Source organism: Lampetra fluviatilis, chromosome 39 (genome assembly GCF_964198595.1).
Source record: "Lampetra fluviatilis chromosome 39, kcLamFluv1.1, whole genome shotgun sequence".
NCBI classification, from domain to species: domain Eukaryota; kingdom Metazoa; phylum Chordata; class Hyperoartia; order Petromyzontiformes; family Petromyzontidae; genus Lampetra; species Lampetra fluviatilis.
Window position 1 is genome coordinate 2377919 of NC_136313.1, and position 518102 is coordinate 2896020.

The 518102-nt window shown below is 49.6% G+C and overlaps 4 protein-coding genes and 1 long non-coding RNA gene across 17 annotated transcripts; 2 read left to right on the forward strand and 3 right to left on the reverse strand.

The window, feature by feature from the left end:
• The first annotated feature begins 18362 nt into the window (after positions 1-18362).
• On the forward strand, positions 18363-62873 carry LOC144946021 (uncharacterized). Of its 2 annotated transcripts, none has more exons than XR_013639739.1 (3): positions 18363-18825; positions 29901-30027; positions 62729-62873. It is a non-coding gene; the product is annotated as an uncharacterized LOC144946021 (long non-coding RNA). The 2 variants fall into 2 exon arrangements; XR_013639740.1 differs by lacking the exon at positions 62729-62873 and adding an exon at positions 31376-31451.
• A 153738-nt stretch (positions 62874-216611) lies between these two features.
• KIAA0825 (KIAA0825 ortholog) lies at positions 216612-285976 on the reverse strand. Of its 4 annotated transcripts, none has more exons than XM_078874434.1 (19): positions 285938-285976; positions 283869-284036; positions 278399-278570; positions 275224-275899; positions 274891-275022; positions 273889-273962; positions 272147-272332; positions 270408-270673; positions 268315-268465; positions 265862-266247; positions 264872-265000; positions 263519-263634; positions 261718-261903; positions 260047-260253; positions 257616-258069; positions 249837-249972; positions 249124-249270; positions 246641-246735; positions 216612-219874 (listed from the first exon to the last, which is right to left on the reverse strand). In XM_078874434.1, exons 2-19 carry the CDS (start codon positions 283994-283996, stop codon positions 219766-219768), a joined length of 3750 nt encoding a protein of 1249 aa, XP_078730560.1. In that variant the 5' UTR covers positions 283997-284036; positions 285938-285976; the 3' UTR covers positions 216612-219765. The 4 variants fall into 4 exon arrangements, with proteins under 4 accessions (XP_078730560.1, XP_078730561.1, XP_078730562.1 ...); XM_078874435.1 differs by lacking the exon at positions 285938-285976 and adding an exon at positions 284514-284571; XM_078874436.1 differs by lacking the exon at positions 249124-249270.
• Positions 285977-288033: 2057 nt separating this feature from the next.
• SLF1 (SMC5/6 complex localization factor 1) lies at positions 288034-307239 on the forward strand. Of its 2 annotated transcripts, none has more exons than XM_078874439.1 (18): positions 288034-288112; positions 291310-291426; positions 292078-292156; positions 293609-293837; positions 294555-294723; positions 295694-295882; positions 296503-296562; positions 296654-296821; positions 297703-297875; positions 298122-298232; positions 299120-299294; positions 300253-300403; positions 301006-301151; positions 302326-302426; positions 303483-303598; positions 304795-304887; positions 305276-305461; positions 306664-307239. In XM_078874439.1, exons 2-18 carry the CDS (start codon positions 291310-291312, stop codon positions 307071-307073), a joined length of 2673 nt encoding a protein of 890 aa, XP_078730565.1. In that variant the 5' UTR covers positions 288034-288112; the 3' UTR covers positions 307074-307239. The 2 variants fall into 2 exon arrangements, with proteins under 2 accessions (XP_078730565.1, XP_078730566.1); XM_078874440.1 differs by having other exon boundaries at positions 299123-299294.
• A 1258-nt stretch (positions 307240-308497) lies between these two features.
• Positions 308498-464153, reverse strand: MCTP1 (multiple C2 and transmembrane domain containing 1). 8 transcript variants are annotated; one of them, XM_078874442.1, is made up of 24 exons: positions 464025-464153; positions 463532-463694; positions 448422-449017; positions 426365-426415; positions 385235-385394; positions 358573-358715; positions 355771-355850; positions 354120-354246; positions 348829-348888; positions 344446-344616; positions 343190-343326; positions 338513-338699; positions 334256-334349; positions 330725-330827; positions 329007-329109; positions 327881-327982; positions 326858-326932; positions 326461-326580; positions 322103-322213; positions 320906-320962; positions 315915-316024; positions 313339-313448; positions 311131-311228; positions 308498-309690 (listed from the first exon to the last, which is right to left on the reverse strand). In XM_078874442.1, exons 2-24 carry the CDS (start codon positions 463557-463559, stop codon positions 309619-309621), a joined length of 2895 nt encoding a protein of 964 aa, XP_078730568.1. In that variant the 5' UTR covers positions 463560-463694; positions 464025-464153; the 3' UTR covers positions 308498-309618. The 8 variants fall into 8 exon arrangements, with proteins under 8 accessions (XP_078730568.1, XP_078730567.1, XP_078730570.1 ...); XM_078874441.1 differs by lacking the exon at positions 464025-464153 and adding an exon at positions 463930-463987; XM_078874444.1 differs by lacking the exons at positions 348829-348888; positions 464025-464153 and having other exon boundaries at positions 344446-344604; positions 463532-463826.
• Positions 464154-480065: 15912 nt separating this feature from the next.
• On the reverse strand, positions 480066-481567 carry LOC144946022 (uncharacterized). Its single transcript, XM_078874760.1, has one exon. It carries the CDS (start codon positions 481520-481522, stop codon positions 480557-480559), a length of 966 nt encoding a protein of 321 aa, XP_078730886.1. The 5' UTR covers positions 481523-481567; the 3' UTR covers positions 480066-480556.
• Positions 481568-518102: the final 36535 nt, after the last annotated feature.

Here is a 518102-nt window from a genome sequence, read left to right on the forward strand (position 1 = left end):
GCATTGTGTCCGCGTTTACGGGCATGCCTTTTTTTGTAATTATAATTTAATGTTTTTTTTTTTATTTCCCTATCCTCTCTCCCGTTTTTTTTTTGCTTGGGGAATTGACAATTATTTCTGTCGCATCCTTTTTATATGTGTGTGTGTGTTTGTTTGTTTCGTCTTAAGATATCAGCAGCATCAGCATCAGGATGTTCTCCACGTGCATGTGCGTTGTACCTCTCTTGAACGGATTGAGTCGTTTCGCGCGTTGTGCCTCCCCCCCCCCTTCGCCCCTCCACCCCCGCCCCCCCGTACCGTATATCGAACAATACCTCACCCTGGCACATCCCCCTTTGTCTCCCTCCTTGCTGCATCACTAATTTGCTGAATTACAAAAAAAATGCAATAAAAGCAAAATTGTTCAACATATTCCTGTATCTCACAATTTGCACTCTGTCTAAATTAAGCGCAGCCTGGTGCCGTGTCCGACAAAACCCGCACAGAATCGTGGGCTCATGCGGTTCCCATGAATTGCAATAGTGCGGCAGGGTCATTGTGTTGAGTTGCGCAAGAAGCGAATGGGTAACATCCATCACAGACGCCCATGATTTATACACATATATGTATTTTTTTTAATTATATATAGAGAGAGAGAGAAAAAAAAACACCACGCATGACATAAAATATTGAATGCTCGCGAATATTCCCACCGAGGTACCAATACGAATAGGCGAGCATGTGTGCACGTGTGCGTACATTTTTCAAACGTGCGCGCCTGTGCAATGCGCACCTGCATGGCGCTTACACGCGGCTAAACAAGCAAGCAAACGCACGATCCTTTTAAACACGTGGAGGCGTAGCAGCGAAAACATAACAACACAATCTGAGCGAGGTTGGGTCCAGACAAGCACCTGTTGTCCGGTGAGGCCACCCAGCCCCTGCGTTGTGACCACTCTCCGTGCCCTATCGTGGCAGGGTTCATTCGACACAGCGGCGGGATTCGATGCACTGTTGTCACCGGGGTGGGGGATTTGTCGACGTTTCGACTGACAGGCCTTGTTCACGAACGAGTGGTGGTCGTTCAGGAAAAGCCCTATCGGCCGGAACGTCGCGATCTGTCTCTCGTCTCGGCGATGGTTATTGTTTAACTTCAATTGCGTGGCTATTTAAAATTACCCTTATTAATTGACTGCATCTAATCTGATATATTATTCGACAGAAACGGTAACTGGAGATTATAAAAAATAGATGTTAATATGCCCTTAGCAGGCACAATAGCCGTCTGTCTGTTCACACACTTCGCTGCGATTACTGCTTGAAAAACAACAAAACACCACACATGTTTTCGATAGTGCACTAAAGATAATACTAAATGATTTTGACACGAACGTTTAGACGCAGAAACCCACATTATTAGCGTCGTGCGTCTTTGTGTCTGGCGCTGACGAAGAGTCGGGGTCCTGTTTTTAGTAACCGCCTCGCGATGTAATCAAGCATACAAACAGATAAGGGTAGTTAGAAGAACCGACCTAACTTGGCAGCGCGTTAATGATTGGATATTTCACTTTGATAGCCACGCGAATCTCGTATCGGTACGTATGAGTGTAGTAATTGTGTACATTGCTTAACAATACGTGCGTGCGTGTATACATGTATATATACACGTACACAGACATGTACGTGTATATATGTTTATACAAATTTCATGTGTGAGCGCGTTTGCAATATGTATTACACTTAGATTTTTGTTTAACGGGGGGGGAGCGGTGGCGCAATGGTTAGCGCACTGCGTCATGAAACCCAGCCGCTTTTGAATTCGATTCCCCGGCCACGGCCAACCCGCACTGACCAGCGTGGTGAAGTATGGTCAAACAACCACGTGGACCAATGCGGCGTGGGAGAGGCCTTCATCCAGCAGTGGATTGGCAATGGCATGCAAGTTGTTATAATTATGTGTATCCATGACGACATAAGAGATTGGTGCCATATAGTGGTAACAAATGACGACATGTGCAGTAGACGGCTACAAACTATCTGCTCATGGATCTTGATGATGATGATCATCATTATATATATACTGTAATTTAAATTAACGATGAGCATTGCATGCTAACACAGAGCCTCACTCTACCATAGAACGCGCGTACACGCCGCACACGGACCTTCGCGCCTCCAGGGCACTTGAACGCATAAGCCCGCAATATACACAGCACTTGAGCATGGACTCCACTCACAAAGTTCCCCTTCTCCTAGCCGACGCAGCGTCGCGAACACTTAAGCGAGCCATCGGCCCAGCCACGCGTTAAACGCAAAAAACGACCCCCCTCTGCCGCCTATTGTAGATTTAATTTCAGGAGAGCGTTTTGGACGAATGTGTTGAGTTTTCTTCTTGTTGCTGTTGCTCCGTTGCCAACGGAGTTGCACACGGAGCACGTGGAGATTGCGCGTGGCCGCGCGTCTCCACCACACGCGGCGAGCAGTCAACGCTAAAAAACCGCGCACCGCAACGCATCCCCGGGACGTTCTCCATCCGCCAATGGATGAACGCCTCCACACGCCACGTCAGTCATAATGAACACTTACACACACACACAAAGATCCCCGTATAGCCTCAACAGACTGTTGGGGTAAGTGCTGCTAGCGAGCGGCTATGAAGGCCTGAACACACACGCGCGCGCGCGCGCACACACACACAATACTCAACACATTCGTCAAGAGTACTGTGGCCTTAAAAGAGAACATATATAATATACCGACGTTTCGAGCATTGGCCCTTCCTCATAGCATATTCTTAATTTCACAAAATGCATGGGCTACGAAGAAGAGGTGTTGCCCGAAACGTCGCCTATTATATATATTTTGTTTATAACGCCACACTGTGTCATTAACGAATGCGCGCGCGCGCGCGCGTTAACGGTGCACATCTGCCAAAGCAGCATCACCACCAGATAACGAGCCAGCCGTGCGTGGTCAACGTATGTTGACCATACTTTACCATGCTGGTCAGTGCGAGTTAGGGAAGGGAGGGGGGGAGCGGCACATCGTTCTCATATCACTGGTCATTCATGTCAGCCGTGGTAGGTAATCGAACTCGGGTCGCAGGACTTATTATAGACATTCGCGATTCGCCGCTGTATCACCGCTCTGCCCGGCGTCTATATTAAGAACATTTCAAGGTTTCACCAACTAAGTAACTGAACGCCTTTTTTTAAAACTCCTTATCTAATCATCTATAGTTATAGTGCAATAAACGCACACACGCATTTTCATACGAATACACACACACTTACATACGAATACACACACACTTACATACGAATACACACACACACTTACATACGAATACACACACACACTTACATACGAATACACACACACACACTTACATACGAATACACACACACGCTTACATACGAATACACACACACACTTACATACGAATACACACACACGCACACTTACATACGAATACACACACACACTTACATACGAATACACACCACGCACTTACAAACACACACACTCACGTATGCACACGACGCGCATACGAACACACACATATACACTCGCATACGCATACATACACAAAGTAAACACTCATGTACGAAAAATACACGAAGACATATCCAAAACTCACGTACAAATACACGCAAAATTATACACACTCATACGAATACACACCACAACACACTCACGTACGAATACACACCACAACACACTCACGTACGAATACTCACACAAAGTATACACAGGGTTTAATTCCTCACCCGATACAGTGTTTTGCTCCTTGACTGAGCTTGGAGTAGGTATTATCGGCGTAAGGCACTACAACTAGAGTACAAAATCCGCCCATCCATAATAAATTATAATCATGTTATATTATTGTCCCATACATTCCTATTATCCGACTAGGAGAAATGAAGGACTATTGCCGCATTGCCACCGTTATAATCAATAGATTGAAAACGAATTAATCGATAACCGCGTCTTCTTTTGTTTCTTGTTTTCCCCCCCGCGCACCTCCGATGAGCGCGATCGGCTACGTACGTTGCGAAATAAGTTCAACGTACAGACATTACAAAAATAAAAACACGGAGCGTTCCGGACGACTTTTGAGGTTTCAACGCAAGAACCACGACGCGTCCAAAACCCACCGGCATCAGCAACCCTTGACTTTTACTCCACATATCACTCGGGCTACGAGATGCCAGCCCAAGGCGCGCTTGGCCCTCCGTGAGAGTGGTACCTCCCCCCCATCGCCACCCCACCCACACCTCAACCGCATCACCTTTGTTTCACCCGAAACTCCATCGTGACCGTTCATCCCGTATCCCTCCCTCCCACACCGGTAGCGTCTCCCGCAGACAGACAGCGAGGCCGGCTCGCATGTTAGCTCCGTCGCTCACTCATCGCTCGCTCGCCGCCTCCTCCCTCCTCCTGCACTCTCTCTGTGCCTCGTGTGAGATCTGCCACCGTCTGTGTGCTTACCCCGGGATGACTGCTCGCTGTCGCTTCTTGCCGGCGCTCCACGAGAAGCCGCGGACCGCGTGCACGCGTCGTGCGTAACGTGTCGAGTGCGACGCCTCCTCTGTGTTAACGCGTTCGACTGATGGTGGGTGTGTGTGGCTCTGTGTGTGTGTGGCTCTGTGTGTGTGCGGCTCTCTGTGTGTGTGTGGCTCTGTGTGTGTGTGGCTCTCTGTGTGTGTGGCTCTGTGTGTGTGTGGCTCTGTGTGTGTGTGGCTATGTGTGTGTGTGGCTCTGTCTGTGTGTGTGGCTCTGTGTGTGTGCGGCTCTGTGTGTGGCTCTGTGTGTGTGTGGCTCTGTGTGTGTGGGGGGGGAGCGGTAGTGTAGCGGTTAGCGCGCTACGCCACGAACCTAGCGACCAGAGTTCGATTCCCGCTCACGGCCAACACCAGTTACGATTATCTGAACCGGTCCTGGGCCTCCCCTAGGTCGAACCAGCCTCAAACGAGTACTTGGTGTGGAGTGTAAACATCGCCACTAGGAGACAAAGGCGGCCGGGTGTGGTGCTGGCTACTCACCCTTTCGTGTACCATTCTGGCCTTCATAGGTGCTCGCTAACAGCACTTGCTCCTACAGTCTGTTAAGGCTATACGGGGGATCTTTGTCTTTGTGTGTGCGGTGGAGAGCGGTGGCGCAGTGATTAGCGCACTGCGCGACAAACCCTACGAGCCGATATTCGATTCAGTGGCGAATATTTGAACCGGCATCGGGCCTCCTCTATATTGACTCGGCCTCAAACGAGTACCTGGTGCGATGTGTATCAAACATCGCCACTGGGGAGACAAAGGCGGCCGGGCGTGGTGTTGCCCACCTACTCATTCGTTTGCCACCATGGGCTAGAAGCGATACGGTGTGTATGACTGCGTATGTTCACGCTGTGTGTTACGTAGTTATTGTTAATGTGTGAGGCTGTGCGTGAGTGCCTGCGTGTCTTTATTGAATGTGTGCGGCTGTGTGTGTGTGTGTGCTGGAAAATTTACGTGTGTGTGTGTGGATTGTGTGTGTGTGTAAACCTACGCGGTTTGTGTGTAGCTATATGCGTGACTGTGATTATGTGCGGTTCTGTTCGTGTTGTGTGCACACGTATGTGCGCACGTGTGTGCGTGGCGTGTTTGCAGCTGTGTGTGTGAGTGTGTGGTTAGCGCGCTGCTCTATGAACCATGCAACACGGTTACGATTGTCGCTCACTGCCAACACCGGTTACGATTATCTGAACCGGTCCTGGGCCTCCCCTGGGTCGACTCAGCCTCAAATGAGTTCCTGGTGCGGTGTATAAACATCGCCACTGAGGAGACAAAGGCGGTCGGGCGTGTCGCTGGTAACAGCACTTGCCCCAACAGTCTGTTAAGGCTATACGGGGGATCTTTTTCTTTGTTTTGTGTGTGTGGGCACTCTGTGTGCGTGATGTGCGTCGTGTGTGTGTGGGCTATGCGTGTGTGTATTCCCCTCTGTGTGTTTGTGCAAGCCGTGTCTGTGTGCGTGAGAGTCTCCGTACGCAGAGACACACAAATATACACATAGGGACAATACACAAACAGATTTACACAGACGCACACGTATATACACCGATACACACAGACACACAGGGATACACAGCGACACACAGAGACACACAGGGACACACAGAGACACACAGAGACACACAGGGACACACGGAGACAGAGGGACACATAGAGAGACAGGGACACACAGAGACACACAGCGACACACAGACAGAGAGACGCGGGGAGACACACGCACAGGGACATACACATATACACAGCGACACACGGAGACACACAGGGACACACGGAGACACACATATACAGAGAAACACATATACAGCGACACACAAAGACACACAGGGACACACAGAGACACACATATACAGAGACACACATTAACAGTGACACACATATACACACAGACAGAGAGACACGGGAAGACACACGTACAGGGACATACACATATACACAGAAACACACATATACAGCGACACACAGAGACACACAAGGACACACAGCGACACACAGACAGAGAGACACGGGAGACACACGCACAGGGACATACACATATACACAGAGACACACATATACAGCGACACACAGAGACACACAAGGACACACAGAGACACACAGAGATACAGAGACACACAGGCACACACAGGGGCACACAGAGACACACATATACAGCGACACACAGAGACACACAGCGACACACAGACAGAGAGACACGGGGAGACACACGCACAGGGACATACACATATACACAGAGACACACATATACAGCGACACAGAGACACACAAGGACACACAGAGACACACAGAGACACAGAGACACACAGGGACACACAGGGGCACACAGAGACACACATATACAGCGATACACAGAGACACACAGGGACACACAGAGACACACATAAACAGCGACACACAGAGACACACAGGGACACACAGAGACACACATATACAACGACACACAGGGACACACAGGCACACACAGAGACACACATAAACAGCGACACACAGAGACACACAGGGACACACAGAGACACACATATACAACAACACACAGGGACACACAGGCACACACAGAGACACACATAAACAGCGACACACAGAGACACAGAGGGACACACAGAGACACACATATACAACGACACACAGGGACACACAGAGACACACATAAACAGCGACACACAGAGACACACAGGGACACACAGAGACACACATATACAACGACACACAGGGACACACAGGGACACACAGAGACACACATATACAGCGACACACAGAGACACAGAGGGACACACAGAGACACACATATACAACGACACACAGAGACACACAGCGACACACAGACAGAGAGACACGTGGACATGGCCACCGGCCATTGTAAAAACATGGCGTCCGCGTGTAGACATTGAAGATTCATTCAACGCTCCTTCCACGTGACAACATCGGCCACGCACGTGTCTCTTTGTCTTTGTGTGCACGTGTGTACACGCGTGTGCGTGTGTGTATACATGTGCGTGTGTGTACACGTGTGTGTGTGTGTGTGTACGTGCGGCGGTAGTGTACTCGTTAGCGCGCTGCGAACGCGGCGACCCGAGTTCGGTTTCCCGCTCACCGGTCAACACCGGAAGACCGGTTATGGTTCTCCCCTAGGTCGACTCAGCTTCAAATGAGTACCTGGTGCGACGTGTGAACATCGCCACTGGGGAGACGAAGGCGGCCGGGCGTGGTGTTGGCCACCCACCACCCCGTGTACCGTTCCGGCCTTCATAGTCGCTCGCTAACATCACTTGCCCCAAAAGTCTGTTGAGGCTATACGGGGGATTTTTGTCTTTGGTGTGTGCACGTGTGTGCGTGTGTGTGGCGGTAGCGTAGTAGTTAGCGCACTGCGCCACGAAACCGCCGACCCCGAGTTCGATTCCCGCTCACCGGCCAATACCAGTGACGATTATTTGAACAGGTCCTGCCCCTCCTCCCCTAGGTCGACTCAGCCTAAAATGAGTTACTCGGTGCGGTGATTAAACATCAACACTCGGGAGACAAAGGCGGCCGGGCGTGGTGCTGGCCACCTACCCCCTCGTGTGCCGTGACGGCCTTCATAGGTGCTCGCGAACAGCACTTGCCCCAACAGTCTGTTAGGCTAACACGGTAGGGGTTTGGGAGATCTTTGTCTTTGTGCACGTGTGTACGTGTGCACGTGTGCACGTGTGTGCGCACACCACCCCTCTCACCATTCACTCACTCGCTCACCCCTGTTCTCATCTCACTCCCTCGCTCACGACGCACCCGAGCGAATCATTCACACACGCGTGAGAATATCTCACGCGCAGCTCTGAGGCATCTCTCCGTTACGAGAACGGATAACCAGTCACACAGCCGCTCTCTCTCTCTCTGTCTCTGATTTCTCTCCCTCCCTCTCCCTCCTTCTCGGTATTGCTAGTTGCCCGTTTTCTGCCACCTCCTATCGTATTTTATCCCGAGCATCAACCACGCGATCAATCAATTACAGCGCCGCTTATCAACCTGACATGTACGGACAGACAGCCGAGGGGAGGCACAATGAAGCCAGTCGTATCCGTGCAGTGCTCTTATTCTTCATTCGGGCTCTAGGAGGAGGAGTAGGAAGGAGGTGGGTGGGGGAGTGATGGGGATGATGGGGATGGTGGGTGGGTGGGTGGTGGTGGGGGGGGCAGATTGGGATTGAGGTGGGGGGTATTTTCCCCCTTTCTCTCTCTCTCTGGGTTACTAAACCACGCGTGTGTTGTCTGCGCCCGTGAGAGGAGACGCGCATTCACGGCCGCGGTGCGGCTGCCGCAGCCGCTGGAGGATATGTGTTGGCTAATAGCATTCAATTGTGTAATTGTGTAAACACCGCGAAGCAATTTACTAAGTTGCGTGCAACTTTGGTGAAGCGAAGCGGAGCGGGCGGTGGATGCGTGGGGGGGAGGGGTGTGGTTTTATTTAATTGTTTCACAGACGGGTCTGGCATTGATTTGGGCTGGAGATCCCAGCCTCGGGAGTGTTAAACCCCTTTGGACAAAGCAGGGAAAGGTAGTTCGTTGGTGGAGGTGGGGAGAGGGAGCAGAGAGATGGTGGTGGTGTGCTTGGTGGCAGATGACGGGGAGCTCTGCATGCTGATATGAGCTACCCGTCGGAGGCCGTCGGACTGCGAGAAGGGCTGCGTGCAGAACGAGAGAAAGCGAGAGAGTGAGCGAGAAAGTGAGCGAGAGAGTAAGCGAGAGAGAGAGCGAGAGAGTGAGCGAGAGAGAGAGTAAGCGAGAGAGTGAGAGAGTGAGCGAGAGAGAGAGAGTGGTGGGGGTTTACATTAAGCAAAGTAAAAAAACATAAAAAATTACGAAATGATGAACGAAGAAAAGTGCCGACTACACCGAGCATCTTCTTGTTTCCACTGATCGTAAAAAAGAAAGAGAGGGGGGTGGTGGTGGCGGTGGGGGAAAAGAGAGAGAGAGGGTGGTGGTGGTGTATAAACACCACCTTGGTCTCTACCCGGCCACTCGAGCGTGCTCAGCAAAGCCCCCCCACCCCCGCTCGCCTCTTTAGTTTTCTCGCCATTTGGAGCTCTCCTTGCGAGTGACTCCGATGGCCCTCCTCCTCCTCCTCCTCCGCCACCCCGCTGCGCCGATACTTAATTACCGTGCCCGTGTAGCCTATTAAACCTAATGGATCTCCAACTCGCCTACCTCCTCCTACCTCGTCTTCCTACCTCCCACCTCCTCCTTGCAAAGGCGATATCAGTCTCCCATCCAATGCCGGTTGTCAAGAACAGTCTTCTCTTTTTATATTCGCCGCCCCCCGCCCCGTCTTCCATCCGAAGAAGGCATTACCGCATAATTATGGAAGTAATTTATTTCTTGATTGCTCGGAGGGCTTGCATTACAATCCGTGCGAGCTCTAACACCGCCACTTAAGCCCGAACGCACACGGCCGCCGCTGTTGATTCACGAATGCAAACACGCGTGCGTTTTCCGCCGCCCTCATTGTGTGTGTGTGGTGTGTTGGTTGCGAGATGATGACATTTCCAACGTTGGAACAGAGTCAGTCCCCCCCCTCCTGCTTCGTGGCAGGAGAAGAGACAGCAGCAGCAGCGTGTTGTTGCATAATGTGCGTGGATTATGAGTGGATCCGAAATGTGGCTGTTTATTTAAAGTGAAATACTAAAACCGCGCATGCAAAATGCTCGCGAGTGAAAACCACACGAGGTTAGTTTGCACAGCGAACGCCAATTCCGGCTATGTTTGTTTTCAAGAGATTACAATGTATGCGGCTGCATGCGATGCATGCATGCATACCTGTGCTGCTTGGAGCCAGTCGCACACACACACGCACAGCCGGCCACACACACACAGTCAGTCATACACACACACAGTCACACACACAGCCAGTCACACAAACACACAGCCAGTCACACACACACACAGCCACACACACAGCCAGTCACACACACACACTCAGTCAGTCACACACACACAGCCAGTCACACACACACAGTCAGTCTCACACACACAGTCAGTCACACACACACAGTCAGTCACACACACACAGCCAGTCACACACACACAGTCAGCCGCACACACACACAGTCAGTCACACACACACTGTCAGTCACACACACAGTCAGCCGCACACACACAAAGCCAGCCACACACACACAGCCAGCCACACACACACAGCCAGTCACACACACACAGCCAGTCACACACGCACAGTCAGTCACACACGCACAGCCAGTCACACACATACAGCCAGCCACACACACACACAGTCAGTCACACACACACAGTCAGTCACACACACACAGCCAGTCACACACACACAGCCAGTCACACACACACAGTCAGTGACACACGCACAGCCAGTCACACACATACAGCCAGCCACACACACACACAGTCAGTCACACACACACAGCCAGCCACACACACACACAGTCAGTCACACACACACAGTCTCACACACACAGCCAGTCACACACACACAGCCAGCCACACACACACACAGTCAGTCACACACACACAGCCAGTCACACACAGCCAGTCACACACACACAGCCAGTCACACACACACAGCCAGTCACACACACACACAGTCAGTCACACACACACACCTAGCCAGACCCCCAGGTGCTTCTCGAGCTCTGTAACGAGAATGTGAGCCCCGTGCGTCACGAACATCCCCGCCACCTGAGTTTGATTCTCGGCTCACGGACAATTGCCATCGGTGGCGGCACGAGATCGGGACCGGTTCTGCCCCCTCCTCCACTACCGCCTGCACGTGCACTGGCCAGCATGAACACCGCAGTCCCGCGCCGCATTCATTCATGAAGCCGATGTAATGCGTGGACAAAGGATCGCATGCGTAGTTCTGTGATGTCTGCTTCCGCGGACGGCTGTCTCTGACAACGGGGCATTGCGTGGGCCCTGCGAGAATTGGATGGAATTGTCGCATCGCAAAATAAAAAGTGCTTCATGGAACGCATTATGATTGCACTGACTCCGATGCAGTGCGTGATCGTTGCACGCGCTCCGTGACTTTTCCACTGAGCGATCCGGGGAACTCGCTCCACTCTCTCGTCTCGCACTCGTCATCCTCATCGCAATTACGCCGGGAGAAGCCCCCTCGTGCATAGATGGAGGGGCGTCCCGAGTCATCCGCGGTGCGTATACTGCACTAGGCCGACCCCTAAGCCTAGGGCAGATGGGTTTGATTCCTAGCGCCATGTCGGTTGCAATCTCTGCGAGAATCGCCTTTCGCAGTGATAATTGGCCCTGAACCGCGCTGAGAGCGATTGGAAAGCAGCGTGTTCTAACTCGGTTGTTCAAGGGACGGACAATACTCTTGTAGAATGAGGAAATGAGTGGCTGATGTTATTTGTAATGCGCCCGAAGATGATGCTTTGTTTGTTGATCATTTGTGTCTGTGTGCGTGTGTCTGGTTGTGTGTCCGACTGTGTACGTGTGCGAGTGTATCTCTCTGTTTCTTCATGGTGTGTGTGTGTGTGTTGATTTGGTTTATTGCGTGTGCGTAATATTGTATACATCTTATCTATTATGTATTTTGAGAATGTGTGTTGTTGTTCGTGTCTTCGTGTGTGTGGGGAGCGGTAGTGTAGCGGTTAGTGTGCTGCGCTACGATCCTGGTGACCCGGGTTCGATTCCTGCTCACGGCAAATACCAGTGACGAACCGGTCCTGGGCCTCCCCTAGGTCGACTCAGCCTCAAATGAGTACCTGGTGCGATGTATAAACATCGCCACTGGGGAGACAAAGGTGGCCGGGCGTGGTGATGGCAACCCACCCCCTCGTGCACCGTGCCAGCCTTCATAGGTGATCGCGAATAGCACTTGCCCCAAAAGTCCGTTAAGGCTATACGGGGGATCTTTTGATTGTGTGTGTGAGTGAGCATGTAAGTGACTGCATATGCACGTGTCAATGTGTGTAATTGTGATCATGACTGTGACGTCAAGTGCATGTGTGGTAGTGTATATTTACGAATGCGTATCTGTGTATATATGTGGATGTGTGGGCATATATGTACCCGCAATTGTGTGCGCGTGAATGTGTGTGCATGTATGCATTGCACTGGACATGATGTGCGTACGTGTATATAATGCACGCGTTGTGTATGTGATTGTGTATTTGCGGTTATGTGTGTTCATTCGTAAAGTGTGATTGAATGTGTGTGTGTTTCTGTGCGTTCACTTTCTGTATGTATGTAAATAACTGGATTTCAGTGGATGCGTGTTTGTGTTAACATACAACATGCGATTACTTTGCTTTCGTGTCTAACCATGCGCATGTATGATTGTGTGTGATTGCAAGTTGCACCTATATATGAGTAATGTCTGCATGTATTATCGTGCGTATGATTAAGCACGTGCATGTATTTGCTTGTATGTGTGTGTGTGTGGAATATTTAGCGCACTGCGCTATGAACCTCGCGAGTTTGGTTCCCGCCCACCGTCAACATCGGTGACAAATAGCTGAACCGGTCCTGGACCTCTCCAAGGTCGACTCAGCCTTAAATGAGTGTAAAAAAATCGGCGCTGGGTAAGTACTGTCACCAAAGGAGGCCGTGCGTGACGCTCACCGTACCGCGCTTCATAGGTGCTCGCAAACAGGCACTTGCCCCTCCAGTCTGTCGAAGGCTATACGGGGGACATTTGTCTTTGTGTGTCCCCAACAAAACACGCAGCACCCACCCGCCCCCACCCCCCGTGTTTTGTTGGAGCCAATAGGAGAGACACGTGCTCTGTGCACGCCGCAACGCGCTTCGTGGGCAAGCGTAAGGAGACGTGGGATGCGGGAAGGCAGTCGCATGCAATGCGCGGTCACTTGCCGCGTGCTCATCATGCTCCCTGTTTGTGTCTCGTGTAATCGCGCGCCCCCGGATGGCATTGGTATCGAACTCCGTCTGTCTCGTAGGCTTTGCCCACGATGGCCTCCTACCACCCGCCCCCCCCCCTCCTCCTCCTCCCCAACAGAAGACTCGAGACGTGAGTCAGAGAACGCGGTCGACGCAGTCGGCTCTATGCGAATATTTTTTGTTAGTTTGTTTTGTAATCCCTAGGCTATTCAAATAGTATCCAGGTTGTCTGTGTGCTCGCCTCATTAACGACGTCATACCACGTACAGCCATTGCCTACGTCAACACGCCGCGTGTTTGTCAATCCACTGCTGGATGAAGACCTCCCCACGCCGTTGACCGCATTGGAATTCTCCACGTCGTTCAGTGCGGGTTGAAGGCTGGGGGGCGGGGGGGGGGCATAGACGTACAGCACAACAATGTGATTTTATGTTTTCTCCGACTGCCATCTGTCACAGAAGGCCTAGACGCCACGGTATACAAGACAAGCTGCTCTGTACGCACCGGGCAACTGCTGGGGACTGTCCCAGGCACTATCCAGGCTCAATCCTGCTCATCTTTTGGAGAAATCACGAGCCACACACGCCCCTGCACAAACTGTTCAGCGTATCACCATCGACGGCTTAACTCTGCTCTAAACACAAGAATGCAACCATCGCACGCGTCCGTACACCATCATGCGTACGTACATACACACACAATTAATGTGTACGTACACGCACAATCATACGTACATGCACCAAACCAATAATTACGACTGCTTTACTACTGCACGGATACACGCGAACATATACAACGTTACACGTGCAATGTATTGAACATGCACAGACATCGTGCTGGATGAGTGTGCCTGTCGACCTCGTTCAGGCCATGGGGAGGGTCAGAGGTTATCCGACCATACTTCACCACGCTGACGAGTGCGCGTCGTGGTAGGAGACAGATGTAACAAACCGACAAATAAAACACGCAATAGGCATTCTAGATTTGAAGCTTTCGTGACTGCAAGGATTCATACTCTTAGGTTTTTTTTTTAGCATGTGCACCTTTAGCATGTGCACCTTTAGCATGTGCATTTATTCTCTTTTAGCCCCGCCCCCCCCCCAATACGTTCCATTCATTGGCTACCACATTCAGATAAGCCCCTCCCCCCCTCCTCTCCCCTTAACTTGTATTTAAGAACTTGTATCTTGGAATCTTTGCCTCACTTGATACAGTAAATTTGGCTGTGACGGTCCCACCTGATGACGGAGACTTGTGTTGCCTCCGAAACGTCGTGATTTATTATTTTATTTGTATTATTCCTTTTATTAATTTAAATTTTATAATTTTTTTACCTACGTGACTTTACCGAAAAAAAAAAACCTAAGAGTACACAATAGGAAGAAGTTTGAAACAAGTCCTTCGAAAGAGAGCGCGAGCCGAACTCGAACTAGAATCAACTGGGAGCGAGGGCCCGTGGCCTCTTAGCCAAACAAAGTGTAAACTTCCACAAATCTAGGGCAGACTGGGGGTGTTTTTGGGGGGGGGGGGTGGGCCGACATCTGCGGAGAGGAGTGTTTTCTCTACGAATAGCTCCCATTAGCAACAGCAAGCAACAGCAGCGGCAGCAGCATCGGCAATCCGACGCTATCGACTGGCTGTTGGCGTGCGTTTAAGGAAGAAACGCGCGTTTTGAGGTCGCGGAGCGAAGCGTTTCGACGCGATCCGAAACAACGAAAACAACAAAATCAAAACACTCGTCCATCGCCGCCAGTTCAGCCACCCCCGCGACCTCGCCTCCTCTCCGCCCCCACATTTACACACAAAGACAACGGTGCCCCGTGTAGCCTCGAGGAGGCTTTTGGGGGGCCAAGTTATTGCCAGCAGAGTTCACTACCCCTGTGAAGGATGGACCGGGAGTCACGCCCGGGTCGCATTTGTCTCCCTCGTGGCGATGTTTACACAACGCACCAAAGTACAGTAACCCGTTTGAGGCTGCGTCGACCTAGGGGAGGCCCAGGATCGTTTCGAATGTTTGACGCCCACTGTTATTGTTCGTGAATCGCACTGGGGTGGACCGGGTTCGTAGCGCAGCGCGCTCAGCCACTACGCCAGAGTTCTCCACTATGCATACACACACACACTTTACAAACAAAGTCTACCACCGCACGCATGCATGCACACTCTCTCTCTCTCCCTCCACACTCCCTGCTATTTACGACCTGATTAAAGACACTTCAACATCAATACATGCAAAAGACAAAGATTCCCCCGGTTTAGCCTTTAACAGACTGGTAGGGCAAGTGCTGTGAACGAGCAGCTATTAAAGCTGTGATGGCACACGAGGGGTGGGTGGCCAACACCACGCCCGGCCGATGTGTGCACACCGCACCAGGTTACTAATTTGAGGTTGAGTCGACCTAGGAGGAGGAGGCCCAGGACCGGTTCAGATACTCGTCACCGGTGTTGGCCGGTGAGCGGGAATCGAACTTGGGTCGCCTGGTTCGTAGCGCAGCTTCGCTATAACCGCTCCCCACGACATCAATACTTGAACATCAACACACACACACAAGCACGCACGCGACATATAAGCAGAAAAAACATCAACGACAGCGGCCGCCACCAACATCTCCTCCTCCTCAATAACGCCGCGGTCTAATAAACCAGACGTGGTATTTTTTTTTTATATATTGCGAGTGCGATGCGCATGGCCGGGTACCCCCCCCACCTCCTCCTCTTCCCTCCCCAATCTACTCGAGGTTGTTCCGCCGTCGACGCGGGGAGAAGATCCAGGGGGAGTGCAAATGCGTCGCTCGCTGTTTACGGGGGTCCGGAGCGAGAGGGACGTCCAGGCGGCTACCGCTCGCAGATCAAACGGTAATTGCCTTTTCCGCGAGAATTACTCGCCCTATGCAAAGCAACCATGTGCGTGACGGCTGCGGCGGCGGCGGCGGCGGTGGTGGAGTGAGCACGTTGCACGACGGAGAGCCGAGACATCACGCAGAGAGAGAGAGAGACAGAGAAACCACGAGACCGGATTCCGCGAGATTCACCGAGTGAGTCGTGGCACGGGTATCGGCGTTACTGTGTGCACGTACGGCATACGTCGTGTGTTCACTGTGTTCACTGTGTGTGTGTATCAGTGTCGTGCACACACGTTGTTCTATTAATTGTGTTCACTGTGTGTGTGTGTGTTGTGTGTGTTGTGTGTATCAGTGTCATGCACACACGTTGTTCTATTAATTGTGTTCACTGTGTGTGTGTGTTGTGTTTGTGTGGTGCTGACCACTGACCCCCTCGTGTGCCCTGCCGGCCTTCATATGCGCTCGCAAACAGCACTTGCCCCTTATAGTCCGTTACGGCTATACGGGGGGTATTTGTCAATGTCTTTATGCGTGTGTTCACATATGTGTGTGTCTGTGGGTCTTCGTGTGTTCACGCGCGCGCGTGTGCGCGTGTGTGTGTGTGAATGTGTCTGTGTGTGTTTATGGGCGTGTGTGTGTGTGAGTGCGTGTATGGCGTGTGATCACGTCTTTGTGTGCGTGTCTTCGGCTATGTCTGTGTGTGAATGCGTGTGTTCACGTGTGTGCGTATTACGTCTGCGTGTGTGCGCGTGTTCACGTCTATTCACGCGTGCTCACGTGTGGCACATGCGTGTGTGTGTGTGTGTAACTGAGCAGATCGTTGCTACGCTTATCTCGCTAATATATTAGTTCGATTATCAGCATTATAATTATAATAATAATTTACTATTATAACAATTAAGTGGCCCTTCCCGGGACCGCGAGACCCCACGCGTCGGGAAGAGAGCTCACAATGTGACCACAGACATTCTGAGTCGGGAGGGGTGCGAGTGAGGGGTGCGAGTAAGAGAGAAGAAGAGGGGGGGGGGCTTATTCGTGTGCTCATCCCTGTCGGAGCAGCGTGGGTGGGAGCTGGGGTGGATGGGCGAGATGGGCGGGTGGTGGTTGGTTGGTGGTGGTGGTGGTGGTGGAGGCGGTAGTGGTGGTGGTGGTTGGGGGAGCCGAGGGTTAATGCATCGCAAGAGAGGCGGCGGCGGCGGGGGGGGGGTAAGGAGACTGTTCGCGCAGAAAGCGCTGATGATATCATCAGTGACGGCGAAACGTAGCGAGCGGCCGGCGAAATCTGTGGGGCAGCCATCGATCCGCTCCGCTCGCTGCCCCCGCATGATATCCCGTCGCTCCTTCGCTTTATTGGGCTCATTAGCATTGGCCGAGGCCGCATGCAAATTGACAGCTAACAGAGATGCCTCTGTGTTGCCGCTGTCCTTTTATGCGTCTCCCTCCCTCCCTCTCTCTCCAACCGCGACCCCGCGATCCGTGTCCCCTCGGCTATCAGCCCAGTGCAACTTGTTTCACCCACTCTCTCTCTCGCTCTCTTCTCCCCACCGCCCCCCAACCTCCCAACTCCTCACTCACACCCCTCCTCCTCTGCCCACCCCCCTCCTCCTCCAAACATCAACACGGGACGCGAGTTTGTGCTGCTGTTGCTGCCTTGGCTTAAACTGTGCACCGTACAACACACACGCACACGCACTGATACACACACACGCACACGCGAGCGTGCATGGAGGACTCGCCTTGGACCCGGCCATGAAGCGGGCGAATGGCTGAAAGAGTCTTGGGCGGGAATGCCTTGGGGAATGATCGTGGCTGCAAGAAGAATGAAAAAAAACGTCTCCTTTTGTGCCATGTGGATAGAACTCAGCCATCACTTGAAGGGCTTTGTCTCCATCAAAAGCAGGAGGGGTGGGGGGGGAGTGAGGGGGGGGTCCTAGCCGTCCGCCTCACTTGCTATGGCATGCTGATCACGGTTCCCAGCGCCTTGTCAGCCTTTCGGATCAAATGAACCTTTTATTACTCGAGCGAATACGTCTCAATCTGTCGCCACGGCCCGGCATGCGACGGAACGGGCGCAGAGAGAGAGAGAGGGCCCCAGTTCGGCCGCTCTATCACGAACTAGGAACTCACTCACTCACACTCACTCACACTCACAATTCATATTCACACTCGCGATCACTTACACGCGCACACACTAACAGTCATTCATACTCGCTCACATCCTCACTCACACTCACGTCAACTCCGGCGAACCAACAAACGCAGAGCAACACGTCGCGGTCCCACGCAACGAACACTTGCAAGTTGCGAGGAAATCGGCACAGACGGTGGGATAGTGGTTTGCGTGGTGGTGGTGGTTCGAAGCGGTGGTTGTCAGTGTTGGTTGTTGGCGACGGTTGTGTTTGGCGGTGCTGTTGGTGGTCCCCGTATCTACGACGTCGATGGAACGAGTCCGATTCGAGGCAAGTCTGGCTCAGAAAGAAAGAAAGAAACGAGGCGCCAGCCAGTGCCTCGTCCCCCGTCCACGGCGGGGCGAAAGTTCGAGTCCGGATCCACGGGGTCGGCCCTGCTCGCTGCGGAGAAGGGGGGACGGCTGCTCGCTCAGTAAGTTTTCCCGACACGGCCATTCGTCATGTTGGGGAGGTGAAAGCGCCGTCGAGAACGAGTGGCGCTGGGGGGGTTTGCGTGGGGGTGGTGTTAGAGTGGTCACCCGCCCTCGCTGACACCAGCTACCCGCTCCGTCTCCCCCAGAGACGTTCTCGGAGAGACGGGCGTGCGGCTAAACTCATCACTAGGGGTTAATACGTGAGATGTACGTACATACGTGCACACATACGCACGTGTGTATTGTGTTTTTTTAATTTACTTTTTCATTCGGACGAAGGGGGTATTAGCCGAAACGTCGCTGCTGGACAGACTTTGCAGAAGTTTAACTGAGGAGTGGTGGGTGTGTACGCGTGTGTATGTTTGTGTGACCCAAATCACGCGTGGCATGAGTCTGTGATGTGTACGTGTGCGGGGAGCGGTGGCGCAGTGGTTAGTTAGCAAACTGCGCCACGAACCCAGCGATATGAGTTTAATTCCCGGCTGCGGCTAACATCAGCACCACTGGTCTTGAGCCGGAAATGAGGTACCCACCTGGTTTTGTGCGGGAAAACCAGTACCGGGGAGACAAAGGCGGCCGGGCATGGTGCTTGGTTACACCACCCCCCCCCCTCGTCGTGAACCGTTATACATTTAATAGTATTCGCTAACAGCACTTGTCGTTGTGTACACATATTGTGTGTTTATGGGGTTGTAAACTTGTGGGGAGCGGTGGTGTAGCGGTTAGCGAGCCGCACTACAAACCTGGAGAACGGAGTTCGATTCCCACCCACGGCCAACAACCAGTGACGAATATCTGAACCGGTCCTGGGCCTCCCCTAGGTCGACTCAGCCTCATTTGAGTACCGGTTGCGACGTGTAAACATCGTCACTGGGGATACAAAGGCGGTCGACGTGGTTGTTGGCTACCCACCCCCTCGTGCGCCGTTCCGGCCTTCGTAGGTGCTCGCTGACAGCACTTGCCCCAACAGTATGTGAAGGCTATACGGGGGATCTTTATCTTCTTCTTTTTCCTAAACTAACTGACAACATCCTGGTACGTGTGTACTTGCGTGAATAACCGTGTGTGTCATTGTACAGAATCACTGAGCGTGCGTGCGTGTGTGTGTCAATCAGTGTACACGTGTAAGAACGATTTCCTGAATTGAGAGCACACACACACGTAAACCTATCTTCCCTCGACAGCTGACGTTCTCCCATTAACATTGTATACATCCACGATCTTAGCAAAGGCGCCTATCTCCACACGCGAATACAATGCAATAAGGATGCACGGCCCTTCATCAATCCACTGTTGGATGAAACCCTGCCCCCAGAGGAGTCATACTTCACCACTCCGTACAGTGCTGGCTTGTGAAGGATGGGGGGGGCAGTATTAATGGAGGAGTTAAGGTGCGAAGACATCACTCGCCACTCATACTAGCCGTGGTCGGGAATTGAACTCGGTTCGCGGAGTTCATCGTTTCGTGTTCCGCACCAATGCTCGACCAGCGCGCGAGCATTTACACACAAATACAAAGCTCCCCCGTGTAGTCTTTAACAGTCTGTAAGGTCAAGTGCTGTTCCCTTATATTAAGTCTCACACAGCACACGAGGTGGGGGGGGGGGGGGTGTGTGTGTGTGGCGGCCGGACCCACTCCCGACCGCCTTTGTCTCCCCAGCGCCGGTATTTACACAGCGCACCGTCGAGTCGACACCGCGCACCCGTCCGTACTCATCCCGCGCGCCGCTCGCTGCCTCGGCTCCGTTCGCTGAACGAGGCCCCCCGCGTTTTTGTGCCGCGCCCCGTGCCCTCGTCCATGCACCACGGCGAACTCAACCGCGAGCTTGAGAGACGGCGCGGGGTTGTGCGTCGCCACGGGCGCGCCGTGTCCCGAGCTACGGCTGTGGCACTCCCCGAGTCGCTACCGTTGCTTGCTGCTCGCTTGCTTGCTGCTGCATCAAGCAACCAACACGTGTCGCTTTTTTTTTAACACGCGACCTCCGTGAGAGACGCGAGAGAGCGAGAGAGAGAGAGAGGAGAGATACGTGAAGACTCGCATTAAATAGAGCCTAGGGGATTCACCGCAGCGGCTCTTTCTGTCCACGCCACCTCAACCCCATCATTCGCACTCCGAGACCCCTAGCGGAGGAGGAGGAGACGGGGGGCGTGGAGGGGGGTGGTGGGGGAAGCAGGTCGCTCTGGGGTTGTGGCCGATATCTTGAAACGAGGGCTGCGGTGGGTGGGTGGGGAGGAGGAGGATCGGGTCGGGTACCTCGTAGCCAGGTCAGCGGCGCCGGGTTAAAGCGGCGCTGCGCGTCTTGATGGACAATCGATACTGGGAGGGACGCGGCGACGAGAGAGGGAGGGAGATGGGGCGAGGGAGTAGGAGCGGCTTAGGGACGAGAGACTTCGAGGGGGCCGCGTAACTGAGAGGTGGCATCGCGTGTCAGCGCGGAGTGGCCCGAGGCGATGCGGGAAGAGCGGTGATGTCAGCGGCTGGCGAAGCTGCGCTCCGAACGCGGCGACCCGAGTTCGATTCCCGCTCACGGCCAAGGACCTGTCCGCTGGGCCTCCTCCCCATAGGTCGACTCAGCCTCAAATGAGCACCTGGTGCGGTGTGTAAACATCGCCGCTAGGGAGACAAAGGCGGCCGGGTGTGTTGCTGGTCACAGGCGCCCCTCGTGTGCCGTGCAGGCCTCCGTAGGTGCTCGCTAACAGCACTTGGCCCAATAGTCTGTTAGAGGCTACACGGGGGATCTGTATCGTTGTCTGTGTGGCCCGAGGCGATGGCTTAGATGCGTTCGGGTCGCACCACCACCGCTGAGTACCCCGCCTGCAGTTTCATTAAAATAGCCTCTCCCTCCCCCCCCCTCCGTTCGTATACGCGGTAGCGGTGGTAGCGTTGGTGGCAATAGTGAGGCAGTCTCAATCTACTGCTGGATGAATTCCTCCCGGCCGCACCCGCCCACCACCACCATCGCGCACAGCCGAGCGTCTGGTGCGTCTCGTCTTTCTCTCGTTCTCTCTCGCTCCCTCTCTCTCTGTCGCCTCTCTCTCTCTCTCTCTCGCGCCCCAGAGGGAGAGAGAAAGGAGAGAGCGATTTTATTTCAGCGCTCCGTCTCCGCGCGGGTCGTTCCCTCCGCGCACGTCCCCCTCTATTGGTCGCCAGCACTCAGTGGGTAAATTACAATCCCACCCCCTCCAATCATCCTCCCCCACCACCACCACCACCCCCAGCTTCTCCGCCCCTTTCATTGTACGTCCAGGTCCACGTGTGAGCTATCTTATCTTGGTGCTGAATGCGGAGCGGCTCGTATCTCTGCGCGTGTCTTCCCTCTTCCACGTGTTGCTCCTTTGTCCTTGACGCATCCTAAGCCTCCACATGCCCGTAGCGTAGGGACGTCTTCTGTTGCACGTGCGTCTGTCTGTCTGTCTGTGTGTTTGTTTGTTTGTTTGAGTGGGGAGCGGTGGTGTAGCGGTTAGCGCTACGCTGCGCTACGACCCTGGCGACCCGAGTTCGATTCCCGCTCACGGCCAACACCGGTGACGATTATCTGAACCGGTCCTGGGCCTACCTTAGGTCTACTCAGCCTCAAATGAGTACCTGGTGCGATGTGTAAACATCTACACTGGGGATACAAAGGCGGCCGGGCGTGGTGTTCGCCACACACCCCCTCGTGTACCGTGCCGACTTTTATAGGTGCTCGCTAACAGCACTTGCCCCTACAGTATGTCAAGCCTATACGGTGGATCTTTGTCTTTGTGTGTTTGTGTGCCGTTCCGGCATTCATAGGTTCTCGCTAACAACCCTTGCCCCAAACAGCCTGTCACGGTTCACGGGGGGAGCTTTGTCTTTGTGTTTGTAGGGAGCGGTGGCGCAGTGGCTGACGCACTGCGGCTAAGCAACCCGGCCACCCGGGTTCGGTTCCCGTTCGTGGCCAACACCAATGACAATAATCTGAACGGGCGATTGGCCTTCCCGCAGGTCGACTCAGCCTCAAATTGAGTACATTGTGGGGCATTTAAAATCAGCAATGGGGACACAAAGGCGGTCGGGCGTGTTGCTTATCCCTTGTGAGCCTTGCCAGAGTTCATTCATAGGTGCTCGCTAACTGCATGTTCCCCAACAGCTGATCAATACTATGTAGGCCATCTGCCTTGGACTGTGCGTGCAACATAATACAACCATAATACATAACCTCAGCTATACCATACCTACTTCATACACATATACATACAAATACATAAGGATATAAACATATGTATACAAGGATATCTCACCATCGAAGAATAATAAAATGAATTACCGTACAATACAATCAGGATATAGCCCATTCGGGACAATATTTCCAATCAGAATTTTTAGTTTTTTGTAGCCTGCTAAAACTAAATACATGGTGGTTTGTTTATGGCATAGGCAGGAGCTGCTTAGCAGCGTGGACCCGTTTAGCGCAGTGTATGTACATGTACACACCGGCGCATGTACACACGGACACACGTACACACGGACACGTGTACACACGGACACGTGTACACGTGAGGGACGTGTACACATGGACACACATATACATAGGCACGTGTGCACGTACACCACTCGTGTAAATCCACTGCTGGATGGACAAAGGCCTCCCCCCACACCGGGCGGCTGTTGGAGTAACTTGGCCATACTTCACCTCGCTGGTGAGGGCGGGGTGCTGACTACATTATACGAATGCATAGCTACGCACGTCTACCATTGTAGTGGTCACGTAAGCGTGTACGTATTCGTAAACGAGTCCGTAGCAGCCCAGTGTGGGATGTGGCTGTAGTCACGAATGTGTAACGCAAACGCGGTCTTTGTAGCGAATTAATGATGAATACAATCTAAAGGGAATGTCTATTGTTGTTATTGTTTTAGCACCCACTAAACTGGAAATTATAATTTACAATCAATTTCTGGAAAGCGTGCGTCTCCACGCCGCTGTTGGTCACGAGTGGCTATTTTTGCCACACTTTCCCCAGACTGGTCTTGGGGCGAGTTATCGTAATCATAGGACCAGCATTGTTGATCACCGGTCATTAGTTTCGTTCGTTAATTAGTCGCCATATGTGTGGGAGAAATCAAGTGCCAGTTCTCGTACTGAAATCCGTACACGTCCGTGGCTGTGTAACGTGTTGGCAGTTCACCGCATGTGCTACACGCAGACTGCACACACACGCACAGACAAAGACCGCCCGTATAGCCTTCAACAGACGGTAGGGGCAAGTGCTGCCAGCGAGTAGCACCGATTAAGGCCGGGCACTGCACACGAGGGGGTGGGTGGCCAACACCACGCCCGGACGTCTTTGTCTCCCCCCTCCTCCATCAGTCCCCCCCTCCCTCCCTGCTGATGTGTTACACACTGCACCAGTTACGCAGTTATGGCTGAGTCGACCGAAGGGAGGTTCTGGACCGGTTCAGATATTCTCCGTCACTCTTATCCGTCGTGAGCGGAAATCGACCTCGGGTCGCCGGGTTCGTAGCGCGGCGCACTGACCACCACCACCCCGTCTCTCCACACTCGTGCACACAAACAGGCACACGTCTTTTAAATTGCGTTAAACACAGGAGCCAACATAATGAAAAGCCGATTAACGTTCAACACGGCTGCGTTTTTAATCATCGCGTCTGTTACAGCGCAATATATATATTTTTTGTCGGCGCACGCTCTGACAATTCGCGGCGTTTGTTTCAAATTGTGCTCAAATAAATTGTAACGAACGTGACGCACTCGTGTGCTACGCCTACGAGAGTCTGTTACGCAAAGCCACAATAGGCGCGATCATGGCGTGGAGCGGTGGCGCGGTGGTTAGCGCACTACGCCATAAATCCGACCCCTTCCAGGGTTCGATTTCCCCACCACGGCGAATATCGGCGGCGAATGATATCAGCACCAGTTCTGTATGGCCTTGCCACCAACTTCCATGAACCCGCACTGACCGGCGTGGTGAAGTATGGCCAAACCACCCTCGGTGTACGGATGCCTCCATCCAGGGGCTGCTCAGATTAATGTCGGTTATGGATAAATAAGTATGTTTTTTATGCAACGGGTCAATCAATGTAACTTACAATCAATGCATCTTATAATCAATGCATCTTATAATCAATGTATCTTATAGGTAAAAAACAATACGCATCAATGAGCCGAGATATCGGCTGACACACATGAATGGGACTTGTTCTCTTGCCGAACTGGTAAAGGTCCCTCGGTCGAAACGTCGCGTCGTCGTCCCCTTCTGTTATTTCTCTGTGACCGCTTGCATGACGTGTCGGTACGTGTGTCACGTTGAGTGGTAGTGTAACGGCGCTGCGCTACGAACCTCGGGACCCGAGTTCGATTCCCGCTCACGGCCAACACCAGTTACGATTATCTGAACCGGTCGTGGGCCTTCCGTAGGTCGACTCAACCTCAAATGAATACGTGGTGCGGCGAATTAAACGTCGCCACTAGGGAAACAAAGGCGGTCCGGCGTGGTTCTGGCCATCCACACGCTCGTGTTCCGTGACGGCCTTCATAAGTTCTCGCTGACGGCACTCGCCCCAACAGTCTGTTACATAATTTACAGGGAGATCTTTCGCATGTGTCTGTGGCCTGTGTTCAAGAGGTTATCCTGAGATTCATAGGACAAGCGTTTGCCGGCCGGATGCCTGCCAGCGCAGTCGCAATAAATGGGTTCGTACATTGCACCTGCAAATTCAAAGGTTCGCCGGTTCGATTCCACGCGCAGCAGTTGAGGGAAAAAAACGGTGCCGATGTATCCGCTTATCTTAGCATCGATGCTAAAATAAACAAACAAAGATGCGTACAACGTCAGGAATTAATTCGCAGGGCATTTGAACAAATGTTGCGCCAATCGGCATGCACATCCATTCAACTAACACGCGGTGATTTACGGCACGCTAATCAATCCACTGCTGATCGAGGGTCTCGCCCCACGCTGCGTCAGTTACACAGGTTGCTTGACCACACTCCACCACGTGTGAAGGAGGAGCGGCCATCCCAGGGGAAAGCCGCGCCAGGGCACAGCGGTAGCCGCGCGCGCCGCTCTTTGCAGAAGTTCGCGGTTTGGAACGTCCAGCGGCCGACCCCGGTTAATACTTCGGCAGTGTGTGATCGCCACGACGGACACCTAGCGTCTGCCTTGTTACAGCGAGCGTTAGAGATTCCCGTGATGCAGTTCGAAAGGGTAAACCGGCCGTTGTGTGCTGACGTCATGGTACAAAATTGCTCAATTTTGGCCAAATTTTCGGTACAAATTTTTCCAAATTTTCGGTTATTATTCTTCAAATTGGCCAAATTTGAAGAATTGTAACCAAAAATGCATTAATTGTGAATACACGCAACAGCAAATCACCGCCCCCTACTGTGAAAACTTGGCAGGACCCTCCTGACAAAAAAAAGGAGTCACGAGACTCAGTGAGGACTTCTTGGGCAAAACGAGCGGAATAATAGAATCGATTAAACATTTCCAACGCTGTTGACGGTGAGCGGCGATCGATCGAACTCAGGTCGCCAGGTTCGTTGCCCAGTGCACTAACCACTGCGACGATGCTTTCATAGTCCACATGGCGTGTACGCATGCGTGCATACACACACACGCGCGCGTCTTCACGCACATGCGCGGTGGTATACGCACGGACGCGCGTGTACACATGCATGTACACACACGTGTACACCACGTGTGCGTACACGGCGTATGCACGTGGTATACGAATATCCCCCCGTGTGGCCTTTACAAACTGTTAGGGACAAGTGCTGTTAGCGAGCACCTATGAATGCCAGCACGGCACACGAGAGAGTGAGTGGACAGCACCACGCTCGGTCGCCTTTCTCTCACCAGTGGCGATGGTTACACACCGCTTCAGGTGCTCATTTGAGGCTGAGTCGACCTAGGGAAGGCCCAGGACCGGTTCAGATAATCGTCACCGGTGTTGGCCGTGAGCGGGAATCGAACTCGGGTCGCGGGTCTCGTAGCGCAGCGTAGCGCTAACCGCTACATTGCGTCTCCACGTACGCGTGATAATACGCATGGACGCACGTATACACGTGCGTGTACGTACACGTGGACACCGCATATGCATGCATGGGTTATGCCCGTGGTATATGTACGGCCACGTTCGCGTACATGCCCCGCGCACAGGGGCGAGCGGGGAGGCAGGAGCTTGGCCGTGTCCCTCTCTCTCTTTTTTTTACGATCAGTGGAAACAAGAAGATGCTCGGTGTAGTCGGCACTTTGCTTCGTTCATCATTTCGTATTTTTTTTTTAAATAACTTTGCTTTATGTAAACCCCCACCTCTCGCTCACTCTCTCGCTCACTCTCTCGGTCACTCTCTCACTCTCTCGCTCACTCTCTCGCTCACTCTCTCTCTCGTCCACCCATGAAACGCGAGTGCAGAACAGAGAGAAGGGGAGAGATGGTAGCTGAGAGGGCGGTGAGAGAGGGAGGGTGCAGCGGTTAGGGTGACGTGGGGGGGGGGTGGATTTCGGGAGAGAGAGGGGGTGGAGGAGGTAGGTGCGGTTTTACAGACGAGGAAAAGTGAAAGCGAACGGGAGAGGAGGGAGCGTTCAAGAGAGAGAGAGTGGGGAGGGAGGGAGGGAGGGAGGGGTGGGGGTAGAGTGTCGGGGGGGAGGAGGTGTGGTGTGGGGGACGTGGTTAAGGGGGGGGGGGAGGGTGGGAGGCTAAGGTCGCCTGAGAGCGTTGAGATGTCAATCAGAGCCCATTTGCGGGGCGGGGAGCTGGACACGTCTCCTGCGACTCATCCTCGCCGAGCCCCAGATGCAGCACCTACCTACACGTGTGTGTGTGTGTTCACTACATACACGTGTGTGTGTGTGTGTGTCGTCTACAGCACGTACACGTGTGTGTGTGTGTTCACTACATACACGTGTGTGTGTGTGTTCTCCAGCAAGTACACGTGTGTGTGTGTTCACTACATACACGTGTGTGTGTGTGTGTTCACTACATACACGTGCGTGTGTGTGTGTAGTCTCCAGCACATACACGTGTGTGTGTGTTCTCCAGCAAGTACACGTGTGTGTGTGTGTTCACTACATACACGTGTGTGTGTGTGTGTTCACTACATACACGTGTGTGTGTGTTCACTACATACACGTGTGTGTGTGTTCTCCAGCACGTACACGTGTGTGTGTGTTCACTACATACACGTGTGTGTGTGTTCTCCAGCACATACACGTGTGTGTGTGTGTTCACTACATACACGTGTGTGTGTGTGTGTTCACTACATACACGTGTGTGTGTGTTCTCCAGCACATACACGTGTGTGTGTGTGTTCACTACATACACGTGTGTGTGTGTGTGTTCACTACATACACGTGTGTGTGTGTTCACTACATACACGTGTGTGTGTGTTCTCCAGCACATACACGTGTGTGTGTGTTCACTACATACACGTGTGTGTGTGTTCACTACATACACGTGTGTGTGTGTTCTCCAGCACGTACACGTGTGTGTGTGTGTGTTCACTACATACACGTGTGTGTGTGTTCTCCAGCACGTACACGTGTGTGTGTGTGTGTTCACTACATACACGTGTGTGTGTGTGTGTGTCGTCTCCAGCACGTACACGTGTGTGTGTGTTCACTACATACACGTGTGTGTGTGTGTTCACTACATACACGTGTGTGTGTGTCTTCTCCAGCACATACACGTGTGTGCTTTCTAGCACATAGACGTGTGTGTATGTGTGGGTTGACTCAGGTCCTGGGTTTCCACTAGGTCTACTCAGCCTCAAATGAGTAACTGTTGGTGTGTAGTCAACATCGCCATTAGGGAGACAAAGGCGGCCGAGCGTGGTGCTGGCTACCCATCCCCTCGTGTACCGTGCCGGCCTCTATAGGTGCTAATCGCGGGCAGCACTTGCCCCAACAGTCTAAGGATATACGGGGGATCTTTGTCTTCGTGTTGGAAAATGACCACAGACCCGACTCGAGAGAGAGGTAAGACCAGCATACGCATAACGGCCACGGAAGGAAAATGCAATAAACCACGATTTATTTAATTAATAAACATATACTTCTCAACACAGAGATGTAAAAATATAACATGGCTGCGATATCGTTATTTTTTTTTTACAAATAAATCATTTTTTTCAAATGTATGAATATCTACATTTGTAAACAATCAGTGCATCAAATTAAAGTAAACAGCACTCCCCACCCCACCCTTTATTCAATCCATGGCTGGATGAACGCCCCCGTACGCCTTGAATCCAATGCACGCGACTACTAAATCGTCAAGCGATGTGACTTATCGTCCGACCAACGTTGTTGTAATTACTCTAAATCTAAAGGAATCTACAAACACTCTCTTCCGATCCGACTTCATCCATTGCCCGCTCCAGTTGAGTCAGAGCCAGTCTCAATAAAGGTCAGAGAATGAAGCGATGACGTCACTCGCGTGTCGAACACCACAGGCACAAGTCCCCCGTATAGCCGACGCGGGCTGTGGGGGAAAGTGCCGTCAGCGAGCACCCAAGAAGGGGTGGTCATAACCACCGCCTGATCGCCTTTGTTTTCTCAGTGCTGATTGTTTTTGTTTACGCCGCAACAACAACAAAAAAGTGCTCGTTTCAGGCTGAGTCGACCTAGGGGGGGACGCCCAGGACCGGTTCAAATAATTACAATCGACGTTGGGCAGTGAGCGGGAATCGAACTCGGCTGGTATGGATTTGTAGCTCGGTCCGTCGACCACTACACGACTGCTCCTCTGCAAAAAAACAATCAACGGGGTGATCCCTCATATAGCTCGAACAGACTCTTCTGACGCCTGCTGTCATCAAGCACCTATGAAGGCATTTTATATATATGGACACGCACAAAGACAAAAGTCCCCCCCCCCATGTTATGGTTATTTCGGTAAAGTCACGTAGATATAAAAAAATAACAATAAAATAATAAAAATTAAGTGAATAAAAATAAGAAAAATATCACGACGTTTCGATCGTTGTTATTTTTTCTAGCTACGTGACTTTACCGAAAGAACCATATAAAATGAATTCTTGCAGTCACGAAAGTTTTAAGTAAAAAAATTTCCCCCTATTTCCTTTAACAGACTGTTGGGGCACGTGCTGTTTGAGAGCAGCTATGAAGGCAGGCACGGCGCACGAGGGGGTAGGTGGCCAAGATCACGCCCGGCTACCTTCGACTTCCCAGTGGCGACGTTTAACACACCGCACCAGGTACTAATTTGAGGCTGAGTCGACCTAGGGGAGGCCCGGGACCGGTTCAGATAATCGTCAACGGTGTTGACCGTGAGTGGGAATCGATGCCGGGACGCCGAGTTCGTATCGTAGCGCGGCCGCGCTAACTGCTGCACCACCCACCGCACACACACACACACGCACACAAATACACTTACACACACACATGCGGCGTTAATGAATGCCTGCGCTATCAAGACACGGGGCAGAGTGGCGACGGGAAACGAAATGCGGCGTTGTGTTTGGTAGAACAGCATACAAAGGAATCGGCAGCAACTGTGCGTATGAGCGCTGTAATTAACTCGAGCACATGGCAATACGATGGCTGTTTTGGCAGACGATTGAATGCACATTTTACGTGTGCACGCAGTCGCACGTTCATCGAACAACATCGCCAGATGAACCCACGCGCGCGCGCGTGCGTGTGAGTATGGGTGATAGTGGGGAGCGGTAGTGCAGCGGTTAGCGCGCTGCGCTATGAACCTGGCGACCCGGGATCGATTCTCGCTCACGACCGACACCAGTGACGATTATCTGAACCGGTCCTGGGCCTCGCCTAGGTCGACTCAGCCTCCAATTAGTAGCTGGTGCGGTGCGTAAAAGCATCGCCACTAGGGAGACAAAGGCGGTCGGGCGTGGTGCTGGCCACCCACCCCCTCGTGTGCCGTACCGGCCTTCATAGGTGCTCGCTAACAGCACTTGCTCCAACAGTCTGTTAAGGCTATACGGGAGGTCTTTGTCTTTGTATGGATGATAGGGGGGGCGGTAGTGGAGCGATTAGCGCGCTGCACTACGAACCCGCCGGGCTAGCTGTGATCGATTCCCACTCACGACGACCAACGTCGGCGACGATTATATGAACTTGTACCGGGCCTCCCCTAGGTCGACTCAAATCAGTACCCGGTGCGGTGTGCGGCAAACGTCGACACCTGGGGAGACAAAAGCGGCCGGGCGGTGCTGTTGGCCAACGCGCCCCCATTGTGTGCCGTGCCGGCCTTCAGAGATGCTACTCGCTAACAGCACTTGCCCCTACAGTTTTGTTGAGGCTTTACGGGGGGCGGGGAGGGGGGGTGTCTTAGTGTTTGTCTTTGTTGTCAATAATCGGCGGCTATTTTGGCGGATTAATGAAAACGCACCAACTCGTTAACTGCTACTTTACAAATGTAACTATCGCTGGTGTGGATATATCGACGTGAATTATTGTTCCACCGCACCCACCGGTCGTCGGGGTTGCTTGACCATACTTCACCACACTGGGACACTGCGGGCTGGTGAAGGTGCAGACATCACTCGCCACTGATGTTATCCGTCACCTCTGTGTCGCCAGGTTCACAGCGCAGTGCGCTAACCACTGCGCCACCGCTCCACCCCAGCGTGTGACATCACCCCGTTATTTGTACGTTTTTTTTGTTATTTATTTTAACCATTTGCTGCCACGCAATAATATACTCAGCGAAGAATCGGGCAAATATCAGAAGCAGCACCCCTCTTTAATAGATAATTCAGACTGAACGACACTTTGCTGATCGATAAAGTTAACCTCGCTTGCCTCTCGATGCGCTGCAAATCAGGGCCGTTGCCTGAAACGTCAGTTAATATGTATTTCTTTTTTAAGGCCACATTGTTTCGCCGAATGTTTAGAGGTTTGTTTGTTTGTTAATTGTGATCAAGCGCATCACTGTCAACGCAGCAGCAGCAGCAGCATCATCGCCGATATAACTGGGTTGATACAGGATTGAGACACGCCGATGTTACAATGATTAGTATCGCAGAAGTGCACTCAAGCTGAGCGTAACGTTATCATGTGCGTATAAATCACGGAGAGTGAGTGATGTGCATTGTGACATCGTTCTAGAAGGGCCAGACAACAATTACATTCGGAATAGATTTAGTCAAGTATTTGATTCCATGCCCATCATCATCAGTGAACCGAGTAATTCGCCTCCCGTCGAGTATACAACTGAAGCAAATAGAAAACAAACTAATACCGTCAACATTTATGAATATATGTATACACAGATTGAAGTTTGATTGTGAAACAAACGATTATGTGTGTGTTTTTTTAATGAGCATTACTTAAATAAACACACGTTTAAAACGACAATGCAGTCGGTGCGTCCCTGTCTTGTGGAGCAGCAGCAAAGTGGGGAGCGTTCGCTGGGGAGACGGCGAGAGAGAAAGAGAGAAGCAAGAGGGAGAGAGAGAGAAAGAGGCAGAGACCAGGTGATGGGTAGGACCAGGACCGGTTCACATATCACTCGCCACTGACGTTAGCTGTGCCCAGTGATCGAACGCAGGTCACCGGGTTCGTAGCGCAGCGTGCTAACCACCGCTCCTACCCCTCTACAAACAAACACACACCAACACATACATACACGTGTGTGCAGAGAGAGAGAGAGAGAGGACAGAGAGAGATACAAACATGAGATGGGCGACGTGATAGTGCAAAGGCACAGGACCGGTTCAGATATCATCGCGGCTGACGTTAGAAGCGGCCGGGAATCGAACCCATCTCGCTCATTTGTGTTCACCCACATCCGTGGCTCAAGCGCGCTAACCGCTGCGCCACGACTCAGGCACGACCGACACAGCCACGCGGGTGCTCGGAGAGAGAGGAGAGAGAGAGGAGAGAGACGGGGAACATGAGACGTGCAGACGGACACAACACGGGCGCGCGCGCGTGCGTAGGGTGATGGACAGTGACGGCGACGCGGTGAGTGAGCGAACGCGCGCTCTGTCAGGGGCCCCCCTATTCACGCCTTCTCTCAACCCCCCCCCCCCCCCTATTCTCTCTCTCACTGTTGTCGCGCTCCGTAACGTTGCTATGCCAACCGCGGCACGGGCTGCGTCCTCGGCGGTGGACAATAATCCCGAGTGTTGCATCGCAGAGCCGACCGCGCGAGACGTGCAACGCTGAGCCTGCTGATGCTGCTGCCCGCCACTCGACTCTCCGCTCCCATCGCTTGGCCTCATCTGCACGTGTGTGTGTGTACGTGTGTGTGTGTGTACGTGCGTGTGTATGTGTGAGTGTGCGTGTGTGTGTGTACGTGTGTGTGCGGGCGTGCGTGTGTGTGCGTGTATGTGTACGTGCGTGTGTACGTGCGTGTGTGTACGTGTACGTGTATGTGCGTGTGTACGTGTGTGCTTGCGTTTACGTGCGTGTGTGTGTGCGTGTACCTGCGTGTGTGTGTGTAAGTGTGTGTGCGTGTGTGTACGTGTGCGTGTACGTGCGTGTGTGTGTGCGTGTGTGTGTGTGCTCGCTCGTGTGGGGAGCGGTGACGTGATGTTTGTTCGCGCTTCGCTGCGCTACAAACCCGGCGACCCGAGTTCGATTCCCGCTCACCGCCACCAACACCAGTGACGATTATCTGAACCGGCCGTGGGCCTCCCCTAGGTCGACTCAGCCTCAAATGAGCACCTGCTGTGGTGTGTAAACATCGGGCGTGGTGTTGGCCACCCACTCCCTCGCTGACTCACTTGCCGCAGCAGTCTGATCAGGCTTTCCGGGGAGGTCTTTGTGTCCTTGCGAACAGCACTTGCCCACAATCTTCCGTCAAGGCTATATGGGGGGTGTTTGTCTTTGTGTGTGTGTGTGTGTGCACGCGTGTGCATATTACCACGGTTTTTAAAATAAATATCACTTGCATGTTAATTGAAATATTACACGGTTTAAAATTATCACGCGTAAAAATAGAAAATAATCAAAATAATGACACGGGAATTTGTTTAAACGGCGTTTCACAAATATAATGCGTAAAAGAGAACATATGCATATGTATAGGTATATATTAAAACAATGAATACCAATAAATAAAGTATTATCGACGGCTCGGAGAGGACTTTATTTAGCAGTGGATTGATCATGGCTATGATGATGATGATTAAACTACGAGTTGAATTAAAATGGGTAAATGTTTTACCACGTCATCGTGAATTTAATCACGGATCCTAGATCGTTTCATTGTGAAATCTCTGATGGCAATCATCATCATCGTCGTCTTGCGACTGATACATCAGCCACAGGCGCGATTATAACGCCTCAATGCACGCACGGGGCAGGAAGAGAGAGAGAGAGAGGGGTTATTTCCAATTCGTGTTATTATTCCATATTCAGTTGTGCTCATTCCACATTCGAATTCACAGTCTACATATTTGCGTTGAACAATTTGTATTACGTATCCATGAGTTGATTGTGTATAACCCCTATTAGACATATCAAAAACCACTGGGTATATGTGCTTATATGTATGTGTGTATTGTGAGGACAAATGGTGAGCGGTAATATAGTGGTTAGCGCTGCGCTACGAACCTGGCGACCCGAGTTCGATTCCCGCTCACGGCCAACATCAGTGACGATTATCTGAACCGGTCCTGGACCTCCCCTAGGTCGACTAACCCTCAAATGATTACCTGGTGCGGTGTAAAAACATCGCCACTGGGGATACAAAGGCGGTCCGGGCGTGGTGCTGAACACCTACCCTCTGGTGTATCGTTCCAGCCTTCATTTGCGCTACACGCTAGCAACACTTTCCCCAACAGTCTGTTCAGGCTATACGGACGATCGTTGCCTTTAACATACATTCGCATATACATGCATGCATCGAGTTTCACACGATCAAGTATGCCAACAACAATGGCATGTGTGTGTGTGTGTACGTGAGCAATTAGCCAAGCGGTCTGCTCGAAGCACGTACGGAACATTTTTTTTTATCTTGGAATACGCGAGGAGAGAGGGGAGAGAGAGGAGAGATAGGATGAGGATGATGATGATGGCGTGAAATCGCAGAGCCGCAGATAACTTTTGGGCTGTCGAGTAATCTCCCCTTCGCTCACGCGAACGCTCCTCTTGGTGATGCCGGCTCTGGAAAAAAGCGGAGCCGGCATTTGGGGGGCAGCGTGAGCACGAAGTAAAACGATGCTCATCAGCAAGGCGCGTCGGGAGCCTCCGCTTGCAGTCTTACGCGGGACACGTGGGGGGGGGGGGGGGGTGGAGGGCCGCATGCGGACCCCCCGGCCGAGCGAGGGACAATTAGGTCCGCCAAACATCCATTAAGGCAGAGTGCCCGATTCAATCTTGGCTCGCCCGTACATTACGGTTTACCTTCTTAATTATTAATGAAACGAAATCGTGAAAGGGTCGCGAGACCGCGTGCGCAAGTGGCGGCGCGCGCACGCACACCGCGCGCGTGCGTGCGCGTGCGTGCGCGTGGTCGATGGGGGAGCGGTGGTGCAGTGGTCAGCGGACTGCGCTACGAACCCCGGCGACCCGAGTTTGATTCCCGCTCACGACCAATAACAATGGCCGAATGTTCGGACCTGTTCGCAGTCACTCACAGGTCGACTCAGCCTTAAAAAAATGTCTACCTGTTGTGGTTTGTAAAACAAAAAATCAGCACGGGGAAGACAAAGGCGGCCGAGCGTGGTGTAGCGGCCACACCACTTCACTCGTGTTCCGCACCGGCCTTCGCTAACAACAGCACTTGTCCCAGCAGTGTGTTCGATGCTATACGGGGGATCTTTGTATGTGTTTATGACTACGTGATTGTGGAGCGGTAGTGTAGCGGTTAGCGCGCTGCGCTACGAACCTGGCGACTCGGGTTCGATTCGCGCTCACGGCCATCACCGGTGACAATTATCTGAATCGGTCCTGGGCCTCCCCTAGGTGGACTCGGCCTTAAATGAGTACCTGGTGCGATGTGCTAACATCGCCACTAGGGAGACAAAGGCGGCCGGGCGTGGTGTTGACCACCCACCCCTTTTGTGCCGTGCCGGCCTTTATAGGTGCTGGCCAACAGCACTTGCCCCTCCAGTCTGTTAAGGCTATACGGGGGATCTTGTTTTTTTTGTGCCACAAGTCGACTGGAACTGTAGATTCCGAACGATCGAACGGGGGGTGGTGGAGGGGAGAGTGGTGGTAGTGATGTGCATTCAGCTGCCGTTGTTAGCGAAGTCGCAATTCCGACTGAACACACTCGGCAGTCAGCGCGCGACCCATTGACACCGTTTCCACAATCACGGCGACGTCGTGTATCACGTACTTCAGAACAACATACATGATCAGTCCACATGTCGCCTCCACATATCCGTCACTCTTCTTCACAACATAATTGTTGTTGTTGTTGTTTATATTTCTATAAACGAACGGCAGACTTTGTGAGTGAGTTGCGCGCTCTCCGTCTCTCTGTCCCGTGCAACGTGGCCAGCTGTATCCAGGCTGCGTTGTCGGGTGTCCGCTGTGCCTCGTGCTGTTCGCGGTGTCCGAGCGCTTTCGCTCCACGTGCCCATATGGGCGGGGGGGGTGGGTGAGTAGCTTCGGCAGTCAGTTCCCGAAGAAGCTCCCCACAGCGCGTGGGTGCGAAACGTCGAACGTCAACGATGAACAAAACGCTCGCTGCAACCCTGCAAACGCATCGGGAGAGTTGTACAGCAGCCCACAGATGTATCTCCACCCCCCCCCCCCCACACACACTTTGTATGTGTGGTGAACTTCTCTCGTACATTTCGCCCGTAAACTCACCGAACTGAACTCACCACGCCAGCCCACCTCTGCATCATCATCACAGCAGGCGGGGAGAGGGGGTGGTGTGCTCACCACCACCACGATGACTGATACCAGCACCCAATGCTCGTGACCGAATTCGCTCTCCCACCCCAACACATTGCTCGCCGCTGGCTCGTCTTTCTTTCCCTTGGGGGTGGCGATTCGTGGGCTGGTTGGTGCTGGGCTTGGGGAGCGTCTCGTTTGCTCGAGCGAACGAGCGCATCGCCGGTTTTATCACGGCAGAGGGCGCCACTCGCTCTAGGAATTCGCAGCGAGGCACCCTCCGAGTGTCTCCACAACCCTCGCTCTCTCTCTCTCTGTCTCTCTCCCCTGTTGTTCCATCGCATTGAGGTTGTTTAGATGAGTTTTGTTCGCCGCTATGAATCGTCGCATGATAAGCCACTTTGTTGAGCCATAGTTCGTGGCCAGGTCGCTTCCGAAAAATAAGTTAATACTACAGTGGGCTTTACTTTGTACAGTAAGATTTAAACTTTGATATTTTATTTTAAGTGATTTGGTTACCTGTGCACTCATGTCGTGTTTTTATTTTGTTCGTTGTTGTAACGTTCTGAACCGCCCCTAATTGACATCTGTGAAAAAGAGCTTTACAGCTCATCGGATTTCTCCGGTAGAAATACTGATTCTGATTCTGTACAAGCTCTGCCACGCTCAGCTTGACTCGGAGCCCACCACCACCACCACGCTGCACGCGTCAGATGATTGTGAAACACGTCCCAGCGATTAACGGCTGCCTTCGTAAATAATCGATTAAAATCTAGATCAGTGTTCGCGCGTGTACACATGTTCAGTGTGTGTGCGTGTACACGGATTCCACGTGTGTGTGTGTGAACACGTGTTCATGTGTGTGTGCGTGTACACGGATTCCACGTGTGTGTGTACACGTGTTCCGTGTATGTGTGCGTGTACACGGATTCCACGTGTGTGTGTACACATGTTCAGTGTGAGTCCGTGTACACGGATTCCACGTGTGTGTGTGTGTGAACACGTGTTCATGTGTGTGTGCGTGTACACGGATTCCACGTGTGTGTGTACACGTGTTCCGTGTATGTGTGCGTGTACACGGATTCCACGTGTGTGTGTACACATGTTCAGTGTGTGTCCGTGTACACAGATTCCACGTGTGTGTGTGTGTGTGTACACACACATATACAGTGTTAATTGCTTCGCGCGTCACGTGGGACATGTTTAACAATCATCAGGTGCGTGCAGCGTGGAACGAGTTAATTTATTCTTGAATGGGGGGGGGGGGGGAGTAAGTTGTTAACGCGGAAAGACGGAGGGGTGGTGGTAGACCGCGAGAACCGGGGTGTGGGTACCTGTCCGGGAGATAGGTCACTTTGATGTGAGGGTTGGTGGGTCGCGTAGAGATGGGTGAAACTCCCGAATCCGCGCAGGAAAGGTTGCGACGTGGTACGTGGCATGGCATTGTTATGGCAAGTGTATCCTTGGATCAATCTGTGCGGATCTTTGGATCAATCTGTGCGGATCCTTTGAGTGCTACTCTCTCGTAGGCGTGGTGGTTTTAGTTTAGATCTCGCAGTCACAGGAGAGCCTTCGCCTAATATTGGGTGGGATGAAAATTGTCTCGGAATTATGATTGAATCTTCTTGGTTCTTCCGGTAAAGTCACGTAGAGGGGAAATAATAAAAAGAAAGAAAGAACCAAGAATATGAATCCCTGCAGTCACGAAAGCTTTAAATCGAAAATATGATTACATCATTATAGCAGTATTATAATTGATTATAGTAGTATTATAATTGAGTATAGTAGTATTATAAGTGACAAATCCATTACTAATTGACTGTGTCGGGTGGTAGAGGGTTATGACACATCTGCACTTACGCGTTCTCACCCAAACACCTTTATTAAGAATAATATTGGTCGCGAAAACCTGCGTGTCAAACTGATTATAGTGATTATTGTAGTATTATAAGTGATTATAGTAGTATTATAGTAGTATTGCTGCCGCAGTAATACGATAGAAACAATACAATGCCAAGATAAAATATTGTGAGATTTGTGTTATATATCGAAAGGATTTAAATAATGTTCTGGCGAAAGAATAGCATTAATAAAAGCAAATTTGTCAAAGTTAGAGCAATTTTAATTGATCTGTGGTCAGTCTCCTGTATTCGTTACTAACAACATCTTTGCTGTCGCAATTGATGGTCTTCAGAAATACTTTCGCCACTTCAATTCAATAATTACGTGCGTATTTGTTGCGCGCAAAATCTCGTCTAGCCAGTTACCCAGCTAGTTTCGGTGTTAATAGCCCGCAGCCACTGACGACAGAGTGGAGAGGTACCCAGCCAGTAGCCAGCCAAGAAACTCGAGGCATCTCGATTATTTTTAACAGGAGCATGTCTACCGCCGCTCTCGCGGTCCCACTTGCAATCATTGATCGGTATGATGGGCATAATTGGCTCAACTGTCACGAAGACAAAGATAGCCTTCACAGACTGTTGGGGCAAGTGCTGTTAGCGGGCCGCACCTATGATGGCACACGAGGGGTGGTTGGCCAGTTCCACGCCCGACCGTCTCCCTGGTGCCGATGTTTGCCCACCGCATTAGGTACTAATTTGAGGCCGAGTCGACCTAGGGGAGGCCCAGGACCCTCTTAAAATAATCGTCACGTGCGTGGGCCGTGAGGGCGGATCGAACTCTGGTCGCCGGGTTCGTAGGGCAGCGCGCTAACAGTTACACCATAGCTCCCCACATGTATCCACGCGCGCGCACACACACACACCCACGCGCGCGCACACACACACCCACGCGCGCGCACACACACACCCACGCGCGCGCACACACACACACACGCGCGCGCACACACACATCCACGCGCGCGCACACACACACACCCACGCGCGCGCACACACACACCCACGCGCGCGCACACACACACCCACGCGCGCGCACACACACACACACGCGCGCGCACACACACCCACGCGCGCGCACACACACACCCACGCGCGCGCACACACACACCCACGCGCGCGCACACACACACCCACGCGCGCGCACACACACACACACGCGCGCACACACACACGCGCGCGCACACACACACCCACGCGCGCGCACACACACACCCACGCGCGCGCACACACACACCCACGCGCGCGCACACACACACACACACGCGCGTGCGTAGCCCTCACGAACTGAACGCAATGCCCACCTGGGAGATGGAGCGACGAAGAATGATCAAACAACACCGCCCCCCCTCCCTTCCTCGTGACCGACGCGACGTGGTGGGAAGACCTTCGTCCGGCAAGCGACGGATTGACAAAGGGAGCTGTGGTCTTAGACGTGAGATCATTGGGGGTTAAAATAGGAAGGTGCCGTCCCTGGAGTGTTCGACGGGAGGAAACGGTCCAATGCGGTCGAGGGTCAGTGACACGGACAGGCGCCGTGAAGGCGCGCGACCCTCGCGATAACAATGCCCGTGGAAGTAGCGGTAAAGGAACGACCGGCGAGTGAATGATGGACGGTGACGGACAGGGGGTGACTGGAGCGAATTGGGGAGCGCAAACGCCATCGGTCAACCGATCTGCTTTACGTTTGGAGTATTTCTTTGAGGGCGGGAGTGTGTGTGTGTAAGGAGGCGGGCGGGCGGGCGGGGTGGTGGGTGGAGATGGATGTTGGTAAGAGACTGACTGCTCCGGCAGGGTTGTACGCGGGCGAGGGAGGGCGGAGGTTAGTCGCTCACTCAGTCAAGCGGTCCGCCTTTACCAGTCGCATTAATAACGCCGAACGCTTCCCCATTGAATCCATCGCTGTTTCTTGTCGCGTTGAACATTATTGATGAGCGCGTGCGCGGGGGTGGGGGGGGGGGGAAGACGACGTGCGCGGAGTTTTGAATCATTGCCGACGCAACGCCACGTGTCGGTCCCAACGTGGCGTCGGCGAGTTTGGACTGTCGACTTGCCGAGGTGGTGGGCGACACGGTGTGGCAGGAGCGGGGTCGAGCTGGCCCCGAGTTGAGTCTCGGTGGGACTTTGTGTGCGTCCGGGATGATGGCGGCAGCGGCAGAAACGGCTCACGGGGTCGTGGAGAGTACGCGTGTGAGTGCACGTGGTGAGTGAGTGAGTACACGTGGTGTAGGCGGATGAGTACACCGAGTGATCATTCGTGGTGTATGAGGATGAGTGCACGTGGTGAGTGAGTGAGTACACGTGGCGTAGGCGGATGAGTACACCGAGTGATCATTCGTGGTGTATGAGGATGAGTGGACGTGGTGAGTGAGTGGGTACACGTGGCGTAGCAAGACGAGTACACGTGGTGAGTATACGTGGTGAATGAGGATGAGTGCACGTGGTGAGTGAGTGGGTGAGTACACGTAGAGTAGGATGATGCATGCTCCGTGAATTATTACATCGTGGGATTGTGAGAGATTGTGACGGCTTTGGAATACGATCCAGCAGTGGATTGACCATGGCTAGTAATGATGTGGGAGAGGATAATAATGCCGCCTGGTGAGTTTGGTGTGATAAATTCACGAGGTGATGAGTTGGATGTGATGAGTGCTGTCAGTGAGCGTCGTAATTAGCAATCATGCCAATTACTGCCAATCAATCAATCAGCCACTCAATGAGCCGCATGTATAACAAGCTGGAAGTCCATTGAGACGAAGTATCTTTAACGAGGGAGACCTGGGACACGGGCTAGCCCACAGCGTGCACCCTGACCGTGTTCTAATAACTCTGAGATTACAGAAGCTCCCCTTCTCAGAAGGACCATCGCCCGAAACGTCAGTCGCATATATGTAAACATTTTTTAAAATGAGTGGTAATTACGAATGCCGTGAGCGATGTTTAAGTTCCCCCGCCCCAGCACTGCATAGGAGGCAGCATTCATCATCAGCCATGTTCAATCCACTGCTGAATGAAAACCAGACCCCCCCACCCCCCCACGCACGCTATTGCACTCTCTCGCGATCCTGCGATGTACCAATCCACCTCGCGCCTGCGCACGAGCTGACTACGTCGCTCAATCTCCCTGGTGGACGTTTCCTCTGCTGGACTCGCTGCCCCAGGTTGGTCGAGATTCATCATTCATAGTTGTCGCTCCGCACTTGCGCACAGCAACTATTGTTGTCGACGCGCGTACGCTGTGATTCATTTCGCGAGTGGAGCAACTGTATTGCTGATCTTAATTTAGATCAAATTATAAGGGTTCACTGAGCTGTGTAAGCGCTTTTGCAGAAGCTACCTGGCCGCAAATGATAGCTCAACGAAGTGGCTTATCATTTGGAAATTCCTCGCGACCAAATCAATCTAAATAACCCAACCGCACCTTGATCCCAAATTTTAGAGGGGGGGGGGGTGGGGGGGGATAAACCGGAGGACCCGGAGAAAAATCGAAGCGAACAAATATTCAGACATCGGCGTCGGGATCGAATCCTCGACGACGAATCAAGACGTGAACTTCTGGACGAGGTCGTTAACATCTCTGCCACCGCGGCGCCCTTTAAACAACACGCGCACGCGCACGTGCAGCATTGGGTGTCACTCTTCGCATCCTGACCCGCATTAAGTACCGCTATTCGATTCAAGAGTCGTTCCGTTTTTTATTTTTCCACGTTTCGCATATGAACAAACGTGCGTCTTCTATCCACTGGTGGATGACGGCCTGTTGTTTGACCATAATCTTTGCCACGCTGATCAGCGCGGGTTAGTGGCCGGTAATCGAACTGAATTGAACCCTGTTCAGACTTCAGAACTGAGTGTGCTAACCACTACGCCACCGCTCCATCCCGGTCCCCCCCCCCCCTCCATAAAAAGGAAGGATGTTCTCGTATGTAGAACTTATTTCGCACCGTACGTAGCCAACTGCGCTAATCGCCGCTTTATCCTAAACAGAACCGTAGCGGACCGAGAAACGCCTTAAGTCGATGAACATTGGTTCCTAAAACGCACGATCCATGGATGCAATATGCATCGTTACACCGCCAGTGTGTGCGCGTGTGTGTTTACAAGATAGTGAGGAGCGGTGGAGCAGTGATTTAGCGCCCTGCGCTACAAACCAGGCAGACCGAGTTAGATTCCCGCTCAACGCCAACACCAGTGATGAATTATCTTGATCGGTCCTGGGCATCGCCTAGGACCGATCCAGCACCAATAAAGTGCGTACCTTATGGCGGTGAAAAAAACATCGCCACTGGGGAGACAAAGGCGGCCGGGCGTGGTTGCTGACCACCCCACCCCCTGGTGTACCGTGCCGGCCTTCATAGGGGCTACTCGCTAACAGCACTTGCCACAAAACTCTGCGAACGTTCATCCCAACATATGTACACATTAAAAAATATATATTTTAATAACACTCACGCGTTGAGTATAGATGAATATATATAAGCGACACGTTTAGTGAGATATATAACGTGGATGTATCGCGAACGGGGAGAGTGGAGCGGTGGCGCAGCGATTAGCGCACCGCTCCTTGAACTGTGCCCCGCCAGGATCTCCCTTCTCGCTCGCTCGCGATGTCGCAGGCAGGAACCCGTCATAGCACTTCACCCAACCCGCACTGACCGTCGCGGTGAAGTATGGTCAAACAATCTCCATCGGCGAGTACGGCGTGGGGGGATGCCTTCATCCAGCAGATAAAATGTTCTGCATTATTATTATTATTATTTGAGTAGTCGTTGTGTATATATATGTGTGTATTCATGCGGGTGCGCATGATTATGTATATGTGTATGTTCGTTGTATTCCATTGTGTGTATTTTATGAACGTGTGTGTGTGTGTGTGTATAAGATATTGTATATTCGTATCATATTAATTATTCATCGATCGGATTCGTGTCTTTCTCGTCGTCCGTTATGGACGTACACGCGCAGCGGCGAAACATCTGAACGTTCAGACATCCACGTGCACAGTAGGCGCGCGTGTGTGTGTGTGTGTCGTGTGTTTGCTGCGTGTGTGTGTTTGGTGTGGCTCGCTCGTGATTACTGATGTTGGCCCTGGGAAGACAAAGACGGCTTGGGGCGTGGTGTTGGTCACCCCACCCCCTCGTATGCAGTTGCGGTGTCCACAGGTGCTCGCTAACAGCACTGGCCCCAACAGTCTGTTAAAAGGCTAAACGGGTGGATCTTTATTTTATATGTATGTATATGTGTGTGTATATAGGGAGCGGCAGTGCCAACGGTTAGCGCGCTGCCCTACGAACCCGGCCACCTGAGTTCGATTCCTGCTCACTGCCAACACCAGTGACGATTGTCTGAAGCAGTCCTTGGCAAACCCTAGGTCGACTCGGCCTCAAATAAGTACCTGGTACGAGGAGTAAATATCGCCACCGAGAAGACAAAGGCGGCCGGGCGTGGTGCTGGTCACCCACCACCTCGTGTTCCGTGACGGCCTTCATAGGTGCTCGCTCACAGCACTTGCCCCAACAGTCGGTTAAGACTATACGGGGGGGGGGGGGGTCTTTGTCTTTGTTTGTGTGTGTGTATATATATATGCCTGCGTGATTTTAAACATCGCCTCCTGCACTCAAGTGGAAGCGATGTGTGTCTCTACTGCCTACAGTCGGTGCACAGTGCACGCTCGTTGTCGCCAAAACTCTGGGAACGCCTCTGCTGTTCGCGTTCTTTACTTGTGGTGGTGGTGGTGGTGCAGCGTGCCAGCGTGGGCATGCACGCCGCGCGGTCACCTATCTTCCCCACCCCGTATCCGTCTCATAAACAACATCGCAATGCACACCGCGCCCGCTCAGATGCGCCCACGTTTTAACTCATCGCGATACCCGGATGGAGCGGTGGGACGGTGCTTAGCGCGCCGCGACCCGAGTTCGACTCCCCCGGGGAGCATGGAACTTCGAACGTCAGTAGCGAGTGATGTCGTGACGAGTCCCTGCCTCTCCCGCTACCTTCAGCGCCATCCCGGGCACGCGCCAGCGTGGCGAAGTCTGGTTTCTACGTGAAGAAAAAAAATAAATGGTCACGTGTGTCCGCCACATTTCTGTATCCATCGGTGTATGGAGAATATCTGAAATGTGTTTGTGGATTTAATGTTATTTTCATGTTAATTTCACCGTACATATTTGCGTGTGTATAAGTATGTATATGTGTGTGTGTGTGTGTAGATATGCACGTGAAATATCCCGCCTCCTCCCTTCTACATCCATCCATCCACCCGTGGACACGAAGCGGAGCGTAATACACACAACGATATTAGTTTTGGAAGGAAACGTGGGAGCCGCCGATAAGATAGACGCCTCGCCTTCTCGTTATTGGCATGTCATTCTCACGATGACCCCAATACGGCGTGTATAATAAACTTGTGATTCCCTCATTTCGTCCCAAGACATTGGGTCACGCTTCCGCACACGCTCTCGTATATATATATTTTTATAGAAGCGAGAACTTTTGAGGCGAGTTTGCAAAAGCTGTTGGTTAAGGGGCGGTCGTTTCGGTCGGGCGGGCGGGCGAGCGGCTTGGAACGGGTGGAGGAAGGTTTAGTCAAAGCGGGGGGGGTGGGGGTTGGGGGTTTGGGGGGGGGTTGAGTGGGGGAGGTTTGCAGGAGTTATGGAGAGAAAAATGAGGTGGGGGTGGGGGGGGCTCCCCATACATTCCTGAACCCCCTCGCCTCTTCCCTTTAAGCTCCGCTCCAGGATACCCCCAAAGGTCTCCTCCCATTCTGCTGAAAGCAGCGCTATTTCATTTTTTCATTTTAAAGTGGGATTTTCTGCATCGTTATGCCCGCTTGAATTTGTGGGCGGGGGGGGGAGATTGGGTGGGGGGGGGTGAGAAATGAATTTGAGAATGAAAAGCAAGCATAGCCGAAAATCCCAATGCGCGGTTATAATAATAATAACGTGTCCATTCGTCGCATTGAGTCGGATACGGACGTGCGGATCAGAAACGCGGCCTCGACTGATAAGGGGGGAGGGAGAGGGAGAGAGAGAAAAGACGGAACAAAAGCTGGAAAGTGTCCAAAGAAGGACGCGTGGAATTGCACTCGGGGTCACGGGGAACGGATGGAGCGTTGCGAGTCGCGGGGGGAATCAGATGCGAATCTGGGAGATCATAGCGACCTGGGTAAGGACGCGTGACCGAATCGGAGAGATGGTGTCCGATGGAAGAGAGAGAGACCGGTGGTGGCGGTGGTAGTGGTGGTGGTAGTGGTGACGGGAACGAGGGCCCAAATGAGAGAGGACGGAGCGTTGGCTGACGAGGGAAGCACGTGATTGCGGGACTCGTGAGAATGATTGCGGAATCGTAGGATCGGAGTCGGGGGGCAGGGAGCTGGCGTGGGATGGCGTCGGAGTAAGGAGGCCTTTATCCAGCAGTGGATATGCAGTGGCTGCTGATGATTATGCTGATGATGATATCCGCTTTAAATATAGTATCTACGATTCGCGCAAACTCCGCAGGCATGCGGATAAACAACCAACCCCCAGTTTACGACCGAACCTTGCGCTGAACAACACGAAACAAAGTGATGAATCGTTTTCACTTATTCCATTAAAATGTGTAACATCGTCACAACAACAACAACAAACAACAAACAAACCAAGACTGCTTGCACTGGGTAGGGGGGGGGGGCGGCTTCAGGGTGCTGACCCCACGAGAAGATGAAACGGAATGAGGCCGACTCCCTGTGTGAGATCTTTATATATATATAAAACAAGCGCCCCAATTGCTCCTCCATCCCGGAGATATTTTCCATTGTCTCTCCCAGCCCCCCCCCCACCGGCAAATTACGGGGCGGCCAGCCCCTCGCTTGGCTTCCGATGCGAGCAGCCGCGGCGGCGGTGGCCAGCCCCGCAGCGATCACGCCGCGCCTCTTTCATCACGACGGGCCCACGAAATGCGACTTGACAGCCCTCTGATAATCTCTTATCATCGATGGATTTAAATACGCGAGAGAGAGAGAGGGAGAAGGGGAGGGATGGAGATAAGAGGCTGCCACGCTCTTCGTGCGTAACTCGTTGCGCAATAGAGCGCGGTTTATTTATTTTTGCCGCTCGTGTTCTCGACGCGAATTCGGAACCAAGCGTTTGTGGTAACTTATCCAGGGGTGAGCTTCCCTGGTTCCAATGATTGCACCCTCCGGGCCACGTTGATGCCTCGGTCGTCCACATTAATTGGCTGTTTCGTCTCATCCCTCGGCACTTCCACCATCACACTGGGGACACACAACTCAATCATTCACTCACTCACTCACTCGTACACTCGCCCAATCAATCACTCACTCATCCACTCAATGATTCATCCACTCTCTCACTCGCTCAACACACTCACTCGCGCGCTTACTTTACCACTCACTCTCCCCTCACTCACCATACTGCAGTTAACAACACTTCACTTCGTACTTGCTCGTACTGCTTCACTTTAGACTTCTCTCCCATAATCATCATCATCATCAACCACCATCGCCTATTTTGTCCAATTGCGTATAACAACCCTGCACAATTCAATACACTTTTCACTTCAATAGTGCTATTTGTTGCTGACCGCTCGGCTTTTTTGTCGGGAGAGGGGCTGTGCTCCGAGCATCTCGGGAATGAACAAACGTTTGCGTTTCTAGAAATCGGACCGGGCAGGAACACGTTATCGAGTCGAAGGTGTATAATCTGACGAATAAGTTTAACGATGTCCTTGTACGGCCTGACTCTCCAATATAGCTCTGCGTCAGTTCGATCAGGCGCGCCCTTGTTCGCTTGAACCCTGCGCTTCCAGTCGGCATGCTGCTGTTGTTGTTCCTGATGCACCACGGATCTCAAATGCAAACTAGCTGGGTAACTGGCTGCACGAGATGGTGGGTTTCTTTGTCCGTGTAACAAATACGCATTTGTTGATGTATCGATTGAATGCGTGCTGCGTTAGTATTGTGTCGTGATCATCGTCAGCAGCATCATCGTCAGCCATGGTCAATCCACTGCTGGATGAATGCCTCCCCAATCCGTAGAAATATCCCACCATCCCTCGATGTGATGTAACGTTCGTGCCGCATTCTCCGCAGTTAGTGTGAGACGCTCCTGAACAATAAGACGCACTGTGTACCCAACCAGTAGTTCATAAAGTTAAACAAATACGGTCACAAACACAACGCTCCCCCGCGTATAGCCTTACCAGATTGTGAGCGAGCAGCACGTATGAAGGCCGGCACGGCACACGAGGGGGTGGGTGGTCAGCACCACGCACGGCCGCCTTTGTCTCCCCAGTGGCGATGTTTACTACACACCGCACCGGGTACTCATTTGAGGCCGAGTCGACCTAGGGGAGGCCCATGACCGGTTCAGATAATCGTCACCGGTGTTGGCCGTGAGCGGGAATCGAACTCGGGACCCGGGGGTTCGTAGCGCGGCGCGCTAACAGCGGCGCTACCACGCACGCGCACAAGACGGATTGATTATAAGACGCGCCGCCAACTTTTACTTTAAATTGGAGTCGTACTAACAGTGCGTCTTATAATCGGCATAATACAGTAATTGTGGCTGTGTACTTCAATGTATTTAACCTCGGCTGAGACCCGTTCGCTAAGACCGATCGCCAGAGGGGGGTGGATCGCGGGGACGTCACTGGCGTTGGTCACCAATAACTCTTTTGATATTCGCCGATCGTGAGTTTTACGATTGGACCTGAGCTTAAGATAAGTAATATATATTTTAATTAAAAAAAAATCATGTAAAATGTGTGCAGGCACGTATTTTCAGACGTCGTAACAATTTATCGTAAAGTAGCACGTAGATTTTTTCGCAAGTTAATATATTCGGTCGTAACTATGTCATGCGCGCTAATGATGGGTCGATTAGAGAGAGGGGGACCGCAGTTGGTAACGAAAACAACTGTGCCTTGTTTTTTTGGGGGGGCCGGGGGTGGTAGGAGAGTTTGACCATATTTCACCGCGAAATATGTGTTCTACACACGTGCCGTGGTTGTAGGTGTGATGATGATGATGACGGTGGTGGTGCAGCGGTTAGCGCCCCGCGCAACGAACCTAGCGACCAGAGTTCGATTCCCGCTCACGGCTACCCACAAAATATGACGATTATCTGGGCCTCCCGTAGGTTGACTCGGCCTCAAATGAGTACCTGGTACTCTGTAAATATCATCACGGGAGAGAGACAAAGAGGGCCGGCCGTGGTGCTGGCAACCCTCCCCCTCTCGTGCGCCGTGCTGGCCTTAATAGGTGTTAGCTTAAAGCACTTGACTCAAAAGTCGATTACGGATATACGGGGGATATTTGATAGTATTTAAACACACGCGCGCATATCTTGCATATACTTGTTGAAAATATACAGCAATAACCACATTTAAATATATATTATGTTATCAGCATTAAACAACGAGGCCCTTTTTCAAGATAAGTGCATGATATAAATGGCTCCTGCATTTGATATTTAAACCGGTTTAATAAAATACATAACGATTAGCAACAGCATATTCATTCAAAGTCTTGTGTGTATACTGTATGTTGCATGCGCATTGCCTGAATGATACGCGCGTAACGCACGATACGCGCGTGTCGTGTCGGTGTCGCCGGTGCGATCGTGTGAACATCAGCACAGGGGAGACAAAGGCGGCCGAGCGTGGCGTTTCGCCCCCTTTCGTGGTGCTGTTCCTGGCCTTGACCAGGTGTCTTACTCGAGAGCACCACGCTAACCCCAACAGTCTGCTCATGCTACACACGTGCAGTGGCGTGCAGCAGCGTGGTGCCTGCGTTCGTTTGCCCGGATCGCTCAGTCCCGTCTGTCGGTCCCTCTTGCACATGATATCACGTATCAACAGCCATCACCGGCGCTAATAATAAGAATAAAAATAAATAATAATTGCAAAACTGCAGATGGTGAAAACAAATTCTCGCAGGCATTGTGGGGGGTGGGGGTGAGGGGGGGGCTGGGGCGGCGGGGGGGGGGGATAGGTAGCGAGTAGGTCTGAGAGCTTGATTCTGTAACAAATGATGTTTTCATCGCTGATACGGCAAGAGGGAGGAGGAGGAGAGAGAGAGAGGGAGGATAGAGGAAGCGAGATGGAGAGAGAGGGAGGGAGAGAGATTCGCTCTCGTATCGACAGGGAGACGCGGCGTCTTTGTGTTCGCCGGAGCAAAAAAAAAATCATCCCAAATGCTGCATAAGAGCCGCGCGCAGGGCAGGCTCGTTTCGGTAAACACACAATCATCCATTGCTAAGGCTCTCACTGATCGTTGTCAAATCCACTGCTGGATTGAAGTCTCCATATACCCCCCCCCACCACCACCTCCTACACCCCACCTAAGCCGTGTCGCTTTATTGGAGGTTGCTTCGCCATATTTCACCACGCTGGTTCAATGCGCGGGACATTCAGCCGATGGGAGGGGTGGTTCAAATTTCACTCGCCACTGATTTTAGCCGCGATATTCGAGAATCGAACTAGCGTGGTTATTTGTGTGTGTGTGGGGGGGGGGAGTGTTGTTGTAAGTCTGTGTTAGAACCTATTTAATGCACACACTGTGTTGATATTATCAAGGTCGTTTATCCGGGAAGGATACAAACGTATGTTACGTTACCAATCGAGTACTGTTAAATCTATCGAATAAACGTCCAAGTGCTTAGCTAAGCATCAAGGTGTGGGGCCAGTGCTGTTAGCGAGCACCTATTAAGACACGGGGGGGGGGGGGGTGTTTACAGAGTCACGCCCGACCGCCTTTGCCTTCCCGACAATGATATTTACACACCGCGTTATGCGTTCATTTAAGGGTTGAGTCGACCTAGGGAAGTCCCAGGACTGGTTCGGATACTTTAATAGTTCCAAGTGTTTGTCAGCCGTCGTCGGGAATCGAACCAATGTGGCAAGGGCTTGTGTGTTAGCGCAGTGCGCTAACGACACGCACACACACACACGTACAAAGACAAAGATTCCCCGTGTGGCCTTGGCAGACTGTTGGGGCAAGTGTTGTTAGCGAGCACCTATGAAGGCCGGCACGGCACACGAGGGGGGTGGGTGGCCAACACCACGCCCGGCCGCCTTTGTCTCCCCAGTGGCGATGCGGTTGCCGGGTGATTCTATAAAGACAAATGCAACATAAAGACACACACACATATACACATGAACGTACCTACATACACACACGTACAAATGCACACAGGCACTCTCAATGCTTTCTTTTGTGTGTTTGCACGTTGACGTGTGCCCTTTGTGTATGTTTATGAATATATATATAGACGCATATACGGAACACTTAAACACACTGTTAATTTTGTATCGTCGCATGCATGTGTGTATTTATGTCCACATCGACAGACGCATACTCTCCTCGTTATATATTCATCTGCGTGTGGAATAATAAAGATTCGGCCTTAAATGGGTAACCCGGTGCGGTGTGTAAACATCGCTACGAGGGAGACAAAGGCTGCCGGGCGTGGTGTTGGCCACCCACCCCCTCGTGTGTCGTGCCGGCCTTCATAGGTGCTCGCTAACAGCACTTGCCCCTACAGTCTGTCAAAGCTATATGTCTATATATATAAACACACACACACATCCATATATAGTCAACGCACACACGTAAAGAAAGACATACACGCATCAATATGTACAGACATAAAATCACACGTTTATGCACATTTATATACATATACGCACACGAGCACACCAAGAATATTTATACATTTGCATAATACACAAAACATACAGACACGTACATGCACACGCACAAAATGCATGTCTTTGTGTGTGTTTATTAATACACGTACACGTTTTTAACAGGCATGTTATCCAACATACATGCTTATGTGTTAATGAAATATACATGTCTGTGTGTACATCCATTGTGTGTGTGTACTTTTTGCGTGTGTGTTAATAAAAACACATAGAAATATATCCACAATCGATATCGGAGTGTGTAAGTATATGCATCAGTCTATTAAAGGCTATTCGGGGGATCTTTGTCTTCGCTTGCACGTGTATGTTGATGCACGTGTATGTTGATGCACGTGTATGTTGATGCACGTGTATGTTGATGCACGTGTATGTTGATGCACGTGTATTTCTCATGTCCGTGTTCGGTAGTGCAGCGGTTAGCGTGCTGCGCTACAAACCTTGAGCCTCCCCTAGGTCGACTCAGCCATAAATGACGACCTGGCGAGATGTGTAAGAAGGCGATGACTTTCCGTGCTTAAGATGTGCTCGCTAACAGCACTTGCCCCAAAGTCTATTAAATGTTTTAATACGGGGAGCATTTGTATTTGTTTTACTTCGTTACGTGTGTATGAGGTTTTTTTGTACTTGTTTTAATACACCTACAGATACACACATTATTATTAACACACACACAGACAAAGACGCACACACACAAACTAATATACAAACAAACACACACGCGCGCACAGCCATCTCTATTCATCGCGTGTGGATTACCATTGATTTTTATTCCGTCTATTATTATTATTGCAGAACAGTTCATTGCGTGTTGGGAGAGCGGCGGTGTTAAGGGATAAGAGAGCCTGGGTAACCCCCTTCGTCTTCACTGCTGCCTGTCGATTCTATCGATTCCGACAACAACAACCTCCCTCCCTCCCCCCCCCCCCCCCAAAAAAAATCAAGATTTTTGGGAATAAAGGAGGAGGAGTAGGTGGAGGCGGTGGTGGAGGATGGGAGGAACTTTAATGCTCGAGGTTTAGCATTGATTCCACGTGGGTTAAGGGAGCACGCGTCCCCTTGCCGGATGAGGTGTGCGTTGCCACGATGGTGGGGAGAGAGGGAGCCGCTACCTGGCGAATGGAGCAGGTGCACAGCACGTTGAGGAAGGGCCGTAGCGGTGGCTGCGATGGATGGACCCGCGCCTGGGTTCGACTCCATCTCACCGGCGCGCCGAGGCAGTTGACACAATGGGGAGAGATTCTCACACTCCCGCGGCCCTTACGCCTCGATCTCTGTTCACTCAGCAGCGCACGTGGGTGTACACCCGCTCGTGTCGCCTGGGTACGGCCGCGCTGCTCCTAACTAGTTCAGTGAACGCGGAGGAGGAGGCCAAACAGCCTCGTGGCGCCCCTTCAAACGGCAACGAAACTGTCAACCCTCTGAAACACAGACTGCACATACATGCAGTCTATAAGAGACATCGCATTGCTGTGAATGCACCGTGGCATCGCGTCGATCAGAGGGCATGGCCTTGTCATCGCTTCGCCATGTTCAATCCGCTGCTGGATAGATAGAGGCCTCCACGAGCAGCCGTCACCTCTCGAGCGCCGATCCCGCGATGTTCGTAATCCATCCAGCGGCGCCTTGGCTCCAACCCACGAGGTGCTACACGACTCCGTTAGACGTGCCCCGTGGACGCGCGTGCGTTCGACAGGGGCCGTAAGAATTATCGCGCGCAGCCCCTACGCGTCGGCTCCACGAGGTGTCCATAAATATTTCGGGATGAATACACTTTGACGATTCTTCTGAGGGTTGGTGCGCCAACATAATTCAACCGCGCGCAGCGCGTCGCGCTAACCAGCGCGTCGCCGCTCATCCGATCTGTCCCTGGCGCGGTGTTCGTCGACACAAAACGTGTCCTGTTGCACGGCCATCACCGCGACCGTGATGGATAAGCGTGATGCAAAGAGCCAAAGTAGCTGCCCCTGTATACGCTAGGCTATAGTTTAGCATATACAGCACGTATATGGTAGCATATACACAAACTAAGTTCGACATACACACGTCTGAGTGACGGTCGCGGTAGTCTTGGAGATTCCAGTTGCAATCTGAGTGGCCCCAGTAGGCAACACCAATGGTCTGGCGATATGAACGGGGGTCCCTGCAGCTACTGTGGTCCCAGTGGAATTCCATACGGACCGAGTCCGAGTTGAATCTGCGTGGGAGGAGGGGGGGCGCAATTGGTTAGCGCGTCCACTGGCGCTTACGATCCGGGTGGCGACCCGAGTTCGATTTCCGCCGACGGCTACCAATGCCAAGCGGCGATTATCTGAACGGGTTTCGGACCTCCTCGAGGTCGACTCAACCATACACGACAGCGCCGGGGGAGAGACAAATACGTCCGAACGAGGTGGTGTGATCCTTCCCACACCAAAGACAAAGATCCTCCGTATAGCCTGTAACAGACTTGGGGCAAGTGCTGTTAGCGAGCACCTATGGAGGCCGGCACGGCACATATGGGGGTGGGTGGCAAACACCACGCCCGGCCGCCTTTGTCTCTCTTAGTAGCGATGTTGAGGCTGAGTCGACCTAGGGGAGGTCCAGGACCGGTTCAGATAATCGTCACTGATGTTGGCCGTGACCGGGAATCGAACCCGGGTCGCCGGGTGGGTTCGTAGTGCAGCGTAGCGCTAACCGCTACACCACCGCTCCTCACACCACACATCCACACGCCTTGTTGGTGCCGTGTTGTTATTCGTTAGGTTCTCGCTAACATAACTTTCCCAGCAGCGGGCCCGTTGGTTAGGGGTTTGCACACTGGGGGGAGGTATCTTTATCTCGGTGGGGAGAAATTTTTGTATTTGTTCTCAAAACTTTTTGACCGTCATATCCAATTTTTCGATTTAAAGCTTCCGTGACTGCAGGCATTCGTCTTCTTGGTTCTTTCGGTAAAGTCACGTAGAATGGAAATAATAAAATAATAAAAATAAAACATTATAAAATTACGTTTTATTTCTACGTGACTTTACCGAAAGAACCAAGAAGACGTCATATCCAAGTTACGAGTGTGGCATGCGCGCTAACGAGCGCCCCCCGTCGCAGCATCCCCCGCCCGTATAAGTGGTGACGAGCGGGGGAGGGGGGCCGGTTTGATGAAGTTTCTGGGAGTTACGAAATTCGCGTGTCCCTGTGTCCGTGTGTGGAGCCGCCCTGGGTAGCAGCAGCGGCAGTCGCTTCGTTACCATTTCCCCGGATGCGCCAATTTCAATTATTCATGACCCGCCATTGCGGTGACATTTCCAAGTTTATTGGAAACTGTCAGCGAACATCATCGCGATACACAAACATTTGACAGCGAAAGTTCTGTGATGTATAATTAAAGAGCACATATCTCTCTCCCCCCTGTTCTCTGGCATCCGTTAAGGCTACACGTATGAATATATGCATGTATGCATATCGAATTATATACATAACGCTGAATTTGAATACACGGTCAGAAATTAGTGTCATTCATTCTCCTGAATATATATGTATTTGTGAAAGCGACAGAATTGGCGGACACAATCGAGACAGCCACTCGATCATGAAGAAGGGCCCGTTACCAGGTACCTCGCCCATTTTCACAATATTTGTCTCGATCTTGAGCAGTGTTGGTCGACTTGATTTTATTTTTTTTAAACCACGTGCTCTGTGCAGATTTCTCGATGCGGTGCTTCTTTCTAAATCGCGATGTACATTTCTACAAATCCGCACGGATTTGTCTATCTTTTATTTCCAGACGGTGTCGGTGAATTTGTCAGCAGAACATTTGTGAGAGTGATGAAACGATTTTTTTTACGTAGCTTTGTAAAATAAAAATAATCACTTCGAAGAAAATACACGGACATTATGGAGTTGAATTATATAATGCGGTTGCATATAAATATATAAATTGGAACACATCCAACATACAAAGGCAGCCTCTTGTGTGAATCCACTTTTGGAAATGGTTATCTGACCATACTTTAGCGCTGGTTGGTGTGGATTTGGAACTAATTGTGTGTGTATATACATGAAGGTTGATTGGCCGAATCGTCAACAACTGATATTTTTCTCATTGGCTGAACACAACATTATTGTTGTTGTATGTACCGAACTTGTGTGTGTGTGTGCATAGCTATGTAAGTATCGGTGCTCGATAACAGCACTTGCCCCGACAGTCTCTATAACTATCGGGTGACCTTTGCCTTATGTGCAAGTTTTTGCTATCGGACACTCAATGCAATTATCAGTGTCTGTGCATGGGACGCGCTGTGTTGGTGCGTATGTGAGAATATTTATACGGGTTCGGGAGCGGTAGCGCAGGGGTTTATTGCACTGCGCTACGAACCCGGCGACTCGAGTTCGATTCCCGCTCACGACCAATTGCGGTGAGTACCTGGTGCAGTGCGTCAAATCATCGCCACGAGGGAGACAAAGGCGACCGGGCGTGGTGATGGCTACTCCCCCCCCCCTCCTGTGTCGTTTCGGCCTTGATAGGTGCTCCCTAACAGCAATTGCCAAAATAGTTTCAAGGAAAAAGGGGGCTATTTGTATTTATGTATATATGCATATATGTGTGTGTATTTGTTGAAGGTCAACCGACCGAAACGTCGATTTATTTAATTTAAAAAAAGACCGGGTTGTATTTAAATTAAATAATGTTTCGTTTTACCTGTGTGTATGCGTGCGAAAATATGTATTGAGGGTGTGTGTGAGTCTATATGCGTGCGTACGTTTTATATTTTTAGTTAATTTGGTATTCCATGCAGAGGTATGTGTGTGGGTATAGTGGGAAGCGGTAGTGTAGTGCTTAGCGCACTGCGCTACGAACCCGGCGTCCCGAGATCGATTCCCACTCACGACCAACATCGGTGACGAATATCTGAGCAAGTCCTGGAGCCTGCCACCCTAGGTCGACTCAGCATTTCTATGAATACCTTGTGCATTACATCGTAGTGAACATCAGCACTGGCGGTGCAACGGAGGCCTGGCGTGTACTGTGCCGGCCTTCATAGGTGCTCGCTAACAGCAATCTGTTCAAGGCTATATGGGGAATATTTGTCTTTGTATGCATGTGTATGTATATATAATATGTATATTTCACTGTGTTCATTCAGCTCGGCAAACGCACGTGTTTTGATGTAATATTGTTAGAGATTGCACGCTATGTATACAAGCAGTGTGTGAATATATAACGAAACGTCGATATCTACATTTCCTCTAAATGACACTAAAAACAAAACGCGTATTCATATTTCGGATTAACTTGCTATGCAGACGCATGGAAGTACCCTACAACTCTTTACTTAAAGCATCGGTGACTGCAGGAATTCACATTATTTGGTTCTTTCGGTAAAGTCACGAAGATAGGTTCAAAAAAATAACAAAACATCCACGTGACTTTACCGAAAGACCCAAATAATAACCTATATATGTGTGTACATATATGTGTGTGTGTGTGTTTGCACGTATGTGCGTGTGTGTAGCTATGAATGTGAAACATCTCTGTAGATACACAATGGATGTTGACTTAAAACTTTCGTGACTGCATTCATTCATATTCTATGGTTATTTCGGAAATGTCACGTAGATTATTTTTTATTATTTTTTATTGTTATTATTATTTTTTCCTAGGTGACTTTACCGAAAGAACCATTGAATAGATATACAATGGGTGTTATTTTCGCATTCTTGGTAACCGTTTGGAAAAGATGACAAACGCTTACCGGTATGCCGTAAATATGAATTTGGCTGTATGTACGTTGAACTTCTTTCGCACTGTACGTAGCCAACCGTGATAATCGGAGGTGTAATGGTCATCGCACTGGACTTTACAATTCAGAGGTCGCCGGTTTGATTCCACCTCCCGGCGCTCGGGCGTTTAAACAACGGACGAGTTTCTCAAATCTCCCCCCCCCACCCCCTCTGACTGTCCACGCAGCGTGTGGTGTGGTTCCTCCCACCTGCATCTTTAAAGCCGTGTGGTTCAGCGTGGAAGAGAAGACCGAGTGTCCTCTAGAGCGCCCTCCACTGGAGGGGGCCCCTTCCGCCAGCAGTGGCGTGAGCGAGCAATTGCAGGGGCTGCGCCTGTACCCTTTTCCTGAGAAACGAGGGTGGGGAAAACGTAACGCTGGGTGATTTTCGGTCGCCGTGCCGTACGTACGTTCCACTTGAAACGGTTGCCGGAACCGATAACCTATTTACGAAAGCGCTTACCGGTTTCGCGGTTACGGTTTTAACAACTCGACTCCACGCGTATATGCACATTTCACGTAAACATATATGCATTTAGGTATTTGTATGTATGTATGTATGTTTGTGTGTGTGTATGTAAGTCTGTGTGTGTGTGTATATATGGTGGGGAGCGGTACTGTAGGGGTTAGCGTGCTGCGTTACGAACCCGGCGACTCGGGTTCGATTCCCGCTCACGGTAAAACCAGTTACGATTATCTGAAACTGTCCTGGGCCCTCCCCTAGGTCGGTTTCGGCCTCAAATAAGTACCTGGTGCGGTGCGTAAACATCAACACTAGGGAGACGAAGGCGGCCAGGCGTGGTTCAGGTCACCTGCCACCTTGTGTGCCGTGCCGGCCTGAATAGGTTCCACTCACGAACGGCACCTGCCCCAACAGTCTGTTAAAAGCTATAGAGGGGATCTTTGTCTATTTGCATGAATATATATTCTGTATACTACGTATTATATAGCATGCGTATGTATTCGTGTATATCTACGTCCTGTCAATATTTACGCGTATGCAGTTGTTTTGTTGGGCCTAAGAGTGCGATGCTCAGAGCCCTGCGCTACGAATCCGACAAACGCCGAGTTCGAATCCAGCTCACGGCCAACTTCGGTGACGCATATCTGAACCGGTCCTGGGCATTTCCCAATGTCGACTCCGCCTTAGAACGAATAACCCTGTGCGGTGTATAAATAGCAGCGCTGGCGAGAGATACAAATGCGGCTTGGCGTGGTGCTAGCTACACCCCCCATCGTTGCCGTGTTTCCTTCATGGGTGCTCGCAAACAATACTTGGCCCAGCAGTCAAATTAAACTATGGGCGGGGTGAGGATCTTTGTATATGTATGTATATATGTATGTGCCTGTGCCTAATGTATTATAATCCATGTACGTACCAAGCGTTGTTGAGTGTGAGGTTACAACGCAGGCACTGTACAGGATGAGGTGGTCAGACGCCCCGCCGAAAAGTGCTGTCCATGGTACCTATCCCGGGAAGAGCCACACGCGCGCAGGCGAGCCTACCGGATTCTAACAAAGTAACATCACAGGGTTACACAGTTGTCGGCAGCCGCAAGCAAGCCCTGTCTGTGGTGTCACGAACACGACGAGTGTGAACGCGTGGTGTGTGGCGTCTGCAGCCCACGCGCACACACAGGCGTTGTTACACCGAGAAACGTCGACGCGATATAGTGGCGAATGCGCGCTGTTACTGGGACATCGCGTTGCACTTTATGTATATGTATGCATTTAAATTATACGCATATATAATCACGGTTGCTGAGCACAGACCCAAAGGCACGAAACGCCAAGCAGCAGGCGACGAACAACACGATTCACGTTTAAAGAGATATTAGTTGTTCCCTTCCCAGCGCTATGTTGTGCACTATTTGAGTACTGTATTGCATTTGCTGCTGCTGCAGCAGCTATTGTAGAAGATCAATTATGCAGAGACATTCAACGGTGAGGACCCTCGCGTAAGCGACTAACCGTCCCTGCACCGAGAGAGAGAGAGAAAGAGAGAGCGAGAGAGAAACAGATAAACATCGATTCCTAAAGCAATATCCTCACATCGCACACGCATCGATTCAATAATCCAATACGGCAGTCGCGTTTAAAGATTGTTTTATCCCCCCAACCCCCATCCTCTTTTTGTTGTTATTGTTGTAACATTACTCCACGACATACATCTGAGTTTGAGTGAACCTGCACGGCCGCTGTTGGCAATAGCTGAAAGCCACGTGTTTGAATTACAATTCGAATGTGGCCACCATTTCACCCAGGAACAGAAATGATCCAGTTTATCTCTCGCGTCGCTGTTTGTTAGGGAATTGCGATTGAGCGGATCGATGCCGCTGATGTGAGCCACGTGGGTTTGAGCTCGGGGCCCGGTTCACGTTCGTCGCTGATAGATGTGTAACAATTCAATATTTCCTCCCGACGATGCGCACATCTCCTTCATCAATCGAAAATGTAATACAAGCCACAGTAATGCGAGTGTGGCCATGCAACCGAAACGATGTGCCGTATAGTAAACCCAATGTAGTCTGCGCGCCTTCAACGGACGGGGGCTCTGTGTGAATGGAGCGTAGATCCGCACACAAAGGCAAAAATCCCCCGTTATACTTTTAGAGCAAGTGCTGTTAGGGAGCACCTATGAAGGCCGGCACGGTGGGTGGCCAGAGACACACCCGGCCACCTTTGTCTCCCTAGTGGCGACGTTTACCCACCGCACCAGGTACTCATTTGAGGCTGAGTCGACCTAGGGGATGGTGGCTGGTTTTGGCCGTAAGCGGGAATCGAACTCGTGTTGCCGGGGTTCGTAGCGCATCGCGCTATCCGTTGCGCTACCGACCCACACACCCGCGCGCACACACGACACGCACACGCAGGGACAGCACGCACACAGAGCAGGGGACAGGGCGCACACAGAGCGGGTGGGCGAGAGGGTGGCTTTGTGTGGAAAAGGGGCTTTTTGGGGCAGAGAAACTGACGCTCACATTCCACTTGACTTGGTCCACAGTTCCTGGGGCCGGAGAGGGCAGAGCCCCCTCGCGCTAAGCACGCAATTAAAATGGTTATCAAACAGAGGCGAGAGGAGCCAGACGAGAATTTGCATTCAAGAGTGGACAGGCGGACAAAACAAAAACAACACACGTCCCTATGTCCTCTGTCGCCTTTCTTCCTTCCGTATAATTCCTGATTATTTATCTCTCGTCTCATCTGTCTCCCGCCACCCCGTTTGAGTGCTCTCCCCCATCGCTCTGCCCCCCCCCACCGCCCCACCAAAGTTTTTTTTGTTTCGTTTTATCCGCTTAGTTTCTGCAGTTTGCGTCTCTATGAACGCCGTCTTATATGCACGCTTTCTTCATTATTAGCGATATTCTCTTTCAACTCGCTCCCTTCCCTCTCTTTCTTTCGCCCTCTCATAATCCTTTACTTGTGCATGTCTATATCTCGTCTCTCTCGCTGTCGCTTGGCTTGTCGTTTGAGTGTTCCCCTCTAACTTGTTTAGATGTATTCTAATTGTTACTTAGCTTCTGGGATTCTTTACAGTGAACTTAACCCCCCCCCCCCCCTCGTTCGCCTGATATTCGTTCTCGATTCATATAGCCCCCCCTTTCTCTCTGCCTCTTGCTCCCTCTACAATTGAAATCGTTTCTCAGTTGTTTAAATTTGCTTAAGGCTCCGGTGTTTTTTTTGTTACTATTATATGACCACGTCTGTTATATATATGCAATGTTCGTTGTGGTATAATGTTGCTTGAGGTTTGTTATTGCAAGCACATTATCAAACAACTTAAACCAAGCATTTGGTAATGATGATGCTGCTGCGTTGGCATTGGTGAAAAAGCACAATTTTAACGAAAACAAATTCAACACACTCGTCCACAACACTTTAAAATATTAAACTAATATTTGGTCATCAGCCACGGCCCAGGCTATGACGATGTTTCATATGGCATCAAGAGGAGGGCCGTTGCCCGATACGAATAACTGGTGTGTGAGTTAAATAAGTTCCAATGCAAAGTGGATATTTGATAAGTTCATATTATTCATTTTGTAACGGTGCTTTTTTTTTATTTTTTCTGTCCAACAGAGATTCACGCACGCACAGTTGATAAATAATTCACCCAGGAAACGAGCTAAAGATGTGGCGATTGACGTTGTGTTGTACTGGTGTTGTTGCTTAGTTCACACGCGATAGATTGCATCTTATCTGCTGATAGTTTACATTTTACCAAAAACCCTCCAAATGCAAACACACAAACGGTGTGTATCTAATGGCAACGTGTTAGATGCCACGTGCCCGTTATCATGACAATGCTCGTACATGCACGAGTTTATAATTTTGTTGTGTATTTACGAACCAATCCATTCAACACACACGCGGTGTGCATCTGTGTGTGTGTGAGTTTCTTTGTTGAATTCGTCGATTCGTAAATATACAACGATAATATGATCGTGCCTGTACGGGCATTGTGATGATAACGGTCACGTGCCATCTAACACGCGTGCCGTTAGCACTCACTCACCCGTGGGCAACTCGTAAATTCCGCGATGCATTTCCCCAATGCTTCCGTGTCATAAGTTACGAACGAGTTTGTATATTTCACCATAAATTTGAATCTCATGTCAATGTTCGTTGCACTTGAGCACTGAAAAATCTCTGCTCTTCTCTGGTACGTTGCATTCTATCGACGAAAACTCGTTGCCAATATGTCCCTTGATGGTATTGTCATACAGGACTTGATAGCCATCAAACATTCGTTACAATCAATCTATGCCGCGAGTGGTTTCCTGGCTGCTGGCTAGGCACCTCTCCACCCCAACACTAACTCTGTTGTCATTGGCTTGCGGGTCGCTTTTATAAAAGCAAAGCTAGCTGGGTAACTGGCTAAACGAGATTTTCAGTAGAACAAATGAGCGTTACGTTGAAATGACAGAAGGAGTTCGAAAGACATTTAATAATCATATGTAGCGACACTAAAGAGGTGGCAGTAACGAATGCAGAAAACTGACCACGATTTATTTGTTATGTATCTATGTTGAACTTCTTTCGCACCGTACGTAGCCAACCATGCTAATCGGAGTTGCGGGGAGTGGGGGAAGGACATCAAACCAAACGCACAAAGCAGTTCTACAGAAATTAGTTTTCCGTTTAAGAAGGACTCCACGCGTTAGGCGAGTCACTCGGTTCACTGGCGATAGGGAGTGTGCGTGTGTGCGTGTGTGTGCGTGTGTGTGTGTGTGCGTGTGTGTGTGCGTGTGTGTGTGCGTGTGTGTGTTACTTGTTTGCGTGTGTGCGTGTGTGTGTACGCGCACGTGTGTGTGTGTGTGTGTGCGTGTGTGTGTACGCGCACGTGCGTGTGCGTGTGTGCGTGTGTGTGTGCGTGTGTGTGTAAGCGTGCGCGTGCGTGCGTGTGTGCGTGTGTGTGTACGCGTGTGTGTGTGCGTGCGTGTGTGTGCGTGTGTGTGCGTGTGTGTGCGTGTGCGTGTGTGTGTGTGCGTTTGTGCGTGTGTGTGTACGCGTGTGTGTGTGCGTGCGTGTGTGTGTGTATACGTGTGTGTGCGTGTGTGTGCGTGTGTGCGTGCGTGCGCTCGCGTGTTGAGCGCGAGCTCTCCGGGCGAGGTGTCGAACCTCGGGGTGACGTTGCCCTCGTGAGTGCGGTGACCACAATCAACCCCGTCCGGCCATCGCTTTGTAGTTTACATCTCGATCTGGGTCCGAGACACCGCAGCGAACACCTCCCCCCCCCTACCCCCCACACCAACTCCACTCCCTCGTACATCTCCTAGAGCGCCGTGGGGACCTCGGAAGAAGAAGATGGTCACAAGATCTCCGCTCGCTGTTGACTTCTTCACACACACAAACACGCCTCACCACCTACACCAGTCGCCACCTCCTCCTCCTCCTCATCCCCCCAATAGATGTCTGTGTAAATGTGGCGCATGCTGTAACATTTGCTCAATAAAGCAGAAATAATAAAGAACATCCCTGTGTCTGGTTTAAAATATTTGCGTTGAAGTTTTAATCGTCTTGTCACCCGAAACGCATTACCTTATTGCACGTGTTGTGCGTGCGGCTGTGTGTTGTGTTTGGGGAGCGGTGGTGTAGCGTCAAACGCGCTGCGCTACGAACCCGGTGACGATTATCTGAACCGGTCCTGGGCCTCCCCTAGGTCGACTTGGCATCAAGCGAGTGCCTGGTGCGGTGTGTAAACATCGCGGCGATGGAGACTAACGTGGCCGGGCGTGGTTCTGGCCACCCACTCCCTCGTGTGCCTCAAAATTGTGAGGCTATACGGGGGATCTTTGCGTGGCTCATGGGAGTTTGTGAAAGTGGTAGACCGTGCACGGCTGTGTGAGCTTTGATTCGTAACCGCACGCAGCTGAGATCGACCATCCAGTTGAGCCAATTTAAATCTCGACGCAAGCGGGGCCGAGGCGTGTTTGAAAATTCGTCTTCATCGCCGCTTATGTACCTGCCCGTTGTTGTTCACCTTCCCAGTCGTCTGGACACCCGACTGGTGGAGAATGCTTCACTCTCAGTCGCACGCCCCGCGTCTGCTAAGCCACCGAGTAGGTTTGCTTCGAAAACGAACGACAACCAAGTTTGGCATTGAGCGACTGCCACGTGGTCTCACCCCCCCAAAAAAAATAATACATCGATCATCGTAGATGGCTACGGAAACACAAGTGATAGGTTTGGGTTGGTTTTATGTTGGCACGGGTTAACCCCCATTGGGCAATGAACGTCCGTTTTTCGACCTGCTGGTTCCACCGCAGAAACCTGATTTACAACAGCGACAACAGCAAACAAACACGCGAACATAAACAATCCAAAAGCCACTGCACATGGTCACGTTCCGAATTGCAAGGTCGTGCGTCGACATCTTGGCGTAACCAGAACGAATCATTAATACAACGAGGGCTGGTAGAACGCAGCACGCACACAAAGTATCGGGTGTAAAGCGGCAGCCGAGGTCAGGAGTTTTGTAAACAACATGAACATTTATGCCTGCACAGCGTCACGCTGTTGCGTTGCGTGGTTGGCATGTGGCCTGGTGCAAGGCGTGCTGTTGTTACATTCTGAACCCTGATAAAGAGCTTCACATCTCATCAAATTCCTCCGGTCGAAATAAAGATTCCGATTCCGTGATGCTGTCGGTATCACCCCCACCCCCCCCCCCCCCCCCCCCATTCTTTCCAACTGCTCCCTCCCTCGCCCCCTCTCTCAGTAACCCCGAGGCTGGGGCCCCACCGGGGCCCGTGGGGGTCCCCTGTGCAGGTGGTACCGCCTGCAAACTCGATAGCCCCCGCCACTGACGAAACACTCGGCGAGCCTTAGTGTGGCTCCACGTGCCTCTTTGAAAATAACACTGCAATTCTTTGGTAGCCTCTTAGCCTGACGATACGAACGGTTAACGCTGAACACAGTGGGTTGGAATGGACGCCGGCTGCAAATAATTAAAGAGGTAGGGCCCTCTCAAACAAATGTCCCCCCCTCTCTTCGTAGCCGGGTGCGCGGTTGCACCGCCTGTACACTCGCTCGATAGTTGCCCCAACTAAGCGTTGAGTCTGTTCAAGGGCACGCGCCGTGTGCAATGCTCTTCACCTGCGAGACAAACACAGCCCTGATCTCACAAACGTTTGCAAGGCGCATCCATGCTCTGTTACGGTCACGCGACCGCTTCGTGGCACCCGAAGTCCGTCACGAGGCGGGGAGGGGGTCGATGCTGTTCGTGGTGCCAACCAAACGTCTCCCCCACGTGGTGTACAACATCGTGGAGGCTGCTGTAGGGGCGATTCTTCCAGAAGGTGCTATTGTCTGCCACGTGCTGGTGGTGGTGAGCGGAGTCGACTCAAAACTGGTAAGAGTTTAAACCACCCTCAAGTGGCGTCTGAGCTCGTCGTAGGCCTTTGCCATGAAGTCACGTAGATAATAAAAAAAAGAATTTAAATTAATAAAAGTAAAATAAAAAAAATAAAAATATATTATTTTACTTTTATACATTTGAATTTTTATTTATTATCGACGTGACTTTACCGAAAAAAAACCTAAGAATATGAATCGTTGCAGTCACGAAAGCTTCAAATCTAGAATCTTTGCCATAAAGCTTTCGTAATTGATGTTATTCGCTATTAAACTATTTATATTTTCGCAGGTAAGGCCCCACTGAACTGTGTAGCTCTTTTTCAGAAGCGACCTGGTCACAAATGATAGCTCAACGAAGTGGCTTATCGCGTGGACATTTATAGCAGCCAAATACTTTAAACGCGTGTTTCTAAATGTGGAAGGAGAACCCAGAGGACCCGGAAAAAAAATGCAAGTAAACACGGGGAGAGAGAAAGATAAGCAAACTCCAAATAAACAGGCGTCAAGGTCAGGCTCGAACCCACGACCTCCTGTACACCAGACAAGGTAGTTAACATCTCGCCACCGAAATGTATGTCTCTTGAGGCAGGCGGACGCGTTCAAACAATACACTCTCCTATTTCAAGTGGGAGGGGACAGATGGAAGTCTGCTTATTTAATGTATTTTGCAATCCATAACGCTCCACAGGGAGGAGCGGTGGCACTGTGGTTAGCGCACTGCACTATGATTTCGGCCACCTGGGTCCGGATTTTCTTCCCGGCAGCGTCCGACATCATTGGCCAGTGATATCTGACCCGGTTCTGGGCACAACCCACCCGTTCACCCAACCCGCACTGGTCAAGGTTGGTGAAGTATGGTCAAACAAACCCCCCGTGGCAGACTCATTTATTTCGATTACAAACGCATTTCTGTTAGAAGAGCCTTTTTTGTGCTTGTTGTCCCCTCCCCCCGCACCTCCGATTAGCATGGTTGGTTACGTACTGTGCGAAAGAAGTTCAACATACATTCATTCAATTTTTTTCCCTAAAAACTCACCCCCACTAAAGAGAGGATCGCAATATTTTACAGCATAAATCAAACGAAGGTACCCCTTTCCGATAACATCAAGACACATATAAAAATAAAAAAAAACTGCCGTATGTAGGCATGAAGGCCTCCCCATTCCTACATCGGGCATAGGGAGGCCTTCATCCAGTAGCGGATTAACAAAGAGCACAGGATCAGTGCCTTACGCACAAAACGCATCTCAGCGGCTGCTGATGTTTATTTTGTCCGTTCCTTTGCAGAACAATCGGCAACCTTTCGCTATCGTCGTCGTCCACGGCACGTGATGGCATCGAAATCAACCAATGGGAGGCCGCTGGACGTGGTCACGTGACCGGGCTTTGTCAGGCCAAGGTGACCCACGCGGCCAGCTGATACCCCCCCCCGTCAACCCGCTTCCCCACCTGCCGAATCCCAGCTCCCTCCCTCTCTCACACCACGTCCCCTTGACCAAACGTCCCGGAAAACACCGTAATGGCGATAATGACATCAAATAACAATCGACACACACACACAAACCTCAACGCATCCGCTACTAAAACTGTGCGGCCTGAAAAGAAAAACAAATACATATAATAGGTGACGTTGCAGGCACTACGAGTCCTTTACAGCACATGCACATTGTTTCGATGGAAGTGTGAAGAAGGGTTATTGCCTCGAAACGGTCGTGCGCTACATTATTAATTTTAAGAACTCACATCGCAATTGACGATTGTGTTCAGGTTTTGTCGTGCTTGCGCATGACTGTGAACGCAGAAGTATCGCCAGATAGTGTGCGGTCGTAATAATGTATTAAAGCTGCGCCCACATCGTAACGAAACGTCATCGGACAACAGTGTTGTTTATCTTCTTGGTAAAGTCACGTAGAAGGGAAGTAATAAAATAATAAAAATAAAACATAATAAAATAATTCTCACGACGTTTCGGCCACAACGCAAGCAGCCGTCCTCAGGTGAAGAATGAAACACCACCAAGCTTGGAGCGCATATTTAAGCTGGGTTGGAGGGGGGAAGAAGAGCGCCTTGACAAACGAATTTGCATATCAAGAGGAATTTAGCATATTTATGGGAAATGCGTAGGAGGTGGGCGGGGGGTTTCAAAGTCGTTGTTTATTCGAGGGGACCCCCCCCCCGTGGTGGCAGCCTTCCCTGTGCGGCGCATGGTGACTCGGCACGAGCGTGCAAGTGGGCTCTAGTCCATAACACATGTGTTGTGGGGTTAGATCGCGTAAATATAAATGTGTCGTGAAACCCGCCACCACCCGACACAGCCAATTAGCAAGGCTGTAATCGGCAGGTAACCGGCGACGATTTGCCAATATGTGTCATTCCAAGTTCGTAATTCCGGGCAACGTGGGGATGTGGAAGCTACTGCTGTTGTTATTATTATTGTTGTTGTGTAAACTGTAGATCAAGGGAGATCGCGTCCAGGTTACATGTCTCGGTGCTCCCCGCATTTTGTGGGGGAGAACATACCAATTCGTCACTAGTACTAGTGTGGCTTGGCTCTCCAACACACCGGTGTGCTGTACCAGTGACGAATTGGCACGTTCTGTTTACGTGGCAATCCTTACTAGTTGGCTGTGTCGGGTGGTGGCGGGTTTAACGACACATTTATATATTTACGCGATCTAACCCCAAAAAACCTCTATTATTGATGATATTGGTCACGAAAGCCTCCGTGTTAAACTGATTTTGTGGGGGCTTCAAAAAACCCCGATATGGCTACATCAGCCGAATTTCACTTTTCTTGCAACTTTTTATTTTTTTAAGTATGCCTTTGTTTTTACTATAATCATTAAATAATCTACACACGTGTGTGGATGATGATGTCTGCCGCCCGCGTGGCCCTTGGAAATATTTCTTCTGAGCTCAATGGGCTTTACCGGGGAAATACACTTCTGATTTTGATTCTAGCGGCATGCATTTTTATATTGTGAAAGCTGTGTGCGTGCGGTGGTGAAATTAATTTTGTTAAAGGAAAATACTGCAAAATGTTGTAACGAAAAAAATATTTTTAATGTAATGCAATAAAAAATGATCGTGCAACAAGTGTAATATTGTGTTAATGATTGTATTTGCGTTATTGTGCATGTGTTTTGTACGAAACAGCATGCGGTTATTTGTTTGGTATGAATTAATATATAATTAGTATATTATTATTTTGAGTCCAAATTGGCTCATCTCACGCAAAAAAAAAACCTTCCTCTTTATTTGTTCGTGCCATTCAGAACCTGAGCACAAACCCACGATGATTCAGCGAACACAAAATAAAGAGTGCATTTCTGCATCGCGTTGCTTTGTTGTTGATGTTTCCGTTTCTCGCCGTAATTGCTGAAAGTGTGACAGCACGCGCAGAGGTTCGGGCACACATTCGGTCACGTCAATATTCTTCACCTAATCGCGATAAATGTGAATTGTATAGCCAAGGTACTAACCAACGCATATTGTTTCAATAAATACATGTTTAACAAGCAAAAATATTTTGTATATTTTCGATAAAATTATCTATTTTGTGATCATTATTATTATTCAAATCACTTCCAGGGATCTCAGTGGTAGCTCTAGATATCCGTTTCCGCGAGCCGTCTACGGGTTGCTGTTGTTGATGTTGTTGCAATGTTCGATGGGAAAAATCCGGATGGCACCTCGCCTTGCCTTGCTGTGACGCAGATGCCACGACCAGAATCATTCTTGGGACGAAAATAAGATTGTTAAAACAAAAGTTGGTACAGAGTTGTGTTTTATTTATATTCGTGAACAAAAAATTACGAATGCCCGCGTAAAAATGCGCCTATATTAATCGATAAGTGACAGAGTCGTATTTAGGTTATGGATATCGTAATGAACACCAAGCTTCATTGCAACAACAACAATGAAGGAACACAACGTAAATGAAATATAAACTGTTGTTTTTTTGCCGCGCAAAAAATGCTTTACATTTTGCAAACGAAATTCACGACAGGTCACAGAGAGGGCGAGCGTTCGTGTCGTGTGTATCGGCTCATATTAGTGAAACGAACCTTTTGGAAATGTCGAGAAACGCGTTGTTAAATATGACACACACAAAGACAAAGATCCCCCGTATGGCCCGAACAGACTGTTGGGGCAAGTGCTGTTAGCGAGTAACACCTCTGAAGGCCGGTACAGCACACGATGGGGCGGGTTAGCCAACACCACGCCCGGCCGCCTTTGTCTCCCCAATGTTGACGTTTACACACACCGAGTACGCATTTGAGGCTGAGTCGACATAGGAGATGCCCATGACCGGTTCAGATAATATAATCGTCACTGGTGTTGGTCGAGAGCGGGAATAAAATTCTGGTCGCCGGGTTCGTAGCGCAGCGTGCTAACCACTACATTACCGCTCCCCACACGCACGTTCACGCGTGCACACACATATATATACACATACACACACGTGTTGTTTTTTTTTTAAAGCGGGGATGACTCGAGTGTTCGTCACGAAGGTCGTGTGTTGTGCTTCTACATGCTGTGTGTTCGCGAAACCGAGGTTTTTAGTCGCGACTCTAAAACAATGAATGCGGCTCTAAAATAATAAAATAATAAACGAACACAAAATCCGGACATTGTTTCGTGAAATTTTTTTGTCTGCTAAAAGGAAAAATGTACGCTTCAAATAAATATCTACGACACTGACCTAAATTGTCTCGTACGCGCTAGAAGCAGCGCTCTAATTTGCATATGTTTATGCGTCGACACACGATTCACATCTTTTCACATTGGAGATATTTTGGAAACATCGTGAGTCACTCGTGATCAATCCACTGCTGGATGAAGGCATCACCTCCGAACCTGCCGCCACGTCTCCCGTATGCCCCCAAAAAAATATCCTGCATTGGTACACAAACAGTCCTCTCGCGGTCTATATACAATACAGTACACAACAACAACAATAAACTAAACTTGTAGCGTTCGGCCGCACGGGATTCGCTCGCTCCGACAGAGAGAGGACGACTCGGAGACGCGAGGAGGAACCACAGCCACGTGTATCAGCCGACGCCAACATTTTTCAAGCTCTGCAGTCCTCTACATATTAAGATTTTATCGTCCAATTAATGAGTCTTTTTTATTTTGTTTTGTTTCGTTTCCGTTCGTGGAAACCCGAGCACGAAGGAGAAACCCCCACGCGTGCGAGAAGGAAACACTCCATCCATGTTCAGACGAAACACGTGGAGTCCACGTTTGCTGTACGTGTAGTCCACGTTTGCCAGGACGTGTCTGGCTTGGCTTGCCAGGAGAGTTTCGCAACAGTCGCGTGCTCCACCAACTTCTCGCTTCCAACGGTGCTGGATTATAAGGCCCCACGTGCGCAGCCACCGCAATGCACGAATACATTCGCCACAATTAAAAGGCAGAAATAAATCAATGGATATTGTCGGCTTGTTCAGCACAACAACTCTCAACGAGGTTCCCACGGGGAGTCGAGGGTCTCGGGGATGATGGGGGGTCGAGATCGCGGGTTAGGAAAGGGGGGGGGGGGTGTCGTCACGTTTTATTAGAACCAAAAAGGTGCTTCAAGCGCTTTTCTGAATTTCGACAAGGCGCAGAAAGCGTGAGTCTGACGTCAACGTCGTACGAAAAACAAACCCCCATTGACTCAACGGTACCGCGCCACTAATTACCTGGATTGTTGCCCTCGTTACACGGAAACTAAGTTGATACCTCTGTGGGCTTTGTCCGATAAGGATGGGAAGGGTTAAGTTGTATTCGTGCGTGTTCTTGGGGATATGTGTTTACCTCTCCTGATCTTTCCACGACTATCGCGTTTTTTTGTTTGTTGCTGTAACGTTCTTTCCTTTACCCGTCCCTGCTGGACATCTGTGGACAAAGAGCTTTATAGCTCATCGGATTCCTCCGCACCCCCCCCCCCTCCTGCAGTCCGCGTGTTGCTCGCAAGCCCACGTGGGATCCTTTCCGCAACCTCGTGCCGTCGCGACAACATCGATGCACGCTTTGGATTGTTCTCTCATGAAGGGCTTTGTTGTTGTTGTTGGTTTAGATCGTGTAAAATATGTGTCGTCCAACCCGCCACCACCCGACACGGCCAATGAGTAAGGTTTGTCGCGTTAACAACACGTGCCAATTCGTGGCTCCGTCAGCACGCCGGTGCGTTTGGAGAGTAACCCCACGGCATTTGCGATTTGAGCACTGCGACGTTTCGCTGGTGATTGAACCCGGCTTCCTCAGTCGATTTGCCAGGATTGTGAAGACGTCCTCTCTGCCTCGGTCTTCAAGAGCGTCAAAGGCGATGTCATCGCCGTGAGCCCATCAGTTGCGAAGACCAGAGGGGAGTTAAAGTCGGTATATAATTTACAATTAATGACGTTCTATCGGAGAATATGCAGTGCCGATCACTGGTTGGGTTAGTCGCAGTTAATCAGCGCGGAGTGGAACGCTTTTGCGTCGCTTGGGGTTTCTCTGCGTGACCTGAGAGGCGTTCGGCGACCTTCATCGACTCAACGCGCCACGGCCACCACCACCACCACCACGCCCGTCGATCGATTACAAAATATCGCTCGTGTGTGGTTGTTATTTTTTAGCATCAATAATTATACTCAAAACCGATGATGATGATGATAATAATAATGACGATCAATGGACAATATTGATGCCCTTCATTTACCCCGGGTGAGCGGTGGCGCAGTGGTTAACGCGGTGTGCGATGATGACCCGGAAATGTGATGTGCGTTGAACTTCTTTCGCGCCGTACGTCGCCCACCGTGCTAATCGGGGGGGGGGTGGTGCGGAAGGTTTAGGAACCAGTGAAAAGTGATAACTCAACCGGTTCTGGACCCCCCCCCCCCGCCGCCTCCCCCCCTCACCCCCCCCCTCCCCATCAACCCTTTCAACCAACAAGTTTGATCGAAAATATCGTTTTATGAAGGAAGAAGAAGCAGCAGAAGACCTTACGTGATAAATTCAAACATCGAGAATAAATAGGAACGCGTGTCATGTGCGAACAGCCGCGCGCGCTACGCTTTCCACTCGTGGTGGACGCTGCTCGTGGTGGACGCTTCTCGTGGTGGACGCTGCTCGTGGTGGACGCTGCTCGTGGTGGACGCTTCCCCCGGGGCCTTCCTGCTCACGGCGGATCGCGGTGACTCGTGCCACAGCCCAAGTGACACCGCAGGCCGAATGTTGCGACAGCCGACAGCACTTTCCCCGGCAGCCTGCGTGGGCTACACGGTGATGGAGCTTTGTATTTGCCTTCACTGCTGAAGACAAAGATCCAGCACCCCACATATCCTGGACTTACTTGTTGGGGCCAGTGTTGTTAGCGAGCACCTATGAAGGCCGGGACGGCACACGAATGGGGTGGGGTGGCCAGCACCACGCCCGGCCGCCTTTGTCTCCCCAGTAGCGATGTTTACACGCACCGGTTCAGATAACCATGACTCTTTGCTGGTCTCCACCAGCAGGAATCGAACTCGGGTCGCCCACGTTCGCAGCGCAGCGCGCTAACCGCCGCACCACCGCTCCCCACACACGCACACGCGCGGGGGAGTGTAGGCGCGTGTTGCTTGCACGTACGAAGCCGGGGGTATCAATGCGAGGATCCCTGGCAGAATCCAAAGAACCCCGCACGGAATGGGGGGTAGGGGGATCACGGGGTAAGCGTGACCCGTGCCCTCGCTCATCCAGCGGAGGCGACGGGCCCAATCCCTGGGTTTTGATTTAAATTCTGGCCCCCAGAGCCAGCGGACAAAGGCTGAGCCGCAGATCTATACAATAACAGCCCCATCCGTGCGCGGCGTGACTCCGTGAGGCGTCCACACATGCGCGTGCCCGTCATTAGCCTCGACAACAAAGCAACGCAAAATATAAGCCACCCTCCCACCCACCCAAGCAACAAAGCCATTACGTTCAATAATAATACACAAAAATGCAAATGCGCATGTGAATACGTGCATATTTTATTGAGAAATATTCGTGGCATTTTTACATTCATGCGGGCCTTATTTCGTCCGCGTAACCCTGCGGTGTGGATTTTTGTTTTGGATAGAATGTAGCTTGGACTCTCGTGGTAGTGCCTTACGCCGACACTTTGCGACTGCAAGCCAGAGAGCTGGCCAGTCGAGCACCATTCCCGGGCAGTGTCGAGTGATACACACCTTTTGCAAATCCACTGCTGGATGATGACGTTTCCCGCACCGTTGCGCGGTCGTCGGGAGTTTATTTGACCATACTTCACCACGCTGGTCAGTACGAGTCGGTGAAGATGGGGAGCATAGACTTGGCAGCATGGTACAGTTCAACAAATGATGTTGCCGCACTGCTCTCTGCTCTCCACCACGCAGCTATGCAACGTCCTATCACACACCCAAGTTGGTTACGTGATGGTCGCTCACTATCCAGGCTCTACTCTGCTTACCTTTGCGAGATCTTACGAGATCGGATGGATTCCGCGTGGTGTTGTATGCCTGTACTGCAAATACGTGTGTGTAGCGGTGAGCGCACTGCGCTACGACCCGAGATCGATTCCCGCTCACCAACACCAGTGACGATTATCTGAACCGATCATGGGCTTTTCCTAGAACAACTCAGCCTAACGTGAGTACCTGGTGCGACGGGTAAACATCGCCACTGGGGAGACAAAGGCGGTCCGGCGTGGTGCTGGCCACCTACCCCCCTCGTGTGACGTGCCGGCCTTCATAGGTGCTGCTCGCTAACAGCACTTGCCCCAACGGCGTATAGAGGCTTTGGATTTGTATAAAATAGCGCAGTGCCGCCATGAACCTGACAAACCTGAACATGAACCTGGCAAAGCTGAGTTCGATTCCCGGACAGGGCTGACATCAGTGATGGGCGAAATCCGAGCTGATGCAGGGGGCGTGGTGGGGGGGGGGGATCACCTTCGCCGTTCCGCTCTGAGCAACAGGGTGGCGAGATTTCCGAATTCAAGTATGGGCCCAGCTCCACTTTAAAACTCCCTCCCATCGTTGTTTTTTAATGCCTCAATTCAAGGTACGTATTAATTGTTGCATGCTACAACTGCGATAGGTGCCGTTTGTTGCTGGTCGCGTGGCGTATTCGGCCATTGGACCTTTGCCCCCCCCCGAAAAACACTGTATAAAAATAAAAAAGGATTAACACTCCACCCATTGGATTGACCAAGGCCAGTAAATTATGAGTTTGTTTAACGGCGTCCGTATGTGATGATTATTTATGGTTGCATGCTGTTGGCCGGCAGGCGTTGATAACGTAACACGTTGACTCAAAATCACCCCTTGTAAATGAATAAACAAACAACTCAACGCATTCATCAATAACACCGTGGCCTTAAAATGATATATATAATAGACGACGTTTCGGGAAATGGCCCTTCTTCACAGCGCACAGAAAGGCCAGAACGTTAAAGTGAATACAGGAATAGTTGGAGACTGTACGATACAACTCTGCGGCCTGGTAAGATCTACATTTTTTTTAATGTTTACTAGCGAACACATTTAAATTGTCTCGATAATAGTTACCTGTTAGTAGCCAGCGAGTCACGAAATGACGATGAATTCGACTCAATGAGCTCTTGCACGTGGTACAAAAAAATGCGGCTATTACCTTGTCCCAAACACGACTGTCGCTCAACAGACAGTATATATAAATACTGTTCGTGCAGCAATCATATGGACACATATTGCGCAGCCGAAGGTCACGCCTTCCCGTGACCTCGTGGCTTCGAGAGTCGAGCTCGCGGTCACTTGAGTTTTATTGTAATAAATAATCACATCAATAAATAACTCTCGCGTTATTGCAATCGAATCCAGTCACGAGCAACGCAAGAAAATAAATCAACTCACCACATTCGTCGGTAGCATTGCACCTAGAAGGGGGGTCGGGTGGGTGGGAGGGGGGAGACGTGTAACAACCGACGTTTCAGGCAGTGGCCTTCTACAAAGCAGAGAGATGGAGAGGCCAGGGAGATTGAGCGAATAAACAGTTGGGGACTGCGCTCTACACGATAGGACCTTGATATGAATGAATGTATCTTAAACATTATTAATAGGACCACATTGTGTATTGTATGAGTGGGTATGGCAATCACCTGCAGCTGCTAAACGCGAATGCGGAGGTCTGCTCGCCACGGCAAAGAGGGCTTCTGGAGAAAGAGTTCGTGTAGCTTCGCTGTTCCTCTTCACGTTGAAGGAGCATGGGCGACGGTGGTTCACTGTGTGGTCCTGAGTTTGGGTTACATGGCCACAATCAAACGATGTCTTCCTCGCCTGGTATGTTGTCTTCCTCGCCTGGTATGCAGGAGGTCGGGGGTTCGATCTAGACCCTGACGCCGGTATATATAGTTTGCATGATCTCCCCGTGATCTCGTGGATTGTTTTCTCCGGGTCCTCTCGGGTTTTCCCTCCACGTTTAGAAACATGCGTTTAGACTATTTCGATGATTTTGGTGCTATAAATGTCCAAATGATGGGCCACTTTGTTGAGCTATCATTTGTGGCCAGGTCGCTTTTGAAACACAAGTTCATACCCCAGTGGGATTTGTTTGTCTGGTAGGATGGGGATGGTTTAGTTTAAGTTGTTTGTGTTTGGGTGATTTGTTGACCTTTACATTTCGATTTAAAGCTTTCGTGACTGCAGGGATTCATCTTCTTGGTTCTTTCGGTAAAGTCACGTAGAATGGAAATAATAAAATAATAAAAATAACAGGTCTGTCGAGAAGACAGGCCTGTTTTCTCGACAGACCTGTTCTTCACCTGAGGACGGCTGCTTGCGTTGTGGCCGAAACTTCGTGAGAATTATTTTATTGTTTTATTTTTATTATTTAATTATTTCCATTGTTGACCTTTCTTGTTGTTTTCACTACTATCGTGTGTCTGTACTGTTAGTTGTTGTGACGTTCTTTCCCCGTGCGCCTACTGAACATCTGTGAAAAAGAGCTTTATAGCTCATCGGATTCCTCCTGTAGTGTAAATACATATTCTGATTACGTGTAGGGTCTGGGTTTGAATCGCGCGTTTGACAGCATCTTCAAAGGAGACAGGGACTTTTTCGATGGTACGTTCAGAGGATCGCTGTGGGGGTCCTATTGGAGAAGGGGGGTTGGAGGGGGGGGTGGTGGACCGGGCGGGCGGGGGTTGACGTGGAGTGGAGTGGGAGGGATTCACACCACTGCCTCGTAACGAGGTCCATTGTTGTGCCACGTCAATCATCAATCAATCCATCAATCAACTCAATCACGGCGCGCACTTGAAGTCGTGTGTAAAGCCCCACTGAGATTCATTATCTCGTTTGCAAGCGACGAGACACGGTAATGTGGTGGGAGGAGGAGAGGGAGGAGGAGGGGGGGGGACGAACATCTCCTTACATTTTGCCGATAATTGGTTGAAATACAAAAGATGCGTCGAGTGCATTGATCGCGTGAAAACAACACGCAACGAGAAGGGTGACGGAGGGAGCGGCGGTCCAATGGATTGGGACGACCTCCCACAGAGAGGGTACGTCCACCGAAGGAGATGGAGTGAGTCGTTAATATTGCGAGATCGCGTGGTATTAATATATTTTGAAATTCTATTTTTTGTTATTTTACCAGGAAAGGTCCACTGAGCTGTAGAGTTCTATTTTTTTTTTCGGAAGCGACCTGGCTTACGCAAATGATAGCTCAACGAAGTTTGATCAATCACGCGGTAATTCATAGTAGCAACCAAATACTCTAAACGCGTGATTATTATTGTCAATGTGGAGGGAAAACCCCCGTAGAACCCGAAGAGAAATCCACGCGACCACGGGGAGAGAGACACCGCAAACTACAAATATACAGCAGCAGCAGCAGGCGTCAGGGTCGGGATCGAATCCACGACCTCCTGTATACCAGGCGAGGTAGTTAACATTTCGCCATCGTGGCTACGTACGGTGGTAAAGAAGTTCAATATACATGAATACAACGTGCAGTCTCTAACTAGTATCCACTCTACCTCTCTGCCCTCTCTATATACTGTGAAGAAGGACCATTACCCGAAACGTCGCCACATATATACTTTTCCTTTTAGGACCACGGTGTGATTGACGACTGTTTAGAATTGAAGCGTTATTTATTTGTGCTTGTGCACATCGGCCAGCGCAAGTATCACCGAATATCTCGTGGACGATAACGCTCTTTGCATTGAACGGGAGCTCCCCCCCCCACCCCCCATCATTTGTGGAGTTCTCTTGCCAATAACATCCCGTGTTTCAGTGGCACTGCTGATGACACCCTGAATGTCGTTGTTACGGGTGCGGAGTTTGCCTGCTTCAACATCATCCTGCTGGGTCTTGTTAATCTGCACACCCAGTGGGGCTGATAATTAGTATGATCTACACGATGTTTGTGCTGTACTTTCGGAAAAATAATACAGAGAAGGCAATAAAAACGCTTCTAAGCACAGAACGTGCTCAGTGTGTCCACAATTGTTCCTGATAAATACGTCCTCGAAGGTCCACTACGCGGTTTATCTCGTTTGGATCCCGTTTTCCTCAACTTTGCGACAAGTTTTGCTAACACACCTCTGTGTTATTGGCTCGCGGTCTGCATGCAAGTCTGTTCAATTCAACAGCGACCTCCCTCTGTCTCCCATTTCCCACGAGCAGAATTGTCTGGACTCGCTCTTCCTTACTACTCAGAGGCATACTGAGCCTGCAGAAACAACACCAATCTGAATTAGTTATTTTCCCCCCATGATTCCAGACGCATGGGGCACCCTGTATATACGGAGGCAGGGTGTTGTCCTGCTCATATACTGCTTCCCTCGCTTTATGCGGGTTCGGTTTTTTGTGCGATTCCGCGTTTATGCAGCGAACCAATTTCTACCCAAAAATCACGAAATTATGCGGTTTGAGTGGAATGCGGCTATGCGGTCGGACGTGTACTGTCTGTCCTGTGTGTGTACTGTGTAAGTAGTACTGTGTGCGCACTGTGTGTGCTGTGTTCGTACTGTGTGCGTACAATGTGTGCTGTGTTCGTACTGTGTGCATACTGTGTACTGTGTGTGTACTGTGTAAGCGCTGTACTGTGCGTGTACTGTGTGCGTACTGTGTGTGCTGTGTGCGTACTGTGTGCGTACTGTGTGTGCTGTATTCGTACTGTGTGCATACTGTGTGTGCTGTGTGTATACTGTGTACTGTGTGTGTACTGTGTGTATACTGTGTGTGTGCACTGTGTGTGTATTGTGTGCACTGTGTGTGATGTGTGTACTGTGTGTGTACTGTGTGTGTACTGTATAATGTGTGTACTGTGTGTGATGGGTGTGTGTGTACTGTGTGTGTACTGTGTTTATTGTGTGTGTACTGTGTGTGTGTACTGTGCGTGTACTGTGTGTGTACTGTGTACTGTGTGTACTGTGTGTGTGCACTGTGTGTGTACTGTGTGTGTACTGTGTACTGTGTGTACTGTGTGTGCACTGTGTGTGTACTGTGTGTGCTACTCGATCACAGCACTTCTCCCAACAGTCTGTGAAGGCTATACGGTTGGGAGGGATCTTTGTCTTGTGTGTGTGTGAACACGTGCGTGCGTGCGTGCGTCTGTGCGCTTCGTTTGATTTTGTATCGTTCATGTAAAATGCATCAAAGTGCGAGGCGAGGTGAATTATGCATCAACGTGGCCGTTTCCACGCGACTCCAGGCCGCCCCTTTTCGCTCGATCTCGAACCGCCTTTAATTAAGATCCGAAGCGTGATCGCCTCTCCTCGAGTGTGTCAGAGTTAAAACAACTCAACTCTTCATACTCTCACCACCACCACCACGTGCATCCTCGGTTTTCAAAAAAAAACCCTCCTCTCTCGGAGGCTCCACGTGGATTCGGAGTCGAAAGCCACCCCCCGTATCTCTCCTCTCACCGCGTGACCCAACAGTCTAAACCACCCCACCACCACCTCTCTCTTACCTCTTCACCGACGATCCCGACCCAGAACCGCATCGTTTCTCGAGATGGTTTGGAGAGCCGCAGCACTTCGCTGGAAATGTCCTGGGGGTACGGCAATTAGTTAACAATAGCTGTCAACTCGTACGGGTTGTTAGCCCGTATTTTCGTACGGGGAAATGTAGTTTTCAGGTCCATACGGCGTGCAGCCGTTTCCATACGGGCAAAAATGTGCTATATTTGTCTGTATTTCTTCCCTTGTGATGGGACTTTGTCGGATGAACATTCAGATGTATAAGGGGCACGGGGTGACCAATAAGGTCTGGATTGGTCTGTAATAAGGCAGGCACTGATAAGGGGTTGACAGGTATGAATAACTAATTAGCACGTTTTGTATTCGTGACGAATCTTACTAACTGGCTGTGTCGAGTGGTGGCGGGTGTAACGACAATTATATTTACGAAATCTAACCGCCCCCCCCCCCCCCAAAAAAAAAAATCCTTCTATTATTAATATTGGTCACGAAATCCTACTACGTGTTAAACTGGTGGTGAAGTTATTAGCGCACTGCATAAGGGTGCAATTCCTGGCCATGGATGATATCGGTGGAGAATTATATCCGAACCGGATCCCGGGTCACCCCCCGCCGCCTCCCACCCACCACCCAAACCTCGCTCCCCAACTCACACTGACCAGCATGGTGAAGTATGGACCACCAAGCGTAGGGAAGCTTTCATTCAACGCTCGATTGAAGGAGGATGTATATAATAGCCACTGCGAATTCGTGGTATAAGTAAAAAAAAATACCAAACACTTACAATGTTGTTGTTGTTGTTACGAGGATTGTGTGTTTACATTACACGCACAGCCCACTTGTAAATCCACTGCTGGCTAAAGGCCCTCCCGTTGCCGTGCGAGCCGCGAGTTGAGATTAGACCGCACAGCACCCGCTCGGGCCGGTGTGTCTTGAAGCTTTCCAGATATACGTCTGAATATTTAATCGGGAATCTTTTTTTTTCTTCTTCCTGTACATTACAACCTCCCTTTCAAATAAACCCTGCAACACAATCGTTCACAAAGCAGCATGGACAAGCAGCCACCGGGGGGCTGAGTCAGCGATTTTTTTCTTTCTTTTCTCAGACGACCACAATAATACGATTTAAACAACTCGGGGGAAAATACAGAAGTTGATGTTCCTGCTGAAAACTCCTTTTCGTGAAATCTCATTATTTTCACTCACGAAGAGCTGGCACCTTAGCATAACCTAAATTGCAAGAGTCTTAACACAGATGGCTCTCAAAATTGGATTCCGAACCCTCCCAGTTCAGAAACGGAATTTTTTTACGTGACCCTTGGAATATCCATATGTCGTATGGAGCCTTGAAATGAGGCCCCCGGCACTAAATGAGGTCATGTGGCTGCCTGGATGATGCCCTCAGTCACCACCACCACCCAGCTCATCCACCGCCACCACTCATCACAACCACCATTACCAGCACTCATCTCAGCCACCACCACCACCACCACCAAACACGCATCACAGCCACCACCACTCATCTCAGCCACGACCACTCATCTCATCTCCGCCGCCACACCACTGATCTCATTTTACTCACCACCGCCACTCATCTTGGCCACGACGAATCATCTCAGCCACGACCACCACCAATCGTCTCACAAGCTCCACACTTGCACGAAGTTAACGACCACCAGCGGCACATTCTCGAAATCGAATGCAGTGCAACGTCGCAAATCCCGCCGTCATATTTCGGCCATGGCCAATTAACCGCCCACACCCAGCGCAGTTCATCTGCGCTGGGTGTGTAACTGTCAACGTCCAAAGGTGTTCCACAAATGTGACCCGTTCACACGCAGCGATGCCCTGTTAATCTCTCGGGAACTCCCTTCACTCATGGACACCACAGCAAAGACTTCCCTCCGCCTCCGCCTCCTCCTCCTCCTCCCCAAGTGCGTTCGAGCCATCACGCGTTTTGCGTTGCATCCATCAGAACCACAGTCACGCACGGCGCGAAGCTGTCACGTCTCCCATAGACGCTCGCATATCCTGACCACGGAATCAGAATATGTATTTGTACTGGAGGAATCCGATGAGCTATAAAGCTATTTTCCCACAGATGTCCATATCCGACCTCAGAATCTGTACACGTATTCATACTGGAGGAATCCGATGAGCGATAAAGCTCTTTTCCCACAGATGTTCTATACCCTAGTCCTCAGCGAATGTCGTCATGCGTCGTTTGTGACTACCACCACAAGAGTGGCTTCTCCCCCCCCAAATCCCTCTCCAGCCCAACTTTCCCCTGTGACGAATTCGGTTGGCTCTCTCCCTCTCTCTCTGGGCGGGGCAAGGCAGAGAGCTCTGTAACGCGACACGGGCGAATCTCTCGCCGCCGCTAATGCCCCCACGTTGCGTTAAAACGAAAAAAAAAATCCCAACCCTAAACGGAGGGGCTCGCCTCGCGCTCCCCTCCCGTCCGCTTGCAATGTGTGTGGTGGGTGGGGGGGGGGAGGCGGCCGTCACCACGTCCCGTCTAATTGCGAGCGGCGCGCCACTGTAATTATATTTCCACAGTGAGTCTCCACTCCGCGGGCGGAGCGGGTTAATGGGAGCGCAGCCGGGGGACGGGGAAGAGAAATCATCTCTTCCCGTAAGAGGGAGAAGGGCGCCCCCCCCCCAACGCCCACCACCACCCACCAACCCCACCACCGCACCCACCAAGCTGGGAGCGTCTCTGCCCCTCTCTGTGTCTGTGACAGCGGCCGGCGATGGATGAGGGTGGAAGAGGTAAAGCTGGCGATGACAGATCAGCCTCGCGCTCGCTCGACCCCTCAAATTAAATCCGGCCCTTCACGGCCAGCGGACGGTGCCGCTAATGACGGACGGCTGAGACGGGAGGGAGTTTGGTGGAGGAGGGGGTCTGGTGGAGGGGGGGGGGGGCAGCCCCCTCCTTCCCTCCCTCCACCCCGCCACCTCCTCTCGCGAAATAAACCAACACTCGTGGAGAAAGATGATACTACAACTCTAAAACGTTATGACCATGACACACGCGTTATGTGAACAAGGACAATTTGTTTTTTTTGTATGCAATATGCGCCACGGTAGAAACAGAGAAATGTATCAAACCAGCTTCACGGTACCAGATATTGACGATGCGGTGAGTGTGGATAACGCTTGGGTATCGTGCCATTGGCGCTGTTGCACGCGTGTCTCAAGGCTGGAGGTAAGGGCGCGACGTTGCTAAGTTGGTTTTTAACCAAATACTTAATTTGCGAGAATTTGTGTTCGTCCATTCAAATATTGCCAACTTTTGAATCGTGCCTTCGGCAGACGCGAATTACACCGCGTGAGACATTGAACGTGAAACAGACGGCGCGTGGTGTTTATTTGGTTACCCCCCCCCTCCCACCAGTATTAACCAGGGCGGCGGCTGCCGGGTCTGAACCGCGAACCTCTTGCCGCAGCGAGTGGGGAGAAAGGCGCTAAAGCGCGGCCCATGTGGTTCGTACGCAATCAGCCATTCCACAAGAAACCCAACAATCTCAACCGCAAAGGGTTCACAGGCCAGAGAGAGGGAATTGCAAACTGCATAGGTATCCGCGGTTGTGCTGTACGACTCTTCGATGTCAATTCGGGTTGTACCGCGCCGTTGCTCCCCTATGATGTCCGACGTTTCGCTCCACGCACGTGCCGGGCAAACCTCTTCTGTTGCCGAGCGCGAGCACCTCGGATTTCATGCCGAACAAACGTCCGAAAACACACCGCGAGAGCCCCGTACGATCGCCGTTGCAACTCGTGAAGGCGAGTCGAGCGCTTCAAACGCGAACGCTGAGAAATGCACAGCAGCTGTCCCTAAACTTTACAGTTGTCGGGCTTCTCATCCCCCCCCCCCACACACACACACCACCAACCATCACCACCACCAACACCTCTCCAGCGATCAGTGGGTTCGCCAAGAAGCTTCTAACAGCTTTAATAATTCTAGATTTGAAGCTTTCGTGACTGCAAGGATTCATACTGTTAGGTTTTTTCGGTAAAGTCACGTAGGTAAAAAATAAAATAAAAATTAATAAAAGTAAAATCAAATAAATCACGTTTCGAAGGCAACACAAGCTTCTGTCTTCAGGTGGAACCGTCACAGCACGATTGCTGTATCAAGTCAAGGAACAGGATCAAGTAAAGATACAGCAATCGTGCTGTGACGGTTCCACCTGGAGACGGAAGCTTGTGTTGTCTCCGAAACGTCGTGATTTTTTATTTTACTTTTATTAATTTTAATTTTATTTTTTACCTACGCCACTTTACCGAAAAAAACCTAAGAGTATGAAGCTTTAATAATTATTATTTTTTGGTTGTTGTTTAACGCGTTGCCAATTTCCCACTACCACCACCACCACCCCTTCGTCCAGCCCCACAATTTCAAAATCACCCCACGGCAGAAAACCCGAGCACTCAACAAACAAACAAACAAAAAAGTCACCCCGGCCTGCATTTCTTTTTTTTAGAAAATTGAGAAGAAGAAAAAAAACGTTGATGGTTGCCGGTGCCACAGCAGCCATGCGATGGCTAGCGGCGCGCTGGACTTGCAAAACACAGAAGTCGCCCAGTTTGGGGGTCGCAGTTGAAATAATGGGGCAAGGTTCGTGAAATCTTCCCCTGGTTTCCCATCGTCTTTGTCCACCCAGCGGCATAAATCACCAGTTAGGTTCGTCCAGGGGTCGGCAAACCTAAATCACAAGAAGAGACGCATTTTTCGATTTAAAGCTTTCGTGACTGCAGGGATTCATCTTCTTGGTTCTTTCGGTAAAGTCACGCAGAAGGGAAGTAATAAAATAATAAAAATATAACATAATAAAATAATTCTCACGACCACAACGCAAGCAGCCGTCTTCACCTGAGGACGTCCTGAGAATTATTTTATTGTGTTTTATTTTTATTATTTTATTACTTCCCTTCTACGTGACTTTACCGAAAGAACCAAGAAGAAGACGCATTTTAGTTGTTGTTTGTTTTCGAATTTGGTCCAAAAAAAGCTAATTTTTTAAACAACTCAATATTTCAAGAGCCGCGGTGCATGTCGTTAATACGAGACGGTGGCGGTCCTTAATAACTAACGTCACGAAGCGGTTCCTTAAAGAGCCGCACGCGGCTCCGGAACAGCGGGCTGCCGACCTCTGAGCTGTTCGACGATCGGCTGGTCGCGTGTGGTGCGGTAAAGTGCAGCTGGCTGATGGGATGCGTAAGAAATGCGTGTACGTTGCATGGCGAGAGACGGATTAGACGTCGTGTCCGCTGTATTTATCCTGTTCCATTTTATTTTCAGGTGCGTGTTTACTCGATTAAACCAAGGGAGCTGTTTGTTGTTGTTGTGGATTATGTCCTTGTGAAAACGGCACCTTTTTGTCAGTGTCAAAAGAATATGGTAAAACCTATTCTTCTTTTTCATTTGTGCTTGTTTGATGATGATTATGATGATGATGATTATCATTGTTATAATGATTTTGAGCTGGCTGTGAGTTCCTGTGCCTCTGTTAGTTTCTCCGCCCGCCCTCCACCTTCCCCGCCGCTGAGAGGGCCCTCGCTGCATCGGAGTCTCAGCGGTCGCACGGAAACGCGCGTGCGACCAGCCACGAACGCCGCTGCTCAGGGTGCGCTCAGCTCAACGATTCTGGTCACAACCGCCAGCCACCACCACGCGGGGCCGCGAGGGGGGGGGGGAAATAAATATATATAACGCGGGGAAATTTTTTGTGTTGTTTTTGCAATTATTTTGGATTAGCAGCAACATCTGCGGTGTTGCTTGCGATAATTAGGATGCAATTACGCAGCGGTCTTGTCGCCTACGCGCGCGCGTGCCTGTGTGTGCGCGCGCGCGTGCACATCGTGATGAGCGGTGGCGCAGTGGTTAGCGCACGAGCCCGGAGACCCGGGTTCAAATCCCGTTCGCGGTCAACACCAGTGACAGAAAATGTTCCAACCATCTCCTATAGGTCGACGGGTTCAGGGCACGGCGCGCTTCTTCTTATTATTATTGTTCTTGTTGTTGTTGTCCTCTGGCAGCTGATGTAGACGCAACAGCAACGACTTCAATGTCACGTTCAGGTGGTCAAGCCCAGGCAACCGCGCCAGGAGCAAGCGGAGTGCTGTCGCTGCGATGTCTCATTCCTATTTGTGGATCGGGGGCATTGCGTCGTCACACGTGGTACGGTCTGTTCTGGATGACCACAGTAGCACACTGTGGGATAGTTTTTAATTTTCCATTCGTGCATCAGGTAACCGCATCTACTGCCATGGTTTCGTGCAGCGGATGCGATTTAGGGTGGACCATGAACTTCGCGGAAGGTCAAGAATCCCAGGGATCTTCTGCGTCGCGTCTTTCACGGCGCGCTAACTAAGCACCGTACCGCCGCTACCACGCTGGCTCGTGATTAGAAGGTAAATAACTTCAAGATGAATCTGAATCTACCTCGCCTGCACATTCCTTGTGCTCTCTGAACTCAACAGGCAATGGTGCCTCTCGTGCCGATCTACTCGGCAGATCTGTTGCCGCAGCTGCTGCTGCTGCTATTGGATTGGTCGGCCTAGGTCGGCTCAGCCTTAAAATGAGTACATTGGAGCGGTGTGTAAACATCCGCGCTGGGGAGACAAAGGCGGTCGGGCGTGGAGTTGACCAACCACGCTCTCGTGCGCCGTGCTGGCTATGTGCATGCGTGCATTCCAGTACATACGTGAAAACAACAAAGATAACAAAGGTCCCCCGTATAGCCTTAACAGACTGTTGGAGCAAGTGCTGTTAGCGAGCACCTATGAAGGCCAGAACGGCACACGAGGGGGTGGGTGGACAGCACCAAGCCCGGCCGCCTTTGTCTCCCAAGCGGCGATGTTTTTATACATCGCACCAGGTATTTATTTTAGGCTGAGTCGACCTAGGGGAGGCCCAGGATCGGTTCAGATAATCGTCACTGGTGGTGTTGGCCGTGAGCGGGAATCGAACTCGGCTTGTCAGGTTCGTAGCGCAGCATAGCGCTAACCGCTACACTGCCTCTGCCCACATAAATATATAAACATACACACAAACACACAGGGTACTTCAAAAAAAAATTTACACTTACATGGGACTATCGTTTTAATGGAAAAATAACTGATAATACTACACTGTAACATGATAACAAATGTCGTGTTAATAGCTTCAAAAAGTCAAAGATTCTCCACTTGCTCGCCATCATTGTCAACGCGTGCCTGGAATCTCCACCAGGAGCCACATTTCCCGTGGTATTGTCGCAAATTCTCAGAAGTGTTCACATTCTGTCGAAGCACCCTGTATATACTTACGCAATTTGGATGCATACACAAACCATTTCCTCGGGTTCCCCGGTTGCCTGAGCGGATAATATCGGGGCGGAAAATGTGTGTGTCAAGGAGGGACTCCGGGCTTCTTCGACTGATTTGAGTTGGAGCGCATGGCTTAAGAGAGTGACACGGCAAAGTCCACCCCAGGCTGAGGACTTGACGAACATTCCACGGGTTGTTACCGTCCACTCGACGGCACGGCGCGGGTGACGTGGGCCCGGTACCAAAGGCAAAGGTTCCCCGTACAGCCCGCTCGGATTCTTGGGGCAAGCTCTGACTTTGCATGCGCAGTTGTGCGGTCAACGCTGTTGCTAGTGAGCGCCTATGAAAGCTCCCGGCATGGCGAAACGAGGGAGGTGGTGCGGCGAAGATTACAGGCAAAGGTTCCGCGTAGAGCCCGCTCGAATTGTTGGGGGCAAGTGCTGTCAGCGAGCACCTATGAAAGCGAGCCGGGATGGCGCCCCGTCACACACAAACGCACGCGCGCGCGCGCACAACACAATACACAACAACAACAACGAACACAACACGGGACGGATCTGTGATGTTTGTCAAATCACGTTCGGGAGTGACCTATTCACGGTGGCGGAAGAATTTCCGTCGGGCTAAGATTTTGCGCCACCTTTGTTGCACTCATTGATTTTCCCCAGCCGCCCTTTCCATCGTTATTGTTGACGCGCGCTTGTGATGTATAAGGGAAATGTGTGTTGATTCACCGGTGCATTTGGAGGATCGTGAAATAAAATGAAAGTATTTTTTTATATATATAGTCAGGTCAAGGATTATTGCTGAGTGGCAAGCCGATGAATGGAACGCGTCGCAGAGAAAGAAAGATAGTCCGTCTGCTTGCGGGAGATGAAGCGTTGGAATAAGCTCGTGTGCAGGTGGCTGTGTGGAACTGCTGCATCGCAGGCACCGTGGCAGAGACGGCTACGACTTGCCAGAGAGCTTTAATCCAGCAGTGAGTAGATAGTGGTTTGTAATGGTTATTTAATGCACAGCACGGAGGTGCATCAACGGTGTAGGGGATGGCAAAACGACACGGACGAACGCTCCCTCTCGTGAAGCCCTCTCGTAGTGGCGAGCAGGCCACGAGAATTGGCATCTGCATGTTTGTTGAACTTCTTTCGCACCGTACGTAGCCAACCGTGTTACTCGGAGGTGCGGGGAAAGGACAACAAACTAAACACAAAAATCAGTTCTGAAGAAATTAGTTTTCAATCTAGATGATGATTTAAGAGTGCACGGCTCAAGTGGCTTCCTAATATCGGAAGGAAGAGCGTTCCAGACGGCCGCAGAAGCGCATCTGAAAGCGCCGTGCGATGCGGCGACCGTCTTTGTTCGATGGCCAGCAGATAAAATCCGCTGCTGCTGCTGCGATGATCGGAGGTCACGTGATGGTTGATGCTCTGTGACGTGATCAGCTGCCATCACGCGCGACCATAGAGCATAACTGGGCATGGAGGTTGCAAACAATGACGACGATAATTCACACTGAAAATATATAACATAAGCTTCGTATAAACGATCCGAACATTTCCTTATTCAGTCAATACCGTAGTGAACACACGACAACTACATTGTTCGCGGAGACCTTCATCCAGCAGTGGATTGAGCATGTCAGCTGCTGCTGTTACCGTTGATGATGATGATGATGATACGGTAACATCGAAAATCTTGCTCAGTCCAATCCAAGATTTGACAACGTGGCATGTTCAGCAAATCAACAACAAAACCGGAGCCGAGACGGACGCGCGGATGGCGTTGTCAAAATGTTAGTTTCAACCCAAGAGCGCAATTCTCTCCAGCGCTCGAAATCGCGCTCCTCTTCAAGACTCCCTTTCGACATGTGCAGCGTCCGTCGGACGAATGCAGATCATCATCATCACCATCATCGCGCGCGCGCTCTCTCTCTCTCTCCCATCGCGCGCGCGCGGAGGAAGAGAAAAAAAAACTTCAAACTCAATTTAATTAGCGGCGTAACAACTTTGCGAGTGGCTCCGCGACGCCCTGTGGCAGGTGTGAACTCCCTGGCGCCGAGACCGCCGCCGCCGCTGCACCACGATGATGAGACGAGAGACGGAAGGTGACTCGATCCCTCCGCGGCGCGGAGACGACGGCGGTAGAGGAGGGGCAGGGAGCGAGGCGAGCGAGGCGAGCGAGAGAAAAAAAAATCCAGCACACACACACACAAAAAAAAACATTTGGTGACATCGTGACGACAGACCCGTCCTCATTTCTCAAGATTCGCGACACCCGGGGTTGCCTATCTGGAGGATTCATGTCACGCCAAGAAAGCTCTCACCCCCCGCCCCCCCCCCCCACCGCGTCCCTTCTTTAAACAGCCATTAAATAAACCCTGCGAACCCCCCGCCATCAGCGCGCTCAGCGTAATGAAGGCTGCCGCGGACACGGCGGCCGTGAGCGACGCCCGCGTGAGAAGTTGCCGGCATTATTAGCAAATTGTTACGTCCTCAAATTGAGACGTCCCGTGTCTTGTTGGGTGAGAGGGGTTTGAGTTGGTGGGGTGTGGTGGTGGGGGGTGGAGGGAGGGGGAATGGTGGTGGGGGGGGTGGGGGAGCTGTCTTGAGACGCGGCGGCGCCACGCGAGATGGGACGGGGGCGGGGGGCGATCCTCCGAGGGCTGCCCGCCTCGTCTGACGGGCCACGCTAACTGGTAAATTGGTCGTCTGCTCGGTAACTCAGCCTCAATCGGCCTTAACTGCATTTCACACTTTAAACTCCACCCCCACCATCCCTCCCTGCTGCTCTCATCCCCCCCACCCCCAGCTCTCACTCTCATCCCACTGCCGATAAAAGAGACCCCCCCCCCATTCCCACTCCCCACAGGATCGCAGGGGTCGGCCAATCCGACAGCAGCAGTAGAACATTATTGGCCAAATGGATCGGCGCGAGGGGACATCATTGGCCGAGTGAGTTTCCGAAGGGCAGCAGTGCGCAGGCGAGGCACGACTCAGATCCACCCAGGGTGTGTGTTCATTCGTTCGCCCTCCAAACCACGATCTGCCACGGTAGCGGTGGTGCGTTTGGTTCACGAGCTGTGCGCTATGGACCTGTTGACCCGAGGTTCCGATTCCCCGACGCGGCGAGCCAACGTAGGTGGCGAGTGATGTCTGAACCGGTCCTGGGCCACCCCTAGGTCGACTCAGCCTCAAATGAGTACCTTGCGCGGTGTGTAAACATCGCCAATGAGGAGACAAAGGTGGTCGGGCGTGGTGCTGGCCACCCACACCTTCGTGTGCCGTTCCGGCCTTCATAGGTGCTCGCTTGCAGCACTTGCCCATATAGTCTATAACGGCTATACGGGGGATCTTTGTTTTTGTGGGGAGGGTTGGTGGATCAGAGCACAGATGAGCTGTGAAACGTCCTTCCCGTGAGCGTCAATGAGGTTCCGTACCCTGGCTGGCCATAAAGCAGTACAGCAAGTGGATTAATCGCCATCTGTTTCCATCTGTATGGGGATAGAGTGTTTCCCCCTCGCACACGTAGTATTTCCTCCGGGTGCTCCGGTTTCCTTCCACTTGTATTATAAACATTCAGCATTAATTGGCTGAAAGCATAAAAAAAAAACAAATGGAGCAGCAGCAGAACCCTCTAAAAAAAAGTCATACGATTCAGCCTGACTCTCCTGCATGAATAAAACTATATATATAATTAGAAAAGCTGTTTGTTGCTGGCTGCTTGCCATGTTGGGTGTTTGGGCCTGTGGCTTAATAGCCGTGATAAGAAGCACAAAGATAAATTCACCCGTGTAGCCTTAACAGACTATAGGCGCAAGTGCTGTTAGCGAGCACGTATGAAGGCCGGAACGGCACACAAATGTGTGGGTGGCCAGCACCACGCCCGACCGCCTCTGTCACCTCATTGGCGATGTTTACATACCGCACAAGGTACTCATTTGAGGCTGAGTCGACATAGGGGTGGCCCAGGACCGGTTCAGATAATCGTCGCTGATGTTGGCCGTGAGCGGGAATCGAACCAGGGTCGCCAGGATTCATAGCGCAGCGAGCCGACACACACACTGACACACACACTGACACACACACTGACACAAACACACTGACACACACACTGACACATACACAGACACACACACTGACGCACACACTGACACACACACACACTGACACACACACACCACAGACTGTGATCGCCGCCGCTGCTGCTAAATTACTCAACTGGGAGTACACATAGCAATCAGGCAGACTAATGCCCACTTGCAGACCAAGCCACCGTGTGCCGCACAGGGACAGCTGCCACTGGAGATGGGGGAGGGGGGGCTGGCTTCAAATATATGGGATGTGATTTAAAGTGCTAAGAATTGTTGAGAAATTTAAGCGTCGTATTATCACCATCATCATCATCATGTGTTATGCTTCTAACCGTCGCTCGTCTCTCCGACCGTGTCTGTGTGTCGTCATGGTCCAGCGCTCGGGCGCGATCTCCCTCCACTCTCCCGTTATTGGCAGAGAGACAGGGGGCTGCAGATGCTTGCGACGGCTGTCGGGTTGGTGGTGGAGGCTGGGGGTGGCGATTCAACGGCACCCCCCCCCCCATCCCACGCCTCCTCCTCCTCCCTTCCCCAGCCGAACGGGAAGAACTTGGCAGAGCGTGAGCTCACGAAGGCCCCAACTGTGACAACATGACACTGTCGGCGAGACCGCGGGGACACCACAGATGTTTTGTATCAAACCCCATTTGATGTCCCTGCCATTCTTCTCTCGCGTAGCACAAATGTCACGGCGGTCAGACACGCTTCAGATATTCACGGAACGCGCAAAAGAACGGCCCGAGCAGATTTCGTATTTTTTTTTCCTCCTTCCGCTTGTATTTTTTTTCGATGAAAATGCCATACTGTTTATATATTTTTCGTGAGTTTATACTAAGTCTTAATCCACGGTGGCAGCTTGCAGGATAATTCAGATACCACGATTTGTGTGAATGATGAGAAAGCCCCAGGGGAAGGAGGATCACGCTCTCGGCTTGACCTTGTGAAGACTCCAGAAGTGGCGGAGTGTCGCCGGATAGACGTGGCGTGCTCATAACCAGGGCCACATTTCAGCCGGGTTCGTCCGGGGCGGCGACCCGCAAACTATTCATTCATGTATTTATTTCCGAACCTCGCACACCACATCCAGTGAATCTCTCGCTCTGGCGTGTGGCCACTCGGTCAACGAACACTTACTCCAGTCCGGCAGCGACCGCGCAAACATATTCGGTGAGAAATGGAACCCTGCGTTGAACAAACAGCAGCATTTGTCTAACAAGTCCTAGGCTGCTGATGAGACCCAAAATGTCGAAACCAGTCCAGGATTTGCGTGCGAAAACACCGCTGGATAATATTGGCATAAGATAGCCCGTGGGCTGGCTGATTAAACCAAGAAAGTAAGCATTATTTATATCTGCTGCTGATGATGAATATGTGGACAGTCGAACGGGAAGCAATGTAAAAAAATAAAAATCGTAAGGTTTTTTCTTTTCTTTTCAAATTCGATTTTTCTAAAATGCCGAGATCCTACATCAGGAATTTGTATTAATGCAGCAAGGTGGAATTACGAGAGCAAGAGGCGGATGAGACGCACACCACCCGCGCCATCAGTCGAGTCCGTTTGCTTACTCCAGCCCCGACTCTTCCCTCCACGTGCCGGCAATTACCACCACAGCCACCACCACGCACACTTCCACGCGGCATCACATTTGACGACAACACGGCTCGCAGGACATACTCGAGGTGGATGAAGCAAGGGAGGGGGAAGTCACCCTGTCCACTACGGGGCCGTGTCTCCTTTCTGTGGCGAAGGCATCTCCACCTTAAGCATCTCTTACGACGGTGAATATTAACGGCAGTGGCACAAAACAAAAACGCACGGCTTGCGAGCCGCATGCAGCCGAAGAGTGACTCGATAGAGAGACGCAGATAAACCCTGGCACGTTTCTACGGAACTCTGGTTAAAATGGGGGGAAAAAAATTACGTGGAAATTGGAGCGGCCTGGGACAGAAGCACGCCCGGCACAGGAATATTCCCGTGGGGGCCTCTGCAGGAATCCTGAATTTCAAACATCCACGGCCGATCATCCAGGGCGCGTGCCCACCCCGCGTGGCCACGCCACGTGATCCGCTCAGTGCACGAGCCCTCAGTTGGTTCTCGACCGCTCGGGCGCTGTCGGCAACGCATTTTAGTGCACTCTGTAAGAGGGCTTCATTTTCCTAAGGACTCAAAGTTTGCTTCTTTTTTTTTTCAGTGGACGGGGTATCACTGTCTGGCAGCGCTCGGTCATACCTGCTACGACACACGGATCCGACACAGACGCATCAAAAGTTGAACAGCGGGCAGATAAGCATTCGGCAAACGCGTGAACTCATTTTTTATACCTTCAGTGGTGCTGTTTGTTGCTGTCCGCTTGGCGTTTGTAACCTTTGTGGCCCTGTGCTTAGCAAACCATTAAGTAAAACAATAAAAATATATATGAATAAAAAAAAACACACTGACTACCGCCGCTGATATTAACCGGCACGGCCCTTCTCCTCCAGGTTTGCTCCGTGTGTCCAGATCGCCAGCGCCCTCCCTGCCACCACTGTCAGAGAGCTCACGGCACGCGGAGCCACTGACCGGGGACTCCCTCCCCTTGAGATGAAGCGCGAGCGCACGGGGAAGGGACACTCAAGCCTGAGCAAGATCTCACAGACAGAATAATTCATAGCAAACTTACACCTGTGCGGTCCCGCCATCGATTCTCAGATAACGCTGTCAAAAGCAATCAATAAAAACACCGCGCGCACTGCACCCCCCTCCCCTCCTCCTCCTCCTTCACCGTCCTCCTCCACCTCCTGCCACGCACGGGGGGGTCAGTACATCACGAGATATCAGAGGAGCACGCGGGATCCCAAACGCCTCTGCCGATTACAAGCTTTGGCTTTTGCATTTTAACTCCGCCGGGGTCACGCGCGTGTGTCGCACGGGCGAACGGGAAACTGTCGGGTGCGGGGGCAGCGATGTTCCAAGATGAAGGGACCCGCGATGCGGTTCCGGTGTGGCTGTCAGGCCACAACCAGCAGGTGGTTCAGCGGCTGTGAACACCACACGGGTAAAACGAACCGTGGGCGCTGCCGATTATACATTTGTTTTGTGTACGGGTTGGGAACACGAAGCGGTGCTGAGGATTTGAAGGGGCCTTGAGACTTGACGATCGTAGCACCGCAATGGCCATCACTCTCGCGGACTGCCAAAGAACCACTGTGGAAAAATATCAAGTGCACGTATTTGTCATGCTCATCAGGCATCGGTCTCTCCGCTGCTGGGTTAAAGCCTCCGAAAAAACGTCTCCATCTTTTTAGGGCTCTGCGACGCCGCAATCCATCTGGCTCCTTTACACCACGTGACGATCTCATCGCTCCATCTCCACGATGGCTGAGCCACCCGAGGGAGTGACGTTCTCTCCTTTCGCCCGCCGATGTTTCACAACTCTCCTCCGTCGGTCATTATCACTCACAGCCACGGTGGGTTTTTTTTTTTCTTCCAAAGCCCATTTATTATCCTCGACAGTGAGTGTGACCTCTAACGTTGGGTACGTTCTGTGATCTGTGTGTTCCTTTTTCTGTCTCTCAACGTCACTGCGGACCTGCACGTCTCAACGTCTCTTTGTATGATTTTCGGCTTTTCGTTTCATTGTCTTCGTCGGTGTGTCTGATCTGTACATCGCGGTCCGTAATATGCACCGATTGACAACTTTCTTTTTCAGACAATGCGACGTTGCTTTTCCTGATTAAATTAACCCTTCCAAAAGCAACTGCCCAATGCTGTCGCCCTCTCTGTTTTAATCATTTGTTCCAGTCAGCCTTCAATAATAGCCCTGGGTATGCATATCCTCTTGTGTGTTTTCCAGCTATGTCCCTTCAACAATGATTTCATTTTGGTTCATCAAACTTGCTACTCTGTGACTGTCGTTCTTATTCATCGTGAGCCAAACCTCTAGCGGCATCGCGTGGATGATGATGACGATCATCGACACAACATAGTCGTCAATACACTTTTGCAGCCGGGATGCTTCGCGACTCCACCGCTGAATGAGATCTCAGGAACCTGCGACGTTTATGCCGAATTCAATAATCAAAAAGCCACGAAAAGTAAAGCTGCGTTAGGCGACAGACGTTCCGAGCAGTGTCTCCCAGGCTGAATTACATCTTAGACTCAATCCGCCCCCCCCCCCCCCTCAAAAAGACAAAAATCTAACATTTATATTATTTTTAAATTCGCACGGGACTCCAATTTTTTGCCGTTGTTATTATTATTTCATAACCACTGGCTGAGCCGCTGGTTCGCGCGCTGTGCTTGCTTGATCTGCCCATTACAGGCGGCTTGCGCGTACGAGCTGAAAAATCGATAAGATTTGCGGACAAAAAAATAGAGTTTTTCCCGTGTTCTTCACTCCGGGTCTTTTAGGCTTTAGGAGGAAAACCTCATCCGCAAATATACTATGTACAAAAAAAAAAAGAAAAACGAAAGGAGGGAGATAAGAAACATTCTTAAGAAAAAATAATAAAGTGTGGCTTTACAGGAGGTGATCGAGAGTGGGAAGCGAATCGTAACAGAGAAACGCGACCACCTCGAGGGTAGCGGGTAGGGGAGGGAGAGATCACGCCAACTCCAAACATACAACAGGCATCGTCGGGGTCCGGGATTGAGCCCAAGTCCTGCTGCGTGCCAGGCGAGGTTGATAACAACTCACCACGGTGGCGCACAGACGGACAATGCTGGGCCCAACACACAACGGCTCTCTACTAGGCCTCCTACCCAAGAGGAACTGGAGCCGGGTTTTTGCTTTGCAGCAGCCGACGCAGGTGTGTGTGTGTGGCTGGTGGGGGTGGGTGCTCAGGCATCCCCAAATAGCCCGCGGTTCTTCTCACACCACCGGGAGAAAATAAATTAGAAAGAAAACGATTTTTTTTTGTATTCTACCAGGTAAGGCCCACTGAGCTATATAACCCTTTTTTAGAAACGACCTGGCTATCACAAATGATAGCTCAACGACGTTGGGTTATCACGTGCACATTTATAGCAGACAGACACTCTGAACGCGTGTTGTTTAAAAGTGTAGAGGGGAAATAACGGGAGGTCCCGAAGAAAAATCCATGGGATCACGAGGAAAGAGAGAGAGCGAGAGACCCACCGCAAACTCCAAATATACAGCAGCAGGAGTCAGGGTTGTGATCAAACCCACGACCTCCTGCATACCAGGCGAGGTAGCTAACATCTCTTAACCTCCGTGATGATGATGATGATGATGAGAAAAAGACACCGCAAACTCCAAATATACAGCAGCAGGAGTCAGGGTTGTGATCAAACCCACGACCTCCTGCATACCAGGCGAGGTAGCTAACATCTCTTAACCTCCGTGATGATGATGATGAGAAAAAGACACCGCAAACTCCAAATATGCAGCAGGAGTCAGGGTTGTGATCAAACCCACGACCTCCTGCATACCAGGCGAGGTAGCTAACATCTCTTAACCTCCGTGATGATGATGATGATGATGATGAGAAAAAGACACCGCAAACTCCAAATATGCAGCAGGAGTCAGGGTTGTGATCAAACCCACGACCTCCTGCATACCAGGCGAGGTAGCTAACATCTCTTAACCTCCGTGATGATGATGATGATGAGAAAAAGACACCGCAAACTCCAAATATAGAGCAGCAGGAGTCAGGGTTGTGATCAAACCCACGACCTCCTGCATACCAGGCGAGGTAGCTAACATCTATTAGCCTCCGTGATGATGATGATGATGAGAAAAAGACACCGCAAACTCCAAATATGCAGCAGGAGTCAGGGTTGTGATCAAACCCACGACCTCCTGCATACCAGGCGAGGTAGCTAACATCTCTTAACCTCCGTGATGATGATGATGATGATGATGAGAAAAAGACACCGCAAACTCCAAATATGCAGCAGGCGTCAGGGTTGTGATCAAACCCACGACCTCCTGCATACCAGGCGAGGTAGCTAACATCTCTTAACCTCCGTGACGATGATGATGATGAGAAAAAGACACCGCAAACTCCAAATATGCAGCAGGAGTCAGGGTTGTGATCAAACCCACGACCTCCTGCATACCAGGCGAGGTAGCTAACATCTCTTAACCTCCGTGATGATGATGATGATGATGAGAAAAAGACACCGCAAACTCCAAATATAGAGCAGGCGTCAGGGTTGTGATCAAACCCACGACCTCCTGCATACCAGGCGAGGTAGCTAACATCTATTAGCCTCCGTGATGATGATGATGAGAGAGACAAGGTGGCTGGCTCACTGCTGCCCGACGCCTCGGCAGTTATCTCATGGCCCTTGGATTCGCGTCACAGCATCTTGTCCGCCCCGACCACCGGCGCGTTTCTTTGCCACCCGCACGTCCAACGTTTCTCGTGTGCTGTCACCGCGGCCCAGAGATATTGCTGCGTTCGGTATTGTAGCGAGATGGACATTAATAATGATGATAAAAACATTTTGAAAAGACAAGCAGTGTGATCCATTTACAGATGCCCCACTGTTCTCTGATGATCCTCACTCCTCTTCTCGACAGGTCCATTGGACGCTGTGATGACGACGGCGGCTAGACACTTCGCGGAGAGGAGCGAGCGGGTTATGAGATTTAATTCGCGCGGTGAAAATTGTCGGGATGGTGCGTACGGGGTGGGGGGGGGGTCCTTTGTGCTGTCGTTTTTTCTTTCCACACCGCCCCCCTCCCCCCCGCTGCTGCAATTGAATCACATTATTTGAGTGGTGTATCTGTAAATGGATCACCTTAAAATGCCATGCCGCCTCGGAGAGGCATTATGAGGCTGCCGAGAATGTGTTCGTTCTAAAGTGAACGCATTTGACTCGCTTTCACTCCGTGGAAAGGAGCAAAACAATTGTTCGTGTCGGCTTTCTCTTCAGAAAATACCATTGCTTTATTCGACGTCTTTAATATATATAGAAATTGATTTTAAAATCCCAGAGCTCATAAAAAACCCACAGAGACACCGTCAACAAATTGCACAATGCCTCTAAGTGTAATGCGGCTCGTGTACGATAGTTAAGGTGTATGGTGGGGAGCGGTGGGCGTAGTGGTTAGCGCACTGCGCTGTTACCCCACCACCTGAGCTCGATTCCCGGCTACGGCTTAACATCAGTGGCGTGTAATATCAGAACCGGTCCTGGGCCTCCCCTAGGTCGACTGAGCCTGTAAACAAACCTTCAAGTGAGTACCTGTCACGACGTGCAAACCGTCAGCACTGGGCGAGAACACGGGGGGGGGGGGGGGGTGGTGCTGGCCACACCATCCCCTCGTGTGCCCCGTGCCACACCACAGTGCCGTGCGACGCGCCTTGACCGACCAGCCACTGGCACATTGGGGTACAAACCCCCACAGACCCCACAGACCCCACTAACACTGGGTACAGACCTATATAGACCCCATAGACCCCACTAACACTGGGTACAGACCTACATAGACCCCACAGACCCCACTCACACTGGGGTACAGACCCCACAGACCCCACTAACACTGGGGTACAGATCTACATAGACCCCACAGACCCCACTAACACTGGGTACAGACCTATATAGACCCCATAGACCCCACTAACACTGGGTACAGACCTACATAGACCCCACAGACCCCACTAACACTGGGGTACAGACCCCCACAGACCCCACTAACACTGGGTACAGACCTACATAGACCCCACAGACCCCACTAACACTGGGGTACAGACCCCACTAACACTGGGTACAGACCTACATAGACCCCACAGACCCCACTAACACTGGGATACAGACCCCACAGACCCCACTAACACTGGGATACAGACCGCACAGACCCCACAGACCCCACTAACAGTGGGTACAGACCTACATAGACCCCACAGACCCCACTAACACTGGGGTACAGACCCCACAGACCCCACTAACAGTGGGTACAGACCTACATAGACCCCACAGACCCCACTAACACTGGGGTACAGACCTACATAGACCCCACAGACCCCACTAACACTGGGGTACAGACCCCACAGACCCCACTAACACTGGGTACAGACCTACATAAACCCCATAGACCCCACTAACACTGGGTACAGACCTACATAAACCCCATAGACCCCACTGACCCCACTGACACACTGGGGTACAGACACCGTGGACCCCTCAGACACACTGCGGTAGTCCGCATAGACCCCAAAGACCCCCCCCCCCCCCACAGGGTGACCCCAAAGCTGGGCAGGGTGGTGGGAGGGTGGGAGGTGAGTGAGGGGGTTGAGGGGCGGGGAGGCGACAGGGGGGCGAGGGGAGGGGGGGGCACGGCCGTGTTCGTTGCCCCGAGGGCAGGGAGCGCACGCACAGCGGTACGGAGGTGGAACATGAGTAGGAGGAGGGAAGAGGGCGGAGGAGGAGGAGGCCAAGTTTCGTGATGAAATTTAGGGAAGACACCTGAGGGAGTTTGGAACAAAAATAAACACGGGGGAGAGAGGGAGGGGAGTGGGGGGGGTGGAGGCTGACGCCCACACCAAGGGCTGAGGGTGTCCACTAAGCCCTTTGTTCTCATGCTACCGAGCAGGTAAACAAAAACAATGCCCTAATTATGTGACTATTATTAGTATGGAATGCAACACGCACGCACGCGCACACACGCGCGCGCGCGCGCAAACATTATATTCTTTTGCAAAGTTTTTTTGTAAGATTCCCCAATTTGAGTCGCCCGTATTGTGTGCGAAAAGCAATGGTACAAATTTTCTATAAAATATGCAAATGAGCAAAATAAAAAATATCTCTTTTGTTCTATTGAAGAGAAGTGATGAGGGAAAGGCCCCCCGTAATTCCAGCTGACCACCGCAATTAACCCTGCTCATCTAATTACCATAATTCCTCGTCGGCAAGGAAACGGCCGAGTGAGTAAAAAAAAAATTCCGCACAATTAAGGAGTGACCCCGGCGTCTAAAGGAAGCACCTCTAATCTTCTAATATATTCACCTCTAATTGTTGCAGGTGGGCAGCTTTAGCCGCCGAAATTATCAGCTGGCAGGGACTGCGTGTGACAGGTTTTTGTCAGCGTGCTATTAGCATTCTCTGAAAGTTAGCGCTCCGAGCCATCTGTCACGTGTTTAAGTGGAGGTGGTGGAGGAGGGGGGGGGAAATCCAATCCCACAACAACTCACGTGAATTGTAGCGGATAGCAATTTCTTTTCTTTGCATCTCCCAATATAAATGTATTTTTCATTTTTCAAAATTAAAATCCTGGCCGCGCCAAACCCGGCAAACGCATGGCGAGATGCGTCTCCAACAAAAAACGACCCCGAATCTCGGGGCAGCAGCAGAAGCAGCAGCAGCTGCAGCAGGTAACGCTGGATATGGCGCACTGATGACTCCCAACGGTCACGAGACCGGTATGCAAATGTGTCTCCGTCCGTTTGCCGCTGCTGTCTTAAACGAACACGGCCACAAGTTTGGATTTTTGCGAATTACCGGTCTACAACAGGGCTGGGTGATGCCACCTGGCATGCAAATGCATGCTGGAATTATTCTATGGTTAGAATTGCGCCCTTCGTTGTCCATGACTCACCATCAGCTGTGTGTATTATCACTCCTAGTAGGTAACGGGTCCAGGCCGTGTGCTGATGTTGTGCTGATGGCCATGTTGTACCAAACATACCTCGTATGCGTGTTGAACTTCCTTCACACCGTACGTAGCCAACCCGTGCTAATCGGAGATGCGGGGGAAGGTCAACAAACTAAACACTAAAAGCAGTTCTAAAGAAATGAGTTTTCAATATGAATTGAAAAGTGCATAACTCCAGTGGATTCGTCACATGGGAAGGAAGAACGCTCCAGAAGGCCACTTAAGCGCATCTTAAATGTAGATTTGAAGCTTTCGTGACTGCAAGGATTCATACTCTTAGTTTTTTCTGTAAAGTCACGTAGGTAAAAATGAAAATAAAATTAATAAAAATTTAATAATAAAATAATAAAAATCACGACGTTTCGGAGGCAACACAAGTCTCCGTCATCAGGTGGGACCGTCACAGCCAGATTTGCCTCACTTGAAACAGTAAATCTAGCTGTGACGGTCCCACCTGATGACGGAGACTTGTGTTGCCTCCGAAACGTCGTGATTTTTATTTTTGTATTATTAAATTTTTATTAATTTTTATTTCATTTTTTACCTACTTGACTTTACCGAAAAAACTAAGAGTATGCATCTTAAAGCGTCCGACGCGGTGACCGCCTTTGTTCCATGGCGAGTCTAAAGCCGGTGCTGCGAGATTGACCAAAGTTCGCGTCGTGGTTTACACTCCTTGACGAGATCAAAATGCACACGGCAGGTGCCCTGCTGACAGAGCAGTTGCGTGCGCTATTGTCGTCGCAACATCATTTTGATCGTCGAGATAAACATTGCCGCTAGCCCAAACGCCGCAGCCAGAATTCCTTTCGCACTTGCCGTTGCTATTCAAGTCTCGAGCCAAACTCCAGGCGACCAGCGACCCGGGAAATACTCGGGTGAGCAATGACCGAGAGTAATGATGAAGTTTTCCCTACAAGTGCAGCCCTGCAGATTTCTTGGTCACGTTGCCGCTAGCGGTGGGGCTTCACTCCACTCGAGAGCGCTCGAAAGCCACGCCTTAGAGGTATGCTTGGCCTACTCTTCCATACCGGTCAGACGTCTCGAGTAAGCCGAACTTTACCCGTGGTGCTGTGCCTGATCACGCTGCTGGATGGACAGATTGAAATAAATTCGAATCGTTGTTTTAACTGCCGAGACAGAAGATCAACTCCGGATTGCAAGTCCAGTGCACTGACCGTTGCACCGTGGCAACATACGAGAGAATTACAGTACTCAAGGCATCTGATATTTTACCTACAAATGCAAGCGTAGAATATTTAAAACAAAAAATCACATTTAGCGTCCATCATCATCGTCGTCGTCCGATTCTTGTTACGAATGAACACAACGGCACGTGAAGTTTTTTTTCTTCCTTGCGGGCACCGCAGCTCCGGCGGGTAGCGAGTGCGCGGATCACAAACGCCGGATCGCTCGATCGGTGGGGGGTCACGACAAGGGGTCAGTTTGAAGTTTTTTTTTTTACGAGCTCCGGCGACATGAGGATTGCGCGCCCAAATGTTTTTTTTTTAAATATCCTGGCAATTAACGAGCCACCTGCCTGCAGAGCGGAGAAACGCGCTTTTAGAATTTGTTAGCTTATTAATTGCGCGTAAGAAAAATGAACGGATGGCAGCAGCCCAAGTGGAAAAGAGAGGGAGGGAGAGAGGGAGGGAGGAGGCAGAGTGCGCTGCCAATCGCAAATGCCGGCGGGGACTGTGCTCGCAAAGTATTCTCCTGCAAAACAGCCACCAGCTCAAACAATGCACCAGCTGTGGACATTTTTTCATTTTTCCAATTTTTTTTCTTTCACCAGCGGACGCATTCGGAACGTTACAGAAGCGCAGCCCCCGTCGCAACCGTTTCTGGTCACGAACCCGTCTTACAAAAAAAAAAATCTGTTTGTGACCCTGACCCCCCCCCCCCCCCCCGTACAATGAACGTTTACAGAAGAGGGCTACTCCACCAACATTCCGGCTTCGTCCATGTCAGCTTCGCTGCCGTCACCGATGAAGGTGCCTCATTGATCCCAAGCCTGGCAGAGGCGCGCAGCGCAGGATTCCAAAACTGCACGTGACGTGCGGCTGCACGTGATGTCTCACACCTCCAAAGTTAACTTGCGAGTGAATTTCACTGGTCAACAACAACAAAAAATTCTGGCCTGGACTTTTGCAGCTGTTCTAGACTAATTTCAGGGTGCTGATTCCAAATCTGATCTCAGATTTGCTCTATCACATCACATTTTTATGCTATCGGCATACCCCATTTTCATTGATTTTACCCGAAATTAACTCTGTCACTTGTGATTGCAAGTTGTTGCGAGTCAGTGACTGCTTTAGTGTTAAATATCGTGCTGTATTTTTATTATAATGTGTTTATAATATCATTTTATGTAGATATCCACATTTATTTAATATTTTTCTTCTGCAGTTTTTATTTTAAATGCAATATTTGATATCTCAAAAACCTGATGTGATAGACAAAAACTGATGCCAGATTTGGAATCAGCATCCCAAAATTACATTCAAACCGTTGGAATACCTTATGCCAGAAAAAGTGTGTTGACCAGTGTAATTAAACGGATGAAGTGCCACTCCTGCCCCTACTTTGTGGACCAGAGGTAACTTGAAGGGCTCTCAGAAGTAGCTCTGTGATACCTGCTCCACGGGCCGTTCTCCACCAAGATGAAAGGATGCGCTGATGCTGTCCAATGTGCGAATGGACCCCTCATCTCATGAGACGCGAAGCCTTTAGCAAAATCAGGACAAAATTGGTGGAATGTATATAAACATTTGTTTTTACTTTAATACATTTTGAGATAACTAAATGAGTAGTCTTTCAATCTTCTCCAGTTGAATGTTTTATGTCCAAGTAGTTGCATATTTTACGAGCCTTGGCGTGAGAACACACGGAACGGCTCACTGCCTGTCAAACTACAGATAAGTCAGCCTCCCCCCTCATTAACACGTGACAGCGTACAGCAAAGGTGCAGCCCTGCAATTGCTTGCTCAGGCCTGCTGCCAATGAACCTCTAGACAGGGCATTTCAGTCCACTCTTTCGTGCAAGCCAGATGTCTTGAAGGGGGTGTGAGTACCCACACTTTACCCCACCACGCGTCACCTGCCGATCGACTGTGCCACACCCATTTGCACCGCTGGGTGGGCAGAGCGGGCGTAGGGCTGGTAGATTTAAGAACGGCCGTGCCAGGAAGATGGAGAGCGAACCGGCGATCTGTGGATTGCAAATCCAGTGCGCTGTCCGTTACGCGACCGCGGCGGCTTCCTGTAGTGTATGGTGCGGAGGCGACGTCAGTCTCCGACTCAATGAGTTTACCGGTGCATTGTGGGTAAGCAGAGATGCATATTAGGTGGCACTTCAGAGAAAATCAACTGTGAAGTCCAGGCAGATCGGCAAATTAGAGTCAACATTCCAAAAACCATCACCGCGATAAATGCGTGTGGGGCTGTCGTGATTTCAAAGTAATTATCTAAAGTTTAAAAAAGTGACTTATTCGTGGAATGAGTTGATGGCTTTACGCGTGCACCAAATTTTAAGGCGCCATCATCGCCGCCATCCCAAAGCGGAAGAAATAGTCGGTCTTGCCCGCGTGCGCACGACACCGTGCTCATTGATGAGAATGTCTCCGTCAACAAGAATGGTGCGCAAATTACAACTCCGCGAATTTGCAGCTCCTCATCGGCGGACATACCGTGCCAAAGTTGAAATCCTGACGGACACCCACATCTCCAGAGTGGTCGAAGCGTGCGCCTGAAATCGTGGCGCTGCGTCGATGACAACAAATAACGTTGGCCGTCTTGCCACCACACACTCCACTCACCCCCCCCCCCCCCCCAAACTCCCTCCCACCCCCCCACACACCCACAGCCACATCTCTGTGTGCGTGTGTGTACCGCGCTCTCCGTAAAGCGTCGCTCAAGAGCCGGGCGTGATGGCCGACCAGCGCGGGCGAATTAACGGCGACCGAGTTTGCTGCCTACATTTATTTTTCTCTCTCGCGCGAGTTCCTTCTGCCCGCGAACTCGCGCCTGCGCCGCTCTCCGTCGGCGCTCACACACCGCGGCCGCACCACTTCCAGAGATTCGTCCCGTAGCGGCCGAACGGACCGACGGGAGCGTCGTCGTCGTCGTGGAAGTAAATCATATCGCGGTCGCTCCTCGAGGCTCCACCTCGGTAAGTGGTATCAAAAACAAAAACGGTTCATGGCGAGCGGTTATTTATTTCGGCATCAATTATCGGGAGCGGCTCCGGTTTCCGACGCGTCCGCGGACAACGAGCTCCGATTAAATCGTCTCCCAAGACGTCTTCTCGACGACGTTTGTTTCGTGACTCGCGGCGATCGCGGGCAATTTGCGGCGCGTCTGCGTGAGCAGCCGCGCGAGCCGCCCCACAGGCCGTCGCGCGGCCGTGATACGGAGAATTCGCGGCCCATTTCCACCTCGAGCTAATCTTTTTATTTTTTCGTCAACACTTATTTCATGTTCACGGCGGAGCGTCGAGGCGCAAGCTGGACGCCCGAACAGGTGGCGGCTCTCCCGGTCGCTCGCGACGGCGATGTCCGTCGGGAAAGCAAGGCGGGCGGGCGGGCGGGCGCGCGACGACTTTTTCCAACTCCTCTCGTGTTTCCAACTTTCGACGAAAAAGTTGACGAACGCCGCCACGGTGGGGAGAGCGGGGGAGAGAGGGCGAGAGGGAGAGAGAGCAGCGACGGCTACAAATGCTTCTCCGTGTCTCTCTCTCTCGCCGTCGTCGCTCTCTCCACACCGGCTGGAACATGAAAATCACAAAATATCCCTCAAGATTCAAGACGCAGGTGTGAGTAGGAGCAGGAGGGAGGAGGGGGGAGGGAGAACCGCCACGGTGGCCACCATCACTTGCAGCCATGACGAGTCCTGCCCAAGTCAAGTAAACAAAACTATACATGTGTAGGAGGTGGAAAGCCTGCTACGTTCTTTTTTTTACGATTTAAACCCTCCACGATGAAGCGAATGGTTATTCTGCGGTGTGGACGATACAGTTTTGCGTCCAACTCGGACCCTGCATCCAACAGTGAGAGCCCTTGCCCATGAACATCAGGACAGTTCGACAGCATTGGTTCAAGCGAGCCTGACTGTGCTGATGAGACGCTGCATGTCAAAACCGGTCTTTGCCTAGAAACATCAGAGCATTTCAACAGGATTGGTTCAAGCAAGCCCGACTCTGTTGGTTTTCTATTCAACCAGTACTGCTGAAAAAAAACAACTCCCAGAAGGCAATGTGGACATTTGGATTTATAAAAAAAAATATATACTTTAAATGTGATGGAGCATTGTCTGCTAATGTACGTAATTTATCTCACTGGTCAATGTAATGCCTCTAACTAGCCTCTGTCCTAAAGTTCGTCAGTTGCTCGTTCTGTCTCTCTGGGTAATTCCAAACTCGCGCCTTTCCTTCCTTTGTTCCTGCACCAGCAGCGCCAGAAACAACCGAAACACCATCAGCGGCAACAGCAGCAGCAGCAGCACCACCAGACGTAGCGGGAGTGGCAACAGCAGCAACAGCAGCAGCGGCAGCAGCAGCAGATGGGAAACTTGTGCACGTAATTGTTAGAGGGCTTCTCAGCAGTGCAAACAAACACTGAGAATAAACTCCACCACCCCCCCCCCACCCACCGCTCCAAGTGAGACGATGCCACGCTCACCCGGCTCTCGCAGACATCATTAGCAGATTTGCTGGTTCCTGAGCGACACGGATCCGACCCTGCCAACACGACCACGGATGAGCGTCACTCTTCCCAGCCAGGGGTCCGTCCCGTCAGCCGTGGGTCATCTGCAGCGGCGAGCGGTTTCACCCGCTCCGTCTTAGCCGCCCAGAGGCGCCCCCCACCCACCTCCTCCACACTCCCCCCATCCATCCACCCACCTCCTCCACACCCCCCACCCACCTCCTCCACCTCCCCACCCACCTCCTCCACCCCCCCCACCCACCTCCTCCACACTCCCCCACCTCCTCCACCCCCCCCCCCACCCACCTCCTCCACACTCCCCCATCCACCCACCCACCTCCTCCACACCCCCCACCCACCTCCTCCACACTCCCCCACCTCCTCCACCCCCCCCCCCACCCACCTCCTCCACACTCCCCCATCCCCCCACCCACCTCCTCCACACCCCCCACCCACCCACCTCCTCCACACCCCTACCGACCTCCTCCACACCCCCCCCCACCCACCAAGAGCGGGGAGCCTCCGCCCGGCTGTGGGCGGCGATTGCCACGTGTGGCCGTGCGTGCGTCAAGCGTTGCGGGGAGCGGTGGCGCTGTGGTTGGCGCGCTGCGCTACGAACCCCCGGCCGCCCGAGTTCGATTCCCGCTCACGGCCACCAACACCGGTGATGGATATCTTAAACGGTCTTTGGGCATCCCCTAGGTGGACTCAGCCTTAAACGGGTACCTGGTGCGGTGTGTGGCGGCCTGGCGTGGCGTTGACCACCCACCTGCCGTGCCAACCTTGATGGGTGCACGTCACTAACAGAACTTGCCCTAGCAGTCTGTTAAGGCTACTCGAGGGATCTTTGTGTCAGCGTCCTTTCCCATCATCATTATCGTCAAAATAAATAATTAAAATCATGGTCACTATGATGATGATGATTATGATCATTCGTATCGTAAATAATAATTATTCATCAACTTCAAAACCATTGTTTATAAAAATTATCAACATGATTGAAAAATCCCTGACCGTTTACATTTCGGTACAACAGCGATGTCCGGAATCTGTTTAATGCTTCTGCAATGAAATGTGTAGTTGTGCTACGATCAGTCTAAACATCATCTGCCCGAGCTGACTCACACTACAGGTGGATTAATTATGAACCTTCATTTGTTCGTGCCATATGTTCAATTGTTTTTTATGAGATGCAGTTGCTTTTGCTCTCATTTCTATTTGCTCCGTTGCTTTACTTAATTGTATTTGGTGACCCGTGCCATACTTGCAATAGAGCCTCATCCTGGTGCCTTTAGTTCCCAGCTGGTTACACCAAATCAGCGTGACACTCGAATAACAGTGCCATAATCATGATCAGTATTGATGATGATACTCATAATCATCATAATCACTATTTATCACAACAAATTTGGATGTCTCCTGATGATGTTAGCTGCAATTACTTGTGCAGTGGTGATACGCGCTGGGGTAGCGATCAGGTGCCAGCGCGTTGTGATTGGATGTGTGGGTGGTGACGCGCGCTGACGGTGAGGGATCAGGGGTCAGCGCGGGATCGTGGGTTGTGTGGTGCTGATTGGCTGGGTGCCGGTGACGCGCTGGTGTGGGAGTGATCGGGTGGCAGCGCGGCGTGATTGGTTGGTGAGTGGAAACACGCGTTGGGGAAAAAGGATCGTACAGATAACGCGTTGTGATTGGTTCACTAACAAGCGATGCTCGCATCGAGGTCCGCATCCGCTCCGTCTCCCGGGAGGAACAACTATATAAGGGGATGCGCACAGGCGCACGGGGAGAGTGTAACCAGCGAAGACTGAAGACGGGAAGAAGAGCCAGGGCCCTGCGGTACCTAGTCCCGCTGTCCTGCGAGGACCGGGACTCTGTGTAACCCAGAGGCGGGGGTAGTGTGAGCATGCAGTGTCAGCATGCCGAGTGTGTAGCCGGGGCCTAGAATCTACACGAGACGAGTGATATGGGTGTAGCCAGAGGCGAAGGGTCTACACGAGACGAGTCTACACAAGAAGAGTCTACCCGAGACGAGTGATGTGTGTGTAGCCAGAGGCATAGAGTCTACACAAGAAGAGTCTACACGAGACGAGTGATGTGTGTGTAGCCAGAGGCATAGAGTCTACACGAGAAGAGTCTACACGAGACGAGTGAGGCGTGTGTAGCTAGAGGCTTGGAGTCTACACGAGTTCAGTACGGTGTGTTATAAGAAGAGAAGAGGTTACGAGTTGTACCGGTGTCTGGTGACCGTACGCGGAAGAATAGAGACTACACGTTGTATCGAGATAAGTGAAGATTTAATAAAAGAAGTGTGTTACCCGTCAAGGAGTTTCCTGCCGTCATTTCCAATACTTCACTTGCGAACCGTCGGACTAGAATTGTAAATGTTGTGGGTTTACTCTCCGACACACTGGTGTTGCAGTACTAGTAACGAATTGGCACGTTCTATTTACGTGACAAACCTTACTAGTTGGCCATGTCGGGTGGTGGCGGGTTTAACGACACATTTATATGTCCGCGATCTAACCCAAAAAAACTCTATTATGGATAACGATGATTATTATCAGGATCATTGTCACGACACTCATGATCTTCATCCGAATCAGCTTCTTCGGCGTTGGCATAATCATCACCATCATTAACAACAACTTGAATCTGTCACAATTACTATCATTAGCAAGCATTGTCATCATCACCCCCCTTATCGTGGATTTACCACGGTTAATGATGATGATGATCTCAATTATGATTACTAGTTACAGTCTTCATCGTCATCATCAAAGCTCGTTGCTTCTAAAAATATGTTTTAAACATCCCACACACCAATTAGCGTTAAAAAAAGAACAAATCACCGAATTCTACTAATTCATTCATTGAAACATCAATGCACGTGAGCTCCACTATCGCACACGTAACCTCCGGAGCGCCGACGGAATGAAACGTGCCACAACACCCGTGACATCGCCGGGCTCCGCAGCGAGCGAGATCGCCGCGTCGACCAAGCGTTCACTTTGCTCTTTCCCGCGAGAATCGAACAAAAATTCCCAGGGAGGGACGGTCGCCACTTGCTCCACCGCAGTGCCCGGTGACAGACCACCCTATGGGGGCCTGAGCCAATGTCCGAGTCTGTGGATTGAACTCGGTCAGTCTCTTAGGCCCGTCGACTAAATTGAATCGAGATTGAAAACGCATTTCTTTATAAATGCTTTTTGTATTCTTGGTCGTTGCGGTAAAGTCACGTAGAAGGGAAATAATAAAATAACAAAAATAAAACGTAATAAAAATTCTCACGACGTTTCGATTGCAATACAAGCAATCATCATCAGGTGTGAAAACTACAGCAAGAACATTTTAGCAGTATCAACATTCTGCATCTCATCAGCAGTCAGGCTTGCCGAAACCAATGCTGGAAAACTGCCAGATACTTATAGGCAAGGAACCTCTCTCATAAATATTGGTTTTATATGTATGTATAAAAATGTATATATTACAACCTGTTCGTAGGATTATTGGGTACAATACTATCGGACTCTTTTGAATAGACAGACCTTGTACTCTAGTGGTAGTGCCTTATGCTGATAATCGCAAAAGCCAAGCGACTCCCAATTCACAGCCCTGTCAAAATTGTAACAGATTTAAGTTCACAAGTGTCTTGAATTGAGCAAAGTTATGATAACTTGGGAGAACAGTGCGAGTTAAGATGCGGAAAGGGAAGCGAGGTGATCTGCAGTGTGGTGAGTGGGTGGGTGATTGAGCGAGTGAGCGGTTGAGTGCGTGAGTGAGTGGGTGAGTAAGTGGGTGAGTGAGTGGGTGAATGCGTCATTCTGTGACGTGCAGTGCGGTGGCTGAACACGGTGTGGATCAGACAAAGCAGTTAGGTAGAACGAGTCCTCAACGTGGTGGATGTATTGATGTTGAAAAATGTATTTCACACCATATATAGCCAACCATGCTAATTTTCGATTTGAAGCTTTCGTGACTGCAGGGATTCATCTTCTTAGTTCTTTCGGTAAAGTCACGTAGAAGGGAAATAATAAAATAATAAAACATAAAACATAATAAAATAATTATCACGACGTTTCGGCCACAACGCAAGCAGCCGTCCTCAGGTGAAGAACAGGTCTGTCGGAAAGACAGCGTCTGAATGAAACACCACCAGGCTTGGAAGCGTATATTTAAGCTGGGTTGGAGGGGGAAGAGCGCCTTGACAAAATAATTTGCATATCAAGAGGAATTTAGCCATGCAAATCGCAAGTGCGGGGCGGGGGGGGGACAAACAAACCAGGGCAGTAGCGATAGAGGAGCGACGAGGCGACGACTGACCCCCGCCAGTCATCGAGCAGCTCGAGTGAATCGTGCGAGCGCCAATTCACGCGAGGAGCAAACGTCTCCCCCCCCACCCCACCTCACCGACGCGATTCCGTGACACGAGCACCCATACTTCACCGCCCGCGTCGCCTCGCCCCGTCCGACCCTCCGCCCCCGCGCTCCCACGTGCAGCGGTCGCTGGCACTTTTCATTATCAACGATTTCATGCAATGTCAACATCGTGACACATTAATTACCAATCGTCAGCTGCTGCCCGCGCGCATATTTACGAAAAACGTGGCAAGCGCCGGGCGCGAATCGCGGCGCGCGTAAGTGGAAGTGACAGCGAGAACGACGGGGGGGGGGGGGGGCCGGGCAGAGGGGGGGGGTGACAGCACCTGAACAACCGCGCATACCTCGCCGAGACGTATCGCTCCTGACACCGCCAAGCGGAAAATAATTCTTGAATAAATACGAGGGGGGTGTTTGAAAGGCTATGGTGGGTGCAGGAGGAGTTGGCGGGGGGGGCAGGGGGGGGGCGGTAAAATATATAAATAAATAAAAGTGAATTGTTCCAAAAAGGCCCGTTGTTTCTGCCTCTCTTGCGATGTAACACCTCTCCGGGATCATTTCCAGGCTGTGTGTACGCTCCCCGAGGCTTCACAACAGGCGTGTTAGCGCCTGCTCTTGCTCTTGTCGCCGCTAAAAAAGAAAAAGAATAATAATAGAAGTTCGCGTGAAACTTTTCGCACAAACGAAATGAAATTAACTTTTTTTTTTATATATATAAAATGTACTTGGAACACCTGTGATGCAGGCCAGCAGCAATCAGAGCAAGAAAATACCATAAACAGATATCTAATTATTTTTCCCGATCGTTTCGCGACATTGCTTTACATTTAATAACAAAAAAGCAACGTGCGGTGTCCATAACTCTGCGAGTGCGGGTGTCGGAGCAGTTGTGGAAACGGAAGTCTCAATTCGGAGTCACCAACCAAAAACTAAGCAACGATAGGGCGTACTCGCGCGACAATTGGGAACGGGGGCGTCACGAACCGCCGCTGCGTTCGCGCACTTGATGGTGGCCGGTGGTCGAGACGAGCGATGGAGTGGCAGGCAAAGGAGGGAAACGCGCTGAGATGGGGCGATGAGATCGGTCGGCGAATTGCGCGACCGCGAGAAATGGCGACAGCTTAAAAAGGCCTTCATCCAGCAGGAGATAAAATCAATGGCATGGCTCAAGTCCCGAGCCATGGTCATGAAAATCTCATGGGAGTCGTTTCTGAATAACTTCCAAAACGTACATCCCGACAATCAACATCAGCCGTGATTGATCCGCTGCTGGATGACGGCTTCCCAAAGCCATCGTTCTGCCTCGCGGTGCCGCGATGCAAAAATATCCGTGGCTCCCGGCCTTCAGCCATTCCATCGCTCCGTCGCTCCATGGCGGACGTGCCCCTGGGGTGTGCCCCCGAGTTTATATGCTGCTCCCATCATTAATCCCAACTGCCAAACCAAACGGTCATTATCGATATCATCTGCTTCATCGACATCGCCACCACCATCATCTTATTTTTTCATAGGTGGAGCAACACACAGCAAGCAGAAAGGCACGACTCGCGTCATGCATGTCACGTGATCCCCACCTTGTACGTAAAACACTCTATACCTTGTCCAGACCACCAGCTCAAGAGCCGATTGTGAGGGCATGTGGTAGATCCTTTTCGTCCTCATTAGGACTTAGTGCAATGATGGTTACTAAAGAGGGTGAAACCGCTCTACCGTCCGTGTGTTTCACTGCCACCCGTTTGTCGGGATGGTCACATTTCCCCAACCATAACAGGAGGTTTTTGGCTTAGATCGCGTCAATATAAATGTGTCGTTAAAACCCGCCACCACCCGGCACAGCCGATTAGTAAGGTTTGTCACGTAAACTAAACATGCCAATTCGTTACTAGTACAGCACACGGGTTTTGTCTAGATGACAATTGGCTGTGTCGCGAGGTGGCGGGTTCAACGACACATTTTTATTTACGCGATCTAACTCACAAAATTCTAGATTTGAAGCTTTCGTGACTGCAATGATTCATACTCTTAGGCTTTTTCGGTAAAGTCACGTAGGTAAAAAATAAAATTAATAGAAGTAATAATAGAAATAAAAATAAACCGCCAAACCAATTATTATTACTTCTATTCATTTTATTTTAATTTTTTACCTACGTCACTTTACCGAAAAAGCCTAAAAGTATAACTCACAAAACCTCTACGGTGGACAACATTGGTCGAGGAAACCTACGCGTCGAATTTCCCCAACCCTTTAGAGTCGGCGGTCCAAACAACAGCAGCACGGCCACACGCTCAGCTCTTGAGCTCGTGGGTCTGGACAAGGCTGAGAGCGTCGTGCATGCAAGCGTGGCGAGCACACGACACGCACGCAAGGGATACGGATGCGAGTCGTTGCCTTCCTGCCGTTTGTGAGCAGGACCCCTTTTGCGTGCTGCTAAACCTATTTGTCTCCAGCCTGCACGGGTTCCCCTGTTGCGACGCGCGGTGCCCCATTCGTTACAGAACGCGTTTGGGTGTGAAACGTCTTCTGTTCGTGCGCAACGACTCCGATCGACTCAAGTCGAATCACAAAATCAACTCGAAACCGCCCAGGTGTGTGCCGTTGCCTCGCCAGCTGGAAGCGAGGCTGGGGGGGTTGGTGGATTTCGCGAGGAAGGGCGGCCGCTTTACAGCCGGGCGCGTGTCACAGATCATCGCCGCCACCGCTCACTCGGCAGACGCCAAGAGGGGGTGGGGGGACAGCCTGGGCACAAAGTGTCGCAGCTGTGCACACAGCTTTACCTAGCATCAAATATTCACCGCTGTGTATTGCATTTCAGTTTGCGAAACACAGATTAGATAAACATAAACGCGTGCGCGAAGCGTGGCACGGAATCAGAATTCGCGAGGCTCACAGACCATGCCAACTGTTAGATATGCCACCGCCGCTGATGTTGCTGCTGCTGCTGCTGTTTCTCTTTCTGCTGCTGCTGCTCTGCCCCACTGCTGCTGTCAATGCCGCTGATGTTGCTGCTGCTGCTGTTTCTCTTTCTGCTGCTGCTGCTCTGCCCCACTGCTGCTGTCAATGCCGCTGCTGCTGCTGCTGTTTCTCTTTCTGCTGCTGCTGCTCTGCCCCACTGCTGCTGTCAATGCCGCTGCTGCTGCTGCTGCTGCCGTTTCTCTTTCTGCTGCTGCTGCTCTGCCCCACTGCTGCTGTCAATGCCGCTGATGTTGCTGCTGCTGCTGTTTCTCTTTCTGCTGCTGCTGCTCTGCCCCACTGCTGCTGTCAATGCCGCTGCTGCTGCTGCTGTTTCTCTTTCTGCTGCTGCTGCTCTGCCCCACTGCTGCTGTCAATGCCGCTGCTGCTGCTGCTGCTGTTCTCTTTCTGCTGCTGCTGCTCTGCCCCACTGCTGCTGTCAATGCCGCTGATGTTGCTGCTGCTGCCGTTTCTCTTTCTGCTGCTGCTGCTCTGCCCCACTGCTGCTGTCAATGCCGCTGATGTTGCTGCTGCTGCTGTTTCTCTTTCTGCTGCTGCTGCTCTGCCCCACTGCTGCTGTCAATGCCGCTGATGTTGCTGCTGTTGCCGTTGCTGCTGCTGCTGCTGCTCTGCCCCACTGCTGCTGTCAATGCCGCTGATGTTGCTGCTGCTGCCGTTGCTGCTGCCGCTGCTGCGTAGGACGAGCAAAACGATCTCCAGGTTTGATTGCGTGTGACAAGCGGCAATCGTCTGCTGCGCCGAACGTTCATTCATGGCCATTTGGGGCGACCGTCCCCAAATGCAGGACCCGCCTGAAAATGAGGCCTTGAAAACCGCGTTGAAACAATCCTGGGGAAAAGGGGAACTATTACAGAATAAATCATCGAATCACACTCATACAAGCACAACACCCGATTGACCGGGTATACAAAACAAAAAATTCAGCGATAACTTTTAGACCCCCCCCCCCCCCCCCCCACTATCAATCCATTTGTCGGACGAAGGTCCGCAAGCCCCAGGTTGGTCGTGCAGGGGTTGCTCAAAGATACTTCGCCGCGTCGGCTAACGTCGGCTGGTCAAGGCCCGGGACCCGTTCGGAATATCACTCGCCACCGGCGTTAGTCACGGATTTGTTCACGGCGCATCGCATGAACCACGTGAATCGCTACTCTACACCAGGCCCGGTGCAAGGGACAAGCAATGTGACTCAAACTCCGAGGCCAAGTACTACAGACGATCAGAACTTGGCAATACAGAAGAGTACAGGATACGTCGCCAGACGGGACGATTGCCCAGTGGTCGAGACTAAGGATGGAGTGGCAGCCACAAGAAAGGATTGCGCCCGAGGGCACGTCCCTCGCAGAGATGGAGCAAATAAATCGGCTCTTGTGCAGAAGCTCGATGGATCGTTGCATCGCGAGACCGTGAGAGGAGGCGGCAGCTTGCGGAGGCCTTAATCCAGCAGCAAATAGATCGCGGCAGGTGATGGCAATGACGATGATGAGTCAGTGCAGCCTCACTCGAATTCCCACAGCATTAGCACGTTGATGAAATGTCAGTTATTTACCTGAGGCAAGCCTCGCCGAGTGTCAAGATCGTCCTGCGTTGGGATGTTTTGGCCGATACTATCGATGGGAGTTTGGCTTCGTGTGGAAGGAAACTGGAGAAAACTGCTTTTTTGTGTCTAAGTTTGTTGTCCTTCCACCCGCCACGCCTCCGATTAGACACGGTTGGCTACGTACGGTGCGAAAGAAGTTCAACGTACACGCGTACAAAAGGCGGCACTGTGTACCGGGCGAGGGGTGACACTCGGCACCGAGCAAAGCGAGTGCGAGGGTGGGAGAACTGGGCTCTCAGCATCGTCCGTGGCAAGTCATAAATGCTGCATGCCGCAGACCGGCGGCAAGCAGGGCATTAACAAACCTCCCTCTCTCCCTCTCTAAAACGCGCTCGCACACACACGGAGCGGGGAGAGGGGGAGAGAGAGAGGGGTGGGGGAGAGAGAGGGCTGAGATGACACAATTTTGATTGACGCGGAAAAACTTGCTTGTGGGATGTAGCTGCCCATCTGCCGGGCTAAATGGACCGCTGAGTGACGGGCGGAAGTGGACGATGGCTCTGCGTGCGCGACGGCCCCAATTTTTTTCTTCCTTCCTCGCCGCCCGCCCGCACGCACCGACTTGGGTCGGTATTGTGCGATCGGACAGTCAATAAGAATTCGTGCACAAGAAGCGAGATGGCTTTTTGAGCGCGACCCCACGTCAAGCTGGGGTTGCGTGTATCGACGGCGAGTGACGTGCATGGAGGTGGGGGGGGGTAAATTGGGAGTGGCAGGCCGTGTTGCGATGGGGGGGGGGGTGTTCGCTTTTGCCGTACCATCCACCGCGAAACCGAGTCGTTTGCGGTGGTGGTTGTGGTGGTGGTGGCAGCGAGGGCAGGGTGAGGGCCCGTGGGAGGCAGGCAGCGGACCCATCTCACACCGGGCCCTGAGACTGGGCCCTCATTAATGAAGGCCCCCGCGCCCTGGGTCACGCCCCGTGTAGGGCTATCTTGTCAGAAAAAAGTCTGGCAGACAGGAGCCCGTTATCCGACACCTGTACAGCTGCTCGTTTTGGCGTCGACAGAAATGACATAATTAGGCGAAGACGGCTGAGTTTCGGGTGGCCTCGTTCTTTCTTTCCCCTCTCGTCGCGTCAGCCGCTTCACTGCTGGACAGCGCGGCGACTCAGCGCAGCGGGGAAAATATTAAAGGTCAACGCGCGCTGACCTCCCTCGCTCCGGCCCCGGGAATGACGACGAGAGACGGTCGTTCGTGAGTGGCACGACTAGCGAGTGCCCAATGGAGCCGCGCGGTAATTAAATTAATTCCCTAATTGACGGAGCGAGAATTGCGGTCGCGCGGCCGCGCGCAGACCGATGCCGCGTGAGATCCGAGAGGTTTTTTTCGTGACGCTTTTCTTGCGGCCAGGAGAGGGGCACGCCCGCCCCCCCCCTGCCTGCCCCCCCCCGCCCGCCTGCACGCCCGGCGTCGTTCACTCGCGACGCCCCGTGAACGTCGCCACGTCATCCTCAAGCCGCGGGGAAAACTCGCGAGCTGAACGTCGGCCGGACGCGACGCACGAGACGTCCCGTGCTCGGGATGCGCCGCGGCTTCATCTCGCACGGTCCGCTGGCCGTCTCCAGGAAGTGTCTCGATTATAAAAAGCAAACTCGATAGGAAGGTGAGACTGGCATGCTCGCTGCTGCTGCTGCTGCTGGCTTGATCACTCAGTGATCTCGATAAGGTTCTCAGCCGGTATGTATGTTGAGCTTCTTTGAATAAAAGGAGCGTGTTTGTTCATAACAAGCTCGTCGGCGGTAATGGCAGTGGTGCACAAGCACTGTTAAGAACAACAAAAACAACAACAACAGCAAAAACTCAACACATTCTTCAATAACACCGTGGCCTTAAATAAACAAACGAGTTGATTTTTGTTTTCACTCGCGCGACGCCTATTCGCGGTTGCTTACGCGTCGTAAAAAAGTTTGGAAATCGCCTCGGATATGGACGTTTTTAAAAAAGCATCACAAAATGTGCGGAATCGTCCCTCGAATTAGGGCACCCCAACCACCCCCCCCCCCACCGCCCTCCGTGCTTGCGCCGCATGCTGGAGGGGGGCGGTGGAGCTGTCAAACCTGGCCGCGTATTGACAAATACCACAAAGGGAAAGGGAGCGTCTCTTACAATCCCGTAAGCTAATTAACGATCAAGGGCTGACAGTTCTTGCAAGTGCCGTTGATCTGGGACTGACGAAATGCGCGGCAATTACGGGGGAGGTAAACAAAAATGCCCTCCCCGTGCACGCAAGGGGCGGCCGTGGCAGGCCACTTCCTCTTCAGTCTCAGCAGCACTTTCATCTCAGAATGCGTTTTCGTCTCATTTCATGATCGGGTAACTTCTTCTTTCTTCCAATTAAATCGTAAATGAAGTGTCCCGAGACTCCAAAGACGATGACTGACCCCACCTCTTCAGATAGCTGCGAAGTAAATAGGCGTTCGTCTGCGGCCGGAGTAGACGCTGCGCACGCAAGGGACGGGCGGAAGGCGTTGCCAAGCTCGACGCTAAATTGTAATAATTATCGTACTTACTGCTCCGTTTTCACACGGAAATGCCTGTTCATGGATTCACGTTACGAGAGGCCGGCTCTTTATTGTCTTTAGCGTCGCACTCGATGGGACCTTGAAACCGGGATCGCGTATCCGTAAGCGTATCGCACGGAACTTAAAGCGACGCGGAACTTTCGGCTGAGCCTGCGCTATCAAGTCAAAGAAGCCAAAGTGATTTCTGGCATTGAGGCGGTGCCCATTTACAGCGCTAAACAAGTGGTGGCAATTCCACATTCCTATGGCGGGGGCGAGCGTATCCATAGGACGACCATTGTTGACCTCCCCACAAAGTGGTACTAATTGTATCGACCCAGGAGGGATGATGAAACCAATCAACTCCAGCCCCACAATTCTTGTTGGGGGTAATTATTTCTAGTTACAAGCCAAGACTGCTCTGACTCCCGTGTGTAGTTTGGTAAGAGGGAGAGGGGTCCTGCCTTAGGATGTTTGGCGAATAAAAAATAAATTTCGATTTGAAGCTTCTTTCGTGACTGCAGGGATTCATCGTCTTGGTTCTTTCGGTAAAGTCACGTAGAATGGAAATAATAAAATAATAAAAATTAAACCTAATAAATTAATTGTATTATTTCCATTCTACGTGACTTTACCAAAACAACCAAGAAGATGAATACAAAATAATGAGCATTGTCTTCGTGCGGGAGGAAAACCGGCGGAACGCAGAGAGAACTCGCCACGTGGCCATACGAGGGGGGTGACACTCAGCACTGTCATCTCCCGTGGCCACACCTTGCAGGAGCCCCACGCCGACAACACCCAGACAAGTGCCGACGAGGCTCCAGCCTGCTGAGCTTGCGAGATCCGCTAGGTAGAAGCAAATTGAAGGTATTTGCGAAATTGACACAAAATATTCAACAATTTGGCTCGAATTGTCCACGTGCCACGTGACAATCCATAAACACACGATGCTTTGCACGTGGATGTGACTAATGAGTTTATGCGCGCTCAGAGATATGGGAAGTGGGATTGGGCCCTCATCCGAAAACTATTTTGGGGGGAGGTTTTGGGTGGTGTAGTCGTTTTACGCAGTAGCTGTGTCGGCAGCGTTACGTCCCATTGCAGCGCGCTGGACGGCGATGATCGACCTCGGCCCGAGCGCAGAGAAATACGCTGCGTGGCTTTGCGCCACGGTAGAGAAAGGGTTGCCGCCCTACGCGGCGCCGCGTGAGCCACCCACGCTCCCTCTCCGTCCGTCTGAGGCCGATTGTCTCGGGGAGGGTAAGGGGGTAAGGGGGGGTTAGGGACATGAAGGGCGGGACGCGTTTCCCCTTAAAATCAGTACAATCATCAGAATCCGTCGCCGCTAAGGAAGAGCGTTCCGAGTGATTTATCAGCGCGAGAGGGGCCGGCGGCAGTGTGAGATCGTTAGAAAGTTAGGCGGCGTCCCGCGCATTGGCGCTGCGTCCATTGTGACAGCACAGGGGCACCCCCTGCTGCCTGCTTATATTCAGATGAGGCTCGAAGTCGATTGTGAAAGGAAAACAAGCACTTGTTATCGGCCGTATAAATTAAAAGCGGCGCTCTTCTGGGGTTGGGTTTTTTTTCTTTTTGTGGGAGGGGAGGGGGGGGGGTAGATGCCTCGACTACCCGCGGCTCCGGGTTGGCAAAAAAATTCACGGCCGTCAAACGACCGCAAATCGTTCTGTTAAACATCCGTAACCGATGACTGCAACGATGCTGCTACTGCGGTGCAATGGTCATTGTACTCCGGAGCAGGGGTCGGCAAACCTCCGGCTCTTTAAGGACTGCCGCTTCGTGACGCGTTATTTATTCACGACCGCCGTCTCTCGTATTCCTCGCGTGCATTGCGCACTCTTGAAATATTGAGGTTTTCTTTTTAGCGAATTGGAGGGAAAAAATGGGCTCTTCTAGTTATGTTCGTTGCCAATCCAGAGGTCGCCGGTTCGATTCCAAGTCCCGGTGCGCCAGGGAAAGTTTTATAAATTTCCCATGCCCACCGCCCCTGTCCGTCCAGCAGTATGAGTTCACCAGTTAGTCGATCTGTAGCTCGCATTTCGTGGGTTAAAGCGTGGGCACTCCCATCTCTTCCACGGCATCTTGGCGAGCCATGGAAAAAGTAGCACGAAATAATCTTCTAGAGCAGCTCTCTGTGGAGGTATGTTCGAACTTCTTTCTCACCGTACGTAGCCAACCATGCAAATCGGAGGAGGGGGGGGGGGAGGACAACAAGCTAAACACACAGAGCAGTCCGACAGATGTGAATTTTCAAATCTGTATTCAAAAGCGCACCGCTTCCTAACTCTAGCTCCCCTCGAATGGGGCCCCTCCTGCCATCAGTGATGTGACCGAGAGGTTACAGGCCCACCCCCTTTAAAGCTTCACCGATGGCAATTGAACATTTGTTGGCTGGCACGAGACAGTTCTTGTCTCACGACTTAAGCGGCGAATGTTTAATGCGGTCGCACCAGCTGATGAGAGGCGGCGTCATCACAGTCACAAACGACCACGCCCGAACCAGCCACATCGCATTAGTCATAATCGCCGGCAAGTTGTCCGCTATAAGTTCATCGCAGGACACATCAGATATGTGAAATGCTAACATAACCGGGCCAACAATCGGCGCTGCCAGTTCCCATTCAGCCTCGGCAAACAGACCACATGTTTGTCCATGGGACCGTTCACAGTCGGAACACATCTACCCGCGGGAATCCAATCACATTCCGGCGGAGATGTATTTCACGAGACGGGCGAGCACGTGACCGCTCCTCATCGCTGTCCCGACTCCACAGCCGGGGCAGCGGAGATAATGATTCTAAGTGTGTGTGTGTGCGCAAACGTCTGGATTTCACAACAAAGACAAATATCCGCCCCATATAGCCTCAACAGACTGTTGGGACAAGTGCTGTTAGCGAGCACCTATGAAGGCCGGAATGGCACACGAGGGGGTGGGTGGCCAGCACCATACCCAACCGCCTTCATCATTCCAGTAGCGATGATTTTACACACCGCACCAGGTATTTATTTTTAGGCTGAGTCGACCTAGGGGAGGCCCAGGACCGGTTCAGATAATCGTCACTGGTGTTGGTCGTGAGTGTGTAGCTAATCGCTACACTACCGCTCCCCACTCACACGCATATATCGACACATATGCATATTGAAAGAAATATAAGGGTCACAAGTTTAGGCTGAACAGACTGTTGGGGCAAGTCCTGTTAGTGAACACCTATTAAAGCTGGTGCAGTGCACGAGAAAGTGGTGTGACCAGCACCATTCCCGGCCACCTTTGTCTCCCCAGTGCTGATGCGGACACACCACAACAGGTGTCGATCAAGGTCAGGCATCGAACCCTTTTCAGAGCTCACCCACCGCTGATGTTAGCAGACAGGGCCGGGAATTTAACTAAGGTGGCCGGGGTTCGTCGCGCGTTCCGCTAATAACCACTGCTCCAGCGGTGCAAAGGCACACACGCACACAACAACAACGACCACGCCGATTTAGTCGAGTATCCTTAATGCGACCGGCAAAGGAGCCCATTCAAATGCAGCACTGCCTCTCGCGAGCACGGAGCGGAAACTCAGCGTCCAGAGCCGAGACCAGAAAAGAAAACAAATCTGTTGGCCTTCGATGCAGGTCATGCGGAGGATGCAAAATGCAACTCGGGTTGCCGGGGGGGGGGGAGGGGGGGGTCATAGTGCAGCGTGTGAACCTATGCGCCACCGCTCTCCCAACTCCCCCCCCTCGCCCCCTCCCCCCCACCCCCCCGGGGGCCACTCGGCTGTTATTTTCCCGGTGAATGCTAAGAGGTGAACCGTGGGGTGGGTTCGGTGTCACACCTTGCTGCTCTGCATTACCTCTCGTGGCTAAGAGGACTCTAACAACAACAACAACAAACCCCCCCCCCGCACGAGCTAGCGTCGCAGCAACGGTATCAATCGCGCACGGGAACACCGGCCGCGTTGTGGAAACAGAATAAAATAAATCATCGTCTTCCCGACATCACGGACGCTATGGATGTTTCCGAACCAAGCCGCGGCTCTCGGAGTCCTTCCTGTTCCGCGCCGTCGTATTTGTAGCGTCGCGGTCCGCGCCTTTTGTTTTCTCGGTGCGATTATTCTGCCTAAAACTAAACTCAACTATTTCTATTTTAGCGGGTAAAGCCCACTGAGCTATGTAGCTCTTTTTTCAGAAGCGACCTGGCAACAAATGATATCTCAAACAAGTGGCTTACCACCGTGCGGAAATTTATAGCGGCAGCCAAATGATCTAAACTCGTGACGTTGTTTCTAAATGTTGAGGGGACAAAAAACGGAGAAAAATCCACGCGACCACGGGGAGAGAGACACCGCAAACTCCAAATATACAGCAGGCGTCACGGTCGGAATCGAACCCACGACCTCCTGCATACCGGGCGAGGTAGTTAACATCTCTTAACCACCGTGATGATGATGATGAGAGACACCGCAAACTCGAAATATGCAGCAGGCGTCACAGTTGGAATCGAACCCACGACATCCTGCATACCGGGCGAGGTAGTTAACATCTCGTAACCACCGTGATGATGATGATGATGAGAGAGAGACCCCGCAAACTCGAAATATACAGCAGGCGTCAGGGTCGGAATCGAACCCACGACATCCTGCATACCGGGCGAGGTAGTTAACATCTCTTAACCACCGTGATGATGATGATGAGAGAGAGACACCGCAAACTCGAAATATGCAGCAGGCGTCAGGGTCAGAAACGAACCCACGACCTCCTGCATACCAGGCGAGGTAGTTAACATCTCCTAGCCACCGTGGCTGCGACGACAACGGCGACGACCATCCCGCCGCTCCACCGCCGCGTACGAAAGCTTTCTCTGGCGGGGCGCGAGCGTTGCACACGGCGGAACCCCCGGCACCCTACCCCGCCACGCATTCATCGGCGCACAGATTAGGCTCTCGACAACACGCCAATAGCCGCGCAATTAAAAGTGGCTACGCGCGTTCCACTTTGTAGAGCGACCCTCGCGCAGGCATGTTGCACACACAGAGGCGCATGTCACGTTCTATAATTATGTTCGGCAATTACTGGTGCCGCTCGGCGCTCATGAATAAAAAATGAGCCCCTCGCAGGAGGAATAAGGTCCGTGCCGGCTAATGCACATTATAAATGAAGCACCTTGCATTGCCTCTCACAGCCCACAGAGCTAATCTCCCGCCTGCCCACGTGACCGAGCCGGGGTCATCCGCAGCCAGGCATTTAAAGGGACACCACAGACTTGGAAGATACGAATCCACCCCCCACCAAACCCCCACCCCCACCACTACCCCCCCCCCCCCCAGCACTGCCCCCGGTTCTTTGTGTCTCTGTACTGGATGTTGAAAAATACAAATAAAAAATTATGGTTACAAAAAAAAAATGGATGCAGCATGCCTCCTTGCGCTGATCCCACCTTGCACTGCTTCCCCTCTTGAGCTGCTCCCCCCTTGCTTCGCGTTTGTTTGTAATCTCCCTTACGTGAATAGTTGCCGCTGTTGGGTGGGCAGCGATGCACAAGCACAGCCAACAAACGAGAAGCCGATGCACTCCTCGATAACGCTGCGCGTGGCCCTAATTGGAGGGAATCTATTACACGCGACGTTCTGGGCGATGGCCCTGCTGCATGGCAGATAGATCAATCTGTCTGCTTCGAAGAAGGGCCGTTGCCTGAAACGTCGACTGTTATTGTTGTTTTTTTCCCCTTGAGGGCCACGCGGTTATATCGACGAACACGTTTGTGTTTTTCCTTCCTCTTTTTTATCCTTTCTCTGAGCAAAGCGCACGACGATGTCAGAGCGTGCGTGCGTGCGTGCGCGTTCACCACAAAGACACAGATCCCTCCACCGCTGCATAGCCTTAACACGCCGTTTGGGGTAACTGCAATAAGCGAGTAGCACGGATGAAGGCCGGCACGGCCTCACGAGGGGGTGTGTGGTGTGGAGCCGGCACCGCGCCCTCGATCGAGCGGTAGCCCAGAGGGTGATGGCCCAACGCGGCACGAACCCATTTGTGATGGCCATGGGCAGGTCGCTTCTGAAAAAGAGCTGTACAGCTCAGTGGGCCTTACCTGGTAAAGATAAAAACATAAAAATAGGTCGCCCGCAGGCCACGTAGGCTCCGTGTCGGAGGTCACAGCGGAGCAAATGTTACCGCTGCAGACGTCAAGACAGTCAGCGGCTTCATGCGTGTGTTGTATGTATGTTGAACTTATTTCGAACCGTACGTAGCCAACCGTGATAACCGGAGGTGCGGAGAGCAGGTCGCCACCATGCGTCGTGTCTAAACCCAAATAGTCTTCATCATCATCATCATCATCCCTGTCACGGCTCACATCGGAGGTAACAATCTGACCCTGTCCCTGGGCCTACCGTAGATTAACTAGGCTATAAAATGAGTAGCTGTGTGCGGTGCGTAAACAAAACATCAGGCAATGTACTGGGAGGCAGAGGTGGTCAGGTGTGATGCCGGAACACTCTACCTCCGCGTGCGCCGTGCCAGCCTTAATAGGTGCCCGTTCATAGCACTTGCCCCAACCGTCTGTTAAAAGCTACATGGGGGTTCTTTGTATTTGTCTATGTCCCCCCCCCCCCCCCCCCATAGGTTCTCCGTGGCAGCAGAGGTGGTCCCCGTTTGCGTGACACGGAATTGCCTCCCATCGTCCCTTTTATCAAAGATCTCCCAATCTTGTCCACCGCAAGAAACAAAACGCCTTCTCCTCTTATACCCTGCACAGTGCTGCTTGTTGCTGGCGGCTCGGACCTTTGATTCAATGCTCAGCAACTTTGATTTTAAAAAAATTATTGAACTTGATTAGATCATTTCCTTCTCTTCCCATTAAAAATCTGCCGCTTCACTGGGTGGCTGTGTGGCGCTGAGATCACGTGCTCCGCTCCAGGTTGCAGATTAAACTGGGTCCTCAAACCTACGTAGTTGACGGTCTAAGCCCGGTCGCCAATTACTTACATAGACACCCAGAGGCTCAAATAGATACACATACAATTATGTAGAGGCTCACAGACTCACGTAGATGCCCATAGACTCGCATGGAGGCCCAGAGACTCAAGCAGAGACTCACAGACACCCATAAACTCACTTAGACGAAGTTACCCATAAACCCACAGAGGTCAACAGACACATGTAAAGACCCACAGACTCACATAAAGAAACCATGAACCCACACAGACGTAGATGCCCATAAACTCTCACAGAGATCCACAGACTCACACAGAGACCGAGAGACTCAAGCAGAGACGCACAGACTCACATAGAGACCCATATACTCAAAGAGAGACCCATTGACTCACGTTTAGATGCACAGATTCAAAGAAAACCCCAGAGCCTCAGAGATCCAAAGACACAGGACCCACAGACTCACACAGACACCCATTGACTGGCATAGAGACCCACACACATATATATACACAAAATGTGCCAGTTCCATTACTCGGCCGCAGGTTTGCCTTGGCCACGCGGCGCAGCAGCAATTGCCGTGGGTATCTGTTCACGGCAAGGCCCGGCAACGCACACGTGCACACGCGCACGCACGCGCAGACACGTGCGCGCGCACCTACGCACGCGCATGCGGAGCAGAGCTGGCCAGCAGCCGCGCAAGTTCACGGTGCATGTGGCACGGGTGGCGTCTGGCCCAACATTCCGCAATCTTTTTTCACCCCTAACCCCCCTCCTCCCCCCCCGGCGTAATTACCGCAAACAAAAAGCGAATATTCAGACGTGGGGATCGTGACATCGCTCTCAAATTAACGTGGCAGGACTCGTGGCTTTTGCGGAGATGCAAGCCGGACCGCGTTGGGTTTGCGCGGAAAATCAACGCGCCCCCTACCCACCGGCCCCTCTGCCCCCCCCCCCCCCCCCCGGTGGCCTCCCTCCACCCAACACCTCCCCTGAGTTACGGGTACTTTCCGATCACTGCCCCCCCACCCCCCACCTCGTGACACCAGAGCAATTATCTGGCCTTTGAATACAGGTGCACGCGCAAGATGCTGGGACTTTGACGGCAGGGTAGGGTTAAGCAACTTGTAGGATTGGAGCGGGCCGTGGGGTGATTGACGCTGTAGCTGTGATCAGGACGAGGTGGTCGCGGTGGTCGGGACTCGTGTGTCAGGCGTAGGAGGGGAAGGTTGCGGAAACCAAAATAGGTGAGAGAGAGGGAGACCCGCATAGAGACCCACACGTTTCAACAGAGACCCCACAGACTCGCATAGAGACCGACAGACTCAAACAAGGACAAACACACTCACAGAGAAACCCACAGACTCAAGACATCCCGCGACTCACGTAAAAACCCACAGACTCAAGAGATTGACAGACGTAAACAGAGACCCACAGACTCAAACGGGGATCCACAGACTCACGTAGATACGTTAAAGACTCAAGTGAGCCACAGACTCGCATAGAGACCCAGGTAGAGACAATGTGAGGACGAGGAGGATGTGGTGGTTGGGACTTGCATGCAGGGTGGAAGAGGGTAGGCCAACGAGACCGGCTTTGGAGTGGCGCCTCGAGGCAGACGCTGGGAGGAAGGAAGAGCGGGCCCTTTGAAGGACGATGCACCACTTGGGACACACGAATGCAGTTGTAGGCAGACTGTGGGAGCAGGCCCTGATGTCGCCACAGCTGTGGGACCTAGCGGGAGGAAGGGACGGCGCACCTCCGATTAGCACGGTTGGCTACGTACGGCGCGAAAAAAGTTCAGCGTACGAAGCGTCGACTGCATCGCCAGCGACGACATCATGAGCTTCATCTACCACCCTCTGAAATTGTTTTTTTTTATTGACGCGATGTAATGTGGCGGTTCTGGCTTCTAGAGACACACGAAGGGGGAACACGTGGATTCGAGAAGACGCGGTGGTTCATGGCACCACGCAGACGATCACGAAACGCAAGTGGGGCCAGGGCAGACCTTCGTGGTCGATCAAAAATACGTTCCTTCGGAGTGGGCAGGTAGGAACTTGGTTGTACAGCGATTTCGTGCACGGCAGAAAGCTCGCGGTCACGTGACGTACTTCAACCAATCCGGGAACGTACATGTTTGGGAGGGGCTATGCACGACAGACAAATAATCCCTGGTGGGCAGTGTGGAACTGTTGTTCCTACCTGTATAAGTGCCGCATTCTGGAGGAGTCAACGACGGTTGTCTTATATACAGGGTGTTTCAAAAAGATGGACCCAATTTCAAAGCGGTATATTTCACCATGTCAACATGTTACAATTACACAAAAAGTTGCAAACGGTTTAATGAGTTATCAAGTTTTACTAACCATTTCATAAATGCTCTATGTGCCCTCCACCTGCTGTACGGACAACATCGAGACGATGGGAAGTGTGGAATGTCCCCCACTGGCTCTGTGAAGGCGATGAGCGCCAACATCTCTGTGCTCATCGCAGCAGGGGGTCAACTCCCCACGGTTCTCCGTCTCTTGAGAACCACGCGACTTGCGGTGACCTCGTTGCAGGCGAATGTTTTCCAAACAGCGCGTGCACAACTCCCATGAGGGGTGTGCACATTTCCGAGTGCACACTTAATGCTGATTTGTTGTAATAAAAACAACAATCATAATGATGATGCTGCTGCTGCTCCGTGAAATGTAAACAACGTATTCCCCGGGCAGCTGGTCCGTGACTTTAGCTGCCTGGCGGATGACGTGGGGCTCACGACAAGGCCACGATCCATCATTCACACGTTTCTCACAAACATCTTTTTTGTTATTCGCGTAACTTCCAGTTATTCACAATTTCCAACGAAGGTTAACAGCGTTAATGCGCTAGCTCTGCCTGTCTGCCCATCCACGTGTCCGTCCGTACGTGTCCGTCCATCCATGCGTCCGTCCGTCTCTGTCCGTCCATCCGTGCTTTAGTGTCTGTCCATCCACACGTCCGTCGGTCCTTCTCTGACCATGCACCAGTGCGTCAGTATCTGTAACATGGGGTCACAATAACTCTCATGAAGATGATCCAAAAGGAAAAACAACTTTCGTATGAAGTTGTGTTGCTGTTAGCATCTCGCACTTTTAAAAAGTGGATGAATTGATTGCAAATGTGCCAATGCATTTTGCTACGACAGCTACCCCATCGGCTTCCGTGCTTCTGATTAAACACTTCCGAGGACAAACGCGTGTTGGAAAGCGTTGGATAATTAATGCGTGTGCCTGGTTAGTCTTCCGTGTTTCGAGTATATAAAATACAATTTATATATCTCGCATACCGTCGTGGTTTCCCTACACTCTTAACTTTAATGACAACGCTCCAAAAGAGAGCCACAGAAAAGGGGACTCACTGTGGATTAAGGGGGCGGGTGGCCCTCTGCCAAATGGGAGCTGACGTGTCGGGCCCCGGCTATCGGATCACCAAGGCCAGAGATGAATAACGAAAATGAAAGATACACCGGGATATTCGTTCACGAGCGAGAGAACAAGAAAGTTTACACAGAACTCATGCGTGGTTTGAGAGCGAGCGAGCGAGCGAGCGAGCGAGCTAGGTGAAGTCGACATTAGTTTCTGGAACAAGAACCCGGGCCCTCATTAAAGGGCCCCAGTGTGCGCCGTGCAAAAAAAAAAAGCGCCGTTTTCGAGAAACGCCTAGGAATTAATTAATGAACAATTTTTTTTTTTATATCCGAGGTTTGAACTAACGAGCGCGAATTTTAAAAAAAACTCCACCTAAGCTCGCGTAATTACGCGGCGACGCACGTGCGACGCCACAGTCGGCGGCGCAAGCAACGCGCGGGTTTTGACGTCGCGTTCACCACATGGGGCGGGACGTGCAACTTGCCGTAACGTACGCGATCGCCGTTATTTATTGCAACGTGCTATTTCAATTATTTTTTCCTCGCGTGCAATCGTCGTCAAGTGTTCGTTCGTTCGTTTGCTTCGCGTTGATATTTTCACACGATCCAATTTTCAGGATAATGACGCCAAATATAATTATTTAATTCAGGTCACCGCTTTGACAGATTTTCGCCAGTTGTCTTTACTAATTATTGTTGTTGATATTGCCATTATTATTATTTATACAAACGTGATTGCAGCAGCAGAAACAAAAAGTTTAATTCACGAGCAACGCGACGGGCGCAAGCGTTGCGTACTGGAGACGGACTGAATTCGCTCCGAAGCTGCTATTTTTATTTAATTTTACCAGGTGAGGCCCACTGAGCCATATCGTTATTTTTCCAAAGCTACCTGGCCACAAATGACAGCTGAACGAAGTGGCTCATCACGTGGACATGTGCAGCACCAGCAGCCAAATACTCTAAGCGCACGTTGAATACAAATTGAAGGGAAAAACCGGAGGACCTGGAAAAAATTCCACGCAAACTTCAAATATACAGCAGGCATCAAGGTCGGGATCAAACCCACGACCTCCTGCATACCAGGCGAGGGAGATAACATCTCGCAACCACAGCAGTGCGACCGAGTGCTTGATGCACCCTTTGTCCATTCGTACGTCCGTTGGTCTGTCCGTCTGTGTGTCTGTCACTCCAATCTGCTCTTCGATCTGTCCATTCGTCAAGAAGTCTATCTGTCCATCCAGATAGACTCCCGTCTATCTGTCCATCCAACCATCAGTCCGAGCGTCCGTCCGTCGGTCTGTATGTCCGTATGGCCGCCTCTTGGGAGATCAGTGCGTCATTCTGTACATTTTGCTGTCAGCCATTCCGTCCGTCCATGGCTCGTTTTGTCCATAAGTCCGTCGGTCCGCCCGTCGGTTCGTTCGTCCGTCCGTACGTTTGCCATTATCCCCGCCAACACTCCAGACGAAAGTGGGGCGGGAATCCTGAGAAAGGGGGCGAAACAATTGCGGGGTCAAGAGGCGCGGCAGACAGGTCGCCGAGGTGAGTGGAGGGGGGGGCAGACAGACCGTGACCCAGTGGCAGAGGTGACGGGGCGCTGCCCGTGCTGGATCTGGTGAGCGGGAGACCCCGTGACCTTGGTTCTGGGGGCCGCGTCTGTGCATCCCGGGGCCTGCTGCTGTCTCGCCCGCCAGCGCCCGGGCTCGTGTTTCATGCGCGCCGCCGTGAGTTCTGTGTGATGATTTTTTTGTTAGTTCATGGGGTTGTGTGCAGCAGCAGCAGCAGCAAAATCCCAATGCATGTCCCTCCCAGTGGGACTCTCAGTCTGGAATGCATGCAGCACCGTACGCGTGTAACATAATTTCTACAAGGGGGCAGGCGAATTTTTGGAAAGGTAAAGTAAAAAGAGAATTACAATGGTAATGATGTTGAGCCCCCTTGTCAATCAGCTGCTGAACCAAGGCTTCTTCCCACGTTGTGTCGGTCACGTTTGACCGTACTGCATCCCGTCGGTTAGTTCGGCTTGGCCGGGGGGGATGAGGTCCCAGGATCAGATCAGAGATCACTCGCCGTGGCCTGGAATCCAGCTCAGGTGGCCACGTTCGTAGCGCAGTCGCCATGGCTCATTCAAAAACAGAGATGCCGGACTCCCCATGCCATACTTTACCATGCCGGGCAATGCGGGTTGGTGAAATACTAGCGTGGGGGTGGGGAGTGGTATCGTGTTCACAACTTGGCGTGAGCCGTGACCAGGGTCGAACTCCGGTGGCCGAGTTTGTTAGCAAGGAGTAGGACGGGTCGTCCCATCAGAAGGTAGATTGGACAGCATACAGGACGAGAATCTGAGAGAGAGACAAAGGTGGGGCGCCTACAAGAAGCCACCGATCGCCATCGCCACAGAAAGGTGGGGAAGGGGAGTGGGGGGAGTTCACACAGCCACCGAGTGGCCAGCCACCGAGTGATGATTGGCGGACGAGAAGACAAGTCAGGGAAAAAAATATAAAAAATCGTGCGTGCAATGTGGCTTACACGACACTTCCCCGCACCACGAGTTTGCCTTCGGAGATATTCCACGAGCGGTACGGAAGCCGGCGAGTACATGTCTTGGCTTTTAATTTGTATATTTGCAGAGTCCTTCTTGCTCCGGTTTGCATCTTCGAGTTTTGGGCAACCCCTTCAGGTGTCGATGTGGCCGGTTTTCAACAGGGAACGTCGCTTACAGCGACACAACTCTAAACTAAAGTTGTGCTGACACTGCACGGTCACTGACGACAGTTACAGTGCCGCACCCTCGTTACAGACAGACGGACGGACGGACGGACACAGCTAACGCGTAAAAACTTTCAGCCCGAGTTGCATCCCAGCTTGGTCACCCACGTCCGCCATGCCCCCTACTCCCGGACACGGGAGTCCAAACACCGCCGACGCGGTTCAGTCTCGGCGAGTCTTGACACGCGCGCGCGGAAGAAAAAAAACACGCGTGGCGCACACGTGCGCGTAACTACTTCGCACACGCGCGCCGACGGCGCTTCGACCTCCGCAACCCGGGCGCCAATGGCACGTGCGTCGCTCCCGCCGAACAGCGCCATAACGGGAGCGTCGCTCCGAGCGAGCGCGATACGTGCGCGCACGCACACACGCACGCGGGGCTCGCAGGTGCACTCGCGGACCTGAAAAAATAAAAAATAAAAAACTCCACTCACGCACAGGACCCCCAGGGGGAGAGAGAGAGAGAGAGAAGCGGGCGCTCACTGCAGAGCCGTAGCAGAAACCCGAACGGCGAGAACGAGCACGGAGGCCGGTGTTGGGTTACAGACACAGGGCAGCGGGGGCAGCGGAGGCGGGGTAGGGGACTCAAGCCCCACGGCCCCTGGGAGCCGCGCACAGCTGCAGCACGGCCAACGCCGTGAACTTTGCTCTCCGCTCTCGCCCGCTCGCCCGCTCGTGCCCGCGCGCGCGGGGGTCATTTTCGTTATTTGTTCGTGGGCTCTGCTCCGTGCGCCGCGCGAGTGCTTTGGGGATGGAGCGGGGTTACATGTTCCATGGGTCGGGACGCGTGTTGCGGTCGCGCCGCGAAACTTTTTGCTTCATACGCTTGGAGCCCCTTCAAGTTCCAGTTCCTGAAGAAGCTCCCTGCAGCGCGAGCAGCGAAACGTCGGGCATCGCGGCCCAACGACGTGCGGCACGACCTGAAAAACTATAAACTCAACGATAAAACTATTTTTAATTTTACCAGGTAATGCCCACTGAGCTATAGCTCAAAGAAGTGGCTCATCACGTGGAAATGTATAGCAGCCAAATACTCTAAATGCACATTGTTAATCGAACCCACGGCCTCCTGTATACCAGTCGAGGAGTTAACATCTCGCCTCTGCGGGAGGGCCCACGTGGCTTTTGGCTATTTTATCGGGAGCGTCATTTTGGGCGAGACAGCAGGCCGGCTCATTAATTGTTGCGTCCTCGTGACACGAGCGGTCAACTTTGTTCATTTCCCACGGCCTGGCCCTTCGCCTTTGCCGAGAGTGCAACGGGGGACCTCTCTCCATTAAGAGAGCTACCCTCCAGCGAGCCCGGGATCAGGTCGCGCGTCGCGTCCCGTTCCCAGGACGCCGCGTCTCCGTGAACCCCCCGCCCCACGACCCCCGGATTGAGGTGTCGGTTGGTCAGAGGGCCCCAGGGAATAGAAGTGGCCGCGCCCGGGGAGCCGACCATCGCTCCGTTCGTTCAGAGTTCTCAACAAAAAGCCAGCCGATGTATTGGCCGACGGTTATCGGCATGCGATCACAATTTTGTTATCGGCGGAAACAAAAAACCGCGCAGAGACGCGATGAAAGAAAAACTCTGCGTCGCGAGCAAATGCTCTTGGCGCCGATGCCTGCATTGAGAGCAACTATTATTCATACCCGTGCTGCGCGTACGGCAACTCGACGCTGGCCAGGCCTCAGCGCTGGCGGTTGGGCAATCAGGACCGCTGCCCAGGGCGCGAAAGCTGAAACGGATGCCGAAAAATGCATCAAAATTAAAATTAATAAAAGTATCATAAAAATAAAAATCACGACGTTTTGGAGACAACACAAGCCTCCGTCTTCAGGTGGAACCGTCACAGCACGATAGCTGTATCAAGTAAGAGAAATTCCAAGAAAACAGTCCTTGTATATTTACTTAATAGAGGTATAGTACTATAGTAATAGAAAAAAACTAAGAATATGAATCCTTGCAGTCACGAAAGCTTCAAATCTAGAAAAATGCATCGTCAAAATAATTGCACGCAGGGCAAGGGGTAGAGACACGCCGACGTTACGGAGGTACAGATAGATAGTGACGTGGACCCAGGTCTCCCACAACAAAGAGACGTCTGCACTGAACGGACGATTATTACCTGGCCTTGAATAAGCGAACCAAACCGACCGACGATTCATCTTCTTGGTTCTTTCGGTAAATAATAAAATAATATATAATATTATTATATATTATTTTATTATGTTTTATTTTTATTATTTTATTATTTCCATTCTACGTGACTTTACCGAAAGAACCAAGAAGATGAATCCCTGCAGTCACGAAAGCTTTAAATCGAAATTCGACTGACGATTGTTGCCAGCAATTGCAGGCCCGCACCTCGGCCGTTCACCGCGCGCGGACTCAATGCGCTGACGCCATTGTGAAGTCAAATTCCAAATTCGCCGCTGCTATTCACCGACTTGGCCCCAAGCCTTGCGCAAACTAAAACTGCGCTCGACAATTGCAGGGCCGTAACCCACACACCCGTCGCTTAACCCCGTAACGGCGAGTGGCGTGCACACGCGCGTGGCACGGCACCGCGGGTGCGCGTGAGTTCGCGCTGAGCGGAGGAGTTGTCCGTCCGTCGTACGCACAAGGCGACGGTGACTTCACGACTCGACTTAGAGCCAGCGCCGCTCATCGCTGCGTGCGTCGAGAGCCACCGGCTGTAATTACGATGATTGCTCGCACCTGCTGCGGGGTGGCTGGGGGAGGGGGAAGAAGAAAAGGGAGAGCGAGGGCGCATTCCAGAAATCGCACCGGGGTCCACAGACCACAAACCTCCCCCACCCCCACCACACTCAACTCAATGCAGTCGGAGTTCACCAACTCAAACGAACTAAGCAGCGCGTGCGTGGGCGAGCGAACGAGCAACAGGAGGAGGAGGAGAGTACGGGATGAGCTGTCGCGGTCAAAAGCAATCAGGGCCGGAGCCAGGTGTGCGAGACGCAACACCTGGCCCGCTCGAGTGCTTAGACCCGACCAGTGCCGGATTAAGCTAGTGCGGGGCCTGTAGCGTATGTTGTTATAAAGGGGCCCTGAATATGAAAAAACACATAAATATTAAAACACACATGTTTAACTTGCATAGTAAAGTAATTGTATTTTTTTTTATTTGCCATACAGCCAGATAATACGACAAATCGCTCACCTTAAACACCCAGTCGTTCATAAAAGTTGAAGGCGGTATAGTACTATAGTAATAGAGCAAGTGCAGAATCACTGAACCGGAATTGATAGCTTGAAAGCATTTGGCGCGGTTCCCTTGAAAGTGCGGGGCCCGAAGCTACTACATGTGTTGATACTCCACGTGTAGCTACTTTTGCTGCAACGATAATCCGCCAGTGGCTCCCACGCAGATATTGAGCGGTGGATGGTGGCGGTCGTGGTGGTGTTGGAGGCGTCGTCGTACGCGCGCCCCACGCACTCAACGCCATCGATTTCCGACGCCTCCGATTGGCACGATTGGACGCGTACGGTGCGAAATAAGTTCAACTTACGCACACACATACGTACATACACACGTACACACATACGTCCCGTGGCGGTGTCGGAGTGGGAGCGGTAGTGTAGCAGTTTGCGCGCTGCGCTACGATCCCCGGCCACCCGAGTTCGATTCTCGGTCACGGCCAACATCGGGTGACGATTACCTGAACCGGTCCTGAGCCTCCCCTAGGTCGACTCAGCCTCAAATGAGTACCTGATGCCGTGTGTAAACACTAGGGAGACAAAGGCCGCAGGGCGTGGTGCTGCCCACCCACCCCCGGCCTTCGTAGGTGCTACTCGCTAACAGCACTTGCCCCAACAGTCTTTTAAGGCTACACGAGAGGTCGTTGGCCTTTGATGGAGGTGTAAGGATGTCGTGCTTATTAGCGAGCTGCACTATGAAACACGGCCACCTGGTTTAGATTCCCAACCCCCGGTTAATATCGGGTGATATCCGAACCGGTCCTGGGTACAGTACCTGGTGCGGTGTGAAAACCTCAGCCGCGGTGGGAGCGAAGAGGGAAAGGCAGCCCGGATGGGCGTGGTGCTGACCACACAGCTTCCACGCATGCGCAGTTCCGGCCTTAATAGGTGCTCGCTAACAGCACTTGCCCCAAACAGTCTGTTGAGGCTATGCGGGGAAGGGGGGGGGGGTCTTTGTCTTTGGTGGTGGGGCAAACACAGAGCGCCTCTTGTCTCGGCCACGTGCGTTGTCGCACGTGGCCGCGCGCGTGACGCACGTGACGACGCGTCACACGTGTGACGCATGTGACCACTGCCCCCGCCCGCGTGCGCGCCCACGATTCAGAGTCCGCGCTCGGCGAGACGTGTAGAGGACTCAGCGGAGAGTCGGGAATGCCGAGAACACGCGTGGGGGTTGTGATCGGAGGGGGGCACCAAGGGGCCAGGGTGCGCGGGGGGGGGGGGGGGCACCACCCACCCATTACCCCACGCTCTGAATCGCAACCTTTAAAATCCCAGAAACCGAGAAACGGTTTGAACTCGACGGACTTGGCCCGGGTCTAAATGAAGCGGCGTTTGTCCGTGAGATCATACGACCGTGGTGAGTGCACGACCCCCCCACCATCCCCCCCCCCCACTTCTCACCCACCCTCCCTCCCCATCACCCAACCGCGTCTCCCCCCACCACTCCACTACCTCCCACGAGCTCTGTCCGCGATCCTTCCAGTGGCACTCCGTGTCAAGCTCTTGGCACGAGATTTGGGTGAACGCAAGGGGTTAGCTTTTATGTCAGCGTTGCTCGCGCGGGGGGTGTTTTCATGTGCCAGAAATATTTATAGCATTGTTCTGACTCATTTCGCATACATCCACGTGGGGGGGGGGGGAGGGGGGAATTACACTCAACTTCGCGGCACACACACACATATCCCCCAACACCCAAACCTGCTGCACATGGCTCGAGGTGGACACACACACACACACAAAGACAAAGACCCCCCTGTAAAGCCTTCACAGACTATCGGGCCAAATGATGTGAGCGAGTAGCACCTATTAGGGCCTAAGCGGTTCACGAGGGTGTGTGGTGTGGCTAGACCCCAAGCCAGGCCGCCGCTATAATCCCCAATGCAGCCGTTGACACACCGCAAAAGGCCCAAGGAGCTGTTCATATATTTCATGAGCGATGTTGGCCCGTGAACCGGAATCAAACGCGTACCCCCGCCTGGCTCGTAGCGTAGTGCCCTAACCACTGCGCCACCGCTGTCCGGCCACGGCGTTTCCCCCGACCCTCCACACTCACGTGGAGAGAAGACGTTGTTCTTGTGTAAAGATTAAATAACATTACGTCCGTTTATTTAAGATAACAAGCCCAAGTAGTTTGAATCAGCCAATGTGTTGCATGCATTTAACACCACAATCATCATCGTCAGCCATGATCAATCCACTGCTGAATAAAGACCCCTCCTCAAGCCGGCATCGACGATGATTCTGCGATAAACTAATCCACCCATCACCAGCACGTTATCTGATTTCATCGCTCCATCTCCGCAGATGCCCTCCGGGACGCGTTAAATGCCTTGGCTCCCACCCCATATGGTAATGTACATTTGAAAACATAAAACGCGGTGCCATATGAATCGGAGTGGCTATATTACACCTCTATGGGATTTCCCCTGTCTGAAAATCCGCTGGATATCTAAAATGATGTGGTTACTCTCACCTCTTCCAGGACATCTGGTCAGCATGGAAGAGTAGGCCAAATATCCTCGTATAGAGGCTCTCTAGAGCTCCATCTAGCAGAGGCCCTTTTCGCAAGCAGTGGCAGAAGCAGGCACTTCCAGGGCTGCGCCTTCACCGGCTCATCTCAAATGCACTTACACGCACTTGTTTACAAACCAGAGAACCGAGATGAACTCCCATGCTACTGCAGGGGGTCTAGTTTCGACTCACGACGTGTTGCCTTGAGGGGAGAGACCATCCACAAGTCCACGCATTAAGGCATCCACGTCGGGACGAACCCAGACGCCTTCTTGCTGTGAGGACACACGTGTCAACCACCAAATGAGTGCTTAAGTGGGAACAACAAACACTTCATTGGGGATGAGACTCGTAAAATGTGTTTACGAGGAAGGCTCGTGAAACCACTTTGTTGTTCACTGGGCAGAGTGAATAAACCACGTACAGCCCGTTTAGCCGTCTCCTCGATGGCTCTATCCATCGCCGTGGTGACCGTAAACACCCTTAACAAGGTCCTTGAGCAGGACATGTCAGAGTGATGGGGTGGTGCGGCGGTGACACGCTCGTTTGCACGCTGCGCTGTGAAAGCCGCTGAATTTGAAGTTCGATTCCCCGCCACAGCTCAACGTCAGTGGAAAACATCTAAAACATTTTGATTAGATACGGAATCTTGGGATGATCCTAAATCTTGACGTATATTTTTTCCTACCTCGGCAGCTCTCACCTGATGACGATAGCTTGTGTTGCGATCGAAACGTCGTGATATTGTTATTATTTGTATTATTTTATTATTTTTTTCTATCTACGTGGCTTTACCGAAAGACCCAGAGAATATGATCCTAAATATTTATTTTCCGAATTGATCCGAAAGTATAACTCGGCGTGATGTCACCTTTTTTTGCACAAAGAGGCTTTACATTATTGCATCCTGTACATATTCCAAAAAATGTGAATAAGTATAACCCGTAAAAACAAAGTTTTTCACTATAAATCCTTTATATGCGTGGCAGCGAACTTAATATAAAGGATTTAAGAATATATTCGCCTGTGGAGGACGCGGGGATCGCTCCCGCGACCTTTGGCATGGGAAGCGAGGGCGCTACCAACTGCGCTACTCCGCCACGGCCTGTGGAGGGGTTACGCTCTGGGCTCTTATACTGTGAAAGAGTTATATTTGAATATATGTAAAATACATTTTTTTTGCCTAAAAAGTGTAACATTTTGGGAAATTTTTTTCACGAACATTAATTGTCTCGCACAACGAGTCTGTGTGGAAAATGTCAGCTCGATTGGATCACGGGAAGTGGGTTAAAAAACGACCGAAAGATTTGCACGGTCGTAAGCAAGCACGCAAGCAAGCAAGCAAGCACGCAAGCAAGCAAGCGAATTAATATAAAGGATTTAAAAATACCCCAAATTCTCTTTAAAAATCAAGAATTCAGATTTTTTTTTTTGTTAATCCAAAAGTCATGCATCTTTACAAATCATGCGTCGCCCATCTCCGCATCCATTGCCACGTGGCAGTGGGTATGAGGCACATTCGCTGTATTGAGCTCTGCAGTGTTCACCTGCAAACACGTGGGCCCAGGTACTCGACGCAAGGTCAAAGTTATCTCGTGCTCCAAAGAGCATTGAGACAAGAAGAGAACAATCTATTCAGATCTCTCACAAAGCAGCGCAACCTTCGCGCTCAGAGAATGGTCCAGCAAGAAGAGGATACCACAGAGCTACTTCTGAGAACCCTTCAAGTGACTATGATGGTCAAACCGGAGCTGGAATTTAGTTTCGTTCAGCCATTGATGGCCGGTCTGAGACCATTAACTCACTGCGCTTGAGAAATCCGGATTAATCACAGGTAGCCAAAACCTGGATTGGAACCCAGGATCTCAGTGATGACGTATCAGCGCCCCGACCTCTTGAGCCACCTCAGAGGACCCCAACACTTCACCGCCGATATGTTCGTGTGAATTTAGAGCACACGGGTCATTCTATCTCCAACAAAGGTCACTTACAGAAAACGTGACCTCCCGTTCTGCCAGCAGACACTCCTGACTTTTCATCAGCACCCTGAGACCTCCAGGTTGGAAGGGGCGGGGTTGCCTTCAGTCCCACTACACAAGACAAAGATCCGCCCCCCCGTATAGCCTTAAGAGGCTTTCGTGGGCAAGTGCTGTTAGCGAGCACCCATCACACGCACGCGCGCGCACGAAACCGCACCACGCCGCTCGGTTTAAGGCTTAGGGGCGCAGGCCGAGAACGCCAGCTCTCGGCCGTAATAAGGGGCCGTCCATAAATGACGTCACGCACCTAGGGGGGGGGGGGGCGGTCAGACATTTGTGACGATGTGTGACGGGGGGGGGGGGTTTGAGAAGTGTGACGTCACATCAAAATGCGCAACTTTAAATAAATATAGACGACACGTTCTACTTAATTCAATCGACTTTTTAAGAAATGTTTTCTCCTACAACATCAGAGTGCAGCGTCACATTAATTACGCACTACAATGACAATAGTTTAAAGCGATTTGAAGCATGTTTTATATTTTTTTTTGGGGGGGGGGGGCAGAGCTTTGTGACGTCATATTTGAGGGGGGGGGGGGTCTGACTTTTTGTGACGCCGTGTGACGAAGGGGGGGGGGGGTCAAAATCGTCAAAAATTGCGTGACGTCATTTATGGACGGCCCCCTAAATACATCAATAAATTGCCGTATTTTGCGAGAGACGGAGCAAGGGTCCCGCGAGCTCGTCGAGTTTATATATAAAAGCTCGGGGGCTAATCGCGCTCGCGGAGAATGGGCGAGCACAGCTTGAAACATCAGTTTCCCATTTGCAGAGAGCTTCGAGTGAAAATTATCACCTGGGAACGCGACATATGGAACTGTACAAACAACATCTGCGCACCGGTGTTATACTTTCCCCCCCCCACTTTACCTCCACGACTTTAATTAGTCGCGCCGAAATGGTCGCGGGCGTTTCGAAGTGCTGGCTGGGTTGGGGCGGGTGGGTGGAGAGGAAGGGGAGGGAGGAGAGGAGGAGGGAGCGAACCCACGGTGGCTTGGGCCGCGTGCCGCCGCAAATCCGCGCGCTGACAGCCGCCTCTCAGCTCTGTTAAAGAGGCCGTAAAATAGGAGGCACGAACATACGTGGAGAGGGAGGGGGTGTTCCTGCTGCTGCTGCTGCGGCTAAACAGCTGTTTGTTGGCGGCTGTGCGCGGCACGAGACTCCGATGTGCAATTTGAAGGTGCGGGGGGGGGGGTAGTGCCACGGTAGTGAGATGTTAACTACCTCGCCTGGTGTACAGGAAGTCTGTAGATTCGATCGCGTCCCTGAAAATGCCTAATTCTAGATTTGAAGCTTTCGTGACTGCAAGGATTCATACTCTTAGGTTTTTTTCGGTAAAGTCACGTAGGTGAAAAATGTAATAAAATTAATGAAAACAACTACATTAAATCACAACTCACAATTTAGTTGTTTTCATTAATTTTATTTTTTACCTACGTCACTCTGACGATGCCTGTTGTATATTTGGAATTTGCGTGTCTCTCGCTCTCTCCCCTTTGTCGTGTGGATTTTCTCCGGGACTTCAGGCCCCCCCCCCCCTACACGTTTAGAATCTACATTGCGCGTTTAGAGCATTTGGCTGCGATGCTTATCGACACGTCGATAAGCCACTTCGCTGAGCTATCGTTTGCGATAAGCCAGGTCGCTTCTGACAAAAATAAACTATCCGTACAGCTCAGTGGGGCCTTTACCTGGTCAATTAAACAGCGTTGTAGTTTCGTTGTCAGCTTAAATCCACGCCGTACAATCCGACGCGGCAGCGGCGGCTTTCCGCGTGTAAAGCCTCGACTGCCCACTCCGTTTACAGAATGCTCGCCCAAAACGAGGTTCCGAGGAGCGAACCCCCATCGGCGTGCATGAAACGAGAACGCGTCCGATAAGGACCGCAGGCGGATGGTTCCCGATGTTCGCAAACGGACCTCCGGCCCCATCCGCACGCAGCGCGTGTCGCGCGCACGCTCACTCAGATCGCTCTCGGCGGCCTTGTCCAAATCGATGGGCAAGCCCAATAGACAAGTTTCAAGTTTCATTTATTAGGTGTAGCCCTGTGAGCCATTCGGCAAAAAACATGAACAAGAAAACATTTTAAAGTGACTATGTCCAAGAAAAGACAGCAAAATATTGCAGAAAAAGCACCGTACACCAACACTGTGTGCAAAAATCCCAGTGGGATGCAAGTAAAACAACAACAACAACCACAAGACATTCTAGATTTGAAGCTTTCGTGACTGCAATGATTCACATTCTTAGGTTTTTTCGGTAAAGTCACGTAGGTAAAACATTAAAATTAATGAAAGTAAAATAAAATAAAATCACGACGTTTCGGAGGCAACACAAGTCTCCGTCATCAGATGGGACCGTCACAGCCAGATTTGCTGCATCAAGTGAGGCTTTTAAGGGATCACATCTTGAATCATTGCCTCACTTGATGCAGCAAATCTGGCTGTGACGGTCCCACCTGATGACGGAGACTTGTGTTGCCTCCGAAACGTCGTGATTTTTATTTTATTTTACTTTCATTAATTTTAATGTTTTACCTACGTGACTTTACCGAAACAACCTAAGAATATGAACCACAAGACAACTTAGATTAAGGCCATCAGTCTAACTCTGTTCTACAACAAACAAACATGGCCAAACCGAAAAACTTTTCAAAAATCACCAAAAAAAAGCCATAAAAGCAATGAAACAGTGATCATAGGAACTGTGACCGAATTTTCACAATAACAAACGTCTTGTCCCTTTGTCGATGATGTTTGAAGACCACCGGACTCAAAGGGGTTGGAAAACCGTCGGCGTGCCGATAACGGGGCAGCAGTGAAACGGAGACACAGGCGGTCAGTTTGAGTGCAAAGCGTAAAGGTTGCAGGTTTTAAATGTCTCTGCACGCGTCTGTGGGTGCTTGCTGTGTGTGCGTGTGTCAATTGACACCCGGGGGCATCCTTGTGAATGAGATGTTCCATCTCAAGGGATATATCCAGGTGAAAATATTGAACGAATGAAAATTCAATTAAACGATATTGGACTCGTCGACCAAGGAGATTCGACGACTGTGGCGGATTGTGGAGGCCTACATCCATCAGTCGACTCAGCCTCAAATGAGTACCTGGTGCGATGGGTGAACATCGTCACTCGGGAGACAAAGGTGGCCGGGCGTTGTGCTGGCCACCCGTGTGCCGATCCGGCCTTCCTAGGTGCTCGCCTACAGCACTTGCCCCAATAGCCTGTTAAGGCTGTACGGGGGATATTTGTCTTTGTCATCCATCAGTGGATGGGAAAAGCTGCTGAAAAATATGACTTGTTTATCGCTTGCGACGGCTCAAAATAAGGAACCACGGGGAATCAAAACATATTCTTGTTTTTTTCGGTAAAGTCACGTAGAAGGGAAATAAGAAAATAAGAAAAAATAAAACATAATAAGATAAAATTCTCACGACGTTTCGGCCACAACGCAAGCAGCCGTCCTCAGGTGAAGAACAGGGCTGTCGGAAAGACAGCGTCCTAATGAAAGCTTTAAATCGAAATTTAAACAAAACATGTTTTGGTCGCAACGCGAATCGTGTCCGTTGCTCATCATTCCGTTGCGTCCGTGATGGCCGTGCGTCCACAGTTGTTGTTGTTATTTTTATGATTTTAGTTTTTTTATTTCCCGTTCAGAATCCCAAACGGACGCCGACAAAACCGGGGCGTCCGCCTCCCTCGCCTCGGAACAATCCGGCGGGCGAAGGTTCGCACCGTTGGCGAGAACGAGAATGCCGGAGCGTGCGCCTTTGTAATCAAACAAGGCGATAAACAAGGAGAGTGAGCGCGAAAGAGCGGAGAGAGCGTGAATGAGATAGCGACAATGTATAGCCGATGGCCTTGTTGTAGAATCTTCGTGCAATTTAACCTTCGGGTGCTAATGGCATTTTAATACGCCGCGCATAACATGAAATGTCTTTCATTGGCACCGATCGGAATAAATAGAGGCGCAGAGGATAAGCGGTGCATTCGCCACGAGCTGTCAGTCGCTGTGTAAACTTGAGAAGGCATTGTTCTCAGAAATTAAGGGGGTGGGGGCCGCCAGGCTTGAACATTCTTTCAAGAGACGCCGAAATTGTGATGATGGTGATGAAAAAGAGGATTGCGCGCACGTGCGCGCGTGTGTTTTTTAAATGTCCTTCATTGTGTTGTTGCTGCTGTTGTTGTTTCGCGATGCATTTCACTGAGCTCTCCACAATTAAGCATCGCGTTCCCCGGTCCCGCCAGCGACGCGAACAAGAGGACAGATCGTCTCCGTTCCATAAAATGAGCACGCGGTATGATAGGCCGGACAACAAGAGCCTGCTCGATCCGTCCGCAGAGTTCATGGGTAGCAGATGTAATAAAGAAGTTCAGCAGCGATTATTTTCTCCCATGCCGGCCTCTCCACTCTCATCTCACTCTACTCCCCTCCACGCATTCTCCTATCTCTCCCCTCTCATCTCACTCTACTCCCCTCCACACTCTCCTACCTCTCCTCCTTCATCTCACTCCCCTCCACGCACTCTCCTACCTCTCCTCTCTCATCTCACTCCACTCCACTCACTCTCCTACCTTTCCTCTCTCATCTCACTCCACTCCACGCACTCTCCTACCTCTCCTCTCTCATCTCACTCTACTCTCATCCAAGCACCTTCTGCTCCAGCAACCAAAAGCTCTCTGCCTTAACACCCAGGCAATCTGCACTGAGTGAGAGGTCGCCCATTTCCCTCTGTTGCTCCCACAGTCTAGAACGTCATTCCCCCAGACATCGGTGCTCTCGAAAACCTGCCCCTGCTCAAGCGCAGGCTCAACACATGCTCTTTTCCTGCGTCTATGACCGACTGCCTCTCTATCTCTCTCTGAAATATAAATGCCCACTTTTTTTCTCACACGGCATCTTGAGACGCAGTGGGATTTAGACGCCGTGTAAATTAAACTTGCGCAGAAATGTGTTGCGAAAAAAATGCACAAACGAAAACACGTAACGGATCGCAGAATGACAGCAAACCGATCCGTGTTAGGGTTTGCTGCTGCTGCAGCAGCAAAACCTGAACACGGGCGGAAACCGGGACACGGCAACGAATTTTCCTCCGGGCGAATTGTGATGTCCGCATCAATAGTCAATGGCCTATTCTGCGGCTGAGTGCCGTTGGAAGCTTTTTACATCGCGAAAGAAGCGCAATTTTTAATGGGATACTGCCTCGTTTGCAGAGCCGAGAACCGGCGAGCGTTATCACGTGCTGGATGGAGCCTTGAACCGATGATCTCTGGGCTTTACAGCCGAGCTCGTGGAGAGATACACGGAGAGACGGCCTCCCTCTCTCTCTCTCTCTCCTTTGCGCCGCGTGCCCCGCCACTCCACACCGCAGCTACCGCTAATGACGAACGCGCAAAATAGGCCCGCACTTCATATTCCAAGGCGAGGATTAATATCTTCATTTCTGAAGGATTAATATATCTCGTCTCGAAAGAAGAAAGCACAAAAAAATGACTTTTCATTTTTTTTCACTCCAAAGGAAAAGTCTAATCCCGGCGCTCAGATCCACACCGCGCGTCGTGGACGCAGAGCACAGACGAAGGTGGAGGGAGGCTAGGAGGGAGAGAGGGGGGAGACGGGGGTGAGGCTGGGGGGGGGGAGCTGGGGGGGGGAGAGGCTGGGGGAGGGGGGGCGAGCGGGTGCAGTGGGGGAGCCGTTGTTGGCGGCGAGAGATTTCTGGCCAAATTTTTCCTGACGAGCACTTAACTTGCCGCTTCTCGAGAGGGCCTTTTCGGATTAAGCACAAAGTCTGGACGTTGATTTTTTTTTCAACTCCCGAGAAAAACACCACGGCACCCCCAAGACACGAGTGGAAGACGCGCAGATTCGTAGAAGTTTGCGAGCTACGGTACCAGACGTCTTCATGAGTAAACCTTTTATTTCTCGTCTGGATTGGGGCTTAATTTAATCTGTTTCTGTCCGGGCCGGTGACCCAGAATTTTTTTTTTTACCAACCCGGAACACCACATCCAACATACGACTCATTATGGCCGTGGCTACTATTCGCGTGGCTACTCCAGTCTTCCAGTGTTCCAGGTCGTATTTCCACACCCGGCACTCCACATCCAGTATACCCCTCACTAACAGTTGGGGTGAAATCTCCCAGTCTACTGGGCAACCCAAAAAATATTGAATGAGATATCGATCCCTAGTCTGGATATTCTGTACTGTGAGTGGTTTTTCCTCTCTGATGTGTTTTTCGAATTTTGACCACATGTGGTCCGGCCTGATGTACGACCAAACCGAAGAAGCTCCTGGCAAGTGAAGCCGAAACGTCGGACATGGTGCCGAACAATGCGCGGCACATCTGGACAACAACATCGGAGAGTTTGTAGAGCAGAGCGGTGACTCAGCTCGGGGGGTTGCTTTCGTCTCTACTCTGGTCAGGTTTCGTCCGAGTCTCCCATTGTGTTTTGGGTGCAACGGTGGCTAGGAGATGTTAACTACCTCGCCTGGTATACAGGAGGTCGTGGGTTCAATCCTGACCCTGGCGCCTGCTGTATATTTGGAGTCTGCGTGTCTCTCACTGTCACCATTATAATCATCACGGTAACTAGGAGATGTTAACAACCTCACCTGCTATACAGGAGGTCGTGGGTTCGATCGCGAGCCTGACAATGCTTGTATATTTGGAGTTTGCATGTCTCTCTCTCTCCCTGTGGTCACGTGGATTTTCCTCCGGGTCCTCCGGTTTTTCCCTCCGCATTTAGAATCAACATCACGCGCTTTGAGAATTTGGCAGGTAAGGCCCACTGAGCTACATAGCTCAGTGGGCCTTACCTGGTGTGTAAAAATACATATTATCATTATAATAATATAAATAAAGCACTGATGCTTCATCAAGCAAGTGTCCGGCGCTTGTCCCAGAACACGCAGCGGCGCAAAACTAAACCGCGGTCATCGCGGTGACGGCCTCCCGAGATGACTCGAGGAGTATTCCTCCGAGGCCACATCTCTTGCCTCGCTGCCAGGCCCGATCACGGCGAACGGAGAGAGCGCAAAGCTGGAACGAGGATAGGGGGGCGGTGGGGGGGAGATGGGGGGGGAGGGAGTGGACGCAACATATTTCATGCGAACCCGCGGCGGGAGCTTCCCATGGTTCAGAGAGCCGCTGGCGTCCGGCTAATCGAGCGACATTGAGACAAACGTCGCCTCCAATCAATAACTTAATTATCGGAGAGAGGTGGTGGTCGGGTGGACCAGAGGTCAGAGACGCCGAGCCGCCACCGCTGAGATCCCGAGTTCGAATCCGGATTTCAGTCACCTGTGATTAGCAAACTCGGGCTCACGGGTGGAGCGAGTTAATGGTCGCGGCCCCGTCGCCAACGATGTAGGGTTACGAAAACGACTGGGACATGTCACGGGGAGAGAATAGGAATACCGTACGATAATGGGAAAAGAAGAACTGTGTGCAAATGCGTTGTCTTGAGCGGCGTGTCGTACGTGTACGTATGTCGACACTTCTTTCGCGCCGTACGTATCCAGCCGTGCTCATCGGAGGTGCGGCCACTGTTGGGTCAACCGCGCATACCTGCAGCGTGCTTGCCTACGGCCATGGGACACGTACAGGAGTTTGGGTGACAAAAAATGGTGATTTTTTTGAGTCTCAGGGTCACGATTTGAGATGGGAATGCGGTAGCCACCGTGGCCGGATAGGTCCACACGAACCCGGTGAATACGAAAGATACGGATTAGAAAGTACGATTCTTATAACCACGATGCAATGTGCATCTCGTGACTTTAATCTTATTCTTCGTATGGCTAATTCATGTAGAGCAACAACTGTATTTTGTTTACGTTGAGGGTGATAATGAGCCAGATGATTGCCTCGGACGTAGCTGAGTGCATCGCTGCGATGACGCCTCCTTCGTATGCGTGACTTTATTAATCGATAAAAAATATATCAGTTGATTCATATTGATGATTAAGACATCCACAGCCTGGCATGTACTAATGAAGATGAACCGAGTACCCAGGTTTGTGGTTTCAGATCGACCTGATTATTATCGTAAATGGATTATTAAAACGTTTTAGGATATTTGTGCCGATGACGGAGCCTTTGATAACAAACAAAAAATACGCAGCACAACATCCCACGGCGAGCTGGGCTCGATTACCGCATCAGCAGCAGGTGGTTGTGTCCATTTAACACAATCACGGCGCGTACGACACACAACAATAAACGCTCAACACATGCGCGTCGATAACATCACCGTGAAGAGGAAATACATTTTCTTTTAAATGTCCCTTCTCGCTCGATTGCGTTGGAGTTGTCATTGCTTGTGTCATTGTGCGCAGCTGCAAACGCAGCAGCATCATCACCATCATCACAACGAGTTGCGTGTTGTAGTTATTGTTGTTGTAGTTATCAGCAGAGCGCTTATTATCCGTTCCGAAGTGGGGAGGATTGGGCGAACTTTGGCGGAGCCCCATCTGTAAACAATCAAACTTTATTTCTTTAAAGGCACCTTTCCTAAAACCAAAGCCACTGTACAAAGACTATTATCCTCCATTAAAACTTCAAACTCGTGCAATTAAAATAGCAATTAGGTTGATTTTCAATCATACATTTTGTAAAAAAAATTATCTCTGACAACCTGGCTAAACAGGTTTCAGTTTAATTTCAGACCGACAACAGGAGGACTTCTTCACAATTCTGACTGTCGCCTGATGGTGCTGGTTGCAATCACCAGCGAAATGTTGCACTCGAATTGTAAATGTCATGGGTTTACTCTCCAACACACCGGCGTGCTGAAGTAGTAACTAATCGGCACGTTTCGTTCACGTGACAAACCTTCCTAATTGGCTGTGTCGGGTGGTGGCGGATTGAACGACACATTTATATTTACGCAATCTAACACCCAACACACCCTCTATTTTAATAAAAATAAAACATAATATTTTATTGTTTTATTTTTATTATTTTATTATTTCCCTTCTACGTGACTTTACCGAAAGAACCAAGAAGATGAATCCCTAGCAGTCACGAAAGCTTTAAATCGAAAATCACACCCTCTATTATGGATAAAGTTGTTAACGTTGTTCTTTTTCAAGTTCAACTTGGAACGGTGGGGCCGACCCAGTCCCCATCACCCGACTGACGTGGAAGATAATGCCACGTGGGTGGGGTGGGTGGGAACCGCGTTGCGTAAACGAGCCGGGCCCCCAGCTGTTCGTTAGTGGCACTCACAAACATCGGACGCAGTGGGCAGTATCCGTGACAGCACGGGCTGACTTCAACGTTGAAAGGGTGGCGCAGTCACTCAGCAACCCTCTCGTTGCCTGCCACATCTCCAACCCCCCCCCCCCCACCACCACCACCACCGTCTTAAATTAAAAGCCATTACAGCAAATTGTTTCCAGAGTAAATAGCATTAGTTAATTGGCGCCCGCTATGAGCAGGACACTACGGGGGGTGGGGGAGGTGGGGCATTTTACAACCCTTTTAAAGAAACTTACAAGGTACTTAGCGACAATTTAGAGTCATTGTCAGACGCATTAAACCGGGCACTTTCGCCAAGGGTCATTAAGTTTGATTATGAAGGCCGTCTACCCGGCCTTGGCCAGAGGCAGTAAAGTAGCAACGTCGCATTTTATCCCCATGAAAGCTACCCGCACGAGAAAATCTACGGCGAAGTTGTTTGAAAAGTGTTTTATTTAATTTGTGTTGTTGCCCTTGAGATGTATTTGTTGTTTGTGATATTCTGTGATATTCTGAGCACAGAATCTGCACGCGCGTCGTAGCAATTGCTTTGAGTTTCCACTTTGTCACTCCCGATTTACACATCGAGCTCGCTGTGGATTAAAAGGATTTGGCCAGTAACGCGTCCACGGCCGACACGAAGGGATGAACGACGACGACGATGATGATGATGATGATAGCCGGCGGTCGAGACTAACGATGGAATGACAGCCAAAGGAGGGAGCAGCCAATGGAGAGATAACCCCCGAGTCAAATCAGAGGAAGGCGTTACAGAGAAGGCAACATTTCATTTCAATGTCTCTCTACGACATCTCCCATCAATCTCGACGGAATGACCACGTCGCTCAGCACTCTCCCTCTCTGTAGGATTCACGAGATTCGATCGGCTGTTGAGAAGAAATAAGGGCATTTGTAGTGCCATTAGAAATCAGTGGGGAGATCTATGGATGGATCACCCTATAATCATTTGCGCATGTACAGTACTAATAAGCATGTACAGTACTAATACGCATGTACAGTACTAATAACCATGTACAGTACTAATAAACATGTACGGTACTAATACACATTGCAGTACAAATAAGCATGTACAGTACTAATAAGACGGTTAGCGCACCGCGCGCATTCAGATGCGCTTCTGCGTCCGTCTGGAACGCTCTTCCCTCCGATATCAGGATGCCACTGGGAGCTCTGCACTTTTAAATAATCCCCCAGATTGAAAACTAATTTCTTGATAGGGCGTTTAGTGTATCGCCCTTTCCCCCCCCCCATTAGCACCTCCGATTTGGCGTGGTATGGCAACGTACGGTGCGAAAGAAGTTCGCCGCACGTACGCACACGAAGCGAGCCCTTCAATAAAGCAACACTGACAGAAAATGTTCTTAGGTTTTTTCGGTAAAGTCACGTAGGTAGAAAATTAAAATTAATAAAAGTAAAATAAAAATAAAATAAAAATCACGACGTTTCGGAGGCAACACAAGCTTCCGTCTTCAGGTGGAACAGTCACAGCACGATAGCTGTTGCCTCCGAAACGTCGTGATTTTTATTTTACTTTTTATTTTACTTTTATTAATTTACATTTTTTTACCTACGTGACTTTACCGAAAAAACCTAAGAATATGAATCCTTGCAGTCACGAAAGCTTCAAATCTAGAACTGACAGACAACTTCGTTTGTGTCCGAGCAATGGGACCCGGAAAACAACCAAGCTTGCTGGAAGATGAGCAACGCTCCTGGCCGCAACAATTACTTCTCAGGAATGTCCTAATTTCACCAGGAGAAAAAAAAACACACACACAAACACGACGAAGCATAACACAAGCAAGCCCCGACGGAGCAAAGTGGATCCACAACTGAGCAGAGATTTTTCAGGAATTCGCCCAGGGAGAGCCCACAGATACTCGTGGCCTGGTTCATTGAGTGGGGGGGGGGCGTTAAGTAGCGGCCCCCCACCCCTTTTCAATCTATAAAAGCTTAGTGAGATGATAAGAGAAAATGTAGATGCAGTGAGATAAGATAAGTGCGGACAAGGGAGAGAGGTGAGTTGAGAGAAGAGACGCGGACGAGAGGAATGAGTGAGATCGATTGGAGCTGGCTCATTCGAATCCGATATCAAAACATTTTCTTTCATTACCTAGCGAGGTGACGGAAGAGTTGTTTGGACGAGCGAGAGAGTTGTGGGTAGACAAGATCGACGGAGACACATTCGTAGACAAAGTGAGATGAGAGATGCGGCGTATTTCGTAATCTTGTTTGCGTTTATTCGGATTGTGATTTTAGATGTGATTTGAGGCAGCTGTACTTCAGCTACTTGGGGTCCCTGAACTTTTAGCTTTGTTTTTTTTTTGCCGACACTGAGCCACATAACTCCGCGTATCCATGGATATATTTTTTGTATCGATCCCCAGGAGGGATGATGGGTAATTTCCTTGGGTTGTTAATCAATAGCCGGTAGACCGGTAACCATCTACAAAACCGGTAACCGATTCCAGTCGAATGTCAGTAACAACGAGCGCACTGATTTGGAAGGGGTGAGCGTACCCACATTTTACCCCACCACACGCAATCTGCCAACCGACTGCGGTGTTCTCATTTATACCGCCGGGCATATCGACGATCACCACGTGCGGCAAACCGTTAACCGGTTTTAACCGGTTTTTCCCCATGCGGTTAGCTGGAACGCAAAACAACCGATAATTAAACGTACGTACGCATGGACAGAGATCCCCCGTGTAGCCTTTAACTGAGTTTAACAGACTGCTGTGTCAAGTGCTGTTAGCGAGCACCTACGAAGGCCGGCACCGTCACACGACTGGGTGGGTGGCCAGCACCAACCCCCGGCCGCCTTTGTCTCCCCAGTGCTCGCGTGCATTACACACCGTACGTATGTGTACGTTACCCCACGCACGGTCACAGGCGCGTGCGTTCGCCCTCTAACCGGGGATGATGGCACCACCGGCTTGCTGCTGCCGGCGCGGGGAGAAATTAAGCCATCACTGGCAGCAAATTTCCTTGTGTCGGTCGTGTGTATAGCGCCGAAAGAAAGGGAAGAAAGAAAGAAGGAGGAGGAGGAAGAAGAAGCAGGATGAAAAAAGAAAGGAGAGTTTGCGGGAAAATCCAACTGAGCGAATCGCGTGTAATTCTGAGGGCCCCGACTGAATGGGAATACGTGGGGCCACGGAGGAGAGGGAGCCGCGGGTGGTCACAATGGAGTTTAGGGCTCATGGGGTGACGCTAAAGAATAGCGCAGTGTCGCTAAGCCCCCTTCGCTGAAAGCCTTATTATGGATGGGGAGACCCCAAATATTTCTACTGACGGAGCTTTTAGCACGGGAATACATATATGTGTGTGTGGGTGCGTGTGGTGTTTTTGTGTGTGTGGCGCCAATGGTGGTGGTCAGCGCTACGCTGTGCTGCGAACCCGGCGATCGGAGTTCGATTCCCGGCTCACGGCCGACACCAGCGACGAATATCTTAATCAGTCCTGGGCCTCCCCTAGGTCGTCTCAGCCTCAAATCAGTCGCTGGTGCGGTGTGTTGATCAAACCCGATTTGAGGGCTTATTAGCTCACAGGGCAATTCAAAATAAACCGAACTGAACTGTGTGAACATCACAAAGAGGGAGACAAAGGCTGCAAGTGTTTGCTGTTGGTCACCCACCCCCTCTTGTGCCGTGCCGGCCTTAATAGGTGCTCGCCAACAGCACTTGCCCCAAAAAGTCTGCTGAGGCTATACGGGTGGTCTTTTGTGTTTGTGATAGTGCGTGTGTGCGGCAGCAGTGGTGCGGTGACGCAGTGGTTAGTGGCAATGCGCTGGGAACTTCGCCCACTCGAGTTGAATTCACACTCGTGGATAACATCAAGTAAAAATTTGACGTCTGAACGCGATCCTAAGCCATCCCCCGATGTGGACTCAGCCTTAGCTGGTGCATTGTGTAAATATCAACACCGGTCAAGAGTGGTGATGGCCACAGCAAAGGTCACGAGTTCTCTCTCTACTTGGAAGTATTAAATAGATATGCCACAGTCGATCAACGGGGTCACGTGCTGTGCGGTAAAATGTGCGTACTCACGCACCTCTATCAAGATATCTGGTCAGCGTGGAAGAGTAGGCCAAAGTAGCCTCTGAAAGAAGCTCTCATCGAGCCACTTCTAGTTGGAGGCCCTTCCAACAGCAATGGCGTCAGCGAGCAATTGCAGGGCTACACCTTTGGATTGTACCGTAGCGTCTAATCGATGGTTTCACGCGGTATGAGGTCAATTGTGAATTTGCGGGCGGCCTTATAACCAACGTGGCCAAAGCCTCGTGACTTAAGGTCACCGTGAGCGATTCAGCTTCCTGACGTCGTCGACAAAAGTGGTGCCCTTCCCTCCGGTGGGTAGAACCGAGAACTTCTCCACGCTCGGGAGACGGAAACGAACCGCGGGGCGACGGCACGGCGCGCAAGGCGAAGGTGCAGCCCCTGCAATTGCTCGCTCGCGCCGCTGCTGGCAGAAGAAACCCCCCACCAAAAGGGTGCTTCGCTCTACTCTTCCGACATTGGCCAGGCGCCTCGCAAAGAAAAAACATTTTAGAAAACGAGCACCCACACTTTACCCCACCGCATCGGACTGACTGCGTCGTACCCAACTAGCACTGCCCCGCTGGTGGAGAGAGGTCCCCGGGAGATCTAGGACCGCTCACGACGTCGTCGGTAACGAACCAGGCACGCCGGGAGTGTCGGTTCGTCGAGCGGGCGACCTCGGGTTTTATTTTTTCTGTGTGTGTGTGTGGGTGAAAAATTAATCGGCGCAATTAAACGCCAGTTAGCATAACATCTCCCGTCGCTCGCCATCCGAGCTGGAGGAGGAGGAGGAGGAGGCGGAGGAGGCATTCAAGCAAAGGGAAGCAGGATCGATGGACGCGAAATAGGCGTGTGAGACTTGCGGTGGCCGCGGCGTGCACATGGGAGTTGATTAATCTGCTGAACTCCACTTTCAACTTGTCCAAGTGGCCGAAGGGAAATTTGCAGGTGGCCAATCTCGCGGCATTAGCGGGGGTCAGACGTGCCCCCTTCCCCCCGCCACTCCTCGCCCCCACCAGCGCCCCCCCCCCTGCCGCCAATCTCCGAATGAGCCTGGCTGGCCGGGCTTTTGTATCGGCGCTCGGTGAATAATGAAACGAAACGCGGGGGCCGGTTCAGATGTACTCCGCAGTGAGCCGCTGGCCGAAGTTCCCGACAATGAAAAGAAAAAACGGCGGAAACCACCCCCCCCCCCCCCCAAAAAAAACGAGGGAGCCCTCTCCTTTGCTGCTCTGGAGGCCACACGGAATGAACGCGAGCGAGCGGCTGGGCCACGAGGGTGGAGTTTTTGGCTTTAAAAAAAATGTATGTATGGAATAAGACAAATTAGGTTTTCGTGGCGCAGCAGCGAGAGAGTCTGCTGCTGGGCCAGACACAGCAGCGCTGCGTTTGGCTGCTGCGGTCACTTTTGTTGCTCTGGGAAAGGCAATTATTGCGGTCAAGTGAATGTTGTTTTATTGGTTGTTGCTGTCTTAGAGATTGTGCCGTTGATGTGGCTGTGGTGTTGGTGTGGTTGTTTTAGCGGTTGTGCCGTTGATGTGGCTGTGGTGTTGGTGTGGTTGTTTTAGCGGTTGTCCCGTTGATGTGGCTGTGGTGTTGGTGTGGTTGTTTTAGCGGTTGTGGCATTACAACCGCTGAGGCTCAAATGAGTACCTGGTGCGATGTGTAAACATCGCCAATGGGGAGACAAAGGCGGTCGGGCGTGGCGTTGGCCACCCAACCCCTGGCGTACCGTGCCGGCCTTCATAGGTGCTCGCTAACAGCACTTGCCCCAATATAATGTTAGGGCTATACGGGGTATCTTTGTCCTTGGCAGTTCAACACGTAGACTTTCGCGACCAATATCATCCATAATATATTTTTTTTTGGGGGGGGGTATAGTGTCTTTGTCTCAGCCATCAATGTGGCTGTGGTGTTCTTGTGGTTGTTTTAGCGGCCGTCCTGTCGACGTAGTTGCTGCTGGCCGGTGTTGTGGTTGTGATTGAGGCTGCGTCTGAAAGCCGAGATCACGTGACTGGTGTTTCGCCCAAAATAAAGCGACGCGTTTGCTGAGGGCTCAGAGGCCCATTGTGCAAGAGATCCAAAGATCTGGCAGGACTTAGCGGACAAAAGTTACACTTCTTTAAGAAGCCACCTCTCAGAAGTCCCGCCCTCTAATACCCGGGGTTTAAATGTCTGTGTGTGCATTAGTGCGTCTGTATTCGCGCGTGCGCGTGTGTGCGTGTGTGTGTGTAGGGGGAGCGGTGGTGTAGTGGTCAGAGCAACGTGCTACAGACCGAGTTAGAATTCCCAGCCACGGCTAACATCGGTGGTGACAATATTAACTGGGCCTCCCCTAGGTCGGCTCAGCCTCAAACGGCAGCGCCGAGGAGACAGAGATGGCTGGGTGCGGTGTTCGACAAGTCAACACCTCACGTGCCGTGCCGGTCTTCATAGGTGCTCGCTCGCATAATTTTCTCCAACGGCCTGTCTTCTTGTTTGTTATTTGCAATGAAAATAAATATCATCAATTAAACATCGACACTCAAATTACTTGGTGATGCTTGCAGCTGCTGTTGCATTGGCAATGGTGCAGACACACAATTAACCAAAACAACTCAACACATCTCTCAATAACACCGTGGCCTGAAAAAGTTAAAATACATAATAGACGACGTTTCGGGTAATGGCCCTTCTTCATAGCTCATAGAGGCCAGAGAGGAATTAATGCAGAGTTTGCCAAACGCCTGTTTTTACAGGCCCACAATGGCGTGACTTTCAATATTCCATCAAACGCAAATCAAGTAAATGCACACTCTATGCGCCTCATGATTGAGAGCACGGGTTCAAATAAAGATGCAAACCCGGGTTCCTGTGAATAATGTGGTAAAAGAGGATGTGGTGCTGAGTGGATTTGCCGATGACTGGTACCAGCGGTGTCAAGATCGGCCTCTGTGGAGGAGGCTCGTGAAGGACGCTACTGGGCAGTTGGAGGCAGCTGCCCTCCAACAACAACGGAGGGCGGAGGAGCGACGCTCACAACAACGAGCGGAGCGCCGGGTGCATAAAACAGCAAGTTGGCACAGTAGGGAGCACAGGTGGTGCATCGGCCAGCATTCATCTCAGTCAGTCGACCCATGGCACCTGCTGGGTCTGTCCCGTGACATCCTACCAGCGGACGTTCGACACTTCACGTGGCCTTAAAGTGCACACAGCCTGGCACAAGCGTCGTGGTGACGGGACCGCGACTTAGTGGCGAATGGCGGTTGTTGTTGTTAGTTTGCATGTGCGTCTTGCTTGACAGAGAGTACATATTCCTATTAAGATATACTTCAGGGGTGTCCCAGCTTCCAGCGAATGGATCCCGGTGGCTCCTCGGCAGATTACAGATCGAATCCCTCAAGTTCACCCCCCCCCCCACCCCCCGCCCACTTGTCACGTGATGGAGGAGTTCTACGGCGCTTTAAGTGAACAAAAGCTGTCGTGCATCCGCGTGGGCCGTGTCCAGCACAAACGAACAACATCTCAATCGCACTGCCCTAAAGAGAGAAAAGCAAACAATAGACAACATCGTGGACAACAGGCGTGGAGTCCTGTGATATTTCTTGCGTGTCCGATAAATGATCGAAATGCATTTTGAACGACTTCCTGCCGACAGTCTCACTCGGCACTGGCTGGGTCAGTGCGTGTGCGTTCGCCTTGCCGACGGTGGGACAAAAAACGTCAACGTGGACTCAACAACAACACAAGACACAAGACACCAGGATTCTCGTCGCGACATCTTTGCGGGAGCGGCTCGCGGCATCCGGACACTCCGCGGGAACCCGCAGTGGCTGTGCCCCTTGCCCGTAGCGATGTAACCGCGGTGTCAAACCGTTTGATGAATATCGACCTTAATCATCGCTATGAATGAATTAATAATGCGTCGATTGGTATTGATTATTATCCGGGCGGCTGCTCCAACCGTTGCCTCGGCCACGCACGCCTGCAGACGCCGCACGCGCAAACGGAAACGCGCGCGCACGAGCAAAGCACGCAGCGATGAAGAGGAATTAAATGCGATTTAAGCTTGAATTTTTTTTAACACTACACGCACGCACCAACGCGTGCACACTGCGAGCAATATATGACTCATTACATTTATCTCCCTTGTGGAAAGTGCATCGAAGGCGCGCGCGGGGGTAGAAAAAACGCCGAGCTTTCAAGTTAAGAAAGGGGGGGGGGGGGTGGTGTGGGCGGCCTGGCGTGTGACAGATTTGAGGAGCGAGGGCTCCGAGGTGGAGGGCCCCTTCTCAGAATTCGCCACCACCCAGGACCCCCCTGCCCTCCCCCCCCCCACATGAGCGCCCCCCACCCCCAACCGCGGACTCCTGCGCCGTGCGGCCGAGTGGGGCAGGTCGACGAGACCACACATCTGCCGTGATGGCAACAAGGTGTGACCCGGCATCGGCGGGGTCACGTCGGGCACCTGAACGCAGACACGTGTTGCGGCGTCGGGGGGAAGGCGGGCGGGGCGGGGGGGGAGGAGGAGGGGGGGAGGTTATCGTGGCTAAGTCGCAGTTGAACCTTATGGCGGTACCCCGGGGTCCCACTATTGGACCCCGGCTCTCGCGTAATGTCCGTGATGCAGTCGTTTTTAGTCTGTTGATCGTCGGCGATGGGGCAATCGACTCGTCTCGACGAGCTGTACACGATGCTCTATTCAAAGTTTAATTTTTCGATAACGGATGTTTTATGCTGATGTTTGGCGTTTCGACATTGTGGAGTGTGGCACTGATTTCGGTATTATTGGTACCCCAGTCGCGGAGTGAAGTACACCCCTGTAAAATATAGTGTCTCAGAAATAAAATATTTAATTGCCTCGGCTATTTCGTATCATTTGGTACCCCGGGGTACCGCCATGAGGACCAATTGATCCTTATTCCAGTGGTGTTACTTAACTCCGCGACTGGGGTACCAATCAATCCTAAATCAGTGCCACTCCGCGATGTCGAAACGCAGCGAGGACGATTGCGCTGAAACCCTGAACGCTCGTACGCACCATAGTGGTGCATCGTGCCCAGCTCGTCGAGATGAATCGATTGCCGCATCGCCGACCATCAACAGACTAAAAATGACTGCATCAGGGACATTATGCGAGAGCCGGGGTATAGTATAGTACCTACGGGGTATGGCCATGAGGTTCAATTATCGCATCACTGCATCTGTCGAGGCCCGCGTCAGGAGGAGTCGGTCACTGGCGTTGGTGGTGGTGGTGGCGGTGTTTTGTTAGTGCTCAGCGACCTCGCGGTTGCTACTTTTGAAATCAAATTTCAGGAATTTGGCGATCGGGGCCGGCAGCTTGAGAGATGAAGTGTCGCGCCGAAGCCTACGTCTTTGTGCCGGCGTGTGCGTCCGTGGAGTTGCACCCCCGTCGTCAGCCTTACGACGGAGGCGTCGTGACGGGGAGTTCGGCGTGCGCCCGCGATATTCGGAGGCACCGGATGTCAAGGTACAGACGTCGACAGAACGTGCCGAACGCGTGGTCGTGGAAATTGCCCGAACACCCCCAATGTGGCAGAGCACTCCTGAAGCAGTGATAGAGGCATAGCGCGGCTTCTCTCGGTAAAGCGAGGGCGTTGTCAAAATGGGAACCCGGCAAGACTCTGCACCAAGTGTCGCCCTGTGAAGCATGAGAAACTCACCAGACAGACGAGTTGACGTCCTGGCTGGAAACGAACGAGAGCAACAGCACACACACGCCTGCTCTCTACAACGGCGATGGCAACGCTCTGTACCTGACCAACATGACCCGTTGATTAATGATAACGATCAACACGTACCGCCGCTTCTTTTGATGTAGCGACCTCCCATGCGTCGCGGAGTCTCGGAGCACACGACATCTCGCCTCTGAACTCAACAACGTTTGAAAGGGGGCACCCCCAGTGGCAGCTGTCCCTGTGGGCCCAAGGTGATTCGGCACCTGGCCTGCTAATCGCCTTCAGTCTTTCCAGCAGCGCGAGATGATTGCTGTCATCGATTGCCGTCACCTCAATTGAGTAATTCGCTTCTTGTCATTTTAGTTTATAAACACCGCACTTCCACAAGAGCGCAACAAGTACACGACAACGCATGCACGCATGCAAAGACAAAGGTCCCCTGTATAGGCAACACAGGCTGTTGGAGCAAGTTCTCTTAGGTGGTACTGGAGCGGCGTGGCCAGTGCGACGCGGTACTGATGTGTACACAACGCGCCAGGACATAAGAGATTCACAATTCTGGCTATCGCCCGACGAAGCTGTTTGTAATCGCCAGCGAAATGTCGTGCTCGAATTGTAAATGTTGCGGGTTTACTCTCCAGCACGCATCGGTGTGCTGGAGTAGTGACTAACACTGGTCAACAAAAAAAACACATTTTTTTCTGGCCTGGACTTTTGCAGCTGTTTTAGACTAATTTCAGGGTGCTGATTCCAAATCTGATCTCAGATTTGCTCTATCACATCTCATTTTTATGCTATCGGCATAGCCCATTTTCATTGATTTTACCCGAAATTAACTCTGTCACTTATGATTGTAAGTTGTTGCGAGTCATTGACTGCTTTAGTGTTAAAATATGGTACTGTATTTTTAGGATAGTGTGTTTATAACATCATTTTATGTAGATATCCACATTAATTTAATATTTTTCTTCTGCAGTTTTTATTGAAAATCCAATATTTGATATCTCAAAAACCTGATGTGATAGACAAAAACTGATGCCAGATTTGGAATCAGCACCCCAACATTACTTTAAAACCCTTGGAATATCTTATGCCAGAAAAAGTGTGTTGACCAGTGTAATTGGCGCGTTTCGTTTAAGTAACAAACCGTACTAATTCACTGTGTCGGGTGGTGGCGGGTTTAACGACACATTTATATTGACGCAATCTAACCCAAGAAAACACCTTTATTATGGATATTATTGGTGGCAAAAGCCTACGTGTTCAACATAGGAGAGGTCCAGAAGCAGTTCAAATATTTCCCACCGATGTTGGCCGTGAGCAGGACTTGAACTCGGGTTGCGAGAGTTCGTAGCGCAGCGTGCTAGCCACAACTATGCCGTTCCCAAGATGCAGGCGGACACACCGCACACACACACATGGACGCGATCCCTTTAAAACCCGAGCGAATAGTAAATTATAAAAGATGCGTATGTTGCATTTGCAAATCAGGGGGATTCAAAATCAATAATGCGGAGGTCTTAGCCGTAAGCCACCTCAATCACGTTAGAGGAATTGATGCGTGCGTCGCATGGGGTCCACCCGGCCCACACAATCGCAGCACCTCCTATCCGGAGAGGCACAGGAACACGGCTGCCCCCCCACCCCCCCCCCCTTTACTCCGGCACATGCACACACACACACACACGCATGCACGCACACACACACGCGCGCACGCACACACGTACACGCACCCCATTCCTGCCTCCCCAGGGCTTTTCTTTTTGCCCAGGCACTGTCAAGAACGCAGCGTCTGGCTCTGGGTCACCGGGGCCAGAGGCTGGGCCGGTAATGGAGGTTTGGGGGGAGGAATTGGGATTGACACTGACCTAGGCCAGTGACACCGCCAAATCCGGGCCATCTGTCCCACCAGCCAGCCGTGCTGGCGGGTGAGACGCCAACCGCCACCGCGACCGCCACCATCCCTGCCTGGCAACGCCCGACACTCGGTCCATTCTGGAGGATCCCGGTCTCGCCGAGTACGCAGCGCGGTGCACTTCGACCATCCCCCCCCCCCGCGCGGTGGAGGCTGGCGGCGGTAGCGGCGGGGAGGGACCGTGACCGATGGGTCGGGCGGCCCCACGTCCTTCGCTGCGGGCAGAGCGGTGACAGCGGACTCGCGTTTGGGGTCGCGCCGAGACGATTGTTTTGCATTGCGGGACCGTGAGAGATGGCAGCGGCTTGTGGTGGTGGGGGGGAGGGGGGGGGGCTTCATCCAGCAGTGGATAAAACGTGGCTGCTGCTGCTGCTGCTGCTGCTCGTGATCACGACGATGTTGTTGTAGAACAAGCCCAAAGCGTCACCAGCAGAGCAGCGTGCCGACACACATCAAGAGGCGTGATGTCGATTTGTGGGAATCAAACCCGTCGCCACGAAACTGTGCCGTGGTGATCCACCGCTGCTTGAAAGCCTCCGCACGCCACGTCGGTTATGGGAGCAGTTTTGACCATACTTCACCACGCTGGTCATTGCGGGTAGGTGAGGTGGGGATAGTAGTGGTTGGCCAGCATGGGTATGGTTCGACGCTGATATTTATCCACGGCTGGGAATCGGAACTCGGGTCGTGTGGATTTGGCAGTTTGGTCGTGCAGGGCATTGACAACTAAATATATCCCGTCGTACTTTTCCCCATATATATATATTTTTTCTCTCTTAACACATCGCTTTACCGGCTTCCGAAGACAAAAACTTCATTCGTTCCGCAGTGATTACAGCTCATGGTCACCCTACCCGCGGCACGGCGCTAATAGATTTTGGCGCGCCGGAGCGTCCATCTCTCCATCATCCGTGGCACTCACATCGCGGGGTCCAGCTGTCAGACCGATATTAATATTATTACCGCACGTTTCCACTCCGGCGCAAAAAAAAAAACCCATTTGATGGCCGAGGGGGCCACTTAGGGCTTCTCTCTCTCTCTCTCTCGCAGCGGGCTCGCGAATCATCGGCGCGCCGTTGGGACGGGGCGGGCCCCTGGCGTGACCTTATTCTGCCGCGGATGACAACGACCACCGCGAGGGGCCCTTCTCATTTTTCACGGCGGCCCTTCCCGGGACGGGGGCGGGGTGGGGAAGGGGGGCGGGGGTGGGGGTGGGTGGGGGGAGGGAGGGAAGGTAGGAGGGGAGGGATTTCAAAACCCGACGAACGAAAATTTCCCGGAGCCACGCGACTCGTGCTGCCCGGTTGTTTTTATTGTTTGCGTCGAAGGACGGGCGCAGCGCCGAACGCGTGGACGTCCCTGTGTCTCGCCCCGTGTCTCTGTTGCGAGAGGGCACACGGACACGCAGTGGTCAGTGTTGGCCTCGTTTTGCACTCGCGGTACCGCGGCGGCGCTTGCGTGCGGCACAAACGCAGTGGGGACGTCACCGCCACTTAGTAGCGAATGGCGGTTGTTGTTGTTGTGTGGTGGTGGTGGGAGCGGTGGCGCAGTGGTTAGCACGCTGCGCTACTAACCCGGCTACCCCGAGGTCAATTCCCGGGCATGGCCAACACCAGTGACGATAATTTAAACCGGTCCTGGGCCTCCTCTAGTTAGACTCAGCCTCAAAGGAATTAGCTGGTGCGGTGTGTAAAAATCGCCACTGGAGAGACAAAGGCAGCCGGGCGTTGTGCTGGCCACCCACCCCCTCGTGTGCCGTACCAGCTCGATAACAGCACTTGCTAACAGCACTTGCTTCATAGGTGCTCGCTATCAGCACTTGCAACCAACAGTCTGTTAAGGCTATATGGGGGGATATTTGTGTGCTGTGTACAACTTCAAGACTGCATTGCTGAAAACATTGTGTATTGCATGGCATGCATTAAATTAACCGTTCCTGCTGCCTTCAACATTTTCGATTGCATCTCGCTCGGTCTGAGTCAAGAGTGAATTACCGTTCAAACGATCGTTGCTCATCTCTTCACATCCCTGACATTTAAACATTACTCCGGCACGGGCGAGGCTATTCGTATTGTACCACCAAGCGGTGTTCGTTTTATCGGCCCCTGAGGAATGATAGGCTGAACCGACCACCCCCCCGCCTCCCCCCTTGAAACCAGGATTTGAACTCGCGACCCTCCTGATCGCTGAGCCACCTGGCCGGTTTGGTCCCAGTGGAGGCAGCGCAATCACGCGCTCGAGTTCCGTGGCTCTTTGAAACAAAGTAGGAGCGTGGCCGCAACACGCGCGTGGCACAACCGTGGCCAGTGTCGGCGGCTGGGCAACGAGCAAACCAAGAAAATCAAGCGTTTACGTCCCCCCTTCCCCCACCTGAAGCCCTCCGGAATCGTCAAAAATATTCACGAGCTAATTGGCATCATCGCACGACACCTTTAGTTGTGTCTACGCGTCTCCTATCGCACCGCGTCTTCTTCTGTCACCTGAGCGGGGGGTGGTGTGTGGGTGGGTGCTGGGGGCCGCGATAAAAAAACAAATTCTGCTTGGGGCTCCCAATGGTCCGGCACCACTATTGACCGTGCCACGGCCGGGCGGGCACGGCTAGCGGCACCGTCACATTTCCGCCGACCGATCGCTACGCGGGGAGAGACGACACGCCGCACCTGCCCCGCTTTCTGTTGAAAACCAATACTGGCTTTTAGCCACAGCGCCTCCAGTAATGACGGCAAATTGTTCTGCTCTATTTGATCTCATCACCACCTGGTAACCCGTGGGGATGGCAATATTGCTGCCCAGACAAACTCTCTCGCGACGACATTTGCGATATTTTAAGGGGCACTTTCCTGCCCCCCCCCCCCGTCACACTAAACATGTGATTCACACTGATACCCCCGCGCCCCCTCCAATTAACCCCACAGGCTGGTTGATTGAATTGACGATTCGGGGGTCAGGATTCGATTCCAGAAAAAAAATCCGTCTCGTTTTACTTCGTGTAAAAGTGTAAAACCTGTATACAATACTAACTTCTTTCGAACTGCTTTTTGTATTTTCGTTTGTTGACCTTGCCCCGCATCCCCCGATTAGCACGTACGGTGCGAAATAAGTTCAGCAAACATGCGTACATGTGCAGTGAGTTCAACTGAGTCGCAGACGCACTCTTGGAGGCAACACATTTATTTAACACCGACACATGGGGTAACTGCCACTTAACAGAATAAGAACCAATGGTGGTGATCACCAGGCTAGCTACACTAGTTACCACGTGAGTTAGCCAGGTGGTGACCACCAGGCTAGCTACACTAGTTACCACGTGAGTTAGCCAGGTGGTGACCACCTGGCTAGCTACACTAGTTACCACGTGAGTTAGCCAGGTGGTGACCACCAGGCTAGCTACACTAGTTACCACGTGAGTTAGCCAGGTGGTGATCACCAGGCTAGCTACACTAGTTACCACGTGAGTTAGCCAGGTGGTGACCACCAGGCTAACTACACTAGTTACCACGTGACTGGTGTAGTTAGCCAGGTGGTGACCACCAGGCTAGCTACACTAATTACAACGTAACTGCTACTACGGACCGAGACCACAGCTCGGGTCACGGTCCACGTGTTGGAAACTCGAAGAACGTAGACGAAGGTTTCTTCAGGATAAACAACAACCCCTTTCCCTCTGGGGGACCCGACTTTTATTCTCTGCGGCGTGGCTGGCTCCGCCCTTTGCCACGCCCACCTTCTAAAATCCTCGAGCCGGATCTGGACCCCGACCACGTGACCACCCCTAACCCCCACTAAGGGGCCCCTGTGTAGATTTAACTGGTCACGTGTCCTCTCGGGTCAACCAGAGTGCCATGGCCTTTAGTGACCCCATTCCTACCGCTGGCACTCCCACACCCTGTCCTATAGGGCTGGCACTGCACGCCGAGCGTGGTGCCATCCAGCGCTCACCGGGCCCCTCTAGGGCCGGTACTACACCCACACCTCTGTGGTGTCCGCGATGTCGCTACACATGTACCGTAGCGTCTACCTTTGGGATCGACTATCCCAATTGTGTAATTTGAATATGATTTGCATGAATATGTAATAATATTTTCGTATGATTCGACGCATGCGAGCGTGGGTGTACAGATCGTGAGCGCGTGCACTGCTTTGAAGTGGAATACATTTTCAAGCGCTTACACGTCAACAGCGAATCAGCGAAGAACACCATCGCAGTCACACCAGCAAAGTCACACCAGCGGAGTCACACCAGCAGTGGAAATTAATGTTAATTACTTCTCTGCCCCCAAGTGCCTCGGTGGCACACTCACACCAGTGGAGTCAGACCAGCAAAGTCACACCAGCAAAGTCACACCAGCAAAGTCACACCAGCAAAGTCACACCAGCAAAGTCACACCAGCAAAGTCACATCAGCAAAGTCACACCAGCAAAGTTACACCAGTGGAGTCAGACCAGCGGAGTCAGACCAGCAAAGTCACACCAGCAAAGTCACACCAGCAAAGTCACACCAACAAAGTCACACCAGCAAAGTCACACCAGCAAAGCCACACCAGCAAAGTCACACCAACAAAGTCACACCAGCAAAGTCACACCAGCAAAGTTACACCAGCAAAGTTACACCAACAAAGTCACACCAGAGGAGTCAGACCAGCAAAGTCACACCAGCAAAGTCACACCAGCAAAGTCACACCAGCAAAGTCACACCAGCAAAGCCACACCAGCGGAATCACACCAGCAAAGTCACACCAACAAAGTCACACCAGCAAAGTCACACCAGCAAAGTTACACCAGCAAAGTCACACCAACAAAGTCACACCAGAGGAGTCAGACCAGCAAAGTCACACCAGCAAAGTCACACCAGCAAAGTCACACCAGCAAAGTCACACCAGCAAAGTCACACCAACAAAGTCACACCAGCAAAGTCACACCAGCAAAGTCACACCAGCAGTGGAAATGAATGTTAATCACTTCCCCCCCCCCACCTCCCCCCGAGTGCCGCGGCAGCGAGGCCATGAGGGCGGCCGTGGACAGAGCGTTGGCCGCGCGCCGCGGCCGTGGCGGCGAGGGGGGCACCGGCGTGGGCACCGACAAAAGCCGCCGCCGCGCGCGGCTTATTGGAAGAGGGAACATTCGGAAAAGATTCCTCGCGGTAGTCGTGGAGAATCCATCGTTGCGCGTGTTTGCGCCGCGCGTGCGCGCGCGCTCGTGAAAGCCCGAGCGGGACCCGGGGGGGGGCGGGTGGGGGTTCGCGCCACACAAAGCCGCCGTTTCACGACCGCGATTTCCCTGCTCTTTGCTAACCCCGCGCTAATAATTCCCTGAATGCGCAGATGAAAATAAATTATGACAAGGTAGGTTTAAAATTGCTTCCCCCCCCCCCCCTGCCAACCCCCCCCCCCCCGCCACATCGCTTGCAGTAGTAGCGGGGGAAGGAAGGGGAAAAAGGAGAAAAAAGCGACCCACCCACGACATATAATGAAATAAAACATGTATATGTATTAAAATCTTGTGTACCTTGAACTCGGTGTTAAAGTACCATGCAAAAAAAAAAAACCTGGCCCTTAATTTGTTTCTAAGAATTGTCTGAAATACTTTTTTTTTGCTTTTTTTCCGAACTGCCAAGCGGTTAGGACGTGAAAATGTGGCTCGAGGCAGGTGCACGTTGACCCAAGCTCCTAGGAAACGTCCCAGAAGGACGTGACAAGGTCCACGGGTTCCGGCAGTGCGCCGCGGCCGTGAGTTGTCAAATCAACATTCCTGGGAGGGGGGGGGTTCATGCGCAGCCCCCCCCCACCTCCGATTTGTCAATCTACTGCTGGATGAGGACCCCCCCCCCCCCCTCTTCGCGGCAGTGTGGGAATGACCATACAAATGTCGCGTCGCTCCTCGTGGTCCCGCCTCCGCGTCGCAATGAACGCAAATGTGAGCACTCTTAACACGGGAATACGAGAAAGAAGGGGGGGTGCACGTGCGCATCCCTTTGTCAAATCCATTGCTGCTCAATGAGGGCCTTCCTCGCACCGTACGGGCAGTGGGGATTATTTGGGCCACGCTTCGCCACGCTCTGTCGGTACGGTTTTGTGAAGGTGGGGAGAGCGTCAACGTTCGGAGCGTAGTACAGTACAATGATTATTATTTTTGTTTTTTTGTTTTGCTCCTCTGTGCCCTCTGCTGCCCACGTCTCAGCCTCACAGCAGCCGATAGCATCCCATGTGTTTATGGACGCTGTTTGCCCACCCTGGCACGAAGCAGGCTCAGCAGCTTGCTTGGCTTTCGAGCTGTGATGCGACTGGGGTGCATTGCGGGTGATTGGGTCACGGGTAGGGCTGACGGTTAATCGATTTCAAATCGAAATCGCAATTTGAAACAATGGGTTAGATCGCGTTATTTATGAATGTGTCGTAACCCTCCACCACCCGACACGGCCAATCAGCAAAAAAGTGTCACGTTGACAAAAGGCAAATAGTTCACTACTTTAGCCCAACGGTGTGTTGAAGAGTGAATCCACAACATTTACACTTTTTGAGTACGACGACGTTTCGCTGGTAATTGCATCCAGCATTATCGGGCAATTCGCCAAAGGCTGCGATTTTTTGCGATTTGAAAAGTCCTATTACTTTTTTATTGGAATTGTTTAATTTTGTATCATTATAACTTTATTCATCGAACTTAACGATTGTTCTATGTTTGATTCTTCTACTTCAATTAAAACATTTTAATAAATACATGTCTTTGAAGTTCTTATCCTGCCATTAGAATATATAGAGCAGTTCATATTTTGACGGTATCATGTGGTAATGCTCCATCACATGTTGTAAATCTATTACACAGTGAATATTAAACTGAAGCTTGACTTGAATTTTTTTTAATCGCAATATCTGTCACAAAAATCGCAATTAGATAGTTTCCACAAATCGTTCAGCCCTAGTCAAGAGTATGTAGTTTGTTATTTGTAATATCTGCGATCAATGGTCCAGAGATAAAAAATTAAAAAATGTGCCCTACGTTATTATCTCTGCTCAATGTGTGGCGTTTGTTTATTTCGTGAGTGGCGACTGGACATTTGTGAAAAGGAGCTTTATAGCTCATCGGATTCCTCCAGCAATAAATACATATTCTGATTCTGTGATTCTGTTTGTAACTAATTCGGCTACTCGGGAACATTACCGGCCCGGTCGATCAGTGGTAGACAGCGAGCTGATCGTAATCAGAAGGTTGCGAGTTCAAATCCTGGTCGGGTGAGGAGAAGGGGGGTGACTCAACTCACCATCCCTCCAGGGTCGATAAAGTGAGTATCACTGTGCGGGTAAGTCAACGGCGGTTGACCTATGGATAGACTTGCTCTCGCCATGGGAATGTAGAATTTCCAGGGTCACGATTCAATTCAAGAATCGATTCTTTGTAAGAGCAACGTGGTGAATACAGTGACAGTGGGGAGTTTAATTAATTTTCTGTTTCATTTTCAGTTTCATTTATTTGGTATAGCCCTGTGAGCCATTCGGCTCTTGAATCAGGTGCAACAAACAAAAAACATGAACAAGAAAACATCTTAAAGTGAATATGTGACTATGTGCAAACAGAAAATCCAAGAAAAGACAGCAAAATATTGCAGAAAAAGCACCGAACACCAACGCTGTGTGGAAAAATCCCAGTGGGGTGAAAGTCAAACAACAACAACAACCACAAGACAACTTAGATTAAGGCCATCAGTCTAACTCCGTACTACAACAAACAAACATGGCCAAACCAAAACACTTTTCGAGATCACCAAAATAAAGCCATAAAAGCAATATAACAGTGGTCATAGGAACGATCATCATCATCGTTAGCCATGATCTATGCACTGCTGAATGAATTCCTCCCCAAGCCGGCGCGATCTCTCGCGGCCTTGCGATGCCACAATCCATTCAGCTCCTGCACGCGAGCCGATTTCATCGCTCCGTCTCCACGGCGGACGTACTCCACGCAGGAATTCTAGTAAAGTGTGAATACGATTTACAAATTTTGTTAATTCACTGCTGCATGCAGAATGTCTCCCTACGCCGATCGACCATACTTCGCCATGCTGGTCAGTGCGGACTGCTGAAGTGGGAGAGGCCCGGCACCGGATCGGAAAACGCCCGACAATCATCATAAGTTGTGGCCGAGAATCGAACTCAGGTCGACTGGGGGGTGATTGCGCAAAGTGCACGAATCACGTGCGCCATCGCTCCCTCTCACATCATCGTCCCGAGCTCTTACGGCAGTAACGTTGCTCGATTCGACAAGACGTGCCGACTCTTGACGATCACGACTTCGATAGCAGCGCCGTTTTGTCGCTTGACGGTTTCGTGCCAACCAACTGCGTTGTGTGAAAGAAACAGTGAGGCTGCAACATCGACTCTTTTAACAGCAATGCGATCGGTGCATGCGCAGCATAGCGTGAGCTGTGGAGTCACCATTGACGGAGGAATCGATGCATCGTTACACACGGAGCAAACGTGTGGCTTAACGACGAAAAGAAAAACTTGCTCACAAACACTTTGATCCGTGCGCGTGTGTGTGGGCGCGCGTGTGTGGGTGTGTGGCGTTTTCTCATAAATATTAAATTAGCCAAGTTGCCTTTTTGGTTTTGTTATTTACGGTGCGTAATAAGAGAAAAACAATCTGAAGAGTATCGGATTTTACCGGATTTAAAATTCCTTATGTTGCGACGCGACAGACCGTTGCCGAAAAAATAATATAATCGATAAAGTTACGAGTGAATGTTACGAAAAAAAAACGTTCAAAATAATGTCATCGATAACGTTAATAGTGAATATATCAACAACAAAAAAACTCTCGGCCAAGAGTTTGCTCAGATGACAACTTACTTCTTCAGCGGCAACAAAGGAACGCGGTTAATAAAACTAATGCTGCCTTAGTGCCGGCATTCAAACGAATTGGGCTGTGACGCACACAAAAGCCGATGGTGGCTTTGAACAACTGCGGCGCGCAAAGCCTCCGTTTGCCATCTCAACTGATATGGGGCTCGCGATGGCGTGCTCCGTCAGCCTCCCGTGAGAAGCCGTGGACCCCCCCCCCCTCTACCCACCACCATCAGACCCCACAAAAACCAACAAAGACAAAAGATCCCCCGTGTAGCCTCGAACAGATCGTTGGGGCAAGTACTATCAGCGAGCACCTATTAATGCTGCGAAGGCACACGAGGGGGGGAGGGAGTGTGGGTGATGTGGCCGACATCACTTCGCGCGCCCTTGTTCTCCCGGTGATGATGTCCACGCGACCTTCGGGGATGCTCAGCACCGGCTCAGCTATCACGCGCCACCAACGTCAGCCGTGGCCGGGAAATCAACGTCAGTTTGACGGGTTGGTGTGGCACGTGCGGACCACTGCGCCACCACTCCCACGCGACGAACCATCGACGGGAAGAATGGTGGAGGAGCGGTGGCGCATACGTTAGCGCGCCGCAGTAACACATCCGAACGGAAGCGACGACCGATACCCGATCCTGTCCTGGGCCTTCACTGAGCCGCATTGACCAGTGTGGTGAAGTATGGTCAAGACACCGACCCCCGAAACTTTCACGGCATTGGGGGATTGACCAAGGGCCCCCCACGCAAGAATTGCAGTGAAAACATGAAAAAAAATTGCAACGGCTTCACCAATTCATCTGAATGGAGAGTCCAACGCTGGCAGTAGCAGTGTTACACAGTCGGGACCCTTGATTTAACCAGCAGATGAAATAAAGACCCAGAGCGCGACCTGGGTTACATGAAGTCATTTTACAATTTTATAATTATCGATGAAATGTAATTGGTCTATAATCAATAAATCAGGCTAGGTTCAGAACCCGCACTCATCATCGGTATCATCGTGCAGAATATCAGGAACTAAATTGATTCGCTGATGAGACACCGAATGTGAAAACCAGCTTCGCTTGTATCGAACCTGCGCTGCGAAAACGATGCACTCCCACGTGGCTCATGGAATGTTGAGAGGGGGGGGGGTGGTCAGGTATGGGAAGTAGTATGTACGTTGAACTTCTTTCGCACCGTACGTAACCAACCATGCTAACCGGAGGTGCGCGGTGCGCGGGGCGGGGGGAGGGGGGAAACAACCAAACTTAAACACAGAACGCAGTCGGCGTAATGCCCGCGTATTTATTTCGCTCGGCAAGGAGAGGCGAAAATTCCACGGAAAACGTTGCCAATGAAGCAGAGCCACTGACTGGGCCGTGCGAGCCGAGGCGACGTCACGACAGCGGCGCGCGGTGGCCGTGTTGACGCAAGCGTCCGACATTCAATTGCCTTGGCGCGGTGCCCGCGTTTTCACCGTCGGCGTGTTTTGTTGTTGTTGTTGTCGTCAGGCAGAATGGCGGAGGGGGGGGGGCCCGGATGATGACCGCGGCCGTTTCTTCTCGCTTCAAACTTCATGCGGCTTTTGTACCGAAACTCGGCGCTTGATAATTACCCGTTTCTTGCCCCTTCTTTCCGAATGTCTGCGCTGTCAGATTACCGTGATGCATTAGACCATGTAATTGTTTAAATGAGTTTTTAAAAATCCCTGCAAGATACCCTCCCTTCTACTTCACTGATCCCCCCCCCCCCCTAACCCACCCACCCACTGCACAGGAATTAGGTTTCTGCAATAATGACAAAGCCATCTTTTCATTTGTTTGGAGCCAGCCATCCAATTTATTTTTATTTAGTCCTAATTAACTATGTCAGCTGGGACATTCCTGCCCGTTTTAAACAAAAAAGAAAGCAGTTTGTTTAAAACCGGCTACCGCACCTTATCGAGCACAAAGGGCCAAACTTTTTTCTTCACTTTACGCGAGCCCAAAAATTCTCGCCCCCTTTTTTTATTTTCGCTAATAAGTTCCAGAAAGATCTCTCCCGAGGCACCTCATAATGCTGGCGTGATTATTTCGCCAAAGATAGACAAAGGCTGCGAGCCACGCAGCCCCCCCCCCCCCCCCGGTCTTGTTAAACCCTGGCCGCCTGACCTCCAAGGTTACTATTTGGGGACAGTCCATTATCTGTGTTTTATTTTCCCCCTGCTTTAGATATTTTTTTCTCCTCCGCGCTTTTCTCTCCACGCAGGCCAGGAGCCCCCCCCCTCTCCACCCCCCCTCCACCCCCCCCCCCCCATCAATGGTGGGGGGCGTCGGCGTGAGACAAGTGGCGGCTTTTTCATCTCTTTCAGCTGCCGCCAAAACTCAAATTAGTTGCGCTCCCGTATTAGCTGCCGCTGCTGGGCTTGAGCCGAGGCGTCGTTCCCCGCCCCGTAACTCCACAGACCCCCCCCCCCCCCCATGGCTGTTGGCACCCTGCGGGGGGAGGGGGGGCAGTGATGGCTCCATTCTTGCCTGGGGTATTGTACCATCTCATCCCTGCAGCAGAACCTCTTTGCCAACTCTCTAGGGTTTGACGTGAGGCTGTGATGGGCGCCGCGAGCAGCTTTGACAAATCGTTTGGTAATTTGAGAATAACTGCCGACAATTTAATTTTTATTTCATACATTTTGCACGTCTGTCTGTGCTGCCTTGGTGCCACAGTCAACACCCAGGACCTGCGATCGATCTACCCGGGCATGCCACCTGCCCATCGCCCGCCTCCGTCCATCCAACAGTGGCACACACAGTGTACACCACGGTGAGCCGATCGGCAGGTCGTGTGTGGCGGGGTAAAGTGTGGGCACCCCCACCTCTTCAAAAACGTTTGCCAATCGTGGAAAAAAAGCACGCACCCCCCCAAAAAAATCAACTCCAGCGGCGCTCCCTGGAGCCCCTCCAGCGGAGACCCTTGCACCAGCTGTGGCATGGGACGGCTGTGCCTGGCGGACGAAAGGGGTCACCGCGAGGGGCCAGGTGCAGCATCAGGAGATGCCGGGAGATAGAGGGGCCAATCGCAAAGCGGACAGCGCGCGCCGTCAACCCCGTGAAGAGAGTTCGACTGCCGGCCACAGCCACCCGTGGCAAGGTGTTAATTACCTCGCCTGGTATGCAGGAGGTCGTGGGTTCGATCCCGACCCTGACGCCTGCCGTATATTTTGAGTTTGCGTGTCTCACCTGGTGGTCGCGTGGATTTTTTTCCGGGTCCTCTGTGGCCGCTGCTATACATTTCTACGTGATAATCCACTTTGTTCAGCTATCATGTGTGGCCAGATCGCTTCCGCTATACAATAGCTCTATAGCTCAGTGGGCCTTAACCTGGAAAATAAAAAAAATAGTTTATAGTTGAAGAACGCCGGCGGCGAATGAGACCTGAAACCGGTCCAGGGCACCACTTTCACAAAGACAAATACCCGCGTGTGACCGGTGTGGTGAAGTACGGTAAATAAAACCCCCACAGAACCAAAGGAGCTGTAAACTATGCTTGTTAATTATTGCGTGCAAGTATGCCTCGCGCCGTTGTTATTGCAGCACCCGCACAAACCCACGGTGAAGAAAATACACATTACGGGATGTTTGGGAGCGTTATGGCTAATAATTAATTTGATAAACACACACAAAGTGATGAACGTTCATCTCTGCATAAAAATGCATTTGTCGTCGGCCAATGTGACCTCCAGACGAAATATTGCATCCGAGCGTCGGTTAAAGCAGCCAAATCCTGGCATGGTTTCAACCTTCTGGTTCTCATCAGCAGAGGCCGGCCAATTAATGCATTGCCGTCTCGGCGCCAGATGCTCCTAAGACGAGCAGAGGAGCCACTCATTTGAGCCACAAGGCCCCGTCAGCATTATAAAACATCCCCGCTTAGAAATTAATTATGCGGCGTTGCAACGTGGGTAACGTTTCCACGGTTAGTTTCACAGACGTCGTTGTTTGCATTTACGCATCATGCCAAGGTGTTGCCCGGCAATTGCGCCCCTGTTGCCAATGCTGGCGGAGGAGACGCCACTAGAGGGCGAGCTGGAGAGCCCTTCTAGAAGGCGTTTGGCCTACTCGTCCACACTGGCTACACATCGTGGAAGAGGTGGGCAGAACCGACACTTTGCCCCACCGCACGCGACCCGGCGACCGACTGCGTTGTACCCACCGTCTCCAGAGGTGATTGGAGATTTCAAGAAACTCACGCCGCTATTTTGGCTGCTGCGACGGGAGATTGAATCGGACCGTCGACTGCCGGATTGCAAATCCGGATTTCCTTACATTTCAGCCACTGTGGCAGCAGTCACCTCGATGCTGTTTAAATCCCAAGTGCGTTGTATCCAGCGATTAATTTCGTCTGGGTCCATCCAGAATTGAGTAACTCAGAAAATAAATTTCTGCTCCCAGAACACCACGTTTCAGTATATCTCTTGCTGAGGGTTGCGGCTACGAGTCGCGTGCCTCCTCCTCCTCCGGTGCAGTGATAATTTGGCGAACGGAATCGGCGATGAAGAGATGCGTCCATCGATCGCATCTTCGATGTGCGAAAATCGACACAAGGCTCGTCACGCGACTGCGACGAAGCCGATGTTGACGAGCCCGAGTGAAGGTGCAGATCGAGGTGATTGCAGTGAGGATTCCTTGCAAAAGATTTGGTGCTTTTAACATCTTAACACCTTGATTTGAAGCTTTCGTGACTGCAGGAATCCATACTTTTTGGGTTTTTTCGGTGAAGTCATGTGGGTAGAAAAACTAATAGATCACGACGTTTCGATCGCCACACAAGCAATCGTCTTCGATCGAAACGTCGTCATCTATTCTTTTTTCTACCTACGTGAATTTACCGAAAGAACCAAATAGTATCTTAACACCTGTTTTATTGCCAGAAAAGGTAAAACCAAATTGTTATATTTTGATGCTGGCAGGAAATGTCCCATGATGCATCTGCTCACCCCGAGCTCTCAATGCCCTGTTAGTGGCATTGCCTTTGTGCTGTTCGCCTTTTGGCGTCCTCTGGTCTAACGCTGTGTGACACTCGGCTCTAAAGAAAGCTGTCTCTGGTGTGGACCAATCTGTGCTAAAGACAATGCATAGCCATAATATAGTTTTTGGGTTAACTCGCGTGAATTTCATATTGGTCGCGAATGCCTACGTGTTATACTGGTTTTGTTTGCATGTTCAGCACTAGCACGTGTGGTTAATGCAGACAAGATTCCTTTTCAAAGGTTTCTGCTTGGTGTTTTAACATCGTAACACCTGTTTTATTACCATAAAGGATGACAACAATTCTTATATTATGATTGGGTAACTTTATCACTTATTCGAGACGGGAGTGGCAATATAAATGTACGTAAAAATTATTTCATAAGTTGACCGATTGGGTGACCTGATACTACTGTTGAGGCGGCGGTGGGGGGGGGGGGTCAGAAATTAAGCACCCATCACCCGAATAACTTAGAGTGGACTCAAAATGTGACTCCGTCAGTCGGCTCGACTCGGAGAATGACACCGAAATCCGCAGCCTGACTCTCGGCAAAAGTACAAAACGCTGACTCAATGAACACGGCTCCGACGTCTCCAAGTGACTCCTCGGGCGTCTGGCGGGCACTGCCGCGCGGAGCCCAAAGTCGCTGGATTCCTGCGATGATGTCTGCAGATGCAGCGAGAGTCCAGGGATCACAGGATGCTCCTGCCGTTCCCCAATCCGTTTTTAACGACGACTATTACTGTTTTGTATTCCGGCAGGTAAGGTCCACTGAGCTGTATAGCTCTGTTTCAAAAGCGACCTGGCTATCACAAATGAAAGCTCAACGAAGTGGCTTATCAAGTGGAAATTTGTAGCAGCCAACGAATCTAGACGCGTGACGCGTGATGTCGATTCTAAATGTGGAGGGGAAACCCGAGGACCAGGAACAAATTCCACGCGGCCACGGGGAGAGAAACTTGCAAACGCCAAATATGCAGGTGTCATGATCGGGATCGAACCCAGGACCTTCCTGTATACCGGGCGAGGTAGTTAACATCTTGCCACCGTGGATGGACGAACGCCCCCTGTGGAAGAGGAGGCAGGAGGGAGGTAGAGGAAGGAGAACAACAACAACGACAACAACAACAACAACAACGACAACAACAACGACAACAACGAAAACAACAACAACAACAACGACAACAACAACAACAACGACGACAACAACAACAACAACGACAACAACAACGACAACAACAACAACAACAACGACAACAACAACAACGACAACAACAACAACGACAACAACAACAACAACAACGACAACAACAACAACAACAACAACAACAACAACGACAACAACAACAACAACGACAACAACAACAACGACAACAACAACGACAACAACGACAACAACGACAACAACAACGACAACAACAACAACAACAACAACGACAACAACAACAACGACAACAACAACAACAACAACAACGACAACAACAACAACAGGGCTGTCTGTCGCCGGCCCTTTTTACGCTCGCACTGAACCTGCGACGCCACGTGGCTCCGTTAAAAAACAAACAACCTGCGGCCGCTGCTTTCGTCTCCGGAGCGAGCGGCGAGCAGCGGGCACGGAGCAGCCGCTGCGCGTTGGCATCGTGCGGCAGCAGAGCGGAGAGGGCCCATTTCCTGCGTCGTCTTCTACCGCGTATCTCGCTCGCGCGATTCCTTTGTGGTTCTGTTGGTTTATTTTTTTTTTTTGGGGGGGGGGGGGTTTCGCTTTTGTTTTTTTAAGGGCATCGATTGACTGCTCGGACAACTCGGAGATGAAAAATGGACTTGTGAAAGGAAGTCCCGTCAGGCCACCTGTTGTCCATTATTGGTGGGGGGGGGGGCAGCGAAAGCACTCATAAATCATAACAGTGGCGAATTAATCAAGCTGTCAGTGCGTGGACGAAAGGTTGTGCGGCTGGGTTAAAGGTCGGGGCACGACTGATAGAGGTCAGGGCCGGCCCACATTCCTCATTGCCAAGTTGTTGCCGTCCGACGGAGCTCGCAAACAAAAGGGGGCCGTGGAGAATGGCGCGGAAGGAGAGAGAGGTGGGTGGTGGTGGTGACGGGGGGGGGGGCGGAGAGAAGCGTGGCCAGGCGGGTGCGGTGGTGGGGGGGGGGAGATAAACGTGTCGGCTAGCGCAAATTAAAAAAGGAAATTCTGACGGCAGCAGTTGACGGATTGCTGCTGCGATGCGTCAAGGACGGGAGTTTATCAACGTCGGCGTGATCAAGTGTGGGCGATAAACACAATTTTTCGCGCTTTTTCTGCCGAGTTGAGGACAAATTCAGTCCGGCAAAAACAAAGTTGGTGGGGAGGGAGAGAGGGAGTGTTGACGCACGCACGTGCCCGGGGGAAACTCGCGCCGCTCGTTACAGGGACACTGCCGCTGGGCCGCTTGAGCCATGGATTACAAATCACAACTGATGAGAAACTTTTTTTTGCCCTGGTGTTCTTTTCGGAGAAAATGAAAAAGGGCCTCAGAAATTCTTGCCAATTGTTGGGATTGATCTTCCACGAAGCTCATGGTCCACCCTGAATTGCATCCGCTGCACAGATCATGGCTGCAGATGCGGATACCTGATGCACGAATGGAAAATTAAAAACTCAACATGAGCATGCGACTGTGGTCATCCAGAACAGAACGAATAACGTATAACGATGCAATGTCCGATCCACAAATACGAAGTAGACCTCACGGTGATGACACTCCGCTGCTCCTGACGCGCTGATCTGGGCTTGGCCACCTGAATGTGAAATTGTAGCTGTTACTCTGCATCTGCATCAGGCATACGAAATAATAATACCAATTCTTACTCGTATTTGCAGCCCTCTGTTTAACACGTAGGCTTTCGCGACCAATATCATCCATAATAGAGGTTTTTGGGTATTAGCATGTTCTGTTAACGTGACAACCCTTACTAGTTGGCTGTGTCGGGTGGTGGTGGGTTTTAACGACACATTTTTATATTTACGCGATCTAACCCAAAAACCTCTATTCTGGATTGCAGCCCTCTGTCAAACTTCCGCTGGATGAAGGCCTCTCCACGATTGGTCAGTTGTTTGACCATACTTCACCACGTTGGTCAGTGCGGGTTGGTGAAGGGGTAGGCTACCCAAGATCGGTTCAGATGTCGCTAGCCACTGATGTCAGCCGGGACCGAGAATCGATCTCAGAACACTGGGGTAGCTCATGCGATGCACTAAACCACTGCGTCGCCTCTCCAGCCCAACAACCACCGATGGCAAATGTCCAACATCAGCAGTGCTCATGTGTTTCCCAATACAAATCTGTTACCCGTGTTGTTTTCATAACGCGAAATAGATACAACGCGATGAATGTATTCGGGAGCACATTTTTATAACGTGGATGCGAATTTGGATGTAACGCGATTGAGCGAACAGAACTACGTCGCGGGAGTAGAAACAAGCGGTCGTACGGCTTCCACGGTGTAGCATCGCACGAGGAAGTGGGATACTGCTGGATGCTTCTGGATGCTACCCACTCGCGTCAGTGTTTGTTCAGCCTGCGTACGCATCTCACGCATTAGCGCGGACTGCGTTTTTCCCGATATTATTAATTATTGTAACGCGATTTTTCCTGTCCTTAAAGAACACAACTACCGCACTATAGGAGAACAGCCTGTGTGTCTCTTTGCAAGCAAACGCACGTAAAACAAAAAAGCCCTCATGTCGACAGGATGCAGTTTTTCAGATTACTCATTTGGCATCTGCCCATGTGCCCATGTCACTTGAGTGCATCCTCAAAGGAAAATAATAACAATACCGCCGGCGGCGCTGGACTGACCGCGCGCACACAGCCAGGGTCACCTGCCGATTGTGCTCCGACTCAATCCGGGGGTCGCGGGAAAACCTCGTGTTTCTGCTTGACCTCTGACCCCCCACTGCCAGGACGACACCGGCTGACGGGGTCATCGTGCCACTGACACCGGCGGTGATACATCATCGTAATCATCGTCGTCGTCATCATCACCTGTCATGGTCTATCTACTGCTGGACGCAGGCTTCTACCCCCCTAGCCCTCACCACCGCCCCAATGGGTGCAGCGGTGGTGAGATTTTAGTGACCTCGCCTGGTATACAGGAGGTCGTGGGTTCAATCCCGATCCTGACGCCTGCTGCATATTTGGAGTTTCCGTGTCTCTCTCTCTCTCCCCATCGTCACGTGGATTTTTCTCCAGTTTTTCCCTCCACATTTAGAATCAACATCGCGGGTTCAGAGCGTTTGTCTGCTTTATACTTCCACGTGATAGCCCCACTTTGTTGGGCTATCATTCGTGGCCAGGTCTCTATGTAGCTCAGTGGGGCCTGACCTGGTAAAAAAAAAAAACGTTGAGTTGCGTTTACCTCTCACGGTCACGCGGTGCAACATTCCGTGGAACTCCATCACGTGCCAGACGATTTCATCACTCCAGGTGGACGACCTCCAGAGGTGCGCGTTCCCTCCCGTGGCTGGCGATACGAGGGGTCCCGGGGGTCAGCGGCGTCGCCTGTGCAGTGTGCAGGCGGTGCAACTGCAACGGGGCGAGGGGAGGGGGTGCACAGGTGGGTCGGAGGGGGCCCAGGGAGGGTGGGCGGGGCACCGATCGAACCGCCGTGCAAAACTCTCCACCCCCCACCCCCACACAGTTGCCAGGATCTGGCATCATTGGCGCTGTCCTGTTAGATTTCTTTCGTTCGTTCGCTCGAGCCTGCCTTGAATTGGAGGAAGAAAAAATACATATATCTGAGCGCGCACACGTCGGGCAGTTACTGAAGGCGGACTGGGATCAAAGTTGATGATGTAGAGCGGTTATACGAGAGCAGGTTCGGAGTGCTTTCGTAAAAAAAAGAAAAAAGCTAACTCGGTAATGGCGTGCTTCAAACCGATGGGCCCGATGAAGAACGCTATAATCAGTGCACTTTGCTTGCTATCGCGTACGCATATGATGCCGCCGCAGTTGAAAGCTGTTCATAATGAAGGTTTTTGAGTAGAAAGCTGTTCATTACATAACTGACGACCAGCCCGACGTGCAGTGCTCAGTCACACGTGTCTTCCACAACTCCGTCTCACCATTGGAAGCTACGGGAGTGCGCCCGTAAAGGTAACGTACCGTCAACAGAGCGGTTTTGTTGGAATTTGTGGAGCTTCTGGGCCTGTGATCGGCAACTGTGGTACCGAGAAAAATAGCAAGTGGCCGTTGAAGGCGACAGAGGCAGAGGGACGCGCGAGGTGGAATAGGTGGAGCGCAGGAGCCGTGCTGGAGGCGATAGAAAGGGCATTTGGCATTTGCGCCGTCCTCATAGCGCAAGGCTGTGAATCACGAAGGCGCAGTGTTTCACAGACGAGTGTAGTCTGCCAGTAGGGGGGCGACGTTGCTTTGCAGTTTTAATCAAATTAAACAACAGCAAAAACTTTCGATTTAAAGCTTTCGTGACAGACCTCGACAGACCTGTTCTCCACCTGAGAACGGCTGCTTGCATTGTGGCCGAAACGTCGTGACAAATATTTTATTATGTTTAATTTTTATTATTTTATTATTTCCATTCTACGTGACTTTACCGAAAGAACCAAGAAGAACAGCAAAAACCTCACGGGACCTTTAAGGATCACAGTGAATTCACTCGCAGCATTAACCAGGGCGGCCGCCGTTGTTCGAACCGCGAAGCCCCCACGACAAGAGGCGGAAGTGCCATTCCGCTCGGCCGTGTCAGGACGGGTGGGCGGCACGTGGCGCGAGTGATTGTCGCGGCGCTCAACCACTCGCCACTTGACGCATGGACACCACGGTGGAGAGACGTTAAATGCCTCGCCGGGTATGCAGGAGGTCGTGGGTTCGATCCTGGCCCTGATTCCTTGTTGTATATTTGGAATTTGCATTTTCTGCACGTGGTCACGGGGAATTTCCTCCTGGTTCTCCAATTTTTCTCTTCACCTTCAGAATGGACACGCGTTCAGAGCGTTTGGCTGCGATAAATGTCCACGTGATAAGCCCACTTCGTTAAGCTATCATTTGTGGCCAGGTCGCTTCCCGAAAAATAGCTGTACAGCTCAGTGGGCCTTGCCTGGTAAAATAACAAACAAAAAACTTGCAAGAAGAGCCGTTTTTTTCGAACTCGGTCAAACAAAAAAAATCAACATTTCAAAATCCGCAATGCAACGTGAATACGAGCCGGTGGTCCTTGATAAGTAACGTCGAGAAACAGCAGTCCTTGAAGAGCCGCAGGTCGCCGCCCCCCACGCTTCAGATGAACGCGCGGGGCTCACGGAGCGATTCGAACCGAGCTGACGCCGCAGGGCCAACGCCTTCGCGCACAGAGGACGCGGGGGCCCTTGTGGCAAAATCGAACGCGCGCGCGCAAAACGTTGTAATCGCGCGCAACCCGACAGCGGGAGTCACGATCGAGAGCGCGAGAGGGAGCCCCTCCAATTGGAACTATTGCAGATGATATTGATCACTCGAGAGAATATGCACGTGCATCGTCCGACCGGAAGACCTTCCCGTAATTCTGCGGCGATGCGCTGAGTACTCTGGCTCGCGGCCACGCAAGCGTTTAGGGTATTTCCAGGAACAGGGCTCCTGCAATGGTGAAACAAAACTGTCAGCAGGAATAAGTTTCATGGAGCGAATGAGTTACGGTACATTAGAGAAATGTTGCGGAGTTAAACGCTTCCTGTCACAATGCCGTATGCCATCTAATTGGCACTCATGGCATATTCAATGTCAATTATTGCAGCGTGCCCTAATCTGAGCTGAACGCTGTGGAAAATTTGTAACGAACGAAAACAATATGTAATCGTTGAGAGAAAGGTAAATAAAATTCGTGTTTTTTCTACTCTGCTGACAGAAATGACTAACGCGGTAGCGGCTGACGAGAAACACACGGGCATTTCCTCGTCTCGTTTCTGTGCTCTTTGTGAAGTGTGAATTTCAACACAGAAGGACTCCCCTTTATCTGCCGGTGGTGTGGGATGGGGGGGCATCGCGGATTCTATGATTCGCGAGGGTTGTCTATTATTCAAATTGGAATCACTTATACTGATTTTTTTTTATCATGGAAAAGATAATTCGTTTGTGGAATAATTCATGTTATGCTGTTAAAATGAAAAAAAAATAAAGACAACTACAGACAATAGACACCACACCGGTGCAACATTGCAAGATGGAGCAAACACTCAGGATAATAGTGGGAAATCGGAAGAACAAGGCCAGGCATGGTAGGATATTTCATGGATCTTGTAGGTCCCACAGATAATAGAGTCACGGGACAAGCCGGCGGATACCAGCGCACGTTGGTGATATCGTGGCTAAATGTTGAATTTATTGGTTGAAAAAAAAATCATCCGAACAAATACTAAATTGCGTTGATAGTACGTCGGATACATTCGCGGGGCGTTCTCTATTGTGTTGCATTGGGATGACACCCAAGAGATGAGTGAGTTGCAGTACAAGAGAGGTAAACGCAAAGGATACCGAGACGTGTTGGCGATATACCGGACAAAATGTCCACCTTTATAAAGCAATACCAAAAAACTCAACAACAAAAAAAGAAACCCATGGGACTTCCAACGGCGCGCCGTGGAAACAAAACAAATAGGCTCATCAGCTACGATGACAAATATTTGTTTTCACCGTCAGTGAAACGCGTGCATTCCCGCTAATTCTCGGCATTTGTACGCGCGCGCGCACACACACGGCAGCAGATCATTCGCGCCCTCCTGTGAAATGTTGCCACGAGTCGGGGAGTCCTCGTCATATGGTGACCTAGAGCGGAGCGGAAAAACGCTACTCTTTGGTTCTTTCGGTAACGTCACGTAGGTATTAAATAAAATTAATCACGACAAGCGTCCGTCATCAGGTGAGGAAAGCTTGGTCTGCTGCTGAGGCAGACTACTTTAAATTGTTTGAAATGGGTGTAGCCCAATGGTTATAAAGAAGTGGCCGGGGCTAATGATGTTAACGTGAGAAATTGGCATGTAAAAGTAAGCCCTCGTCTAGGAGGACGCTCTCCTGGCCGGCTGCCCCCCCCCCCCCCCCCCCCATGGGTCGCTAAGACCCATAGAAAAAATAAGAAGCAGTAGTGGATGAAGAGGAGGAAGAAGAGGAATAAATAACGCATACTCTTTGGGCACTTCGGTAAAGTCACGTAGATAGAAAAAAAATAATTTTAAAAAATCACGATGTTTCATCACCTGCCATGGTCTATCTACTGCTGAATGCAGGCTTTTATCCCCCCCCCACCGCCTCAGCAGTCCGCCTGCTTTAATGTTTCACCCGAAGACGATTTGCTTGTGCTGCGATCGAAACGTCGTGACTTTTCTTAATGATTTTTCTATCTACGTGACTTTACCGAAAGACCCAAACAGTATGAATTCCTGCGGTCACGAAAGCTTTGAGTCAACATTTAACTCTCACTCACCCCAACGACACCGAGTACATCACCCCCAGCCACCCCCCGTTGCGGCCAACCGAACCAGCGCCGCTCGCCACTCATCACCGTTCATCCCCCTCTCCCCTGCTTTGAGACTCCCCTCGCAAATCACCCCCACCACCACCACCTCCTCCTCCTCCTCCTCCCCCAGTTAATCACAGGTCGCGGCCGGTAATGAGCTAGGGGGGGTAAACCCCGCGTTTAAGTCGGCAGGTAAAAGGACGCGTTACTGCCTGGGAGAATGCGCGGGCAGTGACGGTCACATTATCATGCCGTCGCAACTTGGTGTCAGGCAGGAGGTAATACATTTCACCGCGGGAGCAATAGAAGCTCATCTAGCCCGTATTAACCCCCCCCCCACTTCCACCCCACCCCCTACCAAAACCCCATCTACGGCCCGCGCTTCTTTCGCGGCTAACAATCCCGGAGCCAATTTGCATCGGGCATCAGCGGGACACGCGAGTTTGAACTCGAGTTTGGAGCGGAGTGCGTCGTGAAATAAATGAGATTACAAAGGACGGAGATTCTGCACGCCGTAGGAAGCTGGGTGTTAATTATGAATGACGAACGCACTCGCGCACGCACGTGCGTCTATATGGCTATCTTTCTCTCTCTCTCTCTGCAAGTGGCCGAGTGTGTGTGTGTATATGTACGTCGAACTTCTTTCGCACCGTACGTAGCGCGGGTGGGGGAAGGACAACAAACTTAAATGCAAAACAAGGCGCTCGAAAGAAATGAGTGATGGTGGTGGTCGTTGATGGTGGGAGCGGCGGTGGTGAGGCTGTGGCCGAAAACTCCAACAAAGTCCACAGCTGCCGAAGGAATGTGAGATTCGTTTGCAGGGCTGGCGATAAGCTACCGGAGGGCCACCATCAAACCGCGCTCTCAAAGTCCGGTGAGTTGATGGTGTCAGCGATGATCGCACGCACGAAAAAAATCACGTCACTTAAAAATTTGTGTTTTGACTTAATGTCGTCTAAATTCTACTTCTGAGAGGTGAACATCTTGGTTTGAATGAAACGAAGAAAAAAAAATGCTTTTGTAAGGCACGCAAAAAAGTGCTTCTTCTCTCGTGTGGATAAAGAGGTCTCGTAAAGTGACCTAATAAGTAATAATAGTGCCCTCTAATTACCCAGGAAGCCTCAAGCGTCTCAAGACTCTTTCGGGGGAGGGGTTGGTGGGTGGGTGGACAGGGTGGGTGGGTGGACTGGGTGGGATTCCCTTTGCATTGGGAGCGTTTGGCCAATCCCTCGAGTGGAGTGCTCGATGTGTGAGAGGAGGAAACCAGAACCCTCCCCTCCCCCACCCGGAGAACGCCCACACAGCGGACCGTCCCGGATTGGGCGCCGGCAACACGGCTCGGATAGCGGCCGTGGAAACTCAGCAGCAGCAGCGGCGACAGGGACAGTGCTCCCACTATAAAGAACCCCCCCCCACCCCCCGAGACCCTCACACCATCGTGCCCCCTTCCCTGCCACCACACAAATCTATTTAAGCCAAACGAGGCAGTCCTCCTACCCACCCACCCACCCTCCTCCTCCTCTTCCCAGGAACAGAAGTTGCCTTCAGTGTCACCTCCTCTGTGATGCACGCTCCCACGCCCCGAGCCCCGTGCGCCTTTGATACGGCCTCGTGGCAGCGTCTGGGGGCTTTAGAGAGGGCCAACCCCCCCCCCCCATCCGCCCTGCTACCTCCCCTGTGCAAAAATGCGCTGCGGTGACGAAATGTTAACTATTTCTAGATTTGAAGCTTTCGTGACTGCAAGGATTCATATTCTTTGTTTTTTTTTCGGTAAAGTCACGTAGGTAAAAATTTTAAATTAATGAAAGTAAAATTAAAATAAAATCACGACGTTTCGGAGGCAACACAAGCTTCCGTCTTCAGGTGGAACAGTCACAGCACGATAGCACTTGATACAGCTATCGTGCTGTGACTGTTCCACCTGAAGACGGAAGCTTGTGTTGCCTCCGAAACGTCGTGATTTTATTTTATTTTTATTTTACTTTCATTAATTTAAAATTTTTACCTACGTGACTTTACCGAAAAAAACCTAAGAATATGAGATGTTAACTACTTCGCCTGGTCTACAGGAGGTCGTGGGTTCGATCCCGACCCTGACGCCTGCTGTTGTATATTTGAAATTTGCGTGTGTCTCTCTCTCTCTCCCAATGATCGTGTGGGTTGTTCTTGCGGGTCCTTTCCATCTTTTTTTTTCCCCTCCACATTTAGAATCAACGTGCGTTTTTGAGTTGTTGGCCGCTATAAATGTCCGCGTGATGAGCCCACTTCGTTGAGCTGCCATTCGTGATAGCCAGGTCCGCTTCTGAAAAAGAGCTACATAGCTCGGCGGGCCCTACCTCTGATCAACACAAAAACGGTGGTACATGTTGTTTACGTCGTTTATTGTGTAAATTCGATCACCGTTCCTATGATCACTGTTTCATTGCTTTTATGGCTTTATTTTGGTGATTTTCGAAAAGTGTTTTGGTTTGGCCATGTTTGTTTGTTGTAGTACAGAGTTAGACTGATGGCCTTAATCTAAGTTGTCTTGTGGTTGTTGTTGTTTGACTTGCATCCCACTGGAATTTTTGCACACAGCGTTGGTGTACGGTGCTTTTTCTGCAATATGTTGCTGTCTTTTCCTGGATTTTCTGTTTGCACTTAGTCACAGAGTCACTTTAAGATGTTTTCTTGTTCATGTTTTTGTTTTGTTTGTTGCGGTTGCACCCGATTCAAGAGCCGAATGGCTCACAGGGCTACACCTAATACATGAAACTGAAACTGAACTAGAGCGCTTCTCGTGAAAAGAATAAATAACGAAATAAACGCGCGACGGAGCTCACGCGGCACTGGCGAAAACGGACACCGCGCGCCTTTATTTGTAACCGGGGCGAGAGCACAATGAGACGACAATTCGGGTTGTCAAGTGGAGACCTTGGGTTACAAAAGCAAGAACATACAAAAGCAGGTACAGCAACAACAACAACATGAATACCAGTACGACGATATCTCTCCACGTGGTGTTGTTTGCAGGTTTTAGCGAGTGTTGTTCGGCCCGCTGCCTGATGTTCGTGGTTAGTGATTAGGGCCGTGGAGTTCGGTTTGAGGGTGAGGGTTTACGGTGGTGGCAACCTACATCGGTTAGGACAGGGTGCCAACATGGTTGGTAAAAAGTTTAATGATACTGAGCGCAAACCGAGCCAAGGTGTTTCATCAACACGTTGGTAAAGTTGTCTGAGATTCGAGGTTTTAATTGAAAATGCACGGATATAGACTTGCATGCAAAGAACGATGACTTAATTGCCACAAAAAATAGAGACGGGATTACATTTTTTTTTGGGAAATAAATATTTGTAGGGAACGTATATTGCGGGGCATCGGTTCAAGAAGAATTATGTAAAAACGGGTTCACACCTGAGCGACCAAATCGCTGTCGCAACCGCGCAGCTAAACTCGTCCGCGACTGCTTTGTCCACATCTGAGAGAGGAGTTGGAGGATGAGTCTGGGCGTGGCTAATGTATATGGCCACGCCCCCAGTTCTGTTAGCTCCACCCCCCCCCCTCCACCCAACATCAGGTGGCCCATCAGGCATGGACCTGGACGAATTTGCGCTGCTCCAAATAGAAATGTGAAGGCACTGGGTGGGTGAGTGGGTGGATGGTTGCATCAGCATTCAGCAAATACCAAGACAGAGGCAATTGGACGGTTAAATCAATTAATTGGGGGACGGAATCTTTCACGGCCGCTCTTCGCGTGGCCTTACGAAAGAACGTAACGATGAAACGCGTCGCTGCAAAAATTCGCCACTGAGCAGGTCGACGCGTGAAAGTCGAGTCCGTGTACTGTGCCGGGAGCAACCGGGTTGCACGCAACTGGTTGCAGGGACGTCCACGCAACAGCAGCGATTCAGGTGTGGACCCGCCCGGAGAGACACTCTGAGCCAACAGCCTCAATGCCCCGGGCGTGCAGCCACAGCAGCAGCAGCATCGGCACCAGAAATAGCACTCCCCGTGGTTTGAAACTAACAGCTTTTTTTCCCATTATTCCACGTTTGAGTGTATAACGAGAAAGCGCACCGCCATCACATCTGGCAAGTATGTAATGTGACAGAGGAGGTGTTATGTAGCTAATAAGTCAATATTTTACAGGGATGCGTCGCCCATCTGCATGTACACGCGCCGTGCATTAGCATGTTCAGAAGGAGGAGAGAGAGAAGACGAAAAAAAACAACACGCGTGCCTGAATTAATTTGCATTTGCTTAACGCACGCACGTCGCGTAATTAAATCTATTAATCCGTCATCAGCTTAACATTTACGAGAATGCGGACGGGGGGTTGGGTGGGGGGGGGGTGAGCTGATGGCAATGGCGCTCCCCCTGCGCCCGGCGTTTGTTTACGCCGCCGTCGAGGTTCGCTCCACGACGCCGTCGTCGTAGTCGCCTCGGCCACGTGGGATCGTGAGCGCGGGGCGGGGAGGGGGGTCGCTGCGTAGAGGGCTCAACCGGGCCCCTTGAAACAACAACAACAACAGCAGCAGCATTTATGCATTTTTTACCCCCCCCCCCTCCAATTGTACGGCCAATGAATGATCTTCGCAAATCGTGCGGGAGGGCGTGGCGGGGGGGGGCTGGCTAGATTTGTTTGTTGATTTTATTTTTCCTTAAAAATTCATGAAAAGAAAGGGGGAGAGTGAGAGAGGGGGGGGGAGAAAAAAAACTTCGCCGACGTGTAAATTGCATGTAAGAGTGTCGCCGCCGTGGTGAATACGCAGTGTCGTCGTAATGGTGTGAATTTCACAGTAATGTGTGCGGGTTTTGTTTTTCTCTTTTCGGAAAGGGCTCCGGCGTGCCCATCAACACTCCCAACCTTCAACCCTAATCCCATCTGATCCCCCCCCACCCACCCACCCCTCCAATCCCAGCACCCCAGCCCACCCCGCCCGTGACCTCCATCTCCACGGCAAACTCTCAACGCGGGCCTCATTCGCACCTGCGAGCTTTCACAACGTGTGAGAGGGGAGTCTGTGGAGGACACTCTCACGAAATCTACCCCCCACCCACCATCCGTTCAGCCGTTCCTCTTTTTGTGCGACGGCCCAGGAATATATTATTGTTGTTCTTGTTGTTGTTGTTGTTGTTGTCGTTGCTGCTGCTGCTGCTGTTGTTGCGTCGGCTGCGGCAGCGCCAAAATAAGTTGCAGGGCCCGCATCGCTCGGAGCGACGCGAGCTTCGAGGCGCGGAGGGGCGCCTCGGGGTGACACGTGGGTTGGAGTGTGTTGGCAACGGGGACTGGGGGAGGGGTGAGCGAAGCGGGCGGCTAGGAGCAGGAGGAGGAGGCGCATGCGGCCAGGGACATTTCGTTGCGCCGTTAATTCGTCGCGGTTTTCTGTGCGCGCCCAATGCCACCGCCGCCTCCACGCAGCGTCGAGAGAGAGAGAGACACAGAGCTCCTTCCCTGGTGCCCACGTAACCGTCCGACTCTCGCTACCGCCGCATTCGCAAGGCCTCCTGGCTGGTCGGGTGGATAGCGCGAGGGGGAATTGATGGATTCGGTCAGGCGCCGAGCTCGAGTTGAGACACATTTTCCCGTGGTCGGCTGTGAATTTGAAAGCCTCCTTTTCTTGCTGTTGTTGCTGTCGCCGCTGCTGCTGCTGTTGTTGTTGAAATCGCATTTTCGGGCGTTTCGGAAATGTGCCCGATACCGATGTTGAAGGCTGCTGCTTTTGCAGAAAATTGCCCACCAGTTTTTTGTGTGGGGGCTTTTGGACTCTTAAATTTGAGCTTGGAGCGGCCAGCGAAGTTGTATTGATCGTGCCTCACAGCACGACGTTTCCTGGGTTCCGTTCCTAACTCGGGAGCCTTTACGTGTCGGCCGTGTGCGTGTGTGCGCTCCCCCCTCCCCCCCCCCCCCCTGTTCTGCATGGGTTTCCTCCGGGTTCACCAATTTCCTCCCAATAGCTGGGTTCGATCCCGACCCTAACTCCTGTTTATTTGGAGTTTGCGTGTTCTTCCCGTGGTGGCGTCGATTTTTCCCTCCACATTTATAAAACACGCGTTCAGAGTATGTAGCTGCCGCTGTACATTTCCACGTGGTAAGCAACTTCGTTGAGCTATCATTTGCGGTCAGGTCGCTTCTGAAAACGAGCTACGTAGCTCAGTGAAGCTCACCCGGTAAAATAAAACAGAGTTTAGTTTTAGTTTAAACAAGACACACGTAGCATAACTCGTATTGACCAAAACATCCCCAATTCAAAAAATTACCTTGCAAATTACTCAATTTGGATTACACACATGGTAGCAACAATACCCCCCCCCTTCTCCACACTACTATGAAAACTTGGCAGGACCCTCCTGAAAAGGTCTTGAGACTCTAGCGAGGCTTTGCTGCATAAAACAAGCGGAATAAAACGCAAACGCGGAGGCGAGACGGGGTTGGTGGCGGTGCAATCGCCACTAATGCCGCCATGTTAATAGCCACGGGAACATTACACGCTGCTAATTCTGCTTTAGACAGCAGCTACGGCGGCGAGCGATATTAACACTGACGTTCTGACATTTGCTTTATGTACTCGCCCCCCCCGCGCGTGTCTGTGTGCGCATGCGCGGGGAGCGGTAACGCAGTGGTTAGCGCACTGCGCTAACCAACCCAGCCGCCCGAGTCCGATTCCCGGTCACGGCCAACACCAGTGACGATTATCCGAACCGGTCATGGGCCTCCCAGGGGTTGACTCAGCCTCAAATGAGTACCTGGTGTGGTGTGTAAACATCACCACTGGGGAGACAAAGGTGGCCGGGCGTGGTGTTGGCCACCCACCCCTTCGTGTGCCGTGCCGGCCTTCATAGGTGCTCGCTAACAGCACTTGCCCCTACAGTCTGTGCAGGCTACCCGGGGTTGGGGGGGGTCTTTGTGCATGTTTTATGGGCAGCGGTCACGCAGTGGTGAGTGCGCTTCACTACCAACCCGGCTACCCGGGTTTGATTCCCAGTTCTGGGCCTCCCCCCTTAGGTCGACTCAGCCACAATTAGAAGCATGCGTTTAGATTATTTAGAGCATTTGGCTGCTAAAAATTTCCACGTGATAAGCCACTTCGTTGAGCTATTATTTGTGGCCAGGACGATTCTGAAAAATGAGGCTAATAGCTCAGTGGGCTTTACCTGGTAATATAAATAGGTTGTTTTTTTTTACTTTTCCTAGACTGTGCACTGCTATTATATCTTTGCATTGTTTGTTGTTGTAACTTTCTGACCCGCCCCTCCTGGACATCTGTGAACAAGAGATTAAATAGCTAATTGGATTCCTCCAGTCGAAAAACAGATCCTGCTTTTGAAATGAGTAGCTGGTGTTCTTACAAAAATATATACTCAAATGTAGACTTAAACGTAGGTGTAGCCCGTTATCCATCCACTGCTGGATGAAGGCCTCCCGGGGGTGGGGGCGTGTGGCCATACTTCACCATTCTGGTCAGTGCTTCGTCTGTGAACGGGGATGACCCAGGACCGGTTCGGATATCCCTCACGACCGATGTGAGCTGTGGCCGGGAATTGAACTGAGGGTGGCCGGGTTCACGGTACAATGGGCTAAGCGCTGCGCCACCGCTCCACCCCACAGAACGCGGATATCATACCGCGCATGTTATCGTTCGCCAGTGTAAGGTGCTAATCTTTACATGAAGAAACTGAAACGCGTGTGTGTCTATTTGGCTGTCACCGAAAATCCTATATGTATTGCTTTAATAAAAATCGGTTTATATTAATAAAAGACTAATTCACGTGATCATCCGTTCTTCAATATGTATTTGTGGTTATAGGGATCGGGTAATATATATATACTCTATCAATAAACACAGTTACCCTCTGAGGATTACCTCTTCCGATTTCAATATTGTATTGTTAGTGAGAGAGCTTAGGTGCGTCAGCTGCAAGTTTTGCATGTTACAATGCAATATCACCATGTCACAATGCAATATTATCATGTTATAATGCAATATTACCATGTTATAATTCCTATTTTAAAGTATGGGTAGTGAGCAGGAATTTTAACTCTGGTCGCCAGATTCGTAGCACTGTGCGCTAACCACTACGCCACCACTCCCCACTCCGTGGGATCTTTGTAACTTTGACCGACACATCCACACAGTCACACACACAAGCGCGCGGCCACACACGCATGTTTGTATGATAATGAACATTGTTTATACAAGTGTAGTGGTGATACGCGCTGGGGTAGGGATCGTGTGCCAGCGCGTAGTGATTGGCTGTGTGTGTTGGTGACGCGCGCTGACGGTGAAGGATCAGGGGTCAGCGCGGGGTCGGGGGTTATGAGGCAGTGATTGGTTGGGTATCAGTGACGCGCGCTGACAGCGATGGGATCCTGGGGCAAGCGCGCGGGGATTGGTCAACTAAGGGGGATGCTCACGTCGAGGTCCGCATACGCTCCGTCTCCCGTGAGCGGGGGCTATATAAGGTGGTGCGCACAGGCGCACGGGGAGCGAGTGACCAGCGAAGACTGAAGACGGAGGAGGAAGAGATAGGGCCCTGCGGCACCTAGTCCCACTGTCCTGTAGGGGCCGGGGCTCTGTGTGACCCAGAGGCGGAACCCTGGGACCCGGGGCCGAGCGTCCGTGAGAGGGCCGGCCCTTGGGACTCAGAAGTTGTGGCCCACGCCCAAGCTGGGGTGGGCCTGTAGGCTCCACGGACGTTACGGGGCGGAGTGCAGTGTGAGCATGCAGTGTGAGCCATAGTAACTACACGTGTCAAGTGAAGTGTGTGTAGTCAGAGGAATAGTGACCACACGTGTCAAGTGAAGTGTGTGTAGTCAGAGGAATAGTGACCACACGTGTCAAGTGAAGTGTGTGTAGTCAGAGGAATAGTGACCACACGTTGTATCGTGACAAGTCAAGGTTTAATAAAAAGTGTGCTACCCGTCAAGTGGTTTCCTGCCGTCATTCCAATACTTCACAAGTGTACACACATACGTCAATAACTTAACACACAGTAATTTTCGTGACAACGGCGTGGTCAGTGGTACACAGGCACAAATAACAACAACAAAACCCAACGCATCCCGTCTATAACACTGCCATCAAAAAAATAGCAACACTAAATATTAGACGACGTTTCGGGGCAATAGCCTCTTCATCTCTATTGCCGTGAAGAAGGTCCACCACCCGAAACGTCGCCATTATTTAAACACATTCCTGCGGAGGGAGCTGGTAGGAACGTTGGGTTGCTCGGTCAATGGCCAGGGTCAATGGCGGCGTGGTGTTTTCTGCAAATATGCTCGACTGTGAGGGCGGGCACAAGCCGGCGTGAGTAGGTTAAACGTTGAATTTTATAAGGGCACCACGGGGTGACCAGCCCCTCCCCACCCAGCCCCACCCCTCCCACCCCCCACCCAGCCCCACCCTCCCCACCCAGCCCTTCTCCACCCTCCCCACCCAGCCCCTTCCCACCCTCCCCACCCAGCCCCTCCCCACCCTCCCCACCCAGCCACTCCCTCCCCACCCAGCCCCTCCCTGCACGACGGACGGACGGACACAATAATCCCCTGTGGGCTGGTGTAACCAGGAGGTTCCTACCAGTAAGATTCTATCTAAGGGCAGTGTAATCGACGCGATGTCTTGTTGGAGTTGACATCTCAGCGGTCCGTCTTGGCTTCTCGCATGGGGAGTTGAAAGCCCACTCAAGTCACCCTGGGGCGCCACTGTGGCGAGATGTTAACTACCTCGCCTGGTATACAGGATGTCGTGGGTGCGATCCCGACCATGACGCCTGTATATCTAGAGTTTGCGGTGTCTCTCTCTCCCCGTGGTCGCGCAGATTTTTCTCCGGGTCCTCCAGTTTTTTTCCTCCACATTTAGAAACACGCGTTTAGAGTATTTGGCTGCAATACATATCCACGTGATGATAAGCCACTTCGTTGAGCTATCATTTGTGGCCAAGTCGCTTCTGAAAAAGAGCTACGTAGCTCAGTGGGGCCTTACCTGGTAAAATAAAAACCTTTACCCTGTGTGGTAAACCACGTTCATTCTTAATTTGGAGCTTTCGTGACTGCAGGAATTATTCTTTGTTTTTTTCGGTAAAGTCACGTATAAAGATAAAATAATAAATTAAATTAAATACTAGCATACGACGTTTCGATTGCAACACAAGCAATCATCATCAGGTATAAATTAAATAGAAACTTCAAATCTAGTATACATAGAAATGTAATGTAATACAACAGAGAGTCGGATAACATAACAGTCAACACCCTACCTGGTTGATAATGTTCTTCCTGAGAATGCTAAATTTGAGAGAGAAAAGAACCAAAGAATAACCACGTTCATTGGCATGAAGAACGATAAATTCCCTGAATATCATTGTGCAACTTCCCGAATGATTTGCTTGCTTTCTCAACCACCACCACCACTACCACCACCACTACCACTACCACCACCACCACTACCACCACCACCACTACCACCACCACCACTACCACCACCACTACCACCACCACTACCACCACCACCGTGGAATAGCAGCACGGGGTTCTTGTTTCAGGACAGAGAAATCCATAACGAACAAAGACACAGACGCTTGACAAACCGTACAAGAACAATATCCGCCCCTCACCCTCTCGAAATGCCAGGATATTTAATACGAGACCGTGTCTGGATAGGGATGATACAAATTGATTTAAAACTAATTTATTAAAAACGGCTTTTGTGTTTAGTTTGTTGCCCTTCCCCCGCACCTCCGATGAGCACAGTTGGCTACGTACGGTGCGAAAGAAGTGCAACATATTAGAACGGGAGGGGGGAGGTTAAAAAAACAATGCTAGGGAGTCGTGGGTGTGCCCCGTGTCAGAATCTAAATATGAATACTGAAGGAATCCGATGAGCTATGAAGCTCTTTTTCAAAGATGTCAAGTAGACGCGGGTCGGAACGTTACAACAACAAACAAAACAAAAACACGATAGGAGTGCAAAGTATAGAAAAGGTAAGGGGCCGTCCATAAATGACGTCACGCTCCTAGGGGGGGGGGGGGGTCAGACATTTGTGACGCTGTGTGACGAGGGGGGGGGGTTTGAGAAATGTGACGTCACATCAAAATGCGCAACCTTAAACAAATATAGACAACACGTTCTACTTAATAAAATGGATTTTTTAATAAATGTTTTCTCCTACAACATCAGAGTGCAGCGCCACATTAAATACGCACTACAATGACAATAGTTTAAAGCGATTTGAAGCATGTTTTATTTTATTTGGGGGGGGGGGGGGGCAGAACTTCGTGACGTCATATATGACGGGGGTCAGACTTTTTGTGACGATGGGGGGGGGGGGTAAAAAATCGTCCAAAATCGCGTGACGTCATTTATGGACGGCCCCTAAACAAATCACTTTTTAAAAATATACACAAATAAAACACAATAACATTATTTTACCCGAGGTGGGCTTTACCTGGAAATTTATCGCAGCCAAAATAATCGAAATCTCAATGAATGTCACGGGAGTGGTGCGAGCGAGAGAGGGAGGGAGAGAGGGAGGGAGGAGGAGCAGGAGGAGGAGGTGGTGGTGGTGGATGTGAGGGCTGGCGAGCGTTCAGCGTTGCCCTCCAGCGCCCCCTACACCTGCAACGCTGAGCCTCGCCCAGCCCCCTCTCTCGAGGGGTGGTGGGGCCACAGATGCCCCCCCCCAACCCACCCCCACCCACACCACTTTACACACCCACGTATTCACCAGTGCCAGATGAAGCTAGTGCCGGGGCCTGTAGAATATGTTATAAAGAGGCCCTGAATATAAAAAAACACGTAAATAAAAAAAACACAATTTTTACTTGTATAGTAAAGCAATTGTATTTTTGTCATTTGTTATACAGCCAGATAATACGGCAAATCGCTAACCTTAAACACCTAGTCGTTCATAAAAGTTGAAGGCGGTATAGTACTATAGTAATAGAGCAAGTGCAGAATCACTGAACCAGAATTGATAGGTAAAGTCACGTAGAAGGGAAATAATAAAATAATAAAAATAAAACATAATAAAATACAATTCTCACGACGTTTCGGCCACAACGCAAGCAGCCGTCCTCAGGTGAAGAACAGGGCTGTCGGAAAGACAGCGTCCTCAGGTGAAGACAGCTGGTCAGCATGGCGAGAGGCGGTGTGAGCTTCCCTTCATGCGTTGCATTGGTCCTGCTGATGAAGACGACGACGACGATGAAGATGATGATGTTTGTTAATCGAGGCTTAGCTTCTCATGGAATATTTTCCGGATCACCCAAGCACCGACCCACACCCCGACAGCTAGGGTGGGATATTTTCCGGAACTCGGCCCCCGACAGCTCCGCATGTAAGCGATGGCCTGGTGACAGCGCTTGGTAAGCAACAATTGATGGGCAACAACCCTAAATGCATTTATTGAAGACAAATTCAGAACAGCGTGATGGCTACACCAATGCTCTGCGAACTGTCACACGATGACCACATTGGTCAACGGACTCTTTATCTTTCATCAAATTGGACACAGCGACTTCAACAGTGGGCAGGTGGAGGCGGTGACCAATCGTTTGTACGGCTTAGGCATATTGCATATTGAAATGTGACTCTACATTGAGTAGTGGTGGTGGTGGTGATGGCAGCGGTGCTGGAGGTAGCGTAGCAGTTAGCGCGCCGCGCTACGAACCCGGCGGCCCGAATTTTGATTCCAGCTCACGGCCAACACCCAATGACGATCATCTGAACCGGTCGTGGGTCTCCACTGGGTGGGCTCAGCCTCAAATGAGTACCTGGTGCGGTGTGTAAACGTGGCCACTGGGGGAGACAAAGACGGCCGGGCGTGGTGTTGGCCAACCCACCCCCTCGTTGTGCCGTGCCGGCCTTCATAGGTGCTACTCGCTAACAGCACTTTCCCCAAAAGTCTGTTAATATGCTAATCGGGGGGTATTTTGTCTTTGGTGGTAGAGGTGGTGGTGGTGGTGGTGGAGGTGGTGGTGGAGGTGGAGGTGGTGGTGGTGGTGGAGGTGGTGGTGGTGGAGGTGGTGGATGAGGTGGTGGTGGAGGTGGTGGTGGTGCTGGTAGTGGTGGTGGAGGTGGTGGTTGAGGGGGTGGAGGTGGTGGTGGAGGTGGTCGTGGAAGTGGTGCTGGTGGAGGAGGTGGTGGTGGAGGTGGTGGTGGCGGTGGTGGAGGAGGAGGTGGTAGTGGTGGTGGTGGTGGAGGTGGTGGTGGTGTAGGTGGAGGTGGTGGTGGAGGAGGTGGTGGTGGAGGTGGTGGTGGTGGAGGTGGTGGTTGAGGTGGTGGAGGTGGTGGTGGAGGTGGTCGTGGAAGTGGTGCTGGTGGAGGAGGTGGTGGTGGTGGTGGTGGTGGAGGTGGTGGTGGCGGTGGTGGAGGTGGTGGTGGTGTAGGCGATGGTGCGGGAGGTGGTGGAGGTGGTGGTGGTGGTGGTGGTGGTTTTGGTGGTGGAGGTGGTGGTGGTGGTGAGAGGAGACACTCGGACCAATTAAAATGATGTCGGCTGAAGTGGGAGTGGAAACACACCGACGATTGACCCCAACTCGTCCGCTCCTTCCCCGAGACAGCAGCGGGAGGGCTCCGTTTCATCCGCGGGGAGAGAGAGAGAGAGACAGCTCCTGGCCGGGCGAGCTTTGAGGGCTTTGATCCATGCCGGCAGCAGGCAGGGCGGGCCACTATTATACTCTCTGCGGGGGGTACGAGTGTGCGTGTCTGTATGTGTGCGCGTGTGTGTGTGTCTGAGAACGTGCTAATAAGAGATGGGGGGCATTACCGTCAACCGCACAAAAACAAAGCCACCGACTTGGGTATTTTATGTCATTGAAAACTCCAACCCCCTCGACTCCCCCACGGAGTGATGGGGCAGTTGTGGAGAGAATTTAAAAGTTGTTTTTGTACCTGGGCACTGTGGATGACCACCTCCGGTTTGGCACTCCGAATAAGTGGAGCGGCATTATCTTTTCATCAGCTGCGTAATGCTGCAGGGAACCTACCTGGCCTATCGCTTACGACTAATCTTCGGCTCTTCTCGGCGACAGATATGCCCTCCCCCTTCTCTATACTTGCGAAAGATTCAGAGTGGCCTGCCTACGATCCATCCTACATTGCGAGGCTGCGTTGGTTGGGTCAAGTAGCCCGCATGTCCAAACCACCGCACACCCAAGCAGCTTCTGTTGGGCTGGGTAGAGGAGGGGGGGCTAAACGGGCGTGCCACGGGCTGTGGAAGAGATGGACTGGCGCGGTACAGAAGGATGTGGAGCTGAGTTAACTTACCAATGACCGGTACCAGCGGTGCCAAGATCGGCTTCTATGGAGGAGGCTCGTGAAAGACGCTACTGGGCAGTTGGATAGCATCGCCCTCCAGCAACAACAGACGCTCACAACAACGAGCGGAGGGCCGGGCGGATAAAACGCAGCAAGTAGGCGAAGTACGAAGCACAGGGGAGCATAGGCGGTGCATCTGCTCGTCATTTCAGTCAACCCGTAGCACCTGGGTATGTCCCGTAACCTCCTGACAGCCAGACTTGGACGCTTCAAATGGCCTGATGGTGCAAGTAGCCTGGCACAGGCACCGTGGTGACGTTACCGCCATTTCGTGGCGAATTGCGGTTGTTGTGATATGTGCATGTATGTGTGCCTGTATGTGTGTGTATGTGTCGTGTCTGCGGGCGTGACGTTGGCCACCCACCCCCTCGTGCGCCGTGTCGGCCTTCATAGGTGCTCGCTAACAGCACTTGCCCCTACAGTCTGTTTAAGGCTATACAGGGGACCTTTATCTTTGTGAATTGGGGAGGGTGGGTGGGCAGATAATGGGAAGGAGTGGGGATTGATGTGGGGGGAGGGAAGTTATCAGGTGACCACTCAGCTGACTCTAACAACTTCATTTCTGAAGCTCCGATGTGTTTTGGGCTGTGGCGTGTGCTGCCCCCACCCCTCTCCCCCACACGCGGAGCGAAACGTCGGACGTCGTGCCGAAGAGCACGCCGTACGACCCGCAAACATGTCCTCGAGATGCGCGGCAGCACAACCACGAACATCTCCACGGGAGTAACTCAAGGCACAACCCCATCCCACAAAGCGATGGAGCGGTGGTGCGGTGGTTAGCGCGCTGCGCGAGGAACCGAGTAATCTGTGTTCGATTCCCGGCCGCGGCGAACATTCGTGGCAAACATGTGGAGAAAGATAAAAACATATCCTGGCCGTCTCCCAGATAAGAACCTAGTGTGTGTGATCAACAGCAACACTGGGGATACAAAGGCGGCCGGGTGTGGTGCTCTCCTAGCCACCATTATGGCCTTCACAAGGTGCTTCCTTGCGACACTTATTCCAAAAGTCTGCACAGAATACACGGGGGAATCTGTCTTTGTGTGGAGAATGTTTAGGGGTGGGTGGGCGGGTGGGGGGAGATGGGAATTGGGGGGAGGGGTGTGGGTGGGGGTGCATCATCAGATGACCACTCAGCTGATTCTGACAACTTCATCCCTCTCTGGCAAAGCCAGCCCCTCCCATCCCATCCGAGCCGTCGATACATCCTCCATAAGCAGGGCGGATAATGTCAAACCCCAGCGTGCACGCGCGCGCTTGCACACACGCACCCACAGCCCTCTTGTCAATCTCCACTGCTGGATGAGGGCCTACCCCTCCCCCCCCCTCCCACACGATTTGCCGGGTCGCTGGAGGTTATGCGGCGAGCCAACCCTCCCGCACAGGCAGTCGATAAATCCTCCGTAAGCGCAACGGAGAATGTCAAGTCGAGTGTGCGCGTGTGTGTGTGTGTGCAGCGGTTAGCGCTTCGCTGCGCTACGTACCTGGCGACCCGAGTTCGATTCCCGCTCACGGCGAAAATCAGTGACGATTATCTGAACCGGTCCTGAGTCTCCCCTAGGTCGATTCAGCCTCAAATGAGTTCCTGGTGCGGTATGTGAACATCGCCACTGGGGAGACAAAGGCGGCCGGGCGTGGTGCTGGCCACCCACCACCTCGCGTGCCTTTCTGGCCTTCATAGGTGCTCGCTAACAGCACTTGCCCCAACAGTCTGTTACAGGCTATATGGGGGATCTTTGTCTTTGGGGAGCTGTGTGTGGCGAGCACTTAGCGCACTGTGTTATGCGACAAACGGTGAACGAGTTCGATTCCCGTTCACGGCCAACACCAGTGACGATTTTCCGAAACGGTTCTTGACCTCCCCTAGGTTGACTCGGCCTTCAATGAGTACTTGGTACAGTGTGTAAACATCACCACCAGGGAGACAAAGGCAGCCAAGCGTGGTGCTGGCCACCCACTCCCTTGCGTGCTGACGAACAGCACTTGCCCCAAAAGTCTGTCAAGGGAATGCGGGGGATCTGTGTCTTTGTGTGTATATGTGTGAATACCAGGCGTGTACATGTCACACGTGTATAACGATTGTGTTAATCCACTGCTGGATGAGGGCCTCCCTATGCCTCGTTTCAATGTGGGAATAGCTAGATAATGAGCATCACACACCCATTTTCCAAAATAAATTCAATTTAATTCAATGCGCAGAAGGGATGTACATACTATTTGATCATGCATGGATGAGGGTCTCGCCACAGCGTGCGGCCCGTGGGGGTTATTTGACCACGCTTCACCACGCTGGTCAGTGCGGGTTGGTGATAGTGGGCAGAAGAGGAATGGGGACAAAGACGTAGAACTACGGGGTTTTTTTTACTGCCCTCCGCATGTAACTCTACAGCCCTGTGACAACCTGTTCATGCATGGTAGTCACCCATCCAGGGTAAACCCTGCTTAGCTTGGTCGCTGTGGTGGCGACATGTTATCTCGCTCGCCTTGTATGCATTAAGTTCGTAGGTTCGATCCTGATCCTGACGCCTGCTGCTTTTAATTTTGAGTTTGCGCCTCTCTCTCTCCCCGTGGTCGTGTGGATTTTTTTATCCGGGTCCTCCGGTTTTCTCCTCCACATCTAGAAACAATGTTTAGATTATGTGGCTGCTATACATTTCCGCATGACAAACCACTTCTTTGAGCAATCATTTGTGGCCAGGCCGCGTCTCAAAAAGAGCTATATATCTGAGCGGGTTTCACCTGGTTAATAGAATAGTTTAGTTTAGTTAGCTTCCGAGATCTGACCAGATCGGGTGCACTCCTGGTGGTGATTTGGTCCGCAGGCAGAATGGGTGTCACGATGCAGAAACCCATCGATTAATGGGAATTCGTAAGCTCACGTTGTACGCGTTGAAATTGCATGCCTGAGAATCGGCCTTCTCAGATTCGTACACTCTACGTATACGATGGGTTCATTGTGTTTATAACGGTGACCGCCACCTGCAGCCACTAGAGGCCGCTACGTTTTACTGCAATGTAAAAAAAAAACTAGAATTGATTCTTGAATCAAATTGCCACCCTGAATCGCAACAATTCATTGAACCACCTTGGGGAGGGGTGGCGGGTCGCCAGGGGAGGGCATTTACTCCTCATTCCTCCCCCCCAGTGAATAGCGTTTATAAATAGACAGCTGGATGTCCCGGTGGTTAACACACTTGTCAGTGATCCAATAAGGGGGTGGAGATGACAGTTTGATACCGGTAACCGCACGGTAACTTCCAGCAGAAATGATTGAATAATACCACTATCTGCTCCGGAGCGAACTTCGCAAAGGGAAATGTCACATCAATCACGAGCGCATTCTCAACCGTTAAATGTTTTTCGCGGTCATAAAAACCAGATCCTACATCCGAAAAATTACCCGCCTATAAATCGGCGCCACGTGCACCGTGGCATCGCTGGGTCCGCGAGGGATGACGGCGGGTTCTGGGAGGCATTCATCGAGCAGTGGACAGACCATAGCTGATGTCGATGACGCGTGTTAAGTCTTACTTTTAAAATCTCCCTTGCAAAGCGGCTAATTAATCTAAAAAATTTCGCGCGATCGCAGCGATGACGATGCATCGATCGCACGAAGGGTGCAGATATATAGATTTCATATAATTTGTGCGGGAATTTAAAAATTAACGGCGATCCCTCTGAGAGCGGGCAATGTTATCAATTAATTTATAACGTCGTTAGCTCATTCCCTATCAATTTTCCGTTGCTGGCAAAACAAACGCACGGCGCATCAACTCGTGCTGTCGTGTTTTATTACGATAATATTCAAACTTTGGAAACGAATATAGACGCGGCTGTACTTTGCGGTCGCAGCACTGCGACAACACTTGTTTTTACCCTCCCGCGGCGGACCGATATTTGGTTATTTCTTTTTTTTGGGCTTCACCCAAGCAGCGTCGTAATCTCCGCGGACAGCTCCCCCAAAACAAAAAATAAAGCTCACCACCACCGAATCAATCAACACAGCTGTGCATTTCATATGCAGCAGTAGCGGCGGCAGCGGCACTTGCATATCCTACAAATTCACACGGTAGAACCCCCCCCCCCCCCCACACACAAAAAAACATCACTCTCATTTGCATGATGAACAATTTTTTTCATGCAAACACTGCCAACCGGTTCAGGAGGTGGCCTCGTTTCGGTGGCGGTTCGCGAAATGCCGTCTTGTGTGGCGGTGGCGCCGCTGGTGGTGGTGGTGGTGGCGGTGGCGTATGAAGGAGGGGGGGGGAGAGAAAAAAATATTACAGATAAATTAAAAAATAATGAGGGTCACACCGCTAGCCGACACAATAATCCGCCATGATCTTCAGCCGAAATTCACGTCGTGCCGTCGAGAGAGAGGAGGGGAGAGAGAGAGAGCGGCTGGGGGGGGAAATCAATCCCCCTCCCATTGATTGGTGTGCATGTATCTTCATTATCTCGGTGCTGCGATGAATTTTTCATTGCGTCGATGGATGACGGGTACCTCAAGATGCACTTCTTCCCAACAACAACAACAACAGTCCCCCCCCCCCCATCCCACCCCCTTCTACGAAAACGTATGGAGGTTAAACGGTTTCTGACTCTGGCAAGAAAAAAAAACAACCATGCACTAAATGTAGACCACACTGAAAGCCCCGTGGTGTACCGCTACACAATACGCGCTGCGCATTTACATTGATAATGCCCCGGCGATCGATGGCGAGTACAAAATATTAGCCCCGTCGCTAAACGCGCATTAATGTTTTAACTTTCATACGCGGGCATTTATAAAAAGAATGCCAATCGTGTTCCCAAAAAAAGATATTGTTCGATTATTATACGTTACGCTAGATGCTTCGTCCCGTTCGGGTTTTTTTTTTACTTTTGCAGTCGGGTTGGCTTGTAAAGCGGCACCGGATCTGACAGCCGAGCGTGCCTTCACGTTCACGAGAGTTTTCCCGTCTCTAGCAAAGATTTCGGGACAAATTTGAAATTAAGCAGGCTACGAATATGAAGGAATATTTCTTCACGAAAAAAAATGTTCACTGCTAAGATTAAACGTGAAATATTCCTCGCCGAGTCCCCGTCGCGCTAAAAACTGTATTTGTAAATTTAAGTTACATATTTGGCCAGAGTTGACATTTGGGTTATTTGTATTCCTCATAAAGCCAGGCTTAGCTTGAGCCGCTTCTCAGGGCCCCATCATCCACACCGGCTCTCTCTCTCTCTCTCCCCGTCTCCCGCTCATCTCCGATGCTCAGCCCCACTCCGCGTCTCCCCCTCCCCACGTCCTCACCCTCTCTCCATCTTGCCATCCACTCATTTCAATTCCCACTGCACTTTGCTAGTCGCTTCACGATGCCGCAAGACCCCCTCTCTCTCTCTCTCTTTTTTATGATGCCTCTGGCTATCGTCCCCGGGGAACCAAGGCGGATTCCTATCATACACATCAGGCTGTGTCAAGGCAGCTGGAACTCTGACCCTGGGTTTTTTCGGCATCCCCCTGATTAGACCTGCAGTCTCTGCTGCTGAAGTCGGCACTGCTGTCGGCAGCCTTGTTTGCCGTTTGATGTTTCTATTCCCCACGGCTGCGCTCACCGTCTCTTGCTGGGCTCGCCCTCCCGGTCCCCCCCCCCTCTCTCTCTCGCTCTCTCCCCCTTCCCTGCCCACAAAATTCCTATCAATGCGCACCCCCCCCTCCCCCCCCCGGATCCCACCCGGCTCTCGACAATTCTGCGCGCGCCCCCCCAACCTACCCACCGCCTCCCCATCGCAGCTCAGCGAAATGTCAAACTGGGGGCTCTGGCCTGCCATCATTACCTTCAATCAGACTAATGCACATCAGCCGAATAAATATTCCCCCCCAATTTTGTGATTGAGGTGAGGCCATCAGCTTTCAATCGCCACCAGGATTAGATGACCCATTCTCAGATCATCACTTGTACAATGCCGACGCCAATCGGACCATACACCATTTTATTTCATTCTCTCTGATCTAAAATCTGTCTCTGTACATTAAATTCTGTCCACCTTTGCGGTGGGGGGGGTAGTTGTGCTCTGCACGGGGCTCTTGGGAGATCAGTGCTGCTAAAAGTTGACCCCTGAAGCTATTTTCGCTGTCTCCTCTTTGTTAAATAATTCTGACAGTTTTGTACTCAAACTGTGCACTTTATTAAATGCAATTCTCCAGTTTTACAAATCGCAAAGTGTATTTAATTGTTTCCCATTGCCGGAGAGGGGACGTGTAATTTAATTCTCGGAGAGGAGCGAACGACAACGTTGACAACAACTATCCGAAACAAGATACCGATGATGATTATAATAATACAAAATCGCAACCCGGAAATTAGTACCGCGAGTGACATTCCACGAGAATGACGTTCAACAAATCCTACCGCCTGAACCAAAAAAAATGACCTAAACCTCGCCAGGAGCAATCCGTGTAAATCGAGCCACGGCATTTTGGCTTGCGCGCGTCATGGAGGTGAGTCGGGCGAGCAGGGACATTGCCCGCCAGTCCGACCGTCCGCCCGTGTTCCATTGTCTCTCGGCCTCGCACACACACAAAGATAAAAAAGATCCCCCGTATAGCCTTAAACAGGCTGTCGGGGCAAGTGCTGTTAGCGAGTACCTATGAAGGCCGGAACGGTACACGAGGGGGTGGGTGGCCAGCACCACGCCCGACCGCCTTTATCTCCCTAGTGGCGATGTTTACACACCGCACAAGGGACTCATTTGAGGCTGAGTCGACCTAGGGGAGGCCCGGGACCGGTTCAGATAATTGTCACTGGTGCTGGCCGTGAGCGGGAATCGAACTCGTGTCGCCGGGTTCATAGCGCAGCGCGCTAACTGCTACACTACCGCACACACACGCACACACACACCCACACGTGCGCGTGCATGTGTGGGTGTGTGTGTGTGACTGCGCCGTGTTTGCGAAGCCGAGGCCGCGGAGCGAGTTCTCCATGGCGCGGTGACCAGGCCGGCCGGGCGCGCGGCGAGTCAACTGCACGGATCTTGGTCAAATGCCAAAGTGGGAAGAGGAGGGGAGGAGGAGGAGGGAGGCGGTGGGGGCGGCGGCGGCAGTGGAGGAGGGGGACGGGGGGCACAGGAGGAGCGCATCATTGATATTCCCTGCGGAGAGAACCCTGCGCCAGGTTTCAAAAGGGAGCTTGTTACGGATAAAACAGGACCCAGGAGAGGGCCGGGATTTTAAAAAAAAACCAAACCCAAAACAGAGATGCATCGAACGCCGCCTCGTAATGCCGAGTGTCACATGTGCATCCCCTACCCGGCAGCCCCCCCTCCCCCCCAGTCAAAACGTCCACTTTACCACCGCTAGGATTCCAGGTTAATTCCTGATGGGCTGGGTGGACTGAGAGAAGTCTGAATTGCAGCCACGTCGGAGCAAAACTCGGCTGCCTGCGTTTCTCACGGTCACCGCAAGCACCGCACAGGGTATACGAACCCGGGGTGCTGCGGCGATGTGACGGTCAGCGCACCGCAGGCACAACTCGGAGGAGCCATTGGTTCGATCTCCCTGCGTGGCAGTAAAAACAATGTGGGGGGGGGGTACGTTTCCTACATTCCTCTGCCTCTATCCATCGAGCAGCAAGAATGGGTTCCGTACGATTGGTCGATGGGCAGGTTGGCGGGTGTTGTGGGTGAAGTGTGGGTGCTGCCGCCTCTTCACAAATGCCTGGTCGCTGTGGAAGAGTAGACCAAAATACCCTCCGGATGTGCTCCCTGGAGCGACCTCGAAAAGTCCGTCCAGTGGATGTCCTCTCACCGTTCCATTCCTCGGCGTTCAATCCGCGATTCTTCTTAACCATTCTCCATCATCGCTTCTCGTGACGTGTCTTGCCCACTTGCTTGTCTGATCAGTTTGGACGATGCCAGAAGCCCGTGCGTGTTCTAAAATTCACGTGCCCCTCTCTTTGCCTCTCACTGCCATTAACAGGTCTGCATCTGGCTACGGTCCATCGCGCACTTTTCAGTTTCCGTTCAAGGTTTTTCGTAAATCACCAAGTTTCTGAACCATATGCCATCGTAGGTAGTCACACTAATAAGGCAATGTATATCGTTATTCTAGATGTCAAGCTTTCGTGACTGCAAGGATTCATATTCTTAGGTTTTTTCGATAAAGTCACGTAGGTAAAAAATAAAAATAAAAATTAATAAAAGTAAAATAAAAATAAAATTGAAATCGCGACGTTTCGGAGGCAACACAAGCTTCCGTCTTCAGGTGGAACCGTCACAGCACGATTGCTGTATCAAGTAAGAGCTGCTTGATACAGCAATCGTGCTGTGACGGTTCCACCTGAAGACGGAGGCTTGTGTTGCCTCCGAAGCGTCGTGATTTTTATTTTATTTTACTTTTATTAATTTAAATTTAAATTTTTTACCTACGTGAATTTACCGAAAAAACCTAACAATATGTATATCGTTATGTTGTTCATGTTGGAGGACACCGGAGTTCCCCAAGTACGATGCGCACACACGAAAAAACAGGCATCCACACAGATAGAACGTGAACCCACTTGCTTCTAGATTTGAAGCTTTCGTGACTGCAAGGATTCATACTCTTAGGTTTTTTCGGTAAAGTCACGTAGTTAAAAATTAAAATAAATTGTATTTCTATTATTATTTCTATTATTTATTATTGAATTCATTTTTTACCTACGTGACTTTACCGATAAAACCTAAGAGTATGAACCAACTTGCTGTACTGCCACATTGCACACCGAGAATCCACGCGATCCGCCAACCCTCTGCCTCCAAGGCGCTTGGTTGCACGCGTGCGTCATTGTCGCACCCGTCCGAACGCGCGCAAACGGATCGTCTCATCTTATGTAAGTGGCCCACGTAATTAAGATGCATGCGCAATGACACAGGCCGCGTTACTACCAAGGCTTGAGAGAGCGGGACCCACTGCTCGCCCACTCGTTTATGACAACAGATGGTCTTGTCGGAAAGCCATTTCTCTCATTTGCAAACTTTCGGGAGGCCACCGAAGCACGCTACCCCTTTTGTGTGCAGAGTGTCTCGCTCGCTCATCTCTTGCCAATGTCTCTGACGTTACGAAGCCCTCCGTTGAAAAGTGAAACGCATGCAGTGTCCGGTATACACGACAGCTTCACGGTAAACACCGCGGCACGCGCCGGAGAGCACATTGGCCGGTCGACTAGCGCTCGATTAAAACGCAAATGATTCTCTGTGATTCACGAATCCGTGATTTGCATCGCCTTTGAAAATATGAAATGGCACGCTGCTCCAACAAGTATCGTCGATTTCACTTCTGCCATTCCACTGCTGGATGGAGGCTTGCCCACACCGTGTCAGTCGTAGAAGCTGTTTGGCCATACTTCATCACGCTAGTCAGTGCGGCGGGTTTCTAAAGAGGCGGAATGCATCCAAGACCATTGTGGATTTCGCCCGCCACTGATATTCGTGGTTTCGGGGATTCAAATTCGCGTCGCCTGATTGGCAACACGAGTACGCTCACCACTGAGCCACCGCTCCAATCCATTCACGATGTGAGCGTTCTACAAATGCTTTCCGTATACAGAAATGTTCCTAAAAAATTTCACGCGTAATTTTGCTATCGTAATGGAATCATCTACACATGACCAAAACATTGTTAAGTACTGGTTAAGTAAGCCCCCCCCCCCGCCCGTCCCCTCTTAACCTCCCCTGGAGGTAAGCACATGCACCTGACACTGGAACACTGGAATAGGCTGCATGGAACATCGTGAACCACAAAAGGCCCTCCTCCTCCTGAGAAAGCGGAGTGCACAAAGCGATGAGTATTGGGGACAGCGCGAGCGAGGACACTCTGTAATGAAGGTAAACAGCGGTTGCACGGTGGTGTGTCGCAAGCGGTATAATATTTACTTTTAATATACGACATGCGAAATTACACTCAAATAAATACAGTGCCGAAAGTCTGCATTTGCAAAAACAGACAATTTTCCGTGCTGGACTGCGCCCGAACAATCTAACTCGTCTAATATTTGATCAAATCGGAATAATTTCAAAAGGCCAATATTCGGACTGTTTGATGTAGAATGTGCCTGGGGAAAAAAATCCATAACCGTGCGTATACAGTGTGTGCATATATGTTGATTAAACATGATGTATAAAAACACCGGGTTCTTCTTTTTTTGCCTGATGTCGAGACGTTTTGAGCAGCTGTCACTCTTGCTGGCTGACGTGCGGAGTATCTCAGAAATAAAAAAAAAACACAAAGAAAAAAATAATACTACAATACTTCCTGCTGTCGTTTTAAATAATAAATCTACGGTTGAAACCATCGAAGCGGCCACGGATCACTGCGATTCATGCGCAGTGGCGGCCCGCAAAAGTTGCTAGCACGCGGTAATTATTTGCCGCAGAACTGCGGGAAATATCTAAAGTCAAAAAAGCGTGTAACTGAAGAGTAATGTCGACGCCCGCCGCTGTATTACTCTGTCACGGCACGTCCAAGAATTCTCACCGGATTTGCGGACATAATTTTTTCTTACGAATAAAACAACAAACAAAATATCACTTATATAAATTTCGATTTAAAGCTTTCTTGACTGCAGGGATTCATCGTCTTGGTTCTTTCGGTAAAGTCACGTAGAATGGAAATAATAAAATAATTAAAATGAAACAGAATCAAATAATTCTCACGACGATAAAAATAAAACATAATAAAATAATTCTCACGACGAGAATTATTGTATTATGTTGTATTTTTTTATTTTATTATTTCCATTCTACGTGACTTTACCGAAAGAACCAAGAAGATGAATCCCTTATATATATTAAAAAAAGGAAACATCGAATGTTTCTTCCGCTCCGACTTGAATGGCTCAGCCGTGCAGGCCATCATCGGCAAACATAAATGAAAAAATAGCTTAATCTCAGCTCAGAGGTATATGCAGGTGGAGTCACATGTGGCCAACCAAAAAAACGCGTGTGTCACCGAGCCACACGCGCGCCTAGAGCAAACAGCAGCGGCCGCGGGCAGCAGTTTGGGTTGCTGTTTAGCAGCATGCGTCGTGCATGTTAATACCGCTCGTCAAGCGCACAGACTGACCCCTCCCAACCTCCCCCCCACTCCAATTAGTTTCCATTCCAGCGGCCGCGCAGGCAACTCGCGTTGCCGGGCAAGTGGATGCGTTTACACGCGGCAGCGGTAGCGGCGGCAGAACAAATTCTTGCAGAAGACAACCGGGGCAGATGAAGTGGTCGTAAAAATAAAAAAAATATTTAATCGGGAATTATAATAATTTTTTTTTTTACAATAAGCTTCATGGAATGGTTGAAATTAATTGCCGTTTTTTCACATATACACCTGCAATTCTGAGCAAATTTCAGCCTGATGAGAGAACGGGTTTGTGTTTTTATATTTATTTATTTATATGGCTATTTGCCTCAATCATCGCAACGCTGATTACAGGAGCGGTAATGGATGTATTTCCACCGGGGTGAATTAGTCGGCGATTTTTGCATCGGGACTTATGATTGGCCTTTGTCTGCATTCGAGGTGTGGTGGGACTGAAGCTTGCCGGTAACAACGCGGCTGAAATGGACGTCAACAAAAACACGCGAATTTTTTGTTTTTACTTCGTTTGTATATCGCACGCACTGACGAGTTCACGGCGTTCTTGTTGGACTCTCAAACGCGGCACGTTAACCGACGGTAACGTTTGCAAATGATTCGGGGGGGGTGGGGCGTGGAACTGTATGGCGGAAACAATGAAAACACTCGACTGGCAATGGAGACATTTTCAAATCGCGACGACAACTAATATCATTTCGATTCATTATCTCACGCGCGCAAAAGCAGCGTGCCCGCTCATCGTTGTGTAGATTTTCAGCATTGTCGCAAGGATTGATTGCAGTCCCTCATTTTTGACAACTCTCAATTCATCTTAACGTTGAGACATTTTAGAGGAATGCTTGCTTTTTTTTTACAATTGCATTAATTAGCATATTGCTAAAGCGTGACATTTAATTTAACATTTGCGAAAGAGATCGCGGCAAGAAAGAGACGGCGGCATAAAGGAAACTAAAAAAAAAAACCACCCCCACCATAATGCAATGCAACACAGACACCTCGCAGTGTATTATTACACGTGGATTAAACATGAAAAAGTAGCCTCACTTTGTAATTCTAACAGAAAATTAAGATGCAATGCAACTCCTGATTTGGCATTCAAATTCTAATGAGCGAGGGTGAGGCGTGTGAAAGGAGGGACAGCACGCACTGCCAATTTTGACGTGCGTGTGAACGGACGAACTGCTGATAATAATATCCATTCAGGCCATAGCGCGGGCTCAATCATAGCGGCACAGAGAGAGAAAGAGAGAGAGAGAGGGAGAGAGAGAGAAGAGAGAAGAGAAGAAACGAGAGGCCCTAATCACAGGGTCCTCATCAGCGCTGCGGTGAGACAGATGTGACCTCTGATCTCTAGCTCCTTCACCTCCCACCCCATCGTCGGCACGGAATTGTGGTGGGAGGAGGAGGAGGCTGCTGCAGCTGCTGAATTGGGCCCCCTTGGATTTTGGGTTGGACTCTCCTCTTCTCTACACCCCCACCCCACCCACCCCATCACTAGCACAGGCTCAGCTTCCATGAAGACCTCAAGGATCAGTGCGTGACAAGAGCAATCAAACCCACAGTGCTGTTGATGGAATCATTTTTTCCCCCCTCCCCGTCTCCGCCCCCCACCCCGTCGACCCCCCCCCCCCCCTCTCTCTCTCATTTCTCGAGCGGCTTTCTTGCGCGGAAGGCTGACCGACCCAAACTTTCTTTTGTCCGCGCCGACACTTTCACAATTTGCTTCCATTCTGTGCCGGCGATGTCAATAAAGTGAATTTGTGCGTGTGTGTGTCGCGCCACAAAGCGGCAGGGAAACAATGGATGCGAGCACGCACCTCGATTTTCCACAGCAATTACCCGCGCTATTACCCGAGCAGTCCCACCGGCCGTACGAAACCCACACGCGGCGATTCCAAGTCCACGTTGAGTTCCTGCCGGCGATATTAGGGAACACGCAAGTCATCCTTTTTGGCGAAAAAGGAATATTTAAATCGTGGTTCAACCGTGGCCTGAGCTAACCGATACGCGCCTCCCCGACCACGCAAAACTGACACTTTGTGAATGTTTCGTGAGTCGCAAAGCGTGTGACTGAGCGCGACAAGGAGGAACTCGGACCGCGCGTATTTTAACATTTTACGCAATCAACAAACAAGTCAACGATTCTATCGACGACGCGGCCAGCTTTAAATGTCCACCGCGGATCGCCGCGCCAGGCAGGCAAGGCCAGGCGGCCTCCACTGGGTCAGCAGAGAGTATCCCGAGTGTCCAGATGACTGACGGCAGGAGGAATTGGACGTCTGACCCATCAGAAGCCAGCCGATCGCTTCAGCGACGGTGGCAGTGAGCAAAGTGCCGTGGCGCTTCAGGCACAGGGAGGAGGCGGCCGAGACATTTGCCTCCACCGCGCTCGCTCACACCAGCGGTAGTCTAGCGGGCAATTCTTATTCTCGCCGCAGCCTGAGTCTAGTCGGAGATGACAACCTGTGGAGGTTTAGCCAAGATTGAGTCTCCGGATTTCATGCAGTCATTCTCTTAGTCCTTTCGACTAAAGCAGTCACGCGTTTAGTCAAGACGCTGTCGATTATTAAATGTTGGTTTGAGGGCAGTGCAAGTCCCCCCCCACCCCCCGCGCGCATGTTATCAGGTCAGCGGACTTGGTGAACTCGGTAAATCCTTTAATGTACACGTCCATAGCCCATTACCACGTTTGCGTGTCTTCCTCATTGCGCTGCGCTCTCTAATCACGTCGCTACCCGGTACCTGGGGCCCTGCCTCCCATCGGCTCCCGTCGTCATTGCGCGCTTCACTTTTTATGTTTGTTGGTGATGCGGTCGTCGTGGTCATCTTCACGCCAGGTTGGGAGCGGTGGTGCAGCGGTTAGCGCTACACTGCGCTACGAACCCGGCCACACGGGTTCGATTCCCGCTCGTGGCCAACATCGGTGACGATTATCTGAACCGGTCCTGGGCCTCCCGTAGGTGGACTCAGCCTCAAATGAATACCTGGTGCCGTGTGTAGACATCGCCACTGGGGAGACAAAGGCGGCCGGGCGTGGTGCTGGCCATCCACCCCATCGTGTGCCTTGCCGGCCTTCATAGGTGCTCGCTAACAGCACTTGCCCCAACAGTGTGTTAAGGCTATACGGGGGATCTTTGTCTTTGTAGTCATCTTCACGCCAGGTTGTTTTTTGTTTGTTTGTTATTTTTAGTTCAATCAGAACGATCGTTCACCAAAACAACCAAAGTCAGCACCGCGCTGGCGGACCGACTTCGTCGCCACGCCTTTTCGACGGCGATGCTTGCACAACAGCAGCAGCAGCAGCTTACACAGCAGCAACAGCACCTTCACAGCAGCAGCAGTTAACGGAGCTCGCCGCTTGTCGGCTTCTCTCCCGCTCGATGGACATCGCGGCGGCGTTTTCGTCTCCCGTCCTGCCCTGAGCCAGTGGTGGAAATTCCACGTGACTATGGCAGGGCCGCGTCTAACAATAGGGACGACCACCGTTGACTTCCCCACAAAGCGTTAAGCATTTTAACGACCACGGAGAGGATGATGGGCTCTTAAACCCACCCCTCCTATCCTCCCGCTCCCCCCAACCAGGATTTGAACTTGCAACCTTCAGATGGCGAGCCGCTCCCTCTAGCGCTGTGCCAACTGGCCGGGTTCCAGGGCGAGGAGGTGCCGGTGATGAAGAGGTTTCCAGTGAAGAGGTTTCCAGCGGTGAGAAGAAGCGTCAACTCTTGACACGTTGAATTCCCCCCCCCCTCCTCCCCCGAAACATGCGACGAAAACAAATCACCGGGCTTAAAGGTCCATCTCTGGGAGTGGTCGAAGACTCCTCCACCACCAACTCGGCGTCATTGAGAGAGCTTTAAATTCAAGCAACATCCATCTGCTCACATCGGCTTGGGTCCGGACATTTCTATGCAATGCATGCGGTCAGCGCCGTATTGAGCTCTACCTTTACCCCCGGGGCACCAGAGCAGAATAGAAACAGCCCCCCCCCCGCTCACCCGCACCCCCAACTCCTTCCTTTCAAAGACAGACAAAGGTCCCCCGTATAGCCTTTAACAGACAAGACGCAGCGAGTGCTGTTAGCGGGCACCTATTAAGGCCGGAATGGCACACGAGGGGGTGGGTGGCCAGAACCATGCCTGGCCGCCTTTGTCTCCCCCACTGCTGATGTTTACACACCGTAAGAGGTACTCACTTAAGGCCGAGTCGACCTAGGGGAGGGCCCAGGGGCGGGCCAGATATTCGTCACCGATGTTGGCTGTGAGCGGGAATCGAACCGGGGCTGCTGGATTCATAACGCGGTGCGCCAACCACTACAACTGCCACTCACGTACAGACACACACATACACACAATGTGCATTTCAATAACACCATTGACATTGTTCACTTTAAAACCATGATGGTGAATAAATAGCCCTTTATTTTATTGACTTTAGGGGCCGTCCATAAATGACGTCACGCGATGTTGGACGATTTTTGGACCCCCCCCCCATCGTCACACGGCGTCACAAAAAGTCAGACCCCCCCCTCAAATATGACGTCACAAAGCTCTGCCCCCCCCCCCCCAAAAAAAATAAAACATGCTTCAAATCGCTTTAAGCTATTGTCATTGTAGTGCGTATTTAATGTGCCGCTGCACTCTGATGTTGTAGGAGAAAATATTTATTAAAAAGTATATTTAATTAAGTAGAACGTGTTGTCTATATTTATTTAAAGTTGCGCATTTTGATGTGACGTCACATTTTTCAACCCCCCCCCCCCTAGGTGCGTGACGTCATTTATGGACGGCCCCTTAGGGGCTTTGGACAGATGTACCCCCCTTTGCCCCCCCCATACAAAATATATAGCAGCCAAATACTCTGACCGCACATTGATTCCACTATGTAACACAATTTTTGTTCCTCGGTAGTAAGTGGTATTTTGTAATTGCTTATGCCTCAAAAGTACAGAAAATGACTATTATTTCCCACAAACTTTGCTTTTGCGACCAGGACAGTGATATTTTGAAATGTACCTATGTTCAATGAGAAAACGGGCAAATTTGTGTGTTTTCGTTCACATAAAGTCAGAAAGAAAACATATGAATAAAAATTAACATGTATTTATACTAAAATAATACAAAAATTACTACAAAAGATTTATAAGTGAGTAGTTTTTAGAGATTTACGATTATACTGTAGATCACTTTCACAAATCAGCCCCCAAATGTAGTCTCCCATCATGTTCTCGTGATACTGTCCTTGGTAGCGGCGTTCAAAGTCCAGTATATCCTGGTGGAAGCGCTCGCCTTGCTCCTCCGAGTACGCTCCCACTTTCTCCTTGAATTTATCAAGATGAGCATCAAGGATATGGCCTTTGACAGACATCCTACAGCCCATTCTGCCGTAGTTCTTCACCAGAGTCTCAACCAGCTCCACATAGTTTTCGACCTTGTGATTGCCCAGGAAGCCACGAACCACTGCGACAAAGCTGTTCCAAGCCGCTTTCTCCTTACTAGTGAGCTTCTTGGGGAATTCATTTTGCACTCCAGAATATTCTTTATCTGTGGTCCGACGAAGACACCGGCTTTGACCTTTGCCTCAGACAGCTTCGGGAAGAAGTCTTGAATGTACTTGAAGGCTGCCGACTCCTTATCTGACAAATTGTTTAATAAGGCCCAATTTGATGTGCAGTGGTGGCATCAGCACCTTCCGGGGGTCCACTAGTGGCTCCCACTTGACGTTGTTCCTCCCCACAGAGAACTCGGTCCGCTGTGGCCAGTCCCGCGTGTGGTAGTGCGCCTTGGTGTCTCTGCTGTCCCAAAAGCAAAGATAGCAGGGAAACTTGGTAAAACCGCCTTAGAGACCCATCAGGAATGCCCCCATGTTGAAGTCTCCGATGACCTCCCAGCCGTACTCATCATACTTCAAGGCGCCCAGCAAGGTCTTGATGCTGTTGTAATTCTCTTTGAGGTGCACCGAGTGAGCCAGGGGAAGAGATGGGTACTTGTTATCATTATGGAGCAGCACGGCTTTGAGGCTCCTGGATGAGCTGACAATGAAGAGGCGCCACTCATTCTAGTTACAGGCGATTCTGATTGCCTCGAACAGACTGGTCACATTGTGGCAGAAGCAGAGTCCATCTTGACGGATGAAGAAACTGCAAAAAGGTTGGTGACGCTTCTTCTGATCTGCGACTTGCATACTTTTATCCAACACGTTCCACTGCTTGAGCCTAGACGTCAAAAGCTCGGCATTGGACTTGGTGAGACCAAGATCTCTGATAAAGTCGTTGAGGTCTTTTCGGTTGGGGTAGTATGGGTTTCTCTCCTCAGCTCCACCTCTGAAATTGTCATTTGGATCTACAACGTCTTCCTCGCTCTCTGACTTGCTGCTCTCTTCTAAAGATGGCTGCTCTCTCTCCAGAGGAGTGGGTAGGGGAGCTCATTGCAGTGTGGCATCGGGGCGATGGATGAAGGAAGGTCCGGATACGTGATAGCAGGTGCATTCTTGCCAGTCCGACGTTTGGAAGGGTCCACCATGCAGAAGTAGCAGTTGCTTGAGTGGTCAGTAGGTTCCCGCCAAATTCTTGGGATAGCGAACTTCATGGCTCTCATTTCCCCTACAAAAATACATTTATTTCACCCATGACTAATGTGTAAGAGATTCTCGCAACATTTTTCACATATGATATATTTTTTCAAAAACATTGAAAATTGTTAAACATTTTACAATAAAAAACTTTTACAATTTTAAAAATGTTAACAAATTATATAACATTAAATTCCGAGCAACAGTTTGTCCATCTTATCTTCCAGAGTTCTTTTGCATTGCTCGCAGGTGAAATGAGGTGCTCAGGGTTTGTCTTGATCCCCGACAGGTATGCCAAAATATGCCTTGTAGGCCTCACACATCTTAGCAGATGCGTCCACAGAGTACTTTTTCGCTCTTGTCTTGATAAATTGGCCGCAGACATCGCAAAATGCGTCTGCCGGATGCTTGCAGCCTCTTGATGCCCTCTCAGAAAAATGCAGATATGTATCCACTTAGGCAGCTGGAACTAAACTGAACTGGTGGGCTTAAGGCCCCTGTATTTATACTACTATTTATATTACTGGAAAGTTCTAGAGTGTTCTAGAAGTTACTCCAAGTTTACTCAGTACTGAATCTATCTGGAATGTTCTGGGAAATAGGTAAATTTCTAAATATCACTGTCCTGGTCACAAAAGCAACGTTTGTGGGGAATAATAGCCATTTGCTGTACTTTTGAGGCATAAGCAATTAGGAAATAACACTTACTACCCAGGAACAAAAAAAAATTGTTACAGTGTTCTCAAACGCGGAGGGAAAAAACCAGAGGACCTCGGAGAAAAATCCACGCGACCACAGCGAGATAGACACGCAAACTCCAAATATACAACCCACAACCTCCTGCATACCAGGCGAGATAGGTAACATCTCGCCACCGTGATGTTTCACTTTGACCGAGGGTGCCAACATGTCGTGTGGGTGGTCGAAGACCCACGAGACCCACACAGTGGCTTTCTATCCCCTTCCCCTCCACGTGCGGTCATAATCAAGACGCATCATCGTATGCAAACTTTGAGGTTATTCGGAGAAATAAACCCCTTCGCCCCCCCCCCACCCGCCAATATTTTGTCTGAGCGGCTTGCATTGATTTTCTTCGCAACAATGAGATGAAAGCTGAGACGGCAGCTGGGGCTGATTTAAATACAAATCGAAGGACGCTACGACAACGCGCAAACACACAGACACAATAACGACACTCTCTATGGCAACAAATGCTAAATACATTTCTCATGAACACAATGTGACAGATAATGCAATCAAAGTAAAAACATACGAGGCAGAATAATGCGCAAAGATATGGCGGGGAGAAATGGGGGGGGGGGGGGTTGGGGCTGTGAAAAAAACCGTGATAAAATACAAATAATGCCCATGGCTTTAAATGCACACATTCATGTAGCTTTTGTTGCTTTGCGTTTTCTGTTATTATTCGGGTTCTAGATAAAGTTGAAACGGTTTGAGCAAAAATGTTTCGTATGTCGCTTTGTCAATCCACTGCGGAATGGAGCCCCCCCTCCCTCCTGACGCCCCGTCAGTCACGGCCGTCGTTTGACCATACTTCACCGCGCTGGTCCCGTGCATGTTGGTGAAAGAGGGGAGTTCCATATCGGGTTCAGATCGTCACTCTTCACCGATGTTAGCCACGGCTGGGCGTCAGACTCGGGCGGCCGGGTTTTTGTAGCGCAGTGCCCCAAACCATCGCGCCTCCACCACGAGCAATTCCTGTGCCGATCGACTGCGCGTTTTATCTTGGTACGCGTGGTCCGAAGCACCTGTGCCGGGCCATGAATTTCTTCGGAATGAATCGATTACAAACAGGAGGCACGCGACACTCGGGCGACTCAATAACATTCCACGATTAGAGGCCGCCACTATTCCACTCCGATTGACGGCGCGGCAACCACCGCACCACCGCTCCCCCCTACCCACCTCCAAACATTGTTTTGCGAGGCGGGTAGGGCGAGCGGTTCGGGGCGGTGTGCTTAACCCACTTGCGCCGCGGCTCCCCAAAACCCCCAGCCCCGAATCATATTGCGGGAGGGCGAAGAAGAGAAGAGAGAGAGACTTTAACGTGGTAACATAGCGCAGCACATCGCGATCGGCGCGAGACGCAGCGCGCGTCTGGAACGCGTCTTCGGGAGCCCGCGGCTCGCATTTCAATACCGGCCGCTCGCCTCCTGCTATCACCCCCCGCCACCCCCTCCTGCTCCTCCTTCTCTCCCTGGCGCTGCTCTAATCGCGTTGCAGAGCAAAGTAATTTGTGTAACGCGATTTTACTCAGTGGCTGGATCCCCGAGGGCTGTTTGTACCCTTCACGGCAGCGCTTCGCCCGGAAGCTAATGCGACTGGACTTGATCTGTCAAACGCTTATTAAACAGTTATTCCATGTACTTGCCGTGTCACAACAAGCGCTGCCATTCCTATGCCCGGGGGGGGGGAGAGTTGATATTTACGGCGGAGCCAGCACGACGTGCACCGCTCAACAACGCGCCAGCAGTTCATTAACTACGCCGCTCAGAGACCAACATCTGGCCCAGCGGCGCAAGGCAGCTTACCGGCAGTGCTAAAGGAAGGTTTTTGCTCCAATGTTTTTATTTCTTGCCCACCCCCCCCTACCCTACCCAAAGCCACGTGAGCATCACCACTTGACATTCAAATCTGCATGCAGGCGATGATCGAGTTACACCTTTGGGTTACAAGGGGTTGCGGAGCGGTTTCGCTGGGAAGGCTTTTGAAAAAAAATAAACAAATAGAACCTCCATCTCTGGCCTCGGAGGCGGGCGGTTCATTCCGCGGGCGGGCGGGCCGGTGGGACTCCAGGCCCGGTGGGCCACGCACTGGAGGCCCTGCCTCATGACTCATGAGCGTCGTTTGCGCGGCGGGTTGAAAGCGCGACGCTCAAAAAGTTGACGTTTAAATCGGCAAATGAGTGGCGGCACAATTAGGACGAGGGTCCTTCCGTCGGGGAGTCGAGCGATTTTTGCCACAGGTCACCTTGTGGGCCCTCGCGATCCCACGTGGGGGGAGGGAGGGGAGAGCGATTCCGCTCTATCACGCCCGACATCGCCGTCCTCCGCGTGTGCCTTCCATTCATCGTGGCTTTAAAATCCTCAAAACCGCAGCAAAGCATCTGCAGGTGTCCAGCGTCGACCGACAGTGCGTCCCGAACGATGTTGTCAACCTGGCTTGCGAGGAAAACCGGATGCAACGCTTTCAAATGGTGAGAAACCCGTCAGGCAGAAAAGGCACACAACATGTGCTTTATAGACAGGAAGAAGCACCACTGAAAAGATAGAATTGGTCTTCCTAGCATGGATTGCATGTCGCGTGACATCACCATATTGTGCGCATAATGGTACAAATAACATGATAGCGTTGCAATAGACCGTGACTCAAAAGGGTCAAAATTGTGGCTATTTTCACTTTCGACAGCAGCTGAGGAAACACACATTGAGATAACTGGAACACAAATAGCCACGACTTTGGCTCTCGTGAGCTGGTGGTCCAAAACAAGGCCGTGCACATTACACACGCCAAGTGGTGATGCCACGTGACAAGCAAGACACGTTGGGAGGGCCCATACAGTCACACCACAGACACACACAAGACACACACAAGCACTCAGTATCAGGGTCCTTTATTTCACTCGGTGTATAGCCAAGCCACAGTAGTGCGAGTGTGGCCATACAACCCAAACTATGGACAATGTTGTAAGCCCGCTGTAGTGCGCGCTCCTTCAACGGAGGAGAAACAGCAAAACCACACGAACTCTATCCTGAAGCCCTCTCGTCGTGGCTAGCGGACCTTGACATTGGGTATCTAGCTCCTGAACATCACTGTCATCATGCGCAAGATTAGATCGTCACAAGGTGACAGCCCAATGGCAATTGTCATTGTCGTATCGTATACCTGAGTGACTTGAGCTCTTCATGCAAAGCTTTATTTTTGTTGCAATCTGGTTACAAACAAATGTAAATATGGAATGTGTGGCACAATACCTATTCCTCACTATGAGACAATTACACTTTCGGCACGTATTTTAGTTTGGGATTGATTTAATAACAAGAGATAGTACTCCTAAGCTAAGATGTAATCTGTAAATAAAAAAATATATTTTTTTCTTCGTGTAAATGTCCTAAAATTCTAAACATATTGTACATGAATTCTAGATTTTAAGTTTGATATAGTAATTTTGCTGTGACGGTGCCACCTGAAGACGGAAGCTTGTCTTGCCTCCGAAACGTCGTGATTTAATTTATTTTTATTTTTTTACCCACGTGACTTTATCGAAAAAAACTAAGAAATTTGTACATTGCATGTATCGCAAGTCATCGAGATACTTTAGTCGCAATGAGTTTTGAACATTTACCAAACACAATTCTTAATACTCCATAGAGTACCCTCCGCATATCTCTCTCGAGCCAGGCACGCGAACCGCCTACGAGCTCAGGCAGAGCCACTCCAATTACAGAGACTCCCTTACTTACGAATACTCGAATTACGAACTTTCAGATTTACGAACAACCTGTCAAGTATGTCATGTAGATGCCACGTGAAGAACCAGTGGCATCTACATCTGCAGCACATGCAAACCCAGTGGCATTTACATACACAAGAGATGATACACCTTTTAAAGCAATTCCCCGTATTTATTGTACATGCCGTACAACATGTTTGGAATCGACAGGAGTAAAGTTAGTGACGAACCGACTTACGAACATATCTCTGGAACCTAACATGTTCGTAAGTAGAGGAGTGCCTGCACATTGTACACGTCACGCCGCATGTCACTTAGAATCGCCCACTGGAACAATGCCACCCAATTACAGCCCAGAATGATATTAGCTCCGCCCCCCCTGGAGAAACGGAGAACCCAGCCCCTAACAAGAGACTGACGGCTTCTGTGGGGTCAGCACATTGCAACTGAAATTCAGAGCATTGCAGCTCATTGGATTCTTCCAGTATGTACAAAAAAGAATATGATTCTGAAACAGTCGTGCAAGTGTCTTAAACCCCCACCCACCACCTCTGTCCACCCACTACTAAGGGGCACCGTGGTGGCGAGATGTTCACTACCTCACCTGGTATACAGGAGGTTGTGGGTTTGATCGCGACCCCGACGTCTGTATGTTTGGAGTCTGCATGTTCTCCCCGCGGTTGCGTGGGTTTTTCTACGTGTCCGCCGATTTTTCTCTCCGCATTTATTTGGCTGCTATAAATGTCCACACGATAAGCCACTTCATTGAGCTGTCATTTGTGGCCAGGTCACTTCTGAAAAAGACCTATATAGGTCAGTGGGCCTTACCTGGCAAAATAAAAAAAAAAAGTAATTTAGTTTCGTCTTAATATGTGTGTATATATATACAGTATGGGTACATAGCAGTAAAGACAGGTTGCGTGTGGTGGGGAAAAGTGTGGGTAACTCTCTCCTTTTCGAAGACGTCTGGCCAACATGGAATCATAGGCCAAGATACCTCTCAAAAGCTCCCTCCAGTGGAGGCCCTTCCAACAGCAGCGACGTGGGCCGGCAATTGTAGGGCTGCACCTTTAACGTTTACAAGCGCCGGTGCCTTTAGGAGCTCCGTTTAAAACCCTCGCGCAAAACAACATGTAAAATGTTGAACCCTGTGTAAAAATCCTCATGGGACCCTAAGGAAAAATAAATACGTTTGAAGGTGGTGGCAGTGGCAGGTTGATATAGAATTATTATCAAATGGATCAACAAAAAACAGGGTACTTCGACATCTTACGACAAATGCATTTCACTTAAACCGGAGTTTAAAAAAAATAAGATTGAACAAGTAGCCGGGTATAATTATGACAACTTAATTGCTGACCCTGTTTCGAGTCCGGGCAACGGCGAGGGAAAAAATAAAAATAAAATAGAAAAATAAAGAGGCCAGTCTCACGTTCGCTCTTGGCCTATCACAGGTTCAGCAGACGAGCACCGCGTGGATGAGTTACGCGGGTGATGTCATCGCTCTCAATTACTCCCAACAGCTGTCAATCCGATCGCCTCCATTCGCCGGAGGCCAGCGGCCAACAGGCACGCGCGCGGTGGACTGACAAACGCACTCGACTTCTCCGCGGAACTTTCGCAGCAAACTCACTCCCCCGCCTCTCGCATCCCTCGTACCCTTTGATCATCCCCGCGAGCGTGCGTGTTTGCTTCCCGCAGGAGCTTCGCTGTGCTTTGGGGGGGGCGGTGGGGTGGGGGGGGCAAACGGAAGTAATATAATAATGCTGAGCTTTACGTGAATCTATCGTGGCTAAGACAACATCATCATCATTATTGTTATCATCATTGCGCAGGCTTGCAAAAGCTACAACTGGTACTCAACATTCGCTCCTGTTCAGATGGGGGGCCCTCGTTTACGGACGTTGTTATTTTCGCGCCTGCCCCCCCTCCTCCCACGCGCTCTTTGGCTTGGATGTTTTTTTCTTCTTTATTTTATCTGATTTCACGAGCGGGCCACGCTGGGGCCAAGTGTTAACGCTGCCGGCCAGGTCCGTGCATCGCCCAACGCCGCTCCGCGATCGTGCCAGCAACGGTGGCGACCTGCGGCTTAGCGCCGCGCCTCTCAAACCGCGGCCCTCGGTGCGATTTGTGCTACAGCTCCCGGGCATCGAAGGCTTGCCGACAAGGAAGGCTTTGGTTTCGACTGTCGGGGAAAAAAATACAATGGAAAATGCAACAATGTGGCGGGCTGCACCGGCAGCAAACGGTGAGGGAGAGACAAAGAGAGAGAGAAAGAGGGAGCTGTTGGACCTCGTCTAGACGTTTCGTTTGGCGAGTGAGAGAGCGAGCGAGTTTTAAGCGTGGAACCCCCTGGTCTCTGCGGTGTCGAGGTAGACGTTTCTCAGGTGCTCCACCATGACTCTCTCCTCCTCATCCAGCGTCGCGTCTTCCTGCATTTCCCACCTGCAGAAGGAGAATGGTCGCATTGTTTACACACATATATATGTATATTGTCATATTCGAAAAATAATTTGCAAATGTACCGCTAGGGAATAACCAAAAAAGCAACATTGCCCCTTAGTGACAAGACTAATGCCCAGTTTGCGGGCCGGTGCTGCGTCACTTTGTGCCCCAAACGGACAGCTGCCATCAGGTGGTCCCCTAGGCTAAATGTAAGTGACAGTTGGGCATTGGAGTGATTGAGAGGCGATGTAAGGAGATCCGAGATGCTGGAGCAATTAAGTACCCAATGAATGCAAATCGTTATCCCTATTCTCACAACAGAATAGACATGTGTAACAGTTTGATTTCTAACTCTATAAAAAAAGAAATTGAATGATTGGATACTGCACCCTGCTGCCAACAACCGCTGCTATTCAATGAAATTATACAAATCTGGATCATGATGGCTGCTTTGTTACCCATGTACCCTTTGGAAAAAAAAAGTCTCAGCTAGTTGAAATGAACGAACATTTTTCTGTAAAAACATCCACCTGAGCTCGCAATGTACTTGCATGCACGTTCATTATCATGATCATCAACCATAAACTACCCACTGCTGGATGAAGGCCTCCCCCATGCCATCACCATCTCTCGTGGTTTTTGCCGTGTAACGATCCATTTAGCTCCTTCTAACGAGCCAATTCCATCGCTCCATCTCAACAATTGACGTCCTCTTGGGAGTGCTACTCATCATTACAATGGCGTGAACACAATGCATGTAGATCTCAAGAAGGAAAGGCAATCTCAAGTTTGTTCATGACATCGACAAATAATGAGATTTGGAAATTCTTTCATTTTTTCAACCCTGAGCGAAGCAGAACAGCAGCTGATTGGGACTGGGAGCCACTGGTGCCTAACAACAAGAAGCGTATGGGTTTGATTCGCAACTCGGCTGCCTTTCTGTGTGGCGTTTCTATGTTCTCCTGTGCTACGTGGATTTCCTTGGGGTTCTCAGGTTTGCTGCCATAGCAAAACAAAAATATCTAAATATACGCAGTGTAAGTGGTGTTTGGCCAAACATCCCAATGCAGGACCCTCCTGAAAAAATATTGTTTGGACTTAGTTTGGCTTTTCTGGGTAAATCTGTAATTACAATTGTTATTCTAAACGACTTCAGCCGGAGGGGCAATAACGTTAAGCTTTTGAGAGCACAAATCCCGGGCAAAGTTACGAAACCATCTCGTAAGTGCAAAATATCGATTGGCAAAACAAACTGCCAAGAAAGGGGATGCTGAAACATTCAAGGGGCATTGTTTAAGGTGCGCACAATCACAACCTTGCACATCGTCATCCGCGCGGCCTCTGCGTTGCCAACGGACCCTTTTTGTCTTTTTTTCGGGGGGCGTAAATCGAGTCCCGAGCGCACGAGAAATTTCCAGACCTCGGCGTCAACACCTCCGCGCGAAAACCGGGACGCGCGTCCGAGTGTCACGCAAGCCAAGGGAACACGCACAATGGACTGCACCGGCTCGTGACGTAGCCAAGGACAGCAGGTAATGGAAAACGCCGCATAGCATCCCCCCTTAACCCAGACATTTGCGATTGTGACACTCGCCGGAATTATCAACAAGACCGGCGCCGTTGACTCTCAGGCAAAGCTTCTCCGGGTCTGCCAGCTGGCCGGAGCGCCCAGGTGCTTCGAGCCTTCCACGGGGCGCCATTTAAAAAAAAAAACGTCGCATTACAAGCCACACAACAATGGTGTCTTTACATTATGAGACATCTCCTTTACCAGTGGCAAAATATAGTAGAAGGTTTTTACCCTTTTAACTGGTACAAAAACTTATACCTTTATACAAGGAATCATGTTTGTACCAATTGAAAGTGTAAAAACATATTACTATATTTTGCCACTTGTAAAGGAGATGTCTCATAGTGTAAATGTTTACCCCGAGCTCTCAATACTCTGATAGTGCGCTGTCTTTGAGTTTTACGCCTTTTGGCGTCATCTGGTCTAACACCAATGGAGACTAGGCTCTAAGAGAAGCTGTCTCGGGTGTGGACCAATCAACTTCAAGGACAGTGCGTATCATTATCATTATCAGAGTTTCTTCTTTTTGTTTGCATTTTGACTGCTTGTGTTGTGGTTATTGCAAACATGATCCCTTGTATAAAGGTGTCAGTTTTTGTACCAGTTGAAAGGGTAAAAACCTATTACAATGGTGTCTTTGCTCGCTGCTTCGCACCTTCCGCATGGCAGTTTTAAGAGATTCCGCTTCTTTGTGAAGGCCTCTGTCGACGCTGCTGCATGTGCAGTGAGCGCAAGCAGCCTTTGCGTTGTGAGTTTGAGACCGCTGGCAAGCGGACGATCGTTTCGCTTTTATTTTCTTTCTTTTTTATTTATTCCCGGCTTAGAAGCATTCCCGGGAGCTGCGAGTTCGAAGGCCTCACCCCAGGTCGCTGATGACTGTCGAGAAAAATATCCCAAAACTGGTGTCAGCACTCAAGTCTAGCCGCACTCACCTTTGAGGACGTAACCACTGAACCAAAGGTGATTGCTCAGTGCAAAGGTACGCGATAATGAACAGGTATTAAGAGACGCCCTGCCGGGCGTAACTCCAAGGCTACGGATGATTGAAGGTCACGTCTAATCCTAAGCAGCCTAACAAGATAAAACTAAAGAAAGCCTAAGGTGATTAGTAAGCCCCGCGGCGGACGGATGTGTATGACAATACCAGCGGCCAGCTCGTGTTGTGTTGTGTGGCCTAAGCCTTAGGCTCGGGAAGCCACGGGGACACGAATTAACGGCACGTATAATAACTCTAAATATACAGCAGCGGTGGCATAGCGCTCGGCGCACTGCGCTACGAACCCGACGAATTCGGTTTGATTCCCGGCCAGAGCGAACATCAGTGACGAGTGGTATCTGAAACTGTCTTGGCTGCCCTCGTTCATGAACCCACGCCGACCAAGTCGGTGAAGTATGGTCAAACAGCCCCCCCAAGACCGACACAGCATGGGGAGGCCTTCATCCAGTGGTGGGGTGCTCAGTTACGAAGCTAACTCCTCCGCTTAAAATGTGGGCTTCTTGCAATAATCCAGGCCGTGCGACAAAGCGTCACGTTTCCAAATGAAACACCCTTCGTATAAAATAAATGACTGCAACGCAACGTTGCGGCAAACTGTGAACAAACACGCACGCGCGCGTGACAATTGGATGCAAACAATCGACAGGTTTCCCAGGGTTTTAATGATTCAACTTCCTCAACACCTGTGCCTCGACGACAAAGGCGAGAGCGCCGATCCCGGCAAACTTCATAACTTTCCGTAGCGCAGGAATTGACGCTTGCGATAGCTTAATTACGAAAACCCCGCAGTGCGCGGGGCAGGACACGGCGGAGGCGAGAATGACAGCGAGCCACGGAGCGGGCGCGCGGGAAGGCACGGGTGACAACTCGCAAACAGCGTTACACGTGCACAGCTGGGCTGTGAGCGACGCCCCGCTGCCTCCTGCATAACAAGCGCGCTACAAACTAAGCCCCGCGCGCGAGCGCGTGCACTAATGCCGCGTCGTCTGCAACGAAGCCAATTACACGTATCAACGAGACGACTTGTACACCCGAACGCAGCGCTCCGCGTCAATGTGCGCGTCGGATCATAGGGGCGCCGTGGTGACGAGATGTTAACTCCCTCGCCTGGTATGCAGGAGGTCGTGGGTTCGATCCCGACCACGACGCCTGTTGTATATTTGGAGTTTGAATGTTTGTCTCCACCGTGGTAACGTGGATTCTTCTCCGGGTACCTCCGGTTGTTTTCCTTCGTCGTTTAGAAACGTGCGTTGAGTATTTGGTTGCGATACATTTCCACGTGATAGGCCACTTCGTTGAGCTATAATTTGTGGACAGATTCCTTATGAAAAAGAGCGAAATAGCTCAGTGAGCCTTACCTGGTAAAATAACAATAGGGGGAGGTCTTCTTCCAGCAGTGGATTCATCATGGATGATGAACAGTTGCTGAACAGCGTTTAGCATTTTAAAGACAAAAAAACTAAATTAAATTGTTCACATAATTACATTGTGAAACGACACAGCTTTTCCGCTGTTATGACGAGTTTTCTCGTCATATACAGATTTGATTGGTAAAAACAAAACTCTACAAATGAGACAGAATAAATGAGAAACAACACAAACTGGACGAAAGAAAACGAGGCGAAAAAGGACCGCAATCTTCAGGATCACAAGGATTAGAGAATACTGATTCATTTTTGAGTCATAATATGCCATTGGATAAGAAAGCAATCCCAGTAGATTATTATAATATGAAGTTGTTTTGGTCTTAACATACAGGCTGCTGCAGACAGGGAATTACATTAAAGTATATTCCCAGCAAAGATATGTATTGTCATCGTCAGCTATGATCTATCTGCTACTGGATGAAGGCCTCCTATGTCGCCAGCAAAGGTGCTCTATGAATATAACATTACATTAGAATAGGTCTCCCACGGTCTTGTGACAAAACAAATCCATCCAGCACCTGGACACGAGCCGATTGCATCGCTCCATCTCCTCTGCGGACGTCCTCTGCGTTCAGCGATAACCTACGATCAGTGATCAAAGCTGCCGCTACCACCGCTGCTGTCCTTCCAAACAATCAGTCCTTGGCAGGAGGCGGCTTGTTTACAAACTTTACTTGGCAGAAGACAGCATTCCCAGATCGTGGAGACGCATGACACCAGCTGCGGCCCGCGTCGCCGGCAAGCTAAACGTGGCTTCAGAGCAGATTGCTCTGTCAACGGCTTTTAGAGGCAGAATCTACCGCACACGGACGATCGCCTTGAGCGGAACGCTCCGAACCACCACCCGAGCGAGACACCTCCGTCGGACAAGGTGTTTAGTTTCCACGCCAATCGGCTGAGGGATTTGGCGAGCAGCGACGTAGCGGGTTTCGCTGGCACGCGCGGGGTCATACTGACGCAAATTCGCCTCTGCTGTTTAAAAACGGTTTATTTTTTTGCGTAATTTTATTTTTTCTTTTAAACGTGAATTTGCGACGAGCGCCGCAAATCGGTAGACTGCGGGGGGAGGAGAGAGGCGGTAATTTTTCAGACGCCACTAAACGTGACAGCCAGCGATAATGGTTATTTGACAACGTTCACAGATCGCTGTAATAGGGTAACGTTTTGATTTAATAATGCAATAATGTGGTTATGCTAATGTTTCCCTCAGATTTTTTTCTCCCTCCTGCTCGTGGCACATTCTATAATGGAATGCGTTTCAGAGATCACACTCGTGGGGACAAAAAAGGACAACTTGAAGATATAAAATGTTTGCATTAGCCTCTCTCTCTCTCTCACGACGTAGCATTACGTGACCACCGCCCAATTTCAATTTTGTAATGGTTTCTAAGTGTCGTGAAGTCTTGCTTCGGGGACGAGAGTAAACGTGAGCTTTTGTTGAATGCAAGTTTGAATTCGCTTCATCTCAACGGCACACGGCGGTCGTGAAATCACCGTTGCCAGCACCTCGAGGTGTTTTGTGCCTTTACAATAAAATACAATTTGGCTGTAAGTCACATCGCGCCACGTATGCATCTTCAATCGCCACGCAGAGTCGTGACAACAGGGTAATAGATAATGATAGCGAAGTAAGGCACAAGCCGAAATATACACAATAAAACGTACACTTTGTGTGCACGCGTGTGAGTGTCCGGGCGCGCGCGCGTGTGTGTATAAGAAGGAGACAGGCAGAATGAAAGGAGGTTTAACAAAAATCAATCACAGGCAACACAGAAGAGATTGATCCTTAATCTACTCTTTACAGTTTGCTCTCACGAAAGCATTCTCTTTTCAAGGTCATCCCTCATCGGCGCTCAATGCTATTCCGTTTTTCTCAAATACATCTCAATGAGGCCTTCACACCACCAAATAATCGCCCCCCACCCATCTCCCCGCATCCCCGTTGGCCCTCGTCCATCTGCTCAGCCAAGACGTGGTGGTGCCAGCAGCCCCACCGGGGGCTCTAAGCAGCATTAATTTTGACATGCACCACGTCGCCACAAATATTACCCCAGCCTGCGGATTGAAAGACACTCCCGGAAAGGTAGGGACGCACCACACACTGTTGCCTGGTGCTAATAAAGTTGTACAAATCCCATCACACACACACACACAGCTACCGGATCATAAGACGCACCCCAAACCCTTCACCACAAAACAAAGCGGAAAAAAAAACTGCGATAATACGGTAGTTGGCTGGACAATCACAGCTGCGTTAAATAATGAAGAACATTTAACACGTAGGCTTTCGCGACCAATATTATTCATAATCAACGTTTTTGGGTTTAGATCACGTTGACAAAAGACAAATAGTTCACTGCTTTAGCCCACCGGTGTGTTGAAGCGTGAAACCACAACATTTACAATTTGAGTACGACGTTTCGCTGGTAATTGCATCCAGCATCATCGGGCAAATCTGGCTGTGACGGTCCCACCTGATGACGGAGACTTGTGTTGCCTCCGAAACGTCGTGATTTTTATCATTTTATTTTTTATTATTTTTTATTTTTTACCTACGTGACTTTACCGAAAAAACTAAGAGTATCATCCGAACCTTTGCTTAGATTTACTGATGCGGAGTGCCGACACTGCTGCCGAACGCCACCCACTGTGACGACCGCGGTGCGAGCGACCCTCCGAGCTGTGAGACACAGACCAGACAGCGGCCCATCTCGGGGTCACGCCACCAAGCGGAGGCGTTTCCTTACCCGGGCTGCCACGAAATAATTGTCCACGAGACGATGACACGTATGTTCAAGGTACGACGATCATCATTTGCCCAAACGGCGGCGTGGTATTTTTTTTTCTCTCTCTCCCCATTTACACGGGAGACAGGAGCAACTTTTAAAAGACCGCATCTATCACACACGCGCAAGACAGGCACCGTGAGAATTTCTAGATTTGAAGCTTTCGTGACTGCAATGATTCATACTCTTAGGTTTTTTCGGTAAAGTCACGTAGGTAAAAAATAAAATTAATAAAAGTAAAATAAAAATTCACGACGTTTCGGATTGCTGTATCAAGTAAAGGTGTCTTGATACAGCAATCGTGCTGTGATGGTTCCACCTGAAGACGGAAGCTTGTGTTGCCTCCGAAACGTCGTGATTTTTATTTTACTTTTATTAATTTTATTTTTTTACCTACGTGACTTTACCGAAAAAACCTAAGAGTATGAACCGTGAGAATTTGTTATGAACGTAACGCATGGCCTGCTTTGGGAAAAGGCCACGGCACTCGTATGGAAAGACAAAGACAGGGCCGCCCGTCACAAGCAATTAGGGCAACGTAAACGCCTGTCACTCACGGGACACCGGCACAAACGTCGAGGCGCCTGTCGGCAACTCCAGGTGAGGGCGGCGGAGGCAGCCGTCACTCCGGTTGCCGCGATATCATTCGACACGATACGATGCCAATTTCTAAGACAACCTGCCGATTATCGCGACATCAATTTGCCACAACGCTGGCATTGCGTTTTGTGTTTTCGTTGTGGCGTTTGTGTAATTTGCTGCACTGTCAGGGCAAAATAAAGGCTGCTTAAACAAATGTTCTTCGGCTGAAATTCACTCAATTTATGTCTGCTGTATGTCAACTAATCATTGTTGCCCTGTAATCTATAACACTTTACAACGCAAACGCTGTAAGTTAAACGAGAGATAATTAAATATAACACAGAACATTTTGTCAAGCGCTGATTTAATGGGTAGCAGCTATTTATTTAGAACTTTAAACTGCTGCATTATTTTATTAATATTTTGTTCGGAAATAAAATATACTATATTTAGGGAGGGAGGGAGGGATAGTATAACATGAAATAAAATTAGCCAAGAGAATCAGGAGCTGCATACAACCAGAGGAAGGGATCTCCAGATAGTCAGCAGCAAACAAGGAGGCGCTGTCTCCCAAAAGGACAGGTAACCAATGGAAGCATTGGCTACGTGTGGAAATAGAAACACATCTAAAATGAGTCCTGATTAATTCAACCAAACACCCTCGCATCTCAACCGATCCAATGCTCTCCTACAGCCTAAACTAGGGAGACTCCCCAGTGACAGCTCTCCCTGTGTGGCACAAAGTGTACGTGGCATCGGCTCGCAGGTGGATTTAGCCTGCCAGTAGGTGGCGATGTTGCAATGTGGTTTTACCCGAATTAAGTAATTTGCGAGCAATTGATCAAATTTGGACAAATTGACCATGATGCCGGCGTGCACACGAGGCCAGTTCAACGTTGGACGCCGTGGGAACTTTGACGTCGCATAGCATTTAAAGTCAATACATCCGCGCGGTATTAACCAGCGCGGCCGCTGGGCAGCCCAAAATAAGCCCTGCTAGGACGCTGAGCCCGAGTGGGCGGTCACGATTAGGGCCTAATTTATCCTGGGCCTCATTCTCTCTTTCTGCGGTGTGCGGTATGGCGGAACGGCCGAGGGCAGCCAGCGTGGCACGGCACCGCAAAAACCGCAGCCCCTCGCGGGGGACACGGTGCTGGGCTGGGGCACGGGAAAAACTCTCCGGACGTCGGTACATAAACTGCCTACTAATGTTTACAGAAGGACTGGCTTACAAGTGCCTGATTGATCCCTACAGAGAGCAACGCATCAAGCTGCGTGGCCTACTTAATCTCCCAGCGCCGCGAGGAGCCCTGTTTGGTTTGGTTTTCAGAATCGATACGACGGCGGCGGCTTACCGTCTCCTCTCGGCAGGGATAGCAGGATTTTTTTTTTACTTTTGCTTCTCTCATTTTGCAAATAGCTGAAACAACGAGGGCAAGATTAACCCGTTGCCAGTGTCTATCTGCATACAATTCTGCAAAGAGAAATTGCATTACAATCACGTGCAAGTATTTCATTTGTTTTGACCTACTAGCGGGAACATTTTCACGGTTATGCTGCTTCGTATCTCTCCGACGTTTCGCTCCACGTGCTCGGTCGGAGGTCGTTAAGAATGGAGTTCAGGAGCCTGGAACACACATCGGAGAGCTACACATTCATATTTCTTACATTTCTCATGCTCGCCGTATATGAATATAACGGTGCTGCAAGACAGCAAAACTGCGCTCGATCGTGGCCAAACAGAATACCAGGACACAGTCAGGAACTCACCTCCCCCACAGCGACACATTGTCACAATACAAAGTTGTAATTTCATTTGAAATTTGGAAGAAAAAAATATCTCCATTAAGCATAAATGCAATATTAGAATATAATTTTCACAACATTCATCTACCAGGCTACAAAAAGGGAAGAAAATTGGGACAGGAGGCTCCATTTTAATTCCTTACACCGAGGCCCATGTATGTACGTATGTTGAACTTCTATCGCACCATACATAGCCAACCATGCCAACCAAGCTAGGCCACTGGACACGGTCAGTCAAAGTCCCCGCTGTGAGTCGCACACAGCATCCACTTCAGCGATCCTGCTCAAGCTACGAAACGAAGCCGGTGAACATTGCGAAGCAGACAGGATGGCTCCTGGATGTGCAGCAAATACGCGACAGCACGCGTCGGGCCGGATTGCCAACCGTAAAACCTCCACGAGTTGTTCGTAGGGGAGTGTGCAAACAATTAAGACGTTTACACAAGGTTCAACACGAGTGGCACGCAGGTGATAGCAGTGATTAAACACACAAACCCCAAGCGGGGGGGGGGGGGGAATAATGAAACGAGCGTGCGACTTAAAGAGAGAGGTGAAAAAAACAACACTGCTTTGCTTTGTCGGCAACATCACTGTTTTAGGCTCAAATTTTATTGGCATAATCTATTAGGCGAGCATCATTACCAATTCGCGGCTCCTTGTGACATCAAAGCCGGCAGCTGAGGCAGGAATCGAAGGCCCCCCTCCCGGCTCTTATCGACGGTGATCTTGTGTTTTAAGTGGCCACCATTAAAGAGAGAAAGGGCTGAACTTCACAGAGATCCAAACGTGGCATCAATAATGCTCATCCAGCCGGATGAAGTTTTTTTAAAACTAGGTGGCTAATGAGCTGAAGCTTCTCGCGAACACTTTACTCAAATGGCCTTCACTTTATAATTTGCATCCAGGTTCAATGGCACACACACACACGCAGCGCGCCTGTGCGTAATGAGCGAAGGCACAATGGTTTGACGTCTCTAATGCGAGATGTCTTCCTGGGCTGCACATCTCACAGTCCAGTCCCGGGGATGGTCCCGTGTCACGATTCAGTACGCACGCCGTTCCCTCCACTCCTTTGAAATTAGCAAGCCGCTCAAACCTAACACACAACCCTTCATATCAGTGATTGAATCAATAAATGAAATGTGACACAGACTCTTGGAGATGAGTGACAAGAGTGGGCAAGCATTTTGCCACGGCAGTAGAAGACCCGCAAAGAGAATTACCTGTTAGTCAGAGTTACAGCCGGGACACTTTATCAAGTCTCTTACAACGCCCGAGGGAGCTCCTGATCTAAAAGTCTGCCCAACTCATCTCCCGTCGCCCATCTCGGCTTTCATGCATTTTTGACAAAGCACGTGGCCACCGAGACGGTAAACGCCGGCACTTCACCGGGGGGAGATGAAAACCCGTCCGAGTGAATCCTCGGTGGCGGAAGCACCCTCAAGGGTAACTCGTGACGACCGCGCGTCATTTCGAGCAGATCGGTAACATTTCAATATTCGCGTACTTACACCGTCGAATTTTTTGGGCGGTCTGCAAAAAGGTCAGAGAAAATGAAGACTTTTTTGGGAGGGAGGGAGGGAGGGAGGGGGATGAATTTGTCACATCAAAGACACTGTGCTCAATAAGCCGGAGGTCTGGGCGAGATGCTTTCAGTGCCTACGACAAAATCAGCGCCTTTCATCTGCCGGGGTTTTTGTAGCTTAATAAAGGAAGCAAGCACTCCCGACTGAACCATGACACAGATGCTGCATCAGTGAGGCTCGCGGTGGTCACAACAAAAATCCATTATCAATATTTCTTTACAAAAATCTGTTCTTGAAAATTGTCCTTGGTATTCATAGTATGCATTATTTACTTTCCTGTACATTTCACTTTTTTGTTGTTTTATCTCATCCATCTCGTCCAGCAGGCAAATCCAGGAAACCGATGTGTGCGCCGCATACGGTTCCACCCACCTCGATCATTAATTGGGGGCTAAAGCATGTCACAGTTAAAAGTGATTCCTCTGCTCGTATGAGCAATAAAGCGGTGCTCATCCCCTGTTTACAGCCCTGAGCCAGCTGTGGAAATTCCACATTCCTATGGTGGGAGTGAGTCTATGCAGAGGACAACCACTATTGACTTGCCCACGAAGTAGTACTTATTTTATTGACCCCCTCCCACCCTACCGAAGGGATGATGGGCTCAGCAAATTACATTGTTGCAGATCCTTGAGCCGGCACCACTGAGATCCTAGGTTCGAATCCAGGCAACGGCCTTGGATTAAAGTTGGTTCTCAAATGTAGGGAGTTGATGGTTTCGGCCTGGTCACCAACGACTGCTGAAATAAAAATCGCGTAAAGATATTGTTCTGCACTTAATTTTGATAAATTCCAACTCTATCATATGTCGGTTATGCAAAGGACACATCTCCTCGCCCCCACCATTATAACGACCTCCCAAGTGTACTTGACACCAAAGTAAACGTGCGATGGCGTTCTTCACGGCACATTGAAACTTTAAAATGCCACAGAGGCATCGGCCGCGACCCCCCCACCCCCCGCGCCTTGCGTAATATTACGGAGGGCGCGCGTTGACCGGCACAGAAGTCAAGGCACGACTCAGCACAGTTACCTCGGCGGCAGCAAAATTTGACACAGCGCTATCGGATGCGACCCTCTCGTTTTAGAATGCAGCGAGTATTTTCAGAACACATTTGATACGTTCCTTGGCGATCGCCGAGCGTCTGCTGCGGACGGCCTTGTCCAGCTCGGCACACATACCACACACACACACACGTAATATTCGGTTGCTCGTCAGCGAACGGTTATTTTAAAGCGCCGACATGTAACTTTCGAGCGTCAGCACGCATTATCACCTGCCACGAATAACACACTTTTTCAAGTTGATCGGATAAACAACTACGGAGCGGCCAATAATTCTGCGCCAAGATTCGCAATACGACGTAAAAGCATTTATAAAAGAAAAGAAAAAAAAACGACACATGCTCGCTTCTCCAACTGAAACGCGCGTAGGCACGAGAGCAATCACCACTTGTGATGGACCCCGGTCTTGCCAGGAATCAGAATATTTATTTATACTGGAGGAATCCGATGAGCTACATAGATTGGAAGGGACTCACTGCTACTGCCCTGACTGCCCCTTCCACTAACTGGCAATGGGCCCTGCTGCCCTCCTGAAATTGCCATGGGACTCGGTTTCATGACCACCCCCCACCCATCCATGTTTGCCCACATCGGCCCTGAGCCATGCCGCAAAGTCGCTCTCTACCCTCTCCCGTGTGTCCCTCGAATCACGACCCCAGAATTCTGACAGTCCATTGGGCCGCAATGGGGATGACTTATTACCGGACTCATGGCCGTCACGCAAGGTGCCTTGTTGCGGGTTTTTCAATGAAAGGCATGTATTGACAACGACCAGGGTAAAAATTTTATACCGCATGTAATGTACGTGCAATTGAAAAAACTAAATCTAAATTGATTTAAGCCGATAAAATTGCTTGAATGTTCAAATAAAATACTTGAAATTTTTTTTTTACCTTTTTCATTGTAAGCACACAATAAAACAACGATTTTTTTTCTGTTAAAACGCAGTGCTCTGCGAGAGAATTTTTTTTTTTTTTAAACCATGTGGGTTGTGCTCTGTCTAACGCTCGCATAGGCCCTATTAATCATGGAAATAAATCTGCATTCGACAAAGACTTCATAAGAAATGTGGCGAAAAAGTCAGCTGAGCAAAAATAATTTGACAATGAATAACATTTTCGCCAACTTTCAAAGTGACAATTTGTGCATTAATTCAGTCACAGTCTATTTCATTTTGATTAGCTCGTTATAAGCCTACAGTTCAAAGTGCGTCAAATGTATTTTCCCATAATTAATCTTCTCTATGAGGCTCGTAAAGCTTTGAGAATTGTTTTATTTTTGCATAATAATAATAATAATGCATGCTAAATGTTAATAAGCATCTTTGTTTTAAAGGTCCTATTTTATTTATTGACTTTGAAAACCTAATTAGTTGACTTGAAGCACTATTCTGTTTATTTTTCCATAGGCAGCTGACCCTTACATTTAGCAATATTTTAAATGAATCGAACCTTTGAGCTGAACGGCACATGACATAAACAAGACAATTACACAGTGGCGACATGAAATCTGTCTATTAGTAAAAATAAAAATACTTGTTCCCATAGGGAAATAAAAAAATAAAAAATCCCTCACATCCGCATGTCAATTAATACGTATTGAGCACCGCGCTACACCGCGTACAGTGGGTATCGGCTTTTAAAGGGACCGCGTGGGCTTGCTCGTTCAGGTCGCGAAAACGGCAGAGCGAGTGACGCTCACTACCTGTGATCGCGCCCGCTTCATTACCCCAGCGAGCATTTCGGCGCGGGTCTCGGTAAACCACCGGGACACTCCACCGGTCCACCCCGTCCATGGCCTCGCCGCATAACGCCCGGTGAGCTGTCACACGGCGGCGGCGGGTCGCACGTGCAGCACTCACGCGGCATTTCGGTTGGGCGCGTACCCCCACGCGCGTGACACCTGCCCACAGAATGGGGGCCCGAATTAATTGAGAGCGTGGACCGCGCGTTCCGCAACCCGCGAGGCGCACGAGCGTGCGGTTTCGTCCGCGCGCACCGATCGGCGTGCGGGTGTCGGGGTAACATGGGTTACACGTGCCACGCGAACCCACGGAGAAGAAGCGCAGAGGACCTTGACGATTGCTGTGGTGCTTATTTACTCAGGGAAAAGTCCTCACCAAGTCTCGTGACTTTTTTGTCGGCCTGCCAAATTTTGGCAGGCCCCGATGATTGCGCTGTATATTCTAAAGCGAGTAATTTGTTCAGATTTTGGCAAATATGGACTATGGAGCCAGCACACAATGGCCTACTTTTACGAATTACATAACGGGATCTTTAATGTCCTCTGTGAAGCAGACGGTGCGTATTGTTTCGATGGTAAACAAACCACCCGCAGTAATCACCAGGGCTAGTTCGAACCGTGGACATCTGCAACAACCGGCGAATGCGCGACTGCAATTTGTTTTTACGTCATCATCATCCTCAGCCATAATTATCAATCCATTGCTGGATGAAGACGTCGCCATTCATCCATAAATCCACCTCGCACCGGCACGTGAGCTGATTTCATCAATCCATCTCCTCGGTGTGCGTCCTCTTAGTTGGGGTCAATACTTGTCACTATTCCTGACCATCTTCCAAGATGTGCCCTGCGCAGGCTCACGTTTCTTAGGAGCACGGTTGAATTCCGTACGCATTCCTCTAATCCATGCGTTCCTCTTGCTGTCTCCTCACCTAATCCCAAGCATGCATCTCTCCACGCTTCTCTGACATGTCTACCTGCAAATCGATTTCATTTTTGTACGAACGTCTGGCCAACAAATATGCGCGTTTTGCAGCCGTGAGTCCAGGCAGTCTCCCCAGTCCCCCAACCCGCCACTCCATCGCCTCTTTACGAAGCCTTACTCGGTTGAAGAGGGGCAAATCAATGACATCACCGAGACAAATAGAGGCAGGAAACTGTGTTTACTCCTAGAGATAATGTTTGGCATGTGGAGCCTCTCTCCTTTGTTGCTGGCCAAACAGAAGCTCTGGACAGATTTCAGTAAAACCCACAGTAAGTGCTGAAGAGGTACAGGGATAAAATCAATAACCTTCTACTCTTGCGCCTTCCAGCCAGGCGACTATTATTTTGTGAGAGTGGTACCCCATTTGAAACAAGCTGAAAGGAAGTCTACTCAGATGGCCAGGGCGTCATTTGCAATCAGAAGAGAGGACAACAACACTGGAAGAAGCAAGGTGATTAAATGTGAGAGCACCACTCGGGAGAGTGAGGGGCAGGCCTAGACGATGGTGCTTCGTGGTGGTGAGTCAGAGTATATAAAGGACTGTGGAGTGGACGTGAAGATCAAAATCAGAATATTTGTTCATGAATCTGATGAGATATAAAGCTATTTTTCATAGATGTACAATTGGGGCGGGCTAGATGGTTACAACAACAAACAATACAAAAAGATGATAGGAGTGCAAAGTATAGGAAATGTAAGCAAAGCACTAAAAAATATGCAGGTAAAACTTAACTATTTTATTTTACCAGGTTAAGCCCACTGAGCGAAGTGCTTCTTCTTCAGAAGTGACCTGTCCACAAATGACATCTCAACGAAGTGGCTTATCATGTGGAAATTTATAGCAGCCAAATAATCGAAATAATCTAAGATGATGGCCCAGGACAGGAACGAGTGGAGAAAGAGGGGCAGGAAGGCAGATCTCCTCTGGCGTAGCATTGTGGATGTGGGTCCTGGTACAGGGAGTGAAATGAGGTCCGCTGTTTAACTTTTCCAATTTCCTTCCTCTCCGTAATCTGGCGCCGGGGCTCTTCTGGTCTTTAGAGCCCTGGTGCAGTTGCACCGCGTGAACGCTCAAATGCTACACCACTGAGTGTGAATAACGCCAGAGTGTTGGAGTCTATCGCTTTGCAAAAATGTGACTTCGTGACTAAGAGTCCATGAGCCCAGACCAGATATATCACCCAAAGGTCGTATCACTTCAGCAATTTTATTTTTTTACGTGGCCCAATGTATGTACAGTATGTTGAACTTCTTGCACACCATATGTAGCCAACCGTGCTAATCGAAGATACGGGGGAAGGACAACAAGGTGCAGGAGTTAGACAATAAAACTACAAATTATCTGATAACTATTTGAAATTAGTGGGTTATCAAATAAATCACTGTTATTCGCCATACAAATGAATCAATACGACAAAAGTTTTGATACCTTAGGTGGTACTAATTCCTGCTCTGGCCCTTGGGCTCTAAGTCTACAAGCAGTCGGCAGAGCAGAGCCCAGAAAGCCCGCAACAGAATATGCATCGTGGCGGTGCTGACAAATTCTGTCCAGGAGCACCTGCCACATCCCATGGGGCGTTTTGACCTGAGAGTCCATCCAGCTCCGTCTCGCCAGCCACGCTGAGGACCGTGCGAGTTGCTAGACGTGGGGTGGCCGAGGGAGAACTTCTCCAGCAGCAGCAGCAGCAGTGGCAGCAGGGTCACAGCGCAGAGGTGCGGGAGGGTCTGACACTTGCGTGAATTAACCACCCCCAGGCGAGAAATGGCGCGGCACGGATCAGCCCGCGAAAAGGAGGAACTGGAATTTGAGGGCAGCAAAGACACCGAGACACGCCATCGAATGGCTTCTCCAAACTCAACACACGCGGTTATAAATTCGTTCCGCTGAATTTTAAATGCCGTACAGAAAGACAGAAGAAACAGCTCAGTAAAGTGATAGGTTTTTACCCTTTCAACTGGTACAAAAAAAAACCTAGCACTATATTTTGCCACTGGTAAAAGAGGTCTCATAATGTAAACAGCTCAGTAAGTTGTCCTGGTTGTGCTGCTGTGTAGCTCTCTGACAAGGTTTCGCTTTGTACCGCGTGCGCTTCAGCACGATGTCCGACGTTCCACACCAGCATGTGCGGCAAAACGTCGCGCATTAAGGAGCTCCCTTTCCGGCGTGTGGAGAAAAAAGGCGAAACGTCGTACCGAACACGTTGGTCGGAACACTAAAAGAGTAAACCTTCGTGCTCACCCCGTCGTCCACACGCCTCGCCATGCGCGGGATGCGAGAAACGACGAGTTTGCGTGCGAGGGGCGCATTGGCGGCGCGCGTGCACACGCGTACTCTGCGCGGCCACTCCGTGCGCGTGCGCTGCGGCTGCGTTAAGAAGGCCCAGCGGGGATGACGATACATTTGGACACTCTTTACCTGCTTCTTGGTGCAATTTTGGGTGCGAGGAAGAAACAAGGTAAATATAACTCTTGCGATGAAATGAACTTCGCAAGTCTTAATTGCCGACTGTGCTCGCGGAAAGTGTGACGTGGTAACCCGCGTTACGCTGCAGACGAGACCCTCAACGTAATTTTTATTTTTATTTATCTCATCGGCAAATCGGTCTTCCGGACTCATTTTATCCAGCAGCATTCATTGAAATAAGCTACAGTACTTCTAGAACAATTCTTAGATTTTTTTTTCCGTGCAGAGAGATGAGAGTACGCTTACTTATGTATATCTTCTTGGTTCTTTCGGTAAAGTCACGTAGAAGGGAAGTAATACAATTATACAAATAAAACATAATAAAATAATTCTCACGACGTTTCGGCCACAACGCAAGTAAGCCGTCCTCAGGTAAAAAACCAGGTCTGTCGGGGCGACAGCGTCTGAATGAAACAGCTGTCGCCTCGACAGACCTGGTTTTCACCTGAGGACGGCTACTTGCATTGTGGCCGAAACGTCGTGAGAATTATTTAATTATGTTTTATTTTTATTACTTTATTACTTCCCTTCTACGTGACTTTACCGAAAGAACCAAGAAGATGAATCCCTGCAGTCACGAAAGCTTTAAATCGATACTTATGTATAACCCATAATTTTCCACAACTGTACCTCATCATCAGCCATGATCAATCCACCGCTGGATGAAGGCCTCCTCCCAAAGCCACCGGCATCGCCACCTCTCACAAAGCTGCGATACAACGACCCAACGAGCACCCTGCACCACGTGAGGTGGCGTCGTCACCCATCACCTCGGTGGATGCACATGTGCACCTGCACTTAATGGGATTCTATTTCCACAAATGTAATCACAATTCCATATTTTCAGTAATTTTTTTACGAGCGTTATGAGCGGGGACAAAAAATAACCGTGCTCACATCCAGCGCATGCTGATGTTTTTAATTACACTATTGGGCAATTATGAGATGGTATATGCATTTAATATCAAAATGGAATGTATTATTGCATTATTTTTTATTTCTACATATTGATTATGTCTTGCTGATAAATAATCTCGAAAAAAAAACTCCAGCTGCAGTATTGACGTATAAAAAAGCTAATCTGTATAAACATGCCACTTTCTTAACGAGGCGTTATTTAAAACGCTGCGGAAAAAAAAATCCAACAAAACACAGAGCAAACTTTTTACTTCTGGGAAGACGTGGTATATATACCGGCATAACATTATCGAAAATACATTGTCCTGCATATTCCTTTCAATCCCTACAATTACAGAACCAAGACGCAGGCAGCTAAAACGAAAGGAAATCTGTCCAGCGCACAATTAAAGGTGGGGGGAAATTATCCCTAACCCCATAATCAAGAGCGAATAAAGGCAAGGAATCAGAAGAAACGCTGGTGCACATCAACCGCCGCGCTGTTAAAATAAAGTTCTGCCATTCTTCTGGACACGAGCCATGCTGCGCGGACCCCCCCCCAACTCCCCATCAAACCCCCCCCCCCCCACCACCACCACCACGACACACAGCGTAGCTGGGCAGCCTTTAGGTGTCCTCAAATTGTTCCAAAACCTTGACGGCGGTGGCGAGCGCGGGGATCTGCCAATCAGGCGGGCGCCGCTTCCCCGGAGCCATTTCGCGAGTTTGCTTTCGCCATCTGCACGGGCGCGCGGGGCCCTGGGGTGTAGAGGGACGCCTGATAAAATTTCCTGACAAGATGCAAATGTGGCCACCTGAGTCCGCGCCAAAGCGCTTATCCCGTCGGTGAAGTGGCGAGGTGGTGGAGGCTTTTTTCTCTCTTTTCTCCCCCCCACACGCACGCACACTCTCTCTCTTTCACCCCCACAGACTTTCCAATCTCTCTTTCCCTGCCAGCTCTCCGATGCTAATTGAGTTGATTAGATGGAAGATTGTTTATTAATTTATTTATTCGGCGCTACTCAGGTCGCCCTCCGCTGCGACACCTCCTCGCCTGGATTGAACAGTGACAGGGTGGCGGCGGTGGTGGCGGTGGCTGGGAAGGGGGGGGGGCTTGCGAAACGACGCTTTCAAAACGAGGCCTAGGGCTGCCATGGCAACGTGCTCCCCTTTCCAGGGCTCACACGAGGGTCCCCCCCCCCCCTTGGCCGTCTTGCCGGGAGGTTGCTGGCAGTGATTGGAATAAAGAAGCGAGCTGGTGGGCATTGCTTATCAAAGGCATGGCCTGCTCTCCAAAAAAAGAAGTCAGAAAACAATGCCATCACCGGGCCATTCAGTCCCGCATTGCCCTCTGGCCACTGCGAAGCTAAAACCCCTTTTAGCAAATGCATTCCAAAAAGCACTCATCCCTTCAGCAACGAGACAAAGACACGTGGGGGGGGGGGGCATTATTACCTGCGCACAAAAAAAAAGGTGACAACCCCGATCCAGAAAATGTGATGTCCAAGGACGAGGTCCTGTCAACATTACTTTTATTGTGCAAATCAACGCCCAAATGGGAAACTGCTAAACTGTGAAGTGAACTAAGAAAATGTCCTCCAGTTGGAAAATATAAAAAAAATCTACACGCGAGCTCTGGAATTGTTTCTCTGCGATTTCTTTTCAATTGCGTTTTGAAGAACCCTAATAAAACACACATCCATCATCTTTTGCGGCACCTTATACATTACACAAACTTTGAGTTCCTTCAAATTAATGAAATTAGAACTCAAAATTGGAATATTGTGGTTTTACGATTTTTAAATAATTACAAAAAATTAATTACTTCCAATTATGATGAGGCTTATTCCATGAACAAGTACAGATAGTGTTATCTTATCAGAGTGTAAAATGTTTGCATGTTCATTCCAACTATATCTCTACAAAAATCATTTGTAAATTAATAACATCATCTATTTCGGTTTTTTTTTCTTTCGCTCTGGAATTGCGCCGAAACAAAAGAATGCAAAGTGCCCTGAAGTGGCAGATCTTACCGCGTGCAATTAAACGTAAATAAAAGCATCTGACGTGAAAAACAAAACAATTAAAATAATCCGAGCTCCTGCGCAATACATCACTTTTGTCTTTTGGAGCAGAAATTTGTATTACCTGCAAACGACCCGCGCGAAACAATTGTTCCGCTCAAGCATCGCCCACGAAGACTCTTTTCTTGCAAATTCAAACCGAATTTAATACCACGCGCAATTATAACTCGCTGAGCTCTTGCGTAATGCTATCGATCCGTGCGTTTTGGGGCAGAGATCTGGACAACCTACCAATGACCACTCCAAACCCATTATGCTGCTTAACTGTCGTTCGCCCTAACATTATACTCTTAGGTTTTTTCCTCTTTACTTGATACAGCAATCGTGCTGTGACGGTTCCACCTGAAGACGGAAGCTTGCGTTGCCTCCGAAACGTCGTGATATTTATTTTACTTTTACAGTATTAATTTTAATTTTATTTTTTACCTACGTGACTTTACCGAAAAAAACCTAAGAGTATGAATCCTTGCAGTCACGAAAGCTTAAAATCTAGAATTCCGCCCTAACATTGTTTAAAAGCAAATCCCCGCGGAAGCTTACATTTATTAAACGTGCAATAATACGGAAGAAGAAGTAGCTGCTGAGTGGTGACGCAGACAAAGCCGTTGGGTTAACAAGCTCCCGAGTGTCTCGCTCCTCAACAAATAGCGGACCACTGTGTACGTCCTTCCTGTGACGCCGCTATTGCCGAGCCACTGAGTCACGCAGTGAGCGTAAACTTGTCAATAGGTGAGATCAATCCCACCATGTCTTCATCGTCAGCCTTGAACAATCAACTGCTGGATGACGGCCTCCTCCAAAGCCGCGGGCATCTCTCACGATCCTGCGATGTAACACGATGCCATTAACCTGCATATGTTCTATAAATCCATATCCTTCACCGATTACCATGTGTATAACCACAGCAAGGAGTACACAGATTCAATGCATTCTTCTGTAGGCGCGTCGGTGATGTTACTTTTCCCCAATCAAGGTTCAGCATTCCAAAACGCACTCTTTCTTGCGCTCTCGTCCGTCCATCTGAGTTATTCCATTCCACCTCCAATAGCTGTCCTAGGTACGCAACAGCAGCGTGTACCCCAGCAGCACGCATTTGTGTTGCCTCTTTAGAAAACTATTCGTAGCAACAACAAAAAAACAAACCAGATACCTGCGCAGTGTTGGCACGCAACGGCAAATTACTTTATAATACAGCACCGTATGGTACAGCGGCAGATGGAGACACGCGTGTTTTGATTTATCTATTATCCTCTAAGTGCATATATAAACATGTTTTAAAATTCTGTTTATTTGCGGACGCGCATCTTAAATATTTCACGTACGCGCATATGGTGGCATCTGAACATCTTGGAATATACCATGGCTTTTTACTAATTGATCAAATAGTCGCCCTCAAAAAAACGATGATTTAGGTGCAACAATCTATACGGACGCACGGCATGAACGTGAAATAGCACACAAGGTTGGTAAATTTATGGGTGTAATATTTGGGCGGCCAAAAAATTCAGCGCATCACAGAAGATTCAGTGTTCTTTCTCTGTTGTCTAAGCCTCATGCCTACTAAAGAATTGTCGAGGTTCCGCCAGCGAACTCGACTATGGACAAGTTACGATGATCTCTGGCGCAGGTGGAGGGTACAGCATGCGTCCACTCGAGTGACACTTTTGAAAACCATGCCAGGCTAGATATTACTAGATTATCATCATCCGCTGTGATCATTCCACTGATGGATGAAGGCCTCCCCAAGCCATCACCATCTCTCAATGGAACAATCTACCTAGCATGTGGCACAATGCGTTAATCCCGTGACTCCATCTCTGTGGCATCAGCTGCTACTTCATCGTTAATCTCGACCACCGGTCACCGTCCCTTTCGGTGACGTGTCCTGCCCAAGCCCACTTACTTTTTTCGAACGGTAAAAGTTACGTCTCAAAGAATTTGCGTACGTTCTCAAAATCCATGCGCTCCTCTGTCCGTCTCTTGACGCAATTCCAAAAAACATGCGTCTCTCCATGCCACTTTGTGCACTTTTAAGTTTTTTCTCCAATTCTGAAACGTCTTGCGTCGGATCCGCAAGCCACAGCAGGCAATACGCGTCGATTATGAACGATCTTCTCGACGCACACACTGGCATGTTGCTTTTCACTTTGAAGCATGTACCAATAGAACGGCAGACATCACGTCCGCAACGGCGGTCGCACGGCATTTCCAGCGAACCGCAATAACCCTCAACACGCAGGCCGAGGCGAGCTGCCATTTGGGATCGTTCCTCTGGTGTGGAAGCCGATAAGAGGGCACCCCCCCCCGCTCCCCGCCCTCAGCCCTTGCAGCTCGCCTCACTCTGCAAGAGATGGCTCCACGCCCACTGCCGACCTAAGGAGGGACGCCTATAAACTCTGCGCCAAGTGGCATAGCGTGGTTGGCATGGGCCCTGGTGTAATGAATTAAATGCCCCCGCCCACCACCCAAAGCCCCGTAAAAGTTACCCCCCCCCCTTCTTAGTAGCCAAGTGCCTGCACCGGTCCACCCCGTGCAGTTGCACCGCCTGCACACTCGGCAGCCACGCCGCCAGCCAGCCCTGTTCCGCCACTTCTTGGCGCCTTGGATGGCAGACTTGTGCCAGCGAGGCGCCACAGATTAATTAAAAATCTAAATTGAATTGACTTGACTCGTCCCTTGCAGTTGCATCAGGTACCAGGGTTCAGCGTGAATATTGCAGGGTGCTATTCTACGATGCCTCTGCCAACCCGTCCTGAGCAGCATGGTGACGTATGGTCAAACAGCCCTCTAGACCGACCCGGCAAGCATGGAGAGCAGCAGAATGACAAGGGGCTGAAATTTACCCATAAAACAACGAAACAATTCCAAAGTGCGACGACTGCGTTTGCGCGATAACATGCAATGCGTCGGAAACTTGTGACGGTAAGGAAACCATCTAAAATGGAGAGCGTGCCGTTGTATAACGCACACGCATGTAAATGTTCGCGCAGGAGTGCACGCAAATTGCGTAGGCACAGGTTAGCGTGTTGGCTACGTACGGTGCGAAAGAAGTTCAAGATACAAACATAAAGCTGAACAGCTACAAAGTCGCTGGCGTTGGCCAAAGACACCAATGTGGCAGGATCCTCCTGAAAATAGGGCCTTTGGACTCGGTGTGACTTTTATAGGCAAATGGGTATCTGAGATGTTCATCTGGTGCCTTGGAGGTTTAGAAGGCAACGTCGAATATCATCCACAACCTCTTGACAAAAATTCAACATTACTTGGGCGCCCCCTACTGGGAAAAAACCCAACGAAGATCTGTTGTCCTGGCATCCATTCCTTCGAGCTCATTTGTAACGTCACTTCCAAAGTGCTCCTCCGCTCAAGTGCAGCCTCGTGTTAAGCACACGCAAAACTGCCAGCAGCGCAAGATCACGTGTCATTATGGATTTGTCTTTGGATATGTTTACATAGAGAGTGAGAGAGAGGGGGGGAAAAAAAGGGCACGCTGCTAAATATAACCGCTAGAATAAACTTCACCGAGGCCAATCTTTAAAACGCAATGTTTGAACAGCCTTTCCAGTCTGCAAGGAGCAACGGCATCTCGCAAGTGGCAAATTCTCTCGACGGCATTCACTGTCGTTCAAAATGTTCCCGCGTATGAACAAAAAGAAGCGGTCGTAGAACAAGCGCGGAGAACGAACTCTTAATTCGCGCCGCTAATTCTACCGTCACGAGCCTCGATCCATTGCCACCGCACCCCGTGTGACCTGCACGATACGATCCCATATTCCTTTACACGGATACATCCCCTTACGCAGTGGAATTAAGTCTAGCATTTCGCTAATTGCGGGTGCATCCTGGAAGTTCAAAGGTGTTTTGAGTAATATGCGGTGATGTAATGCGCCTTTTTTTTTAAAAAGGAGGGCATTTAAGGTTATACGAGAACACCGAGCTGAACCGCTCACATAATGACTTCTGGTGCACATATTACACCCGATATTACACTCATCCAGAAAGCCCTTCAGTGACACTCGCCTCGCACAAAAAGAAGGCAAATCAGAGACAAACACGCCAAGGGTGAGGGCGCGCAACGATCGCGCGCAACGCACGAATTACTCAGCGTGCAGCCATCGCAGAAAGCATCCGTTACCGAAAGACCATGACGTGCATGTATACCGAACTTTATACATCCACTGCTGGATGAGGGCCTCCCCCACATCGTGCAGGCAGTCATTTTCACCATACTTCACCCCGCTAGTCAGCGCGGGTTGGTGAAGATGGTGTGGGAAGCGTGGACACGGGAAAGGAAAAGTAGAGCAAAACATGTGACAGCTGCACCTCTGTCGCTCAACTTGTCACCCCACGATCTGTAACACCTGGCACACATGGTGGGCAGCGTTCCAAGCACTGTACAGGCTCAAGCCTGCTTATCTTTTGATACAGTTACAAAAAACACGCTTTGTCAACTCGCGAGTTTTTCACTCAGTGATAGTTACACTGTGCCATTGGCATTATGGAACGCTCGCAGCAAGCAGAAGAGATGATAGAACATGATATCTCAGAACTAATTCTGAATTCCCATCGAAATGGCTCTCCAACGCACCGGTGTGCTGTACTAGTGACGAATTGGCCACGTTCTGTTTACGTGACAACCCTTACTAGTTGGCTGTGTCGGGTGGTGGCTGGTTTTAACGACACATTTATATATTTACGCGATCTAACCCAAAAACGCCTCTATTATGGACTATATACATGACCAAGTACATTATGCCATTCCGCGCCCATTGAGTGTTGGCTTAAGAAAAAAATCCATCAGGCACAGTGCTTGAGTTTCCAATGTAATTTAAGCTGGCATTGTAATTACCGATGAATTGTGTACGTAATCATTGTCATCATGGTCATCATCAACACCAGCAGCAGCTGGATTGATCACCGTCAATTATATCCGGCTCTCGCAGGCAATGGGGGTTGTAAGTTTTGTTTTTTGGAGACAGCGAACACTTTCGGACTGCAGCGAGTGGGAAATCGCTGCCGATTCCACAAAGGCATTTGCTCGTCTGCTCACAATGGATACAATCGGATCACGATAGCATAACAGGAATCCTAAAGAGCATGTTATGACAGCTAAATGTTAAAACAAAACATCCTGGTAACAAACACGCGCCTACCGTTCCCGTGCTGTCAAGACATGACCGCAGTGAACATTTTACAGGTGTCGCAGATGTACGCAATATTATATAAACTCCCATAAAAACCCCAAAATGCAAATAAATAAACAACAAAAAAATCCTTTATTACGTTCTAAATCAAAATAAAGCATACACTGTTTGGCAAAACAAGAAAGCGGTAGCAGCCAGAAAATAAAAAGACAAATCAAAAACCACTTTGTGGGGAAACGATGACGGAGAGGGAGGGCAGTGAACAGACTGTGGGTATGGCGAGCCATAACTGTGGACATTTATCAAAGTGACACGTTCCCATCCTCCGCCATCCATCACCATGCGAACCTGGCAAACGCCCTTGCCATGTGCCAGCGCGCACGCCGGCGCTGCACGCCAGGCCTGGCCGCCCCTGTGCGCGCTGGTGCCAGCCCCTAAATGCCAGCGGGCATCGGCCCCAGGCGTGGCGGGCACCCCGTGGTGCGACATTAGCAGTATTTTTTTTTTTATGTATTTCTCATTCAATGTGTATATGTTTTTTTTTTTAAGAGAGGAGGTGGTAATTTTTTTTTTTAGAGTGACGGTAATTTCGTGGATTATTATTATGTGTGGTATATTTAAGGGAACCGAAAGGTTGGTTATTGCTGTGGAAAGAGAGGTTTTATGTCTGTCCCCGTGTTTGTTGGACGGTAGGTCTGTTCATCAGTCGGTCCATCGATCCGTCCTGCCGTCTGTCTAACCGTCTGCATGTCTGTCTTTATGTCTGTCTGTCTTTATGTCTGTCTGTCTATCTGTGTGTCCGTACATGCGTCCGGGACACTTCACATAATTATCCAACTGCCACAAAAACACTACACCTATTGCTACCAGACTTACCCGACCAGCCCAACAATATGAATGTTTTCTGATGATATAATTCGGGCAAGATTTGCCAAGAAAATAATTTTAAAAAGCGCTTAAATATATATAAAAAAAAAACACTGAACAAGATGATAATTATCAGCGCAATTGGCGCGTCGGGATTAAGAGCGCGTGTGTACGAGTACAAGTGTAGGTAAAGCTCACTCGGCAAGCCCTGCCAGAAACCAGCTGCAAGAGAAATACAGAATCACTGCTCCTCTCTTCCTGGACTTGCTCCCGGCACATTCTACAACACGAATGGATTTACATAGATCACACAACTCAGTACATTCGGCAATCGCATTGTCTTCAGAGCACATGTGCTGTGACGATGGACCATTGCCCAAAATGTTAGTTTTATTGACAAGCCGTTGAGTTTTTTATTATTTGTGCCCGTGCACCACTACCAACGCAGTATCATGAAAATTTGTATTTATGCGAGGTTTGTATATGTGTATGTATGCTGAACCTATTTCGCACCGTACATAGCCAACCGTGCTAATCGGAGGTGCGGGGCAAGGACAAAGGTTTGCTCATTACAATGCTCAGTCAATGCCTACCTTCCAAAAGTTTCACTTTCCGACCTCCTTGCGTGAGAGGGCACATGGCTACTGCGTCACGAACAAAGCAATCGGGAGCCATGGTGAAGCTGTCAGCGAGGCAGTGAGATGTAATGCAAAAAGCGCAGCACAAACAAAGGCAGCGGTAGCAGCAGCTCAAGTCCCCTCCGTACCTGTTGGCCAGCAGGCAGGCGAAGGAGGGCTTAGTCAGTCCCAGGTGAGCTTGCAGCAAGGCACTCCAGTCCCAGGGCCAGGAAAACAGTTGTGCCTGCCGAGGTCAAGCCAGGATTACTTAAAAAAGAAAATCTGCAATCGCTTGATCAATCACGCCACCGCTGGCCTCCACTGGAGTGAACTCTGGAAGGTACTTTGGTCTACTCTTCCTTCCACATTGACTGGGCGTCTTGGGCGCAGTGTGCTTACTCACACTTCACCCCACCGCACGAGACCTAATGATCAACTGCGGTGAACCCATTTATACACCTGGGTGGTCAGAGGCGTTGGGGGAATTGAGAAAAGCGGAACTGTTGTTTCAAGGAGGTGGAATTGAATCGGCGAATTCGGGATTGCAAATCCAGTGTGCTAACCATCACAGCACGGCGGCTCCTGCCTGGATGCAATGAGAAATAGTCAAAGAGTGAGGCCTGAGAGTAACAAACAAGGATCGGCTTCACACTCACACAGTTGACCGACCTTGTTCTCGGTAAACGCAGGCCTGGCTACAGGGCTCGGCAAAGTGTTGCAAAGTCGGGTGGGTCTCTTATCTATTGTGGTGTGTCTGCCAGGATTCACTTTATTCCCCTAATGTATGTGCGCGCAGGCCAATAATCGTCAGGCTACATTAATTCCTTTAACGAAAATTCTCGCTTGCATGCATGCGCAGCAGCCTCCCATTTGTACGTCAGCTCCAACCGCTGAGAATCACTCACTCGGAGAGGTTTGTAGGTTTCCCTATTGGGCCCCACCTACTCGGCTGGCTGGAGTGGTCGGACTGGTGAATTGGGCTGCGGAGTCACAAAGAAAACACCAGCGTTGGCAGAGGTGAACGCGAACCCATACGATTGGGCAAATAGTAGCCTGCTGCATCGTCAAAAGGTCGGTCGTTGGCAGAGTGCTGACTGGTTTCAATGCCCCGCACTTTTGTGCGATGCAAATGGCGTACGTCGGATACATTTGCACCAGCGCGCACGCATGGGCCTCGTGTGCAAGTGAACACGTCATTGGACCAGTCGGTGTTAGAGGTTTGCCTCGCGCCGAGTGGGTGCAGCGAAAATTTAAAAAAACGGCACGTGGGAAGGAGATTTAATCTCACAGAACCGACGGAGAGGAGAAGCACGTGAAGATGCATATTCTTAAGAGGGTTAATTATTTCACGCCACCACCAAAAACAATGGGACTTTCAATATTACGTCAAATAAAATGGCAATCTGGGAAAATGGAGAAAGGTTTAAAGTGTATTGTAATCAAGCAGGTGAGAACTCAGGAGACCGGTCTCATTTGCATGAGCGACCCGGGGCATTCGTCTACCAGTAAGAGGCAATAATTGCCACGTAAAATCCCAAATGAGAAACTTGTGGGACATTTTCTAATTTGGCACACAATGGCGTACTCTTGCGAACGGGGAGAAGAGGATCTTGAGGGGTCCACTGTGCTGATTACACTCGCAGCAATAATCAGGGCGGCCGGCTGGATTCGAACCGTGAAACTCTGCAACAAATCTGTTACATTTGGACATCTGTAAAAAAAAGAGCTTTATAGCTCGTCGGATTCCTCCAGTATGAAATTAATATTCTGATTCTGAAATGAGGAATGCGCTACCACTGGGCCATGTCACCACCCTGGCATCGCTCGTGCGAGGTGGCAACCCTAGTGGCACCTTTAGGGGGGGGAAATGGGCAGAATAGTTTCCACTGAGTGTCTCCAATGATGCACACACACACACAGAGCGTGCTTTCGTCATATTATCATTCTTATGTACACATTGAAGAAAGTGTGAACCATCGTCGATTGCATTTCATCCCCACCTGTTGCGGAGAATTTGTACGGCCCTTGCACGGTTCACTTACATGCCCCGACCCAGGGCAACCGCTCTAACGTCGCTATGTTGATGCTTGCGAAGCAGTGGCATTGTGGGTCTGTCACACGGCAGAAGTGACATTGTGAAATGTTCACATGTCACAGGGATGACCTGCACGGGCTTGCACAAACACCAATAGCAGAGAGATAAAGGTGCGGCCGTGCAATTGCTCGCTGACGCCACTGCTGGGAGAAGGGCCTCCACTTGAGGCAGCTCTGGAGAGCCACTCGAGATTATATCTTTGGCCTACTCTTCCACGCTGGCCAGATGGCTGGTAATATGTGGGAGTACCCACGCTTTACCCCATCACATGCGGACCTGCCAATGGCTTACCTGCGGCATGCCCATTTATACTGCTGGGCATTCAAAGACCGCTGGGTTTTGTGGATTTGAGCAACTTGCTCCATTGTTTCAACTGCCGCACACACCGGGAGATGGAATTGGACCGACAACCTCTGGATTGCAAGCGTCCAGCGCGCCAACCGTTGCCCCGCTTTCGTAACTCCCAAAGAATACAAATGGCAAAACTAATTTCTAATGCAGGAGGGCGAGATGTGTCACCCGACAAGGGGTACAGACCTGTTGTAATGGCTCGGTGCCAATGTGGCAGAGGCTGCTCACAGGATTAAAGTCTGAAGGAGGCTCGGAATCCGAAAGCACAAACTCCGCTGGGGTCTGCTCCACTTGAACTCTTCTATCCCCTCCCAGTTGCTGTGCGAGCCACATCTAAAAAAAAACGAACACCCAATTATTAAGTAAACGGCACGCCTGGTCTCCGAAGATGCGATGAAATGACAAAGGGCCGAGGCAATAAACCTCGGATATCACTGCAGAGAGCTGGCGGCGACCACCCGCCGCCACCGCCAGCTAATAAAAAAACGTTAGAATGTCAGGGCACATCAGGTTTGGTAAATAGTGATTATAAAAGTCTGTAAAGATTAAATAGAACATTTCCCGAAACAAAGAAATTCATATGGACACAGTCTTATCTTTGCCCTTTCGTATAAAAAGGCGACTGCTCCCGTATTCAAACTCAAAAGGTAGCCCATGTGTTTGTGTATCTTATTGCTTGAACTGGAGCATTCACCTCGCAGAGCTGTGGGACCGGAAACCTCTGGACTCAAATAAAAGACTTATCAATGCACAGCGAGCTCTCCGGCCGCTGAACTGCAGAGCAAATAATCTGCTGTAATATCAAAGCACCTCCCGGGTTCCTGGGTTGGCGAGGCTGACCCCGCCGTGACTTTCGCGCAAGCCCCGACAGCCGCCCAATCAAGTGCTCATTTCCATACCTCATTGGTGCTGACAGCGTGATGGATGCGGCGCAGGTATAGGGGACCACCTGGCCTCCGGCGCGAAGGCGGAGCTGCTGGCGGCAGCACAAGCGGCCGCGCCGCACCACGCGTGCCGCTCTCTGCGTCACACCGCCTGCGACACACACACACGCGCAACTCACATACGCGCGAGCACACGCGCAACTCACACACGCGCGTGCACGCGCGCAACTCACACACGCGCGAGCACACGCGCAACTCACACACACGCGAGCACACGTGCGTGCTAGCTCGCTCGCTCGCGCAAACTTTCAAGCCTCGGTATTTTGGGGATGTTGTTGTTGTTGAAAGTAAGAATGGTTTAAAGCTTTCGTGACTGCAGGGATTCATATTCTTGGTTCTTTCAGTAAAGTCACGTAGAAGGGAAATAATAAAATAATATTAATATAAAACAATAAAAATTCTCACTTTTTTCAAATTTTCTTGCTGTGGATTTCACACCTGATGATGATTGCTTGTGTTGCAGTCGAAACGTCGTGAGAATTTTTATTGTTTTATATTTATATTATTGTATTATTTCCCTTCTACATGACTTTACCGAAAGAACCAAGAATATAGTAAGAATGGTGTCGTGGTGGAGTGGTTCACACCCGCTGGACTAATACAGCGGTCACCGGTTCGAATTGATGCCCCTGGTAGCGGCAGTAGAAACAACAACGCAAGTTTCTTAAATCCATCCCCCCAACAACCTCTATCCACCCAGCAGTATAAATAGGTTCACCACAGTCGATCGGCAGGTTGTGTGTGGTGGTGGGGCAAAGTGTGAATACTCCCACCTCTCCCAAGCTGTCTGGCAAGCCTGGAAGAACTGGTCTGAATGGGGTGTCTCTCTAGAGCTCCCTCCAGTAGGGAATTCAAGAGTGGCATGAGCGAGTAATTGCAGAACTGTGCCTTTACCTTTGTCATTGAATGTAAAGAAATGCACTTCGTCATGCGCCGTTAACTCTGTATTTGTAGAAATGTATGCCAAGCCTGCCACGACCAAATACTCATCTTACAAAGAAGCCTAAAGGACATCACTCAAATATTTAACAGCGGAAGTAAATTCATAAAAGGAACACTGTGGATACATTTTTTTCCATTTCACGAATGCGCCTGCTCGCATTTTGCCCAAACGGATTAAAAAGCTGTCTCGTGTGATTTTATGCTTTGTCACGGTTGCTAAAAACGCGACCGCTGCTCTAAAATGTTTGCATAGGTGGCTTAAAAAAAAAATAATAACCTTGACATTTTCTCTAGAAGAACAAACAAAGCTACAAAGTACATGGAATGCATCTTACCGCAAAGCACCGAGTTTCTTATGGTTTACGCAGCACTTGACTTGCCGACCGCCGGCAAACCAAGAGCACCATCTGACAGGGCGTTTGAAACAACGCCCCCGTTAACTTTATTTCAAAGCAGGAGACGTCGGCGCGCAAACACGCACCTTGCACGTGCGTTTGCGTGTGGGCACGAGCGTGGAGGAGCGAGCGTGCGAGCACGCGGCGCGTCCGCGTGGGTACGCAGATTGAGCCGGCGACGAGACGGGCAAAAACCACAGCCGTCGCGAGCCCGTGAGCGCAGGTGCCGCTTTGGATTTCCTCCTCCTTCGCCGCATCCCGCTTGTGCCTCAAAACAAATTGCAGCAAATTTCTCTGTCGTCGCTGATGGATTAGCCTGGCAAATTGGGAGGATCCTCGCAACAGCCTGGCACCACGTCCCCCGACTCCCAGCCGCAACGGCCTGCCTAGCGTAACGCATCCTTCACATCAGCAACCAACTGTGAATGGTTGCGTGGGCCTCGGACGCCATTAAAATGAGCCACCCGCGTTATCGCGCGAGACAGAGTCAAGGCATCGGCATCGTCCGATGCCTGGCCTTGACTAACATCAGTGTCAAACAGCGGCATCTGAACCAGTTCTGCACCACCCTCTCCCCAACACACACCCTGCTTCCTCAACCCATGCTGACCACTATGGTGAAGTATGGTAAAAAAAAATTATTCTCAAATTATCATTTTGGCAGTGTTCATCTCCTGTTTACAGCTTTGAGCCAGCGGTAAAAATTCCTCATTCCTCTAACGGGAGCGAGGCCATAGATAGAATGACCACTAGTGACTTACCAAACAAATGAGTTTTCTATCTAGATTTAAAATGCATAGCTCCAGTGGTTTCCTAATATCAGAAGGAAGAGCGTTCCAGACGGCCGCAAACGTGCATCTGAAAGGGAGCGATGCAGTGACCATCTTTATTCGATGGTGAGCCAGAAGCGGCTGTGAGGATGACCGGAGTTTGTGTGATGGCTTATATGCTCCTTAACGAGATCAGCAAGGTACTGTGGTTCATCTGTGGCAAGCACATTGTGTTTAATGAGTGCAACCTCATAGTCGTATAATTATTCTTAGTTCCTTCGGTAAAGTCACGTAGAAGGGAAAATATAAAAAATATATTTATATTATTTTATTATTTCCCTTCTACGTGACTTTACCGAAAAAACCAAAAACATGAATCCCTGCAGTCACGAAAGCTTTAAATCAAAATTTAGTCGTATAATTCTTAATATCAATGACACAGTTATTGTAATTGACAAAATTATAATAAGGTTAGATTGTAGATGATTAAAACAAACATTTGGTAGACATTATTGCGTGTATAATGGATGAAAAAATTAGCGTGTATTTTTTTTTTTTTAATGTGAAGTGTTGGGAAAAGTAGGAAAGTCGTTCCAGTTTTAAGACAATTAAAAACTTCACTTCTCATCTATTCAGAAACTGCTACAAAAGGCGATGGATTCTTGAATCCATGAGTGTAGAGATTTCAGTGTGTTCCCCAAAGGCGGTGGATTCTTGAACCATGAGTGTGGATATTTGAGTGTTTTCCCCAAAGGCGATGGATTCTTGAATCCATGAGTGTGGAGATTTGAGTGTTTTCCCCAAAGGCGGTGGATTCTTGAATCCATGAGTGTAGAGATTTCAGTGTGTTCCCCAAAGGCGGTGGATTCTTGAATCCATGAGTGTGGAGATTTGAGTGTTTTCCCCAAAGGCGATGGATTCTTGAATCCATGAGTGTGGAGATTTGAGTGTTTTCCCCAAAGGCGATGGATTCTTGAATCCATGAGTGTAGAGATTTCAGTGTGTTCCCCAAAGGCGGTGGATTCTTGAATCCATGAGTGTGGAGATTTGAGTGTTTTCCCCAAAGGCGGTGGATTCTTGAATCCATGAGTGTGTGGATTTCACAGTTTCCCCCCTTGTACGCATGGGTTTTCTCCCGATCCTCCAAAGTTGTCCCACGTGCCAAACACTCACGAATGCAATTGGCCATAACAAAATAATGCAGGACTCTCTCAAAAACGCAAAAAAATCTTGAAAATCGGTGAGGCTTTGCCGGGTAAAACACGGGGCATTATTAATTGTAAGTGTGTGCCGATGCGATGAGCCAGTTGAAGCTGTTTTCATATCCGCAATAAATAGGGCAAATAAAACTCACCAGGGGCCAATTACACAGTAAACAGAAGCAAGTTTAAATAGACCACACCTATTACACAGGAGCAAGATAGGCACCGTGAGAATTTATCATAAAAAACGTAACGCATACCCGCTCTGGGAAAAGGCCACGGCACTCGCATGGAAAGACAAAGACAGGGCCGCCCGTCACAAGCAATTAGGGCAACGTAAACGCCTGTCACTCACGGGACACCGGCACAAACATCGGAGCTCCTGTCGGCAACTCCAAGTGAGGGCGGCGGAGGCAGCCGTCACTTCGGTTGCCGCGATATCTTTCGTTACGATACGATGGAACGATGATCGTCGCGAAATAAGACTTACGATCTGTAACGCTCATAACACGCTGCACTGTTGGCTACACTAAAGATTATTCAGGAATTAAACGAACTTTTAAAATTAAGTCCTTAAATCGCCACGTCATCGATGATTCCGGAAAGAGAATGTGATGGAAAGCGTTAATGGGGTGCATATCGGCGATTTATTTAAAACTTTAATCGCAGAATCGAGTTCATTACTTCAGAAATAGTTTGGCTACGCGATCACGCCATCCACTAAAAAAAACACAAGATTGCAGAATCGCCACGATCGCAGCAACACCCACCGCGCCGGCACCTGCCAAAGCAAGGGCTTGCGCTGGCCACACCACAGCGGCCCGCATGTTTCTCACAGTAAATTACAGCTGGGATGAGCAATCAGGGCGCGTGACGTGGAGACTACGCCGACGACGGTGCTTAGAGCGGAGCCGTTAGACAATAAAGCAGCTTTCTGATTGCGCGTACTGAGACATGCGGTCTGCCGTACCCCCCCCCCCCCCCCCCTGCTGAGACGGTGTGTTCGCCTCAAGGAGAAGGAAAGTGTTTCTTTGAAAACTAAAGCCATCAGCGGCTCGGAGGCGAGGGGAGCCACTCGTAAACAGACGCTCGCTTGTGTGCTTTCCGGGGGCCGCGAACGCGCGTGCAAAAAGATTAAATGTCCCGCCGCCAGCCTCACGGGCAAAACGCTCGCTCCCAAAAGTGTGCATTTTCAAAACGCGGACGGAGAAAGAAAAAAAAAGAATCCGGTCCGAAGACGCGAAGGTTAAAACGTTATTTTTTTTTCCCGTCCCTTCTGAAATTGCATCGCGGAGGGCCGACGCTAGTTTGCGCACGGGAACGAAAAGCGAAAAAGTTAATTTGCGCCGCCCCCCCATGACGGTCACTTCCTACAGGTTGAGGGAGCACGGCGTCAATAGCGTCGGGCTCGAATAGGCGCGTGCAGGAAATGTATGCGAGGTGATAAAAGGTACATAAGCATATGGTGTACACACGCGCACTCACAAGCTGATATATAAGCATTTCATCTGTTCTGAAAACTATTTGGAGAATCACATAAAACCACATTATTTTAGGTAAAATGGCAGTTAAGGTCCAACTCAAGGATTTATGCAAGGAGTTATGTGGATAGACACAGCTTAACTCCTCCTATAGCCCAATAACATCTATATTCGTGTCTCTTTTGCAGGCACCATGAATCATTTCGATGATATAAGGGATGATTAAACGGAGGCATGGGATGATTAATTTCCTCCAAGCCCAGCCCATACCATCCTATCAATCATGTCATTAGAAAAGGCGCACAGTGAACTGGCAAAGGCTCTGGCTATGAATTACTGCCTCCATCTTCATTAGCCCCGTGTGAGAGCACCAGGAAGAGGCATAAACAGCAAATGTTTCACCTTTGTGGAAAAACGCTCTTGATCAAAAGGTTATATCGCACACGGTGCAGGCGGCTGATTGCCTAGCCCGTACCTGTCCCGCTCATTAAAACCGCAAACAAATAAATAGGCACAACCATCTTGAATGCGGCACACTCTTGGTGGTGACGATAAGCTAAGTGGCTACTTTTTTTTTGCCGCCGCCGTGTAAAAATGCACGGCAGAATAGGTCCATTAAACACCCAGCGCATTAACCGACGTGGCAAGTCTCCCCAATTCATTACAAGCACATGTAATACAAATGCCGCAGCGCTATTTCTCCCCCCCCGCCTCCGCGCTCTGCCGTACTTTTCTTGGTCCAGCGAAGCAACGGTCATGTGCTATCTCATTTTCGCGCGTAATGATGAGCTATTAATCTCCCTGACAGGTCCGCGGAAGAAAAAAAAATCAGCCGGGTCCCACAGTTCACTTACATGCAAAGCGCAAGGCCTGCCCATAAAACTGGGTAAAACAATGCATTATTTCCACAGGACTCAGTTCTGATACAAACCTGCCAAGTACAATAACTCTTACTTATGTCGTCATAAAGCACGTCGAGCGGCCGAGGGAAAATAATCTGCTCTTCATGTTACGTTTTAAAGGACGAAATTTTCAAAGATCAACCCGTCCCAATGAAGGTTTTTGAACAGTCGCGATGGAAGTGCACGGTTAGCTGTGTTAAATTCACAGCACAATTATATAAATACTCATTAAAAGCACAAATGCTGCTATATTTAATTTTCATAATTGTCCCTCCTTAAAACCGAACGGCGAAAACGATCACCCGTTAAACAAACAGACAATTACGACCGTAGCCTGCCTTCCAGACCCATTGGGCGTTACGCAGAAAGGATTTCAATAAATATTCAACGGCAATGCTCTTTAAGGAACCTGACACGGTGGGCCGTGCACCTTGGCCCCTTAAGACAATTATCACGCAAACACGGGCCCTTAATTATTTTTCGGTGCCCCCCCCCCCACCACCACCACCACGATACGGTGGGCGTTGGGGCGCCGTGGCAGGCCCTGTAGCGCCATCGCATCCTCTGAGTCGGGTCAATTGCAGTCACGGGGGTCTGCGATCACAACACGTTTTTTAATCGGCCTCTGCATGGTCGCCTCCGCCACAAATCACCGCGTTGCATTCGCGGGGCGCCGGAGGGGGGGGAAAGGAATAAAGGGCTGCAAGTCGAAGCGCCGGTCCCTGTTTTACGTCTCTCGCCTTTCAAGAAGCGACCGACTAGCAGCACTTGTGCTGGCGGCTACTGAGAAACAGCATCACAGGACACTTTATCCCTCCTTCTATTAGGCCTTGTTCAGAATCGTTTTTGCTTTGCCGCACGGTGCCTTAGAGGGGGGAAAAAATGCGTCGCTTGACCCGAATCTCCCATAAGAGTCATTTGATGTTGAGTGTATTAAATCGAAAAAAAAAATCCACCTGAAGTTATGATTGAGCAAAAAATGTCTCTATAACCTAAAAGGCCTTCATGTACAAAGGTGCTACCTTTGTGATAAAATTCTTACATTTCACAAGAGGAGTGAAAAAGTAAATTGTTACTGTGCAAAAAAAAACGTGTACGTATTCCACCGTGGGTTTGTGTATAGTATATATATAGAGAGAGAGCTATGTAGGCAGGCAGAGGCATGAAGGCAGGTTAGCTCGGCAGATGGATGTATGGTAAACAGTAGAGATATAACAAGAATATCCTTCCCTCCCCACCCCCCATGATCTCATGAACTGCCACAAATCAGATGTATGATTTGATTCACGAATAGATTCTCTCATCTACTTTCTATTGTGTCTGTCCCACGTGTTCAGTCTCGTCCGTTTCATTCACCTTTAAAGCAACATTTTTTATATAATGTTCTAGAATTGTATATATTCGATGCATGTCAACAATATCATTAACTGATCCATCTACAGCTTGATCAAGGCCACCCCAAGCCTTTAATGTGTTTAGTTTGTTGTCCCATCTCCCGCACCGCTGATGAGCATGAATAGATACATACATTCATACATAGCCAACTCTTATGGTCCTGAAATGTAACAATCCATCTAGCTCCTGCACACGAGTCGATTTCAACGCGACATCTCCGTGGTAGACATTCTCGCAGGCATCTTCCCTCCTTTGGTTGCCATTCTGTTGTTAGTCTCAACCACCGGTCATCGTTCCTTCCAGCGAAGTGTCCTGAGGAGTGGCCCAGTCACAGCGAAAGCTATACTGGATGTGGTGTGCCAGGTGTACCAATATATTCCAAATCTCTGACCTGAACAGACAAATAGATAGGCAGGCAGGCAGATATAATTCCAGACAGCCTACCTATATACCTAAGTAAGAGCATATGCTGTATAATGAGAACTCCGTTCACATATAAATACACATATTTTAAAGTCCATCTTTGAGACCAATATTATCCAGCACCATTTGTTTGACCAAGCAAATGCTGGACCGGTTTTGACCTTATGGGTCTCATCAGTAGAGTCAGTCATAAGAAGTGAGGGTTAACGTCTGCACAGACTCACTGTGCTCCAACGATCCTGGCCGCCCGTGCCAGGGTGGCCTCCACCCAGCCGGGCCGCCGCTTCCTCAAGGCCTGTACAGTGCGTCGCACTGACGGGGAGCAACCATCGCCACCGCCGCCATCGCCACTATCATCGCGCCCCTCCATCGCCACGGCGCGCACGCAGTCCGCCACGAGCGCCAACGCCTCCGCCGCGGCCCGATCCAGCGTGACGCCGGTGGCCTCCTCCACGGCATTGCCGTCCTTCAGCGTTCGGCAGAGCAGGGCGCAGAGGGCGTAGAGCAGCAGCGAGCCGTGGGGCGGCCGGAGCTTTGAGAGGCCGCCGGCAGCGCCGCCGCCGTCTTCAGGAGCAACCGAGGAGAAGAAGACCTTGATGGGCGTGGAAATAGATGCCGCGGCCAGCGGTAGCGTCTGCACGGTGGCCTCGAGGGCTCGCTCCACAAAGTCCACGGTGCCTGGAGGACCACGCAAGGGGAAGGTCAGTCGTGTGGAGCGGCAGGAGGAGATGGCTTGTTTCGCGTGCCAAATGTATCCAATTACCTTCGTGTGTAATGTCAAGCCACTGATGAGTGAAGGCCTCCCTGTGCCTTGTCGGTTACGGGGTTTGTTTGCCCATACTTCACCACGCTGGTCAATGTGAGTTGGCGACAATGAGAGTGCCCACGACTAGTTCAGATATCACTCGCCACTGATGATGGCTGTTTCAAAGTGCAGTGCCCTTACCGCTGCGCCACCGCTCCATATGCTACTCTGTACATGAAATACATTATTCTCAGTTGTTAATTTCCATCTTGTTAAATAAAATTCAAGGCAGCACATTTTGTGAGACAATTTGCGATCTTTCACCATGTATATATATGTCACTGATCACATTGCCTCCCGGTGATCGCTTCCCCCCGATAATGAAGGCGAAGTGCAAAGCGGCAGGAAACAGAGGACGCTTTCCAGACGTGAGACGGGCAGGACCTCTAGCGTGCCTGAAGGATGTTAAAAGGTGTTTGACAACCTTTACACCGTGGACTACTTAATTAAGACATCCGACGGTATTAACAATGCATATTATACTTTATTTATTTAACACAAAGCAGATGCGCTCAATTGATAATATGTGTTAAGCTTTTTATTCCCATCAGCAAATCGATGCGTTGGGGAAACGTAATCCTTCCTTCCCAAAGTATCTGATCTATGATGCATAAAATGCTTCAACACGTATTGATTTTTTTTTAAGATATAGTGCCAGGGAAACACATCCCACCAATACCCCTGTCTTTACCTCTATATGGCTCTGCATCGATTCTTCACCAACAACAAAAAAACCCACCAGGACTTCCCCCTGCTAACATTTACAAAAGCTGCATTTAGGAAGCCGTGCTGAATTCCCCCGCACGCCATCTCTCGTTTTTGCCTTGCCTAATTACATACAGATCTATCTTAGTCGGCCCGCCCCCTCTTGCCAGCGAGCCACACGCATTAGGCGGCACGACTCTGCCCGATGATTGATGAGCGACGGCTGGCAAAAACTCGCAGCTACAAAAAGGCCCCTTTGATGGATTATCACAATATGCATATGAAAACAGTGATGGATGACTGCGAGAAGCAGTGTAAAATACAACGGCGGGACATGACACGGAAAAGGTCTTATTTCAGAAAGGCCGTTTAGGCAGATTTTTTAACTCTGCACGCAGGGCGGCGCTTGCGCCTGCTTGCCTCACGAGCCCGGCTCCAAGATTGCTTCCACTCGGCCATCTCAGCGCGGGAATTTTTTTTTTTACGCGTAATAATACGAACAAAATGGCACCTATTCATTTCTGCAAATGATATGTCCGTTAAATTGGCTATAACCATACTCACTCTTTCATAAGTGTGTAGCTGCTGCTGATGCTTCATTACGAGAATGTTACGTTCAAGGCACATAGCGGGTGATTTTTAAACTGCTCTGCGAGATAATTCCTGCGGTGGGAATAATGAGATGCTATTGGCTACGTGCCCTAACACAGCCTCGGCAGATGACCTCGAGTGACACTAAACTTGATTGTGGTGTTGTAGCTTTTCATAAGCGGCGGCTCTTTCGTCCTTTGTCTCAGATCCTGCAAAGATGGCTGGCCACAGAATCCTGCCGTGATGTAACGATCAGCGCACTGGACTTGCAATCCAGAGGTCGCTGGTCCTATTCAACCTCAAGGCGCAGCGGTTGACACAATGGATGCGTTTCATAAATCCTCCTCCCCCCCCCCGCCTCTGTCACGTAAACGAGTAAACTGTGGATAGAGCCGACCAAATACCCTCCTCTAGAGGGCTTCTCTAGAGCTCCATCTTAGGGCTCTCGAGTGCTCGCTCTGCTGGAGGTCCTTCCACCAGCAGCGGGGAGAGCAGGGAAATTGGAGGGTTGCACCTTTACCTTTGACCGTTGCGCCACCTCATGTCTCCCTTACCTGGAAATCCCTGCTTCTGCGACGCCGAAAACCCCCACTCAGGGGGGATTTTGCCGACGAGAGAGGGCGGCAATTCCTTTGCCGCATCACTCCTGGCCGCCCTCGAGGCCTCCAGCAGCTCCAACACGGGCAGCAGCAGCACATCCCGGGCCGGAGACAGCAGGAGGCGCAGGCTTTCGCTCACGGCCGATTCTTGGCTCCCGTCCCCTGGCCACAGAGGATCACCGCAAGAGGCGTGCAGAGGGACAGAGGCAGGCGCAGAGTGGCATGTGAGCGACAGCCGTGGCCGGTGCAAACCCGGGTTGATTAACCAGTGATGGCAAGACATATACCGTATGGGACCGCTCAGTCCCCCTTTTATTAATTTGTTCTATTCGATATGTAAAAAGATAACGGTGCATCCCTGCAATTACTTGCTCAAGCCACTGCTGGCGGAAGGGCCTCGGCTAAATCGAGCTCTCGAGAGAAACCCCTCCAGAGTGGATTTGGCCTACTCTTCCAATGCTGGCCAGATATTTTGGAAGGGGTGGGACTACCCACACATTACCCCACCACAAGCAACCTGCCAATCGACTAACTGTTGTGTAACCCATTTATACTGCTGGGTGGACATACGCGGTGGGGGGAGGGGGGGTTTCAGAAACCTGCTCCAAATGCCTCTGGATTGCAAGTCCAGTGCGCTATCCACTCCACCAGGGCAGCTTCCCATACGTCATGGCAAAGTGTCTCGCTGCTCCAACGAGACAAGTGTTGCTCTTCTCAATGAATGGGCCCCGAGCCAGTGGTGAAAATCCTACAATCATTTAGTGAGAGGTCCAGTCTCTTTACAACAAAAAACATTGTTAAGGTACGGGAGTTTTAACAGCGAACAATCAATGTTTTTTGAGTGCAATATCATTGGACTTTGAGGTGGAGGGATGGCACAGTTGTTAGCGCACTGCATTTTGAGTCCAATTGCCGGTCACGGGCAACATCAGTGAGGAGAGATATCTGAATCAGTGCTGGGTCCATGCTGCCATGCAACCTCCTTTGATCAATTAGGCCACTACCCAATAGGGTAAGTTCCGAATAGCAACACAATTATATACTAACTTTCATTCTGCATATTGGATAACCTTTACCAGCTATAACAGTCCCCCTCTCCCTACTATAGATAGATCGAGAGGCAGACAAAGGTGCGCACAAAAGGACAGAACTAATATGCTCACGTTATCTAGAAAGCGCAAAAAACTTGGTGTCCCAGCTGCTCCGTCCCAGGGGCGAGCAACAAAGAAGCGCGGGAGTGCTCGCCAGGAACACCGCGTGAACACCGCGAGAACACCGTTAGAAGAGGTCTTAACCGGGTACCCGATACCCGTACCCTACCCGATACCCGGCTACCCATACCCGGCCGGGTATGGGTACGGATACTCATTTGTGACCCTGGTGCGGCCGGGTACGGGTTCGGGTAGACCGTGAGTCACTGGTGAGTAACTGTTTGTCACTCATTTCGGCCGGGTACGGGTAGGGTACGGGTATCGGGTACCTGATTGTGGCCGGGTACGGGTAGGGTACGGGTACGGCCGGGTACGGGTACCCGTTTGCGACCCTGGTACGGCCGGGTACGGGTAAGGAATCAAAACCCGTTTGCGACCTCTGACCGTGAGCCAGCAGACGAGAGGCCGGGCTCACCCTCGGGCGAGATGACCACGTGGTCCCAGAGGGCGTGCCTGTCCAGGTATTCCCGCATCACGTCACGCAGGACGCAGGGAGAGCCCTCGCAGGAGCCCAGCGTGAGCAGCACGGCCTGTGCCAGCGAGCGGCCGCCTCCCTCCGGCCCCGCGTTCGCCCGCTGCTGCGGCCGCCACTGCTCGACCCCTGCCAAAACAGCGCCGGGGTCGGGAGCCGTGAACTCGATGTAGACAGGGGCCGTACACTTTTTTGCATTATCAAGAACACCGCAACTCTGACCTGGCAATTATGGGGCCCGTCGTGACGGATTACGTGTGCGCCAACGGACACGGGGAGGGACCACGATGCGGGGGAAAAAGAAATAACTCGTAACTGTGATGTCGCGAGTTCATAAGCGCATTGCACTGATGCAACGTGCTGCCATAAATCACGCGAGCATTAAAATTACAGACTTATCGTGACTTGTAATATTTTACGATGTAATTAATTACAAGTCGCTAACCGTTTCTGCTCTTGGCGTGCTTGATGCACTGTTTCACAGTGCGGTTAAGATAGTCTTTTTAGTAAAGCAAAGCCGGTTCTTACATGAACTCTCAAAAGCAATGTGACAAACTGACTGCTGCATGCAAGGTATTAGCGGTGACAGAACACGCCCCTTTAAAATGACTCGAGATTATTTCCTCCTAATGTACTCGGTTCAGTTAATCTGTCTACTGGGCACAGGAGAATGCACAGTGACATGATCAGAACAAGACTGCTCAATCGCGTGAATGTCAAGCTGTGTGATGAACAAACTAATAACGTCGCATCCATGACTGTGTTTTTCTGAATGTGGGTGATGACAGAACTTGTCATCACTCCGCTATAATAAGCCCCTCCAGAGTTTTCAATCTACGGGCCGTGCCAACAGACAAAAGCTTAATTTTTTCCTTTCAGTCTCCGCCGAGCGTAACATGTGCTCCAAAGAGAGTCACTTGCCCGTGTAGTCGGCAGCTACTGACCTCAAATGGAATTCCAGCACGGGGCTAAACTCAAAATCCATTTTGTAAGAACTGGGTGAGGGGAAGAAAAAAAAAACACTTCCAAATCCATGAGAACAGTGTAAAAGAGGGGGGAAAAGTGAAACCGCTTGTTGTTTAGCCGAGAGCTGGCACTTTACCGTGACCTGGGCCACAATTCAAACCCCGTCACGCAGACGCACGCAACAGTGCAGGAGACATAATCCCGTCTTTGTCAGAACAGTAAGCGACGGCGCGCATATCCGCGTCGCCAAAGAGCACATCCACAGGACTCATTCCACGTGTCCGTGAAGGCATACCACTCATACCTTTGTTGCCAATAAACCCTTCCATGCTACCAGTATACTTTTGATCTTCACGTTGCCAAATCAGCCTTTTTCAAGATTTACTCTGGAGACCTCCTGCGCTATGCATGCTGCTACAACTCTTAACGTCTTTACATCATTTCCATACGCGTCCACAGGGACAGCCTTTCAACTATCTTGCCTGGCTTAATTATGCACTCAATCAGCAGGAGAAACAGTGCCTGTGACACGCGCACCTTTTTATTCTGTCATTGAAGATTGAAAAATTGCTTTTAAAGCACATATATTGCCTTTTATTTTCAATTCCGCAGCCATGACTAAAGACATAAAACAATCTGTTTAATGTAAATATGTGTTCCCGCGCAGTGACTACGTCCCGCAAATAAACACGCGCGTGCGTGCGCGCGCTGCCAGCTGAGGAAATGCAAATTGCACGGAATGAGATCTGTGAGTTTGCGCGCATAGATCGTGCCGCACCCGTGTTGACGAGCAGCGCTTTGGACAGCAGCCCGTTTTCAAACGCCAGGGTCTGCACGAGGAGATCCCGGTCCAGCCGAGGCTGGGCCAGCAACAGCCTGACGTGCTCGTACACCCTGAGCCCACACACGGACACGCGCCAGAGAGGGCAAGGCCGGCCCAGCGTCGCACGCGCGCACACTCAACTCTGCCGCAGGGTGAAGGCCGTCTCCGAGAGCAACACGGAAGATTCTCCCACGTGGTCTACTGACCAAAATGCTGTTTATGGTCCATTCGTCATTTTCAGTGCTGTTTAAATGTGCTTGTCTTAGTTAACAACAATTATTTCAAACATTTATCCGACGACTGCTTCAAGTCTCTCGGGGTTTTCATTGAGTCTCGAACTCCCTTCTCCCCAGCCAATCCATGCCGTCGACTGCCTGCCCCTATTCAGGACTCGAGACCTTTCTTTTGCTTTGCTTCTGCCTATGACCTAGCACCTCTCTCTCTCTCTATACAATGAAAAACACCCGCTGTGTCCTGAGAGCGTCTTGAGATGTGGCCGCATTTAGACGCCACAAGAGTCTGAATTGCACTGCACAAACCCAAACGAGAGCGTTAACGCGTCCCGGTCAGCATTGGTTTATTTCAGTTTATTCTGGGAGCACGTTTCGAGACTTGCGGCAGCACGAGCGAGTGAGCCGACACATTGTCCCACATGTAGTGGTGGTAGTGGTAATGCTGTATCCAAATACAAACCTTTATTAATTCCTATCACTCGAGTGTGGGTGGAATGGTGGTGCAGTGAATAGCACACTGCACCATGCAACTGATGATCTGAGTTCAATTCCAATACATGGCTAACATCACTGTAAATTGATATCTGAATTGACTTGCCCTTTCCCCCTCTGCCTGCCCCCCCCCACGCCCACCCCTTTACAAACTCACATTGACCAGCGTAGTGAAGTATGGTCAACCCCCACGAACAACATAGCTAGAGCAGGAACTTCATCCAATAGCTAATGACCAAACCACCCAGAAAGTGCCCGATCCCATCAGATGCCGAAAGCGAAGTTGAATTGAGCCTGGATAATGTTTGGATGGGTAACCGCTATGCATAGCAGGTGTTCTAGATTGTGGGACGACATGGTGGGCAGCATGGGACAGTGCATTGTTGTACTGTTCTTCTGCACTCCCACGTCTATGTTCCACATCTTCACCAACCTGCGGTGACCAGCGAGGTGAAGTATGCCCAATCAATGCGATCCGCACAGTGTGGATAGGCCCTCATCTAGCAGTCGATACACAATTGGGCTGCACACGCACACAGGTGCAAGAGGTAAGGAAGGGTAATGTGCGAGAGATGCCACGTACCTCTCTGGCCCTTTGCCAAAGAGACCTGGCCTCATCCACTGCAGCCACAGAGGAGCGAGGCCAGGTCTGGGCCCATCTTTACGCAAGCGTGGTGCCCTCTCCGCGGCAGGGAACCCGTCTTTGAACGCTCTGACGTAAACCAAATGCAAACAAGGTCGCCGGCAAAACGCATCACTCGTTCAACGCAGGTATTAGCTGAATCGGAAAAGTAGCTTGGGAACAAAAAAAAGGATGCATTGAAGGTGTTTCGCGTCAGGTTTATAATATTGTCAGACGCTGGAGCCGGTGTCTGTTGCACGTTTATTCCGCTGTTCAAGTAATTAGGATAAACAGCAACGCAAACGTTTTGGGATTGAAAATAAAAATTTGAACGAATGCAAAGAGAGCTTTTATTTTGTTGAGTTTTGTATGTACAATAGTGGAGTATATCAGCCGTGGAGATGGAGCGATGAAATCAGCTCGTTTACAGGAGCTAGACGGATCGCGACATTGCGTGACCATAAGAGATGGCGACAGCTTTGAGAGATCATCAATCAGCAGGGGATAGACCATGGTCAATGTATGTACGTATGTTGAACTTCTCTCGCACCATACCTAGCCAACCGTGCTCATCGAAGGTGCGGAGGAAGGACAAAAATCGGTACTAAAGAAATGTATTTTCAATCTAAATTTAAACGTACGTAGCTCCAGTGGCTTCCTAATATTGGAAGGAAGAGCATTCCAGACGGCCGCAGAAGCGCATCTAAAATCACGCGATGCAGTGACCATCTTTGTTCAATGGCGAGCCAAAAGCCGCTCTGTGAGGATGACCGGAGTTCGCGTGAAGGTTGATGCTCCTCGATGAGATCAGCAAGGCATTGTGGTTCATTTGTGGCAAGCACTTTGTGTGTAACGAGTGCGACCTTGTAACGTATTTGTCCAGCGATGATGACGATGATGACGATGACAACGACGAAGACGACGACACACGTCGGGGTGTAACGCACTTACAGGTGTAGCTGATCCAGCGGCGCAGTGCCGACAGCCAGCGTTGCCAGCAGCGAGCCGCAGTGCGCGTGGATCGGCGACAGCAGCTCCGCATGCTCGTCCCCGCCGCTCCCCTCCGGCTCCAGCAGCTCCCGCCAGCCGCGGCAGACGCCCAGCAGGTGCCACGCCGAGTAGGCCAGCGCGGCCGTGATGTCGGCGCGCACCTGCGGCGTCCTGCGCTCCGACGGGCGGGCCCGGGCGTAGCGAGCGGCCAGCGGCGCAAGCGAGCGGCCCAGCACCGACGCCAGCAGGGAACGCGCAAGCGCCGGGGTCAGAGACCGCCGGAGGTCGGACCAAAGGGCGCCGAGGTGGCAGTGCCACATCTGCAAGCTGAAGGAGCAACGCTCGCCCTGCAGGGCAGGTATGCAGGTGTAAAAGTGTAACGTTATAATATTTCGTGGGCATATTTCGGGACACATGGTGAGCTGGCAGAGATTTTCTATGTCGGCACAACCTACTTTTTCAAAGTCACGCCCGCTCAGCTACTATTCCCGCCTCCAAAAGTCGCACCCACTGCTCAGGTAGCCGCACTCACTAGTCAGGTAGCCCCGCCCATTATCCCGCATCATGAATTGAGGATGAGGACAGAATTTTTTTTATTGGTGTATAATCCCAAATTGTGCAAAATCTTCAAAGCTCCGGAACAGCGTTTCTGAAACCAGAACTGTCGCGGCCAATACACCACAACATTGAGCAGCTGAAGTTAAGTTAATTATATATATTACCACCTAGTTTTTATGTTACATTTGCAGACAAAATCGCGTGCAATTTTTTTTTTATAGAGGACATAAAAAATGATATTGCGACACTAGCCAATGTTTAAATGTTGAAAAAAATATGTTTTAATTACTTTAATGTTTAAAACCAAATATTTCACTTGCACATTTATAACATGCTTGAAAACAATGCCCTTTAAATCCTGATGGATTTTTTTTTTCCTCTCTCAATATCTCATCAAGCGAGGCGAATGAACCGTTTCCACCCTTCTCACCGACCGAGCGCTTGAAGTGAGATTAGCGGATTTATTATGACACAGTTTGTTTACTCTGAATTTTCATCCGACTCAAAATAATGACTTGCATTATGCAAAGGAAACAACCTACAGAAGTGTCTAATTTGCTTTGATAAATCTAGCAATCAGTTTTTAATTAAGTTACTTTGTTAGCTCGTCCCTGAAAATACAAACACCCAGCTGAAAACATTACAATAACACACTTCATGCATAGGCAATTACACACACACCGCTCTCTCCACATCTTACCACGGTAGATCATTTACAACGGGGAACGGTGGGGGGGGGTTGATGGGAGTAATTGATCGGAGTCAGTATTCCTTTAAAACAGGACGAGGAACTTTCCCTGATTAACGTTAAATTGGTAGAATAGGTGAGTAGGCACCATGGCTCCCGCATTGTGGGTGGATTGAATGCTCTGCAGGGGGGGGGGGGCTGCGACACTCACAATGTAAGTAACACGCCGCTCGCTTATCTATTGTAGAAAATGTACGTAAATTTGGCAAGTGGGCCGTAGGATGGCAGCCTCCACTCGGGACCACATTCTGGGCTCGGGCAGCTGGAGCGGCGAGCCTGCACCGAGCGGAGCGGTACATTGCTTCTGCGCGACTGCGAGCGTGCGTTGGCCACCATTCACGCCCCCCGAGCTCAATCGCCCCCCACCACCAGCTCGCTTAAAGTGCCGAAAATCAGTTTGGTCTGCCGCAACGACCTTTGGGACTTGGAAACGTGGGCGCAGAAGAGATGTGTAGGTATTAATAGGGGGGGGGGGGGGGGGGGCGCCGCAAAGGTGAAAACATGAGCCTCACAGCCGACCCCGATGATCAAATCTCCTCGCTTCACACTGCCTCGGCTTAAACAGTTGCTCTCCTGACCTGGAAGGTCGATGATCGACGTTCGGTCACCGTTTTATAACATTCATTGCGGTTTTACACGCAACAAGGTGGGCTCGCAAGAACGTAGTAGAATGATGGCCCAGAATCGCATGAGAACATCACACGGGACACTGTGGACACCTTATGCACAAACGGAGACTCAAGGACACTCCATACTGTGAATGTGGTGAACAACTTAAACATTGAAACACATCGTGAACAACTGTCTGCCGTATTCATGCCCCCACTGGAAACATCTCCGAAGTTCACTCAGCATCTCCCGAAGCTCTAGACTGGATGGGAAAATCTATCGGCATCACGAGCAATACTGCCATGCTGAGCTTACCCCCATGGTTTAAGAGAGCAGTCAGGAGATGGTGGCCGAAGATTAGACATGCAAAGATGCATCGATTCACCGATCAAAATAGATTGTCACCCTCGCTTAATATGCAATGAATTGTGCGTGTAAAGATTGATTCGTTAGCTATATATGTAAATTCTATTATGCTATGCACGGGCCTGCAACGTACCTCATAGAAGGGCCTGGGATCTGCCCAGTGGTGGCTCTCCGAATCGTGCAGGATGCTCGTTGTAAGGACCCCAACGTGGTAGTCAGTGATGCTGTCACAGATGCCCGACATAAACTCTTGCCACTGCTTGAGGGTCGCAGACAAAGGCAGCCTGTAAAAAAACAAATCATGACGAGTATGACTTCAGCGGGGAGCGGTCGTGCACTAGTTCGATCACTGAACTGCACTATGAACTATCCACCTGCATTTGATTCCCAGCCATGGCGAACATCAGTGGTGAGGGATGTCTGAAACGGTGCTGTGCTCCAACTTCACCAACCAGCATTGACCAGCTTGGTGAAGTATGGTCAAACAACCCTATAACCATACTCTTTGGTTCTTTCGGTAAAGTCACGTGATTTAATTTATTTACCTACGTAACTTTACCGAAAGAACCAAAGAGCATGGATCCCTGCAGTCACGAAAACTTCAAATCTAGATTAACCCTAAAACCGTCAGCAATGCATATGGAGACCTTCAACCAGCAGTAGATTCCCTCTAAGTTATTATTTGTATGACTTCACTGTAACACAAATTCTGTACTCTGAAATCGTTGTAATGGTAATAAAAACGTACAACCTTATTAATGCATCACAATATTACAGATCGTTAACAGCGTAGCAATGTCAATTGCACATCTGAATAAAATATTAAAGGTGAACTACAAACACAGTTTCTCAACACCAAAACAAAACTTGCATATGATCCGGGCTACTAATGGAACAAATTACTGCGTACAGCACTTATATATATAAAAAAAAGTATGATTAAATTAGCTAAAGTGTTCCGAACGCATCAGTTTAAAATGCATAATTTTAAAAGGGCATTTATGGCTTAATAAGGAGTCACACAAGATCAAATGGCGAAGCTCTTCAAAGTGTGCAACTGCTCATAGCGAACTGGCACACGCGTTCAACTACACGCGCCGCATGCACGCGCCAAATCAGCGTGCGCTTTTTTAACAGGATTTTTTTTTCTCTTTTACAACACCAAAGTCATTTTTAAGGATCGTCGTGTATGTTCGTAGTCCGAAAATGAAAGTGACAAGATGAAGGAGACAGCTTTTGCTTCTTTAACTTATAATTCCAGTGCCCAGCTAATAACACTCGTAGTGAGTTTCTGGAATGATCCTTCTTTAAAAAAAATATGAAAATACAAAGAAAGTATTCTCGGCGTGTAAAAAAAAAAAACATTTGAAGTTGCAATGTCCACTGGGTAATTAATTCATATGGCCCTTTTCGAAAATCTCACCCAATCTTACATTCAATTGGCACTAAAACTAAAAAGGCAATGAACAGTAATGTGTCACGTTAATTTTGGTAATTGTACCATCATTCACAATACTCCTAATGTCGGCGGTTTCATACAAAATTGGCAAAATTGCTTTAAAAGCCACTTTTTTTTACATAAAACAAAAGTGTCCGAACTGGCTCTGTCCTAATGGTTACTCATTCAGTGACCCGGCTGATCCCAGAGACTTTTAACACCCTCGGTATATCTTAGCGGCATCTTCAACTCGTTGCATGCATCAACGTCAAGAAATGTTGAAGGGACATTAAAAATACAAACGCTAATTTCTTCTGCATCGTAATAAGGAACATTTTTCCTGAAAATGTGTCTGTTTTCTGGTTCGCTCTGAAATGCAACACATAACGAATTTCTTATTTTGCATCAAGATGCCTAAACGTAATAAAGTACTAGCATTAAGTGTGATATTTAAATACGATATGACACAACTGCTGTAAAAAAAATAAGAAGAAAATACTCCTCCTGCCCCTATCGGTACCTACACATAAAATGAAAAAAAGGTATTTCGTACACATCCCATTATGTTCTGGGAGTGCATAATGTTTGGCAACACAATATAACACTGCTGCATAGGTATTCGTGGACGTGCTGTACGGCTATCTAATGTCATTCCAGGCTTCAGTTCCTGAAGAAGCTGCCAGCACGTGGAGCGGAATCCGCTGGAGATGGTGTCGTAACAGCCTGCGGTGCTACCCGTCGGACACAGCTACGACGCAACGGTACACGTTCACGCGCACACCACTCACGTGAACGACCGGTCGGCCAGCGCGTCGCAGAAGCTCCGCAGTCGGCCGTGCATAAACGCAGCCGAGGATAGCGCAGTGTACAACGTGTTCACGGGGCCATCGTCTGCCCCACCGCGTCCATATTCCCGCAGCCGGCGTAGGACGCACGCCGTGACGTCGCAGCAGACGGACACGAAAGCGGTGCCGACTTCGCGCAGTGGGCCCTCGCGGCCGGCAACGGCCAACGGGAAGAAGAATTCCAGCTCGTCCGCTACGCCTGCACAGAACTGGAAAGGAAAGGAGGTCACAACGCATTGCAATGCGTCCCTCGGAATGTACCGAGTTACAATGTGTCCGCATTCATGAAGGCCAAATTTAGCCCATCCATAGCTCGTAATTCTACGATGGAGCGCTCAACAATTCATATTAGGTTAAAATACAAACTGTGTATGATGTGAATGCATAAAGTAACTCAAAATTATTTGACAAATATTGTGAGAACTTTATTGTTCTGGACGTGGTGGTGGAGCAGAACTGCACTGTGCAATAGTATCAAACTATGGTTGCCTCGCATGTGAAGCTTTGGTACAATGCAGTTCTTCAAGAACCGCTGATGGATTTTGCACAATACACACTGTTTGAAACGAAGGGCTTTCCCTCCCAAAGGCCTCCTTATATGCATGACACAACAGATTCGGTCCAGGTAATTTGGGTACAAACTGGGCTCCCAGAATCAGAAGCAATATAAATACATGCTACAGGTCAGGGCTCTCCAACTGTACCATTGTTGTTCTGTGGTTTTGTGTAAAAAAATTCGGATGATTTTCATGATGTACTAATGTAAAAGTGTCTTTGTGCTCCTAAACGTAACGCCACTTATGGCGGGAATAGAAGTGAATTAGAAACGAACACAAAATTGGATCATACAAAATGTTGTATCTAGGCCTCATTTTCAGACACTTAGGATTCATCTAAAAATCGGGAGTACATTCCTACGCTGAGACTAACTGCAGCACGAAGACTGCTCTGCATTGTAACCATTCATCAAACAAAAACAGATTCGTGCGCAGACGATGCACGCATCTAATCGAGCAATGTGTTAATCAATTACTTATGATGTATGCAAATTGCATGTAAATGGTATGTTAAGGTTACCTTCATGCTAACTGAGTGAGCCAACACTGTACGAGAAAGTGAAATGCAAGAAAACTATTCAAACGAGATGGCAAAAATAGCACAAGAAAGGATAGCTTCTTACGTAAATGTGTGGCCCTAAATTATGTCGAATCATCGGGGGGGGGAGGAGTTTATATGTCAAGTAATGATGCCAAAGTTAGAATCTCGCAGCAGTAATAGCAACGAGATATAGAATACCATAACGCATGATGATTTAATAAGCAAACGGTGAGAAGCAACTCTTCAGACAGCACAGGATGGGGTTGCATTTGCAGAAATGACAATAAATATAACCACATCTGACAATGTGATAACACCGGTGTTAAGAAAACGCAACAAATCACACTCATTATTTTTTACAGAGCTCTTTAAAAAAAAAATTATATATATAAAATCACTTTCCCCTACATTGCTAATACAATCACAAAAATCGCATTTTTTATTTTAATTACATTGCTCACGTCCGTTTTGACAAAATGCAATTGGACGCGACGCTGCGTCGCGTCCGACTGTCAGAGAGTCCACGGCGCGCTCACAAAATCACCGCCGGCCACGGCGCTCCCTGCACGCCCCACGGCGCTTGCCTCGAACACCGTGCAGCGATGACTGCCCCCACCCTCCATCACGCTGGCGGACACAAGCAGAGAGGGGCCGCCGGCGGGCGACTTCTGTGACCACCTCCCCGTGATCTCCGCTCCTGTTTGCAGAAGGCTCCGAGCCATCGGACCAGAAAGGTCCTGGAAGAGAGTCTTCCATTCCCATTCCAGAGCCTGCAAATTACAGTGAACACAAAGTTCCCAATCTTGCAGGGCCACGGCCAGCCAGCCATGGCCAGTTTATTTTCAAAGCATTCATTTCCGTTGTCCATTTTTAAAAAGGCGGATGCACCCTCCGTGGAGCAGCCTTGATGGGTGTCATAAGTCACAACCTGAATGTGTCGGAGTCACCTCGTTTTGTTTTTCTTACATATTGCGCAAGGACGCTCACGCGCACACGCACACACACACAGCAGCTCAACACTGCTACCTTCAGTTCCGATTTAAGAATTGCTCTCTTTGCTCAAGGACGATGACACACGCCATATGCCAGCGGTGCAATACGCAGCATGTGTGTAAAATTATTACGAGCGTAGTCGTCGATTGAATATTGAATTGCAATAATTTATTACGGGCAAAAAAAATCGGTTTTATTTGCGATGTACAAATATTTAGGTGATGTAAAAATTAAATGACAGTATAAAGATGAGATGTAAGTATAGCAGTTCACAAATATCGTTGTAAAAATCTAAACATTTACAGCAAAAACATGTGAGCGAGATTATTTATCAAAAAGGTACGGAAATAAAAACGATCAATATATATTAAAGGTCTATGATATCCAGTGGATACATTTTCAGCAACATATGCAGTACCGTTACTATATGTCAATTTACAAAATGCTTTAAAACGACAATACTAATTAACCATCTTGTTTGTATAATGCAGCAGCTGGGAAAACACTGCTTGTGAATTACAGCAGTCCTGATACACACCAAAACGTGATTAGGCTGATAAAAAAAAACCCACCAACACTGTCAAAAGCTGCAAAGATGACCTTTATCACAGAATTCGTGCACTTGTTATATTAGCAAAAGCAATGTTAAATGCACCGCTACGCTCACACAATGCAATTAGCCACCACGCCAAACCTGGATCAAGTTAAAGGTTATTATGGATCCCTGCCGCTGCAAATATCAAGTGCAGAGGTGTTACCTCTTGAATGTCAGCATGTTCATCTTTTCCTTGTTAACACACATGTGTGTTTTACCTGTGTCTAAAGCGTAATGCCCCTGTGTGTGCATTGTCGACCCATTCTGCATGACCAATTCCCCACATGTTAAATAGCATCACTCACTCCGCCAGCCTCTCTTTCATGTGCATTGCATACGACAGCAGGGAGGGTGTTCAAAAACTGTTATATTTCAATATGGACCCTAGAAGGCTTCATTAATGTTGAGATAAAATCGTCGAATTTTGCTTTAGACAGCGTAGGAATAAACTGGATAATGAGCATTACACCTCCTCCCCTACTCATACCTCACTTCACGTGTATTGCACCACTACAGGGCAACACACATACAGCGATAGACATTGAATTTCATCATCATCAACCATGGCCTATCCACTGCTGGATGAATGCCTCGCTTAAGCCATCACCAACTCTCATGGTCTCGCGATGAGTTTCGCAACATTTGTGCGATTCATCAACCCTCGCCTGCTCGTCGCCAGCACTGCCCGTCTAATAACAACGCAACGCACGCAAATGCAGCGTGCGGTGGCCCCATTACCTGAGACGTGCCCGGCTTCTTCTTCGAGTGTGGTTCTGGAGAAACGAGCCCTGGGCTGCCTTTCTTGAGTGGGCCTGCTCGTCGGAGGAAGGAGGAGGACACATGACCCATTACCGACCGCAAAGCACAGCGATTAACCACGGTGCGTGCGGCTCTGTAAACAGGAGGCTGACTGCACGTTACGGGATAGAATTTGCATGAATGATGCGTAAAATGAAAGTATGCACCCTGTTTAAGCTCCTAAATCAGCAGTTGTCCTGCTGTATCGGTTCCGCCTGATGACGGTCGCTTGTGTTGCGATCGAAACGTCGTGATTTATTTTATTTTTATTTCTAGCTACGTGACTTTACGGAAGGAACCAAAGAGTATGGATTCCTGTCAAGCTGTTTTTTATGTGTAAGTACATCACGTGACTTAACTACACTGACCCCAGTTAGAATCCAGGTTATCAAGCACATGTGCACGTACAGCCCAAATGACGAACCACTGGTGGACGAGGGCCTCCCCAAGCGATGCAGGTCGTGGGGGTTATTTGACGATACATCGCCACGTATGTATGTTGAACTTCTTTTGCACCGTACGTAGGGCGGATCAAAGACGTTGCAACATAGTACAGTGAATGTTATCGAAGCTGACACGTATCTTGTTTGGTCAATTCGGGAGGCATAAATTCCAGACACTGGTTGTTAATAGCAATAAGAGTGACAATTATTTAGCGAGGAAAGACACCGGGAATCTCACAACTCACGTTCGAGACTCCTTCAGGCCCAGCATTAACGCAATACACTTGTGGGAAAATATTCACCGTCCCACATTGACCAGTGTTGTAAAACGGGCACACATCTTTTCCCCAATGGTAGTGCACAGAGATGGAGACAGCTTCAGGAGGCATTGATAACTTTGGAGAAAAGGGTTGGCCCCTCACCGCATCATGTGTGCTCGTCAAAACTGAGAGCAGCTCGCTAACAGCACTCAAAAAAATATATAAAGAACATCCCTCACCTTCGTTGACACCAGCACTGCTAGCCAGGGCAGACCATGCTAATTCCCTTAGTCGCTTGTCCATCTTGAGCAGACTTGACATCACCCGGGTCAGCTGGGAAAGCGTGTCTTGTGCCAGCATTGCAGATTCGTCTGTCATAACAATGAGACATTCAGTTGAAAGATGTCCTATTTTTGTTGAGCGGCATCATGCAGTTTAATCGCATGAACAATAAATTAACGGTCCCAAATCCCGCAGAGTTATTTAACCGCGCGCGTAACGCAAGCTGAGCACTACACGGCAATGTACCTTGGCGACACAGATTGAAGGGTTAATAAAAAAAGATCACATACCCACTGTGTTTCTCTTTCCCGTTGGCCTCCTGCCATCCTTGCATGCAGGGCCATCTGGCAGCAGCAGCAGCAATGGCTGCCCCAATGCCCCCACCAGCTCCTCTTCAATCTCTTCCAGGAACACCTCTTGGAGAAACCGGGACGCCACCTCGCAGCCCGCCACGCCACCAACGGCCGCATGGTCCTCCACCATCAACATGCAGATCTGGGGAACAGCCTCCGCAAGCGACAGCGCGAAACTCCCCAGGGTAACGGCGCTCCCGCTTTCAAACTCTTTGGCCGGGTTCATTCCACACCGCCGCAGCAAGTCCTGCAGCTGCTTGGCACGCATGGTCTTGTATTTGGGCAGAAATTCGTCTGGTGGGTAGAGGAACGCCAAGCTCTGCAGGCAGCGCAATCGGGTTAAGTGTTGTGCCCTGGCGGTGCCCGTGGCTGCCGAGATGGCAGCCAGCCTGCGTAGGAGGTGCGTGCGGAGGTGCAGCCGCGTGCTCTCCCACAGCGATTGCACGTCCAGTGCGGACGTGTCCTCGGCGGCGTTGAGAGACGCCAGCGAGGAGAACTGGAAGGCGGTGCCGCTGGGGTGGGAAGGGAAGAGCACTCCCGAGCGAGACGAGATCTCTAGCAGGAGCTGCAGCACCTCGTCGTCGAGGCCCTGCTCCGAGCGGAGCATGCGCAGCTGCGTGACAAAAAAACACGGAGCGACGTGACGGTCAGAACTCCCGCTGACGGGCAGAAGAACATCACCGGCACGTCCTCAGCCATCACATTAGATCAAGGGTCGGCAACCAAAATAACAATGAGACATTTTTTTGCGAATTCGGTATTTTAAGAGCCGCAATGCATGTGAATGACATCACGAAGCAGTCCTTAAAGAGGCGCATGCAGCTCTGGAGCTGCAGGTTGCTGACCCCTGCATTAGATCGACCGCACCCAGAGTGGGTAGTTAAAGGACACATGCACAATATGACACACTTATGACCAAATGGCCAGAATTAGCCCGATCTCAGTGAATCTCAGAAAATAAGCAGGGATGAGCCTGGACAGCACAGGGTGTGTATTTTAAAAGTATACCCAAGTAACCAATAAACCCAATATATTATATAAATATATTGGAGATACTTTCAAAATACACACCATGTACTTTGACGGGTGACAACAATGCACAGACAGGTTGTCATAAGGCTGTGGGGGCTTCTTGGTTTACAGCAGTAAAATACGTTGTTGCAGTGAACTGTTATGCTGCCACATCTACGCTGCCCGTCTTGACCAACCCACACTGACCATAGTGGTGAAGTATAGTCAAATAACCCTCACGACCCACGTGGCATGGGGAGGCCCGCACCCAGCAGTAGATGGACAAAAAGTGCTGTACAAATTCATAGTTGAACCAACTATGGTGTTTGTGTATATATACAGGAATACACACAAAGCATTTTTTCAGAATGAGATATTTAAAAGCCAAAAGAAGCAGGTGTTACTAGTTTTAAAAATGTCCATGCTTGGGTGTTTCAAACAGAATGGGATTCGTCATCATCATTGCCCGTTTATTGATTTTTTAAAATGATAATTATTATTTACCCACATTTAGCCTCAATGTAGTCTCCAGACTTTTTTACGAGGGTCCTGTATTAGGCCAATTTCATGAATTCGTTTTTCGGCTGCATGTGAGAGTAAACTGGAGTATCCAGTAAAAAAAAAACATGCACACATGCCATCTCATGGCCACCTCACGGCCATGTGGGAATGCATTGAGACTTTTTTTTTCACACGATGTACAAGAATACATATTTCTCTGAGTACAGGACAGCTTTAGGAATTTTCAAATCAAAATTGTACGATGTAACTGTTACTGTGGCAACTATCATTACGGGCTCTTTGTTTACTGATGTGCAATTTCAACATTATGTTGTTGCACATGCCCAAGCTATTGTAAATAAACAGATTGCTCTCCACTGAAAAATAAGAGCATGATTTTGGACAAGGTAGAGTATGCATACATTATTAATGGAGATTAATATTTCACTCATAATCAAATTACTGTAGTTAATGTTTGAAATGATTAGCGACCCTTCATATTGAGAAGCCTCCACAACTAATAAATGTCTGATGACTACGATATTACATGCCCTTGACCCAAGCTAAATATTAAATTACTGTGCTAATAATTAAAAGTTGAACTGGCACTTATGAATTCCTAAAAAGTTAATATAGTAAACAAATGAACAAAACATGTCTGCCCTTTTTCAATCTACTGGTGCATGAAAGCCTCCCCACACCATGTCAGCCATGGGGATTGTTCGACCATACTTCACCATGATGTTAGATAAAGGATGGTGAAGTGGGTAACCAGGACTGGTCAAGGTATCACTCGCCGCTGATGTCGGCCGTGGCCAGGAAACAAACTCGGCTAGCCGGGTTCGGAGTGTAGTGTCAAAAACCAATGTGCCACCACTCCACACCCCACATCATTCATTCCGAAAAGAAATAAACCAAATACCAGGAAGACATAGTTCTTATATATTCATATTTAACTGTTTTACGAGACTACGGTTGTATGACTGCAACCACAATTTGTTACAGGGCAATTTTTCAAAGTTATTATTTTCACCGTGGTTTCCTACCTCGCTGAAATGCCATTCGGTGCTGCCTGTACTGCAATTCACTGTACTAACTTTGCACTCATTTTTAATAAATTACAGTGCAGTGGATCCAAAGGTCATCAGTTCAATACGCAGCACGGCAGTTGAAATGGGCAAGAGTTTTTAATCCACTCACCTCTGTTCACCCCCGCAGCATAAATATGTACACAACAATTAGTAGAACGGGTCGTTGGTGGCGGGGTACAGTGTGGGTACTCCCAGCTTTTCCAAGACGACTGACCAGTGTGGAAGAGTAGACCAAAATACTCTCTGGTGGGCTCCCTTCGTACGTACGTATGTTGAACTTCTTTCGCACCGTAAGTAGCCAACCATGCTATTCGGAGGTGTGGGGGAGGGATAACAAACTAAACACCTTTAGCGGTATTGTACAATACCACAGTGGCACCTGTATGTAAATTGCAGGCCTGCACCTTTATACCTATTACTGGGTCAGTGCAAAATGCACAAAGACATTCCACTTGGCGCCAACGGGTAATTGTGTTTCAATGAGATATCTCTCTGCAAATTGCACGCACTATTTCGCTCAGGAAGCGTGCAACTTTGGGCTGCGGCGTCTGGGAGGGCCACAACGATCCCATGTCCTTGCGGGCAAGCCAGGCGAGCTGCTCGGCCGCCCTGGCAGGAGGCTCGTCTCCTGGAAACACAGCGCTCAACTCCGCCCCCATCTCCTCCAGCCCTCGCTCAATCCTGCAGTGACACACAAAGACAAAGATCCCCCGTAAAGCCTTTACCAGACTGTTGGGGCAAGTGCTTTTAGCGAGCACCTATGATCGCCGGAATGGCACACAATGGGGTGGGTGGCCAGCATCACGCCCGGGGAGGCCCATGACCGGTTAATATAATCGTCGCTGGTGTTGGCCGTGATCGGTAATCGAACTCAGGTCGCCGGATTCATAGCACAGCACGTGAACCGCTACGCTATCCGGTCGTACACATACATACATACACACACTCCTCGCACTCAGCAGAGGATCACCAGCTCTGAGCGCTCGCCCCAAACAAAAAATTGGACAGCGATGCTGAACGGGGCATATAGATGCAGCGGAATTGCTACCAAGTGTGCAGGCAGTGCAACTGCACCAAGGCCCATGGCCAGAGGGACCCAGATTCTGGTATACTAAGAGGGGGTACGTGTGGGCGAGTGGTGGATGGGGATTGGGAGGGTGAGGGGAATTTAATGCCCACCAATCTACACTACTGATGATATAAATGCACAGCTATTTTGTGAAATGCTGCTCTTGCTTTTATTGCGGTGCTTAAAAAACACAATACAGCAATCAAGGCTGTTCAGACACCATATCACCTCCAACCATTATGGATGAATTTGCTTAATTCTTTGCAGGTGAACAGAGATGGTGCATTACGTCAAAAGAATTTGCACCCAGCACAGGATGGTTTGCAGTCATCGCGAGCAAAACAAATGTAACAATTCTCCATAACCGAACCCTTGTCCAAGCTGCAACGATCCTATTGAAAGACATACAAAAAAAATGACAGGCTAATTAAAGTAAGGTTGAAAAACCTAGCACATTGATTATTTAAAAGTTCAACCAAAAGGTCTACATCAAGGCATTTAGGTAATGATCATATGCTTTGGTACAGTCTTACCCCACGCTTTGACATGCTTTTACATTCACTGTATTTTGTCATTGTCATTGCTTCCGAATGCATGGTATAAAAAAACACATTGTCTTTTTAACGATGATGCAAGGTGAATTTGATGTGACGTACATTTAATCTAGATTGTTACACCGGTGCTATATTAGACAACTGTATTTTTTTCGCAAAGAGCATCGTCTATCTTCTTGGTTTTTTCGGTAAAGTCACGTAGAAGGGAAATAATAAAATAATAAAAATTAAACATTATAAAATACAATTCTCACGACGTTTCGGCCACAACGCAAGCAGCCATCCTCAGGTGAAGAACAGGTCTGTTGGAAAGACAGCGTCTGAATGAACACTACCAAGCTTGGCAGCGTATATTTAAGCTGGGTTAGAGGAGTAAGTGTGCTTTAACAAAGGAATCTGCATATCAACAGAGGAATTTAGCTTAAATCAAGAGGAATTTAGCTTAAATATACGCTGCCAAGCTTGGTGGTGTTCATTCAAACGCTGTCTTTCCAACAGACCTGTTCTTCACCTGAGGATGGCTGCTTGCGTTGTGGCCGAAACGTCGTGAGAATTGTATTTTATTATGTTTAATTTGTATTATTTTATTATTTACCTTCTACGTGACTTTACCGAAAGAACCAAGAAGACGAATCCCTGCAGTCACGAAAGCTTTAAATCGAAATTTAGCATCGTCTCTAGTTCATTGGTTCCTAACCTGTGATCTGTGGGCCACTGGTGGACTGCAAGGCTATGGGAAGTGGTCTGAAGAACTGTTGCAGATACCAGGACTTTTTGTTCACATAGCAATGTATCCTTTACCGCATGTTGGTCCGTGAAAATGTTTTTTTCGAGTGGACAGCAGGTCCACTGGTTCAGAAACATCGGGAACCACGTATCTAATTCATATGCATCAATCGCAGCAACAAAAAAATACTCCATCGTAAAAACCACAATACTAACCAAGTTAGAGCTGATAAATATGCTATGCTGGCCTATCACTAAGCATCTCTTAAAATCTATGAAGCGGTGCTGGGATATGTTTAAAGATTCCTATGTATGCACACTGCTCAATGCATAACAAATACACAAATTAAATTACGGCGATTGATATTCAATACCACTTGCGGTATTGTACACAACATTCCATAACAAACCGTATGTTTTGCCATGTGCCAATTGTAATTGTAAGTTGTGTGACCAGCGCTATACAAGAATAATACATGAATAATTAATAGTTTACATTACACAACATAAGGCATCGGGAGCTCCATAAATGAAAACTGACTCAGTCTATCACGTCAACTTTATAAAATATACAAGAACTGATAGAAAGCAGATGGTTGTCCTATTGAAATATAAATATTCGAATTCGACGCACAATACAACGCTACCAATATTTATTCAGAACTCAATTTTTTAAAGATGTAATTAAACACAGTATATGTTTATGCCAACAACCTGCCAGGAAATATTCCAAATAATTGCCGTAATAAGCACAATATTCAAGCAAAGTGGCATGTTTATGCGCGTCGATGTTGTATGCACGCATATACGTTAAATATTTTAAGTATTCTAATAAATAATAAAGGAACCTATGGGGAAAGACACAAAGACCCGTTTCATATGGAGATGCTAAGAAGCTAAGGCATGACACATATTTTACGATGAACTTAAGCCATTTTATTCATTAGAGTTCTGAGCACAATACGTAAGAGTTTCATCCTTTGATGATGAAGATATAAATAGGACAAATCCAGCCTAATCATGTGCAGCACTCACATGTCTCAGTAACACACCCTGTAACTAGACTGAAGATGCTTCAACATTAGGAGCTCGCATTCTCAAAGTCTGAACAAACTTCAAAGCTACATTTGGAGAGGGAGATGTTATATTTCACACCCCACTGTTATCCTACATGCGCTTAATTTACAACTTCTGCTCCGGATTATTGCAGGCAGGCTACATCTGCTTCATTCTAGAGAGATGATGAGCAAGTCCATGCGCCACACGAAGTTAATGGTCTAAAAAATTTAAAGGCGCTTTTGAACCTCTGTAATTGACAACCCGATAAAAGACAAAAAAACAAGCCTATGGATAGATAATTAAGTTTATGTACTGTATATGTATTTATTCTTAACACCAATATAATTTCAGTTTTCATGTGTTAATTAACCTGTACGCCTACACAGAAGGATTAATAGGAACGCTTTGTAGCAGATAACAAGGAGGGCCCAATGTCCTTAGGAATTGTTTTATGAAGGTCATCGCTTAGAAACACGAATGGAGCTGCCCTAGGTGTTTAAAATAATTGGCTACGGATAGTGGTGCCGCATTACTCAAGCCACTGTGCAATCATCAGCAGATATTTCCAGGCTCTTTCCAATTTATGAGAACGTTTGCTAATTTTACAAAACAGGCCAACAACAGATAACACTGTTGACAATAATTTCTGGTGGCATACTTAAAGTTACAATGCGTACAGAACTTATCATTATGCATAGTGCAGGGGGGTGTGGGGGGCTATTGAATTTCACACCCAATCAACTTGGTGTCAAATCAGCGCTTGAATGGGAATTAGTTGCCACTGCTGGGAGGTAAAGATGCAAAGTGTCATTTTTATTGCGTATTCCCTTGTGAGCACTGAAGAAATCTCAAACGTACAATCCTAATTAAACACCACCGATGGCACATTTTAACCGCTTGGCTTAAATAGCTATTTGGAATGCGTGTGAATATACATACATAACTCTCCTTTTAAAATGTACGCTTTTGTAAAAAAAAAGTTTGATTATCGCCAAAATGAAAAGGCACTGCTTTTGATTGGGAGTCCCAACTTAGCAATCCCAATACAGCACCTGCTTCCATTTATAGTTTGATGGCAATGGACAAATATTTTAAAAATCATATAAGCATATTCAAAGATTCTTTGGTGCTAAACTGGCAAAATATTATTGTGGGAAGCCCTTTGAGATATGGCACGTACATATCCTTTGTATGTTTTTGTCACGTGTCAGGAGAGCAAATAAGCCGTGCCAGGGCCAATGAGATGAATCAGCCATATTATTTGGTCAAGGGTCAAACTTATTAATAATTTCAACCACGTTTGCATAATATACAAATCATAAGCTTTAAAATTACTAATTCAACAAAATTAGTGGAGCGGTCTGGGAGTTCCCTGGACATACATACAAAATGACAAACATACTGTTAATCCATAATAAAGGTTTTTGGGTGAGATCGCGTCAGTATAAATGCATCTTAACCCTCTACCACCCGACACAGCCAATAAGGTTTGTCACGTAAGCAACGCGCCAATTAATTACCACTTCAGAGTAAATCCACAACATTGATTATCAGGTTGCGGATTAGCCAATAACCATGCTTGCGAAAAATAATGAAAAAATGTTACGCAAGCTGGTCTATTAGCTGCTTCTCACTTACTCATCAAGAGTCTGTGACTGAGTGGCCACATGACCACTTATCTGTCGGTGAGTAAACCGATTACTTTAAGCAATGAAAACAGACGACACATTCTTCACCCCAATTATATATATGTAAACAATATCCTAATTTGCCGATTTGGCATGTTTAGCATTTTTGTGTTCATCCGGGCCACCCATCTCCCCCCATTACACGGGAGAATCGAGTTAATTGTCCGTACTGAAAATTAAAGATGAGACACAGGAGTGCGATTGTAGCCATGCAATCCAAACTATGGACCGTATAGTAAAACCACTGTCGACTGCGCTAATTCAATGGAGGCGGGATAGTAAAACTTACACACAAAACTTCTAGATTTGAAGCTTTCGTGACTGCAAGGATTCATACTCGTAGGTTTTTTCGGTAAAGTCACATAGGAAAAAATAAAAATTAATAATAAAATATGTTTTTATTCCTATTATTATTTCTATTTTTTTTATTTCTTTATATAAACAATAATAGATAAAATAATATTTTATTTCTATAATTATTTCCATTATTTATTTAGTTTTATTTTCCTACATGACTTTACCGAACAAAAACCTAAGAGTATGAGTACATCTTCTTGGTTCTTTCAGTAATGTCACGTAGAAGGGAAATAATAAAATAATAAAAATGAAACATAATAAAATAATTCTCACGACGTTTCGGCCACAACGCAAGCAGCCGTCCTTATTATTTCCCTTCTACGTGACTTTACCGAAAGAACGAAGAAGATGAATCCCTGCAGTCACGAAAGCTTCAAATCAAAGTATGAGAACACACAAAAACTTGCCGTCGTGGCAGGCAGACCTCGGACATTGGTATCTAGTTCCTACACATATTGCCATCGTTCGCAAGAATAGAATAGCCCCTTACATAGACGTAGAACATGTCATGAGTTACCACACTCACATGTGTGCATTTTCTTTGAGTTCAGCGTTGAGGTGCTCCAATAGCTCCTGCATCTCGTGCTCTCCCGTGTTCTCATGGAGGACGGACAAGACTTTGTGCAGCACGCAAGGGTCCCCAAATCCCTCCATCGCCGACTACACAATCGGTGCAGGACTTGCTGCAAACAACCTGCAGGTACAACATTTGAATACAATGTCATGCAATTGTGGACGATAAGAGCTCGAAGATACATACCTTCAGTTTAAAAGTGCATGTTTTAATGTAATTGGAATATTCTTCATATTTTATTGTCATATAATTTACAGCCCTTGGCCGTGGTCATCATGGTTGTTTGACCATACTTCACCACGCTGGTCTACTTCAGATATACCTTGCCAACGACGTTATCAGTGGCCAGGAATCAAACTCAGGTCGTGTGGTTTGTAGCGCAAGTGCACTTATACCATTCTACATCATAAAAGTGCGATATTAAACAGCACTGGCAATTGATTATATTACCGGGTAAGCGAGATCGTGTGTGAGTTTTAATGTATTTACATGGGCAATTGCCAATAGCATGACGTTTGCATATAGCTTATCACATGGAATTGCATTGCTCGACAGAGTAACATTACACATCCTAATGCCCAACAACAGTAAGCTCACCAAGCCGCACTCATCGGTGTGGTTAAAGCATTGGTCAAACAATCCCATAGCCACGTGAGGCGGCCTTCATTCAGGGGCCGTCCATAAATGACGTCACGCACCTGGGGGGGGTCAGACATTTGTAACGATGTGACGAGGGGGGGGGGGGGTTGAGAAATGTGACGCCACATCAAAATGCGCAACTTTTAATAAATATAGACCCGTTCTACTTATTAAATATACTTTTTAATAAACGTTTTCTCCTACAACATCAGAGTGCAGCGCCACATTAAATACGCACTACAATGACAATAGTTTAAAGCGATTTGAAGCACTTTTTTTGGGGGGGGGGGGCAGAGCTTTGTGACGTCATATTTGAGGGGGGGGGGTCTGACTTTTTGTGACGTCGTGTGCCGAGGGGGGGGGTCAAAAATCGTCAAAAATCGCGTGACGTCATTTATGGACGCCCCCTCAGCAATCAAGGGCTGTAATTTATTGAACATTACAATCACGTTCTGCGCCACAAAGCTATCTGCAATTGATGTTTATATAAGAACGAGCTTTTTTGCCCGTCCAAGGACGGGTGTATATTGCAGTAAATCTGAAATATTCAATAGAAAAATTGTTCAGCTCATGATTATTAATGAGGGGGGGGGGGGTTGCCCCATGTGGAATGACGTCACCCGCTAATGGTTATTGTGGAGGGGTGCGGCATGTGGAGTGACGTCACCCGCTCATGATTATTAATTAGGGGAGAGGTGTGGCATGCGCTCCCTTCTTGTGCGTTCGAGTACATTTCCACGTGCGCATGGATATTAATGAAGGGGGGGGGGGCTTTTTTGCAGTGACGTCACGTACGGATGTAGCAGTATGCTGTGTATATTTAGTTTTTACCGTCACTGTGTCATTTATGGAATTGGAAAGAATTTCACACACGTCATAGCCAGCACACACACAGCCCTGCCATAGCCGGCACTCACACACAACCCTGCCATAGCCACACACACAGAGCCCTGCCATAGCCATACACACAGCCCTGCCATAGCCGGCACACACACACATCCCTGCCATAGCCGGCACACACACACATCCCTGCCATAGCCGGCACACACACACACAGCCCTGCCATAGCCAGCACACAAGAGCCCTGCCATAGCCAGCACACACACACAGCCCTGCCATAGCCACACACACAGCCCTGCCATAGCCGGCACACACACACATCCCTGCCATAGCCGGCACACACACACATCCCTGCCATAGCCGGCACAAACACACACAGACCTGCCATAGCCAGCACACAGAGCCCTGCCATAGCCACACACACAGCCCTGCCATAGCCGGCACACACAGCCCGACCATAGCCACACACACAGCCCTGCCATAGCCACACACACAGCCCGACCATAGCCGGCACTCACACAGAGCCCTGCCATCGGCATTACCTCCACAAGTCTCCGCGTCTCCGTTACCCTGGGATATGGTGGGGGGCGTGGGGGGGCGACAATGCGCAACAACCACGCGGAGGGGATGAGCGGCGGCCATATTGCTATGGGAGCCTTACACCCCCCCCCCGCCCCACTCCATATTGCTGCGGGCGGGGAGGGGGCGACCATTGCCGTCACGTGACGTCGCATCGGCCACACGCTAGCCAATCACGCGCGCGTCTTCCCCACGCAATATGGCCGCTTGCAGGGCCTCACGGGCGATGACGTCGCAAGTGTCGTGCGTCTCGAGAAAATATTTTTTTGTTTTTTTCAGTTTCATTTCGACTTGTGAGCCATGCGGCTCTTGACTCGGGTACAATCGCAACAAACAAAAACATGAACAAAGAACATCTTAAAGTGAATACGCAGAAAAATCCAGGAAAAAACAGCAAAGTCTTCCAGAAAAAAGCACCGTATATCAATGCTGTGTGCAAAAATCCCAGTGGGATGCAAGTCAAACAATAACAACCATACCTCTGTACTTCAACAAACAAACATGGCTAAACCATACGTTTTCGAAATCACCTAAATAAAGCTATAAAATCAATGTAACGGTCATAATAGGAACTGTGCTTGGAGGGAATCCGATGAACTACAAAGCTTCAGTCTAGATTTGAAGCTTTCGTGACTGCAAGGATTGATACTCTGGTTTTTTCGGTAAAGTCACGTAGGTAACGTCGTGATTTAATTTAGTTTTCATTTATTTTATTGTTTTACCTACGTGACTTTACCGAAAAAACCAAAGAGTAGCTTACAAGGCTCTTTTTTTCACACATCCAAAAACACGAGAGAGTTCCGAGTATAGATGTAAACAAATCACGTAAAAAATATGCAACTATAGTATCTATTTTTCGATTTAAACTTTTCGTGACTGCAGGGATTCATATTCTTGGTTCTTTCGGTAAAGTCACGTAGAAGGGAAATAATAAAATAATATTGGTTTATTACTTTTATTTTAAAAAAATATTGGTTTAAAATTTTTTATTTTATTATTTCCCTTCTACGTGACTTTACCGAAAGAACCAGGTAAAGCCCACCGAGGCATTTAACAAATGTTTTAGAAGCCACCTGGCCACAAATAACATCTCAACAGAGTGGCTTAGGGTCCGTCCATAAATGACGTCACGCGATTGTGGACGATTTTTGACCCCCCCAATCACACGGCGTCACAAAAAGTCAGACCCCCCCTCAAATATGACGTCACAAAGCTCTGCCCCTCCCCCCCCCAAATATATAAAACATGCTTCAAATCGCTTTAAACTATTGTCATTGTAGTGCGTATTTAATGTGGCGTTGCACTCTGATTTTGTAGGAGAAAACATTTATTAAAAAGTCAATTTAAACACATTCCTGCGGAGGCAGCTGGTAGGAACGTTGGGTTGCTCGGTCAATGGCCAGGGTCAACGGCGGCGTGGTGTATTCCGCAAATATGCCCGACTGTGAGGGCGTGCACAAGCCGACGTGAGTAGGTTAAACGTTGAGTTTTATAAGGGCACCACGGGGTGACCAGCCCTTCCCCACCCAGCCCCACCCCTCCCACCCCCCACCCAGCCCCACCCTCCCCAACCAGCCCCTGCCCACCCTCCCCACCCAGCCCCTCCCCACCAGCCCCACCCCTCCCATTTTTTGATGCACGACGGACGGACACAATAATCCCCTGTTGGTTGGTGGAACCAGGTGGTTCCTACCAGTATTAAGTAGAACGTGTTGTCTACATTTATTTAAAGTTGCGTATTTTGATGTGACGTCACATTTCTCACCCCCCCCCTCTTCGTTACACATCGTCACAAATGTCTGACCCCCCCCCCATAGGTGCGTGACGTCATTTATGGACGGCCCCAAAACAACAACAACATTTATAACAAACGTGCGTTTACATTTCCTAGCGCGCTCGCACGCCTGACGTCGCTTCCAACGCGCTCCAATTGGTCAAAGCCAAACATTAAAGCCGCGACGCGATTGGCTGATCTGGCCAAGCCCCGCCCCCCTGAATCTAATCCGGTCTACGATTTCTCATCGCGGCTGACGTCACCGGATACGAGTTGACCCCCAATGGGCGATGTCGACCGGCGGCTTTTGAAGTTCGCGGCGCGTGCGGTGTGGTAGTGGTGGTGGTGTGTGGGCAACTCCACGGTACGCTTCGACGGAAATCGATTACTCTTGTGTCTCGTTGACATGCGGGTTTGTGCGCGGTTTGTTATTAAACGCGTTGGGTTGCCTGTGTGTACACTGACGACGCGTGCCGATTAATGGAAAAGTACAGCGATTAATTGATAATGCTTTGGGAAAAAATAATACGGCGAACGGAATAACATATCAAATGTGAATTGAATGTTGAGACAGAAGCAGTCCACATTTCCGCACAATCACGCATGTTGACTTGGCCTATACGATATGCATGTTGTGCGTGCAGGGGCCCCAAAGTTGAGAGATGGGGGAATCAATCTCCTGCTTTTTCCAGAACGAGCTTCAACTACCCGGCTTAGCCCGGGACTTGGATTCTTGTCTTGAATTAATAACACGGCCGAGGGTGGGAGGTTGGGGGGTGCTGAGTGCTGACGTCTTGAAGGCACATTGTGTAACACTGCCGCGTGCGGGTCAATTGCCGTGCAAAATATATCCATTATTGCGCCCCCCAAAATACAAAAGTCTGTTTTTATACATTTTGCATTGTGTACAGTTTGGAAGCTACCCACATGCCAAATTTCAAGTTTGTAGCATGTCGGGAAGTATGCTAAACATTTCGAACAGACACACATTCACAAATTTTCCTTTTATAGATATAGATTTCCATTATATATATAGATAACCTCCCACTGGTTTATCCAAAAGTATTTAACGAGCCTCACAGGCTGATGAGACCCGGGAAGGTCGAAACAAGTCCAAATGCTGTTGCTTTGGGGTCCCGCGAAGTAATTTGGCTGAGAGGAGCCAATGAATTCGCAGTGGTGGTTTGCTTATACCTAAACCTTTGTCGATTCACGTAATTATCACACGCCCCGTCGCAAAACCACGGATGTTTATATTGCAATTAGTGCGCTGTAAGTTATTCATTGTGGCAATCACGTTCTGGGCCACAAATCTACGTGTAATTGATGTTTGAATTAGAATTGGAAAGAAATCGTCATAGCCAGCACACGCATCCCTGCCATAGCCGGCGCTGAATCAACGTTCAGGAGGGTCCTGCCAGATTTTAGGGTTGAGATGTATATTTTAAAATCAACCATATCATCTCACATACATAGAGCAAACATGTAGATGATGAACACGTGCCTTCATTTACGACTTTTTTTGTAACGTTGATCCTGCCATAGTGCTTTGGTTGTTACCCCTTCCATGCATAGCAGGTGTTATAGGCTTGCGGAGATTATGTTGTCTGCAGAGGGCCGTGTAGCAAATTGTGACGCTGTACTGATGTGCTTCCACGTCTGTGCTGGCTGGCCTCACTAACACGTGCTGAGTAGCGTGGTAACGGCATGAGCAAATAATCCTCATGACCAGCACGGTGTGGGGAGGCACTCATCTAGCAGTGGATTGGCACGTTCATTGATTTCAAAAACGTGTATCTAACACACTGAGGATACGGTACATACCTCATTTGCATTGCATGTCTCCATCAAAGTCTATGCATCAATGATAACAAGATTGGCCTTTCCCCTAAACCCTATCACAGCAGAGCGTCCCGTTAGTGTTTTGCATTAATATCAGATGTAGTACACAGCCATGCTCCAGACAGACAACATTGGCCAACGGGTGCCAGCAAAATTCTCAAAAGCAGGTGACCATTTACTGCCCTCACCCAGAAGGATTCCATGAATTAAGAAGGATCGATGGCCGTGTCTTGTTTTGTGGTTCTTTTTTTCCCATATCGTTTGAGTGTAATTTGTAAAAACGAAATAACGCTTAATAATTTCTGAGAGACTTCCATGCATGTACAGGAATTAAGTTTGATGCATCGATGTATCGTTATTACAGTATGCTGTACCTAATACTCAGTGGTCTAGCATGGTGTAAGGAATGAAATGGGATCCCACCTGTCAGATTACCCCATTCTTCGTTGACTGGCACATTCGCTCTTCTGGCCCCCAGTACAATTGCACTGCCCGCACACTGGGTAGCCACGCAGCTGGTAACTCATTACAGAAGGTAATTGGGAATCCCCACTTGGGATATTCAAATAAGCCTTACAGCAAGGAGGCAATGATTAAACTTACATTACCACTGATAATGTTTTTAAACTTTTTTTTGTAATGAGGATTAAAGAATAGACTTGCCATGTCCTTGACCCCCTCCACCCGTTCAAATTTTAATCTTTGGATGAATAAGAATTCCCGTGTGATTGTCACGAGGATTCACTCTGTCAACGTAGGCATTATCAAGTCTGATCATTTCAGGTGGGAATGAGACCATAAAAATAACAATGAAACCGAATACTGTTCACCTGGTAGAACTTAATGTCTCACCTTCACCTAAAGCTTTATTGTTATTAAGTGTGAGACACGTCAATTTTTGGTTTAATATTTGGTGTACTTTTTCACATTAGATTTTTATTCAAATAGCTTCCCATGAATGCCTCTACTCCACTTGCAAGGTCCAGGAATATAGGACACACACAGTCCCATCGACTCTTCCTGTTTCATATGATAATTGATCCCAGGAATGTATTAGTAAGTATGTTATCCATTGACCTCACAAACACAATTCTTCCCATAATTCAACGTGCCACCGTCATATTATAATTTGACTTTAACACAAATTAGTTTTTTTTTTATATTTTGATTGTTAAAAATTTAATTTAAAAAACTGGTCATCTGGAAAAAAATTAAGGGCTAGATTTTTCTTCTTGGTTCTTTCGGTAAAGTCACGTAGAAGGGAAATAATAAAATAATAAAAATAAAACATAATAAAATAATTCTCACGACGTTTCGGCCACAACACAAGCAGCCGTTGTGGCCGAAACGTCGTGAGAATTGTTTTATTATGTTTAATATTATTTATTTTATTATTTCCCTTCTACGTGACTTTACCAAAAGAACCAAGAAGATGAATCCCTGCAGTCATGAAAGCTTTAAATCGAAAGCTAGATTTTTATCAGGCCACATCGTGTAAAGTGCAGTCTCTAATGCTTCGCCACTGTGTCTGGCCTCTCTATGTGCTCTGATGAAGGGCCCTTGCCTGACACGTCACCTATGATATGTTTTCCTTTCAGGGCAGTGTTATTGACGAATGCACGCTGTATTGTTTGTTGTTTTGTAGTTGTGCATCTCCATCAATTCAGTGTCACAAATCAAGTTTGTTTAATTCTCTGAACAATTCTTCTTGTGGAGCAGATGGCGCTGCCTCCTGCTCAGTTCCGGAATTTCCAGATTTCTGGCTTTGTGTGGACGATGAAAGTTAAGCTGGAGAAGTTGATTCTGAAATTGGAGGGACGCCTCTTGCCTGACAAGGTGCTTGTGCATACTTCTTATACAGTCATCTGGTCCTTTTTCACTTCAACGGTGTCAAACAAGATTGAATCAACATTTTTTTCACAAATGTATATTTTATGAATGATGAAGTTTTTTTTTTATATCACGATCAATATGTAGTAGCAGTGTTTATCTTCGTTGTTGAAAAAGTCAGAGTAATACATGTGAGTAAATCTTAACTTCTTACATTAAGGGGCCTCATATGTTGAATCTCCATTTTGGGCTGTGGTTAATAGAAGGTTGACTTAAGTCACCACTTTTCCACCTCAGTGCTACAGGCAGAATGTTGCATGTTTATTTGCATCATGCCACCAAATTTAGACTTTTTTTTTATAGTGGCAGCATTATTCAATTAATAAATGCTACAACTGCAGCATCGGTGCCTGTTCACCTATGACAGTACAAAAAATATCCTTTAAAATATATCTTTAATCTTCATTTGCTTAATTGACTGATAATGAAAAAGGTAGTTTGAAAAATATATATTTGATGAACACTCTTTGGAGAATGGCCCCAAACGTGGATACAACATTTCTCACAGTTTAATCGCACGACCGTTCAAAATAAGATCTATACAATTGCCTTCTCAAGTGACGTGGTTTTTCCTGTTTGTGTCATGGGTCTTCTCAGGTTTTTGACACAGATTGCACGCACATGATCATTGCGAAACCGAACTACAGTGAGAAGTATCTCTCAGCCTGTGCTGCAGGTATGAATACAATTTTGTTATTGGGGTGGTTGGTACTGTCAGATCTAGTGTTGTGTTCATGTTTATCAAGTTAATTGTTAATTTTCCCTTCATCTGGATAAAGGCCTTCAGATGCCGTGTTGGTTATGGAGGTTGTTGAACTATACTTTACGACGCGAGTCAATGCGGGTTGGTGAAGGTGGGAGAAGCCAATATATAAGTCACTACTCATTAGCTGAGGCTGGTAATCTAACTCGGGTTACCAGCTTCAGAGTGCAGTGTGCTTACCACTGCACCATCAAAGATAAATTAATCATCTCAATGAGTGTTATGATATAAAATAATCTACAATCTACAGGAATTAATATATATGCTACATGTGCTTGTGCAGAGCTGTGTTTGAATGGTGCTGTTTATATACTTAAACAAAACTGCAAATAAGCATGCAACATCCATGCCTGGGATTACCATAACTTTGAAATGGTAATTCAGTACAAAATAATGTATGGCCAATTTGTGATATACTGAAGTAATTAATATGTTATGTACATATACAAAGTAATTACACTGAGAAAAGAAAGAGGAACACTGAAAATAGAACACATGTATTTGCAAAATTATTTATTATTATTTATTATTTAATTATTTGGTTATGCTGTTAATTATACTTACAGATACTTACAGATAGAGAGGAACATGTTTATAGAATGCCATTAGAGAACATAAAGCAAGCTCGTGACTTTTTTTTAAGTAAGTGGGCTTGTACTCTTTGTTTTTTTCGGTAAAGTCACGTAGGTAAAAAATAAAATGTAATAAATTAAAACAACTACATTTAATCACGATGTTGCGGGCGCAACACAGGCGTCCTTCTTCAGGAGGGGACAACGTAGCGAAAGCACAACCGCTTAAGTGTGTAAGTGGGCTTGGGCAGAACACTTTGCAAGAAGTAATAATTGTCGGTAGTCATGACTATTGACGGAGTAACAGCCAAAGGAGGGAACGTGCCTGAGAGTACATTTACCATGGAGATGGAGCGATGAAATCTGTTCATTTGCAGGTGCTATATGGATTGCTACATCCATCAGTGGATTTATATTGGATGAATATGATGAGGTCTTCTTGGTTCTTTCGGTAAAGTCACGTAGAATGGAAATAATAAAATAATAAAAATTAAACATAATAAAGTAATTGTTTTATAATAAAAAACATAATAAAATAATTATTTAATGTTTAATTTAATTATTTTATTATTTCCATTTTACGTGACTTTACTGAAAGAACCAAGAAGATGAATCCCTGCAGTCACGAAAGCTTTAAATCGAAATTTAAGATGATGAGGATTTGTTACCGCAGAATGTGAAAATTACTGGTGTCGGGGACAAGGGAGGAGTTGTGATGAATCGTTCCATGTCTGTTGTACATGGTGAAGGCGATTTGTAATGAAGGACCGTGTGTGTGTGAGTGTTCCTGCAGGAGTTTGGATTCTGCGGGAGGATTATTTAAGAAAGAGTGCAAGCGCTGGCTTCTGGCTGGAAGAAAGCTTCTATGAGTGGGGAAATTCTGGCGGTGCCACATCTGACTTCGAGCTGGTCGCCCGCGACTGGAGGAGACACATCCAGTCAGGAGGGTCATCGGGAGCCTTCCAGGGCTGGAAAGTCGTGCTGGACATAAGTGATATGAGCAGGCTACTTACGTTCTGCAGGCAAGCAATATTCTTAATACTTTTGTGTTTTTTTGCTATTGTGCTGCACAGCTCTCAGATGTTATTTCGGGTTGTAACTCGTATTGTTTCGCTCCGTGTGCTGAAATTTTTTTTTAGTTCATGTCCAAACAAGACAAATATAGTGACGGTTGCCAGAGCTCACATGGCCGCTCGCTGTGTGATGGCTTGGTCAACTATCAATTATCTGGGGTAATGGGGGCAGAGAGGTGGCCAAGATAAAATAAAGACACGCATTTAAGCACGGAGGTTTTTGCCACCAATATGAATAAAAATAGATTTTTGGGTCTGACACCCTCCGCCGGCCGACACAGCGAATTAATAAAGTTGCCCCGTGAACAAACATGCCATCGTATTATTTCTTCAGCACGCATGTGGGTTGGAGAGCAATCCACAACATGTAACAATTGGGCATGACGTTTTGTTGGTAGTTACAACCCCGCATCAAACAGTTGTCAGAATTAAAAAAATGTCCTCCAGTCTTGCGCCTAAAATAAGTGGTCTGATGTGATGAATGTGCAATTATGTTACATTATGTAAAAAGTATTATAAGCAAACAGAACCATCTAGTACAACCAATAAACTAGGACTAACCTGTTCCACCATATAAGTATATATATATTTATATGTACATATCTGCGAAGGGTTTTGTTGCTATGTGTACATTTTCCATGGGATGTGGTTTACTTTTGCACATAGGATACTGAAAGCAGGGAAGGCTGTGGTGTACGAAGGGAGTCCGTCAACCTCCGACGCTGTGGTCACGCACGTACTCAACGATATCAACTGCGACACAAATCCCTTGGAGTCAAGTCGCTTTGACGTCCCCCATTATAGCGTGAAATACATCGCTGACTATCTGCGTCAGGTATTGCCGAGATGTTACCGATGTTATTGTGTCATCTGAATGCTCCGTGGATTTTGTACTAAGCACATTTGAATGTAGTTTTACACCCCATGTGATGAAAGTAAATATCTGAATCTTGAGCTATGAAGCTCTTGATCACAGATGTCCAGTAAACATAACCCTTGCGACACCACCATACACAGCTGTCCCAATACTCATTGCTTTGTGCACTGCTTTCTCAGGAGGAGGGGCTATTGTGTTTCACGATGTTCCTTGCATCCTAATCCAGTGTCAGGTCCATGTGCTTACCTCCACGAGAGGTTAAGAGGAGACAGGCGGCTTACTTAACCAGTGCTTACAATGTTTTGGTTACGTGTTGATCATTGCATTATGATAGTAAAATTACGAAGTGAAAAATGTAAGGACCAATCTAGAATTGAAGCTTTCGTGACTTCAGGAATTACAATATTCATTGGTTATTTCGGTATGTAGAAATAATATGTAGAATTATATGTAGAAATAAAAAAAAAAATTAATAAAACAAAAATTATACATACGTGACTTTACCAGCATTTTATAACGCTCAAATTAGTAATGGATTGCATGATGGCACAGTGGTTAGTGCACTGCACTATGAACACGGTGACCAGAGTTACATTCATACCCCTGGCTAACAGTGCTGAGGGATATCTTAACTGGTTCTCGGCTACTCTCCTTCACCAACTTGCACTGACCAGTGTGGTGAAGTGTGGTCAAACAACCCCAATGACTGATGTGGCGAGGGAAGGGCTTAATCCAGCAGTGGATTGACAAAGGTCTGAACATGTATTGTATCTTACCAATCACCTTAAAAAAAATGATGTGTTGTCTAATCTCTCCAACTTATAAAGTTGCATTTATCATTTATGCATGTTGACAAGTCTGTTTCACATACTAGGATGTAATTCTATAGCTTGTTATAAACCTTAATGTTCCTTTGGTGTGTTCCCAGGGACCTAGCAAGGCTGGCAGCGAGAGCAAACATTGCAGCATGTTCAGCAACCCCCCAGCATTCACACATTGCCTGGGTCCGGCATCAGCAGGCAGCGAGCAAAACCACCTTTCCTCCCAGACGTGTGCCGTTGACCCAGGAAACGAAATGCGTACAATAATCCAGAACGTCTTGAGCACATCTAATAAGGTATGCTGTGCCGACTTTGTGAATCAGTATGGAAATTGTGTGTTGATGACGGCATGGTGTGACTCGAGCCTAAAATGTAGTGCAAATTGCTTATTTGTTTTTAATTGGCCTCGGTAATGCGCGTGGTGTTTTCTCATCGCGGGATTTTTGCCCACGCTCTGCCGACATAAAACCGCAGTCGTTTTTATGTGAGTGTGCTACAGAGTACAGTACAACGTCGTATATATCCGGCTTGCTGTGGATTGATGCATAGTCGGGAATGTCAACATCTGTGACGTTTTCACCGTGTACAAATATGTTGGCGAACAACAATACAGTGCACACCGCTTTAAAGCACATGGAAAATGCTTTACTGTGCTTTAGAAGTAAGTCAGTATATTCAAGATTATATCAATACAGTAATGTGTGTGAAATGTTTGGATTGTGAACATCTGAAAATACGAAAGCACCCACTATATGTTGTCGGTGGTTAATTAGTTCGAGTGGATTTGTGACGGTCAGATATGCGAGGCTTTATTGTATGTGTTCCACCCAGAACTTCATCGAAGCGTAATTTAACATTTCCTTGAGGTTCGCAGCAATTAATGATTTTCTCTCTTCTCTCCTTCCCTCTCCCTTAGAGTTCTTACGTTAGCATTACGTCAGGCTACGTTCGGATCCACCCGATCAGCTTTTCAGAGGTATGCTTATTTGTGAGCTGAATGTAACGCTCGAACGTGTGCGCGTGTTTTTGTTGAAGCGTTCTCTCTTGTTTTCTTGGTTGCTCTGAAGGGAAAGCAGTGGCTGTTGGATGAATTGACGGCTAAGAAAATGGAGAGCCTGGTGGAATGTGGTTTTTATTTTGAGGCTTTGCAAGAGGTTGAGGGCTACCTGACAAGGTCACCTCTCTATTGCCCTCCTGCAGGCACACTACAGAACATTCTAAAGCACATTCTGAAGGTAAGAGGTTCCCTCCCCGTCACTTCTTAATTACTGCGGGGCCCTATTCACACGGAGGCTATAAAGGAACTGAATGCCGGTACTCAAGTGCACATTAACGTGGGTAAGGGAAGGACAAAGCGGACATAAGTGTCTGGTGTAGCGCAACTTAACATGCCGGCGGAGGTGCTTTCTAAGCTTTGTCTAGTCAGCAGTCTGAGCGCCTTCCCGGGATAGTTTTAGTATCTGCAGTGCACAGAAACGCTGGCGTAAACCCAGCGCAACTTCAAAGGGATTTCAAAACTTCGAACCCCCCCGGCACCAACCAGCGCGGCCGCTTTGTGAACGCGGCTTATTAATGTCCTTTAGTGCAAGAGCTTAATTCATGTTGACTAATTCTGTTACAAACAAGTGGAGTAAGGGCTGTTCACCAAGAGTCCATCGCGCTTCTTTGTCAGGGTAACACCAGGAATCATGCTGGCCGCCTGCTCCCACCTCCTGTGCTGAGCTGACCTCAATAAATTGTTCACGAACAACACTTTCGCCTTCGGAATACAAATCGGTTGTGAACAAGCGAGATCTTCGTCTTTTTTTGTTGATGCTTTTTTTTCTCTCACACTTTTGAGGGCATTTAAATAAAGTTGTGAGTTCGCGCCAAAGCAATTTCCGCACGAGCCTTTGTTTCTGATACATTTAGCGAGAAAATGGTAATCCCAGCTTTGCTATCGGCATAAAATCATTGTGTTTGAGCAGTCGGCAGCATAACCACATGTTGTTTGATATTGCTTTGTGCACCATTCTCCCCAAAATGGTCAGTTTACTGTTATCATTACACTGCTGCTTCACCGCCGGTTGCCCAAATATGCAGCCCGTGTAATTGCGAAAACAATGTGTCTCTGCAGAAAAACGACAAGAAGCTAATGGAGCAATTCTGCAGAATTTTCGATTTGCTGCTGGCAATTTACCCTCCTTGGGTCCACTGGCAGTTTAGCGATTATTACCTGTGGCTTCTCCGCATGCCTGACGACACGGAGGATTGCGAGGGCTGCTGGGCTCTGCTTAAGACCCTCATCAGGTACAACACTTGGCTCTCAGATATTGTAATTGAGTGATTAGGCTGCAGAATTTGTAGACCGTGGTGATGGGCGTTTCGAGAGCGCTGGCTGGGGGTGTGGGGTGCTGGGGGTGGGGTGGGGGGCGGCGGGTGGGGGGGGCGTTACGTCATGGTGTTAAGCTGTTGGTTGGAGCACATGGTTACTTGGGCTGCGTGCTGGGATGTAGCGGTGAAGTGCATGTCCCTTGTGTGTGTGTGTCGGCGCAGCACCTGCGTGAATGGGGATGACCGCACCAGACAAAAGCAGCAGGTCTACAGCCAGCTCTTGGTCTGCTTTTGTAAACTGTTTGAAGCTGAGCTCTTTGAACTGAACACAAGGTACTTGTAGCTAATGAACATACGTTGCATATGTTATATCCTTTGTTATTCTCTAAATGTCTTTTCAATTCTATGACATGACTTGATCAGGTATATTTCTTATGTCAAGTGTATTTCTTATGGCAACTAGATGTATTTCATGGCCCGATCAGAAGCGTTTACTGACCCATCAGCTTCCAAGGTTGTGTTATGGAACACGGAACTCTCAGCTGTACTGGAGCTACAGGTCCCAATGCTATTGCGGGAGATAAATACTCAAATACACAGCCACCAATCGTGAACAGCACATGCCCATCAAAGCACTTAATTACTCGTCTTAATTAGGTAATTTACTTTAAATGAGTATTGCAAATTATTTCAGCGAAACTGAGCTATTTGTGTTTTATATCCTTGCCCCTGGCAATGCACATGTCGCGTGGCCCCGTCTCAACGAGAAGCATGAGAGCGTGACGACACACACTGGCGGCAAGATATTACACGCGTGCCAGTTTTACTCTATAGCGGTACTGTTTATGTGATGTTTGATTGTACGCACTGCACTGAAGCAGAAGAAAATAGCATTAAATGATGCACATTCACGATATCATGCATGGTTCCGCTGAAAAGAAAAAAAGCCACATCTCACACGGTCCAAAAATAATCATCACAATTGACACAAATGCATTTGCCTGCAGAGAGCATGCTTTTAAATCACGCGTAATGCACTCACACACACGTGGGCACTATGAATGCCTATCTTCATTTTCTCGCGTATGTCTAAGTGAAGTCTGTATTTGTGATTAAATGGAAGTCGCGCCGCCGGTGCATGTGATTGTGCTTTGAATGGAAGTGGTGCTGCCGATGCCTGTATTTGTGGATAAATGTAAGTGGCACCACTGTGTGACCAGCAGGGCGACGGAGAGAGGATCGCACGGCTTGCGACCAAACAGGTCGTCGGTCTTAGTGCAGGTCTTCTGCATCTACTCCGGCTCTGTCACGCTGGCACCCAACAAGTTCGACTTCTTCATGGTTCAGCTGCGATCTGCCTGCTGCCGCCGTACGCCACAGCAAGACAACAACAGTGTACGTGCGCTGCGACTTACTTTGCGCATCGCCCGGGTTATGTTTTATGCAAGGTGGTGCCAGCCCGTCCTATGGACGGGATGAACCCTTTTCTGACCTGCAAACGTTAATAAACATGCCTTGCATGGGTATGTGACTCAGTTACTGCATAGTGTGTCTTGCTTTTGCTGCTGTATAGTTTTCTTATGTGTGTTCAGGTTGTACCATGTGTTGTTCAGCACAATGTCGAACGTTTTGCTGCACTTGAAGCTAATGCATTAATCCTTGCAAACAAGGATCAATGCATTAGTGAGGTGCATAAAATGTACCCATTAGTATACGACTGGTAAACTACCTCCAAGTGAACGAGACCAAATCTGAATGTGCCCAATCTCAGAAGCTAACCAGGATTGAGCTTGAATAGTGCTTGGACTGGTAACCACCATGCATTAGAAGTGTTAGAGGCTGCATGGCTACATGGTGGGTAGCAAAGTGCAGTGGAGTAAAATGCATTTTCCCCCTGTACTTCTATGATTGCATATCTTTGGTCCACTCCTTCAGCCGTCCTGCTCGAACCAACTTCACGAAGTGGGGTTACATAACTAGGACTGGCACAGTGTGGGGAGTCCCTCATCCAGCAGTGGATTGACTAAAGGGCTGTATGCATGTGCTTACTGCATCATGGAAGAGGTGTATGGCCATTTGGATGGGCAGTAAGGGAGTAATGCTACAATTAAGCTTGTACATTGATTGGACGTGTAGACACATGCCACACTTTATGTTTTTTACCAGCCAGTGCCGTGTACACCTAGTGCCGCGTAGGGACGGTTGCCACTGTGTGTCGCCTTGGTTTGACTGCCACAGGGCACTGAAAAGAATTGAGATGAGATGCGATGTAAGCTGCTTTGATATTCTTAGTCTTGTAAGCAACAGCAATATACATGCAAATCCTTATCCTTACTCTGCTCCGAATGGGCAGGTTTGTGCAACTCGGCAAGAAGAATACCAGCTGCTGCGGCTGGTGCAGTGCTTGCTAGGGGTCGTGCTGGAGTTCAGCCTCCTGTGGAACCGAGGCAGAGCCATGGAGGACATACAAAAGCATGCCAACCAGATGGCCATAGAGTGCTCAGGTAGAACAAGGAAACTGCATGTCCATGTTGTGAGGCCAACAGGGCTTGACTTGACAGCGTGCAAAGATGTGAGCGTGCCTCATGTCTGCCGACACACACTTAGAGTTGCTTGTTTGGCTTTTGCTTTCACCCTGACATTTGTACCTCTTTTAACCCGCACATCCAAGTATGTGCCGGGACCAGCAGCCCATTGCGGCTCAGGAGGCACCGGCTTGTTTACCCACTGCGGACGCCGAGCCGTGCTGCTGACGTCACGCACGATGAGCGTGTCGAGATGCGTGGAGACGATGCGGTGATGCTGCGTCACACGCAGTTTACGAGCAGAGACGAGTGTAGATGACGACGTGACGCTAACGGTGTTCCACTGCATCACATGCAATGGAAGGGTCATTGGCGCCACCACCCGGGCCCTCCTTGGCCTCGAGCCAGAATCAGGTGGCCTTGCGAGACCAGAGCGTCAGTTTGGTTCCTTGGGACAGTATAGAAAATAGCCAGCGGAAAACCACCCGTACTGTGATAGCCCCACGTTGACTTATCGGAGGTGCCAGCGGGGAAAAAGTGGGGTATCGCTTCTCAGCCCTGTGAATTTGTTGCCCGCACAGATTTCCCGCAGCCTGCCCTGGAGACCCTCGTGACAAGCCTCACGTCGCCCTGGCTGCGGATGCACATGTGCGACATGCTGCTGTGGCACATGTTCGTGCAAAACAAATCGGAAGTCATGAAGATGCCCATCAGCCTCTCAAAGATTGTAAGTAGCCCACCCCTCTTGTACGTTGTATAAGATCCATGCAATCAAATATGTTGGGGGGGATTATCCATGCTGCCGATTAACCGCAAGATTTGCGACAAACGTGGGTACAAATTATTTTCGTGCCCCGATTTGATTATTAGCTGCTCCTCACTCGGCAAGTAAACTGATTATGTTCTTGCGTAAGTAAACATTAAGATGTTTTTTATGCCTAATTGATATTATGTGTTGTATGCATTGTCTATAAGAATAGGTTTTTCCCCTTTTTTCTGGCAACAAAACTGAAACCTTTTTACAAGGAATCGTTTCTGCGTTAACCACAATACTTGTGGTCAGAATGCAAACAAAAAACCTACTCTGATAATATATTCATTGTCCTTGAAACTAATTGGTCCACACCAGAGACAGCTTTCTTTTGAGCCTCGTCTCAAACGGTGCTTGTAAAAATGTTTCAGTTTTGTTGCCAGAAAAAAGGGGGAAAAACCTATTTTGATATTTTGGTACCAGCAAGGAGGTCTCATGATGCATTGTCTATCTTTTCGTTTGTTCTGAGCTATCCCTACCCGCATTACCCTCGATAATCGAGAGTGGACAGTGTTATCAATAGACAATTAACGATTCACCGCTTGTAGATTCACTTAATTTTCTCAATGCCATTCGAGAATAAATTCTATTTTGGCATTGCTATGTTTGGTAATAATAATACAAAAAATGTATATAGCGTCTAAGTACTATAAGCAACTCTAGATGCTGTACACATTTACATTTAAGTAATGTGGACAAAACATCAAATATCACAGTCCATGAGCAAATTTGACAGTAATACTTGAAATGAACTAGGGTTAAAATTCGATTAAATATGCAAACCTCGAGTGGTTGCAGGCAGTGATGGAAATCCATGACAGCTTACACTCTCTGAAAAATATTCTTAAGTGTGCAAATTTGATGCATGTTGCATGGCCTTAAGAATTGATATTAATGAATGAATGCATCATTCCACCCATAGATAAACGCAATTATTCAATTCAAGAGCGCACAATATCCGTGAGAGAAAGAAACGAACGTGCGTTTTGTGCGCTCACCTTAAATAATCCCGGCTTGGTGGAGAATAGTTAATTGCTTGGTGCTGATTGAATAGGAGCATTTGCTTGGAATGTCTCTGACGCCTCCACAGAAAACCGCTTACTTCTGCATCAAGAGATTCAGTGCGGAGCGGGTGAGCCAACAGCAGGGCAGGTGCTATTCTGCGACGGGTGAAGTGGACAATTTGTCGCTGTGAGTTCATCACCGCATGGCATCGCGCGCCTAGCTCATGCAGCGACCAGTTTTTGCGCGCCCACAAAACTGTCCCAAGCATTCGCTCGCGGGGTTCGATTGCCGTTCATGCGTCGGCAAATTAGAATGGACGTCGTCCACAGAAATCTGTTACTTTTTCTATGCAACGTCGTGCTGTTAATAAACACGTATGGGCTTTGGGCAGGATGTGCAGCCAGAAGAAATGATGGCCCGATGGTCGAAACTGACAATAGAATGGCAGCCAACGGAGAAAGCATGCCCAAGAGGATGACCAGTGTGGAGATGGAGTGATGCGATCAGCTCTTGTCCAGTATCTAGATCGAATTATTGCATCCGTAGCCCTTCAGGGATGGTGTCGACTTGGAGAGGGCTTCATCCGGCAGTAGATAGATCATGGCTTTTGATCTATATATTGACGTGGCATTGGGCAATAGTGGCGAGGCTGGGTAAAATTAACTCTTTCCCATCCGAGACATCTGCAAGTTGCAGGATGGGTCCTGTTCACCACTGAATCTCGGAACACGCAAGTGGTTCACGTTTTTTTATTTAGGGAGGAGTAGCGGCGTTGTTTTTAAAGGCATTGTACTCAACGCAGTGAACTGTAGCGACACGACCGCACTGTATGATAGCTGGCGCCAAACTGTGGCACGGCCTCCCGCATCGCCTTGTGGGAGCCTCGGTACCGATAAAGTTATTTCATTTTTTATTTTAGTTCCGTTCCAATGGCATACACGTACGTACACTTATGTCATAGGAACGGAATCAGAAGAAAAACTGATGACGTACACGTACGTCATCGCAATGGGAAAGGGTTAACTTCTGTTAATCTAGTTTTCGGCTATTAGCTTACAACATGCAAATATAATAACGTGAAAACAATCACATGGACCAGTGGTGGCCTTGATGGCTGCTTTTAAGTTTATCTTCCCGCAATACACCTTTACGAATTGCTTCAGTAATCATTAATTTTAACGGTAAGTTTTTGTTACTGCCCGCCGCGGATCTGCTCAAAACACATGCGCTTTGTTTTGGTAGGTACGATGGCTTGGTGGGACGGTTGAGGAAGCAATCCAAGGAGACGGATGTAAACACACTGGAGACCATCGATGGGGACGTACTCAGCAGCGCTTGCAAGAGCATCAACCCCAAGGGTAATGCTGCCGCACAAACGTAAAGGCAGCAGCCACAAGAGACGCACTTATGAAACGATTGCCCTGCAGGTGCTCAAACTAACAATACAAACACCACCGGGTATTTCCCCCAACGATGATAGGAGCTTGCATTCCCCAGGAGTACAAGGCTGCCGTGCCGTGTACAGTACGGTGGGTCGGTGATCGCTCGGCTTGGCTTCACCGTGCACCGTGAACGGCACCGAGGTTTTCTGTTGAACGTGCAAAAAATTAAAATTACTCCACACGTCCCCTTCCAGTCGCCGCCGTTGCCCAGACTACTTTTCAGAATATAATTTTCTTTGTAAAACGGTGTTCCGTTACCCATGGTGCTTTATGGTTGCAAAGAGACATCCATCATTGCATTTCGCTTTGACCTTTTTTCTCCCCCCCCTCCCTTACTACCCCCCCGCCCCTTCCTCGGTGGAATCGACATAACAAGAAAGTATATATTTTTTTAATCCGAGCGGTTTTAAACTTCAGCAGAGAGCTGTCAGCCCAGTTCACTGACGTTGCAGGTGCACTGCATCTCGATCACATGGCTGTTAAGAAAATTATTTCCATGCGCAACATTTTTGCACAGTGACCCCAGAAGAAAGTTGAAGTCTGAAGGGGATTTTGTAATACAGCTATGGTGGATACGTTCATTAATACATCTTTCTTTTATTTTTCCCTGTCTGTTTACGAAACCGCTTGGGCAGCACACTTTTTGTGCACGCTTTTCAGCGTAACATTTTCTAGACGTTTCACACCGGGTGCAGCATTATACTGTTTATTTTCCCTTTAGTTGTCCAATTTTCGTCAAAAAACGCCTTTAATAAAACACAGTGAAGTCAAATCGCTTGAAAAACATAATTAAACGGAATAAAATCTGGTTCACGTTTTCAAAACGTAGCGGTCCCAAATTGCTTGTGATACCTCTTAAATTGCCTTTTTTTTTTGTTGTTGCAAAATTGCAATTGATATTTTTGTTTTCACATGACCACGCTGCATATTTAACAATTTCGGTGAAAGCGGCTCACAGTGCTTTTGCCTCATCTAAATGCGCGTTGGCAGTCGCGCTTTGAAGTTTTAACTTATGGGCTTTTTGTTTGCAGAGCCGGCTAACGAAAATAACGTATCGGTTACAGCCGTGCTTAAGAAATACCCCGTGCGTGTAACTGTATCGTACGCCACAGGTGAGACCCGGCTGCACAAGGCTTGTATAAAGAATGACGTCGCAAAGCTGAAGCAGCTGCTGGAGATTCCTGGCACAGACATCAACGTGCAGGGTCCGTGCCGCCACGCAACCACTCTGCCGCCGCCGCCGCGGCGTGCTCGCTCCGGCGCTCTGCTCCGCTTGTCAAGGGCGCCCCGTGTTTTTCATTGCTTACACATGTATCGCACCGAGCCTAGCCGCCGCATAAATTATTGCCTTCACTCGTGTGCACTTTTTTTTTTGCTTCTCGTGTTTCGGCCAAGTGCGCTATAACCTACTGAAAAGATATTGCCAGCTGTGTTCTGGTATTTTTTGAGTTCGTACTGACTCTGCTTTCTGAGCGTATTGGCACCGTTTCCGACACCCCCCCCCGCCAGCTTTTGAGTGCATCGTTGCATCTGGAGAGTTAATTGGGGTGTCTGGGAGCTAAGCCCCGATTGCCCCGGTGCGCTTGACTACAGACTGCGCCGGTTGGACTCCCCTGCACGATGCGTGCTTCCACGGCAGCCTGGAGTGCGTGCGCGAGATCCTGCAGAGCTGCCAGAGCGTGGACCTGCACGCAGCCGTCGACGGGCGTACGCCGATGTCCGAGGCCTTGGCGCGAGGACACGGAGACGTCGCCAGCCTCCTGCTCCAGCACGGCGCCGGTCGGCGAAGCGTCCTCCTCACTTTTGTCACTGCTGCAAATGCAACCTTCTCTCCGATGCGTTTTCGGGTTATACCGTATGCTGTTCGACGTGATGCCCCAGAGGGCCGTTTCGAAGTGGTAGGCGTTAAGTGACCATGGGCCACATACCATGAACATGAAGGTCGTAAGTTCTCCATCCCCTGCGTTACAGTTTTTCATTAATTAAAACTCGTCCAAGTCAAGTCAATTTATTTTTGGTTACCACGTGGCACCTTTCTGGCACGAACCTGCCACCCAAAGCGCCAGTTATGGCTACATTGTTATCGCTCTTCAGGGATATTCAGTTGCACGTGCTGGCAGCTTCACAAATATTCAGTTCCTGAAGAAGCCTCCAGCACGTGGAGCAAAATATGGGACGTCATGCCGAACAACACGCGGTACAAACCGAAAACACGGGGAGAGCTACTCGGCGCAATCACAATAACCTACACAGTAGATTTCATCAGTGGGAGGTCGCTTATTCTCCTCTGCTGCCCCTATTGTCTGGAACTCAATTTTCCCAGCCATTCATGCTGTCAACTGCCCCTGCTAAACTCCACGCTCAATACGTTCCTTTTTTCCCCTCTACCTGTGACCTGAGTGCTTCATTTGCTCCATAAAACATGCCCACTGTTTCTGTACAGCGTCTTGACATGCGGTTGCATTTGGATGCTACATGATGCCAAATTGTATCAATTTATCTGGGAATCCGAAGATAATACGCTTGTACTCAAGGCATGTAACGAAACACCTTTGCTACATGAGTATACGACTGAAATATATGTACGGCAAGCATACTGCCAGCTTGTATTATACAAATATTATTCTACGCTCATTTCTGTGCTCCCCGCCTTTGCCAACCAGCACCGTGTTGAAATTTAGTCAAATATCCCAGAGCCTGGAGAGGCCCTCATCAGGCAGGGTATTGCCAAAAGGGCTCAAATCACATAATACACAAGCTCTCTCCGATGGGTTGTGCCATGCGGTGATTGGCATGATGTGCAGTGTTTCGCTTCACGTGCTGGGAGCTTCAGGAACTAACCCTAAAACCACATCGGAGAGGTATACAGCACGACCACCAAAGCCTATGCAATAGTATATAGGCGAGTTTTTCCTTGTCATTGCGGAGACAAATATTACAAGTCTCTTGTGTGTTCACCACCACCCTTGTGCTCGCCACAGAGAGAAATCAGGACACGGACAACTCCTTGTCCTCTTGCGCCAACCCGGCAGTTTTCGTCTTCCTCCTGAAGCAGCTGCTGCAGGATTACCTGCGGCTGCACCACGTCCTGGAGCTTCTGCAGACCCTATGGCTTCCGGGAGACTGCACGGAAGGGCTGAGAGCGCTGCGGACGATTGCGACGGACGGAAGTCCGAAGCCCTGGTCTCCCACGGAGATGGAAAAGGAGGTGGAACGCTGTGCCGAGGACCTAGTACAGGTGATGGCGCTGCACGAGCACGTGCCCGCACTGAAGGCCTTCTTGACGGAAGTGGTGGCGCCAGAGCCCTTGTCTGCAAAGACAGAAGGCCTCCTCCGTGCGCTGGACTGCGACGCTTCTTTGCCCCGGTTCCTCGGTTATACTGCACAATGAACACTCGACAGAGTAATCTTGATTTCTGAAAAGTGGTTTCTTGTTCGGACAAGCGTTGAGGCGGTACTAGTCTCCTGTTTACAGCCCTGAGCCAGTGGTGGAAATTCTACGTTCTTATAGTGGGTGCTGTTCTATCCATAAGACAATTTTGTTGAATTCCACCGTAAATTGGTGAGGGGTACGGGGTGGGGGAATGGTGGGGGGTGGGTTGAGAGGTGGCGGGAGCCAGGGGGGCTGTGGTGATTTTGTTGTAAACTCGTTATTATAAATCGATACAACTTTGCAAAGTGTTTATTTATTACGTTTTAAGAGGGGGGAATGGGGGTTTTGTACAGGGAGATGCTGGAGCCTACCAAATCTTAATATATATTTTAATAAAGTGCTTTTTAGTCAAAGTATTCTTCGTTACAATAAGTTTCCCATTCAGTGTAATGTGTAAAATAATATTTGAAATGTTTTGTCTGTAAAAATGCATCTTTCTTGGGGAATCGCAGCCCATGCACGGATTGTGGTTGCCTGCCGTCAAGAATTAAGTCGAGCCTTCTCAAACCTCAACTCGCAATGCTCAGTGTTGATGCTTGGTTCACTACTCATCCTTGTACCACTGTTGGTTTCAGTGATGTAAGCAGAAATACAGACATATCAGTAAATCCCAACGGTATTAGTAGTGATGTGTTAATAACACAGTTTGTTTCACGGATATAGAGATGAGCAAAGGTGCCAACCCAATTAGGGAAACGTAATGAAATGCAAAGTTCATTCACACATTTAATCGGGCCGATGCAGGTCAAAGACTTAGCTGGAGTTTTTGTTTCCGTTTTTGCAGCAGATGTTGGTCAGTTGTGACAACCTGGCACGGTTGTGATGAACCCCAGCCCAAGGCTAAGGAGTATAACACTTGGAAAAGTTGATTGCTCAGTTAGCTAAAGTCGCGGGGCGGACACACAAATGAGCGTCCTTCGTGAGAGCCTTTGGCTCGGCCAAAATGAGCTCACATTGTACTTTGATTTGGCTTAGCAAAGTATCGTACAACCTCAATTTGTGTACTGGAATTTAAGCAGAAAACGAACGTGGGCAGAAATTTAGGAATAACGGTGGGAGGAAAACACACATTTGGCACACCGCCTGCTAATTAACCGTGAAGCAAGTCTGTTCAGAATGTTTTTATTAGGATTCTGTACGACTACGGTTGTGGAATCTAAGAGGTCAAAACGTTAAGCTTTAAAGTTTTCTAAGAATGTTTGTATTGTGCCATGGTATGGCTAACATGGACACTCTTGGGGTTTTCTAAGTTGTAAATACTTTCAACACTGAAAAGTTGGGGGATTTTCAACCAGCACTTGTGAACAAACGTCTGCAAAATGAATACTTTATTTTGCGAGAGCATGGAAAATACAGCCATGACTAAAGTCTCCAAAAACCTAGCAACATTTGCAAATTTGTTTATATATTCGTGTCTCTACTGTATGTTTGTACATTCCTCATATACTTCATACGTCCAATTGTACAGAAATAAAGCTATGATTTACATGCATCAGAACATTTTCATATTCGCTGCGTACATAATAGATGCAACTTGACTTGAAACGTATCAACGATGAGTATTTGCATTCGCATGGGTTCCGTTGGCACTCCTCTAGCCATTTTCAACCCCATGGCTTGGAAGACCAACGTTCATAACTTTGATTAAAATAACCCCTCGTCCCATCATTAAACCCAGATGATGTCATCTTTAAAAAAAGACTTAATTAAGACAAAAAAAATCCTTGAAAGGAAGAATCTTGCAATTCCAGCTAAATGTTTGAGAAAAAAAAACATCGTCAGCCGGACTTGCATTTTGAGAAAATCGTAAATCGAAGATTGTTTAAAAGATGGCCCCTTTTTAACGCGTTTCCACACGCCCTCCGTCTTCACCAAAAGAAAACTAACAGGGCACCAGGGTCTGGGGAACTCCGCAGGGTTTAAAACTACATCACCTTCATTGAAAGTTAATTCTTAAAAGACGTAGTAAATTACTTAAGGTCAAAGGTGGCTTTCACGATGGCCCCAGTTCAAAATGTAAACATGCGCGGCTGGATGTGTAAACACCACAATTTTTTTTTCCCCGTCACGATCCATTGGAGTGCAAAGGCACGTATCTTTGCATTATTTTAATTTAATAAAGAAAACGTTTCCAAGTCGCGACAGACGATAAAATCAACTTATTTTTGTCCTTAAGTGGGGGAGGGGAAGTCACAGGCAGTAGCACAGCTACCTTTGCGCATGTTTCAAACAAGCGTTTAAACTACAGACGAGACAAACCGTAAGTTTTGAGCATTGCACTTTTCGCTTAATATAAAATACACCATTGTCGAGAGGGTTAAAAATATATCACATTCACTGGCTGACAGTTATGCATTCTTACCGCATTGTAAAATACATGCATGGGTTTCAGATTTAAAAGGAGGCGGGACGTTGTCCTCGACAGATCTCCGACTTGGTCCCTTGCCGCATTTGCGATCGTAAAAAATAAAATACCGCATTCCTGTCTTTGACGTGCTGGCATCTACCCCGGGTTGCTACGTTTCTTCCTGCTTGGACTGGGCCCCAGGTCGTGCTTGATTTCCCGGTACTGAACCTGCAGCGACAACAGCAGCCCGTCGTCACGAACGAGATTGGCGATTAACACATCTCTGGCGACAGCAACAGCTTCATCAGCTGGGCCCTATGGGAGGTGAACCACGTGGGATTATAAAGTACTAACCCGATTGATTGTTTAGAAAAGCCATTCGTCAATAACACTAAGGAAAATATACAATGGGCGACGTGTTGGGAAATAGCCCTTCAGAGTCATCAAAGCAGAGCACCCTGGCTCGATTATGTATATATGTATGTAGCCAACCTTGCTAATCGGAGGTGCGGGGGAAGGACAACAAACTAAACACAAAAAGCAGTTCTCAAGAAATGAGATGTAAAAGAAACGATGTGCGATGTGAAAAAACTCGCACCGGAGGGCCTCCGAGGCACAACGCACGCCGGTGCATAACAATCTGGGCAAATTTGTGTCGTTAACACCCTCCACCACCCGACACGGCCATCCAGGGAGTTGGAGTTAGGGGTGCTATGGTGGCTAAATATTAACTACCACACCTGCTGTACAGGTCGTGGGTTTGATCCCGTCCCTGACACCTGTATTTAAATCCTTTATATTAAGTTCACTTGCTTGCTTGCGTGCTTGCTTGTTTGCTTACGACCGTGCAAATCTTTCGGTCGTTTTTTAACCCACTTCCCGTGATCCAATCGAGCTGACATTTTGCACACAGACTCGTTGTGCGTGACAATTAATTTTCGTGAATTTTTTTCCAAAATGTTACACTGTTTAGGGGAAAATAAATAAATATTTAATTAACAATTGCTTAATGGTGGCAGACAATCATCTGACCCATAGGTGGCAGCCATTTCAAGCCAGAGGACGAGAGGACTCTAGCCACCACGCATACAAAGGATTTATAGTGAAAAACTTTGTTTTTACGGGTTCATTTTTTTTGGAATTTCCATGTTCTCCCCATGGGCACGTGGATTTCTTTCCGGGCCCTCTGGATTTTTCCCTCCATATTTATAAACACGCGTTTAAGAGTATTTGGCTGCTATAAATGTACACATAAGCCACTTTGTTGAGCTATCATTTGTGGCCAGGTCGCTTCTGAAAAACAGCTCGCTCAGTGGGCCTTACCTGTTAAAATGAAAATAGATTCGTTTTAGAATGACTTCCGACTTCCCAGAACTTTTTTATTCTGGCTTCCTGGATCTTGTACTGATGACGTATTTAAACGGCTGCTTGACTTGGTCGCGGGGTTCGTCCGCCAACGTATCGGCGAGCGAGCCGAAAAACAAATCGTAGCTGGCACGCGGTAAAAACGCTTGCACATGTGACAATTTAATTTGGCGGTCGGGTAGTGGAGAGCTCTTGGCGAACGCACAATTTCGGGCAGAGATCCTTACGTGGCCTCACCCGAAAACAAAAATCAGTTGTGCGTCATAACAATGCGAGAACCAACGTGCTGAGTGAGACACGTACCCTCTGCACGTCGGAGGGAACCCGGGAGAGGAAGTCCAGCACCTCGTTGTTATCGATCTGATATGGATTCCGCAGCTTTTTGGTGAATTTGTTTATTCCTGCGGGGGAAGGAGAGAGGGAACACGGGGAGAGGAGGGAGGCTATCGTCGGCAAATCTCATCGCAGCAAAGCATCAGTTGCGTTTCAGGGTGGTCTGCATCATGGATAGAAACAAATATTTCAAACCTCTGCTTGGAACGTTTGCCTAAGCCCAATTTTAAGGCTTGATTTCTCACTAAATATATTTTGGGTCACTGGTAGATCAGGGTAGGTGACACATTTATAGCGGCCACAGCAAGTTGATAGCTAAATATATTTTTTACTTAAAAATGTTCACAGTATATTCATGCATTGATGTGGCTGGTCACAGTGGTACTGCAGTTACGATGGGGAGTACTCATATAGCGGTTGGAGCGCTGTCCTACAAACCCGGCGACCCAAGTTCGCTTCCCGCTCACGGCCAACACCAGTGACAATTATCTGAACCAGTTCTGGGTCTTCCCTAGATCGACTCAGGTCGAAAATGAGTACCTGGTGCAGTGTGTAAATATCGCCACCAGGCATACAAAGGCAGCCGGGCGTGGTGCTGGCCACCCGCCCCCTGGTGTGCCGTGCCGGCCTTCATAGGTGCTCCCTAACAGCACTCGCCCCAACAGTCTGTTAAGGCTTCGCGCACCTCCAATTAGCACGGTTGGCTCTGTATGGTGAGAAAGAAGTTCACGGCGGATCTTTGTACTGCGGGTCAGTGCACTGGCTATGAACTCGACCACCTCGGTTTGATCCCTGGCCACGGCGAATATCAGTGGTCCACGATACCTGAACCGGTTCTAGCCTTGCTACACCAACCTACATTGAAGAAACATTGTGGGGACGTCAAACCAAACCGCTGCCGCCGCCACCAGCACATGGCGTGGGGGACAGGCCTTCATCCAGCCGAGGATTGACAACAGCTGAAAATTATTACCACCATCACTATTTATTATTCCAGGCTTTGACAAGCTCAACAACATGTGCTCGTGAGCTCTATTTTTATTTGCGAGGTGTGAAGTAATGAAAGGTGACAAATTGCTCAATTGTACGACTTCTATCATTATCGCCTCCGCATCACGCTGCAAACTTCATTATGGTAATTGGACAGCGCCGTAATGCTCGTCAATTTCATCTCCGTCCCGCGCGACTCGCAAGTGCAATATCCTGACAACTCTGGCGAGGCCCGGCGGGAGCAAGAATGAGATGTTTGTTAATCCCACTCCGGCAACTCCAGAGCTGTGGGTGTTTTCGATGCCCGTTATTCGTCCTCTCGGCGAGTTCATTCACATCATTTACGTTCGCGTTCGTCCCGTCCCCGCGGGCTCGCGCTAATTGTCTCGGAGGCCTCCAAAGAGCTGCTGTTTCAATTGGATCGACACTGGGCAAGAGGCCGGCACGAAAAGAAGGCCACTCCGCTTTACAGCCCCCAAAGATCTTATTAACCTCCGCGGTTCAGACAACTGTAGCGTTTATTGTTTTATTATTTATTCATCCCCCAGGACGGGCGTGAATGCGACGCGGGGCGTGCGTGGAAGCTGCCGCCCGCGGTGAGGCCACTCGGAAACATCCCGGTGAAGTCTCGCCGCCGGTATCCTGAACGGGGCTTACTCGACGCGCGTGTATACTCTGGTCAATAACATTCGACCGGCAACGAAACCCAGGCACGCGGGCGAAAATCTGACAAGAGCGATCAAACTAAATTTGGACGGGCCTCCAGGATCGGTGGCGTTTTGCCAGAGCCGCACTCTCACACTTTTCAGTGGCGGGCTGCTGCACTCCGCGGAGTAAGAAACAAAAAAGTCCTGAATCCACGACTAGCCCGGGCCGGCTCAGCGCAGCCCAGCCTAGCACAGCCCCCGTCCCATCCACTCGAGCCCAAGGAGCTGGGTGCACCCGTCACCCCCCCCCCCCCACACCAACCATGCCCAATGGCACCGCTCGCCCAGTGGCGTGGCTGGCACGGGGCCCCGCGACGAGGATTTAAACGGGGCCTCCCCCGTGTACCGATTTCCTTCTGCCCCCCTCCACCCTCCTCCCCCCCTTTCCGTAGCCCGGCACCCGAGGTGGCCACTCCGGCCCGCAGGGCTCCGGTGCGGTGGCGCCGCCCGCGCCCGCGATCGCTGTGCCGCCGCAGCTCACCCCACAGGAGGACGATGAAGCGGAGTGGGACGAGGTAGAGGACGAGTGTGACCACGGCCAGCACCGCCATGGCCAGCCACGACAAGAACGGCACCGTCCAATTAAACGTGCTGTGGCAGCACGCGGCAGCGGCAGCACGCAGCGGCAGCATCACGCAGCAGAATGACCACACAGCAGCGGCATCATGCAGCAGCAGCAGCAGCACACAGAGACAGCAGCACAACACGGTAACATTACGGTCATGCACATTCCATTTAAATAGAAACTAATCAACAGTCCTTTACTGCCATTTGTCAATCCACTGCTGGATGAGGGCCCTCCTCCATGCCAATGCTTCACCATGCCGCTCAGAACGTGGGCAGTGCATGAGACGTGGGAGCACAGCAGTGCAGCGCAACGGTAGATGTTCGCAGCGCCGCATCCTGCCGACCGCCACGTACGCGGTGCAGCTGTGCAAAGAGGCCTATGGCAGGGGTCGGCAACCGAAATAACGTCACGAAGCGGCCCTTGAAGAGCCGCACGCTGCTCCAGAGCCTCGGGTTGCCGACCCCAGGCCCATGGCAACCTGGTGTGCATGGCGGTCACCCCGCGCAAGCACGACGCGGGCTCAACCGTGCGAGGATCCCGCGGGTCTGGAGAGGTCGCGAGCGCCGTCGAACGTTGATTGAACCACGAGGAGCAACTTAGTCGTGGGGAATTATCGGGGAGCCACCTGCGCTCGGCAGCCGTAGAGTAAAAAAAATAACGAGGACGTCCGGCACGAATTTGGAAACGGAATTGAAATGAGTTTTGTCAACTCTAAGGTTTAGAAAATAATTGTTAAATTAAAGAAATTTGCAGGGCTTGATGTACACGTATATGTAACAAAAATATGAAAAAATCAGTGTCAACATATTACAAATTGCCAGACTTGTCCCCAACTTGGCGTCATTTTGTCGGCCATAAACGTATCTCCCCGCCATACGGTGTGTGATTTTAATTTTTAATAAAAATTTTTTTTTTTTAAAGTAACATTTATTTCAGCCAATTTTTGGACACTGAGCATAAAGTTTTGGAATGCAATATCTGCAAAAATGTTGGCCGCCCTGACTGCTTGTCCAGTCGTGAAAAGAGAAATCTCATAAAACTGTAACAACGAGACCATGAATCTCTCCGTTCCAAGCCCAAGGTTTCTCGTGAGCAGCCAAAACGCAACGTTTCTCCACTTTATGGCACCAGCACCATGGACACGTAACACATGCATGCATTCATCAACGAATACTGCCACAGTGGCGAGATGTTAACTGCCTCGCCTGGTATACAGGACGTCGTGGGTTCGATCCCGATCCTGACGCCTGTATATGTGGAGTTTGCTTGTGCTCCACGTGGTCGTGTGGGTTTTTCTCTGGGTCCTCTGGTTTTTCCCTCCACATTTAGAAACGCACCTTTAGAGTATTGGGCTGCGAGAAATGTCCACATGATAAGCCGCTTCGGTTGAGCTATCATATGTGTACAGGTCGCTTCTGAAACGATAGAGCTCAGTGGGCTTTCCGTGGAAAAGTTAAAATAGTTAAACTACCAATTAACATTCTCGCGAGAGACATATCACATTGTGCAAGTGGGAATCATTGATTTAAAATAAGCAAATTATATGCGAATGACGAATTAATATTTAGGCTAATCGGGTGGACGAAATTGTGAGACAGAGAGAGAGAGAGGAAAAAACGATGACAAAAACGAGATGTTCAAATTAGGATGAAAAGTGCTAAATTAAATTTAGTGCCATGGGATTATTGTTCTTCTGTGCAGTCATCGGTGTGACAGGGCTCTGGATCATCAACTCTCCACACACCAGGGTTTAGTCACGGGCGGCCGACACATCGATTCGAACCCAGGACCGTTGAGTGGTGGCCGCTGAATGCTTCAACCTCCGAGTCACCCCTGGCCACCTCAAGGATTCTCAAATGAAATTTGGCGACCCCAGACTTCTTGGTTCTTTCCGTAAAGTCACGTAGAATGGAAATAATAACATAATAAAAATAAAGCATAATAAAATAATTCTCACGACGTTTCGGCCACAACGCAAGCAGCCATCCTCAGGTGGAGAACAGGTCTGTCGAGGAGACAGTCTGAATGACTGAATGACTCTGTCTCCTCGACAGACCTGTTCTCCACCTGGCAGACCTGTTCTCCACCTGAGGACGGCTGCTTGCGTTGTGGCCGAAACGTCGTGATAATTATTTATTATGTTTTATTTTTATTATTTTATTATTTCCATTCTACGTGACTTTACCGAAAGAACCAAGAAGATGAATCCCTGCAGTCACGAAAGCTTTAAATCAAAAAATTGTGACAACTCGTCTCATCACTGGGGCAGTGAACCCTACTCCCAACGCCTCCCTCGCACACATCCTCGGCAACTTTGCAATCGTACTGACCATTCAAGCTTCACTCCCTCATTTCCAGTCAAACTTTTCCTCAATTATATATAAATACTTTGGACACTGTGGATTGTTTTTTTTTTCTTTTCTTTTACAAAATACCAAAAAATATTTTTTTGCCCAACAGCTGCGCTCCGTCCGGAGGGTGACGCTCACTTTTTGATGCTCTCGCACAGCGACGCGAAACGGCCGAGCAGGTTCTGAACACTGACGCACACCTCCTGGAACGCGTGCAGCTTCTCCATCAGCCCCTTGCGCTCCGAGTCCTGCGCACGCGCGCACGCACACACACACACAGACCCCCCATGAAGCCTTAACAGACCGTTGGGGCAAGTGCTGCTAGCGAGCACCTATGAGGCCTGGCACGGCACTCGAAGGGGTGGATGCCCAGGACCACGCCTGGCCGCCTTTGTCTCCCCACCACACCAGGTACCCATCTGCAACCGAGTCGACCTAGGTGAGGCCCAGAACCGGTTCAGATAATCGCCACTGGTGTTGGCCGTGACCAGGAATTGAATTTGGGTGGCTAGGTTTGTAGCACAGTGCGCTAACCGCTGCACTTCCGCTCCCTACTCCGGTGCACGCACGTGCGCACGCATACATACACGCATGCACGCATACACGCACGTATGCATACACGCACGTACGCATACACGCACGTACGCATACACGCACGCAGTCAGTTTGGAGCGCTGGCCGCTGAGCCATTGCCGGATGTGTGGTCAGCCCCGTCGGCCGCTGAGCCCGAGCCGGTTTTTAATCGGTTAGCTGCACGGTGAACGCTTGCACTCTGCCAGGGGGGGGGGGGGAATACCAAAGCGTGCCATGGACGTTAAAGACCTTTTGACGATGATCGCAAATGAGTGGTGCATTGAGCGCCGGTGTCTGAAACATCAAAATCACATTTTAAAGTCACCTGCGCCTATAATTGCGAGTACATATTTTGTGTAACCACAGCGCATGTAATTAAAAAAATTTTAATGCCCAAGATATTCTAATTCAATTTACCCATTTTTGTGTGGCTAAGTTTCGTTTATTCTTCCCCGCAAGATCCAAGGCAAACGTAGTGGCTGCGTGCGATGTGACAAATTATAATTATGAGCACACCTACTCCCGCGAACAAACGCGAAACACACAGGAGGACAACCTCCTCCCCCGTCGTTTGCCCGGCTCCCAGCGACTGCTGGCCAAGTGCGCGTCGAGCCGGAGTAACCCTCCCCCGGCGGGGGGCCAATTGCTCGCTAATCAAACGCGTCAAGCGGCAAAAAAAACCAACGTGTAACGATCCCACCTCTCACGAGTCCCAGTCGTCGTGTTTTTTCCGAGTGTGTCTTTACATCTCGTCTTTTTTACGTGATAAACCACAGCATCGCCGCGGTGTTGGTCCGAAAGAGATTTTTCTGTGGGGTAGCCGAGTGCGACCTTGGGTCCATGCCACCTTTCACACGTCGTCGCAAAAGTCGCTCGTCCCGCCGCTCCACGAGTGCAGTCGCTCCTGTAATCGCTCGGAGGTGGTCGCTTCAATGCAACTTACGCACAACTCTACTTGCCAGGCAGAGGGAGAATCGAAATGCACTCTTGTGTTGGCCAGGATTGAGCAAGGTCATAACCCCAGGGAACCGGTGAGCACACACTTAAGATATTTCTTGACTTATCGCTCTGTAACATCAAACAATTACATGCATTTTTAAGAACGGGCCGTTGAAAATAATTAAAATAATTTGAAAAAATGTAAACTTGAACGAGGCTACAATTTGAAACAACAGCGCGATCTCCGAGAGGAGAGACGTCGCAATTTAAGTGTTCAAATGCTCACGCGTGTGTGAACTTTAACACGCGTGTGAACATTAACACACGCACATGCAACATCAGCAAGTAGATTTTGTTTTACCGAGGTCTCATTCGTCTTTCGTACGGCTGATGTAGACGCAGAGCCCAGACAACCGCGTCAGAAGCAGCGGGGTGTTATAGATGCGATGTATCCTTCGTATTTGTGGATGGGGCATTGCGCCGTTATACGTTTGTGCGGTCTGTTCTGGATGACCACAGTTGCACATTGGAGAGTTTTTCCCAGAGAAAAACTCGAGACACCAGGATGAGTCTAATTTGCTCGAGTGACCTGGGGCATTAGTCTGCCAGTAGGGGGGACAGAACACATTCCTGCGGAGGGAGCTGGTAGGAACGTTGGGTTGTTCGGTCAATGGCCAGGGTCAACGGCGGCATGGTGTATTCCGCAAATATACCCGACTGTGAGGGCGGGCACAAGCCGACGTGAGTAGGTTAAACGTTGAGTTTTATAAGGGCACCGCGGGGTGACCAGGCCATCCCCACCCAGCCCCTCCCCACCCAGCCCCTCCCCACCCTCCCCTCCCCACTCAGCCACCACCCTCCCCCACCCAGCACCTCCCCACCCTCCCCTCCCCACCCAGCCCCTCCCTCCCCACCCAGCCCGTCCCTGCATGACGGACACAATACTCCCCTGTGGGCTGGTGTAACCAAGAGGTTCCTACCAGTACTAATGTATGTGTATAATCCAAATCGAGTAACGTACGATGTAATTTTTTGGGAACTTTGCAAAATTAGACCCCTGACGCTGGCACACAATGGCCCACACTCACGAATGTCAGGGGATCTTTATGCGCCTCTGATGAGCACGGTTGGCTACGTCTGGTGCGAAAGAAGTTCAGCATGCATACGTACGTCAACTACCATTGAAGCGGACGGAGATGCAGGAATCTGGCCAAGAACAAATTGAAAACGAGAATCCTTTTTTTTATGCTCACTGGTGACCACGGGGGCTGAGGCCATCAACTGGGAACTCGGTTTTAGTGCAGGTGGCTGAAACACCCGGGTTTGCGCCCAGGTCAGAGGTCGCAAACGGGTTTTGATTCCTTACCCGTACCCATACACGGCCGCACCAGGGTCGCAAATGGGTACCCGTACCCGTACCCGGCCGGGTACGGATACCCGTACCCTATCCGAAATGAGTGACAAACGGTTACTCACCAGTGACTCACGGCCTACCCGTACCCGTACCCGGCCGCACCAGGGTCGCAAATGGGTACCCGTACCCGGCCGGGTACGGGTAGCCGGGTATCGGGTAGGGTACGGGTATCGGGTACTCGGTTGCGACCTCTGGCCCAGGTCCTCGGCAGTGCTGGCTCAGGTGTTAGAGCCCCGGCCCTTCGAGCCACTCGACGGCAGCCGCCTCCTCAATTCCACGACACTTCTCGGAAAAGCACGGAATTTTACTCAAACTGCTGCGCGGAAGAACGCTGGTAATGGGGGGGGGGGGGGGCAGCCGTGGATTCGGAGGTGGGGGGCGGTGGTTGGGGGGGACACACGCACGGCAACCGCGGCACGTCTCGTCTGAAAGAGCCTGCGGGAGCGTTCGGCCGTCCGGTGCCGCCCTGCCGCGTCGCCGCCCGGGCGTACCGACGTCCCCCGTTAGCGGCGGCGGCACCCGGCACCCGGCACCCACCCGCAGACAATTTGTTATTTCTTCAGCACGGCCCCGCACAACCCCCCCCCCCCCCGCCCCCCCGCTGAGAAAACGTCCCAGCGCCTTACAAACTCGGAGAGCGTTTAAAGAACAAGATTTCACAGCTAATAACACACCGTTAATGAGCCGCCTTGAAAGAGAAATTTAATTACCCCAAGCTGTTTCCAACACTGTGTTTTTAATTAATTTCTTAATCTCTGGGTATTAACAATGGACTTTGTTAATTTAATAACAAAATGGAAATAGCAACGGTATTAGCGGTTGGGTTTAAAGTTTTTTTTCCACGGTTACGCTCGACGTATCGGTAAAAATGTTACGCGAAAGGTTCCCGCAAAGTTTGCTCGATGCCGCAAATGCCTCCTGGTTTTCATCGTTTCCCCCCATCGGCATCCGAAGAAAATGAACCTCACTGTCATAACATCCGGTGAATTATCCACGACTAGGGAACAGATATAATCTCATGTTTAATATTTTTTTTAAAGTTAACCCGCAAATAAAATGAAAACGAAAAAAATATAGGCTGTCGTTGTTCAGCCACCTTGCCCCTTTATCTGCTAAAGCTGCGTGATCGTCTGGCCGGAGCGGTCTCCCCGCGGAGTGAATGACTTTCAACAACGGCCCGGGGGAGAGAAACGGCGGTGTTCGTGCGCGGAGGGGACGTGAACCTGCCGCGCAAGTTCACCGTCACGTGCCCCCGCAACGGGATAAATTAATGGGGAGAGTTTAAAGCGGGGTGAACCCAAAGGGGCTTGAGGCACGCGGTCCCATTCAGGCACTCTACAAATACGCACTGTGTTGTACGCAACACAAAATAATAACTTACGTCCTTGCAGAAAACACAACATAAACAAGCAGGCAATACGCTTGCTTCTGCAAACTCCGGACTTGTTTTGACATTCGGTGTCTCATTAGCCGAGTCAGGCTTCCTTGAAACAATTATTGTTGTCTTCCTCGCCTGGTGTACAGGAGGTCATGGGTTCCATCCCGGCCTTAACGCCTGTATACTTGGAGTTTGCGTGCTCTCCCCATGGTCGTGCGGATTTTTTTTTCTCCGGGTCCCGTTTTCCTCTCCGCATTTAGAAACACGCGTTTAGTGTCGTTAGCTGCTATACATTTCCACTCAATAAGACACTCCGTTGAGCTCTAATTTGTGGCCAAGTCGATCCTGACAAATAACTAACAGCTCAGCGGGCATTATCTGGTAAAATAGACATTTGTTTACTTTTAGAACATTTGTTTGACTTAACGCTTTCGTGACTGCAGAAATTCATATTCTTTGGGTCTTTCGGTAAAGCCACGTAGATAGAAAAATATTCTTACTTTTTTATTATTTTTCCATCTACGTGGCTTTACCAAAAGACCCAAAGAATATGTATTTATTTACAGGGATTTGCTCAACTTTCCTATATTCTGCACTCCTATCGTGTTTTTGTAGTGTTTGTTGTTGTAATTTTCTGACCCGCCCCGACTGGACATCGTGAAAAAGAGCTGTATATAGCTCATCGGATTTCTCCAGGATAAATAAGGATTCCGATTCTGTTCGACAGTTAAACGCCAAAGCTCGATAATAACACAGCATAATCTTAAACTTAGACAATTTGCATATATTGCAATGTATTGCACTGCAGCAGACCGCTTAACTCACCTTGTCGTCTCTCTCATCATCGTCGTCATCATCCACCACCATGTCCTCCACCACACACTGCGGAAACACGCAACCAATGTGAGTCAAGCGACAATGGGGCAATTGTAAGGCTGCACTCATTACGCACAGAGCGCTCGCCACAAATAAACCACGGCACATCGCTGATCTCGCCAAGGAGCATGAACCTTCACGTGACACTCCGCTCATCCTCGCAGCGGCAACGGCTTTTGGCTCGCCATCGAACAAAGACGGCCACCGCATCGCGCGCTTTCAGATGCGCTTCTGCGGCCGTCTGGAACGCTCTTTCTTCCAATATCACTGAAGCTATGCACTTATAAATCGAGATAGACAACTAATTTCTTTACAACTGCTTGTTGTGCTTAGTTTGGTGTCCTTCCCCCGCACCTCCGATTAGCACGGTTGGCAACTTACTGCGCGAGAGAAGTTCAACATACATACCTACAATTCCGAGATCAACATTAAATACTTTGCTAGCTCAGAATACATGCATTGAAAGATGCGTGCGAGAAAACACGGTCGACTATTTATGACTAATGCAATGTGTGTTAACATTTAAGCTATTGGAACAAACGAGTCAAAGAAGGAAAATGAAGTGGACAATCCATGGCCCGACACAACATGCCCCGGGCTAGTGATTGAGTGAGAGCGGCGATTTAAAAACGGGCAAGAATGTATCCATGTATCCGTGTTGTGCCTCCCAGAAACTTGGTAGCTTTACGTTCACCTGATCCAGCATTGTGTTTCACATTAGGCAATGCTGCAGTGAGCACGGAGCAATATCCTCAGAGATGCGATGAATGATCACAGTTCGGGATGGCCCTGCTTCAGCAGGCCCTGCCCACTACCAAGGTAGCTCCGCCCACTACTCAGGTAGCTCCACCCACAACCCAGGTAGCCCTGCCCACTACTCAGGTAGCTCCACCCACAACTCAGGTAGCCCCGCCCACTGCTCAGGTAGCTCCACCCACTGCAAGAGGCCACCTGCGTCTCTTTGCCCGCATCGTGAGTCAAGCACGAGGCCAGAACATTTAAAACAACTGGGCACAGATTCCTGATTCTTACTAAAGGCACTGTCGGGGGCGGTGGTAGTGGTGGTGGGATGACAGCCTACAGTCCAAAACCGCCGGGACTGTGCCGGCTACGCTGGAACGTTCGGTGGAGTGAGCCGTCACTCACCGGTTCCTGGGGGCTGCCCGTTCCCAGCATGACGTAGTGGTAGATGAAGAGGAGCAAGAGACCCAGAGGCAACATGTAGAGCTCAAAGTTCCACACCGACACCAGGAACAGCTGCGCGCAACATGCAGGGTCATCAACTTCTGCTATAAACAACAACCACCGTCCTTTACATCATCAATCGCCGTCACTTCCATCAACACCCATCGTCCACTCCATCAACTGACATCGCTTACAGCAACCTCTATCAACACTTACAGCAGCAGCTCCCATCAAATCAACATTACAAGTTCCATCAAAACCCATAGCCGCCAACACTAATAATAACAAAGTCGCAAGGCTCTTTCAAGCAGGGTCCCCTATTGGGATGTTTGACCAATGCCATGAATGAAAGTTTGGCTGTGTGTCGGAGGAAACTGAGGGACGTGGAGAAAAATTACCCATAATGCTCAAAGCACCACACGGATGGATTCAAGAATCTTGCAGCCCAGACCTTCAACACATCTGGCTTTCCCAGACAGTGGTCCCATCCGAGTGCTAACCTGGCTGAACCCTGCCAAGCTTCCAATATTTGACCGGATCAGTCGCTCTCACGGCGGATTGATTACTCTCGCCATCCTCAAGCCCATCGCAGAGCCCAGCAGGCAGCAACATCGCGGTGAATTGAAGGTGTTTGACGATGTTACCCGTCGACGAAGTCTTTTTCTTCGTCTTTCGTACGGCTCATGTGGATGCAGAGCAACAGCTACAATTTCACATTCAGGTGGCCAAGCCGAGATAACCGCGTCAGGAGCAGCGGAGTGGTGTGTCGCTGGAATGTCTCCTTCGTATTTGTGGATCGGGGCATTGCGTCGTTACACCGTGTAAGGTCTCTGTTCTGGATAACCACAATGACACACTGCTACTGGAGAGTTTTGTTAAATTTTTCCATTTCATCTTCTTGGTTCTTTCGGTAAAGTCACGTAGAAGGAAAATAATAAAATAATACAAATAAACATAATAAAATAATTCTCACGACGTTTCGGCCACAACGCAAGCAGCCGTCTTCAGACCTGTTCTCCACCTGAAGACGGATGCTTGCGTTGTGGCCGAAACGTCGTGAGAATTATTTTATTATGTTTTATTTTTATTATTCAATTATTTTCCTTCTACGTGACTTTACCGAAAGGACCAAGAAGATGAATCCCTGCCGTCACGAAAGCTTTAAATCGAAATTTTTCCATTTGTTAATCAGGTATCCGCATCTACCGCCATGGTTTGTGCAGTGAATGCAGTGCAGGGTGAGCAATGAGCGACATGTGCATGGGGCAACACCATGAAACGTCCAGCGAAGCGGCCGCACGCAGAGCTTGCGCGTGTGGGTCTCCGCGTGAGAGAGTTGAATTCAAACGCAGTCTTGTGCTGCCTCCTAGCGAGCGCGGCGTGGGGCGACGTACCCGCTGGCCGCACGCACGAGGCGTGTCCAAGCAAACGTGACTGCCAATGCCACAACACAGTCGCAACACATCGAGCCAGAGGCTCTGGGCATTGATCAAGAGACGCAGCGAGAACAGGGCCCAGAGTGTGTGTGTGTAACAAGGGGAACGCGTGGGCCAGGTACGTTTACAATCAACGTGCGTTGAAAGTGTTTGGCCGCTATAAATGTGCGCATGATAAGCCACATTGTTGAGCTATCATTTGTGGCCAGGTCGCTTCTGAAAAAGGAGCTTTATAACTCGATGGGTCTTACCTGGTTACAAATGTTTTTTTTATTCATGTTGAACTTCTTTTTCACTGTACATAAGTGCAGGTAAAGGTACTCTGCTGAGTATAGCGTGGGAGAAGATATCGACTCGCGTCAATTATTAAGCTTGTGATTGCAATGCCTCGCATCACGAATGTAATGAAAGGTGTTTGATTGATTTTGTGTGGGTTGCACCTAGGGGAGAGGTGGCGCAGGGGTTGGCGAGTTCCATCACTGGTGACAGCTAACATCAGTGATAGCCGAACCAGTTCACAAATCTGCATTGACCAGCAGGGTGAAGTATGGCCAAACAACCCCCATGAACGACACGGTGAGTGGAAGACTTCATCCAGCCGTGGACTGACGAGAGGCTATAAATGATTGTTATTATTTTGACTGTTATACATTCTATCTAATTAGGTATTTGTCACCCTTAGAGGCACTAGAGGCGGTAACAATCACTATACACATATATATAAAACACTGATTCTGGGATCGAATCGTAATTTTGAATCGTGACAATTTGGCAAACCGGAGGGCAGGCAGCAGTTGACTCATTCCGCCCGTAGCGACGAACACAAATGAGTAAATGGGTGACTGAGCAGGTGTACGACTGCAGGTGAGGGCCGTTGAGTGAGCGAGGCAGTAAGTGAGGCTAGGGGTGTGTGGGCCGCGGTCGGGAGGGGTGGGTGGTGATGGGAGGTGAATTCCTCCGCCCGTACAACGGAGAGCGACCGCAACATCGCCGCCGACTTGGCACGGCGGCCTCGTACGGTCCAGAGGCGGAACAGAAGCAAAGTTGCGGCACACCGTGGAGACCTCCAGCCCACAGGCGGGAGGGTGGAGGGGGGGGCAGCCACTGTGGGGTCAAACGTCACTGCCGCCCCGTTTCAAGTCATCTCCTTTCGCGATGTTAGTGCTTGCCTCCCGTCATCTCCCAAACCGCCCCGTATGGTGGGGTGCACGACCCTGCACCCTGCACCCTGCACCGTGCGTGTGTGTGTGTGCGTGCGGGTGTGCGTGTGTGTGTGTGCGTGCGTGTGTGTGCGTGTGTGTGTGTGTGTGCGTGTGTGTGTGTGCGTGCGTGTGTGTGTGTGCGTGCGTGTGTGTGTGTGCGTGCGCGTGTGTGCGTGCGTGTGTGTGTGTGCGTGCGTGTGTGTGTGTGCGTGCGGGTGTGTGTGTGCGTGCGTGTGTGTGTGTGCGTGTGTGTGTGTGCGTGCGTGCGTGTGCGTGCGTGTGTGCGTGTGCGTGCGTGTGTGTGTGTGCGTGCGTGCGCGTGTGTGCGTGCGTGTGTGTGTGTGCGTGCGTGTGTGTGTGCGTGTGCGTGCGTGTGTGTGTGTGCGTGTGCGTGCGTGCGTGCGTGTGTGTGTGTGCGTGCGTGCGTGCGTGTGTGTGTGTGCGTGCGTGTGTGTGTGTGCGTGCGTGTGTGTGTGTGCGTGCGTGTGTGTGTGTGCGTGCGGGTGTGTGAGGAGCGGTCGGGTAGCAGTTAGCGCGCTGCGCTCCGAACCTGGCAGCCCAAGTTCGATTCCCGCTGATGGCCAACACCCAGTGACGATTATCTGAATTGGTCCTGGGCCTCCTCTAGGTCGACCCAGCCTCAAATGAGTACCTGGTGTGTTGTGTAAACATCGCCACTGGGCAGACAAAGGCCGCCGGGTGTGGTGTTAGCCACTCACCCACTCGTGTGCCGTGCCGGCCTTTCATAGGTGCTCACTAACAGCACTTGCCCCAACAGTCTATACAGGCTATACGGGAAATTTTTGTATTTTGTGTGTGGGTGTGGTGCTGGACACCCACCCCCTCGTGTCTTTGTGTGTGTGTATGAACCAGGGAGTGCTGGCGCAGTGGTTAGCTCACTGGTCTATGGACCCGGAGGCCCTGTTCTCCGCTTTCCTCCCACACAAAGTAAAACTCTTTCATAAAACTGCCCAAGTACCCCAAAGCAGAACCTGACTGAAAAAACACTTCGACACGAAGTGGGGGTTTCCTGGTGTAATGAGAACCAGGGAGTATAGAGTGACACAATGGTGAACGCACCATGCCGGACACCCGATGACCCGAATTAGATACCGGGCCACGGCTATCATCAGCGGCGATTATTTGAACCGGTCCTGGGGCCTTAAAATGGGTCCCTGGTGTTGTACGCAGAAACAGCACCGGGGAGACAAAGGCGGCCAACCGGGCGTGGTCCCGGCTGCACCCTCATAAACCGTGCCGGCCTTTCATAGGTGCTCGCCAACAGCACTTGCCCCAACAGCCTGTGTGCGTGTGCGAGCGTATGTGAGCTGCGCTACGAACCCGCCGACCCGAGTTCGATTCCCGTTCCTGGCGCACACCGTTGACGATCATGCGAACCGTAACTGGGCGTCCCCTAGGTCGACTCAGCCTCAAATGAGTAGCAGGCGCGGTGCGTAAATATCGCCGCCGGGCGAGACAAAGGCGGCCGGGCGCGGTGTTCGCCACTCGCCTCCTTCCCGTACCGTCTTGGCCTGTATAGGTGCTGCTACTCGCTAACGGCACTTGCCCCAACAGTCTGTTACAGGCTACGGGGGGGGCGGGCGGGGCCTTTGTCTTTGAGTTGAGCCCCAGGGGCCTTGGGGGAGGTGAGGCGAGGTCACGGTGTTCGCGTTTCACCTACGATAAAGGCGGTCACGCTGCGCGGAGGAGAGTCCCAGTTGAAGCAGCTGTTGATGTAGTGAAAGGCGTTCACCACCGCCATCACGCACCGCCGCACCCGGTTGAAGTTTTGCAAGAGCAGCTGAAAAAACACGTGCGAGCGAGCGTTCGTGAGTGTGCGCGCGTGCGTGCGCGCACACGTGCACGCGCGCAGATACGTGCGTGAACGCGCACGCCGGACAAAGACAAAAATCCCTGACCGCCCCCCCCACATCCCCATGCAGAACATACAAACTCCACGCAGGAAGGCATCCCAGTTAGGTATCAAACCTCGGTTCCTTCTCACTGCGAGGAGCAAGTGTCACTGCTGCCACGGTCAAGTGGCAACGAGTCGCGAGCAGCGGGTTAGTGCCTTTTACCTGCTTGGAGAGTTTCGGGTGCTCCTCCATGTATTTGCTCTCCTTGGGTAGGAATGTCCGTATGCTGGCCTTGACCTGAAACACCAAAAGGCGAAACACAACGGCGGCTACGGTGATGGAAGAGGAACGGGCTCCGGTACCCTATCCGGCAACAGATGCAGGTGTTGAGTTTGTTCAAACAGCAAATATCGCAAGGCATCGGGTAGTACATTAATCACACATGCCTGTGGTAAAGCATGCAAACAAACACGCTCTGATGATGTATGCATTGTTTTCGAAACCGATTGGCCGACACCCGAGAGACAGATTCTTTTCGGGACTTGTTTCACCAGGAGTTAGACCAGAGAACGCCAAAAAACCAAGAGCACATAGAGCTGATTCCCCCTCACCTCCAATTAGCACGGATGGCTACGTACGGTGCAAAAGAAGGTCAACATACATACCTAATGATAATTACAGATAATGATGATGGTGATGATAATAATAGGCCCAATTTCATCAGGTGAAAACCCCATGAAAAGCAAACTCGAGTCGGCTTGATATCTCCTATCCAAGGCCGTAGCCATGGAGTCAACATTGGGGGAGACCAAATCTTATTTTTATTTATTTTTTACAATAATGTCTAAGAGTGTATTGTATTACATTGCTCTGTTTTTTCTTTTTTACCTTTTCTTGTTTCATTGTATGCAATGGCAGAGATTAGGGATTAATAAAGTACAACCATAACCACAATCATATGAACAGAAATCTATTTTATAGCAATATATTGGGGGGGACATTTTGAGCATCAGTGGCAGCTGTCCCTGTGCTCCCCATGTGGGCGTGGCTATGCCGAGTAGTGGGCGGGGTTGACAGGGGAGTGGGTGGAGCCTGTTGGGCAGTGGGCGGGGGCTAGTGGCTATTGAAAAGTGGGGCGGTGCTGACTGGAGGCCGAGGTTGCTTCCAGCCCGCCACGTGGTTTGCCCGTTGAGCCTCCCGGGAATTCCTGCAGCCACAGGACAACACGGGCACGGCCCCACTCACCGGATTGTAAATCACTTCCATTTCCACGAAGAGAGTGCCTTTGGTGCACGCGGTCAGGTGCTTGTTTTTCAACACAAGGCCCTTTTCCTCCCCGTTCTTGACCTGAGAGGGAGCGGGGTCCGGATGGGCGAAGCATTTAAATAGCGACCGGCTCCACATGCCCCCCACCCCCTGCCACTGCCCGCACCCCCCCCCCCCCCCCCCCGTAGTGTGGCTCCACATGACGACCTTAAACGTGTCCGGAAATAATTACTGAGAGACGTGCCCGTCGACAATAGGATGCGAAACGACACCGCCAGGCTTGGCGATGAGCAGCAAAAATAATCGTGGTTCTTTATAAACGCCACGGGGCAACATTGCGGGCAGCAGAGGGCAGTGCTGATAAAAAAAGATACACCGTTGTATCGTACCATGCATAAATAACACAATAATTAATGTGCCCACAACACCGGTTCATTTAAAGCATACTCTAGCCGTGACCGTTGGAAATGTTGTGCATTTCTGTTGGAATTAGACATCCGTATTGTTTGTACCATCTCATTTGCAACCTTTTGTCTACTCAGCCGGCACAATTGTGGCATTCGTGTGTTCACGTGCATTCCGTTTGCATGAATCGCAAACGCTCGATTCCCATGCGCGTGACTCGACGCGTTGAGTAAACAACAAAATCGACGTCAACCGATGGGTCGGCGCATCCCGACTCGCCTAGTGCTGGCGCGACACTCCCCCACGCAGCGCCTTGGAGTCCAATTCAAACAGAAAAACTCGGGGCTTGAGAGGGGGCCCTTAAAGTGACACTAACCCCCCCACCCAGCACTCCCCCCCCCAACCCAATATGATTCTCTCCATCCCATCTCTGCCCGCAAACCAGAGATCACAAACGGGTTTTGATTCCTTACCCGTACCCGGTCCCGTTCCCTACCCGTACCCGTACCCTACCCGAAATGAGTGACAAACGGTTACTCACCAGTGACTCACGGCCTACCCGTACCCGGCCGCACCAGGGTCGCAAACGGGTACCCGTACCTGTACCCGGCTGGGTACGGGTAGCCGGGTATCGGGTAGGGTACGGGTATCGGGTACCCGGTTGCGACCTCTGCCCGCAAACCCTCGCTGGGGGTCTCACCGACAGCAGCGGGATCGCCACCTTGCCCAGGAAGTCGACGGTGCGGTCCCAGTCCTCGTCGTAGACGGTCACCTCCAGCACCGAGTGGATGTCCTTCAGGTTACTGAACAGGGCGACGACGCACACAGGGGGAGGGGGAAAGGGGGGGAGGGGGCGCCATCATCACCTCGGCTGGCCGGGTCACGGGTGAGCCCCCAAGACCACCAGGGGAGACCACCCGGGCCATCGGACAAAAACCGCCCCAAGTATTGGATACGAGCCTGCACAGGTATACACCGGAGGAGCGGATGCACGACCCCACGTGAGCGACGCACATTCTAGCAAACCGACTTTATCCGCGACATCCCTACCGTGTTCAACTGCACTTTTTGTTGTTAAATTAGATAACAATAACAACAACGGCAATCATTTGGAGCGCTCTTTTCAACCCGCTGCTGGACGAGTCCGCGTGGAGACTGTGCGAGTCGCCTCCCGATACCCTGCTCAAGTCTAGGTGACCGTCGGACCTGTGTCCGCTGTACCGTCACGAGCGCTCTCCCCATTGCTTGCTCCCATCACCTCCCTTCTCAAATTCCCCCTCACCTTGCTCATTTCGGAGCAATGCGTTCGCTCTTATTATCTGCATTAGCGTTCTTAGCTGCCGGCCGCTCTGCGCGAGGGACGTTGGTTGGTTGGGGGGGAGCGGGGGGTTGGGAAATGCGTCGCGGTTCGGCAAAACACGATTTAAAACCCCCGGCACGCAAAATCTCCCAAGTTGGCGCTGCCGGGGGCCCCACCGGTCGTCATCGCCGTCGCCGCGCGGTGCGAGCTTGACGCGCGACGAGTCTGCAGGCGTGCGCCAGGTGTTTCGCGTGCGGGTGATTGCCGAGCGGCTTCGCAGGAAAACCCAGCAGAGGGGTTCAAAAACAAAAACAAAAAAACCCCGCGTGAAGAATTTGGCCAAGGCCAGATATTTCCACTGACCTGTGGCCGGGGGTTTATAAAAGACAATGAGGTAATTAACTCAATTAACTCTCGCCCCGCTCTTATCAACACACAGAGAGAGAGAGTGTGAGCCATGGGATCGGTAATTTTTACAGGGAGGCCAAGGAGGTCGGGTTTGACCTTTCGACCTCGCGCTGACGTCCCGTGGTCGTGCGAAAGGAGACTCCCACGGGGCACGAGCAGAGCCAGGCAAAAGCTCGGGGGCCCCAAATAGCTCAAGGGGCATCGGATTCGTGGAAGAATGAAAAAAATGTATGGGCGCATCAAAGATGTCAAGTTCGGATCCTTATGAATGTCTCAAGCCAATTAATCGCTTACGCCTCAATCATGTCAGCGTCTCCCGTCTCACGACATCTCGATTTCTTATCTACATCTCTTCGATCATCTCCCTAGGGACTGTATCAGGGGCCGGCAACGAAAATAATGAGAGGCGGCATTTTTTTTTTCGAATTCGGTAGAAAGCTCAATATTTCAAGAGCAGCAATTGCACGTGAAAACGAGAGACGGTGGTGGTCCTTAATAAATAACGTCACGAAGCGGTCTTTAAAGAGCCCCACGTGGCTCCAAACCCACAGGTTGCCAACCCCTGGACTATATAATATAAAATTAATAGAAGGGGGGATAGGGGGAGGCCTAAAAATATATATTACTGCTTCGGGCCCCCCCATTGGGTCATCACCACCAGTGCCCCCACCCAATCCGTGGGTGCCACCACTGCACGGCACGATACTCACAACGTGAACACCTTGTTCCACTCCGGGTTGAGGGTCTTGTACACGGTGTGCGTGAGCAGACGGTCGTTGCCGAGTTCCACCACGCAGAACGGATCGCTCTTCCCTGCGAGGGAACAACGAGTGATGGATATCACATCATCATCATCATCATCCGAGCTTCATCCACTGCAGGATGAAGGCCTCCTGAAGACGTCACCATCTACCACGGCCCCGCTACGATAGCACGATCCAAACTCACGATCCTCCTAAACATTAACCACGAGTAATTAAACACGAATCATCATCCTTTAGTCTATCCACTGCTGGATGAGAACGCCTCCCAAAGGCATCACCAGCCCTCAAATTCCTGCGACACAATAATCCATCTCACTCCTGCACGTGAGCTGACACCACTGCTCCATCCCCGCAGTGGTCACAGCGCGAGGGCACGTTGACGTATGTTGCCCCGATCCGCAGGCTCCCGTCTCTCACGACGCCACTGCGAGCACGCATCACCTCCACGTTTCTTCTCCGCGCACACTCTTCAAGATGTTGTTCCGCCGGCTGCGTAGCGCCGTGCGTGCGTGCGGAAGGGGCCCTCGACGCATCCACGTCGCCGCAAAATCGCCGGCACGCTTGCACGCGCGGGCGGACAGCCGCGCGCGCAAGCGGGTATTTGTTTACAGCGCAGGGGGCACGTTGCGTGTGGGGTCACGGCGGCGCGAGAGGTCCCACACAGCGCCGATTACGTCCTCCCGGAAAGTACCCCGGGGTAACGAGCCGCTTTCTCTTCGCGTCGCCGGTGGCTTTTTGTAAAAAAAAAAAAGCAGAATCGCCACTTATTTGCAGGGGGCGGCGGATTTTTTTTGAAACGCGATCCCCAGGACGGCAGGGAAAAGCGTCGCGTGAAGTGAAGCAGACGGCCACGCTCTTGACGGCGCGTGACCGACGATTGCCGGCGCGGTCGATAACAACAAAAATAATAAATTTGAAACCCTTTATCAATCCACTGCTGGATGAAGGCCTCTGCCCCACCCCCCACCCACCCATGGCATGTTGCTGATGATAGCTGCCCCATGCTGCTCAGTGTGGTTTGGTGACGGTGGGGAGAATAATAAACACGGAACGGAGTCTCAAAACTCGCTTACACGAGGCTCCTGCTACATTCGCGCGTTCGGGAAATTTCACGCTTGAGAATTTGACATCGTGCGGGAGGCAACCAGAGAGCGTGGAGAAAACCCAGCACGCTGCACAAAACCTGCACAGACCCTTTGAGCCAGCGCTCTGGAGGTGCGGGCTGGTGCATGGTAAACATCTGTGAAACTCCCAAATCCGCTGGACTGCAAAGGCGGTCAGCAGATAGAGGAACAGCAAGGTTGAATGAATGCATCTTTCACGGTGGTGTCCTCGCAAACGCTAAACACCCACGAATGGAATTGGTCAAACCCAGCGACCAATTCCAGGCCGCAGCTAACGTCAGGGGCGAGTGAAATCTGCACCGTTCACGCATGCACCTCTCCCCCCATCCTCTTCACAAACCACCTCCCCACCCCTCCACTGACCAGCGCGGTGAAGTATAGTGAGAATAACCCGTTGAGTGACACGGCGTGGTTAGGCCTTCACCCACCAGCGGCTCGTCAAAGCGCGTTCAATTATATTATTATTATTAATTACACTGGCCGAGGCTGTGCATGTTGCAGGCACATGCGCGCACACACACACACGGGGAAAGCTGGATTGACAGGTGACCTCTTTTTAACCCTGCGCTGTTAGCAGCTAAAAGCCATGAAACGCAATTATGGACCCCAAAGGAAGGCACGGATTGGAAAATTAGCAAGTGGCACGCTCTCCCCCGCGCCTGCCACATCGCGTTGGGGCGCGCGCACCGTGGCAGCGCCAATGAAACCTGGCAGAGCTAGGGGTAAACCTGTGGCTCATTAGAGGGCTGAGCCATGGGTAAGTGTGTGGCTCATTAGAGCGTGGAGCCATGGGCGTGTGACTCATTGGAAGGTGTAGCCATGGGTTATGATGTGGTTCGTTAGAGGGAGGAGCCATGGGGTGTGGCTCATTAGAGGGCTGAGCCATGGGTTATGATGTGGTTCGTTAGAGGGAGGAGCCATGGAGTGTGGCTCATTAGAGGGCTGAGCCATGGGTTATGATGTGGTTCGTTAGAGGGTGGAGCCATGGGGTGTGGCTCATTAGAGGGCTGAGCCATGGGTTATGATGTGGTTCGTTAGAGGGTGGAGCCATGGGGTGTGGCTCATTAGAGGGCTGAGCCATGGGTTATGATGTGGTTCGTTAGAGGGAGGAGCCATGGGGTGTGGCTCATTAGAGGGCTGAGCCATGGGTTAGTGTGTGGCTCATTAGAGGGTGGAGCCATGGGGTGTGGCTCATTAGAGGGCTGAGCCATGGGTTATGATGTGGTTCGTTAGAGGGTGGAGCCATGGGGTGTGGCTCATTAGAGGGCTGAGCCATGGGTTATGATGTGGTTCGTTAGAGGGTGGAGCCATGGGGTGTGGCTCATTAGAGGGCTGAGCCATGGGTTATGATGTGGTTCGTTAGAGGGAGGAGCCATGGGGTGTGGCTCATTAGAGGGCTGAGCCATGGGTTAGTGTGTGGCTCATTAGAGGGTGGAGCCATGGGGTGTGGCTCATTAGAGGGCTGAGCCATGGGTTATGATGTGGTTCGTTAGAGGGAGGAGCCATGGAGTGTGGCTCATTAGAGGGCTGAGCCATGGGTTATGATGTGGTTCGTTAGAGGGTGGAGCCATGGGGTGTGGCTCATTAGAGGGCTGAGCCATGGGTTATGATGTGGTTCGTTAGAGGGAGGAGCCATGGAGTGTGGCTCATTAGAGGGCTGAGCCATGGGTTATGATGTGGTTCGTTAGAGGGAGGAGCCATGGGGTGTGGCTCATTAGAGGGCTGAGCCATGGGTTAGTGTGTGGCTCATTAGAGGGCTGAGCCATGGGTTAGTGTGTGGCTCATTAGAGGGTGGAGCCATGGGGTGTGGCTCATTAACAGGGTGCGACACGGGCAATTCAGCAGCATGAACTGGACTGGTGCGACAGCGATTCGCGCATTGCACCACGAAAACGGCAAGCTACGTTCGATTCCCAGCCACGTCTAACATCAGTGGCGTGTGATACTGAACCAGTCCTGAGCTTCCTGCTTTCCCAACCCTCGCCGAGAAGTGTGGTGAAGTATGGTCAAACAACCCCCATGAGCAAAATATCAACGGTAGGAGTCAATATAGCGGAAGATTGACAAACGGGCTCTACATTTTAATTCTTAAAATACTCCAAACAGAGGTGACTAGATGGCTCAGAGACCCGGAGCACTGGGCTACTCTTCCATGCTCTCATCAAATCTAAAGCTGTAAACGGCAAAGCATAACCCACCACAACAGGGCGCGTCAGGAACAGCGATCACTTCAACGGCGCCTTAATAACGATGACCCACGCAACGCCGAACGGGGCGAGACGGCGAGACTCGCGCGCGCGCATCCATCGCCGCGCTCACTCGCGCTCGAGGGGGGTGCGGCCCTCAGCCGTACCTGTAACGTCGGCGGCCATGAGGCCCTCGGCCCGGATCACCTTGACCTGCAGGAAGCCCACGTCCTTCACGTTGCTCAGCGACTGTCGCAGCGCCTGGGGAAGAGACGGGGGGGGGGGGGGGGGGCGGGGGAGGAGGTTGGCGTCCGTGGTTCGACGAACGTCGTGTGCGGATGCAGCAGCAGCTGAGCCGCGGCCGTTTTTTGCCCCACGTGCCTCTAGGCCGAGCGTCAGAGCTGGGGGGCACGGCCGCTGTGGGTGTGGCGAGTGCCCGGGCACTACGCGACACCCTCAGTTGTGGCCAAAGGGGCATGCTCAAAACTTTAGGGGGGGGGGGGGGTAGAATCCTGGTATTTTTTTAGTCTGCGTTCTTCTCCTTTCAGCAAGGCGACATACGGGCAGATTTGTGCCGATGAAGGGAGCCTTTAAAGACGCAGCAACGCACAAACAGCCGGCCCAGACAGCACTGAGTCGATAGTCAGTGGCACCGTAGATTTAGTATAATTGTGTGATAGAAGCCCTCTTATATGTGACAAGATTGGGGGAAAGAGCTTTGCGGACCGTGTCTATAATCCATCCAATAACCACAGGAACTGTTCGCTCGTGGCTTGGATACCCCAATACTTCCACCAGCGTAGCTGCTCCTCTGCATCACGCTCATCAACTTCTACGATGAGGTTGAGATGTGATTGCAATTTGATGCTACATTAATCCAAATGGTTCAGTTATTGTATTCTACAAGTTGCATACCATACATGAGAGATATTTAGTTTAGTGTTTGTAAAATTATTCATATTTTAATAATACCACTGTTTGATAAGAGCAATTACTTAATCATACTGTCGTATCTATATATATATTTTAAACATGAGCTGGAGAAATGTTATTCCACGAACAATCCCATCGACGTGACTGCAGATTAGATTTCGCTCCATCTCCAAACGCCGCATTGCTGCCTGAGCGATGTTTTAGGATAATGCTATCGCAGTCAAAAGTGCCTTGTTGCAAATGTCACTGAAAGATTTCTTTTCTTTTCAAAAGCCAATGTACGATGGAGGACGATAAAAAGAAAAAAAAAGGCTCGCGGGGCGACCAGAGAGACGGGGATGGCACGTCGGACGACCGCCAGCCTCCGCTCCCCTCCGCACTCGGTGCTGCGAGCGGCGGGGCTGATTAGAAGTGACAGCCGAGGAGTCGCCGTCGCGAGCCGTAATTTCACTTATAAGTAAATCCTTTCATATCTGTGCTCACCGCACATCACTTCTAGTTAGAGGAATCTCAACGTGACACGAGGAGCGTTCGTGGGCTCCTTATCCATTGCCCATCTCGTTTAAACCCCCCGCCCCTCCCCTCCCTCCCAGGATTCCTGGGACGCGCTTTTGAAAGTTTCGAACTTTGCAGTGATGAAGACGCCGACGCGCAAGCCCTGCCGTGAAATCGCCGCCGCTGCCGCCGCCGGCTTTCAAAGTTTTCTGGAGCCGAGTTGCACCTTCCTGTAGTCGGCCTTTCCAGTCGAATGACGCGTGAGAACCTCGATCGTGATCAACGAAATGACCAATTAAATCCCTCCTCGCTCGTGTTTCTTTTTAATTAATCGGCCGTGTTTTGAGTACGGTGCAGACGACCCAATGGCCCCGGAACGGAGCCCATCTCGTCAGATCTCGGCTGCTCCGCAGATCTGAGCCAGGCAAGCGTTGGGATGGGCCGGTCGCTGTGCACACCCGGTTGCCGTACGCGGCTCTGGGGCTGTGCGCGCTATGTTGCGGGTAGCGGAGGCCAGTGCCGTGCCTTTCTCTACGCTGCCGGTATCCACAAGCCCGCAACGAGCAGTGCGGCGAAGTGTGGTAATAAGAATCCCGACGGCCCGCACGGCATGGGAAGGCCGTCATCCAGCAGCGGATTGACGAAAGGTCTGCGCACGTTTATAATTTTCTCGTTTTCTCGATTAAAAGCCGCCCTCGTGGTGTCCAGCGGAGTGGCGCATCCAGAGGCATCTGAACAGCAGCCGCGCAAGACGGTTGTGACATCCCGCAGAGATTCGAGACCATGAATCCCTCCTCTGAGACGCCACGATCTGAGCGGCGGTGGCGTCAGCTGTCGAGCGAGCGTGCAGGCGGTGCAACTGCACCGGTGACCACGTGTCACAGGGGGCCCAGACGCCGGGCTACGGAGAGCCGGGGAAATTGGGCAGGAAGTGGGCCTCTCCCCCCATCGGATTCCTTCCGCCAGGGGCCCATGCCAACCATGCGACAGGTGTGACACTGCACCTCGTCAGCCTCCCTGACAAAGGGCACAACAACGTGCTGCTCGCGGTATGATGCCGCCTTGTCTGTTGTGACGACGTGATAAGCGGCACGCACGCCACGTCACGTTAGGCAACACAGTAGTGGATAGACCTTGACTGATGGTGGTGGTGATGATGATGATGGAACTAGTGAACAAGATGAAAATAACAATTATTTCATAAAATATCTAATGGTATTAATCAGTTATCAAAGGTCATCTTGTTACAAATCAGTAGCCGGATAATTACTCGAAGCCACAACGCGGGACGTGAGCATTAGGATAAAAACAAGCGTGCTCCCGCAGAGCGGGGCCGCAATTAAACCTAATCTTCATCTTGCGAGAGGCGACGGGGGTTAATTAAAAAGCCGCGACGGAATAAGACGTCGGGGAGAGGCTTGTGACAGCGCGCGCCGTGCCGCCTGGCCTGCAACGTAGAGGGCGCGGCTGGTGGAGTGGCAGGCGGCGGACGTGACGGTCCTGGGCTAAACAAAACTGTCAGGTGGCCACGCAGCACAGGCGCGCGCATGCGGGGGCCACGGAAATAGCCTTTTCAGGATGATGGCCGTTTTATGGGGAGAGACACACGCGAGATGAAATCGGGAAGATGACCAATTTTGAAATTTACAGCGTGTCCTAACGGAGATAGCTAATAAGAGAGAGAAAAAAAAACAACGTAAATGCGTTGGCATTTTGCGTCGAGCGCGGAGTGTTTAATTGGCAATCGCACATCTGAAATCAATTTAAATGTGCAGCTTTATCGGGCAGAATGTTGTCGCACACTCTTCTTCGTCTTCCTACGGCTGATGTTGATGTAGAGCAACAGCTGTAATTTTACATTGAGGTGGTTAAGCCAGATAATTGCGTCAGGAGAAGCAGAGCGGTGTACCGCTGTGGTGACGTCTCCTTCGTGTTCGTGAACCGGGCATCGAATCGTTATATGTTCCACAGGCTGTTTTGTATGACCTCAGTTGCTGGAGAGTTTTAATTTTCTATTTGTGCATCATCATCATGATCAAATATCCGCATCTGCTGCTGCCATGGTTTGTGTGCAGGATTGTGGCCCCCTAATCTTCAAAGCCAGCGATATTCTGCATCGTCGGGTCTTTCACGAGGAGGTACTTGTGCGCGACTTCTTGTGAATTCCATTTGGGCTTTCCCAAATTTCATCATCACCATCATCAGGCTTGAATTTGCAATGTTGGAGGGTTAAACACGTGACACCAAAAGGGTTTTTGCTGCGCGACGTCAAACAGCGGTGAGGGACGTCGTTGAGATCCTGGTGGATCTCATTTCGTTGCACGGTAAAATCACAAAAGTTTTAAAATGTACAAATTACCGGTGACACGTCGTGGCTGCGCCAGGAAATGTTACATCCATCAATTTTAGCATAAAAATAAATATACTGACAACAGTCCTCCGCATAGAATAATATTCGCACCTACAATTAGCACATTTGGCTACGTTAAGTTCACCTATTATTTTTAATTACCATGTCATTTTTTTAGAATAACCTTGGTGAAACTCCAGCTTCAGAGCTAGAGGGATACGAGTGTGCACATCGCGCGTGGGTTTGCGCGAACCACAAACGCACGTTATTCTGAGGCTACTCTTCCATTCGTCAGCGACCCTTTGCAACGTCCTCCCGGCGTCCCCTACCTCCGCGTCGAAGTTCCAGAGAGCCCTTCGACGACACCGAACAACAACAAGAACCCTTGCTCTCAGCCGCACGCCCGTCCACCCGCCGCATAACAGCCTCTCTTGAGCCTCCGATTTCCTCGCACGTGTTTAAACACATGTTTGCCGAGTTGGCCAAACGTCCCAATGTAGGATCACAGAGCTTGGGCAATCGCTGGCCCCAGCTCTGGCTGCCTTCCCGCTTGTCTGCCGCGCCTCTGGCTAATTCTCTGTCCCTCGCAAAATTCCAAATTATCGGTCGGGAGCAACAGTCGGAGCGGGCGTCGAGCGGGACGTACGTAGCGCTGCACGACGGAGCGCCGCTCCCCCGCGTCGCCGAGCGGGCTGGCGCACAGGTCCGTGATGGCCACCGCGCTCGAGGCCGTGAGCGTGAGCAGCAGCAGCAGGCTGCCCTCCCCCTCCTCCAGCGGCACCTCCAGCCGGTGCGTCTGCTCCTTGGTCAGCGTCGCCAGCTCCTTCTGACACCTGCGGCGGGCGGGGAGAGACGGAGCGGGGGGGGGGGCAGGGGGGCAGCACGGGCAGCAGGGATTCGACTCAGCCGGTCGGAACGGTCCCAACTGTCCAGAGCAACCGGCAAACCAGGGTCGCCACCTGTTCCGGGTTTAACCCCGACAGTCCGGGAATTGGTATCCGCGTTCGGGCGGCAGGATTTTGGTTCGTGCCGAGACCTGGTACAGTTGTTGTGTTCAACTTTGTTACAGATCACTGCGCAGTTCTGATCATAGACCACGGCGTGCTGTGTGTGTGAAGATAGTGGCCGTCCAGGCTACAGGGCCCTACGGCACCCGACTACACCCATGATGCACCTCCGATTAGCATGGTTGGCTATGTACGGTGCGAAAGAAGTTCAACATACATACATACATACAAGGGGTGTGTTGCTTATAGACAGCTTCTAGTACAATTCACTTTATCCAGCCACTTAATCCCCTTACAGTCAGCAAAAGCCAACTTCTGCCTGGACGATATTACCCGTTATTCAATGAGGAGGCGGAAAATAAAGGCCCTTTGCGACACATACGTCGTTGCTGATTTGCGAGGGCCACCCAGGTTACACTGCTGATGAGACGCTGGATGGCGACTACACCCGACACCGGGCTCCAGGATTTCTTTGTGCTCAACGGATGCAGCCGAAATAATGCACCGTTAGATGGCCGTGCGGCTGATGGGATGGGTAAAAAAAAATACGATTAAAAAGAAACAAAATTGTAGAGGGCCAGATATGGGAAGGAGGGGTATTTTGACGAATCTAGACGAGGTAAAACATATAGAATACGGCTAAGTAACATTTTTAATTGCCCTTTAACATTTAACGTATGAGATATATACACCAGAATTACTGTGCATTAATACGATTTTAATAATAATAACACTGGTCAAAAAAAACACGTTTTTTTTTCTGGCCTGGACTTTTGCAGCTGTTTTAGACTAATTTCAGGGTGCTGATTCCAAATCTGATCTCAGATTTTCTCTATCATATCTCATTTTATGCTATCGGCATACCTCATTTTTATTGATTTTACCCAAAATTAACTCCGTCACTTATGATTGCAAGTTGTTGCGAGTCAGTGACTGCTTTAGTGTTAAAATATGGTGCTGTATTTTTAGGATAGTGTGTTTATAATATCATTTTATGTAGATATCCACATTTATTTAATATTTTTCTTCTGCAGTTTTTATTGAAAATGCAATATTTGATATCTCAAAAACCTGATGTGATAGACAAAAACTGATGCCAGATTTGGATTTTTACCTTTAAACCGTTGGAATACCTTATGCCAGAAAAAGTGTGTTGACCACTGTAATAGAAGTGAAATGATGGTGTGGGTTATCGCGTTTTCCAGGACACCTCCTCAAGCCAAGAACCAAGAGGTTGCCACTGCTGTCAAGACATCCAGGACATCGGTGAATAAGAGCTTCATCGCTCACCGGATTCTGGGTGGCGAGATGTTAAATTCCTCGCCTAGTATACAGGAGGTCGTGGTTTCGATCCCTGACGCCTGCTCCTGTATATTTGGAGTTTGCGTGTCTCTCTCTCTCTCCCTGCGGTCGCGTGGATTTTTCTCCAGGTCCTCCGGTTTTTCCCTCCACGTTTAGAATCAACGTCACCACGCGTTGAGAGTGTTTGGCTGCTGTGCATTTCCACGCGAAAAGCCGCTTCGTCGAGCTATCATTTGTGGCCAGGTCACTTCCGAAAGAGAGCAATACAGCTCAGTGGGCCTTACCTGGTAAAATATTTTTTTTTTATATATAGCTTTAAATAGTATATATAAAATTTCGATAAAAGCTTTCGTGACTGCAGGGATTCATATTCTTGGTTCTTTCGGTAAAGTCACGTAGAAGGGAAACAATAAAATAATAAAAATATAAAACAATAACATTCTCACGACGTTTCGACTGCAACACAAGCACACCTGATGACGAGTGCTTGTGTTGCAGTCGAACCGTCGTGAGATTTTATTGTTTTATATTTTTATTTTCTCCCTTCTACGTGACTTTACCGAAAGAACCAAGAATATAATATAGTATATATTGTTGATTCTAAAAAGTGCGGGAGGTACCAGCTCTGCCTTCAACGCCTGTCTCCTGTTGGCTCAGGGCTCCATCTGGTGGACAATCCCCGCTCCACGCATCTCGCCACGGCACCGCGGCGGGCAAGCGCCCGCGGCACCTCCAGGGAACGCTCCGCGTTGAGCCCCCGTCCGCAAGCTTCCGTCTCAAGCTTTTCGGCCGCGTTACGCAAACCTCGATTTATTGATTGACACACTCGAAGCTCAATTGTCCTCGAATACTTAACCTGTGCTTTTTTGTGATGTTATTTTGTGTTTGTTCACAACGCCAGGTGATACAGTGAACACAGATAATATTGAGAGTTTTTCCTCTCTCAAGAAAAAATTGGTTCTGCACTAAAATTGGCTAAAGTGAAGGTCTGGGAGTAAAAATGTATAAGTTTGGCAAGAGCGGGTGGGAAAGTGCTTCTCCCCTCCGCTGCGTAGACCGGAGGTCACTGGGAGGAAGGAAATTCAAGAGGTAACTCTGCGATATCCGCTTCCGCGGGCCGTTCTCTAACGCAGCGTGCTGCATTGCAAGGCCTGCGGGCCACTGGCGGCTCCTGGTGGCCTTTAGTGTGGCCCCTGACAACACACAACGGATGTGACTGCACTCCCCCCGTCATCGTGCTGTCACAAACCCAAAAACGGTTTCAAATGTGTGGCGGCCCTCACACTGATGAGGTCTTATCGGCGGAAGTGCTCCCCTTCTGAAAATGAGTGAAGAACACTGCTCTAACGGACACCGCTCTAACGGACACCGCTCTAACGGACACCGCTCTAACGCGAAAGATCGCGCCGCTTCTGCGAGAGATCTTCGCGACGCCGGTAGTAGCGGTGGTGACAAATGAGAGAAAAAAAATCTACAAAAATTTAGAGACAAAAAAAGTACGCGCGAAAAGAAACCGAGAGGAATAAGAAGAAGAAAAACCACCGCTGTAACAAGAGCCTCCCTCGCTTCAAATTGGTTCGCGCCGGGGTCACGGGGAGCGGCGGTGAATGGGGCCGAGAGCCACGGTTACGCATTAGGAGCTCGGCGGCGAAACCCTCCTGCCGTCAGCCCGCGGCGGGCGGCGACCGCCCACACCTGCGGGTTTCGGGGTGGGCGGAGGGGGGGGTAAGGCGATCCTCGGCCTAATCTGGAAGCACCATCGAGACTCAATCGAGCGATTCATTACGTCCGATTTGGCTCGATCGCGAGCGCCTTTCTACTCCTCCGCGCGCGTCGCGAGGTGGAATTCGAGCCGCCCGCCGCCGAATAACGACGCTTTGTTTGCGCTTCACAGAGGCCGGATTCTTCGCGGGCGAGACCACCTACGCGTGCGTGACCCCCTGACACACGAGTGCCAGGATCCTGGTGCGTGAGAAACAAGGGGCTCTATTTTCTTTTTCTTATACGGACGACGGAGTTGGTGCGGGGCGGGGGGGGGCGGGGGGGGGGGGGCGGGCGCGGCAGACGGGCGGATGGACAGAGGCTATCAAGAGGCAGCTGGCTCGTAATACGAAGCCTGCGCTGCCATATAATAAAGATGAAGGGTGCGCTGTCTCTGCCGTGAAATGCACACCGCCAATTTTGGAGCGCACACGTGCGCGCATGGCTGGGCGTGGGCCCCCCCCCACCCGCCCGCATTAGCGGCCGCTAATGCTCGTCAAAACAAATTGGAACGCTTGTTCACCTGCGCGCGTGCGCGCACACACGGCGCGCATTCCAGCAACACCGTGCGTGCGCTCTGGCATCACGGGGAAAGAACCCGCTTCTAAACAATAAAAACCAAATCGGAACAACGTTTACGATGACGATGACGCCCTTTGGGTGTTACCTTTTTCAGCCAGGAGATCCTTTGCCGAGTCTCAAGACACTTTTTCACCGCTACATTGGGTTGTCTGGCTTGCACCCCCCCCTTTCTCAGCTTTCATAGCCAAGGCATGAACAATGTAAGGAATAATATTGAACGGATTTCAAATTTCTGTCGGTTCAGAGATCGCCCACAACCTCTGCTGCAGCTCAAGCGAATCGGCACAACACTCACACCGATCGCCTGTAAGATTTGTTGAAAGTTTGTTTAACATTGGCTGCGGCGTGCCCCCCCCCCCAACTCCCCCCCAGACTCACCCCCCCAGATTCACTTACCACCCCCAACACTGCGGGCGTACTACCCATAACATTGACGCTGTCTGCGAGTAGGCCAACTTGTGCCGGCGTCAACAAACAAAAGAGAGATGCAAAGCGATCGTCGCCCACTGCTGCAAACTAAACTAAACTATAAACGATGTATTTCCATTCTACGTAACTTTACCGAAAGAACCAAGAAGATGAATCCCTGCAGTCACGAAAGCTTTAAATCGAAGTGCTATAATAATAAAATAGCAAGGGCAACGGCAATAATAAAGCAGAGTGAGCCTCACCTGCCGATGCACTCGTCGCGCCGGCCAAACCCCGTGCATTTGTTCCACACGCAGATGTCCAGGGTGGTGGCACGGTCCTCGTACAGATGGAACTCAAACTGCTCCCTCCACATGGGGTTCGAAGTCTTCGGGATCGTCTGCCGGGTGGGGGGGGGGGCAGGGAGTAAACGCCGCGAGGCCGTCTGTGGGCCGACTGGTGGAAATTCCACGTTCCCAAGACAAGAGGCCAGTCCCACCTGTAAATCCACCATTCCGCGTGCCCCGTTCCCTCCGGCGGTTTGACAAATTGTCAGCGATGGAGAGCCTCGCGATCCGAGTTGCATTGCAGTGACAGAGGCTGCTGGCAGCATCACGAAGGGGCCACGCGACCCAAAGAATGCTCGCAAGTCATATAAACGTCACCCCGTCATCTCGGGGTCATCCTTTAAGCTACTGGGCATTTTATTTCGGTGTTTGCTCACGTCATTTTAATTTGTTGGCGTAGAGTCGCAGTGGCTAGTGGGCATCGGTTACCGGGGTGCGATTTCCGGCCAACATTAGTGGCGGGTGATATCAGCGTGGTGAAATTAGTTCGTGACGAAGTCTCACCGAAGAATCGATTGACGGAGGGCTTTCAATTATTATCATCACGTTCCATGTAATGTTTGTCACCGCTGCAAGCCACTAGAGGCGCTACCAGTTGCTGCAATGTAATGGATTCACACGACGATTCACTCCCTTCACAATTCAATGAATTGTCACGACTCAGGATCAATTATTATGTGGAACATTGTGGGCAAGGCAGCGACCTCTAGTGCGCTGGAGAGGTCACGTGAACCCTTCACGCCCGACGTGGCCTTCGTGACTCGGGCAACTTAGTGCAGCTTGGGGGTTGCCACCATTTCCACGGTAGACCAAACCCAGACATATTCTAAAGCGGCTTCGATCTACCAACACTGCACATCATACTGAAATTAACTTCACACGTAGGGATTTCATTGCCAAAATAATGACCCGTACATTTTTTGGGGGGGGATTCGGTCACATAGCAGTTGGCCTAACCCCCGGAACATATTCACGCAGGATCGCTCCGTTAAAGAGTTCCAACGCAACGCCGCCAGACGTCGGGGCAAAGCGTTCCTGCCGCCCAAACTGCCGATGCTATTTCCCGAATTGTACCCTGGGTCAAACCCGGAGCAGCAGGCGGCAGCCCGAGCGTAGCCCCGGACGTGTCCTCGGGGCTGTCAGCGGCAGCGGTACCACGGCCGCCAGCTCACCTTGCTCTTGTACTTCTGGGCGCCCAGGCGGAACTTGACGTAGGGGTCGACGGGCCCCGCGTCGATGATGGAGCGCAGCTGGCGGCCCTCGATGAGCGTCACGCTCACGATGCCGCTCCACAGCTGCGCCTTGCGGTGGATGTCCGACAGCCGGATGCTCTGCATCGCCCGCTGGGTGGGGGTGGGGGGGTTGCGCACGGCGCAAGGTGGAGGAAAGAGCGACACGGTGAGGCCCCCCGCGACGCGGCTGCCCGGATGCCGGCAAAAGCGTTGGCCGCGAAAGAGAGACGTGATGGGGTTTTAGAGATTGCGGCGCTGTTCAGTGTTTGCCAACTCCGTAAGGCGGCGGTGGTGGGGGGGGGGGTAGCCAATCGAACCTCAAATGCTCACCACATGTTGCCGGGTAGACCTTCTAAGGTTGTTAATACTATAACGAGACAAGTTACATAGTATCTGAAATTAAACTATAAACTATTTTTTATTTGACCAAGTAAGGCCCACTGAGCTATATATAGCTCCTTGTTAGAAGTGAACTGGCCACGGCTTATCACGCGGAAATGTATAGCAGCCAAATACTCTAAACGCGTGTTGAATCTAAATGTGGAGGGGAAAACCGGAAGATCCGGAGAAAAATCCACGCGACCACGGGGAGAACGTGCAAACTCCAAATCTACAGCAGGCATCAGGGTCGGAATCGAAACCACGACCTCCTGTATACCAGGCGAGGTTGTTAACTTCTCGCCACCGAGAAGTTAATAGTCGATAGTCGCTTCGACAAAGATGATGTCGCGAGAGAAACTCAAAACAGTCGCTACATATCTAGCAATGAAACCGCAAAGTTGGCAACAGTGCATAGCAGTAGAAGAAGAAGACGGATTTAGATGCATTAATATAGCTGTAATCAAGGTGTACTTTGTTATATATATGAAAGTCGATCCAGTATTAATCCTTTTCAAGAGTAGGTTCCTGCTCAATGGGGCATGCAAGGCTCAGTGACTATCTCCTGTGTGAGCATCGTAAATCCCAGCCCTCCGCTCGATACCAAAGTCGTTGACCATCGTTAAACAATCCGAACAGTGCATTCTAAATTGTGGGATTGCTCCGTAAAATCATATTGCATTGTCAACATTAAAGTGAAATTAAAGCCTTTTTGCTCATTGCTGAAGCTTTAAACTGATGTTACACAGGCCAGGAGGCATAGCGTAGCTGTTGCAGCTACAAGGTAAGACCTCCTCTTCTTGGTTCTTTCGGTAAAGTCACGTAGAAGGGAAATAATAAAATAATAAAACATAATAAAATACAACTCTCACGACGTTTTGGCCACAACGCAAGCAGCCGTCCTCAGGTGAAGAACAGGGCTGTCGGGAAAGACAGCCCCGTTGTGGCCGAAACGTCGTGAGAATTTTATTATGTTTTTATTTTTATTATTTTATTGTTTCCCTTCTACGTGACTTTACCGAAAGAACCAAGAAGATGAATCCCTGCAGTCACGAAAGCTTTAAATCGAAAGGTAAGAGCTGTCTCTTCATCGGGTTGCTTTGCCCTTTCAGTTGATATTACAATTCAACCTTTAATGAATCCATCTCAACAATGTGTCACGCTGGCGTTAGTCGCGTTATCTGAAACAGAATATTAAGTTACGAGTCGTTATAAATGTGATGCCATTGAGGTGGCCGGGCGGCTTGGAACCCGCAGGTCAAAGCTCTGAGCCAGCACCCGTTGATGTCCAGGGTTCGAACCCAGGTTTCGTGCTCAACCTGGTCGCTCAAGTGTAGTAAGTAGCACGGTCACCAATGAATGTACGAGATTAAAAAAAAAACATTACGTAAAATTTGGGCTCTGGAGTTTATAAATCCCAGCTCTGAGAATTAAATATCGGATTGCCTATCCTGCGACAAACCTCAAATGTCGTCTGCAGGGTGTGCGAAGTGCTGCCCTCTACCGTGCGTGGACTGTAGACCATTTGAAGGGATCTCAAGGGATAGCCAGTAGCAAGATCTAAGGGGCAATGTAAGTCATCAGCACCTCCTTGAGACCGAGACACGTGATATTTATTTATACTTACCAAAGAAAAAACATTGAACGTGGTTTTATTTATTATTATTGTAGGGCCCTATATAAAAATACAATTTGACATTTCGGGACCACCCTCCCCCCTCTCCCCTCCCTTGGGAAACGCTTCTAGACCGTCTTCTGGAGGTAGCTCTGTAATCTCTGCTTCCGTAGGCCGTTGCCCGTGGTGGAGGATTTGCGCCGATCTGCGAGCGAGAGTTGTGGACGGGCACCCTTCGTCCCGTGATGCCATTCGCAAAATTGTGGTGGGGGTGGACTGAAATATGAAGGTGGGGGGGGGGGTGCGCATTTTGATATCCCAATTCCCAAAACACTGTCACTGAGCCTCACATAAAACCACAGCCGCAGGGCGACGGGCTGTCTTTGAAGAGTCGGCTTAAGATGATTTTGCTCCCTAAAGACCATCCCAGCCATCTACGGTCAAAATCCAGACGAGTACAGAAAAAGCGGGCGAGCGAGCGGCGGTGTCGTCACCGTCCAGAGAGATTGCTGGCAGCGTGAAATGATTCGATGGGATCAAGCACAGGCAGAGATGATTACGAGCACCGGGCAGCGGCTGCGTTAGTAGCAAGGCGACAGGAAAATGAAACACAACAGAGAGAGAGAGAGGTGTTTGGCTGCAGCGTTATGAACACCGTGCAGCTGTAACCACAGTCTGAAGAGTACTCATACGAAGCAATCATCCCCCCCCCCCGCCGGCCCAACTAGTGGCAGGGTGATGCCCGTTTGCAGGCCAGGTGCTGAGTTTCTCTTGTGTGCCCATAGGGACAGCTGGGGGGGGTTCCCTTCTGTTAAATGTGTTGAGTTGAGATGTAAAGTAGTCCGAAACGCCCCGACGCATCAGCAAGGCGCCCTTTTGAAATCAAAATCGCCACTGGGGGGGGGCGGCCGCACACAGGGGAGTTCCTCTGATTGTGCGGGCGTCAAACTTTGAGGGTCTCTATCGCCCGCGTGGTATTCCGTGCGATTGCCACTCCGCGTGTGTGAGGATCGCGACTAAGACTCGGGATTTGCCGATAGTAGTCCACTCGTTCCTGCAATATGGTGAGATACTAGGAAGGCAATGTGTGACCGTGAAAAAGTGGGCCGTTGCGGATATCAGAACGAATCGGTGGCTAAGAGGAGTCACAGATAACAGAGTTTCTCTGCAGTTTACATTCACTTAGGGATTCCCAAGAGGACATTTTTCTGATTTCTGGAAGCTTGCCTGATGATGCGGGTTGCAACTATCAGCGAAAAGTACGTACCCAATTGTTAATGTGCGTCGATCGCTCTCCAGCACACCATTTGTTAATCGCGTGACAACTTTATCAATTGTTAATAAAATAATAACTTTATAAAAAATTAATTACTTTATTGAGTATTAATAAGTTCATAACTTTATTGATAACTGTATTAATTGTTCATTATTAATAATGATCAATAATCAATATATTAACTTTATGAATTGGCTGTGTCAGGTGGAGGAGGGGGCTTACGACACGCATTTTAATTTAGCGATCTGATCCTAAATGTCTTTTTTTGTTTACGAATCACAAGGGATTCAATCTCCTGGCCACGAAGGGATTGCTGCCCGTGGTGCTGCTACTGCTGCTGCTGCTGCACGTGACAATGGCTGCAGTTGCGACCTGTGCGGCACTGATGGCGCTCGAGTCGAGCGAACGCCGCGCGTGTGAAACAGTGGAGCGTGCCCGTGTCAAGGCGCCAAACCTTGAAAATATTAAAGGTAAAAAATGGCAAATGACTTCTTTGGGAGAAAAAAAAAAAACCTCACGATGGCGTTTGACGAGCGTCGTTGCGTTTCGGTGGCACGGTGATGTTGATGCACGGCTTTGCCATTCGGAACTTGACCATGTGCAGTTTATTTTGGATGCATGTCTTTTCATGTTTTTGTATGTTTAATATGGGTTTTGCATGCTTTTTAATGTTTCGTATGTTTTGTATGCTTTTGTGCATGCTTTTGTCAGTTTTTTGTAGGATTTTTCTATTTTTTTGCATGTTTTTTGTATGTTTTTGCAATGTTTTTATAATGTTTTATGTTTACGTAACCAGATCCCCATTGAAAAGGTGCACCAATTGCCCAAATGTGTTTTTAACCGTGCCAACAAAATATACCCAACAAACCAAACATCGCCACCTACTGGCAGACTAACGGGTTCACCAATTGCTGCACAGGGACGGCTGCCTCCAAGGGCTCACCCTCTAGGCCAAAACACAGGCTGGGCATTGTAGTTGGCACGATTGAGACGTGATGCAAGGCGCTCCGAGTCGCCGAGGCGTTCGTTACGCGCTCCAAGTCCTCATGTTTACCTTGTTGGAACGCCAGCGTCGTCTTGTCTTGCCGGGAGAGTTGGGGGCGCATTCGCACGACTTGACACAGCAAGCACAGTGAGGATGAGTACGACACTGGGACACATAGCCCATGGGCCACAGCTGGTTCCCTAGCTAGCGCCCGATGTGGCAAAGCTTTCAGACGGCTCGGTATTACAATTCACAGCCACCGAAGGCCTCCAATCTGCGGCATGGAAGCCCCCCACGCGCCGTATCACTGGAGGGGCTCGTTTGACCGTACTTCACCACGCTGGTCAGTGTGGGTTGGTAGAGGGCGGAGAAGGGCGGAACTGGTTCGGATATCCAAGGGAATTGAACGTAGGGTCGCCAGGTTCATAGCGCAGCGCGCCAACCGCTGTACCAGCGCCCCCAAGGTAAAACTTCAGCGGTGCCGATTTACTTAATGATTGTAAATTATGGCAATATTTTAATCCATCTTTTCAGATCAAAGCCTCCACACGCCGTGTTGGTCATACTTCGCCACACTGAGTCAGTGCGGGTTGGTGAAGGATCCGATTTATCTATATGGCCAATGAGGTTGAATTAGGCGATAGCATTTTCAAATGTTTTAAAATTGGGTGGGGGGGAAAACAAGTTTTGCCACATCCGTCGGTACCAATAAGCGGAATATCTCGCGTGGACCCATGGACTATTACAGGCAGTTAGTAAAAGCAAAAAATTCAAACACAAATGCAATGTAAGGTTAAACACAATGGAAATAAACGTGATATGCAGCACACACAAAGAGCGGTCCAAACGCGTTGAGAATGGAATATTTAAATCGTGGCACAGACGTTCATGTTGATCTCATTCTTTTTACGTGCTATCTCGTGATACCAATTGCGCTATCGGTGTCAGATCATGAGACAAAGTTGCTGTCCAGTCATCGCCGCCCGTGATGGAAAACGGTCCACGGAAGGAGACATCGCTGAACTGCTTCTGAGACCCTTCAAGTGACATTATTACCCACACACACTCGGAGGGGGGCGTCCGCGTTTTCCCACATTGCCTGCTGCAAATAAAATTGTCATCACGCGACGGTCAAACCAATATTTTGTTTTAATTGTCAGAGTTGGAATTAAATGATTGCAGAATAAAATTTTACGTAAATAGATGTTTTTTTTTCCTTAGTGCAGTTAAAGCTCACCGGGCTGAGACCAACACTTCAATGCACTTGAGAATCAAATTCAATCACGGGCGGCTCAAAACCTGCATTCGAACCCAGGAAGTTCGCTTCCCGGCCTTCTTGATGCTGGCCCCATTTCAAAGCCTCAAATTTCATCCGTTATAATCCGAGAGTGCAGCATGTATGTGATTTGACATCATGCATGACGCCGATAGAGAATGAGCTTTTGCTTGTGCTATCAACAGTTTAAAAATCGCATTCTCAAAATTGTATTAACTGCTCTTGACATACATACACACACACACACAAGGTGATCCATTTATAGATACCACACTGATTTCTAATCCCCCTCTTTATTCACGACGGCTGATTGAATATTGTGAAAGAAATGGCTCAAAATCTTTTTGGAGAGGAGAGGGGTAAATTATTTAACGCGTGTGTTGAGATTGGTCGGGGACGTGTAGAGACTTTCAATTGTATATATATTTATTTTTTCCACTCGCAGTTGCTGAGCAAAGGCCCCAGGGGCTAAAGACAGCACTGCAACACGTGTATTATGGTAAGAGCTTGGGGGGGGGGGGTGCGCAGAGCCGGCCCAGCCACTAAGCGACCCTTGCATTTGCAAAGGGCCCCGTGGCCAGCAGAGGGCCCCCTAGAGTCACTGCGAGCTCGTGGGTGACAAGTATAACCCGTAAAAACTAAGTTTTTCACTCTAAATCCTTTATATGCGTGGCGGCTAGAGTCCTCTCGTCCTCTGGCTTGAGATGGCTGCCACCTATGGGTCAGATGATTGCCTGCCACCATTAAGCAATTGGTAAATAAATATAATATTTTTGTCCTGAAAAGTGTAAAATTTTGGAAAAAAAATTTCACGAACATTAATTGTCACGCACAATGAGTCTGTGTGGAAAATGTCAGCTCGATTGGATCACGGGAAGTGGGTTAAAAAACGACCGAAAGATTTGCACGATCGTAAGCAAGCAAGCGAACTTAATATAAAGGATTTTTAAAAAAATCATACATCAAAGGGGCCTCCAACCAAATTTTGCTTAGGGCCCCCAAAGGTCTAGGGCCGGCTCTGGGGGTGCGTAAAGAGACGATGAAGATGGGAGAGAGAACGCTGCAGAGGAGCAGTACGAGTGGGGGGAGTGGAATGCAAGGCGTTGTGACCTGCAGTGTGGTGAGTGGGTGAGTCAGTGAGTGGGCGAGCGAGTGGTTGGGTGAGTGAATGAGTGAGTGGTTGGGTGAGTGAGTGAGTGGTGAGTCGGTGGGTGAGTGAGTGGGTGGGTGTGGGTGATGATGGTGGTGGTGGTGGTTGAACACAGTGTGGTGGATGAGATGAAACGGTCAGCCTCGCAGACCGAGTCCTCACCATGCGAGGAGAAATCATCAAGTAAAGTTCATAACACCAGTGACCATGGCAGTAGGGATTGAAGAGTGATGAGGAGGCGACTGACTGCCGGTGAGCGAGTGAGCGGGCGAGTAAGCGGAGTCAATCAGCGCGTGCCAGATTATCAATCAGCCTGACTGCTTATTCTGAATTCTATCGGGCGCTTTGTGCTCCTACCCAGATATGCCAACGGTGTTCCAACATTGATTTCTCTATAATTTGCCCCTATTAAGAGTATTTTTAGTGGGGTATTTATAAATGATGAATCACCCTGTGTATAAATATATATGTGTGTGTGTGTATATATATACTCTATATGGACAGAGAAGGGTTTTTTTTTTTACCATCCGGGGTTTTCCAAACCACTAGGGTCAACAGTTCAGCACAAAAACGCAGACTGCCTTGGTTGACACAAAATCAATCGGCACTACATTACGTGCCTTCTGGAAAACCCGGACTGCCACAAATGGACTGGAGCTCATGCATCTGCACGCACGCACACACGCACGTGGACGGCAATACCTATGCCGCAGCGGTAAACTCAATCCCAACGGGACGACAGAGAGAGATCGCGTGAAACTTGGGTGAAATGGCCGCAGCGTACGATGGTGAAGCGCGTATACCGGTGGGCAGCGACGGGGCCGGGCAGCAGCGTGGTTCGAACCCGGCGGGCAGCCCCGGCTATTACCGCCTGCGCATTTAACCGTAATAATACTCGTGTACGCGCCGTCCGTCTGCTCAACAGTGGGCGTGAAGGAGCGAGGGCTATGGTTGTGTGCCGGTGTCAATTTTCCTGATTTGAAAACTACCTCCAAGTTACTCAGTTGGGGTTTACACATAGCAGCATGCCCCTTCCCTACCGCCCCCGCCCGCCCCCCCCCCCCCACGTGAAACTACAGCTGACTAAGTAGAACATAGCATGACAGCGTTGCGCTATCAGAACGGCATTAATACCAAATGTACTCAGTTATCATCATGATGATGATTATAATTACGGTAATCGTAATGTTAGCCACTGCATCCAGTTTGGTCATGGTGTCGTATTGGCGAATGTGTCGCTGTGCTGTACGGAGCCGTGCGGGATGCGTATGAGCATGACATTTTTTTGTCAGTCCGCCTCTGGATGAGGCCCTCCGCGTGCCACGCGGGTCACGGGGGTTTATTTGATCATACTTCACCACGCTGGTCAGTACTGGCTGGCGAAGGAGGGGAGCATATGAACACAGTACAACTATGGATTGTGGTACACTGCCCTGCGCTGGCCACCACGCAGCTCTGCCGTGGTCTGGTATGAGAGTAGAATGGTGTTACGATGCATCGAACCCATCGGTTGACATCCAGACTTAAGCTCACGCTGCACGCAAACAAATTGCGTGAATAAGAATCAAGGCCATTCGATACTTTATAACATTACACGTAATCGGAAGTGATGGAGCAGTGGTTAATGCTATGAACTCGGCGATCTGGATTCAGTATCTCGCCACGGCTAGCATCAGTGGCGAGCAATATCCGAACAACTTCTGGGCATCCCCCTTCGCCAATCCGCAATGACCGGCGTGGTGAAGTATGGTCAAAACAACACCCATGGCCGACAAGGCATGGGCAGGCCGTCATCCAGGAATGGATTGACAGCTGTAAACGACCATTGGAACCTGATTTGCCAGTAGCAAAATATGATAATAGTTTTTTTTACCCTTTTATCTGGCAACAAAACTGACACCTTTTTTTACAAGGAGTCATGTTTGCATTGACCACAATACCTGTAGTCGAAATGCAAAAAAAACATAACTCTGATAATGCATGCACTGTCCTTGAGTTTTTTTTTGCATTTCGACTGCAGGTATTGTGGTCAATGCAAACATGACTCCTTGTAAAAAAGGTGTCAGTTTTGTTGCCAGATAAAAGGGTAAAAAAACAATTATCAGCTGTAAACGATTATATTTTTGTCGTTGTTGAAAGTGCTTTAATCTGTTTGTCATCCCTGCAGCCACTCGAGGCGCTGACAATCACTGCAATGTAACTCGCTCGCACGATGATTCGTCCCCTTCACAATTCCATGAATTATCGCGAGTCAAGATCGTGACAATTCGATTCCAAAATCAAATATCGTTTTTAACCACTGTAGCGGTCTCTAGTGGCTGGAGAGGGCCCACACGAACACATTACACACATCCATAATTTCGGTTGTTTTTGGGTTAGATCGCGCAAATATAAATGTGTCGTTAACCCGCAACCACCCGACACGGTCAATTATTAAGGTTTATCACGTTAGCGAAATGTGACGATTAGTTACTATTTGAGCACAACGGTCTGTGTTGGAGAGTTAACCCACAAGACTTACACTTGGAGTACGCCGTTTGGCTGGCGATTACAACCAGCTTCATCGAGCGATTTAGCAGAATTGCGAAGAAGCCTTCCCGTTTCCAGTCTACAAACGTAAACTTGCAAATGTTGTGGCATGGCTCTCCAACACACCGGTGTAGTGCTGTACTAGTGACGAATTGGCCACGTTCTGTTTACGTGACAACCCTTACTAGTTGGCTGTGTCGGGTGGTGGCGGGTTTTAACGACACATTTACATATTTACGCGATCTAACCCCCAAAAAACTCTATTATGCATGATTTTGGTCGCGAAAGCCTACGTGTTAAACTAAGTAAACTACTTAGGCTTGAGCAGGCTATCAACTGCGTATCACTCACGGCGCTTGCGCGTCATGCAGCGGGGGAGGGGGGTTGAGGGGGGTGCTCTCGTACCGGCACGCCGAGGGTGTTGTCCCTGCTCTCCAGCTCCCTGTGGGTGAGCGTGGCGTCCAGGATGATCACCCCCATGTCGTCCTCCGCACTGCGATCGTCCTCCAGCTTCAGCCTCACCTCCACCGTGCTGCGTGGACGCAGGAGTGGTGAAGGGGGGGTGTTGGTGTATCGGTGGGGCACAGAGGCCCACGGTGAGTGGTGGGGAAGTGGGGTAAGGAGGAGGGGAGGGGGAGCAAGTGTAGTCCCCATGGTCTCCGGATTATGGGATACACTTAATCCCCTTGTATGTTAACGCAAAAGTTGGTGGTGCGTCTTATAGTCGGCCAAGTGCGTATGTACCACCTGATTTTGTTTAACTTATTTTGGGTGCGTCTTACTGTCCGGAGCCTTCTTATGGGTCAGGAGAACACGACAACTCACGAGGGCACGCGCAGCATGGCACGGCAAATGGAGGGCTCCGAGGTTGCCCCGCGTCTCACCCCTAAAAATGACTCTGTTTTTGTCGAGGGCAGTGCCTGCTGCTTTCGTGAGCCCGTTGTTTGCCAGCAGCTACTCAGAAAGCCGATCGCTTTCAGTTACAAAAAGCCACCTTTGCAAAACCGTGCTTTGTTTGGTGCAAGACGTTGACTCTTTTGCAGCTTAACATATTTGTAATGAACAATTAATAAGTGGAGCCCAGCCCCAATAGCCCCACCGGCCCCTATGGCCCCTCCGGCCCCTATGGCCCCTCCGGCCCCAACCAACCCCTGTGCCTCCCTGGCCCCACCAGTCCCTGCGGCTCTTTCCGGCACCACTGGCCAAACTAGCCCCACCGGCTAGTCCGGCCCCACTGGCCATAAATGGCGAGCCACCGCTGTGACGCACAGACACTCGCAGCAGCAGCAGCGGCAGATTGCATCAGGAAAAGAACCCAGCGGCCACGTAAATCCAACTCGTAAATCCGCCACGGCAAAAACCTCCACGGCGCCACGGCGCTAATCCACTTCATAATCCCCCCGGCCCCCACCCCTGGCCACCGCCGTGGGAGGCAGCGGACACCAAGCACCGTCCTCTCGCACGAATTAAACGGTGGCGCCAACAAAGAACCTGCAAGGTTGGCTGAGTGGCAGAGCGAGCGATCGCTCACAGCCGAGCTCAAGTCCTTCTTTGGGAGTTCACTTGGTCCCGGGGTCGGCAAACCAAAATAACAAGAAGAGACATTTTTTTATCAAATTCGGTAAAAAAAAAACTCAATATGCCAAAAGCCGCAATGCATGTGAATACCAGATGGTGGCGGTCATTAATAAATAGCGCGTCACGAAGCAGCAGCTCCTTAAAGAGCCGCACGCGGCTCCGGAGCCGCAGGTTTGCGAGCCCCTGATTTATTCCACCATCCGTGCGGAGTCGATCAAATGAGTACCGCTCCGTGCGGAGGTCAACAGTCATTGTCCTATGGATGGTTTCGTCCTAGAAATGTGGAATTTCCACCATTTGGGTCAAGGACAATGGTGGAAATTCAGCGTGGTCAATTACGGCCAAGTTGTGAGTGATATCTGAAACTGTTCTGGGTCCCCGTTGACCAATCTTCCGCACTGACCCTTGTCGGTTCAACTGGTGGATGAAGCCCCCCTCTCCCCCCCATAGTTGGTGATTAACAGAAAATAATCATCACCTGCCGATGGTGAGATACTCAAGGTCAAGATAAGCTGAGCCCATGAAGTCATCAGGGATCCCGATGTCATGGTCAAACACCTGCGGAGGAATGGGAGACACGACAGCACAGAGGTGGACAATTCAGAATCGCAGAAGAATCTCAGAATCTTTACTTGCCCTGGAGAAATCTGATGAGAGATGTAGCTCTTTTTCACAGATGTCCACCTGGGAATTCAGACGATCACCACGCCACTGCCGCCTCCTCCTCCTTGCTAAATCCCAGAAAATTCTCCCCATCAAAGGTCGTCACATTAATTATTAGGTTTTGTCTGCAGTCCTCTGCTCAATGAATGACAGAACCTCGCTTCAAACTCCTCCCTCCATCCTGTCCCATCTTGAGCTTCTCTTTCGTTTCACTGCATGACATCTCGCCTCTTCTTCCCTCTCTCCCTCCCTCCCTTCATTCCTTCAAATTATTTGGTGACATTACGTTGGCAGTGGTGCACAAGAACAAATAACAAAAAAACAAGTCAACGCATTCGTCACTAACACTTGTGCGGCTTTAAAAAGAAAAGTATATTACAGGGACTCCTCTACTTACGAACGTGTTAGGTTCCAGAAGTCTGTTCGTAAGTCGATTTGTTCGTAAGTTCAAGTTCACTCCTGTCGATTCCAAACATGTTGTAGGGCATGTACACTAAACACGGGGAATGGCTTTAAAAGCTGTATAATCTTCTGTAGATGTAGATGCCACTGGTTCTTCACGTTCTGTAGATGTAGATACCACCACCGCCATCTATTGCACTGGGGTTGAACTTACGACTCTCGGTCCGATCAGGCAACTGGACATACGGGCAGGGTTGTTCGTATCTCTGAAAGTTCTGAAGTGGAATGTTCGTAAGTCCTCGACGTTTTGGGCAATGTCCTTCCTTCCAGAACTTCATCCAGCTCTCACCTGTGAGCATGTGCCCAATCCCACATCTTCAGCCTCTTCTGGACCCATCGAATCAGACTTCTCTCCTCCTAAACCTCAACTATAACTTCCTCATTTACTCTTTCTCCATCATAATACGGTACCACAACCCACAGCTCGAAGCTTTTCCGGTCTACTGATGTCTGCCGTTGTCAGGGTCCACAAATTGTCTGGCGCCTACATCGCTTTCACTCCACGCGAAGGCCTTCACCTGCCCACAAAGGTCAGGACTGACCCGTCGTAAAGGTAGCAACAGTATCGCCAATGTCAGCACCGTGCTTAGCGGGGCGTGTAATCCGTGACGGACTATGAACAGAAACAAATGAACACTGGCGGGACTGAAAAGTGCCCTCATCAAAATCGTCCTTCAGATTACCCGACGATAATTTAACATCGGTAAGATGTAGGAAATCGTTTAAAACCCTCACCAAAAAAATCTATACATTCGTAGAAAGAAACATTGGTGTAGAATTTACAGCACTGCCGCGCGCACGCACAGCGCAACTTTCGGATTGATTTTCCTCAGCATACACTCAACGCAAACATAATATCAAAAATGCATCTTCATTATTTTTGGAGGGGGTATGCATTGATCAATAAAAAGGCAGCGCGGTAAATCACAGGAGGGGGGCTGCTTCAAGGTGACGGGGCTCAGAACGGTGATCGCCCAAACAGGGCCCCACTCGGCCCCCGGGTGTCCTTGTCCAGATTGCACGTGGCCAGACTGCACAGCGCCGCATTTCAGATTCTGTTCCATTTTCTCTGCCATTGTGCACAGCTGCTACTCATGCACCCTGATCAATCCACTGGTGGATGAGGCCCCACCTTCCACCCCCCCCAAGTGAACAGTGGAGAGATTATGGCTTATTTTAAGTTACAGTGAAACCCCACTACTGAAACATTGCCACATGATTCTGCATCTAACATCTCGTTTTTAAAACTCCCAAAAAGAATCCCCATTTGGCGATTATTCACAATCGTCGCTCCCCGATTTAACATTTACCCCACATCCAACGGTCACTTTGGCCGCTTCCCCTGTAACTAAACCTGGCAATCGGAGGCCCCCTCAGCTGAACGTTTGCTTCCAGCACCGACACTCGAAGAACCACTCTGACAGAGAGATGGGCGCCACGGTGGTGAGATGTTAACTCCTAGTTTGCAGGAGTTCGTGAGTTCAATCGCGACCCTGACGCCTGTATATTTGGAGTTTGCGTGTCTCTCTCTCTCCCCGTGGTTTTGTTGATTTTCCTCCGGGTCCTCCGTTTTTTCCATCCACATTTAGAATCAACGTGCGTTTAGAGTATTTGACTGCTATGAATTGCCACATGGTAAGCCACTTCGTTGAGCTTTCATTTGTGGCCAGATCGCTTCTGAAACAGAGCTATATAGCTCAGTGGGCCTTAACTGATAAAATACATGAATAAATAAAAATTGTTTAGTTTTAGTACACAACACACCTGGCAATAACCCTGTCGCCTCAGCAAGAGGAAGCCTATAAAATCGTCAAAAAATGTTGGACAATGGTCCTTTTTCTCCACGCGCTGTGGGAAAAATGGCCATTGCCTGAAATGTCACACCTGTTAAATTATAGCAGCAGCATCACCAAGATAATTTTCCTGCGAAGTTATGTACACGCGGTGTCAACATTTTCATTTTCATTTGTCCCCCGGGAGAAGCAGATGGGAAATCAGGCTTAGCATCCCGGCGGTATAATTTCTACAATCCACCTGCTATGGCTTAATCAGGGGTCAGATGCAGGCAGCGTCAGAGTGGGTGAACAGCCTGCAAGCAAACTGCACTAACTCAAAACATTCAACAACAGCAGCAACAAAAGCAAGCGATCCTTACCTTGACGTGAATCCTCTCTTTCAAGTTGTCCAAGAGCAGCACGAAGGGCTCGTTCCAGACCGGGTTGAGGTTTTTGTAGATGATCTTGCTCTTGTAAACCATCTTCCCTCCGAGCTTGAACTTCACGTACGGATCGCTCGTCCCTAAAGCGCAGGGACATTATTACTACAGGTTAAAGGTCGCGTGCGGAGTCGCCGCTAAATCCTCCGGCTTCCAGGTGGCCTGGGTGACTTGGGGGGGTCATAGCGGCGATCCGCCACCTCTGAGCGCCTGGGTTGGAATCAAGGTTACGGCGGCACTTGGTTATACCAGGTACCCTCAAGTGTCGAGAGTTGATGGTATCAACCTGTCAATACTGACTGCATTTCAAAGAAAATGTCCAGCAGCATAATTACATTTGATGTTACACTTGTGTGTGACACCCAAGCGACGGACATCTTGATAGCAGGGTTTGTGGGAAAGTACAGCGCCCCCAGCAGTGGATGAAAAGTCACCTGAACACACCTCAGAAGTAGTTTGATGAAATCTACTTCTGCGGTTCATTTTGCCACAGAGAGCCCATGCACTACCCCAGAAGAGCTCTGAATGAACCTTTCTTCATTTCGTGACATGACACCGGATAGCACAATTGGAACGAAAATGGCAAAATTCATAGCTATAATTACACGTTTTTTGTTACGTGAAAATAAAATCAACAGACCCATTCTGCTCATGTGCTCAGGTGAAGTTGGTCAGGCAGGTGGCACGAAATGACTTTTGCTGGTTCTTGAACCAGCTGCACTGGATTACTTTACACAATAACATAGATACACAATAACATACCCCTGGCATTGAAGTGTGGACTTTCTATCTGTGTGCATCAATCTTCCATTGTCCGCCTCCGTTTGTTCCATTTCTATTCTATCTCCCTTGTCTCGCCACGTACTTTGTTCTGTATTGTTCCTCTCGTACGTTCCCCCGTCTCACTTGCTCCTGCCCAGTTTGCGCAATTCCACGGGCCATATCGAGATGCGGTCACGTTCGTGTGCTGCATAAACCCGAGGTGTGTCGCACCAAAAGTGCTCTCCTGCCCATAAAAAAAAGCATTCGAGGCATTTGGGGGCTCATCTCCCGTTGTACAGCCCCTGAGCAAGTGGCCGAAATTCCACAGTTCTATGGCAGGGGCAAGTCTCTCTACAGGATGATCAATGATAATAGGTTTTTCCCCTTTTTTCTGACCACAAAACAGGTGTTAAGATGTTAACAAAGAAGATCCCATGATGTAGATGCTCACCCCGAGCTCTCATTACTCTGATAGTGACATTGTCTTTGGGCTGTACGCCTTTTGGCGTCCTCTGGTCTAGCACAAATTGAGCCGAGGCTCAAAAGAAAGCTGTCTCTGTTGTAGACCAATCAGTTTCAAGGACAATGCATATATTATCAGAGTATGTTTTTTGTTTGCATTCTGACAACAAGCATTGTAGTTAATGCAGACATGATTCCTTGTAAAAGGTTTCAGTTTGGTGTTTAAACATCTTAACACCTGTTTTGTTGTCAGAAAAAAAGGGGAAAAACATATTATCATATTTTGGTACTGGCAAAGGAGATTCCATGATGAGGACGATCAACGTTGACGACTCACGTACAAAAAAAGTGACACTCAATTTATCGACCCGGGGGGGGGGGAGGGGCATGGGGGGGGTGATGAGCTGAGTCAACCCACCCGCTCATCCCCCTCAACCAGGATGTGAACTCGCAACGATCCCATCGCGAGGCGCTCGCTTTATCGCCGCGCTGTAAGGGTGACATTAGCGTATCATGTAAACGCTAAATAATTGATCTTTAGGCTACGAATTTATTTTTGTCAACTCGCGAATCTACGCACTGTTGTTTCGCACGCCCGAGCGAGGCGACCCACGTGCGTGTGTGGAATGGCAGGTGCCACGATAGACCACAGGTAAGATGCCAGACATCACCAGCAGGTGGCAGTGTAACTCTGCCTCACCGCAGACCCGGGCAGACACCGGGCAGCAGCAAGACAATTACAGGATCAGTGGTCTCAAGGTCACAGGTTCAAGCCCACTGGCGCCAATGAATTAGAGGCGCTGGTCCATTACACTTGACACTCCGGCACACAGCTGCGAATGCGCCATTCCAATCCCTGAGTTATCGGAGGGAGATAACATGTTTAATAATTACTACTGTACGATTGCATGTGTGTGTGTAAATTTAACCCACGCCAGAGATTTGATGAGACGGAATGATTCTGGGTCACAATTCAATTCGGGATTCTGTTTTTTCGTTTGTCACGGTTTTTTGCCACCCGGATTTAATCATTTCCCCTTTTGTGTCCGCCTCATTCCGTACATCGGACCAAATGTAAAGGCTAACGAAAAGATAGAGGCGGGGCCCCGCAATGCCTTGCTTGCGCCACTGCCGGCGTGAGGGGCATCCACTTGAGTGAATTCTGGCGTGTACTGCAGAGGTCGCAACCGGGTACCCGATACCCGTACCCTACCCGATACCCGGCTACCCGTACCCATCCGAGTACGGGTAGCCGTTTGCGACCCTGATGCGGCCGGGTACGGGTAGGCCGTGAGTCACTGCTGAGTAACCGTTTGTCACTCATTTCGGGTAGGGTACGGGTAGGGAACGGGAACCCGTACCCGGCCGGGTATGGGTACGGGTACCCATTTGCGACCCTGGTGCGGCCGGGTACGGGTACGGGTACGGAATCAAAACCCGTTTGCGACCTCAGGTGTACTGGGTCCGGCATTTCCATGCTGACCAGACGTTTTGGAGGCAGTGAGCACACCCATTCGTCTCTCCGCCTCCACCGAGCGATGAAGCTGTGCCGTGTGTCCCATTGATACAGCTGGGTGGGTCCCAGGCAGTATTGGGAGGGGGGGGGGGCATTTAAGAAACTTGCTCCATTGTTTTTAACTGTAGTGCCGGGAGGTGGAATTGAACCGGGCGACCTCTGAATTCCAAGTCCGGCGTGCTGTGGGCTCCTTTGAGGGACGCACAAACGAAGGTAGAGAGAGAGAGAGAGGATGCCTCCAGTTGTAGCCAGCACGTGATTTACAAAAACCCGTGATTTACAAAAACCCGTAAATAATTGATTCTCGCTCACGTGATTCGATGTGTGCGTATCGTGCGCGTGAAAAATCTATCTTTATTAATGAATCAATGCATCATCACACGCCTTATAATTACAAACCCAAAAGCAAACGATGGTGTGATGGTTTCTACCAAGATGGAGCGTCCTGCATGGCCGGCAGTGTTAATTTGTTGTTGTTATTTTTTTTTACGTACAGCAAAATTCCGGTGATCGCACAGTGATTCATTTGGCTTTCATCAAAGCTGTAGGAATAGCCCGGATAGCGGCCGCTTACGCAATCCCGCTGCCAGTCGTCCGCAGCTGTGTCACCGTACAGTGTCACGACAAAAAAACCCAACTTGGCATTGCGCAGAGATAGATGCGCATGGCTCGCATTTTGACAAATCACACAACAGCCAACGAATGCCAAGCCTGTTTGCCTTCACGCACGCATGGGGACCCAGATGAGATGCACACACAGAGACAAAAAATCCCCCACAACCCCTTCCCCACCCAGGCTGTTGGGGCAGAAAGTGCTGTCAGCGAGCACCTATTAAGGCCGGTATGGCACACGAGGTGATGGGTGACTAGCACCACGCTCGGCCACCTTAATCTCCCCAGTTCTGATTTTTATGCAAGGCTTAGTCGACTGAAGTGGCCTTGGGACCGGTTCAGATATCATCTGCCGATGATGTTAGCCACGGCGAGGAATTGAATCAGAGCGTGAACCGCTGCACCACCGCTCCTACATGCTCACAGACACAGACATAAACCGTACACGCTGTACCAGACTGCTGGGGAAAACGCTCAACCTCCATTATCTTTTTCCTAAAAACAAAAAGCACTGCAGTCATTTGGACCGATGCCCTTTGCAACCTCTATGTAACATTTTGAACTCGGTAAGGGCCTACTGAGTCTATGCACTGCTGTGTCAAGGCATCTCTGGATTCCGTTCAGCCTGGCAACTAACTGCAAATCCCAGTGCATGAACACAACTATTTAAAACTAAACTAAAACTATTTTTATTTTACCAGGTAAGGCCCATTGAGCTATATAGCTCAACGAAGTGACCTATCAAATCCGCTAAACGTGGAGAAAAAACCGGAGGGCCCGGAGAAAAATCCACGTGACCACGGGGAGAGAGACACCGCAAACTCCAAACATACAGGCGTCAGGGTTGGGGTATAACCCACGACCTCCTGTATACCAGGTGAGGTAGTTAACATCCCGCCACCTTGGCACCCCTGATTGCGCTCACGGTTTCACGGACACGTGACGAAAAATCCACGCGGGATAACAACCATTCGGAAAACGGGCAGATTAACAAGACTGGTGATGAGACAAAGAAAGAACACTCACGCAAGGGCACGTATTCCGTAAAAGCTTTCCACACGCGAGCTCATCCTGGCACGACAACGGGAGCACGCTTCTTGCCACGAGGTGGCCGCGGTGAGACGATGGGGCTTGGACACGAACAATTCGCGGGCTGCCCCTATCGTCGCGATTGCACCGGTGGCAACGCAACTTCGCACTAAAAGGGTTCGTTCACAAAGGATTATCCTCAAGGGAGTTATCGTGACCCCCACCCCCCTCGCCTGGAACCCGTTTAGCCACAGACAGAACAGAGCCAAAGCACAAACGCTCTCAAGCATAGTTGGATAATTATCTGGCTAAACCACCTCAACGTGAAATTACAGTTGTTGTTGTTGTTGTTGCCCTACATCAATATCAGCCATACGGAGGGAGGTTGGAAAGTGTTAAAAAACAAAAACGGACAGAAGCCGGATTGGAAACCAAAACATCAACAGCATCAACGTGAGGGGCACGGCGCCGTGCACATGAGCGGCACACAAACAGCTCCTACGAGCGGACACGGAGCTCACGGGGAGACGGCTGTGAGCGAGCGTGGGGGTCATCCGACGTTACGCCAATGCTCACCCCACATTAGGCTCCCCGCGGGATTCAGCCTCTGAGGCGAGCATAAAGGATGTGCCCCAGTAATTTTCGACGTGGGGGAGTGGGGGGGAGGGGGGAGTGGGGGGGGGGGGCGCTTGAATAAGATGGGGGTCGTCCTTCACAGTCCATAAACCCCGGGGCGCGCGTTATTTCCCGATGGTGGCGGGAGGACGACGGTGCGGTGCTGGGATGGGGGCAGATTATTAAAACTGCATCCTACGCCGCTCGGACTCCGAGCTCACTCGCATGTTGTCGCAGCTGCGCGCTGGACCGTGCAACAAAAATCGCAACGGCGCTGTCCCCAGCTGCGGCTTCGCCATGCCCGGCTTCAATGCGCAAGTGTTTTCGTAGATTAATATTCGCATCTGCGCCTTGCGCGTGCAGCCGAAATATGCAACAGGGCGGTCGTTTGCGTGTTGTGTGGGGAGGGAGCACGCTGCGCTACGAGCCCGGCGAACCCGAGTTCGGATCCCGCTCACAGCCAGCACCAGTGACTTTAACCATGGGCCTCCCCAAGGTCGACTCAGCCTCACATTGGTACTTTGAGCGATGTGCAAACATCGCCACTAGGGAGTCAAATGCGGCCGAGCGCGGTGCTGCCCCCCCCCCCGCCCCTGAGTGTGCCGTGCCGGCCTTCGTAGGTGCTCGCTAACAGCACTTGCCCTAACAGTCTGTCGAGGGGTAAACGTGGGGGATCTTTGTCTTTGTGTGCCAAGCGTCTATGAACATCTCCCAGAGCCTCATCCACAACGAATGCAGCGCCCAAAAATCAATACGACAGGCACGCTCGCGCGCGACCAAATGTCCATTCCCGCAGGCTGCGTGTGGTGGGGTGAAGTGTGGGCACTCCCACCTCTTCCAAGACATCTGGCCAGTGTGGTAGAGTAGACTAAAACACTCTCTTGAGAGGGGGCTCTCTCGGGCCACCGCTAGTCAACACCCTCCCACACCAGCAGTGCCATGAAGCAAGCAATTGCAGGGCTGCACCCTTGAGCGACAATAATGCCGATGTCTCCGTTTCACCACCGATGGGGATATTCGGCAGTGTGATTTGTTCCAGCAATATCGCCGAGACATGAATGTCACGCTTGATCTCTGCCTCGATAAAAACGTGGCCACACGAACGATGGCTACGAAAGAGAGGAGGGGGGTGGGGGGAGGAAAGATACAATGCGCAGAGCAATCCAGGCCACGTTTTTTTTTTACCCTGGGAGATGTTTAAACAAACGTGGCAACACTTCGATGTGAATCAGCTTTGCTCTGACCCTAATCAGATTCACAGCCAGATCTCGTTAGGCCGAACGTGAACAGCGAGGGTCTCGTTATGATTCACTGAATCATATTTCAGAGGGAGGTGGGCGTGGTGGCACGGTGGTTAACGCGATGCCCCTTGACCTTGGTGACCTTAACTCGATTCCCCGGCCAGGACTAACAATAGTTTCAAGCGATATCCGAACCGGTCCTGGGCTCCCTCTTCAGCAACCCTCCCAATTAGCATGGTTGGCTTCGTAACGGCGCAAAAGAGATTCAACACACACACGTACGTACGTGCACACGCATGCAACCAGCATCGTGGAGAATGGTCAAACAGCTCCCAAGGGCATGAAGGCTTGGGGAGGAACCTGAGCACGTATCTTGATCCTGACCCTCTCTTTAAGATCACAGAAAGAGTTATCGTCGCAAAAAAAAAAAAATCGCACGGATCATTCGCCTGGCTCCTCTGATGCAACGCCAGCCTCAGAGGTTTTCGTCGCTGATTTAAGAAGAACTCTCCAATTCCACGGGAGCGCGTTTCTCCCAAATTGCTGTCAGACAACATTCAGCGCTCGGGATTTATTTTGGGCACCGCGGCGCGAGTCACGTGTGCGCTTGAGTGCGTGCGCTGTCCCCGAGGGTCCACTCCTCTGCCTTGTGCCACTCTCTACAACATGACATTTTTATTTTGTTGCTACCCACCTCGCACCCCCAAAAAAATATAAACTAAACTATTGTTTTGATTTAAAACTTTCGTTACTGCAGGGATTCATATTATTGGTTCTTTCGGTAAAGTCACGTGTTTGTGTTGCAGTCGAAACGTCGTGGGGATTTTTATTGTTTTATATTTTTATGATTTAATGATTTCCCTTCTACGTGACTTTACCGAAAGAACCAATAATATAAACTATTGTTATTTTGCCCTGTAAGGCCCACTGAGCTATATAGCTATTTTTCAGAAGCGACCTGGCCACAAATGACAGCTCAACGAAGTGGCTTATCATGTGGAAATGTATATGCAGCCAAATTCTCCAGTGGTACCTTCACCTTTACTGCAGCCGCCTTGCACCCCTTTGGTTCTCAATTGTAAAAAAAAGTAAATATTAATAAATACATAGGGTTTAATGAAACAGAGTAGTACTTATGTACCAGTGCTTAATTTTTTGTTTCAATGATTTACCTTCTAGACAAATCTGCCATGTCACGCACCCCTAGAAAGGGCATCTCCCACCCACCAGAGGGTGTGTGCACCCCAGGTTAAGAAGCCACTGACTCGAATCGGATGTTGATTTTAAATGCGGAGGGAAATACACGAGGGGCCGAAAAATCCACGCCACCACGGTGAGAGACACACCGCAAACTTCAAATATACAGGCGTCAGTGTTGGAACCCACGACCTCCTTGTATACCAGGTGAGGTAGCTAACATCTCGCCACTGTGGCGCCCCGATTGTGCTCACGGCTTCACGGCACGTGGCGAAACATCCGTGCCGATCTCTCGCAGAGCAGTGCCTCGAGAAGCTGACTTCGAATCCGGGTTTCCGCCTCTGCCGATCATTAAACCGGGGTCTCGAGTGCAGCGGGTTGATGGCTCTCAGCCCAGTCACCAATGATTGGAAATTATGTTTCTCCATTTAAGGCAAATGAATTCTAACTTTAAAAAAGATCAGTTTTTCTGCCATGCGACAAACCCGTCATCGGAACACGCGGGATTGCCACGCTCCCGTGTGTGTATGTGTGTGTATGTGTGTGTATGTGTGTGTATGTGTGTGTGCGTTAAGCGATACAACACTTGAACGGATCTCAGAAGTAGTTCTGTGATGTCTCCTTCCGTGGACCGTTCTTGATTGCACACGTGCGTTGCGCTGCTCTGCTAGAGTTCAGAATGGACACTTCGTTTCTCACGACGCCGACAGCACTGAAGGAATGCAATTACAAATTAGGCAGAAGGGAGCCAGGTTTTTTAAAATATTTTGAAGCGAAAGTGAGATCCTGCTGACATGAGCATTGAGGCATTGGCGTTCATATTCCTACTCGAGCCCTGAGCCAGGAGTGGACATTTTCTGTAATGGGGAGAGAGAGGGGGGGGGCGAGTCTACCCATTGGACAAACTAAGTGGTACCCATTTTATCGACCCGAGGCGGCGGGGGGGGGGGGGGTGATTGGCTGAATCAACCCACAAGCGAGATCTGAACTCGCAACCTTCCAGTAGCGAGCCGCCCGCTCCGCCGCCGAACCACTGGCGGCGCAAAAGAGAAGCCGCGAGCTCGCGATGCCAGACGCAGGTGGACGTCTACAAAGCGCGGGGGGGGGGGGGTGGGGGGCTGTGAATGAAAAGCCCAAACGGCTCCGCCACACCCAGCCAGCGCACCTCATCTCCCCTTCGATCATCGGGGCCTCGGCCACACCTGCCCCCACGGTATTCATTTCAAGCGGAGCATGCTGATGTGTGCCGCGCTTGCCAGCTGCGTCCGCGGTGGCGAAATGTTAACCGCCTCGCCCGGTGCACGGGAGGTCGCGCGTTCGATCCCGTCCCTGACGCCTGTTTTTTGTGTGGAGTTTGCGTGTTCTCCTCGTGGTCGCGTGGATTTTTCTCCGGGTCCTCGGGTTTTGCCCTCGGACATTTAGAGTCAACGTCACGTCTAGATTACTCGGCTGCTGTACATTTCCACGCGATAAGCCACTTCGTCGAGCTGTCATTTGTGGCAGCCAGGTCGTTTCTGAAAAAGGCCTTACCTGTAAAATAAAAAAAGAGTTTAGTTTAGCTGCAGTTGCCACCTACGTACCAGACTTGGAAGCCATACCCATGTCACGGTGAATACAACTCGACATCGTCCCCCTCCCCCCACCTCCACCACTGATATTGGTACCATGTAAAAAAATAATTTGGATGCCTCACCTCTTAAGAGGAATGCATCCTCTTGAAGAATGGTCTGTGGAATCAGATATCATAGAACTGCTTCTGAAAGTTCTTCGAGCAACCTCATTTCCCCAGAAGGGGGGGGGGGGCAGCACTTTTACCCGACCCACCCATCCACCCACCCACCCTTGCTTGCTTGCAGAACGATGCTCACGGGATGACAGTCAAACGGTACCTTTGTAATTCTCAACAGGCTGGAATCAGGCGGAGAACCAAACTTTTTGAAATGTCACGACGACGCACAGCCATCACCGCCACCGCCACCGCGTGGCAGAGAATGGACGATGGCAACTGTCAAAAATACCGGAGGATTTTAACGTCTGGGGAAGACTTAACAGATTGGCCAGGGCAGCAGCTACCTCAAAACGAGGATGGCTCTGGGAAGCCGACGACAGCTGGCAGCCCAAGTAAAAGCTCCTATTGCCCCCGGCACTATCAGCCCTTAAATCTGCGAGATCAACCTGCGTCACGCAACTTAAAGCACTAGGAGCCCTGCGATGGGATTTTGTTCATGTGCCAGGGAGCCTGCAGGATAGAGACTACAGAAGAAAGAAAATAAAAGATACGGGCGGCTCGGAGATCAGATCAAAAGCCACTGTTGTGGAAGCGATGCCTGTTTGGGTGCCACGCTGGTGAGATGTTAACTACCTCGCCTGGTGTTCTCGAGGTCGTGGGTTCAATCTCGACCCTGATGCCTGCTGTATATTTCAAGTTTGCGTGTCTCTCTCCCCTTGGTCGTGCGGAATTTTCTCCGGGTCCTCCGATTTTTGCCTCCACATTTAGAATCAACATCACGCGTTTAGAGTGTATTTGGCTTTTATATATTTCCACGTAAGCCACTTGGTTGAGCAAATAATGTGTAATAGCCAGGTTGCTTCTGAAAAAAAAATATAGAGCTCAGTGAGCCTTAGCTGGTAAAATAAAAAATAGTTTAATAGCGAAGTTTACTTTGTCTCATGCGGGACCCACAAACAGCCCCAGGGTAACCCCCTCAACTGGGCAACAGAAACATCCGTTTTTCACGACTGCCAGCATTGCTGCCAACATCTCGGTTAAGACAATGAGCGGAACACAACACTTGCCAACGCCCCCACAGAGAGGCGCCCACGTCAGGAATCGAACCAAGGTCCATCTTGCTAGGCAAGCGGAAGGCTACGTACGGTGAGAAAGAAGTTCAACGTACATGCACGCACCACCCTGCGTGATGTATGAACCCGACTCAGCGCTGTAGGATGCAGGTGATGTCATCAACGCCCAAGCACACTTGCCCGTGTGAAAGTATTCCAGCCAGGAATCCAGCCAGGCAGTCAGGAATCCAGCTAGCAAAACTTTTTCTAATATCGTATGATATGATAGTAGCAGAGCACAGGCCCAAAGGTTCAAAACGGCCCGTGACAAACAGCACTCACAAATGACTCACAATAGATTGTTTTGGTTGGACCACGTAGTGATCTGACTGAATATTCGTCGTGAAAGCCTCTAAAACTCGACACGGTTAACACGATGACTTGTTACGTGGTTTACAAGCATTGACCACACTAATTATGATTATTTCAGCATCCCGGTGAATCGAAACACGATTCTCACGACCCAATTAAGCGAAAAGCCGTGTGTTGAGCACGATCAAAGTCGTAAGTGAATAAGAGTTAACACGGTACCTTGAACTAAGCAAGGTCACAGACTGCCTAAGTCTGGCCACGAAACAATCGCATCGAAATGGGGTCCGGATTGAAATCAAGCAGACGGAGGCAAACTCCCTCCCGAATCTAAACGCACCACTGGAACAACCAAGTGACATGTGTGAAGTGAACTGTGAGACTGGAAACTGGGGCACGGAGTGCATTGGCGGCTTGCTGCCCGTGGCGATATTGGACACAGCATCTTGACTGCAATTGAACCCATGGGCCCAAGAAGTGGGTAGAGTGGGGCGGGGGGGGAGATGCAGAAATAATCTGGTGCTGCACACACACATCACGCACACATACACACTCGCGCGCGTGCGCACATGCACGCCGGCTGTCAAGCAGCAAATTCAATCACCCCGCGAGATAAGCGATGCACTGTAATGCAATTGATCCACCGGCCCGAGCGGTTCCACCCATCGGCGCAGATGCACAACGCCCCAAACGGTCTCTCTCTCCCACTTCATTTTGGTTTGTACTCCGCACCGACCAAGCGCAAAATTCGCTCCGCAACGGGCGAGGCGTCGTGCGCCCAGATTGCCCGACGGGGTGAACGCGAGGAGGCTCCGATGCGAACGCCGGAGATGCCAACGGGAGCGAGTTGAGAAACGAGCGCTGCCCGGCAGCAGCCGTCGCGGCTTGGCCAACGTCGTGCCAGGAAGAAAAACAATAACAGCGTTTTCTCTTCTGACAGAAACATTTACGGAACCAGACGGCTACGCCTGCAAATTCAGAGAGCCACCGCACGACACGTAATTAATTCACGCTCCGCGGTCACGTTCAACGGCATTTACTCGGCAAATTAATTCCACGCGCACGCAATTGTATTCAATTGTTTGCGTTGCGGGCCACTGCTGCTTGTGGTTCCATGCGCTTCTGTTCGCGGAGCAGAAGCGCAGTGGTTTGCGCCGCGCTACGAACCCTGCGACCCGATTACGATTCCCGCTCACGGCCACCAACACCAGTGGCGATTATCTGAACCGGTCCTCGGCCTCCCCTAGGTCGACTCAGCCTCAAATGAGTAGCTGGTGCAGTGTGCATACATCAGCACTGGGGAGACAAAGGCGGATGTGCGTGGTTCTGGTCAGCAACCACCTCGTTTGCCGTGCCGACCTTTATAGGTGCTCGCTAACAGCACTTGCCCCAATGGTCCGTTAAGGCTATACGGGATATCTTTGTCTTTGGTGCTTCTGAGTGTGGCTCTCGACGAAAGGTCTCCCAAGATCCTCTATAACATTGACGGCCATTCTTTTGGTCACTACACCCCAAGCCATGGTGGCTAGGAGACGTTAACTACCTCGCCTGGTATACAGGAGGTCGTGGGGTTCAATCCCGATCCTGACGCCTGCTGCTGTATATTTGGGATTTGCACGTCTCTCTCCCCGTGGTCGCGTGGTTTTTTTTCTCCAGGTCCTCCGGTTTTTCCCTTCACATTGAGCTCAGTGAGCCTTACCTGGAAGAATAAAAAATTATTTCAGAGTTTATGCCAAGCCTCTGGAACTCCCTCCCACCAGCCAACTCCACCTGATCCCCTTTCCGTCTGCTTTCTGGTGCCTTCAGACCCCCTTGATTTCTTCTCCTTACCTTGGCTCAATCCCTCTTATTCCCTCCCCTGTATTTCTGAGTTCCGAGACGTTCGGTTCGTTATGGACGCACGATAAACTTCAGTCGCTGTTTGTTGTTGTTGTTGCTGCTGCTGCGGTCGATGTTCAATGTCACAACAAAGAAGGGTCGTGCCACTCACGTGGAAAGTGGTCCCGGTGAGGCGGTCAGGCCGTCTCGGCACAAAGCGCACACGCCCTCAGTGTGCCATGATGAAAACTTACGGTGCACGCTGCGATACGAGACCCATATCATTACCTAGCCATCCGACCGTGTCCCGTCCAGTGCTCGCCGAGCCGCATTGGCTTTGGGCTGCCGAACGAATACATTACAAGGTCGCACTCGCTACATACAAAGTACCTGCCACAAATGAACCACACTACCGTGCTGATAGCGTCGAGGGGCATAAATCATCACGCGAACTCCAGTTATCCTCGCAGTGGCTTTTGTCTGGCCATCGAATAAAGACGGTCACTGCACCGCACGCTTTCAGATGCGCTTCTGCGGCCGTCTGGCATGCTCTTCCTTCCAATATCGAGAAGCCACTGGAGCTATGCACTTTTAAATATACATCGAAAACGAATTTTATTATAATAGATTTTTGTGTTTAGTTTGTTGTCCTTCCCCCGCACCTCAGATTAGCATGGCTGGCTACGTAACGTGTGAAAGAATTCCAACATACATGCATACATTACTCAGCTAATGAGTCGTATCACCCCCAGACACCGCAATTTCCACACACAAAAAATAACTCAAATGTGCTTTGTTTATTTTCTCAGTCATTACCAAGTAATGGACTTCGAGCGAAAACAACAGCTGTCCCACAATCGGCATTAACCTGTGCCAATATCCAGTGTACCCCCTTAATCCTTCCACTGGCACCACCAGACCCAGCAGAGATGACATCTCCTAGCTCAAGCTCAGAGAGAGGGTAAGGGTCAGAGCGTTGAGCCGACACAGCTGAGATTTTGGGTTACAATCCGGCCCAATCACCCATGATTAAACCCAGGTTCTCAATTGCAGGGATTAATCACGGCCTCAGCCCATATACCAATGGTTGCATAAACAACAACACAAACGTCACAATAAAATTGGCTGTGGATAAATTCCAGCTCGAGAATGTTCCGCAAGAGATTCGATTGGACGTATCATGGCATCACGCCGATAGCCCATTCCGGTAAAAAATGAGGTTCAGAGACACATTTAAAAAAATCTATCTCTTCCCGGCTCCCAGCACGTGACCTCCCCAGCTCCACCGGCTGGGAATCTTGGCTGTCCCTTTCACTTAGCGGAACTCTCGATCGTCCTCCCCACGCGTTAACGAGCGCGTCCCGGGCCACACGCTAACGAGCACCGCGCATCCATCTGCGCGTCAATTAGCAGTGGGCCTACGGTGGATATCAGTCACGCTTGTAGCAGGAAAACCCGGTGGGATCCCTTGACGGGTATGTAGACTAGCCGTAGTCTCAAGCCGCACCTTACCATAATAATAAAAGTGGGCCGGTCCTGGCCCATCCCCCTCCCCTAAACCAGTATATATATACGGGGTAGTATCCCTTGGAATCTCTCATTTACTTGATTACAGCAAGCGTGCTGTGACGGTTCCACCTGAAGACGGAAGCTTGTGTTGCCTCCGAAACGTCGTGATTTTTATTTTATTTTTATTTTACTTCTATTAATTTAGATTTTTTTACCTACGTGACTTTACCGAAAAAACCTAAGAATGTGAATACTTGCAGTCACGAAAGCTTCAAATCTAGAAGGGTGAGGATAATATTTGGTTTCACATTCGACAGCCAGGGACCATCTTGCGAGCGTCGTGCAAAGCCACTCTCTGCTGCCCCCCGCCCCTCGGTGTATGGACGCCGAAAGGTTTTTGGAGGCCCGGCGTAAATTTATAAATCAGATGTGGGTTTCTTTGAGGCCAATCTCGGGCCCGTTCTGATGCCCCCCTCAGATCCGGGACCCAGGGCAAATGGCCACACCCGCCACCTTCCCTACAGCCTCTCCCCAATGTAAACTAAAACTAAACAAAACAATTTTTTCATTCACCAGGCAAGGCCCACTCAGCTATCGAGCTCTTTTTTTCAAAAGCGACCTGGCTATCACAAATGATAGCTCAACGAAGTGGCTTATCATGTGGAAATTTACATGAGCCGAACACTCTAAACGCACGTTGATTCTAAATGTGGAGGGTAAAATCGCCGGACCTGGAGAAAAATCCACATGACCACGGGGAGAACACGCAAAAACTCCAAATATACAGCAGGCATCTGGGTCGGGATCGAACCCACGGCCTCATGTATGCCAGCATAGCGTCCCTGGCAATGAGCGCTGTATTAATAACAAATTTGGCAACAGGTCATTTTTATTTGCCGTAATTCCTTTCAATAGTTAGATTTACTTTAATCACGTGTACCATTTCAATACAACGGTTTTTTTGTTTTGTTTAAACACACGCACGGAATTTTACCAGCAGAGGCAAATCCTCCAAAAGTCGAACACCTAATCCACATTCCGTAGCTCCCGCTGGCCGCCTTGAGCGCGAGCGAACGGCTGGAAAGACACGCGGGGGCTGCTCGCCCCGCAAGTGACGTCGGAAAAGACGTCACCCCGGCCGAAGTCGCGACTCACAGGCATGGGGTCGCGACAATCGCGTCCTTCACCAGGGGTCGCGACGATCGCGTCGCTTCACCAGGGGTCGCGACGATCGCGTCGCTTCACCAGGGGTCGCGACGATCGAGTTGCTTCACCAGGGGTCACGACAATCACGTTGCTTCACCAGGGGTCACGGCGGCAGTGAAGATGAGGGGGGGGGGACTCTGGACACAGAGGTTACGGGAGGGGGGGGGTTGAGGGGTTTGGGCGGCAGCGCAGCTCGGCAAACGCAATTATTAATTCATTAAAACACGCTCGCGTTTCCAGCGATCACAGCTCTCTCTTACGTGGCCGTCGGGGTCGGGGGGGGGGGTGCGGGAGGAAGCTTCAGAGAAGGTTACCAGAACGGTCGCGTTTTCCGTTCACGGTTGCTCGTTTCACGCCGCGGCTCATGACGACGTCACGCACGTCAGTCCCGCGACCGGAGAGAATTAGAGGGGGGCCTTACGAGGTCGCGTGAAACAACAGGTCGGGGGGGGGGGGCATGAACACACTCCAAGAGACCGTCAGCCGTGTCACTCTTGTACAGGGGTGGGTATGTGGCTACAACTGACCGTGGAGGCAGACCCTGCAATATACTGTTCGGTTTTTTCCGGTAAAGTCACGTAGGTAAAAAGTTAAATTAAAAGTTAATAAAAGTAATAATGTAAATAAAATACAAATAAAATAAATGACTTTACCGAAAAAACCTAACGGTATGAATCCTTGCAGTCACGAAAGCTTAAAATCTAGACCCTGCAATGTCTCTTTGATTCACCTGCACGGCGGCCACTTTGAGCACGAACCGCTACCGCCCTTCGATCCGCGCGTTCCTCCTCGTGTGTCCGTGTGTATGTTGAACGTCTTTCACAGTTCCTCCTCGTGTGTCCGTGTGTATGTTGAACGTCTTTCGCAGCACACGTAGCCAGCCGTGCTAATCGGAGGTGCCGATTCTGGAAAACGCACCTCTCAACGCTACTTTTTGAGCTTTTTGTCCCATTTTATTTGTCCGTCCGTGTCAATGTTTCCGGTCCAGTAAAAGTAACCCCCCCACCCCTCTGGCCTTCACACCTGATTGACATCACATTTATCCATCTATTTACGACCGAAGCAGGAAGAGGATTTCTCCACAACCCTGGCTGTACACCTGATGATGCTGGTCCTAATTACTGGCGAAAAATCGTACTCGAATTGTAAATGCTGTGGGTGTACTCTCCAACACACCGGCGTTGCTGTCCTAGTAACGAATTGGCCACGTTCTGTTTACGTGACAAACCTTACTAGTTGGCTGTGTCGGGTAACGACACGTTAATATTTAACATAAAAACCGCTATTACAGACCAGTAGAAGTAACTAGGAGCTCTCTCCTTGCGAGCGGTGATTTGTGCGAGGTGGAGACGGGTCAAGCTGCACTTCAGAACCTCGGTAATTACACACCGGAACCTATTTAAAGGACTACCTGCGAGGAAAATTACTTAATAGCGTGGCTGACTGTTCGAAGATTAGATACGTGCGGCGGTTTCATTTTTTTTAAAGCACAGGGTGTACGCAATTTTGCCAGGACAAGGGGCACGAATTTCCTCTAAGTAATATGTCGTGTTCATCTCGTGCAACCCAGGGATGGCTTACTACACGAAGTTCCATACAATGCGTAATGGCCCCGTGGTGGATTATATTAGAGAATGTGCCAGACGTTGTCAAATTACAAGGCTATTAATAATTGCAATAAATACAGGCCTTTTGGGTTAGATCACGATCTAAATTCGCATGATCTAAGCCAAAAAAACCTCTGTATTATGGACGATAAGGGTCGCGAAAAGCCTACGTGTTAAATTGCAATAAAAAATCATCATCATAATGAAATAATATTACGTAATTTACTTATTATGCAACATTAAAAAAAGGTCTCGGCGACCAAAGAGAAAAACCTAACCGATGGCATTGCATGTGCGCGCGCAGAGTCGGGGGTGGCACAGTCATTGCCATGTGGAAGATTTTGCTGAAACCGGGGGAGAGTCGCGTTCGTCAGAGCGAGTCACCCTGGGTCATCCAAACGACGAAAAGCTCGAACATCGAAACGAGGTCAGCAATGAAGCCAGGGGCGGTAAAGGGAGAGCAACGACAACCGCGTCACGGGGGAAAATGAATCACGGGAAACATTTATTGCGACGGCCATTGGGAACGAACGACAGGAAAACGAGCGGAGAAATTAAGAAGGAAGGCGATGAAAGTCTTGGGGAGGCCTTCGTCCGGATGGTGATTCGTGACGCATAAGGGAGACAAATATTCAAAACGAGCATTCTATTCGGAGACACTTCTGTGGGTGGCGGGGGGGGACTATGCACTGAAGCCTGACCTACCGCCCCACCCCGCCAATCCTAGTGGTTGCCGTCTATTTTCCCTTCGCCTCTCGGCCTTCGCGTGAAGTTCGTTGACTGTGGTGCCACTGCGGAGCAGCCGAGAAGTTTTGTCTCTCGCGGCGCCGCGGGTGCCAACATCCCACCAGCGGCGCGCCATCAACAGCGCCGCTCCCCCGCATCGCTGGGAACATTATAGCCTCTGGTTACCACGGCAACGCACGGTCCTCCACGCTAGAGGCAAAGAAATAAGTTCGCAATTAAAATGTTTCATGTGCGGCTTTCGAATTCATTAATAATTGCAGAAGCCAACTGTTTTGGAAAGGATAGTATAAATGCTGCGAGTGTACGAGTTAATAATAATAAAACACGAGTTGGCAGACAGCTGACCACGTGACCAGCGCTCAGGGTCATGAGGGCTGTTTGTTTCACTTGAGAAACATTGCGGCCATTTGCCAATCCACTGCTGGATAAATGTCTCCTCCAGGGAGTGTCCCAGAAAAACAAATTGTTCCTTACCCAGAATGAAGCCTTACATTGTCTCTTCTGTTTTTATTGCTTCCTAAAGTTATCCGTTGACTTTTGGATAAGCTCGCTGTCGCGTGGCGCACTGAGACAGCGACCCTTGACTTGTGAGGAGCGGCAAATGATTAAACCGACTCGCGTACGCATATTACAATTGTGTTTTCGCAAGCATTGTGAATCCAGCGACTTCGATAATCCACACCCGACGATAATCGAGAGTTAACGGAGGACAAGGCGTAGGTGGTTCCCAACGTGACACACGACCAAAGACAGACGATTGCCATGAATTGTTATAAGACTAACCACCCAGAGTGGTTATCTTTCATGAGGTCAACTGGACAGCGACATACGGTGATTGACGCCCATTCCCAGAACTGATTAGAGCGGCCGCTTGCGATTAAACCAAATCTTCTGTTGTAGCGAGTTCATGGTCTCAGCACGGTCAAATATGACTGCACAAATAAATCCATCGCGTCAAATTTAGTTGGCCACTCTTTTTGGATAAGTTCCAACGCATTTGTTCGACTGTCATGTGACGAACATTACCCAGAGCGGATGGGAGAGTGCTGCTGCCCATTTTGTGAAGTAGAGGCCGCTTGAAATGATCTCAGAGGAAGCTCTGTGACATCCACTTCCATGGGCTGTTTTCTAACATGAAGGTTGGCGCACTGCTCGGCAAAATAATAATAGTTTATTAAACGTAACCGAGCATCAATGTACATATGTATGTTTAACTTCCTACGCACCGCACGTAGCCAACCGCGCTGATCGGAGGTGCTAGCATTTCAAACCTTGTTTTAAAAAAATGTAATTCACTTCTCTTTGCTTGTGATGAGGAGGGTGGGGGGTGCTGATGGGGCAAACTGGGGAGAGCTTCATGATGAAAGTTCCCAAGATGGGGAGAGGTTCCCCCATCCCTGCGGTGGTGAGATGTTAACTCGCTTGGTATGCAGAAGGTCGTGGGTTCGATCTCGACCCTGACACCTGTATATTTGGAGTTTGCGTGTTCCCCTGTGGTCACGTGGATTTTTCTCCGGGTCCTCCTCTATTCCCCTCCACATTTAGAATCAACGTGCGTTTAGATGATTTGGCAGCGATACATTCCCACGTGGTAAGCCACTTCGTTGAGCTTTCATAATTTGTCACCAAGTCGCTTCTGAAAAACAAGCTTAGTGTGCCTTACCTGGTAAAATAAAAAAGTCTAAAGTTTTAGAGTCTAAGAGGGGGCCTAAGCCCACGGCAAACACCTGCCTCTTGATTCCCGGCACGGCTCAGATCTGACCCTAATGGCCGTGGAAACGTTGCGTGGACGTCGCCCTATTACCACGTCTAGCTACGGACGATGGGGCAAGACAATTGAAGCAGGCGTTCCAATTCGTAGCACACCCACAGCACATCAATCTTCGTGTCACATTGCGTGGCTAAGTGCCACAGAGCTCAGCACTCTGCTGACTCGCAGTCACTATACCAGCCCACACGCTTCCTGCGTCTGTTCTCTTCAAGATGTTCCCCCCCCCTCGCCCGCCAATTATTTGGCGTAATGTCATGAGACTAAAGTGTTCATTCGGATCTCTCAGACGCAGACCGGCGCAACCCTTCGTGTCAGAGAACGGCCCACAGGAGCGGATACCACAGAGCTACCTCAGGGGTGCGACCCAGTGGCCTTTGTTTCCACACGGTAAAGGGACAGCGCTTACAAACCCATTCTGCCACTCAGAGTAGTGCCCACTGGATGCCAAGTCTAATCAATATTTGTTTTAATTCTCAGAGCAAGAATATAGCCGAATTAAGCGCAGGGCGAAAATGTATTCGTTGGATATTCCTTTGCAGTAAATTTGACCGGGGCTGATAAAAATCAACGGAACATACCTGAGAATTTGGGTTTTTTGTACTGCAGGTGGCTGCTGCTGTCTGGAGCCAAGCCCAGAATCTCAGCAATGCCAGCGCAGTGTGTTGACCCCTTAGCCACCCGGCCACCTCCCCCGGCGTCTGGGCCTTCAAACGAATCATCCTCACGGACGCGGCTCAATTTGCACCCAGGCAGTCCTACGTGGTCTCTTACGAGCGTTGTTTTCACCGCTAGAAGGTGACGGAGGCCGGTGGTCGATATCTGCGTGGTTTGTTACATCACAAGGCCGCGAGGAATGGCGACGGTGTGGCGGTGGCCTTCATCCGGCAGTGGATAGATCATGGCTGGTGATGATGATGATGATGATGACGATGACGTCGTTTGCACGTGTTCAAAGACGGACACAGCTGTAATCCAGGAGCTGGGGGACGTAGTCAGAGTGGATTAAATGAGGTGATGGACCAACGAGAGGATAATCTTACGCAGCACGCACGAGGCGGTTACGTCTGAGAGCGGTGAGGTGCCGTGAGCGTTTGAACCACGTTCTAACGCCTCCCAAGGCCAGAGGGGTGTGCCCTTGGAGGAGGTGCAGCAACGACTGTGCAGGTTGCATGCGCTCGGAAACCCACCGGGGCGCGCCGTGTTTATTTTAACTGCCGGGGTGTTCTTATCGCTCGCATTCTTTCGGTTTTTGCTGGCCCTTTGTAAATAAAATTTCTGGGGGTTTTTTTTTGCTGCGTGCAGCTCCGTGCAACCCCCAGGTGAAAGTGGAATGTATGAGTATCATTAATGGTTAATATGTAAATACATAATTAAATACGCAAGGATCCATCTCACCTCATGAATAGAACAAAACAAAATATTTCACATTACAGTCCATACAGCTAATCGGCCTTCCGTACCAATGTTTACCAGCAGCAGTCTGTGCAAGCGGTCAGACTCTGGACCCATGTCGACGACTTCTCATCAGCAGAGCGGGGCACTGGGGCAGCGATGCTGATCCACCTCCCCGTGGTATAAACAAAGGAGCCATCAGCGAAAAGCCGGCCCAGCGCCATTTCGGCACAAAAGCCTTGCCGTACGCTCATTGAAACGGAACTGGCCAAACGTCCCAGCGCAGGAGCCTGGGAGGTATCTTGAGACTCAATTCAGGTGTCCCTGGGTTCAGGGCTGTCCAGCACACTTATCACTATAGGGCCACGCTGTCAGCAGAGGTGCAGTGTGGTCCTATGCCCCCCGGGGCCTTCACGAACCCGCGCTGACAAGCGTGGTAAATTAAGGTCAAGAACCTGTTAAACGGGGTTGTACGACCAGCAAATGTGGTTCTTGGTCAAGATCGCGAAGGATGGGTGGGGGGGGGGAGGCCCTCATCCAGCAGTGGATTGACTCAAGAACTGTACGTGTGCGTGAACGTGCAAAGTTGTTTATGAAGAGAAAAATGCACAAGCAGTGTCCGCCAGCCTTAGCATGACCCATTGGCTCAATAATTTTTTCCATAAAGTTTTGCCGTCAAATTATTTACGTATCATTATTTTTAGCCTTCAATTACGAGTGTGATGATTAACCAGATATAATTAACACAAACTGTTGAAAATGTGAAAAAGCAATCGAGCGCATATTCCTTGAGTGGATATTAGACATGCCTTCAACCAAAGTTCAATGACCTCTGAGCTTTTACAATTTGCGTTGAATCAGAAACAGAATATTTATTTAGACCGGAGGAATCCGATGAGCTATAAAGTTATTTTTTTTTCTTACAGACTTCCAGTGGAATCACCCCACGATCTGCCCAGCGCAAGGTGACGAACGACACTCGACCAACAACGGACGCGTGAACCCAGCCATCCCACCGGGGATCTCTCAATCAGCGCAAACCCCTTGTCCTACCTCGCTCATTCTGACATTTTAAAATCAAATGGGTTTTTCTTCTGTTCCCCCCCACCCCACCCCACCCCAAACGAAGACCAGACATAACGCAGTTTGGTGACTTATGATCAGTCACAAGTCAACCAAACAATAGAGGGAGGCCCTTCTCTGTGCAAATCTGTTGGACCGGAAAGTGTGGTTCTTAGTCCCGAACACGAAGGGTTACTGCCACAGCGGGGTCACGGTCAGCGCCCTGGACTCGCAAGCCAAAGGTCACCGGTTCGATTCGACCATCCAGGGCGGCAATTGACATAGGTGTGTATTTATTTACATGATGTAGATTGTGTTTAAGTGCTTTTTTTCGATATCATCTATGATGTGGCTGTTTTGGCTCTGATTTCGATTTGCTTTCTTGCTGTATTTTATATTTACAGCAAGAAAGCAAATGGCACCATCCTGGTCTCTTTAGATGTTTTACCTGGTTCATCATCATCATCCATGATCAACCCACCGCTGGATGAAGGCCTCCCCAAGCCGCCGGCACCTCTCACAATCCTGCTACGTAACAATCCACCAAGCTCCTGCACATCCACCAATCTCGTCGCTCCATCTCCTTCGGCTGACGTCCTCTCGGACGCGTTCCCTTCCTTGGCTGCCCACTACATTATTATTATTATCCTTGATTCATCCAGCAGTAACGTGTCCTGCTAAGCTCACTTGCTTTTCTAAAGAGTTTCGATGATGCAAAATAAAATTGAAGCGCACTTGACGACAACGACGCCGACGATGACGACAATGACGACGATGATGACGATGATGACAATGATGACGACGATGACGACAACGACGATGATGATGACGATGACGACGATGACGACAACGACGACGACGACGATGACGACGATGAAGATGACGACGATGATGATGATAACGACGACGATGACGACGACGATGACGACAATGATGACGATGACGACGACGACGACGATTATACCCTGCAGTAAACAAGGACTCACCCCATGAACGACGCCCCAATGGCACACGAGTTCATGGCCTGCCTTTGGAGCAGAGGAGGCAAAAGTCAGCCGTGTTTTTTCACAAATGGCGGCTGCACATCCAGGCCACACGCTCCCCGCACACCACCCAGCCCTTCAATTGCCACGTCAACCTCAGCGCCAGTCAAAAAATGCAGCAGCAGGCTAAGGAGAATTTAGCAAGCACAGTGACTCACCTGGGTTGACTGTCCACCGCGTCGTTATTTTCACCTTCAAGTGCGAATCTTAAAATATGCCGCTCTGCCCGTTCTACAGCAATGTGGCACAAAATTGATGATAATGGAGATAACCATGCCGACGCCAAAGGAAGCTCTGAACCAGTCAGCCTGTAATTCTTCCCCACTGCACTGAGCTTTGCTCCAGAGCCGACACCAGTGGGAGGTTTTGTGTGAGTCAGTCAGTTGCAGCACCGCTCATTCGATCGATCGCCTGCTAATTCAGCACAAAATGCTTTCAGTATTTCTTTTGCTATTCTGCCATCTCTTTATTTCTTGAGTTTATTTTTTTAAATGCCGAGTGCACGATGCACCGCGTAGAGCGCTTTTGAGATCCTTTATGAAAGGCGATTTCACATAGAATTATTATCGATTTAAAGCTTTCGTGACTGCAGGGATTCATCGTCTTGGTTCTTTCGGTAAAGTCACATAGAAGGAAAATAATAAAATAATAAAAATAAAACATAATAAAATAATTCTCACGTTTCGGTAAAGTCACGTAGAAGGAAAAAAAAAATACAACATAATAAAATTATTCTCACATTATGTTTTATTTTTATTATTTTACTATTTTCCTTCTACGTGACTTTACCGAAAGAACCAAGAAGAAGAATTATTATCATTCTCAAATACTTTCTTGAAGTCAGCACACAGGCGGAACGCTTGCTTGGCGCGGCATTCTCATGTGATCTGCCGTGGAAAGGGGGCGTATCCGCGAATCCGCCTAAGCAGGCATCGAGGACGACCGTCAACGCAACGATGTCTCCGACGACCGTCGACCAAAGACGGCGGCGCGACGGAATTACCGAGCCCGAACAAAGATGCAGACGAAGATTGTTTAGGAGCCGTCATTTGGCAGCATGGCGCAACGGGGAAGACCGCACGCGGTAATTGCCGATGTATGCACCATGATTTACTGCGCTCAAGCGTCCCAGTAAACGTTAGACAGGGGGGAGTGTTGGACTAAAACGTTTAATAATGATAATTTACCATTTTTAAGGCGCATTTCAACCGTAGATCCAAACGTGCCACCGCGTATGAAAAGCAGGAAATAAACAAAAGCCGCAGGGTCAACGGCCGGAGCCGTTGGGTCAAGGCCAGAGATGAGTTTTCAGTCGAGCAGACGAAAAGAATGACCACGTGAGATGCCAGAGGTTGCTGTCGACTTAACAAAAATTATGATCAAAATAGAAATTATGAATCGTCCCGTGCACGCAATCGATCGCCATTCCATGTTAGCCCAACCCCCATCACGACAATCGCTCAGTAAATTATTTCACGGGAACCTATTTTTGCATTCAGTGCAGACGCTAAAATAGCAAAGGCGGCACCCACATGAGTGGCAAAGAATGTGGAAATGAGAAGGGTGGCACCCGGCACCTGAGGCCGTGATTCGTAAATAAACTCCCTCCCTCGTTTTTATTCCGTCGATGTTCTTCACACATTAATTGAGCCCAATATAGCAACACATGACGCGTGGACCAGAGAACACAAACAAGTTAGAAACGCCACGCTGACTGGTAAGAACGCGTAACCTCGGGCAGGCACGTCGCTCCGAGTGACGATGGCCGATGGTCGAGACTGGGAATGGAACTCTGTCCACCGGATTAGTGTAGCGCAGTGTGCTAACCACTACACTACCGCTCCCCCACGATACAGAGACAAAGATCACCCCTATACCCTTAACAGACTTTTGGGGAAAGTGCTGTTAGCGAGCACCTATGAAGGCCGCTACGGCCAGCAACACGCCTGGCCGCCTTTGTCTCCCCAGTGGCGAAGTGTTTTACACGTCGCACCAGGTACTCAAATTGAGGCTGAGTCGACCTAGGGGAGCACAGGAACGGTTCAAATAATCGTCACTGGTGTTGGCCGTGAGTCGGAATCGGGCTCGGGTCGCCGGGTTCGTAGCGCAGCGCGCTGATCGCTACACCCCCGCTCTGTACGATACAGAGAACACACGTGCACACAGGATACACGCAGGATGATATGACATCCACGACTGCGGAGTGGCATCAGCACGGAGAGTCCATCATCCATCATTGAAGTGGATCACACTGACAGTGACGATGTAAACTGTCGCAATAACAGCTCGTTTCCACCCCCCTCTCCATCCCTTCCCTCTGTAGCAGTTAAAGGTGCAGGCCCCGCAAGTGCTTTCTCACACCACTGGTGGTGGAAAGGGCCTCCCACTAGAGGCAGCTCGTGAGGGTCTTTGGCCTACTCTTCCACAACGACCGAACAGCTCGGAAAGGGTGGGCGCACCAACACTTTGCCCACACAACGAGTGACCTGCCCATCGAGTGAACGTGGCTTACCCATCGATACCGCTGAGTGGGCGGGGAGGCTGAAGGAGATCGCCCCATTGTCTCCAACTGCCGCGCCGAGAGAGATGGAATCGAACTGGCGACCCGCGGATCGCAAGTTCAGTTTGCCGAGACCACCGTAGCAGCTTCCCCGCAGCTCAAGGGAATCAATCATAATTATCGACTTAAAGCTTTCGTGACTGCAGGAATTAATTTTCTTTGGGTATTTCGGTAAAGTCACGTAGATAGGTTCAAATGAATAAATAAAAATAAAAAATTTTATTCATAAATTTTGCTACAAATTTCATGAATTTATAGTACTTTTATTTTATTATTAATTTGAAATCGTTTTTTTTATTAATTTGAACCTATCTACGTGACTTTACCGAAAAACCCAATGAATATCAATCATAATTATTCGTATATTTTTAAATTATCGTATCTCAATCCTACATCGATTTTATTTTGTAATGTTTCGGCTCTTGGCCCCCCCCCCCACGCACGGCACTGAAGTTGACGCACGCAAAAGAAGCCCTTGGCAACGCGAGCCGCCCGGTTCGGTAAGAGAGAGCTCCCTTTGTCTCGGCAACAACTCCCTGGCGAGGCACGGCTATTTATGAGATTGAGGGCAGAGCCCGCTCGCCCGGTTTGCGAAGTGGGCCGAGACGTTTTTTTTGTCGTCGTTTTCTCGTCGTCGTCATCCATCATAAGAATGTGCCTCTCTGGGTGATGCGTGCCACGACGCGTGCCCCAGAATGTTGCAACGTGGGAGTTTACAGATCAGCAAATTCCTCCGGCAGGTCACAACCAATCAATCAACGTCATCGTCGCCGTGAGCCGTAACGTGGCCAAGGCTACACTGAGGGCCCTCCCCAAGCCTTTGCGATCCCTCACGGTCGCGACAATCAATCGAGCTCTTGCACTCGAGCGCTCATTTCATCAATCCGTCGCCACGGTGGACGTCCTCTCGGGCGAGCAACTCGGCATCGGTGCCGTTCGGAAAATTGAGCAGCGAGGTCACGTGACGAGGACATGTATGTGTGTATGTTGAACTTCTGTCGCGCCGTACGTAGGCCAAACGTGCCAATCGGAGGTGCGGGGGAAAAGACAACAAACTAAACACAAAAAGCAGTTCTAAAGAAATTAGTTTTCAATCTAGATTTAACAGTGCATGGCTCCAGTTGCTTTCTAATATCAGAAGGAAGAGCAGTCCAGACGGCCGCAGAAGCGCATCTGAAAGCGCACGATGTGCATGTGACCCACGTCATGTGATAGAGATCGCGTGATGAGTGTTGCATATACGCGTGGACACGCACATATAGAGTCCACTTCTCCCGCACGTGCGCGCGTGACGATCACTCACCTCCACGGTCGCGGATCACCAGGTTACGTCCCTCGCGGAGGCGAAGCGACAGCTGGTAGAGGCTCCCCGGTGCAGAGGGTCCGGCCTGGATGGGTGGGATGGGCAGGCCGGGCAGCCCGGGAAGCTCCACCGTGCACCCCGACGGGCCGGCCATCACGCCCTGGCAGACGAGACAGGCAGGCAGGCAGACAGGCAAGACATTCACGGTCAACATCAAACGCAGAGCTCAACGCAAAAACAAAAACAACTGGGTTCTGCATCGAGGTGCACGCAGAGTTGGCAAGGAGCAGCGGCTTTCCCGTAAGCCGACAGGATGGACGGCATGCCACCGCATCAACCGTCACAAAGTGAAACAATTGTGAACAAAATTGTCGGGTGTGCAGGAAAAACATGAATAACCCCACATGTACAATTGCCTGCTCGTGCCACTGTTGGTGGAAGGGCCTCCACTTAGAGGAAGCTCCAAAGAGCAGCTCTAGCGAGTATTTGGCCCACTCTGATGTCTTGGAAGAGTGAGAGAATACCCAAATGTGAATATGAATAGCCCATGCCAGATAAAATTGGGGCACCTTTACAATCCATGTTTTCTAAGTTGTTATTGTATCATGGCCATAGAGGGGGCTGCACAGTGAACTTAATAATTCATTCTGTTCGTCCACGAAACCCGCCGCACAATCTCAGCGAGACGTTCATGGCAGATCAAAGTGTTTTCCAGGGCACACCTCAAACAACGCACAGACTGGCAATGCCACTAATTATTACGTTGCGTTACATATGGACGCACAATGTAGAGTTTTGCGTTAAACCAGGACCCACAGCTGACGGAGAGGGTCCTTGCCTCTGAGCATCTGCCAGTTCTCACCAGGCGATCGAAGGCTGAACCGCGACAATCTCACTTCGGCATTTGTTGTCGGAGGTTCACACGGCACTCACTCTCTCTCGGGATGCCTGGCACAGCTGCGTCTTGCTCAAAATGTGAGGAACAGGATCCAGTTGAGGAGGAGGCAGCCTCGGGGTAACTCAACACTCGGCCTGTGCAGCTAAGCAAGCCGCTGGTCAAACATTCCCTTGTGCGTTGGTGTACGGTGCTTTTTCTGCAACATTTTGCTGTCTTTTCTTGGATTTTCTGTTTGCACATAGTCACTTTCAGATGTTTTCTTGTTCATGTTTTTGTTTTTTTGTTTGTTGCGGTTGCACCCGATTCAAGAGCCGAATGGCTCACAGGGCTACACCTAATAAATGAAACTTGAAACTTGTGCCACCTTCACCTTGGAAAATTCTAGGACCCCGTATCTCGTGGGGAGGGAGGGAGTGTCCCTGAGAGGGTCCTCTTGCCTGTAAACATTTGGCAGTTCACAAGCGTTGGTTCAAGCTCTGATGATGAGAGGCTGAAAGTCGAAGCCGATCCAGGGATTGGCTTGTGTGGAATGAATGCTGCTGAAATTATGCACTCCGAGATTGCCGTGTGGCTGGCAGGATGTGTAAAAATATAGTTTTAGAATTCATGTGTCGTGACAGATATGTGAACGAGGCTGCTTATTTATTGAGGAAATGAAGATAAATAATTTACGACTCTTAATTCACGTGACGGCGAACATCATAATGATGACGACGATTTTATTGACATCTAGTCTTCGAATGAACTCCAACAGGCACTCCCTTTACAAGAATCTGACGTCCTTGCCAAGTTCATTTTATTACAAGTGCCACATATCGTATTTAATCAGCCGTAAATCCGTGACAAAAGGATTACTCGCAGATGCAATCAAAACACGTCCATCGTTAAATTAGCAGCATTGGACACAGCCGACTGAAGTGGCGTAGAATATTGTCGATAATTCTTTTTTTGTTTTCGCCACAAGCAAACGCGCACACTTCAGAATTACAAATTACTGTGATGCTGAACATGATGGTGATGAGTATGATGAGATTTTGAGCTAATCAGCTCAGAGAATAAAAATAACTGATCCATAATCAAGTTTTTTTGGGCGAGACGACGTCAATATTTATTTGTCGTTAAACCCGCCACCATCCGACAAAGACAATTTGTAAGGTTTGTCACGTAAACAGAACGTGCCAATTCGTTACTAGTTCAGCACATCGGTGTGTTGGAGAGTAAACCCACAACATTTACAATTCGAGTACGACGTTTCGCTGTCGATTACAACCACCGGCTTCATCAGGTGATATCCAGAATTGTGAAGTCTTCCTAAATAATTGATCATGAGCAGAAGACAACAAAACTAAACATCAAATTCCACTAACATTTCTTGTCGAAGCTACTTAAAAAAAAAACAAGTAAACGATAACCGAACTGTGTATCTCTCCCATGGGTGTTCAGGTGGCACCGCGTGCTGTTCGGTGCGATGTACGACGTCTGGGCTAAGTTCTTGAAGAAGCCCCTGGCACGTGGAGTAAAACATCGGACATTGTGCCGAGCAACACGCAGTAGCACAACCGCAAAAACCTGCGCGGTGACTGAACCGGTTTAAAAAAAATTATATTTAAATAACAAATATTCAATTGTATTGTGGTCACCCTTCTCATTTTGAAGAATGTTTAAATACATCGCACCTCCGATTAGCACGCTCGGCTACGTACGGTGCAAAAGAAGTTCAACACAGATACGTAACCTAATAACCAGTTCGGGGGTTATCATGTTTTTCTATACATAGCGTATTTTTAGTTTTTCATTAAAGTAGTGAGCACATCTTAAAAGTCGCGTGGTGTTTACACATCACAGGGTCACCTCAACACAAGGCGGTGATGGGATCACGGAATGCGAGACGGGTACCTGATGATGCAATGAGAGCTCCGCGCGCAACAAAACATTGACGTGGAATCTCATGAATCCCGAATGGCTCAACAAAATGCTAATGCTGCCCTGGAGACAAGATGACTTTACATGAAGCACACGAGCACCCACCGATGTTAATGCATCACTCATCCAACTAATCCTAGTCACGCCCCCCGCCTGTCAGCCAGAGAGGGTTGCAGCATGCCCCTGCTGTTGTTTAATTAATCCAACGTTGAATATTGTCCACTCGATTTGCCTGAGCAACATGTGCGTGACGCGCTCGATCCACTGCTGGATGAACGCCTCCCTGAGCTTGCGTCAGTTGTGGGGGTTGTTTTAACCGTACTTCATCACGCTCCTCTGTGCGGATTGGTGAACGTGGGGCACAGGGTTGGTTTCGATGTCACTCCTCACTCATGTTAGCTGTTGACCCTATATTAGGCTCGGGTCAACAGAGGTTCAATGTGAAGTGCTTTAAGAGACGCATGCGAAGGGTGAAAACCAATGGCACCTCCACTTTCGCCATGTTTTTTTCTATCAATATTCTGGTTTAATCACATGGGGAACTTTTTTTTTCATGATTCCGCTTATGTACGCAGAAAAGCTTCACCGAGTCCCAAGACTAAGTACATTTGCCAGTACTTTTATAAAGCCGGCAACATTTCGACTGTGACCCCAGCACACGTTAAACAATCGGCCTGCAGGCAGTGTCAATTTTAACCTCACGGTTTATTTGCGCAGTCATCGGTGACCCGTTCTGAAAGCATAAACGGAGCTGTTGACACTTGAGAACTCAGGTTTAACACGTTTTTTCAATCCCATATTTGCCAGCGGGCGCCAGCTCATCGCTCTGACCTCTGCGCCACCCGTGCACCCCCCCCCCCCCCCGAGAAGAATCAATCCTTGAATTTAACCACCACCCTAAACAGCAGCGACAATTCACTGGATCACCGAGGGCGGGAAGTTAGGGCCGGGAATGGGTGAAGTTGTACGCCCCGAACTGCCATGCGCACCTGACCATCCACGCAATACCCTAAGCAGTGCTCAAGTTAACAAAGACAAAGATCCCCCAGTATAGCCTTAATAGGTTGTTGGGGTAAGTGCTTTTAGCGAGCACCTATAAAAGCCGGAACGGTACTATAAACTGTTACACTAAACAATTTATTTTATTTGACCAGGCTAGGCCCACTGAGCTCTTTTTCAGAAGCGACCTGGCCACAAATGATAGCTCAGCAAAGTGGCTCATCACGTGAAAATGTTTCGCAGTCGAATACTCTAAACGCGTGTTTCTAAATGTGTGGAGGTAAAAACCGGAGGACCCGGAGAAAATCCACACGACCACGGGGAGAACATGCAAACTCCAAATACACAGGCATCAGGGTCGGGATCGAACCGATGACCTTCTGTATACCAGGCGAAGTAGTCAACATCTCGGCTCCAGCACCACGCCCGGCTGCCTCGGTCTCCCTAGTGGAAATGTTTTTTATACATCGCACTCGTAGGTACTCATTTGAAGCTGAGTCGACCTGTGTCGACTCAAGTGAACACGCACACACAACAAACCGGCTTGTGTTTGCATACTGTAGTGTGTGAATGAAACCGGAGACTGCCAACTCCTGGTCAAACCCCGAGGGCGTCGAAAGCCTCACGTCACCTTGAACGCCACAAACAGCTGGCAGGTCTCCCTCTCCCATCCGTTCACACGCGGGCATTCGCCGTACACGACGGTTGCAAATAAAGCTGGAGATGAGATGCGATGTAAAGCGCTGTGGCCGGGGGCACCCCGTCGTACAGGGCTTTGCATGAGAAAAATAAACCAAACATAACTCTTTTCGATTTAAAGCTTTCGTGACTGCAGGGATTCATCTTCTTGGTTCTTTCGGTAAAGTCACGTGGAAGGGAAATAATAAAATAATAAAAATAAAACAATAAAATAATTCTCGCAACGCTGCTTGCGTTGTGGCCGAAACGTCGTGAGAATTATTTTATTTCGATTTAAAGCTTTCGTGACTGCAGGGATTCATCTTCTTGGTTCTTTTGGTAAAGTCACGTAGAAGGGAAGTAATAAAATAATTAATAAATGAACCATCATACAATTATTCTCACGACGTTTCGGCCACAACGCAAGCAAGCCGTCCTCAGGTGAAGACCAGGTCTGTCGGGGAGACAGCGTCTGAATGATTTTATGTTTTATTTTATTATTTTATTATTTCCCTTCTACGTGACTTTACCGAAAGAACCAAGAAGACGAACATAACTCACTGACCGCCAACTCCGGGCTGCTGAACCCCCAAGATAAATTGTGGCAACGTATTGACGTCTCGCGCGTGCTACTGTAGAGCGCGCGGACATATATCAAGATCGAATGAATACATGTGTCGAAACCGCCTCGACTGTTATCGGGGAACTTGACCGTATTCTGTAGATGCTCTTCGTACTTTTAAATCGCGATTGAAAACTCGTTTTTTTGGTGTCCTTCCCCCACACCACCGATTAGCACTGCTGGCTACGTACGGTGTGAAAGAAGTTCAACACACACATCACAGGAATTTGATGCATTTAGATATAAGATGTTTCTTCTTCTTCTAAACACTGTGGTGATTTATTAGCCTCGAGTGGCTCTATTGGGTCATCTGAACACATGACATACAACAAATGAATGAATACTGTCAATTATTTATCAACATTACATTCATGATTCATCGACTTGACAACGAGGCTCAAGTGCGTTCTGTCAGATGGTCCGCTTCTTGATAATTAACTCCGACAGCGTAACGGTACCAAAGACAGAATTACACTGCTGGTCAGAGCACCTTGAACAATAATGCCCTTTGTTTATCGAGGAAAGATCCCCTTTCGGCAGGGTTGCCCGATTCCATGAATGAGAGTTTGCCGTCGTGCGTGAAGAAAGAGGAGAATCCAGAGAAAACCCACCGCAAACAAAGGGAGGGGTGGGGGTGACACTGAACTTTGGCATCTCACAGCCCCCTCCGTAGCCACATGCCTACAACACCTGGCAAGCCCTGGTGGAGGTGCTCGCCCGTCCTAGCACTAACCAGGCTCGCGCCTGCTTGACTTCCAAGGTCTGCAGGCAGGTGCGGAGGACGAGACGTTGTCGAGTCTTACACACGCGGTCGGCACCACGGGCTCAAGGATGGACGCGGATCGATCCGTCTCGACAGCCCGCGCGGGGAGTGCGGGGGGGGGGGGCTCGGGATCACGCTCGGGGTGGGGGGGGGCACACCGGTCGCTCCAAGCGAGTTTGCAATGCTCGCAACAGCAGACAGCGCGCGTCTTCCCGACAGCGTCACCGTCTGGAGCAGCCACGATTCCACGTCGCGCCTACGACCCTTCAAAAGTCGCCAACCTGCGTTTGCCTGTCTTCGTGTTTCCCCGCACCTGCGATTAGCACGGTAGGCTATGGTACGGTACGAAAGAAGTTCAACATACGTGTGCGCGCGGGGAATGAAGGAGACACCTGACTGTGACTGCGGTGAAGCGTGATTCATCACTCACACCGCGTTGCGTTGTAGAGTCGCCGTGCCTCTGTGCAAGTCGGTGTGTCTATGCGAGTCCGTGGGTCTTTGTGCGAGACTGCGAGCCATTACGCCGAGTCTCCGTGTGGAGCTTCTACGCGAGGTACATTCCAAAACTCACGTAGTCGACCCTTGCCCCACACACACACACCCGTTTGCAGGAGGCGCTAATCTAATCCGAACGCCGTCGAATAGCTTTCTCCAAACTCAAACGCACGCAGTGACAAACTGGGTCGCGGCGATTTTTCAAACGCCGTACGAAAGCGTCATAGGGACCTCCCTTTTAACGCACGCAGGCAGGCACGGAGCATGGCGAAAAGGAACCGACTTCAAAAATCAGAGGGAGCGTCGCCAGCGAGCGTACACTCCAAACGATCGTCGTCATACCGTCGCTTACCCTCTTGCGTGGAAACATCGAGCGCGGCGCTCTCAAGTCCGTCTGCAGCGAGAGGGTGAGGATGGGTGGTGGAGGGTGAGCGCCTGGCGGGGCAGCGGACCGCGTGACCGGTGAAAAACAGCGCCCAGCCCCGCCAGTGAAACATGCCGCGCCAAACCACCGGAGGCTATTACGGAGTTCCGTGCCGAAAATTGCCACGTGCTCGAGAAAGGTCACTTCGAATGAGGCGGGCAGCAACGAGCGCGAAAATTTCACTGCTGCCCGAACGGCTGCGGGGCCAACAGCGCCACTAATAATGTGATCATGCCGCACATGGAACGCGTCTCTTAATGTGCACGTGTGTTTTTGTTGGAGGCGGTGTTACGGTGGTTAAAACGCGGTACGGGATATCGTCATCCTATCAACTTGCTACATTTTCGTCGTGCCGTCCACCATGAGCAGACAACTCCCGACGATGGCCCTGCGCCCCCTTACCATCCGACCACCACCCACTCGATTTGCTCACCGTCAACATTAAACCTCACATTGTACACTGAAGAGACACGATTTGTCTGAACCGTGCGTTTTCGTGTCCCCTTCCGTCTTTGGTACGTTGAACTTATTTCGCACCGTACGTAGCCAACCCGTGATAAAAAAAAACTAAACTATTTTCATTAAACCAGGTAAGGCCCATTGAGCTATGTAGCTCTTTTTAAGAAGCTACTTGGCCACAAATGATAGCCCAACGAAGTGGCTTATCACGTGGAAATGTTTCGCAGCCAAATACTCTTAACGCGTGTTAATTCTAAATATGGAGAGAAATACAGGAGGACCCGGAGAAAAATACACGTGACCACAGGGAGAACATGCAAACTCCAAATATACAGGCATCGTCAGGGTCGGGATGGAACCCACGATTTCCTGCTTACCAAGCGAGTTAACATCTCACCACCGCAAGGATGGGGAACCTCTCCCCATCTTGGCACCTTTCATCATGAACCTCTCCCCAGGTTTCCCCATCTACATCCCCACCCTCCACACCGCAAGCAGAGGGAAGTGAATTCCAGTTTCGTTAAACAACGTTTTAAATACTATAGCAGCAGCCATATCCTCTGAACGCGTGTTTCTAAATGTGGAGGGAAAAACCGGAGCACCCGGAGGAAAATCCACGCGACTACGGGGAGAACATGCAAACTCCATGACCTCCTGCATACCAGGCGAGGGAGTTAACATCTATATGGTGCGTTCTTTCTCCAGTTGTGCCCTTGGGAGTGCGCTGTGCATGTGACTATTCAATACAATATTACTTTGGAAATATACGGGACAGTACTGTCGTCTGTTTTTTCATGGTTACATTTGTCGGTGGGGTTGGTTCTTAAGGCAAACGCCATTGCACGAACACCACGTTGCAGCCGCTGGCGAACTGTACTCCAAACCCGGCCACCTGAGTTCAATTCGCAGTTCCCCCCACCGTCACCACTTCATCAATCAGCACTCACCAGCATGGTGAAGTATGGTCAAACAATTCCCATGACTGACAAGGCATGGGGAAGGATTCATCCAGCAGTAGATTGACAAAGAGCTCAATATTTTTATTATAATTGGGGGAATCCGGAATTGCGTTCTTGAATAAGTACCACTTTTTGAGGAAGTGATCAGTCGGTTGTCCTATGGATGGACTCGGCCCCAACCATGGGAATGTCATTCCACCACTGGCTCAGCTCTAACCAGGAGAGGAGAGCACCAATGCCTCAATGCTCATTTGAGCAGGACATCACCTTGACCCTGGCTCTCGCTCTTGATAACGCTCCGAGCAGCAGCTCCAGGAGGTGAACCTTGAAGCCACTGTGGAGTCTGGCACCATGTAAGACGTGGTGCAGTCCCATCCCTCAAAATCTCAAGGTATACTTTGCACCGAGCAGTCTCTCCCGGCATGGTGGAACTCGGGCATGACGGTGCGCAGTGGCCGTGCTTTAACATTTGCCGAACGTTCTGGGCACGGCATGGGAAATCCACCCCCCTTCCCGCCCAACACATCGAGCGACGGATCCGCTAAGGGCAGCACGTGCCGGGCAGCTCGCGCCGGCTCCTCCGTTAAGTAGCGCACCGCCGGGGGGGATTCCAACGAGACGCGGCAGCAGCAGCGCCAACAACCCGGCCACGGCGGCTCCGATCGCTCCCTCCCTCTCTCTCGAAACCGCTTGCGAGAAACGACGCGGCGTCTTCGCACCGAGCGCCGACGTCCGAGCGTGAAAACACGCACCTCCGGTTAGCACGGTTGGTGACGTACGGTGCGAAAGAAGGTCTACGTACACACATACAAACCAAAGTACACCGTCGGTGTTGGGATTCTAAATTGCTTCGTTGTGGGTCCTATGACTGCGTGGGTATAATGTCAATATTTTTTTGTTAACTATAACCCTCCACAACCCCATAATGCCACTCGGATGAATTTGTCATGTGCGCAATAATTTGGTGATTAGAAAATTTGGCATTATATTCGCATGAACTCACCCAATCAAACTGATTATGAATTATAATACTGGTCATGAAGGCTTCAGCATACTTACTAACTTAATTACATTTATAAAGCGCTTTAACGAAAGCGCTGTACAGTGAATTAATGATGGCCCAAGAACATACCGTGGGGCATGGGACGAGATGGAATTGGCTGGGTGAATGTTAGAAACGTGAGGACGACGATGATGCATGAGAGGAAACGGAGGTGAAGATGAGATAGACGAACGAGTGGTTGGAGGATGACTACGAAGACGGGGAGGGTATCGGTGATGATACGGGGGAGCGGTAGACGAGGAAGGGTAGGCGAGTGAGAATAAATGGGTTTTTTCAGGAGGAGCGGAAGATGGTGAGAGTGGGTCACCGCTTGACGTGTAGAGGGAGTCAATGCCAGTGCAGAGGGGCTAAGAGCGAGATAATATTTGGAAGTGTGGAGTGCATAATTCCACCACGGCTTAATGAGCTACAAATATTCCTACACTTTGAATCCATCTGTGCGGAGCTTTGGGTGGTATGCATTTGCACGTTCAGTGAGTTGTGTCCAGGAGCTCATGTATCCTGCCACACGGTGCCAAATGCCCACGATTGGAAATGACCAAACATCCCCAATGCTGCAGGACTTTCCTGAAAATGAGTCTTGAGATTCTCTGATGCTGTCTTTGAAAACACAAACAAACAAAAGGCACCATCGTTATCATAATTATTATGATTTCAGAAATAATATTGTGAAGGTGCTCTGACGAGCAGTGTTAAAAAAAGGGGAAAAACCTATTATCATATTTTGGTACTGGCAAAGAAGGTCCCATGATGTAGATGCTCACCCCGAGCTCTCATTACTCTGATAGTGAATTGTCTTGGGTCTGTACGCCTTTTGGTGTCCACTGGTCTAGCACCAATTGAGACGAGGCTCAAAAGAAAGCTGTCTCTGGTGTGGACCAATCAGTTTCAAGGACAATGCATATATTATCAGAGTATATTTTTTGTTTGCATTCTGACCACAAGCAATGTGGATATTGCAGACATGATTCCTTGTAAAAGATTTCAGTTTGGTGTTTTAACATCTCAACACCTGTTTTGTTGCCAGAAAAAAGGGGGAAAACCCCTATTAGCAGTGTTAAATCATTTATATTGTTTGTCTTATTACGTTTAAAGGAGTTAATTATGAACGAGTGTAACGTAAAAAAAATCACTTTGACCTCATTATCATGTCAATGAGCCATTCATAACAGATCGATAACCCATTAGTACAAAACGTAGCAAAGTGAGCCTGGATTGTTTTGCCTCAACAGTCGTAAAATCATGGATATTTTACAGTACATTTTTCAACTTTGGATCGTGACGCTGTCCCACGTCCGACTGTCATTGACGACTGGGTCTCACCGTGCCAGTCGGCGGCAGCGGCGGCGGCGGAGAAGAGGCAGCCGCTGGAGCCCCGTACAGCCCTTTCGCATTTCACCTCACCTCCTTTTCCGCACGTACAGTGCCAAGCAATTAAAAATTGATAACCTCCAAGAGCCGGCTTTTGTCCAACAGTGGATGGAGATTGGGTTTGGTGGTGGTGTGATTGTGGACAAGCTGAGTTCTCCCCTCTCCATACAAAATAAAATAAAAACCCCTTCCTTGTCCTCTCGGATGCTGCCACAGTGCCGGTGTGACGGCAAGCAGCGGCTCCTCTGGACTGGTCGATTCGATCTCCCGGCGTGGCAGTTAAAACAATGGGGCGAGTATCTTACATCCCCCCCCCCGCCTACCACCTGGCAGGCATCAATAATAATTAAAAAATGTGGAACTCTCACATGGCCCACAGAAGGAGATATCACAAAACTACTTCGCAGAGTCTTGTAAGTGACCTTTGAACCACACAGCAGGGCAGTACTCTCCTACTTTCCCTGCTTACCCAACCCTGTTCGTCACACGGCAGTCGAACCGATATTGATTTGATTCTCAGAAGTGGTAAATCGAAATTTAATGCAATGTATTACTTTCTTGTGCCGTCATAAGTGACTACATCTCCATGCGAGGCGCCGAGTCTCTGTGTAAGTTATTGGTGACCGGGCTTACGCAATCAAATCATCACAACTGAAAACCTGGTTTTACCCAGACCCCAGATTCAAATCCACGGATCTCAGGGGTGCCAGCGCAGGGCTCTGATCTCTAAGCCACCCTAGCTTGGGGTGTGGCAAGATAGATTCGGTTTGCGTGGTTCGCTTTGAGAGAGTGTGAGCTTAGCAGCACCCTGGCACTGCATGAAAGACCCATTGCAGAAGATCCCTGAATTTGATCTTCCACGAAGCTCATGGTCCAGCCTAAACCGCATCCAATGCACAAACCATGGCAGTAGATGCAGATAATTAGAAACTCTCCAGTCATGGTATGACTGTGGTCATCCAGAACAGACCGTGACAAAGTATAACAACGCAATGTCCGATCCACAAATACGAAATGAGACATCACAGCGATGCACTTCACTGCTCCCGATGCGGTTATCTGGATCGACCACCTGAATGTGAGATTGTAGTTGTTAAAACGAGTGATCGTAGTTGTTGCTCTGCGTCTACGTCAGCCGTACAACAAGAAGAAGCACCAGCAATACACTCCACAATAGTTCTCATCACATTTGCTTAACTGTCCCTCTTCTAAAATCCATTGTTCGATGGGTGCCGTGGAGAGCAACACAAGGTAGTCCAGCACAACGCATGTGACGATGCATGTGATAATGCGTCACTGAGCAAAATACATTTTTACACTAACAATACAGGCAGAGAGCTGTTGCATGTAACAGCCGAGTAAGAGCCGTGCCAGTTGAGTTTACAATGCCACATTTAGGCTGATGGAGCGAACTGGCGGCGCGAACGTCGCTGTCCAAACTCAACAAAACAGAAGCGCGACGGACAGAACGGAGACGGAAAAAATGTTGATTTAAAACCAAAATGGAATCGCGGCCCCCAAATTGCGACAATTCATCGAATCGCTGGCCGGATACATCGCTGCACAATGCCAATTAAGCGGTCAAGCCTCCCGCCACCACAAAGCGCGGCATTCGAGCCTACCCAGCCGAGACGTTATTAGCGCGAAGGAGATTTTTTCTGCAAAGGATCTGCCAGTGTGAACCGCACCAACATCCCAGCGAGGCGGCTCAACGCAGCTCCCTGCGACGCGAAATAACGGAGTATTCACATCCTCATGGAGCTCCAAGGCAGGCAGAGCGCACGCGGGGAGCAACCCGCATCGGAGGAGAACTGCACGGCACAGCCCGCGTAAAAAGCCCCATGCAGAAAGCGCTTTGCCGTGCAAAATGTAACCACGCGCCACCGCCGCACTCACCCGCCGGTCTTCGATGGCGATCCTCTCCGCGGGCTTCCTCAAATAACCGCAGCTCACGCCGCCGGGCAACATTCTCCTCCAAGACGTGCCGTGCTCCCGCTGGAGGCGACGCGTCCGTTTTAACTTCACACGCTACCGCTGCCAGCCGCCACCCCGTCAAAGTGGGCACCGCGAGACGCCCCGCGCGGGCGGGTTGGCAGGGGGCCTCCTCCTGGCCTTGACCGCCACCGGGGCACGGCAGAGACGGTGGCGGCTTCCTGTCGCCGGCACGCGAGCGTTCTCCGACCGCGAGCGCTCACAAACTACGAGCTGCCGCAACGGTTTCGGGTTTCCTCGCACCACTTCCCCAGGGGAGTGACACCGTTGATCCACACCAAAAAAAGAACAAAGCTGGGTGGCATGGTGGCGCGCGCGCGCCGATGCCGAGCGAGCGGCCCGGCAGAGAGGGAACGCGCGACGCGGCCAGCGCCGCCCGTGCGTCGCGTGGAAAGCGAAGGAGGCCAAGCCCGTACCTACAGGCGCGGGTGGAGGGGGGGGGGGAATTTTGAGCGCAGCCGTTGCACTGAAGTCTGTAAAGCACAATGGTGCACGTCCACCCACCCAGCCTAGCGGATGGATGCCTTGAATTCCACGTTGAATATGGAAAAAAACCAGTCCCGCGGGTTTTGCTGCGCAAGCCTCCGCCTATAGATCGCTGAGACATCGCAGCCCACACTCTTCGTTGGGCGTATTTGTGCCTATGGGGAATGAATGCAATGCGATACAATATATATAGCGTCTAAATGTGACCGCATCTCGAGGTGCTGTACGGGAAAAAGAGGGCATTTTTTTTTGCATTCTTATTTAGAGGTTGACAGTCATAGGCCGAGGAAAAGGAAGGTGGTGAGTGTGGACTGGAGTTGAGGGGCAGGGAGTCAAACAACACGGACGTGTGGCGCAAAGAGAGTTTCAAACAGTGGGGGACAGCACGAGAGAACGAGTGACCTCCCAATGAGTGCGGGGTTAACCGAGGTCTTCGATGGAAAGCCTTTGCATTCATCTTGTGGCGAGCATGTGGAAGCGAGTGCGGTGAGATGATCGGAGAGAGGTGAAGCAGGAAACAGCGAGTTCACGGAGCCTCTTAAACACATCAAGGGAAATTTGAAAACGTCCCCAGCATTGCATCATGAGCCAGTGGATTTGATCAAAAATATATAAACCTATTACACCGAAACCCGCCGGCAAAATACGACGTGAAACAAAAACACACACACATGCACGCAAATACACACGTGCAAATAGGAAAGTGAAATGTTCATTACTCCACAGTATCTAAAGGAATTGCCCTTCAAGCAAGCCAACCCCAGCAATAAATAATTTCAGAAAGGTTCTCACATCAAAGGGGCCGCAGCGTGCCGTTGTGAACTGGCCCGCCGGTTAACCCCGGCACGAGATGAGACGCCGCCGCCTTCTCGGACCACACAGCGAACGGGCGGAAGCGGGGGGGGGTGCACGGCGGGAGACTCCCACCACGTCCCCGTGACCACTAGGTTAGCGAGCTGGCCCGGTTTTACGGGTCGGGCAACGCAGCATCGGTTGTCGGATTCACCCAGCAGCCTCGCTGGGCCAAGGCCAGAGGTCACAACCCGGTACCCGATACCCGTACCGTACCCGATACCCGACTACCCATACCCGGCCGGGTACGGGTACGGGTACCCGTTTGCGACCCTGGTGCGGCCGGGTACGGGTACGGGTAGACCGTGAGTCACTGGTGAGTAACCGTTTGTCACTCATTTCCCAACGTCTTGTCTCTTCTCACAATTCAAGTTCCTAGAATCAACCCACCTGCGCCTGCAACATGGCTTCATCCCAGAGGTCACAATCAGGTACCTGATACCAGTACCCTACCCGTACCCGGCCGGGTATGGGTACGGGCACGGGTACCCGTTTGCGACCCTGGTGCGGCCGGGTGCGGGTACGGGTAAGGAATCAAAGCCCGTTTGCGACCTCTGGCCAAGGCGTCGCCAACCGGGCCACATGGCCCACTTCATCCGGGCCCTTTCCAAAGAGGGCAGCGTGCGTTCACTCAGGCCAACGTGCCAGCCGCGTGCGATTCAGAAAATTTCTCGAGTGGACCAACTTTCATGGACCCATTTAGTTGGGACAGCACAAGCTAACCCAAATCGTACGTTAAATCTTTACAAAAATAAAACGAAATCTACACTCACTTCCCCTCCGGGCCGTGATATAATGGGAGGTGGGGGGGGGTGTGAGAGGCGATAGAAGTTGCCAAATCGTCGATGCCGCATATTCTCTTGAAGCATTGGGTCTGCTCCGATAGCCGTGGAAATGCCGAATTATAATCCCAATGTCACCGAGGCATCACTTTCCATAGCAAGGTCGACCACGCAAATCACATTCCGTCTTGGCAAATAATCACCCAACGTTGCCAGTAAAAAATTCACCACTTTCACTGCGAGCGTTTACATTCTTCTTGTTTATTAATGTTTATTAATGTTTATTAATGTTTATTAATGTTTATTAATGTTTATTAATGTACCAAAAGGCTTGGCGAGGTCAATCGCATGCAGCGGCGCGAGCGGTGAGGTCTGAGCCGGCGCTGCTAAGATTCTGGGTTCGCAGCCAGGTCTCAGCCGCATGTGATTAAGCTGGATTCTTTATTGAAGTCTGTTGATTGTCTTGGCTCGGTGACCTTTGACTGCGCAAGCAGAAAAAAAAACATCAACTGAACTTTTGGTTTTAACAATTCGGCCAAATTCTGAGAATTTAAATATCTGATTGACCTTTTTCGATTTAAAGCTTTCGTGACTGCAGGGATTCATCTTCTTGGTTCTTTCGGTAAAGTCACGTTAAACATAATAAAATACAATTCTCTTGTGAGAATTGTATTTTATTATGTTAAAATGTTATTATTTAATTATTTCCCTTCTACGTGACTTTACCGAAAGAACCAAGAAGATCTGATTGACCGTCGTGCGACAAACATCACTCTCATATGCAGAGTGGGTGGCCAAGCGCTGCCCTCTGCTGTGTCAACCGGAGGTCAACTGAAGGGATCTCGGAGGTAGCCCTGTGATATCCGCTTCCGTGGGCCGTTCTCTAATTACGAGGCTTGCACCGCTCTCTGCGGGAATCCGAAGGGATACTTCAGCAGAACGTGACGCAGAGAGAAACAATTGGGACGCAATTACGGAAAGAACGGCAGAAGATGCATCATCCAAGTCGCGTACTCTCTCCCTCTCTTCACAAGGCCAGCACCCACAGTGAGCCACGGTCATGAATAGTCTATAATGATACATTATTTATGAGTCATGTCGTACAAGACTGCGATGTTTAGAATATCTCGGTGTTGTTATCTAATGGTACAACCTTATCGCCGCCTCACTGCAGCTGCAACGTCATTTCACGTACAAACATAACATTAAAGACGGCTTTTCCTTTTTGCGTCCCTCGATGTAAAACTGTCATAAATTAAGGCATGAATCATCTATTTACTTTCAGGAGGAGAAATATAATGCTTTGCGTATTGTGACGGGGCAGTGTTGATGTAGGATGGGTGATTATCGCGATTAATGCTAAACGCTTGTGCTCACACGGCTCGCGGCGCAATCGCAAACGCTGAAGTTAAATATCGACGACCGTAATTAATTTGCTAAGTCATCCGTCGTATAAATCGCACCTAGCGCAATGAAAAAAAAGGAACTTCAGTTGTACAATAAATAAAAAAAACTCGCTTGCCCACGCCACACCCACTTGCTTTGCAGAGAATGGATGCTCGCGAGGATAAGATTTTAAAAAATGTGGGTGAGGGACACGTTGTGAACAGACCAAATCTGTGTCGTGAGAACCCTCCACCGCCCAACACGGCTTGGTAAATTTCGGTTGTTTCGGCTCGCTCGCCGGTTAGTCAAAGGACGGTCCTCACAACCAAAGGTTGCAATTAGATACGCGACGTTTCATTGGAAACTACGTCTCAAACGTCTTTGGGACAAGATCCATGGAGCCCGCAGATAACAATCCGGGAAGTCTTAACGACAAATTTGGTCTGTTAATTGTGTCGCCGAATCCAATAAGCTATTACGCATCGTCATATTGGCTGCGAAAATCTTGGCTCCCAACAATTAATTTTTAATCGCGGAATCTAATGCATCGTCCGCACCTCCAATCAGCACGGTTGACTACGCACGGCGCGAAAGAAGTTCAATATACATCCGTGCGTACATAAGTCCAATGCGTACCCGCCGCTCGGGTATGGAGAGATTCTCAACATGCAAACGCCGGTGGCGTGACTGTCACGAATTCGTGCTGCCACATCAGTTTTGCATGAACATTTCCCTGCATGCATTCCGAATTGCCTCCCTGTGTTCGAGCTACTTCGCACAGCAACGTGTGAACAACGAACGGTTCTCCACTGCGACTCAATCTCTAATAACAGGGAAATATTTAGGTCCCGCAAGGATTAGCTCACGGATCCCTTCGGGAACTGAAAAGTATGACTACTAACTACACACACACAAGCGATTCCAGTGATGCAGTATACGTGTTTCAGTCCGTATGGAAATGCGATTGTATCTTTGTGGTGTAAAAATATTTAAACATAGGACAAACAGTGAGGTTTTTGAAGATCAAGCCCTCGCGAAATCACTGCAGTCACTCGAAATCACTCGATTCACTCGAAATCTCTGCAGTCACTCGAAATCACTGCAATCACTCGAAATCACTCCGATCACTCGAAATCACTCCAATCACTCGAGATCACTGCAGTCACTCGAAATCACTGCAATCACTCGAAATCACTGCAGTGACTTGAAATCACTCCAGCCACTCGAAATCACTGGAATCACTCGAAATCACTCAAATCACCCGAAATCACTGCAGTGACTCGAAATCACTCCAGCCACTCGAAATCACTGCAATCACTCGAAATCACTCAAATCACCCGAAATCACTGCAATCACTCGAAATCACTCCAGCCACTCGAAATCACTGCAATCACTCGAAATCACTCAAATCACTCGAAATCACTCCAGTCACTCGAAATCTCTCAAATCACTCGAAATCACTGCAATCACTCGAAATCACTCCAGTCACTCGAAATCTCTCAAATCACTCGAAATCACTGCGATCACTCGAAATCACTCCAGTCACTCGAAATCTCTCAAATCACTCGAAATCACTGCAATCACTCGAAATCACTCCAGTCACTCGAAATCACTCAAATCACTCGAAATCACTGCAATCACTCGAAATCACTCAAATCACTCGAAATCACTCCAATCACTCGAAATCACTCAAATCACTCGAAATCACTGCAATCACTCGAAATCACTCCAGTCACTCTAAATCACTCAAATCACTCGAAATCACTGCAATCACTCGAAATCACTCAAATCACTCGAAATCACTGCAATCACTCGAAATCACTGCAATCACTCGAAATCACTCAAATCACTCGAAATCACTCCAGTCACTCGAAATCACTCAAATCACTCGAAATCACTGCAATCACTCGAAATCACTCAAATCACTCGAAATCACTGCGATCACTCGAATTCACTCCAGTCACTCGAAATCACTCAAATCACTCGAAATCACTGCAATCACTCGAAATCACTCCAGCCACTCGAAATCACTCAAATCACTCGAAATCACTGCAATCACTCGAAATCACTCCAGTCACTCGAAATCACTCAAATCACTCGAAATCACTGCAATCACTCGAAATCACTCCAGTCACTCGAAATCACTCAAATCACTCGAAATCACTGCAATCACTCGAAATCACTGCGATCACTCGAAATCACTCAAATCACTCGAAATCACTCCAGTCACTCGAAATCACTCAAATCACTCGAAATCACTGCAATCACTCGAAATCACTCAAATCACTCGAAATCACTCCAGTCACTCGAAATCACTCCAGCCACTCGAAATCACTCAAATCACTCGAAATCACTGCAATCACTCGAAATCACTCAAATCACTCGAAATCACTCCAGCCACTCGAAATCACTGCAATCACTCGAAATCACTCAAATCACTCGAAATAACTCAAATCACCCGAAATCACTGCAATCACTCGCTCACTGGCAATCAGTCACCTCCTTAACACTCTTTTACGGCTACTACCATGGTGACCGTTTCCGTGAACTTCCATCGTCGATTCTGCCTCCAGCTTTGAGGAATAGGATCCGCCAGACACTGTTTTGTCTCACTCCATACTGTGTTTAGCCACCACACTGCAGGGCACAACAACACACTCACCACCCGTCCACTCACTCACCACACTGCAGGGCACAACAACACACTCAGCACCCGTCCACTCACTCACCACACTACAGGGCACAACAACACACTCAGCACCCGTCCACTCACTCACCACACTACAGGGCACACCAACACACTCAGCACCCGTACACTCACCACACTACAGGGCACAACAACACACTCATCACCCGTCCACTCACTCACCACACTACAGGGCACACCAACACACTCAGCACCCGTACACTCACCACACTACAGGGCACAACAACACACTCAGCACCCGTCCACTCACTCACCACACTACAGGGCACACCAACACACTCAGCACCCGTACACTCACCACACTACAGGGCACAACAACACACTCAGCACCCGTCCACTCACTCACCACACTACAGGGCACAACAACACACTCAGCACCCGTCCACTCACTCACCACACTACAGGGCACACCAACACATTCATCACCCGTCCACTCACCACACTACAGGGCACAAAAACACACTCATCACCCGTCCACTCACTCACCACACTGCAGGACACAACGACACACTCACCACCCGTCCACTCACTCACCACACTACAGGGCACAACAACACACTCACCACCCATACACTCACTCACCACACTACAGGACACAACGACATACTCACCACCCGTACACTCACTCACCACACTACAGGGTACAACAACACACTCAGCACCCGTCCACTCACTCACCACACTACAGGGCACAACAACACACTCATCACCCGTCCACTCACCACACTACAGGGCACAACAAAACACTCATCACCCGTCCATTCACCACACTACAGGGCACAACAACACACTCATCACCCGTTCACTCACTCACCACACTACAGGACACAACAACACACTCAGCACCCGTCCACTCACCACACTACAGGTCAAACCTCTTTTCTCTGCTTCCTCCGAACCCAACGTGTCTCCGCCCCCCCCCACCCAACTTCTTATAATCATGCTCAATTCAAGAAACTATGAACTCCCATCTCTTTCACCTATTATGCCTTCATTTGTGATGTTTTTGTGTTGGTCGTTTTGCATTTTTACGCCATTGGGCCTGCGCTCAGCAACTGTGACCAAAAACACACACACTATGCTTTTGTCTTTTCCTCTTTTGAGTTGTGCTACTCAGTCACGTTTGTTATCACTATTTTTCTAAACTGTTATTTTTATTTTACCAGGTAAGGCCCACTGAGCTGTATAGCTCTTTTTCGGAAGCGACCTGGCCACGAATGATAGCTCAACGAATTGGCTTATCGTGTGGACATTTATAGCAAGCAAATACTCTAAACCGCACGTTTATAAATGTGTTGAGAAAAACTCCAAATGTATAGGCATTAGTGTCGGGATCAAACCCACCAGAGAGGTAAAATCTCGTCACCGTGTCACCCCATTGTGGCGAGATTTAGGTCCTTCTGTTGTGGAATTCACCACCTTGCCAAGACACGAAGACGACACTGCAAATCAGATGCCACGTGCCAGCCCCGACATCCATCGCCCCCTCAGACAAACACCCGAGTCATTCAATGAATTCGCTGTGAATTATCTGGTTACATGGCTGACAGTCTGGAATGAGCTGGCTGAGTGGCTGAAGGGGGGGCCAGGGCACTGGGCTGGCACTGCTACTACGATCCTGGGTTCGAATTTGGGTTTTTCACCCACCAGCGATGAAGTTAAGTTCTCAAGTGTAGTGAGTTGGCAGTCTCAAGCCCGTCACCAATGACTGCACGAAAAAAAATCACGTTAAATGTGTTTTATCACTTCATATGGCAAACATTGCAGCTATGAAAATTACAAATATTACTTTGCCCGACACGCCAAGGGCATTTCTGCAGCAGGTCACGTGATAAATCGCAGCAACCTCTTGCATGTGGATAAAGGTGGTCACTTGAAGGGATTCCAGGAGTAGCTCTGTGACATATCCTTACACGAGCTGTTCTCTAACACGCGGGGGGGGGGGGGGGTGCTCTGTGAGAGTTTTGAACGGACTTTGTCTCGTTACAAGACGCTAGAAATGGAATTGGTCAAATCTTCAAAACCGATGTATTTTTTTGTACACAACAAAAAACAGCGATTTTCCTGGCAAGACGCCGCTCGACATGTTCGGGGCGCCCGGGTCGAACAATCTGTTCTAATTCACCAGTCGATATCAGCAACAGTGGCCAAGGCCAAGTCCCATTAAATCCATCCCACTAAAAGGAAATCTAGAGGCGCCTCCGGCAACACTCTCCGAGCACAGGGAAATTCTTCGGCCCCCCCCCCCAAGTCCCAAAGCACTTTTGCGAGTGTCCTCATTTTCTTTTTGGCCTTCATCGGCCGCAGCTTTACCCAAACGCCATCGGGAGAGTGCCAGAAATGAGACTAACCTCCGAACGCACGTTGCAAAATCATCCCAAAAACGAAACGTATTTTGGCATCACTTTGACGGCAATTAACTACGTGTTTGGAAAATACAGCTAAACCTAGTGGGATAGGTTAATTACTTGAACCATAAATGGAACTGTAAGTTCAATAAATGGAAACCCCAGCTTTGCCTGAGTATAGTCTGATTCTGCAGTCTATCATGAGCATTTCTACCTTAATATTTAAGGGGACAAATTATTTATAGCTGAATTACAGTCCGAATTTGGCTGACACGCCATGCCCTAGCAAAAGGCCACATCAAGATCGACTGAAGACCACCCACACATTCAAAGTGGTCTGAAATCATCAGCCATCGTCCGTCCACTGCTGGATGAAGGCCTACCCATGCGTCGCCATTCCTCGTGGTCCGGTGATGCGAATGACAATCTCACTCGTGACAACGTGACAACCCTTACGAGTTGGCTGTATCGGGTGGTGGCGGGTTGTAACGACACATTTATATATTTACGTGATCTAAACCAAAAAAAAACTTCTATTATGGAAGTAAATCTACTTTACCCCCCCCCCCCCCCACCACTTTACGTCGTGTTTTGAGCTCTGCAGCGGGCTCCTATTGAAATACAATAACAAATGTATCCTTTGTCAAGGCGCCCTTCCTCCTCTAACCCAGCTTAAATATACGCTGCCAAGCTTGGTGGTGTTCATTCAGGCGCTGTCTTTCCGACAGACCTGTTCTTCGCCTGAGGACGGCTGCTTGCGTTGTGGCCGAAACGTCGTGAGAATTGTATTTTATTGTTTAATTTTTATTATTTTATTATTTCCCTTCTACGTGACTTTACCGAGAGAACCAAGAAGATGTATCCACACAGTTTTAACTCTTTATTCTTAACGAGCTGGACATACACTGCAGACACCGAGCGATGGAATCCGTTTGTGCGTGGGTTCTGGGTGGATTGTTACGTCGTTGGATCGTGAGAAATGGTGACGGCTTGAAGGAGGCCTTCATCCAGCAGTGGATTGATGATGGCTGACGAAAATGACGACGACGATGATGATCCTTTAATCAACAGCCAACCAGCCAATGTCTGCGGATAACACTTATGTTCAGGGTAGGCTAGGCTTAATAAAAAATAAAATAATAAAATCACATGATTTTATTATTTTATTTTTTATTAATTTTAATTAAATTTTTTTACCTACGTGACTTTACCGAAAAAACTAAGAGTATGAATCCTTGCAGTCACGAAAGCTTCAAACCCGAGTTAGTGTTCATTTTACAAAAGCAACAGGGAATGTGTTCAGTGATTTAAACGTGTGTCGTGTTTACAAGACCTGTGACGTTCTAGAGAAGTAACGATCTGAACGAGATCCAAGTGATGTTGTTGTTGTTGCAAAAGTGCCCTTTAATCACTTGATGTCAAATGTACGTTTCTCACCCTCTGAATTTCTTTATCGCCAATTTACGAAAAAACTAAAACACACACGCATAATTAATCTCTGCTTATTAAGAAAGGCTTTACAATTACAATTGTTGCACGTCCTCAGATGTAATCTTCAATAGCGGAGTTTTGCTCTATTTGCAACTTGATATTGAAAAATTATATCATGGATGATGATGGTAAAGTCCTCACACCGACGTTGAAATTAATTGTCCAAATTCTGCGTTGCGACTCGATTTTAATATCGATACCTCTGTTGCCTCATATTTACTGCCTCGTTTGTGTTCTTCATTTGCTCTGTCTCGTCATATTAGCCTAAACGCCGCAGTATATTTATCGTCCGTGCATAATTTGCGCAAATCGCCAATCTTCGATAAGATCCACGTATCGCGAGTGTAGAACGCTCCAAGCAAATAGTCTTGAATGCGCCCACCCTCCCCCACCTCAAAAGATCTCAGAAGCTAAGCAGAAAACTGAACCTGGTTACTGTTGGCATGGATAACCACCAGCGCTTGCCAGGTGTTGTATTTGATCATGTATTACTTTGTCTTGTTTAGTCCCACAGGGTGACAATGCCAGAGAGCAAGATGAGTCTTATTTGCCGGAGTGACCTGGGGTATTGGCTTCCCAGGAGGGGGCGATGATCGCCGCTGTGTTGCCCTTGCATCGTACAGTACGCCGTAGCGTCGCCGTATCGTCGCCACGGTGCGCATTGTAAAATTTGCATGTAGGCCAGAACCGATTAGCACGGTTGGCTACGTACGTTGCGAAAGGAGGTCAACATACGTACATACACACATCTGGGACGGCGAAGTAAATTTCCCGCGAGCCGACGAAGCTGCGATGGAAGCACCACCGCGCACCGGCCGATGGACCGAACGGCGGGTTCCACCATCATCACCGTCAGGCCCTCACCCCACCGTCATCGGCACATCGGCAACACATTTAATTCCTCCTCTGCTGGCACTCGAACTTTGCGCTGCGGTGACACCTGATTTGGTGCGGGGCCGAACTCCGGTGCGGCCAGCTGGTCGGACAGCGACGAGCAGATTTAAATGCCCGCCGTGGTCCTTCAGCGGCAGGATTATGAATTTTTTTAAGGGGGCGAAGCTGTCGCGTTGGGTTAACCTCGGGTGACGGGACGTCGCTTGCCAGAGAGGATCACGCGATTGCAGAGAGGTGGGCGGGCGGGCGTGCGCATTCTCACGTCACGCAAACGACAACGGGAGAATTTGCTGGACCCTACAACAATGCGGCTCGTTTTTGTAAAGTAAAAAAAAACACAATGGGCCCTGCACTATCACGGGAGTTCGCGGCGGCGCAGTTTGTAAGATTTTTCGACCAAAGATGGAAGCATTAGCTTCGACCGTCCATCTATAATTCCCGTAACCCACTAACCTCCCTCCCCATACCCCATCCCTATTCACGACATCACTTTCAGCTACCCTCATTGTACCACTCATAACGCCTTGGATAAAAGCGCTCTATAAATATAAGACAAGGGCGGGGAGGAGGAACTCTGGTAAAGATCCTCCCCAACATGAACAAACCTGGAGTTTGAAGTTTTGTTGTCATGAGGGACTTACCTAATTGAAAACCGGCCAAGGGTTGCCCAAAACTTGGTAAATACACAATTTTGACAGCCAAAAATTCCCGTAATATGCAAATATGCCCTGACAGCTGCCTGTCGGCTTCCGCGGTGCGAATGAATTATTTACAACTACAAACGCGTGTCTGGAAGCGTGACGAGAAGCCATGCATGGACACGATCCTTGCAAAAGTGCTTGCAGTAACAAGTGACAATTGCACCTCCGAAACGTCGTGATTTTTGTTTTTATTTTATTTTACTTTCTACGTGACTTTACCAAAAAAACCTAAGAAGAAGACAATTGCACCGTTTGTGGAAATGAGTTTACTCGTATTTTCCTGACTTTCGAAGAGTGCGTTTGTTACTCCGTATCCACGAAGCAATGTGTTCACAAGTCAATTCACACCTGTGCATTCACCAACGTGATGACGACCTTCCGATTTTCTCAGGGGTGCCACAGTGTAAAAGTGCAATTTCCAACTCCAAAGTCAGTCAGTTTCTCTCACTGACAGCCTACTACACGTACGAATATATAATGTATTACCCGCATTATAAGATGCTCCGGACAGTAAAGTTCACCCCCAAACGGGGGGGAAGGGGAGGGGTGGGTGATGCCCTGCTCTGTGGTGAGAGTTCAGAGAGGACATTTCCACGCCTCGTCAGAAAATGTACTTAAAATCCCAACTTCTTGTTGTTGATGCCCAGTGAACTGCCACCCACTGCTGCCTACACATCGACAAGTTACTTCTCCGTGAACGACAATCAACTGGATGTTCCTGGTCTTCAAAATAACATAACACACTCTTTGTGAACTCCCGCCGTGTGTAACCTTTAACATGGCGTGCCTGTTTCGATTTAAAGCTTTCGTGACTGCAGGGATTCATCTTCGTGGTTCTTTCGGTAAAGTCACGTAGAATGGTTCTTTTGGTAAAGTCACGTAGAATGGAAATAAAATAATAAAAATAAAACATAATAAAATAATTCTCACGACGTTTCGGCCACAATGCAAGCAGCCGTCCTCAGGTGAAGAACAGCCTGGGGTTGTTTCAGTCAGACTCTGTCTTCTCGACAGACCTGTTCTTCACCTGAGGACGGCTGCTTGCGTTGTGGCCGAAACGTCGTGAGAATTATTTTATTATGATTTATTTTTATTATTTTATTATTATTTCCATTCTACGTGACTTTGCCGAAAGAACCAAGAACATGGCGTGCCTGTTAGTGTGAGCAAGTGGGGGGGGGGGGGCGGGTGGGGGAGCCGCTCTGGACCCATTGGGCCTCCCCTCAAGACCTCATTTGCTCTGCCACAAAAGAGGAAATTATTTACTGCCCCAGTTGCGCTGCGTGCAGCCACCCAACTCCACCTACATACAACACCACCACCACCAAAGAACTTGACGAACTAGTCAAGAACCCCGTGGCCTTGAACGGAAAAATAAAGATGACTCACAGGTGACGTTTCGGGCAATGGGGGAGGGGGGGGGGCTTCTTCGCTCCACAGCACGTGGGTAGGTCGACCACGCCGTTCTGTTAACACGCCGGGCCCACGCCTTAGAAAAACAAAAAAACAAACTTCGCCTTAAAGCTTTCGTAACTGCAGGAATTTATCTTCTTGGTTCTTTCGGTAAAGTCACGTAGAAGGGATAATAATAAAATAATAAAAATAAAACAGTCAAATAAAATTCTCACGACGTTTCGGCCCCAACACAAGCAGCCGTCTTCACCTGAGGACGGCTGCTTGTGTTGTAGCCGAAATATCGTGAGAATTTTATTTTAGTATGTTTTATTTTTTATTAATTTTTTATTTCCCTTCTACGTAACTTTACCGAAAGAACCAAGAATATGAATCCCTGCAGTCACGAAAGCTTTAAATCGAAATTTCGCCGTTATTGTTTTTCAAGCAATAGCCAAAGTCGAGCGAAGACGGCTTGCGTTAAGACTAGAGATGGATAGGATGGACGGCCATCGTACTCCGCCGTCCTGAGTTCCAGTGGAAGGGTTCTTACGGTCGCCTGCCAATGGTTGACGTGCGGCGCTGCATCGCGAAGGCAAAAGGGTGAAAGCGCAGAGGCGGCAACCGTGGGTTACAAACAACACAATTATTGTGGAGCGTCATTGTAAAGTCGTGTTCTCCATAACGACGCCAATGATTACTTGGTTTTATGTACTTTGGAGTTTTTGTGTCAAAACTGCGACCGATATCCTGCCTGTAAATGTATGGCGGTTGACCAGCATTTGTTTAGGGCAGGCCTGACTGCTGACGAGTAACTGAAGGTCGAAACCGACGAACAGTTTGCTGACGTTGAACAAAACCTGCTGAAATGATACACTCCCAGAAAGTTCTGTGGCCGATGGAATGTGTCAAATAAATAATTATTAACTTTTACGTGGAGAAAAATCATAGAAAAGAAGAATATTTTCTCGTCAAGTTTCAAGTTTATTTGTTTAACCGGGTGAGAACTCAAGAGGCAAGGGTGAGCCTCATGGGCAACCCGAAGAGGATAGTCCGTCCGTACAGGGCGGTGATTGTAATTGGCAGAGTATTTTTTTTTACTTGACAAGTGTGGACCCTGACGCCAGCACACAACGGCCAACCCTTGCGGATGACATCAGGGAATCTTTAAAGTTTACTGTGAAGCAGAAGGCACGCCATATTATTTACGGTTATTATGTACCGCAGTTATAATCAGGGCGGTCGCTGGATTTGAACTTTGAACCTCTGGGACAAGGGGTCAATGCACTCATGCTTGGCCGTGTCACATGACCCAATTCATGTAAAACGGCGATAAATACTGAGCCATTTTCAATCCACTGCTGGATGAAGGCTTCCTCGTGACCGAAATCACCGCGTTCTGCCATGACAGTGGTGGTGTCAGTGCTGTGACCCAATTGAATCTTAAATGCGATCCAATTCCATCACTCCGTCTCTATTTTAGTCGTGCACTCATGGGAGTTTCCTCTCTTGGATGCAGTTGTGGACAGCAGGTTTGCCCATCAGCTGCCGTTCCTCCAGGTTGCCTTCATTCGCTAATCGCCAGAACATCCGAACTCTGTGCCGTTGAGTCAAATTATTTAACAGGAATAACAGTAGATTTTAAGCTTTCGTGACTGCAAGGATTAATATTCTTAGGTTTTTTCGGTAAAGTCACGCAGGTAAAAATGTTTAATTAAAATTAATAAAAGTAAAATAAAAAAAATAAAATAAAAAAATACTTTTATTCATTTTTATTTTTTTACCTACGTGACTTTACCGAAAAAACCTAAGAATAGGAATAACAGTTCCTTTTTACTTACCTGGGAAAGCCTCACCGAAGTTCCGGGTGTTTATTCGAGGAGGCCCCTGCCTTAGAATGTTTGACTAACTCCATTCACGAACGTGAAAACTCCACAAGCCGTACGGGAAGATAACACTCAAAAGCGCCGCACAGAGAGATTCACTTGACTCATGTACTGCCGTCCCTTGGCTACCCAAGCCTACAACATCAGGCAATCTCCCATCCAAATACTAACCAGGCTCTAAGTTGCTTAGCTTCCAAAATTTGGCGGATTCGTAGTGATTTAGTGATAGTAAGTTTGTTTCCTTTTAAAATTGAAAAATTAAGTATTAACGAGCTGCTTTGGCAGTGGTGCAGAAGCGCAGATCGAGGAAAAATATAAACTAACTTGGTTAAAACTGCATCATAACGGATAAATAATTCATAGACTGATGTTCCTGGAAACGGAGCTCTTAAACGGCAGCTATAATAACCAATTCAGACATTAACAGGCCGATGCTTCGCACATCTCCTTCACAGACCTCAAATCACAGACAAGCCACAGTTAGTGCGATTGTGGCCAATGCAACCCTAACTATGGGCCGTACAAGTCAACCACAGTTGTCTGCGCTGTTTCAACGGAGGAGGAATAGTAAGGCTACAGCAACTCTCTCTCCTGCCTGAAGCACTCTCGTCATGGCAATCAGCTCTCAACATTGGCATTTAGCTCCTGAACACACTGCCGCTATCATAGAACCTCAAGCAGAGGTCATGGGCAAAACTAACGCAACCTATGACCCCCTCGTGCGTGTCAGCCTAGCACGCGGCCTGCGAGTGGCGCTCTCCCGCGTTTGCCCGTTAATCTTCTTCTACGGTAAATATACTTTAAAAAAACCTTTTCAGCCCCCCCTCCCACCCCCCTGAAAATAATTTCGCCAGTCGCCTATGGCCCTCTTGGCAGGAGGGGATGATACAAACGTCGGTGGCAGGCAGAGCCGTCCCGGGGGCGATACGGCGAATCGGGGCGACGGCCCCGGGCCCTGCGCTTTGGGGGGGGGGGTCTTTGGGGGGGTGGGGGTGCCCACACGGTGCGGATTGCCCCGTGCTCCTCCCCCAGCACCACGCGCTTTGGGCAGCCCTGGTGTCAGCATGACGTCACGAGTCGTACAGGGCAGTGGCAAGGCGAACTAATGTTACCCCGAGGCACTCGTGAATTTCAATTCTCGTTCTCCAGTTCCACGTGTCCGCGGACACGAGCGACTAATTGAACCCTTTATTTAGCACGAGCACGCGTGGAGCTCGGCCACATTCAGATGCAATATCTCTGAATTGCAAACGGCTCCCGTTGTCAACCAGCGCTAATTGCGTGCAGAAGCCGACAGATCTCGGGCTGATCAATTCCCAAAATCACTCCGAGCTATTGGCTTAGAGTGAGCAGATTAGTAAATATTGATCGCTCGCCTTAAAATACAGAGCACGCGTGGATTGTTTGTGCACAACGACAATCAACACGTGTTTAATTCACCACTCAAACGTATCTTCGAAAATTAATTAAACTGAGCTCCCCACCATCCGTCTTGAAACAATAAAATAAGTATCAAATTTTGTGGGACAATCAACAGTGGTGTTTTTTTCATGGATAGACTCGTCCTCGTCATATGACTGTGGAATTTCAACCACGAGCATTGCCTCAATGTTCATTTGAGCTGGATATCGTTCAGGTTTTTTGTGCACTAAGTTTTCATTTCAAAATGCCCCCAGATATATTTCACACGAAAAAAAAAGTAAATAAAGGGTGGTTTGAATTTTTTTCAGTATGACACAAACTAATTTAGGAAAATAATAACACATAAATAAGCAGACAACAAAGCCTCCTTCCCATATCGTGTTGCTTCACATGACAAAAACACTGTTTTATACATTAATCCCACCTGATGACGGAGACTTGTGTTGCCTCCGAAACGTCGTGATTTATTATTTTATTTCCATTATTATTTCTATTGTTTTACACATCCCATCAGTCTGGACGCGCATAAGCAAAACTCAGGGTCGGCTTCGACATTCAGCGTCTCATCAGCAGAGCCGGGTGGACTTGAACCAACGCTGATGAACTCCCAGATGTTCATGGACAAGGGGACCCTCCCTCCCCACGAGATACGGGGTCCAAGCATTTCCCAAAGTGAAGGCGGCACAAGGGAATGTTTGACCAGCGGCTTGCTTAGCTGCACAGGCCGAGTGTTGAGTTACCCCGAGGCTGCCTCCTCCTCACCTGGATCCTGTTCCTCACATTCTGAGCAAGACGCAGCTGTGCCAGGCATCGCGAGAGAGAGAGTGAGTGCCGTGTGAACCTCCGACAACAAATGCCGAAGTGAGATTGTCATGGTTCCGTCCACCCACCGTGCCTGTGTCTTCTTTCCATTGCACCGTATTTTATTTATGAATTGGGGAAGTGGGGGGGGGGGAAAGATGATCGGTGTCTGCAGTGGGGTAGTGCCACCTCGATTGAAAAGTCTGCGCTCACCTGCGCTTCAAGGTGACCGCCTTTGCCTGGCACTGCCTCTATCACACGAGAGTGAGTGAGCGCGCGTGCGTGTCTGTGTGCGTGTCTGTGTGCGTGGGCAGTTAGCGTGCCACGCTACGAACCCGGCAACCCGAGCTCGATTCCCGCTCACGGCCAACACCAGCGACGATTATCTGAACCGGTCCTGGGCCTCCCCTAGGTCGACTCAGCCTCAAATGGGTACCTGGTGCGGTGTGGAAACATCGCCACTGGGGAGACAAAGGCGGTCGGGCGTGGTGCTGGCCACCCACCCCCTCGTGTGCCGTGCCGGCCTTCACAGGTGCTCACTAACAGCACTTGCCCCAACAGTATTTTAAGGCTACACGGGGGATCTTTGTCTTTGTGCTTTGAATAACACAGCTGTTACGTCACGTATCGGGCCCTCACGTAGCCCGACAGCCCCACGGGGTCCACACATCCCAGGTGCGATATTTGTGCACGGTGTAAAACTGTCGCCCTCTACAAAAATGTCAATTTCGCATGGGTTGCAGCCTCTGCAATTTACCCTCTCACGCCACTTCTGCGGGAAGGGCATCCACTCGAGGTTATTTTGGCCTACTCTCTTCCACGTTGGTCAGAGATACAGTATATACATATTTCTGGATGTTCACAAATCCACCCCTTTTCGCACGTATCAATGTATCATTAACACCACGTGCATTTGTTTACTTCAAATACATTTAAGCATTTTCCCACATGTTTTTGAAGCAATTTGCACTTTATTTTTGTCCAGTAACTTAGATTTGTATTTAGTAACCTACAGTTGCACGATGGTGTAACCATCATTTTCAGCAGGTGCCCACACATCCCATTTTTTCACACGCCCGCATAAAAACCTCGATCTCCAACAAGCCAAATACCCACCTTTGTACAGTACTCATAATGACATGAGCAGCAATGATGCAACCCCACAGCGAAGGCTAGCAACGCGGTACTACCATTGTGTCATGATGCCAATCATAAAATAATTTACATATTATTTTATTATGTTTAATTTTTATTATTTTATTATTTCCCTTCTACGTGACTTTACCGAAAGAACCAAGAAGATGAATTCACAGCCCTTTGTCGATCTACTGCTGGACAAATGCCACGGGGGTTATCCCTCGCCGTGGCCGGGAATCGAACCAGGATCACGGGGTTCACGGAGCTTAGTGAGCGATCCAGCTGCACCACCGCTGCACCACCACTCCGCTCCTACCACTGTGCACAGAGGAGAATATGTGATGGCACTCGCAATATCACACCTGTGTTGTCGTGTTAACTATTTATATTGAGTAAGCACGAGTCTCCGCTGGCCTCCCTGCACCGCTTCTTAATATTTTGCTCCATTTTTTCGTTGTCAATGTCCACGTTTGTGACGGTGACAGAGGGCATGGGAAGGGAGAGATCGTGGCTGACGATGATGAATCTGTCGTTGAGTAAATTCAAAGAATTGGAATCGTATGCACGATGGAAGTTCGTATTGAAACACTATATATCAATGTTATTACGCGGTATATCGTGATGCATTCATGAACCAATTACCTGGGCCTTAGCTGGTAAAAAAAAATATTGCGTAATCCTCAATATTAATTTATTTATTTTACGAATACCAAACTAACTATAGTGATAGCAAATTGTGTGTTTAATGATCAATTATTGACAATGTATGCCACATGCATGGGCATTTAATGAGCAAATACAGTTGATAAGGTAGACAGACAGACACACATGTGACGAGATGCGTAATACAAGCGAGGCAAAGAGAGAAAAATTGATTGATTCTTAAATTGAATCACAGCCTCAAAATTGTGAGAATTCATCAAACCGCCGTGGAAGAGTGAAGCATTAACGATGCCGAGTTATGACTGTATTTCAATAAGAACGAATACAAACGGTGAATTTATAGCAATCGGCGAGCGCGTGAACGCCCCCACTTTTTGAGACAATCTCACGGAAAAACACCGACCGCTCAAAGTCCCGCGGTGCTCGAAACATCGTTACTTTTATCATTAATAACTGTGGCAAAATAAATAAAATGACGCCGGATCACAAATGTACCTCCACCAGTGGCCCCAAAAGTGTTGCAACACTGCCGTCGAAACAGAACAACTTGACGCTCCCTGCCACGCTCGGGTAGACGCCACCGACGCCACGGGGTCACGGGGTCAGGGGTCACGCACCGGCAGAGGCGGCACGTGGAGAAAGAGTCGTCCGTACCCGCGCAAACGTCGCAACTCCGCGCGCTAAACAACTCTCGGCCTGAATGGCTATGCAACAACAACGAAAAAACACCACTTCCTGAAGAACTGGCATTGTGGTCAACTCCTTGTATTTTGAATTTATATTGAAAACTCTCTTTTTTTTTACTAACCACTGCTGAATAACCCATCACGTAAACCCCCGGTCATCCATAATCTTGATTTGAAGCTTTCGGCTAACCATCGAACAAAAATGGTCACTGCATCGCGCGCTTTCAAATGCGCTTCTACGGCCGTCTGGAACGCTCTTCCTTCCGATATGAGGAAGCCACTGGTGCTATGCACTTTTAAATCTAGATTGAAAGCGCCTTTCTTTATAACTGCTTATTGTGCTTAGTTTGCCGTCTTTCCCCCGTACCTCCGATTAGTTCAGTTGGCTACGCACGATCGCGAAACAAGCTCAACATACATACAAACAAACGTACATCTCTTGCCACCGTAAAAAAAAGAGCAAATGTGACCATCTGACGGGCGGCAGGGGCAGGTTTATCTTATTAGATTTGAATTATAATCCCCGCCATTGTCGGGAACACTACGTTCACCGCAACCTATTCTTTCAGGAACGGAGATTACGGGTTTTTTTCTGTGGCGTGCAGCGATCGTCGCTGGCTCGTGCGCCAATTGTGAAGTCTGTAGAAGCTGTAATTAATATTAATAATGGCTTTGACAAGGAAGAATAGACACGCGTACGCATGGGTTCTGTATCGCTTTCCCGCTTCTTTCCGAGTTGCACAATGACGTTGAGATCAATCGAATTGAATGTGGACTGAATTAATTGCTGCACTGCAATCGACAATCTTGCAAATGAGGCATTCCATCTTAAGACGTTGTCCACGTGAGAAATATGTTTACATATACGGTATAACATAGAGTGCTGCCCAACTCACAGCCCCACATCTACAACAACCACCAAAACAAAGACAAAGATCCCCCGTATAGCGTTAACTGACTCTAGGAGCAAGATGTTAGCGAGCACCAATGAAGACCACTACGGCACATGATGTGGTGGGTGGCCAGCACCACGCCCGGCCGCCTTTGCCTCTCCAGTGGTGATATTTATACACCGCACCAGGTACGAATTTGAGGCTGAGTTGACCTAGGGGAGGCCCAAGAACGGTTCAGATAATAGCGTAGGCCGTGAGCGGGAATCGAACCTGTGTCGCTGGGTTCGTAGCTTAGCGTAGCGCTAACCGCCCCACCACCGCTCCCCACGCACTGGTGGTCACCCAGCCACGTGACAAACAGGCTCAAACCTCTTCTTGGTTCTTTCGGTAAAGTCACGTAGAAGGGAAGTAATAAAAAAAAACATAATAATATTATTTTATTTTATTATGTTTATTTTTATTATTTTATTACTTCCCTTCTACGTGACTTTACCGAAAGAACTAAGAAGATGAATCCCTGCAGTCACGAAAGCTTTAAATCGAGGCTCAAACCTGCTTGGCTTGCGAGATCCGATGAGGTCGGATGCATGCAGGGTGATGTGGTCGCGTGCGTGCGTGCATCCTGCTGCCGTGTGTTAACATCGCCACTTTGGGGGAGAGAAAGGCGGCCAGCCACTCACCCATCCACACCCGCAATGCTGCCCCTTCATAGGTGCTCGCTAAAAGCAACGTGTCCCTACAGTATATCAATGCTCCATACAGGAGATCTTTGTATGCGTGTGTACCCGTCGTCGGCACGTTTTTATTTACGTATACAAATCCTCTCTATGTATCTAAATCCTCTCTCTAAAATGTTGACTTTAGAAACACGTGTCCCCCTTGACAAAGCTTGGTTGACGTTTTAGATTTAATTCTGTTGAATACACATTTGCTTTGCCATTGTACTGCAATGATGCCCCAAATTCCTCCGGCACCAATGCACGCAGAACAAAGGCGTTTTTTTTTATTTCTCTCAGATCATTTACAATCAATTCTAGATTTGAAGCTTTCGTGACTGCAAGGAATCATATTCTTAGGTTTTTTCGGTAAAGTCACGTAGGTAAAACATCTAAATTAATGAAAATAAAATAAAATAAAACAATTATTTTCATTAATTTTGATGTTTTACCTACGTGACTTTACCGAAAAAAACCTAAGAATATATTTACAATCAAAGTATCTCACCAGCAGAACCCAAACAAAAGGCAATTAAAACCAAAGGCTCTGCACAAACCGCGTTGATGATATCGTAGGCTCGGTGCTGGACTCACCGCAAGAAACTGACGTCAGCTGTCAACGTTTCACGGCTGATCTATCCGTCTGAGACAGATGCTTTTCCATCTCCTCACGATCTACAGTTGTTATTTCTCACGGACAGTTCCGTCAAAGCGCATCGCACCGTGCCCAACAGCTGTCTCGCAGTGTTCCTACCAAATAATCCATTCACTAATCTCTCCCCCCACCCCTCTTCCATTTTTCCCGCAGAATCATCTCATCACAGCCTCAGCTGTAACCCTCTGAGGTTAATGTCCCACGCATGCCACCAGCCTTCTCATCAGACTTGTCTGCTCGCATTCATTCTCTCTCAGTACATCTACACTCTGACTCTCACCCCACCAGCCCAACTCGCTCCGTTCTTCTGTAGCACCACATCTCAAAACGCATTAGCTCTTCCATAATAGAAGGGTTTTTGGGGGGCTTAGATTGCGTGAGTATAAATGTGTCGTTGAACGCGCCACCTCCCGACACAGCCAAATATCATTCTATTTAAAAGCGAAATAGGAGGATTTCTCCACAAATCTGGCTGTCGCCTGATGATGCTGGTTGTAATTACTGGAGAGACGTCGTACTCAGATTCTAAATGTCGTGGATTTACTCTCCCAACACACCGGTGTGCTGTACTAGTGACGAATTGGCACGTCCTGTTTACGTGACAAACCTTACTAGTTGGCTGTGTCGGGTGGTGGCGGGTTTAACGACACATATTTACAGAATCGAACCCAACACACCTCTATTACGGACAACATTGGTCACAAGAGGCTACGTGTTCAGCATTCGCTCTTTTCATCTCTCATCGCTGTTTCACCGGTATATCCCGCTACACTCCACCGTCGCCAAACCGATGTAAAATACTCAATGCGAGCCAACAGCAAGCGACGACATAGGGCAATTCTCAGTAGATACTACCGTCACTTTTGTCCTGGGCTTCACATCCGGCTGTCCACTATTAATGAAAATAATAATTGAGCACATTTGGTATTCGCGCGCCATTCTTATAGCGCACGGCTCTCATATCGGCATTATGTTCCACAGGCACAGCCTGCAGGAGGCTTCACAGTAGAGGGTGGCGTTGCCGTGTGTGATCTCAATCGAGTAATTTGCGAGTCGGTTTTATTTTAATTTGTCTAATTTGGACGATGACGCCCGGCGCAATTGACATCGCGCGATCTTTCGTGTGCTTTGTGCATGTTAGAACAAAAAAAATGTTTTTACCTCACACCTCCGCATCTCACGCCTCAATATCTGACCCCTCGATATCCCACAACCTGAGAAAGATTGATGCAAACGGTGCCAAGACTATGATCGATACTCCTCGCGAAAGTCGCAGGTGGGGAGAACTGATCAAACAGGAAGGGTGGTTCATGGATCCAGTTATGTTGAGTGATGCAAATTTAAAACCATGCTTGCAAACAAAAAGGCAAGGTTTTAGTTTTGGTTTTTCGTTCTGCCATTCTTGCGTTGATCGCACTGGGCTGAATTTATTGCCACCGCCAGCGACGGTTATTCATTTGTATTTTTTGCAGCGGTGATTTTTTTTTTTTATCAGCGCCATAAGCCAAGATGGCTTGGACATGTCCTCAGAATGGACTAGGACCCAAGACCAACCTGGCGCAACACCGCCAAGGACGAGCTGGTGGCGACGATCGACCTCTCTTAAAACGAGGCTCAAAATGTTGCCAAGGACAGGAAGAGGTGGATGCGACTCACTGCGGCCTTATGTCCCATCGGGGATGAACAAGATTAACTAACTAACTAACCATTATCCAAGTCTCTGGATCGCAGGTTCAGTGCGCCGCTGTGACCACTGCACCACGGTAGCATCTGTCAGCCCCGAAGCTGAAATAAAGGGGGCAAAGTTGCGTCAATCCACCACCCACAAACTCCTCTGCCCAACCAGCGGTTAAAACAGGTTATGCCGCAGCTAGTCAATGGGCAGGTTGCATGTGGTGGGGTGAAGTGTGCGTACTCCCACCTCTTGCAAGCCGTCTGGCCAGCGTGGACAAGCAGGCCCATCAAGCGGCGCTGTCTAGAGCAGTGGTACTTCATTGCAAGGCCCACGGGCTCCTGGCAGCCCCAACAATACACAAATGTGAAAACAACTCCTTGCAGGCGGCATGGAGGACCTCACGCTGATGAAGTCTTATCGGTGAAAGTGCCCCCCCCCCACCCTCTGAAAATTAGTGAAGAAACACTGCTCAAGAGCTCCCTCCAGTAAGGCCCTTTTGTGAGCAATGGCGTCAGCAAGCAATTACAGGGCCACATCGTTACCAGCTATTCTCTCGTTTGTAAGTGGGGCAATATTCCTTAAGGACACTGCTCACGTCCTTTGCAATATTTATGTCTTTGTTTTTGTAGCTGCTGCTGTGCTCACAATCCACAGACCTCCTCCGTAAAGTAGCTGGGCAATTGGCTAAACGGGATAATCCGCGTAACAAATCAAATAAACTCACTCATTTACGTAAAATGTATGAACGTTTAACTTATTTCGCACTGTACGTAGCCAACCGTGCCAATCGGAGGTGCGAGAGAAGGACAAGAAACTGAACACGAAAATTAGTTCGAAAGAAATACGTAATAATGGATAATATGGTGGTGACACTGCATTCATTCAATGTATGGGGTCTTTCAGTCGCTTCAGTAACAGTCTAAAATTATTAAGTAGATTTCACATCGCGTATTAAAATACCAAAAAATACCAATGCAAATTTGGCAACACTAGAGCATGCAGCAGGTTAGCTCACCATCGGTGGTTTAGTTCGTCAATTCTCCGCCACTTGTAACACGCTGGGTGACAATTTCTCCGCGGGACGAAATGTACGAACATCACTCATCTGCGACGTGTCCGCTCTTCTGCAAGTAGCGCCCCGGTGGTTATTGTGCACGTCGTGTAAATGCACGCACCGTGTGTCCACGGCCGAAGGCGAAATTCTACATTAAATCGTCCTCTCGTACATATGTTCCGCTATGAGATATGGATTCCTCTCACAGAGGGGGTTGCACCCACGCGCCGTGTATTGAGGCATTATCGCTAAACAGCAGCCACTCACACGCGAAACATTTTTTGACGGCTAAAAAATAAAAATCCACCATAACGTGTGAGCCGAAAACTGATCAGAAAACGTAACACAAAAAATACGGTGGCTTACAGTGTGGCCAAGTACGGTCAAACACAACCCCCATGACACGCATGACGCAGGAAGGCCCTCATCTAGCAGTCGATTGACTAAATGGCGGTACACGTTTACCGTACTCACCATGAGGTGAAAACGGTAACGAACAAGGCGGGCGCAGTGGGGTAGTGCATTGCGCTATGAACCCGGCGAGTTTAATTCCCGGCCACGGCTATAACCTCAGTGGCGAATGGCACCAACGCTCCCACACCGACGAGTGCAGGGAGCGGCGTGGGGAAGTACGGTTTAACGAGCCCCGAGACCAATTCAGCTGTGTGCGGGGGGAGGCAATTTACCCGACGGTGCGTGTGACAAAGAGACGTGCCACTGTCACTGACGTTCCCCATCAAAGTGTCCGCAATGCCGCTCGAGCACATCTCGAGATGTGTACATCAATCGACGTGAGATAAAGGGACGAAGAAGCCCAGGCGATTGAGACCAGTTTTGGCGCCACGCCGCTGCGTGCACGCTCCGGAACTGCGTATTCATTAGCGAGGGAATCCGCAAAAGGCGCGTGGCTAATGCACACTCCCCCCACCCACCCACACACACACCTCTCTCCCAAACACCCGCCACTGAAGAGGTCGCGGTTGAACTCATTGCAATTAAAACACACATTTGTGTGCAGACGCACTCAATGCAAGCGGGGATTCTTTTCAAAAACAGCCGTCCACTGGCTGCAGGGCATTACACGCGCGAAGATTACCGAAACGTTTAGAAAGCAAATCGCGTAGAGGCACGGAGCAACTTCCATTTGGAAAATGAATATTGCCGGCAAGGTGTTCCTCCTCTCCCCCCCGCACTCGAACCCTCCGCCATCGGTCAGTTGGACAACATGTAGAAAATAATTAAACTATATTTTTTAAATATATATCGTGGATTGAAATACCAAAAAGAATGATAATTATGAATTTATTTACAATTATTAATTTATATACAATTATAAATGCTCAGTCGTTTGTTAATCCACTGCTGGATTACGCACCCCCCCCCCCCCCTCTCACCCCATGTTGTGGTGATAGTGGGCATTGTTTGACCATACTTCACCGCACTGGTCGGTTGCGGATTGTCGAAGGACCGGCTCAGGTCTCACTCGCCGGTGGTCATAACCAACGTGGCCCCGAATCACACTCGGTTCGCCAAATTTATCGCGCAGCGCGCTAACAGCTGCGCCACCGATCCCGCCTTCCGCCGTCTACAGGAGAGCGCTATAGTACTCCGAAGACACACGGTGCACGAGAGCAACTGTTGATAGCGGGAGCTGCGACGTGCAAATGTGTTTCGCACAGCAGCAGCATTTGCATTCCGACCAAAAACACATTTCCCCATTGAGCCTGCATTTCAGCACATTTCAATAGTGTGCGATCCGGCAGACAAAATGTGTTAATGTATTTCATTCAACAACCTGCTGCTGCTGCTGCCACAGTAGCAGTGGCAGCAACACGCTGACCAAAAGAAAAATAACGCTTGTTTTGCCGTTCGGCCTGGCAGTCGGGCAAATGTCCACACTGCGTTCTGGCAATTGTCCACGGCCGAACTCGTTAATTGTGTGCAGATTACAGCGTTTTCGATATGAAGGACTCGGCAACACGATGCCGCGAAATTCGCTCGTCTCCATCGTCAGTGGCGGCCGATTTCCAGGAGGGCAACGGATTGCTCGATCGAGCCCCCCCCCCCCCGAGTGGTGAGAGGCTCCAGTCAGGGAGAGGCATCGTCAAGGCAAGCTGCGCCCTCGCGCACAGAGCGGACGTGGGACTCACCTCCCCTTCGGCCCGTGGGCCGCCACGAACCGTTCGCTCAGCGCGACACAAACACGGAGGAAGAGGGAAGGGGTTCTCGTTATCTCGCCCTCGCTTACCCCCCCCGCGGCACCTTTAGTCCCCCCACCTTCCACGTCAGCCATCATCGTCATGATATTTATCAGCCATAATCTATCCACTACTGAATAAACTATCACGCAAACTGCGGCCATGCTCGCAGCAGCAGCTGCTTTTGGCTGACCGTCGAACAAAGACGGTCACTGCATCGCGCGCTTTCAGATGCACTTCTGCAGCCGTCTGGAACATTCTTCCTTCCGATATGAGGAAGCCACTGGTGCTATGCACTTTTAAATCTAGATTAAAAGCTCATTGCTTTAGAACTGCTTGTTGTGTTTAGTTTGTTGTCTTTCCCTCGCACCTCCGATTAGCACGGTTGGCTACGTACGGTGCGAAAGAAGGTCAACATCAGTTTAACACGTCGGCTTTTTGCGGCCAATATTATCCATAAGAGGTTTTTTTTGGGGTTAGATCGCGTAAGTGCGCCGTTAAACCCGCCACCACCTGACACAACCAATTAGCAAGGTGAGTCACGAAGACAAAACATGCCAAAACGTTACTCGTTGAACACACCGGTGCAAAACGTCGTACTCGGATTGAAAATTGTTGAAGGTCAACATACGTGAATGTGTGCGTTTGTCTGTCGCTCAGCGCAATTCCGAGCGTGCCACCTGTCCTTCTGTCCTTCTTTGCGCACACTTTTCCGCGTCGTTCCCATTCTCTTGGACAATGGGAACGACGCAGTAGGTAAACAGTTTCACAACCCAGCCCCTGCTGTCGGGGGGGGGGCAGCGGGGGGTGTAGCACTGCACCGTCGGGTTCGAGCTATTGTGTGGATCGGCGAGAATCGATGCGCTCCTGCGAAGGAAACTGACAAAGAGACCAAAAAACCACCACGCACTCGCAACGCCGCGCTGAAAACGGAGGGCGCCGCACAGGAGGCCAATCACGTCCGTGCTTCTCTCGACACGTCTAAGGCTCGCTCAGACTCGGGCCAGAACGATGCGCCGATTCATTAATATCGGTCGTGATTATTGGTTTCGTTGTTATTACGAAGATGACGACGCAGGCATGGACGTGGCGCGACGAGTGTGTGCGCCGGCGTGCGATGGGGTCGAACGTCATCCCTGCGGCCACGAAAGGCTCGCGAGCAATTGACACATCTCACAAAAAGCTAATTGACGACAAATATTTTGGCGGAATCGCTGGGGTAGGGGCGGGGGTCGGGTGGATCCTTCCCTCCATAATTTCACGCCGTTACTGCCTATAAACTGAGATTACAAACAAAACGACTGCAAGAGCTTTATAGCTTTTAGCAAGCGAGTGATCGAAGCATCAAGCAAGTAACTGCACAAACAATGTACAAGGTAAGTCACTGCGCACAGCAGGAAACAGACGTACGACAAATATTTCCCGATCTGTTTTCTGGTCGTTGTTGTTCGTCGCGATGCCCGAAATATTGTCCACGCTCTGCGAGCTTCTTCTTTAGGCACAGCACACACGCGGAGCGAAACGTCAGACGTCGCGACGAACAACACACGGCGGCATCGGCACAACAGGACGCGCGGCACGCGTCAGCCGGCGTCGGCCCGCGTTCACCCGCGCGGACCCGCGGAGTCACACTCAACAACCGAGTGGAGCGGCGCTTACCTCTGTCCTCACGCCGAGGCCGGAGTGGCTCTGCTCCATCGCGGAACGGCTCTGCGAACGGACACGTGCACACGCACGCCGTCAGTACCCGCCGCCAGTAACCAGCCGCACCGCTCGGCTCGGCCCGCGCGTGTCCACGTTGCAAACCCGCGCCGACGAACACCCGCCGACGACGGACCTCCTCCGAACGCCCCCCAGCAGACGCACTCTGCTCGACGCGCTCGAGTTCTCCGCGGTGTTATCGGACGGCGCAATCCCGCGTGGGGGTTCTTTTGTTTAACCCTTCGCGGGAGGTCGGGGGGAGGCGGGGAGGGGAGAGGAGAGGACCAAGCGCACACACAGAGAGAGAGCGAGAAAGTGGCGTCGGTCACAGGAGCGGGTCAAGGAGCGCCGCGCGGCGGTACCGGGCGAGCGCCGGTGCGGGGGGAGGGGGTTTGCGAATTCCGCCCCCCCCCCCCCCCCCCCCGTGACCGAGCCATGTCGCATGGCTAAATTCGGAGACGCGCCAGCGGGGAGAATTCATCCGAAAAGAGTGTCCTGAATTACAGCGGCGGCGCCAATTAGTGTCAGAACGAAACATTTCTGGGTGCGCTTTAATCGGGATTTGTCTTCTTTCCCTTTTATTTATTTATTTACTTTACTACGACGACTGAGGCTGCTCGGTCGGTGACGGAGTTCAAGTCGTATATTGGCCACCTTTTTAAATCCTTTATATTAAGTTCGCTTGCTTGCTTGCTTAGGACCGTGCAAATCTTTCGGTCGTTTTTTAACCCACTTCCCGTGATCCAATCGAGCTGACATTTTGCACACAGACTCGTTGTGCGTGACAATGAATTTTCGTGAAAAAAATGTTTCCAAAATTTTACACTGTTTAGGGAATTTTTTTAAAATATTTATTTACCAATTGGTTAATGCTGGCACACAATCATCTGACCCATAGGTGGCAGCCATCTCAAGCCAGAGGACGAGAGGACTCTAGCCACCCCGATGCCACACATATAAAGGATTTATAGTGAAAAACTTAGTTTTTATGGGTTAATTTTTTAGCCTTCTTCATTTCCCCACGGGACGGAGGAACTGCCCCCGAAAAAAAACGAAGAGAGGTTGAATTTTATTGGCGAGAGGGGAACGTGCCGACCACCTACGGTTGGGTGTAATTAGCTTTTGTCCCAGCAAGCTTGTCTCAGGGTTCAGGTGTTGGCAGAAGCGTGAGATAAGGAGCGCTTCGCAAATCGCAACACAGGGGCCCACAGGATCCTCATTTCAACATTTATCGTCCCCCCTTGTCATAATTCCCACGCGGGAGAATTACTTCTCTCAGCGGGCAAGGCAGTCCTGGAGAGAATGTATGCAGACAAGAGAATCAAGGCTGCCATGGATGGATTGTTGCATCGTTGAGACCGCGAGAGATGGCAATGGCTTGGGGAAGCCTTTATCCATCAGTGGAGACACGATCAGTGATGATGATGAACCCACAGAAATAGTTACAAAGGAGGGAACAAGCGACAGTGGGTGCCCACAGTCAAGATGGAAGCGATGAAATGGTGCATGGGAGGGTGTTGCGGCCAGCATCACGCACGGCAGTTTTTGTCTCACCTGTGCTGACGTTCACACACTGCACTAGGCTCTCCTTTAAGATTGAGTTCATCTTGGGGAGGTCCAGTACAGATTCAGACACTACTTGCCAAGTAATTTAGCTACGGCGTGGATTCAAATGCAGGTTACCGGGTTCATAGGGCATAGCGTGAACCACTGCACCACCACTCCCCGCAACACAACAACAGCCACTAAGTAGCGGTGACATCACCATAGCAGCACTTGTAACTAGCTCGGTGCACTTTGAGGCCACGTGAAGTGTCGGAAGGCTTGCAGAAAGGGGTCATGGGACAGACACCCAGATGTATTGAGTTAACTACCTGAGATGACTGGCAAACACATTTAAATACTACAGCAAAAAGCACTTTAGTATGGCAAGATGCAAAGTTTTTTTTTTACTGGGATAGCAGGCATTGACATAACTCTCCCATACCAATTAGGCAGATCACAGACACGTCCCATGGGCCAGTGATTGGCCGAGGCGCCAGGCTTCAAAGAGTAGGGGGCCCATCACATTCCTTTTCTTTTTTTCTCCAAAAGTATTGCGTTGTTAACAAAACGATTCAGGTACACAACACAGCACAACACACATATCACAGTGCAATGAAAGCCTGTCTAAAACCGCGTGTTTCAATAAATTGTTTCAATAAAATCTACAACCCCTGGTGTCATCATCCTAAGCTCTGATTGTTCTGTAAGAGATGAAAATGAGGGTGGGGGGGGGGGAGTGCATGAATGCCCGAATAAATGCTCTTAAGATTCAATGCCCACTGCGGGAGAGATAGTGAATGGGCCCATCGCATTATTGTCTGTCCAGTGCTCGCCGAGCTGCATTGTAAGGTCCCACTCATGACACACAAAGTGCTTGCCACAAATGAACCACAATACCTCGCTGATCTCGTCAAAGAACATAAACCATCATCACGCGACACTCCGCTCATCCTCACAGCGGCAGCAGCTTTTGGCTAAACCATCGAACGAAGTCGGTGGCCGCATCGCGCGCTTTCAGGTGCGCTTCTGCGGCCGTCTGGAACGCTCTTCCTTCCGATGTTAAGATGCCACTGGAGCTATGCACTTTTCAATCTATATTGAAAACGCATTTCTTTAGAACTGATTTTTGTGTTTCGTTTGTTGTCCTTCCCCCGCACCTCCAATCAGCACGGTTGGCTACGTACGGTGAGAAAGAAGTTCAACATACGTACATGTACATTGTACCAGGGCCCACGCCAACCATGTTACGCCACTGTGACCTATAGACCCGTGCCGTCCGCTTCACAATGAACGTTAGAGACCTCGTGAGTCGGCCATTGCGTGCCCTACAATTTGAAAAATCGCTACCACAAATTATTCGACAGGGGGTAACGCACAGCAGCAATCATCGCCACCCCAACTGCGACAGCTTGCCAAGACCCTCCCGAAGAGGAGACTCGGCGAGGCTTTCCTGGATAAAATAAGCGAAGCGGTAATAAAATTAATAATGAAGTGGCTCGATCGAGTGCCAGAGTGTCACAGGCTGAAATCGAGGCGATGTCTTTTGGTGACGGCACCGAAAATCAAACGCTTTGTCCCACAAAAGCCACCCAAATCCCACGATGGCCGAACGTACACGCGGGGCTGCCCCGTCACGTGAAAGCCCACTACATAATGTCTACGGCGAACGTGCGCGCCAGCTAAGCTCCATCGGGGATTACGGGGGAGGGGGATTAAGTATCAGCGTCCGGGATTTATTTGTATTTATTTTGTGCAATATTACACGCGTCGGCACGGCGCGCACGATAGGGCCTGGCATTAGAACGACCCGATCAAGCCCATGGCATTTCAAAGCTTAACTGAACTATTAAGTTTTTTTTTTTATATTTTACCAGGCAAGGACCAAGAGGGGGCCTCCCTCATGCGACAGAGTCAATAGCGCCCTAGGCCAAATCAACAAATTCGCAAGTACATACAAATAGACATTGGTGGGGAGGCGGTGGGGCCTCGAACGAATTTGACAAATGTATGAGGCGTGTGTACACAGTTGGGAGGTTGCTCCTACTTTGCTGCTGCATTACCGAAGCCCTCCATCTGTGTAGACTCAGGCTCAACGCCGTACATCCTTTTATTGTGCCTTTGACTGGCTCTCCCTCGCTCCCTGCGAAACGTTCTTCGAGCAGAGTGTCAGCTCAACTCCCTCTCTGGCCTCTACTCCCCCTTCGCAGTCACATTTGTGTCCAGTCGCGTGTGGCGGGGTAAACTGTGGGCGATGTCTCATCGGCGTGGAAGAGTAGACCAAATACACTCGAGGGTTCCCTCTCGTGGAGGCTGTTCTGCGAGACGACCTGGAGTGAGCGAACGAGCGAACGAGCAGGCGACGACTCGCAGGGTTGCGCCGTTGCATTTTTTAAAAATGTGGACCGCATTGGAGTCGGCCGAGCCAGCGGCTGCGTTGTAAAGGCGTTCTCTGGCGTGCGCAACGCGTTCGCTCGCAGCCAGCCGTGTGTATAGGGCAGGGGTGGGGAACGTCCGGCCCGCGGGCCGTACAAGGCCCGCGAAATAATTTGGTCTGGCCCTGCCAAGACAACCGCAGGCGGGACTCGAAATTCAATAAATCTCGGAGCAAACCTGGAAAAAAAACAGTTGCGAGTAGCAGCAACATCATCAATAGCAGCTAACAACATCACACGCCTCGCCAAAGATAAGCAGTTCCAGCCATCACATTAGGGGTGAGTTAATTAAATGTTTGACCAAATATAACGGGCATATTTTAAAGTTGATAATTTTGTATGGCCCGTGAATGATGATATAAATATCCAAATGGCCCTTGGCAGAAAAGAGGTTCCCCACCCCTGAATTGTGGGGGCAGGAGGGGGCGGCGGTTTGGACGCATTGAAATAATATGTACAACTTACATGAGGTGTACGTACAATGTGCGTCGATACGCATTGCAATTTTGGCTGTCTTGCACGGCTGGAGGGTTCGCACGACAGCAAGGGTGGCAAGATAAGTGCACGTTGAAGGTGCCGTCACGTGACCCTCGGGCACTCGCGCAGAGCAGCGCAGAACACCGCCAAGTGTGTTTTAGAGAATGCCCCGCGGAAGGTGATACCACCGAAGCACTTTGGAGCTCCCGTTTAATCGACCGCTTTGATCCAAAATCATCGGTGCTCCAGAGCTGCTCATTACACGCCGGTCAAAGCAACATTCAAAGCCAGAATGTTATTTTATTGTTGTTGTTGACCAATTGAGCCAAACTATTTATTTTATGCAAAGTGTTATGTTGTTGTTTTGTGCAGTTATTGGTGACCAGGATGAAGACCATCAACACCACTTCCCTCGAGTGCTCATTTTTAATAACAGGTGTCAGCAACACAATATTCGATCCCAGGATCTTAGCTGTACCAAGCTCAGTGCTATTGCAAAGCAATTACTATTCAAATCCGTCAATTCGCTAATGATGTATATGCTCCAAAATCAAACAACCCGGCCTGGCATCAATGTCATACGGGTGGTGATGGACACATTCAAACCCACGCAGCTCTGCAAGGGTACCGGGTACTCATTATATTTGGCTGGAAATAATCAGCTTAAAATAACTATAATTAAGGACCAACAGTGTTTCCTCGATGTTCCATTTGCACAACATCAGGAGGTGGGGTATTGTGCGTAGACATCGGAGACCGAGCCGACAGCAGTCGCTGGGATGTAAAGTCCACAGCGTTTGCCGTCACGTTAACAGGGGGAGCAGTACATTTATAATTGTTTTCATCATCATGATCCACGGTCAACCCGCTGCTGGATTAAGGCCTTCCGCAAGCCGCCACCACCTATCACGATCCTGCGGCATGGCAGTCCACCCGGGACCTGCACACGAGGAGCCGAACTCATCGCTCCCTTCCTCGAGCATCCTCTCGGACGCGTTCCATCCCTTGGCTGCCGCTCCGTCGCCAATCTCGACCATCAGGCCATCGTCCCTTCGCAGCGACGTGTCCCGCCCAAGGCCGCTTAAACTTTCTAAATATCATTTGGATGATGTTCTTAGGTTTTTTTCGGTAAAGGCACGTAGGTAAAAAATAATAATAATATAAATTAAATAATAAATAATACATCACGACGCTAAATTTACTGTATCAAATTTAGCTGTGACGGTCCCACCTGATGACGGAGACTTGTGTTGCCTCCGAAACGTCGTGATTTATTATTTTATTTCTATCATTATCAATATTATTTATTTATTTTATTTTTTACCTACGTGACTTTACCGACAAAAACCTAAGAGTATGAATCCTTGCAGTCACGAAAGCTTCAAATCTAGAATTAATTTGGATGATGTCATTAACCTGGGTGTGTTTTCCTCAATCTACGCATTCCTATCTCTCTCACTCACTCACACGCTCTCTCTTCCCTCTCAGTGTAAAAATCCGAGTGTGCACGTGAGAAGGGCGCATTTCCCGGCTTTACGCGGTTTCCAAGATGGGCCGATAGCAGATGCCGCTGGATTTGGTGGGAGCCTTATCGGCCGCGCGCAGCGGTGGGAGGAATTAACCGACGGGCAAAACATTGCCAAACGTCGCTCGGCCGCTAATCGCACGTGCCGCACGGCGCGAAGCTCCGACAACTGGGCAACGAGCGTCGGAACGCCGCCACACGATTCGCGAGGCACGCCAGGCCGAACGGACTGCTCAGTTGAACACGTGGCAGGCTTTCGCGGCCAATATCATCCACAATTCAGGTGTTTTTTGGTTGAGATCGCGTAAAAATATATAAATGTGTCGTTAAACCCGCCACCACCCGACACAGCCAATTAGTAAGGTTTGTCACGTAAACAGAACATTCGTTATTAGTACAGCACACCGGTGTGTTGGAGAGCCAAGCTACCTCTCATCCATTGTGACAGTGGGGCGATCATGCGGCCCAGCGGTAGCGCGTTCGCAGCTTGTGAGAAGAATTATTTTATTATGTTTTTTATTATTATTTTATTATTTCCATTCTACGTGACTTTACCGAAAGAACCAAGAAGATGAATCCCTGCAGTCACGAAAGCTTTAAATCGAAAAATACGTTCGCAGCTTGTTGTTGAATCTGGCAGGCCGCCATAGATATTGCTACTCTCTATTAACCGTAAAAAAATTATACGCGCCGTCGGCTTTCGTCGACATGAAAGGTCACCTGACGCAATTCGAGAACGAGGAGGCCATGGTGTGTGCCGACATCACGGTCCAAATTCGCCAAAAGCGGAAAGAATACACGCAACTTAATTCTAGATTTGAAGCTTTCGTGACTGCAAGGATTCATACTCTTAGTTCTTTCGGTAAAGTCACGTAGGTAAAAAAAATTAAATTAAAATTAATAAAAATAAAATAAAAATCACGACGTTTCGGAGGCAACACAAGTCTCCGTCATCAGTTGGGACCTTGATGCAGCAAATCTGGCTGCGACGGTCCCACCTGATGACGGAGACTTGTGTTGCCTCCGAAACGTCGTGATTTTTATTCTTTTATTTTTATTAATTTTTATTTAATTTTTTACCTACGTGACTTTACCGAAAGAACTAAGAGTATGAACCCGCAACTTACTCAGTCAGGAAGCACTTTGCAGCAATATCTCTGCCTCCAGTGAAACTTCCACAGAGGCTGTGGCTCTGCAAGATCGCGGCGCCGTTCCTGCGCGCTCATCTCTTTGTGCAATCCGAACGGCGCAAGTTCCAACGCGACACTCAAAGTCATTTGCACTATTTTTTTAAACAGCTGCACGGCAGAGGTCGCAAACGGGTTTTGATTCCTTACCCGTACCCGTACCCGGCCGCACCAGGGTCGCAAATGGGTACCCGTACCCGGCCGGGTACGGGTACCCGGCCGGGTACGGGTACCCGTTCCCTACCCGTACCCGTACCCGGCCGCACCAGGGTCGCAAATGGGTACCCGTTCCCTACCCGTACCCGTACCCTACCCGAAATGAGTGACAAAAGGTTACTCACCAGTGACTCACGGCCTACCCGTACACGTACCCGGCCGCACCAGGGTCGCAAACGGCTACCCGTACCCGGCCGGGTACGGGTAGCCGGGTATCGGGTAGGGTACGGGTATCGGGTACCCGGTTGCGACCTCTGCTGCACGAGTAAAATATAATTAATTTTGTCTGCAAATTATTTATATATATTTTTTTAAACATACCTTTGGTACTCACGAACATTTCTCTACCTTTCAAAATATTCCTTTTAATCCTGCTTCTGTGCAGTGAAGAGTGCACCGACGACTACTTCACTGAGGGTGACATTGGCAAATCAAAACGAAACCATCACGCGAACTCCGGTCATCCTCGCAGCGGCTTTTGGTTCGCCATTGAACAAAGAAGGTCAGTGCATTTCGCACTTTTAGATGCGCTTTTGTGGCTATCTGGAACACTCTTCCTTCCAATATTAGGAAGCCACTGGAGTTATGCACTTTTACATCTAGATTTAAAGCTAATTTCTTTAGAACTGCTTTCAGTGTTTGATTTTTTGTCCTTCCCCGTCATCTCCGATCGCAGTTGGCTACGTGCGATGCAAAATAAATCCAACATACATACATACAGAAGCTTGGAGAGGAAGGCGAGTTACGCAAACTGCAATTTCCCGAGTTCAGCTCTCGCGCGATGAAGAAAGCGTCCGGCGCTTCAAGCTCGCTCTAAACGACTGCGCCACCACGGTTCGCACAAAAGCATCTGATCTTTTCTCTTTTAAACCACAAAGCAACGAATAACAACACAAATAGGTGACAACGACCTTTCCAAGTTGCCAGGCGGCGACTGAAACGACGGGCTGTGTGTGCAGGCAGGAACTGTCGAACGCAGCGTACACAAAAGATCTGACAGCACGAATACCGCACGCAGCCACGACCGCCGCCACTGCCACTGCCAGCCACCGAGCGTGGTGACCGCATCACGGAGGGGGCCTCTACTTCCTCTACTTCCTCTACCTCCCCAAGCGAGCGAGCGAGCGTCAAGTGCGCGCCTTTCCCACTCACTCACAAATTGCCTTGAAAAATGAGAATCTTACGATCGCCGCAAACAGTGAAATAAACTCCCATCCAAGGAGTTGTTATCTGCTACTTCGAGCAACATGAGCAGTGTCGTCGCCGTCATCGTCATCATCGTCCACGGTCGATCTACTGCTGGATGAAGGGCTCCACCACAGTCTGCTGCCATAACTCGTGCGTTTGTGATGCAGACATCAATCGCGCTCCTGCGCACGCGAGACCGATTCCATTGCACTGGAGGAACGAAGCTGGGAAATCCTCGCGATGATTTGTCGAGGTGTCGGTCCGCGGAGCTTTATAAAACTGCATCGTTATGTTGTCACGCACACACGTACACTCCAACGCACGTCCGTGTGTGTGCGCACACGTACACAGGCCACAGACACGATGCTCAATATATTATGATCATTAGCCATGGTCAATCCACTGCTGAATTAAAGCCTCCACAAGCCACTGCCAAGCCTCGCATGATCCCGGGATGTAAATAATGTACGCATGTACTGTATGTTGAACTTTTTTCGTACCGTACGTAGCCAACTGTACTAATCGGAGGTGCGGGGGACGGCCAAACAAACGAAGGCACTAAAATATTTTCTAAAGAAATTAGTTTCCAATCGAGATGATTTACAAGTGCATAGCTGCAGTGGCTCCCTAATATCGGAAGAGCGTTCCAGACGGCCGCAGAAGGGCACCCGAAAGCGCCGTGCATGCCGCGAGGATGGCCGGAGTATCCCCTGATGGTTTGTGCTCCCTGACGAGACCAGCGAGGTGTCGTGGTTCATTTGTGGCAGTACACGAGCCGACATCGTCGCTCCACCGGTGCGTTCGGTTCTTTGGCTGCCATTCCATCGTTGTTCTTGACCGTTGGTCATCGCATCTTCGAGCCCGTGACTTGTTCCAACGACCTTTCCGAGAGGTTAAACCCAGTGAACGTTTGGATGGCAGTGATAACCACGGCAGACCCCCCCCCCCCACCGCCGCCCCACCGTGATACCCACGCAAACACTGCCTCCCACACGTCACTGCAGAAACAGAGGAGATTCACTTGAGAGCTTTGTCGCACGTTAGGAAATCGTCAAATTCAAAATAACCGCGGTGACGAAAGCCGCAGGTGAATGTCAACACTTGAAGAGGAGCTTTACGGGATGTGTTGTTTGAGGGTGGATCATTGTTCTTGTCACCAGGGGCCCGCTCGCGTCTAATTGTGCAACGAACACACGGCTTTTGTCAGTGGTCAAACCTGACCTGGCACAGTTCTAAAAAAAAGCCGAAACGTTTTGTAAACACGAGCACTGCCTCGCCGTAAAAAAAACCATCCAGCGTTGTGAGTAAACCGACTGCCGAGACGAATCGTGCAAATTATTTTGGTGCCGCTGCTGCATTGGCTGCGGTGCTGCACAAGCACAAACGACAACAACAACAACAACAAAATTACTCGACCCATCCGTCAACAACCCTGTGGCCTTTAGAAAGGTTGAAAAATGTATAACGGGCAACGTTTCGAGCCATGGCCCTTCATTCATGGCACTTGAATCGCGCGCGTCTGCCCTCAAAGAAGATCCACGCATCGAGCTGCCCCCCTCCACCCCACTTAGGAAAGCGAGCGGGCTTGTTCGGGGGGCGAGACGAGAAAGAGGGAGAGCGACACACACCCGGCGGCACGTCCCGCGGCAGGAGACGGAGCGATTCCTGCAGCTCCTCGCGCGCAGCGGCTCGGCGGATCGATCGTTGCGTCGCGAGACCGTGAGCTGCGGCGGCTTTCGTCGGGCGGTCAATGGGCTGTGGCCGATGACGATTGCCGTAAAGCAGCAGGCTTAATACTCAACCCATTCAAAGAGAACAAAGGCATTTAGAGAGGTGCCATTTTCGAGTTGTCTTCATTACAGCAGCCGCGAACATGCGTTAACCAGATTGGCGAGCAAGTGCCGGTTTCCGTAAGTGTGCTGTGGCTCGGATGCCACGGTACTAAGATGTTAACTACCTCGCCTGGTATACAGGAGGTCGTAGGTTAGATCCTGACCTTGATGCCTGTATATTTGGAGCCTGCATGTTCTCCTCGTAGTCGCATGGATATTCCTCCCGGGTCCTCCGGTTTTTCCCTCCACATTTAGAAACGCGCTATGCATTTCCACACGATAAGCCACTTCGTTGAGCGACCATTTGCGGCCAGGTCGCTTCTAAAACAGAGCTGGGTAGCTCAGTTGGCCTTACCTGGTAAAAATAAAATAAAAAATAAACTAGTTATTACTCTGAATAATCATTCAAGTGTGCCCGCAGTGGTTTCTCCCTGGCTGCGAGGCTACTCCCGTCGCGAGGAGTGGGGGGGGGCATCCTTGGTTGATGGTCGCTTGCCAGCGTAACCCCGTTAGACTCGGGGCGCGATGCCCAGTCCAGGAGGTCTGGTTTCCCCCGTGGACTTTCAAAGGAGTGCAAAGCGAAACGCAAGCGGTGTGCGCGTGTGCTTTCATGCGAGCCGGCCAAGAAAATGGAATCCCCAATGGCGCTACGGGCATCGTGGGACTAAGTCTCGCCTGCGTTCCAAACCCTAATGAAGCAGTGTAACCATCCTCGCGTCAGGGAATGGCCCACAGAAGTGGATACAGCAGGGCTACCTCTGAGATTCCTTCAGGTGACCTTCGGTCCGCACAGTAAAGAGGGCAGCACGTCGCGTGACGATGCAACCAATATTTTACATTTTAAGTTCTGGAATTCGGATAATGTACACGCAAAACCAGTTCGAATGTGGTGGGTTTCTTCGCACAGTCATTGGTAACCGGCCTGGGATCATGAACACACGACAGTTGAGAGCACTGTTTAATCACAGGTATGTATGTACGTTGAACTTCTTTCGCATCGTAGGTAGCCAATTGTGCGAATTGGAGATGCTGGGGGGAAGGACAACAAGCCAAACACAAAAAGCAGTTCTAAAGAAATTCGTTTTCAATCGAGTTACAAAAGCTCCGGTGGCTTCCTAATATCGGAAGGAAGAGCATTCCAGCTTGACACTTGAAACGTTAATGGCTAGCTGTTATTGAATGTATTGAACTCAGTCTAAAAGTGAACGATTCGTAAGCGAAGGTGGACCGTGACGATCAGAGGCTGGGAGAAGGGGAGTGGCATCCCAAGGAACGAAAGAGCACGAGGGGCCCTCAGCCATCGAGGAGACGGAACAACGAGATGGGGCTCTCATGGGCAGGAGGGACGCGAGATTCGCAAACGCGACGCTGCAGTCGCTGCGAGCAGGGACTGTCTTCTCTACAGCGGCGGTGGGTGAAGCATGACTGTCAACGATGAGGTCGTCGGGCAGAAAAATAAACAGCAAAGCTGTAAAGTACAAAGGAATAGCGTAAGATAATATTGGCTGACTAGATTAGCATACGGATACAACTACAGCTGAACGCTTTTGTAAATACACTAATAATAATAAAATAATGTCCACGCCCTTTTTCAATCCACTGCTGCATGAACGCCTCCCCGTTGCGTGCCTCTCATGGAGGTTGTTTGACCATACTTCACCACGCTGGTCACTGCGAGTCGGTCAAGAGGAGGACCAGGTATTCATCACTCGCCGATGACGATGGCAGTGGCGAGGAATCGAACCGAGGTCGCTGTGCTGGTAGCACCCTTGTAAGTACCGTGTCATTTGTTTAAATGAACGCTTAAGTGGACGGGTACACTGCCGTTACGTGCTGTACATTGCAGACTTTGATAAGAAAACAGCACAGAATAAAGTGGTTCCATTACAAAATCTAATTTAAAATTACTAAGCTTGATGTGCAGCCACTTTTACAATTACGGAAATAAACTTGTTTAGTGAAATCGATATAACTGAATTATCCACGAAATACCGGGCTTTGATTATTTATTTCTCAGCACGTTACATGACATGATGCAGTGGCGAAATGTTAACTTCTTTGCCTGGTATGCAGGAGGTCGTGGGTTCGACTCCAACCTTGACTCCTGCTGTATATTTTAAGTTGGTGTGTCTCTCTTGCTCTCCACCCCGTGGTCGCGTGAATTTTTCTCCGGGTCCTCCAGTGTTTCCTTCAACATTTAGAATCAACATCACGCGTTAAGAGTATTTGGCTGCTGTAAATTTCCACTTCGTTTAGCTATCATTTGTGGCCAGGTCACTTCTCAAAATGAGCTACATAGCTCAATCCGCCTTTCCTGGTAAAAAAAAAAATTACCTACGTGACTTTACCGAAAAAATCTAAGAGTAATAAAAAAACAGTTTAGTAAAATATTTTTATTGCACCTGAAGGGGATTGACGGTTTTTTTTATCATCATACATTTTCCGGTCAAATCACTGGCACTGTAACAATTAATAATATCCCACCCAAAAATAACTTTGATAATAATAATTTCAACTTGTACCGCACGGCACAGTAAACACTCAGAGGTGTGAAGAACTACAGACGAGCGGGAAGGCAGCGCAGCCACGCGATGCGCTGGTGCCAAATGTTGCCCAAGCTCTGTGGCGCTCTATGTATTAAGGTGTTATCGGCCAATTTATGAGTGTTTACATGGTCAGGAAAAGCAGTTGGGGGGGGGGGGGGGGCAAGCAATGGGGCAAACTCGGCGGACCCCGGTTTGATTTTCGGCCACGGCTAACACCAGTGGCGAGTTACATCTGACACTTGGGCCACCCTTAAACCAACACGCAATGGACCAGCTTCAAGAAGTTCGTTCAAATCACCCTCATGACTAACGCGACATGCGGAGGCCTTCGTCCAGCAGCGCACCGGCAAAGTGCTGCAAATTACACTCATTTCATAAATTTACTGCCTGTAAACTCCACAGCTCATAGGGCATCACAGGCACAATTCGGCGGCAGCAGCAGCATCACTTAGCGGAAGAGATCAGCACCGGAGCAGCGGGAGCAAATTGCTTTACGTTGAAACACCGCGCAGACACCCCAGGGCTTATCAGAGCACAGACACGACTCGGGGGCATTACGCGCCAATCTGCCAGCAGGGCCGCCACACATTAGTGCGTCCGCTTCTTCTCGCCGACCCTACTTAGTATCTCGCTCAAAGCAAGTCGCCCGCCGGTGTTCTACCACAGCTGCAACCGCACACCTCGGGGGATGACAAGCGACCGTTCGACGACTACCGCTGTGGAGATGACACTCCCCCGGCAGTCCCGCTCACCTGCACGGTCGCTCCGCAGCTGCGACGTTGCTCTGCGCGGCGACCGGGAGCGACTGGAAGAAGTTCCACGGGGCGCGCGTCAGCCCATTCCGTCGGCACGGAAATAAAAGCGGCCGTGATCTTTAACCCGCTCCGGGCGAAGCGGACGGCCGCCCTCCCCCAGGCACTAAGCCGTCTCCGGCAACAACGGGAGCCGAAGTGCAAATACGCCGTCACCTCGCCCGCCACATCATCAGCGGTGGCCAGCGCCGGTGCACGCCCACGCTGGGGTCAGCAAGCCACGAAAGCCAAAGTAACTTTACCAAGTGGTATATATATATCTTGTTTTTTGGGACAGGGGGTTCTTCGTGGTGCTAAATCTGGGGCGCGACGCAACGACGGAAAGGTGGCTGATTTTACGAAACCGCGTCAGTCGTTTGGTGTTGCTGAACCATACTTCACCAGTTTAACAAAGACTTCACCATGCTGCTCAGTGCGGGATGGTGAAGCGGTAAGGGGGTGGGGGGGACGAGGGCAATTCATCACTCACCGCTGGTGTTAGCCATGGCTTGAGCTCGAACTCAGGTCGACAGATTTCGGTGTGCTAAGCGCCGAGTGGCTTACGCTCATGTAAAGTAACTTTTTTTTTGTCAAAGATTAACTTTGCTCAAATCCTCAACCGAGAGCACGTCCGACAAATTGTTGAAAAAAATATATATAATCACGGGCGAGGACATTGTTTTCGCTTACCCGTCGCCGGTATCACAGCAAGAATGTCGAGAAGTCAACAAGCCTCAGTAGCTCAGTGGCAGCAACTCCCATGGTCCACGACAGTGGCACGCACCCGGCCGGAGGTTGTGCAACAAAACCAGAAACCACGCGGTGTTGATTGCGTACAGCGTGGCCCAAAAGTGAGGACACGGGGTTTCATATATATATTTAAAACTGCCATTAAAATTTGTAATTGTTTGTTCGTTAAGTTCATGTTATATCTGTTATCATTATTACGATGTAGTTTTCTTCGTCCTTTTTCAGGTGACATTTTAAAATGGAAAGAAGATTGACTGCATTGAGACAAAAACGCAATTTGTATGTATGCGTGCTGACGTTCTTTCGCACCGTACATAGCCAACCGTGCGCATCAGAGGTGCTGAATAATTGATTAATATTGAAAGATGACACCTGTAATCGTTCAAAAACAAACGTCCTAAATGTATTTTAAAATATCATTCATGCGTGCATCAATGTAAATGGAAGTCATTTTCAACAATTGCTAAATTATATGAAATAACCTTCTGTCAATTGTTAAAATAAATATCACCCAATGTTGTCCTGAGATTTGGGCCACCCTGTATACATTTACAGTGGAGATATTTACGTCCGGCCGAGTGGCATTCGTGGCTCGCGATCGGACGTTTGCAGTTTCAAAATCCTAGCCAGGGGTCAAGACCCAGCTTCTCATCCCTCTGGAGTTGATCAAATGAGTACCACTTTGTGTAGATATTCAACAGTGGGGGTCGGGGAGGGTCGGGGGGGGGCAGTTTGATAAGTCACAATTTCAAAATCGTCCTGTAAATACACATGGCAGTAACATCGGATATTGCGTGTGCAGGCGGTGCAACTACACCGAGCCCACAGGCCAGGAGGGACACAGGCCCTCTGGGCTATGATGAGGAGGGGGGACAGACAGGGGGCTCTGTTTCACTCCTTGCGCCAGGGCCCACGGCAACCACGCTAAGCCACTGAGTGTCATTTTGAAAGCTATTATCCGTCACAGTCTTAGAAAATATTGCCTATTTATGGACAAAGTCGACGCTCTGACACATGCATGAAACTGAATGCACCATCACAGTCCCAGCGTGGATGAAAAATTCAGTAGCTCCGAATACGTCCGACACCACCACCACCAGTGGCATTTTATAAGCAAAATCTCCCTTATCAAGAAATTAGGGCAACTAATTTGCATCTGAAGTACAGTCCTGATAGGCTGGAATACTATGCCCAAGTAAAGAAGCCACTTCCTGATTATCTTAAATGGTTACCGACATCTCTAAAAGGTCTTAAATCGTGGAACTTACCAGTGGCTGTCCTATGGAAAATTTTGTCCCTGCAAATAGGAAATGTTGCATTCCCACCGCCGAAAATCATTGGTAGGCAAATGCCTCCCTACAAACAATTTCTTGGGAAATCCATTTCTTTAACTTATGTTTGTTCAAGCTAATAGCATAACGATGAGTAAAGGGGTCTCCATAATGAAGGCAAACAGCTACAATAGTTCGCCAAAGAAAACATATACACGCATTAAACTGTGGTTAATTCATTGCCATCGAGATGACACAGGGCCTTCGAATAAATCCTTGCAATTGCGATCAAGACTGCATTGGGATTCAGTTCACATCGCTCTGCCTCCTGTAAAAGACAAGGGAATTCACCTGCGAGGCTTGGAATAATGGAACTCTGCTCGTGGGAACGGTGCCATCGAACATCTCATGGTGCTGTCCGAGGCAGTCTCCTACAACGATGAGCAGCAACGATGAACACACAAATTGCACATTTTTTCCACTTCCGCAAAACCGAAATGCGGTTTGCATAAGTGTTCATTTGCCAAGCTCATTTGCCAAGCGGAGCGAGTGTGGGGTGAGCCGACTGGGACCCTGGCTACCTATATAAAGGGACACTCCTACCCCCTCCAACACCCCCCCCTCCCCCCATGAAGGACAGTGGGATGGGGGTGTCTGAAGTGACAGCCACTACCGTCAAGTCAAATGTATTTGTTTGACCAGGTGAGCACTCAAGCGACCACGACGAGTGTCATTTGTAAAGGAGCGACCTTGGGTCACCAAAATGACAAAAGCAAAACAAATAGAATGAAGCCCAGCAATGGGACGACTGCGTGTATGTATGGTGAACTTGTTCCGTGCCGTGCCCAATCAGTGAAGAGGAGACAGCTGGATGAAGGAAGCCCTGGAAGGAAGGACGTTGGTGCTGCACGACTTGAAAACAAGAAGACTCAAGAGTGGACGTGATGGGAGGAGTCCGAGCCAGCGTTTTGAACCCGCTGTAGTTTCCTGAGACTTTCTACAGGAATGCCAGCAAGGAGGGGCACAACTGGATAATTCCATCCGGCATCTGATTCAGCGCATGGACCAGGCAGGGACTTGGCTACAGTGGGGGGGGGGGGGGGGAGTGGTGGGGTATGAGACAGCGGCGGAGTCGAGCAACGTTGCAGAGGAGGAAGAAGGAATTCTGGGCGACCGATCGGATGTGGCAAAGACAGGCCGGCACAGTGCGTGGTAACGGCTTGGTAACCGTGCCCAGGAGCCCAGATGCCACCCTGGCAGGGCTGCCATGGAAAAACAACTCTCGGATCCAGCCCGGTTCGGGAACCGAGCCATCTCTCTTGAAATGTGTAGGTAGGGTGCCAACCGCAGCTTCCGTGTAAAGACCGCAGACTCCAAACAGTTTTTGTGGAACGCCCTTTGCTTGAACGTCTAGCAACCCAGCAGCGGCTGTGTTTAACAGGTTTCAATCACCCGATAGGACGGCGACTGACGAAGCCTGTGCCTGCCTACTAAACAAATGCTGCTGCTCCATAGTGCCATGACCAACAAGAAATTAAACTGTTAATTTACATCGATGAATGGGTTTCCTGGAGGTTTGTCAGAGGCTTCCTTGAACATTCGGGCTGGAAAGCCCATAGGCTCATGGATGGAAAAAATATAAGCATACCTAATATGAAAAACAGTTCCTGAAATAGCAACACGGCCTTACCATTACACTGATGGGAAGAAGACGAAGGGAAACTTCTGATACAAAGACTTTACTTCATATATAAGCACAGGTGGCCTTGCTCCCAAGGTGTGTGCTTATATGCAGATTCTGGTGGATATCCATTTCATTGAACGTAATTGACCACAACAGCGCACGATGCATCATTGTACCAAATCCTCTGCGGGTCTCTTCTGATCCACTCATCATTAATGATCATTCATAGCCCTCTGTCAATCCATGGCTGGATGAAGGCCTGCCCACATCGTGTCGGTCATGGAGGTTGTTTGATCAAAAGTCTTTACGCTGGTCAACGCAGGTCAATGCAGAGGGCGGGCAGAAACTGTTGAGATGTCACTCGCAAATGACGTGATTTGTCGCCGGGGATCGAACTCGGGTAACCCGGGTTTACAGTGCAAGTGCGCTCGCCACTGCGCCGCTACGGCCACCGAGCGTGTTGAAATCCTCAAAGTGGCTGGGGTCAGCTGTTACCAACAGGGAGCGTGGGGCGGCTCCGAGCCCTGAACATTCCCCGTTAATTGTTACTCGTTCCACCGTGCGTGACACCGACGCAGGACGGTGCTGGGTGGGAGCCAAGTGGTGCCTAAAAAACATGTGGAACTGTTCACCACCAAACAAGTCGCAATTTCCTGAGCCCACGTCATTACCCGACGAGGAATTTCTTTCATTTCAAATAAGACGCTCAAGCAGAAGAAACAGCCACACGCGAGAGAGCCTTCGGGCAATCTGGCACAATGGCTCTCTGATGCATTCCTCTGTTTTGGCCATGCGCCGTTCAAACTAAGGCAGTGGTCGGATGTTAACGACCTCGCCTGGTATAGGGGAGGACGTGGGTTCGATCCCGACCCTCAGGCCTCTACTATATATTTGGAATTTGCATGTTCTCCCTTAGGTCGTGTGGATTTTTTTCCAGGTCCTATGGTGTTTCCCTCCCACATTTAGAATCAACGTGTGTTTAGAGTATTTTGCTGCTATAAATGTCCACGTGCTAAGCCACTTCATTGAGCTATCAATTGTCGCCAGGTCACTTATAAAAAAAGAGAGCCTTGCCTATATTCTTGGTTCTTTCGGTAAAGTCACATATATAGAAAACAAAAAAGCCAAAACATTTTCAAATAAAATAAAAAAAATAAAATTTACATTTTTATTTTTAATTATAAAAATAACATAAAAATAATAAATAGAAAATAATAAAAGCAAAAAACCCACAATAAAAATTTAATTAAAAAAATAGTAAAAATAAATAAATTAAATTAAATTAAAAAACGTCGTGGGTTTTTTGCTTTTATTATTTTAAATGTATTTTTATTTCTAATTTTATTTTACTATTTTTTATTGCGGGTTTTTTGCTTTTATTATTTAAAATTTATTATTTATATGTTATTTATTTGATTTTTATTTTTATTTTTTTATTTTTATTTTTTATTTTCATAACTTTACCAAAAGAACCAAGAATATGAATTCCTGCAGTCACGAAAGATTTAAGTCAAAAATGTAGGGCCTTATCTGCTGAAATAAAAAAAATAGTTAAAAATAAAATAGTTTAAATTAACGTGAATGTGTTCATGGTGCCACGGCCTGTATTCCCGAAGGAGCCGGAGAAAAATCCATGTGACCACAGGGAGAACATGGAGAACATGCAAACTGCAAATATACAGGCGTCAGGGTCGAGATCACACCCATGATCCCCTGCATACCAGGCGAGGTAGTTAACATCTCCTAGCCACCGTGATGATGATGAGAGAGACACACAAACTCCAAGTATACAGCAGGCGTCAGGGTCGAGATCGAACCCATGACCTCCTGCATACCAGGCAAGGTAGTTAGCATCTCGCCACCGCAGCGCCATCACTAGCATAGCTAGCTTAGGCGGTGCCGATGTCTGCTCTGGCACGTGGGCTACGTCTCTGTACGCGCAGCAAGTGCCGTGCCGTGTTTGTAGCACGCACAGCGCACACACGCGACCGCACCTCTTCGATTGTTCCTTCCAGGAACAATTCCCCAGCCCCTTGCTCGTGCGTGTGTGCGATTCACGGCGACCCAAAATCGATTCCCGGTTAAAGATATCTGAACTGAGCCTTCCCTAGGTCGACTCAGCGTCAAATGAGTACCTGTGAGCAATGTGTAAACGTCGCCACTAGGGAGACAAAGGCGACTGCCGGCCACCCGCCCATGCTCGTGCCGCGCCGGCCTTCATAGCGGTGCTAATCTCAAACAGCACTTGTCCCCAACAGTCTGTTAAAGCTGGGGTCCCCAACAGGCAGCGGACCGGTGCCGGTCCGTGGCCTGTTAGGAACTGGGCCGCACAGCAGGAGGTGATCGGTGAGTCCGCGCGTGGCCCGCCCATTATTTTATTATTTACCACTCGTCTCAGTCACAGTGTTGGTGAGCCCACAAGCTGCTAACCCCTAGTAGCCACAATGAGTAAAGAACAAACGTCGCTGGAGAGGTTCTTTGAAGAAGGGGGAAAGACCCAAACATGAACCCCCCCACCCCCGGTACGTGAAAAAAATTGTCTTCCACGAAACCGGTCCCTTGTGCCAAAAAGGTTGGGGACCTTCAGTGTTAAATCTATATGGGCAATCCTTGTCTTTGTGCGTGCATTTTCTGGCATGACAACCGCGGGATAAAACCTATCACGCCCACGTCCCACCTTAACCCACCTCCAACCCCCTTCACGACGCTACCAACTAACAAGTGCTCTTGGGCAACGTGAGCCGACTCAATTATCGATGTCTCAACCCTGACAAGAGGACCGACCCCATGGACGGCACAGTTGTTTGCGAGGGGGAAGGGGTCACAGGGGTGTGGGGGCGTGGGGGGAGGTGACCAGGGCCTTCCGGCAAATGGCAAGTGTTACCGCATTTGCAGAGCATCTCACGCGTGACCTGCGCGCATAATGCATTGCCTGCAAGCGCGAGCGTGTCGCCAAGTAAGCATCGGTCGTGTACGGATGCGGACTGACGGATTGGAGTGCACTGGTCGGCCATACGACCTTCGTGCCCGGCTTTGCCGTATAACCGAGTCGTAAAATGCACCAAATAAAACGCCACCGGGTGCATTACCATGCATGTGAACAGCCAAGCCATGCATGTAATAAAGTAGCACAAATGTTTTTTCAATAAACCAATGTAAATAGACACAACTACGGTTTGTCCTTTTGAAACACTCACGCTGATAAGTTAAGGACCGTCAGCACAGACAGATCTGTGGGCACAGACGTATAAAACCTGTGGGCGGGCCACCACGCACACACAGTTGATTTACATTAGCAGCTGGCGCAACTCCCAGGGTCCTCCAAAAGAGTCGGCAATCTGCTCGATTGGATCGGTCTTCCGAATATCCGGTAGGCTCAACCATACTCTTTGGTTCTTTCGGTAAAGTCACGTAGGTATAAAATAAAATAATATATCACGACGTTTCGATCGCAACACAAGCGGTCGTCATCAGGCGGGAAAAATATAATCCAGCAGTGGAACTGCTGAACCAGCGAGAGAGCAGTTACAACAAGAGGTTATATATGTGGTGATGAGCAAGCAAGCGGGGTCTGAGCTGGAAAGGAATTCCAACCAGGACACGCACAGGTGAGCTACCAGCCCCTCCCACTTTCACGTAGCCACGCCTACAATAAGTGACCACGCCTATTGATCTTCTTGGTTCTTTCGGTAAAGTCACGTAGAAGGGAAATAATAAAATAATAAAAATGAAACATAATAAAATACAATTCTCACGACGTTTCAGCCACAACGCAAGCAGCCGTCCGCAGGTGAAGAACAGGGCTGTCATTCAGACGCTGTCTTTCCAAGAGCCCTGTTCTTCACCTGAGGACGGCTGCTTGCGTTGTGGCCGAAAAGTCGTGAGAATTGTATTTCATTATGTTTTATTATTTTTATTATAATTTTATTATTTCCCTTCTACGTGACTTTACCGAAAGAACCAAGAAGATGAATCCCTGCAGTCACGAAAGCTTGAAATCGAAATTATGTCTATTGATTACAGGGCACGCCCACTGCTCAGAGGCCACGCCCACTGTTTATAGGCAACGCCCACTGCTCGGGTAACCCTGCCCTTTGCCCGGGTTCGTGAGTCGAGCACGAGTGCCAGGAGCGTTTTAAACAGGAGAACAAAATCGTGATATTCGTAGAAGCGAAACCTGCTCACGGCACTCCGTCCAGGAGGCCGAGCCTCAAACAATCACGGCACCAGCGGCACCGCGACTCTGGCCGAGCGGCGACAAGACTACACGACGGGCACTGCCCCGGGTTTAGGATCGCCATCCCCTCTGATGTAAAGACACCGGGAGATATCATGGGAAGATACCAGAAGAGGGGAGGACGATGTGCTAAACGCATTGTCTTGAGTGGTGTGGAATTATCATTATTGTTATTATTACACAACTGACAAAAACCGCGACCGGACTTTCATTGTCCCGGGAAGAATCGCAGATTTCCCAGGACGGCTGCGCTCAATGGAGAGGATGATTCCCGGGAAAGCCGGAACAGGTGGCGACCCTAAAGGTGGCCGCGCGGACGCTACCCGCTGCTCACCGCCAGGTGCTTGGGCGACGCGGACGTGGAGAACGACGTCTTTTGGCAGGGAGGGCGCCGGAGCGCCGGCGTGGCCGGCAGCGACCTCCTCCCGTCGGCAGGTAGCATGGCCGGCACCGGCAGGGCGAACCCCACGCACTCATCCCACGTCTTTGGCAGCGGCGGCGCCGGCAGCGCCGGCGAAGGACCTCCGGCGGCGTCGGCCGTCGTTGCCGCAAACGGCGGCCCCCGTCGCGGGCTGGACGGCGAGCCGCTGCTCTCGGACGACGCCGAAGAGGACGAGCCGGACCGGTAGCCCGCTCCGAAACGGACGTCCGGCTGGGACGACGACAGCCGCTGAGCGACGGCGGCCTCCATCTCCAGCTGGGCGCGCGTGCGGGCCACGGGCTGCCGCTGCGAGCTGAAGTGCTGAGCCGCCTGGCGGCCGCGGCCCTTGATGGAACGGAGGAGGCGGCGTGTCAGCGACTGCTTGGGGGTGCCGCAGTCGCCGCCGCCACCGCCGCCGCCGTGGGACGCCAGCAGCCCCCCAGAGAGGTCCTCGGGGGAGGGCGGCTGAGCCACGGGAGGCCCCAGCATGCCCGTCACGGCTTCAGGCGCTGAGCACAATGGAGACAGTGAGACGGGGAAAGTGAGACGGAGGGAGTGAGACAGGCAGATGCTTCTTTTTTCCACTGCACATCCGATCTGCGCCGGGGCCACACCGCGCCAGCGTGACAAGGCTCAGGAGGTGCCGGGTGGTTTTTCCACTGCGCAACCCAGCCATGCCGAGCCATCATGGTGTGGCTCAGGAGGTGCCGGGTGGTTTTTTCCACTGCACAACCGAGCCGTGCCGAGCCAGCATGATGTGGCTCAGGAGGTGCCGGGTGGTTTTTTCTACTGCACAACCGAGCCGTGCCGAGCCAGCATGGTGTGGCTCAGGTGGTGCAGGGTGGTTTTTCCACTGCACAACCGAGCCGTGCCGAGCCAGCATGGTGTGGCTCAGGAGGTGCAGGGTGGTTTTTTCCACTGCACAACCGAGCCGTGCCGAGCCAGCATGGTGTGGCTCAGAAGGTGCAGGGTGGTATTTCCGAGCTGTGACATGAGTGCGCTGCTGCACGAGTAGATACACATATAGTTGACGCAGCGAAGTTGTGTCCCCACAGTGTACTGGCAGACGTCACACGCCAATCTTTTCCATCCTGCACCGACCAGCGTGATGAAGTATGGTCAAAGTATCCCCCATGAACCACACAGGGTGGTGGATGCCTTCATCCAGCAGTGGATTAACAAAGAGCTGCACAAGTACATGAGGACCCATGCAAATACAAAAAAAGTCAAAGTGGTTTCCTGCACAAATGAGCATCTCCTGTTTATAGCCGACAGCTAGGTGGTGGAAATGGCACATTCCTATGGCGAGCGTAAGTCTATCCATAATACAACTACTGTTGACTTCCCCACAGAGTGAACCGGTGACCGCAATCTATTTTAAATGTTTGGAATGGACAGACACAGCACGTGGTGATCTGGCCAGCCTGTGAATTGCCACAAGCGATGTTATTATTACAGCCGTGCTCTCCGGTATCGTGTGATGGGGGGGGGGGCAAAGTGACAATTCAGAACTATCGGCGAGCGGCGCGAACCCAGCAGGACCAGTTCCGTTGGTCATCCCCTGAGCCACCCTGGCCCATCTCTTTAAATACAGTGGTTCTAAAACCTTGAATGCAGCCTGCACCTATGTGGTTCTCAATCGTAAAACAAATGACAATGTTAATGAATACATAGGTTTGATGAAACAAAGTAGCCCATGCCTAATTTGTGTTTTCGATGATTTACGTTTATAAAAAAGAAACTTGGCCATGTCTCGCAACCCCAGAGAGGACATCTCGTTACCCCCAGGGGGTGCAGCGTGCAACCGAGGTTAAGAACCACTGACCTAATCATTCTGTGTGTTACAAGAATGTTTGATATTCATTAAAAAAAGTTTCCTTTTCCTCTAACGATCCCCCCTCCCACATGTGGAAAGACATTGCATTATCTAGCATGCCGTTAGTTATTAGTCAGCAAGTAACAAGGTGCAGACCTGCAATTGCCAGAGTCATGCCGCTGCCTGCAACTCAACCACGCTTGCCAGTCGTCTTTGTGCGCGTTGAACGTCTTTCGCACCGTACGCAACCAACCGTGCTAATCGGAGGTGCGTCTAGGAAGGGGTGGCAGTCCCCACACTATACCCCACCACACACGACCTGATTATCGCCCGACTGCGGTGGACTTGGTTTTCCTGCTGGGTGGACGGAGGCAGAGGTGGTTGAGGAAATTTGCACCGCTGCACAATTGGCAAGTGGGCGTGCACCTTTTGTGAATTATAACGTAGTATTTGCGGGGGAATTTTTTTTTTTGCTCGACATTTTTAGCTTTTCATATCAACCGCAATGAGTTTCGGCGATTTCAAATCGTACTCGTTTGTGGTTTGTTGAGCCGACGTTTAGTTTGCAGTTTTTCTGTCCTCAATCAACCCCAGGTCTCCGTTGAAAATGAGACGCCAGGCCTGAAAGGGCCCTTATCTGGAGATGAATCCTCGTCTGCATGCGCCATGACGAGGGATCTGCGACAAAGATCCAAAATTAGCGCCGCTGACAGGGCGGTACGCGAGTGAGAACAGGCGAGGTGGGTGGGGGGTGCAGGACGAGTGAGGAGATTGGGGGGCCGGACGCGGCCACAAAACGCACGCAGACGCCGACCAAGCAAAATTACAATCGTAGCCGGACAAGTGCTCAAAGAAGCGTGGACGTCACGGCGCACGCTTGGAATTTTTTGACGGTTGGGGGCCGGAGGTGTCACTGGCATGCAAGTAGGTCGTGGGTTCGATATTTGGGGTTTGCATGTACTCCCCGCGGTGACGTGGACTTTTCTTCCAGGTCCTCCGTATTTTTTCCCCTCAACATTAAAAAAACGTGCGTTTAGAATATTTGGCTGCGTGCAATTTCCACGTGATAAGCCACTTTGTTGGGCTATAATTAGTTTGTGATAGCCAGTTCGCTTCTGAAAAAGAGCTACACGGCTCAGTAGGCCTTATCTGGGTTAATAAAAAAATTGTTTTAGTTTAGGAGACTGATGATGGAGTGGCAGCTAAAGGAGGGGAACGCGCCGCAGAGGACGTTCAGAATCAAAATCGTTATTGATCCTGGAAAAATCCGACCAAACTGTGAAGATCTCTTTCGCGAGACAGTCCAGTCGAATCGTGCTCGTTTGCAAGAGATAGGTACGGTTTGCATAGCGAGACTTTGAGAGATGGTGCCTTAGGGCTTGAGGCCTTAATCCAGCAGTAGATCATGGCTCCTGCTACTTATTATGATGATGATTATGATGATGAGCGGTAACATTGCATACAGTACATGTGAAGGGGAGAGAATTTCAAACACAGCAGCATCTTTCCATGCATTCAGGGTAAGTTTAAAAAAAGAAACATGGAAATGAATTAGCAAACACAAATACACAGCGACTCGTTCCCATAGCTGGTATCTAAATCTGTTTGCACAGCTCCCTCAAATCTACCCAGGCCGTTCGTACTGTAAACAAAAACATTGTTTTTGTGTGTGTCTTGAGGTGTCCGTGCCATTCAGAACGCCTCAGGCATTCAGATGACTGCATCATCACCCTTATCGATCTGCGCCAATCGCTGACGACAATACCCTCATTCGAATGTATGGATCGGAGAAGAAACGCAAATTAGAAACCTTCGACTTTGAACAAATGCGAGAGGGCCTTGCGCAGGACATGCCGCCAGGAAGTAAGGATGGCCCGGTGGTCGAGACCAACAGCGGAGTGGCAGTCAATGGGGGGCGCCGGAAAAGGGGGGGGGGTAGGAGGCGCCCGAAAGGACGTTCAGCGCAGAGATGGAGCGACGAAATCGGCCCCGTGCGCCGGAGCGAGAGCGATCGTTGCCGTCGCGTGCCTGTGAGAGATGCCAATGGCTGGGGGAGGAGGCTTTCATCATCCACCAGTACATAGATCATGGCTGATGACTAAGAGAGGGGCTTGTTGGGAACCCCTCCACACATCCACCACCCCCACTGACAGACCCAGATCTTCATGCCTCATCCTGTAACAAATTCCCAAAGGCGGCCGAGGAGCCTTGGACCTTTCCGTAAAAGTCCGCCCCCCCCCCCCCCCCGGTCAATCAATACTGCATTACGCACTCAGGGTCGTCGTTACGCCCCACGGACACAGCGCACAAAATGTAGATCTTCACCCTGCCTTTGCTTTCAGTGGGAGGTCGCTCATTCTCCTCTGCTGCCCCCATAGTCTGGAACTAGACACACTCTCTCTCTCTGCCACCCTCCCTCCCTCCCTCTCTCTCCCCCCCGCAATCCGTATTGTCGGCTCCCTGCCTAGCAGAGGTCGAAATCGGGTACCCGATACCCGTACCCTACCCGATACCCGGCTACCCGTACCCGGCCGGGTACGGGTACCCGTTTGCGACCCTGGTGCGGCCGGGTCCGGGTACGGGTAGGCAGTGAGTCACTGGTGAGTCACCGTTTGTCACTCATTTCCCAACGTCTTGTCTCTTCTCACAATTCAAGTTCCTAGAATCAACCCACCCGCGCCTGCAACATGGCTTCATCCCAGAGGTCGCAATCGGGTACCCGTACCCTACCCAATACCCGGCCGGGTACAGGTAGCCAGGTATCGGGTAGGGTACGGGTAGCCGGGTATCGGGTAGGGTACGGGTACGGGTACCCGATTGCGACCCTGGTGCGGCCGGGTACGGGTAAGGAATCAAACCCCGTTTGCGACCTCTGCTGCCTAGTTAAAAAAAAAACAATCACCCTCTAGAATGTTCTCTTTAACCTCTGCTTATAACCGAAAGACTTCCCTCTCTCAGTGGCGTTGCTATTGAGCTGGCGTTCAAATTCACCGGGGGCCCGTCGGCCAGATGGGGTCCAAGCTGCGGGCAATGAATAAGGATCCGATTTAGGACCATGAAGAGCCACATTTCATTCCTTGCACCATGGCCCATGCCAAGTGCGCCACGCCACTGCTGCCGATATCTTCAAAATAAATACGCGACGGACGCACCGAGACCCTGTATACATCCACGTTGTGTTGTTTCGTGAATCTCCGCACGGTTTACGCACACGCGCTGCGAATCCCGCCACCCGAGTTCGATTTCTGGCCGCGGTTATCGGCGGCGAGCAATATCGGAGGCGGACCTCTGTGTGCCCCTCTCCCTTCATAGAACCGCAACGACCAGCGTGGTGAAGTATGGCTTAAATAACCCACACGCCCGACACTGCGCAGGGAGGCCTTCGTGCAGCGGTGGATTGACAAGGGGCTGTAAATAATCATTATTATTGTTGTACATGTTGCTAAAATCACCAGCGATCGTCTTTCCTCCTTCAACTCCTCTCTCAACACCGGACAATAATGGGGACAATTCACTGTGCAGGTCCCTGGTCAGGTCACCGTGCCACTGTCACCGCCGCTGCTGACCACCCGGCATTCTGGGCCTTCACGCCTTTGCACTGCGAACGTGATTTAATAAGAAAAAGCAGAAAACCACACAAATTCCATCCACCCACATTACCCCTTTGGCCTTCGTGGCTCCATTAGGATCACCGCTTTGGCAATCCGGTCCTGGATCCATGCCAGGATATTAATGAACCGACACCACATGCCTGCGGTGAAACAGCCAGGATGCTGGTCATTGTGGAGGCGCAGGCTGCAACTGCTTTCGTGTTTTAAGAGGGGTTGTGCAACTCCGATGACTGCAATGATGACTGCTCGCTCAGCTGGGAACCGTGCACAGGGGTGCCGAGGTGGCTTGATGTTAACTACCTCGCCTGGTATACAGGAGGTCGTGGGTTGTTCGATCCCGACTCTGACGCCTGCTGCTGTATATTTGGAGTTAGCGTGTCTCTCTCATCATCATCACGGTGGCTAGGAGATGTTAGCTACCTCGCCTGGTAGGTAGGAGGTCGTGGGTTTGATCTCGACCCTGACGCCTGCTGCTGTATATTTGGAGTTTGCGTGTCTCTCTCATCATCATCACGGTGGCTAGGAGATGTTAGCTACCTCGCCTGGTATGCAGGAGGTCATGGGTTTGATCTCGACCCTGACGCCTGCTGCTGTATATTTGGAGTTTGCGTGTCTCTCTCATCATCATCACGGTGGCTAGGAGATGTTAGCTACCTCGCCTGGTATGCAGGAGGTCGTGGGTTTGATCTCGACCCTGACGCCTGCTGTATATTTGGAGTTTGCGTGTCTCTCTCATCATCATCACGGTGGCGAGATGTTTACTACTCATCTGGTATGCAGGAGGTCGTGGGTTGTTCGATCCCGACTCTGACGCCTGCTGCTGTATATTTGGAGTTTGCGTGTCTCTCTCTCTCTCATCATCATCACGGTGGCGAGATGTTTACTACCTCGACTGGTATGCAGGAGATAGTGAGTTGTTCGATCCCGACTCTGACGCCTGTTGTTTCTTTGGAGGTTGCGTCTCCTCTCCCTGTGGTCTTGTGGATTTTTCTACCGGGTCCTCCGGTTTTCCCCTCCACATTTAGTTCAGAGTATTTGGCTGCTATAAATGTCCACGTGATAAGCCACTTCGTTGAGCTATCATTTGTGACCAGATCGCTTCTGAAAAAGAGTTTATATGGCTCAGTGAACTTTACCTGGTCAAATGAAAAGTTTAGTTTAGTTGACTTCATTAACAGTTACAAGGCGCAACACCGACCGGGGGAACGCTGATGTAACGTCCATATCAACGAAGGGAAAGTTGATGATTCGGCAGTCAACACCGTTAAAGTTTTCGTGACTGCAGGGATCCATACTCTTTGGTTATTTCGGTAAAGTCACGTAGGTATAAAATAATGGGCGACTTCAGCAATTGTTTCTTGCCGTGGTTGTCCCACCTGATGACGGACGCTTGTGTTGCGCCCGAAACGTCGTGATTTAATTTATTTTATTTTATACCTACGTGACTTTACCGAAAGAACCATCGACCTCAGTTTGATTTCCTCGCATGACGAACATCGGTGGTGAGATATCTGAAGCGGTCCTGGGCAACCAAACCGCACTGGCCAGAGTGGTGACGTAAGTTAGATGAACGCCCCCGTGACCAACAAAGCATAGGAAGGCGTTCATCCAACAGTGGATTGGCAACGGGTTGAACTTTATTCTTGGGTTTTTTCGGTAAACCTAAGAATATGAATCCTTGCAGTCACGAAAGCTTCAAATCTAGGGTTGAACTTTTTTGTTTTCCTTACATACCAAAACTGGTAAAAAAAAAATCGACATCACGTTACAGTATCAGTAATGGCATTGCCAACAAAAACATTGCTCCGAAAATATTGTGTTCCCAAATCAATCGCACACGGCTTGAAGGCAAAGGGCACTGTTTCCCGGGCGATAACTTGAAAGACAAAAACAAAACCACCGCCGCCGCCGATGGCAACGACGCCGACGAGTCCAGTGGAGGAGGGTGTCGTTTGTGTGGCTGTCACTCCGGCCCGCTCGGAATGCAGCGAAAGACCTCGAACAATGTGGGTCGGGCAGAAAAAGAAAACGCAGGAACAAACCATGGATGGCCAGCCGGCCAAAATCCCCCACGGCATGTGGGCCGGTCCACGTGATTTATTTTTTTAGCTATTAAATCACTGTTGCAGAGTAAAGCTTTAAAGGCCCGGAATGGAGAGCAGTCAGCAGCAGCTATGGGTGGCACGATACATCGATTTGGCAAAAAAAGAAATACGTATATATTTGTTTCATTTATTATTATTTTACCAGGTAATGCCCACTGAGTTACATAGCTCCTTTTCAGAAGCTACCTAGCCCAAAGAAGTGGCTTATCATGCGGACATTTATTGCAGCCAGACACTCTACATGCATGTTTATAAATAAATAAATGAAAAAAATCCACATGACCACGGGGAGAGAGAGACGCACGCTCCAAATGTACAGCAGACATCAGGGTCGGGATCGAATCAAGCACCTCTGCATACCAGGCACGGTAGCTAACATCTCGCCACCACTGCACCCCAATTCAATGTTTAATCAATTAGCCGATTAAATATTACAAGGTGTTCGCGGTTGTACTGGACGCCTCTTCAAAGTGCGTTTACGAGCTGTGCCACGCGCTATTCAGCATCGATGTCTGACGTTTCGCTCCACGCGCCGGGAGCTTCTTCAGCAACTCAATTTGATTCAGTTAAACAGGAGCTATACAATACAACTGAGAAAACCCACATGGTAATATATATATCGATCAAAACTAACGATTCCCATTAAAAGTTAGGAATCCGACCTTTTTGACGGCATCTTTTATGTGACCGTAACGTGAAGGGTGGTGTGTTGCAGACATCCCGCTTCATACTGAGGCCTTCCCTCATTTGAAGTTACATCTGATTGGCAGGGAATTGGCTCTAGGAGCTGGGAATCCCAGAGCAAACCAGCACCTTGGCTTTAATGGGCGAGTTAACACAACTCAAAGGGATCCTAGGCCAGGGATGTTTTCAGAGGGGGTGCCAGCTCACGAAAACGGAAATCAAATCCACAACATTGAATTCCCCTGGGCCCACCAAACACCATCCTTTTGATGAATCTCGCCACGCCTTGGGGCTCATGTGGGCTAATGACCATACTTCATCATGCCAGTCAGTGCTTGTTGGTGAAGGCGGGAGGGGGGGGGACGCATAAATGTGGCGCCATAGTACAATACAACACTGGATTGTATTGCACCGCCGTCTGCTGCCCGCCCAAGTAGCGCCCCGCGGACCCGATGGGAACCGGCTTGTGCGTGGTGGCCGTCCAACCCAAGCGCTGTCCGGGCGATCTGGTCACGCGGTGCAACGTCGAAAATCCGACTGAGATGCAGGCGGATATGCGAAAGGGCCAGATTTGTGAACGTCGACCAGAGAATGACGGTTCCACCGTGCGCAAACACTGCTCTGGGTGCGAGCGGTTAAAAATCGATCGCGGTCAGATATGCGACATTGTATTGTGAAAAATAATTTAATTTTATTTCAAAGCAGGCAGCCACTGTCCCTGGTGTATCTGCATTACCGGTGAGGTCATGGCAAGAACACGACTCTTGGATCACAGAAGTAAATAATCCCAGTTCCCTCGTGTTTAATGATTTACGCTGTCCTGACACAGCCCGGGCTGCGACAGCGTCCGTCCTTTAGGGTGGTGCAAGGATCAATCAGTTAATAGTATGACTACGCTTGCTTACCCACGATATCCCCACCGAGTCTCAAGACCTTTTTTAGGAGGGTACTGCCAGGTTTTTGCAGTAGGTGGCGAAGATCGCTGCGGTGTGCAATCCCAAGTAAGTAATTTGTGAGATTTTTTTCATTGACCTAATTTTTACCACGATAAAAATATCTTTTTTTAAGTTGACCCAAACTGGCCCATGACGACGCAGGGGCACAATGGCCTCTCGCATCTTCGAAAGGCAGACATCGTGCTGTTCGCAGCAGACATCGCAGCTATCGCGATTTTCACCTGAAGACGAACGCTTGTGATAATTGGTTTTTTACCCTTCTATCTGGCAACAAAACTGACACCTTTTTTACAAGGAGTCATGTTTGCATAGACCACAATACCTGCAGTCATAATGCAAACAAAAAACATAACTCTGATAATGTATGCACTGTCCTTGAAATTGATTGGTCCACACCCGAGACAGCTTTCCTTAGATCCTAATCTCACATGGGTTGGACCAGATGACGCCAAAAGGCACACAACTCAAAGACAATGCACCATCAGAGTATGAGAGCTCGACTTCAAGGACAGTGCATACATTATCAGAGTTATGTTTTTTGTTTGCATTATGACTGCAGGTATTGTGGTCTATGCAAACATGACTCCTTGTAAAAAAGGTGTCAGTTTGGTTGCCAGATAGAAGGGTAAAAAACCAATTATCATATTTTTTACTGGCAAATGAGGTTCCAATGGTGTAAATACGAACGCTTGTGTTGCGTTAAAAGCGTGATTTATTTTATTTCTACCTAAGTGACTTTACCGAAAGAACCAAAGAGCATCACGGGATCTTTAACACATGTTGTGAAGCAGCTGACGCACGCTTTAAGATTAAAACACTTGCGGCATTAAGCAGGGTGGCCTGCGGGATTCGAAGCGTGAACGTCTGCAAAACAAAAAAGTTCTGAGCGCATCACCGCTGGGCCATGTCACCAATCACGATGTGTTATTTCTTTAATTATAAACCTAATAAGATGAATAACATAACAAAATAATTACGTAATTACATACTTAAATAAATATACACTCGCGATGCGCACATCCAATCACGTGCGTAAGAATCGATGCTTTTCAAAAATATATATGGTGCATGCAATGGGCTCACATCATCCCCGCAGCCACTGCAGACGTGCTACGATCCACCGCAATTGTTGTGACGTGTATCATTTCACAGCTTTTCCCAATGTTATCGACGTCAATGTTACCAGATGACAAATCCGTCCCGTATCTCTCGCGGAGCAGCGTGAACCCTTGGTGTTAAGAGAATAGCCCGTTGAAGTGGACACCACCGCGCCACTTCCGATACCCCTTAAAAGCGACCCTTGAGTGAGATGGGCAGCACTGTCCCAACCTGCCCCGCGCCACCCACTGTTCATTATCAGCTGCAACGTTTGCGGAGCAAAAAGAAAATCGATTATCAATTAAATGGCGGGTCCAGAACTGTCAGTGAATCATTCTACCCCGAAGATTAATTCTCTGGGCAAGACGCTGGTTCAGCAAAGTGGACAGCCGCTACTGTGTGAGTTTAAAAAGAAATACAAATAGGACTTCGAATTATTGCAATGGGAAAGTGTGTCGGCAGCAAACAGCGGCCACTTAGAGTAATTGTAAGTGGACCTAGCAAGACGGCATCGGTGCTTATGGAGCTAAAATCAACCTTGAACCTCACCAGTGATGTACGGAGAATCACTAATCAGTAAATTATACAAACGACTGCACAATGAAATGTTTAGTTATCGTGAATTGCATAGGGCACTCTTGCAATTGATAGCCATTCACTTACGTGTACGAGCTGTCTCTCGGCTGATAGGCTCACATTGCGAAGTGGCCAAGAAATGACAGTAATGTAGTGGATTCCTTCATCTATCTGTGAGGAGCTGTGAGCACTCTACCCTTGTATTCGTGGTGCGTTTTCTCTGGCTTACTCAATTTGCCTCCGACATGAGGCCAAACACTCATTAAATGAATAACCAAACATCCAAACGTAGCAGAACCCTCGTGAAACACACAATCTTTAGTCCCGGCGAGGCTTTCCTGGGTAGAAAAAGGGCATTTTGACTTCCAGGTGGCTCAGTGAAAGAGCGAGTGGCTTGCACTTGGCAGGTTATGAGTTCAAGTCCTGGCTCAGAGTCGACTTGGCCCATCATCCCTCCGAGATTTATACAATGAGCAGCAATGTATGGGCTAGTCAAGAGCGACTGTCCAATGGATAAACCTGCCCACAACACGGGAATAGGGAATTTCCACCACCTGAAGACGGAGACTTGTGTTGCCTCCGAAACGTCGTGATTTAATTGAGTTATTTTCATCTATTATTATTTTATTTTTACCTACGTGACTTTACCGAAAAAAGCGAAGAGTATGAATTTCCACCACTTGCTCAGGCAGTGAACAGGAAATGAGCCACTGCCTTAATGCTTATCTCAGCCGGAAATCACGTTCACTTTGAATATGATTGCACAGCACTGGGCTCTATGTGACGTATAATACTCTCAGCTGGCCTGCATTCCCAAATTTTCTTTAAAAATACATGACGCATTAAAAAACACACCGACTCCACGTTCAAAGTAACACGCATTCATAATTAAGTAAGGGTGTAAACAAGTTGTCTTTGAGCCGTACAGTGGCTCACACACTGCGCTACCAACCCAGTGACCTGAGTTTGATTCCCGGCTAATGGCCAACATCAATGGGGAGTGACATCTGAACTAGTCGTGGGCCTTCCACCCCTCCACGCACTGCCTAGCAGAGGTGGGACAAAGTCATTGTTATGCAAGTCCAAGTCGAGTCGCAAGTCATCAAATTCATGACTCGAGTCTGACTCGAGTCCAAGTCACATGACTCGAGTCCACATCTCATAGGTGGGACAAAGTCATTGTTATGCAAGTCCAAGTCGAGTCGCAAGTCATCAAATTCATGACTCGAGTCTGACTCGAGTCCAAGTCACATGACTCGAGTCCACACCTCTGCTGCCTAGCATATCGATGTATGGTTAAACCACCCATACAACCTGTCGCGGTGTTGGGCAGCACTTCATCCAGCAGCCTATACGTGCCCATTATCATTACATGTGAAAACTAAATCTTATAATGCATCATCGTGCATTACTTATAATTCCCATAATCCAACATGTAAGTGATATTCAGATGTAAAATTATATGGAGGGGGTTACATCCAATGTCAGAATGTGCAGGTGGCAGAAACTCACAGCAGGGAGGGCTTTCGCTCCGATGATTGCCATTTATCATCGCGAGTGGCTCTCTGAGCGCTGAGTGTCTCCCCCATTGTCGAAAGCCATCAATATCATCTTACACTTGAATTACTGCTGCCCATTGATGATCGAGCGATACGGCGAGACGTACCAGTATATTTAGTCGTATGCTTTAAAGAAAATCATAAAAACACGGGTGCAGAAATTTATATACAAGCCACGTGCTTTTGGATTGACCACGTACATTTTCCTCCTGTGCATGGTCACTGCGATCCTCGTGGTTACTTGACCACAAGGGTGCTTTCACAGAACGCCGGGCGGCACGGGTTGCAGGTGAACTCGGCAGGAAGAGATTCGGGGAGCACAGACGTACGGTCACAACACCGGTTTCTTGCCGAAATGCCCTGTACGGCCGATCACGTGGCCCCGCAGCCTATACCAACCGTAACAACATCGGAATGTTGCAGTATAGGATCTCGATTTGAAGCTTTCGTGACTGCAAGGATTCATACTCTTAGGTTTTTTTCTTACTTGATACAGCAATCGTGCTGTGACGGTTCCACCTGAAGACGGAAGCTTGTGTTGCCTCCGAAACGTCGTGATTTTTTATGTTACTTTTATTAATTTTAATTTAATTTTTTACCTACGTGACTTTACCGAAAAAACCTAAGAGTAAGTATAGGATCTGTACTTTTTCAAATGCATGGCATCACCCAACCAAGCACCGTCCAGGCACAACCGCCTGCCTAGGCTTGCCGTTTCTGAAAAACTCGGTGCCATCAATTCCGGGGACCGATTCGGTTCGAGATTGCCCGTGCACAGCAGCACTAAAAGAATGGAAATTAATAAAACCCCGACTGACATGAACGCTGCATCAATTGTGCAAACTAACCATCGCGTTGAACGTTGATGGGGGTGATGCGTTCAGCCTGAGATGTAATCTAACAAATGGAAAGCGGAGGAGTGGCATCCTCTGTGTGCTCACACAACCCCAACCCACGCCTGTGACCGACTCACCCAGGCATGAGCTCGCAAGCTAAGCAGGATCCCTTGAGCCTGGATAGAGCGTGTGTGCAGTCGACGGCAGTGAGTGCAACGTCCGATCGTGTTCTGCACCCCCCCCCCCCCAAAGCTGCATTGACCAGCGTGGTGAAGTATGCCCCCCACGGAAAGAAAACAACGTGTGTGTGGGAGGTTCTTATCGGGTAACGGACAGATTAAAGCGGCCCATACCGTGCATGTGTGCACACGCTGGCACAGCGCATTGGCATGCAATCCGCAGAGCATTGCAACGTTCATCGCAGCCAGGGGGATGTGGTACAGAGTATGACTCGAGCAAGGGGGTGGTGCGGTTTCGTGGATGATGGATGCGTGTCTCTATCAACAGCTGTGTGCAGCCGGCTTGGCGCAGACCAACAGCCACGAGATCTCACAGCAGAGGTCGCAAACGGGTTTTGATTCCTTACCCGTACCCGGCCGCACCAGGGTCGCAAATGGGTAACCGTACCCGGGCGGGTACGGGTACCCGTTCCCTACCCGTACCCTACCCGAAATGAGTGACAAACGGTTACTCACCAGTTACTCACGGCCTACCCGTACCCGGCCGCACCAGGGTCGCAAACGGGTAACCGTACCCGGCCGGGTACGGGTAGCCGGGTATCGGGTACCCGGTTGCGACCTCTGTCCCACAGTCAGTGCCACACCACCACTGCACCACGATGATCGTCGCCACCAACATCACCATTCGCACCACCACCACCAACAACAACCGACCACCATCAAACAAGAATCACGCAACGTGCCGCCCACGTCAACGTGTTGAATGAAACAGCCAGGGATTGGTGTGGGGAGCACCACCACGCCCGGCCGCCTTTGTCTTCCCCAACGCTGATGTGTATAGACACTGCACGCCACGTGCTCGCACTTAAGGCCGAGTTGATCCCCCGAGCGAAGCCCCCAGGACAAGTTCTGAACTCGCTTGTCACTGATGTGAGTCGTCGACGAGACTCGAACTCATGTTGCCGCGTCTGTAGCGCAGCGTGCTCTTGACCAATACAGCGGCGAATGTTTGAACCGCCTCTGGGCTTCTCCTCCTAAGTCAACTCGGCCTGAAATGAGTACCTGGTGCGGTTTGTAAATATCACTGGGGAGACAAAGGCGGCTGGTAGTGGTATTAACTACCCACTCCCTCGCGTGCCATGCCTGTCTATACTGTATTGGGTGCCTGCTATCAGCACTTGCTCCAACAGTCTGTTACAAGGCTATCCGGGGGATCTTTGTCTTTGTTGCATCTGTGTGTTTGCTCATGGCGTGTGTGTGCAAGTGTGTACGTGTGCACGCGTGGAGCGGTGGTGCAGCGGTTAGCGCACCGCGCTACGAAAGCATCACCACGATCTCCCCAACTAGCACCACCAACCACCACCACCACCCATCCCCAACCACGATCTGTACCACCACCGTCGGCATACCTAACTTATCGGCGACCATACCCATTGTCAACCACGAGGCGATACTCACCACCCTGCGCTGTCTGGTGGTAGGTGATATTTGATATTCACCACCACCACCAACAACAACAACGACAATCATCGCATAACAATGCCGAGGTAGGGGGGGGGAGGGGGGAGGGGGTATGGGGTGGGGGTTAGGACATCCCCTTTACCTGCGGGATCTGGGGGTATCCCATCCATCGGAGTCCTGGCGGCGGAGTGGATCGGCGGGTCCGGCAGCACAGAGCAGAAGGCTCCAGAGACAGAGAGACTCAACTCTCACTCAGTGCCACACGCACATCGCGAGACACAAGCCCGCGCACTCGCACAGTCAGACTACAGGCACGCGCGCGCGCGCGCACGCACGCAGAGAGACACGCACACGAACACACACACACAGTTACCAAGCCTCGCCGTCGCACTGTATTATACGCAGCGGCTGCGCGCGGAGGAACGGGGGGTGTGCTGTTGCTGATGATGATGATGGGAGGAGGAGGAGGGTGATGGGAGGATGGAGCGGAGCGAGACTGGGCGCGGGGGTGGCGCGCGCGTGGACGTCACGGGGCCGCACCTGCAGATTGATCCCCCGCGGGGAGCGCGCGTCACAGACACGCACACACTTACACACACTCACACACACGCTCACACACACTTACACACACTCACACACACGAGGAGCCTTCCACAAGACTGCTGGGGGCAAGTGCTGTTGGCGAGCGCCTTGTCGAAGGCCGGCACGGGCACGCGGAGAGCGCGCGCGTGTGGCCGGCACCACGCCCGCCGCCTCTGTCTGGCAGCGATGTCCCCCGCTCGTGTTTACGCATCGAGCCGGGCACTTCGATTCATGGTTGAGTCGACCTTGGTGATGCTCAGGACCGGTTCAGAAAATCGTCACTGGCGTTAGTCACCACTTCCCCCCCCCCCCAACCCACACACGCGTATAGCCTTAACAGGCTGTAGGGGCAAGTGCTGAAAGCGAGCACCTATGAAGGCCGGAACGGTGCACGAGGGGGTGGGTGGCCAGCACCACGCCCCACCGCCTTTGTCTCCCCAGTGACGATGCTTACACACCGCACCAGGAACTCATTTGAGGCTGAGTCGACCTACACACACACATACCTCCTCTCATACGTATATACCGACTCGCACGCCGACTCCCTGACCCACTAACATATGCACCTCCACACCTACTCACCTGTATCATACACATATCTATCCATACCTATTCACAGAGTCACGTGCATGCGTACTCACCTAAGTTTCTATTTGCATAAATACTTTAGGGGCCGTCCATAAATGACGTCACGCGATTTTGGACGATTTTTGACCCCCCCCCCCTCGTCACACGGCGTCACAAAAAGTCACACCCCCCCCCTCAAATATGACGTCACAAAGCTCTGCCGCCCCCCCCCCCCCCAAAAAAACATGCTTAAAATCGCTTTAAACTATTGTCATTGTAGTGCGTAATCAATGTGGCACTGCACTCTGATGTTGTAGGAAAAAACATTTATTAAAAAATATATTTATTAAGTAGAACGTGTTGTCTATATTTATTTAAAGTTGCGCATTTTGACGTGACGTCACATTTCTAACACCCCCCCCCCCGTCACACATCGTCACAAATGTTTGACCCCCCTCTAGGTGCGTGACGTCATTTATGGACGGCCCCTTATCATGTACTCACATATACTGTCCATTTACTCACCTATTCACCTACTCACGCACCTAGACATATACACCTATATACCGACTCACCTGTACACATACTTTCTCGCCTATGCAGTTGCATACACACCTGTGCGTGTGTTTGTTGAACTTCCTTCGCACCGTACGCATCCAACCGCGCTAACGTGTGCAGGCGAGTAGGTGAGAAGTTATTGATGGAGCTTGCCTGACGCGGTCACCTGCACGCCTTAGCCACGCCTCCACCCCATGTGCACTCACCTGTGCACTCACCTATATAAGCCGCTACTTACCAAGTGTCACAATCCAGATGGCCCTGGTTAATGCGACGGGTGTATTAAACATGAAATAAATACGCGCCGTCATTCGCCACATTCGCAATCGGACTCGCAGAAGTGACCCCGCGCACTTAATTTGGGGAGAGCCCGTACGTAGCGAGTGTCGCCCCCTACTGCGAAAACATCTCAGCAGGCTCGAGACTCGGGAGGGTTTCCTGGGCAAACAGGTGGAAGCAAAAGCAGAAGAAGATCTAATTCGCGTACACACTCACCCCGTGCACTCACTCAGACATCAACGAGAAGCAATCTGGTCGATGATCAAGCACTCATTGATTCACTCCACTTTCTCACCAGCCTCCTTATCACGCCTCTATCTAGCTACGTTTCCACCGAACCTCTATCCCTCGTTGATTCCTCCTCACATGGGGCACGATGTTAACCACCTCGCCAGGTATGCAGGAGGTCGTGGGTTTGATCCCGACCCTGACGCCTGTCGATTTGTAGTTTGCGTGTCTCTCTCCCCGTTGTCGCGTGGATAATTTTTTTCCAAGTCCTTCGATTTTTCTTTCCACATTTAGAATCAAGATGCGTTTATAGTATGTGGCTGATAAGCCACTTCATTAAGCTATTTATCTGTGGCCAGGTCGCTTCTGAAAGTGAGCTATATGGCTCAGTGAGCCATACCTGGTTAAAAAAAAAAGCAATTCATGTGTGTATAATCGTGTCAATAACATGCATAACTGGTCATGAAGGGTCCATTTGTTAAGCATCTGAACTGTAAGGTAATGGGCACGCTGGGCTAATAAAACTGCGAGCTGTGGACCAGGGGTCAAGAGGACGACAAGGACTCGCCCGCAACTAGACAACCTCACCTTCGCCACTTGTTGCAGAGGCTCGCGGTTCCATTCGGGTGGGCCGCCCTGGTTAATATTGCGGGTTTTAGTAATCATAAAATACAAGTCGTCTGCTGCCATACCGTAGACGTCTCGGGGCCTGTAAAATCGTTTGAAGAAGAGTAGGCAATTTTATTCCAAGTCTTTCACATTTGACAACATTCACTGCAAATTACGATACTTAATTGGAAAACATAGCAATTGTCGCCCTCTACTGTACACCTCTGGCAGGACTCTGCTGAAACGGAGATGAGACTCGGTGATGGCTTCCTACGTAAACAATCGTAATCAATAATGAGAGCACGACGGTGATGATTCTGAGAGTGATGATGATGATGATGAATGAAAGTACAGTCTGCACAAATGACTTGGGACCGATGCATCCCTGCAACTGGAACACGTGGACTTGTTTGCAAGCAAAGCTCGGCAATATTTGAGCCAACGGCCCGCGTGTTATGAAGAAGGGCCATCGTCCGAAACGTTGCCTACTATTTATGATGTTACATTCAGGCGGCGTAGTTGTGCACCGAGTTTGTTTAGCCAGGAAGTCCTCCCGATTGAGAAATTTTGGGCGTAATTTTTAAAAACCAAATTGGGCAAATGTTGACCGTGACGCAGACGCACAATGGCCTACTCTTCCGAATGACGCCACGGGATTCTTTAACGTCCACTGTTAAACAGACGGCGCGTATTGTTACGGATAATACACACCGCAGTAAAGCTTTCGTGACTGCAGGGATTCATATTCTTGGTTCTTTCGATAAAGTCACGTAGAAGGGAAATAATAAAATAATAAAAATACAAATAATAAAAAAAAAATATATAAAACATTTTATTGCTTTATTTTTATTTGTATTATTTCCCTTCTACGTGACTTAACCGAAAGAACCAAGAATATACACACCGCAGTGTTAATCGGGGTGACCGCTGGATTTCGAACCGTGAAACTCCTGCAACGCAAGCAGCAGCGAACGCAGCACGTGCGCTGGGCCGGCGTCACTGCCAATAATACAGATGATGGAGGAGGAGGAGGCTCAAGTTGATTACTGGGTATTGAAGAGCGCCGTCCTCCCACAAGGACGTCAAGCTGACTCGAGTGCCAAACGCGTCCGATTCTCCACTGAAGAAACGTTTGGGGCAGGATGGAGGGTTTTCTTGCTGTGCGTGTGCATCGCGTGGCTCCTTGACATTGCGGCGTGCCAATGATTTTGGGATTAGGATAATCGCGTAACCCCCCCCCTCCACCCCCCGCTACCACCCACCACGTTGAGATACAAAGAACGTCTGGAAGCGCTTCACACTGCAGTGGAATGCGATCGCAGAAAGACCCAAATAATAAGAATTAAACGGGCACCTTGAAAACTGACCACGTCTTGGGTTTTTTTTATTGACCACATTTCGTGCGTTAACGCTGCACTCCCATTAATCGTAACCGATCACGTGCCAGTGGCCACGATAATCTTTGACGTTGTGGTTTTTTAGCCCTCCAGTTTTATTTCTCTCCCCCCCCCCCACCGAAACACCTGCTGATTGTGATAAAAAATATATAAAAACCACATTACACAGCGATGGGGGCGTGACACCGGCATCTCAACGAGTTCTGCCGCGTAAGCGTGAAGTGTTTCATCTTCTTGGTTCTTTCGGTAAAGTCACGTAGAAGGGAAATAATAAAATAATAAAAATAAGACGTAATATTATGTTATTATTTCCCTTCTACGTGACTTTACCGAAAGAACCAAGAAGATGAATCCCTGCAGTCACGAAAGCTTTAAATCGAAACGTAAAGTGTTTCTTTGAAATTGAATTGCCCCTACCGTCGATGTCAGCAATGTTACACTCTACGCAATGAAATTTGTATTTTAATTTGCGTGACGAACTTCTGTACCCGTGGCCACGCCACGGGGAAGGGGAGTCGAAGCTGCTGCCCTTGGGCACAGGGGCAGCGGACAGGGCAAGGTGACTGGAAAAAACAATAGAGGTCACGGCTCAAGACGAGCAGCAGGAAGAAAGACGGAGCGACGGGATGTGAGAGGAGGAGGAGGAGAGAGGAGAGAGAGTAGGAATGACCGGGCCAAGACGTCGGGAATGAGAGAGGGTGGTGATGAGAGCGGAGGGAAGCCAGACGTAGAGAGACGGAAGGAGCGAACAGAGCGTGAACGACTGCTTTGGGGATTCAGAGTGGGGGTGGCCACATCGAAGTCACGTGATTTACTGGAGGCTTTTGACCTGAATGAGACATGTGCCTCACGGTCATCACGGGCGATGAGGCAACGTTTTCAGTTTTTCAGTTTCATGTATTTGGTAAAAAACTAAAATATGAACAAGAAAACATCTTACAGTGACTATGCGCAAACAGAAAAATCCAGGAAAAAACAGCAAAGTCTTCCAGAAAAAAGCACCGTACACCAACGCTGTGCAAAAATCCCAGTGGGATGCAAGTCAAACAACAACAACAACAACAACAACAACCACAAGACAACTTAGATTAAAGACATCATTCTCTTAGGTTTTTTTCGGTAAAGTCACGTATGTAAAAAATAATAAAATAAAATAATAATAAATGAAAATAAATCAATTAAATCACGACGTTTCGGAGGCAACACAAGTCTCCATCTTCAGGTGGGACCGTCACAGCTAAATTTTGATACAGTAAATTTAGCTGTGACGGTCCCACCTGAAGATGGAGACTTATGTTGCCTCCGAAACGTCGTGATTAATTTGATTTATTTTCATTTATTATTTTTTATTATTATTATTTTTTACCTACGTGACTTTACCGAAAAAACCCTAAGAGTATGAATCCTTGCAGTCACGAAAGCTTCAAATCTAGAATTAAAGCCATCATTCTAATTCCGCACTACAACAAACAAACATGGCCAACTATGAGACATCTCCTTTACCAGTGGCAAAATATAGTAGTAGGTTTTTACCCTTTCAACTGAGTTGTACGCCTTTTGGCGTCATCTGGTCCAACACCAATGGAGACTAGGCTCTAAGAAAAGCTGTCTCGGGTGTGGACCAATCAACTTCAAGGGCAGTGCATATCATTATCATCATCAGAGTTATTTATTTTTGTTTGCATTTTGACTGATTGTGTTGTGGTTATCGCAAACATGATGCCTTGTATAAAGGTGTCAGTTTTTTGTACCAGTTGAAAGGGTAAAAACCTACTACTAAACATGGCCAAACCAACGTGGAAGCGAACGTTCCAGTTCACACCCGTCGGCCAAAAAAAAAGGAAGGCACTGCTACAACGGTAGTGCACAAATATATAGTCATGACCAACATCACAATCCACTGCTGGATGGAGGCCTCCCCAAGCCGCCGCCATCTCCCGCGATTCCGTGAGGCCACGATCACCCGGCACACGAGCTGATTTCATCCCTCCGACTCTTAGAACGGAGATGGACACTGTAACAGCGAACAGATTGTGGAGTTACACATTTAACAATAAATGTGACGTACAGTACAGTATAACATTACTGTGACATTTAATAACATCATAGCATTAGTAAATACTATAACCGCAAAAACGTGTTCCGGTGCATAATATGAAACAGAGTTAAACATCACACCGGTAATGGACGGTGTTAAACTTCATACCAATAATTATATTTTCTAAAACTCACATTCATTAATAAGTGGCCCAAAAATGTACTTATATAAAATAGGCGACGTTTCCAGGCAATTATTCCTCGTCATAGCACAATGAAAAGGGGTAATTGCCCAAAACATCGCCTGTTCTTTAAAACACAATGAAGGGTAATTGCCTGAAACGTCGCCTGTTATATATTCCCCCTTATGGGAGTGTTGTCGACGAATGCGTTGAGGTTTTTTTTGTTAGCTATTTGTGCTTACGCACCGCTGCCAACGCAGTAGCAGCATCACCGAATGCATTTGTTAATCACCGATGCAACACGTTATTTCTATCACAAATTATAAACAAAGTTCAAACATCATTCGGCCCCACCGGCATGCTTGCACCGTACGCGGGCAGTCTCCCAGCCAAGATTTAACCACGCTCACTCACTCACTCTGCTTGGACATGCCGCAGCAAGAGAGAAGGGGGTGATTAAGTCTTGAGACCTTACAAGAGGCAGAGAGATGTAAGCGTAGCCTGTTTTTGAGATTCCGTCTGTACGAACCGAGCATATAAATAGAATGAGCGGTTGGTGTCACGGGAGACAGAATGAGTATGGGGGGTGGTACGTCTACTCTTACCGTCTCGTTCGCACATCGTTACGAGCACCACTCCTTGTGTCGCGTGTATTTTGGGCTAATGTACATTTTTGGTGGGGGAGATGGAGGGCGGGGGTGAGCGCGTCGCCGCGTTAACTATTAACCCCCGCAGACTTTGATTCCCGCCCAAGGCGAACGGCAGCGGCGAGGGATCTGCCTGGTCTAATCGTGAGGCAAAGTCTTCGCCAACCCACATTGCCCAGCGTGGTGAAGTATGACCAATCAAGCAAACAATTACCTTGACCCAAAGGTGGTGGATGGGTGTGGGTGGTGGGGGTGTAGCTTCATCCAGCAGTGGATTGATAAAGGGTCGTACGTAACATTGCAGTGATGTTTGCTGTCGCTGATCTGACTTAGAGAGAGGCCAATCGGCGTTTCCTTATGACCCACGATGTCCCAACCACAGGGCTCTGACCAATGGCAAGGTGGAAGCATTTCGATTTAAAGCTTTCGTGACTGCAGGGATTCATCTTCTTGGTTCTTTCGGTAAAATCACGTAGGTAAAATAAAATAAATAAAAATAAAATGAAAGATTAAAAATCTAAATAAATAAAAGTGTATTTATTTTATATTTTATGTTATTTATTATTTATTATTTTCTTTACCTACGTGAAGAACAGGTCTGTCGGAAAGACAGTGTCTGAGGACGGCTGCTTGCGTTGTGGCCGAAACGTCGTGAGAATTATTTTATTATGTTTTATTTGTATTATTTTATTATTTCCCTTCTACGTGACTTTACCGAAAGAACCAAGAAGATGAGGTGGAAGCAGTCAACGCGGCTGCGGCCATGAATTCCCGCACCATCTTCCATCCATCCATCCTTGACCTCTGCCGGTCGAGAACACACGGGCGCTGCTGTAACCCGGCACCACCCCCCACCCACTTTGCACGGGGCAGATGATGCGAACGGCCTTTGCGATTGATTCATTAATTAGCGTCACTTTTCATCTCGCGGGAGTGAGGGGGGTGGGGTTGGGGGGTGGTGCGATCTTGAGACTGGGGGAGATGTCAGCGCAGAACCGACATCGCTGCAGACACCAGGGGGCGCGCTTGGCTTTCCCACGGGAGTTGAACACAGATCCGCGTGAACAACATAGTTGTTATTTTTCGATTTAAAGCTTTCGTGACTGCAGGGATTCATCTTCTTGGTTCTTTCGGTAAAGTCACGTAGAAGGGAAATAATAAAATAATAATGCATAAAACATAATAAAAAAACAACATAATAAAATATTTTATCATGTTATATTGTTATTATTTTATTATTTCCCTAATTAAATTTTTTTTATTATGTTTTCTTTTTATTATTTTATTATTTCCCTTCTACGTGACTTTACCGAAAGAACCAAGAATATGAATCGTTGTTATTGATTTAAAGCTTTCGTGACTGCAGGAATCCATACTCTTTGATTCTTTCGATGAAGTCACGTGAGTGGAAAATTAATAGATCACGACGTTTCGATCGCAACACAAGCGACCGTATTCAGGTGAGAGAGAGAGAAAGGGGCCGTCCATAAATGACGTCACGCGATTTTGGACGATTTTTGACCCCCTTCGTCACACGGCGTCACAAAAAGTCAGACACCCCCCCTCAAATATGACGTCACAAAGCTCTGCCGCCCCCCCCCCAGAAAAACATGCTTCAAATCGCTTTAAACTATTGTCATTGTAGTGCGTATTTAATGTGGCACTGCACTCTGATGTTGTAAGAGAAAACATTTATTAAAACGTTTATTTAATTAAGTAAAACGTGTTGTCTATATTTATTTAAAGTAGCGCATTTTTATGTGACGTCACATTTCTCAACCCCCCCCCCCCCTCGTCACACATCGTCACAAATGTCTGACCCCCCTCCCCCCCCTAGGTGCGTGACGTCATTTATGGACGGCCCCGCCGAGTCACAAGACTCGTTTTAAAGGGAGACTCTTTCTCTGTTTTCTCAGCACGGAACGACGATTAATTATTGTGCGTTTCCGAATCAATACAAAATGTGCTAGTACACGACTGTATGTTTTCTAACTTGACAGACTGCAGGTCACACCACCTCTCTCCCGGCATTCCTCCTCGCACCGCTCCGCCTTAGTGTCGTATCTTATCGATGAAAACATCGACAGTGCTGTACGTTGCTGGCCGTTCGACCTTTTGCACCATGTGCTCAGAAACTGTTCAAAAAAAGTGTGCACTCTTCCTCGAATGACTTCATGGGATATTCGTAACGTCCACCGTGGAGTATGTTGCGATGTTAACCAGGACGGACTGCGGGTTCGAGCTGAGACACTAGGGTGTCACGGTGGCGAGATGTTAACTACCTCGCCAGGCATGCAGGAGGTCGTAGGGTTCGAACCCGACCCTGACGCCTATATATATATTTGGAGTTAGAATTTTCTCCCCGTGGTCGCGTGGATTTTCCCTCCACGTTTAGAATCAACATCACGCGTTTAGAGTATTTGGCTGCTGTACATTTCCACGTGATAAGCCGCTTCGTTGAGCTATCATTTGTGGCCAGGTTGCTTCTGAAAAAGAGCTACATAGCTCAGTGGGCCTTATCTGGTAAAAAAAAAAATAGGTTTTTCTTCTCAACACGTGACCGCTGGGCCCCGTGTCTACCACCCCAAGTCAAAGTGAAATTTACGCGTAGCCCAGGTAAGAGCCCATTCGGGCCTAGTTTTAGAAGTGAGATTTTATAAAATGACAAATTGTTGTGCAGTATTTAACAAGCGAAAGTGAGAGGGTTCCAGGACTCGAGAATCCAAATTCTGTAGCTACGACTCGTGGATACGGTTGAGTGTATTAGGAATTGTTATAACAGACAATGACGCCAAACACTACCACCATGGCCTTGTTCAAAAGAAAAGGGGAGAGACAGACAAAAAAACCCACCATCATCACGAGCCTTCATCACCCATCGTCACCAGGGGATTCAATTCTCATTCAATATTTTGCGAAGCGCTGCTCGACTGCCTTGCGAGTAGACCCTATCGGCGTCACAAGGTAAGACTTGTCCATACGGATCAAATATTATTGAAAGGGGTTTTAACCAAGTCGAGATTATTGAATACATTTGTTTCAACCAGCATAACACACGGCCACAGCAGCTTCAGGCCCCAAGCCCCCCCTCCCATCCTAATCGCGTGCCCTGCTGTGTCCTTATATATCCCCAACCGGTGCCCCCTCCATCCTCGTAGAATTCTCAATGTATCCAACCCATCAATAAACGACCACCTCTCTCACCTTGTGGCCACTCACAACCCGCTTCGCTCCGACCGGAGGCGCTCCGTGTTCATCACCGCGTGTGTTGCGTTGAGGCACTCGACGGACGTTTTGATAAACCCACGATTGCGACTCCTCGCGCCGTGCTAACTCTGCACTTGGACCCAGAGCCCTATTTTCACCCGACTGTGCCGAACATCACTCCATCGTTGTATCCTTCTAATAATCCGACGAACAGATTTTCCGTGCCGGTGATGGACGCTGCGTGGCCAGTCATCATTCTCGGAGCGGCGTCGCGGATTGTTCCGGCTGTAACAATCACCGCCATCGTCACGAGTTGACGAGAATCATTTGAAGGGGAGGCAAGGAAGGCGAAGACTTAAAAACGAGGGGGGGGAGGGCTCAGCCCTCCTCTGGCCTCCCCGGGGTGGCCGGCGATCGAACTTAGGCAGCTGGGATCGATTCGCTAACCACTGCGCCACCAATCCTCCCCAAGAGCGTTATTAATACGCACATATTTGGTGATGCACATGGTGAAACTCATCAACACTTCAGTTTGCCCCCCCCCACCCCGAGCTACGTAAAGCCAAGTTATGAAAATAAAAAATAAACATTTACGAAATGATGAACGAAACAAAGTGCCGAATACACCGAGCATCTTCTTGTTTCCACTGATCGTAATAAATAAATAAAAAGCACACGCCGCCTTTAGAAAGGTGGAGAACTGACGGCCCACGTGCCGAATGTCGTGAGTCGTGGCCTCATCTGTCTCGGTCCACGCCAGAGCCAGGCGCGCTCGGAGGTCGCGAGTTCAAATGCGCGGTTTGGGAGTTGACTCGACCCATCATCCTTCTCGGGGTGGATAAACCCGCACATCCGGATTATTAACGGTTGACTGCGCGCGGTGCGAGGTGAGTTCAACGTGCACGTGTGCACGTCGGGGGCCACTTTGTGCGGAAGTTATCGCGGTTGTATATGTATATACTCGCCCCCCCCCCCCTCTTCATAGGAATGTGGAATTTCCAACACAGGACCAGAGCTGTGGACGGGAGGTGACCGCCAACCCAATGCTCATTTGAGCAGAAAAGCAATTTTTTTTTACAGTTAATCGGATACTGGAGGGGAATTTATTTTTCACATGGCAATAATTCCACATTCCTATGACAGGAGCGAGTCTGCCCTATAGGACGACCACTGTTGATTGCCCCACATAGTGGCACGGGTATACCTTTGATGCGACTGCGGTAGGGGTCATTTGATGCAACCCCAAACGAGGACTTCGTTGAGGAAGGTTGTCGACTCGTCACCGCCGCTGTTGACGAATGTGTTGAGTGTTGTTTGTTGTTCGTCTTTCATGAGGGCCTCCACTCCCCACCCTTCATCTGCCGGGATGCCCTGGAGGCATCGGAGGGGAGGGGAGGTGCCCCATTGACAAGTAGGTGCCAAGTGTTTCCCTTGAGGAAGGGAAAGCTTTTGTGCCCTAAACTTTCCCAGGAGCTCACTCTGGCGGTGGTGGTGGCGGTGGTGGTGGGAGTGGGTGGTGCGAGATGTCACACTCTGCGGAGAACACGGTCAGAACCTGAGGCCCTCTGTGAGCTTGATGTCAGCGGCTCTAACAGCAGCCGCAAGGCCCACGAGTGTCCGACGCCACGGCTACAGAGCCTTCACCGCCGCTGTGCCGCGCGTGTCCGACGTTTCGCTTCGCTGTGCGTTCTAGAAACAAATTCTAGAAAAGTGTTTTCCCTTCACCGCCCATTCGCCGGCTTTGGCGGAGTCTTTATTGATCATAATATGTATTAAGACTGTAGGAATCCGCTGAGCTATGACGTTGTTATTTTTTTTTGTACACATGTCCAGTAAGAGTTATAACGGTGAGCGGTGCAAGCTCTGCAATTTGGCTGCTCACACCCCTGCTGTCGAAAAGTCCCACTTCGAATTATTTGATGCTGCTGCTGCTGCTGCGTCGTCAGTGATGCAAAAGCACAAATAACAGCTCTCTGGCGTCGTAATTTGTGCTTCATGAAAAAAGGATCATTGCCCGGAACGTCGCCTCTCATATAATTATTTCCCTCCGCCCCCCCCCCCTCCCAAAGGTGTTTTAACCAACACGTTGAGCTGCGTCTTATGGCCACAAGAAGAAGCTCCGTCACGCGTCTATCTGACTCGGAGTTTATACTCCGCAGTACATAGCAAGGAGAGAACGTGGGGGAGGGGGGGCTAAAATTATTTCTGCTAAGAGCCCCCCACCCACCCTTAGGGGGCCAGCTCCACCACCGCTCCTAGAAGGGGGGCGATGGGGGGGGGGTGAGCTCATGGCACCCCCGGAATCGTGGCACTGGAGCTGCTTGCGGTGGGAAGCGATGCACTGTCACAGTTTGCGTCGAGCTGATGAATTGTAAACTGTTGAAGTGCGTCTCGTTTGAAACGAGCCGCTTGTAAACGTTTACGCTTCCGCAAGCTACAAACTGTGTACGGAGCTGCGCGGCTCAGGGTCGCGTAGGCATAGTTGTCAACCTCTTATCAGTGCCCTACATTATTACAGAGCAATTCAGACATTATTGGTCAAACCCGTGCCCCCTTATAAATCTCAACGTTCATTCTACAAAGTCCCATCAACAAGAGAGAAACACAAACAAATAGATAAACGTGTTTTGTTGTTGCCCGTATTGAAACGGCTTTACGCCGTACGGACATGAAAACTCATTTTCCCTTTACAAGAATACGGGGTAAACCGTGTGGGTTGACAGCGATACGTAGGCAATAAAGTCCACTCCGGGTTTTCCACTCTCACGTGATGATGATGATGCGTGCACGTGGATTCGTTGAGATTCTGTAATGTGCTGGCAGTGGCTATCATCTAGTGCTTTCTCACCCAGACTCACATATCGACCCACAGACTCGCACGCAGACAAGGACACGTAGATACACACGGAGGCACAAAGACTGATAAGACTCAAACTGAGATCCCAGAACCTACACAGAGACACAGACTCAATCGGAGACTCGCACAGATCCACATACACGAAGACTAATACAGAGTCTCGTAGACCGTATCAGCTGAGCACCTCCTCAATCCTCATTTGAGCAAAACGTGATTTGTACGTACTCTTAGTTCTTTCAGTAAAGTTACGTAGGTAAAAAAATGAAATTAAAATTAATAAAAATAAAATAATTAAATCACGACGTTTCGGAGGCAACACAAGTCTCCGTCATCAGGTGGGACCGTCACAGCCAGATTTGCTGCATCAAGCAGCAAATCAATTCACTTTATGCAGCAAATCTGGCTGTGACGGTCCCACCTGATGACAGAGACTTGTGTTGCCTCCGAAACGTCGTGATTTTATTGTTTTATTTGTATCAATTTTTATTTCATTTTTTTTACCTACGTGACTTTACCGAAAGAACTAAGAGTATGAATCCTTGCAGTCACGAAAGCTTCAAATCTAGAAGTGACTTGTACGTTAATTACGTTCCTTTAACCCAGGAAAGACCCAATTGAGTAGCGCGATTTTTTTTTTGCGGGAGGGTTACTACCAAGTTCTCACGGTAGCGGGAGACGATTGTTCCTCAACTGAGCAATTTTACGATTTACCTATGAATAAACCAACCGGTAATGGATATGCCTCGTAATTGACATGCTACCTTAACCACTCCCCCACCCCCACCCCCCTCTGGCCTTCGCGCCCGATTGGCTCACGAGTGACGACATCACATTTATACATCAATTTAAGATTGAAGGAGGAAGATTTCTTCAAAAATCTGTCTGTCGCCTGATGATGCTAGTTGTAATTACTGGCGAAACGTCGTACTCGAATTGTAAATGGTATGTATGTACTCTCCGACACACCAGTGTGCTGTACTAGTAATGAATTGGCATGTTCTGTTTACGTAACAAACCGTACTAATTGGCTGTGTCGGGTGGTGGCGGGTTTAACGACACGTTAATATTTACGCCATCTAACCCAAGAAAAAACCTTTTATTATGGATAATTTACGGTGTAATTTTTTTCAAATGCTTAAAACTTGGATCGTGACGCCCGGCAAGCAATGGCCAGCTCTCTTCTTCGAATCATGAAACAAAACCCGAATTTTCAACGTGCACGCGTGCAGCAGACAGCGCGTTTTTTACGGTCATTACACCTGCGGTGTTCACCAGTGCCGACTGCCCGATTCGAACCGTGCATCTCTGAAGAAGAAAAAAAACTGCCAATTTTTCGCTCCTACCGTGGCCGAATATCGGAGGGATGGCCGATGATACACACAGAGGAGTTGATTTGCTGTGTCGCCACTCGGTGGGCAGGTTTGAGACCTGCGACATCACGCGAAGTGATTGTTCATGCGTTGATTTTGTTCATAATGTTTTTGGAGTTAGATCGCGTAAGCATGAATGTGTCGAAACCCTCCACCACCCGACACAGCCAATCAGTAAGGGATTTGTCGCGTAATTAAAACGCCAATTAGTTGTTACTTCAGCCCACCCGTGTGTTGGAGAGTGAATCCACAACATTTACAATCTGAGTACGACGTTTCGCTGGTAAATACATCCAGCATCATCGGGCGATTTGCCAGAATAGACAAATCCCTTACTCAGTTTAACACGTAGGCTTTCGCGACCAATATTATTCATAATCAACGTTTTTGGGTTTAGATCGCGTTATTTATCGAATTATGGAATTTATAAATTACGCGATCTTAACCCAAAAACGTTGATTATGAAATCCCTTACTGATTGGCCGTGTCGGGTGGTGGAGGGTTTCGACACATTTATACTTACGCGGTGGAGATGTTGAGGGGTGGAGCGGTAGAGAGGTGGAAAGCGGTGGAGGGGTGGAGGGGATAGCGGTGGAGTTGTGGTTTGCGCACTTTTCTAAGAATCCAAGCCTACTGAGTTTGATTTGCAGCCCTGGCTAGAGCTGCCACCTGTCCTGCTTTTCCAAAGATTGTCCTCTCTTTGAGCGAGCAGGTCTTTGGAATGTTGTAAGTTTTCCCAGTACATTTAAAGTCCCGGTTTTTTGCCAGTTGCTTAACAATACGCCACTCGTTCACTAAAGACAATGGCTATGTCCATGTCTGTCTCCACTTTCCCACTCTTGTGAGATATTATTCTTTCAACGATATGTCCCGGATAATGTTTTTTTATGTGTGTATATCACTGGTGGCAATAGTTATCGTCAGTCATCCATTATCTGTAGGCAACGGCTACGGGCAACGCGGTACACGTGATCATGTTTTGTTTTTGCAAATTCTCACAGACAAGTGAATGGCGTTTGGGGCATGCGGACGCGTTCACCACACGTTGGAGGCACGGCGACGTTTTTCATAAGTTGTATTTTTTTTTATTATAAATGATATATAGTAAAATAATATTAATGTCTATGAGAGCACTAAACACATACAAGCGGCGGCTTGGCAGAGCCCGACGAGAAACGCGCACGCACTTTAAATACACCGCGGAGAGAAGACACGCCTCTCAAAATAACAAGCACACACACGACACGCACGTCAGGTACGAGGCGGTACCTCTCTTGCCTCTCCGCACGCCGCGTCCACGTCTCTCATCACAGGACGAACAAATAAAATTAAAATAGATAATCACACGGGTATGGGCGTTAAAATAAACATTATATAAGAGGCTTTGAATTCCATCTACATTCTTGTCTTTAACCTCTGAACCTAATCCCGGCGGTCTTTCTTTGCGAATGTTGACGTTTGGCAGCTATGGATGTGGTGGAGTCGGGTTTTTCACTGGATGTTATATTCGCCGTTACTTAACCCCGTGCTTCTTCTGAGCGCTGTTACTTTGCTTTCGTCTCATTTGAAGAGCAGCTGCCCACCGGCTCGACCAGAAGCGGCGTCTCCGTTGGGAGCCGTGGTTGTATTTTGAGCTTTAAAGTATTCACGCGATTCTAAAAAAATATATATATATGACGTGACCACGATCCCGAGTCGTAATCATCGTGGAGACATTTAAAGTCAAAACGCGGGGCCACACGCGGCTCTTGAATGGTACTGCCTTGGTGACATTATTTATGAAAGGGCCACCAGCCGTTTCCCGTATGTATCACGTTGCACTGCGGCTTCTTGAAATATCGAGTTCGGTTTTCATTTTTACGGAATTCGGTTTGCGGATCCCTGCGTTAAAACGATCGAATAAATATATGGAATAAGCCTCGTTTTTAATTCGTATGTCTCTACACAATATATATAAAACTTAATTTCATCTAAGGGCAAAAAGCTAATGTAAATATTAATATACCGTATACTAAATACTTGGATAAGCAAACGTGTGAACAAAAACATCAGCAATATTAACGACAATGCAGAGGTGAAATAATATTTATGTATTTTAAAAAAAGTGCTAACGTATATGGGATGAAAATAATAATAATATCTAAACGTTTCAGGGCTGAAACGAAACTTCATCCATGGCAGCCCGGCGAATTGAGTGTCAGTGGTGGTCGTACTTCTGGCAGCTGTAGCGCAGTGGTTTGAAGTTCATCTTCTGCTTGGTGTTTCACCCAATCCCATCGGGTTATTAAACATCATCAGTCCCAAGTAGTGGGCGCTTGCCCCTGGCATATGATTGTGGAATTTCCGTCACTTATGGCTCAAGGCCCATCAGCAGAGATAAACACCACCCCAAGCTAGTTTGACACTTTGACACATTTTAGATTTTTTCTTTCTTGGGGAAAAAAAGGACAAAGCTCAAAGCTGTCCTAGACTTCCACAAAACCACGTTCGCGTACACGGAAACATTGCAACCAAGTTAAGCTGCAGCCCTGAATTTAAAAGCATTTTTTTCTTTCAATCAAAACAACAAAGAAAACTTCAGACCAATATGTACAAAGCTCGTCTGAGCCCGCTTCCTGGCGGACAGAGCCCCGCGGCTCTCGCCCCCCTAACACACGGGCTGCGAGAAGTTCCCGCTACTGCTGAACGCCATCGGCATGCCCATGTACGCCGCCGCCGACGCGAATCCGAACGCGGCGCCCTCCGCTCTCGTGCCAGGATAGGTTACCTGGCAGCCACAGGGCAGCTCGCTCGCTGCCGGCCAAGGGCAGCTGCACGGGCTGCGCTGCTGCTGGTGCAGGGGCAGCAGCCCGAGCGTGTCCGCCAGCGCCAAGCGAGCCCGTTCGTGGGCGAGCAGCCCGAACGCCGCCGCGTCCCAGCGCGTCTCGGCGCCGGCGAACGCGAACGCCCGTCTCGCTCTCACCACGGCCGCCTGCGCCTCGCCCTTCGAGGGCTGCAGCAGGCTCTCGATGGAGAAGGGCCCGCTGAACTTCGCGCTGGACTGCCCCCCCGGGCTGCCGCTCGCCGGCGGGGGGGGCGGCGGGGTGTCGTCGTGACTCCCGCTCGGCGCTCTGCCGTCGGAGCGACGGGACGGTGACGCCGACTTGCCGCTGTCCGGGCTGCCGCGGCCGCATTCGTCGGACGCGCCCCTCCGCTTGCCGGCGCGTCGCCTGCGCGGTCGGAAGGTGCCGTCGGCGTTCACGTAGTCATCGACGGCCGCCAGCGTCCAGAAGTTGTCCTTGGCGTAAGGGCGGCTGGCGTCGCGGGGCACCTTGACGAAGCACTTGTTGACGCTGAGCGTGTGGCGAACGCTGTTCTTCCAGCCCTTGTAGGCGCCGGTGAAGCACTCGTACTGCTGCTGCAGCCGCCCGATGATCTCCAACAGAGTCAGCTTCTTCTGCGGCGAGTCTTGGATGGCGGTGGCGATGAGGGCGGTGTAGGACGCCGCCGGCTTGTTGAGGCGCGTGTAGCCGCCGGATTTGCCCTTGCCGGCGGTGACCGCGACGGTGGCTGCGGCGGGGTGAGCGCAGACAGGGCTGCTGGACTCAGGAGCGGCGAGCTTTTCGGCACACATCTCGAGTGAAGTTGTCTCGGCGTTGTGGTCGGAGTCGGTCTGAGTTGTGCCTGTGCCATCCCGACATATAAACTCCTTTCGGAGAATTCGCAGGTGACACTTCCATAGCAAAAAACGTGTTGCCCGTTTCAAGTGGCTGGTGATAAAGTGACACGTTACACAAGCGGAGGTGTGACAATGGCTGGGACTGCCTCGGCTTCCTCAGCCCGCGTGCCCTGGGAAAGTGACACCCTCGTGCGAGTGTCAAATCCACCACCCCCTTTCAAACTGCACGGGGCGGACGACATTGGCAAGTGCTTCTCGCTTACGACAACAACAAAAAAAAAGCCAAGTTTCGTTAATAAAAATTCTACAAAAGACCTGCAGGTTGATTGCAAGTGTGTGCGCGCGCACGTGTACCGATATAAAAAATGTTAAACAATTCGTAAAGTCGTGCGTTTGTGAATTGCGACGTTTAATTATTTACGATCGTGTGAGATGCCGTCGATTTGCAGTCCCTTTGAAAGGGGGAGTTGGGTTACAAAAATAAACTCGAAACAATTTGCAAGGAGAATAATAGGCAACGATTACGACGCGGAGCGGTCAAAAGCCATAAATAAACCTCAACAAACACGTGAAGGTGAAAACATTCATCAAAACAACGTATGGGGATATTGCTTTATTCTCGTGATATCCATGGAATTATGAATAACGTGTTTAAATAGTAAATCTCCTTGTGTATACAACGCAAACCGATAGATAGTTCAGCATCAATGTGGAGACTCTTCATAACGAAATACATTTGTCTCTACACGTAAAAATAAAAAAAATGCACCTTTTACACATCCGATCAGCAACACGGCCCTCCAATGAGCATTGGATCAACGCAAGCAAAACTCTGGACCGGATTTGACATTCAATGTCTGGTCAGCAAAGTCAGGCGTGCTGCCTAAACTGGTTGATGTCTCCAGGCAAAGGGTCCATTTACTAAAACATTGGCACCAGCCGATATATACAAGATTTTCTAACGTACATTTTAATTACAGTAATCGCCTGTAAATAGTTTAGCCTGGGGAAAGCCCGCACAGGCCATTAAAAATAGACTTTACAGCAATTGTTTTATTGACGTTTAAACAAGAAAATACCATAATATAATAATCGTGTTTTTCCCCTTTTTTTGGCAACAAATACCAACAAATTCGCATTGCAGTTACACAATCCCACAGGTACACAAACACACATGTTGAATTCCATTCACCACGATGTGGCAGTGGCGTCACGGCGACGCTTGTGCCAAGCTAGGTGCACTTTGCGCCACGTGAAGCCTCAAATCCTCGCGGACAGGTGATGGGACAGACCCAGGTGCTATAGGTTAACTTGACTCAGATACCATCCGCACTCCCCACTGTGCCGTCTGACTACGCTTTAGCAACCCGGTTCTCCGCTCAATTGTGCGAGCACATGCACGCACATGGAAATACATATTTATATTTACACACACACACAAAGACAAAGATCTTCCATATAGCATTAACATACTGTTGGGGCAAGTGCTGTGTGCGAGCGCCTATGAAGGCCCGCACGGCACACAAGGGGGTGGGTGGCCAGCACCACGCCCGGCCGCCTTTGTCTCCCCAGTGGCGATGCGTGCACACTGCACCAGCTACTCATTTGAGGCTGAGTCGACCTAGGGGAGGCCCAGGACTGGTTCAGATAATCGCCACTGGTGTTGGCCGCGAGAGGGAGTTGAATTCGGGTCGCTGGGTTCGTCGCGCAGCGCGTTAACCACAAAACATACGCCTCCCATCTGTTTCCCCATCGATGCACGGTGTCCCTTCCGTCCTGCATCGCTCACCGAGATTTGGTCGCGTGGAGCCTCTCGGGAAAATCCAACTGGGTTTGTATCACATCACACGATGCAATTGAGCTGACCTCTCCAGTTTGAATGTTTCAGCGGTGAACTTCTCGTGACGTGTCTTTCCATCTTGAAGTAGTCATCTGTGGCGATTTGATATCCAGTGTACGTTCACGTCCCCGTGATAATGCCGATAATATTACTATCATTATCATGACTTGGGTATTTCGCCTGGAAAATCCCTCACTGACGAGGTCGTCCTGGCTGACAATTGGCACATTCATGGCAACAAAAAAAATGATTATCGTCACCTGTGAAGAACGTCGCGTGGTTAAAAATTGCGCGCGGTCCGAATGCAGGATTTGTTTCTACATCTACATCGAGTTTATACTCGCTTGATATTTAAAATTTATATTGCTTGCTGCTGCTGCTGCTGAACAAGAAAAGACATGGGGGGGGGGCGGTGGGGAGGGGCGGGGGGCGGGGGGGCGGGGGGTAGCTAGGGGTGGGGACGCATTACGTGCGACTCTGGGAAAAGCTGCAGGTACGAAAAGTAACACTCGGCGATGGGACACGGCCAGGAGCCCCCCCCCCTCCCTCCCCTCCCCCTGGCACTCGGGTGCCAAAACATTCTTCGAGCCGAGAGCGCTTTTGTGAAATAAACTTTCCCAAGGCCTCACTTCGGCGGAGGTGGGTCCGTTCGCTTGGAAATAACACCCAGCCACGCCGAGGCAGAAGAACAGGTGGCATTGTGGCCAAGGCGGTTTAATTAAACCCGTCTTGGTGGCAAGAGTAGGAAGGAGGGCTCCTTTGCCCAACCTCGCTTCTTTATTTTATGCTCCGGTCGGATCGCGTGCGCGATAGAGCGAGTGGGAGCTATTTGTTTTTTTTGGACGGGTTCCTTCACGAACAAAATGCACACCGCTGGACCTGTGAACGACTCGATTGCTTCCTTGACATAAACTGATGAAGACGGCTTTGAGGAAATTGTTATTCAACTTCAAATTACTTAGCGCGCGCACACAAATTGTCGCTTGTTGGAAATGTACAGGGATACTTCAATTTCAGCAGTCCTTGATATACTCTCCCCCCCCCCCCCCCAGTTCTTACGAAGCAGCCGTTTAGAGTTTGTAACCCTGGAACAGTTTAAGTTAAAATACAATAAACAGTTTATTTCAGTGACAATTTCAACCATTGCACAAGCACTCCACAGCGTAAACACCCACAATGTGCTGCATCTCCTTCAAATTCCTGTTTACGCCGGTCTCCCCTGGCACAAAGAGACTTGTCACCCCAATGGGCTCTCACTCGCTGAAATTATCGATCTGTTAATTCTTCTAATTCGTAAAATTGGTGGAGTAGTGGCGCAGTGGTTCGTACTGCTTGACGAACCTGGCGACCCGATTTCGAATTCCGGGTCACGGCCGACATCTGTGGCGAGTCATATCTGAACTTGTCCTGGGTGCCACGCTTCACCGACTTGCACCAACCAAAGCGGTGAAGTATAGTCAGGGTTTATAGCCTCACGGAATATTTTCCAGGGTGCTCGTCGAACTACAGTGGACACTTGGCCCGTAGCCGCAGCCACGGCACGAGGTACACTGGAAGTGGTTTTACCGGAGTAACCGGCCAAGACAGACCCGGTGGAAATTAATTCCAGGGGATGGAGAAACGACCCCCATGGCATAGAGAGGCGTTGGTCCAGCAGGAAGACTGAAAAGGGACTCTAAATAATTATGTGCACTATTATTATTACATTCTCACGTCGAGTAAATTTCCGAGTGGCAAGTGCTGCTGACGGCACAGTGATGGGTCTCTGGCGTGTGCAGAGTCGGTGACATCCAGCAGATTTTGCCTGTTGATTTAACCGCGCCTGTCAACAGGGTTGGGACCTTGAGGGCGAAGGGAAAAGTTGTGCGATTATTTCCAGATGACCTGACCAGCAACATCAACCCCCAGGGGCTGTGGCATCATCTGTAGAGGTTTATATTTTCTTTTTTTAAAGGGAGCAATGGAAGAATGGGATCACAGAGGGGGCCGTGGGGCATCGACAGGACGATTCCATACGCACGAATTATGAATCTCGTAAATTATTCGAACCGTCGTAATCACGTAATAATCAATTAAATCCACTGCTGGATGACGGCCTCCCCAAGGCATTGCAATCTCTCGCGGTCCTACGATGCAAAAATCCACCCAGCACCGAGCTGATTTCACCGCTCCATCTCCGTGGTTGACGTCCTCTGGGGCGCGTTCCCCCTCCCTTTGGTCCGCCACTCCGTCACGAGACGCGAACCACCGGCCAACGTTGCTTCTAGCCGGGACGTGACCTGCCCATGCCCACGACACAAAACGTGGGCTAAAAATCCCAAACGTAGACACCGTGATTATCCGTGCGTTCCATTCCATCTGTTGATGGGAGCACAATGCATTTCCATCCATCATCGTCCGGGAAAGTTAGGCGGATGTGAAATATATGTGCAACATCTGACTCTGGGCTTTAGAAAAAGCAGGTGCATTCATAACACCAGGTACATTATTCCAATCGGCAAGGGAAATAGCTGTTGCTTGGGTAGTTCGAACGGCATAAATATTTTATTCCAAATCAAATCGTTCAGTATGATCATGAATATAAACATACCAGTGTGCCTGGAAAATAACATTTTCAATCAGCCCAAGTTGCCTGCTATATGACACACGGATGAGAAACATGGACATTGACAAAATCGAAAGGAACAAAAGCTGAAATGTCCACAGAAAAGGATGGAGAAGCGCGTGCTTGGAATAACGCTGAGAGACACAGAGAGAGAGAGCACCGCGTGGAGCCGAGAAGTAACAATATTAAACACGTTGTATTGACTGTTCAAATAGTAAGCTGGGCCGGACAAGGACACGTCACACCCTAGAGCAGGGGTGGGGAACCTTTTTTCTGCCAAGGGCCATTTGGATATTTATAGCATCATTCGCGGGCCATACAAAATTATCAACTCAAAATTAGTATGTTATATTTGGTCAAACATTTAATTAGCTCACACCTAATGTGATGGCTGGAACTGCTTCTCTTTGGTGAGGCGTGTGATGTTAGCTGGTATTGGTGATGTTGCTACTCGCAACTGCTTTTCCAGGTTTGCTCCTTGATTTATTGAATTTCGAGTCCCGCCTGCGGTTGCCTTGGCAGGGCCAGATCAAATGATTTCGCGGGCCTCGTACGGCCCGCTGGCCGGACGTTCCCCACCCCTGCCCTAGAGGGATGAGGTCCAATGGACGAGACCGATTACAGAATGGGAGCCAAAGGATGGAACACATCTGAGGGGACAACCGCCGTGGAGATGGCGAGATGAGATCACCTCATGGGCAGGAGTGAAATGGATTGTGGCACCGCAGAACCGTGAAGGGGGTTAGTGATTGTGAGTAAAAGCCCTCATCCAGCAGTGGATAGATTATGGCCGATAATTATTGATGATTGGGCAATTCGCGGTGACGACAGTGTGGAACGCATCGTACCACGTGACAAGTTTACCCACAAATCCAAACAAGACGTTTCCCACGCCCCGATGTTCTCGCGCTGCGAGCGATCCAGGCCGGGTGAGTGTGAGAGGGGCGGTTTCAGAAGCGTTGCGAGTGTCAGTGTCGGAGGTAACACGGTGCAGGGAGCTCCGTGTGTGCGTGCGTGTGTGTGTGGGCGTGCGTGTGTGTGTGGGCGTGCGTGTGTGTGTGGGTGTCACAGTGGGAAAGGCTGCGCTCATGTGAAGGGTGTGTCGGGAACGGTGTCAGTTTGGGAAGCCTAACCCCGGCACCCGTGCCGTAGCATTGGGTGGGGGGGGGAGCCCCTCCCCCGAAGGTTCATTCTCAGGGGAGCAGATACACTGTGGAATTTGGGGTATTCCAGACACAAGCGAATGGTTCCCGTAATTATTTGGCAGATCACAGATATCACTGATCAGAGGCGTTCTGCTGCACTGCAGACAAAGTCACTCATCGCGACGATGTGTTTACCGAGCCTGCCGTCCGTGCGCTGCTGTGCATTTAAAGTTTCTGTAATCAGACTCATCGGCGTTGATGTCACCTCCATTTAAAACGTCGGTTTTCGTCGCCAATGCAATGATCAGCATTCCTTTTTTACGTCAGGCCTCGTGGTAGTTTACGCTAAAATTCTTATCACTAACCCGCCGGCAAACCCCGACAAGATTGCCTTGTTCACAAACATATTATTTCTACCCCTGCCAACGCGTTGATTGCAATTCTGACCCAATAAGCTCCAGCCCACCAGTGGCTCAGTACTCTTTTAATGACTTTATGGCACGTTGTTGAAGGCAGAAACAAACGCAGACCCAATAGCACCACGATTGTTGTCAATGATTCTGCAGATGCCTCATAGCCGCAGCTAAACATGTTGGCAGTGTATTCTTAGGTTTTTTCGGTTAAGTCACGTAGGTAAAAAATTAAAATTAACAGCTATCGTGCTGTGACAGTTCCACCTGAAGGCGGAAGCTTGTGTTGCCTCCGAAACGTCGTGATTTTTATTTTATTTTTATTTTACTTTTATTCATTTTAATTTTTTACCTACGTGACTTTACCGAAAAAACCTAAGAATATGAATCCTTGCAGTCACGAAAGCTTCAAATCAAGAATGCTGGCAGTGGCCAGGCAACCGCGATGCCCACCCGTGCATGCGTCCCTGGCTCAGCTCCCGATATTAATTGGGCGTCACAGCCTCTCCGCAGTGGATAAATGTTAACTACCTCGCCTGGTAGGCAGGAGGTCGTGGGTTTGGTCCCGACCCCGACGCCTGTATATTGCGTGCTTTCTCTCCGTGTGGAATTTTCTCCGGTTCCTGCGGTTTTCCCCTCTACATTTGGAAACACGCTTTTAGAGTACTTGGCTGCTAGAAATGTGCACGTGCTAAGCCACTTCGTGGAGCTATCATTTGTGGCCAAATCGCTTGTGAAAAAGAGCTAGAGGGCCTTACATTGTAAAATAAAATAAAAAATGTAAATAGTTTAGAGCGATGTGCCATGTCCTTCCTCAAAGACGTCGGGGATAATGGTCTTTCTTTTAGCTCGGTCCATAATGTTATTCAAGAGCTGAGCATTAGTTCCAACCAGTGGCATCCAATTGTCCAAATTGCTTTTGTCGCTTAACACGCCGTCTTCTCCGGCTTCTTGTATATCTAATATTCCCCGTCGAGACATTATCATTCAGTCTCTTGTTTTCTCATTAAATGTCCGAGAAATAGAACCCTGCCTTTCTCCAATTATTCTCGTCCATTTTCTTGCCATACCCCGCTGTTTTCCGCAATACATTCACGTTACTGATCGTGTCTGTCTGTGAAATGTTTTAACGTCCTTATACAAAACACACACCCACTTCAGTTGAGTTTAGTTTTCTCTGTCAGACCTTTGCAATCGTCCAGCTTTCACCTCCATAAAGGAGAACGCACCTGCAGATGTTAACACTGCGATGTTAACATTATTTATTCCTGTCGTTATTAATAATTTATTGTTCTGATTTAAAGCTTTCGTGACTGCAGGGATTCATATTCTTGGTTCTTTCGGTAAAGTCACGTAGAAGGGAAATAATAAAATAATAAAAATAAAACATCATAAAATACAATTCTCACGACGTTTCGGTCACAACGCAAGCAGCCGTCCTCAGGTGAAAAACAGGTCTGTCGGAAAGTCATTCAGACGCTGTCTTTGCGACAGACCTGTTCTTCACCTGAGAATGGCTGCTTGCGTTGTGGCCGAAACGTCCTGAGAATTGTATTTTATTATGTTTTATTTTTATTATTTTATTATTTCCCTTCTACGTGACTTTACCGAAAGAACCAAGAAGATGCATTTATTATTCATCACTAGAGACTCCACCGCCGGTGAAAAAAAACCAGATGGCATCGATGCTACACGTTGCGCATTTAACATTGGTTTAAAGTTCGTTTAACGCTGTTGTTCGGTGCTCGACGCTGAGGATTTTTTTTATTGTCACCCGAGGAGGATTGTTTGACACATTGCCCAACGACTACAGCTCCCATAATCCACCCCGCTGGGAAATCACGAAAACCCCACCGACTTCTGTGCCCGCTAAGGGTTGCCATCTTTTTCCGCTCTCGACCCCCCCCCCCAACTCACACAACGTGTGCTCAGTCAGTCGGCCTGGGGGTGCTCGAGACAACATCATCACCGCCGTGCGGTACTGTAACACGGGGACTGTGATAAAGTGTCAAATTAATTTTGTTGAACCGGGTGACGTCTCAAGTGGACCAGGGTAACGTCTCGTTTTGTAAGCATGACCCGGGCTCGCCAAAACGGCGAAAGGCTAAATAAATAATAGTGCAGCAACGAATCGAATAAATAAATCTGTGCAAAAACAGCCGTTGTCAAACGTGGGAAAAAATCCGCTAATATTGCACAAACGTATAACCGATCTTAAATAATACATCGCTGGTTCTTATAACGTTTCACGCGTGTAACCGAAACCACATCTCGATACAAATAAATTCTCCGCAACCCCAACACAGACAATGCCACGTACCGGATCAGCCCTGGACAGGTGGCAACCCGAGCTCCACCCTTTATACAATATACACTTGCGATAACAAATACATGAACAATAACCGTAGTTACTTACTACTGCAACAAGGACCGTAGTTACCCAGTACTTACGTGTATTACACCACTCTATAAGTACTGTACCGCACCACTTGTACCATGCTGTATAGTGAACACAATATAAACCCAATGAAACCACAAATACAGTCCCCGACTTGCGGAAGACCCGAGTTACGGAAATCCGAACTTACGGCAATTTGGCCCATAAATCATGTTTTTCTTTTTTTAAATGTCAACATGCGGATTTGTTTGCGTTAGTTATTTATTAATTGCCCTGGAGAGGTGTAAGGCGGGCAGCATCTTCCTCCCCAAGGGCAGTTGGTGAATAAGCCGCTCTTGACTCACGCCGTTAGATTGTTACCGTGACTTTCAATGGAATATCACCCTTAATTGCATCGCAATAACGACTGCATGTACTTCGCTTAAACACAATTACACATCGATTGCTCACATCCGCAGCCTGCAGCGATCGGAGAAGTCGAGCGCGAGCCTAATGCACGGGTAAACGGACATTCGGAAGTGACTGCTTTCTTTTTCGATTTAAAGCTTTCGTGACTGCAGGGATTCATCTTCTTGGTTCTTTCGGTAAAGTCACGTAGAAGGGAAGTAATAAAATAATAAAAATAAAACATAATAAAATAATTCTCACGACGTTTCGGCCACAACGCAAGCAGCCGTCCTCAGGTGTGGCCGAAACGTCGTGAGAATAATTTTATTATGTTTTATTTTTATTATTGTATTACTTCCCTTCTACGTGACTTTACCGAAAGAACCAAGAAGATGACTGCTTTCTGTTAACAATCAACGTTCACTTGTTTCGTGGTATCCATAAAGAATGCGTCCCGTTGGATCAATTACGGGCAGTGTTAGGGTAGCTGAGATGTTCGATGAAGTGAAATAATCGTAGGAAGTGCAGAGCGGACGTGCAAGCGATACGATGCGGGTCGCGACAGAAAACGAACGACAGCGCGATGCGGTACGGGGCCATCCACTGAGTAGGTACGCAGACATCTGTCAAAACTTGAAGACCCCCCCCCCTCCCTGTACGCACGTGTACTTTTTAAACCGCCCCCTCCCACCTGCGTACGTACGCCTGACGCACCCCCCCCCACCCCCCTCCAGAATCTTATAGAAAGGCCGATATTTAATCCACGCAAAAACTATCAAGGATTAATACTATTAACGTGTTTAAGCAAACAGATAGTCCACCGACGGCTGCATTAAATAATTAAGTTGCGTACCTTGGCCACTTATTTTGCCGAGCTGCGTGATAGCTGCAGTCAGGGGCACGTGGCACACGAAGTGACGCCTCTCCCGCAGTCCCACTTCTCCCGGCAGTGCTTGTTGTCTCACAGCTGAAGACGCTGAATTGTGGCTCATTTTAAGGCCAATGTAGACAAATTATTATTGAGGCTTCACCCGCCCCCCCCCCCCCCGTTTCCTATGCGTACATTGTCAGTAGACCCCCCATACGCAAGCGTACGCATTTGGGTTAACCCCCCCCCCCTCCATGCGTACGGACTAAATGGATGGCCCCTACTGAGAGAAAACGACATACGTAAAAGTCGGGTTACGGATCATTCTCGGGAACCTAACCCTTCCGTAACCCGGGGACTGCCTGTACGTGTATCCACAACTGTACGCTACTCTGTTCTTCAACGAGTAATGAATCCACTTCGTGTTTGATGAATGCGGGTGTGGGGTTGTTGTGTGGTTGGTGTGGTTGCTGTGGTTGGTGTGGTTGGTGTGGTTGGTGTGGTTGGTGTGGTTGGTGTGGTTGGTGTGTGGTTGGTGTGGTTGGTGTGGTTGGTGTGTGGTTGGTGTGGTTGGTGTGGTTGGTGTGGTTGGTGTGGTTGTTGGTGTGGTTGGTGTGGTTGGTGTGGTTGGTGTGGTTGGTGTGTGGTTGGTGTGGTTGGTGTGTGGTTGGTGTGGTTGGTGTGGTTGGTGTGTGGTTGGTGTGGTTGGTGTGGTTGTTGTGGGGTTGGTGTGTGGTTGGTGTGGTTGGTGTGGTTGGTGTGTGGTTGGTGTGGTTGGTGTGGTTGGTGTGTGGTTGGTGTGGTTGGTGTGGTTGTTGTGGGGTTGGTGTGTGGTTGGTGTGGTTGGTGTGGTTGGTGTGGTTGGTGTGTGGTTGGTGTGGTTGGTGTGGTTGGTGTGTGGTTGGTGTGGTTGGTGTGGTTGTTGTGGGGTTGGTGTGTGGTTGGTGTGGTTGGTGTGGTTGGTGTGTGGTTGGTGTGGTTGGTGTGGTTGGTGTGTGGTTGGTGTGGTTGGTGTGGTTGTTGTGGGGTTGGTGTGTGGTTGGTGTGGTTGGTGTGGTTGGTGTGTGGTTGGTGTGGTTGGTGTGGTTGGTGTGTGGTTGGTGTGGTTGGTGTGGTTGTTGTGGGGTTGGTGTGTGGTTGGTGTGGTTGGTGTGGTTGGTGTGTGGTTGGTGTGGTTGGTGTGGTTGGTGTGGTTGGTGTGGTTGGTGTGTGGTTGGTGTGGTTGGTGTGGTTGGTGTGTGGTTGGTGTGGTTGGTGTGGTTGGTGTGTGGTTGGTGTGGTTGGTGTGCGCCACAAAGTTGAGTTTGATTCCCGGCCACGGCTGACATCGGTGTCAAGTTGTGTCGGAGATTCGGGTCTCCCTCCCCCCGCTTCACCAACTCGCACTGACCAAAGTGGTGAAGTGTAGTGAAACTACCACCTTGGACCGACACAGCATGGGGAGGCGCTCATCCAGCAGTGGACTGACAAAGGGCTTTACAGCATTTTCATTATTACTTCACGACTCAGCAATAGTGCGAGCGACTGGCTATCGGAAGGATGCGAGCTCACATCTTGGTTGGGTGTTGACGCAGCCCATCATCCTCCTTGGGGACGATAAAAAAATTAACTTCTTATATGTGTGTATGTTGAACTTCTTTCGCGCCGTACGTAGCCAACCACGCTAATTGGAGGAGCGGGGGAAGGACAACAAACTAACCACCAAAAAAAACAGCAGTGATTGTATCATGGCTATAATTATTCCCGTCATTGGAATGTGTCATTCCCACCACAGGCCTCTGCAGGGCTGTAAATAATTTTGGTATTTTTTTAATTGGCCCTGTGGGTCGCTCCCTGTGAGTTCAAAAATGCCTTAATCTCGTGACACCGATTGCACAACTGGAAAGTAACTCGAGGTGGTGGGAAAAAGAAAAAAAACAGTGAAAATATAATTGCTCGCGATTATTTCTGTCACTCGCACGTATCCACGTTCGTCTTCCCACCGTTGTTGCGCCAGCATAGGTGCCGTTATCTCATTAGGCGCAGTAAGTCACGGGGACGAGGTATGGGGAGCTCAGTTGCCCTGGGTGTCAAAGGAGCGCCGAGTGACACCTCCAAGGGTGTCACCGTGCCAGGGCGTTACTGGGAAGGCGTCTGTCAGAATCCTCCGGCTGGGAGTTTACGTTTCGGATTTGGGGACGTTCACAGGCTCACACCTCGGTGTTTAGTTTACAGCTGCTGATGCTCGGGAGGAGTTGGGATGGAAGTTCGGCTCCCGAACATCCACGCTCAGTCATTCGTCAGCCCTCTGGAGCGCTCTCGGGTCGTGCCGTATGCTGTTTGGCACTATATTCTTAGGTTTTTTCGGTAAAGTCACGTAGGTAAAACATCAAAATTAATAAAAAAATAAAATAAAAATCACGACGTTTCGGAGGCAACACAAGTCTCCGTCATCAGGTGGGACCGTCACAGCCAGATTAGCTGCATCAAGTGATTTTTATTTTATTTTTTATTAATTTTGATGTTTTACCTACGTGACTTTACCGAAAAAACCTAAGAATATGAATCCTTGCAGTCACGAAAGCTTCAAATCTAATGTTTGGCACTATGTCCGGCGTTTCGCTCAACGTGCTTCTTCAGTAACTGCATCGAGCGGTCGAGGGAGCGAAACGTCGAACACTGTGCCAAACAGCGCATGGTACAATTCAAAAGCACGTCGGAGAGCCGTAGAGCACAATTGTGAAATTCTACACAGTCCCTACATTATTTTTCAAGGATGCAAGAAAACCAGTTTAGTGTAACCTGTTTTTATGTTCATCTTATTTCACACTCTACGTAGCTAACCGTGCTAATCGGAGGTGCTGCTCTTGTAAAGCCAGCTTAATATTATTTATTTCTCAAAATATTGCAATTCATAACCTATCTGGAGGCAGGTTTTTAACTTCTTAATCTTTGTTCTAACGGTTGTGTTACATTTAATTCTATTTCTGATATTTTTTCTGATATTTTTATTGCTGTGGTTGTCCCACCTGATGACGGACGCTTGTGTTGCGCCCGAAACGTCGTGATTTGTTTTATTTTATTTCTAACTACGTGACTTTACCGAAAGAACCAAAGAGTATCGAGTATGTTTAATCAGTTTTGCCGAATAATAATTTTCCAAATGCCAATTACTTATCCAGGATATCGTAACAAAGTGTCAACGCTCTGTTTCGGTAAAGTCACGTAGTTAGAAATAAAATGCGGCGTGGTGAGTTTGCCGCGGGGTTCTCACGTTTCCACTCGCACGAAGCCGAACTCTCGTCCGTGAGGTTCGCGGCCGGACATCAAAATGTAGCAGGGACCCTCCCGAAACAGAGCGTTGACACTTCGTTACGATATCCTGGATAAGTAATTGGCATTTGGAAAATTATTATTCGGCAAAACTGATTAAACATACTCGATACTCTTTGGTTCTTTCGGTAAAGTCACGTAGCTAGAAATAGTTTTGCCGAATAATAATTTTCCAAATGCCAATTACTTATCCAGGATATCGTAACGAAGTGTCAACGCTCTGTTTCGGGAGGGTCCCTGCTACATTTTGATGTCCGGCCGCGAACCTCACGGACGAGAGTTCGGCTTCGTGCGAGTGGAAACGTGAGAACCCCGCGGCAAACTCACCACGCCGCATCCGAGGAGGGTGACACTCAGCACTGCCACCCCCTGGCCACACGTGTGGCAGCAGCACCAAACGCCGACAACTCCTGGGCAAGGCATGGTGGGCAGTCATCCAATTGCAATCGCGAACCCAGGCTCATCTCGGCTTGGCTTTCCAAGATCCGACGAGATCGAGCACATTTCGAGTGATGCGGTGTTAGGCAATGCGCATTGTTGCAATTTACTTGGTAGCGAACGATATCGAGGCGCACGCGAATAAATGCGTCATTCACAAATGTTTTCATTGTTGACTGCGCCGATCTTCTTGGTTCTTTCGGTAAAGTCACGTAGAAGGGAAGTAATAAAATAATAAAAATATAACATAATAATATTTTATTTTATTATTTTATTCTATTATGTTTTATTTTTATTATTTTATTACTTCCCTTCTACGTGACTTTACAGAAAGAACCAAGAAGATGAATCCCTGCAGTCACGAAAGCTTTAAATCGAGACTGAGCCGATGTTAAGGACGCGGCAATAAATATTGAACGCGCTCTTGTAACCTGCAGCATTTGCGTAATGTTACATCTGCGAAGTAATCTCTTTGCGGTAGATTACACTTAGACTGAGAATAAGATTTTGACCTTCACTAACCTTATGAATAAACTATTTAACACTGGGGAGCGCAACTGATGTGTTCAGTTTTTTTTTTATTCCCCGAATGTGTTTCAAAGAGTTTGCATTCAATCTTTAATGTCTCTCGTGAAGAAAATCGAATTGATCTTAACAGCTATACGAGCCGAAAGCTTGGCAGAGTCAAATTAGATCCCATTATATATTTACTACATTGCAGCACATGGGAAATATATTGGATCCGCAAGTTGTGTTGCTTTGGATTTGCTGGTTCTCTTCTTTTGGATAAGTGTCACGGTTAAGTTATGCAGCGGAGCCCGTCTTCACGGCGACGCCAAGGTGCAGCAGACGGCACAGCAGGCACTCGCAAGATCCACGTCCTGTAGATAAAGAAGACCATTTTAATCAGTGTGTATTGTCAGCTACGACATAAGCAACTGGAAGCGTGGGCAGTGACACAGTAAAACAAAAGCTATAATTGCACAAATAATTATTCTTGGAGAAGTGCACAAGTGAAATAAACCCCGAGAGACAGCAAGAGGAGCACTTGGTCCGGAGAGCAAATGCAAGTTTCAGACATCACGTTGGCTGTTAATAAAGGTACATGATCTGTTTGTGGTGGTGTTTGTAATGGTATTTGTGGTGGTGTTTGTGGTGGTGTTTGTGGTGGTGTTTGTGGTGGTGTTTGTGGTGGTGTTTGTGGTGGTGTTTGTGGTGGTGTTTGTGGTGGTGTTTGTGGTGGTGTTTGTGGTGGTGTTTGTGGTGGTGTTTGTGGTGGTGTTTGTGGTGGTGTTTGTGGTGGTGTTTGTGGTGGTGTTTGTGGTGGTGTTTGTGGTGGTGTTTGTGGTGGTGTTTGTGGTGGTGTTTGTGGTGGTGTTTGTGGTGGTGTTTGTGGTGGTGTTTGTGGTGGTATTTGTGGTGGTGTTTGTGGTGGTGTTTGTGGTGGTGTTTGTGGTGGTGTTTGTGGTGGTGTTTGTAATGGTGTTTGTGGTGGTGTTTGTAATGGTGTTTGTGGTGGTGTTTGTGGTGGTGTTTGTGGTGGTGTTTGTGGTGGTATTTGTGGTGGTGTTTGTGGTGGTGTTTGTGGTGGTGTTTGTGGTGGTGTTTGTGGTGGTGTTTGTGGTGGTGTTTGTGGTGGTGTTTGTGGTGGTGTTTGTGGTGGTGTTTGTGGTGGTGTTTGTGGTGGTGTTTGTGGTGGTGTTTGTGGTGGTATTTGTGGTGGTGTTTGTGGTGGTGTTTGTGGTGGTGTTTGTGGTGGTGTTTGTGGTGGTGTTTGTAATGGTGTTTGTGGTGGTGTTTGTAATGGTGTTTGTGGTGGTGTTTGTGGTGGTGTTTGTGGTGGTGTTTGTGGTGGTATTTGTGGTGGTGTTTGTGGTGGTGTTTGTGGTGGTGTTTGTGGTGGTGTTTGTGGTGGTGTTTGTGGTGGTGTTTGTGGTGGTATTTGTGGTGGTGTTTGTGGTGGTGTTTGTAATGGTGTTTGTGGTGGTGTTTGTGGTGGTGTTTGTGGTGGTGTTTGTGGTGGTGTTTGTGGTGGTGTTTGTGGTGGTGTTGTGGTGGTGTTTGTGGTGGTGTGTCAGCCGGAGGAGGGAACGCTCCCGAGAAGACGTCAACTGCCAAGACGGAGCGGTGATCATCGGCTCGTGTGCAGGAGCGAGATGGATTGCTGCATTGCAGGAATCTGATGGCGGCTTGGGGGAGGGCTTCATCCAGAAGTGGAAATTCTAGATTTGAAGCTTTCGTGACTGCAAGGATTCATATCCTTAGGCTTTTTCGGTAAAGTCACGTAGGTAAAAAATTAAAATTAATAAAAGTAAAATAAAAATAAAAGAAAAATCACGACGTTTCGGAGGCAACACAAGCTTCCGTCTTCAGGTGGAACCGTCACAGCACGATAGCTGTATCTCACTTGATACAGCCTAAATCAGTGTATCTTGATACAGCAATCATGCTGTGATGGTTCCACCTGAAGACGGAAGCTTGTGTTGCCTCCGAAACGTCGTGATTTTTATTTGACTTTTATTTTACTTTTATTAATTTAATTTTTTTACCTACGTGACTTTACCGAAAAAACAGAAGTGGAAAGACCATGACTTGATGATGATGGTGATGATTATGGTGGTAATAAGGCCCTGTATCAAAGAAAACCAACCTCGCTGATTCCCAAAAATGCGAACACTTGTGCGCCATGTGACAATTTCATTCACTCTAGATTTGAAGCTTTCGTGACTGCAAGGATTCATACTCTTAGGTTTTTTCGGTAAAGTCACGTAGGTAAAAATAAATAAAACTACTATTATTTATTTATTTTTGCCTACGTGACTTTATCGAAAAAACCTAATTTCATTCACTTTGCTGCGTCGGCTGGTGGAAGGTCTTTAACGGCACAAACTTGGACAATAACAACAACAAACACACAACACACTCATCAACAGCACCGTGGCCTTAAAGGATAAAAATATATAATTGGCGACGTTTCGGGCAATGACCCTTTTTCAGAGCACACAGTTGGATAGATCATTACGTGGCCTAACACAAATACAATTAATTATAAATCATCATCATTATTATTATTATTGCTGCTGCTGGTATAGCCATTAAGATTTTAGGGTCCAGGGAACAGCTGTGGCCAAGGCTCCAGGTGTGGATCTGGGGAGGAGAGTCTCATTGGGGGGGGGGGGGCTCTGGTGACGCTGTGAACCACCAGCGAAGAGCCCCCACATGTGTCATGAAAGCGCCAAGTACCCTCAAGGTCGTTAAGCTTTTGTGCCCTCAACTTTCCCAAGGATTCGCCCTGCAAGCGGGTTTTTTATTGTTGCTGTTGCCAGCGATGGAAATTGCACCCTTCCGACAACATGTGTTTGACACGGCGCCAAGCCGATGTTGAACTAAACTGCGGCCGCCAGAAAAGTAAATTGTTTGCGTTCAACACAGGACCGGTTTGGTCTGCGTTTAAAAGTAAAAAAAAATTTGTTTTTATTGAAACGCGTATTGTGCCAGCTGCCGGTTATGAAAGAGACAATCTCATGTTTGTGTATATGCGACGCGTGACGTTTTTTTTTTATAATCGCAGGATTTGTTTAATTTATTTGACTTGATGGGCGGACAGAGAGCAACATCAAAGGACTGATGCCGTCGGAGGAGACTTTACCACAAGTCAGGGAGAAAGTAGTCTGGCGCGTTAACAAATAGGACACACACACACAGACACCTACGCCGTGCAAACACGTGCGTTAACTTTGCAATTGAGTGAACTGTCACGATTAGCTTTATTAATACAAAAAACTCGTTATATTTATTTGGTGTTTTCGCCCAAACATTATCAGGATTGTACTTGAGATGAAGAATCCAGAGCAGTGCATCACCCTGTTAAAAAAAAAAACTCTCAGGAGATATGACGTAACTTCTTCTGACCCCAGATTTCCGTGACCCCTAATCTACACGAGGAGGCAGCAGTTTCCCATCCACCCAGCTACAGTGCAATGTTTGCCGCATTCCAGAAAAATATACACAGTGCCGGATTTTACATTCTCAGCGCTGAAAACTAAGCCAAATTAAGTGTAAAACAACATTTAACATCGTGTTCCTTTTGTTGTTGTAGATATTGGTGACTTGGCTGAAACCATCAGCTCACTCCACTTGAGAACGCACTTGAATTATGGGCCCCTGCTCAGCCGTGCCAGTCCGGTTGGCACGGGGCCCCACGGTGGCTATGAGATGTTAACTACCTCGCGTGCTATGCAGGAGGTCGTGGTTTCGATCCCGACCCTGACGCCTGCGGTCTATTAGGAGTTTGCGTGTTCTCCCCGTGGTTGCGTGGATTTTTCTCCGGGTCCTTCCGTTCCCCCGACATTTAGAAGCAATATGCGTTTAGAGTATTTGGCTGCTATAAATGTCCACACGGTATTTGCCGCTGCGTTGAGCCATCATTTGTGGCCAGGTCGCTTCTGAAAAAGAGCTACATAGCTCAGTGGGCCTTAGCTGGTAAAATACAAAAAATTGTTTAGTTTAAAGAAAAATAGTGTCGTTTTAGTTGAGCTCATGAGACCTCTGTTTGACCTTTGAGCCACCAGGCCATCTCCATACAGTATGTGATTGATTATTTTTTTTTATATTGTGGTGAATATAGCGCCCTCTAGTGGCTAGAAGGGGTCACGTGAACCCATTAAAAACATTGATTTTTACACGTGTCCATGCCGCTATCGTTTACATTAAGGATCAATATTAATCATTGAAATAATCATAACACGTACACTCATTACGTTCATATACTGTGCACTTCAAGGCACTGTCATGGCTTAGGGGCCGTCCATAAATGACGTCATGCGATTTTGGACGATTTTTGACCCCCTCCCCCCTCGTCACACGGCGTCACAAAAAGTCAGACCCCCCCCTCAAAAATGACGTCACAAAGCTCTGCCCCCCCCCAAATGAAACATGCTTCAAATCGCTTTAAACTATTGTCATTGTAGTGCGTATTTAATGTGGCGCTGCACTCTGATGTTGTCAGAGAAAACATTTATTAAAAAAGTATATTTAATTAAGTAGAACGTGTTGTCTATATTTATTTAACGTTGCGCATTTTGAGGTGACGTCACATTTCTCCCCCCCCCCCCCCGTCACACATCGTCACAAATGTCTGACCCCCCCACCCCCCCCTAGGTGCGTGACGTCATTTATGGACGGCCCCTTTTGCACTCCTATCGTGTTGTTGTACTATTTGTTGTTGTAACGTTCTGACCCGCCTCTATTGAACATTTGTGAAAAATATCTTCATAGCTCATCGGAGTTGGTCACTTGATAGCCACGTGGAGTTTTATTTTCATTGATTTCATCACATCAGAGTCCACAGATAGTTAATATTTCAGAAGCACAACATCGGCAAAAAAATATTCCAGAATCTTTTTGTTTTCCCAGCAACAACAGCAGCAGCCACTGTCCAACCGTTGCCAATTAGGTCAGACACAAAGCACCAAAAACTCTTTCCTGGGCAACAGAATAGAAACGAACGGCCAACGGTGCCGCTCTGCAACTGTTGCCTCACTCCACTGCTGACAAGAAGGCCTCTGAAGGATATTTTTTGGCCCACTCTTCCATGCTGCCACTTCAAAGAAGTGGCAGTACCCACACGTTGCCGGCAATCAACGATACTGCCCACGCAGAAAAACCTCCGCACCGGGAGTTCGAATCGAACCGTCGACCTCCGAATCCCAGGCCCATCGGTGCTGCCCGTTGCCCAGCGGCCGGCATCCTTTGCGGCAGAATCCGCTTTTTACATATCGGCTCGGACACCGCGAAGCAGGTTTGGAATTTCCAATGAATTTTGATGAGAAAATCTGCCGCCACCGCGACAGATGGACCCCCGAAACGACCCAAATGGACATTTTTCGGCGTGTATCGCCGGGGAATTGTCGTCTCGGTGTGCGATGAAGAGGGTGGAGCCCCCTCTCCGCGGGGCGAGTAATAAAAAACGCCTTTTTTTTCGTCGTCCGCATTTTCCCAGGGCCACACGTTGCCAGAGGTGCGACTTTAATTGCGACCGGCAGAGGTGTGCGCGACAATGGGCGCAAGCGACATCTGAAGGATGTGCGAAGCTCGTAATTGACGGGAGCGAACGTGCATTAAGAAGGGTTATAGGATCCGTGGTGGCAGTGTCGGTTCATGCGCTTTGTTTAACATTTTCTGATAAACATCTACACCCCTCCACCCCCCGGAAAAAAATGCTTGAAATGCCAAGCGGCCAGCAACAGCACAATTGAAGGCGTAATGGGGGGGCGGGGAGAAGAAACGACAACGGGAAGAGGGAATTCAAAAAGCGAAGCAGCTGCGTGGGAAGAAGAAGCGAAAGAAAGAGAGACGCTGTGACCTCAACGGGTTCAGTGATTTCACCGTCGGTGTGGTGGTTGGATCGGACAAAACAGCGAGGGGCAAGTCCCATAGCAGCCAGGGTGGAGCATGAGCAGGGGTCGGAAAACCCCAAAAAACAAGAAGGGACATTTTTTGTTTAATTCGGTATAAAAAAAAATCTATATTTCAAGAGCCGCAACGCACACTGCGCGGTGAATCCGAGACGGTGGCGGTGCTGAATAAATAGCGCGTCACGAGGCAGTCGCCTTCAAGAGCCGCACGCGGGGGGGGGGGGGCAGATCGTCAAGCCCTGGACTGGAGGGAGCTTAGCCCCCCACCCCCCCTGCTTAAGGCTCAGAAGCTCAGCTACCCCCCCCCCCCACCGCCGCCCCCCCCCCCCCCCAAACACATGTTTTGAGTCAATGCAAAATACGTTGTACCGAAAATTTATACCATTCAGCGTTGGGTACCGGAAGCCTTTCCCGGTACAAGTTGAACTCCGCTACAAGTTGAACCCCTGTACAAGTTGAACCCCTGTACAAGTTGAACCCCGCTACAAGTTGAACCCCTGTACAAGTTGAACCCCGCTACAAGTTGAACCCCTGTACAAGTTGAACCCCTGAACCAGTTGAACCCCGTTACAAACGCGGAATCATGAAGAACTGCTCAGTAAATCTCCAAACTTGTTTGATCTTGGGTTCAAATGCAAGGCAGCAGCAGAACAGCAAACAGAACAAACAATGTGTAGGGGTGTCAGGGGAAGGATTCCCACCAATAGGAGGGTGAGTGGGACGGTGACAGGAGAAGGGGGAGGGGGGTAATCGAGGAGATATAAGGGGAGAACGGACGGGAAGAGGGGAGCTTTGGCGGGGACGAGATTGAGACGTCTGGGGACAAGTGTGGATGGGAGAAGAGGAATCAAAGACGAACCCCCTGCAACCTTGCGTCGGCTCTCCTTTCAACAATGATGGCAACATGACTGAGGCACTCGAAGTTCAAGTTGTCTGTGACGATGCCAATGCCGCAGGAGTTGATGCTGAGCTTGTCCACCAGAAGAAAGATGACCTGGGATCTGAGTATCAAGATGACATTGGTTTGTGGACAAACTCAAAGATAGCAATGGAGGTGCGTGACTTTTGGTGTAAACAAGGTCCCGTGGAATGCCAGCACCATGATGATGAATTTTCTTTATCCGAAAGACAATACTTTGATCAGAACATAAAATGTCCTCGTTCATTGATATTCAGAAAACATATAACTGGAGAAAAATGTTAAAGGGAATGGCTAATGTATTGTAGATTGCTTTGCTTGCGTTCTCTTTGATGGTATACCATGGATCAAAAAACAAGTTTTCCGATGGTGGATTTTCAGACTGGAAACATGCCTCTACACAGAACATGAGAACAAACCCCTATGATGACGTGGATTTCTAGACGAAAAGCACTTGGACGAATTGATTCAATATTGGAAATCCAATTCACAAAGGAAAAAGAATGCTGGGCAAAAGTACTGCAAAGAGTAGCTTCAACTATAAAGTTTCTCTCATCTCGTGGTGATGCAGAAGTACTTAATTCTAAACAGAATGGCAACGACCTTGGGACACTTGAATTACTTGCTGAGTGTGATCTTTTTCTGAGTTCTCATATAGAAAAATATGGTAATCAAGGACGAGGAAAAACTTCATTTCTATCTTCAACAATATGTGAGCAAGTCATAGAGATTATGGGAAATGAAGAATTGAAAACCATTGTAGAAGAAATCAAGGAAGCCAAATACTTTTCTCTAAGTGTTGATTCAACACCAGATATATCTCACACTGATGAGCTGACTAGTTATTCGCTATGTTGGAATATCAGATAATAAGGTTGTTGAACGTTTTCTCACTTCCATTCCCATTGCAAGTCACACTGGAGAAGCTCTTGCCAACACTGTCTTGAAATTATTTGAACAAATTGAAATTGATGTAGCTAATCTAAGAGGACAGCCTTATGACAACGCATCAAACATGTCAGGATGCTACAAAGGGCTTCAAGCACATATTATGAACATCAATCATCTTGCACATTGCATTCCATGCGCTGCACACTCCCTTATTTTTTTAGGTGCATGTGCTGTGGAAAACTGCATTGGGGCAGTTTCATTATTTGGTCGTATACAAAATGTTACAATTTATTTTCTGGTTTAACTAAATGCTGGTCAGTAATGCTTCAGTGCCTTAAAGGTGCAAGTGGAAGAGAATCTACATTTGAAAGAGCATCAGAGGTCTGTAAGGGCCGATTCCACAAACGCATTGTCTGAAGGCTACAGCTGTTTTCAAGAAGCTTGAAAGTTTATCTCAGAAGATGGAAATCACGTTATGAAGCAAACACTAGACTGGAAACAATCTCTCGGCATACTTCTGGGCTGTCATACTAGAGAGGTTCAATCAAGTCAGCAAATCACTTCAACATGAAACACTGGAGCTTCAATCAGCTATTAAACTTCTTGAATCTTTGCTGGATTTTTTGATGTCGCAGCGGGATCAGTTTGAAGTGTTTGAAAATAGAGCAAAAGACAAAGTATAAAATACGGAATACTGTAACGAACACAAACGAGAGCATTGGAAAAGAAAACGAATCAATGATGGTAATGCTGAAAATGGTGCTTTGCAAGGAAGACAGTAGCTTAAGGTGGAAACATATCTATCCATCAATGACAAGTTATACTCAGTCGAGATTTGAAGTGTTCGTGACTGCAAGGATCCATACTCTTTGGTTCTTTCGGTAAAGTCACGTAGGTGACTTTCGTGCTCGTACCTTGCTCGCCCTGTAATCCCTCTAGCTAGCAGCACTCCACTCCCCCTACCCCACACCCCTCTCTCTATCTCTCCTCCCTGCCCCCCCCCCCCTCTCTTACCTATGAAGCCTCTTGTTACAGCAGCCCTCTTGCCCACTTCAGCAATTGTTTCTTGCTGTGGTTGTCCCACCTGATGACGGACGCTTGTGTTGCGCCCGAAACGTCGTGATTTAAAAATAAATGATACCTCCGTGACTTTACCGAAAGAACCAAAGAGTAAAATTGTACTCAGCTCTTTCTCGTCCCATTGAAGCAGGTAACAATGTTCATTCATTATTTGGTTTCCTGGTCGAATTTCCAGTAATGAATGATGAAGACATTTGAACGGCAGCAGCAGCAGCAGCAGCCAAGTTTCAGAAGATTTGCTCGGATGACATGGAGCCTGAACTTGTGCAAAAAATTCTTCACTTCAGGAACTTTGTTGGGCAATTTGATGAATTCAGGCACAAGCTTGAAACACGACAAGCTTCTGATATCTGCACCCTTGTAGTTAGCAATGGATGCACTTCTTCATTCCCTAATGTTGAAATAGCTCTACGGATTTACTCGTGTTTAATGATAACTAATGCAACTGGAGAGAGGAGTTTCTCCAAGATGAAACATCGAGAGAATGTCACAAATCGACAATGGCACAAGAACGACAAAACAGATTTGCTCTGGGGGCAATTGAAAACGATGTTCTCAATAACTTACAATTTACTGATGTTTTGGAGAATGTTTTTTATCAATGAATTACGCAAAGCAAATGTTTGAATTTAATTTGTTAGCCTTGTAAAAAGAAATAGTATTTTTCTTTAACTTTGTTTTCCTTTTTAAAATATTACTGGGGGCCTCACAGTAGCTGTGGCCCAGGGGCCTACACAATCTTAATCCGGCCCTCCATATATCCCACAATACTGGATGAGGAGATAACCGCATGTATATGCATCGTCCGCATTATTACGCGACGAATGTAAACCACAAACTTTGAATGTCCTAGGCAAATCTTACAAAGAGGGCTGGCCACCTCACTCGACAAAAGGACGTCCTGGGAAAAGCAGGACAGGTGGCAACCACAGTTGAGCTGCAGGGCTTCGTCGATTTACTGCTTCCAGATAAATAAATAAAATACCTCCGCTCAATATGATCGAAGCATGCGACTTGGAAAAGAGGTCTCGTGAAGGGAAATTCGACCATCGGGTTTTCCCAAGATTTGGGGTGCACCCAGATATTACTGCCAATCGAGTACCTTTTGCCAACCGGGACTGTACATGGGTAGCGGCGAATCAGGCAGACAGGCGAACGAGATGTTCATTAGAGGATCCCACCTGGTTATTATTATTCCTGCGAGTGTGTTTTCAGCAAACAAGGGCAAATCCACAAGCCAGCGGGTACCATCTGCGCGAACAATGGTTCGGGCTGTATATGTGCAGTTGTGCTTTTTGGACACCTGATGTGCATGGCAGCACATTGCAGCATGGTACTTATAGAATCAACAAAGCATGCTAATTCTAGATTTGAAGCTTTCGTGACTGCAAGGATTCATACTATTAGTTTTTTCGGTAAAGTCACGTAGGTTAAAAATGAAATTAAAATTAATTTAAAAAAATTCAGCGTGAACTTATTATTTTACTTTTATTAATTTTAATTTAATTTTTTACCTACGTGACTTTACCGAAAAAACTAAGAGTATAGAGCATGCTAAGATGTGGAATAACATTAATAATCAGCAGAATAATAATTTACAGCCCTATGTTAATCCACTGCTGGATGAAGGCCTCGCCACGCCGTGTCGGTCATCGGGGTTGTTTGACCATACTTCACCGCACTGGTCAGTGTGGATGAGTGGATCAGGGGTGCCCATAACCGCTTCAGATTTCACTCACCACTATTATTATCATCATTCCCTTTCTTCTTGGTTCTTTCGGTAAAATCACGTAGAAGGGAAATAAGAATATTTTTATTATGTTATTATTTCCCTTCTACGTGACTTTACCGAAAGAACCAAGAAGATGAATCCCTGCAGTCACGAAAGCTTTAAATCGAAAAATTATTCCCCTTGTTTGCCCAGGAAAAGCCTCAACCGAGTCTCAATACTCTTCCAGGAGGGTCCTGCCAAGTTTTCACGGTTGGAGACGAATTTGCCGCGTACACTATTACCACAAATCGAGTAATTTGCAGGTAAATCTTTGAGCATTGGGATGTTTGGTGAATACCTATGCTAGGAAATGAAGGAACCTGGGAGGAAACCCACGCAGAACAGGGGAGACGAGAAGAACCTGCACACACGAGACGGGAATCAAACCCAGAGGGGCGCCAATATTACAATTGCATGGCCTGAGGATTCAAACCCAGGTCATGTCTAGCCGAGAACGCAGCGTGCTAAACGCAAGGCGCGCCACCACCACTCCTCATCCCCCAGCCATCCTCCCGACATAAAAACAAATACGGTACTGTACAGGATATGTATCAAACGCTGACAGATCCATTTTTGTTGTTGTTGTAAAAAAAAACAACGTGGCGTGGTCACGCGACGCCTTCGGAGAAGGGAGAGCCAAATGCGAGGAGGAGACATTGAGCAGCGCCAATCACCAAGTCACCCGCAAGATCTCGGATGCTAAGCGGGAGTTTTGAGCATGGGATCGTGTTGGAATGTGCAACCAGGAGCACGCGTAAAGCAACTGCTATAGGCCGCTCACGGGGTCACGCTGTGGGGCAGCCTAGGGCAGTGCCACAAACTTACTTTTACCGTGCATCGCTCTAAAGTGCTGCTGTGCTTTTGAGTCTATGCCCATCGAGGGCGTTCAGTCGGCTCTAACCCAGCGTGGTGAAGTATGGTCAAAACAACCAGCACGACCCACGCGGACGGCGTGCGGGGGAGAGGCTCTCGTGATCCAGAAGCGGATCGACGAAGAGGTGTCCGAAGAGGTTGTCCGGACGTTGCGCATGTCAGCAGGATGGAGGTGGCTGACGGATGATGACTGTGACGACGGTCACACCCGGGGTAAAACGGTGCAACCAAATTATCGAGGACTCGGAGACAAGATCGCCATTACATAACGTCAGAATAATAAAATATCTCTCTCGCGTCACGTCAATAACCCAAGGTTATCTCACAAGTTCCGCAGGCGGTTGGAGACGCCGTAATGCGAAATGGATTCGCGTGCACATATTTTTTTTTATTGGTCATTTGGGTTTAATGTGAAAATCGCTCACGGCTGCGAATATCGCACGAGCTGGGCTGAGGACACCAACGAGAGCCGAGGAGGGGACTCGTTGTTGTTGGGTTTTTTTTTTACGTGCAACTGGAAACACGAACATATTACGAATGACCCCGCGGGTTCCGTTGCTGCAGAGTGCGCGAGGCTGGGTGACGAGAGGCCTTGGTTTGACCACAGTCTAAAGAGCCCACCAGAACCACACACACCCTACACACACCACTAGCCAGGGCACACCACACTCGCAGTCGTTCTTTTGAACCAGGCGACCACTCAAGAGGCCAGGATGGAGTCTCATTCGCAACGGTGGTCGCCTGGGTCGTCGAATTTACAAAAAAAGCAAAACAAATGAAACGAAGGACAGAAATTATGCGAGTAGCAATCGTCACTAAAGCAATCGTCACTAAAACAATCGTCACTAAAACAAAAGCAGAGAGCAGATCGTTGCCAGTTCAAATCCAGCGTTGAGGGTTGGCTCAGCCCATCATTCCTTTAGGGGCGATAAAATAGGTACCAACTTAGTGGTACCCATAATTGTGACCCGCTCGGTGGTGGAAGTGCAACAGTCTGGCTCAGAGCAGAAGAGACGCGTGTCAACTCAACGTCCATTTGAGCGAGACATCTCTATGACTGAGTTTTTTTCTTTTGTAGTCATTTTTGTATTACTTTAGTATAAAAACATGTTTATTTTGAGTCATATGTAAATTTTTTCTGACTTTATGTGAACGAAAAGACACAAATTGGCCCGTTTTCTCTTTGAAAATAGGTCAATTTTAAAATCTAATTGTCCTGGTCACAAAAGCACAGTTTGTGGGGAATAATAGCCATTTTCTATACTTTTTAGGCGTAAGCAATTACGAAAGAACACTTACTACCCAGGAACAAATATTGTGTTACATAATGTTGTTATATTTGAGGATGGTGGGAGGTCGAGTGATGGCCTTGGGAGGTCTGATTTCAGCATTGTCTTGACCATGGCTGATATATGATGATGATGATGATATATTACTACTATAGTGATCCAATAATTTATGTTTGTTTGTCCCGCGCGTGACGTCACTCCACATGCCCCCCCCCCCACCCCCCCGTCATTAATATTCATAAGCAGGTGGATTTTTACACTCGCGCAGAAGGTCGAACAGAAATATATTTTTTCGCAAATTCGCTTTAAGTTTGACGTTCCTTCATTGAAAGCGAATCTAATAAATAATTCTACGCAGCAACAAAGTGGATTTGGTGTCTTTATTTATTTCTTCTGCGCTTGAGACAATAGGTAAGTCTCATTTATGCTTCTACATTATGGTAGAATCGACATTTCTCGGTGATTTTCCAGATATTGTATCGAATTCTATTTTATTTCAACCCCAGCGACCGAAAGCAGAAGAGCAGTGAATTTTAACAAATTGAAGGTCAGTTATATGCAGTGCTACAGTGACATGAAGTGAGGTGTTTTAAGACGTAGCTTTGTGCCAGATTCACTGCCATTAATACAGTGCTACAATGAACTGCAGTGAAGTGTTTGATGACATACTTTCGTGCGAGATTCACTTCCATTAAATTTACAGAAGATACAATTATACTCCGCTCAATTTTTTTTTGTTAATATTACAGCTTCCGTCCTAGGACGGGCAAAGAAGCTAGTGATGATATCATATGATGATGTTATATGATGTGATGTGATGATGTTATATGATGATATATAATGATGTTATATGATGATATAATTTGATGATGATGTTATATGATTATGTGATATAATGATATATGATATTATTTGATGATATATGATGATGTTATATGATGATGATATTATATATGATGATGTGATATGATAATGCTGATGTTTATGTGATGTCTACTGGCCGAGTCGCCCTTAAAAAAAGAGATTCTTAGCTCAATTGGCTTTACTCGGGAAATAAACTTATCGCGATTCTAATATCAAAAGGTGAAGAAATTTATATTTTGAACTCTCACAGCACCTTGTGTCAGAGAAAGATTCCGGAAGATGATTTCACAGAACTACTTCTGAAGTCACTTCAATCGACCCTTTTCATCCACACTCGCAACATATGTTTTATCCAGTGCCAAGAGTGTTTGTCTCATGACAAAAACTCTTTATTTTTGTTAATTCCTAGAGCCGGTATGAGCCAAATTGACAAACCAAATGTAATGCGATGGGTTTTTTGTGCATTCAATTGTGACCGGAACAAGAACTCATTAACCCAGGACACCCTTTGCGAATTGGACCGTGGTTAATGTCTTCATTAATGGGCACTTTGTCATCTCCTGGCGAAATAAAAGACGACTACCACCAAGCGCTCAACTTTAGCTCGGTCAGCCCAGGTCAACGCAGCCGGCACACCGCATCCAGTATACCTCTCGCGACGCGACGGCTACTGCAGTCTACGAATCAGTGAAAAAAAATTTAGCTCTGTACTTTATCACAGTAATCGAGTGAGGACACGGGTCTCATCACGGGTGACTGAAACAAGGTGTGAGTGGACTAGTGGCCACGGGAGGTAACGACAGGGGAGTCAGCCTACGGTGTGAGTGGACTAGTGGCCACGGGAGGTAATGACAAGAAAGTCATCCTACGGTGCGATTGGACTAGTGGCCACGGGAGGTAATGACAGGGGAGTCAGCCTACGGTGTGAGTGGACTAGTGGCCACAGGAGGTAATGACAGGGGAGTCAGCCTACGATGTGAGTGGACTAGTGGCCACGGGAGGTAATGACAGGGGAGTCAGCCTACGGTGTGAGTGGACTAGTGGCCACGGGAGGTAATGACAGGGGAGTCAGCCTACGGTGTGAGTGGACTAGTGGCCACGGGAGGTAATGACAGGGGAGTCAGCCTACGGTGTGAGTGGACTAGTGGCCACGGGTGGAAATGACAGGGGAGTCAGCCTACGCTGTGAGTGGACTAGTGGCCACGGGAGGTAATGACAGGGGAGTCAGCCTGCGGTGTGAGTGGACTAGTGGCCACGGGAGGTAACAACAGGGGAGCCTACGGTGTGAGTGGACTAGTGGCCACGGGAGGTAACGACAGGGGAGTCAGCCTACGGTGTGAGTGGACTAGTGGCCACGGGAGGTAATGACAAGGGAGTCAGCCTGTAGTACAAATGGACTGGTGGCTGCAGGAATGATCGAGAATAGGAGCGTGGCCAGGTGACGGAAGAGGACGGTGGAGTCTGCTGGTGGAGCAAGCGGTCTAGAACCGGCAAGAAAGTTCGGGAATGGGGGCGTGGCCTCGGACCGTATATAAGGGAGATGCGCGGGAGGCTCGGGTGTTCAAGCGTAAGCACGTGGCTCTTTAAAAAAAGAGACCATCTCAAGACAAGTGCGTCCGAGTCGTCTTTACACGTACATGCAATGCAGCACTATATTGAGTCATCGTGAGCATCATCATCATCATCGTCAGCTATGAACTATCCACAGTTGGATGAAGTTCTCCCCAAGCCAACACCATTGTATCGCGGTCTCGCGATGCAACAATCCATTTCGCTCCTGAGCAGAGGAATCGTCGCCCACTGATGGCACACCAATGCTCTTGCAAATGAGATTCATCTTGGTATCTTGAGCTTTCAACGAGTTGCAAATAAAAAAATACACTTGAAGCCGAAGCTTGAAATTGTTACTAATGCTACGTCTGAACCACGCGTCTCTTGATTTGCTAAGTTGTACCAACGTTTCGCGTAAATTTTAGGTTGTTCTGTTTGGTTTAACATCCGAAACCTTTTGCGCCGTGTGGATTTATTACAAGCGCACTGTCGCCTGCATTGAATTCCACTGCTCCCAGTTTTTGACTCAACGCGCCTTCACCCGGCTCTTAACGAGGTTGATGCGTCGTTCGTTAATGCGTCGTAATGACAACAACCCTGACCGTGCCTTGAGCACACGCTGGGATGCAGCATGGTGCGTGCTCTCGCTATTTCGCAGCTATATAATTACCGAAATGCTTCTTCGTCTGCCCGGCCTTTCACAATTCGACCACATTTCGTCAGCTCCGACTAGTTTCAATTCGGAAGCAGGAGTGCTCGCTCGCTCGCGCCCGTCGCTCAAGACACGTTGCTGCGCCTCTTAAACCGCTGCACGGGATTTCCTTTATAAATTGAACGTGTAAAAAAATCCTGATTTATGTTTTTACTGCGGTGAACTTCTTTCGCACCGTGCGTAGCCAAGCGTGCTCATCGGAGGTGCGGGGGAAGGACAATAAAGAGGGGTGACGAACTTGTAATGCCGTGCGTGGTCTAGAAGGAAGGCCGTGCGTGTTCTTGGTGTTTTATAATCAAAGGAAAGGCTGACACCGTGTGCTCCTGGTCGCACAGTGAGATCAGGGAATGCTGAACATTTGATGGTTCTTAGAAGTTGTGCGGTGATTCGCAGAAAGAAGGATACTGGGGTTGGATTGCCTGACTCGGGCTCCTTACTGTTTGGAGTTTGTATTCTGTCCCCATCTTCTGCATGGGTTTCCTATGCGTTCTCTGGTTTACATTGGGCACGGCTTTCCTTGGTAAATGAATAATTATATTTATTATCATCAGATATTTTAGAAGATGGTATCTTCCAGTCTTCAAATTGCTCCCCTTCCAGTGAATCCAAGCCAACCTAATTCCTGCGAGATGTTCTGGTTTCTTAACTCCCCATGATGAGTGTCAAGACTTGAATTAACGCAGGCAATAAGGCGTGATCCGTTTGAAGAAAAATGAATTGAAAATCAAAAATGTGCGCGCATAGTGGAAACATTTTACGCACGCGCCGATTAATAACGCCCCACTTTATTAAACTAGCGTGCAGTTGACGGACACCGTCGCGCCAATTGCAATCGGCGTGCTGAATGCACGTCACGTTACCACTCCGACACGTCTTCGGCGGCGTGCTGAATGCCGCCTTGGAAGCCCGGGACGTCGCGCGGTGTCGCGTGACTCCGAGTTGTGCGAACGGGGCTCGGGCCGGCGAGAGGAGGGGGGAGGGAAGGCGGAGGAGGAGAGGGAGGGAGGAGGGAGGAGGAAAGATGGAGGAGGAGAGGGAGGGAGGATGGGGGAGGGAGGCCGAGGAGGAGGAGGGGGGGAGAAGGAGGGGGGGGAAGGAGGCAGTAGAGAAGGAGGGAGCACCGAGGAAGAGGAGGGGGGAGGAGGAGGGGGGACGAGGGGGAGGGGGGGCGAGGGGGAGGCCGCCTGTCATGTGACGCGGCGTGGACTGCGGCCGCCCCGGCGCTCAAAACATGGAATGTAAATGAAGGCATTTTCGTAAAAAAATATATAAATATATAAACCGCGTTGTAAATAAGTCTTTGTTCTTGAACACTGTTGTTGAGAACACATCTCGTGGATGTTGTCACGGGGTACCCAACTCGGCCATCAGTGGGGGTGTCAAGGCACCGCCTGCCCCCCCACGCGACTCTCACGACCCCGACCCTTCCTTACCCACTGCCACCTCTCTCCTCCTGTCACCGAAACAACCCCTCGCTCTTTATGTTCGCCGCAATCGGCGCACTCGCAAGCGCCGAGCATTACGGCGCGATATGAATCTCCACGAGATGATGAGCGGTCGACGTCGTGTCTTCATTATGAAGCCAACACACAACACCTGTCCCACGTGACCCCGCGAACCCCGCTCGATTTAAATTGACGGCTTGCCAGGTTCGGCGCGTCCCCGGCCAATTTACCAGCACGCTGGGGGGGGGGGGGTGGTGGTCACTCGGATCGCCAGAGTCAATAACCACCTTCGCTCGTGTCCTCGTCGTCTTCGGCAGTTACCACCATTGGACGTCTGCGAGAAAGAGCTTCATAGCTCATCGGATTCCTCCGGTACAAATACGGATTCTGAGCGTCGTCAATCGGCTTCACGAGCATTTCGCGATCGGGGAATATTTCGCGTCGTTATTATTTACTTGCTACGACGCTCGGTTCTACCCCAGATAGCCCCACTGGGTCTCGCGTCTCTCTTTCGGCAGGATACCGTCCGGGTTTTTCACAGTCGGCCGGCAATGGATGCCGGTTGACCTGCCGTCGATGCAGCACGTGGTCCAACCGCGCTGAGCGGAAGTTGCGGGGAAAGGACAACGGCTTGCAATGATTGCTATGGGCGCCACGGTGGCTAGGAGATGTTAACCACCTCGCCTGGTATGCAGGAGGTCGTGGGTTCGATCCCAACCCTGACGCCTGCTGCTGTATATTTGGAGTGTGCGTGTTCTCTCTCTCATCATCATCATCACGGTGGCTAGGAGATGTTAACTACCTCGCCTGGTATGCAGGAGGTCGTGGGTTCGATCCCAACCCTGACGCCTGCTGCTGTATATTTGGAGTGTGCGTGTTCTCTCTCTCATCATCATCATCACGGTGGCTAGGAGATGTTAACTACCTCGCCTGGTATGCAGGAGGTCGTGGGTTCGATCCCAACCCTGACGCCTGCTGCTGTATATTTGGAGTGTGCGTGTTCTCTCTCTCATCATCATCATCACGGTGGCTAGGAGATGTTAACTACCTCGCCTGGTATACAGGAGGTCGTGGGTTCGATCCCAACCCTGACGCCTGCTGCTGTATATTTGGAGTGTGCGTGTTCTCTCTCTCATCATCATCATCACGGTGGCTAGGAGATGTTAACTACCTCGCCTGGTATGCAGGAGGTCGTGGGTTCGATCCCAACCCTGACGCCTGCTGCTGTATATTTGGAGTGTGCGTGTTCTCTCTCTCATCATCATCACGGTGGCTAGGAGATGTTAACCACCTCGCCTGGTATGCAGGAGGTCGTGGGTTCGATCCCAACCCTGACGCCTGCTGCTGTATATTTGGAGTGTGCGTGTTCTCTCTCTCATCATCATCACGGTGGCTAGAAGATGTTAACTACCTCGCCTGGTGTACAGGAAGTCGTGGGTACGATCCCGGCCCTGACGCCTGCTGCTGTATATTAGGAGTTTGCGTGTCTCTCTCATCATCATCATCACGGTGGCTAGGAGATGTTGACTACCTCGCCTGGTATACAGGAAGTCATGGGTTCGATTCCAACCCTGACGCCTGCTGCTGTATATTAGGAGTTTGCGTGTCTCTCTCATCATCATCATCACGGTGGCTAGGAGATGTTAACTACCTCGCCTGGTGTACAGGAGGTCGTGGGTTCGATCCCGGCCCTGACGCCTGCTGCTGTATATTAGGAGTTTGCGTGTCTCTCTCATCATCATCATCACGGTGGCTAGGAGATGTTGACTACCTCGCCTGGTATACAGGAAGTCATGGGTTCGATTCCAACCCTGACGCCTGCTGCTGTATATTTGGAGTTTGCGTGTTCTCTCTCCCAGCGGTCTCGTGGCTTTTTCTCCAGGTCCTCTTCGGGTCCCCCCCCCCCCCCTCGACATTCAGAAACGTGCGTTTAGTGCATTTGGCTGCTATCAATGTCCACATGGTAAGCCACTTTGCTGAGCGATCAATTGGGGCTAGGTCACTTCTGAATGAGAGTTGTCTAGCTCAGTGGGCCTGACCAGGTAAAATAAAACTCAGCTTAGTTCAGGAGCGTAATCCCAATCGAGTCAGTTACGTTTTTGTTTGTGTACAAAGTTTTGCCAATTTGGACCAAGGCGCAAAATGGCACACTCTTGCGAAAGACGTCACGTGATCTTTACCGTGCACAGTGAGGCACGCTGTGCGTAGTATTTCGATGGCCAATACGCGTGCAGGAGTCACCGGGGCGGCCGCTGGATTCGAACCGTGAACTTCTACAACAAGCAGTGAACGCGCCACCGCTGGTCCATATCACCACCACGTGGTGCCCTGCCCTCGCACTGCTCCACTGTGGGATTCACGATCATCATCATCATCGCTTGGTGATCGCAACGTTGATCGTGACGCATGTTGCTGGCCGCTTAACGTGTTTACACCTGTGTTTAGAAATAATGTTGATATTTTTGTTTAAAAAAATAAGTGTACAGTATTATTGAATAACCGTTTGCCAATTCTCTTCCTCTTCCCTGACCTCGCCCCTCCACTCGTACCCGTCCCTCCCCTGCCCTTTCGTGACCTCTAGGCACATTCTCTACCGGTGTCACTCATTCCCCAGCCCTTGCAAATCCTGCCATTCAAATAATTGTTTTGTCCCCGTTTTTTTTTACTGTATTATATAGCGTCTCGCGTAAAGGCGCTCTAAAAATGTTAAATAAGATAATGTTTGAAATTCGCATGAACCTCTCCTGTATGTATAATCGTGCGTGCAGCAACTAAAACCTGAACTTTGAGAGGACACTCCAATCCGCTTTGCGTTGCGTTCAGCATCGGAGTTTCACTTTTTCATAACCCCCTGTTCGGTACGAACCTTTGGGCACAGGTGATAGGTAGAGAGGCAACCAACGTTCCTTCCCCTGGGGGCGGAGGGGGGAGCTGGGAGTACGCGCGGACAAATAGTCGGCAGAACCAATATTTCCTTCCCTCCAAAGCGCGGGAGGAACATGGGATTTGTGCAACCCCCATTACCAAAGCAGCGGCCACAACGTGCGGGAAAGGTCACTCGAGGTCACCTTACATCGACCACTCAACAACTGTTTAACTCGGCGTGCGGGAGGGGGTGGGTCGTGGGGGATGGACGGGGAGAGTGGGTGGAGGTAGCGTCGTCAGAAGGGAATATGAAACTAAAAAACTATTATTTTATTTTACCAGGTAAGGCCCCCACTGAGCTGTGTAGCTCTTTTTTTAGAAGCGACCTGGCCACAAATGATAAGCTCAACGAAGTGGCCCATCACGTGGACATTTATAGCTGCAAAATATTGTACTCTCAGCGCATGTTGAGTCTAAATGTGGAGAGGAAACTCGGAGGATCCGGAGAAAATTCCACGCAACCACGGGGAGAACATGCAAACTCCACACATAGTACACAGGCGTCAGGGTCGGGATGGAACCTACGACTTCCTGTATACCAGGCGAGGTAGTTAACATCTCGCCACCGTGGCGCCCCAATTCTGTTGCTGCGCTTACCACGCACCCCGCTCGTTGTCTCTTCGCAATCCCCCCACCCACCTACCCCCCCACCCACCTACCCCCCCACCCACCTACCCCCCCACCCACCTTCCCCACCCACCCAGCTACCCCTCCCCACCCATCTACCAATCCCCACCCACCTACCCTCCCATACCCACCCACCTCCTCCCCCCACCCACCCAGCTACTCCTCCCCACTCACCTACCAATCCCCACCAACCCCCCCCCACCCACCTACCCCCCCCCCCCCCACCCACCCCCCCCCCCCACACCTAACCCCCCCACACCTAACCCCCCCCACCCACCTACCTACCCCCCCCCACCCACCTACCCACCCACCTACCCCCCCACACCTAACCCCCCCCCACCCACCTACCCCCCCACACCTAACCCCCCCCCACCCACCTACCCCCCCCCACTCAGCTACCCCCCCACCCACCTACCAATCGCCACCCACACCCCACCCACTCACCCACCCCTCACCCCCCCCACCCACCCCCCACCCTCCCCACCCACCCCCACCCCCCCCACCCCACGCGGCCCCGCCGGTGAGCAAACGACCTCCAGAAATGTGTGACATTGTCTTTGTCCCAAGGACGTGGAATTCCTGTGTCCAGCCAGGCACTGCGAGATGTCAAGGTCACGTCCCTTTGTCCTTGATCACACACAGGAGGACCCCCCACCTCCTCCTCTTCCGCTCCCCCACCCCCTCCGCTCCCCACGCGCTAATTTACGGGGGGCACTCCGTCGCTCTCGCTGTGAAGTTGAGGCTAAAAAAATAAATAAAGCTACAAACGGTACTGTACGTCCTTTTGTGAATTCCCCAGAGACGCAGTAACAGGTTTAACTCGAAACTGAAAGAGTGAATGCCGAGATGGAATCTGTCATTTTCATCGACAGCAGCAACAGCAGCAGCAAAAGTGCAAATATCATCAGCTGTCACGTGAGCAAGCAGCAGCGTCATCATCAGCAGCATCATCATCAGCAGCAGCAGCATCATCATCATCATCATCAGCAGCAGCATCGACATCACTGAAACGATGAAAGACAACAAGCTGCATCCTCACTGTCATTATCCTCATCGTGATCGTCATGTTCCCCGATTCATGATTATTATTTCCCACCATTTACATCACCATTGCGCTGTAGGCACCGTGGCATCAGGAGAACACATTTCCCACGCCACGCTCGCGAAGAGGTCCACGAGTTTCGATTTAAAGCGTTCGTGACTGCAGGGATTCATCTTCTTGGTTCTTTCGGTAAAGTCACGTAGAATGGAAACAATAAAAATAATAAAATAAAACATAATAAAATAATTCTCACGACGTTTCGGCCACAACGCAAGCAGCCGTCATCAGGTGAAGACCAGGTCTGTGGCCGAAACGTCGTGATAATTATTTTATTATGTTTTATTTTATTATTTTTATTGTTTCCATTCTACGTGACTTTACCGAAAGAACCAAGAAGAAGGTCCGCGAGTGCTTGGGACATCGCTCACCGCCGATCTTTACTCACGGCCCGGGGAACGAAACTCCGTTCGCCGGCTTCTCAGCTCAGCTCGTGCCGTCACCAAAACCACCCCCCCCCCCCTATTGTCATCAACATCGGCATCAGCTCCCATCGCCTTGAATGACGTCGATGATGCACTTCCCCGGTGCACCGCTACTGTGGCACCAGCGGGGGGGGGAAGGGGGTTTGTTGCACGCAGGAATGCAGCGTAAAAAGGTCAAGATGTCAAATCGTGCAAGACTTTTATTTTGATAGAACGCTGCCCTCGCGAGGTTTATTGGGAGATGG

Coding starts and splice junctions, on each gene's coding strand:
- KIAA0825 (XM_078874434.1), bottom strand. CDS start 283,996: ATGGAGGGATTTGGGGACCCTTGCGTGCTGCACAAAGTCTTGTCCGTC. Junction 278,571..283,868: donor CTCAAAGAAAATGCACACAT/GTGAGTGTGGTA, acceptor GTGTCACTGCAG/GATTGAGCGAGGGCTGGAGG. Junction 260,254..261,717: donor CGTGGTCATCTCGCCCGAGG/GTGAGCCCGGCC, acceptor CTCTGTGGCCAG/GGGACGGGAGCCAAGAATCG.
- SLF1 (XM_078874439.1), top strand. CDS start 291,310: ATGGCGCTGCCTCCTGCTCAGTTCCGGAATTTCCAGATTTCTGGCTTT. Junction 293,838..294,554: donor AGGCTACTTACGTTCTGCAG/GCAAGCAATATT, acceptor TTTTGCACATAG/GATACTGAAAGCAGGGAAGG. Junction 304,888..305,275: donor CACAGACATCAACGTGCAGG/GTCCGTGCCGCC, acceptor GCTTGACTACAG/ACTGCGCCGGTTGGACTCCC.
- MCTP1 (XM_078874442.1), bottom strand. CDS start 463,559: ATGGATGGGATACCCCCAGATCCCGCAG. Junction 355,851..358,572: donor AAGAGAGGATTCACGTCAAG/GTAAGGATCGCT, acceptor ATTCCTCCGCAG/GTGTTTGACCATGACATCGG. Junction 309,691..311,130: donor TTCCCTCCGACGTGCAGAGG/GTACGTGTCTCA, acceptor TTGTCGCTGCAG/GTTCAGTACCGGGAAATCAA.
- LOC144946022 (XM_078874760.1), bottom strand. CDS start 481,522: ATGTGTGCCGAAAAGCTCGCCGCTCCTGAGTCCAGCAGCCCTGTCTGC.